The sequence below is a fragment of the Triturus cristatus genome, chromosome 1_2 (genome assembly GCF_964204655.1).
Source record: "Triturus cristatus chromosome 1_2, aTriCri1.1, whole genome shotgun sequence".
Classification (NCBI taxonomy): Eukaryota; Metazoa; Chordata; class Amphibia; order Caudata; family Salamandridae; genus Triturus; species Triturus cristatus.
The window spans coordinates 605,911,580-606,488,295 of NC_140580.1; the positions used below are offsets into that span (position 1 = coordinate 605,911,580).

At 43.9% G+C, this 576,716-nt stretch overlaps 1 protein-coding gene across 2 annotated transcripts; it reads left to right on the forward strand.

Annotated features, from left to right (window-relative positions):
- The first annotated feature begins 49,024 nt into the window (after nucleotides 1–49,024).
- Nucleotides 49,025–423,525, forward strand: LOC146867721 (microsomal triglyceride transfer protein large subunit-like). Of its 2 annotated transcripts, XR_014962100.1 has the most exons (20): nucleotides 49,025–49,370; nucleotides 49,478–49,577; nucleotides 95,665–95,852; nucleotides 102,910–103,053; nucleotides 130,059–130,160; nucleotides 162,604–162,720; nucleotides 202,786–202,925; nucleotides 205,335–205,485; nucleotides 221,454–221,611; nucleotides 259,009–259,177; nucleotides 289,922–290,029; nucleotides 291,290–291,502; nucleotides 318,427–318,638; nucleotides 321,292–321,389; nucleotides 334,480–334,601; nucleotides 352,687–352,923; nucleotides 361,704–361,828; nucleotides 367,834–368,004; nucleotides 421,211–422,425; nucleotides 422,484–423,525. XR_014962100.1 is itself a non-coding variant. In XM_085607151.1 (19 exons), the coding sequence occupies exons 2-19, from the start codon at nucleotides 49,511–49,513 to the stop codon at nucleotides 421,386–421,388; spliced, it is 2,700 nt and encodes an 899-aa protein (XP_085463277.1). In that variant the 5' UTR covers nucleotides 49,025–49,370; nucleotides 49,478–49,510; the 3' UTR covers nucleotides 421,389–423,525. The 2 variants fall into 2 exon arrangements, 1 of the variants encoding a protein (XP_085463277.1); XM_085607151.1 differs by having other exon boundaries at nucleotides 421,211–423,525.
- Nucleotides 423,526–576,716: the final 153,191 nt, after the last annotated feature.

The following is a 576,716-nucleotide window of genomic DNA, read 5'->3' on the forward strand; positions in this document are numbered from 1 at the left end:
AGAAAGGATAAAGGTAAGATTGTTCAAGCGTGACCCAAAGTGGAGAATCTAATAAAGAATCTGAAATCCACTTAGAGGATTGGCGTAGCAGAAAAACTTTGTGATAATTAGAGAAATCGGGAAAATGTACTTCTCCTTCCAGTTTCGGATGCATGAGTTTTGATAATGACATGCAGGCTCTTTTATTACTCCAGAGAAAGGAAGATAGTATAGAATTTATTTTCCTAATTTTTTTTAAAGATATAGCAATTGGTATGTTAGAGATATTATAAAGTATAATGGGGATAACATCATCTTGATAGTATCTTGATGTCCCCACCACGTAAGATGTAGGGGATGCCATTTATTTGTTAAAGTGGACAGTTTCAATAAACATATTTCTAGGTTTATGGAAATTGATGTTTTAATTGACGAGGTAAAGTATAGACCCAGGTATTTTATATGCTGAGGGCTCCATACACAATTGGATACAGTGAAATCATCTTTGAATGTATATTTGGTTAAGGGTAGTATCTCTCATTTATCATTATTTAGTTTATGCCCGGAAACAAAGGAATATGCAGCCACTTCTTGCAGAAATGCAGGGAGGGAGGAATGTGGTTGCGAGAGATGTAAAACAATGAATGTCCGAATTTTGACATATTTTAGATAAAAAGGGTTCCAATGCTAAATTAAAAAGAAAAGTAGATAAGGGGCATCCTTGTCGGACACCTCTACCTAGATTAAAATATGAAGAAGTAAGGCCATTAGCAAAAATTGCCGCTCTAGGATTTGAATTAAGAAGAGAAATCAAAGTTATAATTTTTGGACCAAAACCAAACCATTTTAATGTTTGAAAAAAAAAATCCGATATACCCTATCAAATGGAATTGGATTTATGATACGTTTTGGATAGTATGTCAAAAAATAAACAAGTGTTATCTGTAATGAAACGTCCTTTAACAAAACTAGTTTGTTCCTTACCAAGTAGGTCAGGAAGATAGGATTCCAGCCTCATGGCCAAAGCTTTGGAAAAAAATGTATAGTCAATATTTACTAAAAATATGTGCCTATAGTTTCTACAATTGTGAAGGTCCATACCGTCTTTGGGAATTAGGTATATTAAAGCATCCAATAAGGAGTCAGAAGATGCACCAGTATGTGAAAAAGAATTTATAGAGGATACAATTTTGGAAGAAGCAACTGAGAAAAGTGTACAAAAAATTCTACAGTAAATCCGTCTGGACCCGGAGCCCTATCTCTTTTGGGTTTATGTAATGCAATGTGTAATTCATCAAGTGAAACATCAAGCTCTAATGGGTCAAATTTTTGTTGCGTATCAAAAGATCTTTTGATGATAGAAAGATAATCTGTAACCTCAGTGTCTGAAGATAAGGTCTCTGGTGTATATAAAGATTCATGAAATTGATTAAATTCCTCTAAGATTTCTGAATCTCTATATTTGGATGTCTGTTCAGCATCTATAATTGATTCAATGTTTAGCTTATTGTGTTTGACCTTGAGATAGTTTGCCTTATTTATTCTGGCCGCCATAAAATTTTGCGCTGGATTTTAACAAATATAATGACAGTAGATTCCTTATTAAACTTAAGTTTAGTTGCTATAAGCTCAGACAAACACTTTTTCGATGTGGTAGTGTAGTAGGAATGTTCCAATCTCTTTTTTTTTGCAAAACGTTCTGTTGCAAGTTTACGGGCAGTATGTCATTTTTGGGAAACATAGTTAATAAGAAAATCTCGGGCAGTCGCTTTAAAAGTGTCCCATATAATATGAAAGGATAAGTTCGCAGTTACATTAAAAGAAAATATTTATTAAAAAAAGAGGTAAAAGAAGAGGTAGATATAGGGTTCAGGATTAAGGAATTATTGCAAAGCCATCGCTTAGCGATACTTGGTTTATTAAGTGTGTCTAATAAATGGAGACAGGGCATGGTCAGTTATTAGTTTAGAACCAATTTCAGCAGATTGCATGGACTGAGAGACGTTATGGGATACAAAACAATAATCAATACTGGGTCTGGTGTACTGTGGAAAAGCAAGTAAATTCCCTTAGGGTCGGATAGCAAAGTCTCCAAGCATTCATTAATTTTCACTGCAGAATGGTTTGTACAAATAATTTATGAGCTTTATTTGGTGTGAAGGAAGTCAGAGAGTTATGATCAATAAAGAGATCTATAATCTGATTGCAATCACCCGCTAAAATGAGATTGTCATGAGGACGCTGTAATAGTTTTTTCGTAAGGTTAGAGCAAAAAGGGAATCACCAGTAGTTGGGGTGTAATGTTGAATAAAGAGAGTGGAACCTTCCCAATCAGCAGTTCATTAAACAACCCACAGTGTCAGATTCCTGAGAAACTAGCTTAACACACAAAGATTTATGACATAGAGTGGCAACACCATTTCTCTTACCATCTCCATGAGAAAAGAAAACTGCACCTACACAGTCCCTTTTTAATTTTAAAGATTTGCTTTGTGTAAGATGCGACTCAGCTCCTAGCTTACCTAAATGTTTTAGAACACGCTGCCTTTTAATCCGAGAATTCAAGTCTTGTATACTACATAAAGCAATTTTCAATGACATAGGATGTTCAGTATGGAGAAGAAAAAACTAAGTCAGACATATTATAAAAGTAGCACAATGCAAACCATGTAACCACTCGTATGAACATGAGCATAACAGAGTACAATATGAATAGAGAAAGAAAAGAAAACAAGCAAAAGTGTTTAGGAGGGAAGAGTAAGAGTAGAGAGGAGGAAGGTCAAAAGGACAAAAAAGGTAGAGAATAAGGGTAGGAACATAAAAGGGATAACACAAACCTACAAAATTCCCAAAAAGAGGGGGGGTGAAACCACATGGAAAGATGGCTCATCCAGTTCTCGCAGAAGAGGCAGACGGATGACCGCAATCTACAGGATGCGAGACAACGACCAGCACATACAATAAGATGCCTAAAAGGAGAAACAAAAGGAGAAGGGTCATTTGCTAAAAGTTAATATCCACATAAAAATTGGCACTTCAATAACACTGCATTAATGAGCAATCACATAACAATATATGAAACACAAACAGCCACTTCTGAATATGAACATGAGTCTAACATTTAACCAGAATGAGATGTCGAAGCACCAGAGGTGTCCATGTTTTCTATCTTGCAAGAGTTAATGTAGCTTTTCAATTTAACAGGATCTTCATAGGTGGTCATCTTATTTCTATAGGTAATTTTAAAAAGGAAGGGATGAAAGAGACCATAGCGGGCACCAAGAGAGCAAAGATCCGGTCTCATATTTAGAAATTCGCTACGTCTGTCCGCCGTACTCTTGGTGTAATTCTGAGAACAAAATAAAGCATGACCTGATCAGAAAATACAATTTGTTGATTTAGATGCAGAAAGAACTTTAAGGAGATCCGTATACTCCAAGAAATACAGAATCACACCTCTTGGACGTCTTGAGCCAGAGTCATTAACTTGTTGATGACCCAATCTGTGCGCGCGTTAAATGTTTAAAGAAGTATCTTCAGGCAAATTTAGCAATTTAGGAAGAAACGTTTTGAAGAAGGTGAGAGGATCCGACCCCTCCATGTTCTCCGGTAAGCCATATATATGCAAGTTATTTCTTTTATTTCTGTTTTCTAAATCTTCAACTTGCTTCTGCAGAGAAGAGACTTGAGACTGAAGGCAGTTTACTTTACTGTCAGTTATACCATAAGAAGAAACATTCTGTTCTACTGCGAGCACACGTTTGTCCATTTGAGACCACCTCGCTGTACGAGGTTGTAATTTGGCATTTTATTTCCTCTATAAAAGGGCATAGAGTGCGGATTTCTTCAACTAAGAGATCCATAGAGACAGGAGGAGGCAACTTTGTAGGAGGGGGGGGTCTTTTTTTAGATGTTTTGTAGAAGCTTTCACAGAAATCGCTGGCACAGAAACCGTAGTTGTAGAGGCACCATTCTTCGACGGAGAAGTTAAAGAAGTTTCAATTGCAGCGAGCTTCAACAAATCTGTGCGATGGGGACAGGACAGAGGAGTCAAGTCTCCTCACTCTTCCCATGAGCAAAGCAACATTTCCAAAAAGCCTCCAAATAGTGCCAGTGCTTATATAAAATCAACAAGATATATTGATAAATGAAAGAAAAGCAAAATTGGTTGCTGTAGATGTATGCTGGATAATGTTCAGAAACCATATATTTGGAAGAGACTTCTAATGTCCAAAGTGAGAGAAACCAAGAAAAACTCCTTTAGAAGAAATGTATGGAGTATACCTTTAAGAACAACATTGTTAACAGAAACCTTCTAGAAGAGATTCCTCATGCCTGTCACCTCAGTGCTCTGCTTCCTTGATAAGAAAAGGCCACATCTTAAAATGGCGGCCGCTTCTGAAGGAAAATGCTGGAGTCGAAGGAAACAACAATTCCGTGGCGGCAAGGAGTCATGAACGTCGCAGAAGAAACACGGAGTGCCCCATGCACAGGCTTGCCGGTATGTCCAGGGGTCCGCAGTAAGCACTGTCAACCCACGTCACTTTGCTGTGAGTTACATGAATGCCGCCCTCGTCCTTGGGCATCAAGCCACGCCCCCATGTTTCCTTTTTTTAAAGTTCTGTAGCACAATGTTCCACTGAGAATGAATTTCCCCAAGGTATCACCTATTGGGATCATGTTGGCTTCTGTTTGGCCCACATTGTGGGACCCATATACAATTGTATTCATGTATGTTTTCATTGTATTATCCAAGAGAAGAGCCCTTTCCTGAGGGTTGTTTCTCACTCTCCCTTGATCTCTGGGAGGTGACACTGTGTCGTCTGACCTCTGATTTATAACTGATTAATCTATATCAGGTTCTGTTTGTTCATTTCCAGCATGTTAACCTGAGTATCTCATTTTTGAAGAAAATTGAATAGCTGACTGACGCCTAACCATTTTATTTGACCTTCTGTAATGTTCTATATCCTTTAATACACCTTTGGGGTTCAGTTTTAATATCAGTATTTTTTTATCATATAGTCTAATGTGCTTTACAGCCTGCTTTATAATTTAGTCAACCAGATCCAGTTGAGTAGCAACAAAATCCTCGGATTAATAACACTTCTCCTGGTCCATCAGGGGAGCTTTAAATTTACATTAGTCCGAAAAGTACCATCAGGTCCAGAGCTACCAGCTGAGAAGAGAAGGAGGGATATTTAGACAAGCTGATGTGTAGGTGCTTTGCAGTGATATGAAAGTGTTCCAAAAGAATCCTTATGCTAGTGATTTTTCAACTAACCCCCTCACCTGCGAATAAAGCAATTCTTGGCAAAGACTGAGTAAACAGTGCTACAGGTCCCAGATGGAAAGCAAACACCTAGACTGGACGAGCAACTCATGCATGGACCTGTAGCAGCCGAGAACTCAGTTAAATGAGTACATATTTTCAGATTTTAAGAGTCTTTGTTGTACCTGATTCTTGTTGGAAGATTTACTTCCTGAATAGTTGGATGGCTTGGAAGGGGATCTCACTCTTACATGTATGTCGGACCCTCAGCTTAGATCTCACTTTAATTTGCTGGTTTTCCCCTTTAAATTATTGTGATGTAAGCAATTATATGCATGTGGCCCTCGTGCACACAGCTCCTAAAATACCAACGCCGATAAACCAAGTGCAGGAGATCAGTGCTGACACACAGGCGTCATCAAACTCTAGGTTTGAGAATCGGTCTGGATGTCGGCAGAAAAAATCTTGGATTTTGAAGGTAAATGAAAAAAACCACAAACTGAACAATTCGAGCCAAAATCAACATGAGCCGTGTGTGTGCAATGGCACAGTATTGGGAGGGTCAATGTGACCGTCACAAAGTCCTACATCATAAGCCAGCCCTGGGTTATTTGCATCATGCCACATGTCTTCCCCATGCCTACTATGTGCACGTTTCACCCTGGAGTAAAATAATTAGCACATGTCGTGCCACCTGGCAAATGGTGCGTGGTAAAGGTGACGTGCAGCTTTGTACAACATAGCTATACATATAAACATAATTGCACATTTTCTTTCTAGCAGGCTGGTTGGGTGTACCTATTATTCAAACGTGTTTCCACATATGTTGCAGTTTAAGACAAAATACTTACGGGATGAATGGAAAAGTAACCAATTGTTCCATTTATAAATTATGCCTGTTCAAGTGACGTCACTGAGATGGGAGAAGCTAACTAACCGTTTTGCACAAGAAGGCCCAAAGAATAGGTGGGGTAAGAGTAGAAATGCAAGGCCACACTCTTCCGATCCTCTTTGCTCCATCCTGTTGTGCACATTGTTATTTTCTATTCACATATGTCCAAGATGTCAGGCCTCTGTGACCTATGGCAGAAGGCTACGACCTCTAACTTTTGTCATTTGCATATTTACTTTGCTTAATATGTTACCACACTGTTATGTTCATGTTATACTAGTAGCAATTACTATACTGTGTCTATGTTCCATGATTATTAGTGCTGTTCAGCATTATCGTCCTTATAGTAAGATATATGAGACCAATATAATAATTGCTGTCAATGAGTGTAATCTGATGTGGCTTCTTAAGCCATTGTTCTCAACCTCATGATCACAAGATCACATTCTCATGCATACCAGTGCGAACTGCTAAAAAATAGTGCGAGATAATCTGTCTTCTGGAAGGCAAAGACTGATCTTCCTGAGAGGACCATCCCCAAGGACATTTGTAACTCACCCAGACATAGCTTGGCATAATCTGTGGGTTGAGTCAGCTCAGGCTTCAAGCAAACCTTGTTCAGATATGACTTCTGTATTTTATCTTTCCAAATTAACAGCCCAATTAGGGATAGGTTATGTAGGAAATATACATAGACTTATAAAATGCTCAGATTTTTAGGTCTTGGCTACTCACCACTTTTAGCTGTCTGTTATTGAAAACCTATTATAGATAATACCAGTACTCACAATGGGCTGTGGGTTCGTCTTTGCTTACCTAAGGTTGACTTTCATGTCGATCTGATTTGCTTGCTTCTTATTTGATGGCTTTTCTTGCTCTTCTTGGGCTTGTTCCATCCCTGGTGCACAGATTCTTTAACATCTTCGGATGGATGCATTGCATCCTTCCACATTGCCACATCAGGGAACAACTTTTTCTTGCAGCTTTCCTTGCAAGACTGTACTCTTTGTGTTGCTCCTCTCCCTCCCCTGCTCATCCGTTGCTTCTTCTCCTTCCACCCCCGTAACACTCGGTTTTGTTTCCGTGTTTCTTACGATTATTCCTCTGTTGTTTTTTGGGTCCTGTGTTACCCCCATCTGCTCCCATACCTCGTTGCCAAGTACCCAGTTCTCCACCATCCCCTCTGCTGCTTGACCATTGCTTGCCCCCTGACTGGCTTGTTCTTTCTTAAATGTATGTTTTTTTCAATCTTTTTTGAGACCACAGCAGCTACAAATTTCTTTCGGGTCACTACTTTAAAAATAAAGATAAATAGAACACTTTGGTGCACTCGGCATGCTTTTTCAATTCGTTTTTCCAAGATGAGCATTCACCATCTTGTAACAGTACATCAAATCAAACACAATGGCCACTGTGTCATTACGCATTAGCAATACAGCAATAGCATTTTTTTTTCATTGACCTACATTAGCCCGTGCCACTAATGCTCCATACCAACAGTGCTAGTGCCCTGATGCTGGTGCTCTGCACTGCTCTGACGCAACCTCCAGGCCTGGTTCCAGCACTTTAGGTGGTGAAGAAGGGGAGCCAGGCCGGACAGGGGGGCCGTGGAGGTTACGGGACCGGAAGCAGGAGCATTGGCCAGCATGCTCTGTTGCTCCACTGCCCCGCTGCTCCGTTGCTGCGCTGCTCTGATCATTCACTTCCCGCACTACCCTTCCACATTGCTGGTGCTGAGACTGATCACTGCTCCTCGCACCTGCCTGTTCCACCTGCCTGGCGTGTCTCTCCCAGCCCCTCTTGCTGCACTTCCTGGAAGAGCAGCAAGGCAGAGAGACAGCGAGCAGTGCGGATACCGGCGGGGCAGAGCGGGTGTGGGGAAGGGCAGCTAGAGGCCTTGTGACCCCTCTAAGGAGCAGAGACGCCTTGGCAGTGAAGACTGCTCCTGTAAGGGGGAGCCTCCCCTCTTGAGCCGTTTCCAACAGGCATCCCCGCAGACGCCACAACTCCCACCGCAACACCGCACAGTCCCCCCCACCGAGAGAAAGTGCGGTGGTAAAAGCCAACTCGGAGCCAACCAGACATCAGTACTATGACTGAGGAGTGAATAAGCATAACAAGCTCAACAGGCACAGCAAGAATAACAGCAAGCAATCGATTAAAGGCATCAAAGGGATAGCTAAAGGAATTGCCAAGAAAATAGAAACAACCAAACCCGGCAGACATGAGGTCGGGCAAGTAAGGATATCTCTAACAAAGCCAAAGCCAAAGTAAAAAAAAAACAAAGGGAGAGGATATCTCTAAAAGCGACATAAAAAGTAATGCAAAAGAGGAACCCTTAGATAAGGATTGCAAAGAAATCAACATTTGTTCCACCACCAATGATATAGATCCTAGTGGCACCTGCAGCCCAGCATCCACCAAAAAACTCAAATCTATAAACCATTTGAATATGGAATTCAAAAGTGATGACTCAAAAGACCTTATAAATATTGAGGGGGTGTCTCACAGGAAGAACCTAAGTACATTCCAGCCAACAATCTTTACAAAATTTACATTTCTGAAAGATCCTGGCACAGCCATCTACTCAAAAAATGAGGATATCAAGGGCTTACAATCCCCTCTACAACCAGGGAAACTAGGATACCCCTCAAAGAATGTATCCAACTTGACTGGACCACCCCCAGCTACAATGTACAAAGCCAAGGATAAGGACAAGGACAAGGATAAGGATATGGACATGGATACGGACAAGACAGATACAGTTACTTTAATAAAAACCCAGGCCAACAACCCACCAGTTGACAGAGCCCTAGATGGACCTGTTGTGGAGATATTGAGCAGTCCAATAAGTAGTCCAACAAGAAGCTTCCAGGATTACAAAACATCTACCTGTGGAAACAAGAGTCGGCTGGGCAAAGAACTTATGAACACGCCAAAACAAGGGGGAACCAAAGACCTTAGGGACTTTTGTACCTCCAAACCTACCTTCCGCGCAGAAAACTCGGACAGGACAAAACGCTTGGATCACATCACTACAGCCAGATAATAGCTCCCCATTGAAGACAACGATCATACTGATACCTTGTCAGTCCTTAGTCCACCATTAAACCATACCCCAGCTGAGTGCTCCCCACCCTTACCAAACGAAGACTTGCATTTAACGAATAGTGACATGACCTTCCTTGCATCACAGACTAGCGTGGAACTAACTAGCACACCCAGAGTAGAGAGTAACAATTCCACAGGATCAGTCTACACATAATCAAACTGGGCAACCTAATTAAGTACGATGTAATATTCAGCAACGGTACTTCAATGTCAATCACAGAAAATGGACATGCAGCATATGGTTCTTCAAACTCTAGCAGATTTCACCTCCGGGATAGATAGGAAACTAGCAGACCTCAATGGGCTCATCAAGCAGGGGCAAGAAGCCGCACAAGCAACTCAAATCTTACACATCAACTGCATCTGCGCCCCAATTATTGACAAACAATCTTCATTGCTATCAATGTTAGGAAACCTCTTATCAGAACTAAAAGCAAACACCACATCGCATAACTCCATTGAAATTATTGAGGCAAGTAAAGGCCCAACAGATGGAACACTAAGAACGGACTTAACGATGACTGAACACCAAAACGCAGGGAACATGCCCGCTAGCTTACATCATTACCAGAAGGTCTCACACTATTAACTCCAATCAAAGAGAGTGCAGGCAAAGAAAATTGCTTGATCACAAAAGAACGTCGCAAACAAAAAAGGAAGAGCAGGAACAGGAAGGTAGCTCAGTGGCGGTGCGTCCATTATGGCGCTGGGGCGTTGCCCCACAAGCCGCCTGCGCCCGCAGCTCCCTCGGCGTCTCTGAACTTAAGTAAACTCTCAGTTTACTTAAGTTCAGAGACGCCGAGGGAGAACTGACAATCATGTCAGTCAGCCTGACGTCGGATCGCCCACCCCCTTCAGAGTCTGATTAATAATCTTTTTAATAATCTGACAAACTCTTCACAAGTATGCACCGTGTCTCACAGCCACTTATATAGGATTCTGCCAATGAGGACCCTAAAACACAGTGTGAGACACAGAGACATCCAATCTGGTCCAACTGGCAGCTTGCCATTTAAATTCATTAATAATCTTTGTAATTATCTGACAAACTCTTTACAAGTATGCACCGTGTCACACAGCCACTTATATAGGATTCTGCCAAATTAGGACCTAAAAAAACAGTGTGAGATACAGAGACATCCTCTCTGGTCTTAATAATTTTTTAACTTTACTTCACTACTCTGTGATATAGAGTCAATCTGCTTTCACATAGTCAGGCGCACTGAAGGGGAGACAAGATGGTGGAGCCACTACTTCCGAGTTCTGCATCACGAGGGTTGTCTCTTTAAATACGAAGGCGGTCCTACAGTGCCGGTAATATCCAGACATCGGGGAGACGCATTGGAATACCGGCACTGCCCGCAACCACAACCCGGTAAGTGAAGACCCTCCTAGCGCGCAAAACCTTAGTCTAGCTTGGGCACCACCATATACACAGACTACCCTCAGTCTAGCAGTGCTATCGGCAGCGGTACCGTTTAAGATTTTTTTAAAGATCTCGCAGCCCTCATTAAGCGCCTCTATAACATTGTCTGTCAATTGCTTAGATCACAGAGCCACTTCTGGGCATCCGTTTTTCGGGATTTTCGCCAACATACATATACACAGCATGAACCTCTGACAGTCCGCATTTACACACAAGCGGTACTCTTTTGCACCCACTCTGCTGAGGGCCACTGCTACTTTGACCACATCATCTATGTGACGCCTTACGCCGGTGGTGTAGATAAAGGGGACCCGATCCTCGGGCATAATTTCAATCACGAGCGGCATTTTGCCTACGCCCAGCACGTTCCATTTTCCCTTTTTAGTAACCAGGTACATGTTGACATAGGCGTCTTCTGCCAACATCAGCATGACTGTGAGGCGTTCACAATCACTTGACGCCCGTAGTTACTCTATTCGGTCATTAAGCAGTAGCATGCCTTTAACAGCACAAATCCAAGCACCTCCTGATTCCTAATTAGTCTCATACTTTAGAGACACTGCGCTCGTGTAGACTCTTTCATCTGGTCTCACCGTTTGTTCACTGTTGAACTACCTTGTGTTTTTATCTTCCATATGTCACAATTTAGTTGGCCCCTTCAAGTGGTCGGGCTCCTCCCCTACATCTATGAAGTAATACTACCCACCGAGTGAGGTAAGTTTTACAATGTGGTTATTTTACCCTTCTTCCCCGTCAGGGGGGTGGGGCATGGTTAGTTTATTTGGTCTATATAGGCAATACCAATACCTCTTGCGCTTATCTGTACTTGCTTTTAAAGTAATTTTAAGTTTTTTACATGTTTGTTTCTATATACTTGAGATATGTACCTAGGTTAAGGTGTATCTACCTCACCTGAGTTCTGTACCTCTCCCACTACCCTGGGTACGAGGTTGCTATATATCTGTCGAACAATTTTCTTGATGGTACATTTTGATGTCGCTTTCTCTTTCCTTATCTTGTCCCCCTTTTACCTAGGTGGAGAGACACTGCAGGTTCCTGAATTTGGAACCAGGCATTCAGATATTGAACTCCCCCACATATAGGGGGATCAACTCTAGGTCCTCATCTTGGGAACCACTCTTAGAGATTTTTGGTCCTGAAGAAGTGCCGCTCGATTTTGGAGCCCCAATGGCACGAAACATGTCGACCACATACACATAAGAGCTACCCTGGTACCTTAAAACATTCTGGTAGCACCACTGCTTTTACTTAGTCCCGGTCCTATTTCTGAATTAAAACATAGGTCTGGTGCCTATTTTAAATCACTGAGTCACTTTACACACACCACTACTCACTTATTTTGAGCCCACACACATACCATTCACATACGGCGTTCTCAGATCAAAAGAACTCTGCCAAAGATGCCACCAGGCCTGTCAGACATTGCAGCACCGGTCTGACGAGGAGCGCCCTATGATGAAGCATGACACCCTAACAAGTGTGTGAGGGCATTACGATCTGAAATAGAGATTCCCCATCGACAACAGTAGGCAGTTAGTGGCTCACAGTACATCTGCCTCATAGAGGAACTAGCTCCTTTCTTTGATTTAAATATATATATATATAATATATATATATATATATATATATATATATATATATATATATATATATATATATATATATATATATATATATAGATTCACTTAAAAAAACATAGGTTTCAGGCACGTTATAGTTAGAAATTAGCATTTAAAAAAGAAATCAGTGATGTCATCACTGATGTCACTGACCATGTCATGAATGATGTAATATATGACGTCATCAGCAGTGCATTACGGGGGTGCGAGTTAGAGTTAGCTGAACTAACTATAACGGTGGAATTTCTCTTGTTTTGTACGAGTGAAATGTCCAACTAACTATAACGTCCCTGAAACCAATGGTTTTTTCAGTGAATTTCTACGTTTTTTTTAAATGCTAATTTCTAACTATAATGTGCCTGTAACCTATGGTTTTTTCAGTGAATTTCAATGTTTTTTTAAATGCTAATTTCTAACTATAACGTCCCTGAAACCTATGTTTTTTTTCAGTGAATTTCAATGTTTTTTTAAATGGTAATTTTTGATTATAATATTTATAAAACATATCTTTTTTTCTGTGAATTGCTTTTTTTTTATTGATATTTTGGAACTTTCACGTCATTTATTATAATTTTTTTTAATTATGTAATATCTGGTGTCTTCGAAAATATATATATTTATATTTTTTTTTAGGAAAAAGTGGAGTCGCGCACACATCGTGTAGCCATCTCGGTGGGTGCGCGGATTTAAGCCTCCATATTGCTAAAGTCGTGAAGGATGCACGTTTGGTGTGTGATGGGTGGGCGGTGACGGGCTCCGCGTAATGCCACATAAGTATGGGGTCACGTTGGGTGCGCGTTTGGTATGCGACGGGTGCGCAGTGCCAGGCCCCGCGTAACGTCATATACATATGGGGTCACGCCGGGTGTGCGACTACCACAATTTTTTTTATGTTTTAAAACTATATGTATATAACTTTAATGTGTATATGAGAGCAAGAGATTATCTAATCTATTTATAAAAATCAGATATTTCTACTTGTAATAAACGTATATTATTGTTAAATATATTTTCGCGAAGTCGCGTGAGGTGCGCGCTGGTTGCGCGCTGGCTGCGTGCCGGGTGCACTACTCCCATGTGACGTTAAAAGAAAGCATTTCATTGGTTCATAAGGTTTTCCATTCTAGCAGTTCAAGGACCCCACCTATTTTTATCATTCTGTCTGCAGCTTCATTGGAGAGACGCCTGTTGTGTTTTTGCAGCTAGTCTGTAAATTTTCTTGGTGTTTCTTGGAGACTTTTGGAAATGGCTTCTTCCAGTCCTGAGCAACAACATACTTCTGATGAAGGAGATTGAAGAACCACCTCCCAAAAAGAGACCAGAATCCATTGTCTGGAAGGTTTTTTACCATCCCAGATGGTGAAAAGAAAGTGAATGCTAGGAAGGTCAGCTGCAGTCTCTGTCCAACGATTTTGTCTAGAGGAAGCGACAAAAAATACTCTGGTGGAACATCAAGCATGTACAAGCACCTCCAGACAATACATCCAAGACATTTAGCATGAGAGCAGATGCGACGTGCTGAACAAAATATGCAGCAAGATAACCAGGGAGCTAGTCCCAGCACTTCAGGAGCGTCAAATACATAATCTCGAGGGCCGAACATACGCTCGGAGTTCGCAAACTTAAAACAGCGCTGCATAAAATGCAACGCCATACTATGTTGTGGTGAACAGTCTGTGGATGCTGTTGTTCTGCAGCAAGGAACCATCACTGCTTCTTTTTTTTTTGGAGTGACTTTACAATTCCAAAAGTTAAGACTTTAGCCTGTTGCTTTTTGCAGTTTTCCAAAAATACCCCCAAAATTTACAAAATAGTAAAAAAACATTAAAAAATTTAAAAACAAAAAAAGAAGAAAAAAAGAGTTATTTTTAGAACTACCTTTTCTGGTTTAAAAAGAGAAATAACTGCATGCTAATGTCAGGATGATTGCTGGAGTATATGTGTAGAGCATGATTGATTCAAAGAGTGCACGGGTAGTGCATGGTGATTGTATGAGTGCATAAGTACTGCCCGCTTGATTGTACAAGTGTATTTGTAATCCTTGAGTTTTTGCATGAGTGGATGGAAAATGCCTGGGTAATTGCATTAGTATATAATTGTGAATGAGCAGTGTCTAGGTGGTCAGAGGAATGCATGGGTAGTGCATGGGATTGTAGCTGTGCATGTGTTACTGCCTGGGTCATTGCATGAGTACATGGGTACTGACTGGATGATTAGAGTATTGCAAAGAGAATGCATGGTGAATTTATAACTGCTTGGGTATTGGATGAGTGATTGGATAAGGACATGGGACTGGATGGGTGATTGGAGGAGTGAATTGGAAGTGACAGGGTGATTGCTACACTGCATAAGTACTACTTGGGTAATTGAAGGTGTGAAACAGTAGTGTGTAGGTGGTTAGAGGTCTGCATGGGATGTTGATAGGTGATTGTAGCAGTGCACGTGTTAGTGCCTGAGTCATTGCATGAGTACATGGGTAGTGACTGGATGATTACAGTGCTGCAAGGAGATTACATGGTGAATTTATAAGTGCTTGGGTATTGGCGGATTGATTGGATAAGTACATTGTGATGGATGGGTGATTTGAGGAGTGCATGGAAAGTGACAGAGAAATTGCTGCACTGCATGTGTACTACCTGGATAATTGAAGGAGTGAATCAGTAGTGAGCAGGTGGTTTGAGGTCCGCATGGGAAGTGCACAGGTGATTGTAGCAGTGCACAAATTAGTACCTGCATCATTGCATGAGTATATGGGTAGTGACTGGATGATTAGAGAATGGCAAGGAGAGTGCATGGTGAATTTATACGTGCTTGGGTTTTGGGCAGTGATTGGATAAGTACTTCATTCTGGCAAGGTGCTTGGAGGAGTGCATAGGTAGTAACAGGGAGATTACTGAACTGTATAGGTAGTGCTCACAGGATTGTAGAATGAGTTAGTGCCTGAGTCATTGAATGGGTATTGACTGGATGATTAGAGTACTGCAAGGTGAGTGCATGGTGAATTTATAAGTGATTGGATAAGGGCATGGGACTGGCTGGGTAATTGGAGGAGTGCATAGGTAGTAACAGGGAGATAAGTAAACTGTATAGGTAGCACTCAAAGGATTGGTGAAGTGCATGACTTATTGCCTGGGTCATTCCATGAGTACATGGGTAGCGACTGGATGATTAGATTTCTGCGAGGAGAGAGCATGGTGAATTTATAAGTGCTTGTGGTTTGGCACAGTGATTAGATAAGGACATGGCAGAGTGATTAAAAGAGTCCACAGGGAGTGAAAGGGGGATTGCTGGACTGCATGTGTAGTGCTCTGGATGTTTTACCACTGCATGAGTTAGTGCATGAGTCATTGCATAAATGCATGGGCAGTGCTTGGATACTAACTGAGTGATTGCACAATATAGAATCAGTAAATCATTTCTCGTGTGCTTATAAAATCACATGTTCACTACCTTTGCACTCCTGTAATCAGTTAGGCACCTCTCAATAATTCAGTAAATATACATACAACTATATAAATACAATCTGAACACATACATGACTCATTACATACTATCTACTTAAATAGATAAGTACACCATACCAGAAGGAGTAATATATGGTGGTTTACTTTTGAGCTACATCTTGACCATTAAATCTAGAAATATGCAACATCATCAAACTGTACCTCTCAACAGACCTAAGAAAGAAGACTAATAAGCAACACCTTTTATGAGCATTTCTAAAACCACACTTTTATTATACATCTTCACCAGGGCATCTAACATTATGTGGCATTATTCAACTATACCTTTGTTCAGACTACAAAAAGAAGCATAATCGACAACACCTTATTTCACCATTCTATCTTAAAACATAAGGCATCATTTAACTTTACCTTCTGTACAAACTAATAACAGTAACTTAATTACTAACACCTGATAGGATCATCTTTCAAACAGCACAGTTGTGCTGTGCTGCATTTTACCAAACTATCTATAATCATGCAGAATCATTAAACTATACCTTTGTAGAGAGAAGAAAAATGATGCTTAATAAACTACACCTTATATGAACATCTTTCAAAATACACATTTGCAGTGCATGTTCAACCAACTATCTAATAATATGAGGCATCATTCAGCTATACCTTTGAACAGACTTAAAAATATATATATTACTGTACAGACTGTTTTTTAAACAAACTTCAAGTACAATAAAGCTAATTCCAATATACATCTCTACATTTAATAATATATTTCAAACAACACAGTTTTTAAATCTGTTGAATGAAAAATTTCACACACTCAGACAGGATTTTCTTTTACACACAGTCAATATAAATCACCAGACTCTGCAAGGTAAAACCAGTAATGGCAAGGTTTACCTCTCTTTTTCCATACAAATACACATAAGCAACAAATGGCATTGCTTCCCAGAGATTTTCAAATTGTAAAACACATTTCCATTGGTCACAAAAAATATCCCTTAGCAACTGACTTCTTCACCCCTTCTGCTTAATGTCAGTTTCCATAGCAACAGGTCATGCAACATTCAACTTAACTGACAGGTCACAACAGAATGTTGCAAATAAGAACAGCAGGTGTTGTTGCCTTTGCAAGACATGACCTTATCCTTTCTGCTGTACCTTTCAAACATTTTTTACTAACCAAGCTAAACTGCACCCTATTTTTGAATGTATAATCTTCTTAAACAGCCAATCAAATCTCTACTTTCTTAAAAACAGCATCTTCTCCACCATTTTAGATACCTCTCATTCTACCAACTGGCTACCTCAGCTACAGACATATTTTGATTAACTACAGACATCCCTTCAAGATGCTTTCTGTGTGGATTGTTGGGCACAGCTATGTATTCTGATGCAAAAGGTATGCTGAACACAGAGGTATTGACAAAGACCTAGCATTGCAAAATGTAGACATTAGATGGATTGGACAGAGAGGATTAAAGTGGCACCAATTGATGCCTTTGGTTAAAACCTGTTTACATCTCTGACCCCCTGATCTCATGATTGTGCACTGTGGTGGCAATGACCTAGGCACATTGACTGGGGTAGGTCTGGAAATGCTAAGGAAGGACACCTTTGCAGAATTGATGTTGCTTTTCCCCCAAACTGCCTTTGTATACTCTAACATATGCCAAAGACAGAAATGGAAGTGGTCCAATCAATTTTGTTCTTAGATTGAGAAAGCTAGAAAGAATGTCAATAAAGCTGTGTCTGCTTACCTCAGAGACCATAGAATGGGCTCCATATATAACAACAATCTACATTTTCATATGGAGGGCATCTACAGAAGTGACGGAGTACACTTCACTGATGAAGGTAACATCAACATAGTGCTTCTCAACAACCTAAAGCTCTGCATCCACACTTACATGTAGCTGCAAGAAACTCATAATAACCACAAGGGCTCTTTTTAGAGCCACCCAATTAGCCAACATATAACCTAGATTTATACAAAAAAAATCTTAATTATTTTGCTTGGAGTCATGCATCCAGAGCGACTTAGAGTCGAGCACCCATCGCGTTCACACTAGGGGGCAGCGCTGAGCGCCACGCTAGAGTCGCAAATGCAATTTTGTTTTTTTAAATTGTCCACTTCCATTAATTTACATTCGCCCCGGGGACCCCATAGCCCCATTTTTTTTTTCTAAAGGAGGAGGGGGGACTGCCACCCCCCTCCCGGGCCATTTTGAGCCCCGGGGACCTCATACCCCCAGACCTGGCCTCATGGTTAGGGGCCGTGGGGGAGCCCCAATGCCCCCACGGTCCTGCCGGCTCCCCGTCTCCTGCGGCAGCCGGCATTGCTTTTCCACACAGGGAGCTGCTGACATGCAGCTCCCCGTGTGGAAAACCAATCTGTTTTGGATTTTGGAAGCGAAAGCAGGAAAGCATAGTTTGCTATGACAGGGCGAGAGCCATGCTCCCACCCTGTCATAGCTAACAGCAGTGTAGCGGGGGTAGGCACCCCGTGACAATGCAGGAGCCGGCCCTGGGGGGTGGCGGTCCCCAGGGCCATCAAGGGCTCTAGGAGGGGTGATGTGTGGCCACACTCCCAATGTATTTAAAGCCCCGGGGTGGTGCTGGTCCCCGGGGCTTGGGGCCCCCCCACACATTAAAACACAAGCCCTGGGGGGTGGTGTGCCCTCCCGCATATCATATACATAGCCCTGGGAAGGTGGCGGTCCCTGGGGCTGCGGGCCCCCCGAGGGCCCCCGCTAATTATTTTATAGTGCCCACCCGGGGCCTTTTTCTTTTTTTTAAATTCCAGCAGGATTCATGACCCCAGAGCGACATCTGCCAAAATTATTTTTAAAAAATAATTTTTTGTGCCCTAGGGGTCCTTGTGGGACCCCCTGAGCAGGCCTAGGGGGTCAGGGTGTTTCAACCCTGTCCCTTTAGTTTTTTCTACTGTTTTCTTGTGACTCGGTTCTACCAAGTCCTAAGATGGCTGCCAACACTTCCTGGTTTGGAGTGTTGGCAGCCAATCACAGTGAAGCTCGTGGTTGGGAGGGCTCGCGAACCCACCGCTGTCCTAGATATCGAAGCTTTTATTTTTTGAATTTCTCAACAACTACTGAACGGATTTACACCATTTAAAAAAAAGGTCGCTTTCTGAACCAAGCACTACCTTTTTGCCAAATTTGGTGTAATTCCGTTTGGCAGTTCGGGCTCTAGCCTTGGCTAAAGTTTCCTATGGAAAATTGAATATCCACCTTTTTAAAACAATTTCTCAGGAACTACTGAACGGATTTACACCATTTAACAAAAAGGACTCTTTCTGAACCAAGGGCTACCTTTTTGCCAAATTTGGTCTAATTCCGTTCAGCAGTTCGGGCTGTAGCCATGTCTAAAATTTCCTATGGAAAATAACATGGGGAAAACGTGTTTTGGGACCCCCTTTTGTCTCGGCCCCCGCTTATCAAATCACCCCAAAACTTTCAAGGCAGGAGTTGACGGGAGCTGATCACTAGTTTTGAAAGTTTCGCAATGATTCATCAACCGGCGCCAAAGTTGTTGGAAAAACTAAAAACGCTTTTCCTATGGAAACTAGGTCCTAACTATAACTACCTACTGGGGACCGCCAGTAGGTAATATATATAAACACATATATATATATACATACATACATATATTTACATATGTATGTGTGTATATATATATATATATACATATATATATTTTCACTGAAAAAAAACAAAGGTTACAGGGACGTTATACTTAGGAAATGGAATAAAAAATAAACATAAAAGTTCACTGAAAAAAATCAAAGGTTACAGAGAAGTTATAATTAGGCCAGGTTTCACTCGCAGAAAACCAGTAACCTTCAGCAGTTATAGTTAGCTGTAACATATGCCCCAGCAATGCACTGCTTATGACCTCCCATATTACATCACTCATGACATGGTCAGTGACATAACTGATGACATCACTAATGAAATCTCTAATGACATCACTGATATAATGTCCCTGTAACCTTTGTTTTTTTAGTGAATTTCTAAAGTTTTTTAAATTATGATTCCTCAACTACAAAGTCCCTGTAACCTTTGTTTTTTTTCAGTGAATTTCTATGGTTTATTAGGTAGTAATGGCATTTGCAGAGTAGTGGAGAAAGGAGGTCATGCCTCTGACGAGCTCTCAGGAATCCCCTTGTGTAGGGCTTACAGAAAGTGCCAGGAGGGATTCTTGGCCCCAAGGTCCCTCAGCATTCAAGAGCACTTAATTCCCCGACCAGCAGGGCACCAGGAGATGTGTTTGAAGAGTGGTGGGGAAAGGAGGTGTTGCCTCCAATGACCTCTTAGCAGTCCCACTGTATAGAACTTACTGGAGGTAACAGGAGGGGTTGTTCGCCCCAAGGATCCTGAGCAGCTAATGGAACTTCATTCCCCAACTAGTTGAGTGCCAGGAGGTATGTTTGCAGAGCGGTAGAAAAAGGGGTGAGCCACAAAGACCTCTCAGCAGTCTTGCAATGTGGGACTTTCTGAAGGGAACAGGAGTGTAGTTGACCCACAAGGACGTCCTTGGGGACCAACAACTCCTCATGTTGCTTCCAGTAAGTCCTACAGAGCGAGATTGCTTAGAGATCTTTGGAAGTCACGCCCCCTTTCTCCACTAATCTGCAAATGTGCCTCCTGGTTGGGGGATGAAGTCCCCTTGGCTCCAGAGGGTCCTTGGGGGCCAAAAAACCCTTCTGTTACCTCCAGCTAGGCCCACACAGTGGGATTGCCAAAAGGTATTTGGAAGCCATGCCCCATTTCTTCATCACCCTGCAAATGCACCTCTTGGCACACTGCTGGTTGGGGGATGAAGTCCCCTTGGCTTCAGAGGGTCTTTGGCCCTCAGGAAGCAAGGGGACTTCACCCCTCCACCAGCAGTGCACTGAGAGGTGCATTTGCAGAGTGGTGGAGAAAGGGTGAGTGGCCTCCGACCACCTCTCATTAATCCAGCACTGTGGACTTACTGGAGGTAACAGGAGATCTTGTTGGCCCCTAAGGACCCTCAGCAGCCAAGGGGACTTCATCCCCTAACCAGCAGCATGCCAGGAGGTATGATTGCAGAGTGGTACAGAAAGGGAGCAGGGCCCCCGGCACTGTGCTGGTAGCATTTTCTTTTTTTTAATTATAAAGAAAATGGGGCCATGTGGCCCTCATCCCTGGGCCATATTTGGCCCCGGAGACCCCATCTCCCAGGGCCAGGCAATTTTATAATGGGGAGGTGCCTGACATATTTCTTTTTTTTTATATTCTTTTATTTTATCAAAGAAAGGGGAGGCTACATGCCCCCCCTCTCCCTGGGCCAATTTTGGCCCCGGGGACCCCACCCCCTAGGGCCTGCCCTTTATTTATTTTTAAAATTTTAAAACAATGGATGGGAACCGTGGACCCTCCTCCCAGGCTGATTTTGACTCTGGGGACCCCATCCCTCGGGGCCTGGCAACAGTGAGAGCATTTTCTGCTCTTGCATACTTGAAGCAGAGCAGAGTTTGCTATGGCTTGGTGCGGTGCTCTCACCAAGCCATAGCACACTGCAATGTCCTTGGGGTGGGCACCCTGGGACATTGCAGGAGGTGGCCCTGGGTGTCCACAAAGCCATCTATGGCTCGAGGAGGGGGACAGTGCTGGACCCCTCCTTTCTTTCATGTAGCCCTGGGGAGGTGTGGTCCCCAGGGCTGGGGGTCTGCAACGGACCTCCTTAATTATTGTGTTTGGGCCCCAGGGAGGTGGTGGTCCCTGGGGCTGCAGGGGAGGTGGTAGGGCCTCCCATGCATGTCTTTAAAAAAATTGGGGGGTCCGAGCGGGCCCCCTGCATTTCTAGTGTTCATTGCCCCAGGGAGGTGGCGGGCATCGAGACTTGGGGGGGGCAAGTGGGACCCCCATATTTCTTATGTTTACTGCCCTGGGGAGGTGGTGGTCCCACCCAGGGTTTAAAAAAAAGACGTTCGGGAGTCTGCACAGGTTTTTAAAACTTTTGCTGCAGATCCTGGGTCTGCCCATGAATTTGCGGCAAAATTTGATTACAATTGTTTTACCCCCGGTGGGGTCCCGGTGGGATCCTCCCACCATATCTGGGGGGTGAGGGTATTCCTACCCTGCCCCTTTTCATAATTTTCTACATTTTTTGTGGGACTCGACTTTAAGCTGAGTCCCAAGATGGCTGCCAACACTTCCTGGTTGAAGTGCTGGCAGCCAATACAATTTTAGAAGGATCCGCAAGTCCCCAGAAAGGACTCGTGCCCCCAGTTATCTATATTTTTTAAACTTTAATATCTCTGAAACGAATTGATTTACACCAAATAAAAAAAAAACACGCTTTCTGGACCAACATCTAGCTTTCTGCCAAATTTGGTGTAATTTCATTCAGCGGTTCGGGCTGCAGGGGTGCTCAAAATTTTTTAAATTCGCCATAGACATAAATGCTTTTCCTAAGGAAACTTTGGTCCTAACTATAACTACCTACTGGTGACCGACAGTAGGTAATTTAAATACACATATATATGCATACATATTAGTCTACACATGCATATTTATCTGCATGTACATATATGTTAAATACATACATATATATATCATGAATGATGTAGTATGTGAGCCCACAAGCAATGCATTGCGGGGCATACGTTATTGTTAGCTGAGGTAACTATAACTGCTGAATGTCACTAGTTTTCTAACTGCAAAATCTAAACCTAACTATAACATCCCTGTATGTGTTTTTTTAGTGATTTTCTAGAGGCTTTTAAATTCTATTTCTTAAGTATAACGCCTCTGTAACCTTTGTATTTTCCACTGAATTTCTAAGGTTTTTTAATGGTATTTGCTAACTATAACGTCCCTGTAGCCTTTTTTTTTCTGGTAAATTTGTACTTTTTTTAATGCTATTTCCTAACTATAACATCCCTGTAACCTGTGGCTTTTTAAAGTGAATTTCTAAGATGTGTTTAATTTTACTTCCTTACTGTAACCTATAACCTTTGAGAGTGAGTGCAGGAGTGTCTCAGTGGGTGTGTGAGTACATGAGTATCTTGATGGGTGTGTGAGTGTTTGAGTGGGTCTGTGAGTGGCTGCATAAGTGTTGCACTCGGTGTGTGACTGGTTGTTTGTGTGTCTGAGCATGTATGTGAGTGGGTGCATGAGTGTCTCAGTGGGTCTGTGACTGGGTGTGTCAGTCTTTGAGTAGGTCTGTGAGTGAGTCGCTGAGTAGGTCTCTGAGTGGGTGTGAGAGGGTATGAGTGGTTCTGCAAGTGGGTGCGTGAGTGTCTGAGTGGGTCTGTGAGTGGGTGTACATGTCTGAGTGGGTCTGTGAGTAGGTGCATAGGTATCTGAATGGGTCTGTGTGTGGCTGTGAGTGGGTGTCTGAGTAGGTTTGTGAGTGGAAGTGAGAGTGTCTGACTTCATCTGTGAGTGGATGCATGAGTGTATGAGTGGGTCTATGAGTACATGTAAGAGTGTCTGAGTAGGTCTGTGAGTGGGTGTATCAGTGTCTTAGTGGGTCTATCAGTGGGTGCATGAGTACCTGAGTGTGTGAGTGGGTATCTAAGTGTCTATGTGGGTGTGTCAGTAGCTGGGTCAGTGACTGGGTCACAACAGAACTGCACCTGTCCCTTTATCCAAATAACTACCTCATGGATAAATGTCCAGTATGTATTCTACACTATAGCTGCATAATGGAGCACAAGGAAATGTCACCAGTGACTTTGAGTGGATTTTGGCAATGTGATTGTTCATCATGCCTCATTATCCAGACATTTGTGATAACATGAATACTCCTATAAAGAAGACAACAAGAGTACAAAGAGTTACATCTCCACCCAACAGGGGTCCTTCCTCTTAACTATATGCCTCTTAACTATATAAAGTAAGTGCTTCTTCAATCGATGGAGATGTCCTCATATTTCTCAGCATAAAGAACACATCATAAAAATCAGCGAGAAAAGAGCTGGGAGTGTTTGGTAAGCAGCCCATCATCCTGGCAAAAGGTGGGAAGACCATTGCATACTACTTTTTTGGCCCTCATTTTTGCCTTTGAATTTTCTGTCCTCTGTTTTGCCTTTTCTGCTAATTTTCTTCCCATACGTTTCGCCTTTTCTGATTGTTTTTCTGTCCTCTGTTTTGCTCTCTTCTCCTCTGTTTTGCCTTTTCTGCCTTCTGTTTTGCCTATTCTATTCATTTTCTGCTCTCTGTTTTGCCTTGTCTGCTCATTTTCTGCCTCCTGTCTTGCTCTATTCTGCTTTGTTTTGCCTTACTACTTGTTTTTCTGCCCTCTGGTTTACCTTTTCTTCTAATTTCCTGCTCTCTGTTTTGCCTTTTCTGCTTGTTTTTCTGCCCTCTGTTTTGCCTTTTTCTGCTAATTTTTCTACCCTCTGTTTTGCCCTCTTCTGCTCTGTTTTGCCTTTTCTGCTTGTTTTTCTGCCCACTGTTTTGCCTTGGTTGCTCGATATTCTGCCATCTGTTTTGCCTTTTCTGCCCTTGTTTTGTCTGTCCTGCTCATTTTTCTGCCCTCTGTTTTGCTTTTACTTCTCATTTTCTGCTCTCTGTTTGCCTTTTCTGCTTATTTTCTGCTCTCCATTTTGTCTTTCTGCTCGTTTTTCTGCGCTCTGTTTTGCCCTCTTCTGCTTTGTTTTGCATTTTCTGCTTGTTTTTTGCCCTCTGTTTTGCCTTTCCTGCTCAATATTCTGCCCTCTGTTTTGCCTTTTTTCTTTTCAGTTTTCTGTCCTCTATTTTGCCTTTCCTGCTCGTTTTTCTTCCCTCTGTTTTGCCTTTAATTTTTTCTGCCCTCTGTTTAGCCTTTTCTGCTTGTTTTTCTGACCCCTGTTTTGGCCACTTCTGCTCTGTTTTTCCTTTTCTGGTTGTTTTCTGCCCTCTGTTTTGCCTTTCCTGTTTATTTTTCAACCCTCTGTTTTGCCTTTCTCTGATTTTTTTTGCCCTCTGTTTTGCCTTTCCTGCTTGATTTTCTGCCCTCTGTTTAGCCTATCCTGCTTGATATTCTGCCCTCTGTTTTTCCTTTTTCTGCAAGGTTTTCTGCCCTCTGTTACGCCTTTTCGGCGTGTTATTCTGCCCTCGGTTTTGTCCTCTTCTAATCTGTTTTGCCTTTCCTGTTCTTTTTTTCTGCCCTCTGTTTAGCATTTTCTGCTCATTTTTCTGCTCTCTGTTTTGCCCTCTTCTGCTCTGTTTTGCCTTTCCTGCTTGTTTTTCTGCCCTCTGTTTTGCCTTTCCTGCTTGTTTTCTGCCCTCTGTTTTGCCTTTTGTGCTAATTTTTCAGCCCTCTGTTTTGCCTTTCTCTGCTTGCTTTTTTGCCCTCTGTTTTGCCTTTCCTGCTCCATATTCTGCCCTCTGCTTTGCCTTTTCTGCTCAGTTTTCTGCCCTCTGTTTTGCCTTTCCTGCTAGTTTTTCTCCCCTCTGTTTTGCCTTTTAACTTTTCTGCCCTCTTTGAACTTTTCTGCTTGTTTTTCTGCCCTCCGTTTTGCTCTCTTCTACTCTGTTTTGCCTTTTCTGCCCTCTGTGTTGCTTTTTCCACTCATTTTTCTGCCCTCTGTTTTGCCTTTCCTGCTTGTTTTTCTGCCCTCTGTTTTGCCTTTTAATTTTTCTGCCCTCTGTTTTGCCTTTCCTGCTCGATATTCTGCCCTCTGTTTTGCTTTTTTCTGCACGGTTTTCTGCCCTCTGTTTTGCCTTTCCTGCTAGTTTTTCTGCCCTCTCTTTTGCATTTACATTTTTTTGCCTTCTGTTTTGCCTTTTCTGCTTGTTTTTCTGCCCTCGGTTTTGCCCTCTTCAACTCTGTTTTGCCTTTCCTGCTAATTTTTTCTGCCCTCTGACCTTTTCTGCTCATTTTTCTGTCCTCTGTTTTGCAATCTTCTGCTGTTTTGCCCTTGCTGCTTATTTTTCTGCCCTCTGTTTTGCCTTTCCTGCTTGTTTTTCTGCCCTCTGTTTTGCCTTTTGTGCTAATTTTTCAGCCCTCTCTTTTGCCTTTTTCTGCTTGTTTTTTTGCCCTCTGTTTTGCTTTTCCTGCTCGATATTCTGCCCTCTGTTTTGCCTTTTTCCTGCTCGGTTTTCTGCCCTCTGTTTTGCCTTTCCTGCTTATTTGTTCTGACCTCTGTTTTGCCTTTTAATTATTCTACCCTCTTTGATCTTTTCTGCTTGTTTTTCTACCCTCTGTTTTGGCCTTTTCTACCCAGTTTTGCCTTTCCTGCCATATGTTTTGCTTCTTCTGCTCGTTTTTCTGCCCTCTGTTTTGCCTTTCCTGCTTGTTTTTCTGCCCTCTGTTTTGCCTTTTAATTTTTTTGCCCTCTGCTTGGCCTTTCCTGCTTGTTTATCTGCCATCCGTTCTGCCTTTGTGCTCATTTTTCAGCCCTCTGTTTTGCCTTTCTCTGCTTGTTTTTTTGCCCTTTGTTTTGGCTTTCCTGCTCAATAGTCTGCCCTCTGTTTTGTCTGTTTCTGCTTGGTTATCTGCCCTCTGGTTTGCTTTTCCTGCTTGTTTTTCTGCTCTCTGTTTTTCCTTGTAATTTTTCTGCCCTGCGTTTTGCCTTTTCTGCTAGTTTTTCTGCCCTCTGTTTTGCCTTTCCTGCTGGTTTTTTCTGCCCTCTATTTTGCCTTTTAATTTTTCTTTCCTCTGTTTGGCCTTTTCTGCTTGTTTTTCTGCCCTCTATTTTGCCCTCTTCTACTCTGTTTTGCCTTTCCTGCTTGTTTCTCTGTCCTCGGTTTTGCCCTCTTCAACTCTGTTTTGCCTTTCCCGCTAATTTTTTCTGCCCTCTGACCTTTTTCTGCTCATTTTTCTGTCCTCTGTTTTGCAATCTTCTGCTCTGTTTTGCCCTTTCTGCTTGTTTTTCTGCCCTCTGTTTTGCCTTTCCTGCTTGTTTTTCTGCCCTCTGTTTTGCCTTTTGTGCTCATTTTTCAGCCCTCTGTTTTGCCTTTTTCTGCTTGTTTTTTTGCCCACTGTTTTGCCTTTCCTGCTCGATTATCTGCCCTCGGTTTTGCCTTTTTCCTGCTTGGTTGTCTGCCCTCTGTTTTGCCGTTTAATTTTTCTGCCCTCTTTGATCTTTTCTGCTTGTTTTTCTACCCTCTGTTTTGGCCTTTTCTACCCAGTTTTGCCTTTTCTGCCCTATGTTTTGCTTCTTCTGCTCGTTTTTCTGCCCTCTGTTTTGCCTTTCCTGCTTGTTTTTCTGCCCTCTGTTTGCCTTTAAATTTTTTTGCCCTCTGCTTGGCCTTTCCTGCTTGTTTTTCTGCCATCCGTTTTGCCTTTGTGCTCATTTTTCAGATATCTGCTTGTTTTTTTGCCCTTCGTTGTTCCTTTCCTGCTCGATAGTCTGCCCTCTGTTTTGTCTGTTTCTGCTCGGTTATCTGCCCTCTGGTTTGCCTTTCCTGCTGGTTTTTCTGCCCTCTGTTTTGCCTTTTAATTTTTCTTCCCTCTATTTGTCCTTTTCTGCTGGTTTTTCTGCCCTCTATTTTGCCCTCTTCTGCTCTGTTTTGCCTTTCCTGCTTGTTTCTCTGTCCTCTGTTTTGCCTTTTCTGCTGGTTTTTCTGCCCTTTCTTTTTACCCTTTACTGGAATTGGTAGGGGCCCCCTCCCATGCCAATTTCGGCACTGAGGACCCCATCCCTCATGGCCCTGCCATGTCTACTTGGGTGCTCTAGCCCCACCCAGGGCACCCACTGTGTATCGTTGGGTACTGCGGGGGTGCCTCAAGGAGCCTGCAGTCCCAGCTCCTGCACGCTCCCGCATGCAGGGAGCTGCCAAATATGCAGTTCCTTGTGTGTGGGAGCAATCGCTTCAACTGTTTCCTTGCCCACATGACAGCTGGCAGACTAACAGATGAAAACTCTGCTCCCAGTGAACAGGAGCAGTTTGACAACTCCTGCTTGCTGGGAGCAGAGTTAATGTTAGTGGGCACCCCCATAGATAGCAGGATCTGGCCCAGGGCGGTGGCGGTCCACAGGGCCATTACTGGCTCCAGGAAGGGGGCCACGTGACCCTTCTCCATAATTGGCATGGGTTGGCCCTGGGGAGGTGGTGGTCCCTGGAGGTGTATATGGCCCGGGGTGGAGGGTGCGCGGCCCCCTGCCTCTTTTCTAAATTTCACAGGCTCCGGGGAGATGATGGGCCCTAGGCCCCCCTTTAAATATGTTATTTTAGCCCCAGGGAGGTGGTGGGCCCCGGGGTTTCAAACAGCCCGGGGGGTCTTTGGGCCCCCCTCCATTTTATAAATCAAACCTGGGGATGGTGGTCCCTGGGGCTCCCTCAAGTGTTCTGCGTGGCCCCATTCCTTTATAATTATAAAACCCTGGGGAGGTGGTGGGTTCCCGCTTAAATGAGCCTTTGGAGGGTGACCTGTGCAGCCCCCTCCTTTTTTACCACATGCCCGGGACCTCGCCCACAGGGGCGCATTATTATGAACAAGCGTGGGAGAACGCGCTTTGTTTTATTTTAAAATTTTCACCGAATTCACAAATCTGTTGAGATTTTGGGTGAACATTTTTTTAAATGATTATTTCCACTGACGGGCCCCAAGGTGACCCCATGGCCAGGGTTAGGGGATCAGGGTATTTCTACCCTGCCCCCTTTTCTTGTTTATTAGGTTAAAGATCTTGTTATTCACAATAAAGGAAATTTGGAGTACAACAACAGCCCACCTACATTCATTGGCCAGTGGTGATCTATTCAACTATAAAGCCCTGGGCGAAACAATAGAGCAAGTTCCCATGGAACTAGAAGAGGAAAGGAGACAGTAGGGCAACAGGGAAGGGTGAATGAGGTAAGAATACGATACCATTCAGAACAGATGTTGGCTGAAAGTGAAAGGAAATGACTATGGGGAGGTTGTCTGGCAAGGTCAGTCAGAGGATCCACAAATAAAGCGGACAAGACAGTTCATGAAACTCCTCCGACTCCGTGTGTGAGGCTACTGCAGTTAGTTTATCCATTCCCAGTATTTCCCAAAGTTTATGTAACCGGTCTAAATGTACCGGTATGACATCAGTACCCCATCTTGAAAGAAGAACCTGTTTAGCGGCACATAAAGCCATAGTGATGGCTCTCTGGCTACTGGACTTCAATGGATATATCAATGGATTAGGGAGACCCAAGAGGACACAAGTGGGACATTTAGGAATATCAGTATTAAACATTGTGTTTACTGCTCACAGCACTCCATCCCAAGGGGTTTTTAATTTGGGCAACAGGGTACCCTTACAGCAAATGTGTAAGGGTACCCTGTTGCCCACATTACGCCAACAATTGCCATCTCTACTCGGATCCGATTGAGCGATCCTGGCCGGGATGAAATACTAGTAGTGGGCAATCTTCAGGAACATCTTAATGGTGGTGTTAAGGGCGGGTGTCCGGGCATGCTGTAAGATGTCACTCCATTCTTTGTCTTTGAAAGTGTGCGCTCATTCCCCCTCCCATCTGGCTCTCGTAGCAGATTTGAGTGTCTTGCTGGGAGTGAAAAGGAAGATATAAATGTCAGAAATATTGCAGTGGTGTAACGAAATGTGAGGGTGCCATCCTGCAAAGTACATGGAGGGGGCCCCCTCCGACCACACTCAGGAACTCTCAGGCCAGGGTACTGTGCTGAGGGGCCCCTCTGGATCGCAGGCTCTCCACGCACCGCGGGGGCTTTGGGGGCCTTTGCTACGCACCTGGCATATTGGCCTATCTCCTGAACTCTTATGAGCATGCGGTATGCTCTTATGTGAGGGATGAACAGAGTACAGGTGGTGATCTCAGTAGGTAATATGTGCCTGTGGGAGCGAAGGTCACATATGTGGAAATTGAAATTACGATTCCATAGAATAGTGAGTATATGAAGTAATTAAACAGCTTTAGTGTAAAGGGAAAAATTTTCTAGCAAGGAGAACCATCAATGAACCCAACTTGTAAGAAATTGGCTTGCTCACTTTGCTTGCTCTCTGCAATCTGGCTTTGAAATTCTCTGTAGAGGCAGTGAGCAGCATCAGTGATATAAGTAGATGGTAAAATTGGTGGGATTGGCTGGCAGCTTCTTAAGAAATTTTTTAGCCAGCTGCGCATCTTTATTTTTTCAAATTTAGCAAAGAGATCTTGTCCACCCTGAAAGATTTCACCTAAGCAGCGGCCGCCTCTGACAGCATCACCCCCTCACAGGGCCCCTTATTCTACTGATACATGAATATATGCAGGGGTGTAGTTTCAGAGGGGCTGTTTGGGGTTTTACCCCCCCTAATAAATGTATGTTATGATAAATGGTTGGGTACAAGTGCTTTTAGTTCATGGGAGATTTCAGTCAGATTTCACCAGTGATGTTTACATACACTTACATATATACAGACAAAAATGCTCACACACCCACACCCGCTCTGTTTTGAAAGTCCTCAAAATATTAGTTATTTTACAAAATATTGTGTTTTCTCTCTTAGTCCTACAAATCCACATTTGTCTCTCTTTCCATTGCCCCTTAGGCCCCTCTTATGCACCTTGCTTGTTGCATAATGCTTTGAAACATTCTATGCCAATCTGAAGCTAACAACCCCCAGTCTTACTGACCCAGCTATGCCCCGGAAAATACGAGTTTATTCACATTGTGCGAAACATTGGCAGCAAATATCACAAACAAAATGGAATATGAGGCCTATATTTTCTAAGTTAGCTACAGTTTAACAGATATTAATCCAAATGTATTTGTGAAAAAACAGATCTAACAAGGTCAAGGCCAGACACTGGGTCTTCCGAAAGACTTTCCAGCTCGTCAGGGATTGTTGCAGCAGGCACAGCATGGGGGGGAGTAGGTATGTATCGGGTTGGCTTGAACATTTTGCATGGGTGTCTTTTACCCAGTCCTGCCTTGCTTCACTTGAAACCCCCAGAGAAGGCTGCTGGGGAGTCCTAGGAAGTCTAAGTGCTGAACTTTGTGCAGAGGTGATGTTGTTGGGAGCATGACGTATGGGGAATTTATCTGGACCCCCACTGGAATTACTGACACTGTCTTTCAAGGGATCCCTTCCATATTGTAGCCCTGCAGGTGATAGATTTGCCAGACCCCTATTACCTAGTATTTATTTATTGAATATGGATATATTTCACCAGATGCTTGGGATCCTCTTTCTCTCTGTAGCCATGAGGATGAGTAAGACTTCTGACCCTCGGTCCAGGTCCACTCTCTCCCCGCAGTTTTGCCTCCAGACCCCGACCTCCTCCTTGGGAGGGTCGAGGCTGCTGTCCGCTCCTGCGCCTGCTGCCTGCTCCAACTGGGACCAGACTGCCTGCAACCACTGTAACCTTTCTCAGCCGTTTTTTTTCTTAATTTTTCACTGTTGTGACACTGTTATTGTGCCCATCTGTGTCTTGCTCTAATTCCACCACTGTTTTTATTTTCTCGTGCCTGCCTGTTCCTTTCACCGCTGCTACCCCTGTGGCCCCTCCCCCGCCTCCCAGCCTCTCCTCCCTCCCACCTCCCCCACTTAATGGCGGCCGCTGCACGGTCACGCAGCGGAAGAGCGCAGTAGGCACGCCGAAGGCTTGCCAAAGGCAAGCCCGTCTGCACCCGTCCGTGACCCGACCACGGCCAGCACCAGAAATCCTGGACTTCTCACTACCCATCGCTACGACACTACCACCCTCCTCGCACTCAACCATGGAAGACTTAGAGAATGCCAACAGGCCTCGCCGAATATGACCCAAGGCCAGTTCTCCTGCCTCCACTGCCACCAGATCCTCACCACCACCCCGGCCACCAACACCACCGACGCCAGCACCGGCGACACCCTAAAATGCATCCTCCTCAATGTACGCTCCGTACACAAACACGCCATGGAAATCTGGAACCTACTCAACTCTCTCTCGGCCGACATCGCCTTCTTCACAGAGGCCTGGACCAACGCATCCTCCGCCCCCAACATCAGCACCGCCATCCCAGATGGATACAAGATCCAGTGGAAAGACCGCCCCAACCACCCAGGAGGGGGCCTCGCCATTGCCCACAAGAGCACCCTCCGCCTCACCGCCTCCAGCGAAACCTTCCCCTCCGCCGAACACCTGAGCTTCCAGGTCCAAACCACCCCCAAAGCCACACTCCGAGGAACTCTCGTCTACTGACCGCCCGGCCCCCGAACACCCTTCGCCACCACCATCACCGACTTCATCGCACCCCACGCCATCGCCTCAACAAACTACATACTCATTGGAGACCTGAACTTCCACCTCGACAACCCCAGCAACCCCAACTCCACTATCCTTTGTGACAACCTCGCCAGCATCGGATTTAAACAACTCGTCAACACACCGACCCACAGAGCAGGACACACCCTCTGTGGAAATATGGATTTTTCTGATCAGTTATGTCCCCTATCTTGGACCCCAACGGTTTCATGTATGAATCACAAGTACATGTATGTTCCCTCCAGTTCCAGTTATGAAGACGCAAACACATGTGCGTCCACCGTCAACATGTCCTCTGTCAGATCCGCCATGAATAGGCCGGATATTCCATTCCTAAGTATGAAAGGCCACCGGCTTTATATGGTTCACTTATGCCATTTTACAGTCCAGGCAAGTAGGCCCTGATTCTGTCATCAAACTCTTCTTGCCTTCTGCCTCTGAAAACTCCAGTCTGAGCCTGCATCTGTGACCATGAACTTTGTCTCATTCTCTGCGCGGCTCACGAAGCCTGACATCAGCCTATTCTCTGCCAAGAACTGTATTTCACCTTCGAATTATCTGCTTCACTCCTTAGCCGATGCATTCCTGTCTAGTAGTTTAAGTAAACATTCTTCCAGCTACCGAGCAAAAGGCCCGGCTTCTCTGTCTTTATGCAAGTAATTCATAGCCCTGTTACCATGGAATATTCCTACCCCCTCGCATTTAGTGTAGACACTTAGACGCTTGTACACGCACGCACAGTCAGTATAGAATAGATTCTGTCTGAGAGTCCTTCTTTTGTGGATAACATAGTTCTTTAAACATCGGATATTAGATATGATTTGGGATTAGGTTGACTTGACCCCCCAGACTTTTCGTCTCCACATGTAGAGCTAAATATCAAGTCCCCTTCACCCCCTAGTTGCACGTCAATCACACGTCATGCTGCTGCGCACGCATCTATGCCAATTATTATCTTATAGATCCACCTATATATGACATCATAACCAATTATGTTTCTTTTTACTCCTTATTACACCCATTTTCGGTTACGCATATGAATCGTCATTTTCCTTATCAATTGTTACGCCTGCCGCATTCGCTTCATTGTAATGTATGTTCTATAAAAATCATTTCTTGTCAATAAAGTATGTACTTCACTTCCTGAACCCCCGTGGTGATGGAACTTGGAGCAACCGATTATAATCGACCATTGGAATAAAGCCCATTCCGAACCTCTGATACCACGGATTCTGCCTCTTATTTTACTGAGCTATTTTATTATGTTTCTGTATCAAATTAAGTCCCGGTAATGAATTTTATTTACCACATGAATGGCGCCCGAACAGGGACACTTTCTCATCTCACGCGCCGGCGGTGAGTTGCAGGCCCGGTCTCCTGCCACAGCTGGACGGACAATAACGCGTACCAGCAGGATTTCCTGTATCTCCCTCCGGTCAAGCGGGGGCGACTGAGGCTGCGATCAACACCCAGACGAGGCGGTGAGAAGTGCGAAGTATCCCGACCAGAGCCTAGCTGAGAGAGCAAGATCCGAGGTATACAGAGGCCCACCAGTTCGAAGTCGAGTCCAGTTTCCGACGAGTCGAGTCGAGTCCAGTCCGGCCCAAGTTCAGTTTCCGAGGCCTTCCGTTTCCGAAGCTACCCGGTGAGTACCATTACTGGGGAGGCATTTCTGACGTGCACATAGGTTGTGCCGGTCAAGACGGGTTTGGGTACACAAATCCGGTCTGCACTGTTTTAGCAGTGTATATGTACTGTTTAGCAGTATATCAAGTATTCCGAAGTATCTAGTTATTGTCAAAGAATTATGCTTGGTGATTAGTTATGCAGACGATCATCATTGTTGGTTATTTTAAAGGTTAAAAAAATGTTTAATGTTTAATGTTTAATGTGTTAAACGTCCTGCATATTGTGGTATGAATGGTTGTTCATTATTGTGCTTTTGTACTAAGTGTGTTCAAGATTAAGTATCGGATCAGTTGTCAATATGCCGCTCTTTTCGAAATTAAGACAAATCACTACTAGAAAAGGGGTACTCGAAGAAGCCGTCCCTATTCCTCCTAGGGACACTCCAGGGCACTTCATGTATCACAAACATGGCTTAGACGCTATATTATTTCTTGATTTATGGGTAGACTACACCAAGGAATTACCAGAAAGTCAGAGGTGGCCCGCAGCGGGGATCTGGGATGCAGAGTGCATCATGAAAGTCGAGGAAGAGTTATGGAAAAGGAAAGTCAGACAGTCACAGAAAGACGCCGTTGAGTTATGGCGTAAAGAATCTCATAGACGCACAGAAAAAGCACTCCGACAGGAAGAAAAGAATAAAGAGAGTTCAAATAAAGTTCGAGAAAATCTATTAATTGAGGAAGGTATCCGAGTGAAATCAGAACAAGTGGATAGACAAAGAAATGCCCTTATGAATGGTATGTATCCCCTTCTAGCCGAAGGATTACCTAAGGCTACTCCAGAGATACCGAAAGACTTGCCACCCCCATTATTCCCAATAAAGGTACATCCTAAGGGGCATCCTAGAACCGCAGAAGATGTTTTTCTTTCCTCATATTTAGATGACGCAGCTCCCGAATATGCTAATTCCGCCCCACATAGACCGCATACCAGGGAGGTTCAACGCCAAGATCCAGTACCCGTATCCCTACAGCAACAGATCGAGTCACAAGTTCCGGCAAGCACATCTGTTTCTGCATCTGTTCCTACGGCTACTTCTATAGCTGTGTCCACACCTATAGTTGCTGTGTCACGTTCAACGAATCCTTTCACACCCGACACCCCAGATGGGGCTACGGGAGGTGCTACCAATATTTTTTCTACGCCACCCAGAATAAATAAACTTACTTTTCAAGAGTCAGCACATTCACGTACCCCCAAACTCATAAATGCCCGTACGCTTAAGGAACTTCTTATAGATTGTAGATATGACCCTGTGCCCGGCAAAGAGGACGAAATGATCATGGCATCATTACGTATCAGACGAGCCGCAGTATATTTAGGGAAGTTACCAGGAATGACTGCGCATCTAGATAAAATATATCATTTTGTCCAAACAGGGCGAGATCCAGAATGTATTAACAGAGCTATGGAATACCAGAAAGTGGAGATACAGGGGGAACTGTTACGTTTCCTCATAAATTGTGTGATCAGAAATCAAGACCGACCGGGGGCAGACCCGGAAGCAATGCAAATTCTTACCAGATGGAGCCAGAATATATCAGAAGGTAGACATGATAAGCAAAATTGTATAATAGCCATGTGCCGAAAGATCCGTAAAGAAATAGAACGCCTACACGAAGAAAGATTAGCGGTAGACGAGTTCGAACAAAGCGAGGAGGAAGGGTCAGGACTGCCCGCAGGACAGTCAGACACCATAGCCTATGTAGGTAGAGGAAGATCTTGTAATAGTAATAGATGTCTTATTGACCCGATACGTCCGACATGTCCAGATAATAACAGGAATTTCCAAATACCTATAATTAACATCAGGTCTAACGAGCATTCGTTCCAAGCCGCCGACAAACTACTCCGAGAACGAAGGGGTTATCATTTTCTCGATTCTATGGATGAACAAGAATTAGCCAGGGCAGCTGTCCATTGGGTGGACAGTCCCGGAAAATATAGTGATGATACAGTAGCACGCACATTTTTGAATCTCACCCCAGATGAACAGCGGTTAGCTGGGATTTATATGATTCAACAACTCATTATACTATATCAGAGTCAGCATTCGGACCCTGGTCCCTTACCTGACATATTGACTGAATTGCTTATGAATAGATGGAGAGGTTCAGGTACTAAATTAATTAAAGAAATTCTAGAATCAAGAAAGCAGTATATTCTTTTTGTATGTTCAGAACGTATCTCATTGCCCGTCAAGGAAAGAACCACGTATTACATGGATAGACAGAATCCCTTACGAGAAGTGCACCCAATAAAAGGCGAGGACAACGAGTTTAAGCGCGTATTTGTATATACGCCCATATCGAAAATAGAATTGTTAGAAATGAAGAAAGTGGTACCCAGTCATGACAAAGATCCAGCGGGTTTTCACCGAGAAATTAAAGACATGTTACTCATGGGAGAGTATACCTATCCCGACATTATGACAATATTAAAGGTATTGATGCCTGCTGGCATTTATGAGAAACTCAGGGAAAAAGAGTGGGAGGTAGGAGACCAAAAGATAGAATGGTCAGCATTAGAAGCGGAAGAAAAGGCCCGAACTGCAGGAGCAGGACTTGGGGATAAAACTAAAGCACTACCAGGTTTATTAGTACAGGTACTGCCACGTTTATTAACTACGAAAAAGGAAGATTGGGGTACAATTTCGGCCTGTAAGCAGAAGCAAGATGAAGACACTAGTGATTACTATGCCCGATTTGAAAAATGTTTTGGTATAAATAGTGGCCTAAAAGCAAGTAGCGAATCATACCCACATCTGTTTGTAACAAAATTAGTAGAAAATGCCCTGCCCCAAGTAAAGAATAGAGTATTAAAATTCGAGAGTACCTGGCAAGGTAACACTCCATCACAAATGTTACAAATGTTACAGTACCATCACAATAGAATTAGAGAGGAACAAGAACATGAACACAGACGCATGAAAGACACGAAAATGAAAATGCTAGTTTCTCAGACAGTTCCAGCTGAAGGATATAAAAAGGGTATGACACATTCCGATTCAGCAGGACCTGTAAAATGGACATGCAATTATTGTAAAAAGCCAGGTCATTACGTACACGATTGTCCAGTTTTGAAACATAATATCGCCATAGGTAAAACACAAGAAAGACCACGGCCACCTAGACAGGACCAGAATGAACAAGGAGCTCCGCAGCATGCACAGTCCATGCCAGCTTCACAACAGTCTATACAGTTTGTGCCAGCTGCACCAGCGCTGCCTGTTGCTGCCACACAAACCACGACACGACAACTGTACCAGACCGCACAGTACGACTATCCTGATTACCAACGATACGCATGAACCAGCCTAGAGAGGGAAGTTGACTTACCCCTTATCGAGATCCCTGTAGATCAAGAAGGACCTTATGTACATAGTGAATTACTAGGCCAAGACAGAAAATTTTTACTCGATACAGGGGCAAGTCGAACAACCATAAAACGTAGTGAAGTTCCAGGGGCACCCCTCTCAGGCTCTCAGAATATTTCCCTTGGTTTTTCAGGAAAACCTATTGTTAATGAAGTGTCACAACCTCTTCCACTTACGATAGGACCTCTGACCCGAACTACAGATTTATTGCTTACTAAATCATGTCCAGAAAATCTGTTAGGAATAAAAACACTGAAAGCTCTAGGAGCTATAATATGTTGTTCTCCGGAAGGAGTAAGATTGTTTTTACGTGACTTTAAAGGTCACTATGTGTCTAAAGACATGGATCCCCGACTGCAGACTTTACCTACACATCTATGGGCACAAGGCCCTACTGATGTTGGTTGCATGAATATTACACCATATCGAGTCACATTAAAGGCAGGAGTGGTGCTACCACGAATGCGACAATACAAGTTACCACCAGATGCTGTAGTGGCTTTACTACAAATCATTGACGAGCTCATTGCCCAAGGAGTAGTTGTGGAAACAGACTCCAATGTATGTAATTCACCGATAATTCCGATTCTTAAACGAACAGATCCAAAGGCCCCGCCAGTATATCGATTGGTTATTGATCTGCGCGAATTAAACAAATGCATTGTGCCACAATTTCCTGTGGTCCCAGATATCTCGTCATTACTGACAGCTATTGATTCCGAAGCAACATTCTTTACGGTAATTGATCTCAAGAATGCCTTTTTCAGCGTCCCAATAGATCCGGAAAGCCAATATTTGTTCGGATTTAGTTTAAATGGGCGTAGCTTTAAATTCTCACGCGCACCTCAAGGATTTACAGAAAGCCCCAGCATCTATAGCCAAGCACTGAAACGAGAACTCGACAGTATCCACATGCCAGTTAACACTGCTCTGCTTCAATATGTCGATGATCTGCTGATCACCGCGAGAAGCGAACCGGAATGTGAAAAAGCATCACTGACAGTTTTACAATTTCTAGCCGAAAAGGGGCACAAGGTGTCCCCTTCTAAGCTGCAATTCTGTGTCCAGCGAGTTATTTATCTTGGACACTCGCTGTCCAAGGAGGGAAGGCAGCTTACACCCGACCGCATTCAGTTAATAGCTAACATGCCAATACCCAAGTCACAAAAGGAGGTGCGGGCTTTCATAGGCCTCACTTCATATTGCAGGCAGTGGATCCCTCAGTATGCATTTCTAGCAAAACCACTCATTCAGTTGACAACACAGGAGGCAGCCACATCGACTGTTCTCCCTTGGACTCAGGAACATACACAAGCTTTTGAAAGCCTAAAGAAAGCTTTATGTCAAGCACCTGTTTTAGCAACGCCATGTTACAGAAAACAGTTTACACTCTTTGTTACAGAACGCGAAGGTACTGCCTTGTCAGTACTCACACAGGAACAAGCAGGAGCACACAAACCATGTGCTTATTTTTCTAGTACATTAGATCCCGTAGCCCAGGCTTTGCCTGCATGCCTAAAATCAGTAGCAGCGACAGCTTTAGCAATAAGGCAGAGCGACGCCAGAGTGTTAGGACATCCATTGACAGTTCAAGTACCACATGCAGTAGAGGTTCTTGTAAATAGAACGCAAACACAACACTTGACTATAGCGCGACTTACAGGGTACGAACTTACATTGTTTCAGCCACATATAGAAATCAGACGCTGTAACACATTGAATCCTGCCACACTTTTGCCAGTAACCGGAACAGACCCACTAGCCCATGACTGTATTGAAGTTATTACAATAACGACGAAACCCAGACAAGACTTAACCGATGTCCCATTGTCAGACCCAGACCTGACATTGTATGTAGATGGTTCATGTATGAGAACAAATACAGGAGAGTTAGTGGCTGCTTACGCAGTCACAACAGATACTGAAGTCATTGAAACTAATCGTATAAATACTTTGTCAGCTCAAGCCGCAGAGCTTATCGCTCTGACACAAGCCTGTATTCAAGCCACAAATAAAAAAGTCAACATATACACTGATTCACGTTACGCATTCGGAGTTGTACATGACTTCGGCGTGCTGTGGCGAGAGAGAGGTTATTTAACTTCCCACGGTGCCCACATTCAGCACGGACCCCTCATTCATGCCTTATTAGATGCAATACATCTACCCACTGCAATATCAATTATGAAATGTAAGGCTCATACGAAGGTTACTGATATCATTTCTCAAGGCAATGATCTAGCCGACAGAACAGCTAAACAGACTGCTCAAACTCAAACCTCCGACATGACAAAGACAATAGTCCCGATGCCGACACATTGTATGACAGTTAAAGATCCTACTCTTGACGTAATTGACATACAGACACATGCTACACCAGACGAAATAAAGAAATGGACTGAATTAGGAGGGATCCAAACGGACCAAGGATGGATGATGAAGGAAAAGTCTGTGTGGTTCCTTCCTGATTCAATGGTCCAAGTTATAATTAACACTATACATAGTCCAGCACATCTAGGAGAAAAAGCTATGCTAGACAGCATTCAACACATTTGGTTCAATAAACATTTGCGAGCAGCAGCCAAACAAAAGGTCCGTACCTGTATGATCTGTTGCCAGTTCAACCCAGGAAAAAGCGTTCCCGTAGAACAAGGTGGATTTCATCCTCCTAATCACCCTTTGGAAGTACTCCAGATGGATTATATCCAGATGGAACGATGTCGAGGATTCAAATATGTTCTCGTAGTTGTCTGCGCTCTGTCCCGTTGGACGGAGGCATACCCGGTTTCAGATTACACTGCCCCGACTACTGCCAAACAGTTGGTTCGAGAATTCTTCCCACGATACGGTTTACCACGTGTTGTTCACTCAGATAACGGCCAGCCGTTCTCATCCGAACTAATGAAACATGTTTCACTTCTGTTAGGATATCAGTGGAAATTCCACTGTGTCCGGCACCCCGAGGCAGCAGGTCTCGTAGAAAGACATAATCAGATACTGAAAATCAGATTGTCCAAAATATGCAGAGAGAAAGGTGTCGACTGGGTAGTAGCGTTACCAGTTGCACTCTTTTACATGAGAATGGTAGCACACTCTCGAACAGGGCTATCCCCTTATGAGGTGATCTTCGGTAGACCACCAAATATGTGGGGGACGCCTATACCACGCAAAATAACTGATATTGACTGTAATATGCTGACAGATTACTTGGCTTCCTTGATGTCTGCACTACAATCTTGTCGTTCACAGGTAGCTGCAGCCTTTCCCGACAACACTGAGGTGAAACCCCATGACGTAGTTCCGGGGGACCTTGTGCTTGTGAGAAATTTCGACCGAAAGACTCAGCTGGAGCCCAGGTGGAAGACACCCCAGTTGGTCCTGCTGACCACAAGGACAGCCGTGAAGATCGAAGGCAGAAAAGGATGGATTCATTCAAGCCATATCAAGAAATTTCATGGACTTCCTGCAGATGTAAATAGCCCACCTCGTGTGTCTTCACCAATTGACTCAAAACTACCTTTGGCTGAGGCCGACAGCAAGGAACTCTATAGACTAAAACTAAGGCCTAGACCGTCGGACGATTTGATTGTTTAAGTCCTCTCCAAGGTGAAGCGGTTGAATCTGTCTCCGACATGTATCCCTTAGACCTGAATCATGGAAAATCGCGAAAAATGTTGAAACGACAGGCGTATTGTAAATCACTGCGTAGTCATTGCATAGTGACATTATTAACCTTGTTTTTCTTAAGTCTTTTAATAATTACTGCAAGTATATTGTTGCACATCTATTACCCTATTGCCAGAAATGTTTACAATATTACTGCTGAACATTCTTTTAGTGACCTACCGCCGCATGAATTATCTTATAGACTTGCGCTGCGCAATAACACTTTCATTAGTATGTTACATCATTCCCATCAGACTAGTAATGCAACTAATTGTTGGGTGTGTGGCCGACTCCCTCCCTATCAGAATTATGAAGGAGTCCTGCCTTTCTTTCCACATCCGTTTACACATAATGGCTCCTGTGGAGCATGGTTTAGTTTAATGAATTCCATAGACTCAGACACAGCAGTTTATCAAGACCAGTGGGTATGGGGAAATCTGAACCTAGTTTTATTCAAAGTCTGTTACCCTGACAAGGAGGGTCGCCCCAAAGGAACAGGAACTGATCTAGAAAATGAAGTATATGGATTAGGTAACTTTACACCTAATCTCATGATTCTAAATGTCAAATCCGAAGTTGAACTAGTTTTACCAACCATGTCAGTATTCCCAGCGAAGGGTGAATTGTGTGTAAGAAAAGTTGGTTCCATACATATGGGCCATAGTAAATGCACTACTATAGTAGAATTCAGTGATCAAGGCAAATCTTCATTTAGAGCTTCTCGCCACTCCTACTTTATATGTGGTCAGACTGCAGATATGCGTCTACCTCTAGACTGGGATGGTACCTGCTACATTGCATTCCTTTTGCCACCTGTTTTCCTAGCTCCTCCTGATTATTATAGAAATATTCATTTAGTACACAACAGAGAACGGAGAGATCTCCCAATTGTCGATTATACTGAGACGGCATGGGACAAGTATGTAGATTTTAATAAAGGCATCTTTCCCTATATAGGTACTTTTACTAATAGTAAGCTGATACGTAGATTAACTAGAACCCTTGAAGCAGTAGTGAATGAAACTATTTAGGCAATTTAACAGAAGAGCAGTCTGCGATGCGGATTGTTGTGCTTCAAAATCGTCTTGTCCTTGACGTCATCCTGGCTGATAGGGGCGGAGCTTGTAGGGTCATCGGATCAAGCTGCTGCGTATTCATACCAGAAAATTCGCCATCTGTATATAAAGCCATAACTCGCCTTCATAAGATTGTAAGCCAGATACACCAGAACCCAGGCACTTGGACTTGGTCCGGTTGGTTTTGGAGTGTGATATCAGCCTGGGGATGGAGAGTTCTATCCTTCCTAGGTATTGGCCTTCTCATACTATTCAGTTGCTGTCTATGTCTACAATGTGGACCAGCGATCTGTGGTCTGTGTGCCACATCGTGTATTCCACCACCAAGATTTCATACGTCACGGAAGAAGAAAGAAGAACAAATGATGTTATATGAACAGATCAATGGATTGATGAAGATTGATATCTCTTAACGGGCAAGTAGGGGACAAGGAGGGAATGTGGAAATATGGATTTTTCTGATCAGTTATGTCCCCTATCTTGGACCCCAACGGTTTCATGTATGAATCACAAGTACATGTATGTTCCCTCCAGTTCCAGTTATGAAGACGCAAACACATGTGCATCCACCGTCAACATGTCCTCTGTCAGATCCGCCATGAATAGGCCGGATATTCCATTCCTAAGTATGAAAGGCCACCGGCTTTATATGGTTCACTTATGCCATTTTACAGTCCAGGCAAGTAGGCCCTGATTCTGTCATCAAACTCTTCTTGCCTTCTGCCTCTGAAAACTCCAGTCTGAGCCTGCATCTGTGACCATGAACTTTGTCTCATTCTCTGCGCGGCTCACGAAGCCTGACATCAGCCTATTCTCTGCCAAGAACTGTATTTCACCTTCGAATTATCTGCTTCACTTCTTAGCCGATGCATTCCTGTCTAGTAGTTTAAGTAAACATTCTTCCAGCTACCGAGCAAAAGGCCCGGCTTCTCTGTCTTTATGCAAGTAATTCATAGCCCTGTTACCATGGAATATTCCTACCCCCTCGCATTTAGTGTAGACACTTAGACGCTTGTACACGCACGCACAGTCAGTATAGAATAGATTCTGTCCGAGAGTCCTTCTTTTGTGGATAACATAGTTCTTTAAACATCGGATATTAGATATGATTTGGGATTAGGTTGACTTGACCCCCCAGACTTTTCGTCTCCACATGTAGAGCTAAATATCAAGTCCCCTTCACCCCCTAGTTGCACGTCAATCACACGTCATGCTGCTGCGCGCGCATCTATGCCAATTATTATCTTATAGATCCACCTATATATGACATCATAACCAATTATGTTTCTTTTTACTCCTTATTACACCCATTTTCGGTTACGCATATGAATCGTCATTTTCCTTATCAATTGTTACGCCTGCCGCATTCGCTTCATTGTAATGTATGTTCTATAAAAATCATTTCTTGTCAATAAAGTATGTACTTCACTTCCTGAACCCCCGTGGTGATGGAACTTGGAGCAACCGATTATAATCGACCATTGGAATAAAGCCCATTCCGAACCTCTGATACCACGGATTCTGCCTCTTATTTTACTGAGCTATTTTATTATGTTTCTGTATCAAATTAAGTCCCGGTAATGAATTTTATTTACCACACCTCGACCCCATCTTCGTGGCAGGAAACAGCATCCAATTCAGCTACACAACGTAGCCACCATGGACCGACCACCACTGCGTACACTTCGCCATCAACAAACCCAAGGCACCCAAACCAGCCCCATGCCAACCACGAAGGAACTGGAGCAAGGTTACTGATGAGCAACTTAACTCCACCCTCACCCAAGACAACCACACCTGGGCACCCTGGAGTACTTTCTTTCCCAGGTATCACTATGAGAGGAACTGCATACCTTTTGATAGCATGATCTGACTGGGCATTTATGTTGGACCTCTATAAAAAGCCCCATAGTCCCCCATTTTGTTGAGAATTTTTTTATGCTGCCAGCGCCTGAATACCCTAACAGGTGACAAGTAGTGCTCTACAAATCCACTGATTGATTGGTCTAGTTTTCCACAGATTCACTCACTATCACTCTCCACCAGTGCCCCTCATCTCTCCATAGCCGCACACTCACATGCATTCCATTTGATTTAAAGCTCTGGTTGGGGTTGGCTTTACAAATAAGAATGTATTTCTACCCAAACAAACCATTTTCAGGAATAGATAATGAAAAACTCAGCACAGAAACACAATGCCTTTACCTATACTAGGCAGTTTGCATGCAGCTCTTTGATGACAGTTAATAAATCACTGCGCTATATTAGAATTGCAACTTATGAACTGCAAGCAGAAAAAGGATTTCTATGACACAAGTATTAACCCACTGATGTATTCACATACAAAATACAGTTCTGTGATCTGTATAGTAGACGTTTTCTCTGCTACTTTATAATGGGTCAATCAATCAGGATTGGTAAAGCGCAACTACTCACCGATGAAGGTCCCAAAGCACTGGGGGGTGCTCCGTTGAGTGCTGGGTTCACCCGAAAGCCGGGTCTTTAGGTCCTTCCTGAACTGGGGCAATATGGGAGATTGCTGGAGGTGGAGGCGGTGGGTGTTCCAGGCTTTGGCTGTGAAGTAAGAGAAGGACTTTCCTCCCTTTCTAGTCTTGCTAATACATTGGACGGTGGCCAGTGAGAGCTGGGCTGATCAGAGGTGTCTTTTGGGTGCATGGAAGGAGAGGCGGCTGTTCAGGTATGTGGGTCCAGTGTTGTATGCATGGGTGAGGAGTTTGAAGGAAGGATCGCGGAGGTGTTGGGTAATGTGACTGTCAAGGATCAGTCTGTCTGTGACGTTCTGGACAGTCTGCAGTTTGCGAAGGAGTTTCTTGTTGATTCCGGTGTAGGGAAAGTTGCCGTAGTCAAGTTTGCTGCTGACGAGTGCATGTGTGACAGTTTTTCTGGATTTGGTTGGGATCCATCTACAAGTCTTTCGAAGCATGCGAAGGGTGTTGAAGCAGGTCGAGGAGACGGTGTTGATCTGGCAGTTCATTGTGAGCGAGTAGTCTAGTATGATGCCGAGGTTTCAAGCGTGGTCTGTTGGGGTGGGGGAGTCATTCCATGTGGCGGGGTTGGAGCCAAAGATGAGGACTTCTGCTTTTCTGAGTTGAGTTTCAGGCAGCTGTTCTTTATCTAGGTGGTGACGGATTTCAGTCCTTCTTGAGTGGTAGGGAGAGTCTGACCCACTCAGTTCTGCAGGAGAGAAAGGAGCGGATTCAATTGAGGGCCTCGCTGCGGATGCCGGTGTTGTAGAGTCTGGTGGCTAGGGTGTGTTGGGAAACGGTGTTGAATCCTGCTGAGAGGTCCAGGAGGATGAGGGCTGCAGTTTTGCCCTGGTCAAGGAGGGAGTGGATGTCATCGGTGGGAGCAAGTAGGGCGGTCTTGGTGCTATGATTGCTTAAGAATACCGATTGAGAGATGTCCAGGACATTGTTAGCTTCGATGAAGTTTGCTAGCTGGGTGCTGATGGCCTTTTCGATGACCTTGGCTGTGAAGGGAAGCAGGGAGATGGGCCTGAAGTTCTTGAGGTCCGTCATGTCCACAGTGGGTTTCTTCAGGAGGGGGCTGACTTCACCGTGTTTCCAGTCAGAGGGGAAGGTGGCGATCTCGAAGGAGCAGTTGATTGTCCGACGTAGTTCATGTGCAATGGCAGAGGCGGCTCTGTGGAAGATGTGGTGTGAGTTGGGGTCTGAGGGTGCTACGGAGTGGATGCTTTTTATGGTCTGAAGGTGTTTTCTGTTGTGAGCGGGATCCATTTGAGCAGGGTCTGTTGGGTGGCATCGCATTAGGAGGGAGCTGGAGCTGTGAGGTTGTCTTGGTTGTCGAAGTTGTAGTAGATCATCTTAATCTTGTGGTTGAAGAAGGTGCTGAGTCTGTTGCAGAGACTTGGGAGGGTGGGATGTCTGTTGTCTCGCTGCAGTGTTTGGTGAATTCCTTGATGATGGAGAAGAGTTCTTTGGTCTTGTGTGCGTTGGTGAGGATTCTGTCTTGAGGGATTTCTTCCTTGTTGATTTGATGAGTTGATGGTGTGCGGTGGTGGCTGATTGTAGGCGGCGCATGTTTCTGGGGTTTTGTTGTTCCTCTATTTCTTTTCGAGTCGTTTTCAGGAGTGTCTAGATTCTTGGAGTGCAGGGGTGAACCAGCTTGCTTTCTTGATGTATCTTACGGTGGCTTTCTTGAGAGGAGAGAGTGTGTTGGCGCAGTTCATGATCCAGCGGTGGAGGTTGCCCGCTGCGGTGTTTGCGTCTGACGTAGTCGTGGTGGGGTGCTGACGAGGGCGTAGGTGAACTGGTCTTTGGTGACTTTGTTCCAGCTTCAGCGGGAGAAGCAGTGGGCGTGCTTGCGTACAGTGTTTTTTTTTAAGAAGTGGATGCAGTGGTGATCTGTCCAGAGGAGTTCTGTGGTGTGGCTGTAGGAGACGCTGTTTCCTCTGGTGAAGATGGGGTAAAGTGTGTGGCCCGCGGTGTGCATGGGGCAGTGACTAGCTGTTTTAGTCCTATGTTGGTGAGGTTCTGTAGGAGGGAGGTGGTGTTTGAGTTGCAGTGGTTATCCAGGTGGAAGTTTAGGTCTCCGAGTAGGATGTAGTCTGCAGAAGTGAGGGCGTGGGGTGCGTTGAAATCAGCGATGGTGTCAGTAAAGGGAGCGCAGGGGCTGGGTGGCCACTAGATGAGGGTTTCGCGGAGAGTCGTTTTGGGGTTGGTCTGGTTCTGTAAGTGGAGGTGCTCCATGAGGGACATTGTGCCGTCCAGGAGGGTGGTCATGCGGAGGGTGTTTTTGTGAACGACTGCGATGCCTTCTCCAGGATGTATGGGGTGGACCTTGCGCAAGATCTTGTATCTGCTGGGAAAGGCGGTGGCGATATCTGGTGCAGAGTTGACGTTGGTCCAGGTTTCCGTGAGGAAAGTGACGTTGGGTGAGTTGGTGTTGAGGAGGTCCCAGATTTCTATGGCATGTTTGTGTAGGGAACGTACGTTGAGGAGGATGCAGTTGAGTGGTTTGTGAGTGGTGATGTTCAATAGGTTGGGAGATGCTGCTTGGGTATGGAGGTGGGTGAAGGTGTGGCGGCGGTGTAGACAGGAGAGAGGGCTGTGGGTGTAGTTCGGCGGCGAGAGTTGGCAGTTGTTATTGCGTCCAGGGTTGAGATCATGGAGGGTGCTGGAGGTGTAGCGGTGGCAGGCGGAGGAGGGCCTCAAACACACTGCAAACAGAGAGCTCAGGGGTCTCAGGGGTCAGCACTGAGTGGTGGAGTTGCATGGGGGTAGAGCAGCCATACTGACCAGGTCAGTGGTCTTGCTCTTCTTGCCATGCAGCGGCCACCATTAAGTAGGGATCGGGGGAGGATGGGTCAACTGGGAGGTGGAGCGGGAAGGACACACTGGAGGGGGAGGTGCAGCGGGGGAACATTAAGGAAAATGAAGGAAAGAGTGAGAAGAGTGAGGAGAGTGAAAAGTGAAAAAGTTAAAAATTGACAGAAGGGAAAAACAAAGGAAAGAGAAAAAGAGGGCACAAAAGCAAAGAGGCAAAGAGAGGCAGAGGCAGAACAGCAGAAGAGCAGAATGCTCTCCCACTACACCAGGTATGAGACGCAGGCAGGAGCCTGCAGATAGAGGAGGGCTTAGAACACCCTGCTAACAGAGAGCTCAGGGGGCAACATTTAATGGAGGAGCTGCGCAGGAGGTGCAGTCACACTGACCAGGTCGGTTTTCTTCAGGGCTGGACTGGCCATAGCGGGCACCGGGCAATCCCCCGGTGGGCTGCATGGTTGGGGGCCGGTTTTGGGCCCCTGGGGGGCGTTTTTGTTAAAAGGTCGTTTTTGCAGCATAGCTGCAAAATCAGCCCTGTAACAAAATCGGCCGAAAACCGGCCCTGGCAAAGAGCTCGGTGGCACCCCCAACCCCCGGGGGGTCTGCCGAGCACTTTGCCAGGGCCGGTTTTGGTTCCCAGTCCGGCCCTGGTGGTCATGCTCTTCTTGCCATGCAGCGGCCACCATTAGGTTGGGATCGGGGGAGGGCAGGTGAGCTGGGAGGCGGGAGCGGGAAGGACACATTGGAGGGGCCGCAGGAGCAGGGGTGAGGGGAATTTGAAGGAAAGAGTAAGAAGAGTGAGGAGAGTAAGAAGTGAAAAGGAAAAAGTGACAGAAGGGCAAAACGAAGGAAAGAGAAAAAGGGCACAAAAAGAAAGAGGCTAAGAGAGGCAGAGGCAGAAGAGCCGAGTGATCTCCCACTGGACCACCATGGATGAGGCACAGGCAGGTGCCTGTGGGTGGAGAAGGGCCTCAAACACCCTGGAACCAGAGGGCTCAGGGTGTAGCACTTAGTGATGGGGCTGCGCGGAGGGAAAGAAGTTACACTGATTAGACCATTGGTCGAAACTGTAACTAGAAAAAACTCTGACATGTCTCAAGCAGGACCAATAATCGTCAGAGTTATCTTGACATTCAGACTTAAGATATTGAGCAAACATGTAGGCTTGTGAATTGTCTCAAACAACAGTGAACGTTAGATGGACAGATAAATATGCAGGGTAAATTGCAGTGTCTGGTCTGTGCTGCCTCTTGGCACATTCAACAGCTGTGGTGGTAGGGCACAGGGTTGGGGGCAGAACAAATAGCCCTGGGGCACAGGCCTGGTCTGGCCCCACTCCAGCAACCCTACTGCCTCCATGCTGTGTTATCTTCAATAAGCAATCCTTTTCTGTTAACCAGGGATGGACAGAAACCATAAGAATGGAAGCACCAGCACAGAAATGTATGGCTAAATAAACGAAACTAATTACTGTGGGAAGATGTCCAAGAAGTGACCCCTAACTAACAATTTGAACCGCACTACAGAGGAATAGCTACAAAGTGTGAGGTGAATGCATTTTTCTGTGCTAATTCAGAATTTTGCAGAGTGCCATAGTCGATACGTTAACACTAGAGTTTTATTAGATGTGTTATTTTTAAAAGCGAGAGTAATAGAATTACCTCGTGTTGTTACAGTAAGTGTCCAGCAGGATTTCTTGTTTTTCAGCTCTTTTTATTGATTTTAGCAATTTAGAACAGCAACTCCACGGGGAAAGCGCCTGGTTTGAAACATATGATGTCACGTAAACTATCCTTTAACTGTGCAGTATGCCCTTCTTTCAGTCTCCGAAGTGCATAGACACCACTCGCTCACAAAGTAACCGACGTCTCCTAGGGACGGGTCTGTACACGCTACAAAGTAATCATGTAACATCCTGGCCCTGTCTCTTTAAGAAGGCAGACCCCTTGCTCTCCTTCCTGAATGGATAAGACCAGGGTGGGAGGGGCTACAGCTGCTCGTGTTCACTTTCACTTTGTAGGCTTTTATTTTTATTGGGTAGTTTCCAACTAACTGTTTAAGCCGTAAGAGGAATGTTTTGGCTGTGTGATGGCTCTTTCCTGTACTTCAAGCTTAATCCAACAATGTCAACAAACCTCCCTACCGAGTTTGACTCCAGATAATGTAATCGTTGTCATGACGAGACCGTATTCTCTATTGAAATGAAGCCCGTTTCCAAATTGCAAAACTTTAGATTGGTTCCTGAAACTTCTGCCCGATTCCTGGTGCTGATGTAGTGTTTCCTCGGGCTTTTTTGATGCAATTGATTTTCTTATCAGTGTGAGTTCCTGGAAAGGGGAGGGTCATTGCGCATTGCTGACTGTGTGAGCTTAGTGTTCCTCTGCCTCTTACCTGTTTCGCCCTCTTTCTCTTCTATCCGGTCACAGGCTGCACCATCCCACCTCAGCCCTACAAGCACCATGTGTTCCTGGGCACATCTAGGAAGACTGGCACTGTGCTTTCTTTTATTGTCCTGCACAGCGAAAGGTATGTATCCAATGCAATGAATTAATGATTTGAAAAAATGTACAGTATCGATAAATAGTCATTTCACATAAACTGTGCGTTGCGGGTAACATATTCATCACTAACTGGGACATTGTGCTTTCTTGGCCTTCACATTACGAAAGAAATGAACCATTTAAAGCCATGGGGATAGTAGACTAACAAATAATGGGGTTGCCATGGCAGTCCACTGTCAACAGTTGCTCTGTACCTTTAAGGCTGGGGACCCACGGTACCCGTACAGTAAGTAGCTGGTCTTTTTTCAGTGTGGCAATGGGTCCCATGCATATTAATTTTATATATGGGGAAAGCCTGAAATGTTGCAGCAGAGGACCCCCCCCCCCTCTTCACCATCAAAAACTTAATTTTTACAAAATCAGATTCCTTTTCTGGAGTTTGGTTTGGTGGTGGCGGGGTCAGGAACAGAAGGAAAAATTACACTGCTATTAAATTATTATTATTAGTGTTTGAAAGAGTAACTAAGTAGGCATGCTGTTTAATATGAAACAAGTGAACACATTTAAATACATTTTTATTTGTAAAAGGGTAAGTTAAAAAGGGCGGGCTCTGGAGCGGTCTGCGAATGACCATTAACATATCCACTCTTTTTCAGGAAAAAATATGCCCTCTTCTAACCAGCCAATAGCGTCGCCATCTAGTGGCTTTCTGTCATGATACCAGATTATAAGTGGGCTTTTATGTAGCAATTTACTGTTCTCTGGAATCTATAGGTATGGATTTCTCTCTTTTAGGCAACTGGACTAACAGACCTGCTAATTAGTTGCAACAGAAAATCCCAGGACTGAGGGCATGGAGTCCCGACAACGTGGAGTTAGGTCTCAAGCCTACCTAGGAATAGCCTTTTTCATTACTCGTTCTGCGACCCGCCTTTTTGCAAATGTAATTCCGTCTTTATAAAAAACCTGGTGTGGATGGACACCCCAATAATTAAAGTAAACAAAAAAAATTGAGCGTATGCTGTTAAATTCATGCAGGTAAAAAGTGTCATCTCACAAATGAACCCCTAAGGCCTATAAAAGTAGGTCCTGCTTTGGACATCCTCCTTGATGGAACAGCATAAAACTGTTATTATCTGAGTATTTTAAAGTTTTATTGGCCAAAAGGCTGACCAGTCTGAAGGGTCTCTTCCTGAGACCCAAGTTAAACTTGACAGGCCAAATTTTAATTCACATTGCTATATTATTTGTTTACAGTACTTCAACAAACAATAACATCCTATATTTCAACATTTGTTGAAAAGCATAACACATTTTAAAAACTATAACATATATTACACAATTCCATTGTAGCTAAAAATATCAAAGTAGCACTTACATTGATAATATTATTTACATAATTGTAAGCAAAATGTGGGACATAATCGAAAGTGTTGGTATCCAAAATAATGATAAACATATACAGTTGGATTTAAATCATGCACACTTCGCCCACATAGTGGTTGTTTATGGCCAGTGCATGCCTTACCTTCCACCCTGTAATGAGTTGGAAATCCAGTTTAAAATGTAAATTAAAATAGCATACTTGGGATCAGTGATGTTTGGTAGAGTTGACCGTGGTTGAGCATGGCTTCAACAAGGCAGGAATTATATCCAGATCCACTATCACTTACTCAAAAGATCCATCGACAGCTAGCCAGTTGTACAATATATTTGAAGTCACTTTACCAACTGTATTAATATTTAATCTTTCAATAAGGATATCTAAGATACAGCCAGAAATGTAAATATTTTGAAATAATACGGATGAATGCTTAAATAAGTATCGTACCTTTAAACAAATATGTTATAGTTCCCTCTTCAAATTCTGAGGAAGCTCCATTTTCTTTTATTCTGCCAAAAAGCTACGCATGGTATGCTTTTGATGGTAAACTCATGTGTTAAGGAATGAGTCAAGGAGACTACTCAATTTCTAATAGATTGCTCCAGAATAAATTTTCCAGTTTACCATAATCCTATTTAGATAATATTATGTTGTGTTATGTTGATTTGTATAGCGCACTGATCCAGAGTATCCAGGCACTTGGACAGGTGTGTAGGTGTGTCGTACCCGAGGTGCTTATATGAAGAGCCAGGCCTTCAGCTTCTTGCAGAACTCGAGAAGTGGGGAGGAGGCTCAGATGTGTTGAGGGAGGTCTTTCCATGTCCTGGGTGTGATGAAATGAAAACATAAATATTCCCAGGAGAAGAACAATACATTAGCATGCTGGTTGCATGACTCCATGTTGGTGCAAAGTCATTGAACCGATACTAACATATCTCAAATACATCAGTTTGATAAATGAAAGTTCAAGACTGCTAAACTGGTGTCCTATCCTAATGGAACCATTAACCACAATTGTGTGAGGAACATCTTTCATTTTTGAGTCTATCATGATATATATTTCACGTGATTACTGTACATTATTGACATCATTGGAGATATATCATATAACTGCCTGAGTTAACCTTGCCAAGTTGGTGAGAGCAAACAAAGTAAAAGTAGTCCACTTTCATGTGAGATTGATAGCATGATTAGTTATCAATGCTATGTCAATTACTTGCAACAGCCAAACAACAAAGTGCAATGGTTTAAGGTCCTGATGAACGCCTATCTGAGCTTATCATACGCAGGTTTTGTCATTACCTGGCATCAACCACCTGCAGAGATGAATTGGAGCTATTAAATCTTTGATAACGCAGAATAACCTGCGCCTAAATGAAACAAAGCCATTGTTCTTAACATGTCTAGAAAGAAACGTGATCTCTTAGTGCAGGCTTGTGCTCGGAGTGGCACCCCCAGCACTGTCAGTAAAGCTGAAATCTCTGGGTTGTATTCTGGGCCCACTTTTGCATCAGCGATTCTTGGTTAATAGTATAAGGGGAGAATTGCAAAAGTCAACTAGTGCAAGAGTTTTTATCAATAAATAGTGTCACATGGTCGCCCAGGCATGTGGATTGTCCAGAACTGATACTTTAGGTATTTTATCAGCTACTGTTCCCTGTGGCACCTGACTCGCTTCTAGTGAACTTAAGTGCACCCTAATAACTCACACCTTAGCAACAATTCACCACACTTCTAGGGTTTGTGTGCTTGATTTGTACGGTGGTTCATTTAAAACCACTTGAAGCTGCAACTCTCTGTTCACTACAGGGCTAGGGAGAACTCAGATATATAGGGTTCAACATTCCAAAACTCTGACCTTTTCTGTAAGGTCAATGTCCGCTTGTAGCAAGTTGCACTGAAACTTTAAGGAAGATGTAAAACTTAATGGGTTGTGCAATAGAGTAATGATTTGTTAGTTTGTAACATTTTGTGATCTGAATTAGACTAGGGAGGTTGTGATGTGTGTCGTCTCCCCCATGTGTTTATTTGTGCCTCGTTTTGTAAACACTTGTTTATTGTGCTGTGCCTCAACATCCAAATGTCGATATCAGTAGGATTTCTTAGACATATTCCTACAATAATTCATCTTGTACTTATCCAGCCACCACTAGCTTCTACAAATAGGAACACCAAGATCCTAGGAACACCTCTGATACTGCTGTGTACACAGGGTTCCATGCTGTCCCCATCATCAACCTCTATCTAACCCATGGAATCCCTGCTCCCCAGCAACATCATCAATATCCATCAGATGCCAATTATACTCAACTGTACCCCAAAATCCAGTCTAATCACTAAGCATTCAGTGACTAAAATAGTACTTCGAAGTCATCCAGAAGTAGATTTGAAGTATCTACCGAAAGCTCAACCCAACAAAGACTACATTCCTCTAGTTGCCTTTCGCCCAAAGCAACCACAGATCCAAGCCTGATATTCTGAAGTGAAACTGATGACTTCATTCCACAGCTGACTGATAATGCTTAATCCCTTGGATTCACCCTGGACTCAGACGCCACTTTCAAAGATCATATAACCATCAAAACCAATACAAGCTGGTATCTCTCTTCCCTCATGAAGAAATTGAAGCCCTTTCTTCTAGAGACTGACTTGACAAACACTGTAGACTCTTGGTAATGGTCTATTGACTGCCCAGTTCAGGTCACAGTGTAGAACCCTGGAGGTGAGGGATGTAAGTTTGTTAAAGGCAATAAGGTAAAGTGTACTACTTTCACAGGGGTTGCGTACCTGTCCACTTTGCAGTGTAAAGGTCAACACCAGACAGAAGTGTCGGAAGCCCCTTGAAATGGTCATATCTTAGGTCCTCAACCTGTCTCCTTGTGGTGCTCTGATGCTTGCCCATGGAAAGCAAAAGCCTTCACGACCTATGGACTTTGAATAATTCATTTAGCTAATCAGAGTTAAGAAAGATTCCTATTGCTTCTCGGATGCCCAGCAGCAGCACAAGGTTTGCATAAGGGATTCAGAAGAGCAAGTAAGTAGTGGATGTGTGTCTTACATTCCATCACTTAACCCAGATGCAGATTAGTCATTCAGGACTTCGGCTACTCTTCTAGCCCAGGGTGTTCCTATGGCCTTTTTAACTCCATGATAGCTGTTCCTGAGGGGCTTTCAGGAGGAATGTCACAGTCATTCTGGTAGATCTTGCTAGTTGTCTTGGAGCGAAGAAAGAAATCTGTTCTTCGTGCAAGGAGACGAAGCACATGTCTTGATAAGCTGCTATCATTTAGAGGAAATGGAAGGGACACTAGCAATCCTACTTAGAAACCCATTAAAATGAGTCGAATTTTATTGTTTTTTTCAGCCCAATTAACCTTATGCTCTTGAAGCAATATATGATTTTGCAAAAAAAGTATGCTGTTGTCTGGTCATCTCTTTACACCAATATATAAACTTTTGGAAGGCAGCTACACTGTAGGCAAGATCTATTAATCTGATACACAGAACCATATGGAAGGTCGTATGAGGACTAATTTTGCTATAAGACTTACTTTCAACAAAGTAAAAGGAAACAAACATAAAAAAATGCTGTTGAGAATCCTTTACTTTAGAATCCTTTACTTTTTTCACAAGGCCATACACAGTGGTCAGCTGAACATCGAAATGTTTGCCCTCACCTACCTATGGAGCACTTTGGTGCTGTTTGCCCAGAATGGCTTACTAGTACTCCCAGTAAGATGCTAGCCATGTGAGGGATGGTTCGTTAGCGCACCAAGCTCCACCCTTTGGAACTACCTCTGTCGCTCTGCCAGACTACCGAAAAGAATGTAAAGACATTTGGAACAGACCCAGTCTAACCTTTCTGACATTTTCTCCTTTGGAGATTCTATCAATGGCGCCAGTAGGAGTTTCTAGACTTAGGCTACTGGCACCTTTTTGATATCCTATGTTACCCTGTTAAGGAGTTGGTGTCCTAGAGGTGAATTCTAAAAATATTTAATGGAAAAAGGGATACTTATCTGTAGATGTAGTAACTGCCCCTGCTAATGCCTAATGCTGCTTCATGCAGTCAGGACCAGTGGAGTTTTATGGGTGCAGACTGGTGAGACTTTGCACAGCAGAAAAACTGCCAGTTTCCGTGGCCTCCACAGTCTTCAACCGGGGTGTGAATGAGAAACGGAGGTTCCCATTGTGGTTCCTTCAAAGAAAAACATAACTTTGTGGATATTCACAAACATTGGTAACACTGTAAGTTGGAAAGTTCACCAATCACGCCCCCTCCCACCCCTTGTTAGAGGGTATTGGAAAGGGGTGCACTTAACATGGAAAAAATGGTTTCATGTAAAGAAAAAACAGAGCGCATAAATGTACGACAGAATGTTTGTGCTAAACAAAAGGCCAATATCACAGGAGGCCTCTCACACTTGATTAGGTCGAAAACAGGAGTTTTGACAGCATTGGCATTGCGAACCATGTGGTAATGCTGCATGGAGTATTATTGTATATAAAATTAACAGATTCGTTTCTAGCGATACATTCTCCAGGTGCTATCTTGAGGAATTTGTCCCCACAAACAGGCCCCGAATTCTTGAATGACATGCAGAAATCGGTGTGCGGTAATTGCGAATCTAAGAACTACCAATACTTGTGGTATCTGTGATTCTGGGTGTGAACTAGTGCACTGGTAGGTATTACAGCAGCACAAAGGGCCTGATTTAAATGTTGGCAGATGGGTTACTCTGCCACAACAGTGACAGATATCCAGGGGCGGCTCCTCCGCTAAGGCAGAGGAGCGTCGCTCCACTGCTCCCAGAGCAGGAAAAATAAAATGGCCATAACATAGTTAAGATCATTTTATTTTTTGCAGGTTCGGGGCTCGGTTAGGGTTGGGTGGGGGGGCTAGTGGCACAAGGGGAGGAAACGTTTGCACACTCCAAGTGCGCCTGACTATTTGGCCAGCCATCTTGGTCCAGCCAGCCATGCGCACTTTGCATGTTCCCCACCAGGCTGCATTAAACAGCCTGGTGGGGAACATGCCAAGGCCCACAGTCCACGTATGTGCACGGGGGGGGGGAGCCCATCAACGCTGCATTGCAGTGTTGTGATTGGCTTAGGGGAGCCTGGGTGCTTCCTGGTTTCGAGATTGTGGAGAAGCGGAGGAGAGGCGCAGCTGGCGGAATAGGTAAGTGTGTTTTTTTTTTGTATTTTGTTTCCCCTACCAACCCCCTTCACCCCCCCGCCCCTCCACCTTCATTCCCTGCCAGGTGCTACTGCGGATATCCCGTCCGCCGATATATAAATTCCATAGGCTATAATGGGATTATACTTTGGCGGACGGGGTATCTCTCACCCCTGTGACTGAGTAACCCGTCCATCAACAACTAAATCATGCTCAAATACTGAAGACATTACATTCTGGGACATTTGGCAGTGATAGTGTGAAAACTACCCAAAGCATAGCCATGCAGCTAGCCAAGCGTCTGTCTATCTACCTTTTATGATTTGCCTCAAATGAACGTGCATTTATGGGTAAATAAATGTTTTATGGGAGCAGAAGTAAACTTTTCTTTCATAAGTTGAACTGAACTGCATTGTTTAAAAGTTCTAGGCTGCAAAAAACAAGTCGGTGTTTTGTGTGTTATTATTATAGACACGTAACAGACAGGAGCCTCCATTTCTTTATTACAATCAATTACATAAGTGCTTTAGTGAAAAAGGGGAAAGTGGCACCCAATCCAATGTTTCTTCAACTTCTTGCCTTTCTAGATTTCCGAACAGACATGTAGTTGTATGGTACACTTAATTAAGTAGCTGATGTTTTTTCAGAGAATGTTTCTCTCGTTAACTGTATCGTTATGGAGAAAGACTCTCATTTGCCTTTTATCTTGGCTTAACGTCATCAAACATGTACAACTTTCTAACAATATAATGTTAAATAAAGCCTTCTCTACATATATATATATATATATATATATATATATCACCAAGAATCTCCTCCAAAGGAACGAGCAGAGGCCACACTGGGGAAACCAAAGAAACACCATTTATTCAGCAATTACATCGGCGAATGCATTTCGGCTCCATCAGCCTTCATCAGCGCCAAAGGTGTGTGGGAGGGATATATATATATATTTTTTCTTTTCTTCCAATGTGGCTTCAAACCGGGTCGCTCAGCAGCGGGTGCAGGGTGTTGGACCAAGCCAGTGGCCAAATAGTAATTTAGAAACAAAGGACATCCGCACTCTGGAACCTTGCGAATTGTTTATTTAACAGAGCCCAAGTCTGTCACACCGACGCGTTTCAGCCTCACGGCCTTGTTCACGGTGGGTGATGTTACATTTTGCAGCTGTATATATGTCATTTCCTGAGTATTCTAAACACTAGCAAAAACCAAAGGAAATGATGGACGGAGGGTTTAATCCATCACCGTTCTTTAGCCCACTCTGCCACCCCAGTTCAGACATGGCCATATGCAAATCAGTCTGACCCTGTGCCTCATGGGAGTGACTGGGGGTGAGTGCTTGCAATGTTCAACACTCCGTCCATCATTTCCTTTGGTTTTTGCTTTGTTCGCCATAAGTTGGCAGGGTATGCTCAGACGTGAGTCCCTTGCTCACTTTGCCACTGGATTCAAGCAAGCCTGGCTGAAGACGGCTGAAATGCCAGAAACCGGTCCTAGGAAGCTTGTTTCCGGTCCAGGGAAGACATGGCTTGGCAGTTCGGGCTGGACTGTTCCCATGAGGCACAGGGTCAGACTGATTTGCATATGGCCATGTCTGAACTGGGGTGGCAGAGTGGGCTAAAGAACGGTGATGGATTAAACCCAGATCAGTTGACTGGGGGTGAGTGCTTGCAATGTTCAACACTCCGTCCATCATTTCCTTTGGTTTTTGCTTTGTTCGCCATAAGTTGGCAGGGTATGCTCAGACGTGAGTCCCTTGCTCACTTTGCCACTGGATTCAAGCAAGCCTGGCTGAAGACGGCTGAAATGCCAGAAACCGGTCCTAGGAAGCTTGTTTCCGGTCCAGGGAAGACATGGCTTGGCAGTTCGGGCTGGACTGTTCCCATGAGGCACAGGGTCAGACTGATTTGCATATGGCCATGTCTGAACTGGGGTGGCAGAGTGGGCTAAAGAACGGTGATGGATTAAACCCAGATCAGTTGACTGTGGGTGAGTGCTTGCAATGTTCAACACTCCGTCCATCATTTCCTTTGGTTTTTGCTCTATTCTAAACACTACCCATGGGTTTCTGGGATATGTAGTTCACAGTATTTTAAATAACAGAACACCTTGTGACAGATTTAAATTCGAAATAATTTTGCGTTTCTTAATGAAAATACATAAGCACCGGCATTTATGTTTCATGCACTGTGCATGAGTCTCAATTAACCGTATTTAAACATATTTAAACAATAGTCGCTGTACAGTACACTTGATATAACAGTTCGATGGATCTAACCGATGGCAATCAAGTTTGGAGGGTTATGGTATAGTACCATAGTTCTCTTTCCAAATGGTCTATTCAATACGTGTGAATGAGTTTGACCTGATTTTAGTCTTTCCTCCACATTCAGCTTGCTCCTTGCGCCTCAGACTTTGGATTCTTCAATTTCCACACTTTCCATTCTCTACTTTTTGAAACTGACACTTATTTGATGGTTTGTATGGATTCCTTCAGTGTAGTTCCTGTATGCTTGACAGTTTGTGATAGTGAGTCTGATCCAAGATTTTACAGATGCACGTATAGTTCTTCATCTACATTCATCTACATTCATCCCCCTTGGCTGCTTGGTTCGAAGTCCGATAATGTATTTGGATTCCAGTTGTCGAAGTTTTCTTTTTCGGTCGCCCATCCTTTCATTGCTTTCAATTGTATCTATACCAAAGAAGGTCATATTTCGCTAGTTGCCTTCTTGGCATGAAAGTAGATTTTTGGCAGTTGCATAGGTCTGATCCTTATTTTTCACAGCTCTGATGTGTTCCAAGATGCGTTTTTTAAGCATACAAATGGTGCTGCTTATGTACATCATTCCACAATTGCATTGTATAGCATATACTACAAATTGTGTTTGGCATGTGATTTTGTGAGCAATGTTGATTGTTTTGCCGTCTGGATATGTGATGATTTTCTTGTTGACCCTGATTTTGCAAGCTTTGCAATGGTTGCATACTTTAAAACCAATTTGTTGTTGTTCAAGCCAAGTTTTGCTTTTTTCTTTGGTTTGGAAATGACTTTGAATTAAGATATCCCTAATGGAGGGTGCTTTTTTGTAGGAAATGGATGGTTTTGTTCCAATGATTTCTGCCAGGTCTCGGTCTTGTTGTAGTACTGGCCAGTATTTTTGTACAGCTTTTCTTATCTTGAAAGATTCTTTGCTGTATGTCAGGATAAGTCTAGGTGTTCCTTGTTGTCCGATTGTTTGTATCTTTTTCGGACCTTAGCTTTTTCTGACAAGAATATTAGTTCGGCTCATTGCTTCGACTTTTTCCTTGCTTTTGTTTAGATCTCTGGTTTTATATCCCCTTTTGAAGAGTCTCTTTGCACTGTTGTGAATCTCATTTTCTGCATCTTCCTCTGTGGAACAGTTCCTTTTCATACGGATGAATTCTCCAAAGGGGATACTTTTCAATAAAGATTTTGGGTGAAAACTTTCTGCATGTAGGATGCTATTTGTGGCTGTCTTTTTCCTGAAGAGTGTGGTTTCTATCTGTCCATTTTGGATGTATACTGTGACATCTAGAAAATCGATTTTTTGCTGACTGGTAGTACAAGTAAAGGAGAGTCCGATATCGTTGTTATTGAGTTTGTTGAAGTAATGCATGAACTCATCTTTTCTTCCATTCCAAATTAGGAATAGGTCGTTGATGTACCGTGACCATAATATGATTGTCTCAAGTGCCCAATTATTTTGTGGGCCCCAGGCAATCTCTTTCTCCCACCAGCCCATGGTGAGGTTGGCATAGTTGGGAGAGAAAGAGATGCCCATGGCACAGCCACATAGTTGATGGTAAATCTCATGGTTGAAGAAAAAGATGTTGTTCTTCAGACACAGTTGTATCATGTCCAGTAGCATGGCTGAATGTTCAAATTCATTTATATTCCTTTGTCATAGGAAGTATGCGCAGGCATTCAGACCAATTGTTCGATGGATGTATACAGCGATACAACATCGATAGTTACCATCAGATACAACGGATTCCATGCTGTGTTGGAAAGAATCCGTAAAAAATCACCTGTGTCTTGAATATATGATGTGAGATTTTTTACCATTGGTGCCAGAAAATGATCTATGTATGATGAAATGTTTTCATATAATGAGTCACAAGATGATACAATTGGTCTCCCGGGTTTTTAAAAAAATGTTTTGTGAACCTTTGGCAGGAAGTAGATGGTAGGGATTGTAGGATTTTCTCTTAGCAGAAATTTGTATTCCTCTACATTGATCAGATTATGTTCATGCCATTTGGTTAGATTGTGTTTGACCTCTTCAATCATTTTGTACATAGGATTTTTTGTCAGCTTGGTATATTTCTTAATGTCCATTAGTTGGCGATATGCTTCCTTTTTGTAATCGTTGATGTTTTGAATTACAATGTTGCCGCCCTTGTCTGCGGGCTTTATGATTATGTTTGGATTATTTGCCAGATTTTTTATGGCTTGGTTTTCTTTTTTAGATATGTTTTCTCTGTTTTTGTTGTTCCTTGTCTTTTTCTATTTTCTCGATTTCATTCATAATCATTTCTGAGAAAGAATCGATTTTATTGCCTGGTGATAACTGAGGGCAGTATTTTGATTTGTTCTTCAGTCCACTATGTTCATGTTGTTTGGTATCGATACCCAAATTCTGCAACATTTCGATTTCGGTAGTTTCATCATTGTTGGAGTCATTTGCCAGATCATATACATTTTTGAGAAGTGGAATTTCCTCTATGGTCATTGATAGGTCCCCATCAATTTTTTGAGTGGTCTCCTGAGGACTTGTGTTCTCATTGCTGGATTTTTTGAGGGCGTGAATTTTGGTCAGTTTCAGTTTCCGCATATATTTGTACATATCAATTTTAGTATTGGTGTACTCAAAGTGTTTTTGTGGGCAGAAAGAGAGGCCTTTATTTAGGACTTGTAATTCTATTGCTGTAGGCGTATAGTTCGATAAATTAACTATTAAGTTATCATTGTTTAGTTCCTCTTCGTTCGGTTCCTGAGTGAGTAATTTCTTCTTGCGATTGGATCTTCGGGTTTTCCTGGAGCTGCTGAAAATCTTGTATTGCCTCTTCCAGACCCTCTGCCTCTTCCTCTGCCTCTGCCTCTGCCTTGTCCCTGGGTCCGAGATAGGTTGTGGTCTAGGTTGACAAGGCGCATCTCCGCAAGGTTGCAGAGTGCGGATGTCCTTTGTTTCTAAATATATATATACAGTGCTTAATTTGTAAAATATTAAGTGCAGGTGCTCACATTTTTTTAGGGGACTACACCCACTTTACCTGGCTCCACCTACTTCCTCCACTGGCTCCACCCACTTATTTGTCTCCAACCACATTCTCAATTGGCACTGCTGAAAGCCAGATGTAACACCCGGTCTGAATTTCAGCAAGGGAGCCTTCCTCAAGTAAAGGTTTGATAGGAGGTTCCCCCCGCTCGAGAACTTTTTGAAAAAAAGGAATTAAAAAGTGCATTTAAAACAAAATTTCAGAATAAATTGGCTGAAATGACTAATGCACTGAAAGGGGACACCTATATTTACTACCTTTTGGGCTCCCGTCTTCCTATTGTTTATGCCTACGCTCATAAATTTAATGCCATTAAAATGCCATGGCAGAGCTAATAAGGAGGGTTGAGTGCTGGCAGTGGAGCAATAGCCATGTAGACAGAGGCAGAGAAAGGACTAACGCTGTGAAGAAAGGCGAGTAGGCATCAGGCAGATGGTACAGGGCAGTGAAGTTGGAGTCACGGATGGTGCTAATTTTGAACAAAAACAATCCAGGAGTTTGTCACAATATTGTTGTGATGCACAGAGGTTGTTCTTCTGGGCATCTGGATTAGACAGTTCTTAAAAGATGCTGAAGGTTTCCCTTATTCAGTCAGACCTGGAAGATGAATTTTGTAAATTAGGACTTTTTGGCTCTCTTTATGGCACTTTGGAGGCCTTACAGGTATCCCTTAGAGAGGGGCTATCTTCAGTTAAAATAGTCTTGTGCAACTTTCATTAGAGGTTGAGACTGGTTTGTTTCAGTTCCATTGTCACCACATTGGACCATTTTTTGTGGATTTAATGCCAAATCTAGTGTTTCTAGTTTTGGATGGGACCAACCTCACAGAGAGCAGTGATGTATTGTGGTATAGATTGTCCAGTGAGGCTTCAGTGTCATTTTAGTTGAGAAAATTTGTTGTAACAACATTCTGTGTGTCCTCAAGCTCCTCTTACATATCTGTAACACCTGGATGGAATAATCGCATATCTCTTTCTTTCTAAGAAATGCAAGCAATTCTACAAACCTGTGTCCTAGTCCCTTCATGGATATCATATGGAAAAATCTGGCATGAATGGTGCAGGTGTGATCAAGCTAAACCTAAAAGGTAGCTGACTTTGATGTGCTGAATGCTAATCATTGTGTATGTGACATTTATGTTTTTGAAAGGCATCAAGGAGTTTGGTAGATTGAGGTCAATGATGACAAATGTAACAAAATATCCACTTACTGTCTCCCTCCATGGTCATTATTTGCAGCTCGAGACAAGACATGTGTTATTTACTCTGTATCAAAGTTCGATTGCCATAAAATATTGAATCCAATTTAACTTCAATACATAGTGATTGAATCAATTGAATATTTGAATTGAGGCCTGGAAATGTTTCCTGGCGTTACATCGGGTGTTACACCATCAGCATTGGTTTTTATTAGTACTCAAGACTTTACATTTACCCACATAAGGCTGATTTGTGAAGGAGTTTTGCGGTCAAAAAGGCTGGGATTTTCAAAACGGAAACAAAAAGTATGGAGGTGAGAAAAGGAAAAAACATTATTGAAAGGAAAAGTGGAGAAAGGGTGACAAAAGGTAAGGAAACCCCATTTATGTCAGTCTCAGCGAACTGGAAATACGTTCTGTATTATTCATTTGGCACACATTCAGAAGCCATTTTTTGTTTGGGGAAGAAGCTGCGGTCAGAAAACATTTCCGAACAAGTAGATTCCACTGAAAGAGCAGAGTTGGTTACTTACTTGGTTTACTACCTTTTTTCTTAGCTGTCAAGGTATCAGATTGCATATGTGTGACATTTTCAATGTAATTATGAGTGACATTCAACAACTATGAGTGACACTTTCTAGAGAGCAATATCAAGCAATAAAGAAGAGGAAAACAGATAAATATGAGAAATAACACCAATCATAGCTCTCAAGTTTTCAGATTCCTTGTGTGTGGCATTTCTATGGTTTCAGTTTACTTACGAGTGAAATTCACGGACCAAATCTGTGACACTTAGAGTAACACGTTCTTGTGAATAAAACAAACAAAAACATGAACTGCATGCAGAGATAAATATCAGAAATGACGCTCTTTTGAGAAACAAGAAGCTTTCAAAAGGTCTTGAAACTGCTGCAAACAGGCTGGAATGGAATTTCACTAATCTACTGCCCCATGATAAAATTGTCCAAAACACTCTTCCCAAAACGCTCCCATAAGTTTGCACATTCTCCCTACACCCTAAATTTCACACCTGCTCCACTACACTTGCTTGCAGTACCCCGGACAAATCATATTGCTGTCTCCAGTTTAAAAATTGCCAGACCATTTTTGGCAACATACACTTTACCACAATACAAATTAACTCCTGACTCCTTCCTCTCATAGGTATAAACCACATTGCAGCTCTCCAGATACATCACTCTCTAACCAGTGTGTGCCCCTCCTGGTGTGGCCACTTATCAACTGATGGGAAATGCTGTAGTGGTCTCTCACAGTGGTGGACTGCTGTGCTCTGCGAAATTGCATTTGCCTCAATACTGCTCAGTCCTGAACTTACTGGTCATGCTGGCGTTGCACTGATTGGCAGGCCCTGAGCCTCTCTCTCTTGATTCAGTGTGGGAAGGGTGGGCATCAGAGAAGGCTGCAGCTGCTGCTACAATGAACGGGAGCTGAGCCGGTTGCACTGTTACTCATGCCTAAAGACAGCGATTCCACTAGTTTGCTGTCTACCTCGTCCCCTGCATCAGCATTTAGCAAACGTCACCTTTGCCTGAATGGTCACATGCCTAAGACCACTCTTAACCCACATTAAGAGTGGCAGAGGGAAAACAACCCTCTTTAGTACACTCACTTCATGCTGAAACATTTACCAGCATTTTGAAAAATATGGCTTTTACGGACTTCCAGAATGCTCCTTATTTGTGCTGCTTCACTCAAGCGCACCAACCTCTTCCACAGAGCAGCAGTGATGGGTTGTGCGTCGACCAGATGATGCCCAATTTCGGCAGCAACAGGCACACCATGGAAAACAAAGCTACCTACTGCCGCCTCAGTGTCTAAGGGGGCCCATCAAACTCCACCAGGCCACAGTGGCATAGCTGCAAAGTTTGCCCTTGCTATATGTAGATATGCATACAAAATGCACAGAACGTGCAGCGCAAGCTTCACAAACTCAGAAGAGCAGCCAAAGGGACAGTAGTGGAGTAAGCTTAATTCCCATACAATACAGCAGAAATAGCCAGCGTCCGTGACATCTTCACTTGCACAAAGAAGAGCCCGACCAAATTGAATGGTAGTGCAAGAATAATTTTTATACAGAAGCGCTATTGAAAAGCCATTGGCAGTTTTATAAAGAGGAGAGTCGATGTTTACTAAGGATGTGGAGTACAGATATGGTATAGCTGGCTACACTTTTCTAATATTACCTTTTACTACATAGGCTTCATAAATTTAAAATAGGCAGGCAACAACACGTGGGGCGCAGCATGCAACCTTCACTCATGTTGTAATGCCATCTAAAGCTACCTAACTTAAGTTTTTTTATCCCGCAATGCAAGGATGAGAATCACGGGGGGAATTAGTCCTATGTATGTAAATTCGGTCCATGTTTACATCCCAAAATTCAATGACTCGTGAAAACCAAGCATTTGACCCTCGTGTTCCCATTCTCACTCACAGCCCTCTCTAGTAATAATGTCATTCTTTTTTATCCAACAGGCTATGTAGTTACATCTGGTAAAAACCATTTGTAGGTCTGATAACCCAACATACTAATTTATCATGGTCCTCATGACATTCTGCCACGCACAAGGCAAACATTTTGAGATGTTGGAAAGGTGATCTCCTATGAGTGTACTGTACGTGTTAATGTTTCACTCACTGGAGTAACATTTAAGATAGTGATCCAGAGGGAAATTTAAAGTCCACCAATGGTATTAGGGCCGTTGAATCTTATTAGCGGATTCAAGAATGCCCAGAAGTTGTGCTTAATAGAAAAGGCTGATACGGCTCTGCTCACCTGGCACCATCGAGCCTTGACGAACCCCGAACAGTCACAGTTTTGCAATATCAGTGTCTCCCGGCCAGAACAGTGTTGCTGGGATTCCGATGCTTTTTGTCCCCATTGCTCACCCAGCCCAGGAGGCCATACTCCAGCGGGTGCTGAGCTTCCCTCACCAGCCCACGCACACACGGGGCAGAAGTAAACCTCGTGCAGGGTAGGCCCTGTGTGGCACATGCACGTGCGTACTTGTCCTGACCAATCAACGTCAGGGAGGTAGTCGGGTCATCCTGCGCAGTGCTAACAAATGAAACGCTGTCCAATCGGGGTGATTCTGCTAGCCTCATTGTAACTTTCTAGAACATCTATTGGCTGCTGAGTCCTGGCCCATGTGTGATTTGGTAGTCTAACGAAAAATAGCAGAGTTGATACCAGAGCACAAAAAGAGGTAATGCACTGACCTTTTCAAATAAGCTGCTGTGCGTGACAAACAATATTTTTACTTTCGGTAATGTGACACTTGGCAGGGCTGTTTTAAGAGGAATGCTGATGCACACTGCACTACACACATGCTGCTATTTCAGTTAATTGTTCCGGACTGCTGGTGAGTGCCTCATGACGATATGCCCGGCCGGCAGTAAATGACATTTTAAAAGGTTACGTACGCTACGCTACTGTGGCTGCACAGGATTAAATGAAATCCAGCCCAATCAGTGGTCCACCCACCTGTAACACTGACGAAAGGTATGGATTTATTATCGGCTCAGATCTACAGCGGAAAGAGTTTTAACAGTCAAGTACGTTGTCTGACTGTACACACATTGTGCAGTCGTCGATGTGAGTTCGCCCTGACATCTAGACCCGGCCCTGATAAATAAGTGCCGGTGCCTAGCACCGGAAAGCACCGGCACAAATTAAGCACTGTATATATATATATATATATATATATATATATATTTTCACTTAAAAAACCATAGGTTTCACACATGTTATAGTTAGCTGGACATTTCACTCGTAAAAAACCAATGAAATTCCCCCGTTATAGTTAGTGCAGACAACTATAACTCACGCGACCGCAATCCTCTGCTGATGACGTCAGATATTACATCACTGATGACATATGTGTCTTTATGAAAAATAAATATTTGTAATATATGTATAGCTAAAGATTAATGGAAGAAGACATGGGTAAATAAGTGTCTAAATACAGTGATGTAAAATCTGACGTCATCAGCAGAGGATTGAGGTCGCGTGAGTTATAGTTGCCTGCACTAACTATTACGGGGGAATTTCATTGGTTTTTTACGAGTGAAATGTCCAGCTAACTATAACATGTGTGAAACCTATGGTTTTTTTAATGAATTTGCAAGGTTTTTTAAATGCTAATTCGTAACTGTAACGTGTGTGAAACCTATGGTTTTTTCAGTGAATATATAAACATATAAATATAATCTGCATATCTATATAAACATAAATTCATGCAAACATATACATATATGCATACATATGCATGGTATGTACATGAAAGTTTGAAAAACTCTAATACAAGCAAAGCTAAAAAGCCACCTAATTACAAACAGAATTGCTTTAACTTAAACGAGGGCGAGACCTATTGCATTTTCAATGGTTGTTTACTTTGATTCCATCAAGAAGGCATTCAGATGTGTCCCACATTTTCCATAAATTCTGAATGGTAGCACTCTAGTTGCTCATTAGATCACTGTAGTAAAGCTACTGCTCACCAGGGAAGTCTGCTGCTGGTATTGAAAGTGCATGTTTCAGTCTGCATGTCAGAATTTTTTAATGAAATAGAAGAGGATTTGATAAGTCACTCAAAATGTGCCCTAATTTTTCTTTTTTCCTCACTAATCATAATTTCTATGGCAAAATGAACCTCCTCATTGTGTTCCTTTTAAATTAAACTACTCACTCTCTACTACTCACTCGCTACTACTTTCTACTACTCACTCTCTACTACTCACTTTCTACTACTCTCTATTACTCTACTACTCTCTACTACTCACTCTCTACTACTCACTCTCTACTACTCTCTACTACTCTCTACCACTCACTCTCTACTACTCTACTACTCACTCTCTACTACTCTCTACTACTCTCTCTCTACTACTCTCTCTCTCTCTCTACTACTACTCCCTCTCTACTACTCACTCTCTACTACTCACTCTCTACTACTCTCTACTACTCTCTGCTACTCTCTACTACTCACTCTCAACTACTCACTCTACTACTCTCTCTACTACTCACTCTACTACTCACTCTACTACTCTCTACCACTCACTCTCTACTACTCTCTCTCTCTACTACTCACTCTCTACTATTCACTCTACTACTCTCTACTACTCTCTCTGGTACTCACTTTCTACTACTCTCTACTACTCACTCTCTACTACTCACTCTCTACTACTCACTCTCTACTACTCTACTACTCTCTACTACTCTCTCTACTACTCACTCTCTACTACTCACTCTCTACTACTCACCCTCTACTACTCTCTACTACTCTCTCTCTACTATACACTCTCTACTACTTGCTCTCTACTACTCACTCTACTACTCACTCTACTACTCACTCTCTACTACTCCCTACTACTCCCTACTACTCACTCTCTACTACTCTCTACTACTCACTCTCTACTTCTCCACTACTCTCTACTAATCACTCTCTACTACTCACTCTGTACTACTCTCTCTACTACTCTCTACTACTCACTCTCTCTACTAGTCTCTCTCTACTACTCACTCTCTACTACTCACTCTCTACTACTCACTCTCTACTACTCTCTCTCTACTACTCTCTACTACTCTCTACTACTCACTCTCTACTACTCTCTACTACTCACTCTCTACAACTCTCTACTACTCACTCTACTACTCATTCTCTACTACTCATTCTCTACTACTCATTCTCTACTACTCTCTCTCTGCTACTCAGTCTCCACTACTCACTCTCTACTACTCTCTACTACTCACTCTCTAATACTCACTCTCTACTACTCCCTCTACTACTCACTCTCTACTACTCTCTACTACTCCCTCTACTACTCACTCTCTACTACGCTCTACTACTCTCTACTTCTCACTCGCTACTACTCTCTACTACTCACTCTCTACTACTCACTACTACTCTCTCCTACTCACTCTCTGCTACTCTACTACTCTCTACTACTCTCTCTACTACTCTCTCTCTACTCTCTACTCTCTATTACTCATCCTCTACTCTCTACCTCTCTACCTTTCTCTTCCTCTCTTTCTACTACTCTCTACCTCTCTACCTCTACCTCTCTACCTCTCTACCTCTACCTCTCTACCCCTACGTCTCTACCTCTACATCTCTACCTCTCTACCTCTCTCTACACGCACACATATGCACATATATGCATTTATATATATGTATGTGTATATATATGTATATACATACATATATAATCATATATATAATCTGCATATCTATATAAATACAAATATAAATGCATGCATACATATACAGATATGCATGTTATTTACATGAAATTTTGAAAAACACTAATAAAAGCAAAGCTAAAAAGCCACCTAATTACAAACAGAATTGCTTTAACTTAAACGAGGGCGAGACCTATTGCATTTTCAATGCTTGTTTACTTTGGTTCCATCAAGAAGGCATTCAGATGTGACACATTTGCCATAAATTCTGAATGGTAGCACTCTAGTTCCTCATTAGATCACTGTAGTAAAGGTACTGCTCACCAGGGAAGTCTGCTGCTGGTATTCAAAGTGCATGTTTCAGTCTGCATGTCAGAACATTTTAATGAAATAGAAGAGGATTTGAGAAGTCAAAATGTGCCCTAAGTTTTCTTTCTGCAGCACTAGTCATAATTTCTATGGCAAAATGAACCCCCTCATTTTGTTCCTTTGCAAATTAAATGTTTTAAATGTTACCACTTTATTCCAATCAAGATGGCTGCAGGTGTGCCATACCTTTGTCATAAGTAAGACTGTTAGCGCTCTAGTTGTTCTTTAAAACACTCTGGGATTTCTGTCATTGGGCTATACTTGGGCTACATCTCGGTGATATTTGTGCTACATTTGGGCTCTTTTGTCTCTGGTGGCCATCTTGGGAGACTTGTTATGAAGTTTCCTAATTTCCTCATTTACTGCAGTCTCCTCAGTAGGCATGCTGTCAGTTTTTTTACTTTGATTCAATGAAGAAGGCATTCAGATGTGTCACACATTTGCCATAAATTCAGAATGTTAGCACTCTAGTTGCTCATTAGATCACTGTAGTAAAGCTAATGCTCACCAGGGAAGTCTTCTGCTGGTATTGAAAGTGCATGTTTCAGTCTGCATGTCAGAATTCTTTAATGAAATAGAAGAGGATTTGAGAAGTCACTCGAAATGTGCCCTAATTTTTCTTTCTGCAGCACTAATCATACATTCTATGGCAAAATGAACCCTCTCATTTTGTTCCTTTTTAAATTAAATGTTTTAAATGTTACCACTTTATTCCAATCAAGATGGCTTCAGGTGTGCCATACCTTTGTCATAAGTAAGACTGTTAGCGCTCTAGTTGTTCTTTGGAACACTCTGGGAAGCTGCAGTAGAACACAAAGGAATCAACTGACAGTCTCTGCCCTTGTTGGATGTACATGTTTTACTGAGAATGTCAGACTTCATTCTCACATGACTGAGAAAGATAATGTGAATTTACAGAAAATATGCTCTCAGTTTAGCTTATAGATCACCTTCCAAACCTCTGTGGGAAAAGCATGTGAAAATAGTTTTCTCTCAAACATGATTCATGATATCCCAGCAGAAGGCTTTTTCACATGGTAAAATCACCTTAGAACATACTACAATTCCTAAAATGAGTATGGTACCATCAACAAATGATTTATAATGTAACTAAAGTCTTAAAACCTTCTATTAACTGCAATGCTTTTTAATGAGGTGCTATCATGTATATTGGTCCCAAGATGGCTGCCAACACTTCTTGGATGAAGTGCTGACAGACAATCAGATCTCACAATGAGATGTGTGGTTAGGCTCCGCCCAGATATGTATATGATTTTACTTTTGATTTTCTCAGGAACTACTGAACGGATTTACACCATATATGCAAAAGGCACATGCCTGACCTGAGGACTACCTCTTTGCCAAATTTCAAGTAATTCTGTTCAGCCGTTCTGGCTGTAGCTGTGTCTAAAGGTCCTATGGAAAAATGCATGGGGAAAACGTGTTTTGGGACCCCCCTTTTTTCTCGGCCCCCGCTTGACGAATCACCCCGAGACTTTCAGGGTAGGAGCTGAACGGAGCGCCCCATTAGTTTTGAAAAATTCGCGAGGATTCGTCAACCAGCGCCAAAGTTATTCAAAATAGAATTTTGAGATTTCCTATGGAAACTAGGTTGTAACTATAACTATCTACTGGCGACCGCCAGTAGATAATATATATACATATATATATATATATATATATATATATATATTCATATTCAAAGACAGTCGATAGATATGCATCACTTGGAGTAACGGAGGCCCATTCAGGACGTGATTCAAATGAATTTAGGAGATGCAATACCACAACCATAGGACATATCTTTTTGCCATAAGAAAGAATTTGTGAAATTCATGATTTCAGAATTTTATGAATCTTGTAGATGGTGGTTGCTCACATGATATGACATCCCGCATATATCATGTACTTCGTTATTCAAATTTTTAAGGATAATAATCTTATTATTTAAAAACCTTTGCAATTTAGTCATAATTGCATGTTAGAAGATGGCCGCCAAAGTTACCATGTACCAAACAACCTGTCTTTTTAGTCCATTTTCCATTTTTTTGAATGAACTACTTCCCAATCAATTATGATTTTGTTATAAGGTGTTTTTTCACATAGGGTTACTGACATTGACGAAGGGCAGGAGGCCTAAACGCGTTTGTCAGTTTGATTGCGGTTGCACGATATGAAATAAAACAACCATTGAATTTTATGAACCCGGGAGTGTGCAGTATTGTCTATCGACTGTCTTTGGAGTATTAAACGCGAGTCCATCCTCGCAAACTACGGCACCCGCTGCATTGAGAGCAGCAATTTTGGAGGAGAACGTTATGGGAATATATATATATATATATATATATATATATATATATATATATATATATATATATATATATATATATATATATATATATATATATATATATATATATATATATATATATAATATATATCCTATTGGTAGTCGCCAGTAACTAGTTATAGTTAGGATGTAGTTTCCATAGGAAGATAATTTTTTCATGTGTCAATAACTTTAGCGTCTTTTGCCGAATCCTCGCAAACTTTTCAAAACTATTGGGGCAGCTATTTCAGCTGCGGTCTTGAAAAATTTGGGGTGATTCATCAAAGGGGGCAGAGAAACAAGGGTGGTCCTAAAACGCTTTTCACCATATTAATTTCCATAGGAAACTTTAGCCACTGCAACAGCCCAAACTGTTGAACAGAATTATGTCAAATTTGGCAGAAAGGTATCTCTTGGTCCAGAAAGCTCGCTTTTTGCTAAATGGTGTAAATCCGTTCCGTAGCTGCTGAGAAATTTGAAGATTTCTCAGATATACAACTGAGGCTGCGGTGGATCCGTGACCCCTCCCGATCTAATGCCTGAGATCTAATTGGCTTCCAGCACTTCAAACCAGGAAGTGTTGGCAACCATCCTGTGGCTCGGTTGAACCAAGTCCCAAGAAAAACATTAACAAAATGAAAAAAAGGCAAGATAGAAAAACCCTGACCCCGTAGGCCTTTTGGAGGGGTCCCTAAAAGCATTTAAAAAAAAAAAAGTTAGGTGGGAGCCGCGTTTGGACTCTTGACTCCTGCCGAAAATGGAAAAAAAACGAAGCGCAGACTGCTGTGCTTCATTTAATTAGGCCCCTGGGTGGGCAGGCCCCATCGACATTTGAAAATATAGGAGGGGGTGCACAGCTCCCCCCTCTAGAATACCTGAAGTCCTGGGACCACCACCTCCCCGGGACATTTATTAGTATGTATGTGGGAGTATTCCCTAGTGGCAACCAATGCGCCCTGGGGACTGCCACCTTCCCAGAGCGTAAAAAATTGTTTCATGATGATGCAGGGGCACACGCTGCCCCCCACAGCCCTTGGGACTGCCACCTCCCTGGGGCTAAAATAAATAATGGTGTATGGGGGGGCTTGGGCCCTGCCCATGCAGCCCCTGGGACTGCCACCTCCCCGGGGCACAGTTAGATTAATGAAGGGTGTCAGTTGCGGACCGATGGCCCCAGGAACCACCAGCTCCCTGGGCCAAATTTGAATATGGGAGGGGGGTGCACGGCCTCCATTCCGGAGCCCTAGATAGCCCTGGGGACCGCCGGTTCCAGCAATGTCTCGGAGTGCCCACCCCCAGGACATTGCAGTGTGCTCCTGCCATGCCATTGCAAACAAAGTGCTCTACTTAGAGCAAGGGAGAGCATTTTGCTCTTGCTTGCTCAAAGCAGAGCACACTTTGCTTTTGCACACACGGAGCTGCATGTCAGCAGCTCACTGTGTGTAAAAGCAATACCGGCTCTCACAGGAGGCAGGAAGACTGTAGGGACCCCATCCCCTTATAATATATAAAGGCCTTGCTCCGGGGGATGCGATCCCCGGGGCAGAAAATGGCCCGGGAGAGGGGCCACTTGGCTCCCCTCCCTTTGAATTATAACAAAATGATTTATGAAAGGGGGGACCCCCTTCCTAAAATATAAAAAAAAAGCAACAAAAAAAAGCTGCCAACTTGCAGGAGACCCTGCCCCTTCTCTCCACTTCTCTTCAAACGCACCCTCCTGGCACACTGCTGCTTGGGTGCTTAAGTCCCCTTGGCTGCTGAGGGTCCTTAGAGACCACACAGTAGGCTGACTGAGAGGTGGTCACAGGCTACGCTCCCTTTCTTCACCACTCTGCAAACGAACCCAGCGGTGCACTGCTTGTGGGCGAGGAGGTCCCCTTGCCTCCTGAGGGCCTCAGGATTACGTGGACTTCTTACGCCAACCAGTAGTGCACCAGGACGCTTGTTTACAGAGTGGTGGAGAAAGGAGGCGTGGCCTCTGATGATCTCTCAGCAATTCAGCTGTGTGGGTCCCACTGGAGGTAACATGAGGGCTAGTTGGTCCCCAAGGACCCTCAAGAGTCAAGGGGACTTCTACCACTAACTAGTAGAGCACCAGGTGGCGTTTCTGGAGAGTGCTGGAGAAAAAGTGTGTGGCCACTGAAAACCTCTCAGCACACCCACTGTGTGGGAGTTTCTGGAGGTAACATGAGGGGTAGTTGGCCCCCAAAGACCCTCAATAGCCAAGGGAACTTCATCCCCCCTACTAGTAGTGTGCTAGAAGGCACATGTGCAGAGTGGTGGAGAAAGGGGGCATGGCCTCCTACCAGATCTCAGCAATCCCACTGAGTGGGATGTACTGGAGGTAACAGAAGGGGTAGTGGGCCCCCATTGATGTCCTTGGGGGCAAATACCCCTCCTTATATTTCAAGTAAGTCCCACACAGCAGGATTGCTAAGAGGTCTTCAGAAGCCATGGCCCCTTTCTCCACCACTCTGCAAATGCGGCTTGTGGTGCACTACTGGTTGGGGCATGAAGTTCACTTTACACCTGAGGGACCTTGCGGGCCAAGAACCCCTTCTGGTACCTCCTGTAAGTCCAACACAGCGTGATTCCTTTCTCCACCCCTCTGTCAACGTGACTGCTAGTTAAAAAAACCTTACATATTCACTGAACAAAACAAAGGTTACAGGGACATTATAGTTAGGGATGAGCCTTTAAAAAACCTTAGAAATTCTCTGATAAAAACAAAGGTTACAGAGATGTTATAGTTAGCAAATAGAATTAAAAAAACCTTAAAGGTTCACTGAAAAAAACAAAGGATTCAGGAACGTTATATTTAGGCTGATGTTTCACTTGTACAAAACCAGAGCAATTCAGCAGTTATGAGCTAATTATAACTTGCACCCCAGCAATCCACTGCTTATCACCTCATACATTACTTCACTCATGACATGGACAGTGACATCACTAATGACATCATCCACAGAATCACTGACTCACCCCCTCACACCCCATAGAACCTTTCAAAACCTTACTCCCACTCCCACACAACCATTCACAAATGCATTCACAGACCTATGCCAGTACTTACCCACTCACTGATTCATAGATCGACACACACACACACCCGCATACACACACACACACACACACACACAAACACACACACTTGCTCGCCCATACACCTCTCACACACTTAGTCAGTCACCCATAGTGCTACTCATACACCTAGTCACTCAACCATATAGTTAATTGCACAGCCACTTATCCACCCATACAGTTACACACACCCACGTACTTACTCATACAAATACTAACACATACTCACTCACCCATACAGTCACTGACAGAAGCATACACTCACCAATATAGCTACTCTCAAATTCACTCACTCACCCATACAGTCCTTCATGTACCCCATCACTCACCTATACTGCCTTTCCTATATCCTGTTACTCTCCCATATACCACTAACACATGCACTCACTCACCGACACAGCCATACACACACTGACACACCCATACAGCCCCTAACACACGCACTCACTAAACCATACAGCCACTGACTCACCCACTCACTCATCCATGCAGGCAGTCATACACCCTCTCACCCACACAGACACTCATACAGGTACTCAGACAGCCAATCAATCACCCATACAGCCACTCACACACCGACTCACCAACTGACACACTAATACCGACATTCACACAACCTAGTCAGTCACCCATACATTCACTGAGACACCTAATCACTCACTTATACAGTTAGTTGCGCACTCACTGAATCATCCATACAGGCACTCATACACCCACTGATTCACCAATGCACTTTGGTAAATATATTTAGCACTCATAAACTTTTTTAAAACATTAACAGTCACTGAAGGATGTCATCAGTGATGTCATTTGAGATGTCATCAGTGATGTCATGAGTGATGCCACTGACAATGTGATGAGGGATGTAATATGTGAGGTCATAAGCAGTGCATTGCAGTGGCGCGAGTTATAGTTAGCTCAGCTACTGCTGAATTTCTCTGGTTTTGTAGGAGTGTAATGTCAGCCTAACTATAATGTGCCTGTAACCTTTGGTTTTTTCAGTGAATATATATATAGTTAATGTGAAATTGTCCACATAATTCAATAGGAAAATCGCGAAAATGAAAGAAACGTTTTCCCATGTTTGTATTTTTGCAAAGAATCATTTATGTGTATGTACAAACAATATTTCTGTAATCCAGCAGATGGCAGCATTGTCCTTACTTATACGTTTTCGCGTTTTATAGTTCTATGACATACTTTTTAGAAGCATTCCATGAAACAGTATTGTATGTAAAACTAAGTCACAATCCCACAAAGGAACGGGAATCCACTGAAATATCATCACATCACATGTCTCTTGACACAGTAATATATGTTGAGTGTACTCATCATTTTTCAGTAGACATAAATTAAGTCTTTTTAAAATTCCATGGTGCCACAGTATATGCATTCATCTCACAGGGATATTTCATCTCACAAGCAACCCCGAGCATGCGCTCATTTAAATTGTGAAACGGTACTACTTTCTCGTTATTAAATCCTCTTTAGGTCTCGACCTACGCAGCGCGCACGCGCTGCCTAGGAGGACTTTTAGCCATCGCTCTGCTCTTTTTGGAAGCACATACTCGTGCATGTGGCTGCATCCACCTTGTGGGAGCCAGCACGGGTGCGCCACAAGCACGAGTAAGTGCTTCCAAAAAGAGCAGACTGTGCGCGCACACACACACGAACCACTCTCGTGTTTGTCTGCATGTTGCTCATGTCATTGCCTTTTCTCTCCACATGTGTAATCTTTGCCATTTCTGTAAGCCATGGGTACTCACAAACTTTCTCTCAGGGGCCAAATTTACAGTGTGGTTTGAGGCCGAGGGCCGCACCGGTGGGGGCGGGGTCAGAGGGGGAGGGGCTGGGATAAAGCAAAAAAAAATTGTGACCATGAGGTGGAACAAAGGTCCCTGCAGCAGACGCCTTCCTCCACTGACCCACCAGACCCGGTATACACACACCTCTCTCTCTCTCTCTCTCCCCCCTCCCTCCCACTCCCTCGCCCCCTTCCTCCCCCTCTCCCTCCCTCTCTCCCCCTCCCTCCCTCTACCTCCTTCCCCTCCCTCCCTCTCTCTCCCTGTCTCTCTCCACCGTCTCTCTCCACCGTCTCTCTCCCACTGTCTCTCTCCCCCTGTCTCTCTCCCTGTCTCTCTCCCTGTCTCTCTCCCTCAGTCACCCTCCCTCCGTCTCCCTCCTCCCTCTGTCTCCCTCCTCCCTCTGTCTCCCTCCACCCCCTCTGTCGCCCTCCCTCTGTCGCCCACATCCCTCTGTCTCCCTCTCTGTCTCCCCCTCTGTCTCCCTCCCTCTGTCTCCTTCCCTCTGTCTCCCTCCCTCTGTCTCCCTCTCCCTCCCTCTCCCTCTGTCTCCCTCCGTCTCCCTGTATCCCTCCCTCCCTCCGTCTCCCTCCCTGTCTCTCTCTGTCTCCCTCCCTCCGTCTCCCTCCGTCTCCCTCCCTCTGTCTCCCTCCCTGTCTCTCTCCCTCCCTGTCTCTCTCCCTCCCTGTCTCTCTCCCTCCCTGTCTCCCACCCTCCGTCTCCCTCCCTCCGTCTGCCTCCCTGTCTCTCTCCCTCCCTCTGTCTCCTTCCCTCTCCCTCTGTCTCTCTCCCTCTGTCTCCCTCCCTCTGTCTCCCTCCCTCTGACTCTCTCCCTCTGTCTCCCTCCCTCTCCCTCTCTCTCTCTGTCTCCCTCCCTCCGTCTCCCTCTGTCTCCCTCCCTCTCTCTCCCTGTCTCTCTCCCTCCCTGTCTCTCTCCCTCCCTCCCTCTCCCTCCCTCCTTCTCCCTCCTTGTCTCTCTCCCTCCTTTTGTCTCCCTCCCTCTCCCTGTCTCTCGCCCTCTGTCTCCCACCCTCTCCCTCTCTTTCTCCCTCTGTCTCCCTCTCCCTCCCTCTCCCTCCGTCTCCCTCCCTCCGTCTCCCCCTCTGTCTCCCTCCCTCCATCTCCCTCCCTCCCTCTGTCTCCCTCCCTCCGTCTCTCTCACTGTCTCCCTCCCTCTATCTCTCCCTGTCTCTCTCCCTCCCTCTGTCTCCCTCCCTCTCCCTGTCTCTCTCCCTCTGTCTCCCTCTCCCTCCCTCCGTCACTCTTCGTCTCCCTCCCTCTGTCTCCCTCTCTGCCACCCTCTCTGCCTCTCTCTGTCTCCCTTCCTCTCCCTCCGTCTCCCCCAGACTGCGCCTCTCTGTCTCCCTCCCTCCGTCACCCTCTGTCATCTCACCCACCCTCAGCCCAGGCTGAGACAGCTTCCCAGCGCGCACACACACAGCCGCACTGAGACAGCTTCCCAGCACTCACACACAGCCGCACCCGAGTACTTCACAGGTCTTTAAAAGACCATTTACATGTTAATAAAGCTTTGTTGTATTTCACCTCTTAGACCCCTGCATTCCACTTTGACAATCACTGGAATCCCCCGGCCCCCACAGAGTATCAGAGTCCGGGCTGCTAACACTATTTAATTCTTTTTTAAAAACACATGTAGGATTCCTGCAAGGTCCGCGGGCCGCCGAGGCAGGCTTGCCGGGCCGCTGGCGGCCCGCGGGCCGTACTTTGAGTAACACCAGTGTAAGCTAATCTTTAGTATAACTTTATTTTAAACCAAAATCGTCGTGTGTCTCTCCATCTTCTGGCAATAATGTTTAACAACGCCAGGAAAAATGCAGAACAAGCAAAGTATTGATGTGACCATCGCAACTGTGGCTACAGTTTTAATGGCAAAATAATTCGGAACGGACATTATGGACTACCATCATCTGTCCCGATTAATGTAGAAAGGAACTCTAAATTCTCTCTCTCTCTCTCTCTCTCTCTCTCTCTCTCTCTCTCTCTCTCTCTCTCTCTCTCTCTCAATCTCTAAATCTCTCTGTCTCTCTAACCCTCTCTCTCTCTCTAAATCTCTCTCTCTAAGTCTCTCTCTCTCTCACTCTCTCCCTCTCTAAATCTCTCTCACTCTCTCTCTCTCTCTCTCTCTCTCTCTCTGAATCTCCCTCTCTCTAAATCTATCTCTCTCTCTCTAAATCTCTCTTTCTCTAAACCTCTCTCTCTCTCTCTCTAAATCTCTCTTTCTCTCTCTAAATCTCTCTCTCTCTCTCTGAATCACTCTCTCTCTCGCTCTCTAAATCTCTCAATGTCTCTCTAAATCTCTCTCTCTCTCTCTCTCTAAATCTCTCTCTCTTTCTAAATCTCTCCCTCTAAATCTCTCTAAATCTCTCTCTAAATCCCTCTCTCTCTAAATCTCTCTCTCTCTAAATCTCTATCGTTCTCTAAATCTCGCTCTCTGTAAATCTCTCTCTAAATCTCCCTCTCTCTCTCTAAATCGCTCTCTCTCTCTAAATCTCTCTCTCTAAATTTCTCTCTCTAAATCTCTCACTAAATCCCTCTCTAAATCTCTCTCTCTCTCTCACCAAATCTCTCTATCTCTCTCTAAATCTCTCTCTAAACCTCTCTCTCTAAGTCCCTCTCTCTAAATCTCTCTCTCGCTTTCTAAATCTCTCTCTAAATCTCTCTCTCTCTCTCTAAATCTCTCGCTCTAAATCTCTCGCTCTAAATCTCTCTCACTAAATCTCTCTCTAAATCTCTCTCTCTAAATCTGTCTTTCTCTCTCTCTCTCTCTCTCTCTCTCTCTCTCTCTCTCTCTCTCTCTCTCTCTGAATATCTCTCTCTAAATCTTTCGCTCTCTAAATCTTTCTCTCTCTCTGAATCTCTCTCTCTCGCTCTCTAAATCTCTCAATCTCTCTCAAAAATCTCTATCTCTCTCTTTCTAAATCTCTCTCTAAATCTCTCTCTCTCTCTCTAAATCTCTCCCTCTAAATCTCTCTCTAAATTGTTCTCTCTCTAAATCTCTCTCTAAATTTCTATCGTTCTCTAAATCTCGCTCTCTGTAAATCTCTCTCTAAATCTCCCTCTCTCTCTCTGAATCTCTCTCTCTCTCTCTAAATCTCTCTCTCTAAATCTCTCACTAAATCCCTCTCTCTAAATCTCTCTCTCTCTCTCTCTCTAAACCTCTCTAAATCTCTCTCTAAACCTCTCTCTCTAAGTCTCTCTAAATCTCTCTCTCGCTCTCTAAATCTCTCTCTCTCTAGATCTCTCTCTCTCTCTAAATCTCTCCCTCTAAATCTCTCGCTCTAAATCTCTCTCACTAAATCTCTCTTTCTAAATCTCTCTCTCTAAATCTGTCTTTCTCTCTCTCTCTCTCTGAATATCTCTCTCTAAATCTTTCTCTCTCTAAATCGATCTCTCTCTCTCTCTAAATCTCTCTCTCTCTAAATCTCTCTCGCTCTAAATCTCTCTCGCTCACTCTCTCTAAATCTCTCCAAATCTCCCGCTCTCTAAATCTCTCTCTCTAAATCTCTCTCTCTCTAAATCTCTCCCTCTCTCTCTAAATCTCTCTTTCTCTCTAAATCTCTCGCTTTCTAAATCTCATTCTCTCTCAATCTCTTTCTCTCTAAATCTCTTTCTCACTAAATCTCTCTCTAAATCTCTCTCTCTAAATCTCTCCCACTCTCTCTCTGAATCACTCTCTCTCTAAATCTCTCAATCTCTCTCCAAATCTCACTCTCTCTTTCTAAATCTCTCTCTCTCTCTAAATCTCTCTCTAAATCCCTCTCTCTCTAAATCTCTCTCTCTCTCTCTCTGTAAGTCTCTCTCTAAACCTCTCTCTCGAAATCTCTCTCTCGAAATCTCTCACTAAATCCCTCTCTCTCTCTCTCTCTCTCTCTCTCTCACTCTCTAAATCTCTCTCTCTAAATCTCTCTCTAAACCTCTCTCTCTAAATCTCTCCCTCTCTCTCTCTCTCTAAATCTCTCCCTCTAAATCTCTCTCTCTAAATCTCTCTCACTAAATCTCTCTCTCTAAATCTCTCTCTCTAAATCTGTCTTGCTCTCTCTCTAAATCTCTCTCTCTCTAAATCTCTCTCTGAATATCTCTCTCTGAATATCTCTCTCTAAATCTTTCTCTCTCTAAATCTCTCTCTCTCTCTAAATCTCTCTCTCTAAATCTCTCTCTCACTCTAAATCTCTAAATCTCTCTCTCTCACTCTCTCCCTCTCTCTAAATCTCTCGCTCTCTAAATCTCTCTCTCTAAATCTCTCTCTCTCTCTAAATCTCTCTTTCTCTCTCTCTCTAAATCTTTCTATCTCTCTCTCTCTCTCTAAATATCTCTCTCTCGCTCTAAATCACTAAATCTCTAAATCTCTCTCCCTCTCTCCCTCTCTCTAAATCTCTCTAAATCTCTCGCTCTCTAAATCTCTCTTCCTAAATCTCTCTCTATCTAAATCTCTCTCTCTCTCTAAATGTCTCTCTCTCTCTCTAAATCGCTCTCTCTCTCTAAATCTCTCTCTCTAAATTTCTCTCTCTAAATCTCTCACTAAATCCCTCTCTAAATCTCTCTCTCTCTCTCACCAAATCTCTCTATCTCTCTCTAAATCTCTCTCTAAACCTCTCTCTCTAAGTCCCTCTCTCTAAATCTCTCTCTCGCTTTCTAAATCTCTCTCTCTAAATCTCTCTCTCTCACTAAATCTCTTGCTCTAAATCTCTCGCTCTAAATCTCTCTCACTCTCTCTCTGAATCACTCTCTCTCTCTCTAAATCTCTCAATCTCTCTCTAAATCTCACTCTCTCTTTCTAAATCTCTCTCTCTCTCTCTAAATCTCTCTCTAAATCTCTCTCTAAATCCCTCTCTCTCTAAATCTCTCTCTCTCTAAATCTCTCTCTCTCACTAAAGCTCTCTCTCTGTAAGTCTCTCTCTAAACCTCTCTCTCTCTCTAAATCTCTCTCTCTCTCTAACTCTCTCTCGAAATCTCTCTCTCGAAATCTCTCACTAAATCCCTCTCTCTCTCTCTCTCTCTCTCTCTCTCTCTCTCTCTCTCTCTCTCTGTAAATCTCTCTCTCTAAATCTCTCTCTAAACCTCTCTCTCTAAATCTCTCTCTCTCTCTCTCTAAATCTCTCCCTCTAAATCTCTCTCACTAAATCTCTCTCTCTAAATCTCTCTCTCTAAATCTGTCTTGCTCTCTCTCTAAATCTCTCTCTGAATATCTCTCTCTGAATATCTCTCTCTAAATCTTTCTCTCTCTAAATCTCTCTCTCTCTCTAAATCTCTCTCTCTAAATCTCTCTCTCTCTAAATCTCTCTCTCTCACTCTCTCCCTCTCTCTCACTCTCTCCCTCTCTCTAAATCTCTTGCTCTCTAAATCTCTCTCTCTAAATCTCTCTCTCTCTCTAAATCTATCTTTCTCTCTCTCTCTAAATCTTTCTATCTCTCTCTCTCTCTAAATGTCTCTCTCTCTCTAAATCTCTCTCTCGCTCTAAATCACTAAATCTCTAAATCTCTCTCACTCTCTCTAAATCTCTCTAAATCTCTCGCTCTCTAAATCCCTCTTCCTAAATCTCTCTCTATCTAAATCTCTCTCTCTCTCTAAATGTCTCTCTCTCTCTAAATCTCTCTCTGTAAATCTCACTCTCTCTAAATCTCATTCTCTCTAAATCTCTTTCTCTCAAATCTCTTTCTCTCTTTCTCACTCTTTCTCTCTCTCTCTCTCTCTCTAAATCTCTCTCTCTCTCTCTCTCTCTCTCCATCTTAATCACTCTCTCTAAATCTCTCATTCTCTCTCTCTCTCTCTCTCTCTCTTTCTAAATCTCTCCCTCTCTAAATCTCTCCCTCTAAATCTCTCTTTAAATCCCTCTCTCTCTCTAAATCTCTCTCTCTCTAAATCTCTCTCTCAGTAAATCTCTCTCTCTAAATCTCTCTCTCAGTAAATCTCTCTGTAAATCTCTCTCTCTAAATCTCTCTTTCTCTCTCTAAATCTCTCTCTCACTTCTAAATCTCTCTCTCTCTCTAAATCTCTCTCTCTAAATCTCTCTTTCTCTCTAAATCTCTCTCTGAATATCTCTCTAAATGTCTCTCTCTCTAAATGTGTCTCTCTAAATAGCTCTAAATTTCTCTCTCTCTCTCTCTCTTGAGAAATCTCTCTCTCTCTCTCTAAATCTATCTCTCTCTCTGTCTCTAATACTCTTTCTCTCTAAATCTCTCAATCTCTCTCTAAATCTCTCTCTCTAAATTTCTCTCTATGTAAATCTCTCTCTCTCTAAGTCTCTCTCTCTCTCTCTCTCTAAATCTCTCTAATTATCTCTCTAAATCTCTAAATATCCCTCTCTCTCTCTCTCTCTCTCTTCCCCCCCTCTTCTCAATTTTTCCTCCCCCTTTCGGCATTGTCTCACTTTCAAACTCATCCAGAATCTTTCATTACTTTCCAACTATCGATTTGAAACACGCCGTGTGGAGTTCGCACCCTTCTGAAAAGCGTACCCAGTCCAGGTGAGTCGTTGTGTTAAAAGGGGACGGAAAAGTGGGACGCAATCTTGAGAAAATCCTTATTTTCTTAAATGAAAGACATAGCACAGGGAGCACCTTTGTGAAATATGGAGCGCAGCATAGCAGCAGTTTCCTTGGCATCCGACAGTGGATACTGTTGGTTAGCTGTTTCTTCGACTTATCACTAGGGGGCAGATGTACAAGAAAGTGCTGCAGCGCGGCAATGCAAGCCCTTTGACTGCGCCACGCTGTGGCACTTCCAAAGCACAGGAATGCGACATATTTACAATAATATGTCACACCTCTGTGCTCTCCCCTGCAGTGGCGCACAAACTGCTGCCATGTGCCAGCGCAGGCATGGTGCAAGGATGCCTGCATCATGGAGAGATTGTTTTTGTGCAGGATGGGGCACCTTGCTGCACAAAAACAATCACTACAGGCATTTTCCTCTTTCAATGCGTGCTGTAGAATGCAGCACGCATTGAAAGAGGAAACAAGCATTGGCATAGCCAATAGATCTTGCCTTTGGGACCTTATAAGTCTTTAGTTATCCAGCACAATATCCTTGGTGCAACAACATCAACTGTTGCATGGTTAAACACTTATAAGGTCCCAATGGAACTGTAAAATACAGGGGACCATATTTATTTTATTTGCAATAAGTTACTCTTTGGACAAACCTTCTCCACCATTCGTTTACTGTTTGGTTCTTTGGCAAACATAATTTACTTTGTAAAAATATTTTAACAAAGATTATATGTTGTTTTTCTGTGTCCTTGTCTTGTGCGCTTTTAATATCACTTGTCTATGTAGACTCCAGGTTCTTAAACAATGAAGGCTTCTTGTGCCAAGAAGCATTATTCAAACATTTATTAAAGGGTAGGCCATTCCTGAGGTCACAACATTGTTTGTTAGATGGTATGTTTTTCATGAGACTAGTAAAATGTATTGTATTGAATGCCTGTTTTTGGTTGTGACTAAAAAAGGTTAAAAAAAGCATGATTAGTTATTTTTTCTACCACACAATTCACTTATTGGTGGTGCGTTATTAATTTTAAGAACTGTGATGACTACTACGGTGACGTAACCCTATGGAAAATGCTGATTGTTTTGATCGATTTGATGAACCATTTTTGAGTAGACCGTTTTTTCTTGGAAATTATAGTTGCTGTAAATTAAACAATCATTGGCATAGCCAATAGGTCTCACCTTTGGGAGCTTATAAGTGTTTAGCCATGCAACAGTTGTTGCACGAAGGATATTGTGCTGCATAACTAAATACTTATAAGGCCCCAAAGGCGAGACCTATTGGCTATGCCAATGCTTGTTTTAGTATGTAAATGCCTAGGGATAAAGTTATCTCTAGATCACTCATATAAAATGTGGGAGATACTGAACTTTTCCCCTATTTGTATCAGATTCCTTACAAACAAGACAAGTACTAAGTACAATGCTTCAATATTGAATTAGAATAGACCCAAGTCAGAGAATAGTGGGCTTCAGAGACTGTGAGAATAACGGATATTATAATGGTGGTCTAAAAATAAAATATGGTCAATGCATTTTCTCTTAGATTGCCCCCTTTTGCTGAGTGAGAGGAAAAAGATCATCCAACCCCTGTTATGGAAATATGACATATTAGACCTAAGAGCAAAGCACGTGTCACTTTATGCTCAGTTAAATCTTTAGACCTTATTACTGAGATTGAAAAGTATATTAAATTGACACAGAAAGGTAATCTTGAAAGGGACTCTGTGAATTATACTAAGGTCGTCCCGAAATATATATTAAGTGGCCATTTTGTGCAGTATTGTAACAGGGAGCTCAAGTGTCAATGTTGAGAGTCTTGTAATTGTTATTTCTAAATTTGCATGCTGAAGAACTGCATATTCTGTTGATACAATCTAATTAGTTGCTATAGATTAGTAATGCTATTTATTTATTTCAGAATATTGAGAGGTTTTTAATATCATTACTTGCATTTTAAAATGTGTATGATGAAGAACTCTTTGTATGCTGTCAATATAATCGAGTTTGCTGCTATAGATTGATATTTGTTATTTATTTATCCACTCGAGAATCGTGTATGTATTTCCACAGGACAGATTCTTGGAAATTAAATATTAATTATAATAATAATAATAATGTCTAAATATATAATCTGTATAGATTCTCCAGCCTTACTAGGTGGTCTCAGTTGTCTCTTTTGGTGACATCGTCACCATATTAGTTTCTTAGAAATTTGGGATCGAAATTATGTGGCCATCTTTGAAGTGCCTTGGCAGAGTGTACATTGCATTTTTTTATCTAAATCATATCACTAATCCACATAATGATCTAAATAACAAAGGAGAAACTGTAACTCATTCATTCATTATTGTTTAACAATTTCCAAATATTCTGTGGCTTTGAAAAGTTGTAGTTTTATATGCCCTATACTGACACATGGCATAAAGTAGATTGGAATAGAGTGTCATGGCATTGACTGGAGTGACGTAGAGAGGAGTAGAGTATGGCGAGGTCGTCTGTGATTTTCCATTTTCTTTTTTTATCTACAACACATAGTCCTTTTAGGATTTTTTGTTCTCTATTTGGTCTGCTCTGACTTGCTATAGCTATCCTCTGTAAGAAGATTTGAATGTTAAGGGCCCCACTGAAGACAATGGAGTAGTTCAAGGCCAATTATTGCTGGTATAGATCTTTTGCTCCAACATTACAGTATTTGTATTATTTTTTCTCCTTGTTTAAAGCTTAACACTTTAGCCTCAGTAAGTGGTATTTTCTAATAACAATGGCACACATACATCTATGTTGCAAATTTAATTTAAAACATAGCAGTATAATCCAACGAATAGACAAGAGCAAACATTAAAAACACCTATGTATGTAAATAGATTCATTCCAAGTACTACACTTGATTTTAGCCAAAAGCAGAGAAGCGATAGTCATTACAATTGCGTAAGCCAAAGAACTTGCCCAATCTAAAATAGCTACCAGATCAATTAACATCACACTGCACTTTTTTTTTCGACAGCAGGCACAAGTTTCACAGTTTTACTTAAAACTTGTGGATTGTCATTGTGTGGGCACATATTCAATACCTTCTAACAATCAAGCATCCCATGGGCCCTGATTTGAATTGGACTGGACTGGGGTAACAGTAAATTAGCATGCAAATTTACTGTTACCGTGAGGTAAAACTGCCTTGGTACAGTCCCATTAGGAGTTAAATCCACTGGAACGGGGCATTACAACTTTAGACCAAATGTTACGTTTGTTAAAACACCCACTATTCCCAGTTTGTTGGGATTTAATGTATACATTTACCTCTTTCCTTAACAGGTGGTAAATCTATGTGTGGAGCTCAGGGCTGAGTTGTGGGGTGAGTAGAGGAGGGATGAGAAGGATAATTTCTGGTAGGTGGGAGCATTGTATGTTCCACCAGTCAGGAAAAAGCATTGGTAAAGGCAATAAATTTCACCTATGCAACTACTATTCCTGCCAATGTTTTTTCGCCATTTGTGTACACCAGTGTGGCTGCTGTTCAGCATTGCTAAAAGCGGAGAGTAAGCGTGGAGTGGATTGGAGTGGTGTGGAGTGTCCCAGAATAGAGTGGAGAGTTGTAGAGTGGGGTGGCAAAGAGTGGCATAGCGTGGCATAGAGTGGAGTCGAGTATCATGGAGTCACGTAGATTGGAGTGGCATTCGGGGGAGTGCTGTGGAATGTTGTAGAGGGGAATGAAAATGTGTGCAGTGCTGTGGAGTGGCCTAGAGTGGTGTAGAATGCTGTAGAGCAGCATGTTGTAGAGTGGAGTGGAGTGTAGTGTAGTGTAGTGACATGGAGTATCGTAGAGTGTCATGGTGTAAAGTGGAATAGAGTGTTGAAGATTGGATTTTCATGGAGTAGAGTGTCATACAGTGGAGTTTTGTGGAGTGTCATAAAGTAGGGGGGATAGAGTGTTGTAGAGTGGAATAAGAGTGTCATGGCATAGACTGAAGTGACGTAGAGTGGAGTAGATTTTCGTGGCATATAATGGAGTTGCGTGGAGTGGAGTGTCATGGAGTATCGTAGAGCAGAGTGTCATGGTATAGAGTGGAGTAGAGTGTCGTAGATTAGATTTAAATGGAGTGAAGTGTCGTACAGTGGAGTTTCGTGGAGTGTTGTAGACTGTCATAAAGTAGATTGGAATAGAGTCTCCTGGCATAGAGTGGAGTGGAGTAGAGTTGTGTGACATATAGTGGAATGGCATGGAGAGTCAGATTTGAGTGGCAAAGAGAGTGCAGTAGTTTCATAGAATGGAGTGGTGTGGTGTAGTGTCGGAGAGAAGAGTAGAGTTTTGCAGAGTGAAGTGGTGTACAGTGGAGTAGAGTAAAGTGGAGTAGTGTGTTGTAGCATAGAGTGGAGTAGAGTGTCATAGAGTGTTGTGGCGTAGAGTGGAGTAGAGTGAAATGGCGAAGAGAGGAGTGGCGTAGCATGGAGTAGAGTGTCCTAGATTGCTGCGGCATGGAGTGGAGTAGTGTGGCTTAGAGTGAAGTGCCATAGAGTGTCTTAGAATGGAGAAGAGTAACGTAGAGTGGCATAGAGTGGAGTATGCCTAGTGTGATAGTGCACTGCCATTACTGACGACACATTTTCAATTGAACAGACATGAGTTTTACTGATAAAACTATACAACACAGAAACGATAATGTGTGGAAATCTGCATCATCAAGTGTATTGATTTCTTTTGATTGTGTTAAAATACTTGTTTTCACCGTACTTCAGAATTCCCAAAAAACGTGCTTCATTTGTACTTTCTAATTCTGATATATTGTGTTCATTCACTGGCATTTAAATGTTGTTGTGTGCTAGAAAAAAATAACGCCCTACAGTCTTTCTTTTCACAACCCCAGTATCCAGCAAGAATGTCACATAAATCCTCTCACTTTGCAGGCAGAGGAAGAGCAGTAAACTCCTACCTCCTTCGGATGACATAGCCTAACATTTGATCTCTGTGTTTGACTGCACAGTAATGTGACAAGATAAAACCAAAATTGAAAGGACTTTTAATTGCTCATTCACTGAACTCCAGCATGGTTATTTTGGGGGTGTTTAAGAACCCCCCACTCTCCTACTTCCAGAGCCTATGACATGGACTTGAAATTGAGGAAGAGGATTGTTTAAGTAATATTAGTAAAGCACACTTACCAAAATAAACAAGATTGTAGACAGATCATTTTTCCTCACAGGCATGTAAGACTGATGATATTGAAGTGGCAGAGATAAGTAGAATCAGTTAGGCAGGAAACCTTTAAAAAAAATACAACCGGATTTCTGCTTCCTGAACTAGCATAGAAGAAAGACAACTGAAAACACATGTACACTTGTGGAGGGCCTTACCAAAAACGAAAAAGAGTTCCCAAAAAAGTAAGCACTTGTGGAAGAATATAAGGAGCCAGTCAGAGGATGGTAAACAGGCTATGCTCCACGGGAGGGACAAAGACATGCTGGAAAGCCTAAAACAAAAAAGCCGAAAAATAGAATGCAAGCAAACGTGAGGTGCAAAACACAAAACCAGTGATGAGCAATGGTAGGAATGCATTGCTAGAGAAGCTTTCAGTGTGTCCCCAATATGTCTTTGGAACCAGATAAATGCGATGTCTGGTAGGCCTCGACCTAAATATGAATGAGGTTTGGCTGCTGCTACTGCAGCCAAAGTCTCATTCAAATTTTTCAGCCAGATTTGCCTTCCAGAAGAATTGGTTATGTATATATATCTTTATTCGGTGTCATAAAAGAACATCCATAAAAGCAGTTACAAAGATATATAAATAAGAAACATAGTACAATACAAGATAAAATGTTACACATTTTAAAAATTAAATAAGTGGTTACTTAAAACTTTCTTCAAATTCATCTAGTTAAAAAGTTTAAGCACATAATCCATAATTTCATTGGTTATGGTTTTTCTGCACCAGGAAAAACCTGTTGTGGAATAAACAACCAATTTATAACTAGGTGGGGCAGAATTTTATGCATTAGTTTCGCTCAGCCTCACTTGCAGTCAGGGTCCATATTGCCAAAATTCCCCACAAAACCAGTCTTTGCTCGGGTAGTAGAAGTTAATATATCTACATAATGTGTTCTAAAGAATTGATCTTAGAGTGACATATCCTGCAACTGCCTGCATTATTTCAGAACGTTTTCCTGTTTCTTCCAAACCCTGAAAGCTGAAAAATTGATGGCTGATTATCTTATGTCAAATTTGCCTCTGGTATAGTAATATATAAGCATAATTGTGTTCCTTTATTCAAATGAGACATCAAGCTTGAGGCATAATTGTCTTTAGTATTCAAATAATCCTGATTGAGAGCACATCATTTTGCATACCTTGCACCTTTTGACAACTTACTAAAAAGCCCCAAGGACATATGTGCTGCCAATAATACATTTTGATCCAACTCCTGTGGATCATTTCTCAAGGGTAGTTGCCATGAATTTCTATTAGCTTTGACTTCATTACCAATAGCATCAAATATAATATTTTTCAGGGAGCCTTGTTCATTACATATAGCTTAGGACAACTCCTTAGAAATGCTGCCTTAGCTGCCTGATTAATCCCAATTCCAATCCAACCCGAGCTTGGTTCATGGAGGTTGGCTGCCCAAACATTACATTGAGCTAAATCGAGTACCGGACCAGGCTTAACAGGTCTCCTGCCTATGACCAGCAACAGGCAGCAATTTCAATTTCCTGAATCGGAGGGTGAGAGTTGCAGAAGGACATTGAAACTTTCTGTCAGTTCTACACAAAGTAAAAGCCAAAGAAGAGCGTTTGTTGTAGAAAGGGGATTTCATGATGACCAGTTGTTTCCAAACCACCTCCAGAATAATTGCATGTGGCTGTCTGGAAAAGGGACACATTACTCACCTGCATGTACCTGTGTCATTTTGCCCCCACCAAGAACGCAAATATTGATTTTATTAGTATTAAGTAAAATTTTGCTTCATTGTTTTCATCCAACTTCGTCAGTGACTTAATTAAACTGACTAGGTTTCCATTCTCTCTCTCTCTCTTTCGGCAAATTAATAACAAAGTCAAGCAGGGTAAAAGGATGGCGGGGGAGGGTGTCTAGGATGGAATTGAATAGAAACAACAGAGGAGAGGAGCAGGTGTAAAGAGGGAAAGGCAATGATGTGTAAGGGAAGGCAGATGATGGTGGCTAGGAAGGAAGCTAATAGAAATTAGAGGAGAGCAGTGTGACTATATAGGGAAGGTAAGAACTCGATCAAAGTCGGAAACTGGCTGGTGGCATAGGATCTTAGGCCATCAGATGACAGGAAATGAGAAAGGTAGAAGTACATATTACAAAGCTGTATTTTTGGAATGGGGAGGAGAGACAAGGAAGGAAGAAATAGTATAGAGAGAAGCAGGTGGAATGAATTGGTACAAAAAAGAGATTAACATAAAGTAATTCAGATGTAAATCACACAGGAAAGAGTTTTTCTTTTTTTAAAGATTAGAAGGACTCTACTGATAAAGAATTCAGTATTACAGTTGCTACACCTGAGACGGTTTGTGTGACTCTATTCTGGGTGTTGAATCTTTTGGTTTCATGTGTTAAATTTTGTGAGCTCCTCATGTTCTTGTTTCTTCCAGATTCTTTGGTCTGATGTTTTTTTTTCATCTGCATACTGGTGCACCTGAGCTTGATAACAACCAATTTGGGGGAAATTAACTAGCTTCTGATGATCACTTTCCCTACGTCCCCTTTATAAAGGCTGAACAACAAGGCACCAATATACAGCTGTGCTTCAGCCCTTTGCTGGTAGACCCTGATATGTGTTAACACCCTGATAGGTACTTACGTGGACCAAGCTTCACCCTCATCCATTGTGATTGTATAGACCAAATGCAAGACTCCCAGTAGCAAGAGTGAGATCCACAGACAGACCTCGATTGGATAAAGAGGAAACACGGCGCAAAATGTGATAGATTATATTTATTCCAGGGAAACTGCCACACCAGTGGTGCGTTGTGCAGCTCTCTTCAGCCACTCTCCAACTGCTCTCGAATCCTGCTCCCACTTTCCAGATATTTCAATGAAAACATTCTAGTGGAAAAGTTCTGCTAATGACATACTAAGGTTCCCTTCATCCCCATATTAGGCTAATCCAAGAACACTGCATTACTCCACCCCTTAGGAAAACACAAAAAAAGGAAAACAATACTGAAGAATCTAATGAACAAAGATCCGATGTAACTCACCCAATCCAATCCACCCCACTCCAATCCAATCTACCCCACCCCAAAACAATCCACCCCACACCAATCCAATCCATCCTAATCCAATATACCCCACACCAATCCACACCACCGCAGTCCAATCCAATGCACACCACCCCAATCCAGTTCACCCCACCAGAATCCAATACACCTCAATCCAATCCATCCCACTGCAATCTAATCTACTTCACTCCAACCCACCCCACGCCAATCCAATCCACCCCACTCCATTCCACCCCACTCCATTCTACCCACTTTATTTCACCTCACTCCATTCCATCCCACTCCAGTCCACCCCAACCCACTCCAGTCCTGCTTAGGGCTTCCAACCATTTTTTTAAAGTAAACATCACTTTAAAAAAATGAGAGTTTATAATCGGGGTATTCGCCTCTAATAATAACAATGTAGCAATATAAATTGACAATTCCCCCAAAGCTCGATAATGCTTATTTGTCTTCACTTAATAACCAATTGTTAGTACTATAAATACATGATATCCTTTCAGTGGCACCAGCTTCATTGACTAATCCTGTTGTAGGCAACAAATGGTTTAAAAAGGCAATGAAGACGGTATGGTTTATTAATTGGCTCAATACTGCCACCTTCCAGAACATTAATTTACATAGATTGCTGTTATGCCCCTTTTTGGTTGTGTCTTTTATACCATCATGGGCAGTTCACTCGGTATAAAACCCTTGCTTCCCTATTAAGGCAGTCGGATGCAGCTCAAATCCTCCATCCCAGAATTTGCCACATCATTTGTAATTTTACGCAGCCTCTCTTTCTTCCGATCAAATGAGATTTTTTTTTATCTATGTAGGAATTACCAAAACTTCTGAAACTGCTCTGTGCTGCACAATAATGTTAACTAGTTTTATAGTCCTTCTGTCTCAGGTTACCCCAATCGGTAAAGACTCCATCATCTGAAGCTTGGATTTACAACTCGGTAACAGGGCCTTTTTTTCGACTATAATCCACAGCAGTGGGTTATCTTTATTTGGCCTTACCGGGCCTTTTTTTTGTCTACTATCCATTTCCTTTTTGGTTATTTGAATGACTGACCAAATAGATGCTTTACATTGACAATCCTTTTCTTTATTTACTTCACATTCACTTGATCAACATTCTAAGGCTTGTAATTCAGTGTATTATGAATATAGAAATTTCTTTAATATCGATTTAGAATCAATTGGTGCAAATGAGCGAGTCATTTTTGAAGTTTTAAAAAGTGGAAGTCTTGGGCATAAACTTCAAGTGTTTTGAGTAAATTGTGTGTTTCACATCAGAGGAAAGCAGAGGAGCTGGAAGCGCATTAGATAGAATTAGATCTTCCCTGATTAGGACTTGCAGTATTTTGTGGATTCACCTGCAATTGCGTATGCCAACTGTATTTATGCTGATTTGTTTTATGGCTTTTTCTGCCGAATAAAGTTTATGACTGATCTCCAATGGAGAGGGAACTAATAACAGCTATAATAAATATTACTAGTTGCAAAACAATAGTACAAATTGATGTGTATCTGAAACTAAAAATAGGATTTAAAGGGAACCTACTTTTCTTGATGGAGCGAATTATGTTGTGTTGTTTTTTTAACCGTTTTATGTGTATTTGTTTGAAAATTAAAGGTTGCACCAATGATTTAGGTTATAAATTATTCAAAAAATTAGGTGAATTTTAGATGTCGGTTAAATGATTTTGTATACTATCCGAAAGAAGAAAATTTTCCAGAATTAGATTATTTTGAAAGAAGAAGTAGATGCCCTACTGTGGTCACTTTACACATTAGGAGGAGTGGGCACCCAAAAGAAGAAGGGGAGGGAGAATTTATATAAAGCTATAAATAAGGGCTGGGCATACTAGTTTAATTGCATTATTAGAATGCTTGTATACATTTGTTATGGTTCCATTTTCCATACATTAAAAACTGTGTAGTTTGGCAAAAGAAAAAATCAAACTGCATAGCCTGGCATAACAAAGTTAGATTTGCTAGTTTGCTGTATAATGCGAGTGGTCAAGGAAGCTATAGTCCTTACAGAGTGAAGCAAGCTTTGTCCCATGGATTTGATCCTTTCAGATGTTTTGAGGGACAATACATGTAACAATAAGTGTCATTTTAGGCTTAGGCCAGTGCTTCACATAAGCAGGTGCTGTCCAATATTGTGTACCTGCACCTCTTTAACTTAAAACTGCTGCAAAACATTTAATAGTAAGCCTAAGCAGAGTTCTGCGTAGCAGAACTCTGCGAAGTGAACAAAAACTCCACCAGGCTACGCGGAGCTCCACAATCGGCAGAGTGTGCTTTGTCATGCCATTGATTTTCAGAGCAGGATGTTTGTCCTGCGCTGGAAAATCAATGTGAATGGCACCATGCGCAGCGCAAGAGGGTGCTGCTTCTTTTCTGCCGCTCGAGAAGATATTCTACTCGAGCGGCATCTTTCTCAATGTGAACAGGAGGTTTTTCAATGCGATCGGTCGCGACCACCCGCATTGATTAATCTGACCGCCGGGTTGAGAAATCTCGCTGGAAGGTGGATTTTTCTTGCTCGCCCTCGCCAATTTGATGTTGGGGAGCACGTGAGGAAAAATCTCGCCGGTAGGTGGATTTTCCTCGCTGCACTGCCAACTTGAGGTTGGGTAGCGCGAGCGAGGAAAAAACCTCTGCTCGGCTAAGTGAAGTAGAGTTTTCCGGAACTCCGTGTGCTTCGCGGAGTGCGTTAAACTCTGCAAATTCTGTGAACAGAGCAGAGTTCACTGCCTGGGCTTATTTAATAGGAGAGTACCAGCATGTCTCAGGAGCAGCGTATACGGAATGGTATAGGTTTGTGGATAAGGATCTGAGTCAGATGAAGAATAGGTGGATTGAGTAAGTAACCAAGTAAATACAACACAGGTTACTACATACCTAACACAGGTTACTACAGATTGTGCCCATACTCCCAGGAAAGTCCATGCAGCAAAGATATTGAGAATGCACAGTTTTCAAATTAAAGAGTTTATTACGTTCAGACTGCAAGGGTATTGTGAGAAAGACAGCTCAAAGTTTTCTGCCCCTTTTGCTTATTTGAGTATGTGAGGAAAAAGTGCCTCCAGAGAGGTCACACATCCATGGCTCATAGGGTAGCAAACATAAAGTTAAGTTCACTGTGTCAGAGGTGTTTTTGGAGAATGAGTTGAGCAGTGATGATTGGGTGGTGGCACAGTATATGATTTTGTTTTAAAGCTTTCTATATAATTTCTCTGTTCCAGGTGCTCAATTAATTATCTTGAGCTCCCCTAAGTTATTATCATTGCTTGGGTCTTCCCTCCAAGAGTTAATATTGCAGCAGGGGTGTTTCCACTGCAAAGGAACACACACGCAAATGAGCAAAAACCTCCCAAACACACTTGCAAGAAGACCTGGTCTTAACCAGCTCTTCATTGAATCTGTCATGTGCAGAGGTGGTGTTTTCACCTTGTTACTTAATATCTGCATTACTGTGTCGATGTAAGGCAGTGGTATGATTCAAACTGCACACCACCTGCAAAGTTGTTTTATGAACAACAATGTGTAGGGCCACCACTGTTTTACTCATTATGCATTGGGATAATTTAGCTTACCACGCTCACCAAATCTGCTTAATTTGCAGCTTGCTTTCAAGGTCCACAGAGAAATGATAGGAAGGAACATCCTTTGTCATTAAGAGTCCAGCTGAATTTGATGCTTACAGGAACCTATTTATCAATGTAGGGGAATACAGAATAAACCCTGAGTAATCTACATTTCCATGAGTATAAGAAAAGTAGGCATCGCAACTTTATGCATAGCCCCTGGCACAATCCTGTAGACATGAGCTATAAATGGTGTAAGGTTTATTGTTGTTTTAGAAACCACCAGCTCAACAGTTTTCCACCGCGCATGGCTTAAACCAATGACAACTACAATGAACACAATACTTGTAGAAAAGGAATTGTACGAAACCAAGAAAACACTGGAGTTCATATAACAAATCAATGAACATTGAATAACCACAGAAACTAATGAATGTATGAAATATTCAAAGTAGCATAAAAATATCTGCATAACATTCAACAAAAGACCTTTCATTTTCTTGAGGAGAAGGCTACATCAACTACAGTCGCGATAAAGCATTCAACATTGGCCAAGAACTCATCCATGTACGTGAACCATGCTGGACAATGTATTTTTGCATTAGTGAGAAAGGTATAGAGAAATGCACTGCCATAATTTTCCCAGAGTAGTAACAACGTATTGGTAACCCATATGAATTTATGAAAAACAGTACTTAGAATACAAGGATACAAGATATATACTGTGTTATCTAGACGTAACACTTTTCTGTATGATACATTACTGTTCTAAATGCATAAATACATAGATAAAAAAATTGTGGACTCGATCTTTGCTTGATCAAAATTGCCTTTGCGTGTATTCTGTTAAGCATGTCAGCTTTTGATGGTCTGTCTTTAGCTACCTTAAAAAACAAAGTGAGGCATTGCTTGTCATTTTCTTTGTAGGACAGTTGGACCCACCATCCTTTCAGCCTGGAGTTCTGCATCAGTACCACTACACTGTGGACTTCCAGATAGGACACCTTTCTCAGCCGTCGGTGAGAAAAAGCAGCCTGAAAGCGGAAGCAGCCGTTCAGGTCCACCTCTTGTGGAGAAACGCTAGCCATCCAGGTGAACAGCTAGTCCATGTTAAGGTGAGTGTTATAACTATCTCTATTGCACGGCTTCCCCCCACCGACTCACTGCTAGTTACATACTGGAAACACAGAAACATCGTTTACTAATAGAAAGGGACCATGCTACACCTCTTTAGAACTTCAATGATGATAAAAAAAAAACCAAGGCAACATTGTGCAACCCATCCACCATTCCTGGTCCCTTATTTCTTAATTGCTCTATGTCTAGAAATGAAAAACTCTCTTTTAACGTAATCACAAAGACTCCTATGCAGCATCCTGGTAAACCAAGCACAGAGCTGTAGTACGCTGTATTCTGTGGTTATGTGCCGCTCTGTGTCACCTATTATCACATAGCGTGCTCTATGCTTGGAATGTTGGTGTTAAGCTGTACTGTTGCGGTTGGACAGTTATTCTCTGGGAAGCTGTGGAGTTGGAAGTCAATTAAATTTGTGTCTCCTGTGAACTCATACCTCAGAGTCATTACTACAGGAGTCTTCCTCCATATTTGTGCAGAGCAGCTTGTTGAACTCTGCATATACTTGACAACGCGTCGTATACTGTTTGTGTCATGATGATTTCTCCTGACCTACCAGTTGAAGATGGCATGGCCGTATTTTTGGGAGGCTTTACATCAAACTCCTTGCCGCAAGCTAGGTAAGTAAAAAAAAAAATCTGCAAGGATTGATCAGGTAGGTGCAGTGTGCCACCAACCATAAATAATAAGAATACTGCTAGTCAGCAGTCAGACTTGGAAAAATATGTGAGGCACGAGGCTGCAGCTTGAATGCGCTGATGTTAGCTTATTTAAATCTGGGTGTTTTTATTCAGTGTGGTTTATTCTTCCAGCTTAGTCTTACCATCATGTCTCTAGAAATATCAGATCAACCCTTTTTCTTTCCAAATTCCAATTCAAAATATTAGTGGAGGATTTTGGGAGGAGTGTTTTACATTTCAATTGGATTTTGCCAATATGCCGTTAAAATGTGGTAGGGAAGTTGGGTAAACATTGAATAATAGTATAATAATGATTTCAAGCTCAAAGTCCACTTAAATAAAATTTGCAGGTGTTGCAGTATTTTGTGAATTTTACATTAATTTCACATTGTTATTTAAATGTATTATTTGGATAGCGCCCTAACAATGAAGCTTCACGGAACTGAGTAGGGGTAAATATAGTGCCATCACATAAAAAAAGCACTTAATGGTTAAAAATCCATGTTTTCAGTGGAAATAAGCAAGACTCTAGAGTCTAGTTGAAGATGTATCGGCAGAGAATTCCATACCACCTGAGGCGTAAAAGGCTCTCAAACTAGTGTTATCCATAAAAAACATATACATCATAAACATGCTTTTGATAAAAAGTACATTGTTAGCCTTATCATATGCACTAGATGCAACAAAATCCCAGGTTCAATAAATTTGAGCAAGTCCTCGCAATACAGATGTCCTATTGGAAGAGAGAAAGTGAAGAATGTTAGGCAGGTAGGAATTGCAGTCCAGATCCAGCTCTTTAAACTAAACATTGTGGTGCAAAATCACGCAAAAACGACTTAGGAGATAACCGCTGCATTTAATAGCTCTCTCAGTTGTATAGGTGACCTGCTGCTATTATCGAGTCTGTAGGTCTCAGATTCAAAAATGTCTTACATTTGATACCAATAATGTGAGCACTGTTGGGGAACTAAACTCAATAACATCACTCCTAGATGCAGTAATAAATCATCATATCTGTTCGACTCTAGTATTGTTAAAGTTACGATTTTGTTGCATAAAAATGAAGGTATGAAGGAAGCATACGTTTTCTAATAAAATACGTAAATTCAGGTTTTTAATCTGTTGACACATACAGTAATTCCTAGTTCCGGAATCCAGTAAGGGAGGACTTTAAACATGGTATCCACAGACAATGCCTGAATAACTTTCAGATAGTTTTCATTACACAGAGTCTTAGGGCCTTATTCCGAGTACAGCATTCTATGACCTCCGTACTCTTGGTGGCAGTCCAACCACCGCCACGACTGCGGATCTGCCTGCCGTATTTAGAGTGCAGCGGTTGGACCGCCGCCGCTGCTAGGATCCAGGATCTTGCAGTGGTGGTGCTGCGGAAAGGGGCGGCATCGGCGAGCGTATTCTGAGTTGCATTTCCACCTCCCATTTCATGAAGGTGAGCCTGCCATGAAAAGGGTGGCGGAGATGCAACTAAGGCCCCCTGCCACGTCTGGGCTTTGGGAGGCATGCGGGGGCATATGTTGTGCCTGCCTGGATTTGGAACCCCATTCCTGCACGGTGTGGCATGCACGACATGGTGCATGCCACACCGTGCAAGAACGCGCTGCAGGTGAAGTCACGGCAGCGATCTGCTGTTAAGGCTCTCCTATAAGCCTAACACAGCTGCCGCCGTTAGACCACTGCAGTACCACCTGCCTGCCCTGGAGTCAACTCAGAATTGGCCAGAAGAGAGTACTCGCTTGGGTGCGTTCCCCAAGGCAGATAAACTCAGCAAAATTGCCGAGCGTATATAGCAGCAAAATACATCCACCACTGATACGTGTACATTTGATATACAACAGGGGAAGGATTAACTGCTTTACAAGCGAATAGAGGAACCGGGACGGAAGTAGAACCGGCTCTAAGACAAAAGTAAACATACTCAGAAAACCAGCCCTGGGGAAGCTGTGGGTACTGCCCTGATGCGACAAACACATGTTGGCTTAAGACTTGAGACCAGAATTCTAAGAACAAATTAAAAAGAATAAAGAGAAGACTAAGAATTTGGAAAATGTATTATTTGAATGTAACTACTTGAATACGTTAATGAACAATAATGTTCGTGTGTGCTTGAGAACAAAATAATTGATTAGCTGGTGACCGCGGTCACACATTTGGGGGAGTGGGTGATCGCCCTATCTCTGAGCAGCACAAGACAGATAGGGCCAACTTAAATCATGTATATACACATTTAGAGCGCCACACACCTGCAAAAAACCTCACCCACCTCAAGTGTAAAGTCATAATAAGGCCCTAACTCTTTCTGATATCACCGGCTGCACTACAATGAAGTGTATGTGCCCTTACAAGCCAAGCAACCAGGCTTGCCTTTTAAATTGAGAACTCTACATAACTCATTCCTTACCAGGAATATAATGTTGTTAGCACCTAGTTGAAAATTATGGTTTCAATTGCCTAGTCCACCAAGGACATAAATATTTCTGATTTAACTGTTCTTTGAAATGTTTTTAACCACATACATCCAATGTAAAAGCATAATGCTAAAATCAAAACTTGTTAATTCATTATCCAGTGGCAGTCGCCACTGGGTAGTTATAGTTAGGATTGTGTTTCCATAGAAAAAGCATTTTTAGGTTTGCTTATAACTTTGCACCAGTTGATGAATCTTCATGAAACTTTCCAAACAAAAGTCTCATCCAATTCACCTCTTTCTTGGGAAGTTTCTGGGTGATCTGTCAAGCGGGGGCTGAGATAAAGGGGGTCCAAAAAATGTTAGGCACAGCTACAGCACAAACAACTGAATGGATTTACACCAAATTTATCAGAAAGCTAAATCTTCGTCCAGATAGTGTTCGTTTTGTGATTTGGTGTATATCCATTCAGTAGTTTTTGAAAAATGATGGCTAAAATCTGTTGTATATTTCATGCCGCAGAGGATCCTCAGAGCCGACAGGTCTTGAGATGAGATCTAATTGGATGCCACCATATCAACAACAATATGGTGGAAGTCATCTTAGGACATGGTCCTGAGTCCTAGGGAAAAAAAAAAAGATATGAGATGGCAAGGTAGGGATACTCTGCCCCCCTAGTGTGTGTGTTCCAGAGGGGCCAATACATATTTTAAAAACATTTTACAGTGAATTTGCAGTAGAACCGTGGAAAAAAAAAGGGACTGCACTCCAGTGCATTAAAAAAATGAATCCCTCAGGGTTGACCTGGGCCTGGGGAGGGAAGCTACTTGGGGGGATGGTCCAAATGATTTTTAATGGGTGGGGGGCATGCAGCCCCCCTCCCGACCCTATTCAAGCCAAAGGGGACCCCATATTCCAGGGCTGCGTCAACATAAAATACGAGGGGATGTGTGCCCCTCTCCCCTAAACTTTGTAAGCACTGAGGAACCCATCCCCCGGGGCTGTAATCATTTTTAAAGGGAGGGGACGTGCGCCCCCCCAACCCATATCGGCCCTGGGGACCCCTTCCCCCAAGGCTCGATAATTAACAGTGTCCCAGGGAGCACACCCCCGGGACACTGTAGTTTCCGACCTGGGAGAGTGCAGGCATACCCTGCCTGTACTCCCTCAGACAGCGAAGAGAACTATGCTCCACCTGGGCGGGAGCAGTTAAAAAATGCTTCTCTCGCCTGGGCGGAACCAAATGAAAGGTGCCGGCTACTGCCAGCACCCAATTTGTTGATGGATGGGGCTGCCGGGGCCCTGAGGCTCACCCCATGACCCACAACAAAAGTTAAGCCATGTGTGCCCTGGGTAGGCACCATGGAACCAAAAAATAATAATCCCGATGGTACCCACAATGGGTGCCAACTGGGGAGTCGGCTGGGGCCGTGGGGGCCCTGAGACTTCTCCACAACCCCAAAACAAAATTTAAAATGTCAGTGTACTAGGGACACTGACAAAAATAGTGAAAAAAAAGAAGAAGAAGAAATGCGTGGCAGGAGCTGTCCGTTTGTATTCACTGCTCCTTGAATGAGCATCCCATAAGTATCCCATCAACATCCCTACTGAGGCCAGGAAGACGGTCACCCACGCACTCATCAGCAGCAGACTCGACTACGGCAACGCACTCTATGCAGGTGCCACCCAGAAATTCCTCAGGAAACTTCAGAACGTGCAGAATGCCATAGCCGGACTGGTCCTCAACTTCCCCCGCTACATCTCTGGACAGGTACGAGAACTCCACTGGCTCCCAGTCAACAAAAGATTCACCTTTAAGCTCCTCACACATGCCTGCAAAGCCCTCCAGGACACCGGACTAGCATGTCTGAACCACTGCCTTTCATTCCATGTACCCATCAGACACCTCCATTCCGCCCAACTGGCACAAGCCACTATCCCTCGGATCAGCAAGATCAGGACCGGGGGAAGATACTTCTCCTACTTCTGCTACCTCGCTGCTAAATCCTGGAACGCCATGCCTCTTCACCTCAGGCTCTCCCCGTCTCTGACTCAATTCAGGAAGGATCTCAAGACCTGGCTCTTCGAATGAACCGTAGTGCACAGTCTGACCTTCACCCCCCCCCCCCCCCCCCAGTGCCTTGAGACCGTCACGAGTGAGTAGCCACACTCAACAAGTACTGATTGATTGAGTGATTGATTGATTGTATTAAATACGTACATTTGTATTAAGTTAAAATTGCCATTGTTGTCTGGGCCTAATGTAATTTACATAATCAGAATCCAGTTTATTTTGGCATACTCATTTAAGAGAAGTGTTTACCTGCAGAGCACCTAAGCCTTGCTATTTCACTAGAAGCAGAAGGCCGTGGGTATGATTTGAAGTTTAATGAAGGGCCCACCATCTGTCAGAGTGGTGGAGGGTATTATTTCTGCTGCCCTAGCAGACTACAACCTGTCAACCATTTATCACTGACATCATGACAGTTCCTCTGAAAACACTGCAAGTTTGGTGCACAGCTGCCTTCTTTCAGGAGGCCACACACCAGACTTTTTTGTTTTTCAAAAACAAACTCCTAAAGTGGGACTTGTTTTTGAAAACCAAGGGCAAGATGTAGGTGGCCAAATACAGATCGCTAACACTGAAATTCGCAGAATTTCACCGTTTGCGATCGGTATTTGGCTGAGAGCAATGTAGGTGAGTTTAAACCTACTAGCAAAATAAGGAATCTCAAAATTTGCGATTCCTTATTTTGCTCTTGCATTTAAGGAATCGCAAACTGCGATTCCTTAAATGCAATGTAGGTAGCACAAAAGAAAGTGCACTTTAGACTTAAGGAATCGCTAATTACCACCAACTTCAAGTTGGTGGTAATTAGCGATTTCCTGTAAAACAGCACTTTTTTGCATTTTTTAAAGTGCCTTGTGGCACACATTCATGCCCTTAGGGCATGTATGTGCGCCACATGGGCACACATGCACATTTCAGGGGTGCAACAGGGTGTCCTTTTGACACCCTGGCACCCTTGAAATAGCTCCCGCTATTTGCGATTCCTTAATACCGAATCACAAACAGTGAATATGTTCCCATTCATTCCTATGGGCCTCCTAGCCCATAGGAATGAATGGGTAGGTATTCCTTATTAACAAATCTCAATTTGCGATTTGTTATTAAGGAATTTTAAGGAATCGCTAATATTTTAGCGATTCCTACCTACATTCAATTTAGCGAGTCCTTAATAGCGATTCGGTAAAAATCGCTATTAAGGACTCGCTAAATTGAATTTACCTACATCTGGCCACAAGACACTAATGACTCCTTATTCTTGAAGTTTTCTGTCAGGGTGTGGTAATTTTTCTTTTTTTTCTGTCTGGCACCGCTAGCTGTTTCCCAGATGTGAAGGATAGGAAAATAAAACCCCATCAGACCACCTGCTCTAAATAGGGTAGTGCAGGTGATCTGATGTTCTTACTCGGGTGGACCCTACACCGCCCGTCTATTTGGGTAAGCTTACGGATGGAGGAACCAGTAAGGGTCCCATCATTGGAAGGATGACAGTTGGCAGGGCCCCAAATAGAGATGGTAGACCAAGGGTAGATGGACAGGGTACCCACAACATTTGTAAAGGAGTACCCATACTCTAAATCAGGCTGCATACTCATTCCAACAAAGTGAGCTGTGCTACACAAGAAATAGGTCTGTATTCTGTATTCTAGAGCATGAAATATGTTACATTTATTAACCCTGTTTCGTGGGCTGTTTCATATTATTATAATAAGTATAATAGAGCTCCACTCCCGCATTGTTAAGTTATTTTATTCCACAATTTAAACTTAGAGCATTTAGATGGTGAATGCTTTCACTTAGATTACCCTCCTGAGGCACTCTGTGTGGATAACTGCCCTCCGCTTCTGTTTCATTTCTTCTTCAGATTCATGATTTTAAAATACACCATGTGCCAGAACAGGAGAAAACTGGAAATGTCTCCATGGGACTGTCCCCTGAAAATCTGTTGGGTGGAGAGGACTTCGGACATATTGCACTGCCTGTCATCTTTCACTGGAATTCAGGAAAGGTATGAGTATGTCAAATTCTTTTGGATTAGAAAAAGTTCCATATTGACCAGGTTGGGCTTAGAGCTATAACAATTGAAAACTGAAATTAACTCTGTTTTTCAATCCGTGTTTCCAGCCTTTTAGTCCTTCTATTTATGCCTGTGATTAACCTTCAAGACTAGATGGTCTTCATTTTATGGTAAATATATAGCGAAACTTGCACTAATGTGGCTCTATGTCTTGGAAAATGTATACTTATTATGTTGAATATATGCTTCGTGTTTTTGAAAACACATATTAAATATCTCAGATCGTAATTTGTTTCCTAGGAGCCCACCAATGGCTAGAAGCTAAACCCACCCCAAAGGTTCATGTGACCCTGTGCATCTGTAGAATGCTCTGGCTATATTAACGATGCGTTTATCTATCCTAAGCTAATGTGTGTATATTTTACAACACATGCCATATAGTAACTGAGGAATGTGCAAGGTGAGATGATAAACAGTATTGACTCATCACAGAAGCAACTATGCTTTATTTTAAAAAGGCTACACACACGGCATTGCAACGCGAGTATATACAAAATTATACATGTATCATTAAGTCTATTGCCTTTGATGAAACAGACATGATTTCTCTTCTTTCTAATCATAAGCATTCTTCCAGCTTGAACACAAAAGCTTCCCTCCACTTACCTGCCACCCTTTTCTCACATCCTCGTGCTTCCAAGCTCTGCAAGGAAGCCTTGGTATGGATCCAAGGCTTTGAATACAGCCAGGGCTAAAGGAGCTCACCTCAGAGGATAAATAATGGTTTGAATGGGTTATCTTATTGTTAATATGGATTTTGATGTATTTGTCGACAAAAATGAACTATTGTTCTTATTAATAGAATCCCCCATCCCGAACTCCACAGCTACCTGGACATGCAAGTATGTAGTCAGGCAGGCCCTGCAACCTAGGCCTGGGATCACTGATTGATATGTCACAGGTGGGAAGGTGCATAGCTGGCAGGCAAATATACGCGGGCAGGAAACTCTTGATCAATCCCACAGATAGGCGCAGCAACATCACAGTGATCAGGGGAGATTGCCCTCAAATGAAGCACACATGTCCTGAGGAGTTACGCGCGCTTCGAAAAATACCATAAAGTCAGATGACACATGAGTTAGGAACACATAGCAAATCAGGACTTAGCACACATGGTGATCACGTCCTCCCCACGCCAGACATCCACCACTGGCCACACTGTGCCCACGCAAGGTCGAGACTCGCCTGTAGTAACGTTTGACCTTTAATTTATGGCAGCAACCAACATTCCTCACCTAATATTGTATTCCGGATGAGTTTATGGCTTGATGAGAAAATGTATAAAAGACTACCGCAAACCCAATGTAAATTGAGACAGTGCTCAGACCTCGAGCCTTTAACTGTTCTCCCGGCCGTATTATTTAATGAAACATAACTGTTCCTGTTTTCCTAAATGCCTCTTGCTCTCTGGTTTTTACTAAGATATTCTCACCCGATCATCATTATAACATTATAATGCCAGATATAAAGGTGAAATGGGTCAGAAAAAGACAAAGCCACATAAACTATTAAAGAATGTTGTCATGTTAGAGAAGACTATTTGCCAACAGTAGCAATATATGTCCAATGGGTGAAGCTAGAATGGCAAATATAAACCTGTACCAACCATCAAAACTTACATTTTGATAGAGACTTCTAACCACAGGTTCCTCACTTAGTGAATTTCCTAAGGAACAAGACTGGATCTGGAAGCTTTCAATAGCAATTCCCTCACGCATCAGTAGGTGGCATCATGAGGCTCTGGGTCCTCCCCATCCTGGATGTGTTGTTGGCACCACTATATCTGCATCACTTCCGCTTGCTGGCGTCAGTTCCTTTCTTACTGTGCCTTCTGACGTGGATCCAGAGCTCCTAAAATCCTGTCAACACTGACAGAGATGTTGTTCCCTCAAAGATTTTTTCAGTGTGTATCATGTCTCTTCCTAAAACTGCAGGGTTTAAGCCATGACTGCAACCATCCTATGTTGGTGACAGATAACTACAATATCTGTCTCTGGTGCCTCCGCTCCAGTCACGACTCATCGTCTTGCGACTGCTGCACCAAGATGAATTAAAAGGCCACCAGAAACCCCCCCAAAAAAACTTGCCATCTAGGAACTTTGGAGGAAGTCAAAGAAGGTGCCCGGTCTCAGTCAAATTTGAGGGTACAACACCGTCAAAGTCACGCAGTTCAGGTAAGTTTAAGAAAAGTAAACACCATGAGGTCAAAACATGGTTCTCCCTCTTCCTGCCACTTGGAGTTGCGATACACCCTGGGCACCTCCATTGCCTCAGAGGCGGTCCCCTGTTTTGGACCCAATACAGACACTTTTCCCGATGCTCTCTGATATCCTGAGGCCATTGGCGACTCCTCAAAATCTTTGTGAATTCAAGCAGGCCTTAGACACTATCTTTGGAGCCCAAACAGATCCCTCTGGAGCACCTTCAGGCCCTTAGAATCCGAGGTGGCCTCAAGTTGGGTTACTGCTGGCTGATCCATCCCCAACTGCTCCCTTGACCACGCTTCAGGCGAGCCCCTCCTCTTAGCCCAGCTCCACTGAATTCAGTTCCAGCACCATACCCAATACCACCTTCGGCTCCCCCGCTGATGGGGCAGCCGAGGTTCTCAACGCCAATTTCGATGTCACTGACGTGGACAGAGAGCCAAAAGTTTTATCGAACTTCGAAGGTCTGAATCCTCCTCCCACATGGTCATAGCCTTATCACCTGTACTCCTGCTCATACCCTGGAACCTCACAGTAACAGGATGATGATGATGATGATGATGACAGTATTTATGGCACTTCTATGATGATAACCATTTTCTGGACTTACTGGATGCCAGTGGTTTGGACTCCTCACCAGACAGTGGTTTATTCCCCCCCCTCAAACAACTATGGCGACAGAGTCAGCGGTTTATTCCCTCCGCCCCCCTCCCCAAAAACAACTATGGCAACAGAGTCAGCCTCCTTTGCAGTAGTTATAAGAAGAGTGGTAGAAGTATTAGACCTCACACAGAGATGCTTAACCCTGGGCACACAAATCAGGAACCTCTTCTTCCCTTTAATGAAGCCCTCACGGATGCCCTGTTGGGCACCTGGGCAAAGCCAAGATCATGTCCGTTAGTATACAGGCAAGTAACAAGGTGGCCCAGGCTTGCTCCCTGAGATCCAGATTTTCTTCTCCAGCATCCAACTCCGGAGAGCTTGGAGGGGCAGACGTCCACAAGTCTCTTTAATCCAAATGCTTTTCCAACAGCACCACCTTATAGAGAATCAAAGCAAATAGAGACACTTAATAAACATGTTTTCTTCTGCCAGGCTTACACTTAGGCCCATTAATACATCTCGCCTCCTGTGCAGATACTCGCATCCATTGTGGGACATAGTGGTGAATATCTGGCCAGCTGTACCAGATGACACTCATTCAACTTTGGATGGTCAGGATGCAGTGAAGTATTCATTCAGTCATTCCTAGACACGACTGACTGGGTAGGGCAGTTGGAACCATCATGTTGCTTCAGCACCTTGCATGGATTTGCTCCATGGGCTTCGTTAATGATGTGCAACAGTCCCTTTGACAGCTCTGGTCTGTGTGGACCTAAATGAGGACTCAGCTTTATGAGAGCAAATCAACTGCTCGTTCTCTAGACCTAAACCTGCCTGTTTGGCTGACCCCCATCAAGTTCGCCCCTTTTAAAGCTTCAGAAGGTTATACCAGCAGAGGCAGCGCCAATACGGATCTCAGCAACAACATACCTCTCAGTCCTACCGAGGCAGAGGTCGGGGATCAGGCAGGCCGTGTCCAGGCACTCAATGACAACACTCTACCCTAACCTCAGCCTCACCTCCTATATTTTCCCCAAAACCACTTTAATATACCCTCAGCAGCTCACAATTGCCCAGTGCAAGGACATATTACCTTTTACCTCCCTGGGTGGAGCAGCACCACATCTGATCAATGGTTGCTCCAAATCCCTACCCTCCCTATCCTGTCCCCGAGACATTCTTTTAACTCCAGAGCACCTCCTGGAGGACTACCTGTCAATACTCTGCGGAGAGGTTCAAGCTCTCTTTGCCAAGGGACCAATAGAGAGAGTGCTGGAACCAGAGATTGGGACTGGCCATTATTCTTGGTGCCGAAAAGGGTGGAGGCCATCACCCCATCCTCAATCTTCACCCTCTAAACTTCTTCCTCCCAAAGGACAAGTTCAAAATAGTCTCTCTCGCCAAACTCATGTCTGCCCTGGACCCATGATACTGGATGGTGGCACTGTATTTGCAGGACGCCTATTTTCACATCCCCATCCTAAAATCCCACAGATGTTAGCTGCAGTTTCAGGTAGGCTACAAGCTCTTTCAATTCTCTGTGCTCCCCTTTGGCCTTACCAATGCATCTCAGGTGTTCACAAGGGTGATGGTGATGGTTGCAGCCGATCTTGTGAGCTTAGGAATACCAGTCTACCTATACCTTGTCGACCTGCTACTGAAGGCGGTTTTCCCTCAAACAGTCATAATATTTGCAAAAACAATTTGATTCTCATTGGTTTCATTAAGCATCACAATGCAAGTAATAGCTGTAAACAATGTTATTGTAATTAGACCCTACATTTAATACAGGGTTAAAACATCAATCACGCCATAAGTACAAAAACGTAACAAGTGTAACTCAGGAACAGGCTCAAGATCATTAAACCTAAGGAATCAAAGATTCATAGTAGTTTGTTATTTTGTGAACAGACTTACTGTTTTCTCATAACTAGAATTGTTTGTTAATTATTGTTATAAGGTGGTTCACCTTCATTTGAGACATGATGCATTTGTCTGTTGTCTATATGTACACTTCACCATCTTAAAAAGTATTATGATACTTGTACTATGGAGTGTTGGTCTATTTCATTCTCTTGTTAAAATTAGTTGTTTACAGCCATTATTGCTGACAAAATTAACACTGTGATACCTATGATTGCAAATGATGCCAATGAGAACCACTGTTTTTTGCAAATATTGTATATCCAGGTTCCTGTTGGAGTAAGTGTTGCCATTGCAACATTTAGTCAAGCAGTCGTAAGCCACCTCCAAACAATGGCTGACCTGTTGACGTGTTTCTTTGGGGAAAATATTTTTATTTTCAATCAGATGATCAACAATGACATAACATTTATACACAGTCAATCAATACCCAAGAAGTTGCCACAGTGTAATTGCTGGTGAACAATGCAGTATATAAACCCCAACTAAACGCCGACAAACTGATATGACCTTGTTGGGTATCTCTATCAATGTGCCAAAGTCACACCTGAGTCCTTCACAATGGCTCCCTTTCTTCTTGGGATCCTGGATACAGTGCACTTCCGAGCCTTCCCTCTGTCTCAATGAATGTCTAGGACATTCGGGCTATAATCCTGTTGTTTCAACCCTTGACCTGGGTCTCAGTGAGAGTGACTATGAGGCTATCGGTCCTTTTGGCCTCCTGCATCCTTGTGGGCTACTCCAATTGGCACATACAGGCTCTGCGGTGGGATCTGAAGTGTCATTGGGCTTAGCACCAAAGAAACCTGTCAGAATTCATCCAGGTGTTGAAGGCAACTGCGCAAAACCTGCAGTTGTAGCTGCTCGACTGCAAGTGGACTGATGGCAGGCCCCTCTCCCTACCCTACCCAGGCTAACAGTTGTGACGTATGCTTTGTTGCTGGATTAGATAGGTCATCTGGGAGAGGTGGGTATTAGAGGACTGGCCTCTATATAAGCTTGCTGGAGATGGAAGTGATTCTTTTGATGCTGCGGGCATTCCTCCAGACCATCAAGGGAGAACAGGTTGATGTGCTCACAGATTACACTACCGCCATATGGTATTGCAACAAACTGGGCTGCCTGTGGTTGTGGGTCCTATGCTGTCAAGCTCTCCTTCTCTGCAAATTAATGAATGCTCAGGGCATCCCCCTAGTCACCCAGCACCTGATGAGATCTTTGAATGCCAGGGCAGACAAGCTGAACTGACGGTGCCTAGCAGATTACGAATGGCAGTTGCACTCGGGTGGCACGGGCATCTTTCAACAGTGGGAAGCAGGGGCGGCCGGTGAACTTTGAAAGTAGAGGGGCGTTCCATTTAGCCCCGCAAGCTTTAAATTTGGCAGTCATGGAAGGCAGATGATAAGGCGCCAGGCCTCTAAGGCTCCAGCACTGTGTATGGTAAAAAGCTGTTAACAAGGCGCTGTTTCATGCAGTCGTTTCTACTTTTGAGCCAAGTGTATGGAATAGCCTCACGCCCTATTGAACGGGCCCGTGGTTTGATCCAGTTGTGCTAGGCTGTTGTCTGTTTATGTTAAGGGCCCAAAAATAAGAGGGTTATTCAGTTCAGAAATAGACGTAATCACTTTGCGTATCAGCATTTGGAATTTTGCAGTCATTACCAACCTTTTCCCCAACTGCAGTTTTCATGCACGTAAATTTCACCAGGTGAGGTCTGCTAATATTTCCTTGAGGAAAATGCATGATAAATGCCTATATGCAGAATTAAGTTCTGTAAGAACAATTTCCTCATATTATTCTCCATTTAACAGCGACGGCCATTGAAACACAAGGCAAGGTGCACTTATACTCACCGTTTTCAGCTTGGTCACGGACACGGTGTTTCTCCCAGAGGTGTCTCTCGGGCCCAGATGCAGCTCATTGAAGGAATGAGGGAAATAGGAACCCAGCACAGACTGAAGGAAGCAGTGCTGGAAATCCCGCCTCCTATTCTCTGACAGTAACAAGGGTCAGCCAGTCACAGGAGGAGGCGGTATCCTAAAAGGATGTTATGAGCTACGTCATAGATCCGGTCGAGCCGAGTATTCAACCAAAGTCCTGGCAAAACTGCTGCTCTAAGTAGCTCCTGCTTGCCCTCACCACTGCCTTACAGACACACACTGCACATGCGGGATTTGGGCGGTATTGAAGTTGTCCACCTCGCATGCGCAGCGTGTGTTTGTACACGGCTGTGCTGCACTGCTACCAGAATGGACAGTGTAAGTGCCGCAGCCTCAGACCAGTCCAATCTCCTTCTCCGTCCTCTGAGACTGGTGTGCTCTGCCCCCTACGCCCTCATGCAGGAACCGCCAATGGTGGGAGGAACCCTTTCTCAAACCCTTTTCCGCCGCGTAGACCGTGCAGTGCCAAAACCTTTTACTCGCTGGAGTTCCCAATGTGGTTCTCTCTCCGAGATGCCCTTCACCTGGCCTGTGGATCAGGACTTCTGTATGCATTTTCACCCCTGCCTCTCTTAACCAGAGTACAGCAAAAGTTCAAGAAAGTTATCTTCGTTGCACTGGACTGGGCAGTGAGAGTGTGGTACCCATTCCTTCTGGCCATTCGCATTAGTCCTCCCATCTGGCTGCCTCTATGGGAGGACCTTCTGTTGCTGCAGCTTGGCCAGGTCCTTCACCCAAGCCTGCACAACCTACACCACCATGTGTAGAGATAGAACAACGACATTTGAGGGCTTTCGATCTTCCTCCCGAAGTAATTGGCATGATATTGGCAGCCAGGCATCCATCTACCAAAACTGTTTATGCAGGACGCTGGGAGAAGTTTGTGGTTTGGTGTCCCACCTGTAACATCCAACCATTGAACACAAAGTTGTCTTTCATTAGCCCAGCAAGTCTCTGCCATAGGCAACTGTGAGGGCTGACTTTCGGCCATTTTGACTTTCATATCTTTACCAGTTCAGCCCTTCCTTTTTGAATCATTTATTGTGATGCGTTTCTCAAAAGTGCTGATCCACATGGTCCTGCCAACACCTTTTGTGATGCTGCAGTGGAGCCTTAATTTGGTCCTCACCTATCTGATGTGCACCCCCTTTGAACCGATGTACAACTGTCCTCTCTGCCTACTCACCATCAAGACGGCATTCCTCATTGCCATAACATCTGCCAGGCGAGTGAGTGAACCTCAGACTTTGTCTGTGCAGCAGCTATACACTTCATTCTTCCCAGATAAACTGGTCCTTCGGACAAAAGAAGCATTCCTGCTGAAGGTAGTCATGCCCTTTCACATAGGACAATCCATTACCTTGATTGCTTTCTATGCTCCACCTCACCTCTCCAAGGAGGAAGAATGGCTCCACTGCTTGTCTCTAAGAGGACCTTTAGTTTCTTTATAGATCGGACAAGGGATCACCAACTGGACAACCAACTTTTTGTCAGTTTCTCTGGAGCTAAAAACCGCAAAGCGGTGCAAAAGATAACCATCTCTTGATTGTGTTATGCATTGAGATCTGACATGGGTTGGCCAAGAAGAAGGTTTACAAGTGTATTCCACTAGGGCTACCACTGCGCTACCGTGGACATTTGCCAGGCTGCTATGTGGGTGTCCCACCATATGTCCATAAAGCGATACTGCCTGAACAGTCAGGTCCGGCGGGACGCGCATTGCATCCCATCTGTTCACCAGGCTTTCCTAGTTTGAGCCATTCCACAGACCCACCACCTCAGGAGGTACTGCTTTGGTGTCTATTCACAAGGTGAGGAATCTGGGGTTAGAAGACTTTAATTAGAGGAACAAGTTACTTACTTTAGTAATGCTTTTTTGGGTAGAGACTGTACCTAAACACAGATTCCTCACCGACCCTTCTCCTCCCTTTGACTGTTTAGTGGAATGGGCTCATACAGTTTATTAATAATATCCCAGTATTACACATCTGCACACTGGATTTCAGTTTTTTTTGTTTGTGATCACTAGGTGGCACTGAAAGGCAGCACACAGGGGTTGTGTGGATCTGTTTGTAGTATTGGGTTCTGAGCAGGAAGAATGACAAATCTATTGAACCAAAAAGCTCCTTGGGGCAGGTCAAACAAAAACAAGCATTGGAAATGCAATCAGTCTTGCATTTGTTGGAGTTGGAGCTATTGGCAATGTAAATGGCACTGTAAATGGCAATGCCTTTTAGGTCGAGCTTAGAGCTAGCGCACATGTGCTGCTCTGCAAAACTTGTTGTGGTGTAGTAGCGAATAGAAGCACTGCCCAGTCTCCGCCCATATTTGCCATTGGCTTGTGTCATTGTCTGTCCTAAATGCTGGCTTCTGATTCTCGGATAGGCTTGTTAGCCCCTCCTTAGAACCGCCTCCTCTTCATTTGTCACCTCCCATGGTGACTGGCCCCTTTACTTCAGTTTATACACTGTATGTGTTATTTAGACTGTGAGCACTATTTTCTTTAATGAGGTTCTCCTACTGCAGGCACAACATGCTTAGGTGCCTTCTTTAGCCCCCCTCCTGTTGTCCGTGCCTTTTTATCCCCATCCGCCTGCCCTCCCATTGTCCGTGCCTTCTCCCCACCCACCTGCCCTCCCTCCCGTTGTCCGTGCCTTCTCCCCCCACCCGCCCTCCCTCCTGTTGTCGGTGATGCCTACCATTTGCAATGTAATAGGTCTTGCATAAATGCGAGACCTATTGCAGGGCAAATGCTTGTATTTAAATGAAAATGAACAGCCTGTTGCCCCGTTTAATGAGTTTTGACTGTTATGTGATTAAGGGGCAGTGTGCATGCTTCTCTGGACTCCCCAGGAGCGCAGCGGGCACACAGAGAGATGAACCCCTGTAAGGCCAGTTAATTTCAGTACAGTGGACGGGCAGACACCGCCTTGAGGGACTCACACCACCATCAGCATCCCAATGACACACAGAGATGCAGAAGGGTGAGGCACTGTGCAAAGGGACTACCCGTAGGCGCTTAGAGTAGAGCGTGCGGTACCTTTACAGACCACTGTGGGGAGTCCGAGGAGGAAGGGAGACAGTCCATGCCTTAAACCAAACTCAGTTTCTGCATTTCACAGACAGGGGCGTGTCACAAGCCCCTGGACTGCAAATCTATCTAGTGTTACATGCCTGCATTCGGATTAGCACTTGAAAGCAATAGCAGGTTCTTGCAAGATGTGCAACCTTGAGCACAAAAATACAATTCTCGTAACTGGGCACTGGAAACCCAGTAAAATCGTCTGGTAGGTTACTGCTCTGGTGCTAGACATTTTTGGTAGGCCATCTATTTAAATGATAATAGAAGAGACTCCTTTGGTGACGCAGAGATCGATGAAACCAATGCCAAATCTGGTGTGCGAAAACAGTTCTTTTACAAACCTGGGAAAGTGTCTAGAGACTTTTGAGGGTGTATTAGGCATTATAGAGCATTACTAAAATGCATGCTGGGTTCAGCACTGTCAGTATACAACATGCGGCATAATGAAACAATGCAAACCCTGACACGTTTCGACTTCCCGCCGAACAATAATTATGTATTTGAGGACTATCTAGCCAGAAAAGTGCCCGGAAGCGCAACTTTAATGATGCTCCTGAAGGTAAGTAACAGTGACCCTATAAACCTTTTCTGAATTACTGTTCTTCAACAGGTGGAGACCGCATCACCTCGTGTCTCCAGGGGGCTCTCTAAACACCACCACTCCAACCAGGGCCGGTCTGCGACAGAAAATAGGCAGAACACCAACTATAAAAGTGGTCCACATTACCGACCCAGATAACTTATTCAAGCGGCCCTCATCCACAAATCTCACAGCTAAAAAAGTGGCCCACGTTAGCAAAACTTGGCAGCGTGGTCCTTGCAAACACAAATTGTACAGGTGTTTTGCACGGCATGGGAGGCCTATGCATTTGTGCTTCTTGCAGACACTGTTTGTAGCAATGTCTGGGATATCAACAGCAAATACCAGCCCGCCTGACCACGACACAACACAATTGACAGCCACAAAATCGGCTCACACACTAACCGGTCACACCAGCCCTTCTGGCATTGTCAGATTGCCCTCTAAACCAGTCCGACCCAACCTTTTGAGACAGAGCTCAGATCTGCTGTTTCCAGAATTCAGAATCCATCAATAGTGACACTGAATTCTAGATGATCTCAGTAGATACAAACTGCGAACAGATATTTCCATTTACTTAATGAACAAATACATTTCCAGTCCCTTTGATCGTAAAAAACATGGTTGGTTATTGCAAATTTCGAATAACATCCGATAACTTGCATTTGAATGGACGGTGCAGAATTTGCCAGTGAAAATTGAAAGGGAGTCAAAAGAGAGCTGGGTCCGAGCATTCAGAACCCACTCCTTCTGCCCTTACCTGCCCAGTGAGAAGCTCCATGCTTGGTACAGACTTCTGTCTCCTCTAGCTTAGAATGCCCTGGGTATTGGACACAGAATGTACAGATTTGGGATGGTAAACATATTCAGGGGTTGATGTTTGCCCAGCAGTGTGAGACGTCACGGTCAGGTCTTTGTACACTGGCATGTGACAGCTGCCCGCTGCTGTCCATGCAGGCCCTTTTCGATGACGACAGCTGTCATAACTGGCAGAATCTGAGGCATGGAGTGGGGCACGGAATCAGGGGCGGCAACTGCCACTCCCCGCTGCAAGCCACTGATACATGTGTCTTTGGCAAGTGCCTTAAAGCATGGGTAAAGTTAAGACAACAGAGGGCGCTGATCAGGGGCGTACCTTTCATTGGTGAAGCTGCACTGCAGTAAGGAGTCCCGAGGGGCCACTGAACCCCGATTATTGTTCTATTTCACAGTTCAAACAAGCATTTGCAATATAATTGGCCTCACATTTACGCGAGTTTGAGCTATTGGCATTGTAAATGACAATGCCTTTTATTTATGTTTTGGTTTTTAAAACATAAATAAAAGTGATTGTGATTTACAATGCCAATAGCTTAAATTTCCGTAAATGTGAGACCTTTTGCATTGCAAATGCTTGTTACATATATGGCATGGAGTGTATGTATGCGTTGTGCAGTGGGTTGAATTGGATTAGTTAGCTGGACTGAGAAGCCTTGTTTAATGTAGCGAAAATACAGTTTTGAAATCACTTTTTCGTCTCTATCCTCCACAAAACAAGCCAGGCCTGGACTTCAAAAGTGCACCAGCGTCAGATCAGCATTTGCATAACTTATCACATAATTTATGAAGTTACAGCATTGGTAGCAGCTTATCACAATATTGACAGATCAATCAGACCCTACAAATGTGTAAACGTGATTTCCCTTGTTACATTTGGAACCTGTGCTCAAGGTATTTTTTTGTGTCTAATTTACAAACAGAGTGAAAAAGTGTAGAAACGCCACTTTGTTCCTGTTTTTGCACATCAGCCATTATGCACTCTGTTACCACCAGCTACAAGCCAATTTTAAGTGTGCGGCAAATCGAAAGTTGAACACAGTTTACGCTAAGAGCGTTGGTGCTAATTCTAGTGCCCGCAAATGCCATATAAAGCACTTTTAGCTATAACTCGTTTGATCTTAACTTTAGAATTTAATAACTCAAATAATTCTGTTATTCTACCATTAATTGTTTTCAGTTAAATTCATTCATACATCTTAAGGCATTTCAACGTAAAGTTCAAGTGGGGCCAACATTTCAATACCAGTGCATTCTCACTGGGCCTTAAATAGCTTAAGAACCTCATGAGCTGGGGGTTCAGGGATACATTCAGCACACGGTACTTCACCCAGATCTGTGTACTTCGCCCATTCTGTATGCAGCGCTTACAAACAAACAAGAAAACAAATGACACCGGCATCCAATTAAGTTAATAAAAAAGACCACATGTTCAACTTCCTCGTGAAACACAGCAACAAACTTTTTTGGTTTCTTGCGACTGGCTCTTTCAGTCTCTTCCTTACTGAGGCTTCCCGATGAAAGAATGATCTCCTCCAAAAGGGTGGGGAAGCAGCCTAGGCTCCTCTGACAAGGCAATGCAACTGGTGCTCGTATAAAGCGCTCTGATACCTTTGGGTCAAGTTTGCGCCATATAAAACTGCAAAAAATAAAATGGGGATATGCAGCTACCTTATCACACATGGGAAAGGACAAAGATATACCAGCAATACATTGCCGTATTTAATAATTACCAGCACCGGCCTCTGACCTGAATCTATCAGTGGGGCTGCTATAATACTGGCCTGGTGGCAACCTAGTGTCTTGGCAGCCTGGCACTTGCATGCACACCCCGCCACACATGACACAGCCCCGCTACCTGCTCAGGCTAAGGGGCACAGTGCCATGATGTCTCTGTTGGCACAGGCAGTACAAGGAAGAAACAACCTACAGCCTGCTTGGGCCCAATTAACAGTGACATACCTGCCCGGAAGAACAACAGAATGCTCTGTCTGATCCAAGTGAAGCTGCATAGGGCACTTGCTTTCTGTTTATTTAGTGACACCAGATGGTCACGGCATGACCCACGTGACCCCTAGATGGAGGGCTCACAGTTGTATTATTTTTTTTTGTGTAAAGCAAAAATTCAAACTGGTAGAATCGCAGGGGGTGATACTAAGTAAATTGATGGGCAGGAGAGAGGGTGGAACTAATGGGGCGGGAGGTTAGCTGTCAGAGCAAAGTGTGCATCCTGCCGCAGCAGCCACTGTGTGCACCACTGCTAGCTCCCGCATCAAAACTCCATGGGAGTGAAGTTTTGGAAAAAGGTGTGACATACAGCCACCATTAGCCGTTTGCAGGCTAAGATTTTTTTAAGGACAAGCACAAAAGCCAATCCAAAGTGTGAGAGGAGTCAGACCCGCACAGAGTACCTACAACAGATCACCTAACAGCGAAAGCACTGTATAGGCTTGAAGGTGCTGGGTTCCACGTTTTAGATCTACTCTGGAACCTCAGGCCGGTGTCTCCTTTTGTCAGCATGAAAGTGTGGAAGGGAGGAAAATCATTAGCCAGTCAATCATTACTGTTCCAAGGAACTATGACTCAGAAGAATAACAGACTCCCAAATAGATTTAGTTATTTTATTACAAGGCCAAGAACAATTGAACATATAAGCACCTCAAGATGAGGGTGTAGAAATACATTGGAACTAATACCAAGCCGAACCCACGGGTGAAGTTAAGGCGGTGCAGCATGCACAGGATAATCAGTTTGAGAATCAGGATACAGAAGATAATGGCACAAATGTCCAGATTCCCCTTGATTGGAGGTTCATGGGTATAAAGCATTAGTCTGTCCCTACACTACCACTAACGTAACATCTCTACTTAGCATTTCTCAAGGCAAGATCCATAAAGGTGTTAGAGCGTGAAGTCTTCCTAAGAAGTCTCTTCACGTTTAGATAGGTCAAGTAGCATGAAGCTACAGAGCTCGTTTTAAGATGCTCTCCCTCTCAAGGCAAAATAGAAGTCTCCAGACACTGTCCCTGACTTCGATACTTCTCTTTCGCAGGTAGTATCCCAAGATGTATTGCTGCATCACACCATCCAGTCAAGCCACCTCCTTGTAGGTAATTTTACACACGGCAGCAATTCTCCCAGGCCTAAGCAAAATGAGCTTGATTCCCAGGTTTACTCCAATGAGAAAGTACAACAGTTCTTTGTTATCAGTATCATTGTTCAATACATCCTCTCCTCCCTAAGCCTAACCCCTAAAGCAAAGACATTATTCTAACTAACAAGGATGAATTCTCCACCTGCAACAGAAACATGAGAAAGAACAAATCCAACATGCACATGAAATTTGCTAGTACGTCTAATGCGAGAGCTTCCAGAGGATAAAATACAAATCAGGCCTACAGAAATCGGTCAACATAAGAAATAGCAGAAGGCCTCATGAAATTACACATATAATATGAATGTTATTACTGTGCACATCTAAATTAACAGGTTACATAGGCACATCAATTGTGTGAGTACTCGTCAGTGACATGTACAAATTCTGCAGGTTAATGTTTTTGACTAACCATACGTAGTTGCAACGTTAACTTCTTCAAATGCACATTGAACAAATTCCTAGCACATCACCTTTCACGTTATTACAGTTCACGTTCTATTTGCCTAAGTTATACAATAAAGGATTATATGTAGGTGCGGACTACCCATGATTATAATGCACCCAACAAATAAAAGAACAACATTTGCACTCCAACAGTCCCCCCTCTGATCACAAGTGTCATCACATGCACGTTACAACTCCCTGTAGAAAGAACCGACCTTAACTAGCATTATAGCCAGTCCCACCTGTCCAAATCTCTCTAAGCTCTTAAGATTCTCATAATGACTGCCCTGCAGTCTCTCCAGGCTCCTCTCTGGTTCGCTAAGAGAATTCTCAGCTCGTCTGGACTGATGCCACCTTCACTGTTCCCATCAACAAGATAACGCACAATGCAACTATTACTATTGGTTTCAGGATATAACCAAGAATTCCCTTTCCAAGGTTCGCAAACCAACTTTCAACTTTTCCAAACCCTTTTCCAACTTTGCTCCAAACTCCCTCAGTTGCCAAATCATGGATCTCATGGTGTATCTCAGTGATGTTAGTTATATACTTCTTCAGGTCCTTACTACAGTATGGGATATAAGTACAGCACTTTTGAACCCTCAACATTTTACAGACAAAGCCCTATTTTGCTAATCACATGTCTAAAGCACGACGGTTTTGCATCATCATTGCTCTTATTGAGACCATCTCTCCATCTACAAGTAACAATGACTGAGCTCGATTGACCGACAACTTATCTACTATAGTTGCCAACCTTTTAATCTTGACACCATTTAAGACCACTCCTAAACTGGGTATCATTGCTCCAAACATATCTCCTATAGTCTCGCCTGCACTCCTACAGTCTCTCCTGCACTCCTACCGTCTCTCCATGTCTCTCTCTATGTGGTGACTCCTTCCAAACTTTGCAAATCCTCCACGTGGTATATCTTAGGGAATACAACAGCCACATAACATGTGCCATACCAATAGTTCAGCAATTGGACATACACATTTACTGCACACACGAAATACACATTCGCCAACACTTGCACTGCATCCTGCAAAAACTTATTTGAAGAAGCATCAACGGTGAGGATGTGATCACACATACACTCTGTCCCACAAATATGATGTTATAATATGTCTGTACTTGCCTGATGCAATGCTTTCCTCGCTGTTCCCAATCCAAAGCTATTAGGCCATAATTTCCCTTAGCCTTGTGAGCTAACTCTTCCTCGGCCCATTCAAAATTTCCTTTTCTATTGTTAAACTTAACCATTAATGACCTGTTTCTGTCTTCTACTTAATCTACAAATTTATTTTCTATATTAGTTAGCTTACATGTTAGATTATATCTATGAGCATAAGCTGTGTCTAATGTAACAGTAGATATGAATTACTTTCCCATTCTCTCTTCCTATTTGTAATAATCATAAAACATGCTAAGCAGCAGACTACAAGTAATACCATACGTCAAAAGCAGTTGATGATACCTATTATCCTCCTCAACCGAGGCAGGTAATTGCTGCATGTACCGTAACAATCTCTCACATCCATGGTATTTACATACTCATACAATAACTTTGCATAAGCATTCAACGTATAATCACCTTTGGACAAGCGGCTTGTCTGTTCTATCAAAGCACTGTCAGCTCCTACTGTACCCTATTTTGTGCTAGAAATGGTAGGGGTGCTTGTCCCATATACTTCCACCCCCTTACCTTCAGCTTCATGTAAACTTATAGTGGACATAATGATGACTACAGCTATTACTAGAATCAACTCTACAATAAGTGTACCTATTATACATTTGTGCCTATGATTCAAATTTCCAGACTCCATTTAAGACTGAGTTCAGATTGTGACTTTTAAGAGGATCCATGCAAAGTTTCTTTCTCTGCCTCTCACTCTTGCACAATAACGTTCATATGCAGTTTCTTGAGATCATGGAAACAGTTCTCAGTTCATGGCACAATATTTACACAGCTTGGAAGACTCCCCTTGCCCTCTTACTTCTTCTACGGAAAAAAAGTCCCTAACTTTATTCTTGTTCCACTCAGGCCTAGGTTATCTTCTTTTGAGTAAAAGGTTTTCTATTTACAGTTCACAGTTCAATTTACATCCCTTATGAGATCAGAGCCAATTTCTTTGATGACATGCTGCAAAAGGTCAATGCGAAACGCTGCAATCTCCTGAGCTGGTGGCAGATTCCCAAAGGTTGGAAACGTGAGGTCTTCCAAAATCAAGCTCCGTAAGCCACTCAGTCTCGGTGGATATGGTACAGACAATGGCATTCCATTAGCCTCTACTCCAGGGACTAGCAGTTCAATTTCAATTATCAGCACTGATATTCGATGTCTCACCCTCCCGGAACTCACTCTCCCCCGATTTCGTAGCAAGGTAAGTCCACTCAAGAAAGGTGTATCTCTGGCACAGTACTCTGAGTCTCCTCTACCTCCTCATGCTCCCCTGTGCATGTGCGGTCTCCCCTGGGTTCTGCACTATCTTTCACCCAAGGGAGCACATTTGCATGTGTGAACTGTAAAAAGGCAAAAAGGAAGACGAGTGCATGTGAGTGGCACAAAAAACAACATTAACACACTACTACATTGCTCACACTCAACAACAGTTGGCAGCAATATGTGAAAAGTCACCGTCACACAGCGCCTCAAAGGGCAGACAAGCTCAATGGCAGTGACATATACTTCAGTTAAAAAATTGATATGTCAGTCGATATATACAACTCTTGCTCCAACATAGCAAGGCTTTAATATGACCTAAAAGCTACAGATAGAGAGATGATGACCTCAAGTGGTTAAATTTTGCATCTGGCAGGGGATGATGTACATGTATTTTTCATGTTGCTGCCAAACACACTTACAGTGGGTGACACAGAACATGGTGCTCTTGACAATTACGCTTAACCACTAGAACACCCAGAGGACGATCGATTTATACCCACAGAGTGTGAAAGATTCATACTCTGACAAGAAGCACCAAAGGAAAATGCCAGAACCTGCCAATCTCAAAAGTGTTGTACTTTGTGCACCTATCAGCCTACAGCTGAAGAGCAGTTCTGGTGCAGGTTAAGTGACAGGAGCATCACAAATGTATGGGGCAGGAAAGACCACTGGTGGATGCATGGGAGAAATATGGAAAAGCAACAGAATAGGATCATAAAAATGTGGTTACTCGATTTGGGAATGGAAGGTTTGTTAGCAAGGCTTCACTATAAGGGTCCTTCCCCACCAGAGATAATGGTGGTTATTGCTTTAGTCTGTGTACGTAAAACAAAGATTGCAGCCTCTTTTTGATTCTACTTCAGGGTTAAGTCATGGAGAGACTGGTTAAGAGGGCCCTCTACAGAGCAAAGCCAGTGCCGAGAGCAGAAGTTAAACTTTGTCTTATGAGCACTCTTTACTTTCTGCAGCCTACACTTTCAGTTCTAAAGATTCAGTACATTCATCAGTGCAATGTACACTCTTTAGGTTAGATCATAAAATTAAATTAATGTAAGAACATACTCTTTTTCAGCGTGTTTCCATGTTTTAATATTGTAAATGCATTACAAATTGTATTTCAATAAACCTTTCATCACTGTGATTCACATGAATGACAGTGAATTACAAGTGATCACAAAACAAAACTAATTAACAATGATAAGGAGTAATTCAAGTCATTTTGATTAATTTAGGCTATGACCACTGTTTTTTAATCTCTTGTCTTCCTGTGATTTATCAGTACATTTTCTGTTTGAAGTATGCACTTGACTTTATTGATTATTTATAATTTTGATACTAAAATCAATGTCATTTGGCATCATTTCCTGAGATACAGGGTGAAAGGATGTGTCACCTCCCGTAATGTTAGATGCCAAAGTTAGTGTGATGTAACTACAGTTACCACTTGCATTTTAATTAACCAAAATTAATGAGTCACATGGGATATATAATCAAAGGTTGCTGCCAAAATGCCCAAATAAAAAACAAGGACAATCCATTCAAGATCTTATCGACAAATGGATGACAGTAAATGTGATATTGCACACTCAGTACCACTTACTCATTCCAAGGAACCTTCACATACACGTTTAAAGAGGGATCAAAGAGGCAGCCACTCTAGCAGTGTGCTGTGCTTTCTGATGTGCAACCTCTCAAACAGCTTGCACCTGCACTACCATCTGGGACACACCTCATATAAAAGAGTGCCTCAAGAGAGTCTTTCTAGATCACAGTGTCCAATCGTTTTCTATCACACTACTCAACGAAGTCTTAAGAGCGTCATTAATAGAAAACCATGCATGCACCAAGGCCTTTACCATCATGTGTTGTTAGATAACTCCAAAAATAGCATGCCAGCTAGGGCCTCAACAGTTGATCATTATCTGAATTTTGAAATATGAAATGCTCTTTAGAGTGGAAAAGTGTGGATTCACTTGAGTTTTTACATACATGCAGAGCTAAGCAAAAAAAATAGAACTTAATTGGTAGGCAGTGCAGTGTAGGATTTAATATATAGACCACTTTGCTCCCACTCAAAATAACAGTGGGTGACACATAGGATATCCAACATGTGGGAGACAATTTACCCTGAGTTTTAAAACTTTATTGCTGAGCAGTTTCTCTGCTCATTGACAAATGTATCTGTTTAACTGTGCCTTTCAATCCTGTTTAACTGTCGTATTGGAAATTGTGAGCTGATGGGCCAAGCAGAAAGAATTGTATATGAATAAACACATGTGCTTTAGGTCTGGACAGGCCAAGATGGACCACTCCAAAACCCCGTCTCATCTGGAGCTAGAGTCCAAGAGGCACTGTAAATTGCTACTCTACAGTTGCTTAATGTACGTCAGGGTGGCATTTGAAAAGGTACATGAGTGAATAATGGCATTCTCTAGTGTCTTTTTTCACAAATTGGAAACTAGACTGTATTGCAAGAGAATGGTCCTGGGAAAATCCAAAGATTTTGGAGTAGATGCCTCACCTACAAGATAGCGGCATGCTTCATCATTTGCTCATATCCACACCTTGGTAGGATGGTACCACCTGGGTGGACTCGACTAAAGGTGGCAGTTCTTACATAAATGGTGACTGGATTATAAATCAGGGATGCAGAATAAAGTGATACAAAATGGCTCAGGATACTCCCAAGGAAATTCCTTTTATTATTTGGGTATTCTAGGCACTGATAAAAAAAAGAGTATTGTGGGGTATACATGAGTAACAATGACTCAATTGCCCCTATTATATATCAACATGTTTTGGCCTACATTTAAAGCCCATACCAGTCTGAGACCTTCTTCAGGGCTGTTAGCGTCCCTGCCTGTCTACACATTCGTTCCATGCACAGATATCAGGCCTAAGGCTCTCACCTTTTAGTAGAATAGTGCTGGAGCAAACCTTGGGACAATCATAAATATGTCAAGGGATTTTTCCAGGACAAAAGATGTGTATTAACATAATATAATATGCTGTTAGCTTGCGCCGGTGGGAGGCATCATGGGAGAGCAGCCACCAACCGGCATCAGCCACCTATCTACATCAGACTAGAGCTGGGTACCAAGATGGGTGAAGCATATGGATCAATTATAAAGTGCAGTATGACAACCAATGGCAATAAATTATATAAAGTGAAGCATGTGAGACCCTTATAAAAAGACACAGCACACATGGGCATGCACATTTCATCAGTAAAAAAACATTTTTGATTTAGGCATGCTTCTTACCCTGATTATGGGTTGTTCAGGACTCATGCACATCTGGTGGGAGGCACAATCCTGTACTCACTCTGTATGATAAACGTTAAACATAGTTAGTGATCTCGGGTCAATTAGGGGGGGTTGCATGTCCTGTGAGTAAAACACTAAATTAGGTATATTCCTGTAAGTTTGGTTAGGGCAATCTGATACTGGAGAATCACAAGTGGTGTTTTTGCATCAATACAATTGGAGCCCTCCATGTTAGATATCGGAAAATCCTATATTTGTTCAGAAAGTGCGTGAACTGAGACTGAGGAATTAGCATGAGCAGACTCCTTCTTACGTGTGTTGTGACTGTGAGGCTGTGCTTTGTTTTAATCAGGTTCAAGGGAGGGGTTTGAAACACCTGTGGTCAGAGTGGTATTAATGAGCATTGTATGTGCTACCACAGAATCCACAGTGTTGTATGTCAGTTTGTTAATGCTGTTTTTTGCGGTAAAGTATGGTCATTTTCAGGTCTGCACGCAGATTGATAATGCCCCGAGGTGTCCACCATTGGAATGTCAAGTTACGGTTGGCCCTGGCCGGGAACCTGCTTAAAACAAAGCACAGCCTCACAGCCCTAGCATGCCTAAGAATGAGTCTGCACATTCGAATTCCTCTGCTGCAGTTCAGGCACTTCCTGAACAAATATCGGATTTGACGATATCGAACAGTGGAGGTCGTCAAGTGTATTGATGCACATAAACCACGTGTGATTCTCCAGTATCTGGTTGCCCTAACCAAATTTCCAGGAATACATCTAATTTAGTGTTTAATGCACAGGACACGCAACCCCCAAATTGACCAGAGATCACTAATTGGGTTTAACTTTTATCTTAAGAGTGCGACTATAGGACCGTGTCTCCAACCAGACATGCATGAGTTCTGAACAACCCATAATTAAGGTAAGAGATGAGCCTGAATCAAAAAGATTTTTTCTGATGAAATTGCATGCCCAAATGTGTTGTGTCTTTTTAATAATGGTTTGCTGTGCTTCACTATATAGCAATTATTGCCATTGGTTTGTTGCGTTGCACTTTATAGCTTATCCATATGTTTCACCCATTTTGGTACCCATCACTAGTCTGATGTAAATAGGTAGTTAATGCCTGTCAGTGGCTGCGGTTCCACATAGGTCCCCCCGCCCCCCACCGGCACAAGCTAATAACATACTATATTATGTTAATATACATCTTTTGTCCAGAAGAATCCCTTGAAATATTTATGATTTTTCTCAGGTTTCCTCCAGTAGGATTCTACTAACAGCTGAGAGTCTTAGGCCTCATGTCTGCGCATGGAATGGACAGGCAGTGATGCTAACAGCCCTGACAAAGGCCTCAGACCGGTATGAACTTTAAATATGGGTAAAAACATATTGGCATGTAACTGGAGCAATTGAGTCATTGTAGCTCATATACACCGCACAATCCCCTTTTTTAATCAGTGTTTAGGGTGTCCAAATATTAAAGGAAATCTCCTTGGGTATACACTGAGGCATTTTTATCACTTTCTTCTGGATACCTGCTTTATCATCCAGTAGTGAAGAAGAAAAGTTAATTGCATGATTTGATAAAACCTTTGCAAAATACAGCAAATAAAAATATAGCACTTATTAAATTTGTTAAAAAGAACCCCGGTTCCTGTAAATAAAAGCACCCAAAATCCCAATTGTAAAACTCTCTTGTAAGTGCACTGTCCATAAATCCTGTAATGGTGTTCCCTTAAGGGAAAACTGTTGTTCTAGTTGAAGTAGCTTTCGAGTCCCAGATTTAGCTAGCCTATGAGCCGTTCCCCTTCCGATAGTCGTTTTGTTTTGGTGTTTCCGACAACTATTCGTGTGCCTGACTGCCCCGCAAGAATAGTTGTTCAACAGCTATTGCGATGAGCCAGGGGTCTGAATCTCAGGCCGAGGAAACGTTAAGCAGTTTCCCTCCACTAGTTTTTTTGCTGCGCGGTCCATACACCTAACCAGTGCACAATTTAGGTTGGTTTTCCTGGGATCAAAACAGGCCAATACTGCACCTCTACCCGATCTGACCTCCTTGTCGTTCCAGCCCCTCCGTAGAAGAGCCCTTCTTTCCTTCAAGAGGTTAGGACACAGACAGAGTCCATGCATCAGGTCTTCCCTAGGATGGCCGCAAAGCCAACATGATTCCAGGGCACGGTATCTTTTCCATTTGGGAAGATGGCAAGTCAATGGGATCACCCCCATTCTCAATTTTAAAAAGCGGAGCTAGGTGTGTGCACTGAAGGTGAAAGTTAAGTAGTTCTGAGATTTCAGTTGATCATATGTCTTGAGGGTCATCCAACCGTGACTTCTAGCTGCGAGGCTTGCCCTGTCTTCTGCTGAGGAAAGCTTTTTCGCACTAATTTTTGCTAGCCTCTTGAACTCATTTTGGCTTACATGTAGGTCCCAGACTTCGCTCAGGCCGAGGGTGTTGAGCCCGCAGGAAAAATAGCGGTACCCCGCTAGCCATCGTTTTGAGTTCAGGTTGGTCCATAAATGTTGCGCTAGGCTGCCCACCTTTGATAACCTCAGCTAATGACAGCTCATTAGAAAAGTCATCATTCTGCCCATTGATTGTTTGCAGATGCCGAGTTCCAGCCTGATATGTGCCGGTGAAGTGTGTGACGGTAGCTGGAAGACCGTTCTAATCATTTTTGCAATGATTTTATCTAGTTGGCCACAATCCAGTCCTTTTAGCGCCTCACTTCCCTATGTTTAAGTTGGAATGACTTTTGCCTGGGCCACCTGAAGTATTGGAGCGAAGGTTGGGCCAAATACATTCTTGTGGATGGAACTGAGTGCGAATGCTAGCGCTGTTCCTTTCTTTTTTTGTTCGCCCAAATAGCTTTTGTATCTTCTGTTATTATTGAAGAAGACTCCTAAATACTTGTGGCAGTTGGTTTCTTCAATACTTTCCGAGTTTAAGACCCATGTCAGCTTCTTGGGCCTTCCTGGGCGAACCACCAGGATTTTGGTTTTCTTGTTATTTTTCTGAAGCCCATTCTTATTTGAGTATGCGGCAGTTGCATCCAGGAGCCTTTGTAGACCTATCTTTGTGTGGCTTAAGAGGACCACATCGTCAGCATACAATAAATTTGACAAATGGAGACTACCTAGTTTGGGTGTGTGCGAGTTGGCTAGATTCAGGGCTTCCGGGAGATCTGATAAAAATAAGTCAAAAGGTGTGGGGGCCAAGACGCACCCTTGCTTGAGGCCTTACATTGTCGAAATTGGTCGTGATAGTCTGGAGCCATCTCCAATCTTCATCCTGACCCATGTGTCCTGATGCAAAAGCTGCACAGCTCTCAGTAATCCATTTGGAATGTTCAGTAAAGAGAGCTTCTGCCACAGCTTTGACCTGTTGACCTTGTCAAACGCCGATTTGTAGTTAATAATCAGACTGGTGCTAGTCTCTGCCTGGTCAATTAAACAAGAAAGTGCCATAAGATTGACCGTAGTGCCGGTATTGCTTGTAAATCCAGTTTTGGTTGGTGGGATTATTGAGCATGCCTCGGCCCATGCCCGAACTGAGTTGAGCAATATCCCTGCAAAATACTTCGCTTCATTGTCGATTAAGGCAACTAACCGATAGTTTCCTGAAGATTTTTTGTCTCCTTTAAAAATTGGGACGAGGATCGATCCTTGCCATGAGGGTGGAATGATGTTCCTTTCTAGGATGGTAGAGTAGAGCGGAGCTAGCTTAGAAGCCCAGAAATCCACATCCTCCTTAAACAGAGCTGTAGGGATGCCTCCTGATCCTGGGGCCACACCTTTCCATCCCTTTGTGATCTGCTTTTGGATTTGATCCTCCGGGGCTGTACTATACTCTTATGTTGTTAACTCGATTGTAGCTATCGATTTGCTTTTCGGTTATTGGCGCTTTGTGGAAACGCTCTAGAGGTTAGTTACCCTCCGTCCAAGGTTGAGTCTCCGGAGCTTTGCTGCCCTCTGTTCCAGTAGCCTGATTAAGGTTATAGGGCCATATGTATCACAATGTTTTTTTGCGATTCTCAATTAGCGATTTTTTGCGAATCGCTATTTGAGAATTGCAAAACGCTATGTATGTAGGATTTGCAAATAATTTTGCGAATCCTACATATTCCTTTATTGCAAATTGTAAATTGCGATTCACAATTAAGGAATACCTCCCCATTCATTCCTATGGGCCTAGAGGCCCATAGGAATGAATGGGAAGACATTCTCAATTTGCGATTCTCAATTAGAGAATCGCAAATTGAGAATGCAATTTCAAGGGTGCCAGGGTGTCAAAAGGACACCTTGTTGCACCCCTGAATTGTGCATGTGTGCACATGGGGAACACATACATGCCCTAAGGGCATATATGTGCGCCACGTGGCACTTAAAAAAATGCAAAAAAGTGCATTTTTCAGAGAAATCGCAAATTACCACCAACTTAAAGTTGCTGGTAATTTGCGATTCCTTAAGGCCTAATTGCACTTTTTCTGTGCTTACAATGCATTTAAGGAATAGCAATTTGCGATTCCTTAAATGCAATCGCAAAATAAGGAATCGCAAATTTTGCGATTCCTTATTTTGCAAGGCATTTTTCTTTAATACATACCACTGAGCCCAATTGCGATCGCAATCGCCGAAATTCGCAGAATTTCGGCGTTTGCGATTGCAATTTGGAATGATACATATGGCCCATAGTCTTGTGGGTCATTAAAGTGACTATACAGGAAGAGGTACCACTCAGATTCCATTATATTTGACGAGGTAACTTTATATCATCCAGTAATGATTTATATAAGAACTCCCATCATTGGTCGAGTCCGCCATGGTGGTACCATCCTACCAGGGTGTGGATCGGCGCCGATGATGAAGCATGCCACTATCTAGTGGTGTGAGGCCTCTAATCCAAAATCTTTGGATTTTCACAGGAACTTTCTCTTGCAATTCAGCCTAGTTGCCAATTTGTGAAAAAGGTATGTTAGTAAGGACACAACTAGGTTCCCTACCCTCTTGCTCTCCCTTTGTGATAGAAAGATCCTATAATGTCTCCCTCCCTGACAGCCTCTAGTATAGGGTAAGGAAAATCTAGCGGGCCTCCAGTGGTTCAAGTGTGGGGTAGAGCTCGCTTGAAAATGAGTGCCAAGGTGTTCCATGGTGCACTTCTAGACAAAGCAACCAGGGTTCATGATACCTAGATTTGAACCTAAGTTGTGGAATGCCCTCCCACTGGAAATTCGTGCTGCCCCAAATGAACTAGCTTTCCCACAATAATTAGGCATTGGCTCAGCTTGTTCACTGTCAGAGCTCTTTTTAGCGCTGGGAAGCCCTTGGGCAGCATGCACTCTTTAAATCCAATAAATAGAATAAAATAGAACCAGCACACCCCTGATTTCAACTTCTAAGGGACTGAGGTCTTCATATCAAAGGAGTAGTCCCATGAAGGCCAGGAGACCTCTAATACACTACATGGGTTAAAACAAGCACGGCCACTCCCTAAACGTTTGCTACTCTCTCTGGTGTGTAAGAAAACACTTAAAAAGAGTCCATAGGTAGGTAGATATGTAGGTAGGAGTTTAATACATCAAAAATATTCATCCAAAGGAAGGGTCCACAAACCATAACCCGCACAGTGCAAAGACCTGTACAAGTTAAAACCAGCATTCCATTGGCGATAGTCTACTGTGCAGCACTGTTGTTTGCAAAGCGAATGGGCAGCTTCAGCCATCTTTAAAATGGTCTTAAATCCTGGATCACAGCCAAGCTCGGATTGGCCCATATGGCAATCAGGCCGTGATAGAAGGGCTAGTCTGACAGGGCCAGTTTTAGTCCCGCTTTATCATCTGCTGGACAGTTTTTTACTGTTGATTTTCCTGATATTAAATCAAACATTGCCTGCTGCAAGTTCAAATCCATGCACTCTTCAATACCTTGTATAAACACTTCGACAGCGTGTTTTTACAAGTTCAAAACTTCCCCAGCATGCAAACATGGGACACCTTTTTGGCTTTCTAATTCACTAATGCGCCCACTTTTATTTTTGTGCCCAGGCCTATTTTCTCCGACACTGATCACAGAATTCGACAGCAGTCTCAAATAGCTTACACCTTTTTAATCTACGGAGAAAATTAAGACATTTGTTCTCTAGCGCAGCTGTGATGCATGAAATATAACCGTGTTTGATTGCCTGAATGCTGTTTACACATAATAAAAGGGATCCGGTGGTTAGGGAGGGTAGACTTCACGAGGGCATTAACACCCCGTGGAGTACGTGCATAGTGGTGTTTTATAGCCTCTGCTATTTTTGTGTCGTTTGTATCTTTAAACAATTTATTGGATTCTCCTTCTTGTGTGTTCCGTCAGGACTTTTCTCCTGCATAAACTTGAGAATGAAATTAAGTGCTTCTACAGCATAATTTACAGTGGTGCTCACAAGGTCAGGGTGATCAGCACTTGTAATCTCTGACTGCACATCCTTTCTCCCAGGTGGAGGGCTTCTATGGAACCTCGGAGGGCGGCAGCCAGACCTTGGATCTGAAACGTGGCCTCATCAGTCTCTTTCAGCTCCAGCTGCATTCAGGCATTGAGGTAGGTGGCCATGTAAAGCAAAAAAACCGATGGCGAATGCATTGTTCATTATGTAAAACCTAAATCTACTCCAGGGATTACATTGTAAAATGGGTACCTTTTGCTCTCTGTTTTTCCAAGTAACAAGAAACATGTATATTTAGGCACGTAAATCTACATCCTAATTAGATCCTATATAAGGTCACCTACCTCTCCTATATAGGTGCACATATGTCACACAGATCTGTATAAAACTGTGCTAATATAAGAAAAGTAATTTCATGGCAATGTATAAGCTTTGAAAAAAAAAATTTGGGGCCTACAATAAATGCTAAAAATGGCAAGTTGCAAAGCAAAGTAGTTTCAGAGTTTATGGCATTGGCCATAAAATGGGGAACAACCTTTACAACGCAACTTTTACACCGCACTACCATTACAACAAAACTTTTACAACGCATGCGATGTTACAACGCATGCTTTTACAACGCAAGTCTTTACATCGACTTGCACTAGATGGCGTGCTAACATTAGAAATAGTGTAGTTTACTATCCAAACACCTTCCCTACTGCAACGTGGACTGGAGTTAGAATACTAAATTACACATTTCTAATGTCAGCACGCCATCTAGTGTATGTCGATGTAAAGACTTGCGTTGTAAAAGCATGCGTTGTAACATCGCATGCGTTGTAAAACTTTCGTTGTAACAGCATGCGTTGTAAAAGCATGCGTTGTAACATCATACATCCCCATAAAATCGGCCTGACCTCTAGTATAGGCTTCTTTTAGAGAGTGGGATAGTCATAGGACTTTATGACGACAGACTCAGCTGGTGAGGGAGATAAAAAGTCAATTGAGCACAAATGAAGGGTGGACCCTGATCATAGACTGCAGCTTGGCTGAAGGAGAGCGCTCGGGTCAGTACCTTGCTGATAGGTGAAAGCCAGTGGACATGGCCCAGGTAGGCCAGCAATGATTTGGTCATACTTTCTGGCACCAAGTCAGCCACTAAATATTTGTATGTTTTCCCCAGTAGACAACATTGCTGTAACTGAGTGCGAGGGAAATGGGAACCAATTTGACAGTTACATGCAGGAAACAATGGGGATTTACTCTATCTCTTCAACTGGAAGAAACAGGTTGTATGTCATTTATTGATATGGAATAAGTGATCGCTGGAAATCGAGAAATAGTACAACTTTTTTCAGTGTTGAAACTGGTGATGCTTTGGTACACTAGACTATGGACACAGTTAGAGATATAGAAGAAACACAGAGCCACAGATAGTAACTTTTTGATATTAGGAACAATGGCTATAATGCACCCAACTACACAATCTATTTAACTGTACGATAAATATATACAAACTTAGCGTGCTGCACTGTAGCGGGCCCTGTCCAAGCCCGGGCAGGTATCTCTGGGGGAAAAGCTAGATCACCAAAGTGGACTAGACACAGCACGCACTGCAGGCGCTGTGAGGCTTCCAAGTACACAATGTCGAAAAAAGTGTATTGCGAATAGTCAAAAAAATGTATTCAAAAGGCAAATGTATACAATACATACAATAGAAACACAAAACAGGGGTTTTCAGTTCAACTGAAGAGATTTAATCAGTTGCTTGTGGGCTTGGTGTCTTGTTTACAAATGTGACATCACACTTGCAGACAACATGAAAATAGCATCCTCAATCAGAAAGCATATTCATGACTGTAACACATGACCCAAGGCATTTAGGGTGGGAATGACCCTTCATCAGGGGAAACTGTAATTAAAATAATTACTGAATTACTGATTACATACAGGAAATATGGGAAATAACTACACAGGTTCAAACACAGACAGAATACATAAGAAAAAAGACAAGACTTGCATGAGCATAGAACCAACTGTCAGATTGTTGCATGCTATGTATAATAAACCAAAACTGACGTGCCATCATCAAAAATAGAGGAGGCTATTGGTTGAATTGGGCAATTCCTAAAACAGAATTGACCAATATTCTCAATGAGACGTGAGAAAAAAGAAGCAAGGAAAAAGGAAAAGAGACAAAAAGAAAAGAACACAAGACAATACCAAGTCCCAGCATGCAGTTGTGTTGGTATGCAAAACTGTGGTTGACCCACCGTGAGCATTGAAAAACGCAAACCTAGAAGAATGCAGTAAAAGACTTTGAGTGTAAGTGAGGGGCGTGCTAAGCTACTTTACTTATGATGTATCATGAATAGCGCGCAGCGCGCAAAGTCATTCAAGCCACACTGAACAAAATGCAAACCAAACAAAATAAAATCCTTTTGGGTCAAGAAAAGCATCAAACATGCTGTGAGGGTTACAGTGTTTAAAATAGGGTAGTAGAAGAATAGTATACCAGTACCCGAGTGCTAAAGCGGAAACATGTATCTGAGAGAATATGCAAACGGCTGTCTCCTCCAACTGATCACACAGTTATGAACCAGTGGTCCTAGAAGTTAAAGATGGAGTGAATGTGAGTAAGGTAACCATGATGAAATAGTTTCAACTATTTGAACAAAAACTAACTGGACGTACCGGACAATTCATGGGACTCCAAAGCCACCTGCACCTACGTGACACCAAAACGGGATAGTATGTCTCGAGTAGGATGTAAAACTGGCTATAAAGCTAAACAAGCATTGGCATAGCAACAGTTGCATAACTAATTACTTATAAGGTCCCAAAAGCGAGACCTATTGGCTATGCCAAGCGGTCGTGCGGCCGCGAAAGTGATCGCGATCAAACATCAAAGTGGCCGTGCGGCTACGAAAGTGAAAGTAATCACAGAAAAGCGCGGCGCGCGCGCACATGCACTGTAGCTCTAGGCTGGCCTGGTAGCACTTTTTGGAGCCCTCTTAAAAAGTCTCGCCAGACCAGCGCATGCACTGGGTCAGGCGAGACCTAAAAACAGTGGCGTCAATGGCCAGTGAAGTCAGTGCGCGCACAGCATGCCCCAAAATAGATGAAAGAGTAAGTGGCCCAAAGTATAGAGTTATGGAAGCACTTTAACCCACTAAAAGTGTGACGTTGGTGCAGGCGGCTTTGGAGTTCTGTGAATTGTCCGGTACGTCCAGTGATTTTGTTCTGCACATATTGGAACCTGGGTACTTGTCATATCTTTCCTACCATGGAGTTTGGTCTAATAAGAGTTTGTGGTTCAACCAAGTTCATTACCTTGGGTCTTGAAAACATTTTGGAGGATGAAAATTGCCAGCAGCACAATGCTGGAAGTTGTACCCAATAACATGTCCACAAGACCAGATATGTCTGTTGTGCTGTCCCTCTGTTGCCTCAAACATCAATGTAAAAAAACCTGAATGTGGGAAGAAAGCTATGATAGAGAAGGAGTGGTCATGTCTTCTTTAGGTAGGATTGCACCTTTTCATTATCTTTCAGGGACTCATTTTGACTAAGTTACAGCATTGAAACAAGCATTGGCATGGCCAATAGGTCTCGCCTTTGGGACCTTATAAGTGTTTAACCATGCAACAGTTCATGTTGTTGCACCAAGGATATTGTGCTGCATAACTAAATACTTATAAGTTCCCAAAAGCGAGACCTATTGTCTATGCCAAAGCTTGTTTTTTTTATCGTAGTACACTGAGACAGGAAGTGAAGGGGCGTGCGATCAGGAGGGGGAGAGGTAGACTGGTCTGGGAGGGAAGATGAGAGGGAGAGAGGAGTAACTGGAGGGAAGGGGCAGGATGAAGAGGAAGAGAGACAAAGAGTAGGAAGGAAGAAGTTGTCATGAGGAGGAAGAAAGGAGTCTACTGAGGGCAGGGAGCGGGCTAAGGCGAAAGAGAGGTGAAGAGAAAGCTATGTGGTAAGGAGGGGACAGGACGCCACTGACAGGAAGGAGGGCGGGCTGAAGTGGGAGAGATGCTGTGAATGAGAGGAAAGGAGTATGGGGGAGAGCGCCACTGGTGGGAAGGGAATTAATATAAAGCATGAGGAGAGCATGGGGAGACAGAGGAAATGGAAGGAACGAGAGGTGGGCAAAGGATGGTGAATTAAACGACATTTTGGGGCAGAGAGTCAGTGAGAGACGCGCGAGACGGAGACTGCGCAGCATATCTCACTGTTCGGCTGCGCATGAAGTCATTAGCTTTGTATTGATAGTCCACGCCGCCAAAGGTATAATCTTTGTCAGCACCGGGCGCCTAATCACAGCAGTAAAGAGGGCTAATTGAAAACAGAAGATTTCAAGGTTTACTCCAAGTTTGCAAACTTTACTCATGCCAGTTTTCTCCCTGGTGCAGAACTCCCCGAGTAAACAAGTGAGAAACTTTCCAGCACACCTGTGGATCAGAATAGTTTTTATCCCTTTACAGAGACTTTTTTCTTTCCGGCACCTCTGGAATACGGTTGTGTTTCATTTTCTGTCATAGGTTTCTGGGCGTGGGTTAAGCTAGCAATGAAATAGCGCTCTACAGGGGACAGCAACACACCGCTCAATACAACTGCATGACATCCAGGATGTAGCAGGTAAAAGCGGGTATTCAATGGGCGCATAGAGTACAGTTTGCAATTAACATATCTTCTCACTGAGTGGATCTTTTTAAACGTGCAGCTTTTCAGCGACTTTCCAAATCCCAGGAGGGCGCTAGTCTGGAAGGAATATACATTTTTTGGGCCAGACACAGGGCGCGTGGTGGCTGCTTTCACTCTCAGCGTCCACGGGTGACCCGGAGGAAGGCGAAGCTTGCTTCTTGTCTAGTGAGAGCCCCGTGCACTGAGGCACAGTTTAGGTCATTCCTAGAGAGAGAGAGAGAGGGGGGGGGGGGTGCGTGTGCGTGTGTGTGTTTTGCAATGCAGTTTGTTTCTAGTGAAATTTGTGCAACTTCATGCAGTGTTGTCCTCCCCCAACATTTGAGTGACAGTTGTGACATGTAAAATAATTTATGTCTCACAAGGAAAACTTGCAGAGAAACATTCTGCAGACATTTGCCGCTCTGTTAGACGACCTCTGTAACATGTAAACTCGCAGAGAATACGTTTTCACCTTTTCCACTGTGGGAGGATTGATTCGACTGTGAGACTTTCTCGTGGTGCACAAACAAACCTTGCACAGCTGATGATGGTAAACCCAGCTGCAGACTTGAGATATATCGAAACTTTACAAACGTTGCAGGCCTAAACACAATGTGCCACTCCTATCATTTGCCACTTTGAAAAGGCGCTTGCTCTTGCATTTTGCAGTAATATATGTTTGTTCATTTCCAGGGTAAGCCGCCACCTATAAACTGATTGTGAATACTAGTGGGTGCATGAGTTTGCACACGTTCACTTTATTTTGCATTGAAATTGTCATTGTTCAAAACAGGTTCACGGCTTTGATACCAAGCATTGGTCACGCGGCCATAAAAGTAACAGCTGCGCGGCCGTGAAAGCGAAAGTAATAGCGATCATGATCAAAGAGAAAGTGATCGCGATCGCTAGGACGGGACGCGCTGTGTGGCAAGCATACGAGTGGTGCGCGCGCAGCAGTGATTGGCGGCTGTGCGCATGCACGCTCGCGTGCACTCAAGCTTTAGGCCACAGGCAGCACTTAAAAAATCCCAAATACAAAATGTCTCTCCTAGCCAGCGCATGCGCTTTCTCAGCGAGACCTAAAAGAGATCTGTAACTTTGTTTCTCGATTTCATAATGTTTCTAAACTTTCAAGAAAGTTTCCCTAGACACTGGTAGATCAGGTCAAGTGGCAGGACGGCTAATCTGATTCTTGCTTCAGGTTTACAGTAAATTGTTGCATTATAATTGGTTCCCCTGCACCAGCTCAGCTTCCTTTGCCAAGAGGATCTTCTGCATTGTTGAGACATAGGAGAGAAGTTCCACATAAGTGGGCAGTTGAGAAATCGTGGTCTAGATAACCACTGTCTTTCCCTGGCACCCACAGTTTTTTAATGACATTCTGCACTCTTCAGACGCAAGAAAGAAGATTCCACAATACCCAAGCAGGCCTGACCAGCAGAAACTGGACTCGTCGGTCCTTGGGGGCAATATGATGCTAGTGTTTCTTTGGTCATAAAAAACTGATCTCTTGGTGCTGGGCTTTCTGTCATCCTTATGTTCCACAACCTGGTGGCCTTATTTTTTGCTGCACCTTTTTCACCCTTCACTCTGGTTCACAGTTTGGTTCATGTATCTAAGGGCACCTTTTTTAAACATTTGGCCTGCTTAAAGCAGTGATCACAATTCTACCTCTCCCTTCTCCGCCACATCATGGAAAAGTTGTTCAGATGGCTATTGCTAGGGCTACTTGGGTTAGTTCAAGTATCTTGTGTGCTGGCTGCAAGTGATTCAAAATACTGCAGAAAGGCTTATTCTGGCCCTGAAAGAAGCTAACCCCTATCTTGTGTGTTATTTTGAAGGTTTGCATAGTCCCTATGTGATAAAAGAAGTTATTTTCAATACTACAGTCGTAGTTCTAAATTTCTACCTGAACATACTTTTATTTTTTTTCTATTTTAGAAAGGGGCTGTAATAGTATGCCTGAAAACACGCTAGGTTCAGGTTCCTAAGGCTGCCTATTCTTCCTATGTGGAATTGTGCATTGCATACAATTCTGCGCAATGGTAAGTGCAGCTAATTGTGCATATGGAGAGGTGTGGCTCACTGGTTAGAGGCGGCAGATCCGCAAGCAGAGAATCGGCCAGGGACCAGGGTTCAATTCCCGACGCGGCAGGGTCGTGGACCAGGGTCAAAACGGACTCGATAATTCTCGCCTCGGTACCTACTCTAACCAGGAACACACTCGGCAACTCTGGGCATTAGCTTGCCTCATCTCCACAACGGCCCCCCACATTCGCCGGGGATGCCTGGTTTCACCTTGGAGATACCCAGGAGGGACCATCTCACAGGGATAGCCAGGACGGGTTCCCCAGCGGTCTACAGCGCCACGACGCCTCAGGGCAGCAGTGCGCTTTACAAGACACATACATTTACATTTACATATGCACATTTATTTTCTCTGCAGAGAGAACATTTTTTCCCATTGGAGAAAGACTTACCCTATGCCCCCACCAAATGTTGCTGTGATCTCTTCCCTTTACCATCCTGAAAGGGTAGTTCAAACAGCTCTTTGTAGGTGTAACTTACTCACTATTTCCAGGGTGTGAGTGGGTCAGATTTCAGTATGTGAATGCCCACAAATATACATGTGTGTGAACAACACAAACTTTCAAGGCAAACCATGGCTTGTGATGAACATCTCCCACCCCTTGCATGGGATTTACTACTGTAGATACCTCCACACACATAGTAGAGCAACTTGCTGTAGTAAAGGTTTATACACCTGACAAGAATATCTATGAAATCCTATCGGGTGTACATAACAAGACTGCTTAAGTGGGGCCACGCGCTGCTAGTGTGCCCTTGAACGACCGCTCCTTAACCTGTGTTATTATCGGACCCCCCATCCGACTGCCAGTTTGAGCGGACCTAGGCCTCTCCACGCGCCATCCTGCAATGTGGGCGCTAGGGTTTCTGCAGCGGGGAAGGACGCCTAGTCAGTGCGGGACCCGGTCGAGGAGGATCGGTAGGCCTGGGCGCATTTCCACCGCCTATCACGGACGCACTTAGGCTGGATGTCAACCTCGTGGTTTCCATCCACTTATTCCAGTCAGGACGCCGGAGCTGTTGTATCCCTGGGCCCGGTGGGGCTACTGAGCTACGGATCCATGGGCCTCCTAGAGCTACCGCCATGAACTCAGCATGGTGCAATGGCTTCGGCCCGAGCAAAAAGGGAGAAGACCCTCAAAGACCTGCTGCTGAAACAGTCCAGCGGCCGCTACGCAGCAAATGCGGCACCAAGGGACCCGGGGCACTTGGAACAACTGGAAGGGCTGGACAGCCCGGTAACAAAAGCCTTCATGATGGAGCTGTTCTCCGCCATCAAAGAACACATCCTCGACCTGAAGGGCCAGCTCTCTGCTGATCTCAAAGATGTCCAGCGGGACATAGACGAAGTAGGTGAAAGAGTGGCTGTCCTCGAGGAGCATGAGTTAAGCCGGGAAGAAGACCTTCACCAGCTGCAGCAGGAAGTACTTAGGCTGCACGATCAAAATCTGGACTTGCAGGCCCACACGGAAGGTCTTGAGAACTGCTCATTTGTGCGGTGCCCTGGCGAGAGGAGGGAGACGACCTTCAATCCTACGTCCTGTCCCTCTTTTGGCGGTGCTGGGAGACGACGGCCCGCAAGAAATACAGATGGACCGAGTGCATCGTGTGGGCCTGCCCAGGGGAGAGAAGGCCCCCCGCCCGACATACTCGTCTGCGTGCATGACTTCCAGCTCAAGGAGCAAATCCTATGCAAAGCTTGGACGGTCCAGCTGATCCAGTTCCACAGGCACTCACCGGCCCTCTTCCAAGATCTTGCAGCGTCCACATTAACCAAGAGGAGGGAATTCTGAGTGGTTACCTCCTATCATCGCGACAATGGAATTCCATATTCATGGGGCCATCCCTTTCGTATCATCTTTAAACATCTAGGAAAATTACGACAGATTCCCTCACTCGTGGAGGTTCTTGACCTGCTGGGACTGGACAACACTGTGGACACAAAGCGGAAGGAAGGCCCCAGGGAGCGGGCCGCACGGAGACATCCACGATGGCAAACTGTTGGTAAACCATCAGCCTCTGCAAAACCAGACCTGGAGGAGATGGCAAAAGAATGAGAGGCTATGATCTCCTTGCTCTCCCAGCCTCAAGACCATCCATGCTTCCCTTGAGCACCTCATTCAATCTCACGGGGATGGGTGCCACGGTGTGAAGCCGGAGGGGCACCTGGGACTGTCACTTCTCCCGGATCAGCGGAATGCCCCTCCGTAGCTCTTGGTTTCCCAGGCACTCTGTTCTGTGGTTTGTCGCCAAAGTCACGACCCCCTTTGGTCTTTTCTTACAGACGAACTTATGTCTATTGTTCTTTTTTGTGGGATGTTTTCTTATTTGTAATTGTTGGTGTTCCTTTTAGGGGTATCCCGTACCAGGCCCTGCGCTTCCATCTCCTTCTCCTTGACCCACACTCACTCCAGCCCAACATTTGTGCTTTTCTCCTTAAATTCTATGGCTGCACCTTGCATGCTTACCCCCATCCAGTATGGCTAGAGACCTGAAAATTGTGAGCCTTAATGTTTGGCCCTGAAACACCCTGCAAAGCGCACTGCGATCCTCTCCGTACTGGAGCATTCCGAGGGGGATATCTGTTTGCTCCAGGAGACCCATCTGCTTGCTAAAGACACTCCCCGCGTGCGTAAGCAGCAATTCCCTCGTCAATATTGGTCTTCTGAGGTAGAGAAAAAGAATGGGGTGTCCATCCTTCTGGGGGCAAAATTCCAAGAAAAATTCTGACGTCATCAGCAGAGGATTGCGGTCTCGTGAGTTATAGTTGCCTGCAGTAACTATAACGGGGGAATTTCATTGGTTTTTTACGAGTGAAATGTCCAGCTAACTATAACATGTGTGAAACCTATGGTTTTTTCAGTGAATTTGTATGGTTTTTTAAATGCTAAATTATGTATTTATGAATTATTATTTTTTTCAGGTTTTTCACCGTGTGCGCACCGTGATTTTATTATTTTTTTTTTTAAATCGCGAGGTGCGCGCACCCTGCGCGCACGGTGGGCGCTCGGTACGCTTCGCGCACCGAGCCCCCACGGTTCGCAGTGCATGCCGTGCGCGCAGGGTGCGTGCACCTCGCGATTTAAAAAAAAATGTTTTTTTCCCCCTTGGGGGTCCTTCTGTGACCCCCTGACCAAGGCTAGGGGGTCAGGAACTGTCCTCTCTGCCCCCTTTTCACGTTCTCCACCTTTTTTTTTCACCCCCTCAGACAGCGAAAGACAAAATGGCGGCCGACACTTCCTGGTTTCGACCGGTTCGAATGTTTACCGACATCTAACAACCAATCAGAATTGCGCTCGCGCACGGCAGGGTGCGCGCACTGTGCGCGCACGGTGCGCGCATATAGATATTGATATGCTTTTAAATGCTATTTTCTCAGGAAATACTGAACAGATTTACACCAGACCTGCAAAAGGCACTTCCTTGACCTTATGGCTACCTCTCTGCCAAATTTCAAGTAATTCTGTTCAGCCGTTCGGGCTGTAGCTGTGTCTAAAGGTCCTATGGAAAAATGCATGGGGAAAAGCGTTTTGGGACCCCCTTTTTTCTCGGCCCCCGCTTGACGAATCACCCCGAGACTTTCAGGGTAGGAGCTGAGCGGAGCGCCCCATTAGTTTTGAAAATTTCGCGAGGATTCGTCAACCTGAGCCTTGACTATTTAGGCTCCAAGCACCTACGCGCTCGATAAACCTTGATTTGAATCACTCCTGCACTAGCGCTTTAGCCAACAACATCGTGTGTGCCTTGCTATTTGTGTTTTATCTAAAACCGATTTTATGCTTGATACCTTGTTGCTGCTATTGTTGTCATTTTTAAATTGAATTTTACTCTGACTCCCCGGTCCACCGCAGCGTTAGGCTGATTGTTGTGGAGGGAGTACAGAGTGCGTTCACTTCCTGGTGGTGCCATTACGGGGCGGCCATCTTAGGGGGTTGACGCTCCAGTCTCCTCTGAGCCTAATCTATTTAATTCACTGTTGCACCGCGCAGCGGCACGCGCAGCGGGAGCGCCGTAGACGCGCCGAAGAGGCGCCAAAGAGAAGCCAGTCTGCGCCAGTCCGCGACTGGACGCTTCCAGCTCCAGTTCCCGTCCCCAGTTCCGCTGATATGGTAGGTAACCGTGTTACTTACAGTGCTCCATTGCTGCACGCATTTCGTTCTACCCCTAAAGCTGCTTGTCTACACTCGGTCCTGCCTGTAAACTGGAAGGGCCGTTGTAAAACCTGTGACTGGAGTGCTTCACCTCCAAACTCAGGAAAACATCCCCTCATGTATAAATGGAAGATGTTTCTCCTTAATTGCCGATCCCTGCCAAAACACCATATTGAATTAGCCATGTTGATAGAAGATCTTAAACCTGATGCCCTTTTTCTAACGGAGACTTGGCTTCAGCTAGATATCGATCCTACAATTGCATGGGCCGCCCCCCAAGGCTATACCTGTAAACGACTGGACCGTAAGACAGGTAGAGGTGGTGGACTAGCCATTATTTACAGGGACAATTTTAGATGTCGTGTCACCCCATCCTCTACGCCAGCTTGTGAGACTTTACACTTTACTCTTGAATTTTCCCCCTCAAACACTTTTTCTGGCATGTTAGTCTATCGACCACCTGGCTCCCTTAGCAATTTTATCACCAATATAACGGACCCAGTCGCCAACTTAGTGCTTTCTTCGGCAAATTTTACTTTGCTAGGAGACCTGAATTTGCACTTGGATGTCCCACTTGACTCAGGGGCCAATAGCCTTCGATCTAATCTTCAGGCCATGGACCTGCTCCAGAAAGGCTTTCAACCAACGCATATTAGGGGCCATCTCCTAGATCACATTTACAGCAATCTAGAGAGCCTAACCGCTGAGACACCCATACCATTACCCTGGACCGATCACTTTCTGCTACCTTTTTCTTGGTCTACTGGCAGCTCTCCTGTCCCACACACCCACAATAAGCGTTGGGGAAGAAAATGGGCTTCACTTCCACTCGCTAAATGGAAACTGGCTCTCATTGATCAGCCAGCCCCGGAGGTGACTAACCCCGACACAGCCACTGTCAATTTTGACAATTGGATCTCCAGCACCCTCGATCTAGTCCTTCCAAAGGAATCTTTGCATCTAATAAATAGACCCAAAGTCGCTCCCTGGTATTCGCCTGCTCTTAGGACTAGGAAACAACTTTGTCGCAAACTAGAGAGAGCCTGGAGACAAGAATATTCTCAACCTAAAAAAGTGGAGTATCGAGCTGCTATAAAGCTCTATAAAAATGAAATTAAATCTGCCCAAGCTCAGTTTTATGAATCAAAAATTCATTCAGCTGCCAACTCCCCTAAGGAAATTTTTAAAATTGCTAAATCTTTAATTACCCCCCCTCCTCCTGAGCGCCAGTCACTTGACGGCGCAAAAACTCGTTGCAATACCTCAGCGATCTTCTTTTCTCAGAAGATTTTAACTATTTACTCCTCTTTCTCCACAGGTGGGGGTGACTTGGAGCCCACCACCACAATGGATCCTGACACAATGACTCCTTGCCTGTTGGATAAATTCCCTTTTTTAGATTCCTCCTCATTGGATGGAATAATCCTCAAAGTCACCTCGGGTTCCCCCAACGACCCAGCACCTCCTCAGACTCTTATTAAAGTCATCGACGTCATCCGTCCTGTCATCTTGGATGTCCTCAATGTTTCCATTGCTTCGAACTCTGTCCCAGCTCAATGGAAGTGTGCGATGGTTAGGGCACTTCTGAAAAAACCCACCTTAGATCAGAACAACTTGGCCAACTTTCGCCCTATCTCCCTACTTCCTTGGATGAGAATACTCCTTGAGAGACACATTAATAACATCTTAGTGGACTATTTAGAATCCAATAGCCTACTATGTGCCTCTCAGACGGGCTTCCGCCCTCAGCATGGAACCGAAACTGCCCTTATAGCAGTAACAGAAGAGACCAGAGCGGTGCTGGACCAGGGAGGAAAAGCAGCCATCATACTACTCGACCTCAGTGCCGCGTTCGACACTGTTAACCATGCCATCCTATTACATCGTTTGAAAGGCATGGGTGTGTCGGGCGCGCCCCTGGAATGGCTGACCTCCTTCCTGGACGAGCGTTCCTTTCAGGTGTTTGAGGGTGAGATGATTTCGCCCAAGCAACCACTTAGTTGTGGGGTCCCACAGGGCTCGTCCCTGAGCCCCACTCTTTTTAATGTTTATATGCAACCTCTAGCAAATATAGTCCAGCCCTTCGGTGTGCGTATTGTCACCTACGCAGACGACACCCAACTGGTGGTCTCTTTGGACCACTTGGAGGGGTCGTCTAACACCTTGGGCTCGTGTCTAGAGGCTGTTGCTGAGTGGATGCACTCCTCTTGTCTTAAACCTAATGGGGAGAAGACGGAGATCATGTTATTAGGTAACTCCTCACCGAACACCTTGGCCTCCATTTGGCCTACATGCCTTGGCACTCCTCCCCTCCCTAAGCCCCAGATAAAGAGCCTTGGAATTTGGCTTGACAGGGCGCTCGACTTCTCGGTCCAAGCTACCAAAACTGCCTCAACTTGTGCTGGGTTAATGAAAATGCTCCGCAAGGTTCTTCCTCTGCTCCCTTTCCAGGCGAGGAGAGTCATGGTTCAGGCCCTGATTCTCTCTCTCCTGGACTACGGGAACGCCTTATATTTAGGCGCCCCTGCAGCAGTGACCAAAAGGCTCCAAGTCACCCAAAACTGTGCCGCCCGGCTATTGTTTAATATTCCCCGTTGGCAATCAGCCAAGAAAGCCCTAAAGGAGCTTTATTGGCTTCCAATGACTGCCAGAGCTCAGTTTAAGGCCATGTGCATTGTGCACAAATCTTTCCATCGAGCAGGCCCTGCCATCTTGTTCCCCTTTGTAGTGCCCCCCCAGAGCCCTCCTCTCCGGCTCACTGCACCTAGAAACTACAACAAAGGTTATCAAAGCTCGTTGGGGCGGTCGCTCCTTCTCACACACTGCCGCCAAACTATGGAATTCCCTTCCTTTGAGTATTAGACAGATTAACAATAGGCTGGCATTCAGGAAAGCCCTAAAAACGTATTTGTTTGCAAAAGCGTGCTAATGTACCTTGGAGCTCGTTATACTAATCTGCTGAAGCGCGACGAGGCCTCCGGGTAGTTACGCGCTATATAAATATAATTTTTCATTTCATTTCATTTCATTTCAAAGTTATTCAAAGTTATTCAAAATAGAATTTTGAGATTTCCTATGGAAACTAGGTTGTAACTATAACTATCTACTGGCAGTCGCCAGTAGATAATATATATATATATATATATATATATATATATATATATATATATATATATCATCACTAGTATACCATACGGTGAGATGCTACGACTTCGTAGGGTTTGCAGTAATGAGATTGTGGCTACTCAGAAAAAATAATTGACAGGGCCGTAAGTAAATCCCGTAGTAGACCTAGAATAGATTTACTCAACAAATATGATCACACGAGCAATAGTGATACAGCAATCCAAGTAACACAGAAACAAACGAATGATTTCAGAATTATAACAGGATTTAATAAACAACACAAAGAACTGTATCGGATTTTCAATCAAAATTGGCCCATCCTACTTAGTGACCCCATTTTGGGTCCTACCCTACCACGTAAAGCAACTGTAACTTTTAGCAGGGCACCCTCCATGAAAGACCACATAGTTGATACCAACCCTGAAATCATGGAAAAGACGAGTTGGCTTCAAACCAATGGGGTTTTTTTTAAATGCAAAACTTGCAAAGCGTGCACGCATGGGGTTAATGCCAAAGAATACATTGATGGTTTTAGTGACAAGAAACACCGCATTGAGAAGCTTTTAACTTGTAAAACGGAATACGCTGTGTATGTGCTCCAATGCCCTTGTTCACTCAGATATGTAGGCAGTACCAAATTGGAGGTACATAAACGTATCCTACAGCATCTTAGGGCAATTGTTAACCAGGACAATACTTACCCGGTGGCACGCCATTTCAAGGAGGTACACCGCAGCAACAGTAAAGACCTGTCCTTCTTTGTTATAGATGCAGTACCATCCAGTCGACGAGGGGGCAATAGGGAGGCCAAGTTAAGGCGGTTGGAAACAAAATTTATGCTCCAACTAGACTCCAAATCACCAGGAGGTCTTAACATTACTGAGGATTTACATACGATTTATATTAAGGGCCACTTCTCATATATTTTACCCACCATCAATGTACTGGGTGATATGAATGATGATGCTTTGTTTATGTGTTTTTAGTTTCCGTTTTCTAGCCTTTTAAACAAATGGATTTTATTAATGGTTTTATTGTTGTGGGAAAACAATTTTAACCTTATTATACTCTATTTATTGTCTTATCATCAATGTATTTATTATTAGTCATATTGTTTACATTCCCAATATGATATACGTTTAAATAAGGCCAGACAATACACATTCTCCTCTCCATAACTTGGTTAGGAGGTACTATTTAGTACTGCATATCACCCTACCCTATTAATAATAGCACTGAAATAGCTTTGATGGGTATCAACATGATGAGGTACGATATACACAAGCAGCGACATATCACCCCTGTAAATGCACATAGGGGTGGCCCTTAGTTAGATAGGTACCAATTGAGGCTCTGGTTTTAGAGCACGGGAGAACCACAGCACACTCAGCCACATGGTATTCTCAACCGTACAGTAGCCACAATATAGGATTTGTTGAGTATTAACTATGTGGATGTCCAACTGAAAATGGCGACTTGGACTAATCAGCTGATCTCTGTTGTATGTTTTACACACCTCGCACTTCCAAAATATTTGTTACTTTCTATTATCAATGCTTTTAACGTTCGCATTTTCATATATGTATTTTAGAGGAATTTAATTATATGTCTTTGATGTAATGTTAAATTATTTGATGATGTGTTTATTTATTGGCGTTATTTGCACTATATACATTTCCTCACTTTCGCACACTGCAGGGATCTGCAGTGTATAATAGGGCAAGAGCAACTCAACACAGAGCATAAGGGGATTCATCCCGTGAGTTAAAATGACACAGACTATAAGATGAACATATGGGGATTTAACCCGTGATCTATAATGGATACAGACATTACAAGGTTTTCATGTTAATATAAGATTCATTTAGACTTATCAGCTTTCATTGACAATGTATAATGAATTCGCAACATTTTACTGTAATTGTGGCATTCCGAGCTGGTCACTGCATAATTCAGCAAGCTATTCAAATATGATGCTTCATAATTTACTTGTATTACAGTGGTTCACCCTGTGATTGTAGACTTTGGTAAACCTTCGGGTAATTACAAAGCACGAAATGAAATATGCACCAAGTTTGCAGCTCTTGAAACCTTAGTCTGTTAAAGTCTGTTGTCTATGTTTATGCTGACCCATATCACGTGCAGAGTTCTTGTCTTCCTATTTAAGGAAGTAGATTGATTGTATATGTTGTCATGTGAACAAGGCTCTTGGGGAGCCGAAACGTTATGGCGACAATTCTGCGAACAAGCGAATAAATTTGCACTAAGGAATCTGGTCCGTGTCTGTGATCTCTTGGTTTGAGGCTACAACGATTCAGCCACGCCTGGGGAGCATTACTTGTTGGATATATATATATATATATATATATATATATATATATATATATATATATATATATTTATATATATATATATATATATATATATATATATATATATATATATATATATATATTCCACAAGGAATCGTCTCACAAGCTGCACACCATCGACACGCAAGAGACAAACACGGACCCAAGTAAGTGCAAGTTGATTTTAATCAGTCCAAAAACTGCACCACCGCCATGACGCGTTTTGGCCTTCTGGAGGCCTTGATCACATGACGCTGTCGTCAGATGCCTGAACTTTTAAAGTGCAAGTGCCAAATCAAAATGGACGTAAAATATATATATGTATATATATCAAAATATAATCGGCGTACAGAACAATTCTATTTTCCTTTGATGAACCACAACAGAATCCATCTATGCATAACAGCACATCCATTTGGCTAATGGCATCCTTGCTCATTCCCCTTGTTATATCAAAAGGGAGAGATAGAGTCCATCTGGCCAGGACCGCTTCCAAGTTGTCAGTATAGAGAACCTGGACATATCTCTGAAAGAACCGGACAACATTCATTTGGAGTAATAACTAAAACATAAAGGGCAAGTAGACCGAATTGAAGACCTTCTAGAAATCAATTGAGAGGAGAGCCCTTAGGTCATTGCAATCTCAGGATCTCTCCAGGGTAATAATTAAATTCGTAAGGCATTGTAGCGTACCATGCCCCGACATAAAGTTGTTCTGGTGGCTGTGTATTACTGTCCAAATAATGATGATCAATCTGTTTGCAGGGACCTTAGCTAAAATCTTCACCTCTAAGTAAATCAGGGATATAGGATGGTAGGAGGAACATTGTGTTAGGGTATGTCCTGGTTTCCAAATGTCAGAGATTGTTGTCTTACGTAAATCATATCATAGAATTCTTGTTTTATAGGCCTCCTTGTAAAGCTTTAGGGGGGTAGGGGTCTAATGAGAAGCGTATTTCTTAAAAAATTCATGAGGAACACCATTTGGTCTGGATTTCTTTCTGGGGGGAAGAGTGGTGATAGCTTTTAGGATCTATTCTATGTCAATAGGTTTGTCTTGCATCTGGCTATGTGCCACCAAGAGACGTGAGGGCATCATGTAATTTATAATGGGATTTTGGGTCTCTATCAATGGAGGATTTTGGTTCTCATATAATGAGCTATAATAATCAGCAAATTCTTGTGCTATTTGACTTGTGCCCATTAATGTGTATCCCACTGTTGTCTGAATACTGGGCACAACTCGCAGTTCTAGGTCTCTATTGGCCAGCCAATACAGTAACTTCCCGGCCTTATCTCCAAGCGCAAATAACTTGTTGTGCATTCCACATGAGCCAGAGCTGTGGAACTAAGTTTTTGCTTGAACGTGAGACACAGCCAATCAAGTTGGCAGCATGTTAATGCATCAGTTTGTTGTGTTTATTACTTTTCCAGCTCTTTAATCTTACTTTCTTAGGCATCTACTTCCCTATGTTTCTTTTCCCCTGTTTGGTAGTATATGACTTGTCTGTGTATGACCATTTTAAACCTCCCAGAGAGTGATTCCCAATTCAAACTGGCCCGTGTTCAGATCAGTGTAGTCCACTATGTGTAAATGTAGGTTTTCCAAGAGCCACTACACAGTAGGCCTCCATGCCCCCCTGCGTGGTTGTCCAAGCAATCTGATGACCGGAATGAAAATGTAATCAATTCTAGAGGAAGATTTATGTTGGAGTGAGAAGTAGGAAAATTCACCAGCGTTCAGGTGTAGGGTTCTCTAATTGTCGCTTAAACCTAGTGAGGAAACTAGTCGTACACAGGATAGAATCTGTGAGGCATTGAGGAGTCCCTCGTATCCTTAATGGTGTCCGGAATAGAAATATAGTCACCTTCCACAATGGTCAACCCCAGGGGAGCATGGGACAGTAGATAAAAGTGCCCTCATCTTGTTTTCTATTAGCGTCGGAGGGCCATAGACGCTGGTGAAAACACAATCACATATCTGCCCAATCATCATAATGCATTTTTACAACCTGGACTAGAAAGTTCTTGTATATAAGTATAGCTGCCATTATGGCCAAGGAAGGGGCATTTCATACCTAGTGGTGGGTTTCCTGTGGAAAAACTACCTGTGCAGTATAGCGCCTGAGGTACTGAAAAATAGCCCCCCCTCTAGACTGTAATGTTGAGGCCATTGACATTCCAAGAGAGGAGGTTGGGAGTATCATGGGTGGTCATCAAGGGGGTTTATTATGTGAGGGGCAATAGTTTGGACCTGTTGTTTGTCTCTGTACCCATATAGGTGTAATAAACTGGCCAATTATATTGGGAGATCCAATTATTGGTCACTTACTTCCCAAAAGGCCTGCCATCATATTCAGTAGAGCTCCATCTATGCGTGACGCTCTGGTCAGAAACGATTTGGAGAACCTAACTCAGGTTACTTGGCTCAATCAAAGAAAGGGATTGTATAGATGCAAATCCTGTAAAGCATGCCAACAAGGCATTAACACCACCGCATTCAAAACACTGTTCAACAAAGATGAAATCCCGATTACCAAGTACCTAACTTGCAAAACGGATCATGCCATCTATGTGCTGGAGTGCCCTTGTGGACTCAGATATGTAGGAAGTACTATCCTTCAGGGACACAAGAGGGTACTTCAGCACCTAAGAGCAAAAACCTTGATCCGACTTATCCTGTTGCAAGACACTTCGAGGATCAACACAAATCTGATCCCACTCTATTAAAATACTTTTTGGTAGACAGCATTCCATATAAGAAAAGAGGAGGTGACCGAGTCAGAGCCCTCAGACAACTTGAGACCAGATATATCTTGAATTTGGATACTAAGTATCCCAATGGTCTCAATCAAACGGAGGATCTATACATCTGTCTATAAGTTTCTGCCATTTTGCTCCTTTGTCACAACATGTCTACAAAAACCTTTGTTCAACATAAGCTTTGCTACAGGGCAATCTGAAAGATAATGCTTTTTGCCTATCAAATCTTCGGGAATTATGATATGAAAACAGTATACGATAGAACATTATGTTCTTATACTAGATTTCCCAAGGCCGCACTATATATATTTAATCTTTTATCTATTCACATACACATCGGGTTCTTTAATACACGTATTTTTTAATAAATTTTGGGACAAATATAAGTATAAGCACTTAGCACTTTAAACATGTTTGCACCTGCACTATTTTACATGCAATTAGCAGGGAAAGTGTTGGCAGGTATGGTCTAAAAATATTGTAATAAATCCACTGAAACGTTTACATTATACTCTTCTATTTAGACATATACTATAACAAGGTATTTATACCTGGACGTTGCTTTGGTATATTTGCAAAAATTTGCCCCCCCTTTTTTTTAGCAAATCAGCGATATTTATTGTTTTTTAATCTTATTTTTTATAATGAGGTTAGTTTTAAACATAACTGATTTGCTGGAAAATATATATATTTTTATCAATGTATACAAATCAATGCTATTGAGCATTGTGAAACAATTTTGTTATTTGCACATTGAACTAGTCATAAGACGAAACAAAAATCTATTTTTAAATGTTTCTTCCATGTCTATGACCCAACAAAACCTTGCATGCATTTCACTTTAAGAAAAATGCAAAAAAATGTAATTTAAAGATACCTCGTGGTGTATGAGTGCGTCATGTGATCAACGTCCTTGAGGGATCGAAACGCGTCATGCTGGTCGTGTAAGCTGTGGCTGAATAAACCTTAAACAGCAATACAAACTTTGTGGTCTGCACTCTGTTCCTTGGCAGGAAGAACGATAGCTGCTTACGGAGATAAAGCAACATATATATATATATATATATATATATATATTTATGGCAGAGCTGGCAATTAAATAAAATATAATTGCACAGATTCCTGGCTCCACGCTCGTTTTTCCTGGAAAAGGCGGATGCTGAGAGTGAGTTGAGGTATATATATATATACCTCCAGCATGAAGATACTAGTTTATGCCTCTTTAAGTCTATTCACACTGTTCCTCAAGTCCTGAAGCACGAAGCTCACTTCCAAAACCCACCGTGCCAATCTGGACTTCAAGTGTTGTCCTGGTGCCACAGATGGCAGGAGTCATCGGAGACTGATCTGACTCTACTACAGCTGTTCCATCTTACGGCAATGCAAGTTGGTAGATGGTTTGGTGTATTTGTCAGTCTTATTCTGTTGAGAGGATGGGGCAGCCAGTGTCTTCCCCATGGCAGCAGCGGCGACATCCCAGCAGCAAAGAAAGAGCTGTAGAAGAGAAATACGAAAACACAAAAAAGGGAGAGGAAGCCCCCTCCGTCCCTCCCTCCCCCTGCAGAAGAGCTCAATCAATGGGGCTGCAGCCAGTCATAGTTGTGGTTTTCATTGGTGTAGAAGAGGGTATGCAGTTACTCAAAGAAAGGCGGGGGGGTGCCAAAGAAAAGAAGAGACCGTGCAACAGAGGAATACCTCTATTCGGAACTAGGGTCCTCACACACCCAGCAAGCTAGGTGTCATGCTTCATCATATGGACCTGCTCCTCGTCGGGCCGGCGCTGCAATGCCCGACGGGCACCCTAAAAGGGGCTCTTTGGCGGAGATCTTCAGTTCCTGGCCGTATGATGCAGTGTGTGTGAGAGGGACCTAGTGGTGTAGATGTGAGTGCAGGTAAGTGAATTAAAACAAGTTAGAGAGTCCAAAAATAATTTTATTGGGGATGGCTCTCTACCTGGATAAAAAATGTGTGGAAACAGAATGGCAGCTAACTGATGTTAAGATTCAGTTTGGCTATGCTCATCTGCGCTGGTCGACATGTTTCTTGCCTGTTGGTCCTAGTGATCCGTGGCAATTCCTCAGGACCTAAAAACTGTCAATAATCTACACTGGGTGGCAAGTACAACTGTTACCTACTACCTGTTGTAAGGGAACGGTCTCGCCATCTGCCTAGGGAAACCTAAAAAGAAAGAGGATCATGAGCAAGGCATCCCTAGCAAAGGCAATGTCGAAAGTGGCTATATTACACAGGTCTAATTCACAGGGTGATCTAAACCCCCTTATTGACTATGTGGTCTAGCATGACGTCTGTATACACCAAGTGTCAGTGACTCCATACAGTAAGTGGTGATAGACCTACAAATAGTGAAATTAAAAAACAATAAAGATTAAAACAGAAGACTGTAATTCACATGTTGTCCCAATCGATACTAGGATATAGTGACTAGGGTGTTCTAGAGGCTCAAAGTGAAACTCAACGGACACTCACCTAATATGGTTTAGTACCATACTCCTATCCGTGGCCGTGGCGCCACCTGGACACCAAGACTCAGGTGTCCTAGTAAAGATAAAATGATACATGGGGTGACAACAACTGGACCGACAATTATTGAGGGCAAATACACACATCAACTCTGATGCCCATGTGTGGTCCAGTTGCATGAGCTGCTGTGATGCGAGTCCCAGCCCGCTGGAGGTAATCAGATGGTTGGATAGCACCACTGAGCAAACTTAAAAACAAATAAAGAGGAAGTCACAATAATTGTTAATGCCAAGGTCGGTCAGGGTATCAGCCAGTAGAAACCGCGTGACCGTAGACTCAAGGCACCAATTCACACTCGCTCGTACCACTCAGAGAATCAGGGGCAAATCCGGGTCTGCCGTCAGTGTTTAATCGGCAAAGTGTCAAGGAACCACCAGCTCTGCCCAGTATCGAGTGAGACGCGTAATTGCGCCCGTTGTGTCTGTCCCGTGTTACTCACTAGCGAGATACTGTGACAGGATCTAAAGCGGAGCAGGCACTGACAACAAAGTGTCCAAATCATGTATTGTCAGTTTGGCGGCGGAAGTAAGAACACCAACAGATATCCCAATCAAGGCAGAAAGCGCAAACACACCACTCACCTGACCAGTCAGTAGCCTCAGAGCGTGCAGTCATATCGCCGTTCTACTTACTTTGAGGTTGTTGCAGGAAGTGCTATCAACCTACCCTCGCGCCACTCGACCCGGGAATGCTGATGGCCGGTGTAGTGCCAGAACAGATATACCGGCTGAATCGTTAAGCGGAGGGCGTATCGCGGAGGGCGTGTCTACTACCCGGAAGCGTGTGGAAAGCGTGAGTGAGGATACCGCCTCGCATGAGAGTGTCGGACAATGGGGGCCATCTTGGAATGGTGTCTAAGTTCATATAAGTATACGTAACCCTTGAAAAACAAATCTGGTGATAAAAAAGAGACAAGCATGGCCGTTGTACCACATAGGGTGTCAATTGCAGTGGCCATCTTGGAATGGTGTCTATGTACACATAGGACTAAGTCAACCTAAGAAAACGAGTGTGGTTGTTATGTTGAATAGCATGGCTGGATTCCCACATAGGGTGTCAACTACAGTGGCCACCATAGAGTGGTGTCTTTATACACTGTAATCTAAGGGACCCTCTGGAAATGGGGGTAATCAGATGGAGACATGGAGAGTGTAAGCTGCTAAGAGCCGTGGAAGACTGCTTTATCTGTCCATAAGTGCTGCCCACGGGATCTGATCATTTAGGCCTTCTCGGTCTGTCTTAAGGCGATGCACCCAACGCTGTTCGATCTTGAACAGTGCTCTCTGTGTAATCCTAGGATGTGCCTCCAGGATTATCCATCTGAGAGAGTCTGGTGTGTGGTTGTTTTCTTTGCAGTGGGTGTATAATTTAGTGGTGACTCTCTGACATCTCACATTGCTCTTGTGCTCAGTTATGCGTGTTTTTACAGATCGCATGGTCATGCCTATATATCTCTGTTCACAGGGGCAGGTAATTAAATAAATACACTGCAGCGTGTTGCAATTGGTATGCCGCTGTAGCCTCCATGTGAATGAGTCAGAAAAAAACACCTCTTTAGTCACAGAAGTTTGATGGCATACAGCACAGGATCCACAGGGGTAGTGTCCTCTCACAGGGGGGAGACCCCAGAGAGTGTTTTGGTCATGGTGGTGAGTCTGTCTGGGCCTCGTGTTGATAAGAATATCTTTCAGATTTTGTGTGCGCTTGAATGCAAAGCGAGGGGGCGGAATAGTGAGGTCACCTGCATTGAGTATTCTCCAATGTTTCTTAATTATACCCTTGATGGTAGTGGAATTGGGAGTAAAAGATGTGACACAGGTTAAAGTTTCTGTCTTCTCCTTATTGTTAGTTTGTAGTAGAACTTCTCGCGGGTTATTGCGAGCCCTTTTCAATGAGTTTCAATTCCACTACCATCAAGGGTATAATCAAGAAACATTGGAGAATACTCAATGCAGGTGACCTCACTATTCCGCCCCCTCGCTTTGCATTCAAGCGCACACAAAATCTGAAAGATATTCTTATCAACACGAGGCCCAGACAGACTCACCACCATGACCAAAACACTCTCTGGGGTCTCCCCCCTGTGAGAGGACACTACCCCTGTGGATCCTGTGCTGTATGCCATCAAACTTCTGTGACTAAAGAGGTGGTTTTTTCTGACTCATTCACATGGAGGCTACAGCGGCATACCAATTGCAACACGCTGCAGTGTATTTATTTAATTACCTGCCCCTGTGAACAGAGATATATAGGCATGACCATGCGATCTGTAAAAACACGCATAACTGAGCACAAGAGCAATGTGAGATGTCAGAGAGTCACCACTAAATTATACACCCACTGCAAAGAAAACAACCACACACCAGACTCTCTCAGATGGATAATCCTGGAGGCACATCCTAGGATTACACAGAGAGCACTGTTCAAGATCGAACAGCGTTGGGTGCATCGCCTTAAGACAGACCGAGAAGGCCTAAATGATCAGATCCCGTGGGCAGCACTTATGGACAGATAAAGCAGTCTTCCACGGCTCTTAGCAGCTTACACTCTCCATGTCTCCATCTGATTACCCCCATTTCCAGAGGGTCCCTTAGATTACAGTGTATAAAGACACCACTCTATGGTGGCCACTGTAGTTGACACCCTATGTGGGAATCCAGCCATGCTATTCAACATAACAACCACACTCGTTTTCTTAGGTTGACTTAGTCCTATGTGTACATAGACACCATTCCAAGATGGCCGCTGCAATTGACACCCTATGTGGTACAACGGCCATGCTTGTCTCTTTTTTATCACCAGATTTGTTTTTCAAGGGTTACGTATACTTATATGAACTTAGACACCATTCCAAGATGGCCCCCATTGTCCGACACTCTCATGCGAGGCGGTATCCTCACTCACGCTTTCCACACGCTTCCGGGTAGTAGACACGCCCTCCGCGATACGCCCTCCGCTTAACGATTCAGCCGGTATATCTGTTCTGGCACTACACCGGCCATCAGCATTCCCGGGTCGAGTGGCGCGAGGGTAGGTTGATAGCACTTCCTGCAACAACCTCAAAGTAAGTAGAACGGCGATATGACTGCACGCTCTGAGGCTACTGACTGGTCAGGTGAGTGGTGTGTTTGCGCTTTCTGCCTTGATTGGGATATCTGTTGGTGTTCTTACTTCCGCCGCCAAACTGACAATACATGATTTGGACACTTTGTTGTCAGTGCCTGCTCCGCTTTAGATCCTGTCACAGTATCTCGCTAGTGAGTAACACGGGACAGACACAACGGGCGCAATTACGCGTCTCACTCGATACTGGGCAGAGCTGGTGGTTCCTTGACACTTTGCCGATTAAACACTGACGGCAGACCCGGATTTGCCCCTGATTCTCTGAGTGGTACGAGCGAGTGTGAATTGGTGCCTTGAGTCTACGGTCACGCGGTTTCTACTGGCTGATACCCTGACCGACCTTGGCATTAACAATTATTGTGACTTCCTCTTTATTTGTTTTTAAGTTTGCTCAGTGGTGCTATCCAACCATCTGATTACCTCCAGCGGGCTGGGACTCGCATCACAGCAGCTCATGCAACTGGACCACACATGGGCATCAGAGTTGATGTGTGTATTTGCCCTCAATAATTGTCGGTCCAGTTGTTGTCACCCCATGTATCATTTTATCTTTACTAGGACACCTGAGTCTTGGTGTCCAGGTGGCGCCACGGCCACGGATAGGAGTATGGTACTAAACCATATTAGGTGAGTGTCCGTTGAGTTTCACTTTGAGCCTCTAGAACACCCTAGTCACTATATCCTAGTATCGATTGGGACAACATGTGAATTACAGTCTTCTGTTTTAATCTTTATTGTTTTTTAATTTCACTATTTGTAGGTCTATCACCACTTACTGTATGGAGTCACTGACACTTGGTGTATACAGACGTCATGCTAGACCACATAGTCAATAAGGGGGTTTAGATCACCCTGTGAATTAGACCTGTGTAATATAGCCACTTTCGACATTGCCTTTGCTAGGGATGCCTTGCTCATGATCCTCTTTCTTTTTAGGTTTCCCTAGGCAGATGGCGAGACCGTTCCCTTACAACAGGTAGTAGGTAACAGTTGTACTTGCCACCCAGTGTAGATTATTGACAGTTTTTAGGTCCTGAGGAATTGCCATGGATCACTAGGACCAACAGGCAAGAAACATGTCGACCAGCGCAGATGAGCATAGCCAAACTGAATCTTAACATCAGTTACCTGCCATTCTGTTTCCACACATTTTTTATCCAGGTAGAGAGCCATCCCCAATAAAATTATTTTTGGACTCTCTAACTTGTTTTAATTCACTTACCTGCACTCACATCTACACCACTAGGTCCCTCTCACACACACTGCATCATACGGCCAGGAACTGAAGATCTCCGCCAAAGAGCCCCTTTTAGGGTGCCCGTCGGGCATTGCAGCGCCGGCCCGACGAGGAGCAGGTCCATATGATGAAGCATGACACCTAGCTTGCTGGGTGTGTGAGGACCCTAGTTCCGAATAGAGGTATTCCTCTGTTGCACGGTCTCTTCTTTTCTTTGGCACCCCCCCGCCTTTCTTTGAGGAACTGCATACCCTCTTCTACACACATGACTAAACTGGGCATGTATGCTGGACCTCCTTGAATAAAAGCCCAACAGTCCCTCTCTTGTTTACATAGTCTAGTGCACGGGTAACCCCCGTGGGACAATATTAGGATACCACACGGTGTAAATACACTGAGTGGACCTCTCTCACACTTTAGAGCACCGCCAATCCGACGGTTGCATTTTGTTGACCTACCTACCATGGAGGACAACCTGGGGCTTAGCTTCAATGATGAAGCAGTAGCCGATATTTTAAGAAAAACTCCCTCCCTTCTTGGGAGTGGGGGTTCTGTGGCCTCAGGGTCACAAACGGAAGACTGGACTTCTCTAACCACGTTGAAAAGGGAGTGGATTAAGATCACACTACATGGGGCCCTTATGACGGAATATTTAAGAGCGAATATTGCGCCTAGTGGACTCATTATTAACGTCTTCCCTAGACTTTTCTTGGAAGACCCTACTTTCAAGAAGGAATGGAGTCTAGTCTCGTGGAAATGCACGAGAGATCTCTTGGTTCTCATAATCAACACGGCCCAGAGATTAGCAGACGCCCTTTTAGTGAGGATACAGGCAGCGGAGAGTGCACTTAAATCTACGACCCAGAATACCGCATTTAAAGCTAAACTGGCGGAAATAAATAATGAGATTGCTGAAAACAAAGAGTATCTACTCAAATTGAAGATCAACAAACTTCAGAAGGACATTCAGAAGTTTGATAAAGAGAAGATCTTTCCCTATTTGAGAGCAGACTTTCAGGCAAATAAGAATAGCTACTCATCTGATGAGAGTCCCGACAATTCGAGAAGGGGGTCAACGAGCAGTGACTCGAGTTCCAATAGCTGGGGAGGGAACCAACAGAAAAGGAACTATCAATCTCCTTACCCTGTTTACAACAACGCCCCAGTCTATACGGGTCCACCACAACCTCCTTTTTGGCAGTTCCCTATGTTTCCACACGGCCAGCCCCAATTCTATCCCCCTGGCAACCCTCCTTTTTTAGACAGAGGTTGGGGCAGAGGAAGAGGTCGAAAAAGAGGGCCAACCAAAGGAGTTCAGTGGCAGGACCAGGAACAATTCCAGTCAGCACCCAGGGGCAGAAACAGAGGGAAAAAGAATTAGTGGTGAACCTGTCAGACAGACCCTTGAGCCGCTTGGAGGAGGAAGTCCTCGAGAAAGGACTCGGTTATGTCCCCACACCGAGAACTGACAATTTCAGGGACATTTGTGAAATTCACGAATTCCTTAGAAAAATACGTCTCAAGGCATTCTTTCAAGACCAACCTGCCACTGAGTCCATGGACACGGGGTTGCGTAATCCATCCAGATTCACCCCCACTAACAACATGGTGCCCCCCGAAGTACTCACATTTGAGAAAGCTGTGCTTCGTGACTTGGGGTCAATTCCTTCTAGGGGATTTTATCACAATATGTCCAATGCGGAGTTGACAGCAGCTAACACCCTAGCCAATGATAGTAGCATTATTATCAAACAGGCAGACAAGGGAGGAGCGACGGTGATACAGAACGTCACTGACTATGACCAAGAGTGTAGACGCCAACTTAATAACACCAAGTACTACACCCCTATCTCCGTTGACCCCACACCTAGGCTTACCACCAGGATCGCGACCATCACTTTTGAAGCTGAGAGCAATGGATGGATCAGCAAAAAGGAAGCTGAATTCCTCAATACCAGGGAGCCTAGGACCCCGTACTTTTACACTTTACCCAAGATACATAAGGGCACAACACCAGTCCCGGGACGACCTATTGTATCGGGTATAGGTTCACTCCTGGAACCCCTCTCTAGATTTGTTGATCACTTCTTACAGCCTCTGGTTAAGAAAACTCCATCTTACATCCGTGACACTACGGACATCTTACAAATCATAGAGGAGACACATGACACGAGCAATATCGACCTCCTGGTCACGTTGGATGTGGAGGCACTGTACACGAATATCCCCCAACGTGCTACCTTGGTAGCAATCGAGGATGCCCTCATGAAAGAGGAATGGACATCACCTACCCCTATTCCCTTTGTGATGGAGTGCGCCACACTGGCTTTAACTGAAAACTACTTTGAGTATAATTCACAGCTATTCCACCAATCACAGGGTACATCGATGGGGAGCACCTTCGCCCCTAGTGTGGCCTGTATTTACATGGCCAGCTTTGAGGAGGAAGTCATCAGGCACCCCAGTAATCCCTTTATCACTAATCTAACTCTGTGGAGGCGTTTTATTGATGACATTTTGATCTTCTGGAAGGGGGACCAACAGACATGCCTAGCATTTTGTGATTGGATCAATACCCAGAACCCTTTCCTGAAGTTTACACACACTATCTCTGTCTCTAATGTACCCTTCTTGGATCTCATGGTCACACTAGGGGACACAGGCCTGAGCACCACGCTTTACAAAAAACCTACTGATAGGAATAGTTTACTCTTATACAGTAGCCATCACCCCAAGGCCCTTAGGGATAATTTGCCCTTTGGGCAATTCCTCCGTCTGAGGAGGAACTGTTCTAACACCAATGACTACTTAATTGAAGCTGACCAGTTGACTAAAAACCTTAGGCAAAGAGGCTACCCTGAGCGCCAAGTAAAGAACTCATTGAAAAGGGCTCGCAATAACCCGCGAGAAGTTCTACTACAAACTAACAATAAGGAGAAGACAGAAACTTTAACCTGTGTCACATCTTTTACTCCCAATTCCACTACCATCAAGGGTATAATCAAGAAACATTGGAGAATACTCAATGCAGGTGACCTCACTATTCCGCCCCCTCGCTTTGCATTCAAGCGCACACAAAATCTGAAAGATATTCTTATCAACACGAGGCCCAGACAGACTCACCACCATGACCAAAACACTCTCTGGGGTCTCCCCCCTGTGAGAGGACACTACCCCTGTGGATCCTGTGCTGTATGCCATCAAACTTCTGTGACTAAAGAGGTGGTTTTTTCTGACTCATTCACATGGAGGCTACAGCGGCATACCAATTGCAACACGCTGCAGTGTATTTATTTAATTACCTGCCCCTGTGAACAGAGATATATAGGCATGACCATGCGATCTGTAAAAACACGCATAACTGAGCGCAAGAGCAATGTGAGATGTCAGAGAGTCACCACTAAATTATACACCCACTGCAAAGAAAACAACCACACACCAGACTCTCTCAGATGGATAATCCTGGAGGCACATCCTAGGATTACACAGAGAGCACTGTTCAAGATCGAACAGCGTTGGGTGCATCGCCTTAAGACAGACCGAGAAGGCCTAAATGATCAGATCCCGTGGGCAGCACTTATGGACAGATAAAGCAGTCTTCCACGGCTCTTAGCAGCTTACACTCTCCATGTCTCCATCTGATTACCCCCATTTCCAGAGGGTCCCTTAGATTACAGTGTATAAAGACACCACTCTATGGTGGCCACTGTAGTTGACACCCTATGTGGGAATCCAGCCATGCTATTCAACATAACAACCACACTCGTTTTCTTAGGTTGACTTAGTCCTATGTGTACATAGACACCATTCCAAGATGGCCGCTGCAATTGACACCCTATGTGGTACCACGGCCATGCTTGTCTCTTTTTTATCACCAGATTTGTTTTTCAAGGGTTACGTATACTTATATGAACTTAGACACCATTCCAAGATGGCCCCCATTGTCCGACACTCTCATGCGAGGCGGTATCCTCACTCACGCTTTCCACATGCTTCCGGGTAGTAGACACGCCCTCCGCGATACGCCCTCCGCTTAACGATTCAGCCGGTATATCTGTTCTGGCACTACACCGGCCATCAGCATTCCCGGGTCGAGTGGCGCGAGGGTAGGTTGATAGCACTTCCTGCAACAACCTCAAAGTAAGTAGAACGGCGATATGACTGCACGCTCTGAGGCTAGTGACTGGTCAGGTGAGTGGTGTGTTTGCGCTTTCTGCCTTGATTGGGATATCTGTTGGTGTTCTTACTTCCGCCGCCAAACTGACAATACATGATTTGGACACTTTGTTGTCAGTGCCTGCTCCGCTTTAGATCCTGTCACAGTATCTCGCTAGTGAGTAACACGGGACAGACACAACGGGCGCAATTACGCGTCTCACTCGATACTGGGCAGAGCTGGTGGTACCTTGACACTTTGCCGATTAAACACTGACGGCAGACCCGGATTTGCCCCTGATTCTCTGAGTGGTACGAGCGAGTGTGAATTGGTGCCTTGAGTCTACGGTCACGCGGTTTCTACTGGCTGATACCCTGACCGACCTTGGCATTAACAATTATTGTGACTTCCTCTTTATTTGTTTTTAAGTTTGCTCAGTGGTGCTATCCAACCATCTGATTACCTCCAGCGGGCTGGGACTCGCATCACAGCAGCTCATGCAACTGGACCACACATGGGCATCAGAGTTGATGTGTGTATTTGCCCTCAATAATTGTCGGTCCAGTTGTTGTCACCCCATGTATCATTTTATCTTTACTAGGACACCTGAGTCTTGGTGTCCAGGTGGCGCCACGGCCACGGATAGGAGTATGGTACTAAACCATATTAGGTGAGTGTCCGTTGAGTTTCACTTTGAGCCTCTAGAACACCCTAGTCACTATATCCTAGTATCGATTGGGACAACATGTGAATTACAGTCTTCTGTTTTAATCTTTATTGTTTTTTAATTTCACTATTTGTAGGTCTATCACCACTTACTGTATGGAGTCACTGACACTTGGTGTATACAGACGTCATGCTAGACCACATAGTCAATAAGGGGGTTTAGATCACCCTGTGAATTAGACCTGTGTAATATAGCCACTTTCGACATTGCCTTTGCTAGGGATGCCTTGCTCATGATCCTCTTTCTTTTTAGGTTTCCCTAGGCAGATGGCGAGACCGTTCCCTTACAACAGGTAGTAGGTAACAGTTGTACTTGCCACCCAGTGTAGATTATTGACAGTTTTTAGGTCCTGAGGAATTGCCACGGATCACTAGGACCAACAGGCAAGAAACATGTCGACCAGCGCAGATGAGCATAGCCAAACTGAATCTTAACATCAGTTAGCTGCCATTCTGTTTCCACACATTTTTTATCCAGGTAGAGAGCCATCCCCAATAAAATTATTTTAGGACTCTCTAACTTGTTTTAATTCACTTACCTGCACTCACATCTACACCACTAGGTCCCTCTCACACACACTGCATCATACGGCCAGGAACTGAAGATCTCCGCCAAAGAGCCCCTTTTAGGGTGCCCGTCGGGCATTGCAGCGCCGGCCCGACGAGGAGCAGGTCCATATGATGAAGCATGACACCTAGCTTGCTGGGTGTGTGAGGACCCTAGTTCCGAATAGAGGTATTCCTCTGTTGCACGGTCTCTTCTTTTCTTTGGCACCCCCCCGCCTTTCTTTGAGGAACTGCATACCCTCTTCTACACACATGACTAAACTGGGCATGTATGCTGGACCTCCTTGAATAAAAGCCCAACAGTCCCTCTCTTGTTTACATGTGGTTTTCATTGAGCATGGTGGTTCATGTGTAACTTTTTAATGTTGCAATGCCTCCGAAAGCCTAGAGCAATCAGCAGTTTTTGGGCCTTGCCTGTTACCTAGGAAGGGGTGAGGAAGGTTATCAGCGTGTCCACACAGTGCTGCCCCAGCGCTGTTCTTCACTAGTGTGCTAATCCAAGGGGTACGGGTCAGTCAGTCCACAACATGTGTGTCCATGCAAGTGGACCTTAATAATAGGAGGACCACTCCAGGACTTTTATCACATTACTGCTGTGCAGTCTCCTCGCAGTACCAGTCACGAATGGTCACCACTATTTTTTAACATTTAATTGAAATTAAATACATTTCCATTTTCCTTGTAAGTATATTTATGTGGCTTGTAGTCTCATGCACAAGCATGCAAAAGTGTAATTTTATCTCATACTTTGGCTGCATGTTACTGCCTAGAGATCATTTTGTTTGCCATTTTTGCTTCAAAATTACCAATTATAATTGAAGTGCTGAGGCTGAAAGACTAAAGGTAAAGGATTCTTTGATTGTAGATCATATGAGATAACCTTATTCAAATGACACTATATTGATGCATTGGCAATATAGTCAAATGTCTTTTTACTTCGAATGTCATTCTAATTGGCATCATGCTTTGACCCTCCTTCTGCAAAAATCAGGTCCTTTTGGTGTTGTCTCCTCTCCCGCCCTTGAATGTCCATCAATCATTCATACGTCATTTTGGGTTTAATTTATTTTATTTCTTATTTTGTTTTTTTTCTTTCAGGTGGATGTATCTGGGAAGTGCCTGGTAACATATAACATTTCCCACAACAACATTGTAAAGACAAAAGATCTGCACAGCTGTACGGGTGCAACGCAAGGACATACCTCTGTTAACAAAGCAAGTCAATTCCTTCTTTCACTAATCTCTTTACTTAAAGTTAATGGGATGGGGCACGAAAAAGTCAAGTGTTTGCTCATGCACTTTTTAAAGAAGTTGAGTTATTTAACTTTTTTAAATGTTTATTTATTTATTATGTTTTATAAAGTGCGAACATGACCATCACGGTATCAGAGCACTGTAAAACGAAAGAGTTGATGAGGGTTGCAGTACAGCACCTGTCACTTGGGCTATGCTGTACATAGAATCTGAAGAGGAAGATAACAAAATAGGATACAATATCAAATAGGGTGAGATGACAGTTTCAAAATAGTTCTCTTAAGATGCATGTTTTTCCAGTATGGCTTTTATTTCTTTCTTGAAAAGCCTGAGTGAGGTAATTACTCTCATTGAGGGTGCTAGGGAGTTCAACATTTTTGTGGCAGATCCAGTGAAAGTGCAGCTGTGAGTTTTCCTTTTTTGGAACTTGGGTGGTTTTAGTATGATAGATTTAGCACTTCTATAATGCCTTCCACCTCCTGAAAGCTTGATTCTATTCACCATGTACTTAGGACCAGAGTTTTGTAGGGCTTTGTGTGCTATGCATGCAACCTTCAGTTGGATCCTAGCTACAACTGGGAGCCAGCTGAGGGTTCTGAGTGATGGGGAGATGCAATCATATGGGCATGTGCCTTTTAAACAGTCTCGCTGCTGTATTTATTGGTGCTTTCATTGGGGCTAGGCTAGCTTTAGGTAGCCCTACAATTGTGGTATTCCCATAGTCTAGTCTTGAGAGCTCTAGAGATTGCAATGCTGTTTTGAGGTCTCCTAGCAGTAGGAAGGGTTTTTTAGAAGGTGCAGATGTAGGTTAGCGCTTCTGGTTGCTACTTGAATTTGACCTTGAATTTTAAGATTGGAGTCTAGTGTGATTCCTAGTGATTTTATGGAGTCCCAGATGGTTGGGGTGAAGTTTAGGACTTTGATGTTAAGAGAGTATGGTTGTTGTTGCTGGGATCTAAGGGATGGGGTGAAAAGAATGAATTAGTTTTGGTTGGTAGTGTGCCAGCCAGTCCTATGTTTTCCTCAGGATGTCATCCTGTCTCCGGATAGTATCTTGAGAGGAGACTTTGATGTAGAGCTGAGTATCATCAGCATACATGTAGTATGAGACTTTTGATTGTGTAAGAATTTCAGTGAGTGGTTCCATGTGTAGATTGAAGAGCATTGGGGAAATTCTAAATCCTTGAGGAATGCCCCTGTCAATGTCCGCTACCTCAGATAGGGTGGTGCCTATTTTAACTCTTTGTTGTCGCTTCTGCAAGAAGGAGGTGAACCAGTTATGAATGTGGGTGCATTTCTCTATCAATTTAGCCAGGAAAAGCAGACTGGATACAGGTCGGAAGTTGTTTAAGCCTTTCTTGTCAGTGCTGTTATTTTAGAAGGGGAGCTACTTGGCCCATCTTCAGGCATTCTGGGAGAGATCCTTGATGGAGAGATGTGTTTACGATTTTACTCCATAAAGTGAGCAACGGATTGGGGGATCTCGTTCAGAAGGTGGGAGGGAATGGGATTGTCGAAATGTTTATTTATTCCCTTACATAATGTTATAAGGTATCATCGCCATTTATACAGATCATGGTTTTTGTGAGCCATAAAACTTCTCTCGTATTATGTTCACCAAATGTTTCACTAAAAAAAGTCTTCTTGGGGGCTATTTATATCAGGCCAAAAGTCCAAGGCTGTTTACCTAGTATGCATTTGCTTACCATTTACACAAGTGGAACTTTTGCAGCTCCATTTCCATCCTGGCTGTCATTACCAGGCTGCCAACTTTGCTACAGGCAAGCAGCATATGAAAATATTTACAATGTTTTGGGCACCACTTTTCAGGTCTATCTTTATTTCATATTTACAATTTGATTTAACATTGCCAGGAAGTCTTTTACCTTTGCTAAATCTCGCTGGAATCGCCATGCAAAAAAAAATCTCTCCTGATAAAGAAGATGGCACTAGTTCTAAAATTGAAGACATTCTATTCAATTTGTCTCGCAAACCGTTACTTGATGTAATATCTGATTCAATTACATTTTGTAATCATATCAGCAGATATCTATTGATTACTGTTGACCTACTTGTAGTTTTACATTGCTTACTATTTAAGACAGACATTTTTCTCTCCAAGTATAAGTCTGAGTCTGATTGGAAAAGTTAGATCATGTGTAACAAACAGCCACAAGATTATACTGATTTCAGCATTAGCATTTGGATGCATGGTATTCAGGTTTGAATGTAATAGTTCATTAGAACAATTTAAGCTAATTGAACCTGATGGGGATTGGTAAATTATAGGTTTTCTGGTTGGTGATTGTTGAAGAACCACTATTGAACCATCTCTACAGAGCATTTTCCCATGCTTTTAGTATGTAGCAACATAACTGCATTGTTAGCATTTGGCTTTTTTAAATGTCTTTGAAGTATGATGTTAAAGGAATCCATGCCCTCACAGTAGTAAAGATAGGTCAGACAGTGCCTTAATTGCTTCATGTAAGAAATACAGAAGTGCCCAATCAAATAAGTATATACTGTACTTTTAACTTCCCAAGTTTCCACACATTTTGAGGAAAGCTGAAGCATTTACACTTCTTGCACATTTTGCATATTCCTGCTTTAAAGATGATTTTATTTAGGCTGATATCTGGTTGGGTGGTGTAATTTGCCTGGCACCAATTCACAAAAGTAAATTTGGTCGTAAGCCTTATTTACACCAGCCTGGAATTCCCAAAGTGTTTTATCACAGACATAAGGCCATTTAAAGGTGTGGAGAACTTGCTCACAATTGTGGAGTGCTCAACTCTTGTAAATCCCACTAAAGGGGTGTATAGAGGTATTCTTAGGAGTTTCAATGCAGGGTTAGCGAAAGAAGTTTGGAAAGGCCTCCAAACTATGTTTGTGGGTTTTCACAGGCTCTTCACAGGGTCTGATTATTACTCCAACATAGTGCTGGTTGAAATCCCTTTTCAGCATGAGAAGGGGGATGACTTACCTGAGATTTAATGTGGCTGTAAGGGAAGAGGTTTTTCTATGGTAAAGCTGTTTTCCCCTTGGAAAACTCTGGACAGGGGAAATGGGATTCCAGTAGGTTTAACACTTCACCTTTCCAAGAATCCACAGGGATGCATGGATAAGCCAGTATAAAGATATTTTCAATATATTTCTTCATGGCCGCTAACAGTGGTGACTGGAAAAAAATGGGACTAATGGAACACTTGAATTAATCATAACCAATGTCATGCTTTGGGTATAGTTGCATTCCACTAATTTTACGTAGGCCAGGAAAGAAATGGGCATGCATGGTTATGTCCTGTGTGTAGTGTGCCAATGAAGCCAGCTACATATTACAATGTGTGGTAGTAGTTGGTTTTCATGCACTATGGCCATGAATGTTTTATGTATGCCACATCCCGACATGAGCATATTTTTTTATTTTAGGGAGTTTTATATAGCGCAAACTTGACTCTAAGGTATCGGGTATCAAAGCGCTTTACTTAGCACCAGTTGCGTTACATGAGGACACATTCATTTTTGTTAGGCACGGGGAGATAAAGTGATTCGCCCAGAATCACAGGTTGTTCAGCGTCATTGCCGAGACTCGAACCCGGTTCCCCAGATTCGAGGTCGACTGCCCTAGCCGTTAGGCCAACTCCTCTTCCCCAGCATAGGCTGCCACACAGGAACATCCCGGTAGGAGGGGTATCATGGTATGTTAACACATTGGTATTCCATTAGCAATTTATCATGATTCTTTGAAGCATCATAGGTTAAAAATAATAGAACAATGGACCCTAATATTGGATAAAAGCTATTGAGACACTTGACTTAATACGTGCAATCCCCTGTTAATCGAAAACAAATTGTAGGTTAACTGGTTGGATGCAGATTGGGTACTCTCTTTGATCCTGAGTATCCTCCCAACTTATCAATCATGACTTGAGATGTCTGGTGGATATCCTCTGCTGGTGAACTTATAACATATTATTGATTTGGTTTTGTCGTATGTGTCGCTGTCTCCGTTATTCTCCCGACTCTTAGTAGTTGGGAATAAGGCAAATGGTTTTTCTAAGAAAATTGGTGAAAACTGGAAAAATTTAATGAATTGTTCCAGTTAGTGGGTTTTACAAAGATGTTAGTGGTAAAACTTTTGTTCATCAGAGAAACTTTCACATCCAAGAAAGTTATGTGTGTGTCACTCACTTCATGTGTAAATTGTACTTGACTGCCGATTGAATTAAGATGTTTGATTGCTGTTTCCAACTCTTTCTTCATGCCTGTCCTTAGAAAAAAATGTCATCAATGAATCTATAGTAGGCATTAAGGGGCCTATGCATCAACAATGCCATTTGCGATTCCTTATTAGCGAAAAATAAGGAATCGCTAATAAGGAATAGCAAAAGGCTATGCATGTAGGAATCGCTATTCAAATAGCGATTCCTTAATATTCCTTATTACCGAATCGGTAATACCGAATCGGTAATAAGGAATACCTACCCATTCATTCCTATGGGCTTGGAGGCCCATAGGAATGAATGTAAAGCCATTCTGTATTAGCGATTCGGTATTACCGAATCGCTAATAGCGGGAGCACTTTCAAGGGTGCCAGGGTGTCAAAAGGACACCCTGTTGCACCCCTGAAAATGATATGTGCACATATGTTGCACACACACATGCTCTAAGGGCATGTGTGTGCGCAACATGAAACTTTGAAAAATGCACAAAAGTGCATTTTTCAAAGTTTTTGCAAATTACCATGCAGTTCATCTTCATGGTAATTTGCTCCCCCTATTAGCGAATTCGCTATTTTTTTAACTTTGATGCATTGCATTTAAGGAATCTCACTTTGGGATTCCTTAAATGCAATCGCTATTTAAGGAATCGGTATTTAAGGAATCCCTATTTAAAGAATCGCTATTTAAGGATTCCTTAAATAGCGATTTCTGCTTTTGGGTTGATGCATTAGGATTGGGTATTTTTTACTTAATACCGGGAGCTATTACCGAATCGGTATTTTACCGACTGGATTTTGGGTTGATGCATGAGGCTGTTAGTTTGTTTTCCCACTGGTTATATGCAAAGTTGTTTTCCTCTTCAAGCATGTGCATGAATAAATTTGCATAACAAGGTGCTGCACAATTGACCATCAAAGTGCCTGTCAATTGAATGTAATACCTAATACCTATTATCCCATTGAAAAAAACGGTGGTATAATGTGAAGTGCATCAATTCCAATAGGAATACTTTCAGATCTTATTCTGTTGTCATGTATGTCAGTACTCTTTCAATTGCTATAACCCCAAGTCATGTGGTATTAAAGTTTATAAAGATTTCACATTAATGGTACATAATAGGATGTTCTGTTGCTCAGTGATTAGAATCAATCCTAGTTTGTTGGGAAAATCAGCGATGCATCTGATATATGTCTTCATGGATTGAATGCTGGGATGTAGATACTGATTGATATATTTTCCAATGGGTTAAAGGATCGGCGCCTTGGTGGATACAATAGGTCTGAATGGTGGGTTCTTAATGTCCTTATGAATTTTGTGTAGCATGTGTATAGAAGGAGTTCGGGAATTGGATTGTGTTAGAAACTGTTTGTCTTGCTCAGTGATGGTTTCTTTATGCAAGGCTGTTTTTAATATGGTTCCCAACACTTTTGTGAATTTCCTCATTGGATTATCATCTACCATCATGTACGTGGATCTGTTAGACACGTAGTCCCTCACATTGTGATTGTAAAATGTTTTACCCATGATTACCAATACTCCTCCCTTGTCGGCGGAGCAAAATTCGATAGAGGGATCAAAGCCATCTGTCTAATCAATGCCAGTTCTTTCTTGGTCATGTTGGAATGATACACTTTCTTGTAGCTTAGGGTCTCTTTAATTTCTTTCTTTATCATGGTTTCAAAAGTGTCAAATGTCTTATGACTTATAGGGGCTTGAAAGCGCTCTTAATCTTTAGTTTCATCAGTGTCCCCTTCTCCTCTTTTCTTGAAACGTGTTCACACACTACGTTTTCAAAGAAGTGTCTCAATCTAAGAGTACGTAGGAATTTAAAAACACTGATCTCTGCCTGTAACTCATTTGTGTGATATGTTGGAACATGCTACGTTCCCTTTTTAAATATTACTAGTTGTGTGAAAGTAAAGGTTCACTGTGAGATATTTATGACCAGGCTTTGAGCTGTTAACTCCTTGTTTGACTCCTGGTTACTCTGCCTGATTTTTTGTGAGCTGTGTCCCCTATGGGTCTTGAGTTTTCAGAAGGGCTTGTTTGTAAAAAAGACTTTTTATTTGTTGCGGGTCCATTGGAGGTAGATGCCCTCTGTGATATTTTTTCTTGAGGTGCCTCATCGGTCCAGTTGGTTTGAATGAATTTATTGGGAACATTCCAGCTACTCAGATCTTCATTTGAAGTTGAAGTATCACTATCTTAAAATTGCAAAGTCATCCTAGATTGTCTCTGTCTCGCATAGATTTCAGCCCAGTTCGAAACCTCCCCAAGTTTATAATCAATTTTATTTCTTTTGAATTGTTTTTCATTTTCCTCTCATTAATCTCATTGGTGTAGTGATCTAGTTGGATGTTGATATCATTGATTTCCTTTGTTCAATTTTCAGAATTGTTTTGTTTCCTAATTTGGAGTTAGTTAGTTCCTCCAGTGTCCTGGATGATTCCTCCGCAATTAGTAAAATCAAGTCTAGTGAACATTTATTTTAGATTGCGTACCATCTTTCTTAGAATTGCTGGTCGTTCTTGCATATTGTGAGCTTAAGTGCTATTTGTAACTGCCTTGGTATTCTCTGTGCTCTGTGGTATCTGATGAGTGTTGCCTCATGTAGTCTTTGATTTATTTCTCTTTTAGAAATTGTAGTATATTGTTTTCAATCGTTCCAGAACTTTTGGAGGTGATGTTTGTCTCTTTAATCAATGAGTAGATATGTTGAGCTTCTTCATTGGAATATCCAAAGGTTAACACTCTGTTGTCAGTAAGGTTGGCTATTTCTTCAAAAGACAATTATTTCTAAGGGTGGATTGGGATCAGAAATAACATGTAACATTTGACTTAATCTGTTCACTGCCCTGGTAATCAAAATAAATTGTAGGCAAACTAGTTGGATGCTGATGGGGTACTCTCACTGATCCTGAGTATCCTCTAAACATATCAATCATGCACTGTACTGGGCTGGTGCAGTGATCCCCTTCACACTACCTTTTAGTTCTCAATTAAGATTCAACACTTCGTTAGTTGGATTCAAAACATGATAATATACAAGTTTAGAGCCTCATTAATTCATTAATAATTTTTTTTAATAATCCGACATTCATTTAATTGAAAACAGGTTTACGTCATTCACAGTTAATGGTCTGCCACATTGGTGTGACATGCTAAAGTTCAACACTGAATGTTAAAAATCTAGTCAATACCTTCAATATTGCTTAATGTCATGTAGGGCTTTCTAGCATCTACATGTGGAAGCTGATTAACATATTTAATAAAAGCTATTGATATAACATTTGTGTGATAGTACATTGCAGTGGTATACAGAATGATGGCCTGTGAAAGGGCACTGAAGAAAGAGGGACATTGAGGGACTATCTTCCTCATAGGTGCAGATTTAACCCATTGCTACTTGTTGGTCAACCACATTTTGCTTTCTGCGACTTTGAGCTTTGATTTCCCAATTACATGAGCTTACAAGTACTATCATACAATCTATTTAAAATTCAGGACAGACTGAAGGTGTCAGTTTTCTTGACTTTCCATCAATTCATGTTTTGTATCAAGAAATTACCCATAAAACAAATGTATACATGAATTATTAAAATTAAAAAAACATATGACATAAAAATCATATAATAGTTGCAAATACAAAATAATGCATACCAAATATATATCCATATGTCATCTCACAGTTAAGGGTATATTTCACCCTTGTGTGAATTATTTGTATCTAGAATTTTGATGTTCTCTACGTGACCACTATTAGACCCTAAATCCAAAATGGTCATGAAATGTTTCTACTGGTCAGTTTCATCAATGGCTGATTTGAGGTCGAAATGTGCCACAAATAAAGCTCTCTTGTCCTCAAATTATTTAGTGATGTTAATGAAAGTCCTCAAATACTAATCCATATTGCTTAATCTACCACAAAACTCTTCCGGTGCCTACTAGGGGATGGCAAAATCTTCCTTTCTGAACTCGCTCATGGACAGTGTATTCTTGCAGAACCATTAGCTACAGAGTTCAATAGAGTGATGAAAATATTATTACCAATGCCAGACTTCAGCCTTTTCATGTAAATTGTGATGATCTTGTCCCTTCTCCAAGAAGATGTCTCACCCAGATTTAATACAACATTGCATACATGTGTGCGAGATAGATCCTAACTTAATAGTTTGTGCATATAAAAATCAGTTGGTATTCGATCAGTCACAGGGGCAACCACGGACACTTCAATATAATTTTAATATAATGGCACTTGTTGTAAGACATTTAAATTATGATAGTGACACTTATTGTTTTTAGTAAATTAGAAGTAAAAGAATAAATAGATTACTCCACATTTCAGAGTCTTATGTTTCAGTGACTAGATGTATCTCTTCAAAAACCTTACAGACTGCTTGTTAGTGCTTTATAACTAGATCTTGCCTCAGGTAACCTTACTGAACAAGCCAAGCCTGAGAGGCTGTGTAATATCTGTAATATTCGAGTCTGAGGTTTTTAGCTAGCCTTAATTAACGTAACAGAGAAATTATCCATGGTTGTTTTTCCAGCTCTACTGAGACACCAATATGCTTTTTTCTATGAATCCCTCATAATTCTTCAAAATTGCTCTCTATCTCTAAGTTATTGGTGAATTTATTTAAGAACCATACTTAACCCTCATTATTCTACTGTGTTCATCCATTGATGTTACATTGAAGACATAAGGAACCATGGTTGCCGTCAGCAACCAACAGCAATTATAAAGGATCAACACTTATAAAGATGTCATCAATCAGATAAAATGTGTTAAGAACTCTGAAAGATGCTTAATTTGGTGATTCAGTTTATGCCCATTAACCAGTGTTTAATTTGAGCCGGTTATTTTTGGTGCTCGGCACAGCTCTCAACTGTCGACACCAGCAGTTATGACAGTATGCCACATGTTGGCGCTGTTTGTCTAGTATAGAGGTGATTACAATAACAGTCGTTTATTAATTTAATGCACATTAAAATGACTAATAACTGCCGCCCAAGGGATTCTTATAGCTTTGGGGTCTGGAATAATCTGAATTGCCACACAGTTGTGTTGGTATTGTTATTGGCAGTGCTGACATGGGCAATGGGTGGTACAAGCTACAGTAGCCTCCTGACAAGGGGTCTGGCACTAATTATTTTAAATATTAAGTACTGGCATTAATTAAACTAAACTGAACTCTAAGTGGTATGCCCATTTGGGTCAAAGAAATAGGATGGTATTTCCCTAGAAATCAAATACAGTATTACGTTAGAAAAGGCTAATGCCACGACTGGCATATTTCTAAAATCCTAATGAGATGTAAAGAAGTCTTTTTACCATCTCCATCCCTGCCCTGACACAAAAGCAAAATTCATGTCCTTTCAAATAAAAGGTGTAGCAACGTGCCTGGAAAGGGGTTGTGTAAAGAGCATATCATATATGGGCAACTGGTAGTTGTCCACTTTGTCAGCTTTCTTTCACAGAGTTTATCGAAGGTGAGCTTCTTGCAGTGTTTTAAAGCTTTCATCTTTTTATGTCTTCCTTTAGCCAAGAACTCTTGATTTTACTGTTATATGTTTAATATACTTCAAGGGGGCTTTCAGCTAGCCCTCTTCAACCATTAAGCTGTTATTGAGTCATTCACGTTTTCACCTACTGCAGCATAGGGCAGTGGCTCAGCCAGTGCTTAATTTGAGCGGGTGGTTTCCAGTGCTCGGCACCAGCACTTAATTGCAAACACCTGCGCTTGGAACAGTCTGCCACATAGTGGCAGTGTCTGGCTAATTTAGAGATGACCACAACAACAGTTAATGATTAATTCAATACATCTTAAAAATGACTGCCAATGCCATTCTTATAGCTTTGGGGGCCTGAAATAGTCCAAATCACACTTGTAGGAGTGTGATGTTAGTAGTTATGTTGGCTCTGTCACTGGTAGTGCTGGCAGGGGCACTGTGTGGTGCAAGCTGCAGTGGCCCCCTGACGAGAGGCCTGCCACTTTTTTTGTTTTTTACAAATCAAGCAGTGGTCTCAGCCCACTTCATCTGTTGGTTAACTTCACTGTGAGCGATGGCATTCTGTTCTTCCACAAGGATCACAATCGTGCACAATGTAATTCCCTTCAGCGCCAGGGACTACTATGACAATGTGTGCTTTTTCGAGTGACGAGACTCCCACAATCTTCCCCAACACAGATTTGAAAAAACTATGACAAAACAAAGCAAGCATTGGCAAAGCCAAATGGCTGGCAGCCAACGCCATGCACACTGGCTTTGCCATTGCTTGTTGAGAAAGCGGATCTGATTCTACGACCGGCCTTTATTCCCATTGCTTTTCCTGCAGCTGCAAAATTGGGAAAGTCCGGTAGACTTAACATACATGCTAAAATGCCTGTTTGGTTCACAAGGATGCTAAATCCTAAATGGATAGCAGCCTGTTACTACCAAGGACGTTACGCATCCATGACATACACTCATTTCATCATGCTGACACATTTATATTCGGACTAGATTTTAACATGACCTCTCAATCTAACTGGCTTTTTAGGTTGAGCTAAGATCGACCTGTTATATCTGTTATGTGGGGTTTGGCAAACCCACTGATTGCCATTGGTTACTATTTGTGGCATTCAGAAATGCTGGCTTCTGTTTAGTGCATTTCTTTCAAAGTCCCCCCTTTGTGTGTTTCGTTCTCTTTCCGGCGATTTCACTCTGAGAACATTTTAGTTGGCCATTACACAGTACAGCGTGTGATGGCTTCCCTTCCCTCCTCCCATCTGGCTATTGCAGGTCAGACATTGTTTTATTTTTTTTGTAGTTTTATATAGCGGAACTTGAACCGAAGGTATCGGAGGGCTTACAAGAGCTCCAGTTACCTTACAGATGGACACATTCATTTTTGGGTAGGCACAGGGAGACACGCTTTCTTTTCTTTGCATCTGACTGCATTGAACAGCCTGTCCTGGAGGACACATCTCCCCAGCGCAGCCTTAAATCAGACACCGGTCAGACACGCTCACAGAGGGACTGTGAGTGCTAGGCCGAACCGAGTGTACACCGTCCCTCCCACTCCAGTAACACAAGAAACAAGTAGGGTAGTATGAGGAAAGGTTTCCTTTATTCTCCTCTATTCGTGTTAGGGTTCCCCCAGTCCTTCTTGAGTATGTCCTTTTATCTAGGAGCAGCTCCAGGTATGGGTCACAATGGAAAAAAAAAAAAAAAATGTGAGTTCAGGCGGTCACTATAAGCTGGCTGTTTTGCTGGTATTCTCCCAGGTCTGGTTCTTCTTCTCACGGAAAGCTCCGTTCTTCTCCTTGGGAGGGAACCCGAAAGAACAAAAACAAAGAAAATGTATCAAACTGCTGTCCTAGCGGTAGTCAAGGGAAAGGTAAAGTGCTACCGTCACACGTGTTCTGCTCCTGTGATGTGCCTAAGTGCCAAGGGGTTTGTGATGACCCAGGGTGAGGTGCCCCATATCCCCGCCCACCAGCCCCTAAATGAAAAGAACTCAGGCACTTGCCTTCACCCACGACCCTCCTGGGCCGTGGAGAGGGGAGTCGCAGCCTCCGCTTCCCTCATTGGAGTACCGGACTCGTGGGTGTTGCTCCTCGAGCAGTCAACCTCAGTGCGGTCCTCTTCTTGCTGAGGCGTGCTTCCGGCCTGTGGCGGTTCCCTGAATATAGGTCTTATCCTCGGCTCTGGGTTGTTCTACATCTTCCGTCTTTCCTCGCGTTCTTCTCTCTTCATTCTGTGTCCCTAGCAAATAAGCCAGTCTCTCAGCCCCACCTCCTTAGCTCGCAGTCTCCGGTAAGGGTGTTCTGGCTTGTCCTGCTGAAACTTATACTTCACTTCCGGTCGGTGTCTCAGCGGCCGCCATGTTGGTGTGGTCAGGGTGCTCCGTGATGGGGGGGGAATCCACCACAGGGACGCTGTAATGGGCGATGACAAGTTAGCGGGCGGTCTGCGAGCTCTGTCACCAGCCTGGCGAGCGATGAACCCCAAGCGGGGCTCTGCAGAAGGCAAATTTGCATACTACCCGTTGCGAAAATTGGTGCCGTCAGAACCCGAGGCTCAGGCCTCACTAGCCTGCCCTCGATTGAGAGTTTCTCAATTAGAAGAAGCGCTCTCTGGTTTCGACTGATATTTACTTTTAAAGCCGCACTGGACAGCAACTTGTTACAAGCAATTGAGGGAAGGAATGGAGAGTCTTGGTGGTTAAGGGAGGGCATTGCTGTGGAAAGGATCTGGTCCCAGCGCGATAAATCCACCAGGAGCCAGCATTGTAACTAGTGGTGTAGCTTCCATTGGTGCAGCAGATACAGGGGCACCGAGGCCCAGAGGCCTGAGAGGCCTGAGAGGTCTGAGAGGTCCACTGATTATTGCTATATTTCGCAGTTCAAAAAATGGCTATGGGACCCATTTCCTTCCTTGCACTAGGACCCATGAGACACTTGCTGCACCACTGATCATAGAGAGGTAGCCTGGGGCAAAATATTTATTATGTGAACAAAATCTCTGGTGACTTCCTGTGTTTATATTATCCATATGTTCTGTGATTTTTCGAGTTTGTCCGTTGTTCTTGGAAATTACATCCGCAGTAGACTTCTTTGGTCATAACCTCCCAACAGCAATAACACTGATGCTTGGAGTGAGAGAGAGACATTTGCTGCTTAAGTCTGTCCCCGCACTCAGTTGTACAATGATGTTCGAACGCTCATTTGGATCAGGCCCATAGTATACAACATACATACATTCGTGTTTTTTTCCAGTTTATTTTTTTTCCTGTCGAAGCACGGAAGTGTGTTTTAATTCTCCTAGTAAAATCCCTTAAAGAAAGGAAAAATAATATAACAGTTTCTTATTTATATATAGGGACGCTTTGTAAAGCGCTTCACTCATTTACTTCATAGAGCTCTGTTGAAATGCAGTTGGGCAAAGGCTCTCTCAGAAGCAGTCACCGTTTTGTTCCTGCTGTTATTTTGTAGTTACTTCGTTGTTCGTCATTTGTTCATCAGTTGTCCACACACATATTTAAACAAGCATCTGCAATGCAAGAGGTCTCGCATTTACGCGTTAGACCTATTGGCATTGTAAATGACAATGCCTTTTATTTATGTTTTGGTTTTTAAAACATAAATAAAAGGCATTGTCATTTAAAATGCCAATTGCTTAAACTCTCGCAAATGCGAGACCTGTTTCCTTGCAAATGTTTGTTTTGTATTGCTACGAAAAGTCTTGCAGTTTGTGACTCTGTTACCTTGCTCCAGGTCTGGCGCGCTATCAGTAGCCGCATCGAGAAATTCCTTGAAACCCTGCAAGCACTAGACAGCTCACAGGTGGAGCCCGGCGCTTGCGTCATTTCACTTCTTTTCATACAGTCAAGGTCTCAATTCAAGGAAGTTAACCAGAGAGCCCCATTTCTTGGCAAGGTTTGTGTGTGTCCCTTATCGCTCATTTTTATTCTGTTCGGTGTATTTATTTTTAAGGCTGTCAGTGTTGTACAGCTTTTAGAAAGTGAGCCATATTCTGAACAGATTTTGTGCATAGTGCAACGGGGTTTGTGCATACTGCAACAGGTTTTGTGCATAGTGCAACGGCTCACACAAATAAACTCAACTAAGTGACTTGAATAGAGAGCATTTGGTACTCACGCGCACGTGGAACAAACAGAGCCAGTAAGTTAATAACACTGTTACATAGCCATACACTACCACGCCATCTGCCGTCATTTCTAATTCCCTCAAGTCGATAAGAAGTTGTGACAGTATCATGCTTCCTCGTTAATTTATATGCTTTAAAATTAATCTTTTTTATCTTGTTCCTTTATCACTTTGGTAATTAGAAAAAAAAACGTTTCACTAGCTCAGTCAAGAGTGTCCTGTTTACAAGCTCTGGCTTTGAAAATTGAATATGTTTCTCCTGTGTGATTTCTACGAAGTTTGAAACAAATGTTTGACTTTCATGGAATTTAAAAAGGATCTGAAGAGTACTCGAACAAATCTAGAACACTCATAGGTTGTCTTAAATCGGGGTCACTGGAAAAATGCGAAAAGAGTAACCAAATTATGCAGCGGAGCTGACTAAATAATGTGGCAAGCAAAGACAAATTTAGCGGAGTAATGAGGCACATTCTGTGACAGTATTGCCGCATTATTGTGTCTCTTTTACACGTTAACTATGTCTGAACAAAGGTTCCACTTCATTAGTAACAGTTTAACACTCAAATGCAATAATTGGCATTAGAAAGGGGGCCAGGCAACTGTTGCACAGGGCCTTCCACTGCACTGTTGCAAAGGGCCTTCCACTGCACTGCAACATATGTTGCCACGTTTGTAGTAACATTTGATCCATTTGAGCTAGACATTTTTTGGGGGTAATTTCTGCAAATTATGCAGCAGATGATGGTTTATGTGGCAAATACATAATTATGTGGAAAATGCTACAGCCGCTGAATGGCACAATTCCAGTGGCTGTAACTAAAGTTCATGCATATGCCAAATCTGCTCATGCTGATTTTCAAATAGTCGGTTATTCTGTATGTGGAAATGTGCCAGAATGCGCTTTTCCATTAGCATCTATTTTTGTAGCTCCTTGGAGAAAACATTTTTTCTCATGGAAATCTCTTTTTTTGTACACCACTATAAAATACATTTACGTTCCCCCTCATTCCCCTCCTGGAAATGCACTTGCTGTCTTTGACATTACTACATTTTTAAACATTTTCAGGGTGGGAATCTACCTGTAAGAAATGCATGAATATCACCAAACCTATGAATTTGTGAGTGAGTATTCATCTGCCTTTGGAGGAAGGCCTACTGACAATCAGTTGCATAGTTCCACATTAAACACAGCAATTCCACTGCAATCGCATAATGTATGCCTTAGTAACTGCACTTTGGTGTCGTAAACCTCTTTGAATTTATGTGTGCAAAGTGGTCATTTTGCTCACATATATTGAACCTTTGTGCACAAAATGCTGTTTGAACCGGGACCCAAAAAGCTTGTCTTCAATAACGCCTCAGGCAGAACACTGTGATCTTGTTCAGAAAATCAGCTAAATAAATAAATATATTCTTAAGGCTATCATATATAGTGGCAACGCTTTTTCTGTTTGACGGCCCTAATCACTAGAATTTTCACACCTTTATCAAAATCAGTCTGTTTAAATCTAGAGAATTTTTATCATGGAAAAATTGGATAATCTTAAGTAGCCTTTTAAAAGGTTGGTAAGTAGTTACTGTCCATTGCTGATGCGCGCCTTGAGGAAACCGCATTTGGGGAACGTACTTAACAAGCGTTGCACCTCACTATCCCACTCCATACCTTCCTGACACTTAAAGTTCCAACATTTTTGGAAAAGAACTTGCCATTTGCTGATGGGACTTGTTGTGCTAACTCATTCTGCAGATACTCTTGGCATGAATGCATATGTATGCAATCTAGGAAGGAGCAAAACTCTTACAGCCCATTTTTCTCAACTGAATATCTCCAGGTCCTTTTAGTTTACTGAAGTAATGGTACTTTATGGAGAAGGCATATATGAATGTTTTCAGAGACTGCCGCTGTGCTCTGAGCTTCATTCTAGTCTCTATTTTGAGCCAAGTATTAGGTGGCGGCTGAATGATGACATCAGCTTGACATTCATTAGACAATTGAAGAGGTGGGTGTAGATGTGAGTTATTGATCCTATAGTATTTTGGTTCTGCTCAGCAAAGCTTTAGATAAGTGGACGTTAGCACCATTGTTCACCACACTTACTGGTTAAAAGGCTCCATAGTGACGAGTGTTGTGGACCAGTTCTAGACAGGCTAAAATCTTTTCACAGACCAGAAATCAAATGGCAGCCGTTTGTTTCTCCTGCCCGTGATTCGAAGTGGGTGCCCAAGGGGTGATAACTTTCCATGTTGATGTTCAATATCAATATGAAGCTATGTCTTCTCGGTACACTCTAGTGTGCTTTTACATTGATAAAGACAACACAAAGATGATATTCGGCCAGGCTAGAATGAAGAAATCAATAACAAACTCTGTCGAGTGACTTTACCTTCACACCAGGACTTTTTCAGCTTGCCCAGCAACACCTGTACTCACCCAGTTCATGAAACAGAGGGGCACCCGCACCCAGTATTTACAACTTGATCAGAAACTGTACCTTGTTCATTCTGTCGACAGCTCTTGTCTTAATTTGATGGGTTTGCACCCAATTCTACCTTTAGTGGACCTTCATCTGGATGTCAGAGTAGTAAATACCCTTACAGAATCTGTGATTTACTATGGGAAGACCAAAGACCTTTCCCTACTGATCCAAAATGTCACTGTCTGATTTATGTCAGGTTTCAGGACACTAGATCACATCTGTGCGATACTACTCTCTTTCTGCTAATTGCCTATCTGGAGCAGGGTTCAATTTAAGGCTCTTAATATGGTCCATAGACTCATGTGCTCTCACTCTCCAGATGTCATGGTGTTAAAATTTAGTTGAGGTAAATATGGTAACTGTCTCAAATAAGGCAATGTAACATTATTTAAAGTTTCAGCGAAAGGCAAAGTTATAATTGTTCATGATGCCAGATTATACAGAATCTGCCACAACCTCACCTTCATCCAAATTCCAACTACGGGCACGGTTTGAATGGAAGGCTGAGCTTTCTTTGTTGTTGCTATCAGGCTTTGGAATTTTCTCCATGTTTAGTTTTGTGTGCAGCCATGCCTATGGTTATGTCAGGTTTATAAAGTGCACAGATGACCAAAGACGTCCTGGCACTGGCTTGAAAGACAAGAATGAGGACCTGAATCTGGAAAAGTCAGGTTCCTAATGCTCTCCAAAATCCCATATAACCACTTATAAAGCAGATCTTCAAAAGGCAACAGTTCTAAAGAGACCACACCTCAAATGAAAAGGCCCAGCGGCCTCGAAGCAATTTTTTAATTTGAGATATGAGAAGCAAGGAGGCCTGTGCTAATATAAGTATGTGGACAAAAGCATAGCATTTAAACAAACACTCAAGAGGCACTGGGCAGGCATTGTTTAGAACTTTAAAACAGAGACAGAGGCTCTTAAACATAGCACACTTTTGGACAGGAAGCCAATGTACATTTTTTAGAGGGCTTTTTATGGAAGCAGGGTGGGAAAGCTTGAGAAAGAGCCTTGGTGCTATGTTCTGTACCAGCGGAAGAGGATGAGTAGTGGGTGCTGTAAGGCCAGAGTAAAGAGCATGTGCATAATCAAGTCTAATGCCTACCATGGATTGAGTTCCATTAAAATGACAGCATTGTGGGATAAAAGGGAGAACTTTCTTCCCATCCAGTCTTAGGAATAGCTGGGTGTCATCTGCATATCACATATTAGACAGACAAAAAACTAATGAGATTGGCTAGGGAAGCCACATAAAAATTAAATAATGTGGGGCTCAGGGAAGATCCCAAAGGAACTCTGCAGGACAAGGAAATCGAAGACGAGCAGGAAGGGGTTGGGTGCACTTTCTTACTATGGTCGGAAATAAACGAGACAATCCAGTCTATAGCCAGGCCTCTAATGCCTGCTGCATGTAATCTAGTGATCAGTGCTGTGTGGTATACTGTATAAAAAACAGCAGACGGGTTCAGTAGGACCTGGGCATTTACCCCTCCCTGGTCAAAAATCCTTCTCAGCCCATCTTGTACTTCAGTGAGTGTCACCTTTGTACTGTGAGCTAGATGGAGACCTGCATCTGAAATTTCCAAATGGTAATTAGAGGAGATAAATGCCCCACATTGGACGTTTATCTCATTCTCTGTGACCTTGGCAATGAACGGCAGTAATAAGATGGGCCGATAATTCTTCAAAAGTTTTACATCCGAAGAGGGGTTTTTCAACAGTGGGATAAACCATTGTTTCTAACATTCAGACATCCACTCAGAACGGGGTTATATCTTCTGCATTTCTGACTTGTGGTCTAGTGTGTTCAGCACCAAAAAACTTTGGCATTCTTGTGCTTCAAAAATAAAAATTATCATAATATAATATGCCATGAAGGAGGGATTGCCATGTTGTTCACACACGCTTCATATTGGCATTTGCTCAACCAGCAGCCCTTCAGATTTTCCGTGCTGGGTATGTGGGGGTAAGTTCGGTCAATCCAGTGGATTCCAAGGCAAAATGCAGCAAGACTTTGAAGACAAACATTGGAACTTTGTACGAGAGTGTTATGGAGACTTATTGCTTAGATAAAAGGTGTAGAAAAACAGTGAGGGCACAAGTAATAAATAACATCCTCTAGAGATCCGAGAATGCAATCTTCCTCACCTGCACCTGTTTTTGGAACTAGGGTGAAACATCGAAGATGGGAAAATGCTAGATACATAGGTCGAGAGTCTGTAGTAATTTCAAGATCAGCCACAGAGAGACCTAAGGCCCGACTCCTCGGAACCATTTCCTTGCAAGAATATGGGCAGTGATCCTCTCCCTAAACCATTAGACCAGTCTGGATTTATCCCTAAAACAGTTGGAAAATGTACAATGTACTGTAGATGAAAGGGGTGGGGAATTTTTAGTGGTGGCCTTTGACATCAAAAAGACATTTGACACAGTGACCTCTTCCAGGTTCTGAAAAATAATGTTCTTATCCTATATAATGCAATGGATAAGGCTCCTATAATAGTAGACAAATGGCATGCGTTAAAACTGGTAGATATATGTTAGATAGATGGAGATTAGAAGATGGAGATTGGAATAGGGCACCTGGCAGGGTGTCCCCTATCGCCAACATTGTTTACCTTAGCAGGTGAACACCCTGGCATAAATATGTAGAGAAGGAGTAAAATAATGTTAACTCGTAACAGTAGACCCCACATATATTAATTCACAATAGGCTGATGACACATTTGTATACCTGAGGGACCTCACTGAATAGGTGTTGTGAATGCTCCAAATACTGGAAGATTTTAATGTAGTATCAGGACTCCAAACTTGATGGAATGAGTCAACTTTGTTCCCTATGGGAAGATGGGTGCATTAATGCAGATAACATATACCCAATTTTAGGAATAACATGGAGCTCAGCACAACTAAAATATTTAGGAATTATAGTGAAACTTAAGTCTGGAAGAACCAACAAAGACAATATAGGCAAAATAATTATGGAGACCCGTCAACAGGTAGAGGTTAGGACGATATTGACACTCTCCATGATGGCAGTGTTGCCATAATAAAAATGATTATTGTGCCAAGATGTTTATATGCATTCCCAGGACTGTTTGTCCTACTGGCCCAGAGAATATTTCAGTAATTGAGAAGAATATTTGCAATGCTTTAAAGGTCAGGAAAAAGTAGTGAGTCAAATTTACTATATTGCAGCAGCCATATAAGGAAGGGGACATGGGAGTCCCTGATATGGAGCTGTTCAAAAGCAACACCTACCACAGTGATGGTCAGAAACAGTTAACATGGAAAAAGATTAATAAAAGGATGTCACAAGAACAATAAATTGCAATCGTATGGGCCTTGCAAAACCCATGCACACTGAAATCCCCCCTACTATGACAGAGGCATGGGAGTGGCTTGCCAAACGTGTGATAAAATGTGTGATTAAAAAAAGGCCCCATTTGCTGTACAAGCCCCACTGTGGGGACTTAAAGACTTTGAAAAACTACGCCCATGGCCGAAGCTGCGAAGTGGCTCATGTCAGGCATGCATCAAATGAGAGCTATATATGAAGGTGAGGTAAAAATGCACTTCAGTATGAATTGGGGACACCTCCTACAATATGTCAGACTGGGGAAAGCAGCAAGGTATACTTAGGGAGGGTTCCCAGGTAGCCCCTGGAATCAACTATATTAGCATCAGCAGTGCTGAAGAGGGAAGGAGACCACTGACAGCATCATATCAAGCCATTAAAATGAGGTTACTCGAAACAGACACTGAAGGTTATTGAGAAATGGGAACAAGATATAGATAGTATCCTGACTAATGTGGAATGAAAAAATATATTGGACTACTAATGGAAAATATCAAACTATTGAAGATTAAACTCGTACATATAAACATATATAATGCCTGGCACTAGTAGTTCTCAGTAAAACATACCAAGGAGCTTTTCTCAGCTGCCACAAATGCAATAACGAGAGATCTGAATGTATGCATATGATCCGGTCATACCCTGGGGTGGCTGATTACTGGGACTCTATTGTAAAAGATCGGTATGTGAAACATTGGTGGGATCCATGATAGAATTAGACCCCAAACATTTTATATTATAATTACATGAACACCCAAAGATAAAACTTATGCAATATAGATTTGTGGCTCTTGGGCAGATCCTGGCACGTAGATTGATAGTGATATATCGTAAATGGGCTGCAGGACCAGAATATACTCAAACGAGAAGCTGTATTTGAATGGTCACTTGCAAAAAGAGTTAAAACTGACAGTTCTATGTAGTGATCCAAAGACTGACGCATTTGATAGACTCTGAGTACACTAGTTATTATCAGCAACTAGAAGGCAATCATTGCCTTATAAGAAAGATATTGTAACAGACTAGAGAAAGACTCATAAGTGTGTTTAAGATAATAGAGTAATGGTGCTGTAGCTCAGAATTGGCATCATATGTAATAACAATGAATAATACTGAACGTGTAAACCCAATGCAATTTGTGCGCCTACTAGTAAATGGTAACATTACAAAGAAAGTAAATTAAAAATTGTTTAAAAAAAAATCAGTGTCTGGTCTGCCCCCTCAGCCATGCAGTCCACTGAAAGAGAATTTTTTTGTAGGGTGCACTTTAGAAATGTAATCAATCAATGAATACAACATGTCTGCATTTCCTTGTCCAAACTTTGCGCTTTTTTTCTCCCTTCCTTCCCTATGTATTTTGTCTTTGCTTATCTGCGGTTCTAGGAGCTGAAAGCAGAAAATAAGCATTCTAATTGGCTTAAGTTGTAATGAACACCACAGAATGTGATTGGTTAGAATCTATCTCAGTCTTTTTCACAGGGTACCTACCTCTTTACCTAGCCTTTGTTTATGAACATTAACATATTAAATTTCAAAGCTGAGAAAACCACTGAAAGTGTTGCCTATGATGTAGCACATCAACAATATGCAGGGCCTGGCTGACGGCCAGGTGCTGCATGTACGACCGATGAACATGCACACTAGGTACAAAGATCATGTCCGGTAGCTCCCAAAGCCCCATTTGCATGGCCAAAGGCCATGTGCTGTGGTTGTTTGCTTTGTCACGAGATTTAAGTACTTCATCAGAAAACCCAACAATTCAATGGTAAAAAACTTTATTGAAGGGGAGTTATTGTTAGGTACTTAGTATACAAATAATGTTTTCTTGTTATAAACCAATCAGAACAGTTGACATTGGGCAATTACATATCTGATCATGCCATTAAACCCGATTCCACTGCATACAGTAGATTCCATACTACAGATCATATATCATGGCATGATAGTGTTTGGTTCTCTGGAACTCCTATAATGTTTTAATATTAAATGAATAGACGGTCTTTTCAGAATTGGTGTTTACTCTACATCTGTCAAGGTCTGGAAATGTTCCGAATTTCTGCAATTGTAAAAATTGATGAATGGAAAGTCTTGAAATAATCTGAACCACTGGCAATTATGAAATTACTCTGGATACAGCCCACCAAGACTTTTCAACAAATGTTCATGCTTTTCCACAGGAAGTTTCTAAATCCTGAATTGCCGCAGGTTATAGAATGGCGCTCAAGTGGGGTCACTATCGTTTTAACCCTGGAAGATCTTGACCCTGGTGAATCAATTTTTGAAAGCATTTCCTAGATGTTTGTTCCTCACGCTAGCAAGTGTGGCTTGATTAGTAATGCTGTCCATCACGTTTACTGACTCTAGCTCTAAGTATATTCATGTTCGATAAGCACCAGCAAAGGATATCTGAGCATAGTAATTCTGAACACGGACACGTTTTTTCTTCCTTCAGAGAATTGGACATTAGCAATAATCAATGTGCAGTTTTAACACAAAATGTATGATCATTCTTGTCTAAGTGATTTTGCCTAGAATGCAAGGAGCTCTCTCCAACTAATGGGTCGATTCCGATCCCCTAAGGAAGGCCTCCAAACGGGATTCGTAAAGAGCAAATCCAATTCGTAGCATATCTTTCCGTCCGAATTGTCCCCCGTTACAAACAACCAAGTACGATGCGAAGATCGCACCCGTGCTGACCGAATCGTTTACGAACCTGAATCTCTCCGTCCGACTCGTACGGAGCCAAATCGTGCCGCGCAATGGAGCTGCATTCCAAACGGGCGAGTACGATGCACGATTCGGAGAGCTGTATCGACTCGGTCTCAGCGAGTGTAAGCAGCTGTCGGAATCGGACTTTGTGGGGCCAGAGCAGGCCCCCCTTCACCCGGAGCCCTCCGAATCGGTCACGGAGTGTGCGCATGGGTCCCCCCGCTCCAAGCATGCACAGTGTGGTGGGCAAAATGGGGTGCCCACCACGGTGTGTATGCTTTTCCCCACCCACCCCTTTTTTGCTCGGAGCCTGTGTAGGCGTTTGTACACAGGCTCCCATAGAGTGTTATGGGAGTCTGGCCACACCGAGTCTGTAACCATGCGGTTGCATCGTACTCGCTCGGATGGACTCGCACAGCACGTCTTGCTTAGAAAGCCCTCCAGGTCCGTTTCGTACGTAGGGCTTACTATACAAGATCAGAATCGGCCCCTAAGTCTCCTAGAATGGGCAAATTTGAAAAAGTGGCATTGTGAAGGAAAATGACGTTCTGTTGCTTAAGGGGACTTTGATGTGACAGTCTCCCGATGTCAAAGGTTTTGTCATAAGCAACAAAACCAACCAGGAAAAATTGGGGTTGCCCATCAGGAGTCATGTTAATGCTAGCTTAAAAAAAATGTTGAAAAATCATTCTGTCTGAATGTCCCTGGATTATAGCTAGTAGCTCTTCTTTGTGCTCAAAGAATGCACTCCTAATTCTGCTAAATGTATATAATAATCTTGTGGATCTAATCTCTATTGACAATTTCTTGAAACATATAAAAATGAATTTAACCCAAATCTTTATGAAATTTCCATTCTATTATTTAAAAAAATTGTCTTTATTGGATTTGAATTAATATAGTACATATGACAGTGAGTTTGATTAGGCAATATATCACACTTATTCATTACCTCATATCGTATTGTACATTTTGACATTACCGATAATCAGTGATTTCTAATAGACGTTTATACATTGTAGACATATGTCCAGCATTGCAGTTCTATATGTAACTTACTAAAACGTAGCAGGTGAGGCATAACATATAAACAGTGAGGACAGCCATTATCCTTCATGTTTATGAGTGGATAAAGAATCTGCAGTAGGGAAAAGTTGAGACGTGCAGGGTATATGGTAGAGAGGTTTCTCACAGTTTCTGAGAGTGGAATTTAATTGAATTCAGGGGTAGGGATACGTTTAGTAGTGGCCGCCTTAAGGTTAGTATGGTGGGGACCAGTTGTCGTTATAACAAATATCTAATTATTGTATTTTCTGCTGCAGCCCAGTGTTTAAGAACTTCCCAATATTTAACCAGGTGAGGGAAGTTTGGGGCCTTCCAATGGATTGTTATGGACCTTTTAGCTAGAACCAAGTTTAGATCTGTGAATATTGCTTCTGCCCTCGTGCTTTAGGGTGTAGTAGAAGCCACAGAAATAGTCTTGAAGTTGAAGTTGAAAGAATTTTGTATAGCGCTCTATTACCAAGCGGTTTCTTGGCGCTGCAGAAGGAAACTGAAACTGAGGAGGGAAGGGGGGTGAGGGTTTAAGAGGGATAGGCAGAGGAGAAAAGATGGGTTTTCAGGGCAGCCCGAAAGTCCAAATAGAAGGGAATAGACCTGATTGCCAACGGGAGTGTGTTCCAGAAGTGGGGGGCGAGTGTCGAAAACCTAGAGCCGCCCGATTTCTTCTTGCGGAATCGGGGGACAAGAAGAAGGAACTGGGTGGAGGAGCGAAGATTTCTGGCAGGAGCATATGCATTGATCTTAGATCTAATAAATGCAGGGGCAGTGCCGGCTAGAGACATAAAGGTCAGACAGCCCATCTTGAAGAGAGAGCGCTCCCTAATGGGGAGCCAGTGGAGAGTCTGAAGCAGGGGGGTGGTGTGAGTAGATTTAGGTAGCCTGTAGATGAGGCGAGCCGCTTGATTTTACTTTTTTTTTTTACTTAATTATCTTTATTTCGGTCAACTAGGACCATAAAAGAATACAACATAAAATCATTTTAAAAGCAGAATGATACAACAACATTTGCAGACAATTGACCAGAATATAAAACAATCATACAATTGATAATAACTTGATACACTGGCTACGGCTGTGCCACATTGCAGTTAAAAATTTAGAAACTGCGAATACGATTGGGGCCGAGAGATCACTTTTTAAAATCCTATAGGCCGGAAGGTAGCCCCTAAAACCCAAGTTTTTAAGGATTGGAACAAGCCAATACTTTCTTGCTCTTCTATATGCTGGGCAAAAAAATATTACATGCAGATCACACTCCCTCGGGTGTGCACAAGCTGGACATTGGGATGAGGTCTCGGGACTTGTCCAGGAAGCAGTGTGTGCTTTGAGAGGGAGGGTGCTGTATCGCCACTGCATGAAGAGCTTCCTAGTGAGCGGGGGGCCAATATTGTCAAATACAAACTCTTGGAGGTATGAATCTTTTGTCCCCAAAAATTTAACAGTTAGGGGCCTCTCCTGTATGCTGTTAATTTGAACACGTAAATAATGTTCATGGTAAACTTTAGAGAGAGACTTCCTCGAAATTCTGGGGCAAGTATTTTCCGGGTCAGACCATAGATTCTGTCTACCTAGAGCCTTGCATGTTTGTTTAATATGTCTGAACCAAGGAAACCTGGCAGGATTACAAAGTCTCATGATTTCCTGAAGCTCCGATCTATAGTTAAACAGTTCTGGTGTAGACCATAATTTCCTCCAATACAATAAGGGTTTTATGCCCAATTCTTCCGTGATTGGTCTAAGGCCTAAATCGAGTCTAAGGGGTAAAAGAGGGGTACTAGAGGGGAGACCTGTCAATTGTCTAATGAAGTTATTCTCAGTCACCTGCATAGACTGTGTCGCAGTGTGCCCCCATAGTTCAGTCCCATAGGTTATTGCCCCTTTTGCCTGTGTACTATAAATTTGTAGTCGTGGGGAAATCGGCTGATAGGTCAGGCCTCGGGACATCCTTGACAGTCCTCCTATCATTTGGGTTAATTTCAGGTTTGCCCTGGTACAGTGCGAATCCCAGGTCAAAGACTGATTTAGTGTTATCCCGAGGTACTCAAAAGTGTAGACCCTCTCTAGCCTGGATGGCCCAAGTGTAGGATTCGCGCGTGTTCTCGATGGGGGGTTGAAGATCATATACTTTGTTTTAGACGCATTGATCTCCAACCCCCGAGTCACACAGAAGAGTGCAAACCCATCAAGGATCCGTTGGATGCCCATGGGAGACTTGTAGAGCAACAGCGTATCATCCGCGAACAGAATAGCGGGTACCCTTGAGCCTCCAAGCCTCGGAGCGTCGGTATTTTCCAGCGCATTCAGATGGCTGATCACCCCACTGACAAAGAGGCAGAAAAGAGTCGGTGCCAGCACACAACCCTGTCTGACCCCCCTGGCAACGGGGAAGCGATCCGTGAGGGCACCCCCTTTCCCACATCTCACCCTTGCAAAATTTCCACGATGAAGTCTTACTAAACGGCAAGTATATCATCTGGGACACCAAGATCAGCCAAGACGGCCCACAATTTTTCTCTCGGAACTAAATCAAAGGCGGCACGTAGGTCAACAAAGACCGAGTATAGAGTGCCACCCTCTATTAAAACGGTCTTCCAGTGAATCATGTTTAAACGGAAAATCTGGTCAATGGTCGAAATTTTTCTTCTAAAACCCGCCTGGTATGTGCTCAAAATATTTGATTCCTCAATCCAATCTTGTAGATGGTTGAGAATGATTCTGCCAAATAATTTTTGGGAGACATCAATGAGACTAATTGGTCTATAATTGGCTGGGAGCAGAGGAGATCCCTTTTTAAAAATTGGGACAATCTCTGCGCCCAGCCAAGTATCTGGTATTTCCATACCCTCCAGGATGGAATTAAATAGAAGCATAAAATAAGGTGCCCAAACTTCAGGTTCTTGCTTAAAAAGGTCCCCCGGTAGCCCGTCCAAACCTGGTGCCTTTCCTGGCGCAAGACCCATAATAGCTTCTCTAACTTCTCTTAGGGAAAAGGAGAGACCCGACGAAATGCTGGGTTCTATCTGAAGAGGGTCAGCTCCAGTCCCCTCAAGAGGCTTATATAGGGACTGGAAGTGATCCCGCCAGGACTTGGCCGAAATGTTGGGTTCCACCGCGGAGACCAGCTCCTCTGAGCCTGTGTTTACACAGCGCCAGAATCTCCGGGAGTCCCCATGTGCCAAGAATTTCGTTAGTTTCTCCCATTTGTCGTGTTCCCATTCAAGTTTTGCATTCTTGATTAGTGATTTGTAAGCTGATCTTCTCTCCATAATTTCTACCCGGTCCTGGCCTGTCTTGATTACAGACAGAAGATCACTCTTAGCCTTCCTACAGGCAGAATTGTACCAGGAGGGACCGGAGATAGGACCATTGACCCTTTTGGGTTTGCTGGTGAGGATTTGCGCTGTGGAGGTAGTAAGGTCTGCATGTAGCTGCCGCAACTTATTAAATGATCCCGGCATGCTTAATTGCAAGTTTGGTACTTGAGCCTTCTCAAGGATCGGAATAAGTAGGGCATATAAATTGGATAGCATCCCTTGTTTGGCTATTAAATTCTCCCATTTTATTCTGCGTCTGTTATTTGAGAGGAGTAACCCAGAATTGTGTGACTCCCTATTCTCCTCTCTAGGTTCCAGCCCAGGATAATGTAGCTCAAGCACTAAGGCATTGTGGTCACTGTCTTCTCTTTCTAATACCCGGAAGTCACTTATTTGTGGCCAAAGGGCCAGAGGGGCCAGAATATAGTCAAGTCTTGAAGTTTTTCCCTCTCTGTGGTATGTACTTTTTGGGGGAATGTCTGATGGCAACCTTCCATTACAGGCCCTGAGCCCGTGTTTAAGAGTGAGAGATGTAATTTGCACCGCCAGAGGAGACCAAGCTCTTGGGGCTGGTAACTGGGACGATGGTATGGACCAAGCGAGGTCTTCCTCCTGAGCCAGGCCATCCATTGAACCCATGAGAGGTTCGAAATGACAATTCAAATCTCCACCTAGTATATAGGGGGTACCATCAGGAAATGTACTTAAGGCAAAATCGAGTTCAGCAATAGTGAGAGATTCTTGCGAATTACTAACTGGCCTTGAATAGACATTAACCCCTTCCATGCTCATGACGGAACGGTTCCGTCATGAGCCACGGTTGAGCTGTGCTCATGACGGAACCGTTCCGTCATGAGCCCGCCCGCGCTCGAACCCTTCAGCACCGCGGCGGAATTCGCCCAGCGCTGAAGGGGTTAATAACCAAGAGACTGTGTAAGCCTGGCCACTCCAATAAAACAGCCAAAATGTCCTCCGAGTTTACTGTCAGAGAAGCAGCCCTACAACCCAAGTGTGAGGCTATCCAGATTGCAAGCCCGCCAGAGGGGCGGCCTTTGCCACTCCATCTGGCATTCTTAGAAAACACAGCAAAACCAGTGCGGATATGGTCCTCCCTCATCCATGTTTCTTGGAAGAGGCATATGTCCTTGTTTTCTATGAAGCTATTCCAATCCTGGCAATCTAATTTGTTGGACAAGCCCGCAACATTCCAAGAAAGAATGCTTAGAAAGGGGGCTTGAGGTCTAATAGACTTTGGGAGTAAGAGCGCAGTTCCCATCGAGTTGGTCTTCCGGACAGCGAACACTTCATCGTGTACTGGGCTTTCTAAGGCTGCAATGGTAGGTGTGACGGAAGCCACCACACAGGATTCCATGTTAGTTTGTATCTGCTTAAATCCGTCACCCTGCGTAGAGGTGTCTAGCTGTGAGTCATTTAGTAGTGGCCTTGACAATCCCAAAACATCGCCCAACCCTTTCTCACTTCGTCAGTCCACCCTATCCAGATAGCTGAATCTATTATATGTTGGGAAGTAATTATCCGAAGTGATTCTAGGGGTAGGGTGCTCTTTGTTTACATTAGGTCTCCACCTACGGTCTCTTCTAGATACTAATTCCCATCCCTCTCCTTCCTCGTCACGCCCTACCTGGGGATAAAAAAAGGACAGAGGGAGGGTGTGGATGGATGATTCGTGCATTTTTCTGGGCCAGCTGCAGATATACTTTACAATAGCGGGGTCCCTAAAGTTAATCACAACACAGTCACCCTGAATGGTCTTCCTAGTGGAACCCACCCAGGGGACTCTTCTCACCATAAGGACCTCGCTATGCATGCCCTCGGGAAGGGGTCTATTATTTGACAACCAGTGGATGATCTTATTTTTAAGTGCACCCACAGGTTCTCCAACAGAAGAGTTCAGTTGGGGAATGCCAGCAAGAATCACCACATAAGGATTAGACTGAGGTGGAAGATTGATTGTTATATCCTGTGAGGCCTTTGGCAATGCCTCGGCTGGGGGAACAACCGGTGCTTCTTGGGTCTTTAAGTTTGCACACATTGCCTTTTGTGGTGGAAGGTTCTTTGTTGAAAGTGTCAAAAATACACATGTTGGAGTGGGCCGAGATGAAGTTAAACCATTCCTAGAGGGGGGCGGAGATTTATTCTCGCTCTCCTTACTGATCTTAGTGCTGGCGGGCTGCTTCCCCACTACCATGTTTGAAAAGCTCTTGCTAATTTCCAATTTGTGTGTTTCTATCCTGGAGATGCGATCCTCCAAAGGGCATAAAATTTCCCTTAGGAGGATACGGATATCCAGTAGAGTGGGGGGCTCATTTGCTGGTATTAGGTGGTGGCGGGAGGATGACTCAGATATGTTAGAGATAGGCGATAGCCTGTTATTCCCATTATGGTTCAGTGACTTAGTTTTAAGGGTGTGAGAACTGAGGTCGTTTTTTGAGTTACGTTTAGAAACAGACGCCTTGTGGCCTCCATTGAAGCCAGCCTTCGTTTTTCTTTTAGGGATAGCTCCTTCCCTCACCCTCCGTAGAGACTCAGAATTAGAAGTAGGTTTCTCACTGGTTGCATTATCCGTCGGGAGGGTAGTGCTCGGGGGGAGTGAGGGGGGCCTAGCACAGGGAAGGGGCAAAATACTTAGGTCCGTAATGGCGGTCATATCGCAATAGGGCTGCACAAGTCTGCCGGGGCAGGAGTACCAGTTAGCCCCCCAGATTTAGGTACATCAGTTTGTTTAGGCGTGGTGGCAAGTGCAAATGGGCTTAATGAGGATCTTATGACCCAGTCAATCTCTTGGGATATTCGCCTTTCAAGGATGGATATTTCATCGATTAGCAGTGAGCCTGCTTTGGCGAAGTAAGTGTCTAAAGTACCTTTAGCTGGTCCTTTGGCTCGCGTAGATCTACTCCTGGTTTCTATGGCCGACATTGTAGATGTTTCTGATGGTACTGTGGGCCAGGAATGCTGTAGAAACCAGGGCTCAGCTCTGCCTCGTCTGTCCTCGAACGGCCTCAAACGGCCCGCTCTTTGCCCGGTCTTCGCCCCGGACTGCGGCCCGCACGCGTCCCGCTCACGCGGTAGAAGGCGTGGCTTAAATAGGAGGGGGAGAAGGGGCCGGGAAGAGGCGCCAGGTGCGATGTCCAAAAGCACCCTGGGCCTCGCAGTCCCAGCGTCGGGTAACAGCCTTTCAGGTAGAGAAGCGCCGAAAATCCCGATATCCCCGCTGCTCCTGCAGAGGTCATGGAACACCACAGCAACAACCAGATGGCCAAATCATCGCCTGCGAACGGCTCCCGCGAAGCGGGGGCCGTGAGGCGTAATGAAGGAGAGTTAATGAGGGGAGGGGCCGGGAAGAGGCGCCAGGTGCGATGTCCAAAAGCACCCTGGGCCTCGCAGTCCCAGCGTCGGGTAACAGCCTTTCAGGTAGAGAAGCGCCGAAAATCCCGATATCCCCGCTGCTCCTGCAGAGGTCACGGAACACCACAGCAACAACCAGATGGCCAAATCCTCGCCTGCGAACGGCTCCCGCGAAGCGGGGGCCGTGAGGCATAATGAAGGAGCGTTAATGAGGGGAGGGGCCGGGAAGAGGCGCCAGGTGCGATGTCCAAAAGCACCCTGGGCCTCGCAGTCCCAGCGTCGGGTAACAGCCTTTCAGGTAGAGAAGCGCCGAAAATCCCGATATCCCCGCTGCTCCTGCAGAGGTCACGGAACACCACAGCAACAACCAGATGGCCAAATCCTCGCCTCTCTTTGGGGTCGGACACCTTCTGCTCTCACTTTGTTGATTTTGAATAAGCTGCAGGCGACGGCACTCGTAGGCAGGAATGCCCACATACAGGGCGTTGCCATAATCTAGGCGGGATAGGATCATTGCCAGGACAATGAGTTTGAGGGCTTCAACCGTGAAGTAGCGCAAGACTTTCCGAATGGTTCTTAAGGCCAGAAAGCAAGAGGAGACTGCCGAGCTTATCTGGGGACGAAGAGAGAGATCCTGGCTGACTTTGATGCCCAGAGTTTTAACGGAGGCAGATGGAGACGGGGGGAACCAAAGATGGGGGGCCAGAAAGCAGGGGACCAGGGATTGGAGGGACCACCGATGAGAACTAGCTCCGTCTTATCAGGATTCAGTTTTAATTGATTGAGGTTCATCCAGTTGTAGATGAAAGTAAGAGTGGAGTGGACCCTGGAAACTGAGTCAGAAGAGAAGGAGAGGATGAAGATGAGCTGGAGGTCGTCAGCGTAGTTGAACGTTGTAACCTCCATATCCTGTAAAGCAGCAATGAGGGGGTGTATGTAAAGGTTAAATAAAAGGGGGGAGAGGGAGGAGCCTTGGGGTACCCCGCAGGAGACAGTGCGGGTGGGTGCAAGAAAGCCTTCCAAACGAACAGCCTGAGTACGGCCTGCTAAGAAAGAGGTGAGCCAGGTCAAAGCCGACCCCCGTAGGCCGGCGCCCCTGACACGGTCGAGGAGGATGGAGTGGTCGACCGTGTCAAAGGCGGCGGAGAGATCGAGAAGGACTAAGGCCTGGGGGGAATTGGTGTCGGCACTGCGTCTGAGCTCATCAACCACTGAGAGGACAACAGATTCCGTAGAATGTGCAGGCCGGAAGCCGGCCTGGTGGTACGCCAGGAGGTGGTGGGCCTCAATGTAGGTGGAGAGTGAGGAGGTGATATGGCTCTCCAGGATCTTGTGAACTGCTGGTGAACTAACACCAGTGTACTGAGTGCACAGCTGAAAAACTGCAGAGAACAAATATATCACATTCACAATCTCAATTTGAGTAGAAACAACGTAAGCTTTAACTCTTTAGAGCAACAATCTAATAGACAATCAACCAAAAGTTTTTGGAAGAAACTATTTTTATGAATCAATCAAAAAGAACAAAAGAATTGCACATTACATCAATGTTGAAATGACATAAAGAACAAGAATACATTCAAATATGAAAACTGCACAATGGCAATAAAGTTGAACGTCAATTCATGAGGAAGTGCCCAATGCATTTCGGGATGAAAAGCATCCGTTCTGTGAAAAAAAGAAATTTCATTGAAACAAATGACACTGTGGAAAATCTTTGTCACAATTACTGACACCGGTACAAGATGCATCGTGGGTTGGACCATGGAAATGAACAGCTGGTCTGAGTCAAGCCAAGACAATTCAACATGCACAATGCATAGAAATGAAAGGGAATGGGAGCACACATTGAGTGTGTGTGTGAAAAACGAGCAAACCCACATTATTGAAAAGTGCATGAGAGGTTAAAATTGTGCACAAAGTGACAGCAATGGCTGAAAGAAGTGTTCAAATAAACGTGAGAAATAGCTGCTGTGCGATGATAGTAGACCATCATGCATGAAATCTGTAAAACACAGAGAAAATTCTCCCAGAAAGCTCAACAGACTCTTACTGGATATGAAGAGACAAAGAAAAATATTCCTTTGAACAAGAAGTTCGCAATGTCAATCAGGTGAATGGGAAGCTTCAAGGTTAGGACGCTAAAACACAGAAAGCATACAATTGAAGCCCAAAAACAGGGGAAACAAAAGGGTTACAAAAGGAAAGGAGTAATGAGGAAAACTTACTGAAAAAAATCCAAAGATAGCTGATCAAAATAGTTATGGAACACTGAGAATCAACGTGGCAGGAATGCCACTACTCTAAAAGCAAATGACAGAAATGTGTAAAATTGCAGGAAAAGGTTGGAATAAAAAACCTGTTTGCCAAAGACTGCATACTGGGGAAAAAAACGATTAAAGGAACTGGACCGGAGTCAACCGCGTACTTTGAATGTTGAAGAAGCTGGAGCGAAGGAAAAAAGAAAAGAAACAGAAACTGTTGCCAGCGAGCTCAAGATAAAACACGGGCGAAAATGTCTGAAGAACCAGACAGAAACTTACCAACAGGGCGTTGGGGAAAACAGGATAAAGGAGACTTCTGCGAACCAGCTGAAGAAAAAAGCAGCACTAGCGTGTATGTCCAGTGAATAAAAGCGGCGCACACGTCCTCACGTGATGCCGGAGGAAAAATTGTGAAGATCGAAAGAGGACTGCGTAACCAGGAAGTATAAACAAGGACCCAGAGAAGTGCTCACACCGCGGTGTAAAAAGCTGATGAGACAATTAAAACAGGAGGAATAGTGTGAAATAGTAACATCATTAAACCCAAGGAGTACAAATCGTAATATGCTCGCATGAGAAAAAGAGGGCGTCACGTAATGCCTAAGAAACACCATGGAGATAAAGAAAAGACTGCGTAACCAAGTAGCGTGAACAAGAAAAAAGACCCAGAGTAATGAACGCAACGTGATACACACAACTAGTAAAGCAGAATGTGTAAAAGTAGAACACCATATGACTCGGGTGATCCAAATGGACAATGTGCTCACATGATGGAAAAGGAGTATAATCTAAATTAAAAGAAAACGAGAATGTCATTTATACCATCAAATGCCCTTGTGGTCTATTGTACGTTGGCAAAACTTCGCGCAAAGTGAAAGTTAGGATTTCTGAACACATAAGTTCAATCCGCACTAAAAGCCTTAAATCTCATTTAACTACACATTGGTTAGAACACCATCACACCATTGCACAATTGAGATATACCATTCTTGAAATGATGCCTTGCAAAACGCAAGTCAACACTGAGAGGCTATTAGCGCAGAGAGAAGTTTGGTGGACCAAGTTCTTGCAGACCTTGTTACCCCATGGGCTCAATGACAAATTAGAAATGCAATGTTTTCTGTAACGTCCTTGTTCGCCATTGTGCCACATCCTTCCCTCATCCCTTTCAGATTGTACGTCTGTTTCAGTCCGAGCAATTCAACAATCTTCTTCTTCTGACCAGTTACGTCTTTCTGCTCCCTTCCCCAGTCATGTTACTCTCACCATCACACAATTCCCTCGTTTTTACGTCTGGTGTCGCCTCACGTTTTTTGCTTTTTGTTCGCTTTCCTCATATTGTTCACGTCCCCACATTTCTATCGTTTTTCATCATTCTTCCCACCATTTATTTTTCTTTTTATTCTTAATTGTGAGTCTCTTTTCAGTGCGTTTCTCTCCACTATCTTTACCTTTCTTGTTCCTGTATTTCTCAAGCATGTCCTTTTTTTTCTCATTTCACACATGTCCCTCGGTCAACAACAGTAGTCCCTTGCTGTCATCATCATTTTTTCACTCTCTTGTTCCTGATGTCTTGGTCCTTATTTCTACTCACCTTCACATTTCTGCTTCTGTCTCCCTTCAGTCACATTGCGCTTTCCTACTCACCTGTCCTCGTTTTCACACAGTTTTCACCCGATTCCCTCATTCACTATTGTTTTCATGCCACCATTATTATCACCCCGTTTTCATTCTCGTTTTCTTTTAATTTAGATTATACTCCTTTTCCATCATGTGAGCACATTGTCCATTTGGATCACCCGAGTCATATGGTGTTCTACTTTTACACATTCTGCTTTACTAGTTGTGTGTATCACGTTGCGTTCATTACTCTGGGTCTTTTTTCTTGTTCACGCTACTTGGTTATGCAGTCTTTTCTTTATCTCTATGGTGTTTCTTAGGCATTACGTGACGCCCTCTTTTTCTCATGCGAGCATATTACGATTTGTACTCCTTGGGTTTAATGATGTTACTATTTCACACTATTCCTCCTGTTTTAATTGTCTCATCAGCTTTTTACACCGCGGTGTGAGCACTTCTCTGGGTCCTTGTTTATACTTCCTGGTTACGCAGTCCTCTTTCGATCTTCTCAATGTTTCCTCCGGCATCACGTGAGGACGTGTGCGCCGCTTTTATTCACTGGACATACACGCTAGTGCTGCTTTTTTCTTCGGCTGGTTCGCAGAAGTCTCATTTATCCTGTTTTCCCCAACGCCCTGTTGGTAAGTTTCTGTCTGGTTCTTCAGACATTTTCGCCCGTGTTTTATCTTGAACTCGCTGGCAACAGTTTCTGTTTCTTTTCATCAGGCTTGGTGAAGCTTTCTACCTTCGGATACTTTTCAGGAAGTCTGATTCCTCCAGCAGGGCAAGGCTGCTGGTTCAACATTGTGAGATGCCAGTCAACGTCTGGCCCGGTAGAATTGGTTTGCTGCGGCAGAGAAGAATGTAGTAGGAGCTATGGCAAAATCAGGCCCACTGGTGATTCACCCTTGCCAAATCCACTTGCCAGGTTGGTCCCAGTCTTCTGTCGGTTCTTGCAGCAAAAAGTTTTGAAAAAGGTTCCCTGTGAGTTATTTTCTCCACTCTACTCACGGTGACACTGTGTTCTACACTAGGCAGTTAGGCCATCCTTCAGGTACATTACACACACTGCTTCTTCCCTTGACATACGCAGTTGCTCAGTATGGCCACACATTGATGGTATCCTCCCATTTCTTTTAGGTGTCCCTACACCCCTAGGTCCTGAAGAGACCCTACATTGCACACAGGGTCGAAACGCCGTCGACTGTTAACAAAAGCAAACCATCACTCAGCACTTATCACTGCATAGAGTGTATGTCACAAAATATGTCACCATTAGTTTAGGTACCAACCGTTTTTCACTGGGACACCTTTCACTACTGTTCAATTATTATTTGTTGTAAATTAGTATTTCAACTTCTAAGCTCTATGTATGTATTGTTGACTTTACCCACTCACTGTATAAACAATTCTACAAATTGATCATACCCATGGTGTATGTGGCTAGCTCTCTTTTTGACATCAATTTAACCCTGTACATTGCCATTGTGCGTATTCTATTAAGAATAATGTTTATTAAATCCACAGGAGCCATTGTTTCCTTGCTAATTTACGTATCCAGGCTCCGTGTGAGTAGGGTTCCCTTGTCCTTTGTTCCCATGAGAAGACGACCCAGTACGGATTGCCTTGTCTGGACCGGCAAGGGGCTGGTATGATGGGGAAATTGCCCTTCTGGGTGTCCAAAAGTACTACTGGGCAACTCAGTAGATCACAGTCAGTGATCAGGCCTTCATGGCTCAGACTGACCCGGCATTACAAATAGACAGACATGATGGGTGACGAGGGTACCCGGCGTAGCTATACAGTATGCGGTAGCTGAGTGTGCTGCCCATTCCCCCCAATGTGGTGGTAGAAATCTTGAAAGAATCAACAGCATACTTAGGATGGGGGAATAAACTTACACAAGCTACGAGTCTATGGGATGCAGCGACATTGGCTGCTCTGAGGGGACTGAAGGGATTCGCCAAATGGGACCTAATCAGTATCTTTGCAGTTGGAGACCTGTGGGGAGAGGAGACATAGTTCCCCTGCTAAAATTAATAAAAGACTACCAGTTGGGGGCTCTGAGACCTATCGGTATCTGCAGGTTAGGCCTTGCGATCAATGATCACAAAGGGTAGGGAACGGGAGGATCCCTCCTCTCTGGAGGACAGACTATTAGGGGACCCCGTGCATTAAAAAGCAACATCCTAAAGATCCTAAATCATGCCCCAGATGTCTTTCAACAGGTAAAAGAACAGTGGGAGGAGGACGTGGAGTGTTTTGAGGACAGAGAGTGGGAAGAGGCCATAGGCGTCCCAAGGGAGGTGGCCATAAAATCGAGATTCCAGTTGGTTCAGCCACGTGTGCTAGCCCGCAAATACTGACCCTATTGAAAACGGGAAGAACCATTTCCAATCTGCGTCTGCGGGGCTGTGGGCAGGCAGAGTCCTTCTTCCACATTTTATGGACTTGCCCTGCGATAACGATTTTCTGGACAAGGCTCACTGACTGCATGAGGCAGGTGGGGAGTAGGGACTGACTGGCTTCAGTCGAAAGGTATGTGGTGTGGGGAGAGGTAGAGGCCCCGAAATATCAGAAAGTGTGGTCCACTTTGGGTTTGACTGTAGCGAGAATGAATATTGCTAAGGCTTGGGGGACTAGGATCTCACGGGATCTGGAAACTTGAAAACGCGATATAGACTGGCGCTTGCTTGCAGAAAAAGTAATGTACAAAGGCAGGGACTGCTCAGGAAATGGGAAAAGATCTGGCTTAATTAGAACTTCTATCATGGACTAGCCTCAGTGGGATCTGAGCCGATGCACCGTATGGACATGCTATTTCTCTGCAGCAGAGGCTCAAGACTGAAGGACGAATGGGTGGGGGAGGAAGCAAGTTCTTAGCGAGTTCAAATCCATCCAGATACAAAGTTGTGTGTACAATACAGTGCAGTAACGTTTACAACTTTCTCTATCTTTGAAATCTTTTATAAAATAGATGTTTTAAAAATATCACTGTATGCTAGGTTGAGGAGATTCTGTTCTACTTCACATGATAGCTGTTGTTTGCTCACTATATTTTCCAAATACATAGGGCCTGCTCATGATGGGGTAGAAAATTGTGGGAAAATTGTGCAATCAGCAACCTTGAGTGCAAGTTTGACCTGAATGCGGACTGGGTACCATGGGATGGGACATAACATTTGTATTACTAAGTGAGATTTAACACACAAACAACCTGTTTAATGGTTGCTAAGTTTTCCTTTATTGTTGCCAAATGACGACAACATTTAATTTGTGTGAAAACAAGAACATTTGACATTATATATGCCAAATTATTGTTTCGCGTGGTAAAGGAACTCAAATTAATCTATCAGGTTTTCTTTTTCATCTTCTTGTAAAATGCCAGCATGCATTTTATTTGTTTACGAAAACAAATATTTAGCTAGGTTCACATACATTGAGCATAGTGCTGTGTTCAGGGGCTTCTTTTAGCAAATCTGTGCATTTCAAAAGTTGCAGCCTTTGTTTGCCTCAGTTCACTATTGCACAGGATAGAAAACATTTAACCAGGAAAATTCCTGGACTGAGCACAAGATATTTGGTGTAGATGCAGAGTTCTGGCTAACCTAAGTGTGACATGGAAGTATTTAGGAAATTAAGATACGGGTGGGGTAAACATCTCCAACTGGGTTAGTGCAGAAGTGGTAATCACAAATGATTATTTGTTAGTTGTTTGCTTTACCACAACTAGTGAGTATACGGAACAGCTGGAATTACTTGGTTTGATAAACCCTAATGAGCATCAGCAAATCATCTCATGTCTTAGGACAGCTAAGTCAAATATTCTCTGCCTTCTTGAGACTTATAACAACCATGTTTTTTTTATTGGGACAGTTAGGGCAACAAATAATGGACCTGATATCTGACCTTTTCACATACCAGTGGAGTACCAAAATTGGTATCCAATCAGTTAGTTTATGTTGCTAGGTATTACACAGATCCTGGTAGCATCGCTGTGTTTTCCAACGCTTCCTTCCTCTGCTGCTTTTTTTCTTCGTAGATTTTCACACATCTAAGGTACTTTGCGTAAAATCACTGCATCCATAGAGTTCTATGTATAGAATTTCTTGAAACATTTAAAAAGTCATAATTTGAGTTCTGTGTGTTGGACTTTTGTCATTTTGGTCTTGTTCGGTTTAGATAAACATATTCCATTTGTAGTATTTTCACTGTGTTTGTGTTATGTACAAATACTTTACACATTGCCTCTGAGATAGGCCTGACTGCTCGTGCCAAGTTACCAAGCGGGTGAGCAGGGGTTATCTTGGGTGTGTAACTCCCTTGTTCTGATTAGAAGGCAGAGTCCCTACTTGGATAGGGTGCATACCACTGCCAGCTAGAGACCCCAATTTCTAATACCTGTCAAAACAGTTCATTTACATGTAGCATTGGTCCCAAGATATAGACGTATGACGGTAATTTCATTCTCACAATTAAGAATCTAGAAATTAAAAATTGGATTCTGAGATTGTGCGCCAAGAGGAATGTTATCGTCCAATGCCCTTGTAAGATAGGGATGGTATTGTCTGATACACTTGTAAGTTAGGGATTATATTGTCTGATGCACGTGTAAGTTAAGGATGTTATTGTCTGATGTATGTGTAAGATAGGGATGTTATTGTCTGATGCACGTGTAAAGGCTACCCCAAATGGCTCTTTAAAAACAGGAGTAGTGGCGCTGCAGAAATGCGCTGTATCTAGTTCACCTTTTCAAATATCTTGGCCTGATCAGTGAATGATCAAGGGCTGAAGCTAAGTACCCTGAATCCATTTATAGCGCCAGACCACCGGCTCCGTAAGTCACATGGTCTTGAAAGAAAGGTATTTATGTGATTTGGTTATTAATTTCTTCCCCCTAGTGCAGCGGGTACAACTGATTATGCTTATAATGTTTTATTCTATAATGTTGTTTTTAATGTCACTTTTTAAATTATATTCATGTTATGTAACACATGGTTCACCAGCCCTGCCTACCAGCTTCCTTCGCCTTGCTGGAGTACACATCACTGAATAAAATGCCTCTTTGAACAGTCTAAATGCCTAGCTGGCCTCCCCCTCCAACCTGGGAAAGGACTCACGAGGCCTTCCTCAAGCCTGATCCCCTGCATGGGCAGGGGAACTGAAGAGTGCAACGCATGCCACCTGGGAAGCCAAGGAAAAGACAGCCAAGAGAGGAACGCACTTCAATCTTGATTTGAATTGAATTTGCGTATATATTGTGCTTACTACGCCTGACTAGACAGTGCAGCACGCTATCTGAGAGCCCCTAGTGGTCAGTCCATTGGTTATTGGGGTTTGTGACTGGTCCACGGCCTTTGTGGCAGGTCCATGGACTTTGTGGCAGGTCCATGGGCTTTGTGGCAGGTCCATGGGCTTTGTGGCAGGTCCACGGCCTTTGTGGCAGGTCCACGGCCTTTGTGGCAGGTCCATGGGCTTTGTGGCAGGTCTATGGGCTTTGTGGCAGGTCCATGGGCTTTGTGGCAAGTCCACGGCCTTTGTGGCAGGTCCATGGGCTTTGTGGCATGTCCATGGGCTTTGTCGTGTGGCAGTATACTAGGACATATGTGGGCACCTGAAGGCCAAGCTGTCTCATCTCCGGGGATATACAACTGCTAAGCTACAGCAGTCACTCATAATGCAGTCTCTCCCTCCCATCCACTTGCAATGGAAATTCAAAGATACCCCCACTCCACCTTTCCACCGTACTGGAAAGTTGGTAATTTAATGGTGTGCAACTTCACATTCCACCACCAAACCACAATTCTCTGTTTTCCATTCAGGGGAGCGAACTTTACACACTTACATCCTGTTCTACCCTCTATCACAGTCATGTCCTCACTGTAGCTGGGTCCTTTTCAAAGCTAATGCAATCATGACTTGAAGAGTGACAGTGTGAATAGAAGTTTAAATAAATATTGTTACTTTTAATTTAAAGGCATTTGGAGTCCAATGGCAACCTACAAGCAAGACCCTTTACTCAATGGACAGCAGCCTCATCCAGTCCGTAGTCACAGAAGAAGCACATACAATATCTCTTACTTTGAAATCGTCCATTGGCGCCAATATCACATCCAGGTTTGCACAAAGATCTTTCTGCTGCTTTCTATTTACTTTAATCTAGCTGCCTTGCAAATTTTTCACTATTTAGAAGTACTTTATAAATGAGTACTTTAACATTTCAGCATGTATGCTGTTTCTCATTAGTCCAGTGCTGTTTTGGGAAGGAACTACCCCCCAATAACATATCTGTTTTACCGTTTAACCAGTATGGCTACAGAACAAGGAATAATTGATCAAAACTTGCCCGAGGAGATATTGTGAGTTGCATAATAGAGATCATCAAAGAAAGGGTGGTCAATGCAGAAATTACCCTTTGGGAACAAATGATGTGAGGGAAATGCTTGGTCAACAACTCCAAGCCACTGGGTTAATTCCTGGTTAGCTTTTGCCATAATGCCTTACATTACCTGTGCCAAATTACAGAACTTCCAGGTCACAGCACGTCTGAAACTACCTTTATTCAGAGTTGGCTGTGCTACCTTTGTCACACAAGTTTTAAAAATGCTTGCATCTCACAAGGTGGAGTGGGAGGGAGTGGTGAGGAGTGGGGGGGGGGCGGGGTGCAGGAAGATTACACCATTTAAGAAAAAAGGTTAAACACTTGACTGCATAACTTGTGCAAATTAGGGCTGAAAATTGCCTCTCACTAATTAGCATAACAACAGAGTGTCAATATTTGTGGATGCACACTTTGCACCTGACTCCTAGTTACACCTCTGCAGAAAAGAATAATTGTGTGCAATTCTTTCATGAGTTAACTTAATCTGGAAGTGCGCAAATTGGAAATGCATGCAACATATATGAATACATTGTGGCAGGTTTTCATAGCTGAAACCATGTGCTTCATGGACACTTTGTACCTGACTTGTAATTCCATTTCAGGCGCAAATAGGAGTTTGTATCAAAAACATGATTTGTATTGTACTTTAAATGAGGGTCTAAGTGATGTCAATAGAGATGCAGCAGAAGTGTTGCATCTAGTTGGTAGTGGGGATCATTATCTGCATACTAAAAACAAGGGATGATTTGAGAGGAGCACACTGTTTTTTCATCCATTCTTCCATTGATATTTATATACATACAAACACCAAGTATAGCAAATCAATAACTGATCAGTAAATTCTAAGAATCAAAAGGGCCAAGGACCCCCACCCTCCTATGGTGTCTTGCTTCATCACACGGTCCTCTCTTCATTCAGAACTCACATCTACCTGAATGGGCTCACTGTTCAAAGCAATATCTAGAGACAGGATTATATTATCTAGTTGTTACCACAATAATGTATTCTAAGTACCACTGATAAGATGAAAAACAAAAAGAATGGTGTTTGGAAAAACTGTTGCTCCGAGATCTAATGGTCAACATGTTTTGCCTTCTAGTAAGCTCAGATGGGTCAATGGTCTTCATCAGGACTGGCAACATTTTTAAAAAGGGAATACTCTCAAAGTTGTCAAAATGCAGAAGTCCCTGAATGAAGGACCTAATCAAACTACAGAGGGAGCAAGGAAGAACTTACCTATAGTAAACCCCTAAAGTATGCTATTCACTGATAAACCTGCGTGCGGCTTTCCATCTTTTAGGGTTGACTCCTGAAACTTACAATAGTCCTCGATTCTGATGTCTTATTGGTTTACTGTGCTTGGAGTTTGTATGATTATTATCTGCTATCATGCATTGGTATATGAATATATTTGGTTATAGGCATGAGTCGCACTATTGGCTGCCAGCTGCAACTCCCCACCTAGAAAATGCTAATGTACTTTTCCCTATTCGCTATTACATAATAAGGATGATAATATATTTAAATTAATGCTTTTTTCAAAAAACAAAGGGAAGTAGTGGTACCACCAGAGTTGCCGACTTTGGAACTATGGAACCAGGTTCAAGTTAAGGTGTGGGCTTAACATCCTATTATTCTAGGCCAAAAAATCAATCTAACCTTGTGTAATGTAACTGATGATCATACAGAGCGTTCCAATGCCCTTGGGCTGGGTTTGTGCTATAAAAAACCTGCAAAAAAACAAACAGGTACAGGGTCCTAAAGTTATTCTTAAGAGCTGGCTGCTGGTGCTGCTGAATGCCGCTTTTGCCTAATACCAAAACTTACCAGATTTGATTCAGCCTCATGCCTTTTTTTCCCTTCACCCCACACTTACTATCTCTTTTGCTCACTCGTGTTAGTCTTTTTCATATCTGCTTTCTCACTTTGTCACTTTGTCACTATTCTCCTGTCTCTCTCTCTTCCTCCTTCCTTCTCTATTTTCTGCCATTTTCTTGTACCAGGTCAAAGCCAAATGATGAAAATACCCATTCCCAAAAAATGCTTGTGCTTGCTACCTGCAAACACCTGTACAGATTAAGCACCAATTGACTGTGTAGCACAAGTTACAGGAAAATATATGGAGGTTTTTGTTTCTTTTTCAGACAGAAGCTCGAACTAGAGTCAGCGCTGCCGGGCCCTCCAGAGCTGATTGGACAAACCATGCAGGAAGTACTTTCAACTCTACCAGGGAAATACCATGCAATTGATATAATTGGGCAACCTTTGAAGACAACATGCCAGCATTGCCCCTCAGTAAGTACTGTGCGCATGAACATTTGATATTTTATTCTTTATTTAGTCTTCTTTTAAAGCCGCTAGATGGTCTTAAAACTACACAACTGTTGTCATAATGTTACAATTAATGTTATATAGCAGCATAAAAACAAGCAACTCTTAAGAAAAATCATGATAATATGCAGAAAAAATCTATTGGCATTCAAAGACTAAATTGGTTATCTTGGTAATTCAAAGAGAACAAGGCCAAGGAAAGTCTTAACAACATTGATAGATACAAGTTTTTTTTTTTATGTTAAAGCTGTTGGAGTAGACCGTCTTTGCAGAGTCACCTCAAAGCTTTTGCCATTACCCTCCACTTCATTGCTGAAATTTGTTTTTGCTGGACTATGGACTCTGTGCACCTTACTACTGCTGACCAGTGCTAAAGTACTTGTGCTCACTCCCTGAAGCATTGTAATATTGACTTACACATAATTGCCACATTTAATTTACTTATAAGTCCCTTGTAAAGTGGTATACCGTATACCCTGGGCTTGCAATTTAAATGCTGCCAGTGGACCTGCAGCACGTATTGTGCCACTCACTTAAGTAGCCCCCTAAAACATGTCCCAGGTCTGTCATTGCAGCCTGAATGCAGTTTAAACTGCCAATTCGACGCGTCAAAATAACCCTTTGCCAAGCCTTAAACTCTGTTTTATTGCATGTAAGTCACTCCCTAGGCCGCTCATAGGGTAGGCTGCATTGTAATTAAAAGGTTGGTCCTATACGTTTAAGTTTTACATGTCCTGGTAGTGAAAAACTCCTTAAATTCATTATTCGCTACTGCAAGGCCACCTCTCCCACAGGATAACATTGAGTTCCTTATTATATTTAATATGTGTTAACTTTTTATTAGGAACATATGAACATTTCATGCTTGGTGTCTGAGAAATTGTAATTAAAAATCCTCTTTAATGGTAAAGTCAGATTTTTTGTTACAATTTTGAACATGCCACTTTTAGAAAGTTGGCATTTTCCTGCCCTAACTATATGGTACCTGCTGCCTGCCTAAATTACATGACTGGGTGTATTTGGCAGTTGGACTTTGTTTATTCCTTTAAGACAGGCACACATTAAAGGGATTAGGTGTGCCTGGATGAGCCATCACCTGGCAGTATGAGGGGCGGACTTGTCACCCCTGAATTGTTCATGCAGCCAGCTTGGCTCCAGAACAGGGGAGTCAGGAAACTTTAAGCACTTAAAAGGGAATTCTCTGGAAAACGTCTTCTACTTCAAAGGAGGCACCAGGTATAAAAATAGGACCCTCAGACCCACTCTTCTGTTCACTTTCTGGACCTGCAGAAGGACACTCAGATGACTGCCGGCTGTTGTGGCCTGCTGTGTACTCCACAAGACTGCTTTGCTGCACCTGGAAAGACTGCTTTGCTACTTTGAGACTGCTGTGAACTCTGAGGCCTGCCCTTCTGCTTGAGCTCTGTTTCATCACTAGAACTCAGGGCTACCAGAGTGACTCCAAGGGCTACTTGTCTGGTCTCCTGATCAGATCCTCAAGAACAGAAAAGGCTTCAACCATCTTAAACCCACACCTCAACCCAGCCTGAGTGAGTCCTAAACCCCCAAGTGATGCCCCTCCAGTCCTAGACCCTTGGTTGTGGTGTTAATAGTGGCTAGATACCGAAAATCCAAAATCTGGGACTTAAAAACCTTTTGTCTAAAAATTGCTCTAAGTACTGAAAGAAGACCAAGACCAACCTGCTCATCTATCCACCCAAGGTGCATTGCTGGTTGGCCTGGCTTCATGGCAGCTCCCACTATGTTCTTAATCGCAGCAGCAAATCCTGTGCAGCAGTTCTTCACAAAAGGGATATCCAGCCTTGTGGAACTCTTATCAGCTACATCCCGCTGGAGATTTTCGACTTCCAAAAAAGAGACTTTGTCCAAACATAGAATTCTTCATGGCAACTTTATCCAGCAGCTCCCCGATGATGACCAATCCCTCCCCCATCTCAAAACATTTTTCATAGAATATCTTGTAAGTCCGAAGGTAAGTGCTGACCCAGCCCAATTCACTTCTTGTATCCCACTTGTGCTCGATCGCGCTCGGCCATATTTTTTGTCTTGGTCTTGTGCAACTAGATGTCCATGGTTGGTGCTTTAATCTTTTAGGGGCAAGTTTTTACTTTAAAGTTTAAAAATACCTAACTACAGTTCTGCTGATCGGATTTGGTCACTTTGGTGTCTAGTAATTTATTAAAATTGACTCTATTTTTCCAAATTGGCGTGGGATTTTTCTTGTGTTGTATTTTTACTCTGTAACTGTTTGTGTCGTGCATAAATACTTTACACAGTGCCTCTAAGTTACGCCTGACTGCTTTTGTGGCAAGCTACTAGAGGGTTAAGCACAGGTTAATTTAGTGACTTTTGTTGTTCACCCTGACAGGGATTTTGGCTGTTGCTTGAACTGGGGTCTCCCCCATTCAACCAACAACTTGATTTCTCACAAAAGCTAAGAGAACAGGAGGCCATAATATATATGTGTAGTTTGGCACTTGCATATGTGTTTTTGGGTGTGCCCGTGTCTGTTCTTTTTTCTGCATTGCCAGTGCAAGAGATGCCAGTGTCTCAAACACTCACAGGAAATAACGGTAGGTTAAATTTCATTGACTTTTACACATACGCATGCTCCAAGAGAGTTGACCAGCAATCGAAAACAAAATTGTGCTTCTGAGTCTTTTAACAAGTGTATTAGCCTCAGAGAAACCTAGAAATCATATATTATGGCTATTCAGAATGGACCAAGTGTTCAGGTCAGTGCAAATGTAGCAATATCTACTAGCCATATCTAAAACCACTGCAGCTGTGACACTTTTAACTTTTGTCAAAAGGAAATAAACACTTTGAAAAACAAGTAGTGTAAACTGCGACATATTATTATTTTTATTTAGATATTGCCTCATGTGTCAGTTGTCCTTTACCTCTGATGTCCCACCACCACCAATATTATTGCTCTCCAACTGCATGGCTTAATTTACTTACTTTGAAAAGTATGTTGAGATTGCAGTCTTTATACTCACATAGCAAGTAGGAAGAAGATGAGGTTGCACTGGCCTGAGTACCTGCTAGTTCCTTTCTTATTAACAGTCTCAGCATTCCAAACCTCCTAGAGCCCAAAGAAATCTGTAAACACTGTTGCTTGATTTTCTACAAAATGTAGCATGGAACGAACGTGGTGGGTGGGTATTAAATTTGAGAGGAAAATGAGATTATTCCTTTATTGCTTGTTTGAAAAGAATAATGCAAAGGAGCAAACATTTCTTCGAGGTTAGTGCAAGTAATCCCTGTCTAATTTGAGGTGGGAAGAGTAATGAGACTTACAAACTGCTCGAATGGTTTAATAAACGTCACTGAGCTTTGAAGATCAAGTGATAAACATATCAAGAATCTATTCAAATGTTTTTCAAGACCCCTATTTACATATAGAATTCTATCCACTTCGGTTACTTGGAGGTGAGAGGTAAGACACATTAAAATGTGAGCAAACAAGGAGTGGGAAAGAAAACAATGCATTAATTCAAAAAGAGCATCATGTAGTGTTACAATTACCATTACAATTAAGAAAATCGCTAAATATTTTGTTCCATTTAGACTGTGAAATGGCAGGAAAAATTGTGGATTGTTTTGATTAACACCCCCAGTGCTGCTCTTGGTTTGTATACCTAACTAAAGCCAGATCCAATCTAGCTCCAGTTAGTTATGGAGTATCCCTTTGCTATCTTCAATTCCCTTTAGAGCTCGGTGGACTTTCAGGAGATGGCGGTGTTGATGCAAGTCATTATACTAAGTTTCAAAGTTAGTTTATTTTACTCAGCTGTCAGCCTTACAATAATTAAAAACAATATTGTAAAAGCAATTAAAAACAGAAGTCTTACTTCTTTGAAACATAAACAGTACAGTCAACTGGGCGGCATAATAACATTTAGGCACTATATTCCATACCGTTCTGATAGAAACAATCAACAAATTCATCTGATACAGTTAGCTGGGCCGACCCGCTTTTGAGCAGGGACATTCCAAACCCGGTTGAAGTGCTTGGCCGGGTGCCATCCAGGACCATGGGGCTCAGCACAGCTCTAGTAGCTGGCATAGGTGCAAACTCCTTTCCGATCTTCTGGTAACTGTTTTCTATAAACTATGGGGCAGGTTTTCTCACATTTTCAGCATTTAAGTAGATGGTAGAGTGGGTCTCTGTGGATCCTACAGACGCAGGGCCAGCCACAGATCTGGGCATGTTTACTGACGTGATTGTATTCTCGTTCCGGATGCAGCCCTTTCCTTTTGGTTAATTTGCAAGTAGACTATTATAAACTCTTAGAGAGCACCTCGGGATCGCCTGTTTGAGGCATCTACTCGGTAATGCCATGGTGCTGTATCACGGAGTTCTTGGTACTATTGGAGGTTATCCTCCCTTCCAAGCAGTTAGCTGGCCTTGGCTGATTTCTTTCTTCATGTAATCCTCCTTCCTTCAGCCACTGACACTGAGTAGAACACATGTCCTCCAATCCCTCACACTGGTCACTCACGGGGTGATAATGAGTTCAACTGCAGAACAACACTGAAAGCGGACAATGGGGCTTAGGCAGTTATCGCACTAGCCACTTGTAGGAGGCTTGTAGGAGGCCTCTGGAGGTAGGCAGATGTTGATAGATAGATAGGTTGATAAGTAATGGCCTAGGACTGTTTGCAGATGTAAACCCAGGGTGGAGGAGCACACAGCAGAGAGCAAGCCACACCACAGCCTTGCTGAGCCGCTTCTGCACACCGCCGACTCTACCCACACAACAGAGCACTAACAGCTCTTTCTACGCCCCAGAGAAGCAGTGCTGATCAAATGTTTATATGACTACTAGTACACTTAATCCAAATGCTCTCCTCCTCCCTCTTCTCACCACCAAATGTTGAATGGTTGTTGTGGGGTTGTTCCCGGCTGCACACACTGTGGTCACATCGGCAGGTACAGGGAGAGATCGTTTGTGGCAGAGGGCTACCACGGCAAAAGTTCAAGTATTTTCCTGGTAATGACCACAATGAATGCGGCGCCGTGACGCTGCAGACCCACGAGGTACCTGCGCAACCCTTTTGCGGGTCCAACACTGGCAGCACTCGACAGGCACAGGTGGGCAGGAACTACGGCAATAGGTGAAGAATTCCCCAGTGGCAGTCGCTACAACCACAGCAGCTGCGACCACAGAACCCCAAGCACCTACACAGTTTTGCCGATGGCTTCGGCAGCTCCTGTAAAGTGGGGTGTGGGTGGAAGGAGCATCTTGCAGCATCTCGTCTCAGCTCTCGCAGGGTCTCTGAATCAGCTTTCAGCTCTTGCAGCGTCTCTAAGTCATTTTAATACACTAGTACATAGATTGCATTCTCATATATTACATTTAAAGTGCAATTTGATAAACATTGATCCATATCTGAACACTTTGACCTTGGTTATTGGGGCTGGTAAATTCTAATGCACAGAGCTCGAAATTCTGAGTAATGCTGTAAGTGCTTATTGGCAGCAGTTTCCCCTGATTATATTTGGAGTAGAATTTACATTAGCAGTCATCTGAATTCATTTAATGCTGGTGAGATTGGATAAGCACACTGAAGTAGTGAATGTAAATGTAAGGCCCCAAGTCTGCCGAGTGCTCAATTAATTCTTTATCTTGGCATACATTGTGCACACAGTAAATATTGGCTGTGCAGATTTCGGTATTATCCAAGAACGCAAGTTGCGCCCCATTCCACACGTGATAATGGGAGATAATATGTTAATAGCCGATGTTATTTCCCATTCTGGAGTTAGCTTGTTGTTAGACCTGGCATCTTTGGCGTGGCTACCCCTGACTTTTTGCCTCTACCTCCTGTATTTTTGATGCTATGCTGGATTTCGATTTTGCTGGTTTAGATGCTTTGGGCACTTTGCCACTGCTGATCAGTGTCAAAGTGCAAGTGCTACCTTGGTAAATTATTGTGTTGATTGGTTATCCATGATTGGTATATTTGTTTCACCTGTTAGCCCCTAGTAAAGTGCACTGCGTGTGCCAGGGCTGGTGATTCAAATGCTACTAGTGGGCTGCAGCACTGATTGTGCCACCCACAGGAGTAGCGCTAAAATGATGTCTTAGGCCTGCTTGCAGTGCCTATGTGCAGTCCAGGACTGCCATGTCGACCTGGCCAGTGCACCCACTGACCAGGCCTTATCCTTCCCTTTCTGTACATGTAAGGCATCCCTATGGTGGCCCTAGGTACCCCCCTGGGCTGGGTGCAGTGTATCTGAAAGGTAGGGCATGTACTGAGGTGTGTAACATGCCCTGGTAGTGAATTACAGCCATTTTCGTTTTTCACTGCTGAGAGGCTATCTTGCCCATAGGATAGAATGGGGAAGGCTGTTTACATGCCTATCTTCCCATAAGGGCAAGATAGAAAATCCAAGTTTGGTATCTCTGTGTTCAGAATTTAATTATACATCTTTTTAGCAAGATGGTTTTTAAATTCACTGTGTGAGAATAGCACTTTTTAGAAAGTAGCTATTCTCCTGTTTAACCTTCCTGTGTGCCTGTGTGCTGGTTGGCTGAAGGGTGTCATGTGATGGGCCAGGTGGCTCCAGGAGCCTGGATGAGTCAGCAGCAGGGTGAATAGGGAGATCTGCTTTAGATGGGTGGGAGGAGTAGTCCCTGGGTTTGAATAGGGCTGTCCCTGCCAAACACAAAGCTGGCTCCACCCCCTGCTGGCCAGGCTGAGGACTCTGCCTCTGCTGGCACAAAGAAGGCTCCACCTCCTGCTGAGCGTCTAACGACCCTGCCTCTCACTCTGAAAGGAACCAGGTGCTCCAGAGCAGAGCACACCCAGGAACCGGTTTGAGCAGGGGAATCCCCCCACTGGAACAAAGAGAGACAAAGGCTTGGAGGGGTATAAGAAGAGGACCCCAGACACCTAAAACTTTAGATCACTTTGGAACTAAGAAGAAACCTCTGCCAAGGAGAAAGCTGAAAAGGACTGAAGAGGAGAAGACTGCCTGCTTGCTGTTTTGCTTTGCTGCCAAGGAGAGGGGAAGGACTTTGCTGTGTCCCCTTCTTTTGATTCTGATCTCCAAGGGCCTGAGAAGAGCTGGCTCCCTGTTAAGAAGTCCCAGGAACAAAAGGACTTCACCACCAGCTCCCCTGGAACTCTGCTGAGAGAGTTCTGACCTGCCTTGGAGTGCTCGCCCAGTCTTGGGGCCTCAGGAGGTCGTTTTGCTGTGTTTGGGAGCTGGGAAGCAGAAGCGTGAACAAGAGTGACTGGTACCCAACGCATCATCCGATTGCGTGTCACAAGACGAGAGTGCGAGGAAAATTTCATCGCGGCACCATCGCAACACGCAGGGTCCCCGCATCACCGAGTGCGTCGAGCATCGTCCCGGTGCGAGAAGATTCCTGACGCTGCGAGGGTCGTCGCAGAACCAGTTTGCGGGCCGCACCACTGCCGGTGCGTGAAAAGTCTCCAGTCGCTGCGTGCGTCGACGCAGAGTCCCGTTCCGTGGCGCATCGAGAGTTGCGGCGCCGGAAGGCAACGCTGCGCCACGCATCGCACCACATCGAAGAGTGTCGCATCGAACCTGTGCGTGAGGCTTCCCCCCAAGAGACCTACGCAACGAAAGCCAAAGGTATCGCATCCTCCCCCTACAGATCGGAGCCGGCGCATCCACCTCTGCTGCGTGAAGCAGGGCTGCTGCAAAGCCTCCCCAGGATCTCAGGAGCATCGCATCGCCTTTGCCATCTTCCTTGTTATAGCTTTTGGGAACCTTATCGCAACTACAGGTACTGTTGGGCACGAGAGTGTCGCATTTTGTGCATTGAGAGTCGCATTGTGCAGGACACTGATTTTGACATCCTGGAGTACTTTCTGCAAACTCTTGAACTATCTTTAAAGTAACCTTTTGAATTATATGTTGGTTTGTCTGTAGTATTTGGTCTTGTGAAGTTTTTAGTAAAGATACATTATTTTTCTAAAACTGGTGTGGAGTAAATCTGTGGTGTTTTCACTGTGTTGCTGTGAGTGTTGGTACAAATACTTTACACATTGCCTTTGATAGCCTAGACTGCTCAGGCCAAGCTACCTAGAGGGTGAGCAGGGGTTATCTTAACAGTGTATCCCCCTTTCCCTGACTAGAAGCAAGGGTCCCTACTTGGACAGTGGTACCTACCCTGCCAACTAGAGACCCCCAGATCTAACATTGGTGGTCAGCGGTGAGGATTGAACTTGTATTTGTACTTGACCCACAGTAATTGGTGTACATCACTAGTTTAAGTGCAGACCAATACGCAACCACATACTGTATTTTTTTATTCTATTTTTGGGTAACTCTTCAAGAGCATCATGTCTCAGGTGGCAACAAGTGAGAGGGCAGAATTGGAGTTTTCCATTGCGGATTTATATTCATACAAAGTTGAAGATCTCAAGCAATTCTGCAAAGACCGTGGTTGCTCTTTTAAAAGCGGAGCTAGAAAGGATGTGCTACAAAGAGTCCTGAAGGCCTGGTGGGAGGCCCAAGAGGAAAGTGATGCAAATGAAGAGGATGGTTTTGTTCCCCAAGATCTGCCTGTGGGCAGACCAGTCTCAAGGGCTGGCAGCTCCCATTCCAGTAGGGGGCTCACTCCAGAGGAGTTGGAGGAGAATCAAAGGGTGAGAAACCATGAATTGGAAATTATGAAAATGAAAATGAAGCAATCAGAAGTAGACAAGGCGGCGGAGGAGAGCAAGAATGCCCGTGCCTTGGAGGAGAAGAAATTGCTTCTGGCTCATGAAGTGAGCATGAGAGAACTGGACATCAAGGCCAAGCAGGTGGAGTCCGGTTCAAATGGTGGCAGCGCACAGCCAGTGCAGGGGGGTAAAGTATATATCCCCAAAGATTTAGTGCAGAATTATAACGGGAGTGAGGATATCTATGCCTGGTTCACATCGTATGAAATTGCATTGAGGATGAATGGTGTGCCTGAACAGCATTGGGGGGCGGGCCTGTGGAAACATTTTGAGGCTTCTGGGAGGAGTGCTCTAGAGCCCTTAGAATTAGCAGGTACCATGACCTATCCCAATATGAAGGAGGCCCTATGTCTCAGGTATGGACTTACTCCAGAGCAGTATAGACTGCAGTTTAGAAATTCCAAGAAGAAAGAGTCTGCGACTTGGATGGAGTGTGTGAATCTGTACTCGCGGGCACTGGAAGGTTGGATGAAGGGCAGCAAGGTAACTGATTATAAGGGGTTGTTACATTTAATTAGTTGGGAGCACTTGAGTAGTCTATGTGTTCCAGAGCTGCGCCAGCATCTTTTAGATAGCAAGTTGACGGACCCCATTGAGCTTGCTAAGGAGGCGGACCGCTGGACCAGTACCAGGGTCCACAGAGGAATTGTGGGTACCATTGCCAAAGGTGGGCAGGGTCCCCAGCAGAAGAGTGGGGGGGACAAGGGTAACCAAAAGGAGTTCTCACAAGGGCCCCAAAATAGTTCCCAGGGTAACCAGTCCCAGCCCCCCAAGTCAAAACCCAAACCAACCTGGCCCCCTAAGGGCAGGTCGGATAACAAGGGTCCCATTAAGTGTTATCACTGTCAGGAATTGGGTCACAAAGCTCCTGTGTGTCCCAAGAAATCCCAGGCACCCACTGGTGCTCCAACACCGGGTATAGCTAGTGTAGCTTTTGGGGGGGATTTAATTTCTAGTGATTTGGAGGGTTTAGCAGTTATGTCCCTTGTCTCTTTAGGAGACACAGAGATGGTCCAGGAAACCCCTGTCCCTGATAACACTAAGAAGTACAGGCAGTGGGTGACCATCAATGGGAGGAGGGTGGAGGCTCTCAGGGACACTGGAGCCAGTGTGACTACGGTCAGGTGTCAGTGGGTCCCTGAGGAGCTGATCATTCCAGACATACTTCACCCAGTAGTGTCAGCTGACAACTCTGTGCGCCTTTGCAAGGTAGCACATGTTCCCTTTGAGTGGGGGGGGGGGGTCTCAGGTCCTCTCAAAGTTGTTGTGAGTCCATCCATGCCAGTAGACTGTCTGCTAGGTAATGACCTGGAGAGTTCCCCGTGGAACGAGGTGGAACGCCAGGCTCATTTGGAGATGTTGGGTTTGCCTGAGTGGGTCTGTGTGACCACCCGGTCCATGGCAGCCAGACAGGGTGGTGAAGCAGACCTGGAGCTTGAAACAGTGGCCCAGGTCCCTGCCAGGAAGAGGAAGGGCAAGGGGCGTGGTACGTCCACCCCCGCTGTTCCCACGGTCCAGGAAGGAGCAGAACCTACGGGGGATGCCCTGGAGCCTACAGGGGAACAGGTCGCTGAGCTGGGAGACATACCTGAGCTGACCCATTGGCAGCAAGAGGGTGGTCCCTCCAGAGAGGAGTTCTGCCGTGCGCAGAAGACATGCCCTACTCTTGAAGGTCTGCGGCACCAGGCTGCAGACCAGGCAGCAGGTGCTGATCCGAAGAACTTTTTTCTCTACTGGGAGAATGACTTGTTGTACAGTGAGCCTAGGTTTGCTGAGCCCAGTGGATCACGTACCCTGGTGGTACCCGCAGGGTTCAGAGACTTCCTACTGGGTCTGGCTCACGACGTGCCGCTTGCAGGACATCTCGGGCAGGACAAGACCCGACAAAGGCTTGCCACCCACTTTTATTGGCCCGGGATGAAGACGGACGTCGCTTCCTTTTGTAAATCATGCCAGACTTGCCAGGCAAGTGGCAAGGCTGGAGGAAAATGCAATGGCCCTCTCCAGCCTTTTCCTGTAGTGAGCACCCCTTTCGAGCGGGTGGGGATAGATATTGTGGGGCCACTGGACCCCAGGACCGCCTTAGGCAACAGGTTCATCCTGGTGGATCATGCCACCCGGTACCCGGAGGCTATCCCTCTCAGGACAACTACAGCCCCGGTGGTGGGCCGTGCGTTGATGGGGATCTTTTCCCGTGTGGGTTTCCCCAAAGAGGTGGTATCTGACCGGGGTACCAACTTCATCTCCAGGTATATGAAGTCTCTGTGGGAGGAGTGTGGGGTAACTTATAAGTTCACCACTCCTTACCACCCTCAAGGAAATGGGTTGGTTGAAAGGTTCAACCGGACCCTGAAAGGCATGATCATGGGGCTGACAGAGCCCATGAGACAGAAGTGGGACGTCTTTTTGCCATGCCTATTATTTGCCTACAGGGAGGTACCACAAAAGTCTCTAGGGTTCAGTCCCTTTGAGCTTTTGTACGGGCACCCTGTTAGAGGACCTCTCAGTCTGGTGAAGGAGGGTTGGGAGAAATCCCCGGGGAAAACCCCTCAGGATGTGTTCAGCTATGTGCTGTCCATCCGCAACCAGACACAGCGCTTCCGGGCCCTCGCTCAGGCGAACCTGGAAGCCAGCCAGGATGAGATGAAGAGGTGGTATGACCAGCATACCACTCTGATGGAATTTCAACCTGGGCAGATGGTGTGGGTGATGGCGCCAGTGGAGCCTTGCGCGCTCCAGGACAAGTGGACTGGGCTATATGAGGTGGTGGAGCGCAAGAGTGAGGTGACCTACCTGGTCAACTTGCGATCTCCCAGGAACCCCATGAGGGTCCTACACGTGAACCGCCTCAAACCCCATTTTGAGAGGTCTGAAATAACAATGCTACTTGCTACAGATGCAGGGATGGAGGAGGATAGCGATCCTCTTCCTGACCTCCTGGCAGCTAAGGAGCAAGATGGGTCAGTGGATGGAGTGGTCCTCTCGCCCACCCTGACCCCAGAACAGCAGAGGGACTGTCGCCATGTGTTGGGGCAGTTTGCATCTCTGTTCTCCCTGACCCCCGGTATCACCAACTGGTGTGTCCATGACATGGACACGGGAGATAGCATGCCTGTGAAACAGAAGTTTTACCGGGTGGCTGACAAGGTCAGGGCCAGCATCAAGAAGGAGGTTTCTAAGATGTTGGAGCTAGGGGTGATTGAGCCCTCCAGCAGCCCCTGGGCTAGCCCAGTGGTACTTGTACCGAAAGCTGCTGCGCCAGGTGCCACTCCAGAACTTAGGTTTTGTGTGGACTACCGTGGGCTCAATGCTGTCACGAAGACTGACGCACACCCCATCCCCAGAGCTGATGAGCTCGTGGATCGGTTGGGAGCTGCCAACTACCTCAGTACGTTTGACTTAACTTCTGGGTACTGGCAGATTGCCTTAACTGATGGGGCCAAGGAGAGGTCTGCGTTTTCAACTCCAGAGGGGCACTTCCAGTTCCGTGTCATGCCCTTTGGGTTGAAGAACGCCCCTGCCACATTCCAGAGACTGGTCAACCAGGTACTGTCCGGGCTGGAGCAATTCAGCGCCGCATATCTGGATGACATTGCTGTGTTCAGTTCCACTTGGGAAGAACACTTGCAACACCTCTGCGCAGTGTTGAAGGCTCTGCATAGTGCAGGCCTCCCTATCAAGGCCAGTAAGTGCCAGATAGGGCAGGGTTCGGTGGTGTATTTGGGACACCAGGTAGGAAGCGGCCAGGTGGCGCCCCTACAAGCCAAGATAGATACCATCCGGGCTTGGGAACCCCCCAAAACCCAGACAGCGGTGAGAGCCTTCTTAGGACTCACCGGGTACTATCGCCGTTTTGTCAAGGGGTATGGCACCATTGTTGCTCCCTTGACAGAACTAACTTCCAAGAAGTTACCGAAGAAAGTGATTTGGACCAGTGCCTGCCAAGAAGCTTTTGATGCCCTGAAGGAGGCCATGTGTACAGCACCTGTACTCAAGGCGCCTGACTTCTCCAAGGAGTTCATAGTGCAGACAGACGCTTCTGAGCATGGAGTGGGAGCGGTGCTCTCACAACTAAATGATGAGGACTTGGACCAACCTGTAGCTTTCATTAGTAGGAGGCTACTTCCCAGGGAACAGAGGTGGAGTGCGATTGAAAGGGAAGCTTTTGCTGTGGTCTGGGCGCTGAAGAAGCTGAGGCCCTACTTGTTTGGGACTCACTTCCGGGTTCAGACGGACCACAGGCCCCTCAGAGGGTTGATGCAGATGAGGGGTGAGAATCCTAAGCTGTTGAGGTGGTCCATTTCCCTACAGGGGATAGACTTTACGGTGGAACACCGCCCCGGTACAGAACACGCCAACGCTGATGGTCTGTCCAGGTTCTTCCGCCTTAGCGATGAGAACTCCCAAGAGGGTGGGTAGTTCTCCCCACTTTTAGCTGGAGGGGACACGTGTTAGACCTGGCATCTTTGGCGTGGCTACCCCTGACTTTTTGCCTCTACCTCCTGTATTTTTGATGCTATGCTGGATTTCGATTTTGCTGGTTTAGATGCTTTGGGCACTTTGCCACTGCTGATCAGTGTCAAAGTGCAAGTGCTCCCTTGGTAAATTATTGTGTTGATTGGTTATCCATGATTGGTATATTTGTTTCACCTGTTAGCCCCTAGTAAAGTGCACTGCGTGTGCCAGGGCTGGTGATTCAAATGCTACTAGTGGGCTGCAGCACTGATTGTGCCACCCACAGGAGTAGCGCTAAAATGATGTCTTAGGCCTGCTTGCAGTGCCTATGTGCAGTCCAGGACTGCCATGTCGACCTGGCCAGTGCACCCACTGACCAGGCCTTATCCTTCCCTTTCTGTACATGTAAGGCATCCCTATGGTGGCCCTAGGTACCCCCCTGGGCTGGGTGCAGTGTATCTGAAAGGTAGGGCATGTACTGAGGTGTGTAACATGCCCTGGTAGTGAATTACAGCCATTTTCGTTTTTCACTGCTGAGAGGCTATCTTGCCCATAGGATAGAATGGGGAAGGCTGTTTACATGCCTATCTTCCCATAAGGGCAAGATAGAAAATCCAAGTTTGGTATCTCTGTGTTCAGAATTTAATTATACATCTTTTTAGCAAGATGGTTTTTAAATTCACTGTGTGAGAATAGCAGTTTTTAAAAAGTAGCTATTCTCCTGTTTAACCTTCCTGTGTGCCTGTGTGCTGGTTGGCTGAAGGGTGTCATGTGATGGGCCAGGTGGCTCCAGGAGCCTGGATGAGTCAGCAGCAGGGTGAATAGGGAGATCTGCTTTAGATGGGTGGGAGGAGTAGTCCCTGGGTTTGAATAGGGCTGTCCCTGCCAAACACAAAGCTGGCTCCACCCCCTGCTGGCCAGGCTGAGGCCTCTGCTGGCACAAAGAAGGCTCCACCTCCTGCTGAGCGTCTAACAACCCTGCCCCTCACTCTGAAAGGAACCAGGTGCTCCAGAGCAGAGCACACCCAGGAACCGGTTTGAGCAGGGGAATCCCCCCACTGGAACAAAGAGAGACAAAGGCTTGGAGGGGTATAAGAAGAGGACCCCAGACACCTAAAACTTTAGATCACTTTGGAACTAAGAAGAAACCTCTGCCAAGGAGAAAGCTGAAAAGGACTGAAGAGGAGAAGACTGCCTGCTTGCTGTTTTGCTTTGCTGCCAAGGAGAGGGGAAGGACTTTGCTGTGTCCCCTTCTTTTGATTCTGATCTCCAAGGGCCTGAGAAGAGCTGGCTCCCTGTTAAGAAGTCCCAGGAACAAAAGGACTTCACCACCAGCTCCCCTGGAACTCTGCTGAGAGAGTTCTGACCTGCCTTGGAGTGCTCGCCCAGTCTTGGGGCCTCAGGAGGTCGTTTTGCTGTGTTTGGGAGCTGGGAAGCAGAAGCGTGAACAAGAGTGACTGGTACCCAACGCATCATCCGATTGCGTGTCGCAAGACGAGAGTGCGAGGAAAATTTCATCGCGGCACCATCGCAACACGCAGGGTCCCCGCATCGCCGAGTGCGTCGAGCATTGTCCCGGTGCGAGAAGATTCCTGACGCTGCGAGGGTCGTCGCAGAACCAGTTTGCGGGCCGCACCACTGCCGGTGCGTGAAAAGTCTCCAGTCGCTGCGTGCGTCGACGCAGAGTCCCGTTCCGTGGCGCATCGAGAGTTGCGGCGCCGGAAGGCAACGCTGCGCCACGCATCGCACCACATCGAAGAGTGTCGCATCGAACCTGTGCGTGAGGCTTCCCCCCAAGAAACCTACGCAACGAAAGCCAAAGGTATCGCATCCTCCCCCTACAGATCGGAGCCGGCGCATCCACCTCTGCTGCGTGAAGCAGGGCTGCTGCAAAGCCTCCCCAGGATCTCAGGAGCATCGCATCGCCTTTGCCATCTTCCTTGTTATAGCTTTTGGGAACCTTATCGCAACTACAGGTACTGTTGGGCACGAGAGTGTCGCATTTTGTGCATTGAGAGTCGCATTGTGCAGGACACTGATTTTGACATCCTGGAGTACTTTCTGCAAACTCTTGAACTATCTTTAAAGTAACCTTTTGAATTATATGTTGGTTTGTCTGTAGTATTTGGTCTTGTGAAGTTTTTAGTAAAGATACATTATTTTTCTAAAACTGGTGTGGAGTAAATCTGTGGTGTTTTCACTGTGTTGCTGTGAGTGTTGGTACAAATACTTTACACATTGCCTTTGATAGCCTAGACTGCTCAGGCCAAGCTACCTAGAGGGTGAGCAGGGGTTATCTTAACAGTGTATCCCCCTTTCCCTGACTAGAAGCAAGGGTCCCTACTTGGACAGTGGTACCTACCCTGCCAACTAGAGACCCCCAGATCTAACACTTGTCAAAAATGCAGTGAGCAAAAACTAAATGGAAGTGTAATTGGTGCCTACATTGTGACAACGAGTCTGGTTCAAATAGGAGTTTGCACCAGATTCACTATTTGCATACCAAAGAGAATCAGATACTAAGCATCATTGTACCAGTTTTCAAATATATTTTCTAAATGATTTTACTTGACTGTGATAGCTGCTGTTAGAAATGTATGTTCCATGTCAACATGAGATAGCAGTTGGCTGTTTTTTTACCATGTAGTAATTAGCTGATTACTTTACACTGAGCTCTGTGTAACAGTGAATTGGGATGTCACACTTTTGGGTGTTTAATATTCTGTTTATTGTGCTGTTTTTAGTTGATTACCTATCTGAAGGAGTCAGGGAAGCGACCAATGAGAATCAACCTCTCCAAGCCATTGTCAACAAGGCGCTTTCATATGTTTGTGCAAATGTTGCGTCACGCCAAAAAAAGAGATATCCTTCAGCTCCTACAAAAATCTTCAGGGGACATAGTGTAAGTACAGCCATTGTTTTTCTATATTCCGTTGTGCACATTTGATGAAACTGGTGGTTGCACTGAAGGAAAAGTTATTTTTTTGTGTGACAGGAGCCATTCTTGCATTGAAAGGATTGGTTGCCTGTTATGCTTATTATTTGGTAAAGTGACCAACTCGCTCCACTGGAATGGTTATTCGCGAGTCGTGTATTTGAAAGGGCAGCACTGACAGTGGCGCTAGTCAAAAGATTCCACTCTGGTAAGATTTCTCCTGGTCTTCAGAGTTGTGTAGCCATCTGCAGTGAGATCTGCAGATCTGTAAAAACGGAGTTTCCCCAACCCTCTTGTCGCCCTGGTTCACAAGGATGGACCAGAACGGAGAATGACCAAGAACTACAGTAGTCTCTGTACATGGTCTGGAAAACCAACAACAACCCAAGTTATATTTTTTCAAGTCTCTACTTTAGACAGTGAAAGAAGCAAGGCTGTTAGAGTCAGAAATGTATACATATACTATGAATGTAGCATTTTATTTAGGGTCAGAAGGAGCCTACATTTCATTATCTGCTAATCTGCTAAAAATGCAAAACACCAAGGGCCAGATGTAGGTAAATCTGAAATACCGATTTCTTAATAGCAAATTTTACCGATTCGCTATTAAGAAATCGGTATTTCCTATGTAGGTAAAGATTCGGTAAAAAGAACAGAATCCTTAATATTCCTTGTTACCGAATCAGTAATTGAGATTCGGTAATAAGGAATACCTACCCATTCATTTCTATGGGATTGGAGACCCATAGGAATGAATGTGAAGACATTCACTATTAGCGATTTGGTATTACCGAATCGCTAATAGCGGGAGCACTTTCAAGGGTGCCAGGGTGTCAAAAGGACACCCTGTTGCACCCCTGAAATGTGCATGTGTGCACATGTGGTGCACATACATGCCCTAAGTGATTTTTTAAAGGAAATCGATAATTACCACCAACTTGAAGTTGGTGGTAATTACCGATTTCTTAAGGCTCAAAAGCACTCTTTAATGTGCTTCCTACATTGCATTAAAGGAATCGGTATTACCGATTCCTTAAATGCAAGAGCAATAAGGAATCTGTATTTACCGATTCCTTATTTACCGATTCCTTACCTACATTAGGAATGGCTAAATACCGGTTGGTAACGCCGAAATTCGGTAAATTTCAGCGTTACCGACCGGTCTGGCCCCAAATTGCTTAATACCACTTCGTAGGTCAACAATTTTGGGCTCCCCCTTACATGGGGCCAGTGCCCAGAGTTCCTGACCACTGTAAGAAATGAGTTCCGACCCATCTAACCCCTCAAGAATCTTGGCTTTTTGGACCACCCGTTTTTTCATCTCTGCTGTGAGTGTGTCTCACTTACTTAGTCTCACTCACTGTAATCTCTGGTAACATGGTTTTGAGTGCTCACCACCAGAAGCCCATCTTAAGATTCGCTGCTGTCTTTTTTACAGTCACTAACAGGATGTTATCTACCCTCACATGGCAAACCAGAAAAGCATACCACCCAACCTTCTCTCACTCAGATCAGAATTGTTCAAAACTTTGTGTCTACTCGCTAATAACAATTGCTGCAAATTTCGTCCAGCTGATCTTTAGTCTATCTGAAAATCACCCATATTTCGCAATGCAATACCGTTCAGACATGTCAAACATTCTAATCTCTGAATATGTATTCAAACTACACTTTTTCAGGATATGAGGCCCGAAAAACTAATTACAGGTTGCAATTTCCAAATTGGAGTGGGTCTCAATTCCTCCTCCATCATGGATATCAATGAGGTAGATTGCAAACTGCAACACACTGTGATTGCTAGTCATCAAAGAGGCAGTCCACCATGTCTGTGAAAACCTTTCAATAAAGAAACTTTTTTTTTAAATGCAGCCCATTTCCCTAAAAGATGCTGAGTTTAAAAAGACAAGTTTTATTTTCATGAAAGGTTTGTTTGATTGTTGACTGTGGTAGCCTATACCACTGCCTACTACCCAACACACGTTCTCAATACTCACAAAGCAGTCCCAAATGTACTATTTCCTTTCGGTAATGGCATTACCAACCCCACTCGAAAATTGATAATTTTTCGATGATTTGCTACTGGATTTCGATACCAAATTATTAATACATCCCATGCTGAATCACTCTTTGAAACAAATGGCCAGAACATACCCCTGCTGAAATTGCGATTCATTATGGAGTCATAAAGCCATTTTTATGAGTCGGTAAAAATGTACTGACTCATAAAATGTCTTTAGTACATAGAGAAAACATTCTTTTGTGTCTACAAACAGATGTGAACTGTTTGCAACCACAAAACCTTTTAGTACATCTGGCCTATGGTTCTAAATATATCTCAGACCCATTGGAACAACTTGTTCAGATCATCCTCTCTCCCGAAGGATTCATGCTGTTTGTGCTTTCGTGCCAAATGTTCTCCGCTTATTTATTACTACTCCCAGTTGTGGCAACTTCATCTTTCCAGCTCACTTCTTTGTATTACTTTTTGTTATGCTGGCAGTTAGGTAATGGGGGAAATTATCTCCTGTCCATCATCGCATGTGCCCACAATGTTTCTGCCTTGTATTTTCTTCTTTAAAACTTCCTAGCCCATCCTTCTGCTCAAATTAATTTAGCTCTTCCATTACACCCCTGTTATATTATGACTGATTTTTCTGCACACTAGGTAAGATGTTATTCTGCAAGTGTAAGTAAGTAATTTATTTGTTAAAACTTATTTGAAATCATAACAAGTTTCAAGAATCAAATGTACTTACAAATTACAGGTGAAACACTGAATGAATTAACAAATGAAAACGAAAATAAATATATAAACCTCTAAGGAGCATATGTATCGTACCTTATTCCCATTCGCAAACGGGCCGATTCTCAGAATCGGCCCGTTTGCGTACGTGAAAAAGCCATTTGGGATGTATCATCCCAAAAGGCCATCGCAAAATAGGGAATCTCAAAATTTGCGCTTCCCTAATTTGCGAATGCATTTAAGGAATTGCAAATTGCGATTCCTTAAATGCTATTCTGGAAGCACCCGAAATTAGCGAGTTGCCCTTAAGGAATCGCAAATTACCACCAACTTCAAGTTGGTGGTAATTTGCGATTTCCTAGAAAAATTCACTTTTTTGCATTTTTCAAAGTGCCATGTGGCGCACATACATGCCCTTAGGACATGTATGTGCACCACATGTGCACACATGCATTTTTCTGGGGTGCAACAGGGTGTCCTTTTGACACCCTTGCACCCTTGAGATTGCATTCACAATTTGCGAGTACCTAATGGGTACTCGCAAATTGCGAATGTCTTCCCATTCATTCCTATGGGCCTCTAGGCCCATAGGAATGAATGGGAAGGTATTCCTTAATTGTGAATCGCAATTTGCGATTCACAATTAAGGAATATGTATTAATCGCAATTATTATTGCAAAACCTACATACATTGCATTTTGCGAGTCCTTAATAGCGACTTGCTAAAATTCGCTATTAACGACTCGCAAAACGTTTTTTTGATTCATATGCCCCCAAGACTTATGGGGTAACAAGTGCTTCAGTTAGCACCCCAAACCTTTAGTGTGGTAACCTGTACAAAAGTATGTATTTGCTCTTCCTTTCACCAGGTCCTGCTGTCCTGAGTTATCTCAAGTTATGACCTCTGACCCCTCCTTCTGACGAGGGTAACATGATGTGGTTGTGTACTAATAAGTTAGTAACGTGAAAGTTTTTATTGGTTCATAATAATTTTGGGTGCTTGCCTATACACAATATATACTATATATGCAGATTTACAGAGTGTAATACTATGTTTATTATCATTGTTGAGTGTGGAAGGGGCCAGGACTCATGAGAGGTGAAGCCTCGAGTGAGTCATGATGTTCACCTCCGCCAGCACTAGTAATAAACCGCAAAGTGTACTCTGTACATTTACATATATGTTTTAAGCCATGGAATTTTTCATGTGTTTTTGTGTTAACAAAAGGTATTTTACCAAAAGTAGGATACAAGAGGTTACATTTTTGTAGCAAGGTAAAATCACACTGAAGAGATATTGGGCCACATGTATGAAGCTATTTTGCGTTTGCATTCAGGCCGATTCACTTTTCCAATGTACCAACCTCTTTTTTGCTATTCGGTAACCTGTTACCGAATTGGAAAATGGGTTTGGGAGTCGGTATTAGGAAAGGGCATGTTTAGGGCGTCCCTTCCTAATACTGAATCTCAGCTGTATGTATGAAAGTTTTGCAACCGAAATGCGGTTGCAAAACATTCGCATTTCACCACCTACTTCAAGTAGGTGGCAATCCATTCGCAAATGGGAAGGGGTCCCGAAGGGATCCATTTTCCTTTGGGAATCGTAGCAGAAACATTTTTTCAGAGCCATCAGTGGTCCCTTTTATTTGGAAATTTAAAATCCTGTAGGTCCTTCTAAAAACATCTGTGCAAAGGGAGGACTGACTATATTACTTAGTGTAGATAATGAATGGAACTGTGATCTTCTAGTATTGTGTAATATGGATTTGAAGGCTATTAGAATCACAATTCCTTCTGATAGTGAATACAATTTGGAGCTTATAATCTTTATTACATAAATTTCAGTCAGGTACCAAAATATGAAACATCTGCATAATGAGATTTCTGGCATGGAATGGCTTCATTGCCGAATCTTCAAGCAAGTATTACGGTTCAAAAAGATTTGTGCATTTATTCTTTCTACTATATCAAGAAATAGATCTCATGACTGTAGAGGAGCGTTTGGGTTTAACTTAGCCAACTGTTTCATTTCTCACTTGTAACAAAGGTGGTCAGATTACTGAGGATGAATGATGAATACAAGATGATATTCCCTGTAAAACCAGCTTGTTTTCAAAACCCTTTACATTCTACTATTGATAATCTTATTAGTCATCCTAAAATAGTTCATATGGTATCTTTAGAGGCTATTTCCAGTGATGTGGGGTAAGGTGAGAATCCATTAATAAAATTCATTTGAGAACTTATTCTTATGCACTCTCATTCTTTCTAGGTCTTGCCTAGGCAGCGCGCATGCGCTGTACTAGGAGATGACCTTTAGAAATCAGTCTGCTCCTTTTCAAGCACACTTGTGTTGGCATCCACCTTGCGGGAGCGAGCAGCGGCGCGCGTGCTAATTGAAAACATATGGCTCTCGGGCCGCCGCTGCTCGTTCCAGCAAGGCGGAGGCCAGCACAAGCACGAGTGCTTCATACAGCTGCTGCTTGTTTGAGTTCCGGCAGGCAGACACAGCACACCTCCCCCACTTGGGATCAGGTAACTGCGGCCGCGTCATTAAACACAGCGCGGGCCGTGCTTTTTTTTTCATTCCCCCCTCACTCTCTCTCCTTTGCTCGCACTCTCTCTCTCTCTGTCTCTCTCTCTCTCTCTCCCTCCCTCTCTCTCTCTCCCTCCCTCTCTTCTTTCTCGCGCGCTCTCGCGCGCGCTCTCTCTCTCTCTCTCTCTCTCTCTCTCTCTCTATCTCTCTCTCTCTTTCTGTCTCTTTCTTTCACTTGCATGTTGTTTAACGTTCCATGTTGGCTCCAGTTCACTCCACTCATACCTAATGTGAGCCTCCAATATCAGATAACTCTCATGTGACTTCTCTAGATATTCGATCTGATTAAAAGTACAGTGTAAATATTATTAAATAATTAGGAAATCCAAGCACGGCACCCGCATCTGCCAAACACCGCCTGCCCACAGACTGCACGCCAACTCTACGCTGTGCTTTCTTTACACTGCCTTACAGCAAAGCCATTCTAAATACATCACAGCAAAACATGACACATTGCTTTAAGGCAGTTTGGTTTGACAGCTTTACAGGAGAGCTACATTAATGCGAGTGCTTGCCTCTACTTACGGGGACCGTCCGGGCATTCGGTCTACTGCCCATCGCCCATTGTTGATCTTCAAACCGATGTCATTTTCCTGCAATCGTAGCATTTCCGAGTCATCTGGGAGTGGGTGGTAATACCACAGCGTACGATTACCTCGGATTGGAGCACTGGAAGGGCTTTAGCCAATCATAGTACTCCGCAGAGAATTCCAAAGTGCCGATTGGCTATAGAGTCCACACTTGCTTCTGTCTGAGCCTCCCTACAACAATGGACGGGTGCAGCTTGCACGGTTGGAGCGGACTGAGCCTGGGTGGTGTGGATCACCTGAGGAGTTAGTCACGGACCGGGCAGTGACAGCTTGTGTTCGGCCATGTTAGCACATGCCGTTCTGCATGGGTGCAAAGGGAGGGAAAGAGTTCAGTGGCGAGTAGAGCTGTAGGGTGATCGATGCTGCTGACCGAGTTGCCGATTTCTGGTTTTCCTGACTTGCCACCATCGACCTAGTCACTTGGCACTCATACCGGCTCTGTCTTTTCCAGTCCCCGTACTCTCCTATCGCCTGTCTTTCTATCCCGAGTCTTACCTTTTACATTTTTAGGTCATACTTTTGTCATACTTCTAAAGCACCACAAGGTGTGGCACGTTGTCCCGCAATGTACCCAAGTTGAAGGCACAGAGCCCCTATTTTTACCCCTTCCACATCAAGTACAAAACATTGCCATCAAGTGACTATGATCACTGCGTCATAGCCAAAATCTAAAATACAACACTGCAGCTGCAGCCCCGTCCCAAATCCAACCACAAAACAACACCGCCAAACTGCCAACATTGTATCGCAATTATTAGAACGTCACACAACCAAATGCCAACAAGACTCCCCACGAGTAAATCTACTTTTCCACCCCTACTTAAAACTCCCTCCCTCCTTTACCAAACACAAAACACCGTCTGTCAACAGGTTGTTCGCCAACTCTAAGCTCTGCTTTCTTTTCCTTTCCTTTACAACCAATACACCCTAAACATATTACAGCACAGAACATGAAATTGTCTATTGAGCGCACTTGTATGCATGTGTACATCATTGTGTTTAATTGTTGTATAGCTCACAAATTCCTGGTGGCACACCACCCAGGAGAATATCCTGCATAGCTAAACACTTATAAGGTTCCAAAGGCGAGACCTATTGGCTATGCCAGTGCTTGTTTATGTTAGTAGTGTGAACAATTGCTACAGACTCTTTTATTCCTGGGATAGTCTTCTGGACCATTAATTTCAGATCAGATACTTGCATTTACTTTTTCTCCGAAGTATGTTAGAAACACAAGCCTGTCAAGCAAGGTTCCCACCTGACCTCATAATAATATCTTCGCGTCTCTTCTTATTGACATCTTAGCTTCCTTTGTTTCAGACTTAAACAGCACACAAGACGTATCACTGGGGAACTGTTTTGAACATACTGTTATTTTTTTAATTGAATAATTTTTCTCCACTTCCTGTGAAATGCTCAAGATACGTGAAAAGAGCTTGTTGGTTTAGTCAAGAATTGCAGGTCTGGAGATGCCTGGTTCAAAAGTAGGACAAGGTATTGTATTATAGTTATAATGCCAGAGTAAAAGTACCACCAGTGGTATATTCTGTTCAGAAATGCTTTGCTTCCCTAAGATTGAGGAAGACTCTACCACTCAAGGGAGTTGTGTAAGTAAGTAGTACAATCATAACCTGTTTGGTCCAATAATATGGCAGTTGTTCCACTTCTACGACTTTACCGGTGCCTTTTCCCCCCATGGGATATTGATTATGCCAACTCTTGAGTCGTGGGATACAAGAGACCTTTCGTACATCGCTTTGCACCTGTTACAAGTAGTAACATGTCTCTCTAGCCGTTACCTGAACTTGAGATGCAAATCCTACTTTTTACATCTGTTGATTAATACAATCCTTATTTATTTCTCATAGAACAATGTTGTATCTTATCATGACTCTTTTTATATACTTATGGCATGCTCAATTCGCCACAAACAATTTGAGCACATGTACAATGAAAGTGTTACTCGTTTAAAACCAACAGTAGTTAAATACATAAATAAGTCCAGTTCAAGAAAGAGTTTTCTAGAGCATGGGAGAAATGTGTGGTGGTTCTGGATGTTCAAGGTGGTTTCCAAGTGGTAAGAAGAGAACTGCTTCATTTCTCAGATATGGTAATATTTAAAGTTACATTATATCTCTTTATTCATCTTACTAACATCACAGCTTCATGGAGATGACAAAGAACACAACAGTAAAGGGGAAAAAGATGACTTTCTGATGGATGCTTCTAATAGAAGATAGCTCCCTTTTGAATTCTCCCTGGGTCAGAATGGATCTGGGAAAACTGCCCAGCAATGATCGAGTGTGCTGGTGGGTGGCACCAAGCTGCTTCTCCATGATTCCATTCCACCCCTTGAGTGACAAAATAGAGCTGCATATAAGTGCCACCTCTGTGCGCTGACGTCCATTCCTTTTTTCATTGCATTGCTATGCAAATCTGTAGCTCTGCTCCCAACATGTTGGTCCTCCAACAAATTCAAAATCTTTGAGTGACAGTATGCCAGGGAAAGTATCCCCTCCAAAAAAGACAACAGTCAAACTGTGGCAAGACTTCAAGAAGCTGATGTCAGTCACGGACCTGCACAACATGTTTTAGTGGTGCTTGGGCTCTGGTCATGAGTCAAAGGTGTGCTTTTTGGGAATTGGAGACATGTACTTTGAAAATTAGAGGCAAAGCTGTATGTTGCCAAAGATAGAAAGAGTTTAAGATCAAAGCACATTTCCTACTGCCACTTCAAGTTGTGGTGTCTCCCATAGTCCTGGCCACAAGGTTTTTCCTGTTTAAATTTCAGCTCTTAGTCAAAGTCTTCCTGTAACTCCAAGTCTAACATGCACCATAATAGCAAAAGAGGAAAGCCACTTGAAGTTTGGTAGAAGGCACAAGAGTGTCAAGCTGAAGATCTCACCCTTCCAGTGTCACCCGACTCCGAGCTGGTCCTAGCATATCCCAAATTTCCCAGGAAGTGTAATTGACAGTGCCAGTTTCACACACGCTGGCCCAAGATCCAATTCCAACATTGGTCTGTACCACGTCTATGTTGAGCTACAAGGTTACAAAGGCTCAACCAGTCTTTCTTCATCCAGATAACGCTTATCTACGACATCAGTACTCTCAAAGGCTACTGGCCATCTTCAGGTCTGATTCTGGTATGGTTCACGACATACTGAATGTCCCTCATGACACTGATGGTTATGAGGAGGGGGGCAATTCAATTCAATTCATCTTTATTCGATCAAGTTAAAAATGATCATAAAAGCACACATAAATACATCATCATAAAATTATTACAAAATTATAGTTTTAAGATTACAAATATTTCAGCGCAATTCTTAGAGTAAAGACAAAAAATGCATTAAAAACGTTAAAAAAAAATTCATTTCATATGCTAAGTCTAAGTACTTGTGTTGTTATTTAGCGGGCTCAATAGTCTGCGAGCCATCCCCTTCCTTTTCCTCATGCAGGCCCATAGGAATGACGCAACTGAATAACAAACCAGAGGGTCAGGTAGTGTTTTTAGAAAATATAGTGCTACCCGACACTGCTTAAAATGCATTTTATTTAAAATTGGTTTGAGGTGGGCATTGCTTTCATTCTCATATAGCCTGCAGAATAAAACTAGGTGCAATTCAGTTTGTAGTGATAAATTATCACATGGGCACGCACTTAAATCAGAGTGATTATATGTTTTTTCAGGATATCCTAACATGAGAGGAATCAGGTTAGTGCGAAACCTCAGTAATATGAATCTGTGTTGCATCCTATTTACAGTTACTAGGTAAGAGAAACCTCCCTCAGTTAATGGTGGGTTAAGGCAATATGCCCGGGCTGCGTGTTTCTCTTTATAGTATTCCTTACGCTTGTACTCAGACATCAGCATGAACATGTCACTTTCTGTTTAGAGACCTTCTTACAAACCAGAGGATCTTTAAAAAGTTCATGGAGACCAGTCTCCCGTAGGGCTGACTCTACATAACTAAGCCACCTAGACCTCTTCCACTTGTCCATAGCTAGGTAAATCCTTATAATAGATTGAGTCAGTGGCACTGTGTTTCTCCTCCAGATTGAATGCCAGAGGAGGAGTGGGGCTAGTTGTGTGTAATCTGAAATGAGGGGCAAGCCCTATTCCGTGTATATGATACTGTTTGTAAAAGAGGAAGGGAGGCCCACTACAGATTTAAAAAATGTATTCTCAATGATTTGTAGTGGTGTCGGTGCGACCATACCCCAGGCCCCAGCTCCATAAGTCGCTGCTGCTTTTACTCTGGCCTGATAGATATTTTTTATCAGTAATAAAGGTTTTAGCACCCAGTTTTCTAGCAAAGGATTTTACGGCGATGCCCAAGTAGGGAAAAGAATACACTACCTCAATTTTTTCTGCATCCGCACGGAATTGCGGCACTTTTTCTTTTTTTGTAGCCCCAGCTATTATTACAAAGGACTTTGTTTGGTTCACTTTCAACTGTAGTGAATCCATAAAAGAGACATACGCGGTTATCAACCTTTGTAACCCAATCCCCGTTCTAGCAATTAAGACCGCATCGTCCGCATAAGCCAATATTGGTAGCATTGATTTTCAAAGTGGGGGACATCCCGAGTGGCCACTGTGAGTGCCTTTTCAACTTCATTTGTGTATAGGGAAAAGAGAAATGGGGCCAATTCACAACCCTGCCTTACTTCCCTGGAGATTTTAAGAGCGTGTACAATCTCCAGTTTTGGTATAACGCACTGATGCCGTCGCGTTTGCGTACGATTGCCTGATGAAATTTAATATAGCAGGTTCGACCACCATTATCTCCATTATAGTCCATAGCTTATCATGGACCACACAGTCGAACGCCGCACTCAGGTCCATGAATACCATCCTTCATTCTAGTATATTTTTCTCTGGTCAATGCTAGGTTCAGGCATTGATCCACAGTACCCCTTCCCTGCTGGGGAAGGGGTACTGTGTGTAATTGGTGTGTAATTGGTGTATACATGATTGGCATATTTAATGTACCTGTAAGCCACTTGTAAAGTGGTCTACCATAGAATGCCTGTAAGTTAAATGCTACATGTGGGCTTGTAGCACTGATTGTGCCAGCCACAGAGGTAGCCTTTCAAACCTGTCTCAGGCCTGCCACTGCAGTGCCTGTGTTTGCAGTTTACTGCAACTTTGACCTTGCATATAAAATTACTTGCCAAGCCTTAAACTCCCTTGTTCGAGGCATATGAACTGCAGATTATACACTGTGCACAGATCGCCATCTGGTGTTGGGCCCGGATGTTTGCAGTTTGTTTTTCCTCTTGGAAAGTCTTTGGAAGTCACAAGGTCGGTGACTCCTCCTCTGGTTAGTATTGCGCATGGGCTTCGGCTCCATCCTCAGATTGTTTTTTTCCGCCATCGGGCTCGGATGTAATACTTCGCGCTCCGGTTCCGAACTTCCCAGTTCACCGATCGACGCACAAATCCTCGCTCATCGAGCTTCTTCAAAGATATAAATCATCTTACTCATCTTCTCTTCGGCACTTCTTCGATTCCGGTGGTCGACGGCGGCCTTCGGGCCTATTCCTGCTCCGGTCTCGGCTGATGGAAAGAACTCCCTTCAAGAAGTGCCCTCGATGTGGGTCCAAGTTTCCCCACACCGATCTCCATGAGGTGTGCAACCTCTGCCTCTCCCCAGAACATGAGGCCCGAGACTGTCCCGCCTGCAAGTCTTTTCGCTCAAAAAAGACCATTCGAGATCAACGGGCTAGACGCAACATGGCGCACTCCTCGACCTCCGCTCCAGTTGACATCTTCGGGGATGACGTCGAAGCTCCGGGACAGCAGGACATCGAACAGGAGGCCGACGACCTCGTCAGCGCTTCCGAGGCCGACGACTCAGATGTGGAGGACATCACCCCGGCGCAGTGGGTCGTGAGTACAATTCCCCCTCCCACGCCCACACCGATACCGAAAAAGGCTTCGGTCACACCTTCGCCTCCGGGCCTAGGGAAGACCAAGGACACTGCTTCTCACACCCCACCTTCGGGCCCGGTAAAGAAGCCTATTAAGCCTTCCGGCAGCTCGGGCTCGAGCCAGTCGACCACTGGTGCCGAGAAACATCCTTCGGCACCGAAGAAAAAATCGGCCTTCACCTCCACACCGAACCCGGCACCGAAGTCTTCGGTGTCGAAACCTGCTCCTCCGGCGCCGACCAAACATCACAAGACCCTCGGCACCGACACTCCCGTGCCGAGACCTTCTTCGGCACCGACCAAAAAAACAGAGGTTCCAAGGAAGCACGGCTTCGACAAACCTAAAAAGCCGTCGGCCCCGAAACCTTCGGCGCCGACCGAACAACCAGTGTCACAGGAGCTTTTCACACCGGATCCTTTGCAAAAAACCCTCACCAAGGATCCAAAGACTGGACACTTGACATTGTCTTCAAAAAAGAGACACTTGGACAAGCCAGCTTCACCTCCACCTCCAAAGAGAAAGGACATTGCTACCTCTCCTTTCAGGGTGCCTTCCCCACCTCCTCCACCTCCTCCACCCTCTCCACCTCCACCCCCTCCACCTCATCGTTCCCCCACCTTGTCTCCTGTCCCAGACGATTTGGGGGAACCTTACTATGATCCAGCAGATGTGCCACAAGATCCCACCCCTACTGGATCTCCAGACCCATGGGATGATTATAACAATCCGGACATCCCAGATGTCCCACAGGATGACCTTTATCCATCTAGGCCATCCCCTCCTGAAGATTCCTTGGGTTTTCACCATTTGTTACAACGGGCAAAACACACTACCACGGGGTGGAGTTACATACCGACCCAGTGGAGGAGGATTTTCTCCTAGACACCTTTGACGATACACATAGGTCCACTGCCATTCTACCTATGTTAAAGGGCGTAATTAAACATGCCCCTGAGGTTTTTAAAGACCCAGTCAGGGCCAGGGTCCTAAACCCTCGGATAGAGAAGAAATACAAAGCCGCCCCCACAGACCCTTCTTACATTAAAGGCCCTGCACCATTAGATTCCCTAGTGGTATCTACAGCTAGGAAGCGCTCAAATTCTCAGGCGTCAGGCGAGGCGCCCCCACCTGACAAAGAGGCCAAGCTCCTAGATGCGTCAGGGAAGCGCACTGCGTCACAAGCGGCCAATATATGGCATATTGCCAATACGCAAGCACTGTCGGCCGGATACGACAGGGCGCATTATGATGAGCTAGAGACCATCATGCACCATCTCCCTAAAAAGTACAAGACTAGGGCTAATGAACTTATTCAAGAGGGAAAGACAATAACCAATACCTCGATACGATGTGCCCTAGATGCAGCAGATACAGCCTCCAGGGCCATAAACACCAGTGTCCTTCTCCGTCGCCATGCCTGGCTCAGGGTTTCAGAATTTAAACCAGAGGTTCAAGCCTCTATATTAAATCACCCATTCGACCAAGATCATCTATTTGGCCCTAAAGTAGACGAAGCCCTCGAAAAAATGAAAAAAGATACAGACACGGCAAAATCTATGGGAGCCCTACAAACACAGACTCCCAGGCGCTCCTTTCGCCGTTCTTCCTTTCGGGGCACGGGCAGAGGCTACTCCTCGGACAGTGCATCCACGTCCTATAAATCCCCTCCTCAATCTACCTTCACGAAGGGTTATCAAAGAGGCGGATACAGAGGCAATAATAATAAGGGCAGAGGCAAAACAAATACCGCCCGCTCTTCCACACCTCCTGCCCAATGACTTTCCCCCGCTCCCTCCAGACCATTCCACTCCGGTCGGAGGCAGACTACAACATTTACTTCACGTCTGGGAGACAATCACCTCAGACAGATGGGTGACACAAATTATTCAGTCAGGGTATTGCCTAGAATTAACATCTACACCCCCCAACATTCCACCCAGGCACCGCCCTATGTCGCAAGAACATACTGCGCTACTAACACAAGAGGTGATCTCCCTCCTGCAAAAAGGAGCAATAGAGCAGGTCCCCATAAATCAACAAAATTTAGGGGTCTACTCCCTGTACTTTCTAATTCCAAAGACGGACGAGACCCTACGACCTATCTTAGATCTCAGACCTCTAAACACCTACATTAATTCAGACCATTTTCACATGGTAACCCTCCAACAGGTTCTTCCACTTCTCTCCCAGAACGATTTTCTCACCACTCTGGACTTGAAAGACTCGTACTTTCACATCCCAGTACACCAGTCTCACTGAAAGTACCTCAGGTTTGTGGTAGACGGACAACACTACCAGTTCAAGGTGCTCCCGTTCGGGGTAACAACAGCACCAAGGGTTTTCACCAAGTGCCTGGCAGTAGTGGCTGCACACCTCAGAAGACAGCATATTCACATCTTCCCCTATCTGGACGATTGGATGATAAAAGCCACGTCCTACCAACAATGTGTGCAACATACCGCCGCTACGGTCCAACTACTTCACCAGCTAGGTTTCACGGTGAACCATCAAAAATCCCACCTGGTACCATCACACACAAAACAATATCTCGGTGCCACCATAGACACCTCAAAATCCATAGCCTATCCCAATCCTGCTAGGATTGCAAAAATACAGGTGCTGCGTCAAAAATTCCTATGTCAACACTCTCTCCCAGCAAGAGTGTTTATGCAGCTCATAGGGATGATGGCCTCTTGCATCTTTATAGTGCCCCATGCAAGACTCCAAATGCGTCCACTCCAAGAGTGCTTGGCGCGCCAGTGGAACCAGGCCCAGGGACAACTGACAGATCTGGTGTTGGTAGATGGTCGCACCCATCGCTCTCTGCAGTGGTGGAACACCACAAACCTTTCCAGAGGTCGACCGTTCCTGGACCCGGTCCCACAAATAATCCTAACGGCAGATGCATTGCTCTCCGGCTGGGGAGCTCATCTGTTACATCTCACAGCACAGGGCACATGGACGCCGCAACAGAAGTTACTCCACATCAACCATCTGGAGTTACTGGCGATCTTCCTCGCCCTAAAATCCTTCCAGGCGCAAATGTCAGGCAAGGCAGTCCTTATTCGCACAGACAACATGACTGCCATGTACTACATTCAAAAACAGGGGGGCACACACTCTCCACAGCTCTCTCAGTTAGCACAGAGCAGATGGAGATGGGCAATTCCACAAAAGATTTTTCTCCTAGCCCAACACATCCCAGGAGTACAAAACACCGTGGCAGATCTGCTGAGCAGACAGACACAGCAGATCCACGAGTGGGAACTTCACCCACAGGTTCTTCACCCGTTCTGTCAGAAGTAGGGGCATCCACACATAGACCTGTTCGCCACCCACAAAAACAAAAAATGCCCAAGCTTCGCCACCAGATATCCACACCCATTGTCCGAAGGCAATGCGATATGGATGAACTGGTCAAACAAATTTGCATACGCTTTTCCACCTCTCCCACTAATTCCATTAGTGGTGCGAAAGCTACAGCAGCATTCCCTAACTCTGATCCTAGTAGCTCCAACATGGGCCAGACAACCGTGGTACACCACACTGCTGGAACTCTCAGTAGTACCACACCAAAAGCTACGCCTCTCGCCATGCCTCCTAACCCAGAACCATGGAGAGATCAGACACCCAGACCCAGCTCAACTCAACCTTGCGATCTGGCTCCTGAGGTCCTAGAATTTGGATACCTTAACCTTCCCCCTGATTGCATGAACATTATCAGGGAAGCTAGACGCCCTACTACTAGGGCGTGCTATGCAGCAAAGTGGAAAAGATTTGTTGTTTACTGCCACAACAACGCAATCAATCCTTTAAATGTATCCATACAGCACATTATATGTTATTTACTCCATTTACAAATGTGTAACCTAGCATATACTTCCATTCGGTTACACCTCGCTGCAATTGCTGCCTATTTACAAAATAGGCAGCACCTCTCACTTTTCAAAGTGCCTGCCATCAAAGCCTTTATGGAAGGCCTCAAAAGAGTAATTCCACCCAGAGTGCCACCCTCACCTGTTTGGAACTTGAATATAGTCCTCACACGGTTAATGGGACCCCCTTTCGAACCATTACATAAGTGCGAGCTGCAATTTCTCACATGGAAAACAGCTTTTCTAGTGGCCATCACTTCCCTCAGAAGAGTTAGTGAAATACAGGCACTCACTATACAGGAACCCTTTCTTCAGATGCATCACAACAAGGTTGTACTCCGCACCAATCCCAAATTTCTACCCAAAGTCATTTCTCCATTCCATCTAAACCAGTCTGTAGAATTACCAGTCTTTTTCTCGCAACCCCAAACAGTTGCGGAAAAAGCCTTACACACACTGGATGTTAAAAGGGCTTTACTTTACTACATCCAGAGAACACAACCTTTCAGAAAAACCAAACAGCTATTTGTTTCCTTCTCCCCACCACACAAAGGCAACCCTATTTCCAAATCAGGGATAGCTAGGTGGATTGTAAAATGCATACAGATTTGCTACCACAAAGCAAAACGAACGCTATCGGTTCCCCCTAAAGCCCACTCTACAAGGAAGATAGGGGCTTCTATGGCTTTCCTAGGGAACATACCACTAGATGACATCTGCAAGGCAGCGACATGGTCAACACCGCACACCTTCACAAAACATTACTGTGTAGATGTGCAAACCAAGCAACAAGCTAGTGTGGGCCAAGCTGTACTAAAAACACTGTTTCAAACGACTGCAACGGATGCCGGTGGTCGCCGCTAGGGTTGGGTACTGCTATATAATCTATGCACAGTGTATAATCTGCAGCTCATATGCCTCGAACGGAATATGCTACTTACCAGTATGCATCTGTTCTTGGCATGTAGAGCTGCAGATCTATACACGCCCACCCGCCTCCCCGGCTACCTGTATCCGTTCCAGTCTTATCTTATTTAGATACAATACACATGGGTTTCTTTACTGTTACTACTACGCTCCATCTTTCCCTGCTGGCGAAAAACAATCTGAGGATGGAGCCGAAGCCCATGCGCAATACTAACCAGAGGAGGAGTCACCGACCTCGTGACTTCCAAAGACTTTCCAAGAGGAAAAACAAACTGCAAACATCCGGGCCCAACACCAGATGGCGATCTATGCACAGTGTATAGATCTGCAGCTCTACATGCCAAGAACAGATGCATACTGGTAAGTAGCATATTCCTTCTTACACATAAGCCACCCCTAAGATAGGCTCTAGTTAGCACCAAGGGCGCAGTGCAGTGTAAGTAAAAGGTAGGACATGTACTTTTATGTTTTGCATGTCCTGGTAGTGACAGACAGCTAAATTTGTTTTTCACTACTGTGAGGCCTACCCCTCTCATAGGTCAACATTGGGAATTCCTTAATACACTTTAAAGCTGTAATTCCTGATCAGAGAGGAGTGACCAGTTCATGTTTTATATCTTTGGGATGGTATTGATAAATCCTACTTACTGGTGAAGTTGGATTCAACATTGCTGTTTTAGAAATGTAACTTTTTTGAAAGTGGACATTTCTCTCCCCTTAGTGCTCTGTGTGCCTTGCAGCCTGTCTCTAATACACATCTGGGTGGGTGACAGCTGCTCTTTAAGCATTCCCTATAGACACCCACAAACATAGGAAGGCTGGGTTTGTCTGAGTACCCATCTACATACATCTACATTCTGATGGCCTGGGCAGGATGGAAGGGAGGGGGCTAACACTTAACTGAATAGGTAGTGTCCTGGCCCCCCCCACAAAGGCCGGATCCCCCCCCCCACAGATAGCCTTGCAGACAGGGCTGGATTGAAAGGATACTTGTGCACTTCAAAGACCCCTCTTTGAAGTCTACCCACTTCAAAGGCACTTTTGGGTATAAGTACTGGTTGGGTCTCTGACCCCCTAAAATCATACACTGCTGGACTTGTAACTGAAGCCCTGCCAAGAGAACTGCTGTGCTGCTTAGAGGAATCAACTGGACTGCTGAACTGGAAGACCTGCTTTTTTGTTTGTTGCCCTGCTGCTCTCTGACTTTGCTGAAGGAGAGCTGAACTCTGCCTTGTCTCCAAGTGTGCTCCAAGGGCTTGTCGGCTTACCTTCTGTTGTCGAGACTCTGGGATATCAGAATTCTCTACCCTTGCTCCTGTGCTGGATTGACTGGAAGTGGACCAAGGTACGCGCAACAAAGACATTGACCCATCTCCTGTGTGCGTGTAGCAGAAGCAACGCATCGACCGAATGGCGGGAGTAAAATCAGTGCTTCGCTCTCAGAACTAACACAACGCCTTCAGAGCCTACGGCATCAGAACCGTGTATCACCGTCGCAGCTGATTGAAGAGATCGATGCATCCCTCGACTGCGTGGAGAAGCCCGGCACATCGCTCTAAGGAACCAATGGATCTCGGCCCGGTATCTCACCTTGGGAACTGACTCATTGTCATCCCTTTGTAGAGAAGAATCAATGCATCCTTGGCCTGTAGGATCGACATCAACGCATCCCCCAAAGCATTTCTCAGTACCGAGTAGGAAAGGTTCTTTGTCCACATGGGTCTGCGTTAGTCCTGCTCCGGCCGGTGCTCCATCATGATCAGCCCGAACTCTGACTTTGACCCTGTCCAGCGTGACACCAAGTAACCCCTAAAATGCTATCTGCTTCTAAGTGCTATTTTTCACTTATTCTTTTGAAATTCGATATTTTTACTTCTATACATTGGATTTGTGTTGTTTTGGTCCTGTTGTGTTCAAAATATAAGATAATTTTTTCTAAACATGTGTGGAGTCTTTTTGTGGTGTATTCATTGTGTTACTGTATGTGAGTGCTGTGCAAATACTTTACACATTGCCTCTGTATATAAGCCTGACTGCTCTGTGCCAACCTCCCGGAAGGTTAGCACAGGCTATCTTTTGGTGTGTACTTAGCTTACCTTGACTAGAGTGGTGGTTTTGCCTGGCCTGGGTTCATACCTCGGCCAACCAGGAATCCCAGTTCTAACAACAAGTATGCCAAATCTCCTTCAGCACCAACACTTTGGCTACCAGTTTCCAGTATTACAGTGTGGATATTTGAAAGAGCATTGTCTTCCACTAAAGCAAAAATATAAATTCATATATATAAGTTATTTGGACCTGTATATATTATTAATTGATAAGTAAAGCATATGGTGGATGTGCTAAGGAAATGTGCTAACCTGTGAAGTCGGTTTGTGATACTTATAGTGGTTGTGGTATAAAAATTTGTACATGCTTGCAAAATGTCACATACAACTCCACCGCCTAACCCCTCAATTTCAACCATTCTCATCACCACCCACACAACCAGATCCCAAAAAAGCTTTTAAGCCTTTTGTATGAAAAAACTGATAAACGAAAACAACACATTCTCTGCCCTGCAACAGCTAACACCACCAACAATAACACACCACCCACAACTTCAGAGGAGAATACTTACTCTCCTGCAGCAAAACTCACTTCACCGCCGAAATTGACTCTTTAGACGCCTACTGATACATGCTTGTTCCATTTAAAAAAAGAATTACTGCATATTTGACATACTGATAGACACAGAACCTGACTTTCTTTTCATAATTGAATCATGCCTGGGGCAAAATATGGCATTGCAAGCTGTTCCACCAGCATATCAAGCTGTGACACCAAATTGCATAGGCAAAAGAGGAGGCACCTTAGCTGTCATATGTTAAGAAACAACAAATCTCACTAAAGCTGAGGATATTTCTTTAAAAAGCAGTGAGTCCCTCCTTGTCAGATGCAATCCTACCCCAACATTTTCATGTTAGTTTCTCCTTCTCTAGAGACTACCACCTTGCAATACAACATTCCCAGGCACATTTCTATACACAATCTCTAACCTTCTTGCAATATATTCAAACGTATGCATCTGTGGTCACTTCAACAAGCGGTTTGACAAACCTTACGTGCCACACCCGAGAACCATACTAACTCGTTTAGACAAGAAGAACCTGCAACAGCTCATTCACAATTCCACATACATCGCAGGACACTCATTAGATATCATCTTCGCCAACCCATACCTAGTCACGTTCTAAAGGATTACTCCAATTATGTAGTCATATCACTACCTTGTTGCCTTCCAACACAAGACACCACAACAACACCAACTAAAATAATCTCACTCTCAACTCAACCTTGGAACAAGCTGAATTTGGAGGAAGTACCCCCAAACAAATCGGGTCACAATACATTCTGTACAAACACTCTATGGATGGCTCCAAAACGCTTTTGATCTTTTAATTCCTCTGTAAAGCATCTATGTGTAACAAAAGTAAACACCCCCTTGGAAGAACTAAAGAAGCCTTGGCATAGCCAATAGGTCTCTCCTTTGGGGCCTTATAAGCTATGGTGTAGAGCAGTGTGGCTACTGTGTAGTATGTTGAAAATGTATAATATAAAAGTGTTATAAGCATTTTTGTTACCTTAAAGATAACCAAGAAGACATTATGTACAACTGAACGATCCTATTAAAGAAAGAATATAAAAATGTTTTCTAGTTTTTTTGTCCTTGCTGTGCTGGAAATTTCTTCTTGCCTGTTCCTATACTCGTTATAGGTTTTTTTTATGCAAGGGGAGATTTGAGGTTGGAGAATAGTACCTGAAGTACAGCTCGAGAAGCAGACGGCACTAGGAGAGAATCAACAGATGGCATGTTGCAAGGGCAGACTGAGGTGGTGCTGAGGAGGTAGTATGCTAGTGTGGAGGTGATGCTCAGGTGATGCACTGGAGTAGAGTGGAGTAGTGTTATAGAAGAGAGTGGAGTAAAGTGGCATAGAGGGAGTTGCATAGAGCGTCATAGAATGGAGTAGTGTTGTAGACTGGCAGAGAGTGTTTTAGAGTGGAGTGGCAAAGAGTAGAGTGGCGTAGAGTGGAGTAGAGTAGAGTTTAACGGAGTACAGCATCATAAAGTGGAGTGTTAGAGTAGAGTGAACTTGAGTGAAGTCGAGTAAAGTACACTGGTGTAGAGTAGATTGCATAGAGTGCAGTGGTTTTGAGTGAAGTGGAGTAGAGTCATTCGCACAGAGTGCAGTAACGTTGAGTAGAGTGGTGCAGAGTAGATTGCAGTGGTGTAGAATGCAATGGCATAGAGTGGAGTGTCGCAAAGTGGAGTAGATTGTAGTAGAGTGCAGTGGCGTGGAGTAGATTGCTTCAGAGTAGAGTGAAGTTGCTTAGAGTGGGGTGGTGCAGGGTAGAGTGGTGTAGAGTTGTGTAGAATGCATTGGTGAGGAGTGCAGTGGTGCAGAATAGATTAGAGTGGCATAGAGTGGAGTTATGTAGAGTAGAGTGCATTGGTGTAGAGTTGAGTGGTGCAGAATAGAGTGCAGTGGCATAGAGTAGGGTGGCGTTGAGGAAGGCAGCATGTGTGAGCAAGCAGTCCAGAGAGGAGACAGGGAGTGTGAGGGAGGGATGAGAGGGGGCAGTGGGAATATGAAGATGATATGAGAGGAGCAGTGGGGGTGAGATTAGAGGCCTGAAAATGCGAGATAGATAGATAAATAGACTTTCTTGGTTTAACTGGGAGAGCATTACAAAAAAGACAATTAAGCATGCTTAAAATGGTACTAACTAGGAAAAAGGCTTAGCGAGTTAAATGCCCACTGCTAACCTCTGCTATGGTCAGCTATGTCACATTGCAAGAGCAAAACCAACCCAACTTTCCATCCTTCGTGGGTTATTGAAAGTACCGTTAAATTGGGTAACAGAGTGAGCTCTTGTTTGAAAGATTTTTGGACTAGCAAATGTCTGGTATAGGTCCTTTATAAAAAAAGTTACATTAATTAGGCACTTGGATAGGTCAGATAGCATTGGGTACCTTTTTGAATCATCCATCAGACCACCTTCATAATCCCAGTGTGGTAATGAAGACTTGGTAATGAAGAGACACCAGCATCAGTTGCAAGACTGCTGCCAGGCTGGAATTATATATGGCCCCTTCAATGCAACAGGTATAAATGTAGACACATTTGTGCACATCCTTAAAGAACAACATGGGTGCATATTCCATGAACCACCTTTTCAAGTATTACAAGTTAGAAAGAGTCAAATGCGCAAAGGGAGCAAGTTGATTATCCAACTGGAGTGCGAGAGTAGAAGTGGCCCAGCAACCTCAGAGGTAAACCAGAATACTTGCATAACAAACCAGCTACTAACCACTCACTGCCCAACTAGGCCTTTAGCAAAAAGGCCTCACAGTCCGGTGGCATTCGCTTGTTTTTTCTTCACCAATAAAACAGTTGTTCAAGTAATCAGGTTTTCTTTAAAATGTCTGTTAAGCTCTGGAATGAGCTTTTAAAGGTGGTTTGGGGTATTTAGTACCGTTTGGGGTACTGAAGATCATCTTTACTTTATGAAAGTGATTAAGACCCTCTTCCGAATGACGTAATTGAAGCAGTAACAATGAAAGTGTTGTCCTGAAAGGCTTTTTTAGTGCTTCAGACCCACCTGCAGTGCAGCAAGATGCATAAACCTAAAATAGCATGAAACACAATACTGGCAAATCGAGTGCCTCCGAGTTTCACAGGGGCACGGAAGCTCCATTCTCCCATCAAGCTTTGCCCATGATTAATCTTCCACAACTTTTTTGTTTTACACTACTGCGCAGCCTTTTTATAGAGAGCTGCCTCAACATCTCCCTCAAGCCAACACAGCTGTGCACAATAAGCAATGCTGTGCAATGGGTTCCTTTGCTTGTCAACCTAGATGCAATTATTTTATTGGGTATATCCAAGCAGATAGCCCCTATTCTTTAATATTGTCTGATCCTTGACTCCAGGGTGTAAAACATAATATTTGCCTTGCCTCACCTCTAACTATTTATTTTGCTTTTGAAACAAACTTGGCTGTTATGACGGCTTACAGATCACAAGTTTATTGAGATGCCTGGCCTATTTTCTGTCCCAGTTCGGCCCTGCACTTCGGTAATGACCTAGAATTCAATGGCCATTTATACTGCAAGGGCATTAGCAAACAACCTGAAATATATGTCTGAACTGGGTCATTTGTTTGGAACATGCCTGAAGAGGTGCTATCCCACAAGTAAATGCTTTGCACTGCAATTCACTGGTGAACACCAAAAATGAGAACCCACACCCCATTCACCTTCTGTGACACTAAAACAAGAGTAAATGCAGCTAATGGACAAACAAGAACCACCCTGTGCTCTGATTATCTGAATGCGATAATGCTCAATTTCTTTTCTAATCTTCAAACAAAAACCAGGAAGATACAATGGAACAGGCTACAGGAAATCACAACTCCGGAGAATGTTCACCATGCCTTAATCTGATCACACAGCAGTCACATGTGCTGATAACATAATGAGTAATATAACTCTATACAGCAGACCATAATCTAACAGCCAATGGTAAACCAGTAGCGATACTCCAGGGAACAAGTGTGGTTTCCCACAGATCTCTCCGACAGGGGGGGGGGGTGCATTTAAGTATTTTCTTAATTACAAGGAATGTGCTGTTATTGCCTATCTGCTTTTACGGCTCCAATGAAAAGTAGGCACAGCAGACACTAGTTAGAAATGCTAATTAAAGCCTTGAGTAATTCCAGCAGCCAGGGTGGCAATCCTCCTGACCCCAACTATTCACAGAAGAGAGCAGAGGAACTGGGGGAGGCTGTTACTGAATGTACTGCTCCAGATGCCGGACAGAAAGTGGTGTGCGCACAGCAGATGGTTAGACTTGGGGATTTTTGGGTTGCTTGTACCTTGTACTCTGCTGTATATTATGTTAAATCAAAGGAAGCAGCAGCTGTGGTTTTGACCCTGAGATGAAGCCCTTAGCACGCAGTGTTAATAAAAAGAACGTAAATGCCCTTAAACTCCCTCAGTGAAAATACCAAGCTGGAGAACTTGTGACAATATACCTATAAAGTACGGGTAATGAATGTGGATAAAGTCCTTTGCAACTAGTTAATTAGAACACTTGTAGGTACCTCTGTTACTTAAAAGTAAAATAAACAGAGGCGCTGACTGTTTAGGCAGCGGGACGTCGGTTTAAACGAGCCTCGTTGAAATACAGACTGATGTGTATTTTGGACTAAAGGGCGGAAAAATGACCATATTTAAGGTTGCAGCTTTATAACTGCCCGCATTTAATGCTGTTGCAAGTGGAAGGCTATTGAGACACCACTCAATCTGATTGTGGATCACAGAATAAAGTTTAAGTTTATCCACATCACTTCTGAAGGGTCATTAATCGTTATACTAAAGTTCCTGAAGATGGTCTAGCGGATGTACCCAACATTAGACCGAAACGTCGACCTTCACACCTATTTTCTGTACTATTGGATTGAAGGACATGCTGTCTGTTTAGTCAGTCACGTTTTCCTATGATTGTTGTGAAAAGGTGTTCACAATTGTAACAAAGAAGTGTTTGTAATATTTAAATCATTGTAAACTTCTAGTTACATTGTACTTTTTATTGAATAATTGTCATGCTTGTTTTGTACCCTTTGCAAATTGTTTTGCTAATATAAATTTACTTGTTGAATACATATAACCATGTTTAAAAACCACCTACTAACTGCTCACTGCCCTACTAGGCCTCAAGCAAAAAGGCCTCACAGTCGGGTAGCATTCGCTTGTTTGTTCTTCACCAATAAAACATGTGTTCAAGTAATCAAGTTTTCTCTAAAATGTCTGTTAAGCTCTGGAATGAGCTTTTAAAGGTGATTTGGAGTGTTCAGTACCATTTAGGGTACTGAAGATCATCTTTACTTTATGAAAGTGATTAAGACCCTCTTCCGAATGACTTTGTAATTGAAGCAGTAACAATGAAAGTGCTGTCCTGAAAGGCTTTTTTAGTGCTTCGGACCCACCTGCAGTGCAGCAAGATACACAAACCTAAAATAGCATGAAACACAATACTGGCAAATAGAGTGTCTCCGAGTTTCACATTGTAATATTTAAATCATTGTAAACTTCTAGTTACAGTGTGCTGTTTATTGAATAGTTTTTATGCTTGTTTTTGTACCCTTTGCAAATTGTTTTGCCAATATAAATTTACTTGTTGAATACATATACCCGTGTTTAAAAATTCTTTTGATGATTTGTTCATATGGAAACAACTGAAATTATATTTGAAGAGATTTAATTATAAGATACTGGACAGAGCTTGTTAACATTGAATGCAGAAATGAATATGAATTTGTAGTTGAACGAATCCCTTGTAGGCACATGTACCTGATAATACTTGAATTGGCCAAGCCTCCAAGGGTATATTGGGTTTTCCACTTGTCTTAATATTAATCATTAAGGGCAGCCTCCCGGGAGCGGTGTGTGTGAGAAGCGCCTGCCATTAATCATGAAGAGCAACAACCCGGGAGTGGTGTGTGCGGGCCGCCAAGTAAACCACGAAGCGCATGGCCCACTGAAGAAAAAAAATGAAAAGTGAAACTGTGCTTAAGAAAAATATATATATTTGCGATGCAATAGGTCTGGCATTTAAATGCGAGACCTATGGCATTGGAAAGAAGTGGCTGCACTGAATGTAAGCAAAGCACGTCATCGTGCTTACAGTAAGAGAAACTCAATAAAGAAAATAGTGCTTACAGACTATTTTAACACTTACTATGTAACAACCGAAGTAAAAGGGCCAGTAGCAATGGGAGGTTACAAAGAAAGAATAGGCGGTACTAAGGAGGGAGCAACAAGCCGATTACTGAATCAAAAGCCTCTATTTACGAAGGACAAAGACAGAAGCCAATTACAAATATGGGCGGAGAGTGGGCGGGGCTTCTATTCCATACTCCAGTACCGCAAGACTCGCAGAGCAGCGCATGCCCACTGACTCTAGGCTCGACCTGAAAAGATTAGACAATAACAGAAAAAAAAAGACATAACACAATATACAAGTCAACAATCAAAAAAGCTACACTATTCCAGCCAAATCCACAGCGCAAAGTGTACGAATAAAGAATTTTATAAACTACCCACAGAATTCTGTAACCCAAAATTCACTGAAGCTACCAATCCCATTTCTCAAGAATGACAAACTGGCAAAACATTACACAACTAAAGCAGACACATAGGATTCTTACTTGACCAACAAAAAAAGCAACAGCTCCAACTCATCTGCAACAAAACCTTCGAGGGAAAAGTAAGCACAGTCCTTCAAAGAACTATTACTGACTGAATTTCTGGATCTTGTCAAAGTGATTAAGCCTGCTGGCTGCCCCTCTCACCTTTGTCAACCTCAACGAAACAAAATATCCTTTTAACAGCTTCAGCGGCAATCCTAATCAGAACACTCATCAATAACTCTTTAACCCCAGGAGTTTTCACAGAAGACTTAAAAAGGCATACATACTCCCGCTATGAAAAACATCCAACTTGGACAGTCAAAACTTGACAACTACAGACCCATAGCATAAGGACCATTTCTAGGCAATCTTATAGAAAGAGCATTTGTATCCAAATGTCACAGTTCATTGAAGATAATCCTGTACTTTATGACTTCCAAACTGGATTGCGTCCTGGTAGAGGCACTGAAGCTGCCCTAATCTATACCCCAGATTGCTTAAAAACACAGTAGACCAGAATGGGGCTGCTGTCCTTCTTTCTCTTGGACCTTTCAGCAGCCTTTGACACAGTAGATCATGACACACTAATCCGAAGATTTGAGGAAAAGGAATATAGGGCTCAGCTCTCATTTCGATCACATTGTACCTACACAATAGAACAAATGTTATACATCCCTCCCATTCTCTCCTAAACCATACAGCAAAAAAGTAAGAGTACCTTAAGGCTCAATCATATCACTCATTCTTTTCAACATCTACATGAAATTGTTGCCAGATCTGATCAATGGTTTTGACTTCACCTGCTATAACGTTGCAGATGACACACAGATACTTATGAAATTGGAAAACCCAAAGGACATTGGACCATCTAAAATCTTCAGTTGCTTCCGGGCCATTGACCAGTGGATGGCTGGAGCCACTTGTAATGGAATGCCTCCAAAACCTAAATACTCACCTTTACAACTGGAAAACATATTACCCTCTCTGTGTCTGGCCTAACAATTTAGGACCACCGCCAAAAATATCTAAGGAGGTAAGAAACCTCAGAATTACCATGGAAGCCAGGCTGTCAATGAATGCACAAATGGATAAGTTAGCCAGATCAAGCTTTCTCACAATGGAAACACGATTACACATCTTCTTGCACCTAGGATTCCCTCACAAGGCTCAGGCTATTTCTCTTGTCCTATCAATATTGAATTACGCTAAAGGTCTATATCACGGCTCACATATATCAACTATGAGATTACAGAGAATGTAGAACGCTGCTGCTAGACTGCTCCTACGTGCAAAGCCAGTAGCGCACATCTCCCCTGCCTCGAGGGCCCTACACTGGTTACCGGAAGATCCACCATCAAGCTGTTTTATATCACCAACAAAGCAAAACATGGCAAAGGACTGCTGTGGCTCCCCACCTCAAATTTCCTACATATGAGAAAAAAAACATGGGTGGGACATCTTCCTCAAGCATCCAAACTATGGCATTCGCTACGCCCAAATATAAAATCCACTGACCACTATCTCAGCTTCTGAAGATTAGTCCAGAACTGTTTTTTCCCTACATGACTGCTATATTCACATCAGTGTACCACAGCAGTATATTATGAAATGACAATGCTACTCACAGTTTGGAGATCAGGTTGTCGTTATACTTGTACCATTGTACAGTGAGCTGTGCTTCCTGTTTAAGCAGATACATTTATATAAGGTTAAAAATGTGTATTACACCACACGATATAAGTGTATCTCAGACCATATAAATATTACTGTTTCTATGTACATATGTGTGTATATATAGAGGGATTTAGGCCTGCTATAAAAATATAATAAGTATCACATGTCTATATGTATATATAAGATAATTTCAGTTTTATTGCCAAAAATTCTTTGCATACTTCTTCACCAGATACGTGTGCATATCAGACCATGTGCACATCAGACCATGTTAATATTGCTGTTTCTATATACATAGGGGTATTTCTATAGAGAGGTTTATCTCAGCCACTAAAACATGACCTCTCCTCTTTCTGACTCATCCCAAACCTTTTCTGACTACTAACTCCCTAACATCCTTCTAAAACATCCTCCTTTTTAGCCAATTCACTCAATTAACAGTTGCACACTAATTACAAAAACAACGTACTACTTCACATTTTCTAATCCGGTCTCATCATTCTATCCCAACTCTAAACTTCACTAACCACACAAGAAACCAAGAGCATGAATTTAACACGACTGACTCTCAAGGGAAAAGAAAGTGCCTTGTTAAGGATAGTAACCGCTATATAAATGCAATTTACAATTACAATTTGTAATTACTTATGCTCCAAGTGTGCTGCCTAATTATATGCAAATAGATGCTTAAGCATAAAAGCAAGATTGAAGAAAATGTACACATAAAATTGCAACTTGAAATACAATGTTTTGCTAAAATATTGTATCACTTTAAATACCATTTCTCTGAGGCATCATTTAGTAAAATAGGTTTGATGGATGCCAATACTTAAATTAAAAAAGGCTAATGAAGGAGACACATTATGAGCAACTTGAAAATAAATTAAAGGCCCAGTTCTTCAGGTTGGTCACAAAAGTGCACCCGAAGGTGCAGATATACGGCATTCAGGAATTCACATGAATAAATGACTGTAGGCCTGGAAACTGTACTTCTAGTAAACTTTTGTTATTTCCATTTTCTCATGAACAAATATACACCCTTATATTTGCCTATGTGAAAATATGTAAAACAATTTCATATTCTCTTTCCCTACACCACCTTTTTCCCCCACTATGGAAAATTATTCCCTCTAGTCCATGCCAGGACTACATTTCCATTCTTTTCCAATGTGAGAAGATAATAGGGAGTAGTTGGTGAATACCCTAAATTATGTTAGTTTGTTGGTGTGCACAGATTTACAGAGCATTTCAACCATAGAATGACTCTTCCTTTCTAATTCCATGCCCTGTATGTGGATTTGCATAAAGGTGGCAAAATCACAGCCTTTCTAGTATCCAAGCACTTCTATAATGTGAGCTCTGTCATAATCAGCTAGATTGTTATCATAGCTGATATAATGAAAATATTGCCTTAATTTGTCAACTCACTGCATGGAACCAATACGGACAAGTGGATATTTTCAAAGGACCAGCACATTTCTGAGGTGTTCCATCACTGGAAAAGTAGGTATTTTATAAATGTCTACATCCCTGGGTTGCCTGTGTATACTGAATAACAAGCAGGATGGTATCAACCTTTCTGGGATACCACAGCTTACCGTCCATAGCTAAGAAGAGAAAGTGGGGCAGGACGATTATGTCTTTTGTATGTGGGAAGAGTTATTTATTGGCTCTTCTAACTTTCTAGTCTAGTGAGGGGCCTGTCCATTGGGGTTTGTTGCTCTCATCTATTGTTAGTAACATTTATATTTTCTCTTTAGCCTCTAACATAATGCTTTCTGCTATCGACTAACGCAGAAGATACCCAGATGATACTTTATTCTTACTGAGTCTGAACTTCAGAAGCCTCTTTTGTCCTACGTGTTCAGCCATCTACACTTTCATGATTAGGAACTTGTTGAATATCAACAAGGCTGAAATTCTCATTTTTTGGGGCAGATATCTTGTGGCGCCATGCCTTGTGGGCTAGTGAATGAATCCTCCACCATTTCCAGTTGCAAGAGAAAAAGCCTCAGCTTATGTTTTTGCAAAGCGCTAATGCTGGGAGATCAAGTAAAGGCTCTGGTTTCAGCATCCTTCCACTACTTCAGCTTGTTGAAGCTAGTGCATGAGTCCTTTAAAGGCCAAGGAATCCCATTGTTTGTTATCTAAGGCTCACAGCTGGCAGTTTCCCTGCAGCATCAGATTGTTCAATATATGGCGGCCAGACTTGTTATGAACTTTTCAAGTTTAACTATGTTCTTAAGCCTGTTGTTCATACCTCTAACTCCCCATTTTGCAGAGTCCATTTTAAGGCGTTGTGCCTGGCTCATCAAGCTTTCTATGAGAGCAGGCCTTAGGGAGCTCTATGTAAATTTCACAGGCATGCTCCTTCTTCTGCTCTTTCTTTTGGCTTGTTTTCACTATTTTCATTCCCCAGTTTTAGACAAACTCATCTAGGGGGATCATGCTTGTACTGAGCTTGACCCCAGAACTGATATAGCTTCCTCTGGCAATTTGGCAACTGGCCTGTCACAGAACTTATGTAAAGCATTGAAATCACAGTTGTTATACTAATTTTCTCCTTCCTTGGTTCCTTTCCTGTCTGTAAATTTGCGATCTTACCTCCATGAAGGTCTTGGGCATATGCCGTGCTTATACATTGCCCATTATATACCTATAAGCTACATAGATGTGGTGTAAAGAGTAGTAAATGTATGCTCACTTATGTACACTTACATTGGCATAATTGTGGTAGTCAATAATTTGGCCATGATATTGTTGTTGAGCGATATTAACGTCCTCGGTAGTCTTACATGCAGCCATCTACTGTTAAGCACTGGTTGGTAAATTTTGGTTTAAAGGTGTGCTTAGCCTAAAGTATCCGTGTGGTAAGGCAATGTAGTAGCCCCATTAAAAAAAGAGAATTATTGCCCCTTACTTTAGGATTAAATAAAAAAATTGCCTATTTGCAAATGTAATCTGCATTAGTAACAGTCGGGCACATGCATCAAAGCTTTTTGCGATCGCAAACGGTGCGATTCGCAAAACTCGGGGGGTCAAGGCCCTCGCAATTTGAGAATTCGCAATTAATTGCGAGTTCTCAAATTGCAATTGCATTTAAGGGATCGTATTTTGCGATTCCTTAAATGCAATGCAGGAACCACTTTGAAGTAGCGATTTCGCTACTAGGGGGTGCAAATTACCATAAAGTTGAACTTCATGGTAATTTGCAAAAACTTTGAAAAATGCACTAAAGTGCTTTTTTCAAAGTTGTAGGTAACACACACACATGTCCTTGGGACATGTGTGTGCGCAACATGTGTGCATAGATCAATTTCAGGGGTGCAACAGGGTGTCCTTTTGACACCCTTGCACCCTTGAAATTGCATGAGCAATTTGCGAGTACCACTTGGTACTCGCAAATTGCACATGCAATTTCCCATTCATTCCTAGGGATGAATGGGAAGCCATTCCTTCTTTGCGAATAGCAATTTGCGACTCGCAAATAAGAAATGTGCAGGAATCGCTATTTTCATAGCGATTCCTACATGCATAGGCTTTTGCGATTTCTTAATAATCGCAATTAAGGACTCGCAAAATATTACCTTGATGCATGTGCCTGAATGTCTTATATTTTTTAGGCTCACCCTCAGATAATTTTCTCAAGCCTTTATCTCCCTCTCAGTGCCTCCCTTCTTCTTACCTCTTCCTCTCTTAGTTGTGCTTTTTATGTTTCCCATTGTATCTAGTCTGCATCCTTATACTCTTCCTCTTCTCTTTAACTCTTAAGCGCTCCTCTTGCTCTCCCACTTTAAGCTCTTATATCTTACTCCACCCTTACTAGTTTCCTCAAACCTTTAATCCTGGCCTCTTCCTGCATCCTGAAATGTTCCCTTGCTTCATTGTCCTCTCTATTCTAGGTGCTTGCTTTCCCCAAATGAAACAATCTCTAGTGTCTCAAACATGCAGTATGTCACTGAGATTTGCCTTCTGCAAGTTGTAATTAAGGTAATGTGACATCCTCTTTGACGCTTTGTTTTACAAAGGTAATCATTGTGATATTACAAATGTTTTACAACTTGTCACTTTAAATGATAATGCTGTAGACCCGTAGAAATGTGGAGGTTATTCCTAGTTTATTATGACCTTAGAGATTTAAATATACTTAAACACTAATATTTTCAAGTGAATTAGCATATTTGCCATGAGTGCTCAACTCCTACCACCACGGTTTAGAACAGAAATTGCTACTGTTTGTAAGAAGGTCACTCATAATAACCCAGTTAAATATCATCCAGTCAATTTGATAGACTGTGTACTGAAATTTTATGGTAAGGTTTTGAGTGCAAGACTTGAGACCAGGCCTTATATAGTCATCTCTAGATTTCAGTCTGGTTTTCAGAAAAAAATCTGAGCACTTTGAGTTAAGGTCACTTGAATCTTCCGATCACCAGACATTTTACCCTCAACATATTGCTTTTGTTGATCTAAAAAAACACAATATAGAGCATCCCAAGAACCAAACTATTGGCTGTGTGACAAAATATAAGAGAAGTATGTAATATTCTAATTGCCATACAATATCTGTAGACTAGCAATTCTGCTCACATTAGGTGGGCCCGCGACAAAAAAACAAAATAGTGATTGTAGGAAGGTGGATTATTCTGTGGTAATACTAGTTAGGCTTCACTGTGCAATGCTCTCACAATACCCCAAAGATGGTCCTTGGATTTAAAATAATAAATCCTTAGCTCAGTCCTGGTCGAGTGGCAAAGAGCAGTCAGGCTGTACTAGAGTAACATATGTTAAGCATTTCAGAGTACCAACATGAACGGTAAGTAATTGACACAACTCAAAAGAAATCTGACACCAATTTATAAAAAGAAAGCAAATTTATATCATAATTTAGATACCAAAACAAACAAGATCAGATACATATTACTTGAGTTATGGATTTTAGAAGAAAATATAAATCACAGCAATTCAATACTGCAGAACGTTTGCATTGCGGTCAATGGGAAAAAGTGATAATGACAATCGGTCACTTGCAGGTCGAGTTGCTTGGAACCCAAGAAGGGTAAAGCGGATGCAAGTCCCCGGACCAATCCATGGCAGTCAGTTCAATTTTACCTTCCTCGAGAATCCAGAGTTTAGCGTTTCCTGGTTGTCCTTAATGCTGAAGTGGGAGCCGCGGCAAAGCTAGTTTTACCAAGTACACAGTGCTGTTGGGGAACATGGTGCAAAAAGTCGACCACGAAGCCACTGCTGACATCGGATGAAGATTTTGCAGTGTTCCCTCGACGTGCAGTGTCCAGAGTGGTTATGATAATGGGGACCAACAAGCTTTGGCAGCAGTAAGCACAACAGAAAGTGATTTTGAGGTCTGGAGGTCCTGGGGAACACAATAGCAATCAGGACTTAGTTTCCCACAATGCATTGGACCATCTGCTTCTGGGCAAACCCTTGGAGGGCCAGATGTCCAGGGATTCTTCAGTTCCAGAATGTTGTTTTTACCTGCGGTTACAGGAAACTAGTGCCACTAGTCCAGGGGAGTCTGGTGATGCCTTTGTTCTCAAAGGGGTCCCTCTGTGTGGAGGAACTGAACTATGGTCCAGGACAAGCTGCATTTGTGCAGTTCCAGGAAGGTTTTCACAGGTGCAGAGTAGCACGCCTTTGGTTTGTGCAGCTCCTGTTGTTGTAGACAAGGGTCTCTTCTTTTGTCCATGTTGTACATCAGATTAAAACTGAGGATCTGGTGTCATGGATAGCCTTTAAATCATATAGTAAATCCTAACGTTCAAGTGGCCAATGGGCTACTAGCCCAAACTGCTAATCCACCACTGAGGTGACCACATCCGGGGATGTAGTTCGCCTTTTCTACCCAGAACCCACTATTCTACCACTTTAAAAAATGGTAGAACTCTTCCTTGGCTGTACAGACCAGGTAGAACACCCTAGAGGTGTTGCTAACCTTCTGGAGTGTACACCTTCTGAATACCTAATGTTCCCACCTGCCGGGGTGCAAATGTGCCTGGGGGCAGGGGGAGGGCTGTTTTCTCCTTTGGGAGGCAGCCTGGTTGCATATCACATGTGGTGCAGCCTTTGAAGCTCATCGCCTTGGTGTGCCACTTCACTAGCCAACCTGTCAGGGAGGGAGGTGTGACCTCCTTCCCATCCAAGCCATTGTTTTTGACTACTGGGAGAGTTCACACCTCCTGGCAGCGGGTCAGATTCCTGTTTTGACTGCAACAATCATGGACTGGCTGCCAAAGCACAGGAAAGGCTGCGACAACCAGGTGGGCAACCTGTAATGTAGCTACCTGGATGCATTCCACATCGTCTTCAGTACGAGATTCATGCCAGAGGTGATGAGGCACGTTGTTTGATACCAAACATGACATTTTTAGGTGAGACCATAATGGAGCTGCCAATCTCAGGTTTGCCCTGGTACCAGCCCATGTTATATTTTGGCCCGCCTATCACTTATAGTGTCCTTTAATGGTAATGGCCACTATAGGGACATATAAGCTTGTACTTACATGTTCACACCTTTAATGTAATATACCCTGCCTCGTGGGCTCGGCCGGCCTTCCTTAGGGGTGACTGGTATAAATTGAAACTAGTGCATTGACTTTGCTATACATGGTAAGGGCCAAGTCGAGTTTGAGAACTTTACACTGCTTCTGCAGTCTGCAATTGCAGGCCTGCTGTCAGTAGTTTACTTGGGTTACTCAGGTTGGCGCAAACAGTGCTTAAGGCCCTGTGATCCCTTTAACACCCATGGCCTGGGTACCATATACTAAGGGGGTTAATGACCTTTGCCAATTGGGGTTACCAATTTACACATATCAGTTTTAGGGAGCGAGCACTGGCACTGGGACCTGGGCAGCAGAGTCCAGTACACTTTCAGAGTCATAACCATTAGCACTGGGGCAAAACGTTTTGGGGGGGGGTTTGACCATACCAAAAAGGCACTTTCCTACAGAAATGTTTCTGCTTTTAGAGGAGTTAGACAAGAATGTGTTTTAATCCCCTTTCCCCTGTTATATATATCAGTGATCTAGATGGCCTCCTTTATTGACGGGACAGTCACTATATGCTTCCCTTAGCTGATGATGCGAGTCTCTTTTCCAAACCTCAAGGGCCTTTTCCCCCTATTGGCGTAGTTCACAGATGTCTTTGCTGAGATAGGTTTGACCATCAATAAGATTAAAACCAAGCATTTCACCTTGACACCCCACCATTTCTTCAGATCATATGTATTACTTGGACAAGATCCAGTAGAAAGTATACCTTCATTTTGATGTTCGACTGGGTTATGGTGCCAAATAGCAAAGACAAACTCCAAGAGCAGGGCTTAGCTCTCTAACAGAGTTGATGCCTAGGATACCTGTTTCCAGTCCAGGGGGGACCTGGCCTGGCAGTTCGGGATGAACTGTTACCATTGGGCACATGGTCAAGACTGATTTGCATATGGCTGGGTTCAAACTTGAATGACATAGGGAGCAAAACAACTATGGACTAAGGCCCAGATCTCTGTACAGGGGTGAATGTATGACATTGTTCTGCATTCTGTCCATCAATTGTTCTTTTTGCATTTGTCACCTCGAGTGAGATGGGTATGCCCAGACTTGGGTCCTGTGCTCTCCATGCCACTGGAGCCAAGATATCTTGGCTGATGAGGGGTGAAACCCCGAAACCAGTCCTAGAATGCCTGTTTCCAGTCCAGGGAGGACTTGGCCTGGCAGTTCGGGCTGGACTGTTCTCATTGGGCGCAGGGCCAAGACTGATTTGCATATGGCTGGGTTCAACCTGGAAAGGCATGGGAAGCAAAAAAAACAATGGATTTAGGCCCAGATCTCTGTACTGGGGTGAATGTATGACCTTGTTCTGCATTCTGTCCACCAATTATTCTTTTTACATATTATAAATGATTTGATGTTAGATTTTATATAAATTTTGTAAAGCCGCAAATTTTTTTGAATTTGGAAATAAGGATTGTGTTGTTCATAACCGCAAAAAAAAACAACTCTTTAAGGCCTTTAGCTATCTTGGTCTTAGTTTTAATAACTTCAGCAATTGGGTGAACAGTTGAAAATTAGGAAACAACAGCTATTACAAACTCAATCTGTGTTCTTTCATTTTGCCAACCAAATTGAATACCAACTCGATAAACTGCACAATTCACAGTTATAATAGTAAATGCATTTCTAAAGATATTTATGGGCCAGTTTCTGGGCTTTTGACAATGTAAGTGGTTTGCAGGTAGCTAAAAGTAACTTTTATACAAGGCTATTGTAGCTTGGTCACACTACCTCACCTTTTGTTTGTCATAATGAATTGTGGAGGCAATACTTGGAAGATCAACTATGTTCAGCTCCTTTACTACTCTGGATTACGATTTTGTGTAATCCAGTAACAACTTTAATTGGAAAGTTATCATGAGCTTTCTGAAGTTTGATGGGATTCCTAAAATCCACTTGATTTAAACATGCAGGAAATTTTTGTTTTGATCGGGAAGACTGGAAAAGTTCACATATTCATGGACTTTTCAGCCCACAAATGAGGCTTGTGCGACAAAGGAATTTGCATTATGCTTTATCCTGAATAGAAAAGGTCATGAACTATTAAATCACCAGACTAGACCAGGTTTGGAGCCCTATTTTCTTTTTGTTTCTACTCCTATGATCAATGAATATTAACTAGACGCAGGTTGGTCTATATACACTTTACTTGTCTTTTCCTACAGGCTGGATAAAATTTGATGCATCTAATATTTATCCCTGTGATAATGTATCTATCCAAATACAAGGACATTTTGTACACTTTGTAAATATTATAGATCTATCCATGTAACGTATTTAGTCCCTTTACTGAGGTCACATGGTGTTAATAGATGTAGAACATCTCTTCTTCTTTTACAAATTTTGTATCTCTTTATTTTCATTGTTGTTCTGTTTCTCTGTTATAGTTTTTAATGAATAAGCGCATTTCTGATCTGCTATTTTACATTCATTCTGAATCTATTTTGTGTAGTATTATTATATGTACTTCAAATGTGAAGATTTTATGTATTATGTTTGATGGTGGTGATGATGATAATAAATGAATGCCACAAAAACGAAGTGAATATCATTGGTTGCCAGTCAGCTGCAAATTAAAATTAAAGATTCTTGTCCTGCTCAAGGTATGAAAGCATATTTTTATACAGCCAAAACAAATACTCCATAGTGCCATCTACAAATCATTAGTTTGTTACATATAATTATCTTTTCTTGGTGAACCCAAGTAAAAGACTATAATATAGAAGGCAGGGCCAAGAGTGGGCTAATTTTTCTGAATATCCCCAGCATTGGATCTGAAAGCTAAATAAATGCTGCAGTAATACAACAGAACTTTTGAACAACACCTGTTGATCTTTCAATGACTGGGCACTTTCTGCCATAACTACCTTATTGCGTTTTGAAAGAATGTTTATTTTCTTCACTGTTAAACTTACTAAGTTCTCCTAACATATCTGTATTTCCATCAAAAGAACACCTATGGACCAATTGTTTACTGTTTTAAAATGTACTATTCTCTGTTGATGAAATTGAAGTCCACTGGGAACTTTGTTGTTCCCTTTGGTTATATAACCAGGTTCTTATTGGTGGATAGCCCAATTTCTTTTATACTTGTATACTACATTTCAGCCAAGCCATGTTACAAAATGCAAACCCAATGCATTCATAGCCTTTGATATCATATTCAGCTTGGCTTTTGCTGAAAGGGATATTGATTTGATTTGTGAATTGTTGTGCAGGCCCTTTCTGATTGATGCTGCAGTAGCTGCGCAATCCACTGCCTCCTTGTCAGCTCTTTCGGAGTTTCTAGATTTCAGCAACAAAAATCAAGTAACCCTGCAAGAAAAGTTTCTCTATGCTGCAGCCTTTGCACCCCACCCTTCAACTGAACTTCTAAGCATTGTAATGGTAAGTTATGAATATCCATGTGTAAATATAGAGCCACACACTTCAAGGATACAGTGGTGTTGTGGCATTTTTGGTGTCATGAATGAGTTTGTCAAATAGTACCTGCTTTAAACCAACTGGTTTTAGGTTAAAATAGTATTGAGAAGGATGCATGTGAGCATGTGATTTTTCCAGTCTTTGCAGCAATGTGATCAGCAGCACACACAACTGAGACAAATAGTTGGGTGCATTACAAGGTATGTGTAAACCATATTTTGAACACAAAAATAATTATTACCAGGACAATTTACAAGAACATCCATCCAAAACAAACTCTGGATTCTCTGAACACACTGCCCTTTCATACTTGGGTAGAAACGCTGTTGCTTGATCAATGCCATTGGGTTCCTCTGGTAATTTGCCATTTTACGTTTCTGTGGCCTTAAAGAATTGAATGAAACAATCTTTATTTGTCAAAGGTTCAGTGAAATTATATGTATATATTTTTTTTAAATGTGAACCGGGAAACAAAGGTCTCTCATAGGGTATATTAGAGACGGGATTAACCTATAAATATAGATGGAGTAGCTCAAGCTAGAGATGGTGTCCATTTTCTGTCATGGATATAGGGGTATGGTGGGGCTGTCAAAGATGATTGTGAAGCGGTTCATATCTTTTTTAGAGGGTAGGTCTACTAAGGTATTTGTGATCTATCCCCTTAGAAAAGTCAATTTTGAAGTTCCACAGGGCTCAAATTTGTCCCAGTTTCTGTGAAGGTTTAAGGTAAACCACTCCATGACGTCCTTTGTTCCCTCATATCAAAATTATACAACTACACCAACGATATCCAGATGGTATTTTACTTATTTAACCAGGCCGGTTTCTCAGTGCGAAGAGAGTAACAGAGGTTTTTAGTATCTACCATAACTGGATAGTTTTAGGATTCCTCTGCTGTAATGAAAGGGATTGAGTGCTTATTGATTAAATCTTGCTTTAGGTAGAAACAAGGTGTGGGTTTTCTTACAATCTTTAAGAAGGGAAACATTATTTTACCACCCTGGGACAGGATTAAAAATTTGAAGATGATTTGTGATCACAGAGTCTCTCTACACTAACAAGTTAACTCACCTATCTCATATAACAGCCATCACTTTCCACTCCTCAAACACCTTGAGAAATTGTTGGAAGACAGAGGCATCCTGGGTAATTAAGTTGGGGAACCCAGATGTGGATATTTATAAATGCCTTTCCCTATCTTCAAATATTTTGGTATCCTCGAGCTTAAAAGCTCAAGTATATAAAACATTGTTTAATCTTTACTTTACTCCTGCTAAATTATTCTTATGGGGAAAAAGGGCTGATGATAAGTGTCCGAGATGTGGGATAGGACCTGCTACCCTGCTTCATATGTTTTTTGATTGCGAGAAGCTCACCCCCTTGAAAGAAGGTTTGTTGCGCTTTTGGGAATCTCGGTTTGGCTGTAGGCTCAAAATAACACCAACTCTGCTGCTTGTTGGCTTTGATAGCTCATTGGCTCTTAGTTCTGAACAAGAATATGGTCTGTTTTTAGGGGCTGCGGTATTTAGGATATTGTTAGCTGCAAGATGGAAAGATGCTGAGCCACCAAGTTTCCATATATGGCTTGCCAGAATGTTGGGAATATATAAGCAAGAGTTATCTCTTTATGCATGCCGAGGCAGACAGGCCAGAGCTAGGGGGAGGAAGATCTGGGCATTTATGGCTGAATGGAGTAGGGAAGCTAGGATGGAGTAGAGGAGGGGATAAGGTTAGGGTACTAACTTAGGGAAATCTACGTTGAAACTGTGGCAATGTAATATAAATAGCTCTGGGATCCTCTTAAAATAATAATGTAATTCTTCATTGTCTTTAATTTTTAAGTTGGTTGCTTTATTGCTCTCTGTGTCTTTTGTTCATGTTTTTGACACCGTATGGATCTGCATTGTGTATCTCTAGATATGTTTCAATAAAAAAAAAAAAAAGAAAAAAAAAAAAAGAAAAATTGTTGGAAGAGAAGCACATAGCTATTATAGAAATTGGGTGCAAAACTAGTTTATTTTAGCAGCCACTATCGTGGGTTCTCTAAAGTCGAATATTCATAAATTCAAGTTTTGCAAAACAGCCCATTGAGCAGTAATGAACCTTCTCCCAATAAATCCTTACACTTATCACAGACGAGAATTACATTGGTTCCCTTTAAGGTAAAAGATTCAGTTCAACTCTCTAAAAATGATTCATAAAGTGCTCTTTGAGTTGGCTCCAGAATGCTTAAAAGACCACTACAGCTGTGCTACCCACTTTGTCTTCCTCTGGTAGAATAATATTTGCTCTGGAGATAATTAACAGCGACTCTATGGAATAATATGCCAGGTCTTGTTGGCCTTAATTAACATTTCTCCTGATTCAGAAGGGCATTGAGAATGTACTTGTTTTAATCTTTATGGTGCCCATAATTGTGACTGCACATGGAAGCCTTCATGATAGTAAGGTGTGTAATGAATTAATTGATAATGATTATGATGAGCAATAACCACAAATAGCTATACGTATAGGCAAATCTGGTATCTCTGCCCTGACCGTACACATTTGATCTTGAAATTGGATCATAGACTGTTCAAGAGGAGGGGTAACACAAAAATAAATGAAGGTTGGAATGTGCCTCATTTGAATTGCATAATTAGGACATTTTATCAGAAACTTTCCTACAGAACCAAGATGTACTGGTATAGTAGATTTGGTCTACCACCATTGACCCAACTGCATGACTACTAATTAGCAGCTTCCCACACAGAGCCTTGGTTTTGAGGTTTGGTTACATGACAGTCCTAGTAAATATGTCCTTATTGATTCTATGTCTACAAGACGTTTTCTGGACTTAGGATAAAGTCTAAATTAATTATTCTGTGTAGTTCTAATATTGTCTCCAGCCTGAACACTAAATGCACACAATACTTTTAAGTCACTCATAAGTTATTGCCTTTGAATTAATAAACACTCATATACAGTATCATATATTTATGCCCTATGCTAGCCTGCACAACATACACTGTTGACATTTTGTCATTTTAGAAATATAGGGTGTGTCAATCTACAAGCAGATAGGTAGTACACCAGCTAACTAGATCTGGAGCGGGTAGCAAATATGTATTTGTGGCAGCATATAATTCCTCGGATTTGTGCTTGCTAATGACTTCTTTATTTTTATTGTATTTATAAAGATTTATTAAGTGCACAACTACCCAACAGGGTTTCCCAACGCTAAGCAGGACCAGACGTAAGCCACAAGTTGCAGAAGGGAGCAAAGGGAAGTTAAACTTGATTATAAATGAAGGTCTTTAATTTTTTGTGAAATGCTAGGAGTGAGTGACACGACCTAATTTTCAAAGGAAGAGAATTCCACAGTCTGGGGCCAAGATAGGTGAAAGAGCGACCTCTCATACGGGTAAGGAGGACTCTGGGAACAGAGAACCGAGAGAGGCTTGCCGATCTCAGCTGTCGAGTGGGCACATAAAGTTTGACCAGACTTTGTAGGTAAGAGGGCACAAAGCCATGTTTGGCCCTAAACATTTAACACAAGGCCTTAAACTCAACACGTTTGTTCACCCTGAGCCAATGGAGTTGATGGAGCAAAGGGGAGGTTGAGGTCTGACGAGGCAGCCAAAAAAGAAGGCGGGTGCTGCGTTTTGTATAAGCTGTAAGCGATGGACGGAAGATTTATCAGCACCCAGGTACAAAACGTTGCCATAATCAAGTCTGGAAATTGCCAGGGCCTGCATTACCGTTCTTTGGGCAGCTGGAGGAATTAACCAGAGGATTTTTTTTAGCTACTTAATGACAGCAAAGCAGGTTGCGATGACCACAGACGCCTGGGCTTTAAGGGAAAGATTGTTATCTATAGTGGAGCCCAGATTTTTGACTTTTGGGACTGGAGCAGGTAGAGGTCCCAGAGAGTCAGGCCAATGGGTAATGACCCAGAGTTCTGGATTGTTTCCCAAAATGAGAACCTCAGTTTTCGAGCTGTTCATCTTCAAGGTGTTGCTGGACATCCACTGAGAAATCTTACTCAGTCCAAGCTGGAGCTGATGCTGTGGGGCCGAAAGAGAAAAGATTATCTGAGAATCATCTGCTTAGGAAAAAATGGTCAATCCAGACTTCTCCGCAATATCGGCCAATGGGCAGACATAAAGATTGAAGAGCAAAGGGCTCAAAATTTAACCTTGTTGCACTCCGGAAGTTAAAGCTACTGGATTAGATTTTACAGTGTGTGACTTAGCCCCTGTTTGAGGAATCTTTGTGAAGCTTTGCAGCCCTATTGCTTTTTCTACATTGGCTGATGATGGAAAGTTTTGTGGTGATTCGTTAAAGGGTTACAGAGGATAAACAGGGTGTTCCAAAACAGGTTTTTCCACCAATGCATCTTCCACAGACTTTGTACTTGCCTGTAGTGCAGAAATGGCAGAATTTTATTTAAATTTGGCAGGAATATAGATTGTGGTGTGTAGATGAACCTTTTTGGGTTTGAAGTGAATTAGTTCAGTAGTTTATTTATTTTATTTATTTATTTAATGGTTTTATAAAGCGCGTAGTAACTCAAGGAGCATCCCAGCGCTGACCTGTTTCTCCAGGGGTTTCAGCCGTCTGATGGAATTATGTCTGCGGGAAAAGGAGGGTCTTTAGAGTTTTTCTGAACTGGAGGTAGTTCGGTTCTGTCCTGAGTCTTTGTGGTAGATGGTTCCAATGTTTGGCCGTGTGAACCGAGAAGCGACGGCCACCGGTCTTGGCTTTTTTGACTCTAGGAACTACTATAAGATTTTCTACGCTAGACCGCAGGTCTCTCTCCGCTTTGTATGGGGTAAGGAGTTCTTTGAGAAGAGGGGGGCCGTTATTGTTGAGGGTTTTATGGGCCAGACAGAGGGCCTTGAAGATGACCCTTTCTCTGACTGGGAGCCAGTGGAGGGATTTAAGAGCCGGCCTGGCGGAGGATCTTCCAGGTGTGCCCGTGAGTAGGCGGGCGGCGGCGTTTTGGACTTTTTGCAGCGAGTTCAGGGTGGCTTCGGGGGCTCCCAGGTAGATGGCGTTACAGTAGTCTAATCTTGCCAGGATTAGACCCTGAATGAGGAGCCTCCTAGCGGTATTGGGGAGCAGGGGGAAGATCTTCCTGCATGCTCTGAGAAGCCCAAAACATGTCCCTGCCGTTCTTTTAGCCTGAGTATTGAAGCTCATGTCCTTTTCAATCCATATACCAAGGCTCTTGACCTCTTCCTTGGGTGCGGGAGGGTCACCTAGGCAACTGGGCCAAAGGTGAGATGGTAGAGAGGGCCCCTTGTGGCCCATCAAGAGGATCTCAGTCTTGGACCCATTCAGTTTCAGTGAGGAGAGATTCATCCATCGGTGTACTTCAGAGAGGCAGCTGTGGAGATCGGATGGGGCGTGGTGGGGGTGTGAAAGGGTTACGACCAGCTGAGTGTCGTCGGCGTAGTTGATAACTGACACGCCGAACGAGCTGACCCTCTTCTCCAGTGGGGCCATGTACACGTTAAATAACGTAGGGCTAAGGGATGAGCCCTGTGGTACTCCGCACCGGAGGGGGAAGGTGGATGAGCAGCTGTCGTTTTCCCGCACCTGGAAGGAGCGTCCTGATAAAAAGGATTCTAGCCATTTCAAGGCCGTACCCTTTAGTCCGATCTCTCCCAGACGGTGGATTAGGGTGGGATGGTCTACAGTGTCGAAGGCCGCACTGAGATCCAGGAGGATCACTGCCACTGATCCTCCTGTGTCCAGAATGCTTCTGGCCTTCTCCACCGCTGCCAGGAGGGCGATGTCCGTGCCATGACCTGGACGGAACCCTGTTTGGGAGACCGCTAAGAGGTTGTTACTTTCTAGGAAAAGCGATAATTGCTTGTTTACCAGCTTCTCTGCGATCTTGCTATTTCCAGGGAGAAGGGATATGGGCCTATAATTGGTGAGGTCCAGCGGATCTAAGGAGGGTTTTTTTAATAGACCTTTGACTGCGGCCGTTTTCCAGCTGGGGGGGACTATGCCCTCCGAGAGAGAGGAGTTGATCAGGGCCGTGAGGGGAGGGATGATAGTGCTCGACACTTTTTTTAGAACATGGAGGGGTGCAGGGTCGAGGGGTGAGACACTTTTGATTGAGGCCAGCGTTGCTCCTACTTCTTCTGATGTTACGGGGCCGAAGGCGTCCAGGGAAGGTTGGGGTTGGGCTAACAGCGGAGGAGGATAGGTGGTGGTGGTAGTGCGATCCTGCTCTGTGTGGGCCTGATCGGGGGGGGGTATGGTAAGAAGAATTTTTTGAATCTTCTCGTCAAAGAAGGTGGCTAAGTTGTTACATTTAAATTCAGCTTCTTTGGGATCGAGGGGTTTAAGTGGGGGGTCAGGGGCGTGGAGGAGTTCTTTAAGAACTGAGTAGGTTTCATGGGCCGAGCAGGCAGCGTTTTTAATTCTGTTCTCGTAGAAGCTAGTTTTGGTGTTACGGAGCTCTTTTTTGTAGGTTTTTACAGAGGTACGGAATGATTCTTTTTGTTCCTTGGTTTTTTCCTTCCTCCAGATGCGTTCATTCCTTTTGCAGGCCTTACGCAGAAGGTTGAGTTCGGGGGTATACCAGGGTGAGGGATTAACTTTCTTAGTGTGTTTCAGGGAGTGGGTTTTCGGCAGAATAGCGTCGAGCGATTGGGTAATCCAGGTACTGAATTCTTTATCCCCTGCTACGGTGTCGTGGGGGGGGGGGTAGGGAGCGTTTTCCCTAAGTTTGGCTGCCCAAACGTCTGGTTCCAATTTCTGCCATCGTCTGGTATACGTTCTGGTTTTGGGAGGTGAGGGGGGCGGAGTGATGAAGTTCCATACTAGGGAGACCAGAAAGTGGTCCATCCAGGGAAGGGGGATATGGTCAAGAGTTCTCAGATTGGGGATATTGGAGAGAATAGGATCAAGCAGTTGCCCTCTTTCATGAGTGGCCTGTGGGTTTTTGAGGTCAAGGCCCATTGAAGTGAAATCCTGAAGTAGTTCACTGGCCTGCTTGTCATCCGGGTCCAAGAAATGTACATTCAAGTCTCCTAGTAATAGGTAGTTGGTGGTGGAAGTGCATTTAGTGGACGTCTGGTCAATAATTTTGTTTGGGAAGTCTCCTAGATTGCCTGGCGGGCAATAAACCAGCGTTCCTGACAGCGAGGTAACTGGGGAGATTTGTATTGTATAGTGGCAGCTTTCGTATTCCTTGATGTTGCCATCAGATGTTCTACAGGTGAGGGTGTCTTTGTGAATTATCGCTAGTCCACCTCCCCTCCCCTCTGGCCTGTTCAGTGAGCACAAACGTACCCGGGGGGAGTGCTAGAACGATGTCTGGGCCGCTACTGGGGGTGAGCCAGGTTTCTGTTAGAAACAGAATGTCTAAGGCATTGTTTGTGATTAAGAGGTTCACTTCGTGTGAGTGTTTTACGAGCGACCTGCAGTTGAGTAGGCCTAGGTGCAAGCCCTTGGGTGCCGTGTTCTGATTGGCGGGGTCGCAGAGGTCACAGCCGGAGAATTGGGTATCTCCAATCAGGATGCGCGGGCAGGAGGGTTGTTTGTTGGGGTTTAAGGCTAATAAGTCCGCGCGAGTGTAAGTCCTGTCGTTGCGGGCTGCAAAGGGCAGAGTGGCTGGGCCTAGGGCCGGCTGGGCCCGGACGGGCCCAGACGGGCTTGCCTTTGGCGCGCCTTCGGCGCGCTGACGGCGCGCTGACGGCGCCCGCTGCGCTCCCTATGCTGGCACATGTTTTATGGGGGAGGTTATGGGCGTTGGAGTGGTGGGCGTGGCCAACAGGAGTGGGCGTGTCCCGTGGCTCCTCGAGGTGAGTGATGGCGACGAGCAGGCGTTTCCTGTCCCTGACAGCGCTTGGATCGGCTGATTGGGGTTAGCAGGTGAGCGCTAGGGAGTGGGTGCTAAGTGCTTTTTAAAAGTACAGAGATACAGTTTTTTAAAAGCAGTGATTTCAATTTGAGCGAGACAGAACTCCCGGCTTCCGCCTCAGGAGGATTTAGGTAAAATGCGGTCCCAACAATCAGGGTGCGCTTTTGTACTGGCGAGGGGTGGGCGTGGCCAACAGGAGTGGGCGTGTCCCGTGGCTCCTCGAGGTGAGTGATGGCGGCGAGCAGGCGTTTCCTGTCCCTGACAGCGCTTGGATCGGCTGATTGAGGTTAGCAGGTGAGCGCTAGGGAGTGGGTGCTAAGTGCTTTTTAAAAGTACAGAGATACAGTTTTTTAAAAGCAGTGATTTCAATTTGAGCGAGACAGAACTCCCGGCTTCCGCCTCAGGAGGATTTAGGTACAATGCGGTCCCAACAATCAGGGTGCGCTTTTGTACTGGCGAGTTGTTAAGTTATATGGCATAAAAACTTAGTGCTATCTCAGGCTGCAGTTGCGAATAAAAACATGATATGATTGGTTAAAGAAAACACTTCCAAATGAAAAGCCAGCTGTGTTAATTACACCACACTTTTTTTTATTGTCCTCATTTATGCGATCTTGATAAATGAAGTGCAATCAGGTTCTCTTAAGTTTAGGCGCCCTTGGAGTAGAGTTAGAGGCCATGCTTCAAAACCACCGATTCCATAGATCAAAGATTTTGATTCCTGTATCTATGAGCCAACGGTTTTGATCGCGGTGTTAAATCATTGCACAGCCCTTCCTACCCTACCATGTAAAACTGTCCCATAGACCCCAATGCTCGGTACGTTTGCATACTCCTCTAGATTTATCCAAAGACCTAAATTTGTGTACCGACCCCACCCATTCGTGAATCAGTGGAGGAACAGGAAGTATCCACTTTAAACAAATGTCACGTCTTGCTATCAATATAAGTATAAATAAAAGATGTTTCTGATTTTTTGTCAAATTAATTTCACCACAGTCTAGGATACCCAAAATACCAAATATAACAGAGAAAGGTCTTACCTTAAAGGCCAGGTTTAAGCATTTACCAATAAGCTTGCCTACTTCATTCCAGAACTGACCAAGTTGAGGGCAAGAGTAAAACATATGGATGTCATTTGCTTCTTTCTCACCGCATTTTGGACATTTTTTCTTTGTCTGGATACTCATTTTGGAAAGCTTCCCTGGGGTCCAGTACGACCTATGTAGGGTGAACAAATGATTTTTCCTCAATGGTGCTGAAATAGTAGTATACCACAAGTACGTATAAGATACTTGCCAGGCCTGTTGTAGGTCTTCAGCCGGAAAGATCTTCTTCCATTTATAATCCAGTAAATCGTAATCTGATTTTTTCTTCTCTACCAGGGACCAATACCACTTCACGACTTCTTTCTTTCCCGGGGCTTTATGAAGATCATCCCCTACAATTATAGAGTCCTCTGGTCCGATGACTTGCGATTTAACCCAGTTAGTCAATTGGTAAAATTTGAACCTCGAGATTCCATTCATAGTTAGCATCACCAAATCTTCCCATGGTTTTAGAATACCATTTTCTAAGAGATCCCCCCATACTATTATTCCAGATCTTTTCAAGGGAAGAACTAAAGAGTCTTGCAAACATTCCGGAGTACCGTGTGAATTCCATATCGGGGCTTGTGAACTATAATATGGGTAGTTCCAAATTTTCCTTATGTCGGACCAAAGTTTGCATGCTGCTCGCAGTACCTTTAATTTTATTTTTTTGAAGAATCTAGGATGCCCGAATTTGTACAAGCAGTTAGTATGGTTGGTTATTGCTTTCCAATAGAGAGGGTATGAGGCATAATCTAAAAAGAGATGTCTTATGTTTTTAAAGTGGAAGGCCCTATAATACATTAAGAGGTCTGGACTAGCTATCCCACCTCGATATTTTTTTTTGGCTCAGTTTTCTCCAGGCTATCCTAGATGTTTTAGATGCCCAAATAAAGGAGTTTAGCTCGCTTTGGACCTTCTTTATTTGAAGTGTGTTGAACTCCAGGGGGATCGCATTGAAAACAAAAGTAAACTTGGGCAAGATAGTCATTTTTATTATATTGACTCTCCCTATGAAAGATAAAGATAAACATGACCATGATTTAAAAAGTCTCCTCATTTCTCTGATTTTTAGCAGCAAGTTCCCTTGAGCAATTTCATCAATATTTTCTCGAATTTGGATCCCTAGATATCGGATTTCCCTCTTAGAATCGTATTGGGAAGGAGGTAGATTCCACTGTATGATCTCTGTTTTTTGTTGGTTTATTTGGTACCCAGAGATCTCCCCAAATTTTGTCAACATATCGTTCATGATGATAGATGTCTCTGTTAACTTATTTGAATAGACCATCAGGTCATCGGCAGATAGTCCCACTCTCTTCTCCCAATTGTTAAAACTAAAGGAGGAAAGATCGTTAGAGGCTCGAATCATGTTGGCCAGGGGCTCTATATATAAGTTAAAGAGTAAGGGGGAAAGGGGACACCCCTGCTAGTGCCCCTCCTAATTTGAACACTGTTAGTTGTGGCACCATTTACCAATATTTTCCCAGACGGGGCAGTATAGATGTTTACAATCGCCTTAGCAAAGTGTTGACCTAGATTGTAGTATGTGATAACTTGGTGTAGATACAACCAGTTAACTCGGTCAAAGGCCTTAGCCGCATCGTAGGTAAATAATGCTAAAGGTACCTTCTCGTGGGTTGCTCTATCAATTGCTCCTATCAGCTGGTGCGTTAGGTCATGTAAGTGTCTCCCTCTAATAAACCCCTTTTGGTCTTCATGTATTAATTTGTTAGAGAGGGAACCAAGTCTTTTGGCCAGTATCTGACTGTACACTTTATAGTCGGAGTTCAAAAGCGAGATTGGCCTGTACGACTCACAATAAGTAGGATCTTTTCCTGGTTTTAAGATCAAGCTAATCGTGGCTTCGTTCCAAGATTTAGGAATTGGATACTCCTCGAGAAAGATGGTATTGAATAGATTTGTCAATACAGGGGCTAATAGATCTTTTAAAACGATATAGAATTCATTTGGAAGAGCGTCTGGGCCTGCCGCTTTATTTTTTTTAAGATTATTCAATATATCTAGTACCTCTTTCTGAGTGATCTGATCGTTCAGAGTACAGCAGGAAACACTATCAAGTTTGGGGGTTAGAGATTTATTCAGGTAAGCTTCAATTGATATCTGCCGAGGAATCAAGTCCTCCCCATACAGTGACTGGAAAAAGGACTCAAAATCCTCTTCTATGCCTATTTTATCCTCCATCAGCTGAGTGCTATTTTCTTTGCGGATGGCGCTTATCTTATTCCTATTGGAATCAGATTTGAGCTTCCAAGCTAAGAGCCTCCCACAATTCTCTCCCCATTCATAGTTAGCTAGAGAGCTAGCTTGCCATCTTTCTCTTATCCTTGTCTCTAAAAAAAGTGACAGTTCTTGTTTCTTTGCCAAACTCTCATTTATTAGTTTTTTTTATCTTCTTCTGATGTTGAGCCGTCTATTTGTATTTGTAGTTCTAATAAGTCTGATTCCAACCTCCTGATTTCAGAGTTCTTAATTTTGTCTTTACCCGCTGCTATGCTGACTATTGTCCCTCTAATAACCGCTTTATAAGCCTCCCACACCGTTATATCTGAGACTTCTCCCCCACTATTATCCTTAAAATAATTTTCAGTTGTTATTTTCAAGCTGTCAATAACCTTTGGATCAAGTAAAAGAGATCGATCTAGTGACCACCTCTTTTCACTCTTAAGTAGCCCACAACCTATGTTTATTTGAACTGAAGAGGGATCTGATAGATGTGCCTGATTATGTCGCACTAGGTTAATTCTGTTGCTTAATGCTTTATCGACCAGAAAAAAATCTATTCTGGAGGTATGTCCATATTTATAGTTCTTATAAGTATATTTATTTGTTTGATTACCCCTGGTTCTCCATATGTCGATTAAGCTCAGATCTTCCATAAGTGTGGACAAACATTGCCGCATCTTAGGTAAGTTACAAATTTTACTAGGGGGGTGTCTATTCATTTTTGGGTCTAAAAGGATGTTGAAGTCTCCTCCCAAAACAATAGGTGTGCGTAGCATTATCATCTGAGCATACAAGGAGGACAAAGGCTCGGGGTCGTCCGTGTTAGGGCCATAGTAACCCACTATAGAAAGTGCGCAGTCTTGAAATTTAATATTAGCTATGGCCCATCTACCTTTTGTGTCTGCCTTCTGCGTAACCAGTGTGCAATGTGGAGATTTATATAAAATAATTGAAACACCCTTAATATTACACGACTGGTTTGTGCAGACTGTTTCTCCAATCCAATTTTCATTCTTTGTGCACTCGAGCCATTCTTCCCTGAGAAGGTGGGTTTCCTGTAAAATAATTATATCTAGGGATGCCTGCTTAAGATACTCAAAAATCTTTTGTCTCCGACCCTTCGTTCTTAGACCATTCAGATTCCATGTTATTATCTTTAACTCAAACATTACCTTTCTACTAGATTCTTTTTAATCCTGATTGCAGTGCATTTTACATATCGGACAAGTATTTTTTTTTTCTTTTCTCCCCTATGCTCCCCACCAAAGAATAATTTAAGTGAAAAAAAAAAGAAAAAAAAATCTGTGCCCTCCCTGGAGAACCCTCCCCATTGTCATGGGCAATCCTAGTTGCCCTGTTTGAGAACCGCAACCGAGGCCTTATTTACAATTTGGCTCATTAAGCTATGTGTTTCTATTGGATCTCATGCGTTCCAGAAACAATTCCACCTCCTGTGGATCTCGTATGTTATATGTTTTATTACGCCACATTATGCGGAGAAGTGCTGGAAATTTCATTTGCACCGTGGCACCTTCTGCCCTTATATCTTGCATAAATTTCCCTAAAGCCCATTGCCTATCGGACGTAGCCTTGGAGATATCAGAGCGAATTTTATAGTTATAACCATCCTTGGCCAGGACTCCAGGGATAAGAGCTTTATTCAGAATACGTTCTTTTATTGTGTAGGATTTAAAGTTAACTAAAATCCTTCGTGGCTTTTTTCTATCCTTATTCAATCTAAATGGTTCTCTATGGACCCTCTGGATGTCGCTATCTAGATCTTTTCCATCCATTTCGGGAACGAATTGCTTCAAGAGGTCTATTACAAAGGACCTTAAATCTTGCCCTTCTTGAGCTTCTGGAACATTCATTATTCGAAGGTTGTTCCTCCTCGAGTTGTTTTCCAGGATCTCAATTTTGTCACGTAGCTCTTTCTCGGAGACCGAGGCTTTTTCGTTGCTACTTTGGCAGAGTCGCACTTCCTCCTTAATTTGTTCCAGGGCCGTCTCTACAGTCTCTACCCTTTCCAGTAGTGCATTAAATTTGCCCTCTAGTGTTTCACAAGTAGCCTGAATTTTCTGTTGGTTCTTTTCTGACTTAGCAAAGCCTATTTTCATCTCATTTAGTAGTGTTGCCACCAAACCTCCAATATCACCCCCATACCATGGCTCGTAGAATAATCTTTATCTAGTACTGGTGAGGGGTTACCAGACTCTGAGATTGGCGAGCATGTATGACTCTCTGTCTGGGGAGGCTGAGCTACCTGCGTTACTGTAGGGCAAGCTCTATCTGCCACTTGCTCATTTAACAAAAGTACTTGATACTTGTTAGGAGACTCCATTGAGGACAGAAGGGCAGATGATATGGCTAGGGAAGTTTTTGTAGAGGACAAAATTTCTGATACTGATGTTGGATTATCTAGTATCTTGAAAAAAGAACGCAATGAAGGAGTAGTTTTAATAAGAGGGGCCTTCTTCAATTGTTCTTTTATTGCTATTTTAGGGGCCCTTGTAGAGACTACCGCTGCTTTGATTCCTGTATTTTGAATCCTTTGGTTTTTGTTAGTTTGTTTAATGGGGCGTTTTGGAATTAGGTGTACTAAGTCCCAACCGTTTTCCGTTTTTTTTTAAAAGAAAGGGGAGGGTTCTCATCCAAAACTGGAAAGATCCCCCCAGCTAGTACTGGGAATAGAGCTGGATCCCTATGGCTATCGTTGACCCCAGAGAGGTCAGTGAGATCAAGAGTTACAGGCTCCTTAGGATCCAAGGGGTCCATGCTTGGATTAGTGTCTAAGGTATTATTCTTATCCTGTAATGACACTAGTGTTGGCTTAGGTTGAAAAAGACCCTTTTTGTTGCCACGGCCCTTCTTCCTTGATGAATTCATGCAGGCAAACCCTTCTAACGCGTTATTAGAGAGGTATGAGCAATGAATAGAGTCTGTATAATGAGGGATCGAATCTAAATGGTTTGAGGACTCAGGGGATTCTAAACTCTGGGTGTGCCTCGGGATTTTTATATAATCTTGTTGTTTAGGAGCTTCGTGGAATTTGCAAGTGGGGCCTCTAAATATTTGCTTAGACGCCAAAACTTGCGTTTGGTGATAAGATCTTGGCGCTTTAAACCAGAAGCCCCTATTGATTAGCTGGTGATTCATGGGAGAAGCCCCCCCTATTATACCCCTACCGATCCTAGTAGGACTCAAACTTCAAGGGGCTATCCTCTCCTCAGCGCCACCATGTATTATAAAACAGCATATATCCGAACCCCCAGAATATCAGGCGTATTACAGGGGGGATTTGAGCCCTTATATGGCACGAGCCCTCAAAAACCCTTACAATCTCCACAAGCCCCCACTCACGTGAACCCAGAGATAGACCAGCAACGCGAAGGAAGCTCGAGCCGTGCAAATATCGAAAAGTCACGAAGCCAGGAAACTGAGGAAACAAAGCCCTCCAAGCGAGGACTAACACTTTTGCTGTGTTGTCCGTTATAATGTCAAATACAGGTGATTACTGATGCAGTACAGTAGAGAAAGGAATCAGCCAGTGTAGCTAAATCTGTATTGGTAGGGAAAGTTTTATAAATGTATGCCTTTATAAAATGTTCACTGAGTACTGTGGTACTTCTATGAAAGAATCTAGGAAGTTACTGTGGTACTTTAAAAATGCCCAAAAAAACATTAAATATGTTGGATAAGCCAAGATTTGAGGTTTGTAAGGAAAACATGATTTCCATAGGTTATAAAGTGGACACCATCTGGACGATGCAGTGCTGCATTGGAATATTTGATATCCAACTGGAAAATCAAAGACATTCCATGATCTCTAAGGAACACTGAGACAGTGAATTGTAATGTCTTTCTCACCAGGAACAATTACTGTGTGGCATAGTAGGCGATTGGTAGCAATATTTGTGTACTGGTCCACAATATTGCGATCCTACTGCAACAGTTAGACAGGCACCGCTGTGCCAGGAGCAGGTACACAGGAGAGAACAGATGGAGTCAGTGGTGATGGATGTCCAGACAATGCTAAAGAGGTAGAAGGGGTTGCAGGGTCAGGAGCTGTGGCCACTGAACACGTTGCTGAAGCAGGCTCCGGCAACTTCTGCTCACACCTCCTTTCCACCCATGCAAACCTTCTGCATCCTTGTCATTCTCAAGGAGTACTGCTGGCAGGTTCCATGCGATATGACCTTCTAGCTCTGGTTACTGGTCAACATCCTTTAGTTGATCTTCTTCTCACCTGGTGACAATGAGAAAAAGGGCAAACCCAGACTCCTTCAGCTTTTTACCCTCTCCAACTCCTGCACCATGAGCAGCTCATCCTGGTCTTCTACCTCCTGCTGCTCTATGGCACAATATTTCTGCTCAGCCATTCTGCAGTGAAAGGAAATAGCAAAGCTACCTCCAAAGAACACAGTTCTGTAAAAGTTAAAGAGCAGCACCTTACTCTCACAGGCTCACATTGGAACTGATGAAAAAGAGGTGTTAACTTGCTGTTTCCTGAAATTGAAGCCAAACAAAAATTGTTCTAAAATCACAAAGTACCATGCTACTATCAAGAATGCTATCAGAATTACCATACACATAATGTAGGTTGGCTCTTACAACAGCCTTTGTGTTTTTTTAAACAAAATTACATTTTACAGCCTAAAAATCTTAATAATGAAGCGTTCTTTTATGTGCGCTATAAACACAGCCCAATAACCATAGAGACTTAGGTTACTGGTAGAAAGTACCAAGAAAAAGCCTATAAATATAGACCAATGGTACTAAATTACAGCAACAGCCATAGAGATAGTGCTGTCTGTAGGAAACTAATATAGCTTTGTTTCTCCTATAGAAGAATTCTATAAAAATAGGTATTCGTACCTAATTACATACATGGAAATATGTTTGTACATTAAACTGTTACATTCCTGTATGTGATATAATATAGCTATTTTAAAATGAAAATATGATTTTCACTTGTGTTATGTTAATTAATGTTAGAACCATAACAAAAACCATAAATATTAATTGAAAAAAGCAACGGTTAAAGCTTAGGTATAGTCAGGAATACATAATTTATTACTACAATACCACTTCAACTACACAAACATTTGAAATGTCAATGTTTTAGTTATAACTTTGATGTATATCTTCAGCCCCTTCCCAAATCTGCTATAAGTCACACACCTCTGAACACAGTGTTAGTAAATTAGTAGTAACCACACAACATTAACTGTAACTCATTCATTCTCCATGCACTGCTTACACTCTTTCATATAACATCACTTATAGCATGTTAACTTGAAACATTCCTAGCAACACTTAGGACAGCTATGATGACGTTATTATGAGACCAGTGTGTATGGTAGAGTGCTGAGTTATAGTTACTGTTATGTGGCTACTGATTTATTACCACACCTCCCCCTACATGCACAACTCTTTTATATAATCACATTCTCTCTCTATCTCCTCCCACATGCTTTGTCACTGCTCCTTGAGGAAGGTGTCAGATTGAATATAGAGCGTGCGGTGCATATGCCCATGACATCCCTTCAGAGCTATTGGTTGCAAATCTTTCTAGAAATTAGTCAGATATCAGTGTATTCTAAAGACAGAATGTTGATAGATTGACATGTAATGCTACAATCATGGATCATACTATGAACACAGCAATTTGGTTAAAATAACAATTGGAAATAGAAGCTTTGATGTATTGGCATTAGCACATAGGTCTGTTTTTAAAGTAATAGCATATGTATACACAGGCATGGAGACATTCAACACATTAAAGCCTCACCTATGGTTTTTATCAATGTTCGGTTGTGGTAGTGATGGTTGTGGTGTGGTATTGATAGAATTGATTTTGGTATTAATTTTGGTGCTGGTGTGGTTATTAGTTTAATTGGTAGTAATAGTGATGATAATGTTGGTGCAGTATTTGTGGTAGTCTTGGTGTTTTTTTTAAACCTTTACTTGTTCATTTATAAAAACATGGCAACTAATAACAAAGGAGCACCTGAACAAAGCAGAGTACAAACACAGCAGAGCCAATCCCAACCCACATCGATTTATTCATTACAATGATAAGATACATCTAGAGAGGCATGTCCACTTTTCTTCATCATAGAAGACATGACAAAGCAAAAACAGTCAGTTCTCTCCACCCAGTCACTCCCTCCACCCTCGCAGCTATATTTACCCCTCACTACCCGAGGATTCATCCCCCGACATTCCTCCCTCCTGTTCGAAGAACTTTTGAGTAGTCTTGGTGGTTGATTATGCGGTACTGGTAGCAGTTAGGAGGCAATGTTGGAGTCAGACTTACACTCGATTCATGACGTAAGTATTCATAAAATGCCTGCTGTAGTTGTAAAAAAAAGATTCTGTCTGCATGCATGCCATGCATGTATGAACTAAAAATTAAATTTGACAAAAAGTGTCATGATTCAATGTACTTTTAGGATGTAAAATAGTCCCTCACACATTATAACACTACAACTCCATTAGATGTCGCAGGATATACCCAAACAGCTAATTGCTTGAGATGAGAGAGAAATACTTCTCTGGACTGGGCCAATATGTTATTGATAAAGTCTTGCGCTAATGTCTGAAAGCAGCTCTTCCTAAAAAGCAAATGGTTGAAAGGTGAGGACTCAAAGCCCCTGAATTATATAGTTATGTTATGCTGGGTCTGATGGGCAGTGGACTAATGCATTCACTCCAGAAACCTGTGTTGGACCTCATGATCATAGGTTAAAAATTCTGGTGCGACCAATAAGTATTTCATCCTTTGAGTACCATTGATTTGGGTAACAATAATCCTCTGTTCTTCTGTGCCAACATACCCTAAGGGGTGAATGTGTGTTTTACAAATACATGTGTTATGTGTGTCTGGTTAGACCACTGTACTGTAAAACAAATTGATGCGGTTGGAAAGTGGCAATTCTAAAATGTTAACATGTAAATGAAATTCACTGTTAAATATGTTGATGGTTTAGACACTGATTCCAAATTATGCAGACTAGGGTGGGGTATTAACCATATCTGGTACATATGATTACCCCATGGTGAAGTGGGTACCTGGTGTGCTAAATCATTTTTATTCCAAGTTTTGATTTGAAAATCACATTAAATCCTGCATCCTTTTCCCAGATATTTTCCCCTGAGACATTTCAGCAGGTTTGACCTCCTGGAATCTATCAGGCAAAAACTGAGAGTGTGTAAAACTTGTAATTAGGGCTATAGACTGAACCTGAACAGAGTTATACGGATTCCCTGGAAAACCACAATGACATTTGGCAAATATTTAATGTCTGGTGAATTCATGTTTTAGCACACTGAATAATTGAATTGGTTCCAGGTGTTTGTCAGAAGAGAAAATTGGGCAGCAATGGGGATGTGGGGGGGAATTCGAATAGGTGAGTTTGTTGGAGTTGTGTGGTTATGTTGGCGACAGTCTATTATAATGGAGTAAAAAACGAAATTAGAACATAGGCCCAGATTTACAAAGCCTGTTTCCTTTCGCATATGGCCAGATTCTCATAATCGGGTTGTTTTTGAAAGCAAAAAGTAATTTCTTAATGTTCAAAGGCCAACTTGTGATTCGTTAAGCTGTTACCGAATTGCAGTTTGGGTTTGCAAATTAGTATTTTGAAGAGGCGTGTTTAGGGTGTCCCTTCCAAATACCGATTTGCATTGATGAATGTTTTGCAACTGGCAGGCAGTCACAAAACATTTGCACTTTCCCCCAACTCAAAGGTGGTGGATATCCAATTGTAAATGGAAAGGGGTCCTGGGGACCCCTTCCTCTTTCAGAATGGTTGTAAAAATGATTTTTAAGATCAGGCAGTGGGCCAAGGGACCACTGCTTACCAGTTAAAAATGAAACTTAAACATTTCATTTTTTTCTTTTTAAACACATCCCATTTTCCTTTAAGGAAAACGGTCTGCATTTTAAAACAAAAGATTGCTTTATTTAAAAGTAATCACAGACATGGTGGTCTGCTGACCCCAGCAGACCACCATCCCTGTGATGGCAGCAAATCGTTTTGGGTCACAAATTGCGATCTACCTTATTAATATTTTCATTAGGTAGGTCTATTTGCATCCCACTACAAATCGCTATTTAAGGAATAGGGGCTAGCTAACCCCTTTGTACGTTAGTAATAACGATCACTGAATAGCGTTTTGCAAACAAATCGCTATTTGGTAATCACTATTACTTTTGTTTGTACATCTTGCCCATACACCTTTATTTTATAAGGAAGTGGTGCAGACCAGAACAATCTTGTGAGACTGTCTCTACAGCAGCAAGGTATAATATATATCTTTCTGATTTTCCAATTATTTTAAATTCATTTAGTAAAATGTGAAGTACCCATTTCAATTACTTTATCTTAATGTGCCGTCAAATTCAGAAACTGGCCACACCAATCACTGTGAGAAGAGAGAAACCCTTAGGTTTTTTGGCAATGATCAATATTTCAAGGAAGACAAAATGTTACATAGAAACAGAAACTCACCCACCTGTCACATTGTTTTTTTTTGTTTTTTTTAAATTATTTTTATATTATACTTTTCATTACGCCCATTTTGTACAATCAGTTGTTTGTTAACTCCACAGGACATTTTGTAAAAGATATAGTACATACAATAGATCAAGTTACAGATTCAAAATCATAATCAAAATTAGAGTTCAAAATTCAAAATTCAAAGTCACTTTCTCTAGTGCTACCCTATCCCATCCCTCCACCGAGCTAATGGCTCCCAAATTCTTACACCCCGAGCTCTCCCTAATCTACCCTTCCTTGCATATATAGGCTTCTCCAAATTGAATGCAGCAATTAGATTCGCCCACCATATTTGCATGAGTGGGGGAGTCTTATCAAGCCAGGCCCTGGCCAAAGTTAATCTGTAGACAGCCGTTATCATGAACATGAACTCCTTCTGTGAGTTATTATTACCATCGGGTCCTATTCCCAGCAAAATCCATAAGGGGGTTAGGAACACCTGTATCCCTAATGCCCTATCCAAGATGCCCTCTATATCTTTAATTAAAGTATATAATTGGGGACAAGTAGCGAACATATGAACTATATCTGCATCCGGTGAATTACATCGAGGGCAAGTTGTCCCCGCAGTACCCCCCCACTTAGCGATCCTAGCTGGCGTATGGTAAAGTGAATATAAGGTTTTATAATGCTGGGATTGCAGGGGAGCCGAACATAGGATAGTACGACCCAAGTCCAATGAATCCTGAAAATCCTCAAGTTCTCCCCCTAGTTTCTCTACCCACTTATTCCTATGTTTGTCCAAATCGTCCGGTTTACTTTTTACTAATAACGCATACGCTGATCTAATCGTATGTTCGCCCCCGGTGGTTATACTCTCCAGGAAGTCATTGGACTTGTACCCTGCTAAACCCCCTGTTTATTGCCCAAAAAGCTCATAACCTGTAGATACTTGAAAAAATCTCTTCTGCCTATATTGTATCTATTTACCAGATCGCCAAACTGTGCTATTCCCTCGGAATCCCTTAGATCCCCAATCTGCTTAATTCCTTTTTGCTCCCATGCGGCCATTACTGCATCTGAGAATATTTCTGGAGGAAAAAACTTATTATTATACAATTTGATGTATCTGTTAAATCTGCCAAGTCCCGACTTTTAAAAAAAAACATTCCATATTTTCAGAGCCGCAGCAAGAGTCCTGAACGGTTTCCTTCTGAAGTACCCAAAATCTATGTGGTATAAAAAGCAGTTTTCTGCCTCCTGTCCTAAGGCAACTGCATATACATCTGTGGACATCGATGTGATTTTCTGCAGGATCCCCCCTCCTCCAATCAAATCCTGCATATATTGGAGGGCAGTCGCCAGATAATATAATCTAAAATCAGGAGCCCCCCACCCCCCCGTTTCTCTAGGTAAAGACATAAATCTGTAGGCTCTATGCGTTTTTCCATGAGCCCATATAAACCTATTTAAAATACCTTCCAGTATATTAAACCATTTGGCTTAAAAAAATAGTGGGATTGCTCTGAATAAATAAAGGAACTTTGGTAAAATCGTCATTTTAACCACATTGGTGCAGCCTACTAAGGAAAGATGTAGGTTGCTAACTCTATCTAGATCTGTTTTAACTTTAGCCAGTAGAGGAGTCATATTAACCTCAACCACAGTATCCAGATTTGCTGCTATTAATATACCCAGATACATAGCTGAAGTAACCACCCTGGGATCGGTGCTAGTGGTATATTCATTCCTAACTATCTGGGTCTTAGATTTATTTAAGCTATATCCCGAGATTTGCCCAAATATACCAGTTTCCCATTCAACCTCCATGATAGCCAAATCCGGGTCGGGGGTCAGTATGGCCACATCGTCGGCATAGGCCAAGGTCTTAACTGTACAACCATTCAGAGCCATTGGGGGGATCCCTCTATTTCTTTCTAATCTTCGTATAAGGGGCTCAAGATATAACGCAAATAGCAGTGGGGATGATGGGCACCCCTGTCTCGTCCCCCTTAGAATTTTAACTGCATCTGAGTGCCCCCTATTCACTCTAATCTTAGCTGTTGGGCCTTTATATAGGGCTTGGATGGCTGTCATAAAGCCTTCCCCTATGCCACTCCACCTCAGAACTGCCCAAAGGTATTCCCAGGCGACCCTATCAAAAGCCTTTTCGGCATCTAAAAACAGCGCCGCGATAGGGTCGCCCAGGATCCCCGCGGCATCAAACATTGTAACAACAGTTCTAACATGCTGAGTGGTTCCCTTACCCGGTATAAAACAATGTTGTGATGGGCTTACAAGCTGCTCTATATTCCCTGCAAGCTTTTTTGCCAGCATTTTCGAGTAAATTTTGACATCCGAATTCATAAGGGTGATAGGTCTGTATGAGCCGGGGAGCGTCGGAGGCTTCCCTTTTTTGCCATAACTATAATATCCGCCCCCCCCCCAAGACTCCGGAGGTGAACCACCCTGTTGCGTATGTAGCATAATATCAAACATATCAGGCACCAAAGCATTTTGAAACAATTTATAAAATTCCACCGGGATTTGATCTGGCCCAGCCGCTTTTCCAGAGGGCAAACTCCCTATGGCCCCCCTAAATTCATCCAGATGAAAAGGAGCATCCAGCATCTCTCTATCCTCTGGCGGCAAGGAAGGTGGCAGAATATCACTAAGGTACCTATCTATCTCTATTAGGCCCCTTAAATCCCCCAAAGAATATAGCTCAGTATAAAAATTCCTAAAAACTTCCTAATCAACTTCCTAATCAAGTCAGGATCTGTAACCGGATTTCCCTGCGCATCCTGAATCTCCTTGATATCGGCAGCGGCTGTACGCTGCCTGGTTCGCACAGCAAGGATATGGCCAACTCTCTCACTTAACTCATACGTATCCTGTTTATTTGTTAAATACTTCTCAGCAGCTTTCATGGTGATACCCTCTGTAGCATCTCCTTTAAGGGCAACTATACTAAGTAAAAAGGGCTCGAGAGGGAGATCCTGCGTTATAGCTATAGCTAAGTTTTCTTCTACGGCAAGTAACCTAAGCCTAATATCTTCCAATTTCCTTCTTTCCCTTTTCCGTCTTGCCAATACATAACTCAACGTCTCCCCTTAACCCCAGCTTTAAAACAATCCCAGACCGCGCCAGGGGAAGCTGTACCTCTATTAACTTCCCAAAACATTTTTATCCAACCTTCCATATGTTTCTGATAAGCCACATCCTTTAATAAACCACGCTCAAAAGTCCACTGCGTTTTCCTAGCCTGTACATGAGTCATATTTAATGTTAACACGAGTGGACTATGATCTGAAATAATTCTGGGTTGTTTTTCTATTTTTGAATGAGGGATTAGAGAATTAGAGATTAAAAATTAGTCCAGCCTTACCAAAGTTTTATGTGGGGCTGAGAAGAAAGTGCTACCATCCAAAAAGGGATGAAACTTTGCCCATGGATCCCTGAGGGAATTATGTTGAACCATACCAGCAAGGGCTCTGTATGTCTTCTTATTTCTCCCTGCGTACATTCCCCCTGGTTCTACAAAAGAGCTTTTTGGATCGTGAATGTTAAAATCCCCGCAACATATAATGGGTTCCGGCCACTGAGCCAGTTCCATATCCATGAACTGCCAAACATCAGGATCATCTTCAGTAGATCCATATATTGTGACCAGTGTAAACCGTGCCCCTTTAAAACATAATTCCACAATGACCCACCTACCCCATTGATCCTCTTTTTTCCTACGTACCACTACATCACTATTTCTCCCTAAAATTGCTACCCCCCTATTTCTAGTCCCTTGTTTACTGGCTACTAGTACATCGAATCCCAGCTGTTTCAGAAGATATACCTGCGTTGCTTCAATGTGGGTCTCCTGGAGGCAAACCAGGTCCAATTGTAGAGAACACAGCAAACATGCTACCTTCGCTCTCTTACCAGAATCATTGAGGCCACATACATTAATTGAAACAATCTTGCAAGGCATTAAAGGGCATCAGACAAATTCCCACTCATAATCAACCAAATAGCAGATAGCATATAAATATGACCTCATACACTCCTTGAATACTGTCTATATTGTCTGTATTGTCTGTACCATTGCTCAAACCAAGTAAAAATGTGCATTTTCAAACCACCAAAACCAAACATTTTAACCATGATAAAGAACCCCACCCCCTCCCTCACCCATCCCACCCCTACAGTCCCACCCCCCCCCCCTGTACAGGCAAATAGGTCAGGATGACCTATATGTGGCCGGTTTTGGGTTGCGTCAGTCGCACCCCTCTCCCATCTTACACTGACACTAGTGCCCCCTCAAACCCCCTGATTCTGGGCAAACCTCTGCAAAAAACCAAGTGATTCTTTCAGCTACATTGACTTTAAAATACAAAAAAGACAAGAAAGAACACGACAGTATAACATTCCCCTTTACACATTCTGCTTTTTCAAGTCTTCCATAAACTGCTGAGCTTTAATCTCTGAAAGAAACATTCTGGCTCTTCCTTTGGTAATTACTTTTAACTTGGCAGGAAACAATAGATAAGCCTCTGAACCTAGAGCCTGAAATTGTAAGATCATCTGCCTCAGCCTCCACCTTCTCTCAACCGTCACGTGACAAAAGTCAGGCCTGGCAAAGAAGGTGGTGCCCTCAAATGATCTCTTACTGTCAGGCCTAGCTTTCTCGATGATTTCTTGCCTTAAGAGAAAATTTCGTACATAGACTAGGATAGCTCTTGGGAAGGCCGCGTTCCCTCCACCTTCTCCCCCATGCACCTTTTTCTGGGTAAAAGGGAACCTGTGCACTCTCTGGACCTCCCTGTCCCACTGCCACTGAGACCCCGGGAACGCCCCCTTAAGTAAATTAATCACGTAGCGCCTAATATCCTGACCTTCCAGCCCCTCAGCTACACCCAAAATTCTGACATTGTTACGCCTTTGGCGATTTTCAAAATCCTCCATTTTCCACTGAAAGTCTTCTAAAAACTTTTCTTGGGTCGACTTAGAGGTCTGCCAATTGCCAAGATCATCTTCAAGCTTGCCCGTGCGCTCTTCCACCTCAGTCACTCTGCCCACCAATTCATCATATAGTTTATTAGTCTTCCTGAGCGTCAATTGTAATTTTTTAGCCTCCTGCGTTGCTTTCCGGCTCACTGCTCTAGCCTCTGCTTGCATCTGTTTCAACATATTAAACACGATCTCAAAAGGAGCATTCTGTTTTTGCGGCCCAGCGACGTCATCTTCCTGGTATGTCTGGGAAGTTGCTGAATAGTCCCACAATAGTCGCTTCTCTGTACCCCCCGGTGAACCGGCTAGCTGACCACTTGGTTTTAGCTGTCTCTTCCTCAGGGTGGTGTCTTCACCTGTGCCTATATCACTCCCTGAGGAGCTAGAACCTGAGAATGAGACCTCCTCAGCGACTTCCTCCTCCTCTGAGGTCTCCTCACTGGGCTGCGCTGATTCCTAGTCTTCATTTAAAGAAAAGAATCGCTCTCCTTCCACCAGGCCCACCTCACCTTTTTCCATCGCCTCATGGTCTCTGCAGCCCCCACCGGGTCGTTTTACTTTATTTGCCAGGCTAACCGAGCTTCCCCATGTAGGCATGGGGTTCTTGGGAGCAAGCAACTCCGCTTCGAGCACCATAATTGCGCCCATCATGTCTGCATCCGCATTTCCCCTCTCGCCTGGAGTTGCGTTTTCTGCCTGAACCTGACCCCCCTCAGCGCGTTCTGAAGCAAAGCCCATTGCTAAGGCCGCGTCACTCTCCGCCTGGAACCGTGCCACATCCTGTGTCCCAGAAGTACTATCAGAATGCTGTAGCTGTTGCCTAGCACCGAAGGCGTCCACGTTCGACGCACCCCCAGCGTCCTCAAGGACGCCTCCACCATCGCTGGGAGAGCCGCCGATACTTCCGGAGAGTTTACTTTGTTCCCCATCGCCTGATGCCACAGAACGGGCGGTGAATACTTCCGACAAGGTAGGCTGCCTGAGGGGGGTTTCCCTGGATTTGAATTTATCAATTCTGTCCGTCTTTTCCGCAGTTTTTGCCGGCAACTTCCTCCTTACCTCAGTAGGGCTGCCTGAACCGATACCTACAATTGCATTATTCTTTCCCCGCGGCTCCATCTTTTTCTTCAGCTGCGGAGCCGCCGTCTTCCGTATCGCCCCAAAGTTCTTCATTACTGGTACTAACTCTTCATTTAGGACAGTTGGGGCATTTTTACCAGTTTCAGATCGCTCCTTTGCCTTCTCCTTTTCTTTCGCTTTATCGCTTTTAACAGGACGTGGGGGCATTCTGGCCGACTGTCCGTGCTGTGCTCTCCTGTATCCAAAAGTACTCACTAAGTTCCCAAATCTTTCCTTTTAGCCAGAGCAGCTCCGCCAGCAATCTATGTTTGAACGCTGTAATGGAAGGACCTGTCACATTGTATGGAAAACTTAAGGCATACTTTCCAAATTCTAATGAATGTGTTGCAGGAAATAATGAGAAACACATAGATAAGCTACTTAATATTTCTGACTGCATAATAATTCCTGAGAGGGGCACACATTGGAATGAATTGTGTAGTCATATTTGCATGATATTTGATGTTGTTAATTCTGCTTATCGTACTAATGCATATTTACAGATATATAAAGCAAGCATAAGGGCTGATTTGCATATAGCTATGTCTGAACTGGGGTGGCGAAGTGAGCTAAAGAACGATGATGGATTCAACCCAGATCTGTGACTGGGGGTAAGTGTCTGAAAGGTTTCAGCATTCCGTCCATCATCTCCGTGTGTTTGCTTTATTAACAGATATATACCAGTGGTATCACAAATGTCTATATAATTAGATTTTTTTCAACATCATTAATGACTGACATTGTGTGTAGCAGAGAGCCTGGATACCTCATTCAGAGTATATAAGAATGCTCACTTGTATTGCACACTTAGTGGAAATACTGACGCTCTTCCTCCCCTATGGTGAAGAAATAAGTAACTTCATATGATTCAGCGCCTCATGGAATTTAGTAGCATTCTCAGAGTGTACCTTCTGGAAGTCTTAGGATCTCTGAAGTAGAAGTTACGCTGCTGTTTCCTTAGGGTCTTTATTTCTTTATTGACAATTTGGGATATTCATAATAAAAGATTAGTGTTAGACCTGGCTTGGTAAGGGTGGTCTTCCCTCCAACTTTTTGCCTTCCTCCTCCACTTTTCTGAGCTAATTTTTGATAGTATTAGTACTCTACATACTTTACCAATGATGACCAGTGCTAAAGTGATTGTGCTCTCTTCCCTAAATACGGTAATACTGGTTCATCCCCAATTGCCATATTTAATTTAGTTATAAGTCCCCAGTAAAATGGTACTCCCTGTACTCAGGGCCTTCTAAATTAAATGTTCCTTGTGGGCTAGCAGCACTGATTGTGCCATTCACTTACGTTTCCCTTTAAGCATGTCTTAAGCCTGCCATTGCAGGGCCTGTGTGTACAGTTTACACTGCCATTTCAGCCTGGCTAAATACACCTTTTGCCAGGCTCAAACCTTCCCTTTTTATACCTATAAGTCACCCCTATCAGTAAGCCCTGTACAACCCACAGGGTAGGGTGTACTGTATTTAAGAGGCGGGACAATTACTTTTTAAGTTTTACGTTTCCTGGTAGTGAAAAAGTCTCGAATTCGTTTTTCACTACTGCAGGGCCTCCATTGGATAAAACTGGGATACCTTATTACATTTTATGAGAGTAATTTCCAAATGGGAAGATATAACTGATTCAAGTTTGGTGTCTCTGAAATCAATTTAAAATCCAAATTTATGGTCAAGTCAAATTTTGAATTGTAATTGTGAGAATTCCTTTTAGAGAAAGTTGCAAAAAGAACAAATGATGGACGGAATGCTGAACAATGACAAGCACTCACCCCTGGTACAGAAATCTGGGCCTAAATCCAGATTTCTTTTGCTCACCACGCCATTCCAGTTTGGACCTAGCCACATGCAAATTAGTCTGGACCCTGCTCCCCAAGGGTACAGTCCAACCCAAACTGCCAGGACAGGTCCTCCCCAGTCCGGAAACACGTATCCCAGTACCGGCCTCAGGGTATCACCCCTCATCAGCCCGCATAGCTTGACTCCAGTGGCATGGTGAGCATGGGACCCACGTCTGGGCATACTCATCCCACTTAGGACGACAAATGCAAAAAGAACAAATGATGGACGGAATGCTGAACAATGTCAAACACTCACTCCCCAGCCATATACAAATCAGTCTTTAAAAAAAAAGAAATATTGGCGTTTTCTGCAAACAACACGTCAAGCATGTGAACACGCCAAGAAAACATAGGCACATGGAAGTAAATACACAATCGTAGAAAAGTAGATGATGTATGAAAACATTATCTGGTGTAGTGTGAGTCGGGCGGCTCCTCGCTGTCTCCCATTTTCTATACCATAGTACCTAACCAGGGATATCATATTTTGGTGAGCTTCCTTTATATGAAAATCAGAAGTCACCCTGCTTTTGTAACCCTAAGTGGGAAGGGTATGCCCAGACGTGGGTCCCATGCTCACTGTGTCACTGGAATCAAGCTTGCCTGGCTAATGAGGCGTGATACCCAGAAAGTGGTTCCAGGATGCTTTGTTACCGGTCCAGGGAGAACCTGGACTAGCAGTTTGGGCTGCACTGTTCCCATGGGGAGCAGGGTCAAGACTGATTTGCATATGGCTCGGTCCAAACTTGGGTGGCGTGGTGAGAAAAAAAAAGCTGGATTAAACCCATTGGATTAAATGTTTGGTTTGTTCAACATTCCGTCCATCATCTGTTCTTTATGCTCTTATAGCAGGTTGGTATTTTCTTGCTTTAGCCATTTGGTACCTGCTGCCCATTTCTTATCACCTGTCTGGGGTGGGTGACAGCTGGGCTTTGTCTATACCCTCTAGACAGCCACACACAATGGGAGCCTAGGTGGGTCTTGATGGGCCATCATGGTAGGAGGGGAGGGAGGAGCTGGACCCAGCCTCACTTACACCTGAATAGTCTGTGTCTTGTCCACACACAAGGAACTGCATACCCCCTTGTAGTGAGTCTGGAGCCAGGGCAGGAAGGGCAGGACCTCTGTGCACTTCAACGGCCTGTCTTTGAAGTCTCAACCACTTCAAAGACCCCACTAGGTAGAAGTACTGGGCCTCAGACACCACCAAGACAGTACACTTATGGACCTGTGGTTACTCTGCCAGGAAGGACTGCTGTGCTGCTGAAGGACTGCCACTCTGCTGGACTGCTCTCTGATTGACTTATTATTTGCTGTGCTGCCCTGCTGCTCTCTGCCTGGGTGAGAAGAACTGGACCTGCATCACCTCACCCCAGAACTCAGAGTGACTCCATGTGCTAGTTGGCTGGTCTCCTGATCAGAATTCTCAGGGACAAAAAATACTTCCAGCCCCACCATCTGTAAGTCAATCCTACCAAGTGGTGCTACCCCAGTCCTGGACCCTTGGAAGTGGGCTTAACGTGCTTGCATCTTCTCTGCAGAGCAACACATCCCAGAGCAGAACCAGCTCTTCTCCTCAGCTGAGCTGCCCCTCGTCGTTGAGGCTTAACTGCTCATCGGACCCAAGGCATCGTCCTGGCTGCGCCTCGCATCCTCGACCCCGTACTTCGCATCGCAAGCCCCATTGACAGGATCCTCGCATTGATGCATCAGGACCTTGCACCGCAGCTTCATCGCATCTTGGAACTGACGCATCACCTCAGCTGTGTGACACATCTTTGACGCAGATCGATGCAACGATGCAAAACCAGGATTTAAGGTTCTCTCTTCAGTGGGCCTAACCGGGTTCCTCTAGCCGAACCACGCTCCATTGCGGTCGGACTGAACATGTAATTCCCCGGCACGACCAGGTATCCCCAAGAGCGCATCTTGGCACTATTTTACCTAAAAACTTTGAAATTCAGTATCTCCAGATGTACTAATTGGATTTTTGTCATTTTGATCTTTTAATTTATTATCCTAAGTTCCATGTCCCTAACCTGGTGTGGGATCTTTTTGTTGGGTGTTTTCACTGTTTTCCTGTTTGAAGTGTTGCACAAATAATTTACACATTGCTTCTAAAGTTAAGTTTGACTGCTCTGTGCCAAGCTACCAGAGGGTGAGCACAGGTCAATTTAGGGTTTGCCTACTCTCCCTTACTAGGATTGTGGTTGCTGCTTGAGCAGGGCTTACACCCCAGTCAACGAACAACCCAATTTCTAACATTTAAAAAAATGTGTCTTATTTAGAGAAGTGCAAATAACTGCTAAGACCCATCAGATTAGCCCAAACTGTTAGATGGAAACTATGGGCCCAATTTAGAGTTTGTCAGACTCGGTACTCCGTCGCAACGTTGACTGAGTACAATACCCACCAAACTTTTGTCCAAATTTTTAGTACAATTAACTCAGCTGGCTTAAACCTTTCTCTAACATCCCAACAGGGTAACCCATCCCATCAGCCGCCCTCTTTAGAGTTGGGTGTTTTTTTTCACTCTCCATCACCACCAGGAGTGTCCTGGCAGTGAGGGACAGTAAAAGTTTCTAAAAATCAAATGACCCCCACACCATGGGAGAAACTCTCATGGTGTTGTGACCATTAGTTTTTACTTTTCCAAAAAGTGTTTTTAGAAAAGTAAAAACTTTAAAAAGTTTGTTTTAAGCATCCATTGTCCATGACAGACGCACACTAAACTTTGGCGGCAGTTCACACAGACCAATGGAGTTTACAGCAGGGCCAGCGGCGAACTCTAAATTTGGCATGCAGAGTAATGGACATAAAGTCCTATGCCACCCTGACTTCATTTACTGTATCCGACAAACTCTAAATCCCGCCCTAACCTTCTGAAATAGCAAGCAAGCATAATGCAACTTAAGATATCTGTCTTCTAAGAGATCTGGGAGTAGGGACAGTTCTAATGCTTTTCTGCCAGCTGTTTTTGAAAGGGTCTAATCCTGCTGTGTACCATGTGCCTTTTGTATTTCCTCCCAACAGAACAAGCTCAAGGGGAAGGTCGCAGAGCCTACAGTGATGACAACAGGAATAATCATAACCGGAGCTGTTGTTCGCAAGCTGTGTCAAATGAATCTGTGTGGAGAAAAGGTTGGTGTTTTGTCTTTTCTCTAGGTGGATGTTTGGAAATACAGTGCTGACATCCTCTGGAGTGGCTCTTGCAGCCGATATCTCACATTTTCTTAGAACCCTTGTATCCACCTCCCTAAAGCTTTGCATGTTAAATGAAATCCTTAGTTTCAAAATCTACTTTTTCCAGTTTACCACACAAACGCAATTGATTCGGGTACACACACACACACACACACACACACACACTGTACACACATACAATCCCCCTTGCACATTTAGAGCCAATTGCCTATGCTCTTCTATCCTGCATATTAGTACCTGCTGTTGACCCTCAATATAGGCATTAATGATTACATTGTTAGTTGTGAAACCTAAACATTTGGATTCTAATTGTATCTTTTGCAGTGCACCAAGCTGCGTGGTCAGTAGGAAACCACTTTATTTCCTAGCGCTCATATCCTGCTTTGTAGAAACTGTACATTTACATGTAACAAGATTCAACACCATTCCACAGCTGTGCCAGTGAATATTTTTCAACTATTTAACCATCCACTGAAAAACTGGACAAGCATCTCCTGTGTTTCAAATGTAATCCGTTCAAAACAGAACAATCACATAATACAGGGAAATAAGTTGCATCACGGTACAATGTGTTATTCTTTCTTTATGTTGAAAATTAGATTGGGCAACTATTCCAAACACTATTCACTTGTGATTAAAAAAATGTTTTTTTGTGTGAGATTCAGGATCCTCCAAGATGTCACTTGCTAGCATTAAAATATGAGATTCATTCACTACCCATTACTCTATTCATATAAATGTAGAATAGTTAGATCCCAGATCTAGGGACAAACTAGTTGACAATGCCATAATATGATAATTCTGCATGTGACTTTTGTTCCTGTAAACAGGGGCAGGTCTTGACCTGTGGTGTGGAGGCTTAGATCTCAAAAACATTATATAGCATATTCAGCCATCCAGTCCTCTATCTCAGCTTTGATTTGAAGCTTAAAGCTGAGGATCATCAAGAGAAGGGGAAGTGAAGTTCTCATACCATATGTACAATAATCCCCATCTTAGGCAGATAGTAAACTGAACTAAGAAGACACTCTGCCTATTTCCCAGGCATATCCCTAAATTACTAGGGAGTACACATCTGTTATGTTTCACCAGATTGAAGAGAAAAAGCACCATTTCTCTAAAAATCCTCATTTCTTGAGACTCAATGATGCATATCTTATGTAATTGTCCTTCATGTGGAATCGCTCCCTTATACAGGAAGTGGAATATGCCAAGGCAACTCTCGTGGAGGGTCTGAGGGCATCTGAAGAAGAGGAAGATGAGATCATCTACTTGCTGTCACTGAAGAATGCTCAGCTCCCTGAGACAATCCCCCTTCTCCTGGAATATGCTGAGGAAGATACTGGATCGGTGTCAGTTACTGCCCTTACTGCACTGCAGAGCTTTCGCAGGGAGTACATCACAGATGAGGTAGGTTGAGATCTGGACGAAAAATGTTTCCTCCTTAATTTACCCCTACTCTAGATAGTTAATAGATCGATCCACAAACAGATTTGGTGGACTACGCATACTTTTTTCTTTTAAGAGAATCAAAAACACTCTGTTTAGATGGTATAACATGCAGTGGGTAGTATGCAGACCTGTGACAAGGCATATGAGAGGGAGGTGCTATTGATGGATATCACAAATTAATATATTTGTCTGATTTATATGGTTAATAAATGATGAATGGCATACTGAAATGTATGTGTGCTATTTGTCACATAAGGTTAGATGTATAAACTGATAGGATATTAGTGAGGATTAGATGAAGCTCACCTGTATATTAATATTTAAACCATAGATTCTTAGGAGGGTAGTTTTGAGGGGGTCACATACCATTATGCATCTTATATTGTGTGACTTGCATGTATCTGCTCCCAATCTCTGTTCTGACTGACAGTTATATTTGTGAAGCGGGTGCATATCAGCAAGTCATGTTACAATAAATGTACGCCATATAGTGAGGGTGAAAGTCATGCAGCTGGATCCTGGTATCTGTCATGCAGATCTGCCATGCAGGATACCGCACGTGTTACCTTTAGGCATTTGATTTAAATGTGTGGATGATCATTACACATGGTAACTTCATTATTTCAACAAATCGGGTCCAAAGATGTTAAACACCAGCTGCTTGGATGTACTCAGCAAACACATCCTGATAGGCTTAAACATTGTGGTATTGTAAATGAACAAAGTGCCAACAGAATACCTGTTTAAAACTCCAATAGTCTAATGGAGATCGATCAGGACAATATTGGTCTTAACTCATGATTTACCCAGCCCCTGCCTGTCTGTGTCCACAGGCCACTAATGTGATCACACGTTAGTGTGTTGTTAATCATGGCTATGATGTATTAACTTGTTACTCATTGTGACTACTATAACAACAAACTGCAGGGTTTAATGTTATGCAAGCTCCACGGCTCCATGTTCTTGCCTGATGGCTAAATGAGGAAAATTGAGGTGGATAGTGGAGGAGGAGGAGGAGGAGGAGGAGGAAATGGGGGGGCAAGTGTTTAGGAGCAGAGTCTCCTAATATAGCATGGCGCTGGAGAAGGTAGCAGGCCACTAATTCTTCACTACAGAGATAATACATGTGAATGTAAGTGGGTGGGAACAGGATTACGCATCTGCTGCCTGTTGATCAGTACCTTTTTATAGGTTCTTGATTCTCTTGATTTTTGCCATTGGAAATTTTCATCACGCCAGTGCCATTTCGGAGCCTAGCAAATCATAATTTTTACACCAGATGATAGGTGCACCCATGAATCGTGTAGCTGCCTACATCTACTTGCTATAGAAAGCAGTGGTGACATGTTGGCCTAGGTTTTCTTTCTATGTCACATCTTCCTCATGTGCTAAGTGCCCTTGGTTGAACATGAGTTGCATTGCACCCCGTTGTCCAACAGAGCACCTATATTAAGCCACAACATTGGGATTTCCTTAACCCACAGGTCATATGTACCTCAAATGGTATCATAATGAATGTGGTAAATGTTCTTAGTTTCATATTCAGGAACTGTGCAGATGCACCTCAATTGCAAGATAGTGATTATGAGGACCTGTGGCTCTTAGTGTGAATCATGACAATAGAATACTCGGCTAGCTTCTTATTCTGCATGCCGCTTTGTTTTTTCTGTGCCACATAAAATCATCAATACAGCCTTACCATTCACAAGTCACACATGGCGGATGTGGTTACTCAGTTATGCATACAATTTTCGATGAGTAACATAACCACAAGAAACTCTGCATATCATGATTATAGGAAGCTGGCTCTATATGATATACCAAAACGAGGTATATTGTGCAAAGAGTCCAGGCACTCCCTTAGTAGTGGGGAGGGGTTTGCTCTAGCAATCCCAAGGTGCTCTTCTAGGGGGTAGTGTAGTTGAGCAGCCTTAGGCTTATCAGAGAGGAGTGTTAGACCTCTGCAAAATACACATACAGTCAATAAATGATGCACGCGACTCAATAAGGAGTTCCAAACCAATATATAAAAATAATACTTATCTTTATGTATATATATATTGTATATATATTAGGCACCAGAATTAATACAATCAGGTAAGTACGTTTTGCAAGAGAAATTCTTTTGATTTTTCAAAAGTCGACAGTGAAGTTTCCAGTTGCTGCAGTCTTATCCAATGGGAAGAAAAACAAGTACGGCATGCAGGTAGATTACAGTTTACGAGACCAATCCCCTGGATTTAAGGTGAGTTTGAGGCAAAGTCCAAAGCAACACTAGCAGGTCACCTTCAGCAGCCTTGTGCAGTGGTGCAATACTGTGCCGGGTGCCCATTGTTAGTCTGTGGGGATCGGTCTTCATGGAAAGAGGCTGCAGGTGTGGACTGGGAGGCCAGTCGGGCCGAACCAACAGGGGGACTCAGGCCGCACAATGCTCGAGGGCATGGGGACACCTTTGGTCCTCCTGGATTGGTTTTGAGAGTCTAAAGTTGGACGCTCAGCCAGGGAATTGGAGCCTGGGCTTGTTCTCCATGCAGGCTGTAATGCAGCCTGAACGTAGAAAGGGGAAAGTGCGCATTACATAGTGGAGGAGCAGCCACTGTTCACAAGTTTATTACATCTTTTCTCCATTTCTGTTAAATACTTAGTACATCGAATTTTTCAAATGCTGAGGAAATGCCTATAAAGGCCGTTTTCACTAGCAAAAGATGTGAAAAACTTGTGGAACATATCATGGATCAAAAGGATTAAAAATGGATTATTGAATAAATAACAGATTCCTTTGTACATTCTTACTTTGTTGTGCGACATGTGTTTGGAACGTAATGCATGCTGCACTTGTTTTGGTAAGAGGTTTAACTTGCCAGATCGAGATGGCAGATTAAAACTGCACACACAGGCTCTGCAATGGCAGGTCGGAGCCATATTTGATGGGCTACTTAAGTGGGTGGCACAATCAGAGCTACATGCCCACTAGTAGCATTTAATTTACAGTCCCTGGGCATATGTAGGGCACTTTACAACAGACTTATAAGTACATTAAATATGTCATTTGGGTATAAACTAATTCTGCCATGTTTTAAGGAGAGAGCATAATCATTTTAGCACTGGTTAGCAAAGTACCACTGGTAAAGTGCTCAGAGTTCTAAAGCCAACAAAAACGAACTCAGCAAAATTTGGAGGAGGAAGGCAAAAAGGTTGGAGGTGATCTTGTAGAGAGCGCCTTTTCCAACATCGCTCTAGCCTTTGCCATTTCTGGCTGTGCCTAGCTGAGGAAGTTCAATTTGACTACCTCCTGTTTGTTATGCAAAACATGGACACAGTTTTTGTTCATGTACCACTGGAATTTACATGTTCATGCACCATTGCAATTCAAGTGTTCATCCAGACAGTATTGTCAGAATCTATTGGTTTTCATGGCACACACATTTGGAGGCTACATCTCTCTGACTTGCTTCCATACATCATTCTGCTTTACGCAGGAAAGAGCAATGTATATATTACAACACAGTCCCATACGTTTGAGCAATTATCATATCCAAACTCTAACTTCAACACTTTAATGTTGCCATCTTTAAGACTTGTGTGTATCCACATGCAGACTGTCTTGGTATAGTTGTGCAATCACAGATATGCCTGAATCGTTAGCGAAGCACTACAGTTGCATGTAAGGTTAGTCAGACCACTGTCATAATCAGTGTAGTGTGTATTTAAGTATATTAGAAAATAGTGCATTCATACTTTTTGGAGTTAGGAATGACATAAGCAGTTACACATGGCCGGGTGCACAACTGTCTGGCTCAAATCAAGGGCAAAATGATAGCCACTGTATAATGATAACATTGGAGTCATAGTGCATTTGATACACTAGATGTTGCTACATGACATGGGCATATAGGGAGCTGCACATGCTCCAGTGCGATCTTTACTCTTCTTTTGACGTCGTGTGATGGGCACTTGTTGTTGGTTACACCCTGACCAACAATATGTACATATCTGCAATGGGAATGTTTTTTTTTTGTTAAGTAAGAAAATGTAATGTTTGTGTGGAAAGTTGTATACAGAGTTTATATTGTAAATGTCACATTTACAGGTTGTGCTTTGTACAGTGCTATGTATCCAACAGGAATTTACACACGTACTCCCTGGCACAGAGTGCTTCTATACTTCAAGGATAACATTGTGGACACTGTGTATATTTTTCTTTCACAATGCTTTTCATTCTGCAATTTTTATGCACTTTTTCAACTTCCCATGGCTCCGTTCCAAGTGTATTAGTCCTGTCAGTGGGGCAGCTTCATAGTGTATTTTTATCAGCTGTCGAGAGATAAAGTCCATATTTGTGCCCGAGTGATGCGTGATACTTCACCAAATAGAATACCAGAAATTCATCTTCAGGATTGATGAAATACCTTTTCCTTTTCTGCATTGTTTTGTGGACCGCATCTCTTTTCCTCCTCTGCCATCTTTTTGATATATGTTTCAGGGCAAATGATAGCTTGTTGGATTATACATCCCAATGGCTCTGATGGAATGTTGTGTTTCTCTGTGCCAGAGTGATCCACATATTTCAATCAGAAGCTGTATCAATAAGGACAGAAGCCAGAACTTTTCTACCTCTTACTATCAAGGCATCTCAAAAACGTCTCTGGTTTTTCCATAGAGCCTGAAATGTTTTTGGGAGGCCCTGATAGATTAGCTGTATAAATTCGACAGCATCCTGCCTGGTTGATACATATCCTTTGAAATGGCTTAAAATCAATAGGGAGATTTATAGCTGTTAAGTGTGTGATCCATGGTCTCTATTGTTTTATGTTTAGTCTTGCTTATTAAAGCAGATTTGATTTGGAACCTGGTCATTCAGTGGGTATTGGGGTGTGAGCTTTGCAGGTGTGCACATTGTTTTTCTGAAAGACTTTATGTTTCTAAACCGTGCATGTTTTTGTGGCTTCGTAAATGTTTCTCATTCTTAACTGTAGTGCCAGAGGTGAAAGAAAAAACTATTGGGGAAAGGTGGTTTAACGGTGGCTGGTGATTCGGTGAAGGTGCATCAGAGTTTCTGCTACAGATTTCTAACTGCAGATTTCGCACCTTTTGAATTTACCTCAGGCTTTAGACTGAAGGTGGTGCCATGCGACTGTGCACTAATACCGTTCTGCTGTGGAAATTATATACGGAGCCTAAATAGGCGCCACTCCTGCGCGATTACATCAGTTTCTTCCTTTCCTTGCCAACAGACACATATTAGGAGCTACCTCTTGTATCTTTGACACACTTTACCTTAAAATCGTTTTCTGTGTGCAAGGGAAATGTCACCTCATACAACAACAGATTTTAAGCCTTGTAAGGACTGTTTCAAAAGAATATCTGTGACAGATAATCTTGCCTGTAGTGCCTCGGCTTGAGCCATGACTCTAAGGGCTGCAGGGACTGGCTGTCGATAAACCCGAAGGCCAAATGAGACTGTGAGGCGGAACTCTATTGTTGGCAAGCACCGAAAGACTCTGCAACAAGACCAGTTCAAGTCGAAGGGTCAGTCCTAGTCCGGTTCTCGGTCCTGAAGTTGCAGGAGTCATTCCTGAGGTCTGTTGTCATTGCTCTCCAAGTGGAAGGGTAAATCATAGTAAAAGCATTAAAAATCCAATCGATATTAGGCCCGTTCCTGCCACTGACATTGTCCAGAGAAGGAGCAAGAGCGTTCTGATACCTCTTGATCTCACTCCCAAAGATGGTTGAACTCGGACCCCATTCTGCAACTTGTCCTGGCACAACCCGAGTTTCCGGGGCCAAGGCAGAGACAGATTGAAAAGTTCTGCAAGGCCTTGCTCCCACTCTTCAGATACTTACCTACTCCCTCTGGGTTGCCTATGGGCTCATAGGAGTTAAGGGGACCCCCTATCTGTGATACCGCCGGCAGGTTCCTCCTTAGCACCAATTGGACTATCCAAATCCACCACTGGGCCTTCTTTGGCTCCTGCACCGCCTCTGCCTCCGGTGCCACACTCCACAATGGTACTTGGAGCCATGATTCTGACTCCATTGACATCGGAGGATGAGGTTACCATTGTGCTCTTTGACTCCAAATTCTGGTGCCTCTGCAACCTCAACCAAGATTGCTCTCGCTTTCCATCAAAGTGCCACCTACCCCATTTGACTTCCCACCTCCGCAAGGAAATTACACTTTTGTTGCATTCCTTACTTGGTACGGATTCAAACAACAATTATGATGCTGGCAATGAGTTAGGACAACCATACCAAGAACAAAATTGGTATGATGACCTTCAAGAGTCTAGTGGTCTTGACACTTCCCTTGAGTCAAGACTCCTTCACCCTTAGGCCCTGTCATTGAGGAGAGTTCTTCATACACAATGGTCATGCATAAGGCAACTGAAGTCATTGACTTCCCGCTCCCCACATTCAAGATCAAAACCAATGTCTTGACAGAAGTGCATCAGCTGAGGTAAATACCTACTGAGCCCCTCCTTCTCTTCAATGAGGCACTGAGGGATACTCTCTTAGGGACGTGGGCCAAACCCTGCTCTGGCCCCTAGTCAATCACTAAATCGCGAGACGCCATTACCTTGCACCGGGTGACCCCGCACTTTTGTCTCAGCATCCTTCACTGGAAATCTTGGTGATGCAGGCATCTACCAGTTGGACAGATCCAAATACATATTCAACTACTTCCCCCGATAGAGAGTCCAAATGAGTAGAGCTCTTAGGGAAGAAGATATTTTAATCCCTCAGCATGGTCTTCAGGTCCGTGAATGCCAGTTGCCTGCTGGGTTGCTATTCCCACACACTTTAGGATTTGGTGGCTCAAGTCCTCCAAGGTATCCCGGAAGATCTCCGACCTGTTCTAACTCAAGCTATACAGGATGGTTGTGATGCAGCCAAGTTCATAATTCATTGTGACTTAGACACCACTAATTCCTTCGGGCAAGCCAATTACATCAGCGTTGCCATTTGCTGCCATGCTTGGCTGCAGTTAAGGGGTATTTCAGGCAATGTCTAATTGTCCCACATGGACATGCCCATTGATGGTACTCACCTGTTTGGGGACAAGGCAGATCGCTCTGGAGTGGTTCAGAGATCAGGGCCACAGATATGCTCCCTGAGCTTATCTGTCCTATGTCAGCAGCCGCATCAGGCCTTCCGTTGCCTTCATGGCTTCGGCGGGGGTTCCCCTTACAGGCAGTCAATTCATGCTCAGCAGAGTGGCCATCATTTTTACGGCCGTGTTGGACACCACCGAATGGTCAAATTCAGCGAACCACTCAGTCCAGTGCCCTCACCCTCTGCAGCATCACCTTCTAAATCACTTTCTTGTGCTCTTAGTGAAGCACAGCCACCCATTTGGAGGCATGATCCAAAATTGTCTGCTGGGTTGGCAGACAATATTATCAGACAGGTGAGTCCTGCAGATAGTCAGAAAGGTGTACTCCTTGCCCTTCATTACCTTTCCCCTGCACCTTCTTCGGCCTCCAGAAGGTCTAACGGAGAGCCATATGGCCTTCTTACGTAAGGATGTGCCAGACCTTTTGGCCAAAGGGGCTATCGAGAGGGTGCCTGCACCAGATTTAGGTCATGGTTGTTATTCCTGCTACTTTCTGCCACCAAAGGAGGACGGAGGGCTTTGTACTAATTTCAGCCTGAGCCCTCTCAATACCTTCCTCCACTAGGAAATATTCAAGATGTTCACACTGGCCCAGGTGTTGTCAGCCCTTGACCCTGGTTGACGGGATGGTGGTGTTTAACCTGCAGTACCCTGTTCCCGGAGGCACTATGCTTCTAAAAATGGTAGGACTATCAAGGAATTTTCCTGGTGGTGCCCCCCCGGACCTTACAATATTCCCTCCCTTTGAGCTGCTCCACAGCTGTCATTTTCAGCTTGCCACCCTCCAATTCCTCACCACCATCATCTCTTCCCAGCAAGTGAGTAAGCTTTAAGCTCTTCATATTAACCCAGCATTCAGCTTCTACTTCTCAGACTAACTGTTTCTGCAAATGTGAGCATCCTACTAGCTGAAAGCTGCGACACTGTTCATCATCGGTCAAGCCATCACTCTGCCAGCATTCTTTGCTCTGCCTCACCCCTCTAAAGAAGTGGGGAGACCACCATTGCTAGCAGCACTGAACTTTAACATTGATTGTACTAGAGGACAACAATTGGACAATCTGCTCTTTATGGGGTCGCTGGATTGAAAAAAGGTATGGTTGTGCAGAAATGAACCATCTCCCACTGGATTGTACTCTGCACCACGATCTGCTACACATTGGCCAAAAAGCAGCCTTCAGAAGGACTTCAAGCTCATTTTACCAGGGCCGAAGATGCTACATGGAGTTTCTTATCTGGACATTTGCCAGACAGCTGTGTGGGCGTCACTCTATTCGTTCAGAAAGGACAACTATCTGGACAGCCAGGTTCGACTAGAGGGGCATATTGTCCTCTCAGTCCTACTGGACTTTTTGGTTTCAGCTACATTCACAAACTCATCTCCTAACAGGTACTGTCCTGGTATCTATTAAAAAAGTGAATAATCTGTGGTTATAAGTCTCTATCAGAAGAACAAGTTACTTACCTTTGGTAATACTCTTTCTCGCAGAGTTTCTATCTAACTGCAGATTTCTCACTGACCTTTACACCTTACAGTTCTTTCAAATGGGCTCTCTCCATTAATAAGATCTCAAGTCTAAGAATCTTCACATTGGTCACAGCTAATCTGCTTTTGGAGCTTGGTACCAAGGGGCACGGACAGATTTAAAAGTAACTGTTGTCCACACATAGGAGTGGCGACTATAAAGACTCCGGAAGTAATTTCCAGAGTGGTCTCATTGTGAAGCCTAACAGCATGCAGAGGTACTGCTGAAAAAGTTTCTGGATCCAGTCTTACACCTGGTGAAGTGTTCAAAAAGTAAGGATTCTGCTGTTAATAGAGTTCCCACCAGAAAGAGTATTAACAAAGGTAAGCAACTTGTTCTTTAAGCCCCAAACAAGGTGTGCAGATAATTATGAGCATGATAATATGTGAATTTGCCATGGTCTTTTTACTGAGTGAACATGTCAGTGAACATGTCAGCTGCTCAGTCAGTTCTGCTTCGCATCACCAGAGTAGTCAAGAATAAACAATTTAAAAAGGAATCCATTAAGTTTTTATCTTATGAGGTGCCAGTTAGAAATGGGATTCTCTAGTTGGCAAAGGTTTGCACCTTTGTCAAAGTAGGGACCCTTCCTTCTAGTCAGGATAAGGGAGTTACACTCCTAAAATAACCCCTGCTCACCCCCTTGGTAGCTTGGCACATGCAGGCAGGCTTATCTTAGAGGCAGTGTGTAAAGCATTTGCACATAACCAACAGTAACACAGTGAAAGCACTACAAGAGGACACCACACCAGTTTAGAAAAATATCCAATAATTTTATATAACCACAACAAGACCAAAAATGTTAAAAATTCACCATACATTTCTCAGAAATCTTCAGTAATCAAAATAAACTTAAAATACAGTTCCTTGAAGTCAATAGCTCCGTCTGGGGCTATCACGGCATCGTTAACAACTGTCAGACCTCCACAAGGTGCCTTGACAATAATGAGCACGTTGCAAGACAAATGTCATGGCCCAAGAGAAAGAATAATGACAAGGACCAATGGTTGGACTAAGCTGAACCGAAAAAGGCACTCTAAGATGGCCGCCGCCTTCGAATCGGCGGCGGTCTAGTTTATTTCCCCACAGGTGTTCTGAGGCTGTGTGAAGCGCGCGCGCTGAATCAAACGCGCACTTCACTGAAGATTCAACCGAGTATGCACGTTCAGGAAAGGCTCCACAGAACTTTAGTACCAGAGAAATAATTTGTCGGGAATTCGTCCGGATATCGTCCGCTAGTCCCGTCGGTAGTAGTTTAGGTCAGTGCAAAAGATTTTCCAGCTTCGTATCTAGGGTTTCTTCCTCATTATTCTCATCAAAGGAAGAAGGAGACCTGGCGGCTAGAAGTTCACTCGAAGTTATCCAGAGGAAAGAAAGAAGAGAACAAATATGCTAAGTGAAAATACAGTTGAATAAAGATAGAATATTTCGTAAGCATAATGTAAATAGAAAGACTTGCACTAAGTTAAGAGGCTTAGACAGATACTTACCCACAAGACGTATTCGACTGTTTCCTCTGCTAATAAGAGGAAAGTTTATCGAACCTGAGACGAAATGTTAGACGATGTATAAGGTCAAAGATTTATAACAGATACTTTCCAGTACAGAGTTGCACAGCAATACCCTACAAGAAAGTAAGAGGAGAGTTACATTTTAAAACACCTGACAGTTAGAACAAGATTACTTAGAAGAATAGAAGCACCACTCAAGAAGTAAGTGAAGTAAAAGCCATTCAAATATACTTACCCAAGGTGAGGTAGGAGGTAGAAGGGGCTAAAAGTATTATTTGTTTGATAGGTGAATCGGTCTGGTGTTTAAACAAGAAAACAAGAGCAAGTAACACAACGAAGATAGAGGAGAGGCACAGTACTTGAAAACTTGGGTAGGCATAGACTCTAGGAGAGAAAGGAAAGCGCGAAATAAAGTAGAATAAGTGATTAATTAATCTTGTTCGCTATTTAGATTCTCTCAGACAATATTCAGTCTGCAGTTCGGAAGAAGAAGCAGGCGAAGGAGAGAAGACGAGTTTCAGGACCGGTCTCTTCTTGGTTTATTATTTTATCCACTCCCCCTTACCACCAGAGGGTAGTCTTGGAATATAGATATCTTACTGGATCTCCGGAGTGCCTTTGAGGGGGAGTTGGGAACCAGCATCTCTGTTCCTGTGTAAGACTCAAGTAAGAATTTCTCTGCATCTTGACAGAGTGAAGTGCCCACGTTTTAAACAACTTGCACCCGGACAGAGATGGCTGAAGCAATAAACTTGCAGACCTTAGGAACGGTTTTAGAGACTATACAGGAGGAGTTGGTGGCAGTAAGAGAGGAAAATCAGAGTCTTAGAGAAGAGGTAGTAAACTCAAGGAAAGAAACGGTGGAATTGGCTCAGAGATTAAGGCAACCATTTAGTACAAGACAAGAAACATTAGATCCCCCTGTTGAAGGCCCAAGCAGAATAGCAACACAAGTAATCCATTCTTTGTCCCCAGTTCTACCGTTAGCCCCCCCAGGGCGATTTAGTGGGGACCCACAAAAGGCGCAGATATTCATCACTCAGTGCTCTTTACACTTCATGTGTCGCCCTTCAATTTTCCCAGATGCGCAGTCAAGGGTGGCCTTTGTGTTGTCATATTTGAGTGGAGATGCGGCGTCTTGGTCCATGCCTCTGGTTTCCCGTGATGACCCTCTATTGCAAAATTACGAAGCATTCAAGCAAGAATTTCTTCGGATTTTTGACAGGCGAAGAATCTCTCAAGCAGTTGATAATGAATTACTTGATTTAAGGCAGGGAAACCGAGACCTTGTGGCATATTTCGCACAGTTTTACAAATTGGTAGTGGAAACTGACTGGCCCGAGAGTAAAAGAGCTGCAGTTTTTTACAGAGGGCTGAGAGACGAACTCAAAGACGTGCTGGCGCAGATACCAAATCGACCAACGGAAATCTCAGAGTTGGTAGATCTGGTCTTAGAGATAGACTTCCGTCAAGGTGAAAGAAAAGGAGAAAAAATAAGAGATTTTAAACCAACGATTCCCAGATTTGATAGGGTTCGGTCAGAAGGCACCAGAATTACAGATGGGCAGATGGGTTCGGAACCCATGCAAATAGGAACGATAAGAGGTCCTTTAACAAGAGAGGAAAAGGAGAAGAGGAGAACAGGCAATTTATGTATGTACTGTGGCTCCAGTGGCCATTTCGTGAGAGGATGTCCAAAGAAACCAAAGACTTCCTTTAAGCCGAAGGAAAACTTGCAGCACCACCTGTAGCGGGAGTTGGACCGGTGGATGCTAATCAAAAATCAACTCCACAGGAACATCAAGTAGCGAATACCCTGCAGTCATCGGCCCCGCACTTGGTTTTATCCATGGTAATTAAGTTTCGACAAATAACCTTGATAGAGGTTTCAGTAATGATAGATTCTGAAGCCACCGTAAACTTTTGCGATTTAAAATTTGCAGCCAAGGTGGGTTTGCGAGCAATACTGAAACCTAAGAGTGAACCAGTCCGGGCAGTAGACGGAACGAACCTCTCCTCCGGACCCATAGTGAGCCATACAGAGCAGGTGCAACTCGTGTCTAGTGATGGCCACGAAGAAGTAATTCAATTCAACTTAATTGACGCACCCCAGTTTCAGCTCATCTTAGGTCTGCCCTGGCTTACTGAACACAACCCAACCATTAATTGGAGCTCCAGGACAATAGTAATGGATTCGGAGTATTGCAAGAAGAACTGTTTTGAAGCGAAGGAAAAATCGAATGAATGTAATCCTGCTCATTCGTTGTGTACGACTGGAGTATCAGAGTCCGTCGTCAATTCCCAAGAAATTCCACACGAATATCGAGATTTTGAAGATTTTTTCAATGAAACAGAGGCAGAACAATTGCCACCCCATCGAGTGTATGATTGTAAGATAGATCTTGAACCGGGCTCTAGTCTGCCTTGCAGTCGAGTTTATGCCCTAACAGAAAAGGAACATCATCAATTAAAGGAATACTTGGACAAATACCTAGCAAATGGTTTTATCCGGCCATCACAGTCTCCAGTATCTTCGCCTCTATTTTTTGTGCCGAAGAAGGAAGGCGATTTGAGGACCTGTATTGATTATCATGCTATCAATAAGATCACCAAGAAAAATCGTTACCCGCTTCCACTCATTTTGGTTCTATTGGATCAGATGAAAGGAGCACAGATATATATCAAACTCGATCTTAGAGGAGCTTACCACCTTGTTCGAATGCGCGAAGGAGATGAGTGGAAGACAGCTTTCAGAACGAAATTTGGACTATTCGAATATCAAGTCATGCCGTATGGTCTATGCAATGCCCCGGCGGCCTTCCAATATTTTATAAATGACATACTCCATGAATATATAGATCAATGCACGATTGTGTACATTGATGATATTCTGATTTATTCTTCCAACAAAGATAAGCATCGAGGGGAAGTCAGAGGAGTCTTACAGAAGCTCAGAGAAAACAAGCTGTTTGTGAAACTAGAAAAATGTGCATTCAATGTCTCACAGGTGGAGTTCTTAGGTTTTGTCCTTTCTCCAACTGGGATAAACATGGATGAACGAAAAATCAAGGCTGTGGTTGAGTGGAAGTCCCCTGAAAGTGTTAAGGAGGTCCAGAGTTTTATAGGGTTCGCAAATTTCTACAGAAGGTTTATCAGCGAATTCTCACGGAAAATACTTCCCCTTACACGATTACTCAGGAAAGGAATCCACTTTGAATGGACTGAGGAAACTGAAGAAGCCTTTAAATCTCTGAAGAAAGATTTCACCACTGCTCCAATACTCTTACATGCAGATCCTTCAGAACCATTTTACGTTGAAACTGATGCCTCTGATCTAGCAGTCGGAGGAGTGTTATCCCAGCGGCACAAAGTAACTGGTCAGTTGCATCCAGTCGCCTACAGGTCAAGAAAACTGACACCTGCTGAAGTGAATTACACTATTACGGAGAAGGAGTTATTGGCCATTAAAGACGCCTTCAAAGAATGTCGACACTATCTCATGGCAGCTCAACATCTAGTAACAGTTTTCACCGATCACCGGAATTTAAAATTTCTGAAATCAGCTAGAACGCTGACTCCCAGACAACTTCGATGGTCGTTGTACTTTGCTGATTATGACTTTGTAATCACTTACAGGCCTGGGGCTCAAAATGGGAAGGCTGATGCCCTCTCCAGATTAGGAACTAGCAATCAGAAGAGTCAAACAGAAAATCAAACTATAATTCCAAGTGCGAAAATCATCGGCGCCACCACCTCAATAGACCTGAAGGAACAAATAACCAAAATCATGAGTCCAGAAGAAATGCAAGATTGGGTCAAAGGAGAAGCTGGGAGGGAAATTCAACATCAGCTACCTTACTATAAGGGGGCCTTGTACTTGCCCACCGAAGAATTACAAAATCAAGCTTTGTACGAGTGTCACGATGCTCCTTTGGCAGGACACAAGGGAGAAGCCAAGACAGAAGAATTAATTAAAAGACATTATTGGTGGCCTCACATGACCAGAGACATTGAAAAGTATGTTAAGACCTGTGAAATCTGCGCTCAGGGAAAATCTGAACGGCAGGCTCCTAAGGGATTGTTACAACCTCTGCCTACACCACCCTTCCCATGGCACACGGTCACGCTAGACCTAATAGTAGATTTACCTCTTAGTCAAGGTTTTAACACAATTCTAGTGGTAGTAGACGCATTTTCCAAAATGGCACATTTCATGGCTCTAAAAGGGGTTCCCACTGCTAAGCAGCTAGCTAGACACTTCAGTACACAGATAGTGAAGATTCACGGAATCCCAAAGGTTGTCATTTCAGACAGGGGTACACAATTCATGTCTCGTTTTTGGAAGGCCTTCCTAGAAGGCCTGGGGATCGAAGCCAGATATTCAACCAGCTACCACCCTGAGACAGATGGACAAACGGAGAGGGTGAACCAAGAGTTAGAGCAGTATCTAAGGTTGTTCCTTTTAAAACAAGATGGTGAGTGGTCGGGTTATTTATGGGCAGCCGAGTTTGCACACAATAACGCCAAAAATGTCTCTACAGGCTATTCCCCATTTTACCTGAACTATGGCCGACACCCAAATTCCACAATAAGACAAACTGATCTATCGGTCCCAGCAGCAAAAGATTTAGTATCTTACCTAAAACTAGTCCACCAAACAGCTATTCAAAACTTAGAACAGGCCAAAAACAAATATAAGACTTATGCAGATAAAAGGAGACGAGAGGGCCCTCTCTTAGAGAAAGGGGACAGTGTTTGGTTAAGCACAAAGAACCTTAGGTTAAAAGGTAACAGAAATTTTCAACCCAGATTTATTGGGCCCTATCTGATAGAAGAAAAGATGTCTCAAGTTACTTATTGGTTAAGGCTACCAACCAAGCTGAAAATTCATCCAGTCTTTCATGTGTCGTTGTTGAAAAAAGCACCACCAGAACTGTGGAAAAACCTGGCTCCAAAACCCATCCACTTAGAATCTGGAGCTGAGTTTGAAGTAAAAGAAATTCTCGATTCAAAGGAGACTAACAGAAGGTTGTACTACTTGGTGGATTGGAAGGGCTATGGACCAGAGGAGCTATCTTGGGAATTGGAATCAGATGTTCATGCTCCAAGATTGGTGAAATCTTTTCACCAAAAATTCCCTATGAAGCCAAGATTGAGAGGACCTCCTTTGTTGGAGGGTACTGTCAGACCTCCACAAGGTGCCTTGACAATATTGAGCACATTGCAAGACAAAAGTCATGGCCCAAGAGAAAGAATAATGACAAGGACCAATGGTTGGACTAAACTGAACCGAAAAAGGCACTCTAAGATGGCCGCCACCTTCGAATCGGCGGCGGTCTAGTTTATTTCCCCACAGGTGTTCTGAGGCTGTGTGAAGCGCGCGCGCTGAATCAAACGCGCACTTCACTGAAGATTCAACTGAGTATGCACGTTCAGGAAAGGCTCCACAGAACTTTAGTACCAGAGAAATAATTCGTCGGTGTTGGACTTGGCCCTTTTTGCAGGGTCATCCCTAAACTTTTTGCCTTCCTCCTGTATTTTTTCTGACCTGTTGTTGGCTGTTTTATGACTCTGGGCACCTTACCACTGCTGACCAGTGCTAAGGTGCATATGCTCTCCCTATGGTAAAATGTATACATTGATTGGTGTCCATGTTTGGCTTATTCGGTTTACTATCAGCCCCTAGTAAAGTGCACCAGGAGTGCCAGGGCTTGTAAATGCGAATGTGGCTGGTGGGCCTGCAGCACTGGTTGTGCCACCCACAGAAGCGGCCTAGTAAAATGTGTCTAGGGTCTGCCACTGCAGACCCTGCGTGCAGTCTGGACTGTCGCGCTGACTGCGCAAGTGCCCCCACTTGCCAGTCCCTCAACCTTCCCTTACCTACATATTAGCCACCCCTCTGGTAGGCCCAAGGGCATGGTGCATTGTAGGCATAAGGTAGGACATGCCCTGATGTGTGTGGCATGTCTTAGTAGTGAATTACAGCCATTTTCGTTTTTCACTATTGAAGGCTACCTGCTCTCCATAGGCCAGAATGGGCTGCTGGAGTCACTACACGCTGTGACCCCAGTGGACTCATAGAGCATGGTAGAATATCAAGTTTAGTATGCCTGAACTCAGAATAATAAAATACTTCTTGTAGTCAAGTCTATTTTAATATCCTGGGTTTGTAAATACTACTTTTAGAAAGTTAGTGTTTACTGACCTGGCCATTTCAGTCCGCCTCTGCTGTGTGTGTGTGTTCTGCCTAGCAACAGTAAGGAGCAGGGTTGGGGAATCCCCAGAGACAGGCTGGCTGCCAGGTGGTGGGTAGAGAGATTACACCAGGATGGGTGGGAGGAGTACACCTTGACTCTTGAATAGACCTGTGCTCTGCCACCACAAAGCCGGCGCCACCCCCTGTGGAGCGGCTGATGTCTCTGCCCTGCTGCTGAAAGGAAAGAGCAGAGTCACCATAACAAAGTGCTCCAGAACTGGACTGAGCCAGGCCCAGGCCCCCTGGCGCTAAAGAACAAAAGAATCACTGTATAAAAGTAGGAGCCTGGCTCCTAAGAAATCAGAATCCTGTTTACCACAAAGAACCTCTGCCCGACTAGAAGGAGAAGAAGACGCCGGATGAGCTGGCCTGCTGCTTGCCTTGCTGAGAAAGGAGAGGAAGAGACTTACTGAAAAGACTTTGCTACTTTGTGCTTGAACATTCTCCAAGGGCTTGATCCGAGCTTGCCCCCTGAACTGAACCCCAGGAACAGTGGGTTCTCTGTGCTTCTTGCTCATCCTCCAATTCGAGCCGTGTGGGCATCCCGCTGGAAAAGAGACTGCGCCCCTCATCGCCCCTCCTAGGGCCGTGACACTCAGAAGCTCGCCTGCCTCAAACCCGTGAGAGCCCCGCTCCGTCCCGAGCCGCTCTCTGTCCCCGGGCCAGGCCGCCTGCATCCCTGTCACCGCCTGCTACTGGAGCGCGCTGACCGCGCTATCACCCCTCCTGCCGGAAGCCGTCCGACGACTGTGATCTATGCCGGGTCATCCAGCTGCACTGACCGTGCCCTGTGACCCCGCTTCGCTATCCCCGGACATCTCAGGCCGCGCCGCCCCCGCTGTGGAGACCCTCCTGCACCGCCGTGCTAAAGGGTCGCTGGCCGCGCCTGCCTACGTGCCCACACCTGCTGATTGAGGACCCAAGAACACTTCCCAAGCTGAGAGTCGCACCGACCTGTGCCGACTCTCCACATCACGAAAGAAGTTCCAGTATCGGGCTCGGGGCCCGCAACGCCTTATTTCCCCGTTCGCAGGAGCCGATCTCTGTGAGTACTGGAACCACAAGTAACAATTGCAAGAGACTACAAGGTCTCCATTTGAAGCTACGAACAAAGAACATTTGCCTGCTTTATAACCTGGTGGCCTAGCGAAAACGTTATTGGTCTTGTGATAAGTCTGCTGAGATATATATACCTTATTTTTACATAAAGAATCGTATTTTTATATATATCCAAGTCTGGTGTCCGTTTCTGGGGGGATTGATGTATTTACTGTGTGTACGATTGTAAGTGCTTAACCAACAACGCCTGAGGAATCGCCTTGGCTGCTCACGCCACGCACCTAGAGGGTGAGCAAGGGTCATTCGCGAGGGGTTATCCTGCGCCCTGACGTGGAGGCGAGGGTTCCTGCTTGACACAAGGGCGACCTTGCGCCAACCAGAGATCCCCGACTCTAACATTGTTGGCAGCGGCTGGGATTTCGGATTTGCACTTGTAATTTGCATACAGTGAATTATTAATCACCAGATAGTGAGAGCAGACCAAGTAACGCAGCCACAGGTTTTCATTTTTGAACTTTGTTGAGACATCTGCCATTACTGCAACCATGCCTGGCTCACTCTCTGCTGGAAGAGCGCTCTCTGTGATTTCTGGAATAGATGAGGTGGATTGGGAGAGACTGGAAGGCTACACGATGGAGCAATTGAAAGGCTACAGTGTAAAATTCCGAGTTCCCCATGCTGGATTCAAGAGGAAGAACCAGTACACCAAGGCGTTGAGAGCCTGGAAGGAGTCACGAGACCCACAGAATGCGGGGGACATCATTCCACCCGACAACCTTGAGGAGCCCAGCAGAGTCCTGTCCCCAGAGGAGCTGGCAGACAGGGCAGCAGACAGGGCGCATGCAATGGAGATGGCAAAGTTGGCAGGACAAATGGAAATGGAGAAGCAGAAGTTGGCCTTGGAGGCACAACGACGCCAAATGGATCATGATCTAAAAATGAGGGAGTTGGATCGCAAGATCAAGAGTTTAGACCGCTCTCCCTCTGGTGGCAGCAATATTGAGTTTTACAGTGCTGAGAGAGTAGTACGCACACCCAGAGATGTGGCGCCTGACTTGAAGGAGGGGGTTAACATACACCAGGAGGTTCAAGGGCATGAGGTAGCCCCAGTAGTGCGCAGTGTCCCTGAAGGGAATAGGGTAACTGGCGCAGGGGTTCATAGTCCTAGTGGAGGGAGGGACACTCTACTGACTCTAGCTGAGAGGTACAGGGAGAGGGGTTCCCCCAAAATTGAAGTCCTGGTGGGTGAGTGTGAAGACCGCCCAGAAGAGTGTGGGCTGTGGGAAAGAGACAGTCAGATACTGTCTTGCCAGTCTCAGGAGAGTGGTGTGGAGTACGTGTGTGAGGCACTGGATGGTAAGGTGAAGGATAGTTTGGTTAACCCTGCTAGGGGGCTGTGTGATCCAATTGTGGGAGAGCATATTGTAAGTCCCTGTTTTCCAGAGCTGTGCCAACACCTGTTGGAGAGTGAGTTCTCTGACCGCAGAGAACTCCCATTGGAGGCAGACCTTTTGGTGGATTCCAGAGGGTCTGGAGAGGCATTGGGGAGTGACCCTGTGGGGAGTGGCTCAGGTATCTTCCAACCCAGAGTGGTGGAAGTGGTGCAGAGTAGCCCAGCTAGGTCCCATGGTAGTGGGAGGGGTGTAGGGGCTCACGTCCTGTCTCAGTGGAGAAGGAGTGAGTGTGGGGCTGCGTGCCCCCAGGTGCCCGAAACCCAGTCTCAGAGCCTGGATGGTTCTTTAAGGGAACACCAGGCGGGGAGCCTAGGCTGTCCTGATGGGCCGCCCGTTGAGGGGGATCCCCTAGTGTCTGGTGAGCTGGGAGTGTCTGTAAGCAGGCCTCCATCAGTTCTGGTGTCTGGCAGTACCGCTCCAGTTGGGAGGGTGCAGAGGTCCAGATTGAGGGGTGAGAGGGGGAAAGAGTCCCCAGTGGAAGAACCAGTGGGTCAGGGGCCAGCCAGAAGGGCTGCGTCCCCCGTGAGTGACCATGGCGACACCACTTCTGTCCTGGGGGATCTTCAGGCACTGTCAGATGGGCAGGGGTCGGGAGATCAGCGCCAGGCAGACTGTCACACGACACATGAGTTATGTGTCACCCTCAGGGGGGGCATGCGTGCTCCCCGGGAAGTCGTGGTGCGCCAGGCGAGCGTTCAACCGCATGGGTTGGTCCCAGGCTTGGGAAGCCAGGTTCAGGTGTTGTCTGACCTGGAGGGTGGGACTACTGTAATCAGTGTCCTGACCCATGTTGCTTCTGGGGGTACCACGCCAGTTGGGAGTGGGAAGTACTCTGGAAGGGGGTGCAGAGGGAGGGAGTCCTCGCCTCTGACCCCGGCTCAACTGAAGGGTTTAGACCCTAGGTTGGAGGGCCAGGTTCAGGATGTCCCCCCGGACCTGGACGCCCAGTTGCAGGATAGAACACCTGAACTGGTGGGCGAATTGCGCAGGACACCTGCCCCAGGTGCCCTGGTAATTCTGGAAGGGGGTACCACTCCAGGTGGGAGGGTACAGAGCCCCAAGGAGAAGGACCGGGTGTGGGAGAGGCCACCCCAGTCTTGGGTCCAGCCGCCGGGTACAGTCCTGGGGCTGGTGGGTCAGTGCCAGGATGTCATACCTGACCTGACAAGGGGGAGAATGGACAAAGGGTGCCAAGCACCTGGGGCTACTGCCCCCCGCTCCCTGGCGCCACAGAGGATTGAGAGCCCTGAGAGGCATACGGCCTGGGTCTCATCCCTGACTACTGTCAGTGGCCACTGTAGCATTTTGCTGTCTGTCTGTTGGGACACACCTGTGGGCCAGTTAAGGTTAGGTGCTGTACAGGTGGTGTCCACAGGTGAGGAGAAGGGTTCCCCATGGATTGGCTTGGTGGGCCCTGAGAGTATGGATAGAGGGAGTCCGATAGGTTCAGATTGGCGTAGAAATGGAGTCTGCCCCTGCAGTTGTGGGCCAGGTCCTTGTTCTATCGCCCCAAGCAGGGAAGACCATCACGGTGGTGATTGGTCTACCCTGCGTTTCGGCTGGAAGGGGGTTGTGTTGGACTTGGCCCTTTTTGCAGGGTCATCCCTAAACTTTTTGCCTTCCTCCTGTATTTTTTCTGACCTGTTGTTGGCTGTTTTATGACTCTGGGCACCTTACCACTGCTGACCAGTGCTAAGGTGCATATGCTCTCCCTATGGTAAAATGTATACATTGATTGGTGTCCATGTTTGGCTTATTCGGTTTACTATCAGCCCCTAGTAAAGTGCACCAGGAGTGCCAGGGCTTGTAAATGCGAATGTGGCTGGTGGGCCTGCAGCACTGGTTGTGCCACCCACAGAAGCGGCCTAGTAAAATGTGTCTAGGGTCTGCCACTGCAGACCCTGCGTGCAGTCTGGACTGTCGCGCTGACTGCGCAAGTGCCCCCACTTGCCAGTCCCTCAACCTTCCCTTACCTACATATTAGCCACCCCTCTGGTAGGCCCAAGGGCATGGTGCATTGTAGGCATAAGGTAGGACATGCCCTGATGTGTGTGGCATGTCTTAGTAGTGAATTACAGCCATTTTCGTTTTTCACTATTGAAGGCTACCTGCTCTCCATAGGCCAGAATGGGCTGCTGGAGTCACTACACGCTGTGACCCCAGTGGACTCATAGAGCATGGTAGAATATCAAGTTTAGTATGCCTGAACTCAGAATAATAAAATACTTCTTGTAGTCAAGTCTATTTTAATATCCTGGGTTTGTAAATACTACTTTTAGAAAGTTAGTGTTTACTGACCTGGCCATTTCAGTCCGCCTCTGCTGTGTGTGTGTGTTCTGCCTAGCAACAGTAAGGAGCAGGGTTGGGGAATCCCCAGAGACAGGCTGGCTGCCAGGTGGTGGGTAGAGAGATTACACCAGGATGGGTGGGAGGAGTACACCTTGACTCTTGAATAGACCTGTGCTCTGCCACCACAAAGCCGGCGCCACCCCCTGTGGAGCGGCTGATGTCTCTGCCCTGCTGCTGAAAGGAAAGAGCAGAGTCACCATAACAAAGTGCTCCAGAACTGGACTGAGCCAGGCCCAGGCCCCCTGGCGCTAAAGAACAAAAGAATCACTGTATAAAAGTAGGAGCCTGGCTCCTAAGAAATCAGAATCCTGTTTACCACAAAGAACCTCTGCCCGACTAGGAGGAGAAGAAGACGCCGGATGAGCTGGCCTGCTGCTTGCCTTGCTGAGAAAGGAGAGGAAGAGACTTACTGAAAAGACTTTGCTACTTTGTGCTTGAACATTCTCCAAGGGCTTGATCCGAGCTTGCCCCCTGAACTGAACCCCAGGAACAGTGGGTTCTCTGTGCTTCTTGCTCATCCTCCAATTCGAGCCGTGTGGGCATCCCGCTGGAAAAGAGACTGCGCCCCTCATCGCCCCTCCTAGGGCCGTGACACTCAGAAGCTCGCCTGCCTCAAACCCGTGAGAGCCCCGCTCCGTCCCGAGCCGCTCTCTGTCCCCGGGCCAGGCCGCCTGCATCCCTGTCACCGCCTGCTACTGGAGCGCGCTGACCGCGCTATCACCCCTCCTGCCGGAAGCCGTCCGACGACTGTGATCTACGCCGGGTCATCCAGCTGCACTGACCGTGCCCTGTGACCCCGCTTCGCTATCCCCGGACATCTCAGGCCGCGCCGCCCCCGCTGTGGAGACCCTCCTGCACCGCCGTGCTAAAGGGTCGCTGGCCGCGCCTGCCTACGTGCCCACACCTGCTGATTGAGGACCCAAGAACACTTCCCAAGCTGAGAGTCGCACCGACCTGTGCCGACTCTCCACATCACGAAAGAAGTTCCAGTATCGGGCTCGGGGCCCGCAACGCCTTATTTCCCCGTTCGCAGGAGCCGATCTCTGTGAGTACTGGAACCACAAGTAACAATTGCAAGAGACTACAAGGTCTCCATTTGAAGCTACGAACAAAGAACATTTGCCTGCTTTATAACCTGGTGGCCTAGCGAAAACGTTATTGGTCTTGTGATAAGTCTGCTGAGATATATATACCTTATTTTTACATAAAGAATCGTATTTTTATATATATCCAAGTCTGGTGTCCGTTTCTGGGGGGATTGATGTATTTACTGTGTGTACGATTGTAAGTGCTTAACCAACAACGCCTGAGGAATCGCCTTGGCTGCTCACGCCACGCACCTAGAGGGTGAGCAAGGGTCATTCGCGAGGGGTTATCCTGCGCCCTGACGTGGAGGCGAGGGTTCCTGCTTGACACAAGGGCGACCTTGCGCCAACCAGAGATCCCCGACTCTAACAGTCGGGAATTCGTCCGAATATCGTCCGCTAGTCCCGTCGGGAGTAGTTTAGGTCAGTGCAAAAGATTTTCCAGCTTCGTACCTGGTGTTTCTTCCTCATTATTCTCGTCAAAGGAAGAAGGAGTCCTGGCGGCTAGAAGTTCACTCGAAGTTATCCAGAGGAAAGAAAGAAGAGAACAAATAAGCTAAGTGAAAATACAGTTGAATAAAGATAGAATATTTCGTAAGCATAATGTAAATAGAAAGACTTGAGGCTTAGACAGATACTTACCCACAAGACGTATTCGACCGTTTCCTCTGCTAATAAGAGGAAAGTTTATCGAACCTGAGACAAAATGTTAGACGATGTATAAGGTCAAAGATTTATAACAGATACTTTCCAGTACAGAGTTGCACAGCAATACCCTACAAGAAAGTAAGAGGAGAGTTACATTTTAAAACAACTGACAGTTAGAACAAGATTACTTAGAAGAATAGAAGCACCACTCAAGAAGTAAGTGAAGTAAAAGCCATTCAATTATACTTACCCAAGGTGAGGTAGGAGGTAGAAGGGGCTAAAAGTATTATTTGTTTGATAGGTGAATCGGTCTGGTGTTTAAACAAGAAAACAAGAGCAAGCAACACAACGAAGATAGAGGAGAGGCACAGTACTTGAAAACTTGGGTAGGCATAGACTCTAGGAGAGAAAGGAAAGAGCGAAATAAAGTAGAATAAGTGATTAATTAATCTTGTTTGCTATTTAGATTCTCTCAGACAATATTCAGTCTGCAGTTCGGAAGAAGAAGCAGGCGAAGGAGAGAAGACGAGTTTCAGGACCAGTCTCTTCTTGGTTTATTATTTTATCCACTCCCCCTTCCCCCCAGAGGGTAGTCTTGGAATCTAGATATCTTACTGGATCTCCGGAGTGCCTTTGAGGGGGAGTTGGGAACCAGCATCTCTGTTCCTGTGTAACACTCAAGTACGAATTTCTCTGCATCTTGACAACAACAAATCCAAACAGTTCAAGGTGTCGTGGGCCAGCACCAATGTCGGGAAGACCAGCAAAACAGTACCTTTAGAAATGTAGGGCATTGGCGACCGCTCGATGAGCCCGAAGGGCCGGCATCTGAAGGCATCAGTTTCGGAGGTCAGTGCAGGAGTTGTGGGGCCCTTGAAATCACATGCGTTGCAGATCGAACTCCTCGCGGTTGAAGTTGGGATTGCCGGTGTCGGTGGGCGTCGGGGCTGCGGTGCGAAGTGCAGCAGTGCAGCCGGCGGTGCGCTCAGGTCACGGTGCAGACAGCGGCTCAGTCACAGTCGTCCAGCGACCTCGGTGAGACCAGGGCTGTGGTGGGAAGTGATGCGGTACTCGTCACGGTGCTGGCAAGCCACAGTGCAAGCAGCGGCGCTGTCGTTGTTGCAGCGCTGTCGTCTGCTGATGAACTGGAGTCGATGGCACCGGCAGCGGTGGACCAAGGTTGTGGTGGGGGGTGAGGATGGTGCGTTGTGTAACTAACGAGCGGTGCCCTCAAACCACAGTGTAAGCAGCGATGTCGATGTCAGTATTGAGCGGTGTCGGGGATACCAGGCTGCATCCTGCAGTGAGGAGGTGCAAAGTGCGGTGCCCACAGGTCGCTGTGCAAGCAGCGGCTCGGTGACAGCGTCAGGTGGCATCGTCGGTGAGACCAGAGTTGCGGTGTGGCAGTGCCCTCTGTGGTGCCTTCAGGACATGGAGTCAGCAGCGGCATCGTAGACGGCGTCAGGCTGCCTTTTCTTCTGTTGCAGCACAAAACACACAGTCCCCAGTGCTGGTGGCAGAAGAACTTGAAGTTTTTGCTGTTCCTGAGACTTCTTGAAGAGGAGGCAAGCTCTACCTCAAGCCTTTGGAGAAACTCAATAAAGAAGTTGTAGAAAGTTCAGTCCATTCCTTTCACTGCCCAGGACAGAAGCAGCCACTGCCGACCAACACAGCAAAGCACTCAGCAAAGTGGTATTTTCTCCTCACAGCTTCTCCAGCTCTTCTTCTTGGCAGTCTTTTTGGTCCAAAAGAGTTCTAAAGTTCTGGGGTCTGGGTCCCCATATTTATACCCCAATTTCCTTTCTCCTCTCTGGCAGAGAATGTCTGTACTTAGTCCAAACCAGTTGGGTCCTCTCTGACCCAGCTTCCCTGCAGGAGGCAGAGACTGCATTGTCCAAGGCAGACAGGGCCTATTCAGGTGCAAGGGAAATCTCCTCCCACCACTCTAAATGCAGAACTGGCCTATTCAGGGGTTATTGAAAACTCCTCCCACTACTCTGAATGCAGCCCAAGTCTATTCAGCCCTGCCCTGACTCATCCAGACTCTCTGAATCCACTGCGCACCCCAGCCCCTGTCACTCCAAAGCAAGACAGTCAATACACATCCTAGCACACAGGATGGCTAAGCAAGAAAATGCCTACTTTCTAAAAGTGGTATTTTTAAACACAGGATGTAAAAATCACCTTCACTAAAAGATGAACTTTAACATTCTGAGTTCAGGCATCTTAATCGTTATCTTCCTATTTGGTCCCAATAGGAAGTTATATGTATAAGATGTTATAAATAAATTCCCATTCTACCCTATTGGACAGATAGCCTTTCCATAGTGAAAAACAAAATGCACTGTAATTCACTACCAGGACATGTCACACACACACCTGTACATGTCCTACCTTTAACATACACAGCACCCTGCTCACAGGGGTAACTTGAGCCTACCTAAGGGGTGACTAATTTGTAAGAAAAGGGAACATTGGGGACTGGCAAGTACTTGCCAGGTCGACATGGCAGTTACAAACTGAGCGCAGACTCTGCAGTGGCAGGTCGAGTTACCTTTTCAGGGCTGCTCATATGGGTGTGCTGCAGACCCACTAGTAGCATTTGATTTACAGGCCCTGGCACACTCAGTGCATTTACCAGGGGTGTACCAGTAAATCATATATGCCAATCAAAGAAACACCAATCCATAATACAAATTTCACAGAGAGCATATGCACTTTAGCACTGGATAGCAGTGGTAAAGTGCCCAGATTCCTAAAACCAACAACAGCAGGTCAGGAAAAATTGGAGGTATAAGCAAAAAGTTTGGACCCTGCAAAAAGGGCCATTTTTAACAGTGGCCTTATCACAAGCCATAGGCTGTTCACAGGTGCAAACTATGCACTTGCTAATTACCATTTGTGATCATTAGCAAGTGGCAGTTTGCATCAACTTCAAAGTTGCAGACTTCAGAGTAAGTGGTAATGCAGTTCGTGTGCTTGTTTTTTCTTCTGAATTGCAGAATACTGGAATGTGCACTTCTTGCCATTTCCATTTATCCCGGCAAACACCTATGCTTGGTGTAATTTGTTTATGACTTGTAGACCTGTTTGTGCCTGAATCGGGATTAGTGCACAATTTGTAATCAGTCCTTTCAGGGGCGGCTCTTCCGCTAAGGCGGAAGAGCGTCGCCCCACTGCCTTTTAACCGTGCCATAAAGGAAAAATAAAATTATAATAACTCGAGGTTATTATCATTTTATTTTTCCATGCTGAGTCAGTGGGGCGGGGCCAGCTTGGACAGCTCAGGGGGGAGCAATGGTGGCACTCTGTAAGTGCGCAATAATGTTTGGCCGCACATCTTGGGCTGGCCAAATATTCCTGCGCGCTCTGCATGTTCTCCACCCAGGCTGCATTGCAGCCTGGCTGGAGAACATTCCCAGGCTCCCATTCACTGGCTGAGTGCCGAACCACGGTGCTCAGACCAATCACAACGCTGCATTGCAACGTTGTGATTGGCTTAGGGGAGCCTGGGTGGTTCCTGTCCACACAAAAGCCAGGAAGAGGATGGAGGAGAGGCAGCTGCCAGCAGGTAGGTTATCTTTTTTTTTAACTGCAAATCCCCTCCCCCCGCCCCCACCCCACACCAGCTTCCCTGGAGCAGCCACAACTGAGTCCTTTATTAGTCTCCTTCTCGACAGTGGCCGCCTCCGATATGGAATTTCAGTCTTCTGAATGTCATGGCCATGCTGGCAGATCTTGAGCATTATTACTGCCCTATCCTGACATAGACAGTACAGTCATATGTTGCTTCTGATAGGTACGGTTTAAATGTGATAAATGTGATGCACTACCACTCTTCTTAAAGACAAGGATAACCATTTCATTCATTTTGAGCTAGGTAAAAAAGGCACTTCGGCGGATTTTCCACCAGAACAGAGAAGATTATGAGAAGAACGCTCGACTGGCTGCTGCTGAGATCCTATTGCTTGCTGACCCATCACTCTTCGATTTCAGGAACATTATCCTGGCTCTGGAGTCAATGGACAAAGAGACTTCCAAATTGCTGCTCTCCAAGATCAAAAATATTCTGCACTCTCAGCATTCATCAAGGTGAAGAACTACCTTTCTGCCTTAGCAGTGGTCTACAGCAGATCCATTTACATTTTCCCCGTGCTCTGCACTGTGGACAATTTTAAGACCTTCACACATTTACTGCTGATCCCTACTTTTTGGTGTTAATTTTTCAAAATAAACTACCACCTAATTGGTACAAAAAGAGACAACACTTTAGTATTGGATCTCTAAAATCATGGACGGTTGGGTGTAGGCCCATACCCAACCCATGCTGCATATTGACTTTAGGATGCGTGGTGAGGGTTAGCCTCATAGGGTTTGGGAGCAGTCCTGCAGCCCAACCCCAAACAGTGAGGGTTGGCTGCAGGGAAGGGTGGGCGTAGGCCAACACATGCTGCTCACAACCTTTAATAAAGTGGTTTGAGCACAAAGACCATATAGCAGGCTATACCCCGCGACTGCACCCCTAGCTGTGGATATGAAGAACAAGTTAGTCCACAGTAGAGATTGGGTGCAGGCTAGCCCCTGAAGTCAGACCCTACAAAAGAGATGGTTGGCTGATCAAGTGTTGGACGCATGGCCTGGCTAGAGCAGCCAATTCCTGTTGCGAACATCTGAAGGTCATGCACTGTCAGGCTTTTCTGCACAAAGCGTTAGCCTAAGGTTGTGGCCAAAGACCAACAACCACACATTGGGGATTGGGCAAATGGTGGGATGGGCAGTCAGCAAAGAGTGTTTCGAATAGTGGAATGCAAACGCATAGAAATTGGATGTAGTATATCATACAAAATTTAAACATCTTTGTAAAATCTATGCAACATGTAGGCTATGGTTTCTTTTGCTCATAAAGCATTACTGCGTGTTTAAAAAAACCTTAGAAATTCCCCGAAATAAACATAGAGTAAAATTATGGTTGCAAAACTAAATCCCAAATTGGCCAGAAATACATAAGTGTTTGCGACCTGTAACTCAAGCCTGCAGTGCACTGCTCATGAAATCATACTTGCCAACACTGATGACATCTCAAGTCACATTATCAGTCACCACACTCATGAAATGAGATATGACATCTCAAATGACATTATTGATGCCATTACTGTACACATAAGTGTAATGAGTGATGCTGTGTGTGCACGTCAAACAAGCAAATCACCGCCCTGCATGAATTTCGAAAAGACAAAATAGGCCTGCTGCAGATAGACCACTGACCCTTTTTGCAAAAGCAAGTATCTCAAGAACTACTGCAACACAATAAGCAGGCCTTCTCAGTGGAGGTCTATGTTCATGCCAACTTCATGTACATTTGTCATTACTGCAACACAATAAGCACGGCTTCTCAGTGGAGTTCTATGTTCATGCCAACTTCATGTCATTTGTCATTACTGCAACACAATAAGCACGCATTCTCAGTGGAGTTCTATGTTCATGACAACCTCATGTACATTTGTCATTACCGCAACACAATAAGCACGCCTTCTCAGTAGAGTTCTATGTTCATGACAACTTCATGTACATTTGTCATTACCGCAACACAATAAGCACGCCTTCTCAGTGGAGTTCTATGTTCATGCCAACTTCATGTACATTTTTAAAACAGTGGTAAAGTTATTAGCAAACCAATATGCCTTTTTAATGGAAAGTGCATCTGAACCATAACTAGAGTCTCTTTCAATGACACTTTGTAGTTATGGTTCTGCTGCACTTTCCATTGAAAGTACATTTTTTGCTTTACCTATAATATTGGGTCCAATGGACAAATCTCTTCCATGCTAATTGATTGAATACTAAATTGGTATGTCCACCACTTCAGTATCCTACAATTTGCACAATATCCTCACTCGGGAAAGAAGCACTTCCCACCATGTTTGTGAAACACGTATTTTAAAAGACTTATAAGGCAACATGATTAGCTACTAATCACAAAACAACCACTGGCAAAGCCAATGGATCTATCCTTGCTAAGCCTGTCCAATGGATAATGTTTTAACTTATTTTATTGCATACATATGCCACAAAAGAAAAAGAAAACAGGTATGAAGGCCATATGCTTCCAATATAATGTTAAAATTAGGAAAATCACATATTACTCCTAGAGAATAGCATGAGTCCTTCCTACCAGGCATGCAAAACTAGGACAGGTATAGAAAACATTTTCAGTTGTAATAACCATCACAAGAAAATATGATTCTTATAGGAGCAAACAACAGGTACTGTTGGCTGTGAAGTAATGTAACCTGAAGACATTTCTTAAACCTCAAAGATGAATAAAAAGAAATAACAAAAGCTTAAATAATAATAAGAAGAAACGCATTGGCAAAGGAAAGCATTGGCCGACCAGCAGTGGCATTCCCTGTAGATGGATGTGCGTGCACATGTGATTGGGCAAATGCTGTTACAGTGCAAGAGATCCAGTGGCTGAAATCTGCTGACCGACTGCCCCAAACTGTCCCACATTCTTCTAATTTATAAAATATTTTGATTAAATGAGGCTGGAAAACCAGCACACACTGTCTTTAGTCCCAACCGAAAAAAACACAATGAGTTAATTAAAGTAATAGCCGAAGTGGATGATGGGAGAATGCTGATTGCTTTGGGAGATCATCAATATATGTTTTTGTGGCTAATGCTAGTGTCAAAAATATCTGATTTATGCCTCAATTTAATGTTGCTATTCTGGTTTTTTTTTTAGAAACGTTTTCCAGCAAGCATTGAAAGACTCCCAATTAAATAACTATTACCGACTCTCAAGACTTGGTGGGTCTTCTGTGTTTTCAGGACTTATGGCAGGTAAAGTTCTTATAACTCTGTTAGGTTTGATGTTGTCATAATAATAACCGACTTAAGTTTTGGTATTTGTTTTTGTCACCATTTTGCATACTTTTTAAATGTTTCAGAGTGCAATACATTCTAGTAAAGTGCTTGAAAATCTTTTAAAACCTGGCTACACTTGTAAGTCTTAATTTCTATAGGAACGGTGATTACTTCAGTGACTAACAGAGATGCTGGCTGACGTTTGTGGTTATAGGCTGTATCCTAAATAAAATATAGGCAGACATGAAGTTGTACAGCCAGTGGTAGAGGTTAAGGCTTCATTGGCCCATAGGGAAAAGTCACCATGAAAATGCTTATCAGGGGCTTTTGTGAGTGGTTGTTTATTATTTTGCCAACTGCAATTTTGTCCATATTTGTAATTTTATAAATGTTTGCCTGGTGGTTACCATTTTATGCCTGCATCAGTAGGCCTGGGTTGTATATAATGTCATGCCATTGTTAAAGGGTAGAAGCCTTATCGGTTCACTGGCAACATTTATGCCTAACTCCATAGGTGTGATCTGTTTTTCATAAACTGTGCTAAAGCCCGTAGGCAGGTATTTTGTACATTGGAATATCGCAGATTACCGTACAAGGAAAGCGTTTTGGTGTTGGTGATCCACCGAAACAAACAATGTGAACAGAGGATAGCAGCATGATAATCATTATTAGTTGTATTAATAGGGATTTTATATTGTTGCAATAATTGGTTTTATACATATTTTTTACTTTACTGTAGTATATCAGATGGTTTATGACAAGGATGTTTGGTTTTCGGTTTCAACTGACTATCACAGTTAAAAACCCAACGGATTAAAAAAAAACACTAGATGGCCTCAAAGTTCTATTAGAACAACAAATTCAGTGTCTTCTCAAAAAATGGCCATGATGTGTGTATGGATAACAGCTCTTTGCTTTGAAATGGCATTGATTCACCGAACAGGCTAATGTGAAGATGTGTTGCTTTGTGTGGATTCCTGGGAGAGCAGCTGCCAATGCTGTGAAGCAGATCATAGCTACAGTAGCTGTTAGTTTTGTTCACGGCTTCTGTGCCAGGCAGCAGTGTACCCCTCAACACCTGGCATTACTACTGTTACCATCTAATACTACATGGTGGCAATGTAAGGACAGTAAACAAAGGAGGCCAACAGGGAAAAAATAGATTTTGCCTTAAAAACTTTGTCTCTATTACATTTTATGAATATAGCCTACTCCACTTTGAGCTGCCTAACCTGCAGTTTGAAAAACTTCACATGCTTTTCATATTTCCTAAATGCTGAAGAATTCTTAATAGCAATAACACTGCCAGAGGTCCGTTGAAGGGAAAAGCTATTGCACAGCTTTCAAAATTTAAATTTGTTTTACCTTTCTGGCATGATAACCAGAGACTAGGTGAATTCCTAGAGTGAAACAGTCCTGAACCAGTAGGGCATTTTAAAGCTTATTCGCAAAGTGTTTTGCCTCACGTATCCTTAAAGATCTGGCAGACTGGTCAAGAGAATGTAACTTAATACCAAAAAATCAAACTGGATTTAGAAAGGGCATCGGAACTATCTCGAATATCCTGTCAATTTCACTGATTGCTGAAAGATGCAAACCAGACAACAGGCCCTACATCTGTGTTATATAGATTTAAAAGCTGCTTTTGACAGCGTAGACCGGAAACTTATGTGGTCTAAATCAAAATCCTAAAATAAACCAGAGAGAATACTGAGGGGTCTACTGCTGTTTTATACAGATACCTGGGTACGTATAAATATTGGGAATTGAGCTAGAATATCCAGAAAAGTGTTTACCAACATGGGACTGAAACAGGGGTGCGTGTTGGCTCCGCGCCTATTTACTTTATTCATCTCAGACCTATCGGGAAAGCTTGATGGAATTAATTCCCATTCACTGAAGTTGGGCAAACTACAACTGTCTCATCTTGCCTAAGCAGTTGATATAGTTATTTTGAGCTTGACTAAGGTAGGCTTGACAAGACTACTAAACAATCTCTCTGAATTTCTGTCTGTAAATAAACTGGAACTCAATTTATCTAAAAGAAAATCAATACAAACCGAATAGCCTCTCATCACAACATTAGGCTAAAAGGCAATTTATTAGAGAATGTATCATGCTAAAAGTATTTGGGATTTTATGTAGATGATAAATTATCATCTTGAGACCAGAAAAAATATATGACGCAGCGAGCAGGGGCCCTAACATTTGCCCTTGAAGCACTTGCAAAGAAACTGGAGGGACCTTCATTATGAACTTTATTGATTACTATTTCTGCTAAAGCACTGCCAACACTATCATACACCAGTGCTGCTATGTATGGGAAGGATTCAGAAACTAATAATGAGTATTCATAAAAAGGTTCTATAACTCCCTGAGACCGCCTCGCCAGCGCAAATGCGCTTAGAGTTTGGGCTACTGAAACATTGAGCAGACTCTACACATACATAAATGTGTGGTATCAGATAAAACAAAATGTAGAGGAAAATAGTGTCAACGAATCCTTATAGCAGGAAATGGAACAGGATAAAAGCTCGCCAGCCTATAAATGTTTGGAACATGCGCTAAAGGTTACCTGTGCTACTGGTCTCTGGAATAAACATATGCCCTACCCAACCTTCAAGCTAACATTAAACAAGGCCGCAAAGTTCCATTCGCTACTGGTTGATAAAGGCATATTTTCTAAAAGAACTCATTCTTGGACAGTGATCAATAGTTATAAAACACTGAAACAAGCGGCCTATTTGGACTCCACTTTTTCTATCTACATACAAAGAAAATTAATTGCATTGCAGTTTGGAAAGTTCCCCACTCTTGCGGACGCCCCGCAATGGATGCATACGGAGAACGAAAAATGCTGGCTTTGTGGATATAAAAAGGAAGATTTGGTTCATCTTGTATGCCACTGTAAGATACTGCAACCAGAGCGAATTACATTTCTACAGAGAGCGTTCTTATAGGTATAAAATCGTGGAGAACCGCTATTATAAGAGTACTGGACTCTACCGACTCCCAAATGAACTGCAAATTGATTAAGTTTTTACGCATTCATGAACAAGAACTGAAAGCTAAGGCAGCTCAATGAGAAAAGCTGAAGAATACTTTTACAATTATGTACATCTTATGACGTTTTTAGACTAATGAAACTTATAGGAAATTATTTCTTTTTTTAAATAGTGTATGTAATATTGTTATGGTTTTAATTAACTGAGCAATAAATTATTAATATTATTATTATTATTATTATTATTATTACTGGATTAAAATGTGCTGGGACAGACACTGTATCTCTGTACAGGCATCACAGTTTACAGAATTGTGCTTGACTTCCATTAATGCTTAGAATTCATTTACAAAGAGTCTTTTATCACACAATCTTTAGGAAGAAACAGATACTTCTAGGGTTTTTCTCTGTACTACCGAACAGTACCGATCAGCCTGTGTTGCCCTCAAATCTGTTTTTAATATTTGTTCCCAGCCAATGGCAATCGAGGCTGCCTACATAATATTGCTGCCCTTAGCTATCAGGAGGTCACACACAAAAAAGAAAACCTCATGCAGTGGTGAACACTTTTTTCCTGAGATACATACGGTTTTGTATAAAACTAAAAGTATTGATCAATAAAACTCAATAAATGTATTCAGATATATCATTAAGATCAGTTTAGAAGATCAGTTTAGTAAACAGAATATTATTAATGCAGGAAGAGGAGTGCTACAACCCATGCTTTTTAATGCACTGCAGATCTGGGTACCACCTAACAAGCGGCCTGAAGCAATGCAGTGAAACACCACCAAATTTTCCACATTTGGTTGCTATTTTAATTTGGTTTTAGACACATATCAGGTCACTGCTGCTCAGTCACTAGTTCACAGGGTGATTTGGAAATATGATACTCATGTTTGTTTTTAGAATCGGAAACAGAGCGGGCAGGGAAGCAGATCTAAAGTCTGCTCCCCGCCGGTGAGAGCATTTTTCAAGCTCCCCTCCGCTGGGAGAAGACTCTGTGTTTGCTCCTGTTTGGCGGGAGTTTTAAAAATGCTCTTACCAGGTGGGAGAAAACACAAGTTTCTCTGCCTGTGCCAGTGCGAGTAGGGAAATTACTGGGGATGGGCTCCCTGGGACACAGCATCTGAGCTGGCCCGGGTGATGGGGGACCCAGGGACATTAAAGGCTCTGGGAGGGGCCGCATGTCCCCCTTCACATATTAATTAATTAATTAATTAATTAATTAATGGGGTCTCCGGGGCTCAATATGGCTTGGGGGCCATGTGGCCCCCCTTCCTTTTTGTATAAGCCAGGGGAATGGGGTCCGTAGGGCCTTTTGAAGACAGAAGGATGGGCCTAAAATTACTCTGGGAGGGGGGGTTGCGCGCCCCCTCCCAATAATTATACAATGTAGTCCTGGGCTGCTATTTTTTTGTGCCGCGATTTGTGCCGGGAGTCCTGCAGGATTGCAGCAAAAACTGACAGTTTTTTCGGCCCCAGGGAGGACCCTCTGGGTCCAGCCCATGGAGCTTAAGGGGGCACAGTATCCCCACCCTGCCCCCTTATATAATTTTTTTAGGTCTTGCCTAGCTTTGCAGTGCATGAGCTGGTCGCTCGGCAAGACATATAGTGAGAGAGGAGATTTCAGAAGGGGACTTGAAGCCCAGCACATCATTTTAATTGGGTCTCGTCAGCGTTTATGCTAAATGCTGGCTTCCCATTGAAAAGTATGCTTTTTGGTCACTGCCCTTTCTCCCTTTTGGACGGCCCATCCGGACTGGGTCGTCTGCTTCACGTCTGTCGTGAAGCAATTTCTTATCTAAGGAGGCGTGTTATATAAACAAGCCGTGAATCAAAGGATCCAATCTGGATGTGCCGTCCAAAACAAAGAAGCACTGACATAACTAACTTTCAGAAGCCCCTTGAGACTAATGGGTGTGCATGCCTGCCTCATACTCACCCTCTCCCGAAGGTGACAGTCTGCTCTGGCCCCACCTGTGCAAATTAACGTTCGGCCTCCCTCTCATCTTTCACTGTATAAACGCCTGTCGTACTGCCAGACAGCGCCTCCTGCCCCCGTGGCAGGTCCACCAAGCGCTACCGTAGTCCCTGCCGACGTTTGCAAGGACACAGCAATTCCTGCAACTGTCCTCTGAGCGACAAGAATAACAGCATGGACATCTGGTACCCCACGTGGCCCACAATGGAGCCATTATCCCTGCCGATTGCTGCTCACGCAACGTTGGTGGTAGAGCCCTAACGTACCCATGTACCCCAGTGTTTCCTTGACCTTGCAAGACTGGTGCCTCTATTCCCCCCTCCCATGGCACCCCCTGTGTGCAAAGGAATCTAGCCGTGTAAAGAATGGCGCCAACCCATGCTCTCCCATTGCTTTGCCCTATAATGCCTGGCGGTTGGCGCAGCAACTCCCCTGCCAACTCCCCTGCCCCCCTTCCAGATGCAGAGGACCGCCTAATGGATCCTGACAGGCCAGATTCTATTCTTCTTATCTTGTAAAACCTCCTCCGTGGCAACCTGGTTCCCTGCCTGAGCCTTGTAATTAGACCCTAACAGCTCTGTCTTAAGCTGGCGAGATGAGGGCCCCTATGTTCCTCCGCCCCCGCTTTCCCCACTTCCTCGCTCCGTCTCCCTCCAACATGCCCCGACACTGAAGTGTCTTATGCTGCCCATGCTGCATCACCCCCGGACAAACACCTTCCCTGCGGCACTCTGGGAAACACATCACCACCCAGGCTCACGGGATGTTTAGGCACTCTGAGATTCAGACACCACTCCCCTGCTCCAAAGCAGGCCAGTCCGAGCCTTGCCCGCCCCGAGCTCCCCTTTCTACCCTGCCATTCACTGCTATTGTCCTGCACAAAAACCCTGCGCTCCTGCGCCCACCCTACAACCAGAACAAAATAGGCCTCCTGCATCCCCTCTCGATGCTCCTCACTCCGATACTCAGTGCATAACCCCCAGGCCAAAAACCCCGACCGTGGTCGCCTGAGGACATTGGCCCATTTGCCCAGGATCACCGCATGTCAAGCCGAACTCCCATCGGACGCCCTGCCCAAAAGGCCATATCGCTCCCCCCTTTGGTCTCCGCCACTGCCCACTGTGGTCCATTTGGGCACCACTGACCGCTCGCAAACCTACTCCGAGCCTCCCATATCCCGAGGTCCCCCCACCTCCCCCACGAGCGCCAACCCTACCCCCAAGCTCCCCCGTGCCGCACTGGGCAACTACCATTTACCCCTCCCCATATCCACATTGGTGCCCCCCATTGCCATGCACAAGCACTTCACCTTTCTGCATCATCCTCATCCACTGTATATCCCACAGGCCGCTGCATGTTGGCAGCCAAAGCCTCGCACCCATCCTTCGCCAACGAATGGCACCCAAATCCCTGCTGTGCCACTACCACCACTCTGCCCATTTGCAGCCACCCTCAACCCAGTCCACCCCCAAAACAACACCCATCCAATTCCCCGAATTGACTCCAAACAAGGCGCGGGACACGTTGTTGCCTCACTTAGTGAAGCCCTCACTCCCACTTATACTTCCACCAGTGTCTGCAGTACTACAAAATCTTCTCAATTCTGTACAAGTACATACGCATTGTGGTAGACTTTATCACTTTCATTGTACATTAAACACAGTTAGCGTGTCAGCAATTCCATGCGCCCTGCAGTCATAGCGTTACTTCTGGTTATGTTCGCTACAGTCTGTATGTATCTGCTTCTTGTCTCTGCTGTGCCTATTTGGGATAAAAGTAAAGCATGTCTGCTGTATGAGAGTGTGCGGATCTATGTGCACGTGTCTCAAGTATCCCCTGCTCCTGCATATATTAGAACTGGTACCTACAGGATTGAAATACGCTTTGTGTATGGGAGCATGTGACTCTAAGTACAAGTGAGTGAAGTTTACATTCTGTTCTGTTCTGTGGGTAAATTGCAAGAGAGGTGATGACTGCCCTTCAAAAAGTTTTATTTAGATATTATGCCCAGTTAAATAATAGCATAACAAATCAATATATACAACAGAAGTACGTGATAACAAGAGCAAAGATTTGCTGGTTGAGTTATTTTGTTCCTGTTTTTTTGCGTATCGGAGAATCTCAGCCAACACATGTTTTGCCCCTATTCACACGCAGGCTTGGCCTTGTTAAGGATGTTCAAAAGGATGACAGCCGTTCCACCTGGTCCTATTTCGTCAATATTAGGTGCTAATGTCATAGGATAAAGCAGTTGAGGCCTGTCCTTAAGGGTGGGGGAGCCCCACCCCCACCTTTTTGCAAACCTTAAGAGTGTTAGTCAGGCTGAACAAAATCCAGCCTGACAGACAATTCATGTTTGGGCCAGGCAGCCAGATGCTGTGCATGCGCTAAATGCGCAGTCGCCTGGTTGCTTGAGCCGAAGTCTGCCAGGCTTAAGATTTCACAGCACTGTGAAAAGCGCTCAGAGGTCTTCCTCCTCATGATGAGTGGGGGGGGGGCAACATAGATAGACTGGGGCCTGGATGCTTGAATTTAAGCCTTAAGTGACGAGGCCTGACTGTTCATCAGTGATGCCTCGTCAAAGAGTGGGATGGGGTCAGCAGTCTCACAGACCCCATCCTACTTTGTGACGAGTAACTGACTGCTACCTCCTCTCCCTGATTGAGGCATAACAAGATCAGCCAATGAAAGGAGGCGGCAGTCACAATCCTCCAGGAACCACCAAGGCTTCCTTCCCACCAATTGATGACGGCGCCACGGTCTGGGGTATGAACATTTTTAATGCATTAGATTAATGTGATTAAAAAAAAAATGTATAAAAGCGAGTACCATTTACAATAAAAAACTCACACTAGTATAAATGCAATGCAATAGATTTGGCAATTACAACTAAGTGAGCTATTGCGATTTTGCATTACACTATTTGATTAATGCTTCACGAAGGGAAAAATAAAACCAATAACATTTACAATGCCAATAGCTCAAAACAATGTCATTGCGAAACCTATTGCATTGTAAATGCTTGTTAATACAAGTTCAGGACAGGGGACTAAGTCCCCAAGTCCTGCAATGGCTGCCTGCAACATTTCTCTCATGTTGCTGGCTGCCAATCAGAGCCCTAGCTCCTGCAGGAGTGAGATGGGCCAAGGAAAAAAAGCTCCCTGGGCCAATAAGAATGCTCTATTTGTTAAAACTGAGTTTGAGGGACTCTCGCAAATGTCCCTCCAACCTAACCGTCCAGTTGTACAATTTTTTTAACCTTAATATCTCCAAAACTACTGAACAGATTTGTACCAAACCACAAAATGCAAAATCTGCAGACCAAGATCTAGCTTCCTGACATATTTGGTGTAATTCAGTTTAGCAGTTTTTGCTGTAGCCCTGCCTAAAGAAGTCTATGGAAAATGCATGGAGATTTGGCGTTTTGGGACTCCTTTCTTTTTTTTGCCTCCGCATAACGCTTGTACATCTGCCTGAAAATTAGTGCACTTCGGTATCAAGGCTGGTTAGCCAGTCCTTAGTTTTAAATGTTCTCCTTTTATAGTTCCTCTTTCTGATGGAGAGTTCTCATTGCAGATTCCTCACCAATTGAATATTTACCCAGGCGTCCGACTTGATGAACATTTGAACACTACCTCTGCGCACCGGTAGATGGCTCCATGCGGCTCCTGCGCCAACTACGTTCCTCTCTAGAAATGACATGCAAAGCCAATATAGCGCTACTCCAGCGCACTGTCAGTTCCTTTCATTCCGCACCACCAGACGCAGATCCAGAGCTTCCTATTGCTTCTTTGAGACTACTTTACCTCAAAAATTCTAAATGAAACCAGTGTGTAAAGAAAAATGTCATTTCCAAAGACAACAGGGTTTACACCTTGTAGGGACTGTCTCAAGTAAAGCTTTGTGACAGATCCCTATCAGGTTTGCCTGGGGTTGGTTCATGATTCTGGGGCCTGCAGTGATTCTGCGTCCATGAATCCACTGGCTCCATGTCAAGACCCGTCCAAGTCTAAAGGTCGATGGCAACTCCATTCCTGGTTTAGAAGTTGGAGAAAAAGCATTGAAATCCAAGCAGGTCTCAATCCCTTCCTGCCACTTTCACTCTCCTGAGAAGGTGCGAGGGCATCGTCAATTCTCTTGATCTTGCTCCTGAAGTTGGTCAATGTTGGAGCAATCCTGTAACTTGTCCCAGCACAAACCTATTTTCTGGGGCTGCCTGTGGCACGGATGCAGGAGTTCCGTGAGCCCATGCTCCTACTCTTCAAATCCCTTCCGACCCCCACTGGTGTGCCTACAGGCCTGACGGAGCCAAGAGGTCCTCCATCTGGCATACCACTGACAAGTACGGCCTCAGTGCCAGTTGTACCCTGTGATCCCCCACCGGTCCCCTACCTGCACCTTTGCGAACTCCGCCTCCTCATTCGACATTGGCCACTGGAACATCAACGCCGATGCCAATTCTATCGGTGCCTGAGGACGAGGCACTACCCATTGTGCTCTTCAACTCTTAGTTGGTGCCAACCTGACCTCGACCGAGGCTAGGCTTGGTGTTCATTGAGCAGCAGCCCTTGCCGCTTCACCTGAACCTCCCAGCATCCCAGTTCTGTGGGATAGATCTCAGACACTGCATTCCTTATTCGGGATAGAGTCTGACAAACTAGTATGATCACGTCCAGGATGCCAGTGGCATAGACAACTCTTCAAATACTGGCCTACTCTCACCTCCGCAATGATAATGCGGAGGGTGGCCAAGGTTCTCGATCACCAGCTATCCATCTTGGAGGTCAAAACTAGTGTGTTAACTGAAGTTCTCCAACCAGGGCAGAGCCCTTGTTGCCTTTGAATGAGACATTCACTGACACTCTTTTAGGCCCTGGGCCAAGCCTTGCTCTAGTCCTCATGTGAATCGCCAGATTGCAAGGTGCTATTGCCCTGCCTTTGGCGACCCTGCTTTTCTGACTCCGCACCATTACCCTAGAAGCTTGGTGGTGCAAGCTTCCACCAGCAGGACAAACCCAAATGCCTTTCGAACTACTCTTCCAGATATGAAGTCTAAGAGGGCAGAGACCTTTGAGAAAATGTTATTTTCTCCTACAAGTTTGGCTCTCGATCAGTTCCAGCTGCCTTTCAGGTCACTATGCTCATGCTCTTTGGAACTCTTTGGTACAGACTCTGTCAGAAATCCCCAAAGACCTTTGTCCTATACTGACCCAAACCATTCAAAATGGCCATGATGCTGGGAAATTCACAATCCAATGTTGCAAGGATGCCACGGATTCCATTGGACGAGCCATTTGCGGTCGGTTTTCGTTGGCACCCCTCGTTGCATTCTATATGTTTCACCAGCGATGTGCTTTTTGACAGGACTCGCCTTTTTGGGAACAAAGCAAACTCTGCTCTGGAGTGTTTCAAAGAAAACAGGGTCACAGAACACTCCTTGGGATTGCCTTCTCCACCAAGCCAAATACACCAGCCTTTTCGACTTTTCCATGGCTCTGGCAAGGGCATTCCATACAGACAATTACTTCGGCCTCAGCAGGGTTCCCAGCCCTTTCGTGGTTGAGGCCATGGCACCAACTGATCCCACAGTCCTGGAGAGCACACCGGGCAGTCTACCACCTATCACAGACCTATCTGCCAAACCCCTTTAGTGTACCGTTAGTGGAGCACAGTTACCTGGTTGAAGGCAGGATACACAGAGTTTTACTGAAATGACAGGCCATAACATCAGACAGTTGGGTCCTGTAAACTGAATAGGAGGGGTATGCCCTACAGTTCCTGGCTACTCAGCAGCACTTTCCACCATCCCTTGAATGACTGACAAAGTACCATCAGTCCTACCTAAGGCAGGAAGTGCTAGTCCTTTTGACCAAAGAGTCTATTGAGAGGGAGCCTACATCGGAAGTGGGTTGTGGTTGTTGCTCCCTCTTCTTCCTGGTGCCAAACAAGTACGGAGATTCTTATGGGTTATAGAACCAGTTAACACAAATGTGTCTGACATCATTTACTTATTGACTTAGAACTAGCATTTGTCCCAATGCTGTTTGGAGATAAAGGAACAGAAATCAGTTAGACATGCCATGAAAAATGACAATCAGTGATTGCAGGTAAAATATATGTATTATTGTTGTTCGAGGTTATGTTTTTCCATATTACCTTAGCTGCACCTTGTTTTATTCCATGTTTCCTGTGTTTTTAAAAACTAAGGGGCCTATTAGGATGGTGGGCGGACTTTCATCCGCCCGCCACCCTAGCGGTGCTGGGACTGGCCACCAGTGGTGTGGCAGTCCCGCACCGGCAATTAGGATGCCACCGCCACCGTGGCGGTGGCATCCTCTATTCCCAGCATTGTGGTGGGCGGTGCTCACAGCACAGCCGCCACAATTCTGGGAATGCACTGTGTGCATTGTCATGTGCAAGGTGACAGGCACTGCGCCGTGCCTGCCACCTTGTCCATGACAATGTAGGGCGGTACCATAGGTACCCCCCATATGTAACCCCCCATACCCTGGGGGCCCGCAGCAGGCCCCCGACAGCAGACTCCGCATGGCTTTCCATGGCGGGGTCTCTGCCATGGAAAGCCATGCACCGCTGCCCATGCTAATATGGATGGCAGTGTCTAGCAGACACCGCCACCATATCTAGCCCCTTTTCCGCCCGGTCGACTGGTCAACCGGCGGAAAACCGGTGGACGGTCTTTCTGTCTGCCGGGGTCCCCCCGCCAAACTAATATGGCGAGGGGGAAATGGGTGGAGGGCAGGGTGTGATGTAGGGCGGATCGCCACTGCCATGCGGGCGGTGGCGATCCGACCTACATCCTAATAGACCCCTAAATATAGGTTAAAAAAATGTAGCTTAAAATTTTGTATGGAGAGATGGGAACAGAAAACTCATTAGGCATGTCTTGACATTTGCCAAAGATATTGGTTACCGGAAAAATAAATGCATTGCTTAATATTAGGAGGTGGTCAGAAAAGGATCATGTGGTCGACATCCAATATTTGAGTGGAATTAATGGAACAAATAATAACCAGTATGTGAATGGCGATGATGTGGTGGAGCAGGGTTCCTCCGGGAGGATAAAGGTGGAAGGGATGGTTTCCTTGGAAAGTGATGCTGTGAACATCAACAATACCTCAATGCCTCCATTGGAAGAGGAAACATATGGGCACTGTTGAATGAGCAGTTTAGGGAGTGTCTACTCTTTATTTCAAAGCTAGTTACAACATTTAGGGAAACAGGACAGCTGGATGACGAACCTGGATGGGATAGCTGTGCAGAGATCAGTGTTGTGTTTAGGAATAAGCATGTCAAGTTAAAGTTGGTGTGTGGTGTAATCCTTAATGAGACACTACAGGAACAGGTCCAGTTGTATTTATAATGGATAAACCATGTTTTCTTCAAGAACACATAACAATTTACTTTTACACTGCACCTTCTCTACTTTTCATGTGCTAGCACAGGCCTCCAAAGGCATGCCCAAACGTACATTTCTGCACCTCTGTCTTTGAATATTTTAGCAGATAAAACTCAGACCTGTTGGCTTTGCCAATACTTGTTTGCAGTCATTTTAAGGCCTGACTAGAGATATTGTTGTGGTGTGTCAGAGCTTACGTCATGAATAACAGACAAATATACAAAGAGGGGCCTTGGGTCAGCCCGCTTACCTATTGGTTTCATTGGTTCTTTCCTTGTTGAAACTGACATTCTCGTTGGGTCAGCCTAAAGAAAGATTTCCTCTTATCCGTTATGATGCTCTCTGACTCAGTATTGAGGGTGTCAGTCCCCCTCTTATGGAGTGCTTCCATTGAAGTGCATGAGGCATTTTGTTCTCAGGTACAGCAAAGTCTGGTAGCTACTATTACTTTACTATAACTCTATCGGTTTCAAATCTGAAGCCATCTTGCCAAGAAGGCTTCCACCACTCGAAGCAGTAAAATTTAAATGTGTGTACACATTTTCAATAAAATGTTCAATTAGCGTGTAACGCAGAGAGATAATGTAGCTTAACTACCTGGTTGAAAGATTGCTGTGTATGCCAGGCTTTGATTGTACTCTTCTTTGCCATTTTCTTTCAGCCTCAGATGACATGGTGAGCACCTACAGTCTAGAGCTGCTCTACACCGAGAGCGGGCTCCTGAGGCGCAGCCTCTCGGACTTCTCGATTCTCAGCCACGACAACCCCCTCCGAGCCGCACAGGTCTGTTTCTTAATGTCTCTTTTGTTTGTGATGGAACTTGTCTTCAATATAAGTAAATAGAGAGCGGGAGTGATACAGTTCACAATCTTCTGATGGCTTCAAGAGAGTGAATATGGTAAATGTGAGACTATTGGAAGCTCATTGCAACAATGGTGTCAACGAGTTACCAAACAATCAAACTAGTATTTCAACCCGCAGAGATAAACAAATGTAGTTTTTCTGCTTTGCCATGCAGCTTTTTTCAAGGCTTCCTCTTTTTATTTTGCTCATCTTGGGGGCTCTCAAGACATTGCGTTTTTGTTTAGCACTCACTTGACAGACCAACCAAGCCTTCAAATAAGATGTTGTGCTGGTATCTGGCCCCTAGAGTTTAAAGCGTCATGCCTGAATGTTATGAATAATTGCACGCCTTTTATTTAATGAAATATTTAGGCATTTACATTATAGGACTATTTTCAGAACTTTTTTATCCAGATCCCTGGATTAATCAGGAAAAAGTGAAGACGTAAGACTGTATCATCAGACCCCATGATACTTATCAATTTGGGCAGTTATTTACGCAGGTAAAATTAAGGACCTACCCCAAAAAAATTTACATTAAAAACCTCATACTAAAAATATCCTGTTCACTGCCTGTAGCTGTTAAGCAGGGGACTAATCCCTTGTGATTGTAAAATCTGACACGATTCCTCCCCCCAACTATCTCTATGTGTGAACGGCCCAAGGAGAGGCGCGTAAGCTCTTTAGAGGTCTGGCGAAGAGTATTTATGTTGAATAAGGGAGGCATAATTCTAACTGCAGATTCCTCACCTTTTGAATATTCCCCAGGAGTCTGCGTGTGCACAGATAAAATGTCACTCTCTTAAACCGCATGGTTCATACCTTCCAGGAACTGTTGCAAGTAAATGTCTGGACAGAACCCTACCAGATTTATCTTCAGTGTTTAGGGTCAGACTGCGACTCCAAGAACTGTACCATTTGTCCCATGATGAATGAAGACCACCCCTGACCATGAGCCAAAGCTGCACATCGCCAAACACTGGAAGACTCCACGCCCGGACTGTTCGAGGTTGAATGGAAGGTCACGTTTTCACTGCCAAAGTCGCTCCTGCAGCAGATTTTCATCATGGTAGAAGTCCTTGGGTAATTAAAAAAAAGAGCATAGGAAATCCAAGCGGGACTCTTCCCTTACACGTCACTCTTGAATCCTGAGAAGGTGTGAAGGGGTAAACATGCTTCTGGGTCTTGCTCCCAAACTCGATCTCGCTCGGAGTCGATTCCAACTCTCAACCTGGGGCAACCAGAGTTTCCAGCTCCCTCAGTGGCCCTCCAGTATATCCATGAGTTCAGCAAAACTATGCTCCGTCTTTTGACATCCTGCTGACTCCCTCTGATGTGCATTCAGACTCCTAGGAACCACGGGGGCCTCCAGCTAGGACTCCACTAGTGGTTGCTCCCACACCACGTCTCCAGAACATCGACACTGGAAGTCAAAGTGCAAAACGCTAACGCTCTTCGTCTCCGAGCTGACTCTGCTTCCACTTCGACCAAGGCTGCGCTGTTATCCCACTTGTCCAAGCCTTTCAGCAACCCATCAGACTCTGACGCCTTCCACTTGCCTCAAGGAAGGACACAAATACTCTGCAATCTTTTTGGCACAGACACTGATAATGACTGTTAAGATGATGGGAAAGAAATTGGTCAACCATACACTGTGGACAACTGGTATGATGAGCTAGAAGATGCGAGTAAACTGGATACTTCTGCAGACTCTGGTTTAGTCTCTCCTTCAGGGCTGCCTATTGAAGATAGCTCCTCCTTTGCAGTAGTGATGGGAATTGTGGCTGAAGTTCTTCACCTTTAATTGCCTACTATGGAGGTCATAACCAATATTCTTACCGAAGTCCTACACTTTCACAACCCATTCGGGTGGCTGTAATGCAAAATTCGATATGCACTGTGGGTTGGATGCTACTGGTTGCCTTGTTTAGGCAGTTGACACCAGCAAGACACTTAGGAGGCATGCCTGGATGAGGTCTTCCTGCTTCTCTGAGGATGTCAAATCTTCCCTAATGGACATGTCCTTTGATGGCTCTCACTTCTTTGGCGAGAAGTCATACTCGGCCCTCGAGCATTTTAAGCATTTTAAAGACATCATGAACACAGTGCACTCCTTTGGTCTGTCTGCACCAATGCATCAGTTTGCAAGCAGTTTCACTCCCTCTGTAGAAATGATAGGGGTTTTCATTACCACCAGCCTATGCAAACAAGCCCAACTGACTCAACAGCCTTTTTATGGTCGAGGCTGCGGTACCCACAGACAACATGAATGGTCAGCAATCAACTCAATCCCTTGCCACCCCAGATGCAACAGCCACAAAACCTCTTTAGTGTGCCCTTCCAGTTGCACATCCAGCTTGTGGGAGGCTGGAGTCTGCATTTTCTTCTAGGGTAGCAAACAATCTCTTCAGACAAACAGATCCTGCAAGTTGCCCAGTGGGGTTACGCACTTTCCTTTTTTTTCACCCCACCACTCCTCTCACCACCCTCACAGCAGCTGACGGAGGACCACCTGGGTCTCATGCAGTGGGAAATGCAGGCCCTGTAGGCCAAAGGCACCATAGAGAAGGTTCCGGCCTCAGAAGAAGGAACTGGGTGGCACTCCTGTTATGTCCTTGTGCTGTAGAAGGACAGAAGCGTTTGCTCTATTTTAGATCTTCTCCCCCTCAACATCTTCCTGCGGAAGGACAAATTCAAGATGCTCACTCTAGCCCTAGTCTTGTCTGCCCTCGACCCTGGACACTGGATGTTAGAGTTAGAGTTGTACTTGCTGGATGCTTATTTCTTTACCCCCTGTCTGCAGGTAGTTGCTATCTGTGGTTCACATTGGGACAGGAGCACTTTCAGTTCACTGTGCTCCTCTTTTGCCTCACTAGTGCTCGTGGGTGTTCACAAAAGAGATTGTGGTGAATTCAGCACATCTTTGGAGAACAAAGTTTCCAGTCTTCATCTACTTTAACAACCGCTTGTTGAAGGTTGACTCATCCAATGCAGTCGTCACCCACCACCAGACTACGGGAGACCTCTCAACATCTTTGGGCTTCACTTTCACCATGTTGAAGTCTGTAGATGCTTCCTTTCATTGGAACTGTTCTGACCAAGGTGCTCTTTTGTGGCTCCCCCTGGAGCGGAGAGTCCAGTATATTTGTGCTTTGATCCAGATGTTTTAGCCTCTGGCCTGGATCTTAGTGAGGATAACTCTGAGGCTGTTAGGACTGATGGCCTCCTGCATAGTGCTGGTCAAGCATGCTAGGTGACATATGCAGGCTTTTCAGTTGGTTCTGAGGTACCACTGGGCACAGCATCTGAAGGATCTCTCTGACCACATCTAGATTTTGGAGGAGACTGCAGTTGTGGCCCGCTGGACCGAGATTGTATTAGCAGCAGACCCCTCTTCTTACCCCACCCAGAGCTAACAGTGGTGACCAATCGATCGCTACTAGGTTGGTGAGGCCATCTGGGAGAGGCGTAGATCAAAGGTATCTGGTCTCTGGTGGAGGCTCAGCTCCATATCAGTCTCATAGAGTTGCAGGCCATCTACTTGGCATTGAAAGCCTTCCTGCAATCAATCAAAGGGAGGCTTGTGCAGGTGCCTATGAACAACACTACCACCTTGTAGTACTGCAGCAAGGAGGATAGGAGTAAGTGTAGTGCCTCCTGTGTCAGGAGACACTGCACTTATTGAAGTGACTAGAACACCAGAGGATTTTCCTGGTAGTACATCACCTGGTGGGATCTCCAAACTCCAATCCTTGTCTCTCAATCCAACATATACAACATTATTTCAAGATAACTTGGTCTTCAGGACGACTCGAGCCTCCTTTCTCCCGAAAGTGGTGACTCCTTTTCATTTTAAGCAAAGTCTCACCTTTCTGCTGTTCTTCGCTCCACTTCATCCCTTTGAGGAGGAGGAAAGACTCCATTGGCTAGATTCTAAAATATCTCTCAGTTTTTACATCAATGGATCCAAACCTCAACTGGCGCATAAGCAGCTCTTTGGCCGATTCACTGAAGCAAAAAAAAGCAAGTCAGTGCAGAAGAAAACCATCTCATTAGATTGTGTTGTGTATCAAAATCTGCTGGGTGTTAATAGAGAAGCAAGCCCCAGAAGGCTTATGAGCTCATTCCACCAGAGCCAAGGCGACTACACTGTGTTGGCATGTGTTCTGCCTGTTCTGGATATTGACCAGGCTTTTACCTGGGCAACCCTTCATATGTTCACTTGGACATTCAGGTTTGTAGAAAAGGACACATAGCCGGCTAGTTCTTGCAGGACTTTTTGGTCTAAGCCAGTGCAGAGACCGACCACTGGGAGGGTGCTGCTTTAATAGCTACTTAAGAGGTGAGGAATCTACGGTTAGAAGTATCTAACAGAAGAACAAGTTACTTACCTTCCGTAACTCTACTCAATCTAACCCCAGATTAATCCCCAGCTCTCCCATCCTTGTCTTTCAGTAAACAAGGCCCCTTTTCATTATCTAAAAAGAGATTTGTACACTGGTGTTCTGCTTGGGTTTTTGGATCAGATAGAACCTGCTCATCAGAGCCTCACTAACCCAGCCAGAACGTTACCCCCTCCCTAGAACCTATTTCCAATCCTACAACCACATATATCTATCAGCTAAGGACAGGGGATTCCTACTATGCATACCAAGATCTCATAAGTGGCGGCCTCGCGGTCCCATACGAACCCAGACCTCTCTGCCCATACGACAGTATCACAAGTGGCGGCCTCGCGGTCCCATGAACCCAGACCTCTCTACCCAGACGGCAGTCTCAGCACAATCGGCGGCCTCGCGATCCCATACGGATCCAGACCTCTCTGCCCATACGACAGTATCACAAGTGGCGGCCTCGCGGTCCCATACGAACCCAGACCTCTCTGCCCATACGACAGTATCACAAGTGGCGGCCTCGCGGTCCCATACGAACCCAGACCTCTCTACCCAGACGGCAGTCTCAGCACAATCGGCGGCCTCGCGATCCCATACGGATCCAGACCTCTCTGCCCATACGACAGTATCACAAGTGGCGGCCTCGCGGTCCCATACGAACCCAGACCTCTCTACCCAGACGGCAGTCTCAGCACAATCGGCGGCCTCGCGATCCCATACGGATCCAGACCTCTCTGCCCAGACGACAGTATCACAAGTGGCGGCCTCGTGGTCCCATACGAACCCAGACCTCTCTGCCCATACGACAGTATCACAAGTGGCGGCCTCGCGGTCCCATACGAACCCAGACCTCTCTACCTAGACGGCAGTCTCATACGACAGTTCATCCTATGATCACCATAACATACAAAAAGGGAATCAGTCTCACTATTCATCAAATCACACAAGGATTGCCAGTTTGGGCATAGCCTGTTCTCAGGTTTGAGGGGCTCCTCTTTCCCTTATTCAGTTACCACTTACCTGATCAGGGTTCACATCTGTTCATGTAGCTGCAGCTGACTAGAAGAATAGGCTACCCTCTTATACAAGAACACACAGCATATGTTGGTTCACTACAAACTGGATACTTTATTACTCATTACACATACAATCACATAACATTACGATATAACACATAACCTGCAAAGAAAAGTGAAAGATTAAGTTGTACACTCTAACAAGAAAGGGTCGACATCACCTTAGTAGTATGTAGCCTGCACTCAGTGGTCATCTAGGCTCCCTTCTCGTCTGTGCCTCGGCTCGCCTGGAATCACCCTTCTCCGAGTCACTGGGACCTCTTCCTTATCGGCTACTCTCTCCTCTCTGGTTATTCTGTTAGGAAAGCATCTGTCTCTCAGTTCTTCTCCGCCTTCAAGATGGCGTCTGTCTTCCCTGGAATAAGTAGTAGCTCTACTGCTAACGGCTAGATGCCGCCTACGGACTGAACATGTAACTGCCTCAAACTTTCACTAATATAGAGGTGCATTTCCTCATGGAAAATTCCGGCCCGTAACCTGCCGCCCACCAAATTCTTGTACCTCCCCGTACCAAGGACACGTTCCCAGCCGGCCGGCCTGATGTAGTGTCTTCGGCATGAAGAAAAATACAATCCTTCGATAAGGGCCGGCCTGAACCGGTTCTCTCCAAGCGAATAACACCTCATAACTAAAACATTGCATTTGACCTAGAAGAATCCCAAGCTGCCGGAGCAGAAAGAAAGATGGAGTCTCTCCCGTTTGAGGCCTACCAGGCCGCAATTCAGCACGGCTCCATGAAATACCCTCACTACAGGACAGGTTATCCCTAATACTAACGAATCTATCCCCTAGGCTATATGTGCAAGCCCTGATCTATGGGGAAGAGCACAGAATCATGTCGAAGTGCCTAGTAAATAGGCTCCATTCACTACTCTAACCCTTAGGCTTGAATGGTAAGAGACTGAAGTCACATTCAATCACTTGTTAACACAAGAAGGCCAGGAAAATCGAGCAGTACATTTCACCCTTGACTTCAGTCTATTATACATTCATTAAACAGAACTAACATTTGTGGAAGAATAATATGAAACAAAACTAACTGATCTATGTCTATTACCAGGTGTGCAGAATTGAAGTAGTGAAGGAATACACTGAATAAAGCAACAGATGGAAATCAAAATGCCGATAGTAATCAAAATACCTCCTAATATTTGACGTAACATATGTAAATCAGGTAACCAATTAAAGAGCCAGTCAAACCAGCCCTGGTCAATGTGTTTTCTAACTTCTTCTGTTAAGTCATGTAGCTTATTAATGTGAGCTCGAATGGATTGTGTATGATCAGACAAGTCAAAACAACAAAGACCCTCAAAATCAGAACAATCGTGTCCATGTTTAAGCAAAAGATAATCAATGGCCGCTCGATTTTGCAAGATAGCCCTTCGTTCACCCTGGGCGTCTAATAGCATGTCCGACAGGACTGTAGAAGTATTATTAATGGATTTCACCATCCAGCAGGCCATTTTCTCAATACATTTTGCATTATAAACTGCCAAAGCAGGAACACCAATAATTGAAATAGCCAGACTAAGGTATTCGGACTTAGAATATAAATGCAAAGATGAGTCACAATCCTCCTGTAACCTCACTGTATCTCGAATCACACGAGAGTTGGCATTCGGATGTGATGAAAACATGAGCAAGCTTAGTCTAGTAATGGCACAAGGGCCTCCAGAAATATTTGCGGGGACATATGGCCAGGAAGTATTACCACATGAGAAAAGCCATCTGGCAGGTAGTAACATCGTGCGATAATGACTGGGGGCAACTACCATACTCTTACAAGTCATGTTGTTCTGAACAGAAGTACATGTTTTCGGTGTCCTTTGAAAGCACAAAGTCCGTTCATGAGTGGTGAATGAGGTGGCACCTTTCAATTTTAAACGCATACATTCCGAAATTGCACTAGGATTACACGTAAGGAAGAAACACAAATCACCTTGTGTGATATTATAAGTAACTATTTGGGACTGGATGGGGGGTAGCGGATCTGACAGTTCAGTACACAAGGGGCAATACTCATGGGTAGCGAAATCGCCCAGAAGAACATTGGGGCGAGCGGTTGATATATTGAAAATATGAGTCAAAGTCTCCAACGATGCAGGGACAGCAACCAAACAAGTTGCCAAAATGTCGTTTACTGATCTCATCGGTGTCAAGCAGAAATGAGGGGCGCTAGTCACCCGTTTCGCTAGTGAAGTCCAAAAGTTCGATGACGAATCCCACGCAGCAAAGGAACGCGACACTCGGGTTTTCAACTCATCCCGGGTTGATGGGATCCCTACTCTCTCGACGCACCAGCCCGAAAACAGTCCGACACCGACACATCCTGCAGCAACAGTCCAAAGAATGATCTGAAAGAGAATCAAATACAGGCATTATTCATTCTCGTAAGTAACATTTGTCAGCCGGGACTGCTTCCCAGCTATCTTTCCCTGGTCTCATAACTAAAATGGTATTATCTTGACCGGTTGCAATGACCTCTGCTTGTTCAGGGGAATTCTTAGGCGACTGCACCCAAACTCTGGCCCCAGAATTATCTGTGGAGCCAAAACCTTTCTGGCCTCGTACAGTTAGCAACGTTGGGGCAGTGCCTTTTACCATCTCACCACTGAAGACAGGCATTATTAGCAATTGAGCCACTCGGTCAGTTTTATGTATCAGTAAGTCAACCTCACTGCTATTCAGCAGGAGCACCTTAATCTCTCCCTGATAATCACTATCAATGATTCCTCCAAGCACCTGAATACCTTTTACAGCCAGCCCCGATCTAGGGGCAATTAATCCGAAATTTCCAGGTGGTATCTGAACACCAACACCTGTTTCAATGATGACTCGATCTTTACTTTTTATAATGGTGTCATCCATGGCATGCAAGTCTAAACCTGCCGACCCTGGGGTCGCTCTGCATGGAGCTAAAGCTCCGGGAGTAATCTCCCAGTACATCAGTCTCTCTGATCTCGTTAGGTTTAGCATCAACATTCGGAGGAAACAAACGCATAAGTGGGGATTCAGCATTTAGAAAAGGACGGTTATTCAAAATCAATAGCGCTTGAGGCAAAACATCTCGCCAATTCTTATACTTGTCATCTGTTAATTTGCGAAGTTGGTCTTTTAGCAGGCCATTCAACCTCTCCACAAGACCCGAGGCCTGTGGATAATATGGTATATGAAATACCCATTCAATATTGTTTTCCACACAGAATTCCTGTACCAATCTTCCACGAAAATGGGATGCATTATCAGATTGAATTTGGAATGGCACACCATAATACATCATAATCAATTCCAATGTTTTAATAGTATTCAATTGGGTAGCTTGCTTACAGGGAAGGGCCACCAACAGGCCACTGTATGTATCAACAATGGTGCAAACATATTGACAATTCCTACTCATAGGAAGTGGACCAATGTAATCAATCTGCCAAATTTGAGCGGGCAATTTCCCGCGATGTAAATGACCTTTAACAATTTGGGGCACTTTGCGCTGCCTGATATGCTGACAAATGGGACAATGTAGAATAACATTTTTAATTAAATCTAGGGGAATATAAATTCCTCGATCAGCAGCCCACCTGCTAGTGGCTTTCTCTCCAAAGTGTCCTGCTTTCTGGTGGGCCCATTTCGCCAATCCCGCAATATCAGAATCTTGCGTGTCCACCACTGCCTCAGCAATTTTAGATTTCTCATCTGCAATATTATGAAAGAATTTGTCAAGAGAGTCTATCGGGGTATGAGCATCCACATGGAAGATTGTAACAGTACTCTGTGGGAGCATTTCCCAAATCTCCTGCCATAATTCTTTTCCCCACAATTCCTTGGAATGGATTTTCCAACTATGGGAATGCCAAGTCGGTAACCAAACTGCCAGTCCATTGGCAGTAGACCAAGAATCGGTAAAAATATGACATGTGCCAGGTAACTCTTGTTTCAGAACTTGGTAAACAGCATAGAGTTCAGCAAATTGACTGCTCTTACCCTCACCAGTTGTACTCAGCAATTTTTGTGTGATCGGATTATAGGACACTGCCTTCCAATGCCGTTTCGTCCCTATGAACCTTGCTGAACCATCCGTAAACCAGACATGGTTTCTGTGCTCTGCGGACAAATCATCAAAAGGTTTACCCCACTTAACCGGAGACTCCTGGGCTAAAGGTACAGAACATTCACTCTCAGTTTCAGTTGATGGCGCCCGTGCCACCTGCTCATGCAAAGATGCAACTCCTTTTTGTCCCACACGTGCCCTGTCTTGTATATACCATTTCCATTTAATCACACTCGCCTCTTGGGCGTGTCCTATCCGGTGAGTTTTCGGCGAACTCATAACCCACTGCATGATAGGAATTTCAGGTCGCAAAACTATATCATGTCCCAAAGTCAATTGCTCGGTATCCACCAGAGCCCAATAACATGCAAGTAACTGTTTCTCAAAAGGTGTATAACGCTCACCAGCATCAGGTAACTTTTTGGTCCAGAAACCTAACGGTACTCTACTCTTGCCTTGTTTCTGCCACAAACTCCAATTCGCATAAAGGCCTTGTACAGACACATTCAAATCCACATCACCATCACATACAGGCCACAAATCCAGAGCATGCTGAATTGCTTCTTTTGCCAGACTGAACGCATCTTGCTGTGGTTTACCCCATTCAAATGCATTCTTTTTACGAGTGACCTGGTACAAAGGGGCCAATATTTGACTCAAATGAGGAATATGCTGGCGCCAAAATCCAAACAAACCAATGAAGCTTTGGGCTTCTTTCCTATTTCTCGGAACTGCAAAATCAAGAATTTTCTGTTTAACCTGAGGGATCACTTCTCGGTGCCCTTCATGCCAATTAATACCCAAAAATTTCACAGCCTGGGATGGACCTTGTAATTTATCTGGGTTGATTTCCCAACCTTTCTCACGTAAGCACTCAATGACTCTATCCAATTGGGTCTGAACTTCTTCTTGTGATTCACCTTGGATCAAAATATCATCAATATAGTGACATATCTGAATTTGTGGATGAACTGGTACCTCAGCCAGATGCTCTGCCACCAGCCGGTGACATATCGTAGGACTATGCACATAGCCCTGAGGAAGACTTCTAAACGTCATTTGACGCCCGTTCCACGTAAAACTGAATTGTTCCTGACACTCAGGGGCAATCGGAATCGAAAAGAAAGCATTAGCAATATCAATGGATGCATACCATGTACCTGGATGTTTCTGGATTCTTTCAATTAGGGTAATAACATCCGGTACTGCAACAGTCAAAGAGGGTGTGTGTCTATTCAATTCTCGATAATCAACAGTCATGTGCCAAGACTTATCACTCTTACGTACAGGCCAAACAGGATTATTCCAAGCAGAAGTAACTGGGGTTATAACTCCTGCATCCACCAACTCCTGAATAGTGGTACTAATCTCTTCATGACCACCTGGAATACGATACTGCTTCTGACGAACCACTTTTGTCGCCTGAGGAACTTTTATGGGGGGCATTCTTAAACGACCAACCCGTACAGGCCTGGACGATATATAATGTTTAGTTCCAAATTGGTAACATCCATCATCTAAGTGCAAAGTCATTCCTTTCAAAATATCAATTCCAATTATGAATTCTAAGAGTGGCACCACTAATACAGAGTATTCTTTTCTAGGAATTCTACCTATTCTCATTTCAAGTAAGGTTTGAACTGCGGGAGTTTCCTTTCCACCTAATCCAGTAATTGTAAAAGGCTGACCTTTAAACTTCTTTGATTTTCCATGAATAAGAGTGGCCTCCGCTCCTGTATCTACCAATGCTCGGGCCCTTTGGATATTACGATGTCTCCAATAAATATCAATATCTACATAGGGTCTATTATCTCTATGAGCCCATCTGTGTACTGGAGCTTGACCTATTTCCTAGTCCTTTTTATTGTGTTCTGTGTACCAGGATAAATCACGATAAAGACTCTCACGGTTCCTAGGTATCGATACCTCCTGTTCATATCCATCTCCATTACGAAATGGATTACTGTTCCCTGCATTGTACTGCGGGTTTCGATCGGCCAATATGTGTCGATCCTCTCTCCTTCTCAACTCAGGGGATTGATCCCTATCATCTCTACGTCTGCTGTTAACATAATCATCTCTCCCCCTCTCTCTTTCCCCCTCTCTCTCCCTGTCTCTCTCATGACGGGGGGACAAATCACGCGCATAACGTCGATCATCACGACGATCAGAGCGCCCACGGCGGTCATCATCACCGCTACCGTCAGAAAAACCACGATCACACTCAGTTGTCCGAACACGCCGGGCACCCTCCTTTCGATCTAAGCCACGTTTGCGAAACATTTCCCACAAACGAGAAGTAGTCTCACCATCAATGTCCTCCTTACGCACACCATCAGCCAGAAGAGCAAGAAACATATCACGTCTAGTAAATTTATTTTCACCAGGAGTACGAGTGTCAGGCTGGGACTGCCGTTCAGGTTTAAACCACTCACCCAACTCACCGAGTTGGCGTACCGATTCCAGCACCACAGATAACATGTTACCAGTCTGATTAATCAATAAAGTCATCATGACCTGCTTATAAGCAACAGGGGAAGAACGAATAATACGATTCCGCACAGAAGATGTCAAGAAAGCATCAAGCAACCGGTCAGCAGTATTCAGAAAAATTGCCGTTTTCATCACCTCCTCTTTGAGACGTTGCGCAGCATCGCGCAAAGTATACCACGGTTTGTCATTCACAGGCCAGTCAGACTCAGTAGGATATTTTTGATTACAACCCTCAGTCGCCAATTGAAGCAAAGAAATTTGACCACCACCATTAAAGTTACGAAAATGATCCTGTACAGTAGAATCCGAACTCAAGGAACAAAATTTCAAACAATCGCCAGCATCCAACATAATGCCAGCAGCGCCCAGTTCATAAAGGCGCACCATCCATGTGAGCAAGGGCTCACCAACTCGCTGCCGAAATCGCTGCAAAATATCACTAATTTCTTGTTGAGTAAAATCCTCCAAAGAGTCTAAAGCAATACCATTCGGAGCACCGGGAGCCTGCTGCACCTTCCGTCGAAAAACTGGATGCGCCGAGACCGCGGGATGAGCATCACAAGGAGCTCGACCAGTACACGTAGAGGAACAATCAGTGGAAGAAGCATCGACCCCGCTCGAAGGACGAGCGCAATCACGGGGTGCACCATCAGAGGCGCAAGAAGCAGATTTACAAGCACGGCCGGAGCGAGAGGATTCGCGCTTGGCAGACTCCTCACCCGAGGAAGGAGAATCACTCGAGTTCCAGATATTACCATCCCATTCATCAGGATTCCAATCCAGTCCGGCTTTCGCCACGACCAGACGCACCTTCCGCATCGAAACTCGACCACGCCGATTTTTGTATTTATAACGAGCAATTCGCACAGCCGCCCTCTCGGCAATAGTTTGGTACGTCTCAAGTTTGTCAGCAAGCAACTTATTTTGACACCGCAACAAAGTATGAGCATTCTGAATCTCAACAAAGTTCGCTTCCACATCCTTATGCAATGTCTGTAACTTCAACAACCTCTCATGGAGAAGCCTGTACGCAGACAGAACAATCCAACCTCTGCGCCCTAAAACGGGAAGCTCATCACCCTTAGATACCGGCGCCTTCTGTAAGCAAGTAATCACATTAGCCGGCTCCGCCAGCTCCAAAAAAGAATTCCAATTCTCACTCAAACCAGGAGAATCAGCCCACTCACGGGCTAAGGCTTCATAAGGCGTTGAATCCCAACCGGGAATATCAACGGGCAACTTAAAAGTAGATTTCGACTTTCTAGAAAACATTTTTGAAAAGAAAGAAAAAGAATAGAAGAAAAAGAAGAAAGAGAAAAGAAAATTATACGCAGGTAGATACAAATAATATACAAACAAAACCACGTACGCGCCAAAGGCAAACACAATACAACCAAAACGCACACAGGTTTCGTAAACGGTTCGTGACGCCAAATGTTCTGCTTGGGTTTTCGGATCAGATAGAACCTGCTCATCAGAGCCTCACTAACCCAGCCAGAACGTTACCCCCTCCCTAGAACCTATTTCCAATCCTACAACCACATATATCTATCACCTAAGGACAGGGGATTCCTACTATGCATACCAAGATCTCATAAGTGGCGGCCTCGCAGTCCCATACGAACCCAGACCTCTCTGCCCATACGACAGTATCACAAGTGGCGGCCTCGCGGTCCCATACGAACCCAGACCTCTCTACCCAGACGGCAGTCTCAGCACAATCGGCGGCCTCGCGATCCCATACGGATCCAGACCTCTCTGCCCATACGACAGTATCACAAGTGGCGGCCTCGCGGTCCCATACGAACCCAGACCTCTCTGCCCATACGACAGTATCACAAGTGGCGGCCTCGCGGTCCCATACGAACCCAGACCTCTCTACCCAGACGGCAGTCTCAGCACAATCGGCGGCCTCGCGATCCCATACGGATCCAGACCTCTCTGCCCATACGACAGTATCACAAGTGGCGGCCTCGCGGTCCCATACGAACCCAGACCTCTCTACCCAGACGGCAGTCTCAGCACAATCGGCGGCCTCGCGATCCCATACGGATCCAGACCTCTCTGCCCATACGACAGTATCACAAGTGGCGGCCTCGCGGTCCCATACGAACCCAGACCTCTCTGCCCATACGACAGTATCACAAGTGGCGGCCTCGCGGTCCCATACGAACCCAGACCTCTCTACCTAGACGGCAGTCTCATACGACAGTTCATCCTATGATCACCATAACATACAAAAAGGGAATCAGTCTCACTATTCATCAAATCACACAAGGATTGCCAGTTCGGGCATAGCCTGTTCTCAGGTTTGAGGGGCTCCTCTTTCCCTTATTCAGTTACCACTTACCTGATCAGGGTTAACATCTGTTCATGTAGCCGCCCCTGACTAGAAGAATAGGCTACCCTCTTATACAAGAACACACAGCATATGTTGGTTCACTACAAACTGGATACTTTATTACTCATTACACATACAATCACATAACATTACGATATAACACATAACCTGCAAAGAAAAGTGAAAGATTAAGTTGTACACTCTAACAAGAAAGGATCGACATCACCTTAGTAGTATGTAGCCTGCACTCAGTGGTCATCTAGGCTCCCTTCTCGTCTGTGCCTCGGCTCGCCTGGAATCACCCTTCTCCGAGTCACTGGGACCTCTTCCTTATCGGCTACTCTCTCCTCTCTGGTTATTCTGTTAGGAAAGCATCTGTCTCTCAGTTCTTCTCCGCCTTCAAGATGGCGTCTGTCTTCCCTGGAATAAGTAGTAGCTCTACTGCTAACGGCTAGATGCCGCCTACGGACTGAACATGTAACTGCCTCAAACTTTCACTAATATAGAGGTGCATTTCCTCATGGAAAATTCCGGCCCGTAACCTGCCGCCCACCAAATTCTTGTACCTCCCCGTACCAAGGACACGTTCCCAGCCGGCCGGCCTGATGTAGTGTCTTCGGCATGAAGAAAAATACAATCCTTCGATAAGGGCCGGCCTGAACCGGTTCTCTCCAAGCGAATAACACCTCATAACTAAAACATTGCATTTGACCTAGAAGAATCCCAAGCTGCCGGAGCAGAAAGAAAGATGGAGTCTCTCCCGTTTGAGGCCTACCAGGCCGCAATTCAGCACGGCTCCATGAAATACCCTCACTACAGGACAGGTTATCCCTAATACTAACGAATCTATCCCCTAGGCTATATGTGCAAGCCCTGATCTATGGGGAAGAGCACAGAATCATGTCGAAGTGCCTAGTAAATAGGCTCCATTCACTACTCTAACCCTTAGGCTTGAATGGTAAGAGACTGAAGTCACATTCAATCACTTGTTAACACAAGAAGGCCAGGAAAATCGAGCAGAACAACTGGTTAAAGCCAATAAGGTAATGGGCTAGTCATCTGGGGCTCTGAACAGCCTAGAAAGCAATGGATGTTGGCGCATATGTATGGCACTTACATGCAGCTTGGTATGTCACTTCCAGAGTGGAACAATGTCAGCGCAAAGCCACACAACAGCATCTACCGACGCTCAGGGGTGCTGCTGAAAATGTTCTGGATCCAGTCTGATGCCTGTGGAATATTCAAAAGGTGAGAAGTATGTAGTTGAATAGAGCATCCACCAGAAAGAGCAGTACCAAAGGTAAGTAACTTGCTCTTTTGATTAAGGGTCCTCCCAATAAGGTTCAACACACACACACACATCTAGTCCCCCATTACTTATTCAGTGGGGCCTAAAGGTAGGATGAATGTGTAGGATGTGTTTGGATTGGACATGGCCTGTAATTAATATGATAAGCATCAGAAGAGAACTCAATGCAATTTAAAATACCAATACATGAAAAAACGAAGAGCCATGCAAACATTACATTTATTTATTGCACCTGAAAACATGCATGGATTGGGCGTTGATGACTGGGAGCTATGTTCACATAGAACGTTGTTTGAAGCCTGATTATGAGTGAACTGCCCCTCATCCATCTGCATCCTACACTTTTGGCACTCAGAATGTGGCCTTGTATCCAAAGCTTCCTTAACCACTTGAGTTTCCTTGACTGGGACAGAAAGTTGGGGCAAGGACTTACTGGGTCAGTTAGTCAACAGAGGTCGCACCTCGAAGACTTGCGCCAGCTCACCATGCAGCAGACTTGCTGGCAGTCGTATTTAGGGTTCATTGTCAGTTTGACAGTGTAATTCTGATGAAAGTGGTTCCTCTGAAAAAGCAGACACTTTCATCACAAATTAGACCTGGGTGGACCTCCATGTCTGAGTGTTATGGTGGGCCTTCTTAATTTCTCACAAAACTGAAACACAAGAAAATCAGTGGCACTGAAGTGATGGGAGTTTTCCCACTTGTCATGTGTGACCGGGTTATACCCTTCAGCATCAGCAAGGCTACACCACCAGTCTGCTTGTAGCCTGCCCTAGCATGCGTATGTTTAGTAGATGGTGGGGGCTGGTCATATTCTGCATGTACTGCCAAGTCCCCCCTCAATAGTTGTGGTCTCAGTGATGCACAATTCTCCCAGGGGGGAAGACGAATGGGAGGAGAAGGATGAACCTGGCTGTAAAGGGACACGGCCTTTCACCCGCTACAGATGCCGTTGCAGGAACCTCATGTATCAGACAATAAACTATGTAACCAGTTTTATCCAAATTGCATGGGCATCTTTTTCTGCATATTGAAAGCATTTTTTGTAAACTTCTAGGCCCATATTTCCCCATTGGGCATTAGTTATTATTATTATTAATATTATACAATCCCTTACATTAGTTTACAGTGCCCATGCTCTAGAATACCTTAAATGTCTTAGTGAGAGCACAATAAAACTACACAATATTTCTAAGAACTACAGTGTTCATAGGAAATAAGGCCATAATTATTGCCTGATGTTATAAGTCTGGTCTACAGACACCCACAACAAGCTATAATAGTGTGCGCCTTACCCACTACCTCTTTACATATCAATTTAATTGCCACAAACCACCCTAAAGTTAGTGCAGGCTGAAAATAAATAAAATGAATCCACAACCAGTGAGTTTTTTAACATGTTATGTACTTCAGAGTACTGCTGCGACTAACATTAGCAGTTGAACAGAATAGCACAATCGACTCAATGCCATTTCACAAATTTTCAATGCTCATCTCAGCTGGGAGGCAATGCTTGTTCTCTCCATTTAAAAATATAACTTGTTTTTATATAGTGCTTCATAACACACAACTGATGTTTCTAAGCACTGTAAATAACAGATGCTACTTTTATCCACTCATGGTACTTACTTTAGTTGTTTTCGGGATAATAAAAGGCTGAGTCTGCCCTGCTGGCATTCACACTCATGACCTGCCCATTCCCACGTTGCTCAAGCTGCAAAGGTTCAGCTTATTGAACTATTCTTCTAGTTTACTCAAATTTACATTGAAGCAATGTGACATATTCAGAATAAAAGTACAATGTGACCAAACCACACGAGAGCCACCTCTGTATCCTGTCTAATGCAACTTAGTTCCTAAGCCACATTAACAGTACTTAACAAAGGATTGAGTCAAATTGGGTACTTATAATTTCTTAATGATTGTGTGAGTGATCGAATTGCACCTCTTTGCTCCATTGGGTTTTCAAAAGTTAAGTCAAATTCTAACATTGTCGCGCAAGGCACACAGTGACGTGTAATCTTGTGGAATCTTGTGATGTTACAGTGAAGAAGAATGCATATATCTTAAAACATTAAGTCTGAATCAAACCATCAGAACAACACTGATCTTTTTGGCCGGAGATTATTATTCTTGATGAGGTTAGTAAATCTGAATCCTGATAAACGTGGAAAGTGGTATGAGAATGTAAATCATATTTGGTACTTTACAAGGACTGAGAAATATATTTAAATAGAATCTGCTGTGACCAGAAGTGTAGTGCCAGAGTTTCCTCTGAACTTGGCCATGAGTTTTGGAGCACATTGCTCCTTGTGCTGCACAAAAGGCATTGCTTTCCTGGCTAATCCTGCTCCATTTCTATTTTAGGTATCGATTGAAGCAAGTGGTCTTGAATCACTCTTGGGAGGGGGAGGAGCTGAAGAAGAAGAAGGAAGCGAGGGAGAAGACGTAATGGCTGGAATGTCGGCCATTTTATTTGATGTCCAGTTACGCCCAATTGTTTTCTTCAAAGGATACATGGACTTAGTATCAAAGATCTTCGCAAATAACGGAGAACCCACCAGCATCGTTGAGGGCAATGTCTTGTTGGTTGACCATATACAGGTGAGGAACTGCCAGTTGCAGCATAGTATTAACTTGGTTTTTCTGTCAGGATTGCAGCTTAAACTTTGCTTGAGCTTAAAGTGATCGTCTAATATCATGATATGGAATGAGCAGTGCAAACAAAGAGAACTTTCAATTTAAGGAGGCCACTTTAAAAAGGTTTTATGGTGAGTGATTTAAAGAGATGTCATCTAAGAAATATGCATGGTGGTGTGAGTGTAATCATGAACGAATTCTGGAGTGGAAACAGAATATGGCTCCTTCGCCAGTTGTTTGAGTAACGGATACATTAATGCGGAAACATTTTCAAGCTTCACATTTCCATAGATTTTGGAAATACAAAGAAAAACTGTTGAAAGTGCTTAAATTGAATTTGAAAAGCTGGACAGATGATTTTGTGTGTTATCCTATGGACTGATGGTTAGGAACTGTAAGAATTCGCTCATTAAAAACATGATTGGTCTGAAAATTGTGATGTCCTTGAAAGTTCAGGGCTTTTTGTGTCCTTGGGAGCAAGGTGAGTGGTGCCTTAGACCTCACAAGCTCTACTTCTGGAAAGAGTGCATCCAGGGCTACTCCCCAATTGCATGAACTGCCTAGAAAACTGCTGAAACTAGACAGGGGGTAGTGATGACTGCACACAGAGGATAGGACAAAACAGTTTTTTCATCATAGTGTATAATTGCACTGATGCAGCATGTTACACTTTTTCTTTTATCCATGCAGTTGGAGGGAAAACTAGTATGATAATGCTGGTGTTCCAATCATCCAGGACTCTGGGTAACTGGCCCAAAATGGCTATCCCCTTCAATGTCCAAATAGATGAGACGAGCAGCTGAAACTCCTTCATAGAAGGAGGTGCAGGGATGAGTCTATGTACAGTCATCACATCCGAGTGGCAAAATAGGTGTGATTATTCAGCCATGGTTACGAGTTTTTAAAAAAGAAACAACACTTTATTATTTCAGTATATGCTTACAGATAAAGTAAAAACGAAGGTCACGTGGAAAAAGTATGGACAAGTCACAGTACACAATAGAACCAGTGATGCAGTGAAAACATCTAGGCTTTGGCAGTCTTTACTCTGTCCCCTGAGGTAGTGGAGGAAAATACGTCTGCCTCTCTGATGGACAAAGACCGGCATGTTTTGAGTTCACTGCCAACCCAGTAGCAACCTCTGTGCGTTCACACAATCCACCGGCATGGCGGCTCCTACGAAGACACTGAAAGTTTGGTGCATGGCTGCTGTCTTTTAGTCAGCCAAACACAAAACACATTTTATTTTTCAGAAACAAACTCCCAAAGAGGGAGTTTGATTCTGAAAAAAAAATATATAGTCCCCTCACCCTGGGAGACTGGTCCCTGGGAGTAGAGGTCATTATTCATTTTTCAGTTCTGGATCACCACTTTTGACCTATTATTGACGTACAGAACAGGAAAAGGGCATCAGATCACCTGCTCTGAATAAATAAGGTGGGTGGCCTGATGTAAGGGGAAGTTTTCCGGCGGCAGAGCCAACAGGTGCACCGCCCTCGGAAAACTGACAATCCCCCAACTCTAAATAGAGCGGGTGGACTGAGAATTTGGTGGACAGGGTTCTCTGTCACATTTGTGATAGAATACCTGTCCACCAAACACTAACTCAGGCCCACCGTGATCCAACTAGAGCCCCAGGATAAAACGCTTTATACTATTTGTGATCACTAGATAATTGGTACCACTGGAACAGATCTCAAAACGAAAATAATACCCTTAGCATAAAAATGCAATATCTTAAACAGTATTCACACACATCTGACGTTCACAATCACACTGCTGTCATGGACAACTCACTGTAAAATGGAGGACTGCTCTCTTCTCACCAAACCTGAGCTACTTTACGAATCACACACCTTACTTTTCCGGATTCTCGTGATCTCAAACACACAGAAACGAGGCTAAAGCAAAGGGAAACACAGGGGCAATTGAAATCCAGTAACAGTAACTGCATGTGAAATGAGAAATGTCTGGAGTTCCAGAATGTGATTTGCGAGGTTTGGACAGAGAATCCATTCTCACTGCTTGAGGTTAGATGCTGTTAGTCTCTTGAGTTCGGATAACTCATGATCTGTGCGCCCTACAGACTCCGGGTCACTAGATACAGAGAGGTGGAGGGGACCTTGTACACGGAGGAGGCAAAGGGCTAACTCTCAGGTGAACAGAGTTTCCAGCCTCTGAAGCAAAGCAAGATCAGATGATATAGAAGGACAATCAGTGGTATCACAGGGAGGGAGTGTGCTCTAGAGGATCACCACCCCGTGGAGCTGCATGTCTGCAAGCAGATTATTCAGGCAGACATCTGATTTCTGGTGGGAATAGAGAAACCTTTTTGGCACTATGTCTAAAGGCCAGATGTACGACCCGCCAATTAGTGAGTGGCATATTGCATCACATTTGCGACTCGCTAATTGGGATGCACAACAATGTCCGAGACACTGTTTGCGATTCCCAATGGGGTCGCAAATTGCATGCCTCATGCATATTAATGAGGATGTTGCAATTTGCGACCCCATTGGGAAGGGCTGCCACTCCCAGGGATGGTGGCCTGCTGGGGTCAGCAGACCTCCAAGCCTGGGACTGCTTTTAAATAAACCAGTTTTTTTTTGTAAATGCAGCTCGTTTTCCTTAGGGATGCATTTAAAAAACAAGCATTGGCATAGCCAATAGGTCTCGCCTTTGGGGCCTTATAAGTGTTTAGCCATGCAACAGTTGCATAACTAAATACTTATAAGGTCCCAAAAGCGAGACCTATTGGCTATGCAAAGCGGCCGCGAAAGTGAAAGTGATCGCAATCGCGATCACGATCAAACATCAAAGCGGCCGTGAAAGTGAAAGTAATCGCGGTAAAGCGCGGAGCGCGCGCCTGCGCACATGCACTGTAGCTCTAGGCTGGCCTGGTAGCACTTTTTGGAGCCCTCCCAATAAGTCTCGCCAGACCAGCGCATGTGCTGGGTGAGGCGAGACCTAATAAAAATGAAACTTTTCAAGGGCAGACAGTGGTCCCTGGGAGCACTGCCTGCCCTAAAAAAATATTTGTGCATGCATTTACAAATGGGAAGGGGTCCCCATGGGACCCCTTCCCGTTTGCGGGTGCTTTATCACCCTTCTGAGAAGGGTAGTAAACTGCAAGTGTTTCGCAACTGCAATTGCGTTTGCAAAACATTCTTACATAGCTTAAGGAGTCGAGAAGGGACGCCCTTGGAACACCCCTTCCTAATAGCGAGTCGTTAATCCTATTTTGCAAGTCGTAAATTTATTGGTGACTCGCAAAATAGGTATTATTACATGGGGCACAGGTTTTTTGCTGGTGCAAACGGGTCAGAAACCCATTTACGCACCCAAAAAGCCTTTGTACATTTGGCCCCATGCCGCTGCTTGTGTTGGCTTTGGCCGAGATTGGAAATTTGCATCTCACGATGCCTGAAACATATGGTTTTCCTTAGGTGACAAGAGGCCTTAATGTCTGTTTTGTCTGAAGTATAACCAGACAATAAGTTATGGTAAAGAAGGACAGAACTGTTACTAGGGGTTGTGGTTGTTGTGGCTGCAGTACAGATGGTGTCTTCTAAATGCGTCTTTAGAGGCACTTTTAGTGCATTTAAAGATGCTAAGGAAGAATGTGAACAGAGACAGTGCACTGGCCCAGAAAGGGAGAAGCGCTAAGCTAGCAGGAGAGCACCACCACGTTTATTGAGACAGTAGTTGTCTGTCTTCTAATCTCCGGATTCAGATAATTATCAATAGGCAACTGCATACACATCTCTTCTCCAGATATTCATCCACGTGCATCCCCAATGTGGCAGTCTGTTCAACTGAACGTATATCAGAGCACCCATTGCTCTCTATGCGACTGCGTGCTTGGGCCTTATCTCCCATGCACTCATCTCCCTTGGAGGCAGCCTCTGCATGCACTGCTTTGATGTGCCTCCTTGTTTCTACTTGCACACCCTGCCCTTCGATCTCTGCAGGAACCCCGACCACTGGAGCAGTGGACTTGCTTGGAAACATGAGTAGGAAGTCTGTGGGTAATGTGAATCTGATGCAGAGTGCGTGTGTCTTTCTAAGCAGGTGGAATACATGCAGTGTGTCTCTACAGGAATGAGTGTGTGTTTCGGGCCTAGACGGAGAGGAAGAGAAATGAAAGAAAAGAGTGAATAAACTATTGTAAAATAAACAAATGAAATGAAAGGAGAGACTCGCGGCCAGTGAATCACAGTGTGACTTGGCGTGCGGAGAAGGAAAGAAAGAGAAATAAAGTACTGAAAACGTGCAGAAAAGTAAACAATATTTGTGTCACATTGTAGGTAAACGTTTTAGGTGCTGTATGGACTGGACTCATTATAATGCACTGGTCACTGTTTGCAATCTATGTGCTAAATAGAAGGGTTAATGCAAGACTTTTCAAGTCCTAATCATAATTTAGTTTTCTCACAGTAGACCACTGACAGTTTGACCTCTACATCAGCAGAATAATGGACTTAAAAATCAATGTTGAAATGCTTCTAAAATGTAGCAGTGTCACCTAGAAAACCCCAAGCTGACCCAACTTGCTTTTGCAGTATGAAAGGAAAACTTTCCTGTAGCATTTGTGCATTATTTTTAAAAAAAACAAGCATTTGCAATACAATCGGTCTCGCCTTTGGGACCTTATATGTATTTAGTTATGCAGCACATTAGCCTCGGTGCTGAAACATCGACTGTTCTTTAACATGGAGGGAAAGTACGCACCAAAATGGCTGACACGACAGGTATGGGAACACATGGAGAGAAATATTGCCTTTCAGCGGGAAATGGTATAGTCAAAAGCTCTGTTTATAATATAAAATCAGGGCCTTCGGTGGTCATATCACTGAAAATACAAGATTTGAAAAAAATATTATTGTCTACGGGTGCTCGTGGAAGACAATTTCAATGGACTGGCATCTAGAGAATGCTAAAGTGATTCTGGTATTTTACTGACCTCTGCTGGTCGTTTTCTATCAAGAAAGTTAAATAGAGGCTGTTGAACAGAAAAAAAGTCCCTAAGCCGAAGCAGACAAGTCCTATGGCTGATCTCCAGAGCCCACAAAGTATATACACCTATAAGTATATACTAAAGTATATACAAGAGGTCTCGAATGCTCGACCTAAAAACACCAAGGGATGTGATTGTGTTAACCCATCTAAATGATTTAGGGAATAGTTTGGGGCGGGTGAATATCTTTACAAAACAAATAGAGTTAAGTAGTATTTAAAAATTTCAACATGTAGATATTTAAAAAAAAATCAACATCTCTTCTAGGGGCTTTCATACAGGACACACGGGACAACAGAGCTTCAACAGGCGTTTTCCCAGCCAAATGAACAGGCAGCACCTAGCTCCACGTTCTAGGGGTTTCATCAGAAGCAGAACCACCCAAGTCTAGCTCAAAGAAGTTTTTAGTGAGCTTTGTTGGAGCTTCAGCTTATACTCCGAAGCTCTGGAATTTGGGAAGTGGCCTACTGGCAACTGAAGTTTGTGCGATTCAGTTGGAAAATCTTTCCAGTTAGGATATCGGAAGGGAATCCCTTGCCCCTTTCCCAGAATGCCTTGTGGCCCAGTGTACATGCAGCTAGGCCAGGCCACGGAAACCTACTCAGGGCCTGCATTGGTGGGCAGTGCTTAATTTGTAACTAACTAAGAGCCAGTGCTCTCGTCAGGAGGCCACTGCAGCTTGCACCACACATTGTCCCTGCCATGCTGTGATAGTAACATCACAACTTCCAACCTAAACACTCTTACAAGTGTGACAATTTGGACTTTTCTAGGCCCCAAAGCTATAGAATTGGCTTGTGTGGCATGTAATAGTCATTTTTTATGCATATTGAATTGATAATTGACTGTTGTTGTGGTCATCCCTAAATTAGCCAGACAGCACCACCTTGTGGCTTACTGTTACAAGCACCAGTGTTGACAATTAAGTTCCGTTGCCGAGCATCGGAAACCACCGGCTCAAACCAAGCACTGCTGGTGGGGAACCTTATATTTTCACCTCATGCAGGTCGTGGGAACATAGAAACAGAAAGTTAGAAGTGGGAGGTGAACAGTCATTGTAGTGAGTAGCATCTAGCCTCTACCCCACAAATGCAATTTCACAACTTTAAAAATGTACACAATTAGCTAACCTTAACGTGAATTACAAATTCATGCCCATATGTTATACTGTTTGTGATCATTATTGCAAACTGATTCTCGTATACGTATGTGTGTTTTGGTATTTGTCAAGCACAAATCTAGCTCCAAAGGAAAGCTGAGCAAATCATGTTTGCAAACATAATGGACCTAGAAAAGTTTGAGATGGGTATTAAATCCACATTTTAATCTACTAGATTCCTTTTGGGATACTACATGATGGGCATAGTTGTATCTGGTACCTCTACACTCCTAGATCTCTTGTTAATTTTTTCCTAAAATTTAGAGCCTTTGTTTTTTTCTTGTGGACTTTACTCTTTAGCCAGACCAACCCCACTGCACCTCAAACAAGCATTATTCGGACAACTTCCTTTGACTAATCTGCTTCAGGAAAATACACTTCTCATGTACAAGGCAGAACTGAATTTAGATCCATTCTTCTTTCCTTCTGATCTGATTGGCGCAGGGACTCCATTTAAACTAACACGGTCAGTTAACTGAGCCTTCCCTTTGTAATTTGTTCTCAGAAAACTTTAAGAACCAATTGTCTAGTCCATTATCAAAAAGTTCCAGAAATTGAACTTACTATCAGGCACTGCTCTATTAAGTACGATCCTTCAACATTTGAGGACAATTCAAGAGCAATAATGTATAGAGAGTGTTTGTGAACGGAATCTACATGTTAAATAAAACTCTATATGGTGTAGCCTAGAGATAACCATATCTCTCAACTATATTTCACACGGTTGCATAATCTTTAGATGTGTTTTCAGCAAATGACGCAAAATAACTAGTCAAAGAAATCCTGATCATGTCGACCTACGGTTCACATCGAAGCCCCTGCCCCCCGCCTTTAAGATTTTATAAACCCTTGTATTTGCAATTGGCCAAGTAAAAACTGAAATCTTCCCTTACTCTATCATGCTAAGTATGTTTTCTGATAATTATAAAATTGTAGTCGTCTGACCACTTATGCAGTTATCACCCATTTCCCAAACTTCCATATCTATCAAAACTGATTTAATCAAATGTATTGTAAATTTACAAGCTATTATCGTGTAAAGTAACATAATAAGTTTCTGTGTTCAGGTCAGTCATGAGCACATAGTTGATTATCCGTTTATTTGTGGACGAACTGCAGAAGAAGGTGGATGGAGGCGATGTCAGAGCCCAAATACTTTTGGATTTTTCGGCGGATATCAACACAGATAATAATCCCTTACGTCTTCAGAGACTCTCTAGTTATTGCATAGGAGAATGTGAAGCCCTGGTTTGTGTAAAGTATTTCCTTTGAGCATTCTCTTGAAATTTCCCTATTTGCGTATGTTCCTAGGCAGGTCTAAAAGGGAGTCACCAAGTCCTCTACTTTTCTTGCTCCACATGTTCAATTTTACATGGTAACTAATCCCTTAAAATAGTATTAGGCATGCCCAATCGCATTGTGAACCAATGATGATTCCGCAGTTACCTGTGAAATTACTAAATACTTAGCATTGGTTTGAAGTAGGCGGGATACATTTTTGCAAATAACAGACATTCATTTGATTAGGCCCCGCATATGTTTTAGAAATATCAGTTTCATTCACCAAGCAGAGTTCTAATTAATAACATTAAACTTCAAAACAAGAGGTTATAAATGTCCATGGATGATAATTGTGTTTCATTTTTAAGACCTAGTTCCAAACCTAATATAGTTTATTTCCAAAAATAATTTCTGTCTGTCTTACTCATAGCCCAAAACCAACAATGATTAGTTTCTCTTTGGTATAGAGTGTATTGGAGGCGTTTGCACGTTTTCTGGTGCCATACGATTAAATATGATACTTGGTTAGCTGAATGGTTATTCGGTCGTCTATATTTGTGTTTTGTATTTATATCTCTGGCATGCTAAGGAACCAGAACATCGTTCATCGTTTATGGTCCTCACTGTAGAAATACACGTTATTCCAGAATGAATATTAGACCGAAATTGGTATCTAGAGTTTTCAAGTCTATGATCCTTTTAAGAGATTATGTTTCGAGATTCCACGTTCTTAAACTCCTTGTTTTAAGTCCAGAATTAATGAAGAGAGATGATCTCTAAGACACTCATCCTCTGACTTTCCCAATGTATGTACATCAGAATAAACACTTCAAAAATTGCCTCCAAAGTTAATCTGTTACCAACACCTGTCACACAGCTATGAATTTCACGACTTTAACAAGCTAAAAATAGCTATAAAGGTTAATTCCCAGCCCCTTCCTCAATCTTTTTTCTACACACTCTGCTTTGCTGTCTTGTTTCTATCCCTCTAACATGTTATTGTTCTTCTGACACTATTTTGTCACAGTTTGTTTTGTTTGTAAAGCATACCTGTATAAAATTATTTTCTCCTTTGGCTATCTGATTGGCTTCGTGGACACCACTACTGTAAATCACTGTTTATTGATTTGTCATCCAGAACCAGGCCAGTGCCATAAAAAAACTTAAAGTAAAAATACAAGTCAATGTATTGTATGTTTTATCATTAATTTGTATGCACTAACACTCAAAACAAAGCAGATTTTCTTTTCAACTGTGAATCGCTTTTCACTTTTTTGTTGTTGGCAGGGGATTCAATTGCAGTCTGGAATACAAGCAACAGCAGAATTTCAAGGTGGACTCGGGTTGGAAATTTTTGCAAACGTCGATGTCAGTTTGTGGGACCAAGATTCCAAAACAAGCATCAAAACCAAGTATGTCATTCAAGGGCAATTTCAAATGTGTGGATGCTTAAGAGATTGACTGCATATGATCTTGAAACGTGGAAAAACTTTAAATATGCATGTGATATTGTATTGTAGACCATTCCTAGCGCTATAGTGCCTGCTAAAGGTCTTCTGCTTCAGCTATAGGCTCAAGCTTAAGACCAGGGTCTATAACGAGGAAGAGTGCCTTTAACGAGGGGTATCCCTCATCAGAAGCGCCACTGTGTTAATTTGAGCCAGTGATTGCAGGTGGGGACTACCGGCTCTTCTGTTTAGGGACCAGCACTTATTTCTTCTCACTCCTCATCAGACTTTCACAAACAACAAGAGAGAGTAAAACACAAAAGGAGGAAAGAAACAGGAAGAGAAAGACGGGAAACAATAGTAGAGGGATCAAGCAGGGATGCAAAAGTGGAATAAAGGGTCAAGGGGGATCTGGTGGTGGATGAAAGAGGCATTAGGTGGACTCAAGACTTCACAGCCTTGGTGTTTGTCATTCCTGCCTTCGATAGCACTGGCCGTGGGCTTCTGAGTAAAATTTTGGGCCCCCTGCACTTCTTCTTTTACAAATTGATCACTGGCTAACGTGCCATTAGAATATTTTTCCTACTGAGGATAGAGGGTTCTAAATTAAGCAGGGAGAAACAGAAGAAACAATCTTGGAACGATGGAGCAGAAGGTCTATACCAGCTATTGTGGGCACTCTTTCTCTGTGCTGTCTCTTCTGTCTTCAGTGGAGCTCCCACGATTCCAGCGCTCTACTCAAGGTCTTCTTGTTAAATAAATTAGCATGACAGGTCTCCTTTATCATTACAGTTGTGCACACCTCTGGTTTGTCTCGCCCTAGGTAGGTAAGTATTCATATTTGAGTTGCCATGCATAGTGGTGGGTAGAACATTTCTCGCTTGCCTACAAGCCGCTACACTACAATAGTTTTCTACTCATGTCAGATTCGCTCTAGCACAAAATTGCACAATTTAGTTCCTTTCAGTTCAGTAACTTTATTCAAAAGTCAGAGGCAGTCATAACATTACATAAAGAATAATCTCATTAAAATGAATAGAAAAGCATGCATTTATGAAACTGTGCAGTTGATTAAAAAAAATATCCTGCCCTAAAAAAGATATCCTAATCGTTCAACAGTTGAACAAAACGTAATGCTAGTCTGCATTTAGTAAATGTATGTTTTTTTTTTTTAAAAGGCAATACAATTTGTTCTGTAAAAACCACAAAGATAAGGTGCAAGAAAGACTGATCCGAGACACCATCACAAGGACAAACACAGACACTAGACAGTATTGCCCTAAAGTAAGCATAGGAGATGTTGGATTGTAACAGTTTTGAACTTGAATAATAAGAACCTCTCCTAATGCATTAAGTTGGGCTCCATATCATTAACAGATTTCAGGGTATCAAAAAGCCTCACAGTCAGTTAAATAAGTTTCACATCTTCTCTCGTTCAACGCCTTCTTCCTAAAAACATAGGCTTGACCTGTAATTAATCCTCTTTGTGTACTGAGAACATGTTCTCAAAAAGGGAGACCCATCCCAACTCTTTTAGGCTCTATTTAACATATGCGGTCCAAGGCACTTTCAGCCCTTTGGCAGTGTTTAACATATGCGCGCCAAGACATTTTCAGCCCTTTGTTACACAATAAACAATGTCTAAATATCAAGTTGTGGGGAGACGAAGTTCATCTTGACAAATGCGAGGTGGAAGGGAGTACTGAGAGGAGGCGTCTACACAATCGATTTCCCTCTGCCAAAAAGGAGAACAATTAGCATAGCCCCACACCCCAGCCCCATATTTTTCCTTGAGTGCACACTGCACACTGAAATGTATAGGTCTCAAGTAGTGGTAAAATAGTTTGATATCCAAAGATCAAGGTAAGTTGATAAGGGCACCCATGGCTTGGCAGAACTTCAGGTGTCAGTGTGAACAGTTTGCTGGGGTGTTGATGTAAAAGCTAGTAGCGAACAGGGGGTTGGGAAAAGGTTAGGTATTATTTGCTGATTCTGTAGGAATTGCACATTGTGTAAATACATTATTAACTTTCTGTGACTTGGATGGGAATTTTTTCTTATAAAAATCACTATGGTCTTCATTACAATTCCAAACCCATGCAAAAAACCTGTTAGTGCTGTGGTCCAAATTATGAGTGCTTCTGAGTGCACTACACGTGATAATTACCCACTGTGGTAGAGTTAGCTCCCCTCAGTTTTCCAAGCTGCATGTCAGCAAAGCAAACCTGCCCAAGAAATCAGAGATATTGTGGTTATAGTGCGAAAAGCACTGCAATGCTCACATTATGACTCATTGTGAAGGGCTAAATGTTTAATAAGTGATATTCATCACATTGGATACATTCTGATCGCAGGCAAATCGGCTTTTGTTGTGTGTGCTTATCACTGACCCCTCCTGAGCACTCTTAATCACGTTCTTAGATTTTTGCAGTCATTATAGGTGCTTCCTTCTTCCCTCCACCTTTTCGTCCTTTTACAGGGGGAGGGATTAAGCAGAGAGACGTTTGTAACTGTGGCCTGTGCAATGTAATTGACACTCGTAAATATTCCCTTTAAAACAAATTGGTTTATCCCTCCCCCTCCCCCCAGCTGTGCAGCCAACTCACGGGCCCTCCTGCCATTCCTTCTTTCCCATAAATTATGTACACCAAGACCTTTTATGGTGTTCAAACAGACACAGACACAGTTTATTCACATCATCAGTTGGTACACACTTGTCATGATGGCATAGGTCATTAACATGCTAATATCTGGCTTATCTTAGACTACAACGTAAGTCATTTTCAAAACAAGTTATAGAGTGTACGTCCTATACTTCAATGCATATTAACCATAACTTGCCTAATCCTGCCCTGCATCATCCTTCAGTCATGATGTCTATTCAAGGTTGCCATAAATCACTTTCCAATTGTCGTGACAGCTGTACTTCTGTCACTTACTTGGTACAGTGGGTCGCTGCTTCGATGCTTCAACTTGCTACCTAATGTCTGGCTTATGTGGCCCAATGGCCATGCCTGGGCTGCAAGTGTTGTGTCCCTCCATCGCTGACCATTTCTTACCCTTTTGTCTCCCCTCAAGTATCCCTGCCATGAGGCATCCCAAGGACCTTTGCCTGGCAATTGCACTTGTCTCAAGATACCCAGCCATAAGATATCCTAAGGACCTCGTTCGGGCAATTGTCCTTTTACATCCTTATGTGAAGATATTTCTTGTTAAACCTTGTGATTCCCCGCAACACTGAAAGTGGTTTACCACCCACTGACAGCTCTCCCCATGATTAGTAGAACCAGCCACTCAAGTGTTCCTACTACATTCAGGAGGAGCACATAGCTCACTCCACTGAACAGATGAACCTTGTCATCTGCGTAATCTCAGGGTAAACCACCTGAGGCAAAGGCACATGACTATTGGTGGGGCCCTCACGCCCTATTGACCTCGTGGTGCACCCAGGGGGCCCCCTGCCAATAGGTTGCTTCAATCGGTGCCCTGCCTTTTTCCGGGCTTAGCTGCTGGACGCTCCCATTATTGCCCACCCAGTGGGGGTTTGTTACAGGCCCCTCACCTCTGCAACTGCACCCTTCCAGCCCTCATGCTATTGAAAGGACCACTGCTATCTAAGGTCCGCTAGACAGATGAACCCTGTCAACTGTGTAATCCCTGGGGAAACAATCAGAGGTGAGGGCACATGATTCTTGGGGGTAGGGGAGCATGCCCTTTTTGACCAATCGCCCCCCGGTGTTTTTTAGGCTCAGCTGCTTCCTGCTCTAGTTACCGTTTTGTGCCTTCACCCCAATGCCACAAACCAATCGGAAGTCTTTATTTTACCTATAGATTGGCTCTCGCCCTGATGTACCCCATTATCATTCCTGCGCTCGTACCGTAATTTGTTGATCTGGACCACCGTGTGCTTTCTGATGATGGGCAGGATTGTCCATATTCTGTTCGATACTGTGAGTAACCAGCTCACCGCTCACATGTATCCCGTCTATCCCTTCCTCAGGGGAGGTGCTCCACCAAACCCGTTTAAATGGAGCTCCTGATCATCTGGCTCTGATTATGTACATCCTTGGTGCCAACATTGCCCCTATTATTTCACCACTGATTCTACTTATTCTCACCCGTTGAGGTTCAAATAAGTGAACCAGCTCTTGAATGACTGTCTCCCTGACCTCATCGTGTGTGTAAGCTAAGCCTGTCAGCTGGTATGAGGTTTAGGTTCGTAGCCACCCTAAATTCCCTTCAACAACGAAACCTTTCAGTGGTGTTTGAGCAAATCTGAGATTCCACCGACCCCCGTTGCCCATGTACCTTTTTTACTAACTGCCGCGCTGTCAGAAATATCAAGCAATATTTTAATATCCTGTATCGTTGAAATAACAGCAGCAGAGAGGCTGAATGAAATTCCCTGACCAGAGCACTCCTGCGGCGACAAAGCTGGGGACTGCTTCACCCGGTAGCCTTTCAGGCCATGCTTGGGATCACACCTCTATTCCCTGATTGGGCTCTTTGGGGGGTTAGCCGCCCTCTCTCTAGGGTCAGCTCCGCCTCACGGTCATCGATAAAATCTGGTTGGGGTGTGCGGAATTAAAAATATGATGTGTGTAGTACTTGCCTACGTTAGCAACTTATGGATGCCTGCTTTTGTGTCTTCACACTGTGATTATCAGATGGTACCACTGATATTCTTCGGTCCAGGTGCTATTCTTATAGGAGCATAATCAATAAATGCTAAAATATATACCATTAAACCAAATATAAGTCTGCATAAAGGACAGGTGAGAGATCACTTTACAATGAATGTATAAGCAGGGTTCACTTCGACTTGCTTCGCTGCATCTTCTGTGAGGTTTGTAGTTTACATACGTTCTTCCCTGTTGCAATCTTTTCTCATTTTCGTAACATTTCGGAGGTTGAATGTCTGGTAATTTTCAAGGCCATAAGAACCCACAGGCGGACTCTAATGAAGCAGCATAGGTGCTCCCTTGTATGAAAGAGTACATACAAGTTGCACTACTTCTCTTTAGGTCAAAATTGAGTCACAATAACAACGCGTATTTGTCAGTAGATACGTCACAACAAAGAACGCAGAAGCAAATTCAGGAGAGTGTGCCACTGTGCCTAAGACTGAGCTAGATGGCTGGCGCCGGGTCATTCAGGGCGCCCGTCTTAACACAAAGCAGAACTGTTCGCCAGCTCCATTAAGTAACCATTTAAATTTGTGTTTTACTGCTCCGTGCCGTCATCTTAAATGACCCGCCGACCTCGCTTACACAATGGACAATACCCTGCCATGAGTCAAGACTTTCATTACAGCACAGCACAGTACTCTGAGTACTGTATCGTATATTAATCATAAATGCAACATAGAAAAGGTATTTTGTGTTAATTATGCCCAAACCAGTGCGGTATGTGTGCACTTGGGCCCAGATGGGCGACGGATCTTACGTTTCTTCATCAGACTTTGAGCCAAAGCAAGAGAGTACGAAAAGTAGAAAAGGGAGGAAGCGAAAGAGGAAAACAGTGGCGGTGAGAGGAAGCAGGAACGAAAAATTCCGTGCAAAAGTGAGAAAAGGAGATAGGAAGCACAAATTGAAGGAAGAAAGAAGGGGTGAAATCAGGAGTAGAAAGCCTTTGAAATCAGCAAAGCCAGTGTTTGAAAGCAAAGGAGATGGGCTCGCAGGAAAAACTCTGGGTTCCTATATTTATTTATTTATTCGTTTATATACAAATTAAGCACTGGGTGCATAACTTGCTGGACTGTAAGGAAGAAATAAGGTGTAAATGGTGAAGCTTGATTTTTAGAGACAACTATGTCCGTACCAATTCCCCAGTTGTGCATCCGCCTAATGAAGAGTGACATTAAAGAATATATAGTTGTTTTCATTTCCTAGTGGTGACAAAGGATGTCTTTTTCACTTTCCTTTGTGCCATAGAAATTAAAGAAAATGTTCTTCTGCTTCTGCTTGCAGGTCTGGTCTGGTAATAGATTTCAGAGCAGAGGTCAGCTCCCCCTTTTATCAAGCTCACGTGAAGACTCGGACAGAGGCAGAAACATCTCTCAACTTCAACACAATTGTTAAGTTTTTTGGCTCTCCAGCCCAAATTTGCCTCCAGCTGTTCCAAGAACCACTTCCGTACAGGTAAGACTCTGAATTTACTACACACAGCAGCATAGTGCAGGGCGGGATGAGTGATGACATGAAGATTATTCCATAAGTACTTATCGAACCCCGGCCAGATGTGGCATTATTCTGGTCACAGTTTGGCACAGTATTGAAGTTGTGACCTGACCCATGTAATATTAGGTCAGTTCGGAAAAATCCGAATCAGAGTGGGTCTCAATCTGACCTATATAATTAATGTTTATTCGGTAGTTTGTAAATTCCAAAATGTTCATTAGGTAGTTTGTAAATTCCAACTCACTCTGATTGGATTCAATCACAGGAATGGTTCCCTGAAATGGCCAGCAGACTACCATGTCTGTGATTGCATTTTAATTAAGAAACCTTTTTAAAACAGCTTTTTTGATAAATCTCTTTGAGAATTGGCAGTTACCCCCTGGACAACTGGCAACTAGGCCAAAAACGTTTTCCACAATTCACAAAGGGGAGGAACCCTAACAGACCCCCTTCCCTTTTGTGAATGAGTTAGCTCCCCACTTGGAAGTCGGCCATTTTTCAAGGTTTTGCAGCTGAAATTGCGGTTGCAAACCATTGATTCATAGGGTACGGATACAGTGTTTATATGGGATGCCCACAACACGCCCCTCCAAATCCCAGTATCCTCGTGCTGTCCCATTTTAGGGGTTGGTTAAACTTTACTGTCCCTGAAAATGCGTTTAATACATAGGAAACTTCTGTTTGTAGTTGAAGACTCTGATTTAGAGTGCTTGTGAACGTAAACAAAACAAAGGTCCGCACATTTGTTCTCTCTTCACTGTGATGTTTCGGTATGCACTTCACAACACCACTAAACTGGGAAGCGGTCAAATCTTTTGCTGTACTGTTCTAGACTATTATGAGTTTTCTTTTTTTTTTTTACATATGTGTTGCTGCCACTTTTCTCTTCTTCTTTTAAATTTCATTTATCATTACTAATGCCACATTTGTGACATTTAACGTTTTCCATTTTGACTTGAAGTGTGTGTATTTGTGTGCACATGCACACATGAGCTTCCTCTGACTCTAGGGCTGTAGAGAAGTTGCATTCTCTCTTCTACCTTCCTCGTGTGCTAGAATTAGTGGGATACTCCTATGCTCACGGAAGTGTTTAACCATTCTCATGCTATCTCGCCAATCGTCTTCATTTGATGCAGTAAATCTCAAATTCTTATTTTGATTTAAATAATTAACGTAAAACTCACAGTCTTATCTAGAATTTGGCTGAAGGGATGCTCTGTCACAAACGAGGTAGATGTCCTGTCCACTATATTACAAATGTTTTATAGCCTATGGCACGTGTAATGCAGAGGACTGGTTATATGTCATGTTTTGAAGGAATATCTTATCTGCCAAACTCTAAATAAAGCCCTCAGTCAGTTTTATGCTCCACAGAAGACATTCTAAAAGCATGTAATTTTTTTGATTTGTAAAGGGTGCTCTCATTTGCAGGATTTTAAAAGATGTACAATGTGAGAGCTGAATTTTACTTGGTTGAATTACCTGCCATGAGAACTCATTATGTGCCATCTTTTGTACTCTGGGTACCCCAAGGGCTATAGGTATTATTGGTTCCAGCTCTTTTTTAGCTCTGGCTTGTGAGCGCAGCTGTCAATAGACTTATTCTTACCAATTCCTTTAAATATTCACAAAATGGGCTTAGTCTCAACCCACATGAATATTACTGTCGCACTTCATGCTACTGGTAATTTGATGGATCATTCTGTCTTCCCCAGAGTCCTATCACTGTAATGCAGGTGAGACTATGTTGCTTCTGAAAAGTACGCACAATCATCATGCCATTTGTCATATTCAATTGATAAACAGCAATACTGAATGCAACGGATAAAAACAGCATTTTTGAATAGTTGTGTTTATGTGCGTTTGCACATTAAAATCATACCTGTTGACTTTAGCAGTGCTTGTTTATCACGTTTTGAATTCATAATGTGTTAATTTCCAGAATGAAAAGTTGATAGACAATAGCCTTCAAGCTTTTAGTTTTATGTATCAAACTAATGTTGATCTGTGATTCTCCAATAAGTTTTAAGTTCTGAATATTTCACTACAATATTCTGGACATTTTTAAAAGGCCGTAAATTAAGGCTATGTACTTGCAAATGCCAAAATACTGCCTGTTCTGAATTATGAAGAAAATTCCTGCCCTATGCATGCAATGCTGGGAATAAGAACATTTATTTAGCCTAAATTAATTCACATTAACACTATAATAAGCATTGGCAAAGCCAGTAGTTCTCGCCCATGCAAGAGCTAGTGTTTTTTTCCAATATGTTTTAGCAATGTTGCACCCAAGTGTGGCTGCTGTTCAGCATGCCTAAATGTTAGTGGGGTAAAGGAAAGTGGTGTGACGTGGAGTATCGTTAAGTGGAGTATAGTTGAGAGATATGGAGTGGCGTAGAGTGGCGTGGAATGGTGTACAGTGAAGCTGAGTGGCGTGGAGAGGAGCGAAGTGGTGTGTCATGGAGTAGCCTACAGTGTTGTGGACTGTGCTGAGGAAGTAGAGTGTCCGAATGGAAGGGCATAGAGTGCACTGAATGAAGTACAGTGTCAGAGTTGATTAGAGTGTCATAGAGTGAAGTGGCATAGAGTATTGTGGAATGGTGTAGAGCAGAGTGGAGTGGCGTAGAGGGCGTTAAGTAGAGTGTAGTAGGGTGTTGTAGAGTAGTGTGGCATAGAGAGGAATAGATTGTCAGAGTGGAGTGGCATAGGGCGATGTGGAGTAGTGTGTCCTAGAACAGGGTGGAGTAAAGTGGCATAGAGGGAGTTGCGTAGAGCATTGTAGAGTGGAGTAGTGTCATAGAATGGCATAGAGTGGATTTGAGTGCTGTCAAGTGGAGTGGAATAAAGTGGAGTAGAGTGTCAGTTGAGCAGAGTTTAATAAAGTAGAGCATCATAGAGTGGAGTATCATGGAGTCGAGTGTCGTAGAGCGGCCAAGGGTGAAATGGTGTAAAGGACAGTGTAAAGAGTAGATTGGCGTAGAGTGCATTCGTTTTGAGTGAAGTGGTGTAGAGTGCATTAGCATAGAGTGCAGTGACGTAAATTAGCGTAGAGTGCAGCGGCATAGAGTAGAGAAGTACACAGTAGATTGCAGTGGGTAGAGTGCAATGGCATGGAGTGGCATAGAGTATAATGCCATAGAGTGCAGTGACATAGAGTGGAATGGTGCAGACTAGAGTGGAGTAGTGCTGAGTGGACTGCAGCGGTGCAGAGTAGAGTGCCATAGAGTGCAGTGGTGTAGAGTGCAGTTGTGTAGAGTTTAGTGGTGTAGAGGGAAGTAAAGTGGCATAGAGTTGAATGGTGCAGAGTAGAGTGCAGTGGCATAGAGTGCAGTCATGCAGAGTAGAGTGTCAGAGTGCAGGGTCATAGAGTGGCGCAGAGTGGTGCAGAGAGCAGGGACATAGAGTAGTGGTGGCTGAGTAGAATAGAGTGGCGTAGAGGCAATGGTGGAGAGTGACATAGGATACAGTGGCGTAGAGTACAGTGGCATAGAGTAAACAGTTGTACAGTATAGTGGTGTGAAGTGCAGTAGTGCAAAGTAGTTGGCTTAGGTGCAGTAGTTTTGAATAAAGTGGTGTAGAGTTCATTGCTGTAGGTTGCAGTGGTTTACAGTACAGTGGCATAGCATAGACTGCAGAAGCGTAGAGTGCAGTGGCGTAGAGTAGGTTGTTTCAGAGTGGAATGGTGCAGGATAGAATATAGTGGTGCAGGGTAGAGCACAGTGGCATAGAGTAGAGTGGTGTAGGGTAGAGTAGCACATCATTTATGACAGTGGCATAAAGTGGAGTGGTGTGGAATACAGTGGCATAGAGTGCAGTGGCATAGAGTATATTGTTTCAGAGTAGAGTGAAGTGGTGTAGAGTGCAGTGGTGCAGGGTAAAGTGAATGGCATAGAAAAGTGGGGTAGAGCGCATTGTTGTAGAGTGCAGTGTTGCAGAGTGGAGTGGTGTAGAGTGGAGTGGTACAGAATAGAGTGGCCTTGAGTGCTGTGGTGAAGAGTGCAGTGGTGCAAAGTAGAGTGGGGTAGAGTGCACTGGCTTAGAGTGGTGCAGATTAGATTAGAAAGGTGTAGAATGAAGTGGCGTAAAATGCAGTGTTAGAATGCAGTGATGCACAGTAGATTAGAGTGGTGCAGAGTAGAGTGCAGTGACATTGAGTAAAGTGGCATAGAGTTCAGTGGCAGAGAGTGCAGTGCTGCAGAGTAGAGTGGCATAGAGTGCATTGGTGCAGAGTGCAGTGGCATAGAGTGGTGCAGTAGCTTAGAGTGATGCAGAGTAAAGTGACAGAGTGCAATGGTGTAGAGTGGCGAGCAGTGGTGCAGAGTCGATTGGCATAGATTGCAGAGGCGTAGAGTGCATTAGTTTTGAGAAAAGTGGTGTAGAGTGCACAGGTGTAGAATAGAGTGGCATAGTGTGGCGTGGCATAAAGTGAAGTGGTGCAGAGTGGCATAGACTGCAGTGGTATAGAGTAGATTGTGTCAGAATAGAGTGAAGTGGCGTAGAGTGTTGTAGCGTGCAGTGGTACAGAGTAGATTAGAAGGGCTTAGAGTGGATTGGCGTAGAGTACTGTTGCATAGAGGGCAGCTATGCAGAGTAGAGCGGTGTAGAGTTCAGTGAAGTGGTGCAGAGTAAAGTGGAGTGTTGCAGGTTAGACTGCAGTGGCAAGGAGTGGAGTGATGCAGAATAGAGTGGTGTAGAGTGCATTGACCTAGAGTAGAGTGGTGCAGTGGTGTAGAGTACAAGGGCGTAGAGTGCAGTATAGTGGCATAAAGTGCAGTAGAATGGCATAGAGCGCAGTGGAATAAAGTGTAGTCATGCAGAGTAGAGTGTGCGAGTGCCGTGTCATAGAACTCAGTGTCATACAGTGGTGCAAAGAGCTGTGACAGAGTACAATGGTGCAGAGTAGAATAAATAACCCGGTATTTGTAAAGCGTGAAATAATCACCCCCAAGGGTCTCAAGGCGTTGGGGGCCATCAGAAAGATTAAGGGCCATATGTAGGTAGCATCACATTTACCGATTCATAAATACCGAATTTTACCGATTCGGTATTTATGAATCGGTAAATGTGATGTAGGTAATAATTCGGTAAATTTTACCGAATCGGAAAAATTCGGTAATTATGAATCGGTATTTACCGATTCGGTAATGAGGCATACCTTCCCATTGATTCCTATGGGCCTGGAGGCCCATAGGAATCAATGGGAAGGTATGCCTCATTACCGATTCGGTAAATACCGATTCGGTAATGGGGGGAGCATATTCAAGGGTGGCAGGGTGTCACATTGACACCCTGTTGCACCCCTGAATCTTGCATGTGTGCACATGTGGCGCGTCTGCCACATGGCACTCTTAAATCTGCAAAATATTACTTTTTTGAAGGTATTCGTTATTTATCACCAACCTGTATTTGGTGGTAAATAACGAATTCTTAATACTAATTTTCACTCTTTAGAGTGCTCCCTACATAGCATTTCTGGATTCGGTATTTACCGAATCGGTATTTTACTGATTTCTTAATTTCCGATTCGGTAAATACCGAATCCAGAAATCAGCCACCTACATCTCAAGTGCCTCAATACCGGTCGGTAACGGGATATTTACCGAATTTTGGCCGTTACCGACCGGTATTTGGCTTCCTACATGAGGCCCTAAGTGAGCTGTCGCCCAGAGTCACAGGGTGCTGGGCTGGGCTGCCGCTGGGGATTGAATCGCTGTGCCCCACCTCTTCCGTAGCGTAGAGTTCAGTGATGAAAAGTGCAATGGTGTAGAGTGACTTAGTGTGCAGTGACGTATTGTTCAGTGGCACAGAGTAGAATGTTGTACAGTATAGTGATGTTAAGTGCAGTGGTGCAAAGTAGTTGGCCTAGGTACAGTGGTGTAGGGTGCATTGGTTTTGAGTAAAGTGATGTAGATTGAACTGGTGTAGAGTCCAGTGGTTTAGAGTAGAGTGGCGTAGACTTCAGTGGCATAGAGTGGCACAGCGTGGAGTGCAGTGGTGTAGAGTGGAGTGGAATAGGGTGGTGTACAATATAGTGGCATAGAGAAGATTGTTTCATATAGTGAAGTCAAGAAAAGGGGCGCAAGTTAGAGTATAGTGGTATAGGGTAGGGTGCAGTGGCATAGAGTAGTTCTGAATATTTCACTGCAATATTCTGGACATTTTTTAAATGCTGCAAATTAATGCTATGTGCTTGCAAATGCCAAAATCCGGTCTGATTTAAATTATGAAGAAAATTCCTGCCCTCTGCCTGCAGTGCGGGGATCAAGACAATTTCTTTAGCCAAACTGAATTCACATTAATACTATGACAACCTCTGTCTTTGAAACCACATCAAATGTAACAAGATAAGAACAAGATTTAAAGGCCTGTTCACAGAAAGCGAGTTTGTGGAAGAATACAGTAAACAAGGTTTTTCAATGGGGGTACAAACTCGTGCTGGACAACCTAAAGAAAAGAAAGCCAGCAAATGGAAAGACTACAAATGTGAGTTACAAACCACAAAGCCAATGAATGGTAAGCAACGGGGATAATGCATTCCTATGTCAACTTTCTGAATGTCCCCAAGATGTCTTTAGCAAACCAGGCAGCTGTGCTCTCTGGTAGTGTGCGACCTAAAAAAAGATACTTTTCAAACATTAATTTAGAAACATTCATTCCTCCCCGCCACTCTGACAACAATGACATTAGTGAACTAAGAGGCAGTCAGGTGTTATGTGCACCCTTTGAGTGGCCTTGCTATTATACATGAATAACATTATAGTTTATTAGAACATTGGAATGTTGGAAGCTCCATTGAAGACAATGGAGTGCTCCGTGCTTCTACGGGCCGGTAAAGGCCCGCAGAGCAACATTCCAATGTTTTACAAAAGCCTCTCGAAGTTCGAGGGGATTTAAATCCCCTCGAGCTTCGAGAAGCCTTTGTTTAATTTGTTAGAACATTCTGCCCTCTAGTGGCAGAATGTTCTAATAGCCTTATAGCCCTTCGTAGCAGGGCTATACCGCTATTAAAGTCCCGCTGCTTTTGTTAAAGTCCCTCGCCTTCGGCTCGGGCCTTTAACGCTGCAGCGGGCCTTTAATAGCCGGTATAGCCCACTACGGCGGGCTATAAGGCTATATTAAATCAAACACACTAGATGGTTTTTGTATAGCATACGTCCTAATGTCATGTATTTTGATGTCCTCTTACATGTGATATTAAAGAACAAGCATTTACAATGCAATGGTCTCGGCATTGGTAAAGTTAGAGCTATTGGCATTGCTCATGACATTATTTTTGTTTATGTTTTTGTTTTTAAAACATGTAGCTAAAAGCGTGTATTTTCAGTTGCCAATAAACACTGTTTGCTTCCAAATGCACGTTTTCAATTGCTTCAGCTTTTTAAAAAAAAACGCAGGTGGAAGCCTATCGTCCAAAAGTGGGTTTTCAACGTGTCCTCAGTGATATGCGGAGCAACGGAAGTAACATTTGCGTGATTATAAAAAAAAACAATTCATTGGGCCACAGGTGTTTTAATGTCAATGGGCAGGATCAGAAATCTCGCTACAGGATGGGGTAACCAGTGTATGTAAGAGTCCCGCACAGGCCACAAGCATTTGAGAGAAAACCAGAAAGTTTTCTTTCAGAGCCTTGTTGTCACTTGACAATGAGTAATCACCCCGTGCTTTCCTCGGCTGTGCCGGTGAGGACTGTGCTGGCTCACGGCCCCAGACCTGAGTGACAGGCGGAAGGCGGTTGCCCGGGATACAGACGGGCCTCTTTGTTTACATCTTGGTGCTGTAAAGCGTACTTAGGATGCCATTTTAAAATACCAATAAAGGAGGGGATGGTGAGTAGTGATGACATACACAGCACTTTAAAAAGCCCGCATCCCATGTTGAAAATTTTTAAAAACGTTCAACACCTGCAGTCTCAGGCCCTGGAGGCTGAGGCCCGAAATGTCCATTGAACCCGTGTCCAAAGCTTGGAGTCTCCGGCCTCAGGAACCGAGCAATGAGATGTGCATTGAACCTGTGTCCAAAGCCTGGACCGAGCTCTGAGATGTGCATTGAACCCATGTTCAAAGCCTGCAGTCTCAGGCATCAGGGGGCGAACCCGTGTCCAAAGCCTGGACTGAGCTCTGAGATGTGCATTGAACCCATGTTCAAAGCCTGGACCGAGCTCTGAGATGTGCATTGAACCCATGTTCAAAGCCTGCAGTCTCAGGGCTCCGGGGGCGAACCCATGGCCAGAGCCTGCAGTCTCAGGCCCGATCCCTGCGATGTGCATTGAACCCGTGGCCAGAGCCTGCAGTCTCCAGTCTCAGAGACGAGGGGCTGTTGCAGCGATTCCGAGAGTTCACTGCTAGACGGCCCTGTCTGGACTCGGAACTTTCATGTCCTAAGTGAGTTCTTCGAGGAATAAATCGTGATATAAATCAGCAGGGGTACCGGAGCACAATAAGCTGCTGTCTTTGCAGGCACAATAAAAACCGGAGGGGAGCCCCCCCACCCCGTTTGTTTGTCTTTTTAAGAAATATATCTGAGCGTTAATTCTTTGAGCTCCTTCCAGAGACACATTTACAGATTTCTTCTCTACATTTTCAGTTTAGGAGCCGAACAAGTCTCAAACCTGGAGAAGCGTGAGCACACACCGGAATAAATCACACCGAAGGGCCACGGACTATAGATAGGCAAGAGCAAAAACACTGAGGAGCCCAGATAATAGAAGGCAAAACATGCGCCAATCAAAAGCAAGACACGCAAAAAAGGAATACTGGCAGACCCTTCAGAAATACACAGGGAAGAAGGTATGAAGCATGTAGAAACACATGCAGACCCCTCACCTACACGCATGTTAATACACAAATGATCACAGACACATATAGACGCATGCAAAGATAGACACCACACGTACACAAATATAAACAGCGGCAGCTTTCATAGACACTCAATAAACAAATGATTACCCCCATACATAGAGCCGTAGCCATAAACCAATGCAAAGACGGAGACACAGAAAAACAGGCCTCTGTCAAAACACAGCACATTTATACAAATAAAGTGCAAAAATAAAGCAAAGCAAATTCACGTAAGAGGCAGACAAAACTATACACACATACACAAATTAAAAATAAACGCAAAATCCAAAAATGTTCAAATTAAATAGAAAAATGCAGACAGGCGCCTTCAACATACAGAAATGCGAAAGGAGCTTTACCTACAGAACTAAAATTAGAACCCAAAATAAATACCTCCAAATCCCATATGAATGTAAATCGCACAGAAACTGTTACATATAGGTTGATACAAATGCACTCAGGTGCAAGAACAGATATACATAAGACGTGAAAATAATGCCGCTAAAAACAAACGCAGCACGGACAACACACATATAAAACAACATGGATCCAAAGATGACTTTTCTTAACAGTTTGTATACAATGCACACTGCCACGGCTCTGCGCTTAGCAGTACTCCAGAGAATGCAGAGGTGACACTTGCCCGGCACCGTGGTACTCATCTGAATGGTCACCGAAGGATGAAATGCTGAGGCAACTGATGAAAGCCTGAGCTGTTCACGAAGACGCTCTTGTGATCTACAAGTTATATTAAGAGCCTCTGCCATAGAGCCGCTAACCCACCGAGCTATCTTACAAGATTTGCGCAGGAGGTGCGCGCCAAACAGTATCACATATGTCTGCCAAAAACCCATACATCGAAATACGAATTCAATACCACGTTTTTTAATAACTATGAAAACAAGTTTTGAGTGAGCATGTTTGGGGAGGGGGGTTTTCCCAGGGATATTGGCAGCCTGGCCTCATTAGGACACGAGGACCCCGCGCAGGAGATGCAACAGCGAGCAGAGTGCCTGCAACGACTGCGAGGGCCGGCTTTGAACCGCTGCCTTCACATCCGAGCCACATGGGTCTGAAGCAATAAGAGGATCCGAGTGTCATCCTCCGTGTGTCGGTCACATCGAAGCTCATACATCTCCCGCCGCACGTCACACATCTGGGCCGCAGTCACGGAGCATAAACCTGAGTTCAGAACATTCTTCCAGAGTTGGTCGGAAAATTGCCCAACATTGCTCTGGAGATGGTGCTCTTCCCCCATGTTTTGTCCCCTCTTTGTGTATTGCTGAGTTTTTTTCATTGTCCCAACCCCAGTAAGCCATGCACATTTTTAAAATGTATTTATTTTATTCATACATCTTTCTTTCTTGATCTGCTTGCCTCTCTCCCAATCTGCTTCCCCCAAGACACCACTGCCTTTCTCCGAGCCGAAGCAGAAATGCCTCGGAGAAACGCAGTGGCGTTTTCGGATTCGGGGGCGTGTTTTGCTTTTATCTCCTCTTGCCATTGGCTGGAGGAGATAATTAGACTTCTTGCAAAAAACACGCCCCCCGATCCGAAAAGGACGGGGCCTTTTCGGAGTGACGAAGCTCTTCTCCAATGGCTGGCCAGCATTAAAGAGGCCAGCCAATGGAGAAGAGGGGAGAAGAGGGGCGGGTGCAAGCCCCTCTTCTCCAAAACATAAAATCTCCAACTTCCGGTTCTGCCTCCGGCAGACCGGATGGTCCTCGACCTAAAAAGGAGGGGAAGTGAAATAAAACAATGGGCTAGGATCACAGTAGTTGATCAATGAAATTGCCAGGACTGATTCGAGGTTTTCTGGTTTCATGTTGTGCAATTTAGTCACTAGATATACATGCTCTGCTTCCCCTAGGCCCCTCTCATCCTACCCCCAAACCCCCACCCTGCTGGCATCAATGTGGCTCTCGGTCACATCACAGACCAAACTTTTTGGCCCCTGGGAAAATGTTTGTGAGTACCCATGATATAGTCAATAATCCATCGTAGAAGGAGTTCACAAAATTCTAACAAACAATGCCAGAGCATCATAATAAGAGGATCTGGTTTATTGTAAACAATGCTGATAATGTTAAAGCCTCATTGTAGGCTGTTGTCAAGAGTTTCTCACAAAGTGAAAAAGCCAAGGGATGATGGCACAGAGGACTGCAGACATATCAGACCTAATACTGATCTTTATATATTACCATCATCTAGCAGCAAATTGAAAATTACTTTACAGGTTGGAACAACAGAGATGGAGTACTGCGGCTTTATAAGGTCTCGCTAAAAATCATTGTGGGCCACAGTCAGGTGTTTCAGACAACTGAAAATACCCATGCATGAGAGCACAGCTCGCTTCAGGAAGGCAGGGTACAGAATAATCTCTTTTCAAGTCTTGTACGACTGCAGTGGCTTAGCAATATTCGAATGCAAATTTGAAGCTCTACATAATCCTAATTAATAAAGTTGAAATAAAAAAATATTACAGTAGAGCCTTAAGACATCATGAAAACACTTTAAGCGCCAATGAACGTTTAAAAACTGTATAAATCTCCTTCAAAATGGGAAACAGAAATGAGAGAAAAATGTTTTGCTTCCTTTGTAGGTAATAAATGGCAAAGGTATGGAGTACAGGATATGTGAAAGCAGCTGTCTAACACAACAAAAAACTCCAAAGACAGAGCTGCAGTGGCAGGAATGAGGAACAAATAATATCTCAATTGCGTCAGGAGCAGCAGACGAGCACTGATTAAGTTTAATTAATCTGTTCTTGGCCTGTGCTCCACTGCAAGCATCGGAAGTGACGTTTTGGCTGACTTAGCCAATTAGGGACACTGGAATGAAGAGTGATGCTGCATCACACAAATGGTAAACATGGGAGGGCTCCTAGCCCTTTTTAGGTCGAGCATTCGAGACCTCTTGTATATACTTTAGTATATACTTCAGTATATATACTTTAGTATATACTTATATGTGTATGTACTTTGTGGGCTCTGGAGATCATCCCTAGGACTTGTCTGCTTCCGCTTAGGGACTTTTTTTTCTGTTCAACTGCCTCTATTTAACTATCTTGATAGAAAATGACGAGCAGAAGGCAGTAAAATACCAGAATTGCTTTCTGCTGAGGGACTTTCTTTTTTTAATTTTTCTGGCAACTGCCTCGATATAACTTTCTTGATAGAAAACGACCTGCAGAGGTCAGTAAAATACCAGGATCACTTTAGCAGTCTCTAGATTCCAGGCCATATAAATTGTCTTCCACGTGCACCCGTAGACAATATTTTTTTCAAATCTTGTATTTTCAGTGATATGACTACTGAAGGCCCTGCTTTTTATATTAAAAACAGAGCTTTGGACTATACCATTTGCCGCTGAAAGTAAATATTTCTCTCCATGTGTTCCCATACCTGGCGTGTCACGCAGTTTGGTGCTTACTTTCCCTCCATGTTAAAGAACAGTAGATGTTTCAGCACCCAGGCTAATGTGCTGCATAGCTAAATACATATAAGGTCCCAAAGGCGAGACTGATTGCATTGCAAACGCTTGTCTGTATACAGCAGTGACTCGCAAGCAAGACGCATGCACTAGTGCATGCACCCAAAGACTCAACCCTAAAAATGTAGCAACAAATGCACTTCCTCTCATCTAGGCTGCATTGAGTGAATATGGGGGCACCAGGAATGCAGCTGTTTCCCTGACCCCACACTTACCCTCTGGATGGAATCTGAAAGTGGTCTGAAGTCCTCCATATGTGAATGAAAGTCTCGAATGCATCTGCTGGGACTTAGAAAAGAAGCAAGCTACTCTGAAGCCAGCATGTGGTGCTCTGTTCAGTGGGTGCAGACTGGGCAAGAAGTAACATGCAAAACATACTAAATCTATTTTTTTAAAAAAACCTGTTTATTACTCAATCATATTAATCAAATTAATTTTGCTGCACAGCTTTTTCCGAGAACTATTTTCTTCAGGTACACAAGGCTATACTGATTGAGGAAGTTGTATCTTTCTTATCTAATGAACTACACAGTCCCCTATGGCTTTCAAAGAAGGTCTGCAAAGATGAATATTTCTGTTAGCAATTAAAATGCTCTCAGTGGCAATTAAATGGTTGTAGCAGCAATATTTTACTAGTTTCTGCCAAATCATTTGGTCTGTGTTCAATAAATACAGTGCATGCTCACAGCCAGACTATATCAGGTTGTCAACCCGAGGTAGGCAAAAGGAACCATTTATAGTTGTCAGCAGACTTTCTATGTATTCCAAACCTGTAATCTCCTAGGATTTTTTCAGGCCCAGAAGGTAGGTTCCCTCAGCAGGTTGCAGTTTCCACAGCAGATCAGAGGCCCAGAAGGGAGTCAGGAGCTACCTTCCTTAGGTCTGGTGCCAAGATCTCAGCCAGGCAGGTAGGAGTTCAACCAAAGGCAATGACAACTTGCCTCTCTTACATTGCATTCCTTTGACAGATAAGCATTTATCTTCTGTCTTGTATTATTTCCATGTTGGTACTAATAGTTTTTAGCCCAGCATGGCAGTATAAGAGGACATATTAGGAGGTCATTGTAGCTACCACCGGACTAAATTCTAGCCATTCCTGATTAGTTCCCATCCCCCCATTTCCTTCAGAGTCATGTAGAGAAAAGTCTGAAAGACTCGATTTCTGACTCATAAAATCTCAGAGGACCATGGCCTGAACCACTTTTGCAGACCTAGACATCTCCCTTGACGGTGCCTCATATTTCCAAAGTATGGCATACCTGTTAAGCAGACATCCGGCAGGACCCCCAGTAACCCAGGAAGCCGTAGAGTCCAGCTAGGCCTTCGTTGGACAGTATGAGAGATGTGAGTGGCCATGCCTTGTGGCCATGTGTTGGGAGATTCTACAAATCTTCTTGTTGTAGTTCCCCTTCTGTTGTAGATTTCCTGTTAGTGGCAAGAAGGCAGATAGTTCACTGCTATGAAATTTCTCTCCAGGCCCAGTGTTACTAATTCTAAATTTGATGATAATACTAAGTGTTTATCAGAACAATTATTCATTCATAAATACAACATAGATAAACTCATTTCACATATTCAGCACTGGTAAAGGGTACAAACAAAACAGTCCAAAAACAGGCATCACGACAAAATTGTGTAAGTATTAATATATACTTATTTTGATCAGGATGTCCACTTTTCAATGTGTGGGAAGTACCTTTGGCCTAGGCAGTTGTTGTTAAAGAAATCACCTCTCGAAGGATTGCAGCCGATTCTGTAATATAAAAGTGCCTCAAGAGTTCTAGGTATGAGTTTAACCATTACACGTCTGGGACACTCTGCTCATTATACCCCCTTGTGTTCTCTGGACATAAAGCTCTGAGAAGAAAGTAGGTGGTGACCTCACATTGTTTTTCCTAGCAAATATTATCCTGCATTAGAAATGTTTCAATGTAGTCTGCTCCATCTTGATAAGGCAGGTGGCATGTGGTTATTATCTGTAGCCCTGCACCCTGCTGTTTGAGGGCAGCATGACTGTATAATAGATATAATATATATATGTTTGCAGAAACTTACTTATAAAAACCTTATCTAACACAACCCCCCAGTGTGGCTAGAGCTCACTCATGAAAAAGCATTATAAGCCAATTATATTGCATAGTCACCTTGTTTCAAAAATATGCTGATGGCTCTTTAATCATGTTAGCTTTGTGCTCAAGCCATGAGCATACCATTCTCAACCAAAGAGCTTAATCTGTGAGTGAGCAATACAAGCATCATTTTAGTCAAGTGTTGCCAGCTATTAAAGGTTAAGATATGAATACAGCAAAGACATTTAACGGTATTAAATGGGATCTTGCAATGAGGCCCTTTGTCTGATATAGAGTTTGTAGTATCCTACTCATGTTCTTGTTAAGCCTTTTACATCCCCTGCTCAGCCAGTGTGTTTGTGTGTGTGCTGCACGAAATGTTGGAGTGATGATGCGATTCGAATGCTGGGAGCCTGAGAGGTTGGAAGTGACAGTTGAGAATGTGCTGAGCAGCATGCAGGCTGCTCCTGGTGGAACCTATCTACCTACTGTTCTGGGGCAATCTTCAATAAATCTTCCTGAATTTCATCCTTCCTGCATGGACCTCATTACTACATTTATTTGGCGACGAGGATGAGATACAAACCCATGCGTGCATAGCACAATGGATAAGCATTAATACAGAGTTGTAATTATTAATGTGACATATACCATCACATATTATGGTGCATCTGTTTTAGCATAATCGAGAATTGGCTACCCAGATAGATTTATCACTCCACTGGCTGTAAGATTCATATCCTAATGTGAAGATATAGCCATTCATTCATGGGCCATGCTTATTTCAGCCCTAAACTTGTGGCAGTCTGTCTTGGATGTCATAAAGTCAAACTCAGTTATATAGTGCTTGTTCCCAACCTCCTATTGACTCCACTTAGTGTCATGTGCTCCTTGTATGTGCAAGGAGACAAATGTATTATTTCCTGGGGTTTTCCACCCATGTCTTTAAGATTGAGTGAGCCTTGACTTGCAGATTGTGCACGAGTTAGTGTTCTGTGTGCTTTTTAGTAGCTGGCATTTAAAGGTTGTAGATGACAGGGAAAGAAGGCTAGCACCTGATGGGATGATTGCATGTACCGTGTTAACTGTCATAGAGTATGTTATTATCTGTGACCTAAACCTCAGGAAATCAAAGTGATAACTTCTATATAATGTGCCCTAGGTCCCTTTGTCGCACTGACTGTATGGCTGAAAATGAGGCCCCCATATACAACACCAGGGCTTTGTGGATAGCCCAGGAAGAAAGTGGCCTTAACTGAACCTGAACAGACCATTAGCACACATCATGTTATGAGTATTTCTAGAGTGCACTATCACACAGGAGGGTATCCTGACTCTGAGCAGGTGTAAGTCTACCCTTGCCTATGCAGAATCGGGATTTGGGTAGGGCTTTCACAGAATTATGCCGTTTGTGGCCACAAAAGTGCTTTCACAGATGTATAAAGCCCAAAGTGTGATTCTGTAACTTGTTACCAAATCGCAATTTAGCTTTTGCGTTTTGGTATTCTGAAGGGACAGGTTGAGGGTGCCCCTTCCTAATACCGAATTGGAATGGTATGTGCGCATTTTTTGTGACTGAAATGCGATTGCAAAATATTCGCAATTTACCAACAATTGGAAGTTGGTGGTACCCCATATGCACTGGAAAGGGATCCCCAAGAGACCCCTTCCTTGAGAATGGTTGTAGAAATATTTTTTAAGAGCACCTACTCTTAAAAAATGAAACTTTCAAGTTACATTTCTTTCTTTTTAAATGCATCCCATTTTCCTTTAAGGAGAATGGGATGCATTAAAAAAATAGCTTTATTTAAAAGCAATCACAGACATGGAGGGCTGCTGACCCCAGCAGGCCACACTCACGGTGGTTACGATTCCTAATGGGTCACAAATTGCAGCCTACCTCATTAATATTCATGAGGTGGGCCTATTTGTGACCCACTATGAATCACTAATGAAACTCAAAAGAGTTTCATACATTAGTAATAGCGATTTACTAATTGTGATTCTCAGGGAATCGCATTTAGAGAATCGCTATTCCTAACTTTCATACATGTAGCCCAAAGTTCCAAGAATGTCTCTGCACATCTTGATCTGCACGCTGTTACCAGGATCTGCCTGCTTGGAGAATAATATGAGAACTTTGTAGAGCTGTCTGAAAGATCGGTTGCTTGCAAGACAAACAGGTGCTTGGCCCCAAGATAGAAGAAATTTGCCAGGTGGAAGTGTCTAGTGAAAAGGCTGAATTTGGGATGGAAGGAAACCTTCAGGATAGATATAGAAAATGCTACACTGGCCAGCGCAGGGAAACAGGTCTGCACTGTGCACATGTATGCGGTACCTTGAGATCTGTACATGTGTCAATGGGATTTTATTGAGCAGGTCAGCCATTTCACATTGAAACCCTTTCCAGTGACTGTTACAACGTAGGCTCCAGTCACTTGTACATCAGAAGGTTGCGAATAGAGCTTTCCCATCCGTGGCCATGTTGCTATATTGAGGCCATGCCATACTCCTTACTGTAGCCTTAGCAACCTTATTGACCACACGTACTGGGTCTGCTGAGGGCCATGAAGGGGAAGGCGGTGCTTGAGGAGGAGTGTGGACTCTGAGGCCATAGGCTTCTGATACCGCATGTATTCTTGCTGAGTGAGCAAAGTAAATCTGGCCTCTTAAAGTTAGTTAGTGTTACCCACCTGTTATCTACCACATCTAGTTTTGTCAGCAAAGGATGAATGGATAACACTAGTTTAGGGTTCATCCCGGAAAGGATATCCTCAGGGAATGGATATTTCAGAGAGCTTGTATTTTATGGTACGGTCGGCCTGCTATTAAAGGAAGGTGCTCTAGGCGCTGCACATTTTCCTCATCAGATGGTTGCTACCGTCTCCGTGAAGGCTGCGCCAATATTTTAACCGTGAGTTCATTTTTTTAATGATTTCCGCAGGTGGTTGTTTGTAATTATATTTAACTGGTAATGGGTTTCATGTTTTACTGTGAGTTAATTTTCGGTGTGCAGTTCTCTCTCTAAACCAGAGCCGTCATTACGAGCAGAAGGGTACTTGTGAGTTGCAGCCTTCGCACCTGTAATCACTGGTCTCTCCTGTAACACCTCACCAGTACCATTCAATTACAAGTTAACCCTATGGCTTGGGAAATAACTGCAAACCAGATTTTTCTGGGCAATAAGCCAAACAGAATTCCCAATTCTGTGGGCTTGGTGCTCCCATTTTTACCACCTGCTCTGAGCAGGTAGTAAATGGGAACAGGGGCTTCTGCGCAGGGGTGGATGGACAAGGGGGAAGACTAGCGGGTGAAGCAGAAATCCATGCTCGCCCCTTCCTGAGAAGAATGTTGGGTAGGACCGGAGAACAAGGCCTGGCTGCTCTTGCAGCTAAAGCCTAAAGAGACTTTACCGGCCAGTTTTGGTAGCCAGTAAAATAGGGTCCTGGGTTCCCACAGCTGGGAAAACCGAGTGTGAAAACACCGGGCCATTCGTGATCAGGCAGAGCGGAATTCCATATGGAATTCTGCTCAACTCCCACATCGTAATGAGGCCCGGGTGCTTTAGGTCATATGTCCCTAGTTGAGGTTTGTGCTTTGTCCTGAGTTGCATTACCTATGTGCATCAGGGTGATGCACATTAGATGTAGCTGCTATTGAAATGGTTACAAGATACCTTTCTGTTGTGTTTTAGTTTGTTTGAATGAAGGTGTGTTAAGTGTTGTGCTTGGCGTTGTGTTTGAGTGGATTCTTGTGTAAGGAGGAAGCTGTGTAATGCCCTTGCATTGCCTCATGTCTAGTCAGAGTAAGTGAGGCTTGATATGCAGAATGCGGGTTTCGGGAGTTCTGTGTGATCTGCAGTCGCTCCTTTTGTGCATTGCCTGGGGTGATTTTATTACATTGTGCATCACAGTTACTTCGTAGCTGTCATCTACAGTGGAGGAGCGAGGGTCACTTCAGACAAGCGGGGAAACCTTAGCTAAACACAGACAGACTGGTCTATTGGCCAATCAGGAGATGCCTCTGGGGGGTTGGTAGAGCTGCAAGCGCGGGGCCTATTTTATTGTGTCCTTAGTACACACTTGTGCACATAGATGTTATCTTTGTGCGCCTATTTACTCCCTTTCCGATCAGGTTTTAATGTTTAATAAGCATTCAACACAACTGTTTGGGGCATCAGCGCGTATCAAAATCTCTCTTTTAAATGCGATCTTAAGAAGGAGTTAGTTACAGGTTTCGCATAAATTCAGACAGTCTGTGTTAGTTTTATCACCCTTTGAGTGACGCTGCTTTCCAGCTAATCTCCCCTACTTTCCTCTAAGCTTAAAAGTCAGGTAAATGTTTTCTGCAAACCACCTGCTTCCTGCTAGTATAAACTTGATTATTTTAGTTCATTTTGAGATCACTTCCCTCATTTTCTGTGTGTGTCTCTTTGCTAGATTCTTGCATTAATGTGAAATGTTGGCACTCATTGCATGTGGCCTTTTAATGTGGACAGTGTCAGTAACAGAGTTGCAAGCCCCATTTGAATGATCGGATCTGTGGTAAATCCGTGGATCTGTACTGCACGTGCTGGCAGTAGATGGAGTCTCCATATGAAATACAAGTGGGATTGAGAAATAACCACGGACATTGGGATCAAAATGACCAATTCTCCCAATAATTCATCATTTCTTAGTGGACACTCATGGTCCCATATGGAATACCCTTTAACACCCGATAACCCCACCTAGTTAACACTGCCCCCTATTTTGGTAACACTATGGAATGCAATCACTGGTTACAACTGCAGGGTGCAGAGTGCTTTAAATTCACGGCCTAAAGAAGACTGGTTCTGATTTTCTTCAATTTGATACTTTCCAGCTGAAACCGCGTTATTGCGCGAGGTGTATGTACTCAGAGGCTGCTCCGTCTGAGAGAGAGATAAGCAGAAGTTCAGAGAGAGCCTTGAATTGCGGTGAACTGAGTTCAGGCACGACCCTCTGCACAGAAAGAAACAAGCCTTATCTCTCACGCTCTCCCAGCGCAGTTTCATGCTATAATCGCCTGCCAACATTTCATCTCCCAAACGCTTCAGACAAAACAGAATATATATGTTTGTATTTCTTCCTCGATAAAGCATCACTTGGAGTAAGTCCCTTCTTCACCGCCTCCATCACTCTGTGACAACATTGGCTGGTTTACCCGCACTTAGCAGATTCGGCTGGTGATAATAGGCCCTTGGCTAAGAACTGGGCTTTGGCACATGAGCGTCGCCAGTAAATGTCTGGTTTCTGGCGTTAAGGTCATATTGTACAAAGGGCACTTCCTTCAATACCAAGCCACGCTCAACCTTCAAAGGAAATGATTAAGACCACTGAATATGAATTATTGCACAGCTGTCATCATTAGAAAAATCAAACATATGTTAAGTCTACTAACACTCAGTGGTGGCTGGTGAACTTTGAAAATTGTGGCTCATAAATTCCTTCCTCGAATTTGACCAAGCCATGGAAATGAGTGAGCCTGAACCCGAAGGAGGATTCAGGGTGGTACTTTCTCCCCAGAGAAAATTAGAAAGAAAAAACAAGCATTTGCAATGCAATCGGTCTCGCCTTTGGTACCTTATATGTATTTAGCTATGCAGCACATTAGCTTGAGTGCTGAAACATCTACTATTCTTTAACATGGAGGGAAAGTAAGCACCAAACTGCGTGAAACGCCAGGTATGGGAACACCTGGAGAGAAATATTGCCTTTCAGCAGGAAATGGTATAGTCCAAAGCTCTGTTTTTAATATAAAATCAGGGCCTTCAGTGGTTATATCCCTAAAAGTACAAGATTTGAGAAAAATGTTATTATTTTCGGGTGCTCGTGGAAGACAATTTCTATGGACTAGAATCTAGAGAAGGCTAAAGTGATTCTGGTATTTTATTGACCTCTGCTGGTCGTTTTCTATCAAGAAAGTTAAATAGAGGCAGTTGCCAGAAAAATAGAAAAAAGAAAGTCCCTCAGCAGAAAGCAATTCTGGTATTTTACTGAACTCTGATGGTCGTTTTCTATCAAGACAGTTAAATAGAGGCAGTTGAACAGAAAAAAAGTCCCTAAGCGGAAGCAGACATGTCCTAGGGCTGATCTCCAGAGCCCACAAAGTACATACAAGAGGTTTCTAATGCTCGACCTAATAAACCAGCAACTGGCCAACTGACTGATGCGTAGATGTAAATATAGGTTTTTTCCCTATCCTTTCGTATCCATTTCCTGAAAATGTCGCAGGGCAGTAAGTATCTATTCCCTTTTGATTTCAAGAGTGGTAACTCCTTAATTATCTTCAGAGAGTTTACACATTTGAACCCATCTTCTATGAGCGCTTGTCTTAACAATGTACTCAAGAAAAACGAACAATTTTTTTAAATAATGTGCTGCGCAATTCAGAATTGTGCACGATAAAGATGCAAAACCTAACAAATTGGATTTTTTGCATGAGGGTTAAAATCGGATATGAAATTACCAAACTAGAAGGCCAATTATCACATTACTGTGCACCTTACACTTCCCAACAACTCACGTAAGGGAAACGGATTCAACCAGAAGCTACAGAACAATGCATAGCCCCTCACTGCGGTGTAAAGACTCCCTCGCTATACTCCTCAGTGGTTGCATCTTTCTGTGATGTAGGGTTCACTATATATTCAGGCATCTTAATTCGAAGAGTTTCTCCTCAAGGAGATGAAAAGGGGTGTGCAGAGTGCGCGCTCGCAGTAGGATTTCAGTCGTGACACAGGACTCGGTTCTAGCGTGTACACTAAAGACGCCATTAAGGTTTGATGCTTACCCGCAGCGCATGCGCGCTTAGGTAAGTTAGCTCAATGATTTCTTAGATAAGTTCGGCTCCCAGTACATATTTCGTTCGCACTTTGTATTTGAATATGCATAGTATCGTCATTGGCATCCTTTTCCACCCCTCCAACATAATAAACATTCCCCATAAATAAAGACACAACACATTTTTTTGTTTGGGTAAAGTTGCTGCAGGTTTATTACATACACCGTTATGTAATAGGTGGGTTATCCTACGGGCGATCCAAGGACAGGCAACCAACTGGGCCGCCTGCCCGCCTGATGAGCCAGGCAGCACTGGGGCGAACCCGCCTGTGCTGCCCTTACTAGTGATCCTCTTCCCCGATGACGTGACCGTTGGTACCTTCTTACTCACACCCCTTTCAGGGCGGAGCGTCGCATAGCAAACCCCCGGTTGTTCAGGCCCACAACCGCCCAAAGGACTAGCGGGGCGTCGACACGGTTTTAAGGACCCTCCCATGAGGTTCCTTGGCTTTGGCTCTGGCACCCCCTATGGTGCCACGCAGAGGTACCTTTGGGACCGGCCTGCTTCCAGATCGCCCTGTAACTCTGCCATGGCTCTGGAGGAGGCCACCGTCGCCGCCAAAGCCCCCCACCAAAATAGCTATAGTCTGATCCGCAACCTCTCCTGTTTAGAGCCTCCTGCAAATCTAGATGAAAGAGAACCATCCCTACTGGTTTTAGATGGCCCCATCTATATCCCAATAGCCCTTGACGTTAGCCTGGGTCAGCTAGTGTCTGATGAAACCAAAGGCCCTTTTGGCCTGTGAAGTTGTGCCAAGAACTATTAACCCTCATGCGGGAAAGTTCCACTGCATCACATGCCTCAGCCCCATGCCAATTCTGGGCGGGACGAGTGCAGACACCATGTCTCACATTGCCCCATCTATTTGCTGATCTCACCTAGCTGCCGTCCTAGCACCGTGTGTGCCTGAACTCCTGCATGCCCCATCTATGGGACAGCAGCCCACTTGCTAGGTGACCACTCCCCAACCCGCCTTCCTACTTTGGCTATTATGGCAAAAAGGATTATACTTAACCTTTGAACAGTCCCTATGCTTGCTAAATCATGACGTACAGGAGTGTTCATAACTAGAAATGTGTGACAATGGGCAAGGGGAGCCCTCCGGCCCTTGCCATGTATCCCTTATTCCTTGTGGGAATGTTGCCCGCTCAGTTCCCTATGTGGTGGAACTCCCTAGGCATACCAGCTTAGAGAATCAGTCTGATTTAAGCAGTGCGCACTGTCTGCAATATGGTGCCTAACATTAAGGATTGACTAAGTCCTACTTTACTCTATCCTAGAATATTCCCAAATAGGAGGGGGAACCCACTGCCAACCCGTTGCATCCCCAGCGGTGAAAATTATCTGCCCTGTTAAAATTTAGTTTTGGTTGAACACTGGACGTGCCAAGTGTTCTATTGACATAGTAGCCCATTCTGCCTGACACCTTGTTACCCCAAATATTGGGACAGCAGCACACTATGTTGGCTGACCGCATCCCCACCAAGCGTGGTAAAAGTGTCGGAATCCCAGGTCCCCGGTTACATGCTAGCGGCAGTACACTTCCAGTGGACCCGCTGGGAGATACCACAAACCTCATTGGTCATGAGAACCTTAAGAAGCACCCAATTTTCACCTGTGCGTACCTCTAAATGGTGGCTTCACACAGCTGTAAGGCCAGAGACACACCTCTTAAACCTATTTACTGGTTTTTGCTACTTGGCACCCTTGTGGTTGAAGCTCTGTGTTTGTGCAGCGCGCGTGCCCCCGGGGCACAATGTTGCTGAAGAGCCGGTGTCTGTTGCCCACTCGCTGATACTTATCTATTGCTAACTGCCCTTACTTGGATTGAAGGAATGCTGGATGCTTCATAAGGACTGTAGACTTAATGCTCCCATCTAGTTTGACCCTAAAACTTAGGGAAAACCCAAGTAGTAATTAGGCCCTTCATGGTACATCTACCCCAGCGTTGACTATCAACGTATTTGGGACACCGGAGCAGAAGATGCCCCTTCAAGTCTCAGGTTCTAACCCATAGATGGATAAACCAGGGGGCAGACAAGTCTGTGGGAACCATACGGGAACATTCAGTGCAAATACCTGCCCTTTCCAAAATGTTAGAATGCCGAATGGTAAATAATACCCTGTCGCATTTGGCTCAAACGTAGCGTTTTCCAAACTTTTTTGCACCACCACACACTTGTTAGATGACAACTACACCACCTGCCTGCTGCTCTGGCTAAAGAGCGGGTGAATATGTCTTAATTGAAGCGACCTGAAACCTGCCCTTCGTTGCAGAGGAATGCCCCCCAGTGTATATCTGTACCTGTTTCTATATGGCACCAGCAGATTTTCCTCATAAAGGCCTAAGCTTTTGTTTGGTGCTAAGCTTAGTGTGCTGCCGGCTGGTATTTTGCGGCTTCTGACATTGCCTCCAGATATATTATACAAGACCACGCTACACCTACACCTACAACACGCCAGTACCAATGGCTTAACAATGCTTGTTAGTTGTATCAGATAACTGAAGCCATAATTCTGGCTTCGCTGCATAGCATATTGAAAATGCTTCCGTTCTGAAATGGTGGGACTGTCACCTGTATGTGTTGAACAAGGCATTAAATGTCTCCCTTCAAAGAATAGCAAGCTCAACCATTAAATGTCTCCCTTCAAAGAATAGCAAGCTCAACCATGGCTTGTGCAGCAGGAACTGCGTCGCAATGCAACCGATCTTATACTAAATAATGTGGCATATAGGTAGTGGTCTAAAGAGGTAGTGGTCGGAATAGAGGTCTAAAGCATTAGTGCCAATTAAGAACCACCAGGAAACCTCTGCATCATGCAGGAACTGGCCAATGGGGCCACTTCCCTGAAAATCGGCCACAAACCAGTAACCCCCATGATATCGCAATCCAGACATACACGGGGGGGGGCAAACAGGCGACTCTTTGAAAGGTGAAAGAACGTGCAAATTCCATCCTTGCCACCCGGGCATAATACTAAGTTAGAACCCCACATTGATATAATGCAAACAAACAGACAGCCGGACACAGCCGTGCCACATCCAAGAAGAGCCCTGCTACGGTTTAAAGCCCCTGCCTACTTCGAAACCAACAAAACTAAAGAGAAGGTGGACCTCTTTGGAGCGCACCACCTTGTTCCCACTGACAAGCACGAGTGCTAGTATGGGGCAGGGAAACAATGACCAACTGAGTGGTCACTCGCGACACCGATTGGGTCGATTGCACAGACAGAACTAATATTGAAACAATTGAAACCCACATGGTCCACGATTTAACTCGGGCGCCATGAGACGGTCTTGAACAAGGACCAGTGGACAGCGAGTCACCAGATTGTCAATGAAATATTGATGGATTTGAGACAAAGGCACCATCCAAACTACTGAAATAAAGTTGGCGAGAATAGTTCTATGAAGAAAAGCATTGAATGAATCGCTCCTCAAAGTCAAAGGACATATCTACCCGCTTTGGTCTACCTTGCTGAGAAGGATGGAGCAATGCCCGTTATCGGAATTAGTAAATGAAGACATTATTCATTCATGGTCAGCCAAATTGAGAGAGACTGCCCCCCAAGTGGTCTTCCCAATTTATGGCACCCTGGCAGTACAAATTGGTTTATTGCACCAATAATTAAACCCAAACTGATGTACTGCTTTGCCCACCCAGGGCACCCTGTCCGGTTACCACCAAGGCAGACGTACCGCAATGCCAACTGAAGGCAGAGTAAAACACAATTTCTGACCTAGAACTGTTCACGGCGACTCATACATAGTGACGCCCAGTATTGCGCAAAACTAGAATCTCCATACTCCCGCGCTACATACAGTAAGGCAGTTCTACGGAACACCTGACAATTGTGCCACTATATGCCAGGACTCATGTCAGGCGGCCACTTCCTTTTGCACCACACCTTGCTCCTGCCGTGCTGCCAATCATAGTAACACCACAACTACTAACCCGGATACTCGTGCAAACATGATAATTCTGCCTATTTCAAGCCCTCAAAACTATAAGGATGGCTTGAGCAACTGACAACAGTGATTTTAATGCCAATTGCATTAATCCATGCCTTTTGGGTCATCTCTACAATAGACAGACAGAGCCAACTCGTGGCAGACTGTCCCTAGCGCCAGTAAGCAATTAAGTCACGTGCAGCACACCAGAAACCACTTGGTCAAATTACACCGGTAAACTTTGTGCTATAATTTAGCCATAGTGGCCGCTATGTGGTAGGCCGCTATGTAGTGGCCGCTTAGTATTTTGCAGCTATGTCATTGCATCCCTGTATTCAATACAATAGGGGCACTACACCTACAACAAGTCCATCTTTTGGCTTAGTCAATGGTTCTATTTGCATCAGATAAATAAGCCACAATTCTAGCTCAGTTGCATAGCCAACCAAGAGCTAGCCGCCCCATCCATAGCTGCCACGGTTTCAGTTTGCTATGTGTGACATTTTCATCATATCAGTGCAACTATGAGCTTATGACTGATACTTTCTTGCGAGCAAAATCAAACAATGAAGATGAGGGAGACATAACGATATCAGTAATTACACAAACATACCCGTGTACGGTAGTCTATAGGCCATACAATTCATAGCTCTGACTAGTTGGATCATAGTGACCGTTACTGGTAGGCCTGGCTAATAGTAACCCCACAGATGGCGCCACTTGCCACACCCCCGGCTCATGGACCCCACCCATGAGCCAACACATGCAAACGAAAGGACAAACCGGCTGTAAATTGCGCCTTTACATGGCAATCTCTACATAACATTGTGCTCGGATAATGGCCAACATATGCACATTGGAGGGGCAGAGTTGCAGTCGTAGAGCAAACCTCTTTTGGACTGTGGGCAGCGTTCCATGTTTAAATGTGTATTTTTTTTCTTCTTTTTTTGAGTAGGCCCAAGACGTAGTCTGCAATGGCGGTGGACACCTACCCCAGGACCCCTTCAGGCGTCGTAAGAAAAGAGGCCCGTGTAGGCCCGGCATGTGCACCCACATTGAAAACATGGAAGGGCAATGTGTGTTGGGAACCGTAGTGCTCTCCGACGTGCACTTGTTTAATTACCAGTTGAGAATCTATGCCACCTGTGCATTTACAGGTGAAAACATTATTGCTTCAATCACGTACCCTAGACCGTGTTTCCTCGAGGAAAACCACCCCTTCCCAACCTACCAATATACGTTGATCCATATAGCTGTGGAAGTGAACCAATATGGGTAACTTAACAGCAACCCAAGGCCCTGATATGAGGAGTCTATACGGCGTATCTCTCATAGTATCTAGTGACCAAGCCATCTTTGCCCTTTACCTCAGCATTGCAGGCAGAATACACATTAGAGCCAAGAGAAAAACATACATATTCAAGCCAACCAGAAACTTCCACTTTGAAGAGTTGACATTAGAGAAGTGAAGGAGCGTGCGCACTACAGGATCCAAATGCACTACTACCCTGAAGTATGCTGTGAGCAGAGCAAAGTGTGTATAGAAACACCACTGCGCTGCGTGGTCTCCTATTCTTCCACACAACAGATTTCATGCCTTTACTTCTGTCTGTAAATTAATTTGAAAACTTGTGTGCTCACTTCCCTATGGGCTTAACACACTTAGAACATCTAAAACACGTGCGCTAAAATCTGTGATTAGACTGGTGTGCCACCCACCTTGATCTGGCTGTTTCTTTCATCGCATCCAGATATATGATATAACTCGTAACCTCAACCTACACAAGTCAGGGCTGATGGCTTAAATGGAAACCACGCAGCAAAGTATTTCCTAGTAACTCCATATTGACAAAACACCGAAATGCCTGTAAATATCGAGTGAAATATAATCCTGATACTATGGATTATTCCTAAAATGCACTTTACAAATGTAATTAACCCTTGGCGCTTTAAGAATAGATGTATTATCCTTCTTAGAAAGAGGAAGGTTGTTATATGCTGACCTGCAAGTCAAATCTCGGCAGCACTCTCAATAACCACCTGAGCTACTCTCTCAGACTCGGTCCTACAGCGATCTCCACTGGAGGTGGTCAATGGGCATAGCATCAGTAATATCCATCCACTTTATTTTATTAAGGAAGAGCGCAGGCTCAGTGTTACAACCGTACCCCTGGAAAAATTTCATTTGACAACAAGATCCTAGAAGCTTTCTTCGGGTGACAGCGCTTTCCAATGTAGAGAAACACCCGCCAAAACCGTTGTATTCCCTTTTGCCGACTGCGCAACAGTTGGCAATCACCCATCGAGCCATCAAGACTACAAGGTGATAGTTGTCCAACAGCTCCACAAATCAAAACCCCGTGGAGCTGGAAACTCCAATGTGACCAACATTTTTATTTATTTTTTATATGGGAAAATCAGATTTGTTTGCTCAATGCGCGGCTAACACCCGCTTCCCACCCAACGCAAACAGGAGCCCAAAGCTGGTTGCCAGCCCAGCTGTAAGCAGAGCCATCCTGGAGAAACAGCGCTGCCGCGTGATGTCACCGACCGCACCCCGAGCACTTCTGAGGCGAGCCCATCCCAGAAGCAAGTTCGGACTCCCTTCACGGCCCCGGCCCGATCATCAATCATACAAGCAATCAGCGACTACCCTTTCTGTGCCGACCGGATCATCACAAATCACATCCACCCATCTCAGAAAACCAGATCTGAAAAAGAGGCAAACACAGTGAGCAAAGAATCCTAGTCTGCAGGGCAAAGTCAAATCCAAACCAAGTACATGTCAAATTAAATGACAAAACAGGGATCTGTAAACTAGATTTGGTAACGTTGGTGCAAAAGAGGGAAAACTCAACATAAGGCATTATGTTAATTGGCTTCGCCTTTTTGTCCGTGCAACACACCGTCCCAAAAAGGCATGGATGGGGGGGGGGGAGAGGAGTCGTTACTCATAAGGGGCGCCATTCCCAGCATCACTCCTTTTATTAAATGACCATGGCTCCACTCCTGTCCACCGATCAAGACTATCTAGAGCTTGATCTGGGCAGGGTCCCAGGATAAATCTACAGGTTGGGAACCACGATGAAAAAACACCTTCCCGAATCAACAACGATGCATATATTTCCTCTTGTACTCGGCCACGCCAAGGGTCCATTCATAATGGTCACCGAGAAACACAGCACCGTGTTTACGGCCTCGGTGCCCGACCCTGCCAACACCGTGAATCAGCACCCTAGCAGGACCACTCGATGGCTGGCTGCGGGGGAGCGAGGACTCTCTCCCTCGCCACTGCTGCCGCTGTTGCCCGGGCAGCATCCTCCACCATTCCGCAAGAAACAACCACCCTTGTTTCCCTGGATCCCACTCAGCACCCAAAGCAGAGACATCTGAGAGCCCGCCTCCCGCCATCGCCACACCACACCAAACACTCAGCTGCGCTGCATTCAGCCCGACGCGCGCCCAGCGTGAGGACACCCAGGGGCAAATCTCTCTATACCCAATGTATAAGCACGTGAGGAAGAGAGATCACGCATGCCATACTCGTGAAATTGTGGACATAGCGGTGCGCAAACCGCCCCCGGCGACGGAAACCAGACACTACGCCTCAAGACTCTCTGCGCTGCGACACATGCACGGGAAGTGGGGAGCCACAAGTGGACCCCCGCTCGGAAAGCCACCACGCCTCACACAGCAAGACCCTGTGGGGGAACCGGTGAGCGCCGGGGACAAGGGACTCCAGGCAGCCAAAGGCTCACGCCCCACTCTAACCGGTGTGCCATGCCGCCGCTCACCAGCCAGCCGGCAATCCGGAGCCCCTCCCCCAAGGGCAGACCTGAGCACCAGTGCCAACCGCCATCAGCGGAGGTGTTGGAGGGGGGGTGAACGACTCACCGACAACCTCCCTCAGCGCTCCACAGTCCTGGGGCAACGCAAACCCGCTGCAAGAAAACGAGTTGAGACGGCATGTGCGGCAATCAAAAGAGGTCGCCAAAATGGTGGGGGAGGGATATATACCCTCCCCCAAGTCCTGGGCACCCAGGAAGTGACGCCCCTCGTACGCCGCAACCAGGCTGGAGATGGGGGGGGGACTCCAACCAGAGTCACTTCCCTGAAGGGGGCGGGGGTGTGGGGTGCCCAGGCGACACTAGAGTGCTGACCTCTCTAGTGGCCCCCTGTGAGTGCCTCAGCCAGCAGTATAGTGCGGAGTGTGAGTACTGGAATAGCACTCGGCACTTACAGGTTGCTTCGTGCTGGTTGGGAATGGCTTTGTGGTGGGAACGGAAACAGACTAAATGCAACACCAACCCCATGTATAAATGCTGCTTAAAATAATATATGTGGAGCGAAATGACCGCATTTTAGGCTACCTGGGGCAATGGGGAGTTTGGTCGAGATAGTGGTTTTGCATGTGACAATGTGCAGTTGTTTTCAGAATGCTATCCCCGCGCTCATCATTAAATGTCATTTTTTGTTATTTTCGACTGTTAATTTCGCGCCTAGCATTTTGTGCAACAAACTATAAGAACATCTTTCTCTCGCCGTTTCATGGCCTGCACTTTGGAGGCTCGTGTTTGACAACCCCCTTCAGCAACTGCTGTATCCGTACCACGTCTGGGCTCCTGCTCTTGTTAATACGACTATCGGCTCGCTCTTGATTCGAGAGATTGCTGAAGTCTTCTCTCAGGCGACGATAATCTCCTTAGCTCTAGTGCTGAGAGTTTTTGTTATAGACATTTTGTCATTTTTCCACACTTCAGGAAAAAGTCTGTGAAATTCCGAACTATTATTATTTTTTAGGTCTGGCTTGATAGCACATTTATGTATTTACTCTTTGTTAACAATACTTTTAACAGTACATAATTAGGGTTTTGGCTCCAGCCTGCGATTTACTCTAAGGCACGAGTACGACCGGGAGTGCACAGGAGGGGGGCCCCAAGAAGTCACTGACTGCGGGAGGGGGGGTAGAAAGGGAGAGGAAGAAAGTAGTCTGTGCAGTGAAGGGGCCAGTAGCCATGGAAGGATACAAATGACTGACATGGCTGTCATGGGGAGGGACTAACAAGCTTAAAACCAATCAGAAGGCAGCATTTCTAACCTAAGCCAATGAAGAAGATGGGCTGGAGAGTGGGCGAAGCTTCCACAAAGCTTCCACCTTATAGTGTATACTGCATGGCTCGTAAAGCGATGGCAACGCATTCGCGCTGCAACGCTAGGCGAGACCTAACGACGGCCAAATTGGTCAATTTAAGCAAAATTTACATGTAGATTGTGTAAAAATACAGAGATTCTAAGGATTTTCTAAGTATTTCAATACTTTTGTGGTGTCAGACAGGCTTTCCCTTTCCCCGGTGGTGTTGAGACACACTGATCCCAGGAATACCTTGAAAAAATGTTCACAAAACTGGATTTTTCAAGTGTAAAGCCCCCTAACATTTGGCTGAAGAGCTGAATGCAATAAAGGACGTTATGAAAATCTGTTTATACAAGGTCAATGTGCCTATTGTTTTTCAAATGCATGTACAGCATTGTTCTTTGCTTGATGTTTTTTGTCTAAACCCTCCCAAGTAGATTCTCGGACATGGAAAGGGAATGTAGAGTAATTCAAGGGTTAAACAAGTCTCACAATCACAAGCTGCCTGTGGGAGAGCTAGAGAAATCTTACATGCTCACACAGCAAAGCTAATGGTCAATTACATATAAACTACAGAATCAAATAGCCGACATGCTACACCTAACTTGCTTTCTCAGGGCTCAGACAGCAGCAGTAGTTGTAATATCGTAAAATACATCAGCAAATTTTATAAAATACCTCTTGAAATCATGAAACGACAACCATGGCAAGAGGTGTCCCCTAGAACCAAAGAATCAAAATCAGCAATTATTGCTCAAATATAACCTTATTCAAAAATGCAGTCATTTTCTTTGGAAAAATATCATGCCAGTTTCTACAAATGTAGACATTTCACCATGAAATTCAACATACTCATTTTGGATAAATAAATTCCATTGCCACACACAGAAGCACGACGTTCCCATGAACTTTGTAAAAACATTTTCGATCTCCACGCATCTACATGACACATAGACTAGTGGCACACTTAGACAGATTTTGCCTGCCATGTCCATTCATCATGCTCAAATATCGTGGCTTTTCGTCGTATGGTAAATATTTTCACCAGTATTATACCTAAGAAAACCAGAACATATAAAGAAGGAAACAATTGGCCAAAGATGGCCCGATTTTGTAGCCAGACCAGCCAGAATCAGCCATGACTGCAGTATAACAAGGCTATGGCAAAGGCTTGCCAAGAATAATTTGAACGTTACCAGGAAGGCCTGCAATATGGCAAACAGTGGCTCCTATAATCAAGGATAGCCATAAGGTCACCAATAATGGGAACAATTATGTAGCTGATGGACTATATTTGTGTCGGAGTTACCAAGCATATCGGTAATAAGGCTGAGAAATAGGTAATTGATGGGAAATTATGCAGGGTTAGACATCATGCCTAACTAAACACCACAGAGGAGAGAGAGGCCTATTGCTGGTTGATCCTCCCTACCTGCATACAAAAACAAAACAAAAGAGCGAGCTGTAAAAAAAAAAAAAAAAAAAGGTCCTTTTTCTTTTAAGATAAAAAAGATAAGATAGAAAATCCTCACCCATATTTCGTGATGATTGAGCTCATCCTAGAACAAATGGTGCTGTGGAAGGCTTAAGCAGTATATGGGAGCTCTTGATATACACTGGGGTCCGATCTAGTCATGCACAATTAAAGTTGTCTAGTTTCTACCACAGAATTTTAATTATGTTTGTTACCAACAAACAATAGTGATTTTTTTGTGTCCACATGTTTCAGCTATATATCACAGCCACTCAGGTTCTATGGCTTCCATAAGGAAATGGATAGTGTTCCCTAGACTAAGGACACTACCTAAAACCTAATTTAGATATAGAATGCAAAGCAATTAGCAAACATGATACTATTTTTGTCTGGTGTCCTTTACCTTATTCACTCTTTTTGCAATCTACTGGGGAAGTGCTAGAGAGGCAATGGCTTGTCCAGTCTTGTGTTTACATATATAAATGCTTAGAAATAGTATAAGTGCAGTATGAAGCACTAAATCTAATTTGGATATTATTGTTTCTTGTAGCAAGGTTTTCTATCTGTTTAGTTTAAATCATCCTTTTTTTGCCATACTTCTTTATTGAGCAGTGTCCTCAATATATCAGAATACATGGCATTAAAAACATCGCCATGAAGGTGCGGGTCAATAAACAACACAAATAGGAGCAATGGGTATCCTGGCAAAAGGGACTGAAAGTTTAAGTGGAATTCTGCCCTTGCGTCACATATTGAGTCGATATGTATTAAAAGCTAGTGCAATGGCACCTTCCAGGACAAATCTAGGAAGGAGATCCAACCCAATTCGCTGAAAGAGAAACACGAGAACCCTGGTCCAGGAAAAATAGGTGGGGATTCTGAGGGATTAGCTAGTGGGTGAGAGCTGCATTGAGACTCACAATATGAATAAAAGGTCTAAAATCTAAACTGGGTGCATCAACACTTTGATTCATCATGCATAAGACACTTTTGCTGATTTAGAGTCGCCCTGGTGCAGCTGGAAAATGAGTAGCCTTCCAGTTTACTCCTCACACTCATGGTGTTGCTACCATGGTTTCATCAGCGCACATTCTGCATGGGCAGCGAAAAATGAGTTGATGACAACTAACTCCAATATCGGCAGACAAAGGATTGAAGGTTTACTGTTGAGTGAGATCCCTAACCAATTTGTCATGTCTGATTTGGTCTGTATTGAAGTATTCTTCATTCAATCTGAGTCTTCTATGTTAAGGCCTCCCCAGGGTGCTTTGCAGGCAGTGCAGAGCACCTGCCCATGTGACTGAAGTTCCATTGTTTACCTGAACACCCGGATATGCAATTTAAGATTATTTTGTCATCAGCTGTTAATATTTCATGGGTTGGAATGTCCATAGGGATGGTCGGAAACTTATACGGCCATGGTCGTGTCCCAAATGGACTATCAAATTATCAGATATGCCTCCCACCAGTATGCAATATTGGGTCACATGGGGCAGTACTGTTACCCGAGACTAGTAGTAATGTATGTATGATGATGTGCTGTGGGCTAAGAGAGGAACACATAGTCTTGTCTTTAGCATGTAAAAGTCAGCAGACATTTACCAGATTACGGTTCATACATCTTGAAGTATTGCTCTACCACCTTCATTGCATCTGTTCTGCCTGCTCTGACTTCGAGGTACACTAAAGCCAGGTTCCAATCTCCACCTAGCACCAGATAGAGTGAGCCAAATCTTGCAAGGATTCTAGACATTCTGAAGATCCTCTTAGACACATTAGGGATATAGATTGAGCCAACTACCACAAACGTGTCAAAGGGTTTGAGTATAGTAAAAACATAGCGGTCTTCTGGGTTAGACCACGACTTAATCACTTTCAGGGGCAAAGAGTTGTGGAGGAGAATGGCCTCACTACATCAGACCACATTTTCTCATTGTCACATCTCCACTCCTGGAATCCAAACTGGACATATGGCTGCTACTGTTGACAATGTCTACCCAGTCATGTTTGAATTTAGCTTCTTCAGGATCAGATTAGTGGATTGTAGCAATATCAATATTAACAGCACACAAGAAGTTTAAAAATATGTTGTGCTTACTAAAATGAGAGAGGCTTCAAGTGTTCCTAGAGGAGACCATGGGCACAGGACCCAACAAGGTTGTGGAAGCTGTCCAAATGGGTGGTGTGCACTAGTACAGTAGTTAGTAAGGTAGCAAGTACATGGAAAGAGAGGCGAGTAGCAATATAAGACCAGACAGTGGGTGAAAAGAGAGAAGGGGGAGATGTGGCTCATCCCTTCCATGTATATGGGGCCTACACTAACCATAATCTATGGGTTAAACCTGACTCTGTGGGCCAGGTTGTCCAAGCTCAAAAGGGCAGAGTATGTCTGTCCGGGGTCCCAATGCCATATTGAGGCCACTGTTTCCCACTAGACATTTAACAGTGGTTGTGTGTGTGTTTGAGCAATAGCAAAGAGGCAAGAGCATGAGTGGTTGATTTGTTCCATGTTTGGTTCATTCAGATGGTACCCAGTTGCAGGTAACAGAAGGGAGAACATCTCTCCCTCCTGTTTACCTCCCAGCAAACCATGGATTCTATGTACCAGCCAATCGCAACCAGAGGATATACCCACAATATTCCCAAAGGTGAGAGCCAGGCATTCACAACGGAGGTAGGTTGGTACAGTATATACAATGTAGATCTAACCTGAAGAACAGTATTGCAAAAAGTGCAAACATCTATACATATAGATAAAGTTATGTTCGAAGAGTGTGCAGGTCTTTGTCTGGACATAGTGCATTACGGTGATGCCTTATGTGTTAAAAGTGGCGCGACTGCCCACCTCAAAGTCTTCAGTCTTTCAGTTGTGGTGGTTATCAGTGGCCATCTGCACTTTTTCCTTTCCTTAGTCAGGGAGTCCATAATTTTGGGCAGACTCTCTCTATCCCTCTGGCTCATCCCCTTGCTCCATTGGCGGAAGACAGTCATCTGTAAATGAGGTGTATTGTCTGGAACAGTATCCGTGGTAAAGACACCTCCATGCAGGTAGATTCAAAGGCTTGTGTATCACGGTAATATGTAGTCTAGCAGTCAATGGGGATAATCATTGTGGGTGGGTTTAACAGGCCATAGTTTATATCCCAGCATTTATGTAAGTAGTACCATGAAGTGTCTCCTTTTTGTGCTTTGTTGAGTGAAAAGTCTGCTGATATGTGGATTGTGTTGTTTTCAAGGATAATCGTGCCATTCTTTTTTCATGCATCCTGTAGTATGGTTCTTGCTTGCTGATGATAAAGAAACTGAACCATTACTGAGTGGGTGGTATTAGCTTCATTCGATTTGCTGGGACATATACGGTGGGCTCTCTGGAATTCTAGGTGTTGCAGAAACGTGATATTGAACAGCTGCGGGATGAAGGCCTCCACATAGTTCAGCATGCAGTCTTGTTCTACTTTTTGGGAGGATGCCTTAAAAGTACTGTCTTCTTTGTCTGTCAGCTCGTGTCTCAAGTGCCCCATTTCCTGACACCAGTCCGGCGTAGATTCTAGTCTCCTCTCCACCTCTGTTAGCCTTTGTTCGCCATGTCTAGATGTGTACATTATTAAATCAATACCTGTGCATGTTTACTTTTCTTCTTCAGACTGTTCAGTGACCTTGGGTTCCATTGGTCGTACTAATGTTTGAGTTTCTTCATGAGGAGGGTCCAGCATAACATCTGGGCCCTTATCCCTATATGTAGGTGAAGAGTGTTGTTCACCCATTATAGCCATTGAGAACAGCAGCTGCCTTGGTGGTTGTGAGACAGACACGCGGCCTTCTGTTTGAAGACTGTAGACAAACTAACTAGTATTCATGATTGTTTTTGGTCAGTATAATGTTGCAATTCTCAAGAGCAAGTGAGAGAAATAATATATCCGCATCTCAAAGTGTTCATAGGATCAGGAGAAGGTGCAAAAACCAAGGTAACTAGGTAGTGCTAAGATATTGATAACACTAGTGCTGCTTGCACTGAACAGAGAGAGATGCTCAGAAAAGTTATGTAGATGCGTGGTCCTGCATGGTATGTCCACTGTGACATGTAATAAGAGGGTTTTTTTGTAATGATACTGTTCAAAGTATTATCTAAGCCTATTATTCACCAATACTTATGAAGTGTTTATTAGTTAATGTGGTTGTCAAAGTGATATGGTGTAACCATTGCAAGCATGTTAACATTTTGTTTCTTTTGTTACTGTAGGGAGTTGTTGATAGTTTTATTTTACATCGTGCCTTTTTAGATACTGTTGGAGAGTAATCCCTATCCAGAAAACGTTTTTCCTGGTTTTCTATTTCTGTGTTAAAAAACATTTCCATTTCAACAAACTTTATTTCGGTCATAAAAGGGCCATAAAAAGTAGAAATTCATATGCAAGTATAGCATTGAAAAACACATTTTGATGGTTCATTGATTGTATATTGCAGTGTATCCGAAAAGACATTTTGATATGTCCAAAGTCTTTATGCCAATTAAAAACAAGAATGATTAAAACCGGTTAAAAACTATTAAAATTTAGGGGCTAAAAAAGACAAGAGTGCAGAAAAGTTTTTTTTTTACAATTGCTAAAGTGTGTTAAAAAGGCCCTTCGCCTGTGCCATATGGAATTAAGGAAACGAGACACGGCAAACACTATAGGGGGGTGCGTATCAGATCTTAATATTCTATACACCTCCAAACACTGTGTGCATCCCATGTTTCTGCATAATGGTATGAGCAAACGCTGTCTGGCAGATTTATAGCCTGGGCAGAAAAAAAGAACATGAATGTCGGTCTTGTCAGGGCTGTTGCAGGCAGGACAACTAACAAAGGGATCATTTGACCATTTATTCACAAAATCATTGACCGGGAAGGTCCCTGTTCTAAACTGGACATACAGCTTCCTTGCCATAGGAGGCTGTATGTCATCCAAAAAAGACTTAAAGAGGTACTCTGTTTTTATGTTAAGAAATTCAGCCGATAGATGCCCGAGTTTGGTGTTCACCTGCAGATCGACTAATTTGTGTGCCCTATAGGCTCTGACAAGTTGTAGTCGAGATATTGTTAGGAACACTACCTCTGGATTAGTCCACAGGTTGGGCATTCCTATTCTTTGGTGTGCTTAAACCAAGGCAATTTTCCCACCCCCGGTAGACCCAAGACCCCTTTAAGTTTGTTTCGGTAGGATTCTAGTTTAGGAGTTGCCCACAGTCTGTGCCAGAAGGTCAGTGGTCTTAAACCTATCTCTTCTGCAATTGGTTTGACTCCTAAATCCTGGCGCAGAGGAATGAGGGAAGTGCTAGGCGGTAAGCCAAAGTGCTTTCTCATAAATTGGTTTTCTGTTTTGGCCACTCCGCCAAAAGGGCGGTGGCCCCATAGTTCGGCCCCATACATTGCAACACTCCTTACTTGCACTTTATATATTTCGACTACAGCTTCTTGTGGTCTATATAAGGAGTTCCTATAAGATTTAGTAATTCCCCCCGCCAGCTGTGCTAACCTCAAGCCTGCCTTGGCTAGTTGTGGGCCCCATTCAAATGTTTCGGACAGCGTGATGCCAAGGTAATCGAAGACAGTCACCTTCTCTAGGAAGGTACCATTTAGGGAGGGGTTTGGGCGAGATATTTTGGCTGGATTAAAAACCATAAATTTGGTCTTTGTGGTATTAATCTCCAGCCCTCGGTTTTTACAGAATAGAGAAAAACTGTCTAGGATCCTTTGGATGCCCATGGGAGATTTGGACAGCAGCAAGGTGTCATCCATGAACATCATTGCTGGTACCCTGCCTTGCTCCAGCTTTGGGGCATCATTGTCCCCCACCTCGTTTAGTTGAGCCACCAGGGCGTTGATAAAAAGACAAAACAGAGTGGGGACCAGCACACACCCCTGTCTCACTCCTCTGTTCACTGGGAAGCTGCGGGTCAGTTCTCCAGATTTCCCATGCCTAACTTGGGCAAAGTTTCCTGTGTGTAATCGCATGAACAGTGACAACAGGTAGGGCGGAATACCCAGCTGCTCCAAAACCTTCCACAGTGTGGCTGGGGGGGACCAGATCGAAGGCCGATTTGAGGTCAACGAATATCAAATAGAGACTGCCACCCTCTATTGACACCGTCTTCCAGAATAAAAGTTGGAGCCTGAAGAGCTGATCAATGGTGGAGGTGTCCTACCTAAATCCAGCCTGATACGCACTCAAGACATCATGGCCTTCCATCCAGAAATGAAGTTGCTCAAGGAGGATCCTAGCAAATAGTTTCTGGGTGACGTCTGAGGCTAATCGGCCTGTAGTTAGAGGGCAAGAGGGGTGAGCCTTTCTGAAACACTAGGAAGATTTCAGCCCCCAACCATGTGTCCAGGATCTTCATGCCTAGCAGGATAGCATTGAATATTACCCAAAGATAGGGTCTCCAGATGCTCAGTTCCTCCCTGAATAAGTCCCCAGGGATCTTATCTAGACCGGGGACTTCTCCTAGGAGGAGCTTCCTAATTGCGTTTTTAACTTCTTTTAGTGTGATCCATTGGGGTTCTTCACTAAGGTTCCCTGGGGTTGCTAAAACTGTTACATCTTTGGGCTCTGTGGGTTCCTCGGTTGTATAGAGGGCTTGGAAGTGCCGTTTCCATGCTGCTGCAGAAATATTTTGCTCTATCGCTGAGTTCTCTACGCTACCATCTGCGCTCACTAATGACCAATACTTCTTAAAGTCCCTGTTATGAAGTGCTGCCTTAATGTCTTCCCACCTTTCAAGCTCCCAGTTCTTCTTGGCTAGCATGGTACAGTCTCTATACTGAGCCCTACTTAATTTGATTAAGGATCTATCCTTGAGTTTGGTAGCATCTATGAGGGCGCCCTTAGCCTTGCGGCAGGAATTGTTAAACCAGGTTTTCTTGGCACCCTTGATGGGCTTGGGACGCGTCATAGGGTTGAAAATGTTGGTCCGATTAGTAGACAGTTCTTCATGGAGTGCCTCTAGTCTGTCAATGGTAAGTGGAGTGTTGCAGCAGCCAACTCCATTTCCATTAAGGGCGAGATGTTTTTAGAGTATAATTCGGCCTCCTTGACTGGAGACTGCTTAAACTTTCCCCACCTGATTTTCCTTCTATTGTTGGCAAGTATTAGGTTGGTACAAGCGAGGTGCCAAAAGATGTAGGATTGTAGATTTCTGGAGGCTCCAAATCAAATGTCAGGGCATTATGATTGCTGTCAAATCTTGGTATGACAGCGAAGTCAACCACCCACTGCCACATGCTTGTCTCCACTAAAATATAGTCCAGCAGGGAAGATTGTCCAGTTCTGTTAAAAGTTAGCTTCCCTGGCTGATCAGACTTGGTGCGGCCATTACAGGCCCTCAAGGAGTGGGTTAGGGTTAGTGCATTAATCTGGAGTACCAGAGGAGTCCAGGCCTTTACCGGTGGAACTTGCGGGTCAGGAATTAACCAGAGGCTGTCCTCTTCACTAAAGGGGGCATCCGTGGGGGCAGCCAGGTGCTCAAATTGGCAGTTGAAGTCCCACCCCAAGGATCAATCTAGCATTTGGGGGGACTGTATCAATAAAAGAGTTGAGTAGTTTTATGGTCGGGGATTCCTGGGTAATGTTTACGGGATGGCAATAGATGTTAATAAGTGCAAGTTTTAGACTGGAGGGGAAAGTGAGTACAATACACTGCAAGTCATTGGATGCGGTACTCAGTTGGACTGCCGTGCAATCCAAGTGGGTAGCGACCCAAGTGCATAAGCCCCCCGAGGATCTGCCTCTTCCCCCTGAGGTGGCCTGCACGTTAAAGGTTGCGAAACCTCCCCTCTCTATATATTCTCTTGCCCAGGTCTCCTGAAACATACAGACATCATGGGAACACACAAACTGTCCCCAATCAGGGCAGTGGAGCTTGTTTTTGATTCCAGCGATTTTCCAGGATAAAATCCTTAGCTGATGGCCAGAGGAGGTAATACCGCCATATGCCTCCTGAATGATGTTGTTAGAACTACGAATGACAGCTAGCCATGCCAACGAGATAACTTTGACTTCCTCCATTGTAGAGGCTGGGCTGGGAATTACATTATCCATAGGAGTTGAGGCTGAATTATTAAGAATGGCTGGGCCTAACTCATGTTAGCTAAGGGCTCCTCCAGGAGGTAAGGGTAGCTGTACCCCTGATTCATGGTTTTCGCTACTGAGGATGTGCTGTGTCAGTGGCCCACTGAAGTTCACCCCTACTGCCTTCTAGGGTCCCCCCTATATTGGGGTTGAGGCCCCCTTGCAATCCCAGTCAATCCACCTACTCGAGGGGCCCGTATCTGTTTGCTAATGGAATGTTAAAAAGAGGTCTAAGGGGTTAGCTTGCATTTTTAAATGGCTGGAATCTGTTTATTGGAGCCCTAAATGCTGGAGTCCAGGGCATGATGTGATTGCCTGGGTAGAAAAAGTCCAGAGTATGGGCACGGACCATAGTGTGCGGTACATGAGTGCTAACAAACTGACCTGCAATATTTTGTGCGGTCAGGAGATTGCTAAAATTGATGACTATACAATCTCCTTGAGTTGTTTTTGTATTATTGCCCACCCATCCCACTCTTCAGACCATTAAGATTTCCCCAGCCCTGTCATAGGAGAACTGCTTGTGCCTAGTTAACCAAAAAAGACACTTATTCCTGAGCTCTAGCTGCAATTCTTTCTGCCCATGGTTAATCTCAGGGACCCCTGTTAAGATAATGACATAGGGGAGTGAGGCAGGGGGTAGATTTATAGTCGGTGTAATCGGTATTGCTGGACCTGTGTCCTCAGCCTCTGCTGGATATAGCCTTTCCCTGCCTCTCCTCTGCTCTAGGTAGATAGGCCCTCTTCTATGTGAGTCCTCCCTAGGGAGAGCGGGACAGGAGATTAACCTAGGCTCATGGGGAGGATAAATGCCAGAGGTTTCAGAAGCAACAAGGGGTTAGCAGTTGGCATGGCAGTACAATCCTCTGCCCTTCCATCGCTTGATAGTGCAGCAGATGTTAGAGCCAACATAGGCCCCTTTTTGCCAGTGGGAGATTTGGCTATGCTGTCGGTCTGTGAGCTACAATCTTGCCTCTTCCCTAAGACAGTGGTGGTTATGCCAGGGGGGTTGCCCTTACTGCTCAACCCAATCTGTTGCCCTGCATCTAAATGCTTGAATAAGAGAGCAAGTTCTTCCTTTACAATGGCTCTTATCTGGTTCTCCAGCTCCACTATCATGTTCCTCGCCCACGGAGGACAGTCAGAAGGTGTCAAGGGATTGATGGGGGATTCAGTCGTACTTACACTGCTAGCTATTCCCTCAGCACTGTTTGTTAGAACTCTTATTTCCTATTGAATTTCCAGTCTTGCGTTTAATGGTCTTAAGGGTGGAAGTGATGGTGCCTTCTTTGCGGGTGGTTGGCTTCACTGGGAGTTGTTGTGGTGAAGGTGAGGATGACTCTAATGTTCTAGACAGGGATTCTGTTGGTCTCAATGGGGAGCCAGGGGTATTTGGTTGGGGATTAGGTGCTTTTGACCCTGGTCTAAATAAGTCTGGGGTTAGAGACAGACGCCTCTCTGTCAATTCTATTTCATTTGAGACCACCCCTATCGCCCTCTGGAGCATCCTGTCTATTGAGGTTTGGGGCAAAGGGGCCGGAATGGAGGCCTGGGGCCCTTTTTTCTTGCACATATGTTTGGTTAAGTAAAAAACAAAAACATTAAAATTAAAATATTTAAAAAAAAGAAACACAAAAATTGCCCCAGGTACAAGCCTAAAACGCGCTAGGCCTCCTAAGGCACAGAGCCAAATTATAGATTAAAACAGGAGATTTTTGCTGCACTCCTTGTATGCCAAAATAAAAGACATTGAAATGCAAGGTAAAAGTAATGAAGGGTCAAACTATACATATGAGTTGTGTCACAGTTAAAAAAATGACTTAAAGTGGAACAGTTTGGCTGATTTGTGCTTGTGGGGCACTGGTTTACATATGTTCTAAATCCACCACCAAGTCCAGCTAAAGATTCGGGGAAGGACCACACAGCTGCAAGAAGAGTTCAGTGTGCCGGATAAAAATAGCTTCATTCAAAAGTCCCAAAGCAGTCTTACCAGAGGCTCTGAGGCGGAGATTCAAATGCCAAGGGGGGAGGATCTGGGGGGGGGGGGTGGCTCTGCCCTGCCCTGCCTCTTCCTGGCAATGACGGGCAAGGATAGGCCCGCCCTTGGCCTGGGCGCGCCCACACGCATCCCGCGCCGTCGTGGGAGAGGCAGAGCTATAAGCGCGATCACCACGCCTCCCCCTTACCAGCGACACCTGGAGTGATGGCTAGGGACGCTGGGACTTGTAGTCCTTGAAGCAAGGGTTCGGCCATATGGTGCCAAGAAGCGCTATGTAGCCAGGAGTGGGTGTCAGAGCTCCAGCCCTCCTCTGGACTGTCCCGAAGTTGATTTTGCCCCCAAACAACGGAGCTCAAACAGCAAGACAGCAGCGATGGACCCCGCGCCGCGGTGGGAGAGGCAGCGCTATAAGCGTGATCACCATGCCTCTCCCTTACCAGTAGCACCTGGAGTGATGGCTAGGGACGCTGGGACTTGTAGTCCTTAAAGCAAGGGTTCGGCGCTATGGTGCCAAGAAGCGCTATGTAGCCAGGAGTGGGTGTCAGAGCTCCAGCCCTCCTCTGGACTGTCCCGAAGTTGATTTTGCCCCCAAACAACGGAGCTCAAGCAGCAAGACAGCAGCGATGGACCCCGCTCCGCGGTGGGAGAGGCAGCGCTATAAGCGCGATCACCACGCCTCCCCCTTACCAGCGGCACCTGGAGTGATGGCTAGGGACACTGGGACTTGTAGTCCTTGAAGCAAGGGTTCGGCGCTACGGTGCCAAGAAGCGCTATGTAGCCCGAAGATGATGTTGCCCACAAACAACGGAGCTCAAGCAGCAAGACAGCAGCGATGTTAAAAACACACTGAGGCTGTTGTTGGTGTTTCAAATTTGAGTCAAGCAACCCCTAGCTGCCCTTGGGCTCCTGAAAATGTTCCCACAAATATCCTGAGTGATGTTATGGTGAAGGCTCTTGATGGCACATTTAATTCGAATAGTGACTCAAAAATAGTTCATCTTAGTCCATCCGGCACTATGTCAACATTAAAACTCTAAAATAATCTTGATTTGTAAGAAATACTTTGAGTACATAATCAATATATTTACAAGTACACATTCATAACATTTCATTATGCCTGAATTTAGGGATTGTTTAATTTGTTTCTGGAGGTGTAACAATGAAATCCTTTCCTTAGTATTGGAAAAAATATTCTTCTACATATGTCAGTCGTGAGTATGAACAAAGCACATAACCTGTTGTTGTGTTGTGCTTAAAAGGTTGAACTGCCATCTGTTTGATGTAGAACCTTGGTCATCCTGGAATGCTGTCTCCAAGGAATTCCAAGGGGACAGTTGGTGCTAGGGTTAAAGGTGGAGGACTCTGATATCGGTTGGTGTAGGATTTATCTGTTAAACCTTGAAAGACACTTACCGGGTCGTGCCTTCCCTTCATACAAATGACGTAACATTAGCATCATGGAGCCTAGGAGGAGAATGACATTAAAAACCACACCAGCGTCTCCTCAACCCACTTTGTAGAACCTGGAGAAAACCCCCTACCTTGCTGCTGAACATTCGCTGTCTGCCGATGGGTCGGCCATCTCTTCCAGGTACATCCTAGTGGGACGCTACCAGAATGGAAATGTGGAACTTGGCAAGTGCAGCCCAGACTCAGGCCTCCCTCATGCTTTAGAGGCAACATGTGTCACCTCAGCCAGAGTCGGACCCTGCTCGCACTTCGGAAGTAGTGTGCTGCACAGTAGCTACTAGTTTGACTTGCTCATGCCTCAATCTCAGTGCGAGGCACGATTGAAGCCTTCGCTCATGTTCTGTGGCAGAGCACGGCAGATAACCAGTTTCCTCTCTTACTCATGGACAGTGTGCTGCACCGCGGCAGTGTCAACACTCACACAAGGGATGTTGCGTCACCTGGACGCGCAACGTACAAGCCATCTTGCTTTGGTACATTGCGTTGTTTCACAGGCGATGGCTGTAACCTGATTTAAGGACCCTGGAGCAGCCATCTTGAGTTGGGTGATCGTTTTTCAAGCATTGTGACAAATTGGTGACTTTACTTGCAATACTGAGAACTGTGCTTGCAGTTACCCGCTCTTCTCTTTCTTTTGGATGAGTTATTATCTTTTAGCACCACTGCTCATTTTCAAAGAGTGACTCATTCACCATGTATATTTAAATTGGTCTCTTATCTTTTAAGTATATTCCTTCTGAACTTTAACAGCTTTCATCCTTCACATCATTCTAAGATGAAAAAGGCTGATATGTCTTGACCTTCTGTGTTTTTATCTGATAAAGGTGAACCAGAGATGGAAAAAAACGTTTTGATTCATAGCTTATAACCATAGGTGGTAAAAAGTTTCTGGTGCCAGGAAACAATTAGTTCTTCTGTACAGTTTAGGAGTGGAAGGTCACAATATTTATGACAGCCTTGAAACCATTTCTGTAGGGAATGCAAGAGAACCTAGAGATTCTTATGAGATGTCTGTATAAATATTAGAGAAACATTTTGAGGCAACGATCAATGTTGTTGTGTAGCACCACAATTTATTTTCAAGAACACGAGGGACAGGTGAAAGTGTGGGGAACTATGTGGCTTGCTTGCGAACACTAGCAAGCACTTGTGAATTTGATCTTTGAACTGATTCGCTAATCAGGGATCAGTTGTTGAGATGCACCAACAATGTCATGGTTCAAGAGAAGTTATTGACAAAAACCCCAGATCACATCTCAGAGAGACTATTTCTTTTGTTGAAAGCATAGAAAGCACAAACACATGGGTGGATGAGATGAGTGTTATACCTCCTCCATTGCAGAGTGATTCCACTAATGCTGGAATAAATTAAATTGCTGGAAATGTTGTTGATAAAATCAAATTTGAAGGGAAACAAATGTGTGGTAGTAAGAAAGCAAGGAATAGTAAAATCAAATGTTATTGATGTTGCAATCCATGCCACTCTTCAAATAGTTTTCAGTGCTACGCCAGGAATTCTATTTGCAGGAAATGTTGAAAAAGGGGTCACTATGCCCATGGTTGTAAGGGTGACAAGGGTCAGTGAGGGTGTTGGTTCAGTAAGTGAAGATCTCACTTAGATAGTTTTAACCATAAAAGCCCAATCCTAGTGAAGTTGATGTGGGTCACTTGATGATGCCCAAGTGTTACATTAAGCTAGATGATAAGGAAATTGTACTCTTGGCTGTCCTGAGTTCACATTATACCATGATGGGTGATCAAAATTGGAAGAAGGAGTTTCTCTCCTCCCATCTGACATTAGTCCTGTAAGCTATGGAGGTAACAAGATTGATATTTTGGTTATCGTGAGGATTACGTGTATGGACAAGGATAATTTGGGAAAAGTGTATGAGGCCTACCAGGGTGACAATTTATCAGGGTGGCAACACCAACGGGCTATGAGTATGAAGTTGAATCCCAGTGCCTTCCAACCAGTCATGTCTGTATCAGTGAAGCACGAGTATGGTGACATTCCTTTATGTTTCCCAAGCGTGTTCAGTGGTAAAGAGGGTCTTCTTAAGGTATTCAAACACAAAATAATTTTGAAGAAAAATGCTATTCCCTGTAGTCACAAAGTCAGAAAAGTTCCCAATCTCATGTTGGAGCCTTTGAAGAGAGAGATCAGCAGATTGATTGAGGAAAGCATAATCAAGGAGATTGAATCCTTGGAATGGCATGCTGCAGGTGTATTGGCACCTAAAGATGGGGGCAAACAGATCAAAATGTGTGTTGACCTCAGAGATTTAAACAAGTGCATTTATGTAACAGCTGCCGTCTTCCTCAGGACCTGCATGACGATATTGTGGCCCACCTCCAGCCAGCCTCAACTCGGTATGCTGTTATAGCACTCAGGCTTAGAGAGGCCAGGCGGGGGAAAGGGTGTGGGAAAGGAACTGTGGGGAAGGAGATCTGAAAAGTAGAAATCAGTTAACACACATAAATCAACAATAGGTTTAATAGCCTTCAAGATTTGTTTCTGTCTCTTATCTTAAATATATCTTGGATATATTCTATGATCTGCTAGCATCCTTCCCATACAGAAACAGATATGATCTCTGCAATAACATCTTGCAGAACTATAAGAGACCCAAATGTTCTGCAATGACTACTTGCAGCATGGCGATACTCGAGCACTACACATAGCAGGTGTATTCCAGCACCCTGTTCAATGGTCACAGGCATTGACTTATGTAATAAGACATGAATCTCTAGCATGAGACACACACACATACATCAAAACACTTTCCGAGAATACTGCCCTGCGGAGATTCAAGAGAGGGTGTGACCGTAATGCAGAAATAAATGCGTTCCCCACCAGGGGTGTCTTACCGCTCAGAGCACGGCCTGCTCTGACTATGGCTACCGGAGCGTAGCCGAAAATGAAACTGCAGCAAGCTGAGGAACCTCTCAGCTCTCGATGGAGGACACGCACCAGCGCGGGACCAAGGGTTGAACAATGGCTGGAGCGCTGTCGAGCAACGTCGGGACGTCACTGCGGAGACGGAATCCAAGATGCTCTCCAGAAATCCCCTGGGGCCGGCAGCAGTAACTGGAACCTGAAGGAGATAGAAACCTGGAGCTCCTGCTCCACCCAAGATTGAAGAATAGTGAGCAGCACCCCAATGGCGGGGCTGCTTTATAGATCTGGACCATGCCCTAGATGACTATCTTCAGCAGCAGGTAAAACCCCAGCGGGGAAAACTCAGCAGCTTCATCAGAAAAACAAATGGAAGCAACAGCGGAGAAACCTCAGTGGGGAAAACCCCAGTGGGGAAAACCCTGCAGCTGCAGAAGGAAAACAAATTGAAGCAACACCCTAATCAAGCATTGCAACCTGTAACAGAAAGGTTACATTAAAGCAGGACATTGTAACCACCAATGTGCAAAGTGGGACAGATGCCTTTCTCATAGCATACCACTCCCCTACGGGGCAGGGGGGGACCCACAAAACCATGCACGCTGTGATCGGGGCGGGCCCTAGAACACGTGCCGCTGCTGTACTGACAATTTAGGTTGATTGTCCTCCTCTTCCCAACATCTCTGAGGCTTTAACCATGCTTGGGGGTGCCAAGGTGTCCAGTATCATGGACCTCTCATCTGCATATCATCCAGTTAAATTACATGACAAATCCAGAAATTTGACGTCATTCATCACACCTTTGGGGACTTACCATTTTATTAGGACGCTATTTGGTTTGGCATCCGCGTGGTACGATTTCAAACGATCATGAAGAAGGTTTTGAAGGGTGTATCGGCCATACTTTTCTTTCAGGATGACATCCTAGTTATGGGAAAGATCTGGAAGTATATGATAGTACACTTGTGAAAGTGTTCGAGAGATTGATTGTGAATGGACTAATATTGAAGAAAGAGAAATGTATATTTTGAGTAAGCTCTGTTTCCTATTTGGGCCATACCATTTCTGCTGAAGGGATTAAACCGAAACTGGATTTTGTTGACCTGATTCTGAAAGCGCCAGCACCACAAGACAAAGACCAAGTGAGATCTTCCCTTGGGTTAGTGGAGTTTTAGTGCAAATTTATACACAATTTTCCAGTGTGGTTCAGCCTATCTGTGCTTTACTGAAAAAGAGATATGACTTGTGTGTGGTCTAATGAGTGTGGAGAGGCTTTTGAAGCCTGCAAGAACTGTATTGATAGAACTACCACCCTGGGGCTCTTTATGTATCTAAAAAAATATTTTGTCCACAGATGCCAGCCTAAAAGGGCTAGGGGCAGTATTCTCCAATTTGTGATGGTGAAGAATGTGTCATAGCATCAGCATCATATTCGCTCCAGGATGCGGATGAACAGTACTCTGTCATTGAGAGGAAGGCTTTGGTGTGTGCATGGGCAATGAAACCTTTTAAGTTCTATCTTTGGGGAATGCCATTAGTGTTAGATCTGATCACAGACCATTAGTTCCTGTATTTTTCATTAGAAAGGATGATGAGCGGACGCCAGGATTAAGAGATGGATGGCGTGGTTGAGTGATTTCAATTTACAAGTGGAGGATATTGCTGGTTCCAAGAACAGGTTAGAGGACTGCTTATCCAGATTGCCATTAGACAAGGGTGAGATGATTTCAGACGATGATCACATTATCTGGGTCTGTGAAAGTGCTATAAGTAAAGAGGAGTGGTGGATGGCAAGGGAGAGTGATGAGGAGACTAAGGAACTCAAAGAGTTCATGGTTACGGGATGGCCAGAGTTCAAATCTCTATCAGAAGCAATAAGGTGATTTTTGAATGTGAAAGAAGACATTAGTTGGATCGGAAGAGCACTGTTCAGGGATAACAAGTTTGTTCCACACAGAGGTATAAGAGGTAAAGTCATGAATCTTGTGCATGAGGGCCACTTAGGGAGGAGATGGTCCCTTCTATTCTTTACCTCCCAATGAACGATGTGTGATACTATTAGTGGATTATATGCCCAAGTGGGTAGTGACCAAATGTGTGACCTCAATCGACATCAGAGTTGTCATCAACTTCTTAAGGGAGGAGTTTATTCGTGAAATTCTTAAAATTGTCACAGACAATGGTCTTCAGTTGGCATCTTAAGAGATGCAGGAGTTTCTGAAAGATATGTCTATAGTTCATCTCAAGACAGCATTGCATTCTCTGCAAATGAACAATCTTACTGAACACATTAATCAAATGGTGAAGTCCTGTATGCAAAACACTGTGTAAATGAGAAGGCCTTTGTCGGATGTGTTGAATGAATCGTGGTGGACTCATTGCAACGCTCCCAGCCGGGTAACCTTTCTTCTGGATGACAGGAAGAGTTGAGAACATGTAGTTTAATCCAGCATGGATGAGTGGAGAGATTCAAGGATTGACACAATTGGATGAAGAGTTAGAAATGAATGAACTCAGAAGTGAGGGCAAGTTGTTGAGAGATGTCTATCATAGCAAGTTTAAGAAGAACATTGATAAAAAATAATTGTACCAAGTTTCTGCCGTGGTTGGTGGGTGAAATGGTACTAGTGATTAAGCCGGAATTTGTGGGAATGGGTAAGTCAAGTTACATGGATCCATCCAACATTAAGACCATAATGAGCAATGTTGGTAGGCTGGATAACGGTGACGTGGATTAAATCTAGATTGGTGAAATAGAATGGTGGAAATTTTGACAATACCATTGATGGTTTCAGTCTGAGGCAAGTCTGATCCCTGGTAAATGCGAGCGCAGCAATCTGCTAAGTAGTCATTGTTGCAATCACGCTCCAAGAATATTTCCCAGACATACCATAAGGTCTTTAACCAGACTCTTCTAGTGTAAAGACTATGTGGTGTTCAAGTATGCCATTTTTGTTTAGTAGCATGTTTCATTGTTCGTTTAATCTCATGTATATTTTCCCTATTATTTTTATACTTTTTAGGTATTGTTATTTCTTTCTTGTAACATTGATGATATTGTACTATGTATCATAATTTTCCGCTATCCGCACTTTTTCCTGTATGATTCAGATTTGGTTGCTGTACAGGTTTCTTTTGTTGTTTAGTGAGTGGATATTTGTTGCGTTGTACTTAGAATATTGAACTGTGGTTTGTTTTATGTAGAACCATGGTCATCCTGGAATGCTATCTCAAAGGTATTTAAGGAGGACAGTTTGTGCAGGGGATTAGGGGTGGAGGTTGCTGATCTCGGTTGGTGTAGGATTTATCTAATAAAACGTCTTCCCTTCATATGAACAATGTAACACCTGTCCTTTCTTCTGTCGCCCCACTTGTCACAATAGCAAATTAGCCCAAGAACCTGTGACTCCACACAGATACAACTGATTAAGACTCAAATGCATAAACCCCATAGCAAATGGCAGATCCTGTACGTTAAAACAATAAAAAGTGATGATTTGGATGCTTGCAAAGGCCTCATTCACTGGAAATGACCTTGGACGGGAGTCCATCGCTTCTTGCCTACTCTACTACAGTAGCCGTGGAGCAATCCTATGTGAACTGTCTTAGTCCTGCTGTGTTAGAGGCCATCCAGCCTGAACTGACAGGCCACATTACCTCTCAACAGAACATGAAAAAAGTATAGGAGTTCAGCCTAGTTAGTCATCATTGGTGAGGTACAGGTTGAATTCAACTTATTTTGTAAGTTAGCCACTGTTTTTGCACTTTGTAATTTTACATTATTTGCACCATAATGCCAAAAGGTAGTTTCTTAAATGCCACAATTATCTCTCTTTTTACTGCACATTTCAGATCCTTTTTATTCAACTTTGCTTGGCTATAGATTCCCAACGAATCTAGCTTCATGGCCCAGTTTTCAGAATAGAAGCACCAAGCAGGCCTTATGTTAGCGTGACCAGTCATATTATGAATGTTAATTAATTTGAAGAGGTTGGATTTCAAGTGTAATTCTACCACACCAGGCGGAGTTTAATGCCATTCCTGCAACAAGCTAAACACCCTTCAAAGTGCCTCATCTGAAGTCCTCTTCGTCATACTGATGGGTTCTCTCCAGAGGGTCGATTCTAGTTTCCAGTATATTATAACATTGAAACAGAGAAAATCACAAAGCACTGAATTAAATCTGTTGGTGAATTTCATTGCTGTAACCACTGAGCTATTTTATTACACCAACTAACATTGTGGGCAAAAAGTTGTGGGCAAAAAGTTGTGGCACTAAAAAGTAGTGTTACAATGTACTTTTAGAAAAAAACAAATCGGAAAAGTGTGGTTTATAATAAAGACAGGACTTTGCACTTTAAAAATACAAATGAATTCCAAAGTAATTTAAAGTAGTTTGTTTTTTAACAATACATGTGTAATGGTGGTTAACTTAAGGACTAAAGGTAATGGATGGGTTTTAGGGTTGGTTTCAAAGTTAGGGTTTAGATTAGTATATGGAATGGGGCTGGGTTGAGGGTTATAGTTGGCATAAGTGATGGAATTTGACTAACACAGCCCTATTTTAGAGTCACAGCACACTGAACTCTACAGGTACTCTGTACCCCTTACCTCTGTACACTACTGACCATAAATTCATATGCAGTGCAACATAACGAGAGAAAGTGGTGGAGAGACCCTAAAGTATTCAAATCCGACAATGATCAATCTGACTGGTTTCTGACAGGTTCAAGGAACCTATCGGCCAGTCGAAACCGCCACATAATCTCGTATGGACAGCATTTCCTCTGTCGCGAATATGATGTCAGTTTCCGACAGGCTTTGGATGTCAGAATTTCAGACATGGAAAGCCTGTTGGAAAGCGACTTTGGTGCCCCCTAGCAGGGCCTCCCTTCTTCCACGGCCTCCAGTTGGGAGCCGAGGGGACACCGATGGTGCCTGCACTGTGTGGCAGGCACCGTGCAGGGATTTACTGTAACTCCCATTACTCTATGGGAGCTTGTGCGGCTGCAGGTTTCCGACCGCCATACGAGCTCCCATAGGGAAATGGGAGTCTGCGACCGCACCATGTGTGGTCGCATCGTAATTGTGGTTTCGGACCGCCGACCCACGGTCAGTTGATTTCGAAACCGCAAGGAAGTCGGTCAGAAGCAACTCCAACCAACATCCAAATTAGACCCATAATCTCATCTGTGTCAAAGTCCACAAATGTGCAATGCATCTGCACTGGTCTCTCCCATGTCAACGTAGCAGACTTTCCAACAAGTGCCACTGCATTGTGTAGAGCAGACATTCGACTTCTCAAGCCTATGTTTGTTATGGAGAGATTGTTCATTTTCAACCACCTATTAAAAGTTAGCTTTATTGATCACGCCTAGCCCAGTTGTTAAACCATAACACTAACATACAGCCTCTCAGTAAATATGAAATTTCATTCACGGCTATGAATAACTTAAGCATTGGTGTAAAAATGACATCCAAATATCTAGGGTAAGTTCAAAGGGCATTGCTGGAGAGACATTCTGAACACATCTTTTATTAAATATGAATCCTGTAAGCAAGGACAATACATCATAGTAGATTCATTGTATTTGAAGTCCTCCCCCTGTCCTGCTAACTCTTTTTGGCTTTATTGATGCCCCACAAACATGAGTACCCAGCTGGAACCCCCATTTTTTTTACCACTAATCCGTTTCCAGGTCTTGATAGCTTTCAATGTTTTTTTTTTTTTTTACATAGCCCTAGGTTTTTGTAGTGAAACGTAAAGATGCTTTCTTTCGAAAAATCTATAATTGATCAGGATATTCGCCATGAACTCTAGCCTCTGCCCCAATTCCATGCTTCCCTGCTCTTAAATATTAGCTAACAAATTGCACCAGTTTTTCGTCGTGTGATTAACAGCATACATTATCCGTGAAATCCTGCAATAGTTTATCCTAAATTTGCATTGATAGACCTTTGCAAATCATTGTCCCCATTTTTACTACACTATACGCCCAGATCGTACCCTAAGTAATGGTATGCAATTACATAGTTTTCCAAAACAATCAAACATCACACAGTAAATTAAATTGAACAAAAATATGTGCACTCAAGTTTTGCTTGCAGTTGTTCTGTATTAAGTGTTTTTTGTTTAACGAAATATTTCTTCTTGAGACCCCTGCCTATATTCTCACCTTGGCTCTCTCCTTTTTGTCCTTCCAGTGTTCTGAGTAAAACGAATTTACTAACATTTAGCAGCCCCCCAAGAATAACACAAATAGGAGGTGCTCAATCCCTTATAAGAATGATTCTGAATTTAGTTGTATGCAGACCCTGATCAAACGTGATGTATTGCAAAGCAATCACGAACATCGCTGAACCTACAGAATCTGGCCCTGAATATGTTAAAAAATTAAATACTTTCAGAGGTCTATAACTCAAAAACTAGACTGGTAAATCTCGTGAGAACAAAATGCATCTTACAGGAAAATATCGTCCGATGAGATTGAATTAAATTTGGATTGTAAAATTGAAACCGTTTCTTTTTTTACTTGATACGTTGAGGTTATGGTCGTGTTTTAATCACTCTCAAAGAAAACATTAGTGATAAGAAATAGAAATTTGTTTGTAGACAGCAAACCATCATTTATTCTATAGCATCATGACAGAAAAGTCGAAGTTGCCTCTTCACCCCTTTCCATGTCATTTGTACCAAAATCCAGGCTGATGAGAGGTTGAGCAACATTGTATTGACTAATCCGCCGCTACTAAATTAAACAAGGTCTAATCTGTTTCTTAAACCCCATCGGACAATGTAACTGTACATATTAGACATGTTTGTTTGTAAAATAGATTATTAACGTTGTTTCTCAATTTTAATTATTCTTTAGAGAAATCTTCACCCTGGTGGAATCATTCCCACAGAGGAATGTGACCAGTAAGGTTTGTAAAGGAAGGAAAGCCAGTATCCCAGGAAGAGAATTTCCACTGCACCGCGCCAACTCAGATATGTGCAAGGTCCTACTGAGCGAGGATGAGAAGCCGCAAGAGCCACCAACATTGTTTTGAACTGGAAGCTCCAGCGACCACCAGACCAGTGTCCATCTGCACACGCTACAGCACTCTGGCATTTGCGCCCAATGCAGCAAATTTAACTCATTAGAACAATCATTGTATACAAAGTGAGGGACAGGATGCCAGCCCTAGACTTATTTTAAAATCGACCATCCGACTGCTCCCCATCAATATCCGTTAATGCTATTTATTTAATGGAAATAATAATGCTGTTTTTTTATCATGAACTTGGAATCTACTACTGTCATCAGTTGTGGTCTACACTAGCTTTCATAGAACTCACTTAAAAGGTGTCCCAGCTAATCAGTGCTTGAAATGGAAAATTGTTGTTTCTGAGAAGTGCCGGTACTCTAGAATGAAAAGTATAGCATTTCTCTTGAGAAATGCCGGTACTTTCCCATTCAAAATAGAAAAGTGCCGGTACTCCGTACTGGACAGTACCGGCCCATTTAAAGCACTGCAGCTAATACTAAAACCTGGAGCTGTCTGATATTCTCCACACTACTCTATTGCCCCACAGTTTTGCCTCCATCTTGACCTGGACAGTAAATTTGTACCTTTGGTCGTGCTCATTTAAAGATGATAATCTGTACAACATCACCCAGTAAAAACAGAGCCAAAAATATTCTGTAATATTTTTGCAGGGTAGCACATTCCGACACAAAGGGCCTTATTTCAATGGGAGTTATTGTCTCTCTCATTGATGTGAGGGTTGGGAAAGGGGGCAACAGAGCTGTTGCAAACAAAGGAAAACCCACAGTAAGGCTGATGGAATGTCTATAAGCCCTAAGAATAAGAACAAATGTGAAAGGTTATGTGGAGAGATGAAGGTGAGAGGTAATAAAGGGGAGGTGGTCCCAACTTTGTCCTAATAAATTGATTTAAAAAAAGACTTTCACCCTACACTCAGCTCCCTTTAAAAGACTGAAGAAAGCTCTTGTGATGAAAAAAAACCTCTTTAATTTGTCTGAAGAATAAACCAAGCATTTGGAATGCAATAGGTCTCACATTTGCAAGAGTTTAAGCTATTGGTATTGTAAATGACAATGCCTTTTATTTATGCTTTAAAAACCAAAACATAAATAAAAGGCATTGTCATTTACTATGCCAATAGCTCAAACTCACGTAAATGTGAGGCCTATTGCATTGCAGATGCTTGTTTAGTTTACCAGAGACCTCGCAAACGAAAGCACATGCACTGTCTCGGGCAATACGTAAAAAACAGATCGTAATGTTCAAAGTTCTGCAGTACCAACAACCACCTCCCAGTCATTTATGCTGAGGGATGAGATGTTGAAGCAAACCACAAGAACTCGTGCCTAACCTTCTGTACGACACTTTCGCTTGGTATACACTGATCCATGCAATTCATTTCTTACATTTAAACCGCGTCTGCAACAGGAGAAAAATTTGAATTTGACATGCAACCCAAGTGTGAAACCTGTAGCGGGAAATTTGCCAGAGGATATTTCGGTATACTGCATTCTGACATGCAACCCTTACAAGCAGTTTAATCACTAGTGTATGTGTTCATTAGCCAAATGTGCACTCGCTCACTAAAAAAACCTCTTGAGTGACCCTGTCATTGGACTGTCTTTTTTATGTCATGTAATCATCAGTTTGCCACTTTTACATTTTGAACAAGAATGCCCTGATTGTAGAGGTGTCCTATCAGAGTCTACTTGTGTGTTGGCTTTTAAGTATTAATAGATAACCCTCTTCTACAGTGTCTCAACACCTGCTTGGACAGTCTTCTCCCACTTATCAATATGAATTTTGTGTCTCCAGCTTTTTATGTGGTCCCCAAGCTGAGCTTCTTATGGTTGTAGACTTGAAGAATGCAAACATTTGAAATGCATCACCTTATAGGCAGCTATGTAGTTCAATGAGTTTGTCTAATAAATGTAATTAAAACATTTTGTTTTTTTCTTTGAAAAACCATCCCCAAATATACGTGTTCAGAATTGTATCTTGGGTTGGTCAGGTGCTTTTAGACTGGCAATTGTGATTTATCTGTAGTAGAAAGTGTTTGCAGCATGTGCTGTCTCCTGGCAGGTTTTTCTTTCATGTATGGATATAGTCTACTCGGGAGACCCTGTCACTGATAAACATTGTCAAATTGTTGATATGAGCGCTGTTGTTTTTTTTTTTTTGTAAACAAATTTTATTAGTCAAATACGCAATTAGCGGAGCTCTGCGATCCAGAGGCTTCCGTAGCATCAATGAACAATATCTTGGCTTTTTTTTTGATTTCAAAAGAATTTATTATTTTAAGGGAGTAAGATCAAGCATAGCATACAATCAAGAATGATACAAATGATATCAGCTGAAAGACATCCAACCTGGAAAGATGAGAGTTAACACTAAAATTTCATTACAAAGTTAATTAATCTGGAAATATCAGAGGAATGCATTAAATAAGGAAGAAACAATGGATAATCAGGAAACATGCTTATCATAAGTATCATCATCCTATATTAACTTGGGGATGAAAGGAAAGAAAGGAAAGAGAGCAAAGACAGAAAAAAGATAGAAGAAAAGAAGAAGAAAGACAAGACAGGATGAAAGAAGAGAAGAGGATTTCCAAAGGATTCACCCAACAGCAACGACAGCATTAACCAGGCACATCAAAAGGATATTGAGCCACCAATCCCTCTGAGGCCCTTTGCATGTACGTATCTAGAGTCTGCCACACATCATTAGATATAGACGGAGAGAGGTGAACATGATCAACTGACGTATGAGCACTACGCAGAAAAGAAACCCATGCCCACCAAGTATGATAAGAGATTGAAGAAAAAGATTTCCACTCCATGAGAATTACTTTGACAGCAATAGTTAGTAAAAGATCCAATAGTTGTAATTCCATGGCATCTAAGGGCAACGGGACCGAGGCCGCCAACGGACCTAGAAGAATTAGTGGAAAAGAGAGTTGAAACTTAATATCAAAGATAAGCATGAGGTGTTTGTGAACTAAACCCCAAAAGGGTTGGAGCAGAGAGCAATCAAAGAACATATGCTGGAAGTCACCTGGTGCAAGACCACAACTCCAACATCGATTATCGTCCTTGAGATTTAACGTGTGTAAACGAGTGGGAGTCCAGTGAAGAAGATTAATAGAGAAAAACTTAGATTGCATTAATGAGGGGGCGATTTTATTACGAAGAGAGAGCCTCCCAATATCGTGCCAAGTGTCTGAAGAAATATGATCGGTGACCTCATGCTCGAAATGACGTAGCCATTTTTGCTGTGCAACAGTTTGAGTAGGAAGTGTCGAGGACGACAAAAATTTATAAATCCTAGATGCTACATGACCAGACTTAATCCATAGGTGAAAAAGCATAATCATGGGGGAAGAAGGCTGAAGCTGTATTCTAGCAAGTGCTACCTTTATCTTAAGAAAAGTATAAAAATCTAAATTAGATAAAGAAAATTGCTGGGCCAGGGTAGAGAAAGGAAGAGGGTCATTATTGGAATCATACAAATGTTTAACAAGCGAGATACCTTTCCCCGACCAGTAAGACATCAAGTCTGGATCAATAGTAATTTTGATTTTGGAATTTCGCCAAATGGATGACCATCTAGTTTTATGCAGCGGAATCGCCACTCTCATATCAACTTTGCGAATCGCAGCAACAGTATCCAAAATAATAGATCTAGAAAATGGAATGAAAAGGGTATTCGTGGTTAAAAAAGAGGCAGTTGGAAGAGGAGAGGTCAATTCCTGTTCTATTAGCAACCAAGCTGGAACATGCATAAAGGGAGAGGAAAACCAGAGCGCACCCTGGGAAGCTAAAAAAGCAGATTGATATTTTCCCCAATCAGGAAGATTACATCCCCCCAACTCGTAGGGTTTCCTCAAAAATGTATAGGCAATTCTAGCCCTTTTATTATTCCATAAGAATTTGGAGGTAATTAAATCAAGATCATGAAAGAAGGCATCAGAGAGCTTTACTGGAAGCATAGAAGAGACAAAATTAATAATAGGTGTTATCATCATTTTAAGAGTTTGGAGCCGACCCCACCAGGAGATATGCTTCGGAGACCAATTATCTAAAAGATGTCACACTTTAAGAATAGTTTGAGATTCATTATAAGTAACCGTGGCATAAAGGGTGGAACAAAAATAAATACCCAGATATTTTAGTTGCTTAGATTGCCACTTAAAGCCCGCCGAACCCATATGAGAGGAGAAGCAGTAAGCATTTAAGGGGAACATTTCTGTCTTATCTCTGTTCAGTGTATAACCTGAAACCTTTGAGAAAATGGAAATGATCTCAGAAATAGCCGGGATAGCACGTGCAATATCATCAGAAAAAATGAGAACGTCATCAGCATAGGCAGCTACTTTTAGCTGATGGGAACCAAAGGAAAAACCCATAATATCTGGATGTACGTCAATCAGTCTGAGAAGAGGATCAATGGACAACAAAAATAAAAGAGGAGACAAAGGACACCCTTGTCTAGTACCCTGGCAAAGATTAAAAAAGGACGAGGTAGCCCCATTCACTCTTATGTTAGCCCTAGGTCGGGAGTAAAGAGACATAACCATACGGATAAAAGAATCACCAAGGTTATGTGCACATAAAACAGCTCGTAAAAAAGGCCAGGAAACCTTATCAAAGGCCTTTTCAGCATCAAGGGCCAAGGCCGCCGCCGGAAGGTTGGATCGCTTAGCGGCACCTAGAATATGACAGAAAGTACGGATATTATCACGTGCAAGACGACCCTTTACAAAACCTGTTTGGGAAGAATGAACCAATTGAGGGATAAAGGATTCTAATCGTTTAGCTAGGATTTTAGCAAAAATCTTAGCTTCCATGTTAAGCAGGGAAATAGGACGAAAATTCTTGGGGTCTGAATGATCTTTTCCTTCTTTGGGGATTACTACAATAGTAGCATTGGCAGCAGAGCCAGACACAGAGCCATCCTTGATAAAAGTATCAAAGACCGATTGAAGTTTCGGAACAATCACAGAAAGGAAGGTCTTATAAAACAAAATAGGGTACCCATCAGGACCCGGAGCCTTACCGGAACGAGTGGCTTTAATCGCGGAAATAATTTCATCAGAGGTAATCGGGGCATTTAATGAATTATTAGCATCCTCCGGTAGAACTTTCAAAGGCACTGTCTTCAAAAACTCCTGGCACTGTTCAAAAGACGCCTGAGTAGAGGGGGTATATAAATTATTATAAAAATCGCGAAAGACCTCAAGAATCTCTTCAGTCTGAAATTTCCTCTTACCAAGATGGTCAGTAATAGAGGAGATTTGGGAAGACTTATTAGCAGATTCCTGGAACTTTAATGTAGCTGCAAGAGTCTTGCCCGCACGATTTTTTAACAGTAGCCTCTTAGATTTCTGAGCTTGAAAACCAATATGCGCCCTCTTAGTGACAATTGTATTATACGCATATTTTAAATTCTTAATAGATTGTAAGCACGACTTATCCTTAGAATGTCGAAAAAGAGATTCCTGACGTTTAATCTCCTCTGCTAAATCCGTGAGTTCTTTTTTAATGGCAGCGTTTCTCCTGGACATACACTTAATGACCTGACCACGAAAAGTGCATTTAAAAGAGTCCCAGAGAACAACAGGGGAGCTTACTGAACCAACATTCTCAAGGAAAAACGTCTCAATATCATTAGAAAACTCTTGAACCTGGGAAACATCATGTAAAATTTCCGTGTTTAGCCTCCAAGATCGAGACCTTGCCCTAGGAGCAAAAGACATAAGTGTGAAAGTTACCGCGGCATGATCTGAAACTAAAATGGGGTGAATAAGCGGAGATGCGGAAGCTTGAACAAGAGAGGAGTGAACCAGGAGATAATCAATACGCGAGAAGGACGAATGAGGAGAAGAAAAAAAGGAGAAGTCACTGCCAGTGGGATTATGAAGACGCCAAACATCCTGAAGATGGGTCAGAGAACACATATTAATCATTTGTTTATGTGCTTGAGGGGGACGAAAGTTAAAGGCAGAATTCCTATCCAAAATAGGATCCATTGGTAAATTAAAATCACTACCTACAACAAGAGTGCCAGAATGAGGTGTGTCATTTAGCTTTTTGGTGATCTTTTTCCAAAAAGACGGATCATCCTTGTTAGGGGCATAGATATTCATGACAAAGAGAACAGCATTACCATCGGACACCTTAGATAGTAACCAGCGTCCCTCTGTATCATGTTCAGAGGAAACAATAGACAAACCAGAATGTTTAGAGACTAAAGTAATTACCCCATTTCTTTTACCACAAGCATCTGAGCAAGCAACATCAGCAACCCACTCCTTCTTCAGAAATAATGCTTCCCTAACAGAGAGCTTTGTCTCCTGAAAAAGGACGAGATCCGAAGAAAGAGATTTGCAATAGTCTAGAATCTTCGACCTTTTAACTGGGTGACTTAGCCCTTTGACATTAAGGAGAGTACATTCAATCCAGACATAGACCTATTAACAGGAGAAAAAGATATTGCATAAATGATATATGAACTACAACATCCAAGAGACCTCGCCTCCAGACACTAGACATCAACACGAAACCGGGAGAATCCCAGGAGGAAATCCGAAGAGAAAAGGAAAAAAGAGATAAAGAAGAGAGCAAGAAGAAAGACAGAAAAAGAGGGAGAAGGGCCAACAAGGAAGGTCTGAAAAAGACCGAATTCATACAAGGGGGGGACATGGAAAATGAGCAAAGAGCCCAACATGAGGAATAGAAACCATCAACATAAATAGCCCCAAAACCGAACATAACAGATTATACGTTATTTTAAAAAGAAGAACTATCTAAAGGATATGAACAAGAATCAATTATCGTTCTAGAAACAGTACAACATATAAGTCTATACAGGCGACAAGTTGACCAAATTGATAAAAAGGTAACACCTAAATAGAGTCATAAAAAAGTATAACTGATGCAAAGAGAGCTAAAAGCTATCGTCACTATTATATCAAGCCAAACCAAAGCAGACACATGAAGAATAAGAGAAAGAATAAAGAGAAGAAATAAATTCCAAAGGATACTATATAATACATTGTGAAGAAAGTAAATGAAATAAATAGGAGAGCGGCATATAGTAATAGATCAATATATCAAACCATGAAGTCTTATGACAGATACATAAGATAAATGAGACTATACAAAAAAATGTAAAATCTATAGATAAGCTAATAAATAACTGTCCAAAAATACATATCACTCGTTGCACTCAATTAACTGAGAGAGGTGAGAATATCTTAAATATATGAACATAGAAGTAAAGAAACATAAACCTATCAATTACAATACAGCTATAGAATTCCGACCTAGTCGAAAAAGACACTTAATAATAACGAAACAAACCAATCGATGCTATAACAGTGACATGGAACTAAACACTAACTCTACCAATAGCAATTAATAAGCAACAAATACTCATCAATGAATCAAATATGTAATCAATCTATACACCAATACATTTATAAACACTAACGTTCTCCACAAATATGAGACAACCAAAGACGATGAAAGTCATACACATAACCACAATAAAAGAAAATAAGAAGTCATACACTGGGATAAGAAACGGACCAGGACCTAATATGCGGAAAGACAATTTGGGAAGGAGAAGGATAAAAAGGATGGCAAACGCGGAAGAGTGACGTCAAACCAACACGAAACATTACCACAAAATCTTGGAAGATTCATACAATAGGGAAGAAGAAGGATAAAAAGGATGGCAAACGCGGAAGAGTGACGTCAAACCAACACGAAACATTACCACAAAATCTTGGAAGATTCATACAATAGAACTATCAACAATAAAAGACCGTTACACCATACCGACAAGGAGGGAACACCACCAGACGACAAAAGCACAACAAAAACAATGGACACTAAGATCACCGTGCAGAACTAAAAGAGACTAATCTCAATAGATCTGGCAAAAAAGAAAATTCATTGCAGTATGAATAACCGCATCAGGTGCCAGAAGAACCAGGATCAAGCGAGGCCTCCATTTGAAGTTCCATCTGTAGCTCCATCTGATTATCCAAAAACGAGACCAAGTCAGCAGGTTCATCGAAGATTCTAGAGCGACCTTTAAAAGTAATGCGGAATTTTGAGGGGCCAGCAAAAGAGAAGGGGATATTCATCTCAGATAGACGCTTTCGAAGATTAAGAAAACCCTTCCTCCTTATGACCGTGTCTCTGGCAAAATCTTGAGAGATTGAAATGCGATGACCATTCCACGAAACAACTCTAACCTTCCGCATATGAGCCAGAATTTGTTCTGTATGCTGATGGCGCAGTGGCTTAAAAATTACCGCCCTAGGTTGCGTAGCAGACTTAGAACGAAAAGTGGGAACACGATGTGCACGTTCCAGCTCAAAATCTCTTTGGAAGGAAATTTGCAGTGTGGAAGGAATCCATTGATAGAGGAAATCAATCATAGAAGGCGCATCTTTCTCAACATCCTCAGAAGACCAAAAATGCGCAGGTTAGACCTGCGGTTACGATCTTCTTGCTCAATGAGGTCCTTCCGCAAAGCTACCATTGATCGCTCAAGTTGTGAAAGAAATCTGGACTGCTTTTGCATGGAATCCTCTGCGCCACTAATACGTGCTTCCGTGTCCGAAACACGAAGAGACAGGGCCTTGAAGTCATTCCTGATAGCTAACACTTCCACTTGCAATAAATCTGTGTTAGTCTTGGTAGACTGCGCAATTTCATAGACCTCATTAAGGCGCGTCAGGATAGTCTCAAGAGTGGGACTGGGGTCCTTTTGCGGAGATTCAGGTGTAGGAGATACCTGCTTGGCCCTTTTAAGCGACGCTTTAGATTCCTTTGCGTCTTTAGTATTTGAAGACGGGCCCATATTCGCAGCCATAAAGCACACCACCTCAGCAGGAGAACAGTACACCACTCCAGACAAATTCCGAGAAGAGAATGCCAGGTGAAGTAGGAAACCTCAATATATCATGAGGGAGCGAACAAAAATGGATAGCGCGCTCTTAGAGAACAGAAAAATAATAAAGGCAGATTCCAGGGACAGGGAGGGGAGCCACCTCACGAAAATATCACAACTTGCCGGTATCAAAAGGGATCCTTTCAACAGTCAGAAATAACCCAAAGGCAGGTAACCATTAAGCAAAGAGGCCCCACAAAATGGTCTTGACGATGCTTCTGACGAGCAAAATATCAGCAGAAAAACCAAAAAGTGTTACCAAAATAGGCAGCAAGGCAGCAGGCAAAAAAATAAAAAGCAATATCAGTTGAGGAAATAAAAGAAACGTCACCAGTTCTTATCTATCATCATTCCTGGGACTTCTGTGGCATTGTCGACTTCGCGCTGAGGAGAGACGTCTCACCGCTTCTGAGGAGACAAAATGGCGGCCGCTCGCGAAAACACCGAGCGCCGTCAGGCAGGATCCAGAATATGAATGCCGGCAGCCTCAGGAAGCAGGAAACCTCCTCCAAAGCACCCGTGACATGTTCCTATCCATATGGCCGATATCCGGGATGACCGGGGCAGCCCAAAACAGCAGCTATTCCTCCGTCGGCTCCCGCTCAGCACGGAGCCCAAGCGCAAACCGCCATATCGTCGCGGCGCGCAAGCCACGCCCCCAACAATATCTTGGCTTTGACATTTTCGGCATGAAATACCAAAAGAGGATTACATAAGGGACATGCATAAAAAAAAATGCGACCCCTCTAAACAACCCAACATAGCACACCCCCCACCCCCCCCTCGCACTGCCAATCCAGCAATAACAGCAATTACATTCAGAGCTACAATTCTCCCTTCGCTATGGACCATGTCCGCAAGACACCACTTCGTCCAACACACAAGTGTTACAAGCCCCCCCACCACCAAGGAGAAAAGGACTGCCGCCCTCACAGTCAATCCGCTGGGGTGGGTTCCAACTCCAAACCCCTGTAATCTGCCCATCGTTTTTAAATTTTATAATGCTTACGCAGGCAGCCCCGTGCGAGCGCTGTTGTTTTTGATGAACAGATGAACATGAGTAAGTAAGCCAACTGAGATGTCCTTATAAATCAGTAACATCGAACCAGGAGAGTAAGATCCATGCCATATTTTTTAGGATAAGCATATAAAATAGATATTCATACTATCAAGCTCAGTGGAACTAATTTATGTAATCCCTTACTGCAAACCCCAATAGAAACAATGCCATGGTATTAAATCAGTATGCAGCTTTTTATATCACTGAGTGACTAAAGGATTAATATGACTACAGTCTTTGAGATGGCGTCATAATAATGAGTAACAATTAAATAATTGTGAATTTGTATATTTTAGTTCACCATGTGTTTAGCAAAAATCATAGTTCATCGAAATAATGTCCCCGGCTACAAAATGTCTCCTTTGCACCAGAAGGCATAACACTTCTCTTGCATCATGTGAAGAAAATACCTGTCCGCGTGCATGTCCTTTAGGAGTATTGTGCTATTGTTGTACAGCTTTGGAGACCATTTCCATTCTGATGAACTGGTCCCCCTCCTGTCCTTTGACACATTCCCTCATTAAAAACACATGTATTATGTTGCCACCAATGTCACTTCTGGCAAGTATGTGTTCATCTTCAGAGGTGTTATGAAGTTGTTTGCCTTCTGATGCTTAGTGTTGTTAAGCAGGTGCATGCTGACTTGGGGCCTCCAGAAAGAGCTCTATATGCTTTAGAGTGAGGCCTCTCAGTACTTTCCTGGCACCAATTGTTTTGTGCTTATTCAGAACACTACAATTATACAGTTGTACATTTTTTATTAAGTCAGGATATTAATATTTGTGCACGTGATAAGAAACACTGCAATTTCCGAGAGCAGTTGCCTCCAATAGGACACCCTATTCCTGTATTGGTGAAAGTCGAACAATTCCTACCCTTCAAACATTGGTGTTGAACTAGAATTATGAAGACCTCTAAACAAGGCTGTAGCAAAAAATGAAACTGTCCTCTACACTGAGCCATATCATTAATGGCACTGAGTGAGTAAATCAAGCCAGGCCCTCTCTAGAAGAGTTTACCCATATTTCCATCCTCAATACACCCATCGATCCATCAGTCTTGCAGCCACCCTTCTATCCACCTACTCACCTTTTTATCAGTCCATCGTTTCATCCACACCTCCATTCAGTCTCTCACCATTCAATCCACCCATTCATCTAGCCATACTATCACTAATCTTTTCACCATTCCATGTATCTTTAATCAAGCCATCATTTCACCCTACCACCCAGGTATCCGTTTGATCTTCCCTTCCAGCTCCTCTTCTTCCTTTCACCCTCCCTTCCAAATTTTTCCCCATTGCCTTCTTGTTCTTAACCATCTACACAGCTTTCTTTCTTGTTTCCGTCTCCTAAGTTGTGTTACCTTTGCTATTCATTTTTGTTCTTTCTATTTCCCTTGCTCCATCTGTCTCTTTCCCCATATTTTAATCAGTCACCTTATTCTGTCTAGTTCGCTGTACTCAGTGTTCTAGCAAGGTTGTAACAGACCATTGCCAGAAAGGAAAATGCGCCACTTTACTTCCTCTTGCGTGGTAAATGTCAGCTTTATTTTGGCTGCTGTGGCCCCCCTCTCAACTCTGTGCCGCTGCTGCACTAATGTTAACCATGCCCCTGACTTTACTTATATAACATTTGGCAGACTGCACTCCATTTGTATTATGTTTTATGAGCTTTGTCTGCAGACATAAAAGGCTTATAAAGAACTAACTAGTGTTTTAGTATCTTAGTGGCAGCTTCCACTATAGATGATGGATTGGTGATTGGTTCGTATCACTACCTCTAATTATGTATTTCCTGCAATACTACTCCGAGACATCCAGCCCTCTCTTATTTATGATTTATAATGATGGATAAATATGCTACTTTGGAGCAGAGATGCTAGAGAACGGTTGGAACTGGAACCTATCTTCTAACTACCTTTAATAACAACTTCTGTTTCTGTGTGTATAAAATACATTTTTAAAATAACAAGTACGTTGTGCATTTGTAAAATTTGTCCCAAGTGTTTTCCCTCTTCAATTGCCTTGCCCAGCAAAAATAAAATACTAATTTAAATAATGGTTTGATATATGGCCTTGGAAATCATTCTTGTGATACTGATTATCTGTATTTGCTCTAGTATTACAATCTTATGTGGAAGTAAACCTGCAGCCTAAAACACAGGGCCTTATTTAAAGATTGGCAGATGGGAAACTTCCAAAAACGTGGCAGATGTCCCATCCACGGTATTACCAGTGCATTAAAGCCTATGGGCCTCATTATGAGTCTGGTGGTCCTCAGACTGCCAGACATGCAGGGGCGTGGCGGTGGCAGTCTTTCAACTGCCCTATTATGGCCCGGGCAGTCGGGTTGCCTGAGACCACTGCAACCACAGTGATCAGAGATTCCAGGCGATGGCACGGCAGTCTTGAGGCCACACACAATATGCTTTGCGGGGCTGGTGAGGCCCCACCAAGCATATTACAAGTTTCCTCACTCTCACACTTTTCATGGCAGTGCAACCGCCATGAAAAGTGTGGCAGTGAGGAAACAAAGGGGGCCCTACAGGACCCCCTTCCGTCTCTGCTCCATGGGGTGTATGCAGTGTAACACATGTGCCCCCCGTGTGCATGCACCCCAGTACCTGCACGGTATCGATTCCAGCACTCCATGCTGTACAGGTACTGATTTTGACGTTCCCATTGTGGTGCCTGTTTCATAGGCACGGCTGTGGGAATGTCAAATAACCGCCTGGCAGACAGGAGAAATCTCTAATCTGGCAGGCAGTTCAACCACTGGTTTGGCAGTGCGAGAGTGGGGCAGTCCCATTCCGCACCGCTGAACTCGTAATGAGGCCCTAAGGTACTTGTACTGCAGTGCAAGGTATATCCACCATATTTTGACAGATTATCCCATCTGCTAAACGTTCAGTTATACTCTTAGTTACTAGTCGACTGCAATCCAGAAAGAGTGGTAAGTTTACAGCTAGAGGCAACTAGGAAATTCTGCTGGTATGACATACTTTGTCTTCCAATGAAAGCATTGTGCTGTAATATCTCTGGACTACAGCCATTGGTAAGAGCATTATCATTGAAATTCTTATTACTGGAAATTACTTTTCAGAATTTGTCATCCTTTCCCACGGATGCTGGTTTCAGGTACACAGGACTTGCAGCTGGTCTCACAAGCTTGTTTGGTTACACAAACTCACCCATCTTTGCCTCCCATCTTTCTGTTGCTGTTGAAATGGTCAGGTCGCTGGTTTTTGATTTAGTGTTGTCGATAAAAATATTCTCTGCAAAACTTGGGCGAAAAAGCAGTCTAATTATATTGCTTTAAAAAAAAAAATTTACGTGTGAGAAACTGCTGGTTATTTATTTGTTTCTCCCCCATAGAGCTAAGACAGTGGGAGAAAGAATATAAGTAGAATGCAATGCTTCAGTTTGCTCCAAAAGTGCTCTCTAGTTCACAAGCAGCATGTTTGCTATAACAAAAATACTATGTGTCTTCCATCAACAGCCTCATGTCTAGTACAAAATGATGGTCTGACAGAGCTTCCATCTGAGTGCTAGATCATGAACATCACATTCAGCCACTTCTATATTTTGAGTGAGCAATGCATAGGATTTTGGGGACTGTAGTTTTGCTTTGACATAAATATGAGACCACACGTCACACACTAAGGCCCTGATTAAGAGGCTGACTTGTGGGGGTGTGGCAATAACGGTCCAGCCACCGCCCCACTGGCGGTCTGGCCACGCTATTAGGACTTTGGTAGTCGGACCGCAATTGCACCACCATAACTGCCAGGGAACCACATTCCCTAGCAGTCCCGCGGCAGTCTGAGGGCTGCAATATGCTTGGTGGTGCCCTGAGGCCCGCCAAGGATATTACAACTTTCTTCACCGCTAACTGTGTCATCGAGGTTCTTCCCCATGTAACTGCTGGCAGTGAGGTCTTGCCCCTGTGCACTGTGGTGCATGCAAGGGGGCACATGTTGTGCCCCCTGTAAATTTCCACCCCCAGTTCCTGCACAGTAAGGAATGCACAGCATGGTTCATTCCTTCCTGTGCAAGAACGTGCACTAGCAGTCCAGCAGCGGTGCTGGTTACGGCTCACGGTGAGCCTTTAAGCAGCACCACCATAGGACCTCCATGCCTCCTGTTCACCAGACCACAAAATTTCTTGTAATCTGATGGGCAACGGTGAGTTTCAGCGGTCCTGGAGTGGGCGGTGCCGCCAGCTCCAGGACCACCCAAACTTATAATCAGGCCCTAGGAGAGCCTAAAGCCTCATGGAAGGGAGCCAATTTGCAGCTACAGTTTTGTACATATAAAATGGAAAGGTTCCCTGAGAACAGCAGGAATTGCAGTGTCTTTGTTGACAATCAGGCTACTGTGCTACTGGATTGACAGATTTACTGCTATAAATATAATTCATTGTACAGAGTCACTGTGATTTACTCGTATATGTATAATTTATTAAACACTTGCCGGGAGCTTGTCACCGGAGCCTGGAGGAACCACATGCCCCACAGTGCCGACACCGTTCCCGTGCCCCTAAGGCGCCATAAAGCAGCAACAGGCTTCCCGCAGAGCGGGACACACGCTGGCATGCCGGGGCAAAGCCCGGGCCAAGGGCACGCCTGTCTGCGCCCAGCCGAGACTGGAGGAGGCTGGGCTGGGCCACTCCATTGGCTTTTTTAAAATAGCGTGGTGCCGTTGGTAGGAACTTGTATTTTTGCTGGTGGCTTGATTTGGATTTGACCCCTTTTAATATTTTAATAGGAAATGATTTCCTGACTTCCTGTTTGATTCCAACTATTATTATTGAAAGATGACGCTGGAAACAAATTATTCTTATTCCTGGGCCTAATGCAAAGCCTTGTTATTTCAGATAAAGGATAAGAAGAGGTCTTGAATATCGGAGGCCAACGCGCTCTTCAAGTGTTGAACAATTAAAACCGTTCTGTCTGCATTATCGAACTCTGAAGTAAACATTTGTCTACAGAAGGCTCGTATATTGATATACCTTCCATTTATAGTTTTAGCTACAAGTGTTCCATAATTGTTGCTAACTGTCTCCATCTTATTCAAAACCTTGCTCCAAATAACGCTTCTAACACACTAACATCAATAGGATTAACATCTAGAGACTTGGAGCACTAGTACTAGCTTTGAAGATAATGGGGAAAAGGAAGGCAACAGAGGCTGCGGCAGGAAGGAAGAAGATAGCAAAGACTAATAAATTAGCCAAATCCACAGCAGAAAACTGTACTTTAGCAGATATTGACAATTTAATTGAGGAGGTGGAAACTATGTTAGCTAATGGGAAGGATCTCAAAACTAAGGGCACAAAAAAATCTCCTATTACTATAGCAAGCAGGATAAAGTGATTAGTGCAAAATCGTGCAGCCCCACAATTATCGTTCATCAAACACATAGCACGACAGCTCCACATTCCCAAAGTACATCTCCAAAACCTGCGACGACTAATTACTCTAGAATAGTTTCCCCTAGATTGGACAACATAGCCAGGAATGAAGATAGCCCTACAAATAGGGAGATCATAACTATAGACTGCTCTAATAGATATTCATTGCTAGCACCCAGCCAAGAAGTAGCCCAGGAAGGGCAAAACAAAGACGTTGAATGTAATATTCGGTTGCCAGTTATCAGTAGGAAAGCGGAGACTCAAACAGATCCAACAGACACCCATGCATTTATGATGGAACTTTGCTTAAAATTAAATGTAGTACAAGACAAGGTTTTGGCACTCGAAAGGATGATTGGGGACTTAGCGATGCAAGTGTCTATAACCCCAACATAAGGGAGTAAAGTACTGGATAACAGGGAACACTCCAGGGGGAAATTACATTATACTCATGCAGATAATGCCCAAACTAGGTTACCACCCAGACTAGCACTTAAACACCCCTTAAATGAACCAGTAAGTCAGACCAAACACGCGGCCACAACAGCTCATTATCCACCTAGGCCCGATAAGTATGTGGCTAACACAAATGGCAATCCTGGACTGCCTCCTCCCCCTAACTATGAGAGATTTAAAGGTACATCACCTGATGTCTATTCTGCAAATAGGCCAAAACTTGTAAGCCAAGGAAAAATAGGGCTAAATTCAAGAACTGGGTGGGAGGGCAGAGGCTATCAGCAGCCGCAGAAACTCCACTCAACATCCCATCATTTGAACAAGTGGAAGCCGAATACTTATAATGTCTTTTTGACAAACGTCCCCAGATTAAAGCAGGGAACCAGAGAAGATGAGGACTCACTCATAAATAAAGTGACACACTGCCTTTCCATAGTAAGATCTGATATAATAAAAGCTGAGCGGTTCCGGCAAGAATCAGAGAAATCTGGATGACTTAAAACTAACTCTCCATTCAAAATATATCGTGGATAATTTGATAGCTATGAACCTGCGAACACACTCTCTCTTTGACTCTATAATCAGCTTCAGACAGAGTAAATCTAGCACAGGCAGGTGCAATACTGTTCCACAAGTCACAGAGGGGTCAAACAATTTAAATGCACTAGATTGACTGAATGGGTATAATGAACGCAACATCTGGGAGCACATCCAGTCAAATAGATAGGAAGCACCGCGTAACAGAATCTGGCAATCAAGATATTTATACCTGTCTCACATCTGCAAGAAACTGGGGTAACAAATGTCCATGAGACAGAGGGGCACGGCAGCATAACTAGGCTTGACCAACCTTTTCGTACGCCCACAAACCCTGAATGTATGAATATGGTCTCCTGGAATATAGCCGGGCTCACGCAAAAACGTATTGAGCCAGATTGGCAGGATTATATTGGAAATTTTTACCTATGCCTTTTCCAGGAGACCTGGGCAAGAGAGTCATTACATAAAATAGGGTACAGAACATTTAGTATAGAAGCCCTACAGTCAAAAAGAGGGAGACCATCAGGTGGGTTTTTAATTTGGATAAAAATTAACATAAATGCAACACTGGCTCAAAAGATATTTTGAGGTGAAAATTAAAGTTCCCAAATAAGTCCCAGATGCATCTCTTTAACATATACATAAGACCAAGGGAGCACTCAAAATAATCATCGTTAATACATAATTTATTGTGAATGGTCGCGAAAATACAACAGAAGTGTCATGAACGTGGGCTTACTGTGCTCACTTCTCATAAACAGGTGTAAATGATAGCATGCATTATTTATATGTACAGAAAATACATCATTCAGACCTCTTTTGCCTTATTAGAACGTTGCCACTTATGCAGGTGTATTTTATATATTTTAAAGTTACCAGATGTACGTCAGCAATACTTAACAAAACAATTACAACATGTGCCTAAGAGTGAGAGTGTTTGTGTGTGCAAGAGAAATAAATCTTCTCTCTTTTTTTTAATGATTTGTCAGTTACAGGTCTCTTTTTTTGTACACCCCAGAGGAAAACTGGGGTTTGTGCATTAATATAATAAATCAATGTGTCAGGCACATACAAAAAATGTATATGACATAATAACAAGGTTTAGCATAGAATAATTAATAATAAATGTAATGTAACTTGGATTTATATAGCGCAAAACTGTCGCCCTACGGGTATCCTGGCACTGCGACTTACCCTGTTGTCAATGTGCATAAAGATAGCCTGTTCACTGGTATGGGGAAAGGCTCAATTTACTAATCCCTAGGGAAGAGCCATGTCTTTAGACTTTCCTAAATGGGCGCAGAGATTTAATTTGTCTAATACTCAAGGGGAGATCATTCCAGAGTCTTGAGGCTGCTACACTGAAGGCTCTACCCCCATCCTGATCTTCTTGACTCTGGTGATATTTACCAGATTTGCGCTTGAGGATCGAAGATTTCTCCCAGGAATGTACCAAGTAAATTTCTCCTGCATGGATATTGGACCCAGACCATGTACTGCTCTGAACACAATACACAGGGATTTGAAATGAATTCTCTTGTTAATGGTTAACCAATGGAGGTCCTTTAAAGCTAAAGTCGTGGAGGACCTGCACTGCCTATCTAACGCCAATTTTGCTGCTATCAACTGGATCCTCTGTAGCTTCAGTAGCACGAATTGCGGTGCTCCTAAATACAAAGAGTTACAATATTCCAACCTGCTCAATATTATGCTCCTCACCACTAGAGATCTAGTAGCGGCGGCCAGTAGTGGAAGGATCTGGCGTAGTGCTCTTATCAAGGAGAAACAAATATCAACTGTTTTGCTGAATTGTGACTCCAGTTGTAGGTTGTCATCCATTAGAACCCCCAGGTTATGCACTGTTCTTGCTGGGGTCAGTGGTTTATCCATAGGGGTAAGTCGAACCTCGGAGGGAAAATGTCGCGCACCTTTGGCCATGGAGCAGTATACTATCTCCGTTTTATCTCCATTAAATTGTAAGGAGTTTTTCCTGAGCCAATTAGAAGTGTTGTGCATGCACTCCTGGAATTTATCCAGTGATACGGCTTGATTTCCATCCAGAGAGAACACCAGTTGTGTATCATCTGCATAGTTGACTAGATAGATACCAAAGGACTTGATAATTGGAATCAAAGAGCGCAAATAAGTTATACAATTTCACTAACATGATATAATTAAAGCTAGCTGAAAATAAAATAAAAATATATGTGGGCATAAGAGCTGGATAGAATGGGATATAATATGTATTACTGATCTCTACTTTATTAATAACGCAACCCAAAATGTTTAATTTCATCATTTCATCACTTGGAATTGAAAAAAGTACTGATCTTTTATCTATTCATCCTTGGTGGTCATGGGCTTTCTTTACAGAAAATGTTTTAATGTCTCTATAGCAAAATAATGTAGCTACGCCCCAGGTATCAATTATTCTGGAAACCCCTTTGGTAATTATATTATCGATAATAACAGATCACATTTTAAGGTTATTGACTTTATGATTTAATATATCCTTATAGTAATTGTATTATTACTCATAATTGATAGGTATTACTGCTTTACAAACAATAACAGAAAAGGTGATGCTATCAAAAATGGGTATGTTTTGGACTATTTTCCAGATTTATTCCCCAAATAGAATTGGACAACATATAATATATGACTCAATGTATCAATTGTGGCATTGTAATGCCAACATAAAGAACACTCAGTCAGTCAGTCAGTCAGTCACATACTTTTATTCGATAATTTAAGATCATAAAAAGACACAGATACAATATTTAACACATTTGTGCAAATCCAAAATTAAAATGTACATTAAAATTCCTTAAAAGTCCATTCTAAAATACTGCGCATAAAAATAGCAGACAGATCCATATACAAAAGGCTAGAAATAAACCACATCATCAATCATGAACAAACTACAGCGTCCATAGGATCTACTCTTTTCTTCATATTATTAATCCGCACGGCTGCCACTAGGAAGTTTGCAACATGGAAAGTAATCCGGGCACTACTCAACAATTGCAGATAAATAAGTGCCGGTCTAACCTGAACAAACCCTGCTCCCCTTAAAACTGGAATCAAATACTTCTTCCTAATGTCTGCATAATACTCGCAGAACATAACAAAATGCAGAGTATCTTGTAATGAAAATTTGTCACACTTACAAGGTTCAGCATTGTCCGGTATTCCCCATTTAGGGAAATCTCCCAGAGTGAGGTGAATTATGTTAAATCGGAATCTGGTTAACAGATACCGATGGAAAGGATGTGTAACTAACTTTAGGTAAGGCTCCAATCCTGGTGAGCTCACTAACCCAAAATTCAGTCTTACCATAGGTTTCTACAACTCTCTTTCCTCCCTTTCAAAAGATAAAAGGTTAGCCATGGCGGTTTTTATCAAATCCACATCTTCTTTCTTAATAGTTTCCGGGGCCAGAAAGAGCCCAGGACGTCCAAGTTTTTTAAAAGTGGATTCGATATAGGCTATCCATGGAATTTTACCAGCCTTGTCTAGAACTAGACAATCTTTTAGAATCATATGATTCAATGTAATCTCCTGATTAAGCCAGGTCTTAAGCCAACATATTAGCGGGGCTATTTTCAGTATATCAGAATCATAACCCAACCCCATCTCTGCATGGATCGAAAAAGTAGGGGTTGACTGTGGTACAGATAATAAGGTTCTTAGAAATATATTTTCTACCACTTGAATATGATGATCCTGTGAGCTATACCCCCAAATCTCTGAGCCATATGTAGCTATTGCAAGGCACTTAGCCTTGTACACCTTCAAAATAGCTTCTATGGGTCTAGCCCCAAGACGTTTTGAAAAGCCCATAAGGGCTGGCGTAGATCTAGCAAATACAATTCTTTTATGTTTCAGTTGGTGACCCCAGGACCCTTTTTCATCAAATAGGAGCCCTAAATAAGTAAAAACAGGGACCCTTTTAATCTCATCTCCCCCACAGAAAAAGGACATCATTCTTTTCTTCCTACTTTGATCCCCCACTATCATTACATGAGATTTTTTAGCATTTATTTTCAGATCTAAAGACTCCATGAATGTGCCAAACTTATCCAGCAGTTTATTTAGTCCAACACCAGTACGTGCCAGTAAAACCGCGTCATCCGCGTAGAGGAGAACTGGTATAATTGTTTCTCCTACACGCGGGACATCCAATGATGCTCCCTTCAAGGCAGGTTCTAATGCATTTATATAAAGCGTAAAAAGTAGGGGTGCCAATATGCACCCCTGCCTGACCCCTCTTTCCGATTTAAAATACCTTGTACATCTCCCTTCCTGGGTGACTCGAATAGTGGCTAATAAGCCACAATGAAGATCGGCCAGGAATTTAACTAAAGCATGGTCAATACCAATATTCAGTAAAATTTGCCACAGCTTCGACCTATTTACTTTGTCGAATGCCGTTGAGAGGTCCATAAACCCCATGTAAAGGGAACCCTTTTTTGCTATGGTATATTTAGTGATGAGGAGCTGTAGGTTAAGACATTGGTTTAACGTGCTCCTTTTGGTTCTAAAACCGTACTGAGCATTAGACAAGATCCTTCTCCCCTCAAGGCAGTCTGACAGCCTCGCCAGAATAACTCTGCCTAATATTTTCACCGCAGAGTCTATCAAGGAGATAGGCCTATAGCATGATGGATCATCTCTTTGGCCCTTTTTAAAGACCGGGATAATAATAGAGTTGGACCAAGAAGCGGGAAATGAATTCAAACCCGAAGCATTAAAGACATTTGTCAATATCCCTGCCCAAAATCTAGGGAAACTTTTAAATAGGTCCGCTGGGACCCCGTCCGGTCCTGGCGCCTTGTTTTTCCTAGTCTCCTCAATTGCTCTTGTCACTTCAGTCTCCTGAAAAACCACTGCTGGGACTGAATCTAAATTAAGGATCGCAGCTAGCATACTCTCTGCCATCTGACTCCCATAGATCTTCTCAAAGTGGGCTATCCACTGGACATCAGGAATGTTACAATCAAGAGGGGAATTATGTTCTCCCGAGAAGAAGGGCTCATTAATGGTTAACCAGAATTTCCCACTATCCCTCAGGATCTCCGGGGACAAAAGTTTATCCCATGCCTCTTCTTTAATCTGGTTTTTCCTAACCCTGATGGCCTGTTTATAGGACTTCCTTAACTAGCTCCCTGTTTCTAGGGCACTCTTTCAATGCTTTAAGAAGAGCTGAGTGTGCCCTAGAACAGGAGTTATCAAACCATCTAATTCGTTTATTAATTGTAGGATGAACTTTCATAGTCAAATTGCTGTTAATTTGGTTACAGATAACATCAAAAGCCCCCACAATCGTTGTACTTGCTGCAGCAGTGTCCAAGCAAATGGTAACCTCACTCGCTACTTTGGACAGGACTTCCCCCATAAAAGTATCTGGGATTACTTTTGTCCATTTTAGCTTTCTGCCTTGGTCAGTTGGTATTATCTCACGCCTAGTACCCGTGATCCCTGTTTTAATAAAGCTTAAATGGGCCCCCGAGGCCACTTCTAAAGTCATGGGATTATGATCACTAAAAGCAGAGGTCCCCACCTTGTATATTAACACTCTAGGCAAAACTAACGCTGTCACAAATATATAATCTATAACTGTGCCCGGGTCCGTACCTTTATAAGTAGGTGCCCTTGGACCTCCCATGACACACCCAGATTCGTAATGGTTCGCGGAGGCCAAGAGGTTCTCAAGTGCCTCCCCTTGCTTAGTGTGTTCAAAATGCGTGTGAACTGAATGTGGGGGACCTTCAAGATTATCAAAAACACACGCTTGAGCACATGGATGAATATTAAAATCGCCCATGAGGATAACCTCAGAGCTCGGGTATTTAGCTTTATAAGTTACTAGGAAATCCTCTAGGCAGGTTAAAAATTGATTTAGACTCTCACTCTTAGGAGAGTTATAAAAATTAACCAATAGCAGTTTCTCAGATTGTGGCAGTGGTAACTCCACTATCAGACAATTATTGCAGGCCGCAACAAGCTGTTTTAATGAGCCATTTAATTTCAGGGAGAAAAATATTGCTAAACCTCCCTTTGCTCTTCCAGACTGGGCCTGTATCGCAGGAGTGAAAAAATGTGAATACCCATCTATGGTGAAATTATTGTTTATGTCCCAGGTTTCTTGGGGTGCTATTATGTGATATGACTTTAAATCACCCAGCCAAATCCTATCCCTGCACTTGCTTCTCAACCCAGCTATATTCCAGCTCAGAATTTTACATGTAGGCACTTGGGGATCAATGTTTGCGTCAGAGCTTTCTGTTTCATTTATGCTCTTGACGACATCACCCTCATTATGGACTACATTACTAGCCCTCCGAACACAATTGTCATCTTGCAGTCAATCGTAATATTCCAAACCAATTAGCCCGTCAAACCTGTTAGAAAGCGTTATATTCCCCGGGACGCTCCAATTCTTTTGCCCCCCAATTGGATGTTTTTCCCCCGCCAAGGATACTCAATTACGTAGAAATAGGACAGGGGAAAATAATGAATTACTGATTCTGAGTCTCTTTGGTACCATTCGCAGATATAATCCACCACCCTTCTGTTCCTAAAATTAATAACTATGCAGTCCCCTTCCACAGACTTCGGTTTATTCCCCACCCATCCCACTCTTCTAGCGAAAAGAATTTCTGCAGATACATGGGAAGGCAAAGGGCGGTTCTTGTTAAGCCAGAAAATGCATTTGTTTTTTAACTCCAAGTATGATTCCTTCTTATCCTGACTTAGTGAAGGAACCCCCACCAGAACCACCACATAAGGAGAAGACTCGGGGGGGGGGGGGGGGGAGCTGAATATTCGGTAGGGTAGTTTCGCTATGAGCAGTAGTCTTTTTATGCATGGCTTGCTGGTGGGTTGCAGGCCTGCTGGTCTCTCTTTGGTGCGTCCTATCCCTTTCTCTCGGTCGTTCGGCAAATAACAACTGATTGAGGGCTGATGTAGGGCAATGTACCCGGGGATCTGGGGGTCGCATAACTGCTGCCAAGGTACCGCTATCGCTCTCTTTATTCAGAACTTTAGGGGGAATATCTACGACAGATACATTAATTACATTTGATCCCTCGTCGCCTGCTTGAATGCTAATTGGCCCATTGACCTGCTTTCCCTCTCTAACCCGAGATGAGGCAAGCGACAGTTCAATTAGATCCAATCTCTCTCTTAAAGGGGCACAAGCCTTCTTGAGAAGGCACTCCAGCTTTGTCCAAAATTATGGTCCCATCTCAATCAGGCCTTTGTCATCGTCCCGGAGATGAGAGATCCTTTCATCACTTACAGGCTCTGAGCCTTCAGAGATTTGAGAGGGACCTTGGGTTAAGAGCTTGTTAGGCAACAAAGCTTTTCCAGGTTTTGGCTTCTTCCTAGGAATCTGTACTTTAGCGTCATTATGAATCCGTTTTGCTGACGGACCCTGTACACATTGGGCCGACCCCACCTTGACACTACTAGCTGACCGGGTTTTAATATTAGATGAACGTGTGACCCCTGACAGAGTAAAGGTATTTATATCCGAACTCCTATCCGGTGAACTGACAGCACAGGGTAGCTGATTGATCAATAATCCAGCTATATCTGGTGATCGACTCCTCCCTCCCTCCTCCATAGATATCCCTGAGGCAAAGGTATTAGTCCGTTGTGAGACTGGAGACCGGGCTTCGGCTAGCTCACCCATAGAAGATCTTATATCCAGGGCAATGTCCAAAGATAGTCTTTTCTCTGTTAACTCGATATCCTTTGCCAAAACTGAGGACACTCTAACTAAAAAATTATCCAGAGTGCCCATTATCGCCCCTCCCGTTAATTTTCTAGTATCCCTTCCAATCAATGGAGAGGCAGACATAATGTCCGGATAAGGGCAACCAACTGGTGAAGGTAATGAATTTCACAAGGAGTATAAGCAGCCACTCACTAACCTTGGATGTGGATGTGTAAGATTGATGCAGGGGGGGTGGCCCGACCCGGCCGTTACCGGACTAGAACGGGCTAAAACGGGCCCGCCTTTGGCCCGGGCTTCGCCCCGGCTCGTCTCGCGCGCGTCCCGCGAAGCGGGGCTCTGAGTTGCTTAAATGCGCCTCTTGGCGCTGGCGCGGCGTGGATAGAGCGCGCCGCCGCTGAGACAACCGGGAATTGAAGTCCCGTGGCGGTATCCGGTGTCATAAAGCATTTAAATAAAATGCATAGTTTCATAACGAGGTGCAGGAAATATTATCTAACCAGATGTTTTGCCATTGTTCAGCGAAAAAATCTAACAAGTTTTCTTTTCTCAGAAATACTATAGAATAATATAGACACTGAACTTTTAGAACTATTGATGCCAAGGGGAAACCATTTAGTATAGTGTTCCACAGTATTACATATTTATATAATTAAAAAAGAATGAAAGATATTTATTTGACAAATGCAATGGAAAAGTAAAATGAATGCTTTACTTCACAACGTCCATAAAGATACATTTTTCTTAAAGTGTAAATGAGAGTTATACAGAAATGAAATTTCTTTGGAAAAAGCCATATTAGTATGAAAGAAAGTATCAAATATTAATAGTGCTAATTGTGTCACGATGATAATAGGGGAAGCAAAAAACATATAAGAAATAGAGTGTAAAACAGGTAAAGGAAGAGTATCAACCAGACTTTTTTTCTATAGTAAGGCATTTAGGTTCTATATCTAAGTGAGTATCTTGTGACCATAACACACTGGTTGCTACTAAAAATTTCAAATGGTATTCACAAAAATCTGGCAATCCTAATCCTGCATTAATGGTAAATTGTTTAAACTCATATTCTAGTTTTTAATTATTCTAAATACATTTCAAGATGAGTTTATCTGTTGGTGAAAATAGTAAGTAGGAAATTGCACAGTTAGCATAGAAATTAAATCCAGTACTTGGGGTGGGGGTCAGTATTTTACTGCTTCAGTTCTGCCCCAGCAAGTGATATCGAGCGGTGATCATTTTTTTACTTTGGCTTTAATCTTTTTGCAAAATAACACATAAAAAGATGGCCTCAATGGTTAGTACAGGAATTTTGTTAAGGGTTATGGCAGCATTGTTGCCCTCTTACCTGAGCTGACTTCCAAGAAGCAGCCTGAGAAGATGATCAGGACATAGGCCTGTCAGAAAGACTTTGACACCCTCAAACAGGCCATATGCACGGCCCCTGTGCCCAAGGCCCCTGACTTTTCCCAGGATTTCATTCTGCAGACATGATTCAGAGTATGGCATTGGGGCAGTCTTATCACAGCTGAATGAGGAGGGCCTAGACTAACCCGTAGCTTTTATCTCTAGTAGGCTACTTCCCGGGGGCACAGAGGTAGAGTGCCATTGAAAGGGAAGCCTTTGCTGTGGTCTGTGCACTGAAGAAGCTGAGATTCTACCTGGTTTGGACTCACTTCCAAGTTCAGATAGACCACATGCCCCTCAAATAGCTCATGCATATGAGGGAGTGAAAATCCAAAACTGTTGAGGTGGTCCATCTCCCTAGACGAAATGGACTTCACAGATGAACACCACACTGGTTCAGACCATTCCAATGCTGATGGTCTGTCTATGGTCTTCCGGCTCAGTGATGAGAGCTCCATGGAGTTGGGTAATTCTCCCCACTTTCACCTGGGGGGAAACACGTGTTAAACCTTTCAGCCTTAGTGTGGTATTCCATTAAACCTGTTTCCTTTACCCATCTATTCTTACTGGAATTAGCTTTTGTTGGCTCTATGACTCTGTGCACTTTACCACTGCTAACTAGTGCTAAAGTGCTTGTGCTCTCCCCTTTAAACATGGTAAAATTAGCTTAAACGTTATTGGCATGTTGAATTTACTTATATGTCCCTTGTAGAGTGGTATACCATTTTCCCAGGGCCTGTAAATTAAATGCTGCTAGTGGGCCTGCATCACCTATTGTGCCACTAACTTAAGTAGCTCCTTAAAATATGTTCAAGGTCTGCTATTGTAGCCTGAATGCAGTTTTATACTGCCAATTCAACTTGGCAATATAACCCCCTTGCCAAACCTTAAACATCTCTTTTATTGCATATAAATCACCCCCAGGTAGGGACCAAGTAGCACATAGGCAAGGTGCATTGTAATTAAAAGGTTGCACATGTACTTTTAAATTTTACAAGCTCTGGTAGTGAAAGATTCCTAAATTCGTATTTACCTACTGTGAGGCCTAATAAGTGCTTACTTTTGATTGGGAACTTAATGTTTGGTGTCTGAGAAACTGTAATTTAAAAACCTCAACCACTTCAAAGAGAACTCTGTGAAAACTTCTCCTACTTCAAGAAGGCACCAGATATAAAAATAGGACCATCAGACCCACTCTTTGTTCCCTTTCTGGGCCTGCAGAAGGACTCTCGGATGACTGCCTGGTGCTGTGGCCTGTGCTTTGCTTCACCAGGAAGGACTGCTTTGCTGACTAAATCCTGCATTGAGCCCTTAGACGCCTGCCTTGCTTCTTGAGCCCTGTCTACTGCTGAACCCAGGACTGCCAAAGTGGCTCCAAAGGCTAGTTGGCTAGCCTCCTGATTAAAGCCTCATGGACAGAAAAGGCTCGACCATTTTGAACCCGCACCTGGCCCCAGCATGAGTGAGTCCTAAACCCCCAAGTGGGGCCCCTCTATAGTGACCTTAAATATGGTGGTAAAGGTGCCCAGATAGCCCAAATCTAAAACTTGGGCCTTAAACATTTTTGGCTAATTCTCTGAGAACCAAGAGGCGACTGGAACCAACCTGCTTGTGTATCTGCCAAAGGTGCATCTTCAGTCGCCCTGACCTTGCGGCAGCTCCCACTGCATTCTTCTCCGTAGCAACAAATCCTATTCAGTGGTCCTTCGTCAAAGGGGTATCTGCCTCGTAGAACTTTCGTCAGCTACAACCTCCATCCTTGTCCTGCCAGAGATTTTCGACTTCCAGAAAAGAGACTAAGTCCAAATGAGGAAATGTTCTCTTCAATTTTATCCAGGGTCTCCCCGACAATGACCCCTCCTCCTCGGATGCTACCTACAGTCTTGCCCAGCTAAACATCTACCTTTCCAAAGACTGTTGTCGAAATTTCATCTAAGTCCGTAGGTAAGCGCGGACTGGGCCCAACCCACTTTTTGTATCCGACTTGCACTCCATCACACGTGGCCATATTTTTCAACTTTGACTCAGTGTTGCATGACTAGGGGTCCATGGTTGTCACTTTTATCTTTTAGGGGCTATTTTATAGCTTAAAATTTAAAAATGCATAACTCCAGGTCTAATAACTGGGTTTTTGTAGTTTTGGTGTTAAATAATTTATTAAAATGTACTCTAAATTGGTGTTGGATTTTTCATTTGTTGTGTTTTCACTTTATTACTGTTTGAGTGTTGCATAAATACTGTACACATTTTCTCTAAGTTAAGCCTGACTGCTTTTGTGCCAAGCTGCATGAAGGTTGAGCACAGGTTAATTAAGTGACTTTTGTGGATTACCCTGACAGGGAATGTGGCTGTTGCTTGAACAGGGTGAACACCCCATTTAACCATTTAACCAACAACCCAATTTCTCACAGTATACAAGGAAGGTCTGGTGAAAAGTATTGTTAATTAAGGCAGGGAGGAGTACTGTGCACTCATATGTGCGCGTGTGTGCTTGGCCGGCCACCCTAGGCCAGCCAAACACACATGCGTACTTATGTTTCTCCAACCCTGCTGTATTACACAGCAGGGTTACAGAAACAGCATACGCTACAATGCATCGTCTGAGCAGCAAACGAGGTTGCTCAGACCAATCCTGGTGCTGCTCTCATGTGAGAGCAGAGCCTGGATTGGGTGGGGAACTTGTGCCCAGATGGCCCATCCGCTTCTGGCCCGATGGCGACGAGAGAAGCAGAGAGGCATGAGCGGAGCGGAGCAGCAGGTAAGTCTTTGTTTTTTTTAACATTTATTTTATTTCACCCCCTCTCCCCTCCCCAACACACCAACCTCTGCCACCGGTGGCCACCCTCCCACTTTGGGTAGGTCGCCGCCGCCACTGTGTAAATGGAAGTCATACACCGGCAGTATGAGTGCTGTTCTTACTGCACATGTCACTGGTCAGACCTGCAGCTCCCCCACTGCCTCCTCTGACACGCCATGGACCCTGGAACTGTGTAGTTGGTTGATTACAGTTGGAGCTGATGGGTGGTGGATTACCGTCGGAGCTGACGGGCGTTGCAAAGGTGTTAAGAACAATGATACAAGGAAAGAAAATGGGCGTATTTAGCTCAGTCGGGTAGTGAAAGACAGAAAAAAAACAGAAATGAATAGGCCCTTGCACACATTGCCTCAGTGCCACTTCACTTGATGCACTTACGATAGCTGGATCCTTGAGTGGTGGTGCAAACTGGTTCTACTTCTGATTATACAGCTACGTCAGCTGATTGTAAATCAGGATTTGTGAGTGTTCAGGTGTAAACACACCTGCCTGCTGAGTGCTCCACCCACGTTCAGCCATGCCGTGAGATGGGTTCCATGAGAGATAAGTTGCTGTCACAGGATAAAAATAGATTTTTTGTTTGTTAAGAAATACAAGTTCCACTTACTTACCACTGGACGGTGCTCGAAGGCATAAGACACACAAAGGTCTCTGATTTTGACAAAAACCTGTAAAGGCCTGTAATCGTATGCGACTGGTACCCTAAATATTTAGGTAGTTGCCTCACCAAATGTTTAGGGTACCAGCTGCCACTGGTCCTATAGGATAATAACAGGACCAACCGATAAGGAAATATGTAGGATTCTTGATTAGACATTACCTCTGGAAGGCTTAGGTGTGGACACTATCAACAACTTAAGGATTAGGTACATGTTGTACATGAAGTTCACATCAAACTATGAATTAGAGAAAGCATTGCTGTCTACAACAACAAAATGGAGTTATGCCATGAAATATAACTGATATCAAGGGTTCCCAACCGACAAACCTTACATACATTACTCAAGTCAAGATTAAAGGGCTAGATAATGTTTGAGAAATCAGATAAAATCACAGTTAATTTAAAATAAAGCAGAAAAGAGACAGTTCATATGGTGAATGAAAAGTGGAAGGATGCGAAAGGTAAGTGCAAGGAGAGTCAAAATGTGAAGGTGAAAGACAAGATGAAGCTCTAGCAATTGTGATCCTATTTGAAAGGCAAGGCACAATGTGCAGCTAAACAAAAGGAAGCAGATACCATCTTTGAACAATGTACACTTTTGACAATGCAAATAAGCATGTAGCATCCCTAAGTTGAAAGGTGAAAGGGATGTAGAGGCTATCTGATATTAAGCCTAAAGTACATGAAAGCGTTTAGCTGAGAAATAGTACTTCTGTCCCTCCTGAGAAACACCAGTCCTGTCCTTCTTAAAACTAGACGTCAGTGCTTCACACATATTCATCAAGGCAAAGGGTGAGGGCGTGGGGTCATGTCACCATAATAATGCAAGCCTTTCCATCTCTTAGACTGCTAAGAAAAAAACATAAATGTTTGGTTATGTGTCGCTTGCTTCTTACCAGATTAAGAAGCATGAGATGAATGGCCCCATTCACAAAAGTGAATATAAAATAGGAGATTATTTTGGAAAGTTCCAGATCAATTCATGGGGATGAATGTCGTTACAACGCACACTTTTACAACGCATGCACTTACAACGCATTTTTTACAACGCAACATCCACTACAACGCATTCCATTACATAGCATGACACTACAACGCATGTTTAAAAACTACCTTTACAACGCATTGCATTACATCGCATACTACCTTTACAACGCATACCATTACAACGCATAATATTAAATTGCATTTAAGGTAAGTATTGGATAGTATAGGGGTAAAAATTACTATTCTAACTCCAGGGGGTGCAACAGTAGGGTAAGTGTTGGATTGCGTTGTAATAGTTGCGTTGTAAAGGTTGTTCACCATTCATGGAGATGGCAGCGTCCCAATGCAAAAGAAAATCCAGTGCATCTCACAAGTTCACATGCCCAGCTATTGAGGCTTTGTCCGAGTTTCCCTCATTGGAGAAGAATTTGGGAAAATCAAGTCCCCACAAAGCCCTTCATAGGCCATCACCTTTTCTACAGGCATAAATTTGAACTGTGGTCCAATTTCTTCATGTAAAATATATGTGCATGTGAGCACTGTTGCTGATTTTCACCCATCAGATGCTTTCAGAAGAATTCCTGTGATTTTTTTGAATCCTATAAAAGATTGACTTTTACCCCCCGATCTCAGCATGACTCTTTGGGAATACATTTCTAACTTTCTTCTACTTCTGGCTTGTAAATTATGTCAAAGTTCTTTGCCAAAGACCAAACAGAGCCTCTAAATGGTGTAGCAAGGATAACAGCACAGGTGGCCGATTTAACCTCTTTGCCAATCTAACCTTTTTCATGCACAGAAGTTTATAAAACTGTTCAAGCACACTTACAATAACATACTGACAAAAGTTGTTCATAATAAAAAAAGGATATTTCTTGATTGTGTTATTCCTTGTTAGTCTGACCCTTCAACGACCTCTGTCCTTTCCTGTATCCAGTTGGAGCTGAGCATTTGAGGAGCTGTTATATGAAATCTCTGTAGCTCTTAAAAACAAATAAGGAATGCAATATATGATATGCAAATTGTGGTGGTCTATATCAAACTGACAGGTCTTAAATAACTCTAACTGGGAGAACTGATTTTCTCTGATAAATAAGGTATTGCTACCAGCCTTGATGTGTCAAGGGAGAGTTAGATTTTTCCAAGTTGGCAGGGCTCAGCGTACTTCACCTTCCAATGCCAATAAAAGCCGATTGTGTTGGATATCTTCACAGGTATGCAGACTTTGCGTCAGGCCTGGTTCCCCGAAAGTAATGCTCTCATAATGCCCTCCTTCTGGTAGCACCAACAATGAATTTTATATTTCACCAAAGTATTGAAGTGACCAGTGTAGGGAATGGAAGTTAGGGTGGGTATGGCAGGGAAGGAGACTTGGACAGAAAATGGTTAGTCAGCAATTCTTAGTTCTGCTTTCACAAAAAATAGTTTTTACATTTCACACAAGAAAATGCTGGTTGTTTCCACTAATAGAGCAAAGTATAGAATTACAGTACCTTATGTTAAATAACACAAAGTTCTTGATATTCCTGAATCAAAAGCTGTAACAGTTGTTTTCAAGGAGTTAGTTCCCAATATGTTTCTTGTACTATGGTAGGTTGAGCTCCCTTCACCAACCACTAGAGCAGACCTGAACGTGCCTCCCAACTCACCATCTTACCAGACTGCTGTTTTTCCCCCAATTCGCCAGAAGGATTTCTGCATGAGCGCCAGAAGGTGGTACCTTATCTGAAAGTGAAGAAGGTTAGCGGGGACTGAAAGCAAGCAGTTAGAGAGCACAGTGTCAGAAAACACGTGCAGCTTTGATCTGTAGAAGACCGGAAAAGATCTCTGAAATCAAGAAAACCACTTGGGTGTTTGGCTCCATGATGTGGCAGCTCCTTTCAAAAACAAACATGGATAGCAAGTGCAGCTGAAAGGAGACCTCAAACATGTTCCAGAACTTACACCTGCTGCCATAGGGAAACCACAATGAAGTAATTAGAGTCAGTACAAACAGATGAGTAATCAGGGTCAGCGGGTCATTTGAGCATGTTCAAAATCTGACACCTGCTGCCAAGGGAAAACAACAAATGAGTCATCTGAGTCAGCACAATCAAATGAGTCACATAGTGAAGCCCCTAACTGCCATGTGTGTTAAAGCACACAAAATAATAACAATAAGTAATACAACATATCTTGTTCCAGCTTTGGAATATTGGTACAAGCATGCTGATGAGATGGGCTTTTAAACTTGTTTCAATACGTGCGGCAAGGAATTCGTGACACTTTGAATCAGCAGGATGGGACCAATTGCCCAGGAATCAAGACAATTAGACAGAAGCATTGCAATAAACCTTGAAGTGGGAGTGGGCAGTCTGCTTTTTCTCAGAGTTCTTAGATGAACAAGACAGACAGAGGCTCTAGTCTCTCAATGCAAATTTAAGCTGCAGTATCCGCCAGATTCAACACAATTTGCCACCTGGAACCGGCATTCAGTGAGGCTCAATTAGGAGTTGTCTAGAACACTAAGCAACACCTGTTGGCTGGTATTGTTTTGCAAGACCTCTTTCAGGAGGTGAGAGTGGAATGAATGGGGGAAGGGAGAAAAAGCTGGTCTAAGATTGAACAAATACAAAATATGTGCTATGCTCATATCCTAGTAAAAACAATGGACACAGCTGTCACCTTTTTACTAGGTTGCCTCTTTTTTACCCTGAAATGTCATTTCACTACTAATAATGGAAGGGGGCGTTGAATTGGGAGGAAATTCTAGAAGGACATAATTAGGCCTTCTCATGTAAACTAGAAAGGAGCTACGGTCTCTGGGGGTCTATGAACAGTATTGAGGGCTCATAAAGGGGTGAGGATATAAATGTGACATGGTATTCAGATTATTCTTGCGCTTAAAGGGTTGCAACTTACTAAGCACTTTATCTCTCAGAGTTGGAGGTGTAGGGTACTATTCTGTCTAGGGTCTGAGCCATAACCTGACTAGAGCTTACAAAGCTGTTGCTTGTTAGCCTTTTGGAGCCTTTAAAATAAAGAGGAGGACCTGAGAAGTGAACCTGGATAAAAATTCTGCCATCCTGTGGTACAGCAGAAGTCATGGCATCTGAGTAATTTGAAGATTGAGTAGTTCAGTCGTTTCTGACCTAGGGACGTTATTTGCTCCTGAGGCGGAAGCCGGGAGTCAGTTAGCTTTTAATTCACGTAAACTGTTTGTTTTAATTTTATTAAAAATTATTAAATCACCTGCCTATTTGCACATTATACTCGCCGAGTGAAGGTTTACTTCCACATATCGCCGCACCCTGCGGGGGCCTCCTGCTTGCCTCGTGACGCTGGGCACTCGGTAGTTGGGACCTAGAGGGGCTGACCCATTACAGCGGCCATCTTGGGAGGACGAGGTTGACGCGCTAGTTGCTGGGAGGTAGGGCTGCACACGCTGCGAGTAATCTAGTCTATCTACGCGTTAGCGTACGTGTTTGCGGCGCGCCTTGAGCACCGAAGGAGCGCCTAAGGAAAGCCCGTCTGTGCCCGTCCGTGCCAGGCCAGACCAGGACGGAGCTCAGGGCCATAGTTATGGAATCTCAACATCCTAATATCCAGGTGTACAATGGTGAGTTTCTAAAGGCACTTAGAGATGACGTAAGACCGATTTGCCCAACAGAGGCCTTTCCAGAGGATATATTTACTTCCTGTCCCTACTGTCACTCCCTCAAGTCAGTGAAAGATAAAATTATCCCTCTTTTAAATTTGAACTGTTAAATTGTAGATCTCTCCCGAAGCATGCCATAGAGATCCGCCTGATCCTAGAGGAACGAGACCCAGATATACTTTTCCTAACTGAGACGTGGCTCACCGATTCATCAGACCCGGATATAGTTTAGGCTCTCCCACCCAATTATTCGATCATTAGACAGGATCGCCTGACAGGGCGTGGAGGAGGTGTGGCTATTATTTATAAGAACCTATTCAGTTGCAGAACCTACGAAAGTCCACTTACAGAGTGTGAGAGTCTTGGCTTCTCCATCTCCGTCTCGCCCACGTGCACTTTTTCAGGGATCTTGGTGTACAGACCTCCGGGTGACCACCATAATTTTTGTCATAATCTTCTTGATAAAATCTCTCTTTCCATCAGCAGCACTCCCAATTTCTCCATCTTGGGCGACCTTAATATTCATCTTGATGAAGTGGATGCAGCTGCCTCGCAATGTCTGCTTGATACCTTGGGTTTAGTGCACCTGGATCAAATTGTGACAAGCTCTACACATGTAGCAGGACACCTGCTAGATCACTGTTTTACTAATCTTAGGAACATTGTGTGTGATCAGCCCCACTTTGTCCCCTGGTCAGACCACGCCTTACTTTCCTTTGGGTGGTCGCCAGAAATACAACATCACAGGGTTAGTCTTTCAAAGAAAGTTGCCCGAGTTTGGTCCAGACTACCGGTCAGAGACTGGGAGGCGGCCCTGAAGAGCTGCCCGCCTACTCCTCATGAGGACCCAGTGGCTGCTAATGAAGCCTTTGACAACTGGCTTAATTGCACCCTAAATTCCATCCTTCCAAAAAAAGAGATGCACCATCGGGAAGGTCACAATAAACATCCATGGTACTCTGAAAGTCTCAAGGAACATAAGCAGTCATGCAAACGAGCAGAAAGGAAATGGAGAAAGGACTTTTCTCTTGCTGCAAAAAATGAATATAAAACATCTCTTAGAATTTACAAAAAATTATTGAAAGCCACTCAAGTAGAATACTATCAGAGCAAAATCTCAGAAGCAGCCAATACTCCTAGAGAGATTTTCAAAATCTTTCAATCGTTGGTGGCTACTCCTGGGGTCATCAACCCTCCATCGGACCTTCAGAAACACTGTGAGGCATTAGCCAATTTCTTTGCATCCAAAGTATCTAACATCTATTCTAGTTGTCCAACAACCCCACACACTCTCGACAAATTGGAGAGGGGATTTGAAAGGTCGGAGGTGGTAGCTCCTAATTCATCTGGTGATCTTAAAGCCTTTCCGCTATTAGATCTTGCTACTGTTGGAAAGCTCCTTAACAACTTAAAATCTGGCTCCCCTCAGGACGTCGCTCCCCCGGCGGTTCTCAAACAGGTTTCGGAAACAGTATGCCCTATGATAATGCAGGTCATTAATGTATCTTTGACCTCAGGAGTGGTACCCCCTAACTGGAAGAGAGCAAAGGTCCGTGCTTTATTAAAAAAATCTAATCTGGACCCGGAAGATCTGGCCAATTATAGGCCTATTTCGCTACTACCTAGTCTTAGCAAAATAGCTGAAAAGCACGTCAACCAGGCTCTCTCTTCATTTGTTGAGTCTTCGGGCTCTCTACACTCCACCCAGACTGGATTCAGAGCCAAGCAAGGAACCGAAACGGCGCTGGTGGCGGTAGTCGAGGCAACTAGGAGTATTGTGGATGCGGGAGGCTGCGCTGCGGTGGTCCTACTGGACCTCAGCGCAGCCTTCGATACTGTAAACCACTCTCTCTTGCTGCATTGGCTCCGCCTTGCAGGGGTTTCAGGATTGGCTCTCAAATGGCTGCACTCCTTTTTATCAGACAGATATTTCTCCGTTTTTGAGGATGAGGTGTCATCAAGCCAACTGCAACTGAGTCACGGCGTTCCCCAGGGATCATCACTCAGCCCTACACTATTTAACATTTATATGAGACCGTTGGCTGATGTGGTGCTTCCTTGGGGAATCCAGCTTGTCACCTATGCCGATGATACGCAGCTGGTTGTTGCCCTGGTGAGGGACGATGATCTACATCAGGGGATCAACAATCTAACCCCGTGTCTCACCACAGTCTTTGAATGGATGACCTCGTCTTGCTTAAAGCTAAATGGAGCCAAAACGGACATCATGATGTTGGGCTATAAAGCCCCAATCAACTTGGATCGCTGGTGGCCGAACTGTCTGGGACCGCCTCCGAAGCCTAAGACCAAAATAAAAAGCTTAGGGGTTTGGATGGATTCCACCCTTAACTTCCAACATCAGGCTAATAAGGTGGCCGCAACCTGTTATGGTCTGATGAGATCTCTAAAAAAAGTTCTAGACCTTCTTCCCTTCGAAGCTAGACGTGTATTGGTCCAGTCGCTGATTCTTTCGCGACTGGACTATGCTAATGCTATCTATCTGGGGACACCTGCAGCTACCATAAAAATTTTGCAAGCTGTGCAGAATTGCGCAGCCCGCTTGCTCATGAAAGTTCCCAAAAGATGCTTAGCAAGGGCCTCAATTCGATATCTCCATTGGCTTCCTATACAGGATAGGATCGTGTTTAAGGCTATGTGTCTGGCACACAAGTCCATTCACAATATAGGCCCTTCTATTTTGGATCCGCTGTTTCACCGCCATCAATCATTCAGATCTCTTAGATCCAATCAACGAAATCTGCTGGTAGTTCCCAGGGTGAAGTTGGCTCGGATGGGCGGCCACGACTCTCTGTCCAAGCGGCGAAAGGTTGGAATAAACTCCCGGATAATATCCGGCATGAATCAAATCACATCGCTTTCAGGAAGCAATTAAAGACATTTTTGTTTAACAATGCCCTCTAATTTCCTTCAGGTCTTACAGCGCTGGGATGCTCCAGGGTAGCCATGCGCTATATAAAAAAGTATTCATTCATTCATTCATTCATTCTGCTCAACTTTCCGTCCTTGATTGCTCTTCCACTTTTTCCTTGATCATGAATGGTATTTGTCCAGCAGTAGACAGTATCCTCTGCTAATTTCACCTACACCATTCTTTTGGGCATAATTGTATCCATTTAATAGCATATCTGGCTTAAGTATTTTGCCATAAGGACTACTAGGTCTATTTTTAATAACCATATTTTTTGTGTACACAAATACACAGCGCACCCCACTGTCGATCTAGCTAAGGTTGATGGTCTGCCACGGCCTAAATGTTTTAGTCTCACTGCCCCCTAACTAGACCATCTATAACACAGATCATCTGGGTAAATCCTTGCCTCTTTTCCCTGCATCTAGGATGATAGAAGGGATGACACAACATGAGAGTAATTACAACCGCCAGCTAATTACACTCGTATTTTGCATGCCTATTTCTCACACCTCCTCCATCACAATTCTAGGAGTTGCCCCCTAAGACAAAAGCATCTATCTGGTTCCTTAAATACAACACTAAAATGCTAACCACATAGGATCACACATTTGACAACTCTCAGCCAAGCACAATATATCCGCCCATTCCTCTGTGGTATAGCACGCTACCTGACCACAAATGCTTTTTGACACCCCCCAAAAAGGGTTAGAACCTCTATATAAATTCTATAATACAATACTATTCTAAGAGAAAGATTGCATTCCTGTTATTTCACACTGTGGGGCATGTCCCACACTTGGTCGTACAGCCTGCGGTTATTCCCAGGTGAACGATGTTTTGACATGAACACAGCTGTTCAATAAAAACAAGACCTGGAGCCCTGGGTGCTACCAGAGGCACTTGGGACCAAGCAATAGCATCAGCTTGATATATGTGTGCTTGGCCTCATAATTGTTCGTATGAATAGTTTGCATGCCTAGTGACATGGACATTCAGGTCTAACGTGTCTAGATAGTATAAAAGTGAATAAGATGATATAGACATGAAAGAGCTCATTATCTTCCTAGCTTTTGAATTGCTCTCCATGAAGGTGAGCACTGTAGTCAGAAGGAATCTCAAAACAGTTGAGACATTAAGAGAAGTTCAGTTTCAGTCTAATGTCATGGCTTAAAAGAGACTTTCTGAAGTGTTACACTTCTCTGGCTTGGGGGTGATATTGCTTCTAACTGCTGCGACCCAGCATTGCCATTAACGAAAAGGCAAAGGAGTGAAAGACAAATTGTTTCAAGGTCTATCAATTTGTTTCAAAGATAGAGACCATTAGACATCCAGTCAGAGGTATGACGGTTCATTGTAAATAGTTTATTTTTGGCCAACACGTGTTTCTTAACCATATACAGTCCGGTAAATCGCTTCGTCAGAGCCTACTAAACAATGATTAGTGAGTCCAAATGTCACAATAGAAACAAACCGAAAAGAAAAGAAACATGAACAAAAAATTACAAATTGTGTATGGTTCATTATATAGGAAAATTAAGTGTTAGTCAAACAGGGAACACTCAGTAGAAAAACCCATCCGAAGAAGTTTATCCAGAATGGAAATGACAAAACTTAAAAGTTGATAAATTCCCGCATTTATATGAGAACAGAGAAAAATTATGAATCCCGTGTTTTACCAGAAAAGAAACGAAAGCAAAGACCGAGCATTATCACCTGGTATCAAGTTGAAAAACTTTCAAACTCATTATCAACATTAGTGTCTCTCCTCGTGTTGTGGTAATGGCATTCTGATAGGTTGCAAAATATTATGTTGTACTACCCCTGAGCTTCACCAAAACGTTGAGTGAGATAACTTAAAAAACGCTTGTTTGGTTTCCTGTCGGGTCAATAAGTGAGTACATTTTTACACTATAGACGATGTCAGCTACTTGTAAAGTAAGTAAATGCCTTCACTATGTACCAGGAGAGCTTTATTATTTAATCATGTCATTCAACCAAAATAATGAGGTGCAGAACATAATTTGGAATACAATCTGCAGCTTTCTTATCCTAAATGAAATGTAGTTAGAGGTGTTTTTGATGATTTTACTCAGATATTCAGCTGTTGCTACTTTTACCGAGTAGTAGATGGAAAACACACAAAATAACCGAGTACAAAATGGCCTACATTTTATTTTTAATGTGTGCTCGGTTTGGTGTTTTTTTCAAAATATTTTTGATATAAGTAACTATTTTGTGAATGCTTTTAAACAGTTGCCCCCAGCAATATAGGGGCTAATTACGATGTCGGTGGGAAAGCCTCCAGCCGTTATTTGGAGGCTTTCCGACTGCGGTCGGAGGCTTACTGACCAACTCTGTCGGTTTGCGGTCCGTCCAAGCGATTACAATGCCGGCGGTCAGAACGTAAACCGGCCAGTCATTCTGACCGGCTCTTGGAGTCTTCCTGTTGGTCAGAACTGCACCGTAACACCCTATGGATGGCGTTTCCGCGGCCGGATTACGATGTCGGTTTCTCACTGCCTTTCCCTGCCGCCCTTTCTGACATAAAAAGGCTGTTGGAAAGCGACTTTGGGGGTTCCTAGCATAATATTCATTAAATATGGTAGTTTAATATTAACCATCCAAACCTTGAGGCTCATGCAGTGCAGCAAGTCAGCTCCCTGCACTGCACTACGTGACGGGGAAAGGGCAGGAATACGATGTATTTAAGGCAATACAGTGCATTCCCTTTCCCCTGCGCTGGCGACCTTTTGCCAGCCTAGCGCCAACACAGTCACCCTTGCAACATGGTGCAAGGATGCCTGAGTTACATGCAAGATTGTTTTTGTGCAGGAAAGGGCACCTTCCTGCAAAAAAACAAACCTGGGTGCCATATTCTTCTTTCTATGTGTGCTTCAGAAAGCAGCACCCATATAAAGAGGAAGAAACTAGGAAAAATAGAGACATTTCTCCTCATTACAACTCCCCTGGGAAGGCGTAACTTTTTGACACATTCCCAGGTTCATCAGTTCTGGTAAACCATGTATGTTGCATGGGAACACCCATGCAATCCCCATAGAACTCCTTCCAAGGGCAGAATAACACAACACTGCAATTTGCACTGCGTTGCGTTACTCTAGATTTTTGATGCCACTCAGAACCAAGCAACGTGGCTTTGAGTGGCTTCAAAAATCTGAGTTACAGGTTTGCGTCATGCTTGTACCACGTTGTGTGGAGCAAATACGACACAAGCATCTCATAAAAAATGCCCTCCAGTGTGCTTCAAAGAAGTAAACTCCATTCTACATGAGCTTCATAATTAGTACCCTTTCTATATTTACTGTTTTAAGGGTGTGAATATATATATATATATATATATATATTCACTGAAAAAACCATAGGTTTCACACATGTTATAGTTAGCGGAAATTTTACTGATAAAAAACCAATGAAATTGCCCCGTTATAGTTAGTGCTGGCAACTATAACTCACGCGACCGCAATCCTCTGCTGATGCTAATACTGTATTTAGACACTTATTTGCCCATGTCTTCTTCCATACATTTTTAGCTATACATATATTACAAATATTTTTTTTTAAAAAGACACATATGTCATCAGCAGAAGATTGCGGTCGCGTGAGTTATAGTTGCCAGCACTAACTATAACGGGGCAATTTCATTGGTTTTTTATCAGTAAAATTTCCGCTAACTATAACATGTGTGAAACCTATGGTTTTTTCAGTGAATTTGCAAGGTTTTTTAAATGCTAATTCCTAACTATAACGTGTGTGAAACCTATGGTTTTTTCAGTGAATTTGTACGGTTTTTTAAATGCTAAGTTACTTTACGCCATTCGAGGCGTGCGCGCCCACTTAACGCAGTGCGTTCCGTGCACGGTTTTTATCAACTTTAATAAGCCCTGTACATTTGGTGGCCTTCTGCCACCAAAAGCACAGGGGGTGGGGTCAATGTGGATAGTGTTTTTTTTATTTCGATTTTATAATTTCATGTTGCCAAAATATAGTTTTTTTACTGATGTAATAAGCCCTGTACATTTGGTGGCCTACGGCCACCAAAAGCATAGGGGGTGGGGTAAGTGTGGATAGTGTTTTTTTTATTTCTATTTTTTACCGTACGCTTACGGTAAGCGTACGGTAAGCGTACTCGGCGAAATTGCCGAAAAAAAAATTAAACCGTTTTTGCTCTTGGGGGATGTTTGGGGACTCCCTCAACATGACTATGTGGGAGGGAGTTGTCAAAACAACCCCGTAACATGTTTTTGGGCATCATGTTTGATAAATAACACTCAGTGCGAGAGACAAAATGGCGGACGCCGCTTCCTGGTTTCGGCCGATTCGAATGTTTACTAAGATCTAAGAGCCAATCAGATTCGCGCTCGCGCACGCCACCGTACGCGTACGGTAAGCGTACGGTAAGCGTACCGTAAGCGGGCTCAGATATATATATTGATTTAAAGGCTATTTTCTCAGAATCTACTGAACAGATTTACACCAAACCTACAAAAGGCACTTCCTTGACATAGGGACTACCTCTCTGCCAAATTTCTAGTAATTCTGTTCAGCCGTTCGGGCTGTAGCTCTGTCTAAAGGTCCTATGGAAAAATGCATGGGAAAAACGCGTTTTGGGACCCCCCTTTTATCTCAGCCCCCGCTTGACGAATCCCCCCGAGACTTTCAGGGTAGGAGCGGAGCGTAGCGCCCCACCTATTTTGAGAAATTCGCGAGGATTCATCGACCGGCGCCAAAGTTATTCAAAATAGAATGTTGCGGATTTCCTATGGAAAAGGGGTCCTAACTATAACTACCTACTGGCGACCGCCAGTAGGTAATATATAGATATATATATACACACAAAATTTAAAAAAGAAGAGAAAGTGCAACAATGTTTGATCAGAGACCTCATCGCAAAGGCAACAACAAACAGAATCACTGCAAAATTAGCCTTACAGGACTGAGAGAAGGTTACAAACTATACCAATCCTAAATCTCGAGAGCAATGCTCTTTCCCATCTATAAATTACTATTCGAAATGGGTGTCTCTAGTTGGCAAGGGTTTGCACCTTTGTGCAATTAGGGACTCTTTCTTCTAGTCAGGACAAGGGGGTTACACTCCTAAAATAACCCCTGCTCACCCCCTTGGTAGCATGGCACAAGAAGTCAGGCTTATCTTAGAGGCAGTGTGTAAAGAATTTGCACCTAACCAGCAGTAATACAGTGAACGCTCTACAAAGGGACACCACGCCAGGTTAGAAACATAGCCAATGTTTGTATATACTCAAAACAAGACCAAAAACGATAAAGAATCCACAATACAGTACTTGAAAAATATATACTTTGCAAGATGTCTTCTAAACTGCAGAAATACCTCAAACACACAGTTCGTACAAGTCGGTAGCTCCGCCCGGGGCTACTGCGATGCTGAAAACAACAGAGTCTAATAGTTCCAGCCGACCGCATTGATACGGGCCAGCAAAAGCATGAACGGACCTGGTAACAGTACCTTTCTCGTTGCGGCTTACATGGAGGTGTGAGCCAGTCATGGCAACCGTCGCGGTTGCGTTGCAAAATGGAAGCGGTGCCGGGCGTGTTATCCTCTCGATGCGGTGCTGGCAGCAGCTCGGTGACGATTGTGCAGATGGCGTGGGTGAGACCAAGGCTTATGGTGCAGGGCGAGACACGGTGCTGGCAGGTTGCGGTGCATGCGACACAGCCGGTTTGTGAGAGCTGGCGTCGGTCGACCCAGATAGCTGTGTGGGACGAGGTGGTGCATCGTGAATCTTTACGAGCGGTGCCCCCAACCACAATGAGGTCACGGGTGTCGAGTCAGCAGCAGCGTCGGTGAGGCCAGGATGGCGAAGTGAAGCGAGGCGGTGTGGACTGTGGTGCCCACAGGTCACGGTGCAAGCAGCGGCTCGGTGGCGGTAGTTGCCGCCGGTGAGACCAGGGTTGTGGTGCAAGATGTGAATGGTGCGGTCTGCTGTGCCGTCAGGACACAGAGCCAGCGATGGAGTCAGTTGCGGTTCCCTTCTCTATGGCAACTTAAACAGCAGCTCCAGAAGTGGTACCCAGAGGTTGGTGAAGTCTTTGCAGTTCCTGGGACTTCAGAACAGGAGGCCAGCTCGATTTCAGGCCCTTGGAGATAGTCAGCACAAGTAAAGAATGTTCAGTCCAGTCCTTTCACTGCCCAAGGCAGAAGCAGCAACTGCAGGCCAATCCAACAAAGCAACAACACAGCAGTACTCCTCCTGGCAGCTCTTCCAGGTCTTCTTCTTGGCAGGTTCCTTGATTCCAGAGAGTTCCAGAGTTCCAGAGTTTAGGAGTTTGGGCCCCACTTTTTATAGCCCAAAATACTTTGTCCTCTCAGGCAGAGAGTGTCTGTGCCCAGCCAGAACCAGTTTTGTCCTCCTGGGTGCAGCTTCCTGGCAGGAGGTAGAGACAGCATTGTCAGAGGCAGATCAGGCCTATTCAGGTGAAAGGAAATCTCCTCCCCCTACTCTAAACGCAGACCAGGTCTATTCAGCCCTTCCGTGACCCATTTAGACTCTCTGGAGCCACTGCTCCTCTCCAGCCCCGTCATCCAAAACCCAGACAGTCAATTCACAAATCTAGCAGAGGCCTACTGGATGGCTGAGCAAAAAAATACCTACTTTCTAAAAGTGGTATTTTCAAACACAGAATGTAAAAATACCCTTCACTAAAAGATGCATTTTTAGATTCTGAGTTCAGGTATACTAAACTTTATTTCCCTACCTTGTTTCCAGGGACAGTTATGTTTATAAGGTGTTATAAACAAACTCCATATCTCCATATTCTGTTCTATGGGAACGGGTAGCCTTGCCATAGTGAAAAACTAAATTGGCAGTTATTCACTATCAGAACATGCCATATACACCAGGGCATAACCTACCTTTCACATACACTGCACCTTGCCCACCTTATGGGTGACTGACATGTAAGAAAAGGGAAGGTTAGGGCCTGGCAAGTGGGTACACTTGCCAAGTCGACATGGCAGTCCCAGACTGCACACAGGCTCTGCAATGGAAGGCCAGAGTTACATTTACAGGCTGCTTGTGTGGGTGGCACCATCCAAGTCTGCAGTCCACTAGCAGCATTTGACTTACAGGCCCTTGCACAATCAGTGCACTTTACTAGGGACTAACAAGTAAATCAAATATACCAATCATGGATACACCAATCCATAACACAATTTACAACAGGAGCACTTGCACTTTAACACTGATCAGCAGTGAGAAAGTGTGCAGAGGCACTAAGCCAGGAAAAACAGAGTCAAAACCGGGAGGTCAGAAAATAAAAAGTCAGGGAAACATGCCAAAAGATGCTGAGTCTAAAAGTTATGTTTAGCAGAGGCAGATTGATCCTGTTAACATATTGTCTCATTGACATTTTTCCCATTTCAGTACATTTTGTAGAAAGGCATCTCCTCTCAAGAAATTACTTCTCACTCTAAGCCTTATCAGACTTTTTCACAGAATGGTGGTCCTAAAATAGAGACAGCCTTTACAAGTTAGACAAGTTAATCATGTATTTTATTGGTACAGAGTAGCCATGGAATTTGTTCTCTCTTATCACTGTTAAAGCAGTCCAAAATAATTTCATGATTGAGCACAGCATTGAGGTGGTTCCAAACAGACACTCATAAGAGGAACGGGCGATCATAATAACATCCTCAATATAGCTCAAGCGCAATTTCTCAAGACAAAAACATTAAGGGCCTGATTTCGATCTGGCTCAGAAGGGCTAATTTCTTTAAATTGTATTCAATTTTAGGGGTCTATTATGATGTCGGGCGGATCGCCACCGCCCGCATGGCGGTGGGGACCCGCCCGACATCATCACCTGCCCTCCTCCCATTTCCCCCACCATATTATGATGGCGGGGGTACCGCAGAGGATGGGAAAACCGTCCACCGCTTTTCTGCCCGGTCGACGAGTCGACCGGGTGGAAAAGGGTTGAATATGGTGGTGGTGTCTGCTAGACACTGCCATCGATATTACAATTGCAGCAGGAAGCAGCCAACGCCGCCACGGAAAGGCATGCAGATTCCACAGTTGGGGGCCCGTTGGGGGGCCCCCAGGATTTTGGGGGGGCACATGGAGGGTACCTATGGTACCCCCTGCATTTGCATGGACGACGGGGCAGGCACTGCGCAGTGCCTGCCACGTTGTGCATGCAAATGCACAATGTGCAAGCAAAGCATTGTGGCGGGCGGTGCTGTGTGCACCACCCGCCACAATGATGTGGATGGGGGATGCCACCGCCACAGTGGCGGTGGCATCCTAATTGCCAGTGTGGGACCGCCGCACAACTGGCGGCCGGTCCCAGCACCGCTAGGGTCCATCCGCCATCCTAATAGGCACCTAAATGTTTATTTTATTGTAATAATTGTCTAATTTATTCAGTGTTTTATTTTATTTAATGTGTAGTTGAATTGTTATATATTTATTAGTAATGTAATATGTAAAGCTGGTATTTTTTGCAGGGGTAGGGTATAAAGATATTATTGTTATGCATTTTTAATAAAGTAATACATTTTTTATTTTAATTTATATTTAGAAACATAATTTATAATTTGATAATTATGTTGAATGCTAATGTTGGACTTTGATTATTATTATTATTTGCATTATTTAATAGTGCTTGTATAATTTTGTATGTGAAATTATTTGTCATTTCAAATTGTATTTTTTTATTTATTTTTTAAATATGTTTTTTATTTTTCATAAAAAGCACAGCATTAATCATAAATTTCATTTTACATTGGGTACAAGAGAAAAGATGCGATGCATCATAGATTTGGAGGTACATTTACAAAAAAAGAAAGAAAAACTAAAATACATTCCTTTTTCTTTGGAAGAAAGTGCTGTATCTATATATGTATAACAGTTCTATCTTGTAACTCTTTCTTCCATCTCTGTACTGGACCCCATATACATTCCCCTAATATCCTCCCCTTCTTCCCCTTCCGATCATAAATTCCTCTTTCAAGGTTGAAAATCGAAAGAAGCCTGGAAATCCATTGCTGAAAGGTAGGTGGGTTAGGGTCTAACCACGCCGTGCAGATGCAGATTCGTAAGACCGCCATAGACAGGAATATGAAATATTCTGAAGGCTTTAATGCTACATCCTCTTCCCCAGTTCCCAACAAAATTATTGTTGAATTAAGATGTAGCTTAATTTTTAGAGAGTGAATAAAAATTTCTCAATTTCTCCTTTTAAATTCAGCAGGTTAGGACAAGTTGACATCATATGAATCAAATCTGCATAATTACTCTCGCATCTGGGGCAGGTAGTTCCCTCCTGCCCGCCCCATTGGGCGATTTTTGCTGGGGTATAGTATAATGAAAAAATAGTTTTATAATGTTGGTCCTGTAATCCTGCTAAACAAAGGACAGTTTGTCCCAGTTCTAAAGACCTTTCAAAAACCTCCTGTTTTATACCAAGTTTATCTCCCCATTTTTTACCATGTTTTTCAATATCATCAGCCTCTAATAAAGCCAGATCAGAGTATATTTTCTTAATAGTACATTCTTGACCCTTTTTTAATGTATTCATAATTTTTATCAGAGAGAACCCAATCACCCCACCTGTTTTCTCCTTTAAAAAAACCACGGATCTGTAAATATTTAAAGAAGTGAGTTTTATCCACCCCATACGAAGCCTGAACTTCCGCAAAAGAAAAAATTCCCCCTACCCCCAGAATGTCTCCAACCTTTTGGATTCCCAATCGCCCCCAATCTACCATAACTCTATCGGAGAAAGTTTCCGGAAAATTGGGGTTTTTATATAGCTGTGTATAGTAGTGTATCCTACCAATACCTATTTTCTTCCCTAATGCCCTCCAAATTTTATAAGCTGCCAATATTGTCTTAAATCTAGTCCTCTTAAAGTAGCTAGGTTCTGTAAACTGTAGAAAACAATTAGTTGCTTCTTCACCTAACAATAGTTTGTATATCTCTGGGAGACCGTTTAATAATTCCTTGTTCTGGGCACCAACTAAAATCCCCATATATTGTAAAGCTTCAGCCCAGTAATACATCCTGAAATCAGGGACTGACCAGCCTCCTCTTTCCCTCGGGAGTGACATAACTCGCATAGCTCTTCTCGTTTTACCATGGGCCCAGATAAATCTGTTAACCAAATGCTCTAAAGTTACAAACCATCTTTTCTCAAATTCCAGAGGGATTGTCCTAAAAAGATATAATATTTTGGGCAAAATTATCATCTTGACAACATTAGTACATCCAACAATTGATAAATGGAGATTGTTCATTCTGTCTAAATCTTTTGAAGCTTGTTGTATAATTGGTTTAGTATTTCTATCTACTAAAGTATCCAAATCTGCAGTTATAACTATACCAAGATATGTTGCCGAATCTACTACCCTAGGATCATTGATCATAGTCAGTTTATTTTTCACAATTTGCGTTTTAGTTTGATTAAGTGCATATCCAGAAACCGACCCAAAAACTAAAGCTTCACTTTCGATTACCGCTAATGCTTCCCCAGGTTTAGAAGTTATTACCGCGATATCATCCGCGTAGGCCAGCATCTTAGTCTCCAGCCCATGTGATATAATTGGATGTATTCCTTCATTAGCCTCTAATCTTCGGATAAGTGGATCGATATATAAAGCGAAAAGCAAGGGTGAAGATGGGCAGCCTTGCCGTGTACCACGCTTGATCGCCAAGGGTGCTGTATATCCGCCATTTATTTTTAAGTGAACCATTGGATCTCCATATAAAGCCTATATCGCATTTATATATCCATCTCCGACCCCAAACCACCTTAAAACAGCCCATAGATAACCCCATGAGACCCAATCAAAGGCTTTTTCAGCATCCATTAAAATTAAAGCCATACGGTCTCCCGAGACTATTGTGGAATCGAATAATGTTATAACCCTACGTATATGTTGAGTAGTCCCTCTCCCTGATATAAATCCATGTTGGCAGGGATGTACCATTTTGCCAATAATTAAATTAAGCCGCATTGCTAAAACCTTTGAATAGATCTTTGCATCGCTATTCATTAATGTGATAGGCCTGTAGGAGCCAGGATCTCTTGGTGGCTTACCTTTTTAGAGAACAACTATTATCTCGGCCTTTGACCAAGAATCGGGCACAGGATGGCCTAACTGAGCCATCTTGATAATATCCATCAGGTCTGGGGCAATAGCCTCCTTAAATGTTTTATAAAATTCGAGAGGAATTCTATCAGGCCCAGCAGCTTTACCCGAGGGTAAGTCTCTAAGTGCTGCGTAGATTTCGTCCTGCGTAATTTCTCCTTCCAGGCTATCCCTTTCTACTTCTGGAATAGTTTCCCTGGAGACTTTTCCCAAATATTCTTGGATCCCATTCTCTTCCATCAGCTGCTCCTCACTGTATAGATTTAGATAATAGTTACGGAACACGTTGCGGATCTCAGGTATATTTGTTACAAGGGAGCCATTGCTATCGTTAATCTGAGAAATTTCTCCAACAGTACTCATTTGCCTTATTCTAACAGCTAATGTTTGCCCCACCTTTTCACTGTATTCATGGCATATTTCTCTTTTTGCTAAATATCGTGCAGCTATCTTTGTTATTGAGATATCCCCTATCTCTGATCGTATGGCTGCAATTCTAAGCATAATGTTCTCCAGTGAATTGCCAGTAGCAATTGCAGTCAGCAATTCCTCTTCTGCCAATGCTAATTCCTTACAGAGTTTATCCATAAGTGCCGCTTCCTTTTTTTGGCGTAGCAAACTATAGCTTAGAGTTTCGCCTCTCACTCCGGCCCTAAAGGTGTCCCAGACAATTCCTGCCCCTGTGCTACCACGGTTAGCCCTCCAAAAAAGCGGTATCCATTGATTCATATGGGTTAGATATTCCGGCTCCACCAAGAGCCCTCTTTCAAATGTCCATTCTCGTTTCGGCTGAGAATACCCTGTTAGAATAACAGTAAGTATTAAAGGGTTGTGGTCGGAAACAACCCGGGGGTGTTTTTCTATACTACACCTAGCTAACATTGTACTTGAGACAAAAAAGTAATCTAATCTAAAAATTGATTTGTGAGGTGCAGAAAAAAAAGTGCTACTCGTATCATTAGGTCTGAGTCGCCCCCATACATCTACCAGAGCATTGTTCTGCAAAAGATTGGTAAGGGCGGAGTAAACTTTTTTTTCCCGGCCACAGTAAGCCCCTTCAGTGCTCCCCCAAGATCTACCAATACCATCAATATTAAAATCCCCACACATTATCACTGGGGTAGACCATGAGGCTAGTTCTACTTCTAAGAAATCCAAAAGTTCTGGGTCATCAGCCGTTGATCCGTATACAGTACAGATAGTAAATGTCTCCTCCTGGAGCATACATTCTACCAAGGCCCAGCGTCCCCATTTATCAGCAGCCTTTCTTTTAATCATTAATTTCTGGTGGCGAGCTAGAACGGCTACCCCCCTTGTCCTTACCCCTTGTTTAGTGGCTGTAAGCAACTTAAATCCCAGCTGCTCCTAAAGGTACCCTCCTGTTTCTTCAATGTGAGTCTCTTGCAAGCACAGAATATCTATACGCAATGTCTTAAGGTATGCAGCTACTCTAAACCTCTTTTGTTGATCATTGAGACCACAAACATTAATAGTTGCCACTCTGATACTCATTTTTGTGATTTTGATAAAGCTTAGTACTATACCGTGGGCTTGTTAGTCCAATGATCTGACATCTCCCTAGTACCACCCAAAGTGTTCTGTGCTGTGCTCTTTCGGCCCCTCCCCCTCCCCCTCCCACTCCCTTTCCCCCTCCGTCTTGCCCCACCCAGACCTACTCTCCAGGCCTCACTCATACCATCACCCACCCCACCCACACCCCCACCCCCCCAGTCCCATCACAAGCAAATAGGTAAAGCATGACCTATGTGTGGCAGCCTAACTGATCATCCCTAGTCAGCGCTGCTACGTCTCCCCCCCTGGGTTCCCCCCCGCCAACTACTGCCTCGAGACTAAGCTTAAACTCTTAGATCCTTGTTATTTACCCCCCGTCTTTTTTTTTTTTTAAACTCCACTCCTTGGCCTTATTCCACCTCACTTAGTGCATTTCATTTCTTCCAGATATTCTTGTGCTTTGATCTCTGAGGTAAACATTCGGACTCGACCATTCAGCACCACCTTAAGCCTAGCTGGGTATAGCAAATATGCCTCGCTGCCCCTCGCCTGAAAAGGTGCAATCATCTGCCGCATTCTCCACCTTCTCTCTACTGTACTGTGACAGAAATCAGGCTTAGCGAAAAAGGTATGTCCGTTAAAGGAGTGTTTCGTATGAGGTTTTGCCTTATCTAATATAGATTGCCTTAGTAGAAAGTTCCCAATATGGACAAGGATTGCTCTAGGGTGCATCGTCTGACCTGGGTTCTGGCCTTTCCTTGCTGTGAGAGGATACCGATGAGCCCTCTGCACCTCGGTGGACCAGTCCCAATGAGAGAGATCCGGAAAGGCGCCTTCAATAAGGACACCTCAAAGGCCAGGATATCACCACCCTCAATATTTTCCTCAAGGCCCAGGAGTCTAACATTATTCCGTCTCTGTCGGTTCTCAAAATCTTCAATTTTCCACATAAAATCTTCCGTCTGCTTCTCCTGTTCCTTCTTAGATACCTGAATCTTCCCTACTTCTTCCTCCAGTCTCTCAGTTCTTAGCTCGACCTGGTCCACCCTTTCAACCATATCCGTGTACAGCTTGTTTACTTTTTGTAGTGATATTTGAAGTTTTTTGGTCGCCTGGCGTGCTCTACGGCTCTCCTGTCTGGCCTCTCCTTGCATCTGCTTAAGAGTGGAGTATAGCAGATCAAGCGAGGTCGTAGGGGCAGCTTCCCCAAGAGCTTCTGGTGCAACTGGAGTGTCCCCATACACTTGACTAGTAGCTGAATAGTCCCAGTTTAGCTCCTTGACTGCAGTTGCTTCCAATCTTGCATTCAGCAGTTGTTTTGACCTCCGCTTCAGGGTCATACATCTACGTGCTGCTGCCCCCTGGGAGGCAGACGATGCCGCTGAGTCTAATTCTCCTGATGATTGTTCTTCACTGCTGAAAAGATTGTCTGAGTCCTCACTTACCGAATAGAACTTATCGACGTCCGGTGGGCTGAGTGGTAACTTGCTCTTAATAGTTGCGTTACTCCTTCGCTCTTGTATATTCTTCACACTTTCTTTGTCCAGGGTATTAAAGTCTGCATTAGAATCTGCACCACTGTTGTTTTTGGAATTATTTATAGGAGAGTTTAGAACAGCCTGTGTTTTTATTTCCTGGCACACCATGGTTAGCTCCCTCTTTGTAGCAACTCCCCGTTGGATTTTGTTTAATCCGCCTTCTCCATTATCTTCATTTTGTGGATTTTCGCCATGGCTTTCGCTATCATAGATTAAACCTTCAGGTGAAGCATCTGTAACGTGCAATGCCTGCTTAGCCCCTGCAGGGGGAGCCCCAGGCTCAGCCATACTCCGTGTTCGGTTTCCTTGATCGTCTCCATCATCTCCAACTACTATCTGCCCTCTGGTCTCCAGACTCGTTGCCAAATTTTCACCTGCAAACACATCCTGCACAGGGGAGCATGTCCTGAATGCTTCTAACACTGTAGATTGCCGCAGGGAGAGTTCTTTTACATCCCCTTGTTTACCACGAGCGGCAGAAACATCCGGGGCACTCGTAGAAGTCGGAGCCGGTCCCACAACGTTGAAGCCAGCTTTCTTTGTCGATTTCCCCTTGGCTGACACGGCTCGACCCCGGCCAGAAGGTCCAGTGAGTAATTGTGGCATTTGCCCCCCTTGGGGAGCAGGAGGTCCCATAGATCTCGATGGCGTGCCGGATCTGTCCCCCGCCATCCTCGCCGTTTTCGGGTCAGTTCTCTTCCCGCCAACCATCGGATCCCTATCAGCGGAGTTTGGAGACAGCCAAGCGAGCAGCAACCTCCTTGCAGCGATACTCACAACAACAGCTCTCCTCAGACACCCTTTAAAAATCAGCCAGGTACGTGTGTGTGCAATAATCACCATCCTTTCTTACTCCAGCTTAATCGCAGCATTTCGATTAAATCCAGTATCCAGTATAAACCCCGGGGAGACATGTGGTAGTAGCAGCGACTTTCCACTGAGATCAGTCAGCGGCCATCTTGCCTCCTCGTATTTGTTTTTTAAGTATTATTTTAAAGTTTATTTTTATACAAAATGTGTTGTAGGTAGGGAGGTGAATATTATTATAAGTGATTTCATTATTTTTATTTTATTATAATTCTTTGTTTTATGTGATATAATTTAATTTTTTTTTTATTACATATTAAAATGTTTAGGATAAATGATTAGGAATTGTATTCTTGTGTGTAATCCTTCTGAGGTCAAACCTTTTCACTACTGTTGCTTAGACTAGAGTGGGAATAGTAAATCTGACATTTCCCAAGTCCAACAATTTCCCTACTGTTGCTTATACTGCCGCTGGATTGGTAAATCAGTCTTTTTTGAAGGCTGACACTTTCCCTACTGTTGCTTTGACTGGAGTGTGAATAGTAAAACTAACCCCTCCGACGTCTCACACTTCCCTATGTTGTATAGACTGGAGTGAGCATAGGAAATCTTACTTCTCCGAAGTTTAACACCTTCTCTTCTGTTGCTTTGACTGGGGTGGAGTACTGAATCTAACCCATCCAAAGCCTAAAACTTTTTTTACTGTTGCTTTGACTGGAGTGGGAAAAGTAAATCTAAGCCCTCCGAAGTCCAACACTTTTCCTACTGTTTTTTTGACTGGATTGGGAATAGTACATCTATTTCCTCTGAAGTCTAACACTTTCCCTACAGTTGATGAAACAGGAATTTATATAATCTTAAAATTCGTTTTCTTTTAGGAGGGAGGGTTAATATTAAACTATTTATTAGACTGGTAAAATTAAATATTACTTTTTGAAATATGTGTTTATAATTTATTTTTTGTTGTCAGTTATAATTTTGTAGTTTCTTTAAATGTAAATGAATAGTTTATATTGTATATAATATACACACACACATATATACTTAAGTTCATTCTATTTCATTTTTAATTTCTATATTTTATTTAAAATTGTATATAACATTATCTGTATATATTTATGTAAACTTTTACATTAGGTTACATATTTTGTTGGTTGTGATTTTGTTCACTATAAAAGATTTTAAGTCCTAATTTATCAAAATAAAAGTATTTCAAAAATTCCATAAATATTTTTCTTTTTTTCTAAAGTGCACCTCTATATATAAATGTATATATGTACACATAGAAAAAGAAATAAGTAATGAAAACTAGTTTTATATATATATATATATATATATATATATATATATATATATATATATATATATATATATATATATATATATATATATATATATATTTATATTATCTACTGGCGGTCGCCAGTAGATAGTTATAGTTAGGACCGTGTTTCCCTAGGAAATCCGCAACATTCTATTTGGAATAACTTTGGCGCCGATTGACGAATCCTCGCGAAATTTTCAAAATTTCGGGGGGATTCGTCAGGCGGTGGCTGAGAAAAAGAGGAGGGTCCCAAAACGCGTTTTCCCCATGCATTTTTCCATAGGACCTTTAGTCCAAGCTACAGCCCGAACGGCTGAACAGAATTTCCTGAAATTTGGCAGAGAGGTAGTCCTCAGGTCAGGGATGTGCCTTTTGCAGGTCTGGTGTAAATCTGTTCGGTATTCCCTGAGAAAATAGCATTTAAAAGCATATATATATATCTATAGGCGCGCTCCGTGCGCGTACGGTAAAACTTACCGTGCCGTGCGCGATTCTGATTGGTTGTTAGATCTTAGTAAACATTCGAATCGGTCGAAACCAGGAAGTGTCGGCCGCCATTTTGTCTCTCGCAGTGTGAGGGGATAAAACACAAAGGTGGAGAACGTGAAAAGGGGGCAGGGTGGACAGTTCCTGACCCCCTAGCCTTTGTCAGGGGGTCCCAGAAAGACCCCTAAGGGCCAAAATGTATTTAAATTTTTTTATGAAAAGTCGCGGAGTACACGTAGCGTGCGCGTACGGTGTAAACGGAAAAATTCCGTGAATTGCGTAACGTGGGCGCTCGGTGCGTGAAGCGCACCGAGCGCCCACAGCGCGCGCACGGTGCGCGCACGGTGAAAAACCTTAAAAAAATAAATAAATACATAACTTAGCATTTAAAAAACCGTACAAATTCACTGAAAAAACCATAGGTTTCACACACGTTATAGTTAGGAATTAGCATTTAAAAAACCTTGCAAATTCACTTAAAAAACCATAGGTTTCACACATGTTATAGTTAGCTGGACATTTCACTCGTGAAAAACCATTGAAATTCCCCCGTTATAGTTAGTGCAGGCAACTATAACTCACGCGACCGCAATCCTCTGCTGATGACGTCAGATATTACATCACTGATGACATATGTGTCTTTCTGAAAAAAAAATATTTGTAATATATGTATAGCTAAAAATTAATGGAAGAAGACATGGGTAAATAAGTGTCTAAATACAGTGATGTAATATCTGAGGTGATCAAGATCGCTTTGTCGATCGAAACGCGTCCAGGGCGGACACTTGTCTGTTTTTTACTATGGCTGAATAAAGACATCAAGAAGCTATCCCTGTTGTTTGAAGCGGCGTTATTTCAACGTTTCTGCAGAACTTAAGAGGTCCGTACCTGTGTGTTGAAACAGAACAGCAACTCAGGAATCAAAATTATATATATATATATATATATACATATATTCACTGAAAAAAACATAGGTTTTGCAGACGTTATAGTTAGGAATTAGCATTTAAAAAACCTTAGAAATTCACTGAAAAAACCATAGGTTTCAGGGACGTTATAGTCAGGAATTAGAATTTAAAAAACCTTAGAAATTCACCGAAAAAACCATAGGTTTCAGGGACATTATAGTTTGTTGGACATTCGACTCATTAAAGCCAGAGAAATTTGCCCGTTATAGTTAGTTGAGCTAACTATAACTCGCGCGCCCGCAATGCACTGGTGATGACATCACATATTACATCACTCATGACATGGTCAGTGACATCACTCATGACATCACTGATGACATCTCAAATGACATCACTGATGACATCACTGATGACATCATCAAGTGAATGTGTGTTTCTGTAAAGTTTAAATATTTTTCATATATATCTATGCCAAGGTGCATTGAAAAAAGAGTGAATTTACAAGTCCCTGAATGGATTATTTAGTAGGTGCGTGCCTGACAGTATAACTGAGTGATTGAACATGTGTTACTGAATGTATGGGTTAGTGACTAAACTGTGTGAAAGTCTGTATTAGTGTCTCAGTTGGTGTATAAGCGGCTGCATGGGTTGGTGAGTAGCTACATGAGTGTCTATATGGGTTATTGATTTGTTGTCGGAGTATCTGTATGAGTGCCTGAGTGTCTGTGTGGGTGGGTGGGGGTGTGTGTGACTGTGTGCATACGTGTCTGAGTGGGTGATGCATTGGTTGTATGGATTCCAAAGTATATATGGGAAGGGCTGTATGGGTGAGTTAGTGTGTGTATGGGTGTGTTGGTGAGTGAATAATTGGCTCACTGGTATATGTGTGAGTAATTACATATGTTTTAAGGCAGTATATGTGAGTGTTGGAGTATATAAATGACTTTACGTGAGAGTAAGTTATTTGAAGGAGTAGGTGTATAAAAGTGTCTGCTTGTATCAGTGATTGTATAAGACAGTAAGTATGTGTTAGTATCTGCATAAATAAGTGATGTGGTGTGTGTATAAATAACACAGTTGGTGTGTATAACTGTATACATGAGTAAATGGGTATGTGATTGATCCTTTGCATAACTGACTAGGTGTGTGAGTAACTCTATGGATGAGTGGCGGACTGTGACTGTCAGTATAGGTGTATGAGTGCATATTATAGTACTGTATTGATGAGTAAGTGCATGTATAAGTGAGTGGATGTGAGTGTAGACCTAGGAAATAGTGGGTGGTATGTAGTATCTGGCATTGTTGTGTGTATGGGTTCAAAAATAGTAGTCTGTATTTTAGAGTGCGTGTATCAAAGTTTATATTAGGCCTTCAGTATGTGCATCAGATTATCAGGTGGATGATGTCATCAGTGATGTCATTTGAGATATCATCAGAGATGTCATCAGTGATGTCACTGACCATGTCATGAGTGATGTAATATGTGACGTCATCAGCAGTGCATTGCGGGCGTGCAAGTTATAGTTAGCTCAACTAACTATAACGGGCGAATTTCTCTGATTTTATATGAGTCAAATGTCCAACTAACTATAACGTCCCTGAAACCTATGGTTTTTTCAGTGAATTTTTAAGGTTTTTTAAATGCCAATTCTTAATGATAACATCCCTGAAACCTTTGTTTTTTTCAGTGAATTTCTAAGGTTTTTTAAATGCTAATTCCTAGCTATAACATCTGTAAAACCTTTGTTTTTTTCAGTGAATTTCAAAGGTTTTTTAAATGTTAATTTCATATTTTAATATTTATACAACCTATATTTTTTCTATTTTTTTTAAATATTTTGGAACTCTATTATCCTTTTTTGTTTTTAATTTGAAAAATATGTAATGTTTTATATCTTCAAAAAAAGTATGTATATTGTTTTTTTTGTTGAGAAAACTGAAGTCCCATACCGGTAGTGTACCAAGATCCATCAGCATGCGAATCCTATCCGCCATATTGCTAAACTCGTAAAAGGATGCGCATTTCGTATCCGACGGGTTCGTGGCACCGCGTCCCATGTAACATCATATACGTATGTGGTCGCGCCAGCTGCTACTTTGGTATGCGATGGGTATGCAGTACCAAGCCGCGCCTTGCGTCATGTATGTATGGGGTCACACCCACTGCTCATTGCGTATGCGACGAGTGCACGCTGCCAGGCCCTGTGTTGCGTCATAGACGTATGGTGTCGCACCAGGAACGCAATTACCTCATTTTTTTTCGGCTCAAAACTATATCTAAATAAGTTTAAAGTGTATATGAGAACAAGCGATAATCTAAAATATTTTAAACATTTATATATTTCTAACTGCAATAAACTTGTATTATGGTAATATTTTCTAAAAATCGCGTTGGGTGCGGCCTCCTTGTGCGCTCGGTGCGCGCAAGGTCTTGAGACCTTAAAGAAAAGCATTTGATTGGTTCATAACATTTCCCATTGTAACAGTTGGAGGACCACACCCATTTTCACCATTCTCTCTACAGCGTTTGATGAGAGACTCCTCTTCTGCTTACAGAGCTTTTTTGAAAACGTTTTGCTATGTACACATATCTGACAGTACACACAACATGCAACCATCATCTTCATCAATATTCATGCTCTGTAATGCAGCCGTCCACCTGTGATAGCCATGCATCTAAAAGCTACATAACAGAACTTTTCCCCACTGCCAGAGGTAACATGGTTGCACACGCTGTCCAAAGCACAATCTAATGTGGTACGGCCCAGGGGCAGTATCATGCATAGATAATGAACACACGGACACAGTGGAAGTGGGTATGGGCACATGCGCTCGACTCCTTTTTATTACCAGGGTCACATATCCAGTGACGTCTGTGCTGGATGCGTGTGCGGTGAGTGTAAACCAGCCATCAGGGAATGGTTGCTGCTAGCATCAACTACAACAGTAATCATTGGATCACACACAGAGATTCAATAATAAAACGGTCAATAGTTTGTGCTGCAGTAAGGTAGGGACACTAGATGTGAAATAATACAGAAAAGATTCTATTGTAAAAGAACCATAACTTGTGGTATACTGAGATACAGGCAGTAGATCTGAAATAATACACACAAAGATTGTATCATAAAGGGTCAATCAGGTCTAGCGCACTTAGATAGCCACATCAAAAGCATTCAGCATGTGCACAGCCAGCGATGATGTGTGCTGCGGGCGGGCCGTACTAGGAGCAATGTCTGTTGCCTACAACACTACATCATCTGCAATAGCGACTCGATCAGAATTGTAAACACTGCTGTCTGCAGTGTAGGCCAGAGAGCAGTGTAAATTGAAGGCAGTGGTGAGCACAGTCTTCCATGAATACTTTTTCTCACATCCTCTTCACAAAATACAACAACATAAATTACACAAAACTCTGCAATAAATAAATCAAAGCAATTCGAATTGCGATCTCTGCTGTCCACTGTGTACACTGTTATTCAGTGTTCTTTACCACTACCAAGAAGAATTCGGTCATTGTACTAGACCTATAAGTCATCTTAAAAAACTTCTTCAAGCAAGTATACTAAAAGGCTATTGTGTATATTTCAATAGACGTTGCAGTTAGTTGCCTACTGGATTCTCTAATTAAGCAATCACCACTCAATCTGAATTGTGAGCCCTGCTGACCGCACTGTAGGCCAGAGGCAGTTGTCATTAATGCCTCACAGCCACGTGCCGTTGGATTCGGAAGCACGCAGTTGGTTGCACCTGATCGGAGTGGGTACACAGAAATCATCACAAACTTTAACTTCTGACAATCTCAATCACAGAATCAAGATCCCGTTTCACTGTTCTGACCTGCTGTACCATGGTGTACTCCACCGACTGCAGTCCACCAAGCCCAATAATCATGTGCAGTAGTTAGGTACGAAAGCACAGAGTCTGATGCACCTCAACGGAGGGAGTTCTGTCAAAACCAAGCAGCAAGTAATATCGGACATCGTCCATTTTGGGATCAAGACACCGTTCCACTGTTGGGACCTAGAGTTGGTTGCACCTGGTCGAAGGGACTACCTTCATCTGCACTCTCAGATACAGTTCTAACATCGTCCATTGTGGGATCAAGACACCGTTCCACTGTTGGAACCTCTTTGACTACTGTGTTAGTAGTATACAGAGCACTTCACAGTGCTGGGCCTCAGGCTGGGCGCTGTCTGCCTGTGGCGCGGTAGCCAGCGTTGATCTCAGGAGCCTACCCAGCTCGCAGACCTTGGCCCAAAAGCTTCTGCCGGCACGTGGTGGGCCCTCTTTCACATACAACGGTGTCGAAAAGGTGAACTGGGGGGCATATGTGCGTCGCAGCGGCCATGACGGTTTCTGGGTAGCAGCAGGCTGAGAGCATTATTCCCGCAGCCACCTTCGCTCATGGCATCAGCCTTGTGGCAGTGTAAGCTGCGCAGACCTGACAGACATGTTTGCCATTCCGGAAGAGAACCACACCCAGAGAAACGTGCCTTTTATTCATACCCCTACGCTAGCCTTGCGTGCGTACGCCGAGCCAGCCCACTACACTAAAGATTTGGGGGGGAGGGGGCACGTACGCACTATGTTTTCGCAATCTTCCCGACTAACTGTACTATCATGGTTGCGTCCACTGTCGACTTCACTCAATAGACCGTCAGTGTATGTTGACATGTAAATGTCTGTGCTCTGCATACTCAAGTCTGTCCGGCACATCCCATCAACACTTTGCATTGTATACTTTTATAATTGGGAATCACTTGCCACCTTCGCACATACTTTGCTCCCATCTCTCCCCGCATTCTGCATTGTGTGGCAGAGGTGCTATGTTTGGTTACTGTACATGGCTAGCCACGGTTCCCACAGTATGTATTGTCGTTGTGTCTGCTATGTGTACATGTTGTTTGTCATGTTGTATGTGATTATATAAGGTAACGCGTTTATTCACGAGCAGTGGTTTCTCCCATTTACATATCGCTGTCTTAAAGAGGATACCGAAGTTTTTCTCGCAGGTGAAAAGTGGGACCACAATGGCAATCATTCATTACTATGCAAGAATGTCGAACTGCACGACGCTTCTAAGCTTACAGCCCCCAATCGTGCGTGCTTTCTTAAAAGCACGCCAACTCCCACAATCAGACCAACATTCACACAGCTTTCTAGCAGCTGTTATCTGCTTCTTAATAAAATGGACTGCTACGCAATGTGAGCTGGTATACCGTATGTCCTTACTGTTTCAAACTGGATAACTTCCTCTGGCAATGTCTATTCCCACCCACACAAAGTAACTCCCAAAGTTCAACTTGGCCTTCAGTACCTACTTTGAAAACAGATTTTATTAAACGGAGCAAACTGAAAGCGCTTTTGTTTCAAACAGAAGTGTCCCTCACTTCTCCAATAGTAATTTATCGATTGCAGATAGCACGATCTTCAAGTAAAATACACTCCCTTTTAAATACGAACCTCCCATTACACTTTGTGAATTGTTACCCAATTTTCAGCACATCTGACATTTAAGGTCTGGCACACTTTTTTAACATTGTCTCCTCCGGTCATCTCACAGGCTTTCAAAATGTTTTTAGTCTAATAACGGACTTCATTCATTCGATCATCTCTGGAATAACAGCAACAGTGCCCATAATTCTCGCTCTGTTTGCGGCCATCCTACTACTATTTTAGCTTGTTAAAAATGGCTACGCTCCCTGTGGTAACAAGCATGTCCGACAGACTACGCCTCTACACGAAGCTACATCAATACCGTGAAAAAATGGAACAACTTTTCGGCTGCCTACCTCTATCTATTATTGGAGCCAGCTACAACATGACATTTATATACACATATACAATCTGCGTGCAACCATCTTTTTATTACAAAACTTGCCCAATCGACTAACGAATGGATCTATGCCTTGCCAACATCCCAGCAAACGCTCCCGATATCCAGCAGGTAATGGAGTATCTTGAAAACCATGAACTTGATTGTTGGGGCAGTGGAGCAATGGCGGATGCAACGCAAAAAGGTATCCTGGCGGAATAGGATTTCTGCGGAGCCGCGAAAGATCTCCTGCAATGTGCGACCTTTGACAACATCGCAGATTGCCTGCCAATTCAAATTGCCGCTCCAACATTCGAGGAACATTACTGTCCCTTCGGGGATATGAATTGGATTGCTTCGCTTTTCTCACACGATGGCAACAATCACCTCTTGGAACATTACGCATCTCAAGCCGCTGAAGAAATTCCGGACTGCAGTCTCCAAGACTTGAAAGAAATTCACTTTATTCTTGAATTGATTTTTTCCAACTTTTTTTTACTTTTTCCTATTAAATTTTTTAATACACTTCAATTGAACTATTTTCATATAATAACTTTTTAAGTATGCTTAGGCATTTGAAGTCTGTTTTCATTATTGGCCCATACCTCTCCACACTAACCAGGGATGGATGATGTATGGCCTATGCAAATACGCTATTTACTTGCTAAATTAGCCTAAACCCGACATCCATTTTGAAACCATATCTATTCTTTGTACACACGTCTCTCTGCCTGCCTCTTATCCACAAAGCCCATTCACACAAATTAGCTCATCCTCAGCCTCTGCTCACGAACTGGCGATCAAGATAAAAAAACAAGGCATTGTTTAGGATCTGGTTGGCACAGTGTGGTAATCGTATCCTACCTTTATTTTCATTCTACAATTTACAGTCGTTCATGTCTAATAGGTATTGTTTATATCACATAGAACTGTAACATGTAATGTGGAATTGACTGATGCAGAATCTTAGCTATGAATACAGCAGAAGCGGTTGGAGTTTGCCTCAGCTGGATGCCTTAGCTCTTGCACCAGTGGTTCCATTTATGGCACTTACATAAAGACACTTTTTATATACCTTGTAGACTCCATCGCTTTATCCCACACAGCCACTTTCTTAAACCCACCTGATTTCACCATTTGTCTTCTGTGGCATTGCAACATTCTGCATTACATTCTTCATGATTATTTCTTTATTCCTGCTTGCTAAAACAATCCATTCGAGTCTTCAGACCGGTAGGGGTGAGTAGTTTGCTTCCCACTCCCGCTATAATCTAAACCCATACTGACACCACTTACACAGCTATGCTACAGCGGCCAGTATGCTACAGCACCAGGAGCACATCAGTTTACAGCAATCAGCTCACGGTTTCATCCCCGAGTGTACTGGCACCTCACCTCAGCACCATCTCACTCTGGTCAAAACAGCACTTTCACACCACTAGGGGTGAATACTTCACTTCACACTCCCTGTATAGCACACCCTAACAACCCCACAGAGCTCACACCGCTATACTCTAAACCAATACTAACACCACTTGCACAGCTATGCTACAGCGGCCAGTATCCTACAGCGCCGAGAGCACATCAGTTTACGGCAATCAGCTCACGGTTTCATCCCCGAGTGTACCAGCACCTCACCTCAGCACCATCTCACTCTGGGCAAAACAGCACTTTCACACCGGTAGGGGTGAATACATCGCTTCACACTCCCTGTGTAGCACACCCAAATATCGATATCTGTAAATTTCGATATTGCTCCATAACTACTGAACGGATTTACACCAAATAAACAAAAGCGTGCTTTCTAGACCATGACCCTTCTCCCTGCCAAATTTGGGGCAATTCCGTTTACCCGTTCGACCTGTAGCCTTGTCTAAAGTTTCCTATGGAAATTACCATAGAGAAAACATGTTTTGGGACCCCCCTTTTTCTCGGCCCCCCCTTGACAAATCACCCCCAAACTTCCCACATGGGAGCTGATATGAACAAAGAATTAGTATGGAAAATGTCATGAAGATTCATCAAACGACGCCAAAGTTATAAGCAAAACAAAAAATGCTCTTCCTATGGAAACTTGGTCCTAACTATAACTACCTACTGGCGACCACCAGTAGGTAATATATATATATTTATATATTAATTTACTATACTTTAACATTTTAAATGTGTTACTTTACAGTTAAGATGTATTTTAAAAAACTATGGAGTCTGATTACAGCCTGTCGGTGGCGGGGTCACCGACAGACTGTTCACCGCCATTGTACGGCCAGTTACCGCCTGCCATATTGTGATGGCGGGCGGTGTGCTGACAGGTGGAAAGCCCGACCGCCATGGGTCCGACAGAGGCAATTGTTACGATTGCCTGTCGAACCGCCCCACATCCTCAGAATGATGGCGGTGCCTAGCCGGCACTGCCACCAGATTAGGATACTGGATCCCCACCAGCCTTTCCATGGCGGTTCCCCCATAATGAAAAGTAGGCCTGGGCAAAAATTTCGTTCCGTTCACGGAAATTGCGATAATTTGACATTTTTGCGTTCCGCGGAGAGCGCGAAAATGTCAAAAATTCCGGTTTCCGCAGCTTGGCGATAATTTGTTTCTTGCTCGCGCTGTAAAATGATACATTCTCGCGCGCGCGCGATCGCCTTACCTGAATCCCTGCGTTCGCCGACAAGTTTTCTTGATCCGGTCGCGTTCTCCATGAGATGTTGTATTGTTTTTAGCCATTTGCGCTGTCTCGCGACAGTTCGCGCCCGCAGTGACGTCATGCGTCGCGCGATCACGTCTTTCTTCTCGCGATCATGCACCGCGAGAACAACTCAAAACAAGATGGCCGCGCCCGCAAGCAACCACATGGGTAAGTTGGCGACCCGCAACCATGCAGAAAATCTCGCGAACATGCCGGAAAAAAACTTCCGCATCTTCGCGATATTTCTGCTTGTTTGCGATAATTTTAAACATTCTCGCGATAATTTGCGAAGGTTAATTCCGCAAATTCCGCCCACCCCTAATGAAAAGGCTGGCAGGGATGGACTTTGGAGGCCCGTTGCGGGCCCCCCTTAAGCAGGGCAACTTCTGTTGTGCACTTGGGGGTACCTATGGTGCCGCCCTACATTTCCTATGTAGAAGAAAGACAAGGGTACCCAGATATTAGAACCTGGAGTGGAATAATGTTTATGAAAACAATGGTTCAAAAAGTGGCCAGACAATGTTCCAAGGCAGACGCAGGAGTTGTGCCAGAATGGGCAACAATGCAACTAAATAGGGGGAGGCAATTAATACTGGAGGAAGCATGAAAATGTGTGACCAGGGACACATTATGATCAGAGTAACAATAGTTATTTATTTTTAATACTATACAAGAAATAATACTAGTTCAGGTGCTCACATAAAAATGTGACAACAAGTGTGAGGTGCTCAGTGAGGGTGACTTTAAAATATATACATTACATTGACAACAAGTGAACTCCTTACGAAATAATTTATATAAAATATATGGAGTTCTGGTTGTAGGGGGTCAACGGCGTTTCGATCTCTGTTATTTAGAGATCATCTTCAGGACATAGCTTATGTGAGCAATCCCAATGTTTGTGGTTGACAGTAGCCCGGGAATAGCGGGAGTTTCTTGGAGCCAGAAGTGTAGTCGAGGCACCAGAATTAACTTACGGAATGGTCATGAGTGGTCAAGTGATTCGAAGTGCAACAGAGCCATGTTGTCAGTGGAGGATAATCAATTAATTAAGTCCTTCAATTTTGAAAAATTGCTTGGTAGTGGCAGTGATTTTCAACTGCCCTATCGACCTGGCAAGTGCACCCACTTACCAGGCCCTAACCTTCCCTTTTCTTACATGTAAAACACCCCTCAGGTAGGCCGAAGGTACCCCCATGGGCAGGGTGCAGTGTGTGTGTGAAAGGTGGGACATGTACTGGTGTGTGTGACAAGACCTGATAGTGAAATACAGTGTATTTCGTTTTTCACTATTGAAAGGTTATCTGTACCATAGGTTAAGATGGGAGTTACTTTGTAACATCTTACAGGTATAAGTTTACATTGGGACAAGATTGAGAAATGGAGTTTAGGCTCTCTGAACTCAGAATTTAATAACACATATTTTTCGGGAGATGATTTTTAAATTGTGTTTGTAAATGCCACTTTTATAAAGTAGACATTTCTTATTTAACCATTCTGTGTGCCTCTGCTGGTTTTTGTATTGATTGTCTGGTTTTGGAGTGACAGGGCTGGGGCTGGGGATGTACTTTTACTGTAGACAGCCACCGGGGTGGGGGTGGAGGGGGGTTTGAGGTGTGTCTTGCCTTTCCTGGGTGAATCAATGCTGGGCTGAGTATACTTGGTCTCCGTTTTGAGTGGTGGGAGGAGTTTCACTTGCACCTGAATAGGCAGTGTCTCCTCTGCACAATGTTGTCTCCTCTTCCTGTAGTGATGCTGCACTAGAGAGGACAGATTGGTTTGGACTGGGCTCAGAAACTCTTGCCACAAAGAGAACAAAGACAAAATGGGGTATAAGTAGTAGACCTTAAACCCCACAGAATTAGATCACTTCTGGACTCAAGAGGAACCTTTTGCCAAGGAGAAGAGCCGGGGAGGTGTGAGGAGGAAAACTGTCCCTTTGCTATGTGCTTTGCTGGGTTGGCCTGCAGTTGCTGCTTCAGCCAAGGAAGAGGACAAAGACAGGAACTTTGCTGAGAACCTGCTTGGAGAAGAATCTCCAAGGGCTTGTGTGAACTGGCCTCCTGTTCTCAAGTCTCGGGGACACAAAGACTTCACCACCAGCTCCCCTGAACCCCACTGCTGGGAGTTTTGACCTGCCAGGAGGTGCCTGTTCCTGTTTTGGGCCTCTGGAGTTTGTTCCTGCTGTTGGGAGCTGGAAGAAACTTAAAGAAAGCAAGAAGAACAACTCTGACACCCTCAGCGCCACCTTCAGTGATGCAGCAACCTGCTCCAAGGTCAGGGGCACCGCTCGTGAAGTGCATGACGCACCACCCCGCCTGCACTGCATTCCTGGCGCCCTTCAATGCCTGCCGATGCCTGCAGTTATCGGCCTTCCCGACGCCAGCGCTCACACCGATGCCGTCACCGCCAGCACCTGCACCCCATCATCAAACAACCGATAACCGACGAGGGTGACTTCAGAAACTCTTTGACTTTGCATCGCCTCACTGGAACTGACGCCTCATCGCCGACACCACTGTCTTCTCCTGTCCTGGACTCAACTCGTCACCTCCTTGAGAACACATCGTCTCACCTCCCCCGTGGCAACCAGGGAACTAGCCTCCACCTCGGCACCGACGCCTCACCTCCACGATGCGGTGCATCATCAAACTTCATTTTCCAAAGTACTGCTGTTTGGGGCTCCGGGTGAATCCGTGTCCGACACCGCACACCATGTGGTTGGCAGCGTACTTTGGATTTATGCCTGTCACAATGTCGTAATAGCCCCAAGTGGAGATATTTATTTCTACAAGTGCTACTTCTGTAAGTAACTGTTTTTAATTTATATATTTTTATTATGTATATTGGATATTTGTCGTTTTGGTTTTGTTGAGTTTAGATAAAGATATTGTATTTTTCTAAACTGGTGTGGTTTCTATTTGTGGTGTTTTCACTGTGTTACTGTGTGTCTTGAGTACAAATACTTTCCACATAACCTTTGGGATAAGCCTGTCTGCTCGTGCCAAGCCACCAAGGAGATGAGCAGGGGTAATCTAAAGTGTGTATACCCCTTACCCTGACTAGAAGCAAGGGTTCCTGCTTGGACAAAGGTATATACCTCTGCCAACTAGAGACCCCCATTTCCAACATCTTTCTATAGTGTGAAACTAGTTGAAAGGCAGTAAGGAGCTGCAGAGGTTCAGAGGTAAAGATGCCATCAGCAAATAAAGGGTAGCTGGGTTCTGAGAGCAGTAATAGACTATCACTGCAAATTGATGTTGTGTATCTTAAAAAGTGTATCTAAAGAGTTGTCCTCTTGGTTGCACAGATGTTGCTCCAGATCTGGGATGCATAGTTGGAGAAGTCCTGTTTCCTTGTTTTTATTTTATTTTTACACTTCTCCTCTCTGATAGTGTCCTTGCTGAGGTGTGGACAGTCATAGAGAGGATGAGATTGTCAGCCAGGTAGTCATGGTTGATGGTGGTGATGTCTTTGTAGATGATACAACTACTTTTGAAGAGGGTTTGGACTGCATGGTGAGCCAGTGGAATTCATTCATGGTGGGGGCGATGTGATCATATTTCATCAGGATTTTGAGGACACATTCTGCATTGTGTAGGGTGTTCTTACAAGGACCAGTGTGGTCTCTGTGCAGCCATGAAGCAGAGCTTTGCCAACATGCTGATGCAAGTGTATGTGGTCTTGAATGGCAATTCTGAAATTGCTTTCTGGGAGAAGTGGTTTCACTGTCTCTAGTAAAGAGATCTGAAACAAGAATAGTTTGGGTTTCTGGGTCATGAATCCCTTTAGGTGAGATTAGTGTTAGGGTGAATTTCAGTGGTTTGGATTTGGGTGAAAGTGAGACTGAATCCCTCCAGATTCACATTGGACCAGGTTTGGACGCATCCCAGCCCACAGCCCTTTGCCTCTCCACCCATAGTATCTTCTCTGCCAGCAGGTGAAGGAATTTGACTGTTGGGTATTTAGATTTTTAAGAAGCCAGTAAGTACTACACAACATTGTTGGGTGAAGATGGAATAATGGCTACTGGGAGTGTTTAAGGTGATGCCTCACACTTTCGTTATCCCTCTTAATACCAGTATAAATATGGAGATTTTACCAGGAACTAGAAATGATTCTTTGAAGTTAAGTTCAATGTCAAATATACTGGGAACTCTGAGAATACTACAGTATGGGAGTGGGATTCTTGGTGGTGGCTGCCATTCAGCCCAATTTTAACATACTTACAAGCATGTTAAAACAGGTCCTAGTGCGGAGATGCTACCTCTCTGCACTACAGTAAACCTTCCTTTTGAGGAATTTTTCTTTGAATTACCTTTTGGTGAAATGTTTATCTTTTTGAATTAGACCATGTGAACCATCTCACTTTTTTTGTTAAAATATTACCACTTTGCTTACTATGTTCCCATTTCTTCCATCATATCCCACTATGTTCTCATGCCTATTCAGAGAGCGAGAGCGAGTACGAGAGAGAAGAGCGAGGAGGAAAACGACGAGTTGGGGAAGAAGATGAGACAGCTCCAGAGGAGTGTATATACAGGAAGGAAGAGGTGTGGCGCAGTGGCCAGGGCGTCTGACTCCGGAACCCGGGGGCTCACGGTTCGATCCCCGGCACCGGCGGTAGATCAGCCCAGCACCATGTGACTCTGGGCAATAGCTTGCTTAATCTTCCCGAGGGCCCCCAGTGCCTTGACACCTTTGGGTAATTGTTCGCGCTTTACAAATACTGGACATTTACATTTACATTTATACGGCGACCAAACCCGGTGGGCGGCAGGGAGGAGAAGACGCCACGGGTCCCTACGCCACGGTCCAGGAGACGGACCGTGGCTTAAGGCGAGTACCTCTCAGGGGATCGTTTTGGTAGGGGTGGTGGGGAGGCATGGGTTAGTAATACATGGGTAGAAGACAGCCAAGACGTCCCACACGCCCTTTCCCACCACGATAGAATTGGTGACGGTAGCACTGCCAGGGTGTTCCGCGAAGACAACATTGACCCCGGTCTCTTTTCCTTTCCTTCTTACCCCACGAGAAAGAGAGAGAGAGAGAGAGAGAGACCCGACCAGCCTGGACTCAACCCAACCCTAACGACCCAGAGCTGGAACCAGGGAGAGGAATTCTCCCCTATGCCATTTTTTTGTTATTTTTCCTTCCTATATCACATCCAGAACTCTGACTGTTGTTCCTTTACAGCTTACAAGAATACAAGAATAAAAGCATGTGTCCCTTATTGCAGCGTCAGGTGGTCTGTTACAACCCTCATCCCCGCAGTTTTCTTTTTCTTGACTTCTGTAATTTATGCTCCCCCATGCCCTTTGCACTTTGTAGGGGTTAACAGAACCCAGCTGCTGAGCAACATTCCTGGTGGAATTCAACAAAATGAAAGAACGATAATGTACCTGACCCCAACCTGGTAGTTAGGAAGGATGCTGCCTTGCCCACTCTTAGAGGCGCTTCTGTACATGCTGGTTGTGAGTGACAACAGTGTGTGTTCCCATCAGTTTCCAAAGCTGTGATTCATTTACATCTGTGGTTGGTGCCCCTCTGATCTTGTCACTACTACTTCTTTTCCATTGCTAAGGAGTGGATGCTGTAAGCAATGATACAAGGTAGTAAGTCAGCTCCGCTTGAAGGTCACCATATTGCGTGACTCCCGACATTGCATCTGCGACCAGAGCATTGGTAACCACAGTAGCAGATTTCTGTTGTATTTCTGCTCCCCCAAGCCTCTGACATTGGTGTAACCTCCAACCAATTCTGACATCCCTAACTCACTACCCTATGCCGTGCCCAGGTGCACCACAGAGAGTCTATTTAACTATAGGGACAGAGATTCAATCATGCAGCAGGTATGAGTAAAAAGGCCAGCCCTATATTTATTTTCCCAGACTATACTTTCAAAGTCCAAGAACAGTGGCAAACCTTTATGGAGGTCAAGAGGAGGCTCAGGGAACTTAATCTAAGCTACAGCCTGATGTTCCCAGCAAAACTCTGGGTGGTCCACCAAGGAAAGGTACACTTTTTTAGGTCTCGCCTGGCGTTAGCAGCGCGCATGCGCTGCCCTCGCCATACGAGGGTTTCTTGGAATGAATACGATTTCAGAAGCTCGCTTTCTGCTCCGCCCGTATTTTCCATTGGTGCGCGTCATTTTGCGTCACTAATTATGCAAATCCGGGTGTTATGATTGTCCAGGAGGCTTTTTAGTCCCTCCTAGTTACCACCCTGCCCAATTTTGGCTCCGCCCACGGGGATATGATCTTTTACTTGCGGCGGAAGACAGTGTCTCTTAATTAGCCGCAAAGCACCTTTTTCTTGTATTACTGAGCTACCCTCACTGCAGGCACGACGTGCTTTTTTTTTTTTAATGGAGAATTGAGCTTTAAATTTTAAATACGCTCCATTCCCCCCTTCCCTCCCCCGCTGCATGAATGCCTGCAAGGCTGGCGCTGTCGTAATTAAAAACAATCTGGTCTCATAATATACATACTTAAATGGCGGCCGCATGTATACTCTAGCTGCACCCACTTCCAAGTTACCAAAACATGCTCTATTTCAAAACATCATGGAACGCGCTTTATTTCAGCGCTGCACCCGCTTCCAAGGTAGGAAAAAATGCTCTAGCTACACCCGCTTCCAAGTTATGAAAACATGCTCTATTTAAAAACATCACGGAGCATGGGCTCGCGGCGGGCCCCGCGCTTTGTATCATCGGGAAAACATGTACTATTTAAAAACAGCAAGGAGTGGGGGCTCCCGGCGACGGACGGAGTCAATACTTTAGCCAAACTGTTTTTTGTACTTTCTTTTGACCCGCATGCGCAGCTCAACTTCCATTTTTTTTCTCATAACATTAAACTTTAATATTTCTCCCCGTGTGGTGCCCTCCCTCTCAACACTAAAATCTACACTCCTCCCAACCCCACTTCCGGGTTAAGGAGACTGCCTGTTGTTATCGACCGCCCGAGCTCAGCCTCTCCCGGATCACCTCTATAGCCGCAGGGGCCACGGTGATCAGCCACTGAGCTGGCCTCAGACCTGCATACCTGTCCTCTTCCCCTGCAGCAGCTGATCTTCCACCGCAGCTCACACAGCTCTGCAGCACTTCAAATGGAGGGGTGTGGTAATATTGTCCTTCCAGGTAAAGAGCTGTAATGCCTTTCTGCATTTACAGTTTAATATGGTTTTATATTTTTTAATAAATGTAATCCTCTTTAACTTCCCCACCAACCCTGCATTGCACTGTTTGTTTACTTTTACATTTTCTTTCCGTGGAGGCATAAGGCATAATCCTTCCACTTTCTTTGTCATATGTCCTCCAGCTGTCAGTCACCCTCCTTTTTCACTTTTCTAAAGTCACTTTAATAAGGTATAATTAAATCCGATATTTGCATTTTTTGGTGCGGCTTGTACGTACTTTGTGTGAATGTGTCGCTTTGCATCGAGGCGCATGGCTAAGAGTGCGGCCCTCTGTGTGGATGGGGGCAGGGTCATATTTGGAGCGCTGGCTGTCCCCTGCCGGGGTTCCTGCTGGTACGCCTTCTCGATAAGAGACGAGAATCTACTGTGATTTTTTTGTTAATTAAAGACATTGAATGTGGATGGCTGAGGCTGCAGATAGCATCAGCGCTGCCCTGACCGCTAATCTGACATGAGCATCTGTGACTGACACTGAGGAGCTTTGAGTGCCCTTCAGCTGCTCCTGCCAAGTGCTTCTTTCGTGCCAGCCTCCCACCTCTTTCATTTACCCCCCCCCACAAACGAAAAAAATGTGTCTGCCCTCTGTACTGCCCTTTGAGTCTCTTTCCACCATTTTTCAGCCTTTCTCATCTTCCGTTTGTCTTCTTTTCTCTCCTCTTTCCGTCCCTTTGTCCGAATGTCTGGGCATTCCCTCTACCTTCTTGTCTGTCCCTTTTCCTATGTTCTCCTGTCTGCCCTACCTTCCTCCTCCCGTCTGTCCTTGTCCCCCATTCCTTCTATCCCATATGTCTGTCCTCATATCTGCCCTTCTATTCTGACCCACTGCCCGTTCCTTCTAGGCTGCCGTCCTCCTCATCCCTTTCACTTTCACCTTCTGTTTACTACGTGTTTAATGCGCATTTGTTGGTATTCTCACACCTAAAAAGGAATAAAAGAGAAATGCATTTAGGTCATTACAAACACTTCAACTGGAGCTCTCCCCACTCGTTGCCTGGTCAACCACCGTATTTCGTTTCACTATATGTTGTTCTATTTTCTCATTTCCACTTATGTTGGTTTGGGCGGCTATACGTTTTTGGTATGCCAGGAATTGGGTATTTGGCTTGGTTGGGATGTTGGGCAGAGTGTGCCTTACATTGGTACTTCAGCAGCAAAGCAAGCTTGACACAGATGTTACTTCTACACCTCTTTATTCCTGTGACTGCCCTTTACACATGGACGATTCTTACCTGGAGTTGCTGGTGTACAGGATCCACTACCAAGCGATATACTATACACTCCATACTCCATCGGCACAATGTACACATCGCATCCCAGCGACTACAAATGCGCAAAAGATCTGTTATTTTATATGTGCGCATGTGCAGTAATAGGTCTGTGTGTACATGTCTGTGTGCATGTGTAGTGCTTAGACCCTTTTGCCGTGAGCATGTGCAGTAAACAGTACAGTGGCCACCTAGGATACTAGTACTTCTTACAGATATCGGCAGTGTCTAAGCACATGGTCCATGCTGACAGTAAACTCGTGATGGAGCGGGTAGTGCAAAATTTTGTATACCTCCTCTATTTTGCATGAAAATACTAATTAAATAATTAATTAACTATAATACTATTAAAACGAGTTTGCATGTTTATTAACCAACATTATTAACATTCGAATTACATGTGGGATTTGCATTTGCATGGCCAAAATAACCTGTATAATTAAAATCAGTACGCATATTAACAATAGTATAAGTGGTAATTAGAATACTGCATGATATATGTTGCTTTTGTAATGTTGCCCAAGAGGAGGACCGAAAAGATGAATATAATGGCTTTATGTTGCTATACGCTAGATAAATACAAGCACATAGAGGGATTAGTAAGGGGTTAACATTAAATTCATTATTTCAATGTATTAATTACTCTTTTGTCTTTGTTTCGCTTAAATTAGCATTTGGGCCTAAATCCAAAATGGCCGCTGACACCACACGACGATGTGGCCACGTTTCCACGAGGCGCGGAGTGAGCTGCGCATGCGAGAGAAATCTCCTAAACCTCATCATAACCTTTATACACCATGTACCCGAACAAGGACAGAGTGGGATACCAGCCAAGACTAGAGAACAATCAACCTTACAGTAAAACCGGAACAAGCCGACTTTGGTCAATCTCATGACCTCACCCCTTGAACTGAACTAAAAACTCAAGTTTTACATCGGACGATCTCAACCAGCCAATCACGACTGTCCAAAATTATAAAATTGTATCTTCTTGACTTAATTTTATTATAAAATAAGTAGTAGAATAGAGAGGGTAGGAACTCGTGGTGTTCGTATCGCTTTTACCTTTGGGTCACGTCGCCTTGCTTCGTTTTGCGCGATCTCCTGAATCCTTGAAGGTCTGGATGCTGCCCGATTATCTGATGACTGCGAACTTTTCCTAAATCTACGGGCAATGACAGATGCTTGCACGTCTCTGGTCCTTAGCCGATCGGTGGGACTGTAGCGTGCTGAGCAAAGAACTTTGAGCTTTGGCTTGCTTTTGGACGATTCATGACAAAATTATGCAGAGCCAATTAATTTGAGGACTACAAATAGCCAGATTAGGTAAATATGATGTTCTGCAATTTACTCAAAATTTGATATAAACTTTCTAAACTTTGACGAGACAAATGCAAATTTAAATCATTTTGAAATTTTAGATAAACAATTATTGATTAACAAAAATTCATGAGTTATGAGTTTCATTTAAGAGATAGATTCTGAAGTCTTAAAATGTGTTTTAGCTGGTTCTAAATCACCATCAATCAATCCAACTAATTTGGTGCATTGACTGAAGTGGGAGGAGAGCCTTGATGTTTTAGGATTAAGGATCTGTAGGTGAAAGGGTGTTAATGTATATTTTGTAAATGACTTTTCCTTCCCTATAGGTTATAAGGTGTTCCCCTCACATGTCCGACGCTTGAATCACTCATCCCTCCTGTGTGTGCAGACCGGTGTGGAAGTAACGTGTGAATGTTGGTGTTATGGGCCCCACCAATGACTGCATGTGTGAATGAGTTAGTGTGACGTCGGGTCTGTGACGTAGGGAGGATATCGGTACGGGTTGTTTCCCCGTTGCTAGGGTTTTTGCGCTGGATCAGTCTGGTAGCAGAGTTATGGTTTTTATTGTTTTGGTTTGGTGATTATTGCTTGTAAATTGCTTATTGATTATTGATTGTGGGAAAGTATTGGTTTATGTATTAACACTCTATGTTAAGTTGCGTCGAGTTCTGTGTTGTTTGACGGCTTCTGGGATGTAGGAAGTCGGAAGTTTGTAACGATTCCGTAGTAGAGCAGAGGTAAGCGCTGCTCTCGGGAAAGACGGAATTGTTGTTGCCCTGTAGGTACATGGGGAAAACGTGTGATGATTGGAGTTGCACGATGCATTGTCTGGGTTCGATTCGGTAACATCGTGGTGTGTTGCCATTAGGGATATTTTCTGTATGAGAGAAATGTATGGTAGCGAAGGTCACCTGTGAAATTTTGGTCTTAAGTACCAGGAGTCCAAAAGGCACTCTGATTACGCTTATCACTGGAAAGGTAATAGGTGTTCCCTAAGCTTGCTAGAAGGATAAAGTAGAGGGAAGTGCTACTTAATTGACGTGTGTCATAATTCTGTAGTGGGACAGACTGTTCGCTGTTCTCGGGAAAGACAGAATTCTGTGTGAATGAACTGCATTTTCCGTATGAAAGTGCGTGAATGAAATAGCATTCAGGTTAATTATGAAACTCTGGTTTTATTTCTCAGGAGCAGAGCGTCTCCAACTAGGTGTCTTAATTCTGGAGAAATGGTTAGCTAATGCTTATTAGAAGGGTAAGGTAGAGGGATGTGCTACTTTATCAACAGAAGTAACGATTCCGTAGTAGGGCAGAGGTAAGTGCTACTCTCGGGAAAGACGGAATTCTTGTAAGAAAGGTCATTAACTATTCCTTTGTTAGCAAAACAGATAATGGTGGCGTTTTTATGTCGTTACTAACAGATTTGTAAGTTTAAAGAACGCAAAAAAGCTCACCGAGAAAATTTTGTAAAGGAGGGGTCAGCAGAAGCAGGAGTAGCGAGAAAAGCTGACGTCAGAAAGACCGCACTGGGATTGGCCAGTCAGTAAGAAACGTAAGCGCTCCTGATTGGTGTGTTAGTGTAAGTCGCACTAGGAGTGGAGAAATACAGGGTGATGTAGGTGCTCCTGATTGGTGCATTAGTGTAAGTCGCGCTGGGTTTGGAGAATTACCGAAGTGACATAGACGCTCCTGATTGGTGCGTTAGTGTGAGTCGCGCTATGATTGGTTAAAACAACAGAATAGTCGTAGGGAAAGTCTAGTGATACACGGAAGAAAGAATGATGTATTACGATCCACCATAAAAAGAGAAAAAGTCCTGGTTTGGAAAAATCAAGAGTTTATTTAAAAAGGACAAACCAATTAAGACTAGAGAGGGAAAGTTGCTTCCTCCACCAAAATCGCCTGCATCCTTTATGGTTGCGAAATACAGATATCATACTTGTATTTGGTTGGACAATTGGGCAAAGTATACAAAAGATGATGGAGTTTTGGCCTTTCCAGAACACGGTTCATTTAATTTAGCGGTTTTGAGGAATTTGAGAGAAAGAATGATAAATCTAGAACCTAGACCCAGACCAACACAGTTCGAAGCATTGACTGAATGGGAAGATGAGATGCATGACAGGGAACGACAGAGGAGTGGCGGAAGGTATAGATACATGTTTGGTAGATCACATGGACAGGAAAATCATGATGATAGAATGAGGAGATGGCGAAGTGCAAGTATGGCTGATGGTTTGTTTCCTGTGAGACATGTTGAAGAGATTAGCAGAAGAAAATGTACAGAAAAGAGACATAATATAGAATCAGGAGGGTATGGAATGCATGAATCGGAGGATGATGTTCTTGACGACATGTTTTATAAAAATCCACCCCCGTATCAACCAGATTCTGACACCAAGTGCCCCAATGAGAGAGACTTTGCGAAACATAAAAGTTGAATCAGTACCCCAAGAGATAGGGAGAAATAATTCTTTCAGAGAGACAGAGAGAAAATAGGATGGTAAAATAAGTAATGACAATTCGGCAGAATTAGAGAAAACAACCTTAGAGTTAACTGAAAAGATTAGGGAATTGACTAAAAACTTCGAAGCCGTGACTGTTCCCGTAACTATAGGTCCTGTAGTGCCTATTTTTGATAAACAGAAAGATAATGAGCATTGTCTAATGGTCCCTTATAACAGTAAAAGGCAGATTGAAAGGCCAAGAAAAGGTTTAGACGAGAACCCATGGAGACAAACAGTAAGCACCACAGAACAAAGTACGCCTAAAAATTTGACAGCAAATCCAGGTTAAGTGAAAAGACTAATAATGACTACAGAATCTGTATCAGAAACTCCAAGAGGCCCAGAACAAGGTAATGAGGAAAAACCAGTAGGTCCTACTAGAGAAGAATTAAGGGAATGGTTGAAGAGTTTACAGAGAAAAGACAGAGAATCCCAATCTATAGATGTGGCCATGCTAAGGATGGTTTTTGAAGAATTAATAGTAGGGACTATCCCCACAGAAAAGCAAAAAAATTATCAGGATGAAGAATTACTATTTTTATGCAAAAGCATAACATGCAGAGCAAAGAGTTTACATGAAAGACTAGAAGAAGTGGCAAATGAAATTGGTATAGACATGGAAAGAGTGAAAGTCTTACAAAAACCCTACAGAGTAGATTTTTCTGAAAAGGATATTGAAAATCTGAACACCGCAGGAAGAATAACTCCGATTAAAACCATAATAATTTTGTTGAGAAAATGGGGAGATGTAGATAAATGGAAAAGTAGATGGTTTAGAAAACGAGATGATGCCTCATATAAAACATTTGCAGCTTTCCCTGTAAGAGAAAAAGAAAAGGTAGTGACAGAATGTCCCATGAGAGAAATTCCAGGAGGAGGATATGTACATGTCCCTTGGACTAGGCAAGATATTTTGTCATTTACAAATGATTTCCCTCGGCTACGCGAAAAGCCAGTCGAGTGGTATAGGCAAGTGGATAGATTTGTAAAATTATCGAAAGTTTTGTGGATTGATCTAAATAGTCTATTTGACATAATAGTACCAGCAGATCTATGGACAGAGTGCAAATTGATGATCAATCGGCCATCACAAGAATACCCTAGGGATCCAAAAACGGGAGCCCTGACCCAGAAGTCATGAAAAAATATGAACAAGTAATTGTCTTTCTGAAAAACAAGGTACCTCCCAAAGAGACTGATTGGGTAAAAATAGACAGAACCCATCAAGAAACTAAGGAGTCAGTACACGCATACTATGAGAGGTTAATCCTTGCCTTTAAACAGTTTAGTGGTCATGAAAATTTAAGTGAGAAGGATTTAAGTCATTTTGTATACAGATTTGTATATGGTTTACGTCCAGAAATTAGTGAAATGATTAAACAGCATACAGTGGATTGGCAAAATAAGAAAATTGATGAAGTACTAAGACATGCAAAATATTTTAGTGATGAAATTGAAGCCAAGCAGCGAAAATTAAAAGAGAAGGCTATGTGGGCACAGGTAAAGGTGGCATAAAGGCAGGAAGCTCAGTTGATTGAACAAGCAAATGGTGCAGGACCAAAACCTAAATGTAATGCTGGGAAAGGAAAGGGACAATTCAATATAGAAGAAGCCAAAAAGAAATGGCCATGTCATAATTGCGGAAGAATAGGGCACTGGAAATCCGAGTGTAAATATCCCCTGAATACTAATAATGATAATGCATCATTGAATCCACAGGTGCAGAAAGAGGTGAGTTGTCAACCGCAGCGACAGCAGCAGGTTGTTACCCAACAGAATCAGGCGCCAAAACCACCTTTTCCACAGTGCATAAATTCACAGAAATACAGTAATGAGACAGGATTCTACAACGAAGAACAGGTAACTAAGCTGCAGCGCGCTAGCGCTGTTTCTCAGTATTGGCTACAACGCGATGAGAGTGAGTCAGAAGAAGGTTTTTGACGGTGCCGAAGGGAGGAAGAAGAGTGCGTACATGGCGCAACTCTAGAAGTAGACCAGACAGGCCCTTCTGTGGACGGAAAGGTAAATGATGAAAATATTACTTTCCTAGTAGATACTGGTGCTACTCGATCAACTGTTAGGTCAGCTGATGTTAAGAATCTTCCTCTCTCGGACAAAACAATCCAAGTGGTTGGAGTATCCAACAGACAGATTAAAACGTATCTCACAGAACCAGTAAAAGTCAATATAGGGAAATTTTCCGAAATGCACCGCTTTGTTGTGTGCGATTCAAGTCCTGTAAATTTGTTTGGGAGGGACTTACTGTGCAAGATGAATTGCACCATATTTTGTACCCCTGATGGTAAAGCATTTGAAACCCCTGATGAAGATGTACTGTATAAAATGACTGTGGCTAATGTGGAAACTGAGATTACTGAAGCCTTTGCTGTATTCAACCCTGATGAATTACCAAAAGAATTTAAAAAAAGAGAGTAAAAGCAGAAGTCTGGGATTTCACAGGAGAAGATGTAGGATTAATGAAAAATGTGGATCCTGTGAAAATAACAGTGAAAGAAGGAATAAGCTACCCAAATGTTCCTCAATATAAATTGACACCCAAGATAATTGAAGGAGTTACTCCTATAATTGAGAAAATGGTTAAACAAGGTATTTTGAGAGAGATAATGAGTAGTCCATTGGGACTGAAAAAGCCTAATGGAAAGTTCAGAATAGTGCAAGATTTGAGAAAGATAAACATAATTGTTGTGTCATGTTGTCCTATTGTACCAAATCCATCTGTGATTTTGTATCAGATTCCACATGATGCAGAATGGTACACAGTGATTGATCTGTGTCATGCTTTCTTTTCCATCCCGTTGCATCATGATAGCCAGCAAATTTTTGCGTTCCGTTTTGGCGAACGTATTTTGGCATGGTGCCGAATCCCACAGGGGTATACAGGAAGCCCGTCGATATTTAATCAGATACTGAAAAAGTCCTTAGAAGACCTAGAGATGCCCCAAAATTCAGTGCTAGTTCAGTATATTGACGACCTACTTGTGGCGTCAAAGACTCGAGAAGCTTGTGTAATGGACACCATAGCATTGCTAAACCATTTGGCAGATGGAGGACTTAAGGTATCCGCATCGAAATTGCAATTTTGTCAAAAAGAAGTACAATATCTAGGCCACAAAATTGAAAAAGGACTAAGGAAAATAACTACAGACAGAATCAAGATAATAAAAGAAATGAGAGCTCCAATGATGCAAAGAGAAGTGATAATGTTTCTTGGAATGGTAGGATATTGTTGTCAGTGGATAAGTAACTTTTCCCTCATTGCAAAACCTTTGGTACGCCTGACGAGAAGTGATGTAAAAGACCCATTGACTTAAATAGGGAAGAACTAGCAGCATTTAAACAATTGAGAGACAGTTTGTGTGAAGCGCCAGCATTAGGAATGCCTTCCTACGATAAAGAGTTTGAATTATACTGCTGTGAGAGGAATGGATGTGCACTCTCTGTACTAATACAGAAACATGGAAAACTGAGAAGACCAATTGCATATTTTTCAGCTATGTTAGATCCTGTAGCTGTAGCATTGTCAGGTTGTTTTAAAGCAGTAGCTGCTACTTGTAAGAGTCTGGAACAGAGTGAAGGAATTGTGATGGGATATCCTGTGCGAGTGTTTGTACCTCATGATGTGGCAATCCTTTTAACAAGGAGTCGCACTCAGTACAGGAAGCGCAGCGGACGAGCGCAGCGGGCGCGCTGGCGGCGCGCCGAAGGCGCGCCAAAGGCAAGCCCGTCTGCGCCCGTCCGCGCCAGTTCCGCACCTAGCGCCGGAGACCCTGACTTTTTTAAACGTACCCAGCCTCTCCAATACTCAAACACTCAACTGCTAGAATTGAATCAATTCCCCTGTACTCGAATGAAAAGAATAAATCTAGCTGACCCTTCTTTCTCACTCAGCTGTGACTCCTGTGGCCGATTAAGGTCCAATAATCCCCCTCTTCAACCTCACACATCACGCACCCCACCCAACTGTCCTAACTTTCATACCTTTCCACGGGCCAACAACAACGATAACTGTCAACCTAACCGCCTGACAAGCGGGGAGAGTTCCCTGAAGTGTATCTTGCTGAATACTAGATCCATGTCTAAACACAAACATGAAATTTCTGCTCTCATATTAGATCATACTATAGATCTAATGTTCTTAACAGAAACATGGGCATCTGAGTCCTCGGGGCCGGACTGGAATGATGCAGTTCCTGAAGGTTACCTGGTAGAATATGTAAACAGGTCAGGAGCAGTGGGCGGTGGCATTGGGATAATCTATAAATCCCATCTAAAAATATTCTCATTACCAGAACCGGGTCTAGAAGCAGAAGCCATGAGCTTTAAAGTCAAAAGCAACAACTGCCTAATATTTACAGGCCTTCTTGTGTATCGCCCCCCTGGGCCAAGAGCACCATTCACTGCGGCGTTACTTACTTTTCTAGAATCCACATTTGACTCTACCTCCTACACTATTCTGGGTGATTTTAATTTCCATTTAGAGGCAAACAACGATTCTGAATCAACCACACTAATAGACAACTTTCTTAGCTTTGGCATGACTCAGCTAGTATCTGGCTCTACCCATACTGCCGGACATACCCTTGATGGCATCTTTACCAATAATAACCACATTAATATCACCTCGACTCTAGCACTCCCCTGGTCTGACCATTATGCCATCTTCTTTAATCTGCCTCATAACAACTCATCCAACCACCGAAGAGGCTTCTCACTCCCTGTCAAAACGCGCCCCTGGAACAAACTTGAACCTATTAGTCTAGCTAATGCACTTACAGAAAACCCCCCTACTTTTGGATCCGGCAACACCAATAGGGGAGCGGTTACATTTCAAAACTGGATCAGCCAGGCAGTTAATCAATTAGCGCCTGTTGAAATAAAAAAAGCCAGAAGACGGTCTGCAACCGCGTTATGGTACTCAGCAGAGGTGAAACACATAAAAATGAAATGTCGGCGACTTGAGCGGGTGTGGCGCTCGGATTATAGTGCCCTAAACAAATCAATATACACAAAAGCCCTACAGGAGTATAAGACAGCAATAGTTCAGGCCAAGTCATTATATTTTACAAACAAAATTCAGGCAGCCTCTAATACCACCAGAGAACTATTTAAAACGGTCACTCAACTGACTAAGAGCCCCCGCGATACTGTTTTTACACCTAACCAGGACCTCGTGACCAATATTGCAACCTTCTTTCAGAAAAAGGTTCAGAATGTCTACGATGATTTGAGCTCATCTGCATTAACTATACCCAATGACAATGTCGACACTGCCCACCCGTCTGGGCCTGGCTATTCCTGTTTTCCGCTGTTGGAGGAGACTCAGGTGGCAGACCTAATTGTTCTGATGAAGTCGGGGTCCCCTCTAGATCCTTGTCCACCACGCATTCTACACTTGATCCCACAAACGGTAGTGGTTGGCCTGACCCCGCTGCTCAATAACATCATCTCCTCTGGTGACTTTCCCAGCTGCTGGAAAAAGGCTTGTATCCGACCGATCCTCAAAAAGGACTCCTTAGACCCAACGGTACTAAAGAACTACCGGCCAATATCCTGCCTTCCCCTGCCAGCTAAGATTCTTGAAAAAGCTATAAACCAGGAAATGATGAGATATGTGGACCAAAACAAACTCCTGGATCCCTCTCAGCATGGTTTCCGCCCTTATCACTCGACAGAGTCCGCCCTTATTATGGCCACTGAAAACATCCGAAAGGAAATGGACGAGGGCGGCAGAACGGCTTTGATCTTACTAGATCTTACGGCGGCATTCGATACCGTAAACCACTCCATCCTATTAAATAGACTCAAAACTTTAGGCTTCACGGGCACGGCACTTACCCTGTTAACCTCCTTCTTGGACTCTCGTATCCAACAAGTACACTGGGAAGGTCTTCACTCTGACGAATTTTCTCTTCCAGGTGGGGTCCCTCAGGGCTCGGCACTGTCGCCCATCCTCTTTAATCTGTATGTCACTCCCCTGGCTGCCCTAATTCGATCTCATGGCCTTCAATTAGTGTCTTATGCCGATGACACTCAAATCATAGTGTCAGTGTCCCAGTCCATCGAAGCTATGGCAGAACGCTTCAAAAACTGCCTTCTGGATGTTAGAAACTGGATGAGTTGTAATTTTTTTAAATTAAACGCGGACAAAACCGAGATAATCGAATTCGGTCAGAAACCACCTGTCTGGAGCAACCTATGGTGGCCTCAGGAGGCAGGCCCCTGCCCTAATCCGGTTGATAAAGTCAGAAATCTTGGCTTCTTGATGGATAAAGATCTCTCCTGTAAAACGCAGATAAATCAGGTCACCTCCACTTGTTTCTACACCATTAAAGTCCTTAAAAAAATCCTACCCTACATCCCTCCAACTCTAAAAAAGACTGTAATGGCTGCCCTGATAATGTCCCGAGTGGATTATTGTAATGCACTCTACTTGGGCACAGGTGAAAAACAAATTAACAAACTCCAGGCAATTCAAAACGCAGCAGCTAGGGCTCTACTCAATCTACCCTACCGTCACCCAACGTCAAAAGCTATTAGGGAACTTCACTGGCTCCCAGTTAGAGCCAGAATACAATTCAAGGCCCTTTGCCTGGTCCAGAAATCTCTGTATGGCACTGGACCTGATGACTTGTCTAAACTTCTCCCTCGCTATGTGCCATCGCGTGCACTAAGGTCAGCCAACCTTGATCTAATATGCCACCCAAGAATAAGAAGAATGCGATGGGGCGGCAGGTCTTTCTCGTACCAGGTCTCCAGATTGTGGAACTCTCTGCCCTCCCACCTGCGCTCACAAAAATCTAAACAATGTTTTAGGAAAGCATTAAAAACCTGGCTTTTCTCTCCTCATTAATGATCCACTCTCACCATTCTCTACGTTATCTCAGCGCCAAGACGCCTCGGCATTCGAGCGCTCTATAAATATTTCAGTATTCAGTATTCAGTATTCAGTTCATGACACATAGTCGTCTGACTGAATATGAGAAAGTCATATTAGGTGCAACAAATGTGAGCCTTGTGAGATGCTTGAATGTGAATCCTTCAACGTTACTGCCTGATGCTGAGAATGTAGAAGTCAGAGGCAAAGTGGATCATGATTGTTTGGACGTACTCGATTTCTGTACCAAACCACGTCCAGATATAAAAGATGTACCATTGTCAGAAAGTGACTTTGTGATGTTTGTAGACGGGTCATGCTTGAGAACAGACAAAGGAATTCTAAGTGCAGCAAATGCAGTATGCACAGTTGCAGCAGTAATGGAAGCATCTTACCTGAAGGGAGTAAAATCAGCCCAGGTTGCTGAACTTGTAGCCTTAACTAGAGCATGGAAGTTGGGAAAGAATGTGAGAGTGACTGTGATAACTGATAGTCAGTATGGCTTTGGTGTTGTGCATGATTTCGGCCAGATATGGCTGCAGAGAGGATTTCTGACTCCAAGTGCAACTCCTATAAAGAATGCTGAAGTGGTTGGGAAGTTGCTTGAGGCGATACAGCTGCCTAAGCAATTGGCCGATGTGAAGTGTGCTGCTCATGTTCAGACAGGAGATTATGTCGCAGTTGGTAATAAGTACGCCAACGATGTAGCGCAATATATTGCACACAATGAAAATTCGATCAACAGGGCGAAAGAAAGGGAAATGAATTCTTGCCCCCTACTGTTTACTAACATTGTGAGTACCTGGGAAGAAGTGAGGCAGTTGCAGGAAGAAGCAGGAGATGAGGAAATGAGACAATGGGTAAAGGCAGGATATGCACCAAGGGAAACAGATCATGTGTGGGTTTATCGAGATGGAAGACCAGTCATGCCTGATAGCATGGTGTCACCCATGGCACGGATGTATCATGGACAATGACACATATGGAGAGACGCGATGATTAGGTCATTTAAACAAACTTGGTATAATGCAAAATTCAGACTTGTAGCTGAGAGCCTTTGTCAAAGATGCCTTATATGTCAGTAGTTCAATCCTGGAAGGAAAACAGTGGTAAGCCTAGGAACGATAGGTTGAGAAGGAGGGCCTTTCACCAGAATGCAGATTGATTTCATTGAAATGCCTCCCTGTAACAGGTTAAGGGATGTTCTAGTGATGGTTTGTTTGTTTTCTAGATGGGTAGAAGCATTTCCTACAAGAAGAAGTGATGGCATCACAGTAGCAAAATTGCTTTTGAGGGAATTCATCCCTAGATTTGGGTTCCCAGTCACAATTGAATCAGATAGAGGAAAGCATTTTCATAATAAGATCATGAAATTGATTTGTGAAGCATTGAATGTACAACAGAAACTACATTGTGCCTATCGCCCAGAGGCTTCGGGTGTGGTGGAACAAATGAATGGCACCATTAAAAACCGATTGGGAAAAATGTGTTTAGCCACAGGTTTGAAATGGCCTGATGTCTTGCCTCTAGTACTCATGACTTTTAGATCTATTCCAGATAGGAGCACAGGTCTGAGTCCCCATGAAATTGTCAAGGGAAGAGCAATGTGACATGTTTTCATACCAGTCAACAAGCTGTTACCTATAACTGATGACTTGGTGTTGGATTACTGTAAGGGGCTGGCTGACGCAATTCATTCTGTGTTTCATCAGGTTGGATCGGATGCCACCACCCTTGAAAAGAAGCAAGCTCATGATCTGAGCCCAGGAGACTAGGTGAGAATTAAAGTACACAGAAGAAGGAACTGTCTGGTCCCACGTTGGGGAAAACCATGACAAGTGATTTTGATCACAACAACAGCTGTGAAGTGTGCTGGAATAAAGAACTGGATACATGCTAGTCACACATTGAGAATCCCAAATCCAGTGGATCACAAGGAAGGAGAATATTTTGAAGAGTCAGAGACTAGTTCTGAATCGGATGCTGAGGAAACAAGAACAAGAGAAAACCCTGAAAGGGGGGAATCAGAACCAAATTTTATTGTTGCTCCAGAAAATATTCCCTTGAGAAGAAAATTACAGATTTCTGATACCAGCTCAGACTCAGAGACTGACCAAGAACAGGTACATTGGAGAAAAGAGAAAAGCAGTGAAGAAACAATCAAAGAAATTGTTGATAAGGAAGTTCCTGATGGGAAGCTGAGAGAAATTCCACCTGAAATAACAAAAGTAGATGAACAGGTACCAGATACAGAAAGCGAGGGAAAGATTCTTGCGGAAGACCCCCGAGGAGTTGTAGGGAATTCGAACATCCAGTTAGAAGAAGGGTCAGTTAGTCAGCAGGAAGATTGTGTGCAAGAACCACGAGGAGGGACAGAAGTACGGGAAATAAAAGAAGTGGTGGAAAGAAGAATAGCTGAAAGCAAAAAGCAAGTTGAACCGAGTCAGAGGATAGTGATGAAGAAATGCCAGAAGGTCGAGTCCTGAGAAAAAGAGCATGGAGTGCTGAAAAGAATGATAAAGGAAATAAATCGAAAAGACCAGCAAGAGATGAAATTTGGCCAAACAAAATAAAGAGATTGAGATACCGACTGACACGAGTGAATTCACTGAGAGCAGAACAAGTGAATGAAGTATCTAGTCAAGAAAAATCGAAAAATGAGAAAATAACTACAGCAGAGGAAAACAAAAGAACGAGAAAACCTAACAAGAAGTAGAAGTCGCCGGAATGGTCGTATGTGACCCTGCCTGAAATAAAAGAAGAGGCGGATAGCCAAGAAAATCCAGAGGTGACTGTACAAGAAGTGGTTGAGGAAGACGAAGAATCGGAAATCCTGAGAGTTATCTTGTTCGACATTGGAGAAGAAACGGATGTTCAGGAAGTTCTGTATCAAGATTACGAGAAGAAAGTGAAAGACAATCAAATGCCAAACTGAAAAAGACGAAAATGCTGCTAATGGAAAGACAATAAAATTACTGGAAAAAAGATATTACTAAAAGAACCAAGTAGGTGCTTAGAGCCTTGGGTTAGACAAAACTAGTTGTGAAGTAGAAGAGGCTAAGTCAAAAGACACTGATCATTTTTACGAAAATGGCAAACACAGAAAGTAGAAAAGTTAAATGTACATTTCTTAGAAGGTGGTTTAAAATGTGTTTTGTTGTACAGGATTACTAATGCTTCTGTGGAGTGTATTAGCGTTGATGATATCATTTAAAGTTACGCTAGAAACAATAGAAGGACATAGTGAAAATAAAACTAATATAGAAAAGATTCAGAAAGTATATCCAACTAAAATAGATACACATTATCTTCATAAAGACAGGTCTATAAATGATTTCTCTAACAATGTATTTTTGAAACTACTGTATGAATATGTAAAGACAATGGATGTGAGGGATTGTTACGTTTTTATGCAATTACCTGCATCTGTATCGGAGGGAGTGACCTACCATCTCCTTCCAGTAACCTATGGAATAACATGTAGTGTGATAGCTAGTCTGTTTTATAAAACAGGGAAATTAGAATATTATTTTTCAGATGTAGATAACATATTTTCACAAGTACCTGCAGTTAACAAATTGAACAAAGTAAAGCCTGCAAAAGTGTTAGGTGAATTGTTCTAAGAAACTAAAGAACTAACATTAGAATATATATTTAGAAATAATTTGACTTGCAATTTAAAGAAAGAAGAAAAGACCTTTTTAGATATGGTTGAAGAAAGGAGATTGAAAATGCAAAAGAAAGTATCTGAGAGAAGAGAGGAAAGGACAGTCTGGGATGATGAAATGGAAAAACACTTGAAGGGAGAAGCTAGTCCAACTATGCCTTTAGATTGGCCTCAGAAAGGAAAATTGTGTATTAGAAGGAATCAAACTGCATATGATAATTACTTTGTAGGTAACAGTGAATGCCATGATACATACCGAATCATGGGAGGATGGGGATTTAAAGGAGGAAATGATCCAGTTTTTCCTGGGTTATATTTTATCTGCGGGAACAAGGCATATTATCGGTTGCCAGACCATTGGTATGGCACATGTTATGTAGTTTGTTTTCCCAAATATATTCCACATGGGAAGAGGAGAAGATGGTGTACATAAGTTAGGTAGTCTATTAATGCGTAGAAAAAGAGAATCTTGATCAGAAATTTTAGGAGACATTTTTGAAGCATTGGTACCAGCAGTGGGAATATCTCTGAATGCACACAAAATTAGAAAACTATCAACAGTAGTGGATCGCTTGTCAACAAGCACCGCTGGAGGATTCTTATTAGTAAATACTGAAATGGTTGCCATGCGTGCCATGGTAATGCAAAATTGACTTGCCCTTGATATATTATTGGCAAAAGAGGATGGAGTCTGTGGAATGCTGAAAGTTCAACATTGTTGTACTTACATTCCAGACAAAAGTAAAGATCTGAAGATCTAAATTAAAAATATAACTGAATTGCATGAGGAAATTACACCACTGGAGGTTGAAAGTGTTTGGGAAAAGATTGGAAAGAAACTTTCTTCCATTAAAAATTTCTTATTAAACTTAGGTGGTACATTTATAGGTAGGATCTTATTTCCATTAACATGTGTGATTTTTCTAGTATTAATTTTAAGACTAGGATGTTTATGTTAAAAAAGAAAGAAAATACAGAAAAGGTTAAAAAGAGAAATTTGGAAAAGAAGACAGAATAAGAGACAAGTGAGGGAATTTGAAGAAGTAGAATTAGAAGAGATGAAAGATAATATGTAGAAAACAGCAAGAAGAGAAGAAATTGGGGAAACTGAAATGTGAACTAAACTAAAGAATTCATTTAACTTTATATGACAAATTGATACAAAACTTTAATGGTGTGGTGATAACATCACCAAAGGGGGGATTGAGGGAGCGGGTAGTGGAACATTTTGTATACCTCCTCTATTTTGCATGAAAATACTAATTAAATAATTAATTAACTATAATATTATTAAAACGAGTTTGCATGTTTAATAACCAACAATATTAACATTCGAATTACATGTGGGATTTGCATTTGCATGGCCAAAATAACCTGTATAATTAAAATCAGTACGCATATTAACAATAGTATATATGGTAATTAGAATACTGCATGATATATGTTGCTTTTGTAATGTTGCCCAAGAGGAGGACTGACAAGGTGAATATAATGGCTTTAAATGTTGCTGTACGCTAGATAAATACAAGCACATAGAGGGATTAGTAAGGGGTTAACAATAAATTAATTATTTCTATGTATTAATTACTCTTTTGTGTTTGTTTCGCTTAAGTTAGCATTTGGGCCTAAATCCAAAATGGCCGCTGACACCACACGACGATGTGGTCACGTTTCCACGAGGCGCGGAGTGAGCTGCGCAGGCGCGAGAAATCTCCTAAACCTCATTATAATGTTTATGCGCCATGTACTCGAACAAGGACAGAGTGGGATACCAGCCAAGACTAGAGAACACTCAACTTTACAGTAAAACCGAAACAAGCCGACTTTGGTCAATCTCATGACCTCAACCCTTGAACTGAACTAAAAACTCAAATTTGACATCGGACGATCTCAACCAGCCAATCACGACTGTCCAAAATTATAAAATTGTATCTTCTTGACTTCATTTTATTATAAAAGAAGTAGTAGAATAGAGAGGGTAGGAACTTGTGGTGTTTGTGTCGCTCTTACCTTTGGGTCACGTCGCCTTGCTTCGTTTTGCGCGATCTCCTGAATCCTTGAAGGTCTGGATGCTGCCCGATTAGCTGATGACTGCGAACTTTTCCTAAATCTACGGGCAATGACAGATGCTTGCACGTCTCTGGTCCTTAGCCGATCTGTGGGACTGTAGCGTGCTGAGCAAAGAACTTTGAGCTTTGGCTTTTTTTTGGATGATTCATGACAAAATTATGCAGAGCCAATTAATTTGAGGACTACAAATAGCCAGATTAGGTAAATATGATGTTCTGCAATTTACTCAAAATTTGATATAAGCTTTCTAAACTTTGACGAGACAAATGCAAATTTAAATCATTATGAAATTTTAGATAAAAAATTATTGATTAACGAAAATTCATGAGTTATGAGTTTCATTTAAGAGATAGATTCTGAAGTCTTAAAATGTGTTTTAGCTGGTTCTAAATCACCATCAACTAATCCAACTAATTTGGTCCATTGACCGAAGTGGGAGGAGTGCTTTGATGTTTTAGGATTAAGTATCTGTAGGTGAAAGGGTGTTAATGTATATTTTGTAAATGACTTTTCCTTCCCTATAGGTTATAAGGTGTTCCTCCCACATGTCCGGCGCTTGAATCACTCATTCCCCTGTGTGTGCAGACCGGTGTGGAAGTAACGTGTGAATGTTGGTGTTATGGGCCCCACCAATGACTGCATGTGTGAATGAGTTAGTGTGACGTCAGGTCTGTGATGTAGGGAGGATTTCAGTACGGGTTGTTTCCCCGTTGCTAGGGTTTTTGTGCTGGATCACTCGAACAACATGTGCCTCACGTCAATCACACATAGTGCAGCCCTTTAAGATCCACTTGTCTGTTGGAAAGGGTACTACAATTCCCAGGACTAGGAAGCCTGCCTCCTTGCATTTGCATTCCAGGATAAATACTTGAGTGCTCAGTGTGTTTTCTATGTGTGGAGACAAATAATTCAGAAATATAGGCCCACAGGCAGCGAGTGAATGGCGTTTTTAATGGTTAGCCTAGTGTTGTGGACCAATCGCTTGTGCGTTTTCCCTGTTTGGCTCACGCCTGGCCCGGTGTACTCCGTAAACACTGTGGGTTGTATGTTTTCTAAAGCCCTATACCCCACTTGGGTTTGACCCTCTCTCCCTCCTGGTTGAACTTGTTTGGTATTGTGTAGCCACAAAGACGAAGTTCTTTTAATACGAACCAGTTTGACTACTCGGAAACTAGCCAGGCTATCTAGAGTTGAGACAAAACGACCCTCAGTTGACATATCGGACGCTAAAGTTTAAGCCAAGAATGTATATCTATCTATATGCCTGTCCTATCCTCTTTCTCGCCCTCATTTCTAACTTTTCTATCCTTTCCTCCTGCGCCTACTACTCTATCAAAATTCTAGCCGGCAAGGTGGTAACCGCATAAACAGTGAAGTACTAATGTTCTGTGCCAGTTGGGGTTAACCATGCAACAGCATTTGTGATTGTATACATTTTATAAAAATATATTAAAAAAAAAAAAAAAAAACTACATACGAACAAAGCCCTACCATCATCGGCTCCTCAGTGTTAGTAAGATTGTTGAACTGGTTTAAGAGAGATCGTTGCCCGTCACTTTATAAATAACTGCCTTTAGGTTGAGCCTCTGAATTCATAGTAATCTAAATTGTAGTGACTCCCGAGCCATGTGTAGGTTGCAACAAGCAGCACTCTCGATTGTACATCTATAATGCATGCCTGTATGCAACAGTTCAACTTTTAAAGTCTGGATGTTTCTGTATCCTGTGTTTAGGTAATCTTCATATGGCTGGAAGGGCAGTTAAATAAAAACACCTGCGGCTGCAATCTATGGTCAAAGGCTCTTCATTCCCTTTTAAAGACAAGCACTCATTTACCGAACAAATTTCTCACTCCCCCCACCCCCTCCTTGTAACATAAGCTGCTAAAATGCTTTAAAATGTTTTCAGTGTGTGAGAGGAAGGGCGGGGCCTGGAAGTAGTGGGGCTTTATGCTAAGCTACCCTTTGGATGCGTTCCCCTATTGCAGCATCCTTCTTTTGCCATGTTTCTTATGCATGCAGTGTCCTCAACAGCAGATGTGGCTAAACGCATTGGAGTATTTTGCACACGCACCTATTACATTACACACGGTCACATCCTGCGTATCTTTTGTATGTATGTATTTATTTATTTACTTATGCTGGAAAGTGCATTGCTAAACACTTATATGGTCTCAAAGGCCACTGCAAATCAAAACACATAGGTAACAAATACAATTCTAACAACATAAAATCGCAACATATCACATACATACACTCAATAAGACATAGCTATAATACAATACCAGTAGCAAAGCAAATGGCTTTAACTTAAACAAAGGCGAGACCTATTGCATTTCCAATGCTTGTTCTTCAAGCCTCCGAAGGATCTGATTGGGAAGACACCTTGCCAGATGTTCCTTCACAGAGATCGAATGGGACTACATCACTGACCCGGATGGCGAAAAGAAAACATTCACGGCAACGGAGACAATCCAGGACATGACTGCGGGCTCCGGGCTGGTTCTCAGAACGGACCGGAATGTGTAGCGGTGTGTACGGATGGTACAGCGCAAGATTTGGAGAACGAGTCCGTAACATAGAACTCTTCCACGAAGGGAGGCAGTGGCCCGGATTATGGGACGGACAGCACAGACGAAGGGCTGCCTTGACTTTCTCCTGACGGGGACGCAGTGAGTATAATGGAGAACAGACACTTGATAAAACTCTGATGGGGACTTACACTGTTGGATTCCCTCCTGCCGAAGCCCGGCCCCTGAACTCTCATGATGCAGGTCACAGATGGTGTTACTTAAATCCTTACAGGTGGTGATCCTTGATTGATGTGCTGGGGAGGGAGATTTGTATTTTATGTGTTCTTTGGTTATCCTTTCAGACAGGATGGGGTTGGATGGACAGCTACGATTGTAGGGATCAGGGGTCATTTTGCCACAGCGGTGCTGTGGGTGCTTTACTTTGTTCCCTGTGCCAGCTGTGAGATATGGGCCCCTAGCGTAGCACTTAAGTTGTTTTACATTTAGCTTTTTGGTTGCTTGCATTGGGTATGGGGCAGAATCTGCAGGTTTATGTCCCGCTCGTTCTAAGGCGGAACTGGTGTGCGACGATGCCCATGGGGTGGGTGGAGTTCAGGGATGAGGGAGTTTGGTTATTATTTCACTTTCGCAGGGTTCATGATGGCTCGGGTGAGTCTCTGTGGATGCCTGTGGCAGGGCGATGTCTGCTGTGATATTTGGAGGCCAGACCTGTACAATGCTCAGAATGCCTGCATTGACGTTTACATTTCTTGACTTAGAATGTCAAGGGGCTGGCCCAACTAGAGAAACGTCGCTGAGTATGTGCCTACCTCAAATGATACCATATTTCCATTGCCTACTTGCAGGAGACATGTATATGGGAGGATTGTGTGCCCAGTATCCATAAACGCTGGACGGGACAGCTCTATTCTATGTAATGCTGTGGCTTTCCACAGGTGGGCATCATTTGGGTTGCACAGAGGGTACCGTTTCAGCATAGTGGGGAACATGGTCGACCCAGAGGGCCACTTTGTGGTGGTGTCTGGAGTCTTGGATGGAGAAGATATCTGTTTTGTGAATGTGTATGCCCCTAATAATGACTGCCCGCACTTTTTCACAGATGTGGCAACAGCCACTCCTCTGTTCCTTACCACTGATGTACTGTTTGCCGGGGATAATAATTGTGGGGTTGATGCAGCATTGGAGCATGAGCCCCCTAGTACCCACGTGAAGCCACTTGTGACTGCCCAAACAACGAACATTGAGCTTTGGCCTCTTGGATGTGTGGAGGCAAAGACTCTCAAACTCTAGAATATTTTCTTGTTATACGCCTGCAGCGGGTACATATAGCAGGTTAGACTTCCTCACATCGATGCTTGCAATGCAGACCCTCGATGTTTCTTATTTGCCGAAATACATTTCAGACCACTCCCCATTGTTATTATCATTGGTGATGAGATGTGTGTGTCCCACGGTGCCACCATGAGATTGCGGGCGAGGCTCTGACTGACGCCCCATTTGCTACTACGGTCTGGGAAGCCCTTGATCATTTTCTTTTTTTGGGTGAACTGGGGCAGTTCCGGCAGCAGGGCTCATGACTGGGAGGCCATGAAGGTGGTGTATCGAGGGGTATGCCTGCATACTATACACAGGGTAAAACAGCAACTGGGGCCCGATATGGAACAAAATGAGACCAAGGTCTCCGACATAGAAAAAGCTCTCAGCCCTAGAAACTGGAGGAATGGAGGCGCACCTGTAGTGCGGTGCTCTGCGACTGGCATAGACTAGAAATATATATTTACACAGCTTTTAGCAAAGACTTCATGCTGAGGGTGATGGGACAGGGGCAATGTTGGCTAGGCTAGCTAAACAACAGGAATCTTGGGAACCCAATCTGGCCCTGCGAGACTTTTGAGGCAAACTGGTCACCTCTCAGGTGGCTATAAATGCTGTTTCTGGCCCATCTTGAAAGGTTGTACATGTTGAAAGATATGATGCCACAGGGTGCCATGGCAGACTTAGTAGAGGCATATTTTCACTGCCTTCGACCAGAAGAGAGAGATGCGCTCGAGGCTGATTTGACTACAGAGGAGATACTGGCGTCCCTGAGATGACAGAAGATGGCAAAGACACAGTGGTGCAAGGGCCTTCCTGCCAAATTCTACCACAAATATTCTGACCTTGTGAAAGATAAACTACTGGAGGTATGTCATGAGGCGTATCGACTTCAACGCCTCCCAGGCACCATGTGAGAGGCACTTGTGGTGCTGATCCCAAAACCAGGTAAGCCAGTGGACGAAGCAACGTCCTATGGACCGCTTTTCATGTTAAATGTAGATGTCAAATTCCTGAGTGGACTGCTGGCCTCTCTGCTGCTCTCTTGCCTGCCTGCCCTCGTCCACGAAGACAAATGTGGGTTTATCCCTAAAAGGAGCACCATGTATAACCTAAGTATTCTTCACACCCCTGCCATTCAAGATTGTCCATAGGCATTAGCGTTCCTTGACATAGAACAGGCTTTGATTAGGTCTCAATGGGAGTACATCTGACAGGTTTTAATCAGAATGGGTTTCCACCCCAAGTATATTACATGGCTCAAACTACTCTATGCTGACCCAATAGCCAGGGTTCGGACGGTTGGCATTGTTTCTGTGGCCTTTTCCTTTCATCGGGGCTCGAGGCAGGGCTGCCCTTTGACGCCACTGTTATTCACGTTAGCGATGGAAATGCTGCTGATGACGCTACGGCTCAGATAAGAGTCCTTAGTGATCCTGACAGGAGACACCATGCATAAGCTCTCATTATACGCCAACGATGCATTGGTGTATCTGTGCAGCCCAGCGAAGGTTGTGCCGATATAAATGTAAGCCTTGTCAGAGTTCGCGGGGATATCAGGACTCTCGGTCAATGCCCGTAAATCTCAATTGCTACAGTTGGGGGAGCTGGCAGCAATGGACCCTGCAATACTCCCGCAACTTATGTTGCTGGGGTGTCAAGACAGTGTGCGCTACCTGGGGATTCAGATTGCTGCTAAGAAACAACAGTTCTTAGACATGAAATTGGCAGGGTTATCGCTGGGCTACAGGCCTCGGTCCGATTTTGGAGAAAACTTCCCCTATCACCGATGGGACGTGCAGCCCTTGTAAAAATTATAGTACTGCCTCATCTCTCTGTGTTGCAGAGTACGCTCTAGGATATCCACCATTGCTAATTCAGGGAACTTGACAGTATAATCATAGACCTACTGTGGGCTTCAAACCAGAAACGGATAAGATTGGCTATGCTGTAGCAGGCCTGGGTCAGGGGAGGCATCGAGCTTCAAGATTTGGAGTTCTATTATATGGCAGCACACCTCCAACATGTGGTATATTGGCTTGACGAGGAGGATAATTGTGAGGAACGGTTATTAGGAGACTCCTCTGGGAATTGTGCTCTACCAGAGCTCCTTATGTGTGGTGCATGGATCCTGAAGAAATACCAATACTTAATTAGGCAAGTGGGCCTCATCTGGGAGCGAGTGGGCACGAAAGTCTTGTGTCGCACTCTCTACGTGTGTGATATGCCGATCTGAATAGTTAAACCATTCACGGACATAACGGGACATATGTCCATCCAGAAATGGCAAGAAGGAGGATGTGAGGTCTTGGGGATTTGTATCTTGTGGGACAATTTATCACAAGAACCGATGCGATAGATTAATTTGCGCTGTGCCATGGTCAATACCTACAGTGCAATAAAATATCAGCTACAGCATGGGAGATTTGGCCTAGCTTCCAAGTGGAGCCGATCCCCTCTCAAACGTTCAGCAGACTGCCAGACCTAGCCTGGAGAACAGAAGCAAGTTCATAACACATCTATATAGGGCATTGGGGGATGATTCACTAGAGATAACCATGGAAGCGCACACCAAGTGGGACGAAACACTGGAGGAGGAACTGGCAACACGTGATTGATGCAAGATCCATATGAAGACGTGCCCGATAAGCTCAAATACACCTTTCAAACTTGTCCAATACAATTTTGTGCACCAACTATATCTCACCCCTAAAACTTTGCATGCTATCTATCCTTCCCGATCAGACAAAAGCCCGCGATGCAACACATCTGAGACAGACTTCCTACATGTGGTGTGGACTTGTCCAATCATTGAGTCCTTCTGGAAAGTGGTACTACAGAGTATGAGAGTGGTCACAAGGTGCGAGATCGAGAGCGTTCCTCGAGTAGAATTGCTAGACCTAATCCCCTTCCCTGCAAAAAATAGACTTTGCCGTAAATTATTATTACTGGAATTGTGCTAGCGAAGAGGTATATAGCCATCAAATGGTTAAACCCTCAACCGCCTTCATATAATGAATGGTTGCGTGACATATCAGAAAGGGCAGTGGCTGAGGAAGTTAGGATGAAGCATGTACAACGGGATGATAAACTGGAGGATGATTTGGCAGCATGGAGACAAATGCTTAAAGACCTCCGCAGAGGTGAGGCAGATGTGGTTCTACCAACAGAAGATACATGAGAAATGTTGTGGTACATGGCATGTATACTGGGACACCTGAGTTCCCAAGCTTATAATGAGCACAGTTGATGTTACGCTTATTTTGCCGACTTCATAACATAATGTACAATAGAGCCCTGATATCGCAGTTTTACTCAAATACTCTCTCGACTGTATTTTTTTTCTTCTGTTTCCACTCCACCTGAACCCTGTGGGGGCCTGGGGGTGATGGGAACGTGTCAACGTATCTACAAGTGTTGACTACGCATTGTATTAAGCTGAACTGCTAATAAAAACTTTTTTTTTTTTTTAATCCAAGGCGGAAGACGCATTTGTTATTAAGCTGCTTTGCCTAGTGCCCTCTGCTTTCTCAAGGATGGGGTATTTCTGTCTTACCTCCATGCCTTGTGGGGAGATTTCTTCCCAAAAATATTTTCCAACTAATAGTTTTCCAAGGGAGGTGTTTGTTGTCCCCCACCTCCCACCCAACAGCCAAGTTTTGCAAAACGTAGCCACCTACGCCATGTGACACCTGCTTCAGTTTCCCATTAGCATTGGTAAACAGAGTTGCAGACCAGCTGGCCCTTGTTTTCCCTGATTTTTCAGATCATCAGTGAGGGCCAGTACTACTCACAGCTGTACAGTTGCTTCGTTCACAAAGTGTGACCATGACAAGAGGACAGACATCAACTGGCCCGGGTCTCCTTCACCCAAATATATATTTTGGGACACTTTTGGGACGTAGTATTTGCTGGTAATTTTACCCCACGAGTCTAAGATGTGGGTGCTAGAATTTGTACATGCATCTCAGTTGCTCATATCGCTTCACAAATTGATTTCTTGCTTCACCGCATATCATAAGCTACTTAAACATCCCTGGAAATTGCTTAGTTCGCCTGGTTCTGTGTCCTATTTTTCCTATCTAGTAGCAAGTGCGGTGGTTCATGAGAAATTTGATTGTGGTTCTTCTTGAAGATGTTCAATGATTTGCAATACTTTTCGAAAAGCACGTTTCACAGACTTACAAGACCACGAGAATACAGGAAACCTTTTAGGGCCATAGCTTCCTCTGGTGCAGGAGGCGCAGTTGCACCATGGTCCCAGAGCCCTGAGGGGTCCATTGATACTTGATTATTGCTGTATTTCACAGTTCAAACAGCGGCACAGGGGCCCATTTCCTTCATTGCAGTAAGGCCCATGACACACTACCTGGAAGTGCGAGATTTTTCCACTCATATGCATATCAGAAAGATATCTTTGCCCAGGCTGCGCCTGATCTCACGCGCTGGAAGCCAGCCAGGCCTGTCTGTTCCAAGTTCCCCCAAGAGTCTACCTCGCACACACGCGCGCTTTTACGTCGAACTTGGCAAACGGAGCACTACAGCAGACAAAACAGCGCCTCTGTGACGTCAGTCGAAATCTAAATTAGGAAGATGGATGATGAAAGGTATCAACCAAAGATCACATTTCTTTTGTTTGGGTGCAATTGAGTGGCTTTTTTCCCCGAAGCTCATTTTGGTGGTAGAGAAACATTTTTGTAACTTTTGTCCCATATGTAAGTTTACATGTGCCGGGATCGAGTGGATAAAGTTTTCTGGGACAGTATACAAGCTAGTCATTAAAGCAAAATCTTGTAAAACGATAATCTGGCTTTGTCACTTCACCGACCTGAAAAGGGAGGCTCGTGTTTATTATTTTTGGGCACAACGCAACGCAGCAATTTCGTTTGCTGTGCGGTGTGGGAAGGTGGAGGGGGGAGAGCACAGGGCCATATATATATATTTTTTATTGGCCTGGTGCAGCCGCCATCCCTTCACTAGTGCTCTGAAAAGGCTGCCTTGCAAGACACACAGCCTTACACCAAGCTGCAGAAGTGAATGTGTGTTGTTCAGCATTATATTTGTGCGGAAGCATACCCTCCCAGTACCTAAAGCCCTACTTCTAGGCAAATTCTAAGGGCCTCATTTATGAAAAGTGACGCAACGCTGCGTGAAAACAGCGATGCGTCACTTTTCAATGCGCCCTCCTTGCGACATGCTGGATGCGTCATATTTACAATATGACGCATCATTTCTCAGGGAGTTACAGTATTTCTGAAATATCTGTAGGCGCAAAAATGACGCATTGCTGGAGTGTGTCACGAAAGTGACACAACTTCATCAATGGGTCATTTAGCATGGGCAAGTCCCATTTCAATGTGCGTGCGTCAGTCTTCAGACTGCTGTGATGCAGGCGTAAGACATTGACACATTTGCGTCCTAGAAGGGACGCAGTGAAATTTCATAGATTTCACTGCGTCACTTCTACGAGGCTTACTTGCGTCAAAACGCCCACCCTGCATACATTATACCAGACGCAGGTATAATGTGGCGCAGGGGTTTACAAAGTAACGCATCTACCTCTAAACGTACAAAATATTTTGGGGCATATTTATGAGAGACTTGCATCGCCAGAGCATCATTTTTTTTTATGCTCCGGCAGTGCATGCGTCTCAACCATACCTATGAGGCGGTGCAAAATCGCCCTGCATGGCTTTGCATGGCCTCATAGTAATGGAGTCAGACATAGCAGCGCACGTCACTGTGTGCCTTATTCTACGTCAAACAGCTGTTCCATGAAGTTCAAAATCAAGTAAACATATGCCTCTCCAGCGGAGGCGTAACGAGGAGAAATGTTTTGATTTCTCCTTGTTCATTCCTCTTTCCATGTGTGCCTCATTCTGCAGCTCACGTAGAAAGAGGAAAACACCTTTCGGGATTGTTTTTGTGAAGGTGCCCCTTCCTGTCCAAAAACAATCCTGCCTATGTTGGTGCTACGCAACAATTTGTGCGCCAGTGCAAGGGAAAAGGACTGGAATGCACCGTATTTCATAAATACGGTACATTCCAACCCTTTCATATTGGCAGAGGGTAGCGCAGCAAGAAGACTTGCAGTGCTGCCCTACGCCAATTCCTCATAAATTAGGCCCTTTGTTTTTTGCTACACATTTGACTACTTTCTACCTGGAAGCAACACCGGAGGAGGTCACGCTGCTATTATCCACCTGCCATCCTGCTGACACCAACTCGGAGCAGTTCAGGAGCTCTGTAGCTGTGGTCGCCCCCGCCGCCGTGCTGCTGACATCGCGCGGCCACGGAGTGGGGCGGACTACACTTCCCAGCCTGCCCAGCGATACCGCCCACTGCCTGGTTCCCGCGCCTGGAGGCGTTTAAAAGAAGACAGCTCCCACTGGGGAGCGGGGAGCACTTTCTACCTGGAAGCAACACCGGAGGAGGTCACGCTGCTATTATCCACCTGCCATCCTGCTGACACCAACTCGGAGCAGTTCAGGAGCTCTGTAGCTGTGGTCGCCCCCGCCGCCGTGCTGCTGACATCGCGCGGCCACGGAGTGGGGCGGGCTACACTTCCCAGCCTGCCCAGCGATACCGCCCACTGCCTGGTTCCCGCGCCTGGAGGCGTTTAAAAGAAGACAGCCCCTCCGCCTCGCGGACGCGCCCGGGCGGCGCCGGGCTGAGCCCGGGCAGAGGGCGGGCCGTCTGTGGCCGTCCGGAGGCCGAGGGAGGCCAGGCCGGGCCACCCCTCTTCGCAGTGCCATTGGATATCGCCGAACTGTCACATCATCGCATCAAAGACAACTGCCCCTCAACAGGCTCCACACGGTTCTGTTAAGTATAGCAGACGGTCAAGTCTTATTCTATCTTGATCACAGCGTGAACCGTATTGGGCCATTCATCAATTTCCTTTTTTGGTAACAGTTTCGCCTTCCCAAAATGGAAACACGTAAAAGCACAGCAGGTACTTTAGATGCTTATCTATTGAGGGCAGAATCCCTAATTATACAGGAAATACAATCAACCGAAAGGAGGCTCTCTTTAGAACCCTCGACAAGATCCAACAGAACTTCTGATGTGTCAAATCTGTTTTCACTGCCCAAATCACCTATTCCGACGATTATCACTGAATCTCCGCCTAACCCCATTTCAACCTCATCTGAACGAATCGGACTCCGGTCGAATGTCGGCGCACTACAACCAAAGGGTCCCCTAACACGAGGGAAAGCTAAAACTAAGACGAGTGTTGGGAGGGGCACACACAAAAAAGGTCAGCTTCCCAAAGGGGGGAAGATTTTACAATTTCCAGCCACTTGTGATATAGGCATACAAACAGAGGAAATAAATCTATCTCCCCACGACCAACTATTCACTCTCGGCGAGACGATCAAGCTATCGGTAGAAAATAGTGTAAAGACGTTACAACTAGCTGTCAGTCGCGACATTGAAGACAAACTTGGTGAAATGATTTCCCTACTCTCTTCGGTCTTTGAAGACAAATTTGCCCAACTCACTAAAACTGTACTTGTTGGCACAACCCGACCAAACTTGACAAATACATCGTTGGTAACTAGTCAACCAAATGCTCAACAGAACCAGAATTTATCACTCTTAACTAATCATTCCAACAATCCTAACGTAAATATCCCTACTCTTCATTCTACAACTAGACAAACGAAGATTCAAGAAATAAAGGGAGCCTTAAGATCAAACACTGAACTAGACCCATCCGTGAGCCCTAAAGTAACTCCAAACCATAACAACAGGGCAGATCCCATAGCTTCTACTATCCCTAACAAAGATCATTTACATTTACCACCAGCTGCCCGGCCATACGTTCTGGTCCTAACAAATGTCCCTTCCTTACAAAAAGACTCTACCGAAACATGGGTCTCGCTAAGGAACAAGGCCACCCACTGGCTTACTAAAAACACCTACTTCCACCCAAGACATATTAATCAGATCCTGATGGTGCGGAGAGTGGGCTGGATTGGTGACTTTCACAAAAAAAAGCCCCGGGGACTGTATAGTCATAAACTTTAGGTCACCAGGCCTAGTTCGCTCTCTACTCAGAATCAATAGGACAATAACACATGAAATTGCTCACATAAACATGGTGTCACTTGACTATTTCTACCGTAGCGAGCAAATAAGTGCTCATAGAGGGAATGGGTGTATTCTTACCCAAAATAGATTTGAACAGCTCACCACACTAGAGGAGGTGGATTGACAGTTAACACCACTGGTCAATTCTGCCTCTCCAACTGCCATCCTTCCTCCACCTCTATCAACCACCCATTTTGAGTTACATCCTGGAAAAAACAAGACCCTCCCTCTCTCAACTCACCTAGCACCTATAATCCAACAAGGAATCGCACTCAACCTTGAACAGATCAGTACTCCTGAAAATATTTTCCCTCCGACAGTTAGACCTCATAGGGAGGGTGATATTAATACCAGCATGGACTTTACCGCACACAAGCAAAACATTGTCTGGATAAATCCCATATCTAAGAAAACAAATTCTCCTTTAAAAATAACATTCTGGAATATATCAGGTCTTCGTACAAAGATCCAAAACGAAGAATGGATTAAATTCATAAATGAATACGAAATCATTGCCCTCCAGGAGACATGGTCAACAACCCCTATACATGTAAATGGCTTTAAGACCTTTTTCAGCCCAGCGCTCCCTTCAACATCTGGTAGAGCAAAGGGTGGATTAACCATATATGTCTCAAATTTAATACCAACTCTGGAGGCTCTCACCCTTAAAACTGAACCACAATATCAGATTATACGAGTCACCATAAGCAGAATTGTTAAATGGTAGCGGCAGTTTCAGTCGATAACCCTTCAAGTATTGCCCGGCGGTAATCGCCTCTCATACCACTCGATAATTTACCAATGAAAGAGGCAGGCGCCGGAGACTGGAAGGCAGGAAACAAAGTTTTATTCCGTCGGAGCAGAACACATCAGATCAGACAGCAAGGTATCGTCACGAGGTGCTCTAACTGCATCTCTGAGGCCTGGCCTCTTATACACAGGTTTATGACTTTATTGCAGGTTTATTATACATGGCACATTCTTGAGATTGTTTTGGAACATGAAAGAACATCCTCGGAATCCCCACTTCGAGCTCGTTCCCCACCCCATCTACAGTAGGAGATGGCTATCACGCAGCTGGACATTCCGCCAATTCCCGGGGATGTGTGCAACCGGCCGGGTCTCAGGGGGTAGGGGCTTTGATCCACTGTAATCCCTTTGATGTGGGGTGTTTCCCTTACAGTAGGGGCAATAAACTGCATCCGCAGGGCTAGGTGATGGCCTGGGATCGATTCGGACAATGGGGCGCAGAGGAAGGGGGTTATCAAAAGAGATGCATGACCATGTATGGGATGTCGGTCAGGCGTAGGATGTGGTTCCATGGCTGGGTCGCGCAGAAGGAGAGGGTTTATGGCCCGTGTATGGGAGAGCGGGGGTGGCCGGCGCGCGGGGGATGCTTGCAGCGCCAGGGGAATGCGCTGGCGATCGACAATGAGCGTGTGAGAGAGTGGGGTGCCTAAAATGGCGGCCGTGCGTTCGCTGTGCGTGGCGCTGGGGAGAGGCAAGATGGCGCAGATGATGTTCAGTTACAAGCTAAATTTCCACAGTCCTCCCTTTTAACATATCTCGCCAGCTTGCCTGGACGACATTTCACCTTCGTTAACCCTCCAGCTATAATATCGTTAATGTTTTCCATATATTCCTTAAAGATACAGAGTTTTTAGGGCAGGCAGGAGTAATCTGACACATTTATACATAGTTACATACATTTGATAAAGTAGTCGAGGAGGTAGTACATACAAAATTACATCAGCTGCGCCGCATGTCAGCCCCAGGGATAGGAGGAGGGGAGCTCGTTTGAGCACAAATAGGATACTGTAGATCAAAAAAAATGTTTCTGGCAAAACAAGGGATATTTCGTACATTACTTAAGGCCCAGACTTTGTGCGGATCAAAAATAGTCAGTATAGTCGTGTGCATGGCTGGTGTTGTATGAATGTCATTATACAAAGTTAGATTTTCTTAACATCTTAGTGTACAGTCGGAAGTGATTGATGCAACATCATGAAAACTCGATAGGAAGATAGTTAATATAAAAAGGTGGTTGGGAGAGGATTTTCAACTTAACATGGGTTCTTCTTTCCAGTGTCCTATTTATAAAGAGCCATCACTGGTAAGCTCTTATTGTCGTTCTTCTTTCGTTGGCACTGTTGAGCACCGGCGGTGGAGCTAAGGTCCAGCTCAAATCCAATTTCTCACGTGGCAGGGTGTGACCATTCGTTGTTCTCCGATCACAGTCCTGTTCCTTAACACAGTTCATCATAGGTACTTTGAGACAGGGTACCCGCTTTGTTCTTCTGTAGGTAAGTCAAATTCATAATCCATATAAAAGAGGGAGAGAGAGAGAAGGGTGTGACGTGCTTCGGGATGCCGAGGGAAGAGGGGGTGGAGTGGGATCGGGTCAAAATGCGGACCAAGGAGAGCAGAATCTTCCGGCACTGGGCCCATCAATCGGGCCCGACGGGTTGGGACTTCAGGCACGCTGGTCAGTGAGCAGGAGGCCTTGATATAGCCCTTCGTTTTATCGCTTATCATCCTGATAATGGTGCCTCGTCTCACGCCCTTTTTGCTTCGATGCTTCCCCCTTGGTCGATGCCATAGATGTTCCATGGTCCGCAGCCAGGCTGTGCGTCACGTCCGACCCCTCTCTTCCGATGGTCGCTGATTATTTTTGAATGGGTACAAGAAACAAAAATCTTAGAGAGTTGGCAGGGAAGACATTTACATACTTCATCCTCTCTCCCAACCACCGAGTAGTTGCGGGAATGCTTTTATCGGTTGCTGTATGATTGACGTCTATTAACTCTGATGTTAGTGTGCATGTTACTAATTTATTATGCATTGCTGTGGTGCAGGTTTCTGTGGGTGTCCCTGTCCATCATCTGGCCTTCTAGGTGTCGATTCCTGCGCCCTATAATCGTTGCGGGAAGCTTGACATCTGTCAACCTTCTAGTCTATTAAAAATTCGAACCGGCTTCTCCGGTAGAGACTCGTTCATTTCAACACAAGTTTTGTTAATACACATTTTCCTCCGTGGACTGCTAAGTTTATGAAAACTACTGTCATGGGTTCACGAGTATCCTATTTCGGGGAGGAACATAAGCTAAACATTATTCTTGCTGGAGACATTAGGTAACCTTTATCAGTTTAGGCAATGTATTTGTTTTTTTTTGGGAATAAGGTCATCGGCTGTTTCGTTCGAAATACTCTGAGACGGCTAGTACAGGGCTGGGGTTATTTTGGAAGAACGGGGCGCTTTAGACATTCTATTTCGGGGTAATTGGGCGGGGGCAATTCTGGGCGGTGGAGATGGTGTCTCTAAAAACAAAAACCACTGACATATAGTCCCCGTGTTGAGGGCCAGATTGGGAGACATCAGTCGTCTTACCTGTCCTTTCTTTCTCAGCCGATTAAGCTCAACATTTGCAGAAAGGAGAGGTAGTAACGTGGTAAAGTATGGTCATTTTGTTTCTGTCAATTTGTTCGAACACCACCGTGTTTCAGGCCAATTATACACTTACCGAAGAGGTATGTGTCGTTAATTGTTTCAAACGGAAAGAGGGCAAGAAAGCCTTTAGCGAGGGAGGGGGAGTGAGTGAGAGAGAGAGAGAGAGAGAGAGAGAGAGAGTGAGAGTGAGAGTGAGAGTGGGAGTGGGAGTGAGAGTGAGAGTGAGAGTGAGAGTGAGAGTGAGAGTGAGAGTGAGAGTGAGAGTGGGAGTGAGAGTGAGAGTGAGAGTGAGAGTGAGAGTGAGAGTGAGAGTGAGAGTGAGAGTGAGAGTGAGAGTGAGAGTGAGAGTGAGAGTGAGAGTGAGAGTGAGAGAGAGAGAGAGAGAGAGACGTGTGCATCAAGTAGGCTATTTGGCATATGTACGACACAAAACGAGAGAGAGAGACATGGGTACGATAATAGGCCACTTGGTGCACACACAACATGGAGTAGCATGGGTCTGTTCTATGTAAGAAAACACAAGCGGGAAAAAGACATAAATTCGGTGATCACGTACACACAAATACCGGATAGGGTGTGACAGTGCATGCATCAAGCGCAGAAACTTAAGACGTTGACTCAGGGCTACGCTGAGTATGGGGACCTCTCCTTTCCTGTCCTCTTTCCTAAGCATGCTGCGTATTTTCAGTATTTTGTAGTTTATCTTGGGGGGGTGTTGGACCTTTTACTCTCCTCCCTTTGATCGATGGGCGAGCACTTCAATCATACGGTGACGCTCTTTTCAAGTGATCCAAGCATGAAATGCATACACAGTCATACCGTATAATCGTAGCACACACGCACAGTCATATCATACAGTTTTTCATGTTCCCAATGGTGGTCTGCACTTTACGTACTATCCCACAACGTTTGTCTATGTTTTTCCTGATATCGAACACGGTGCAGTCCATGTCCACTCCATTCTTCAGTCGGAACTTCGTCGTGACCTATAGAGGGGAGAAAAGAGGGGAGGGGATGTGCAGTATTCAAAGTACCTTAGCGCGCGTAGACACGAAAAAGTTCTACTTACCACGTACCAGGCTAGCCGCAGGAGTGGGTAATACCACAGACCTATTATTCTTTTTGTCCGAGGCAAAGATGCTCTATTTCATTCATCTCCTAAATTCGGGTTCCCTGGTCGTGCATGCCTTTCTCAATCGGTCGTGTATTATGGTGCAAGATATCATACCTTGCGTTCGGCCTACACCTTAAGCTATAGTTGACCATTGATTTGACAACTCTTGGAAAAGGACAGGTGTGATGGGTACAAATTCCGTTAATAAAAAAGATTCAGGCAAATGGGGTCTGCATTATCTGTATTCTTTTGCTTGGGAGTAACAATCATTTATTCAAAAGAAAAACCTTTGCCAACTTAGATGATTTGTCATGACATTGATTCCGTAATTCCTTTTAAGAAGCCCTTTATTTAAAACAATGTCAGTATACAAATACGGGCCTACAACCGCTATAGGCCGGCCACGGCGTGAGAGGCGTCGAGTATCATGAGCAACATTATTTTAGCATAAAATCGGTTCTCCCCCCCCTCACCCCCCCGACCATCATGTGTGGAAGCATCGCATACATATCTCTTTTTAACACAAAATGCCACGTGACTGGAATGCCACAAGGAGTTGTAGGCCTCTCCTACATCGGCGCCATTTTGGGCGAGGTCGGGCCAGTGTACAGTCTAAGTCTTTCCATGAATTAGCTGTTGGACCAGAATTCCTTTCGGTAGTTCGAGAACTTTCGTTAGCGTCAGCTTTGCGTCAGCATGGCGTCACCGCGATCTTGTAGCCATGCCGTGGTCCGTTCTTGGGGCGGGGCAGCAGGCGGGTTCTTCCGCCGACGGCTTGAATCAGTCTTTCTCACTGCACCAAGCAGAGGCAAGGTGGCTGCCGTCCGGTGCAAAGAACAATGGCGGCGGTTTGTCCTTACCGGAAGTCCGCGGGAGTCGAGTGCCAATGACTCCAGCAGATTCTGCAAAGCTGAGGGGAGTGTTTTGTCAAGGGTGGGGCCCAAGCCCAAGCAGACAAGCTTTCGAGTCCAGAATCACCTCACGGAGGGCTAGGCCTGGATCCGAAGAACCGACCGCCGGAGTCCAAAGGCAGCAGCAGTAGCAGCTCTTCGGTACAGCCACTGGGTGGGCCCAGTAGCAGCGACAGCAGAAGTTCGGATGGTATCGCCACCGGGGTGATTCCAGTAGCAGCAACAACAGCAGTTTGGATGGTATCGCCACCGGGGTGATTCCAGTAGCAGCAACAACAGCAGTTTGGATGGTATCGCCACCGGGGTGGGTCCCCGATTACTTGGCTGCGGGGGCCCACTCCTCGCGTCGGGCGCTAGTGGCGATCCTGGTGAACCCGTGCTTGGGTGGCCGTCCGGCGGTCGAGCGCAGGGGGCGCCAACTTGGCTGGCCGGTGAAAAGAGACGGTTGGGGTGCCCTCATCTGCTGGTGAGCCTCCACCTGGGGAGGTGGGGGAGGCCTGTCCGCGGCGCTTCCCCCGGCCAGGGCACCCTCCGTTATTAAAGAAAGAAGAAGAGAATGGGAAGATCCGCCCAGCATGGCAGACCCCGCCTTGGCGCTGCCAGAGCTTCGGCGCTTCGTGCAGCCTCCGGCCTATTCGCATAGTCATCCGCCACTGATGTCAATGGATTTTTGCATGGCTTTTATAGCCCAAAACCGACTAAAAGGACCGCCCAAAACAGGCCAATGTTGCAACTTCGAGGAAGGAGAGGCGAGGACGGTGTCACGTGGACGTGGATGCTTTGGGATGCAGGTCGCAGCAGACTGTCATGTAAATAGTTGTTTAAAACGTGTTTTAACCTGTTTACCCTGTTGGTGTGTTTGTTATACCTATAAGTTATTAAAACGTTATAACTATACTACTTCGTTGGAGTGTTTGTATATATTTGCAATCTGGCGACAAGCACAAGGATGCTACTGCGTAATCGGAAAAATAACATAGCCCAATGGTGCGCGATCTAGCCTTAGTTCGGTGACGTCGATGGTGGGTATCAGCAGGCTTCCGTTTGTGCAGGATTTGGTCATGCTTATTGGGTGGGGTGGGTAGTAGGGCAGACATGTTAAGGTAGCGAGAGCGATGGAGTCGGGCTACCTCGTGGCCGTCTCGACCGTGAGCTTGGCTACTTCCCTTAGTTCCATATATCCCAAAAAGGGCTATTTCCTAGCATTACTTTAGTTTTGTAGGGTCAAAAAGGATCCTACCAGTGGCCACTGACTCTCGGGGTCCCCCTTTGTATATTTTATGCCATAGCTTGCTATAAACTACGGCAATTAGTTTGTATTTTAGTGAACATGTCCTTATTAGGGGTGCCTTCCAGAGGAGCCGGATGGTCCACCTCTAATAAGCGGTCCGGGCAGAACCAACTACCAATCAGTGGGGAGAAGATAGGCATGACGGGTTTCAACGGGGACAAAAGTCAGCACTACCTATCTTTTCACTGCTTGCAAAGACTAGACAGAATATCTCTATTCCTCGTTATTTGTAAGCAGAGAATACCTCCAAAGAACCAATATCGAACAACTAGTGTTCGGACAATCAATCAATCAATCAATGGGGAGATAAAGATAGGCACGACGGGTTACAACGGGGACAAAAGTCTGCGTTACCTACCCTTCACTATTTGCAAAGACTAGACAGAATATTTCTATTCTACGTTATTTGCAAACAGAGAATATCTCAAAGAGCACTATTCTTCAAAACAATCAATGTTCGGACAATCAATCAGTGGGAGATAAAGATAGGCACGACGGGTTTCAACGGGGACAAAAGTCTGCGTTACCTACCCTTCACTATCTGCAAAGGGAGAGAGAGAGAGTATTTCTACTCCTCCCCATTTGTAGACAGCGAATATCTCAAAGAGAACAATCAATGAGCAATACTAGTATTTCAAAACTTCAAACAATCAATCAATTATTTTGCAATTTGTCGTGTATCACGACCTTACCCGGACCGCGTGGACAGTTTCTCGTCTTCCGCCTCCAGCGCCCGATCGTCCTCTACTCTCCGTATTTGCCGCGGCACTCCTGATGGTTCCCAGTCAGGACCGTAGATCACTCGAGAGAGGTCTGCTCGGAACCAGTGAAGTTCGGATGATCAGCTGCCAGACGAGGGTCTATTGGGCAGGAGCTCTCCCGATCGTTGCAGTCGTTCACTCTGTCGTCAGGACCTCTCCCACTGGATCCACGTGTCTCTGATGGGCCCCACGCTTGGGACGCCAATTGTTAAATGGTAGCGGCAGTTTCAGTCGATAACCCTTCAAGTATTGCCCGGCAGTAATCGCCTCTCATACCACTCGATAATTTACCAATGAAAGAGGCAGGCGCCGGAGACTGGAAGGCAGGAAACAAAGTTTTATTCCGTCGGAGCAGAACTCATCAGATCAGACAGCAAGGTATCGTCACGAGGTGCTCTAACTGCATCTCTGAGGCCTGGCCTCTTATACACAGGTTTATGACTTTATTGCAGGTTTATTATACATGGCACATTCTTGAGATTGTTTTGGAACATGAAAGAACATCCTCGGAATCCCCACTTCGAGCTCGTTCCCACACATATCTACAGTGGAAGTCCCCACCCCATCTACAGTAGGAGATGGCTATCACGCAGCTGGACATTCCGGCAATTCCCGGGGATGTGTGCAACCGGCCGGGTCTCAGGGGGTAGGGGCTTTGATCCACTGTAATCCCTTTGATGTGGGGTGTTTCCCTTACAGTAGGGGCAATAAACTGCATCCGCAGGGCTAGGTGATGGCCTGGGATCGATTCGGACAATGGGGCGCAGAGGAGGGGGGTTATCAAAAGAGATGCATGACCATGTATGGGATGTCGGTCAGGCGTAGGATGTGGTTCCATGGCTGGGTCGCGCAGAAGGAGAGGGTTTATGGCCCGTGTATGGGAGAGCGGGGGTGGCCGGCGCGCGGGGGATGCTTGCAGCGCCAGGGGAATGCGCTGGCGATCGACAATGAGCGGGGGAGAGAGTGGGGTGCCTAAAATGGCGGCCATGCGTTCGCTGTGCGTGGCGCTGGGGAGAGGCAAGATGGCGCAGATGATGTTCAGTTACAAGCTAAATTTCCACAGAATGCCACTCATTCTAATAGTCAATTTCTACAACAACCTCTTGGACACCAGATTTACAGAGGTAATAAAAGAAATTTGCGTTTCTTTACAAAAACAAATTACCTCTAGTAAAGGAAAGGAACCAATAATATTCTGGGGGGGGGGATTTTAACTTAGCACTATGTAAGAGTACCTTAAATGGTAACTGTGGTTACTTGGACCATCTACAAAACGACATCCCCCATTTTTCACACTCCCATAAGGGGTCAGTTCTGAACGAGACCATGATCCTTTTTCAATTGGCCTTCGCAAATGAACTTACCATCCCCATAACTCCATTTGTCCCAACCTTTAACGGCAGAGGTTTATCCTCCTGTATCGATTTCATCCTAGTAGGGAATATTTCCCCTAACATGATCACTGATGTCATCACTCATGATTGCGCACTCAGTGATCACTTCCCACTGATCGTTACAATGCAAACTACTGCCCCAAAAAAAAAATGCGGAAACATTACTTCACGCAGATCTTATCTCCATGCCCCGCTCAAATGGCTACGCATTGAAATGGTCTCAAATTAATCCCATTGCCATTTTAGAAACTATAATTAATGCGGCCCACCCAGCCTTTGAAGTCTGCTTAACGGAGACGTCTACTCCTGCAGAGATTGTGGCTAACTATGAAAAAATAACACTAGAGGTTAAGAATGTCTTGACAGTCCACCCTCGGGCGCAAAAAACACCACAGGACAAACCTAAGTTCAGGTGGTTCAACTCAGTATGTTCCAGAGCCCACAAAGACCTCAAGATTGCCCTCAAAAAATTTCCAAGAAATATTCTTGAAATTTCAACAGCCAGGCAAAAATATAATAAGGCAGTAACATCCAGGAAAAGGGAACTTAAAGAAGAACACTGGACTGCATTACATAATAGCTGCCAGAACAAAAACTCGGTAACCTTCTGGGAGATCGTAAACTCTTCCTTTTTGACTGGACCGAAAGTTAGTGGTACAGTCGAAACTACCATCTCTGAACAAGAGTGGTTCACCCATTTCTCAAAAAAAATTTCAAACCCGGCTGGGCAACTTACACATACTCACTCCTTACCAACGGCCAGAACCAACTCTTTAAACATGAACTTTGAGCTCGCAGAGGTAGAGCTGGCCCTGAACGCTAGTAGGTCAGGAAAGGCCCCGGGACCTGACGCGGTCCCTATGGACCTATATAAATCAAATATCGACCTCTGGGCTCCCCTGCTACTAAATGTTCTAGAGGCGCTGGGATACGTAGGTTTACCAACTTCTTGGTCAGACTCGATCCTAGTCCCTATATTCAAAAAGGGAAATAGGAACAGTCCTGCGTGCTACAGACCTATTTCCTTACTGGATTCTTTTGGAAAAGTAGCAGGCAGAATCCTTCTAGCACGCCTACAAAACTGGGCTGAGACAAATAACATCCTATCTGACCTCCAGTTCGGGTTCAGGGAAGGTAGAGGCACCATTGAACAGGACCTCAACCTTACCCTTTTGAGAGGAAGTATGTCCATGCAAAGGGTGGCAGTCTTTACATGGCATACGTCGACCTGTCCGCAGCTTTTGACTGCGTGGACCACACTAAGCTCTGGACTGTAATGACCCAACTGGGCATTGATACCAATCTGGTCAATTACATCAGAGAAATCTACTCGAATACCACTACTAGAGTAAGATATGGCACCGGGGGACAGTTAACATCATCTTTTGGAATTGACCTGGGGGTAAGGCAAGGCTGTGTCCTGGCTCCCTTTCTTTTCAACATTTACACCAATGGTCTAGAAGTAGCCCTGTTAAAAGGTAGCCAGGACCAACCACACATTAAACAACGCCCAATCCCCGCCCTCCTATATGCGGACGACGCAGTCATACTCGCCCGCACCCCCCTTGAGTTACAACGGGCTCTGGTTAGATACACAAATTTTATGAAACACCTGGACCTAAACATCAACGCCAAAAAGACCTTCGTGATGGCATCAGGGAAACACTCACGCAAAAAGAAAAACATCTATCTAAACGACACCAACATAGAGTATACCACCACTTATCCCTACTTAGGAGTCGTGATAGATAATAAAACCACCTGGAAAAGTGCCATAGAGAACAGAAATTCACAATTCTTAAAAGCAACAACGGCCCTGAGAGTGTTCGCCCGGAGGTTGGGCAAAAGAGCATCTAAGGAAATGTTAGACATATATAACTCAAAATGCCTCAGCACGGCGACCTACGGGGCTGGGATTTGGGGAAATGCACGAGTCACTTTACTTCAAAAGACAGAGAACTCCTTTTTGAAATTCTTGCTGGGAGTTCCGTCGTCTACTTCAACTTTTAATATTCACAGCGAATTGGGTCTTCCACATATCACAGATGTGATACGCATGCAGCCTATTCTTTTATGGCATCGCATCTGGTCCACACCAGAACTAAAATTCACTCAGGAACTCATCAATGACTGCTTGAAACTGGAGCACGGATCACTAATTACCTGGCTTGCTTTTGTTAAAAACTTTCTAACGGATTTAGGACTTGAGCACCTTTTTTTAAACCCCCAAAATATTACCTCAATCCCCAGAAAAAAACTGCGTGACATGTGCTTAAGCCATCTAACTGATCTGCGCTTGGCTCTCGAACTAAACAAAAACTCTCTACAATTGTCCTTTTCCATACAAACAACTGACCAAATAGAGCCTTACCTGAATTCCATTTTAAGTAACTATGAGAAATTCCTACTCACCAGATTACGACTGAACATATTCCATCGTTTAATTACTTTCCCTGTAATAAACAATTGGAGTACCCAATTGACGCTGTGCCCTTGTGACGACCTTTCTCCCCAAACAACTTTGCATGTAATTATGTTCTGTAAATTCTATGTAGAGCCTAGAAAGTTATACCTGATCCCCTTTCTGAAACTTCTGGGCTTAACTCAATGTCGGCCAGCTTTTATGGCCCTCCAAATGCTAGAAACAGAATCATTGGCAAAAAATATGGCAATGTTCTTAAAATTCTGTGTGCGACACAGAACAAATCTTTAAACGGCGATTAGCCCCCCCTCCTTGTTTTTTTTAAACATCAAACTGACAGATGGTCTTTACAAGTTATTCAAACATACCCTACGATGAACTGGGATTAGCCCCCCTAAGCATCCTAAAACCGCTAGTGGGGGGTTTGTTTGTTTCTTTCCTGTCCTGTATCGTATAAACATTTTTATTGTATTTTACTATTTTTAATGACTGTCAAAACAATCCTTTTTACCGCTTCCTTTTGCACTTACTGCCATTTAGTTAGGCCAAATTAACTTATCCTGCTACAATGATATGTGTATAACTGTTAATGTATTTGATATGCAAATGCTTTTATGGTATGTAATTGCCTTACCGAATAAAGTTTTTCAAGTGCAAGTGACTACACCCCCACGCTTACTGACCTTTGGTTTGCAAAACACTGTTTAATATTATTTCCCCATCATAGAAATTACTTGCTGTGGGAATTTGGGGCGTTTATGGTTGTTGATAGTTGTCGATGATGAGCAGTACCAAGCTCTAGAAATAGGAGGGTCCTTACGCCTAAAAAAGTTTGACAAGGGTGTCTCGGTGTCAAAAAGTTTGAAGACCTCTGTTCTAAACGGAGACCCTTGCTTGCATCTAGTAGCTCTCAGTAAAGGTTCTGGGAACCAGCTCAAGTGACCATTTTGTATGAGTATAATAATGATATACCAAGTGCTTCCTCCCAGGTAGCTGACACTTCCCTGATGGACCCCCAAGGAGTCCCAGTGGTAGTTTAACTCCCACATCTTTATAACCCTTCATCACCCACATTAATGGCATCAACTCGTGGTGGGAGTTGCACTCTTCCACCATCGGAGGACAGCTCCAAACCAGATGAAGAGATTATCAACTTGTTAAATGACATCGACATCACAGCAAGTAAATCAGGATAGACTGCATGATGTCCACATAATAGAGTAACTTCTATTCTGTCGGTGAAGGTTGCTGATGAAAGACCGGTAAACTCACCTTGGCAGTATTTCCATGAAATCTGTATTGCATGAGTAATAAACATCTTTACCATTTAAGGTAAAGTAATTAAAGCATAAAATCTGTAAAACCCCAAAAGGAAAAGTTAAACAAGCATTTGCAATGCAATCGGTTTCGCCTTTGGGACCTTATATGTATTTAGCTATGCAGCACATTAGCCTAGGTGCTGAAATAGCTACTGTTTTTTAACATGGAGGGAAAGTAAGCACCAAACTGCGTGACATGCCAGGTACAGGAACACATGGAGAGAAATATTGCCTTTCAGCGGGAAATGGTATAGTCCAAAGCTCTGTTTAAAAATATATATATATATTGGCAATTCAAATATTATACAAGTTGACATACATAGCATTTATAGACATATTGAAAATCAAGTGGAACAAGCTTCAAATGGACAGTGACCGTACAAAAGCTCTGTTTTTAATATGAAATCAGGGCCTTCGGTGTTCATATCACTGAAAATACAAGATTTGAAAAAGATATTATTGTCTACGGGTGCTCGTGGAAGACAATTTCTATGGACTGGAATCTAGAGAATGCTGAAGTGATTCTGGTATTTTACTGACATCTGCTGGTAATTTTCTATCAAGAAAGTTAAATATTGGCAGTTGAACAGACAAAAAGTCCCTAAGCGGAAGCAGACAAGTCCTAGGGCGGATCTCCAAAGCCCACAAAGTACATACACATATAAGTATATAATAAGTATATACTAAAGTATATACAAGAGGTCTCGAATGCTCGACCTAAAAAAGGAAAAGTTACTTCTATGTGGAAGTAATTATCTATTGTTAGTATTCTCTCTGAGTTCATAAATGTCCCATTCTATGCTTTAGATGGGGGACTCTAAAAATGCTGGGCCTGATTTTGATCGTAGCGGGACTCCTTTCGTCCATCTGTGGCGGTGGTTACAAGTACTCCGTCGAGCTGACGGAGTCCCGTCTGCCGTATTTAGATGTGTGCTGGCTGAACAGCTGTCCGCATTGGCAGACTGTTTACCATCTGTTTTTAAGAATACAATTGCATGTAAGTGCAATGTAAAAATACACAAGGCTAAAGGAAACGTTAACATGATTCATAGTAAGACGTGTAAAAAACGTACCTTTGATCCTGGTTACAACAGAGTTGCTTAGCATCATGGTCAAGTTGTACCAGCAAAGGACGGAAATGGACAATGGGGTTCAAGATGGAAACAGAAGTGAGAAAGAGAAAACAAGGTAAGTTTGTATCTCATTTCCTTCGAATCTACCAACTCAAGTATTGAGGTATCCCCGCCACAGTTGTTCCGATGGAAAGGCACATCGTGATTAAGCCGGCATTAATCCAGGCTGGACTCCCGCTTTTGCTGATGGCGCCATTGACGTGGAACGGAAATCCTGGCAGAATCAACAGCAGTCAGACAGTCTTTAATCCATGGACCTGCCAACATCTAAAGTGATTCGGGCAGACTGCCAAGTAGGCAGGCGATGACACCGTTGAAAAAGTGATGGCAGAACCAGATCCACCAAGATCTAAAACAACTGCAAGTCTTTCAAACCTCAAAGGTTAGCAGCCTAACCATGTTGTGTTACTTTTCACTCTTACTACAACCTCAGCATAAAGCATTTCTATATTTTACTGGCCTCTGCAGGTCATTTCCTATCAAGACAGTTAAATAGAGGCAGTTGAACAGAAAATAAATTCCTAAGTGGAAGCAGACAAGTCCTAGGGCTGATCTCCAGAGCCCATAAAGTACATACACATATAAGTATACAATAATTATATACTAAAGTATATACAAGAGGTCTTGAATGCTCGACCTGAAAAACAGTTTCAGTGTGTTGAATATTAAATGCAGAGATAAGATCGAAGGTGTTTTAGCAGGATCGAAGTTTAGCAGCAATAAAGAAGTGCAAAACAGAGACACAGAGAATGAAATAGCAGCGTGACATCTTTGGATTGCGAAGTTTACCCCACTTTGAAGCAGTTATTATGAGCTGAACAAGTAGCTCAGATTAAGTGATCAGACTCGATCTGTGGGGATTACGTCCTGTAAACTCTGTTTCATAATATTAATACATTTGCTGAATTTTGCCAAATCCATCAGCTCTGTGGTGCTGAACACGAGATTTACTACCTCATTGCAATTTTGGGCGCCGTGAGCGATAAAAACTGGTTTTAGCAGTCTGTGGTTCGATGTGAGAAGTATAGGGCGACAACAAAGCAGATGGTTAAAAGATTCATATTTGTAGTGGCAGAGTCTGCAGTTTTCAATTGCCCTAAGTGATCACCATCTCTGGTTTAATTCCTTGATTTGTAGGCCCATTACCCTGTCAAAAAGGATTTGTTTTAGGCAGCCTTTATGGAGTGCACTTGACAGATAGGGCTGCGGTCTGACATAATTCGATTGTGTGCTAAATCTCACGACCGCCTTTTGGCTTGCAGAACTTCCAAGTTTTTAAGCTTGCTGGTGTTGCTTTTCTTGGATAGCGTTTTATATTGTTTTTCAAGGAGCATGGCACACATGAGCTGCAGACCATTTAACACCTCTTGGTCAATTTTCAAGTGTGTCAATTGAGAGTTGTAGGCATTGTGACCAAGGATTCCCACTTTGGCTGAAAATGGAATGGAGGACTGCTTTAATTGTATCAAACAACTGAATATACTCCCTCGTAGCCTATCTGTTCCTTACATCAAAACTTAGTTCTTCTCAAATTATCTCATCCATTCACTCACAACAGTGACAATTGACATTGAATTTTTCATTATTTTTACTATTTCATTGCTTTATATATTTCATAACATTTATTTCAATTTTTCTTTTTTATGTATATCTTTTTCTTCAATCAAAATGACAAAACTGATTATAAAAGTTCATACAAAAGACAAAATTAACACAATTGTTACATACAATTTTATATAAACAAATCCATTCAATAGAAAACCGCCCCTAGATTGACTTCAATAAATACAACCATACCACAACCATTCAAACACATCCATGCTCTCACAAAAAATTCATACAATCAGCATCTGTACACGGTAGAGGTTATGTGTGACAAAAGGAACCTCTGCGACCAAATAGATTTTTATGTTCAGAGCACAAAGCTCAGTACAGGGTCGTCGCGCGTTTCGGTGGTGTAAGAAGGATAGTTAGACCACCTTCATCAGGACCTTTCCAGATACCCACATCAGTATCACAGCAATCAGGGGACCTAAAAATACATACAAGAAAGTCACAGTTGTGAATACTAAGTTTAAGACAATATTAGGTCATTGATTGGGCCAAACATGAACATACAGTAGATATTGTCAGTCATAAGCCACCCTTACAAATATGCTGCTCCCACTGCTTTAAAAATGGGGGCCTAAAACCAGTTATTCATACCAACATTTATTACACATACCATAATGTGAATAGTCTTTAAAAGAATATAAAAAGACTCAAGAATACCAACCACAGTTTTAAACAATAATAACAGTCACCATCATACTGTGATCAAAACATATCTCAAAAAGAAGAAAGAAAGAACAAAGGAAAGAAAGAAAAGGAAGGGAAGGGTGAACCCTATCCTTTGTAGTCACTATATCCAATGATGTGGTCCTATATAAGATAAATTCACATCATTACTCACAGGGTCAAAGAGTGGGAGGTTTTTTAGAAATTATCAACCAACAGCCCTTCATGTAATCTCTTGCTCAGTGGTAAAATCCTCCCTTGTGTTCAGCAAAAAATGCCTCTATGTCCGTGTAAATAATAGAGTAAGTCATTAGGGGACAGTACCTGGGATGGGGGTAACACATGCTGTACGTGTAGCCTGCATACCCTGGTGTCCTTACGAAAGATAATTTCTTTAATCAAAATGTATTGATTCTATGTCTTAATCCTGTGGTCCAATGCGCTAAAGAGCCCGGCTTAATCCTAGAAAAATAAAAAACATCAAATTGTCATGCGTCTTTCAAAGTAGATTCACGGAGTCCACCTAGTCTATCTTCGATAACGGTAAGGGTCTAGCATAATTCCACAGATACTAACCCAAACGATTTTAGGGAAGTAAGACTCTGGCCAATCTTCAATATTCTTATACATCAATCTTTGTTCCGCATCAATGTTATGGCTTAGCTCAGATGATTTGTACGTTCCACTAAAAAGAAAAAAAGAAAAAAAGGCAGCCAATTAGCCTCCTTATCATTGTCTCCAACCCGGCCTGATCTAATGGCCATATAAAATAAACAACATTCCATGCTCACAGATTTATGATAATATGCCCCTCTTACTTATCCAAATCGCTAGTTGTCTCCCGTAAAACCTATCATAAACGGACGATAGTAATTTAATAAAACACGGGTGCAATATTCTTCTTCACATTAATGATTCCGGTTCTATTCGCCGGGTAATAAATTATATACCTCTCTTGCTGATATTGATAATGACCTGCCTCCGGTAAATCCTGTCATCCATGGACAACAGTAGTTAGATTAAATACGGGTACAGTATTTTTCTCCACATAGAGTGTTCAGGTCGACCGAACGCCGGATATAACAGCTTTCCAAATACCTCTCCTCTTAATAATTAAGACGTTTATATGACACATAGTACCCCTACTGCTTGTAATCATAATAACGCCCGCGAATGACAATGATGAAATTAAACACGGGGAGACTACTCTGCTCCACATAGAGAAATCAGGCAGACCCGACTCCGATAGTTCCGGCTCTCCAACATCTCTCCCGTCAAAGAAGAAGAAGTTTGTCGTAAACCTAGTCCCCCACCCACTTATAAACATAATATCATACACGAATGACAGTAATTAGAATAAACGCGGGTGCAGTACTTTTCCCCACATGAAACATTAAGGCAATACCAAATCCAGTTATACCGTCTATCCAGCAACTCTCTTCAAGAAAGAAGGAGTTTAGTCGTTAGTGTAGTAACCCCACTATTTACTATCCTTGAGTCAGCCCTCAAAAGAGGAACGAGGAAATTAGATGACCCCCAGCTAGCGCGCTTACCTTTTCTCCAGGATCCGGTTCCCTCCGCGCAAAGGCCCACGGTTCTCCAATCAGTGTACGCTCAGTTGTTACAGATTCCCGGGGCTTTACATAGCCCCGTATTCGAATTACCAGAAGCGCAAAACATTACGTAGTACGACTACGATTTGTGGTCGTCACCATAGAAATAGGACTACGCCTATGCTAAAAATGGTCGCCATATTGTAATGTATGATAACAAACTCTATCGAGATAGAAAAAGAGGAAGAAACGAAGGCTGGAAAAATAGGATAAAAACGTCAAAAGATTAAGAAGACGACACAAACAAATCTGGATAACCCTTAATACAATATAATGTCTGTTCACAAAAGACATATATTTAGGTTAGAAGGGGCTAGGATATTTCATGACAAAGTCACTAAGAAGATGCATATTTGACATATATTTTCCCCTATCGTATATAGGATGGATTCACAGTAAGGAAATCGCAAACCGGAGCACAGAGTCCAGTACTGTTTATACAAGGGTTGTGCTGGCTTTACTACAGATCGAGGTTATAATTCCTGATAGTTGCGAATAACTCTATATTTTTAGATAGACAAGTCCCACTTATTCTAGCATCAAATGAACTGAGTTCTTACTATCTCCACGTCTATTACAATGTCTAACTACAAACAAACCCAATATGTTCCATATTTGATCTAGTCCCTTCCTGTAGAAAATGCAGGTGCATCATGGTTCATTAAACTATATCTTCATTCTGGATCAGGGAATCATACTAGTTCTAGCATACAACAACCTTACGGCCCTAAAGTCTCACAATCTCTGTAGTATTTTATGGTGTCTAAATATAGACACCCGCAATACATTACATATTTCATCAGATGTAATACTACTAAGGAAAGAGACAGTTCATGATTTCGTGAAAAGCCATGATATATCTTCATTCAATCCTTTCCGAATACAGTCCAAATGAAAGATCCAAAAGGTTTCGCGTTTCTTACGTGTTAATTCTGTAGGTTGGCTGTTGTAATGAAGACCAGAAGCAGGTAAGGAGGGAACACTACTTTAATCGTCTTCACACCACCACAGGTGCCAGCAGCTCTCTGGAGGGCACTGTGGAATGTTCGTAACAAAGGTCAGGTAGAACCAAGAGGAGGTGCAGGGGAGGGGGAAAAGGAACGTACCAAGGGGAGTAGATTACAACACACCTCTCTGCACAGGGCGAAAGAGAGAAGGGCGGCAGAGAGGAGAGACGAGAAGAAAGCGGAGAGAGAAAAAGAAGAGGGAAGCCAGCAAGACGAGGAAAGCAGGAACAAGAGTGCAGGGAAAAGGTCAAAACAGTAAATCCAATTGCAATACTATTGAAACAACAAGGCCTGCAAGGGGAATAAACAGAACGAATAACAGTGTCTATCACTTAACACAATAGTCTCTGGTCCAGGTAGGTGAGCTCCTTGTTCTCAGAGATCTCCGGGAACCGAGAGCTTCTGACTCTCTCTCTGGGTTACTACCATTGCAGAGATCACCACTCTGTCCATGAGGGATGATTCTGTCCATGCTCCATGTTTGGCCGTTATCAAGATGTACTACATTCTTTCCTACTCTCGATATTCTGCACGGATCCGAAAATCTGGACGCTTCTTTCCTGCGTGCTTTAGGTAAATCCACCCTGACCCATTCTCCCTCTTTGAACATTTGTTTTTTTACATGTTTGGTCTGGTCGTATCTGACCTTGTATTTGACTTGGTGTTCTCCTACTCTTCTTGAGATTTCATTTCTGTTTACTACACAAGTGTCCTTTCTTGACCATTCAGGTGGAGTGAGTTTAGTTTTCGGGATTCTTCCTTTAAGATAGGTGAACGGGGAAATCCCAGTAACACTATTAGGAGAGGTGCGATAGGCCCAAACAGTGTCCATTAAAGCTGAATTTGCTGGTGTCCCCATTATTTCTGCCCTCTGCAGACACTCTTTGAACAAGCGGTTTAGCCTTTCCACTAATCCATTTGCACGGGGACAATACAATGCAGATTTGTGATGAGTGATCCCCCTGTGATACAGAAACTCTTTCATATTGTCCGAAGTGAACTGCACTCCATTGTCTGTTATGAGGGTGTCAGGTAATCCCTCCTCAAAGAATACATTTTCTAAGAACTGTATGAGGACTCTTGTGTCGATTTGATGGACACATGTGTATACCAACCAACGTGAGTAATAGTCCACCAGTACCAATATGAAGCGTTCATTCAAAGTTTTCAGGTTGAGAGGACCTATGATGTCCAAGGCTAACTTTGACCATGGTCGATCAGGCACTTCGATGGGAGAAAGAGGGGGCTTGCGGGTCTGGTGAGTTTTCTCACTGCGGCTACAGTCTAAGCAATTTCTCACAACCTGTTCCGTCATAGCATCCATGCCTGGCCACCAATATTCCAGTCTGATTTTATTCTTGGTTAGACTCCGCCCTAAGTGTCCTACGTGTGCTAGTCCCGCAATCTTCTCTCTGAAGTTTTCTGGTGGAATCACTTTTTCCCCTATACAAACCACATTTCCTTGAATATTTAGTTCCCATCTTACATCCCAGAACTTACATAAATTGGTTGGAATGTCATTTTTGTTTTCAGGCCAACCATTTTTGATGAACTCTTTGATAGAACACATTTCTGCATCAGCTTGCATACTGTCATTCCATTCCTCCTTTTTCAAGCAGGTAAGTTGCAGTATCACATCGTCACATTCACAACTAACAGGGAAACTTTCCCCCTCTGATGGAGAACGTGATAAAAAGTCAGCAACCGTGTTTTGATAACCCGGCAAGTACTTCATACTAAAATTGTAGCCTTCGAGTCCCAAAATCCACCTAGCAATTCTGGGGGTGGTTTTGTTAGCTCCTTTGGTGGTGAAAACAAACATCAGTGGTTTGTGGTCAGTCTTCACCGTAAATGGAATGCCCCACAGAAAGAAGCGAAAGTGTTTGATTGCCCAGAAACAAGCTAGTGCCTCTTTCTCCACCACGGAGTAGTTGATTTCGGCACCCTTTTGAGCTCGAGAGGCAAAAGCAACAATCTGTTCTTTCCCACCCCCCATTTGGGTTAAACTGGCACCCAAACCTTTATTGCTTGCATCTGTGCAAAGGATTGTGGGTTTGTTAGGGTCAAACCTACCCAGTGATGGGGCAGAAATGATGCTTACTTTAACCGATTCAAAGGCATTCTGACAGGCATCGGACCACACAAAAGAAGTTCTGGATTTGAGCAACTTACGTAAGGGTTCAACTATGGAGGAATAATTACGTACAAATTTGGAATAATATTCGGATAGGCCCAAAAATGATTTGAGATCTTGGACGCATTTGGGAGCCACAGTGTCGCGAATCGCCTCCACTAGGTCCAATTTAGGTTTGATACCATCTTGAGAGATGGTGTGCCCAAGGTACTCAACCGATCCCACTCCAATACGACATTTTTCTTTTTTTAGAGTGAGCCCAGATTTTTCCAAGTTGGTCAACACCATCCTGAGGGTGGTATTATGCTCAATCAAGTCCTTCCCGTAGATTAGTATATCATCTTGGAAACAGAGAGTTCTGGGAAGGTCTTTCAAAACATGCTGCATGATCCTCTGGAAGGCAGCCGCAGCGGAAGCCAACCCGAAAGGCATGCGAAGGAATTGGAATGCCCCCAGGGGTGTCACAAAAGAGGTGAGATGGCGTGAGTTAGGGTGAAGCTCCACCTGGTGATAGGCAGAGGATAGGTCGAGAACGCTGAAACAACTCGCACCATTGATAAGGGTAAGTACCTCATGAATACGTGGAAGAGGGTGCCTGTCTACCCATATGTTCTGGTTAAGGTCCCTGAGGTCTACACATAGCCTGATATCCTTACTAGTAGCTTTGGTGGTAAGAACAATGGGGGCCAACCATTGTGAACACTCTATGGGTTCAATCACCCCCAAAGACAATAATCTGTCTAACTCATTACGAAGGGGAACGTGCATTAAATGTGGTATGGGTCTAGCCTTGTGTGCTACAGGCTTGGCATTGGATTTCAACTTGATGGAATGTTGGTAATTCTTAAGTAAGCCTAGGTCATCTGAAAACACCTTCGGAAAATCATTGCAAAAATCCATCCCTCCAACTGAGGGATCTACCAAGAGGACATTATCAGGACTATTGGGATCTAACCTGATCCCGAGTTCCCTCTGGTGTTTCCATCCCAACAAATTGGATCCCTTCTGGGTAATGTAAATCTTGCCCACCGTATTCCTCCCTTTAAACCCTATTTCCTTAGTGGTCATGCCCAATAGGGGTATGGGGTCCCCATTGTAGCCTCCTGGTTGAATGTCAGGGGGCTGTGCAGTTTCATGCCATCAGGGAAAGAGTTGAGAGAATACCTTAGCATCAACAAGGGTGTATGGGAAACATGAATCAGCAAAGACAGTTACGGTTTTATTGTCTAGGGTGATGTTGCAAGAAGGAAATTTGTCCGTATCGTTTGTATCTTTAAGTTGAAAGATCAACTTGGGATCAGGGAACGATTCTGGCTCGATCGCCAACACAGATTTCGATCACTGATCATGACAAATCCTGGACAAATGTCCTTTTTTCCCACATTTGTGGCAGATAACTGAACCTGCTTGGCATACGGGATTGTTGGCAAGATGTGTTGGGTTCCCACACCTAAAACACTTGAGTTTATTTCCCGGGGGTAAGGTGTTAGCCATCTTATTTTTGTAATCTTTGCTAGTATCCGGTTTGCTTATGGCATTGACCTCCATGGTTTTGCCCCCTTCTCCTTTCATTTCAACCATACAATCTGCTGTATGCTCAATCCCCACCGCTATATCAATGGCTTCCTTGAGGTCAGGGTTGGCCACCAGAAGCCTCTCCTGAATCTTGTGATTGTTGGTGCATCTAACCAACTGGTCCCTAATTAGGGAATCCTGAAGAGACTCAAACTCACATGTGTTTGCTAGCCCCTTTAAAGCAGCAATGAATGGTTTAACTTTATCACTTTTCCCCTGTGTTCTTGAAATGAAAGATCCAAAAGGTTTCGCGTTTCTTACATGTTAATTCGTAGGTTGGTCTGCTTTGCTCTGTACCTTTTCTATTATGCACCATTTTAATTCTGATTCTAAATGTTGTTTGTCTAGAAAGTGCTGTACTATTGGTGCAGTAGTTTTCCTTGTCCTTATAGCGGACTTATGCTCACTAAATCTAAATCGGAATTCACGTCCTGTCTCTCCTACATATGCAAGTCCACATGGGCAGAAAAGTATATATATAACATTACTGCTTCTGCAGTTAGTGAGATATCTCAATTTGACATTTACATCCTTATAACTGAAGGATACAGTAACTACTGCTGCATCACAAGCATGGCACGAGCCACACCTATGATTCCCCAGTACCATAGGCAATCCAGTGACAGTCATTTGATGTATGGACTGCACAGTTTTATTTCGGGTATGGACTAAAAGGTCTCTGAGATTTCGATTCCTACGATACGCCACTAGTGGGCGCGGGAGTTGGGTCTCATTCTCATCTGTATTTAAAATCCTCCAATTTTTGTTAATCACATTTTTTATTTTGAAATTCAATGCAGAGTGATTGATGACACATGTGAATTGATCACGCGGTGCACGTTTTGTGCCTTGTAAGAGTGCATCTCGGTCATAGCATTTTGCCCTCTTATAGGCATGTCTTACAAGGCGATGTGGTCTATTCCCAGGGGACCTCTGTAAGAGGGAATCCACTGCTTCTAACGCTTGACACTGAGGAATATTCGTATATAAAGCCTCAATGTCAAGCGTTACCAAAATGTCAGAGTCTGGATTGAAGGACACACCCTCAATCTTACTAATGATATCACCTGTATCACGTATGAAAGAGGCGTAATTCTGAGTCAGTGGACATATTTTGACAATGGCTCAGTGCTTGATCCAATAGTTGAAATTATCGGACTGCTTTAATTGCATCAGCAGCGCTTTGATTTTTCTGTGATACTAATTTAAAAAGGCCGTTATTTGAACCAGTAGCCCAAATTTTTGCATTGATACTGAGGAAGGCTGAAGACTCTTTTGAAAGTCTTGACCTAGTATTGTCCAGGGCACATACTAACGGGTAAACCTCATAACCGTAAGTAATCTTTGGCAGCAATGTGGCTGCTGGAACCCATCTTATTGGGCCAGTGGATGAGCTTTACAGAGAATTATTCAATTTGCTCAAACTGATAATGATTGCCTCAGCAGTAATGCAGATTCAAGAGTCAGCACTACAGCATTGGATCATTCTGTGACATTTGGTATCTACCCACTAATGTTAAAAAATAGGTATCACAGGTTCCAAGAAGACAGGCACAGCTGTACTATATATACCATGTTTGTTTTTATTCCTTCAAATTTCACTGTAATTTTGTGATTAGTAAGATTTTGTGAGAGCAATGATACAAAGGAACCCCTCAGACTGCAAATCTGGTGCTTTTCAGGGATCATTTTTTATTCTAAGGTAGGGATTCCTTCTGTCAGTCTTCCCATCTTGTAGGTTGGAGGTCTATCTCTTCTTACCTCATATGCACAGACCTTGATTGCTGTCAGCAATTAGAGGTTTTGGGTTGCAGTAGCTGTATTAAAGTGTAGCGTTTATTGGACTGATGTGCATTTCTTTTGGAATAATAATAGTGAACAGTGTACAATATGTGCACTGGAGTTAATTTTTGATCAATACCTGTGCATCTGTGGTCATGGTGTCCTTAGCTGATCTTGAACATCATTTTGTGAGAATAGGTATTTCAAGATGGATAGTGGACACTGCTCACAAAAAAGATCACCATAACAGTAGGCTCTGAAAGGTTATACCAGGCCAGCTCACTGAGGCAGTGGCCAGTGCAGTGCATTCTGTGAAGAGGGCAAGTGATATCCTTCCCCAAAGTCCAATAAACTGGCTAGTTGAACTTAGGAACTCTAAGGATGCACTGGTCCTGATAGACAATGGACTGCTCTCCAATTTATAGGGCTTGAAAATATGAGATGCAGTACCTCTTCAGTTTACAGAACATCTTCTTCAACAACATTCTTGTGTGGACCATGGCGCTGGTTTTCCAAGAAAGTGGAACACAGTGCTACCCTTCCGCTTGGATGTGGATTCCCTGATGGCTCGTCTGAAACTCTATTGGCTTGGAATGCTGCTCCTGCTGACCAAGCCAGCTTGGAAGGAGCCTGAGAAGAGGATACAGTGTATAAAAGCCCCTCTCAAAACTTCACTATTGATCCTAAGTGTGCTGCCTGAGTAATATAGTACAACCAATGCAGGTGAGCTGAATGATCAGTCTGGCCGGGAAGACCACTTTATCCCAGCACTATCTTTCATAGTTTTTGACCCCCCTGATACTACTTCCTTCGTATTCAGAGGTCCAGACCCCACTTATCTTGCATGCCAAAAAGACTGGGAATTTACTGAGTGTTCCAGGATGTGCCGCTTGTGTTCTCTAGGTCCACTTGCTCTGTCCTTTGTTAGACTGTTGCTGTCCTCTCGCCACTCGAGCACTTCCCGCCTGACTGTGGAGCTGCTGATCTGGGGCACAAGGTCACAATATATACTTGCTTTCGGGGGTTTGCTTCCACTAACCTTTACATGGTGATATTATTAGCTAAGTAGTAAAAAAGTCCAGGAATCTATTATCACCTGCTGCATTGCAACATTCAAATGACAAAGCAATCTGGGAGAGAACAGACTACAGCAACATCGAAAAAACTCTCGGTTTGACTGTTCAGAATAGCCACACAAAGGAAAATTCTTCGAACCAAACATTACCTGAAAGCAGAACATGCATTAATTTTACTGCTTTTGCTTACACCCTGATTAAACATCTATCCCAAGTAATATTCTAGCGCCCAAGTATATGCATGCAGGCAGGAATATATGGTTCAGAGCTATGATCAATGTAAATCACATTGAAGGGTTCGGTTGACAAAGGGCTTGCAAGGTGTTTATTTCTTACTCCAGATCATTTTTAAAGCTTTCATTATATTGCTAATATTTAAAAGCAGACAATCTAATTTGCATTTTTGATTATGATTACATTATTCTTCTCAAGAATTTAAGGTGAAAGTAGGTTAAAACATTTTTTGCGTTTAGGGCAGGTTATTGAAAACTTGACAAGTGGTTCAAAACCTGACAAGAGAGTTGGGGATCTCCCAGAGAAATGGTGGGAATATTTGTGTACTCATAATAAAAACACCATACCACATTTAACCCCTTCGACGCTTATGACGGAACGGTTCCGTCATGCACGTCGGTTGGGCTGTGCTTATGACGGAACCGTTCCGTCATGGCCCCGCCCGCGCTCAGAACCTTCAGCACTGCGCGGAAATCCGCGCAGCGCTGAAGGGGTTAAAACATTTTAAGGTGAACGGCTGACATGTTTTATTGCCCATTTAACTTTTGGCAAATTCATCAAGGCACAGGGACCCCTTTCCATCTATGGGATGCAATGGGCCATGTGGCTACCAGGTAGACTCCTACCAGCGAACCACATGCAGAAATGTAGGGAGAGGTTTCCACTCAGTCACTCCACTTTATTCGATTAATTAAAATCATAAAAGTACAATACACAACATACGAAAAAAAACATTCCTATAAAAGCATTTGAGCGAGATGTATAAAACAAGGACACTTGTGTATTTCATCATAGCCAGATATCTCAAAGTTAAATAAAATGTTATCATTAAGATTTATACATTGATTAACATGGAGTATCTTTTTTTTTAGCCTTACAGCAGCAACAAGGAAACAAACAATATTGAAAATATCCCAGGGATTACTCAGCATTTGCAAATAAAGTAACGCAGGTCTGACCTGTAAAAAACCCATTCCTTTCAGTATAGGGATTAAAAACTTCCTACGAATATCAATATAAAAATCACAGAACATCATAAAATGTAAAGTTTCCTGTGATGAATAATTATCACATTGAAAGGGTTCTCCATCCTCAGGTTTACACCACCCTGGGAGATCACCCAACGAGAAGTGAATCAAATTAAAACGGAACCTGGTCAGGAGCCAGCGATGGAAAGACTTGGTCACAATTTTCAAATAGGGTTCAATTAAAATAGTTGTTTTAATCAAGAAATGTGCTCTAACTAAGGGTTTCTGTAGCTCCTGTTCTTCCTGTTCCATCATCAATGTATTCATAAAATGTATTTTGACTCACTTCACGTTTTCCTTCCTGATCCTTTATGGGACTTCAAATAGTTCTGGTTTACCGATTTTAGATAACATACACTTGACATAGGACAGCCACTTAATATTACTAGAATTATCGAGTTTGACACAGACCCGCAAGATTTGGTGATTCAGGGTTAATTCTGGGTTGAGCCAGGTTTTAAGCCAACAAAGCAACGGAGCTGTGCTCAGGATGTCAGAGACATAACCCAACCCTAATTCCTGATGTATAGCAAAAGTTGGGGTGGATTGAGGTAAAGACAGGAGGCTACGTATAAATTTATTTTCAGCTGTCTGTACCCCCGCCTGCTGTTTAAATCCCCATATAGATGAACCATAGGCCGCAATAGCGAGACACTTCGATCTATATATCTTAAGAATGACCTCTACAGGTCTGGCCCCCAAACGCTGGGCAAACCCTAATAGGGTTTAAGTACATCTAATGACTGCATTTATCTTAATTTTTTGTTGGGGTGTCCAAGAAGATCTTTCATCAAATACCCCTAGGTATGTAAAAGAGGACACCGTAGACACTGCCAACCCATTACAATAAAAAGATTTAGCTTTTCTAGCTCTATAACCTGTTGTCATAATATGTGAATTCCCAATGTTCACTACCAGGTCCAAGGACTGCATGTAGGCCCCAAAAGCATCCAAAAGCAGCTGGCGGCCAACCGCAGTATGTGCTAAAAGAACAGCATTGTCCGCGTATAGGAGAACCGGAATCGGACAATCTCCTATACGCGGAATATCCAGGCTCGCCTCCACTAGAGACTTGTCCAGGTCGTTAATATAAAGTGTAAAAAGCAGAGGCACCAATATACACCCCTGACGAACGCCCCTTCCTGATTTAAAAGACCTTGTACATTTGCCATCCTGGGAAATCCTAACTAATGCTGAAAGGTCACAATGAAGATCAGCCAGAAAATACACTAGACAAGGGTCAATACCTATTTCCAACAAGATATTCCATAGCTTCGACCTGTTAACCAGGTCGAACGCTGAGGATAAGTCCATAAATGCCATCTTCAGGCAACCTTCTTTAGCCATGGTATATTTACTTATTAATAAGTATAGGTTAAGACACTGGTCCATAGTGCTTCTGCCTTGTCTAAAACCATACTGTAAGTTAGATAAAATCTTATTATCAGTAGCCCAATCTGTAATTTTAGTTAAGATCACCTTACCTAGTATTTTAACAGAAGAATTAATCAGAGATATTGGTCTATAACACCGCGGATCCCCTCTCTGGCCCTTTTTGAAAACTGGAATAATAATCGACTGGGACCAGGATTCAGGAAACCCTAGCGGTCCAGAGGCGTTAAAAACATTGACTAACATTCTTGCCCAAAATTTAGGGTCGCATTTATAAAGGTCTGCAGGGACGCAGTCTGGGCCAGGTGCCTTATTACTAGAGGTCTCCTTTACAGCTCTCTCAATTTCCTCCTCTTTAAAAACGAGTGGTACTATGTCTTGCTGGGATGATAGCCTGGGAATAGTGTCCAGTTCCTCAGTAGAGACATAAATTGCCTCAAAATGGACAGCCACTGTGCCTCTGTGATATTGCTTTCCTGTGAGTCATTTTCCAGACCGGAGAAGAACGGGGTGTTAACAATAGTCCAAAATCTTGAACTATCCTTTAGCACCTCGACAGATAATAGAGCATTCCACGCCTCTGCCTTAATCTCTGATTTCCGCCTATGGACTGCTGTCTTATACTGCCTCCGTAATCTCGCTATCAATACCTTATCTCGAGGTAAGCTTTTCAATGCTAAAACTAGGGAGCGGTGAGCACGTGAACAGTTGTCATCGAACCATCTTTCTCCACGGATAGTTATGGGTTTGATGTTAGTGGTCATTCAGGTGCTATCTGTCTACAAATGCCATCAAAGGCTCTAAGAACCACATCCTTAGGACTAGAGGAATCAGCGCATATGCTCTTTAGTTTCGTGCACAAGTCAGTGAAAAAGGTATCAGGCGTCACTTTAGACCACTTAAGTCTCCTCCCCTGATCACGAGTTACCACACTACTAGCTCCCAAATTCTTTCCTCCTAATCCCAATAGGCCACAACTTTTATCCAGTTCTAAGATGACAGGATTGTGATCGCTAAAAGGCGACAGCCTGGCATTATAAAATACTACCTTACCTAGCAGCATGGGGGACGGGAATATATCATCAATAATAGTATCTCTGGCCTTAGATTTAAATGTAGGACACCGATCAGAATGCTTAAAAAAGCTAGGTTCAAAAAGATCGGCTTCAGTCAACAGGGCCTCTAATCCCTCCCCCGTATTGAATGCTCAAAGTGAGGGATCGTAGAGTGACTGTGCCCAAGGTGATCATCGATAGAGCAATGCAAATCACACAAGTGTATATTGAAATCACCCATAAGTAATATGTAATAAGAAGTGGATTGCTTCGACCTATAGTCTTCTAAAAAGAGTTTCAAATTACTCAAGTGTTGGTTCATAAAATCACTTTCTCCAGAATTATAAAAATTTACAAGTAATACCTTAGGGTAATTAGAGTTACTTACTTCTACTACAAGCAGTTCAAATAATCTACCTCTATCCTTTTTGTAGACCCCATTAGCTTAATGGAAAGAAGAAGCATTATTCCACCCTTTGCTCTACCAGCTGGGGCAGGGTGGACAGATAGAAAGTAAGATCTGAACCCGTCCAGCCAGAAGTTATCCCCCCTGTCCCATGTTTACTGAAGGGCAATTATATCATATGATTTTATGAAATGTAACCAATTTGGGTCATCTCTTTTGGATCTTAAACCCGCGATGTTCCAGCTGATAATCCTACAGTTAGTGGGGATTTCAGCTCCTATGTCACCTAGGGTATGGATGTTAGGGCTTAATTCAAGTATACAGTCCTCGTTCCCCGCCAGTCAGTCATTCATATCCATCTGGGTAACTGGGAGAAATCTGTTTGAGAGAGGTAAACCTTCCTCTTCGGGCCTTGACAACTGGCCTACCAGTTTTGAAGATACTACTCCTCCCCCACTTACTTTACCAGGGCAGAGTACAGAACTTTTACTGTGAGAGGGGCACATCAGGGACTGATGAAAAATAGTAGAACTAGTAAGGCTTACCCTGTCAGGAACTTGTGATGCACTTACTTGGGGGTAGAAGTAACCTAATGGCAAGGCCCTAATGCCCCCTGTATGACTCAGTGGCATCCCAAAACAGCCTGTTGACTATATCCTGTTTATTAAAATTGACTATAATACAGTCACCAGGCACATGTTTGGGTCGATTACCCACCCAGGACACCCGTCTAGCCAGTATTATGTGAGTAGAAATCTCGGGGTGACCGGAGCCGTAATGGTCACACCAGTTTTTTGTCTTACGCAGTAGAGCCGCCATTGATTCATTATCAGGGACACTTAAAGGAGGAACCCCTACAAGAACCACAACCAAAGGAATAGCTTCTTAGGTCTTATATTTCTCTTTTGCTGAGCAGGATTCTCGTTAATTGCCGTGGACAAGCCATTTAATTGCGAATTGGCTAGACTTGTATCAACATGGGGGGATTTCCCTCCCCCTATGCCCGGATCTTGAGAAACCTCAGGTCTACCAACAGAATTAGGCTTTACTCCCCCCCTGAGAGTGAGAATGGTTGAATGCCTAGATGTTTCCATCTAAAATGGGCTTGGTTGCTAATAGAGGAGTAGGTAACAAACCTAAATTAGCATTAACTTCCGGGGTACGCTTTGTATCCCTCATGAAAGAATCCATGAAGGAATCCAACAGCACACATTTTTTCTTTAAATCTGCCACACAAGAGTTCAAAGTATCAATTACATCTTTAGCGATACTAGTCAATATAGATTCAAACCGAGCACTGAAAATGTCCTCAACCAGATTCCGTAATGTCAGTTAAATATTCTCATCCACCCCCGGCACCATCTTGGGGGTACTGTTTTTAGAGCCCTTATGCCGCTTACTGGCTTTTCTGCTGGTACGTTTTTCCCCTACGGACCCCTCAATTGGGCCCCTTAGTGTCCTTTCCTCAGCCAGTGTGGGAACTTCGGGTATTACATCCACACCCCCTGGCACTGCAGTATCATGAGTCTGAGCTTCACTACTCGCACTTGGGCCACTAATCAGCACCACCGGTTCCAAAGGTACGGGAATATGTGGCAGAGGATCAATTGCCTCAATCCCTTCTCCATGATTTTGGCTTGAACCCAGTCCCAGTTCTTTTCAGCGTTAGCTATCTCCTTGTTCAAGGTTCCCACGGCCGAGGTCAAGTATGAAATTATGGATGGAGACTTTCTAGGGATTTTGGCTTTTAAACCCCCCTGATCTTGACTGCCCAGATGTTTATGCTTACCCATGAATGGATGTTGGAGGGGTGGCCCAGCCCAGCCTCTTTCAGGCTCAGACGGGCACTGACGGGCTTGCCCTTGGCCCGGGCTTCGCCTGCGTGCGACCCGCGCTCCGGGGGCCCGTGGCCACTTAAATGCGCCAGCTGGTACACAGAGAGCGTGCTGGCGCCTCTAGGCGCAAGGGCCGCTGGGTTTTGTAGTCAGGTCCCCCCGCGGCGAGAAAGTGCTCTGTGCTGTAAGGGGTGATGACCCCCGTAGGGCTCCTGCTCCTGCCCTGTAAAGTGCGCCGTGCAAAAAAGTCTCTGGTCCCACTAGTAGAGGCTCCCCTCAATCTCCCCCGTGCTCCACGTCTTCCACGTTTAGACCCCCAAAAATGAAGTGGCAATGAAATATGTCGGCCATCCAGCTTTAAATGGTCTAACGTGACAGGGTGTTTTTATTATGAGTATGGGGACTACAAATTTAAGACAAGTGCAATGTGCCTCACCATAACTCATTTTTAACATGTTGATGAGAATGAATCTTCTTCTCTTTAGACGGGGATCTGTAGGAAACATATATGTTTTAATGTGCACTTAATATTTTTTAGGGTACTCACGCATATTCCTTTTTTCACTTATGGGTGTTGGTTTTTGTTCCTTTTTAGGAAAGTGCAGATGCTGAGAGAGTGAGCAAGTCGGTGAGACCCTGCCAGTCACTCCCTGGTGGTTGCTTACATGAGGCACTTCCTAATGACACATTTGTTTACCTACTTTTCAACACATTTGAGAAGCACCTTTTGAGCATAGGACCTGTATTGTGTTTTTATATACACATATGGAAGGCTTAACAAGTAGATATTAGACTTTTCCTCATTAGAATAGAAAAAGTGGGGCCCTTGAAATAGTGACATGATGTGTGGAGCGGAATACTTTTATACTTTTTTTTTTTACATAAGGTATAGTTGAGTGTAGGGCCCCTTTTTTTGCTTATATTTCCCTTTAGTGCTGCTTCTTGATGAAGAGTCTCATAAGACAAGCCCGATCTTTTAAAAACTTTGGCATACCACACATTAATGTTTTAAACTGTCTTGAGGATTAGGTTTCACAAAAGGTAGTGGAGTTAGACCATGCAAAATTAACCATATGGAAAATAATGGGTTTCACAAGATTCTAGTTTACCTGTCCAACAATGTATGGAAAACAGGGGATGAGTTTGGAAAAACAGGAACAAGTTGGTTTAATTAACAGCAGCAGCCAGGAGAGCAGCAACAGAGTCATGTCTGAGGACTGTCTCGATGTACAGAGGTTTTGGTAGGCATTATATACAGTTCTTGAAGTACAATAAACCGATTACACATTCTTGTAGAGAACATAAATCCTGGCCTTGTCATGAACCATAAATTCAACCATCTTATAAGGGGCCACAGATGGCTCTACACTTTGTGAAGACCCAATGTGGGCCAGTGTGTATATGTCCAGATTTCCGGCACGGGGAGCGCATGAGATCTGCATGTAGTGTACATGCTGTGTTCTGATTGGCTGAGTGTTTCTAACTAAATGTGGCATCTGACTTTGTGGTATTTTGGAAAACCGCACACCGCTGGCCAAACGTGTTTTTTTAGAGCCAATTTCCTTGGACCTTTTGTGGTGTCGCTGCCTATCTGTGGCTCGATCTAGGTTTTCCCTGTTCACGTGTTTGTCTTTGGGCTAAGTGTACCCCACCTGTGACCTATCAATCAGTAGGCTTGGGTTTGGGTCGCAGGGCCTTTCTTACCACTAATCTCTGACTTTGGTTGATGGGGAGGTCATTTCGGGTGGATTTGACAGCAATGATACGAGTTCATTTTTACATGTACATATAACATGGCAATCATTGATATCACATTTATCAATATTAGCATTCTTGGGCATACATTTGTCATAGCGCACATCAACATTGTATTTGCCAGTATTTAGATTGTTATGTGTGCATAACATTGACATTTCATTCACCGATATTAACATTCCTCCCTATAGTTGAATTTTCAACAACATAATTTTCTCATGTTTCATGACAGTCACATTATTCGAGGATGGGTGTGTTTCTGTTGTGTCTGCTATCCTAGCTATTTGCATTTGACCTAATTTGAGGACTGCATTTTTACAGCAGGAACCCCCCAGTCGTAGGGAACCACACAATAGTAGTACAAAAATGAGAATCAGAAGCAATGACATGCACAGTTTGGTCACCCATGGGGGAGCTAGTAAAAAATACTATGAAGCCAATCCTGCTCAGGAGCACTTCTCTTCTTCTTCATGTCAGCTTGTAGACAATGCAGTGCTTGGATGGCAAGAGCAAAACTTCAGTTTTCAAGATCATTTCCAGGAATAAATGTGTAACAGGAAGCACTGATCTTGGCACACACCCCACTTTCCATCGCGGTCATAACGTCTAACACTCACCGAAGTTGCATCACCATGAGGCGGATGCATCTTAGCGCTTCCCTGACAGCATTTATGCCGAGCTCAGTGTCGTTAATCATCTTCAGTAGTTCCCATGGGTTATCTGTAACCAGTGGATGTTTGTCTTTGTTTGTAAGGTGAAGAAAGTTATGGACCCTCCTGTGTTCACCTGAGTGTCCGAAAACAGTCTGAATTTTTCAGGAATGTCCTTGTACCGAGCCTACCCAAAATAGTCAGCAGTTCTTCTTTGAGCCTGAGGTAACAGAGTTGTTTTCTTCTGTAGCTGATGGTGGAACAACTCAGACAGATCTTCTTCAGGGATGACCAGAGTTGGGGTGTGGATGGTCATGAGGGTGCAGAAGCCACTCCATCTGGGTACGAGCTGCGCATTGGCAAAGTCTCTGCTTTTCCAGTAGTAATCCATCAACGTGGAGGTTTCCAATTGCAGATCTAGTATGTGCAGTATTGCTTCACAGTGTTCATTGGTACCAAACAGTATTGTTCCTTTGCTTCTGAAACACAAAGAATACAGTGTACGTTTACGTACAATCAGGGTTTGCCCCTCCTCTTCCAACCATGTGTATTTATTTACATTGATATCCCAGATTTCCTGGCCTGGAGTATCTGTACTGGTGTTTGACCCCCTCCCACGGGGCTCGTTTCCCCTAGCATCATCGAGGTGAATGGCCCTGCTTGGAATTTCATATCAGGGATCCATTTGTTATGAAGAAAGGCTGCCCTAAATACGTTAAGTGAAAAAACGATAATCGATGGAAAGAATGAGGAACAATGTCATACATTCACCCCAGTACCGAGATCTGGGCCTAAATCCATCGTTTTTTTGTTCACCATGCCATTCCAGTTTGGACCCAGCCATATGCAAATCAGTCTTGACCCTGGGCCCAATGGGAACAGTCCAGCCCGAACTCCCAGGGCAGGTCCTCCTTGGACTGGAAACAAGCATCCTAGGACCGGTTTCGGGCTTTCAGCCCTCATCAGCCAGGATAGCTTGACTCCAGTGGCATGGAGAGCACAGGACCCACGTCTGGGCATACCCATCCCACTCGGGATGAAAAATGCAAAAACAACAGTTGATGGACAGAATGCAGAACAATGTCATACATTCACCCCAGTACAGAGATCTGGGCCTAAATCCATCGTTTTTTTGCTCACCATGCCATTCCAGTTTGGACCTAGCAATATGCAAATCAGTCTTGACCCTGCGACCAATGGGAACAGTCCAGTCTGAACTGCCAGGCCAAGTCCTCCCTTGACTGGAAATAAGCATCCTAGGACCAGTTTCGGGCTTTCAGCCCTCATCAGCCGGGATAGCTTGACTTCAGTGGCATGGAGAGCATGGGACCAACGTCTAGGCATAACCGTCCCTCTCGGGGTGACAAATACAAAAACAACAATTGATGGACAGAATGCAGAACAATGTCATACATTCTCCCCAGTACAGAGATCTGGGCCTAAATCCATTGTTTTTTTTGCTCACCATGCCATTCCAGTGTGGACCTACCCATATACAAATTAGTCTTGACCCTGTGCACAATGGGAACAGTCCAGCTTGTTTCCGGTCCAGGGAGGATCTGCCTTGGCAGCTGGGCTGGACTTTTCCCACAAGGAACAGGTTCAAGACTGATTTGCATATGGCTGGGTCCAAACTGGGGTGGCCTGGTGAGCAAAGGAATGATGGCTTTAACCCAGATCATTGTGAATGGGGGTGAATGTTTGCCATGTCCAGCATTCAGTCCATCAATTGTTTCTTTTTCATATGTTGCCCTAAGTGTGAAGGGTATGCCCAGACGTGGGTCCAGTGCTCACTACACCACTGGATTCAAGCTAGCCTGGCCATCAATTGTTTCTTTTGCTACATACGTTAAGGGCCACCCTGGGACCACAGACAGAGGCAGGAGTGGACATATTTGTGCACTGGTGCAGTGGGTTTGCCACCTCTTACAACCTCATTTCTACGAAGTCTCTGGGCCAAACAGTGTCCTCCCCTTTAGTGCCCCTTCTACGCATCTTGTCTAGTTTAGTTTGAATGTTAATAGGTTCGGGAAAAAGATATAGTGCTGTGGAGTTGGTCTCATACCGGGTGATGTTTTCTACTGCTCCATGGGGTTTTATTTTATTTGGTTGTATCATGGCCCTCGGGTGCATGAGGCATTTTGCTTTTGAAGGGCTATCTCTTGGGATAAGTAAACCCTGTCTGTGCCTACCGCGTGGGGGATCAGCGGACATATGTAACACAACCTGTTCGTGGTTTGGGTGCCCACAGTGATCATGTGGTGATACCATGTGTTGTGTAAGAGTGCACTGTGTAGTGCATGAGGAATTTTAGCATTCGGTTCAGTGTAAGTGTAAGTGATGTGGGAGAGGTCCCTACGCAAGCACTTCAAGCATGTTGAGGTATTCTCAGTGAAACTAGGCAGATTTCAGGAGAGTACTTTACTTTTCAGGCTGCTTCCTTTAAATGTATTTGTGTGTTTGTGTCATATTATCAGTGTTGGGGTATGCTTTTGGCCTGCACATGAGGCGTGCAATGTGAAGAGAAGGAGCTATATAATGATTTTTAGGGGCTTTGCGGATAATGGCAATGTTTCTGTTGTCACGTGCATGTCCCTCTCGTCTCTGCACGTGGCGTGGAATGAGGTTGTCCCTAATGGAGTTGGGTGATTAGGTTATGTCTGTTTTCTGGAAGGTTTGGGTTTTCTGGGCTACTTTTGGTCTTCTTTGTGCGGGTTCCATTGGGCGTTTACCTATGTTTTTGGGCGATGCTGCCTCCAATGTAGTATACTGGAGGTAATCCAGGAATTGTTCATGGCCCCTTTGTGGCTCTGCAGGGGAGTGACTGGAATTGTACTTATTTGCTGGGTCTGGCATCTTTTGGCATGTTTGCCTGTCTTTTTGCTTTCTGATCTCCTGTTTTTCATGGTATTCTGGACTTAGTTCTTGCTGGTTTAACAGTCTCTGTGCACTTTTTCACTGCTATTCAATGCTAAAGTACAAGTGCTCCTACTGTAAATTGTGTTATGATTGATTCTTCATGATTGGCAAATTTGATTTACTGGGAAGCCCCTAGTAAAGTGCACTGCAGGCGCCCAGGGCCTGTAAATCATATGCCACTAGTGGGCCTGCAGCACTGATTGTGGCAATCACACAAGTAGCCTTTCAAATGTTTTTCAGACCTGACACTGCAGTGTCTGAACGTGCAGTTTGTAGCTGCTATGTTAACTTGGCAAGTACACCCATAGCCAGTCCTAACCCTTCCCTTTTATTACATATAAGTCACCTCTAAGGTAGGCCCAAGGTAGCCCCATGGGCAGGGTGCAGGTTATCTCAAAGGTAGGACATGTGCTGGTGTGTTTTACATGTCCTGATAGTGAAATACTGGGCATTTCGTTTTTTCTCTATTAAAAGGCTGTCTTTCTCACAGGTGATCATTGGAGCTGCCTTTTAATATTTTACAAGTGTAACTGTCAATTGGAACAAGATAGAGAAATTTAGTTTAGGATCCCTTAGCTCAGAATTTAAAACACCTCTTTTAGTAAAGGAGGTTTTTAATTTGGGTGTTTGAAAATGTCATTTTTAAAAAGTGAGCATTTTCTTGCTTAACCATCCGGTGTGCCTCTGCCTGTTTGTGTATACCCTGTCTGATTTTAGACTGACAGGGGCTGGTTGTACATTCACTCAAGACACTCACACAAAGGGAACGGAGGTGTGCCCTGCGTATGCTGATGGGCCATCCTTGGATAGAGTGGTGGGAGGAGTTATCACTAACACCTGAATAGGCTGCGGCTGCTCTGCACAATGCTGTCTCCACCTCCTGTAGTGAAGCTGGACCAGGGAGGATAGAACCGTTTTTTACTGAGCAAGAGGGACTTCTGCCTAAAACTTCAAAGAGAAAAGTAGTATATATATTGGGGCCCAGAACTTTAGAAGTCTTTTGGGCTGAGTCCTTGCCAAGAAGAAGAGCTGGATGAGCTGTGAGGAGGAGTACTGCCCCTTTCCTGTTTGTTGCTTTGTTTGGTTGGGCTGCAGTTGCTGCTTCTGTCATGGGTAGTGAAAGGACTGAACTGAACTTTCTGCAACTTATTTCCCTGAGTCTCTCCAAGGGCTTGAGGTAGAGTTTGCCCCCGGTTCAAGAAGTCTGAGGAACAACAAACACTTCAGGTTCATCTGCCAACAGCACTGGGAACTGCGTGTTCTTTGCTGCAACAGAAGTAAAAGCACTCTGCCTCTGTCAACGATGCCACTGCGACCTGAAGTCATCACAGAACGCACCACCTAGCTTTGCACAGCAACCCTGGTCTCACAAACGACACCACTCAACGATGCCACAAGTCACTGCTTGCACCATGACCTGAGGGCACTGCACTCGGCACAGCCTTGCTTCACATCACCGCTCTGCTATCACCAACTATGCTGCTCCACTCCGACATCAACACCGCTGCCTGCAACATGGCCTGGGGGCACTACTTATAAGTTACTCAATGAAACGCCACCTCCCACACGGCAGCCTTGGCCCACCGACACCGGCCCAATCGACTCCAGATTATCAATCGATGCCACTGCTTTCACCGCAACCTGTGGGCACCACACACTGCATTGCCCCATCTCGCATGGCAGCCTTGGGTCTACGGATAACAGTACTTTAGCAAGGAAGCTGCCGCTGCCTGCCCTGTGACCTGTGAGCACCACGACGATCACCGCCCACTTCGCACCGCAGCCCTGGTCTCACTGATAACACTGGATGCCGTCACAGAGGCACTGCCTGCACTATGACCTAAGGGCCGTGCACGCCGCACCGCTCCACTTCACCACTACCAGCGCTCCCGACCTCAACCTCACGGAGTTCAATCTGCAGCACATGTACCTTCAAGGGCTGACAACTCCTTCACCAACCTCCGAACCTGACACCTGCTGACGCCACAGCTTCGGATCTCATCGCAAGGCCCCCGATGTCCTGTATTTCCAAGGTACTATTTGCGGGTCTCCCTTACACCATAGCTGGCCCTTGACCTCACTGTCAGACTGAACTGTTGCATTTGTTTATCCACAATGCCGTGATAGCCCTGGACTGAGCCATCTAATTCAAGGAACTGTTTTTAGAATCAATCTTTTTATTAAGTGATACACATGCAAAGTACACAGGTCGACTGCCTACATCTGTTGGCCGGCAGAGCGAAACAAAATATGCAATACACAGCACACAGGTCTACAGCCCGGAGGGCGACCCCGCAATAAAAGGATGGAACCCAGGTCAGGCCTGTCAGGCATGCGCTTACGTATCACAGATTTAAAAGAAAAGTCCAAAACAAAACATACAAACCCCCTCGCCCCCCTCCCCTCCCTCTCCGCATCAGCCTCTACCCACCACCCCGAAGCTCTGAGAGTCGACAGTCTTGATCAACATGGAATCAAACCTCCCCAGTGCCCCTTGCCTGTTCTAGCGGGAGAATCTGAAGAGTTTGCAAATATTTAGGGCACGTAACTTCCCGCACCTCCTTGAACAGAAGCCGCAAAAAGGGGGCCCAAATCTTCACATAATCTGAACCCCTCCCATCGATTCTGAGTGATAGACACACCATCGCCAGCGGATGCCAGAGCCTCCGGATCCAGTCCCTCGGCTCCGGCGCAGCCGGAGAGCCCCATTGCGCCAACAGAATGTGCCGCGCCGCAAGCAGCGCCAATGCCAGCTGCTTACCCTGCATCGTGCGCAGGGGGAAGCACTTGGGATGAGTGAGACCTAACAACGTGTGCGCAGGTTCCCCCGGCAGCTTAATCTGAAACTCAAGGTCATTCAAGATCGCCGCCCAGTACCGCACCAACTTTGGGCAGCGCCACAGCAAGTGCACAAGAGTGCCAGATTGCCCACACCCCCGCCAGCAAAGACTTAGTAGGATTTAGTAGGGTCCCAAGATTAAATGCGCGCCGGAGTATAGTACCAGTATGACGCCACTTTATAGGCAGATTCGGCCCCCGCCGTGTCGGACGCCGTATGGTGGACACGGTAGAAAACTTGCTCCCACTCCTTGCTCGTTAACGGCCGCCCCAGCTCAGTCTCCCAGCAAACCTACTCCTTCGACCTCTGCTGCGTAGGATGCGCCATTATCAGTGCATATAGTTCCGAAATGAGCTTCCGATCATCTTTCTTGTAAATCAACCAGCGCTCCAAAGCGGTCAAGGGACGGGACATCAAGGTGAAGTTGTGAGGGAGGGTCACCCAATGTGCAAGCTGTGCGTGGTGATAGGCGTCGGTGGACGGCAGGTCAAAATAGTCTTTGCGCAGTTCGGCGAAAGGGATCACTCCATCCGGCTCCAAGGGAACCCACTCTCTTACAGCCTTCCTCACGCCAACGCTGAAAAACAGGCGATATCAGAGTGCACCCACTGGAAGGCAAAGTCTCGCTGCAGATCACCGACTTCCTCTTCAGGGATAGAAAGGTTAAGCACCAGCGATTTTGAAAAATTGACTTTAAATCCTGCAACCGATCCAAAGTCGTCGAGCTCTCACATCAAATACCGCAAAGAGGTGCGTGGGTGGGTAAGAGAGAGAATAACATCGTCCGCATAAAGACAAAATTTATGAATGTCGGCGCCGAACTTAAGACCCTCGACATCCGGATTCGACCATATGCGCTGGGCAAAGGGCTCCATATAGAGCGCGAATAACAGTGGAGACAGGGGGCACCCCTGTCTCGTCCCTCTAGTGATGGGAAAGGGGGAAGACCGGCACCCATTCACCCTCACCGACGCTTTAGGGGTGACATAGAGACAGTGCACCTAGCGAAGGAAGTGTTGCTTGAAGCCAAAAGTACACAGGACCTCGAACATGTAGTCCCACTCCACCCGGTCAAAGGCCTTCTCGACTTCAATGGAAAGGAGACAAGCTTGGGTCCGAGACCGGTGGACCAAGTCAATAAGATGGAGAAGACGCCTGGTGTTGTCCCCCCCCTGGCGCGTAGGAATGAACCCAGATTGATCCGGGTCTATGATGCCATCCATCAGCGGACTGAGACGAGCTGCCAGAATGCCCACAAACGATTTGGCATCGATATTTAAGAGGGAGATTGGCCTATATGAGCCACAGTCCCTCGGAGCTTCCGACATAGTGGGGGTCACCTCCCCGTCTCCAGAAAAGAGTTAAAAAGACGCGTTAAAAGTGGAGCCAGCTCACCACAGAAAGTCTTAAAAAACAAGGCGGAAAAAACGTCAGGGCCAGGCGATTTGGCGACCTTAAGGCGAGCTATCGCCGATATGACTTCCTCAATACGGATGGCAGACTCCAACGCATCAGCAGAGGTCGCGGACAGCAGTGTGATATGGCAGGAGGCAAGGTAGGCCTCTCGTTCCTCCGGACCGGTCGCCTCCCTGGTATACAAGCGCTGATAAAACTGCCGGAGAGACTCCACAATAAGGGCGTCAGTAGTCTGCTCAACCGCCTGAGCGTCCCGAATGGACTGGACCGCCATGTGATGCGCGCTCGCTCGGAGCCTATCGGCTAATAAAAGCCCCCCCTTTATCCCCGCTAAGGTAAAATTTATGCCGCAGACGCAACAGCGCATATTCGGCCCTGTCGAGATCCAGGTGTTTCAGCATACGCCGCTTTGTTTCGAGTTCTCTCCACACCCTGGGCGCTCCGGTGCGCTTATGGATGGACTCCAGGGCCCTCACCTCACGCTCCAGCTCCGCGTGCTTATCCCTACGAAGAGGCACAAACGCAGCCGCCAGCGCAATGAACTCCCCCCGTACCACCAGCTTGAGGGCCTCCCAAACCCCCGCCACAGACATAGTGCCATGATCATTAACCGCCAAATAAGCAATGATCGCTTCGCAAATCCGTGCAACCGTGGTGTCGGAACTGAGCAAAGAATCGCACAAGCGCGATCCAGACGGAGAGGGACGGGCCGTCGGAGAATTGAGTTGCACAGAGATGAGGGCATGGTCGGACAGGGAGCGGGGAGTGATGGTCGCTTCCGTCAGGCATGGCAAAAGGGAGGTAGAGGCAAAAAAATGATCAAGACGGGCATAAGTTTTGTGCGCTGCCGAGTAGAAAGTATAATCGCGCTCGGTAAGGTGCTGTATGGGCCAGACGTCATGCAGACCGCCATCACTCAACCATTGTCTGCCCCCTGGCGAGAGAGCACCCGCCTGATGTGATCGCTGCCCTGACCTATCCAGACCTGTATCCATCACCACATTCAAGTCCCCCCCACTAATAGCAGGGAATCAAGCGAGGCCAACACCTCAGAAAAGGCCATCTTTAGGAAAGATTCCTGATGCTCATTCAGGGCGTAGATTGACCCTACACTGAAGCACATGTGCCCCCATTGCACACGAAGCGCCAGAAGTCTCCCCTTCAAGTCAGCAACCTGGGCGAGAATCTTACAATGAGCACTAAAAAGAACTGCCACCCCATGCTTCTTAGCCGCCCCAGAAGACCATACTTGCAGAGGGAACCACCGATCCCTCATCCGCTTAACATCTTTAGAGAGAAGATGAGTCTCCTGTAATAAACACACATCACCCCCGCGCCCTCCAAGAGGGATAGAACAGCTGAGCGCTTGACTGGATTATTTAAGCCCCGAACATTCAAACTCCCCACCCCAAAGAGGACTGATGCGGAGCCCCAAAACATTCCCAAAAACAACCCTTGCCCCCCACCCCCTCCCCCCACCCCGACCCCAAAAACAAAAATCATGCCAAACATAGAAAAGTCACTGCAAAACACAGAACCCAAAGACCCGAAAGGGGACAACAGTCTGACATGTACAACAAACAATGTGGGGAACGTGGAATCCAGGAGGATGACACCTCGGCACAAAGGGCACCAGCCATCCAACCCCCACAGGGCAGTTGACGACAAGCACCCCCAGCCAAGGACCTCCCCCCTCCGGCGCCGCAAGAGAAAGTCCCCCTGATGCTAGCTATAGAAGGTACATGGAGCGCCATTGCTGTCCGTCACCTGCGCCACCGAAGTGACCGCCGCCTCCCGCTCCAGAAGACTAGTGGACACGTCAGGCCCCGAGGGCCAGGGGGAGCGGCCCACCCGCTGCCAGCCATCCGAGCGTCTATGCTGCCACGCAGGCGCGCCAGCTACCCCAGCCAGGAAGGAGGACCGCTCCAGCCCCAGAGCCTCATAAGCTGCAGTCAACAGGCTGAGCTGATGGAGTTTGCCCTGGTGTTTAAAAATAAGACGTAAGGGATGACCCCACGAGTAAGGAATGTTATTCTCGCGCAGATCAGTAGTGATGGGCTTGAACTCCCTGCGCTTCACCAGAGTAGAGGCAGCTAAGTCCTGGAAGAGGGCCGGCTGGTGACCACGGAACTGTACCAGAGTAAGCTCACGGGCCTTATGCAGTATCTGCTCCTTAAGCTGAAAATCATGCACGCAAACCAATATGTCCGGAGGTGGAGCCCTCGGGGCCCTCGGTAAGTCAACCCGATGCACGCGATCCATCCGAATGTCCCGCTCCGTCTCCTCCCCGAGAATCTACCGGAATAGCTGAAGCACATAGCCTCGGAGATCATCCCCCTCACCCTTCCACGGCACCGCACGAATTCTAATGTTGTTCCGTCTGGACCGGTTTTCGAGGTCCTTGACGTGGGCCTGCAAGTCGAGGTTTTGCTCCCTGAGACGGAGGACATCCTGCTGAAGCTGATGCATATCGTCTTCACGCCGTAAGTCATGCTCTTCCACAGTGGCGACGCGGTCCCCGAGAGCGTCCACGTCGCGCCTCACTTCGCGAAGGTCAGAAGATAGCTGGGAGCGAAGTTCAAAAATGTCCTCCTTAATGGCAGAGAAGAGGTCGAGCATAAAGGCCTTAGTGGCCGGTTGCTCGCTGTCCTCTGAAGATGGCGTAGGGGGGGACGACTGAGAGGAAGACTGTCCCGCGGACAGTTGCAGAGCGTGCTTCATGGTCTTATCTCGCCGAGCCTTAGTGGAGGACATGACGGAAACCCGGGCCCCCCACCAAGCAGCCAAAGCAGCAAGGCCCCCGAGGCCGAAGGAGCAAGCCTGCGCACCAACACCACCTCAGTCCGACTCCAGAACACCGGCAGGCAACTAGCCCCCGCACCGGCCGCCAATGTGCGGCCCGAGCGCTGCCACCACTCTAGCAACCAGTGCCCCCCCAACCGTTAGGCAGTGTGCGGCCCACCAGCAACGGCAGCAGAGGGTCCCAGTCCCCCGGATCCAGCCACCGACCCTCGACTGAAGCACACTGGGCAAAGAGCACCGCCCGCCGAACTGCAGGCCGAAAGTGGGCCCAGGAGCCAGAGCCACCGGTCCCCGGCGCCCTCAGTCAGACCCGCCACACATAGCCAATGGCAGGGAACATACAAGGGGGCCCAGTGCTCCGTCACACAAGATCACCGCCAGCACAGGACCACGTGGAGCACCACCACCAGCGGCCGATGACAGGGCCCCAGTCAGGTCCCCAGCACACCCCAGCAGCTCCAATCTCAACATCTGCCGAATTACGGACCGATCAGGCCTCACCACCGGCCCCTCACTGCACAGCCTCGGCCAGGGAGCACCGCCTGCCGAACTGCGGACCGAAAAGCAGTCCCAAGAGCCAAAGTCGCCCCCAATGCACCACTATTCAAGGGCACTGCCAGCACTGAAGCCACGTGGAACACTGCCACCAGTGGTAGGCTACCGGGCCCCAATCAGGTCCCCGGCGCACCCCAGCAGCGCTAACACCACCGTCCGCCGAAATGCGGACCGAGCAGAGCCCCCCAGCAGCCTGCACTCACCAGGGGCGTGTAGAAGCGATGCGGCCAATAGGGGCGCGAAGCCCTGCTGAGAAATCTGCAGCTCGTGCAGCGGGCTCGCCTCTCCGCCCGTGTAACCTCCAGTTGGCGCAGGGGGCCCTCCCCAGGCAACACTGCCGACAATCCCAGGCCCAGCGGCAGCACCAGAGGAATCCAAGGGGCCACCGGGTCGCAGCAATGCCGGGACCGGAGGGCCCCTCTGGAATCACTGAGCAGCGTCTCTCCACCAGGGAGCGGACCCAGCAGGCCTCAGGGTCCGCCAAGCACAGCACCCCCACTCGTAGGCCTCTCACAGCGGCGGACGTCACACCAGCTCCTCCAGACAGCAAATGGCGGCCACCACCGCGAGGACCCAGGTCACCGTGAACCGCCGCCGTCGCTCCTACCACCACCAGGGCGATATCTCAGTCACGCTGCCAGTGTCATCCGACAGTGCCCAGGGGTGCCGCAGCTCCGATCTTCCCTCTCTGCCATCCGGCACCGCGAGCAAGCCACCACCGAGGGGCCACCGGGCCGCAGCAAGGCCGGGGCCGGGCAGGCCCATCCGCCGCACAGGGTATCGCCGTTCCCCCGAAATAGGGGGTACCAGAGGCAGCAGGTAAGTGGTCCACCCATGAGGGGGGCAGAGCAGGAGCGGATGGGCAACAGGGGCGAGATATTTAGTGCGGTGATCGGCGGCGCCGGAGAGACGGAGAAACACGTCTCACTCGGCCGCCATCTTAGCCACGCCCCCAAGGAACTGTTTTTAAAGTCTATTCTTGCAAAATACATATCTTTATTACTGTATGTGGGATTTTTATCATTTTTCTCTTGTTTTACACACATAAATATTGACTATTTTTCTAAAACTGGTGTGGAGTCCTTTTGTAGTGTTTTCACTGGATTACTGTGTGTTATGTGCAAATGCTTTACACATTACCTCTGAGATAAGCCTGACTGCCCATGCCTAGCTAGCAAGGGGTGAGCAGGGGTTGTTTTAGAAGTGTATCCCCTTACCCAGACTAAAAGGAAGGTTCCCTACTTGGGTAGGGTACAGACCTGACAACCAGAGACAGACATTTCTAACACTGGGCTTTCGACGAGACTTGGGTGCACAGTTAGGACTCGTCGTGATTGGCACGATGCGGGTAATGCTAATGGCTTTGATGTATTTTCTCTATAGACTGGGTGTCATGTAGTTGCTTGCTTTGGAGTTTTGTGGACATCCTTGTCCTCGCGTGTGGTAAAACCTGACTTTCCAGGCTGGAGCTTCTGTCCCGTTTTGGAACTGTAGGGGGTGCCTTTATTTGGTGCAAACTCTGGGGCTGATGAGACCTACATAGCTCGTCCAAGGCTGGATTTGGGTGAATGGACTTGGGTGCCATTTTTTATGCACCATTTGGGGGCCTCCCTGCCCCCTCATTGGACTGTCTTCCCCTGGCAGCATGGCCAGCAAACCTCACCGCAGGAGATCAACAGTGGTGAGAGGTACAAGCCCCTCTAGCACCTGGATGGTGAATTCTAGTGGGGATTCCCGATCAGTATAGTGTACTGAAGCCCTAAAGTTGTTTGCAAATGCAGGCAAGGAAATGCATCTGGAAAGGGTACGAAGAGGATGCATCATGCTGGGGGATGGTTTTGGACTTACTGTATGTTTGTATTCTGCGATTGAGCAAGGACATTGCATCCCCAGACACTCACTTCTCCCTGCCATTACTGTGGCCCGGCCCTTGGCTGGGCTGGGCTCCCTGTCTGCTGTGGCTGTTGCCATGTGCTCGGCCAACCAACCAGCCCCTGCTGAGGTGGGGTGGCTGCTGCCTGATTTCTCTGAGGCTGGTTATATGATGCATTTGTGTTGCTCTGGTCTTGGTTTCGGGGATGGGTACTCTGTGGGGGCTGTCCTGGGATTATTCCTCTCTGCTCGTGATCAGTTTTTAGGCAATAATGGTCGTTCCTGTGATTTCTCCTGTAGCAACTGTGGCATTCTCTGAGATCTGGCGGCTGGCAACCTCTGTCTTCTGGTGATGACACTCTGTTGGAGCCATCTGGGGTTCTGCAATTGAGTCTTTTTCAAGCCAGGTGCCACTTGCACGCTTGTGGCCACTGCGGCCCACTTGAGGGCGGTCTCACCGTGCTCTTGGTCTTTCCAAGGGGTCCAGTGCATGGGGGGGTATTTTTCGTTACCTGCGCACTCTAGGCCACAGGATTTTCCCCATGTGACAGGTGGGGATACCTCTTTGGGGTGTTGTTCCATTACTCAGGCATGACAAATTTGCAATAGAGGTCAATCACCTGGGTATCTCATTTGGTAACAGGTAGGAGGCCTCCAGCACAGGGAACGCACATCATGGCATGGGGCTGCTTTGTCTGCGCCACTTCCTCACTCCTGGAGGTGCCAGGGTGATGACAGTGGCTAACATGGGTAACCCTGGGGGTGCACATGGTCTGGTTGATACTGCCATTGTCCTTATGTGCCTTGGGCCGACTCCCTACCTAGCCTCGAAGCATCCAGTAGGCATGTGTGTGTCGTGGTTTTGAGCCTCCTGCTCTTTGCACACCTTACATGCTATCCTTTTTGCAGTTTTTCTCTAACTCCTTAGCCTGTGTGGGGAATCTGGTGTGCATGTGGTCTAGTGGTGACTTCATGATGTGTTAAGAAACTTGTTAAGGAGTTTGTAAACTTCTGACTTTCTTGAGTTTTAAATAATTCTAAATTCTACTCTGATTGTGGGGAAATTGTGTACACAGTGTTGTGACGGCAACAACTACTGGTTATGATCTCTATTAAGGAGAATGATACATCACATAAAACAATTAGCTGTAAACAAAGACAATGCAATTAAATAATAACAACCTGTAAGAAAGTGCAATGGTTAGTTCAGTACAATGTAAGTTGCTTTTTAGCAGCAGAATAGCATATATGGAGTACTGACTTGTGGAGAAAAAATGGTTGCTATTTCATAGACGCATAAACTTACTAACAGGACATAACATTTCAACCTAAACTATAGTTGCTAAATTGAACAGCACCACAACATCAACAATGCTTAAACTGGAAACCTTACTGAAAAAAGAAGAGAAAAAATTGACAAAAAAAAATATTCTTTTGTCCAAAACATCTTAGCACGCTCCTAGTGCCTACTGCCTGATGAAGTGGTAATACTTTGCATGGTACATGGAGCTAAGTGAACCTTAGGTAAGTATGCCTCGGGGACAGAAATAGCAACAATTTGCTTCGAGAAGAAGGAACAGCTTGACAATTATCTGCCCTCTCTGGCCAGACACAAGCTACACCTTCTTCACGAAGGTCTGAATTTTTCCCTACCGTCTGAATTACACTCTATATCACACCCAGTGGTCATGTGTACCCTCTGTATGAAAAAACCTACCTCTTCACTTGTTTCAGACACTGTCAGTGTTAAGAAATCAACAGTCCCTGAGAAAACTCCTTTATACTTTATACTAAAAAAATGAAAAACCAAGATGGTGACCCTCTATCATACCCAGGGCCTATATAGTAGTCAAAAATACTTTATTCGGCTAATGAAAGCCATAAAAGCACACCGTTAAAAAACATGTCCACATTTCAAAGGACAAAAAATACATTAAAAAAGAGAGGGTAATATCATGTCCGTTAGGAGGGTCCTCATCATACACATATTACATATACAATCATTAATCACCTAGGTCCAATTAAAATAGAACACATAATATAATATCATCCAAATATCAATACATTTAAAAACTTTCAGCAAATAAAATACCATAGTAAAAGGTGCTTGATAAATGTCCCCATGATAAAGTAAAAGAGGTGCTTAAGAAATATATAATATTATAGACAGATTTCAGAGGGTTATGTTGCAGCTACTGCAGGGACATCTTCTTCCTGAATCTCATGGCTCCTAACAGAAAGTTTGCCACCCCAAAGCATATTACAGGGGAGGGTAGCATTTGTAAAAATAACAAAGCAGGCCTTACTTGAGCAAAATTTTCCTCTCTCAGTAGCTGTATTATACATTTCTTGCGAAGGGGGTATAAAATTCACACACACAAAAAAAATGCAAAGTGTCCTGTTCCAAAAGATTGTAACAGAGGCACAGTTTTAAAGTACCCGCCTGTGAGAAACCCTTTGGAGAGGCTAAGAACCAGAGTACCTGATTCAGCCGGAATCTAGTTAAAACAAAACGATGTTGTACATTTGTTACTAGTGACAGATAGGGCTGTAGTTTTGGGGTCGAAGTAAGAATGACATGTTTTCTTACCATGGGCTTGGCTAATTCGAGGCCCTCCCTGGTCACTTGCCACATGCCTAAAAAATGTATTTTAATATCCTTGATCGCTGCCGGTCCTAACGATCTTGGTTTACTATACATTATCTGGGCAACCCAGCAACGTCAATTGCTCCCTCATATATTTTTACCACGGAATTTGTAGGGCCCCCTCAAGGGCAATACAATCCATGATGACCATCTGACTCAAGGTGGGAGCAATACTTGACCAGATCCTCATCCACCACATCGGTGGTGCAGCAGCAATATAGTCCGAGATGTAAGCCAGGCCAAGTTCCGCATGTAAAATAAATGCGGGGGTACTAGAGGGGAGAGCTAGGAGGCCTAGCATGAATTTGTTCTCGACCCCCTGAATATCCCTCACATCCTTTTAACCCTATACACCGTAACCATATGTCGCCATAGGGATACATTTCTCTTTGTAAATCTTCATTCTGGCAGGTATTGGTTTCGACCCCAATCTTTTGGCAAAATCCCATACAGCCCCAACTGCTCTAACTAAAGTGTTCTTTTTTTTAATTGCCTTTGTGCTGCCCAGGACCCGTTATCATCGAAATAACACCCCCAGATACGGAAAAGAGGGCAGTTTTGACAGTTCCATCCCTTTGCAGAAAAACTTTGTCCTAGCTGCCTTTTTGCTGCCCATTGTCATATTATGTGACTTTGTAAAATTGGTAGCTAGATCTAATTATTCCATAAAATCAATAAAAACATTTAAAATATTTTGGAGACCTTTAGCGGTCCTAGCGAACAAGACAGCATCATCTGCATACAGTAATGCTGGCACCAATTTGGACCCAGCTCTTGGGATATCTTGAGTACTGCCTATAAGCTGCTCTCCCAGTGTATTTATGTAAAGTGTAAACAGTAGGGGTGCCATAATGCACCCTTGTCGTACCCCTCGCCTGACCTCCCAGGGATCCGTTAAGCTACCGTCATCCTTGAATCTTACTGCCGCCGTTGTATTATTGTGGGCATAGTGTAAAAAGGATACCAGACTCGGTTCCATGCCCAAATCCCCCAGTATCCGCCACAGTTTTGCACGATTTACTCGATCAAAAGCTGACGTTAGATCCAAAAATCCCATATGCAGTATGCCCCTCTTTGCTATCTTGCTACCTTACCCATAATTCTGGCAGCAGAGTCCAAAAGTGAGATAGGTCGGTAACAAGCAGGATCATCCATAGCGCCCTTTTAAAAAATTGGGATGATAATGGCCTTTGCCCATGATGGGGGAGAACCACAAGTACTAGCAGCATTAAAGACCCGCACCAGTATTACAGCCCATACCAAGGGATCTGCCTTATACAGATCAGCTGATACACCATCCGGACCAGGGGCCTTGCCCCCCCCTGTGGCAAGAATAGCTGCCTGAACCTCCACAGCATTATTAAAATTAAGTGATTCTAGCAGAAGGGTATTCTCTCGCTGTGGCTCCAACCTCTCCAACTAACTGTCACTATACATTCCCCAAAAAAACTCTACCCACCATTCAGGGGCTACCATACAATCTGTGTTGGCATTTCCAGTCTCAGAGAAAAAACGTGCTATTCACCACCGCCCAGAACATCTTGCTATCCGAACATATACTTGCTTGTCCAAGCTCCTCCCAGGCCCTTTCCCTGATAGATTTCTTCCTCTCCTGGATGGCCTTCTTATAGTCTGCCCTGCATGCCCTGATTTCACTCTCATATCTAGGTTTTTGTTTGAGGGCCAAATTCTTATGTATTTTAGAGCAGGTGCCATCAAGCCATCTCTTCAGTTTGGAACTGTTGCCCCTGCATGGAATGGTTAGGTTGTTAGCTATCTTATTGGTCAGCATTCCAAAGGCATTTAATACCTCCCAATCTGCCCCAGTGCTGTCCATGCATACTGAAACCTCAGCTATGCACTCTGTGTACAACTTATCTAGATACTGTTCAGGGACCACATTCACCCATTTCAGTCTGTGTGACTGGTCCTTAGTACTGATGTCAGAATTTGTGACACCCCTGCTCTCTACCTTATAAAAGGCAGATGAATATAATAAATCAAGTGTGAGGGGATTATGATCACTATGCGTGCAGGAGCTGAAGATGCAGAAATCATTATAAAATCAATGATGCTGAGACATCCCCTTCCAGTAAAGGTGGGGATAGGAATATTCACCCCGTTTGCTCTAGACAATACAAATTATTTACAGCAAGAAGCCCCTCTAAAAGTGTACCTGACTCTGTGGGGTCTATTAGGTTGTCGGGCGAATCGCCACCGCCCGCATAGCTATGGCGATCCGCCCAACATTCTCCTCCGCCTGCATGCCATTTCCCCCGCCATATTAGCATGGCGGGGGGACCCCGGCGGACGGAAAGACCATCTGCCAGTTTTCCACCGCTCACACATGTGACCGGGCAGAAAATAGGCCTGATATGGTGGCGGTGTCTGCTAGATACCGCCATCCATATCATGATGGCAGCGCGAAGCAGCCTTTCCGTGGCGTCAAAAGGCATGCAGTTTCCTCAGTTGGGGGGCCGTTGCGGGCACCCAGGATGTTGGGGGTTTGGGGGGCACATGGGGGGTACCTATGGTAACCCCCTGCCTTTGCATGGACAACATGGCAGGCACCGCGCTGTGCCTGCATATTGTGCATGGAATGCACACATGCCTTTTTTGTATTGCGGTGGGTGCTGCTGACAGCACCGCCTGCCACAATGCAAAAATGCGGGATGTGCCCGCCAGTGTGGCGGGCGCATCCTAATTGCCCATGCGGGACCGCCACACCCTTAGCGGGCGGTCCCATTTCCCGGGGCGATGGCATCATAATAGACCCCTGTATGTTCAAAGAGTATATTTAAGGCTAAACAGTCCCCATACGTTTTTTCATAATACAGTTCAACTTGCACAGGTGTGTATTAAAATCACCCTAGATTAAGATCTCGAAATAAGTATATTTGCATTTTTTATATGTTTCAACAAAATCTTCCAAGGTATCTAAATGTTCATTAGAAAATGATCTAGTAAAAGAATTATAAAAATGTATTACTAATAGAGGGTAGTGATCCTTAAAAGTCAACTCTATTGCCAAAATGTGGGGAGAACTACACTGAAAACGGCTTACTTTATAGGCTAGGTCGAGAGAAACAAATAAAAGAAGACCTCCCCTTGCGCGCCCTGACATGGAGGGGACTGCGCGCTTTGCATATGAGGTATAACCATCCAATTGAAAGCCTTCACCTGTATCCCATGTGTCTTGTAGTGCAATTATTTGTCAACCCTGAAATGTCCTGCGCCTGAGAACATTATCCCCCTTAGTCCCAATACCTTGTGCATTCCACGTGAGGACTCTCAGCCCAGCGGGGTCTGTCAAAAAAGATGTTATATTGGGAGGGGGAACAAGTTCAGGCTTCTCAGATGGCATTATGTTTCCAACTGCCATAAGGGGCAGCCTAGGGGGCGAGAGACTAACAGTTTCTAGGCAAATAACTTTATTGGCAGAAGGGGATAATCAAATGAGGGGATAATATTAACACTCAGGTCATTGGATGATGGCCCCAGTAGTTCTTTTCCAAATGATGGTTGTCAATCTACAGCATCCAGTCCTTGTAGACTTTGCAGGGGTTCATACCTTTTCGACAGATTTAGAGGCCAACCTACGCTAACAATTTAACTTGGTTTGGTCATCATGGTAGCCTGCAAACATCGGCTTTTTGATGGAAGAAAATTAGCAGGCAGGTAAAAGTACTGGAGGGAAGCTGTCCTAATTAGTGTTTTAGAGCTACCCTTGAGCTCACAATCTATGAATGCATCAACTTTTGTGGAATGTCTCATGTTGACTATCACACAATCCCCCCAATATTTTTCTCCACCCTATAACCCACCCAGCCCATTCTTCTAGCCATGATAATGTCCGAAGATATTCGTTGGTCATTCACAATGTTCGTGTTACACCAGTGTGTGGCCTTGTGTATCAAATCCACTGTGGTTTCCTTAGTCCACTGTGTGGTTGAAGGCACCGCTACCAAAACTACTGCCAAGGGTGCAGCCTCTGGAGGCAGATCTATAGTCTTGTAACTGTTGGCCAAGGGTTTGTCAAGGTAATTGGTAACAGACACGTTAGGTACATGCTCCTTGTCAATTGCGCCTCTCGCGATGGAACAGGTTGGGCCATCTTCCCTAACTGCATCACAGCGGGGGATTCACAAGATGACTTATAAATCGTACTCAGAAACCTGGTCTTTTTAGTCACCCATTGATACTGGGACCCAGTTTATTGAGTCTATTTGTGGTATAGTGGGTCGGAGGGCATCCGAGTTATGCAACTTTGGACCACTTAGCCTTCCACTGTGTCTATGTCTTCTATTCCTCTATCAGGCACCTGTGATTTCGTGTTCCCGATAAGCCCAGTATGACCACCTCCAACTGCCTCCCCTTCAGCAGGATGAGAGGATACAGATAGTAGAGCAACATTAAGTCTTGCGTCCAACCCCTCCCTCTTTTCCTTTATAGGCCTTAAAAGATTGTCAAATAAGGATTCCAATTTGGGTAAAAGTAGTTCAATGATATATTTTGGGTCAGACGCAGTTAATGTTGCAGATCTATTATACAGAGGATTACAAGCAGGTCTTTTACCCCCTATTTTCTTCCTTTTTGTAGGGGGGCTGGATAAATGACCCTCTGCCAATCTCGTAGCTGTTTGTGTTAGCCTCAGGGGAAGACAAAGGTCCAGGATCATATCCATCTGCTCGATTTGCTCCACACCCAATAAGTAATGTTTGAGCGGGGGTAGTTTTTTCTATTTCCAGAGATAGTGTTCTTTCAGTAAGAGCTATCTTTTTGGAGATAACACTGGCCGCCCTTGTTAAAAAAACATTGTTGCCCCCTGTGCCTCCAGCTGTTGTTTTTGTTTTGACCATGATTTGATGGTTTGGCACAGTATGTATTCTGTAGCTTGATAGGATTGTAAGAATCCATAAACGAACAGTACCTTATATTTTCCCGACCAGGAACGTGAAGCCAAGGGACCGGGCCCAGCCTGGCCTCCTCCGGTCTCTGACAGGCTAAGACGGGACCCTCTTGGCCCGGTCTTTGCTCAGGCACAGCCCGCACACATCCCACGCAGCAGGAAGCCTCCAGCAGCCTTATGTGCCTCTGGGAGCAGAGAGGGCATCAGCGGTGCGATATGGTGCGGGGGAGCCTGGGAAATGAAGTCCCTGCCTCGGCTCAACCCCCGGTGTCTCCAGAAGCGCATCCCGTGCAGCGGTAAGCCTCCAGCACCTTGTGCGCCTCCGGGTGCAGAGAGGGCATCAGCGGTGTGATGCGGTGCGGTGGAGCCTGGGAAATGAAGTCCCTGCCTTGGCTCTACCTGCGGTGTCTCCAGAAGCATGTCACGCACAGCAGGAAGCCTCCAGCAGCCTTATGCACCTCAGGGCGCAGAGAGGGCGTAAGCGGTGTGATGCGGTGCGAGGGGAGGCTGGGAAATGAAATCCCTGCCTCAGCTCTACCTTCGGTATCTCCAGAAGAGCGTCCAGTGCAGTGGTAAGCCTTCAGCCACCTTATGCACCTCCGGGCGCAGAGAGGGTGTCAGCGGTACGATGCGGTGGGAGAATGGGAAATGAAGTCCCTGCCTCGGCTCTACCCTTGGTGTCTCCAAAAGCGCGTCCTGCAGAGGGGGACGCCTCCAGCAGCCTTATGCGCCTCTGGGCGCAGAGAGGTCGTAAGTGGTGTGATGCCGTGCGGGGGGAGGCTGGGAAATGAAATCCCTGCTTCTGCTCTACCTTCAGTGTCTCCAGAAGTGCGTCCCATGCAACGGTAAGCCTCAAGCCACCTTATGCACCTCCGGGTGCAGAGAGCGCGTCAGCGGTGCGATGCGGTGCGGGGGGAGCCTGGGAAATGAAGTTCCTGACTCGGTTCCACCCCCGGTGTCTCCAGAAGTACTTCCAGGGTCTATATGGGCCATCTGTGTGATGCCCTGCGGTCCAAGCAAAGAAAATAAATAAGTGACCCTATATCACACCCAGGGCTTATGCATACCATCTGTGTAACGCCCAGCGGTCCAAGTGAACATATTAAAAAGTGACCCTTTATCATTCCCGGGGCCTCTGCGTACCATCTGTGTGACGTCCATCAGTCCAAGACTACTAGACAACTAAACTATAAACTACCTTCCCTAGCGTGCTGACTAGAGAAAAAGTAATCTACGTACTGGTCCTAGTTTACCACATAATGGGAAAAGCATCAGATGTAGTATCTTACCCTGTGCCGGCAGCATCTGTGGGGACCTCCACCCCACTGATTTAGCAGAATTTTTAATCAATGATGGCGTTTGCTCACCAGTCTTGTTGTACAGATGCAAATCAGTTTGGGCAGGGGGTCCTTGTCCTTTGGCAGCAATCAGGCTCGATAGACCATTCTCTCCTATCTGGCGTGGCCAAAATGTTGCTAAGATATGAATTTACCTTGAAAAGACAAGAGGCGTTTGGCAAAACAGGAATTTCATTGAATGCAGCGGTCGGGAGAGCAGCAACAGAGTTGTGTCTGAAGACTGTCTCCATGTACAGAGGTTTTGGTCAGCGTTATATACAGCTCTTGAAGTACAATAAACTGATTACACAATTCTTGTAGAGCACGTAAATCCGGGCCTAGTTATGAACCATAAATGCTACGATCTGATAAAGGGGCACAGTTAGCTCTCCATACTGTCTGTATGCATCCAGATGTCCGGAATAGAGAGCGTGTGATCACTGTGTGTAGTGTGCATGCTGTGTTCTGCTTGTCTGAGTGTTCATATCCAAATGTGGCATCTGACTTTGTGGTATTTTGGGAACGCGTGCCCCTCTTGCCAAAAGTGTTTTATTGGGGCCAATCTCCTCTGATCTTTTGTTGTGCAGCTGCCTATCTGTGGGATCCATCTGGGTTTTCCCTGTTTGAGCATTTGTCTTTGGGGTAAGTACAACGCCCACCTGTGGTCTATCAATAAGTAGGCTTGGGTTTGGATCACATTGCCTATCTGACCACATATCTCTGGCTCG

Bases quoted from the DNA above. Each gene is read 5' to 3' on its own strand.
- LOC146867721 (XM_085607151.1), top strand. From the start codon at position 49,511: ATGTGTTCCTGGGCACATCTAGGAAGACTGGCACTGTGCTTTCTTTTA. The intron at 202,926-205,334 runs GTTTGCACAAAG...TTTCTTTTTCAG, and splicing joins GGCGCCAATATCACATCCAG to ACAGAAGCTCGAACTAGAGT. The intron at 334,602-352,686 runs GTCTGTTTCTTA...TTTCTATTTTAG, and splicing joins ACCCCCTCCGAGCCGCACAG to GTATCGATTGAAGCAAGTGG.